This window comes from Corvus moneduloides, chromosome 8 (genome assembly GCF_009650955.1).
Source record: "Corvus moneduloides isolate bCorMon1 chromosome 8, bCorMon1.pri, whole genome shotgun sequence".
Taxonomy (NCBI): Eukaryota; Metazoa; Chordata; class Aves; order Passeriformes; family Corvidae; genus Corvus; species Corvus moneduloides.
The window spans coordinates 15,330,718-15,744,177 of record NC_045483.1 but is presented as its reverse complement, the minus strand read 5'-3'; the positions used below and the strand labels follow the sequence as shown (position 1 = coordinate 15,744,177).

At 37.8% G+C, this 413,460-nt stretch overlaps 6 protein-coding genes and 2 long non-coding RNA genes across 35 annotated transcripts; 3 read left to right on the top strand and 5 right to left on the bottom strand.

Moving 5' to 3' along the window:
• Nucleotides 1-19,795: 19,795 nt before the first annotated feature.
• BTAF1 (B-TFIID TATA-box binding protein associated factor 1) lies at nucleotides 19,796-63,811 on the bottom strand. The gene is made up of 38 exons (XM_032115994.1): nucleotides 63,495-63,811; nucleotides 54,267-54,390; nucleotides 53,106-53,220; nucleotides 50,562-50,708; nucleotides 48,629-48,792; nucleotides 48,199-48,335; nucleotides 47,437-47,548; nucleotides 46,084-46,152; nucleotides 43,600-43,689; nucleotides 41,449-41,544; nucleotides 41,028-41,204; nucleotides 40,342-40,482; nucleotides 40,097-40,221; nucleotides 38,740-38,860; nucleotides 38,561-38,665; nucleotides 38,174-38,323; nucleotides 37,440-37,582; nucleotides 37,112-37,286; nucleotides 36,463-36,666; nucleotides 35,147-35,573; nucleotides 33,917-34,107; nucleotides 32,907-33,060; nucleotides 32,707-32,816; nucleotides 30,568-30,769; nucleotides 30,006-30,154; nucleotides 27,517-27,669; nucleotides 26,886-27,007; nucleotides 26,512-26,679; nucleotides 26,247-26,324; nucleotides 26,037-26,166; nucleotides 25,249-25,390; nucleotides 24,951-25,081; nucleotides 24,400-24,525; nucleotides 23,496-23,648; nucleotides 22,705-22,916; nucleotides 22,396-22,555; nucleotides 21,635-21,805; nucleotides 19,796-21,393 (listed from the first exon to the last, which is right to left on the bottom strand). Exons 1-38 carry the CDS (start codon nucleotides 63,506-63,508, stop codon nucleotides 21,247-21,249), a joined length of 5,535 nt encoding a protein of 1,844 aa, XP_031971885.1. The 5' UTR covers nucleotides 63,509-63,811; the 3' UTR covers nucleotides 19,796-21,246.
• A 1,851-nt stretch (nucleotides 63,812-65,662) lies between these two features.
• On the bottom strand, nucleotides 65,663-70,632 carry LOC116447096. The gene is made up of 3 exons (XR_004241483.1): nucleotides 70,614-70,632; nucleotides 65,922-66,016; nucleotides 65,663-65,832 (listed from the first exon to the last, which is right to left on the bottom strand). It is a non-coding gene; the product is annotated as an uncharacterized LOC116447096 (long non-coding RNA).
• Nucleotides 70,633-72,443: 1,811 nt separating this feature from the next.
• Nucleotides 72,444-94,234, bottom strand: LOC116447095. Of its 6 annotated transcripts, XM_032115786.1 has the most exons (13): nucleotides 94,145-94,234; nucleotides 93,502-93,692; nucleotides 93,236-93,312; nucleotides 87,328-87,403; nucleotides 83,804-83,935; nucleotides 82,837-82,960; nucleotides 80,375-80,435; nucleotides 80,225-80,271; nucleotides 79,712-79,787; nucleotides 78,744-78,845; nucleotides 77,299-78,216; nucleotides 76,377-76,481; nucleotides 72,444-74,748 (listed from the first exon to the last, which is right to left on the bottom strand). In XM_032115786.1, exons 3-13 carry the CDS (start codon nucleotides 93,262-93,264, stop codon nucleotides 74,436-74,438), a joined length of 1,983 nt encoding a protein of 660 aa, XP_031971677.1. In that variant the 5' UTR covers nucleotides 93,265-93,312; nucleotides 93,502-93,692; nucleotides 94,145-94,234; the 3' UTR covers nucleotides 72,444-74,435. The 6 variants fall into 6 exon arrangements, with proteins under 6 accessions (XP_031971677.1, XP_031971679.1, XP_031971678.1 ...); XM_032115788.1 differs by lacking the exon at nucleotides 93,236-93,312; XM_032115787.1 differs by lacking the exon at nucleotides 93,502-93,692.
• Nucleotides 94,235-95,619: 1,385 nt separating this feature from the next.
• LOC116447660 lies at nucleotides 95,620-98,591 on the top strand. Of its 2 annotated transcripts, XR_004241641.1 has the most exons (4): nucleotides 95,620-95,871; nucleotides 96,018-96,087; nucleotides 96,588-96,757; nucleotides 97,243-98,591. It is a non-coding gene; the product is annotated as an uncharacterized LOC116447660 (long non-coding RNA). The 2 variants fall into 2 exon arrangements; XR_004241640.1 differs by having other exon boundaries at nucleotides 96,588-98,591.
• Nucleotides 98,592-109,922: 11,331 nt separating this feature from the next.
• Nucleotides 109,923-119,734, bottom strand: CCNJ (cyclin J). Its single transcript, XM_032116718.1, has 5 exons — nucleotides 119,401-119,734; nucleotides 117,458-117,668; nucleotides 114,817-115,116; nucleotides 114,566-114,725; nucleotides 109,923-113,090 (listed from the first exon to the last, which is right to left on the bottom strand). Exons 1-5 carry the CDS (start codon nucleotides 119,467-119,469, stop codon nucleotides 112,679-112,681), a joined length of 1,152 nt encoding a protein of 383 aa, XP_031972609.1. The 5' UTR covers nucleotides 119,470-119,734; the 3' UTR covers nucleotides 109,923-112,678.
• A 29,818-nt stretch (nucleotides 119,735-149,552) lies between these two features.
• Nucleotides 149,553-161,134, top strand: ZNF518A (zinc finger protein 518A). Of its 2 annotated transcripts, none has more exons than XM_032117145.1 (3): nucleotides 149,553-149,641; nucleotides 151,423-151,541; nucleotides 153,827-159,484. In XM_032117145.1, the coding sequence occupies exon 3, from the start codon at nucleotides 153,946-153,948 to the stop codon at nucleotides 158,572-158,574; it is 4,629 nt and encodes a 1,542-aa protein (XP_031973036.1). In that variant the 5' UTR covers nucleotides 149,553-149,641; nucleotides 151,423-151,541; nucleotides 153,827-153,945; the 3' UTR covers nucleotides 158,575-159,484. The 2 variants fall into 2 exon arrangements, with proteins under 2 accessions (XP_031973036.1, XP_031973037.1); XM_032117146.1 differs by lacking the exon at nucleotides 149,553-149,641 and adding an exon at nucleotides 149,984-150,346 and having other exon boundaries at nucleotides 153,827-161,134.
• Nucleotides 161,135-164,473: 3,339 nt separating this feature from the next.
• BLNK (B cell linker) lies at nucleotides 164,474-259,445 on the bottom strand. Of its 9 annotated transcripts, none has more exons than XR_004241660.1 (25): nucleotides 256,393-256,508; nucleotides 251,783-251,845; nucleotides 228,158-228,204; nucleotides 194,937-195,002; nucleotides 189,679-189,735; nucleotides 187,641-187,690; nucleotides 186,634-186,674; nucleotides 185,611-185,767; nucleotides 184,247-184,416; nucleotides 183,687-183,768; nucleotides 182,846-182,926; nucleotides 181,366-181,391; nucleotides 180,828-180,856; nucleotides 180,397-180,495; nucleotides 179,626-179,668; nucleotides 176,762-176,789; nucleotides 176,385-176,457; nucleotides 175,784-175,814; nucleotides 174,780-174,822; nucleotides 174,030-174,108; nucleotides 173,551-173,582; nucleotides 170,507-170,586; nucleotides 167,647-167,756; nucleotides 166,479-166,634; nucleotides 164,474-165,220 (listed from the first exon to the last, which is right to left on the bottom strand). XR_004241660.1 is itself a non-coding variant. In XM_032117151.1 (25 exons), exons 2-25 carry the CDS (start codon nucleotides 251,837-251,839, stop codon nucleotides 165,101-165,103), a joined length of 1,731 nt encoding a protein of 576 aa, XP_031973042.1. In that variant the 5' UTR covers nucleotides 251,840-251,845; nucleotides 259,189-259,445; the 3' UTR covers nucleotides 164,474-165,100. The 9 variants fall into 9 exon arrangements, 8 of the variants coding, with proteins under 8 accessions (XP_031973042.1, XP_031973038.1, XP_031973040.1 ...); XM_032117151.1 differs by lacking the exon at nucleotides 256,393-256,508 and adding an exon at nucleotides 259,189-259,445 and having other exon boundaries at nucleotides 167,647-167,730; XM_032117147.1 differs by having other exon boundaries at nucleotides 167,647-167,730; nucleotides 256,393-256,503.
• Nucleotides 209,105-371,443, top strand: DNTT (DNA nucleotidylexotransferase). Of its 13 annotated transcripts, none has more exons than XM_032117161.1 (14): nucleotides 259,513-259,623; nucleotides 261,501-263,502; nucleotides 267,369-267,467; nucleotides 282,018-282,097; nucleotides 285,366-285,540; nucleotides 292,054-292,179; nucleotides 302,097-302,267; nucleotides 303,599-303,670; nucleotides 306,398-306,521; nucleotides 307,682-307,814; nucleotides 338,929-339,031; nucleotides 345,850-346,113; nucleotides 347,528-347,611; nucleotides 368,245-371,443. In XM_032117161.1, exons 4-14 carry the CDS (start codon nucleotides 282,024-282,026, stop codon nucleotides 368,329-368,331), a joined length of 1,413 nt encoding a protein of 470 aa, XP_031973052.1. In that variant the 5' UTR covers nucleotides 259,513-259,623; nucleotides 261,501-263,502; nucleotides 267,369-267,467; nucleotides 282,018-282,023; the 3' UTR covers nucleotides 368,332-371,443. The 13 variants fall into 13 exon arrangements, with proteins under 13 accessions (XP_031973055.1, XP_031973054.1, XP_031973056.1 ...); XM_032117160.1 differs by having other exon boundaries at nucleotides 261,501-263,518; XM_032117164.1 differs by lacking the exons at nucleotides 259,513-259,623; nucleotides 261,501-263,502 and adding an exon at nucleotides 209,105-209,309.
• The last annotated feature ends 42,017 nt before the right edge of the window (nucleotides 371,444-413,460 follow it).

Here is a 413,460-nt window from a genome sequence, read left to right as displayed (position 1 = left end):
AATGGTCTGCTGACTGCTCTGCCAGGAGAAGTGCTTTTACAAGGCAGTGATCTGTAGTATTCATTCTAGGAGTGAATGAATGTATGAGAAGCTGTAGGCTTCTCCTTACTTCAGACCTAAATTTGGGGAGGGAGTTCTTAAAAACACCTCCCAATTAATTGCTTAGTGTAGCTTCTCACTGTACAATGTTCCAAGTCCATCTGGACAAAAGTCAGTGTGAGTTTATCCCCTCCTCAGTTAAAGAGAACAGTTGTGGGAAGAAGTGCAGCCCCTCTGAACCTTCTAATCCCCAATTCTTCCCTTCCTGATAAAGTCAGCCATGCTGCTGGCAAGGTACGCTGATACTGACAACTCCCTTCTCCCGCTGATAACAGCGTTTACCTCAGCCTTTGCCTGCAGTAAAAAAAGGTTGCAGTAACTTAATTTAAACCAGTGCACTTAAGTACAAAAGTCTGCATGTCCTCCTTTGCTTCTGGTTGGTATATTTTATTTTGGCAAACTTAACTAAAATAGTCACCTGTGACTATTGAAGTGCATTAAGCCTATTTAGACATGCTCCCAAACATTTTTGCACTCAAGGCACCAAAGCAATGTGTCCCCCCTCACACAGATCTGCAGAAATGCCAAAGCTTAGCTCTTAAAAACCATAATCTGCTTTCCTCTGTTTAGCAAAAGATAAACAGCATGAGCACAGGAGGAGAATTGCTGCATTCTCTCCCAGGGATGAATCAGGAAATGGGTTTTAAAACAAGAAACCTATGTAACCTGTTTTCATAAAAATGTTACAAGCTACTTGCAAAACCCTTATAGCACACAATTCCATTATGAATGCAGGGCAAAGTTGCATGTACCAGCTGCACACCGGACAATGCCTGTTCAAATGAATCTTCTCTCTCCCCTCAGGCAAACAAGTTTTTGCAGTTTATTTTGGGGTGACAAACAGCGCATACAGCAATTAGAGAAGGAAACATGATAAAGGTACAGAAATCTCCCCCTTTTTCCTGTTTTTGAAGGAGAAGTAAACTATCAGCAAATATAAAGTCATATGGCAGGCCCTTGGCAACAGCTGGGACAGAATTTGTGCTGTTCCATTCAGAGCACAGCAGCTTCCCATGGTACATTACTTGAGTACTATGGGAGGCACCTGGGGCTAAATCAGTAAAACCAGGCATCCATTTAGGAGCTTAAGTGATGTTTATTTTCTACCAACTTCTTAAAATTCTCTTTGAGCTGCTGCCCTAGCATTGCTTGGGCCTATGTTTTTGTGAACAGGAATATATAAAACTGCTTGTGTCATAATACTTCTCAATTGTTCAATAACCCAAGATCTACTTAGATTCTCAGGGTATTCCCCTGTATTGTTTTCCATCTGCAGGCCTAAATACAGAAAGCACTTGCAAACTTATTTATCAGCCCATGTTTCACATACTGGACAACAAAGGTGTATTCCTCCTTCTCTATCCAATAGCCTGAGTAGTCAAAACACTTGGGGATATCTATATTTTTTACTATTATCTTTTTCAAAATTTCCTGCACTATGGAGCAAGAACTAAACCTATTTACTCATGGTTGTGGCAACTACTCTTAACTATTTTGTGATATGTGTTTTGGCCTTTACCAAGTGAAGAAGAATGGTCTCTGGAAGAGCATAAGCATCACCATTAAGGTAAATAATCAAAATGGTTGTTCATAAAATTATATGTAACATGATCGTTCCCTCTGATACATCTTCTTGACTTCCTTGCCAGCTTCAACATGCACCCATTGAAATGAAAGTCTGAAAGAGAGATAGAGCTGGTACTATTCCTATGCAAAATAATTCTCCAAAATAACTGCCAAAAGTCATGCAAAGATACATGATCTCAACTCATCTGTCCTCCAAAATCTTTGCCTTTCAGAGTTACATCAAAAGCCTCTAATCTCATTGTCAGACTACAGAACATGGTCAGAGTCAAATAACAAACATGAAATTCTAGGAGATGGGCAAAATCTTGTTCACAATGTGCCTAATTCCTCCAACTGCCTTGTGCATATTGTACTCAGGGCCCACAGAATCACAGCATAGACACATGTGCCAGAAATGTCCTGCTGGGCAATCTAACTGTATCTTTCTTACTTCTGACTGGACCTGCATGCTATCATTTGTAAATGGGCAAATTTCCGTCACTGGCAGAAATAAGCAAGAGTATTTGATTATTACATTGAACTCAGAAACAGGCCAAAAACCAAAACCAACATCTCCTCCTTCCCAAGTGGGTGTCCAAGCCTTTCAGTTAATAAGTCATTCCTATGCTCCACCCTCTCAGTCCAGAGAATCTTAATTTGTTTTACATAGAAGTGGAACAACAGAAAGCAAAAGCCTTAGTCCAGTCACAGGCAGCATAATGCAAGTAAACACTACTGTTTTGAGTGTGTGACACTCTGTGTGATTAACCACCCTGAAAAGCAACTAAATTAGCCCATGCTAAAGCACCTTAAGTATCTCTGCATCACATTTACTTACAGGTGCCTAACTCAAGGACTGGGATTATGCTGTGGCCACCACAGGCTAAACAATTAGATATGGTAATGCTCAAATTCAACATCACTGGCATAACGTTGTAGGTTCAGCTTTGAGACCTTGACTTGTTTTTCCTTTTCTCAGTTCAGATTTTTTTAAAAATACATACATTAGGTGCTTATGTTGTTCTGTTCAAAGATGCTAAATATCAGTGCCAGACAACAGCAGAAAATATATACTCCTATAAGCACTGAAAATAAATTACCTGCCATACAGAGGAAAATGACTCTCAAGCCTTGAAGAGCTGAAGAACCTGCACCCTATGAGGCAAAGCATAATGCAATCACACCCCCTCGCACCCCTCCATGCCCCTCACCCCAATCCTACAAAGGACAAAAAAAGCAAATCCAGAAATAGAATGTTTTAGCACTTTTCTGTGAAGAGAGTTTAGAGGCAGAGAAATACCATTACTTTATGGCCATGCAACGAAAGCACTACCCTCAGAGCAGGATAGGATATAAATGTGACAAACTGTAACGGTCTCTTGCTAATGTTTTCTTCTGGAAAAATCCATCAGATACCAGGAAACTTCAGTGCTAAAATTCCTTCAGTAAAACTACTTCAATCACTGCCCTGAAAAATGTTTAGTATAGACTATATGGCCAGAAGGCAAGAAAAAAAACTGGTCATGAGGAGATATAACTTACTGAGTCTGGAAATCTTTACACCATTATATAATCCAGTAACTTCTGTAATTAACTCCCTGCTGTGTAATGGCTGCTGACATCTAATCCTCAATGAAACTGGAGGTTGTATGAAACAAAGGAAAACAAATGCTAAGATACATGATATCCTCTGCATTTGTCAGACTATTCTTACACAACATATTAAAAAAACCCCTTAAATCTTAAATTTACCTCCATCCTGTGAGTCTTAGCTCCATTGAACAGAGCCTATAGAGTGTAGAGTACATGTATAAAGTAAAAGGAAAAGCAGCAAAGTGTGGGGGAGGATGAACCTCTTCTGCAGCTTAGACTTTTATTAACACGGTATCTGTGACACACAAAAGGACTCCTCACACACACATAGCTCAGTCTGCCTTTAACAGAGCATTTGCAGCCCTGAGCTGAACATGCCTGCCACTGCCCTAAAGTAGGACAACCACTTTTGTTTGGAAAAGGATCGTAAGGACCATCATTTCTGTCTTGTGTTTGATTTCTTGTTTCTGAATGACATATGAGGGCAGATAGGTGACAATGGCTTTTCCACTAAGGAGTGATGCCAGAAATAGGACAACACTACATGGCATTCTCCTTTTACTCTTTTAAATACTACCCAAGATCATGCTCTCCTAACCTAGTTTGAGTAGAATTTAGAACTATATTTATAGCAGTTTTCCACTCTGGAAACTGCCTGCACTTGCAGAAAGGATGTTCTCTAGTAATTAAGTTGTGTATTATAAGCTGCAATATTGCCCCTGAGAAAAAACAGTTTGGGCTAAGCCTGCCTGCTTTTGATCCCAATTTCCTAATTATTATGGATCACCCTCTTCACTTGTGTTTCTGTCAAGTGTGAAGAGTTCACGGGGATTGGTTGTATTGGTTCTTTTCACAGGGGAATTATGCTGCATTCAAAATGCTGCAGGAGGTAACGCAGAGTCAGCAAGTGCCCTTCTCTCAGACAGCCCTCTTAAATCATGCTCTGAAGGAGGGATGTAACAGAAATAGCATTAGCCAGAAGTGAACACTTCATATCAAATACTCAAGCTGAATCTTTGCCCAATTTCCAAACCAATTCCAAATGCACTATCAGATTAGAAATTCTGGGAGTTTTGTCATTCATTTTGTGGTTCTTGCAGAAACAGGACTTTGAGAACAACTCACTGGCCCCAGGAAATGGAGTCAGTGGAGTCACTCAGCTGCAGTATGCAAATTCTGAAAACTTGGTTCTCTTAGCTTCCTAAAGCTCAGGCTGTACAGCTGAGCCAGAGCCATATGACCGTGAGTCTGCCCAGCTCTTGCTAAAATGGGTTCTCCCTGGCTATCTCCAGCACACATACTGTTCCCACAGACTGTGCCTGTCATCACCAGCTGTACCACCTGCTTGGGCTCCTGAGGCCCTTCTGCAGCTCCTCCTATTACCGAGCCATTTACTCATAATAGCCTCACCCTGGCAGTGGGACAAGGCAATCAGGGAAGATGCTGGTTCTCGCTGGATCTGAAGAACATGATATCCCTTCTGAGGCTTTAGAAGGTGCTGATATCACCCTTCTGTCAGTTCCACCTCTCCCCACAAGCACAGTCCCAGACATGCTCTAGACCCTTACACATACCTCAGATCATCCTTGCTCTGAAGTACGAACAGAAGCCTCAAATGCACAGCTGAGGAAGAGACAGAGCAATACCTCACTGGGCTGTCTGATGCAACCCACTGAGCGACATGCTCCTATTAATTCTACAGAAGCCAGGAAAATGTGTCATAAACTGAACCCCACTTCTTGCTGCTTTGCTTGGAGATATTTGGTGTGCACCTGGGAACAGCTGTGGATTTGCTGACAGAGAAGACAGTAGTTCTGTCAGTACAGCTGACAGAAGTCTCCAGCTACTTGTGGCTTTTCCAGCTGGAGGAAGAGCTGAAGATGAGGAAGTCATCTAGGATGTAGTGGAGAGAGAGGTATCCAAGGTGCTCATTTAGCCAGACCAGCTCTGATGTGAAGTTACACACTTAGCTGTGAATGGAAAAAAACAGCTTCCCAGGAAAATCTACTTTTGCCATTCTTCCATTTTGACCTGAGCCAGGCTGGACAGTCTCTGCTCTTCAATGGAAAGATGTGGTTTAAAAGGAAGAGAAAGGACTACACTGTAGGGCAGTACTCTCTTCCTATTACAGGCTCATTCTTCCACAGCCAACGTGGAAATGGCTGATGGCCTGCAGACATTTCCTAGTACAAGTGAATAAAAAAAAAAAAGATAAAACAAATCACTGCCCAGAGAAAAGAAGAAACTCCTTCACTTGTACAGGTTATGGTACAATACAGTGAAGGATCCATTTAAAAAAAAAAAGAAAATCAGGACAAGGAATAGCACCTTATATTTAAATATATTTCCCTTACTTACGAATGTCCCAAACAGTCCTTCCTCTCCCTCAAGATTTAAGCTGCTATATCTTCTCCACACTGCCCTGAACAATATTTATCTCATGTATAGCATGGAGCTGATGTAGCTTCATGTTCTAGTTCAAAGGAGCTTACGCATTTCTCTCCCAATACTGGTGAAAAAGCAATTCCATTTCCAATACCTCTCCTGGCTCTTACTCTGTACTGCCCTACTTAAGCTCTGCAAAACTTCCAAACTTTGTGGAACAAGCACCCAACTTTGTGAAAGTGTGTGTAAGATTTTTGCCAATTGTCTGGGCTGCATTTCCATGCAACCTGAATAACGAGTCTCAGCTTTAGCAGCCCACATTGCATGGCCTCTCAAGTAAACCATCCCATGTTTATTCCCATCAAGGTATCTGTCCAATGCATAAATGACAGATCCTCACAGGATGGAAGCTAAAGCAGATTTGCTGTCTGTGCTGACAGAGCAAAGCAGGCTACCAGTTTTCTACCACAAGAGAGTAAAGCAGAAATGTTGTTAAATTTGGAGGAAGATTCCTGGGAGCCAAGATTTGAACAGCTATAGAAGCCAGAAATTCCCCAGTCAGCAACACACTTTTAAACACAAGCCTGACTGACTGGAATTACTTATGTGCTTAAAATTACATGGATACTGAAGTAATCGCCAAATTGGGGCCAACAGCTATATCTGGCATGGTGAGCCAAAACATTCCCTACCCCAGTATGTACCAATGTTCCTGCTCTTGAACCTGCACAAAGATCTGCGCCATTAATATGTAACTGAAGCCCTTGACTGAAAGGCTATGAAGGACCTATTGCTAAACATTAAACTAGACATTTTGTCCACCTGGACAAAGATCATATGCATGCATGTGCAGCTCATCAAAGCCAGATGTAACCTGTAAAGACAAATGAGCTGGCCAGCAATCCTCTCAGATTTTCTGGACAGTTGTGTGCGTGCTTTCAAAACATACTCTGATGACACCCAGGACAAGCAGATTCCAAATCCAACTGCTGAATGAGGACACAAACCTCGGGCTGAAGGAAATTCCTCTGGTTTGTTATCTGTTGAGCCTTTCATCTGCATTTGCTCCAATCAAAATGGTTTCTAAGAATATCAAATGCAGCACTCAGAGCGCCTGCCACATAATTCAGAGCTGAGCGCCACAGCACAGGGAATTAGCCCTTCATTTCCATTTGTGGCCCTTAGATGAGAGAGTTGCTAATTCAGCAGTTCATTTCACAGAAAAATCTAATATCTGCCCCTTTTCAAATCAGGTGGGGAGATGAAAATTTAGGGTTGGCAGATCAAGCAGACAGACTGCAGGCAGAGAGACTGCACACAGAGTCAGGATGTTCTCTGCCATGATCCTATTTATGAACAGTGAACATGAATTCCTCCTTCTGTCAGTAGAGGAGAAATACATGAAACAGTGACAATATCTGAGGTCACAGCTGCAAATGCCTTTGAAGGTGAAATTGTTGGTGTGGAAAAACCTTTAGTACTGTCTTAATCAAATTTCACTGTAGGGCCAAACTGAAGAAATAAAAAAGGATGTAATTAAAAATTAAAGTCCAAAACTGTTCCTGAAAACTCCTACTCACCTTCTGCATAACCTTGAGGCTGTCTGAACTCTCTGGCGGACTAAGTTGCCTAAAGGTGCCTCTGCACAGACCCACGACTACCTTCTCTGGCAAAGCAGAGTAGGTCACTATAGAGTAGCTGCCTGAAGAGTACCAAAATCTAAAGAGCAAGTGCTTTTGTAGACCTGCATTGCACACTTTTGTTTCCCACCAGCAAGCCACCACCTTTACTCACAGTTCATAAGAAGAGCTTCAGTTACAATGACATATTAAAGAAAAAAGAAAAAAAAAGATGACTGCAAGGACACAGAGGTGTGAATTCCATGTGACATTCCCACGTGCTAAAGAAGGGCAAGATCTCAGGTGTGCTACTGTCCACACCACTTCCTCCTAGATAGTCCTGGTGAAGTTGCATTGCCAAATATAAAAGCATTAACTGCCCTCGACACTGGGCAGGTTCAGAATTCCCCAACCACCCAACAGGTATCCAACAGCCTATAAAGATGCACCTGACCTACCGGGTTTAAGAGATGATATTAGCTGCCCCTATGTGTACTACAGGTAAGTGAATGATGAGCCTGCCTTGAGGATCAGGAGGTCTAGTGACCTGCTGTTATTTCTCAAAAACTTGCAATTACTAGGAATGCTTGGTAGTGAACTAGAAGGCAAATTAGAATAGTCTACCATGATGATACCAACAGAGTATCTAAACCTGCACCACTCCCATGACAGAAGTATTTTCACTGATTACAGAGGACATTCTCACAGTCCCAAATCTTCTGAGGGAAAACACACAGACCACAATTTCTGTGTTGCACCTGTGGAATAATTAGTGACACTTCCTATGTTTAAAGCGCCTTGTACAGGAGAAGTGGGGTGAAACAAATTGTATATACTCTACCCATACTTAAATGTGCCCTCCTATGATTACATCAGGTCACTCTGTTTATTAAAACATTGGGGGGGGGGGGGCGGGGGGGCGATGTCCTTTAGCTTTTAAAACAAAGAAATTAAAGGCCAGTGTAATTGCAACAGTGACTGTCTTTGCAGGTCACAGCCTGGCACCAATCAGTGAGAAGAAATTTCTGACTGCACTTATTTCCCACACCTGTGCCACCAGGGCTGACTTAATCTAATCAGTGCATGTCCAGTTGCTTTGTCTTCTGCTGCTGATCATGGTTAAGAAGTTTCCACTCCACAGATACTTAATCCTATGTCTCTGCCAGAGTTCCACCTATGTCAGCTCTTATCTGTCTAATTACTACAGAATGCAATCTGACTCTACAAAAAACTCAAGCTGGAAAAAAAAATTAATAAAGTAAATTAGCTGGTAGAACTAACATGACAAGAACTTCTGGAGAAATAAAGGTCATAAAATGCAGTTACTCTGCATTTTAAGCTCTCTCAAGCAACTTAATTTGCCCCTCTCACTGTGCCCTAAGACCAACGGCGCTTCAGAAGAGCAGAATTTTACGGCAGGGTTTGTATGTTGCCCTGCTCTTTATGCTGACTGGACTCTCAGGTGCTGCTGTGATAAAAATAATAGAAAACAAAATAAAAAAAAGGAATGGAAAATTTATATAATTCTTCAAAGGAAAGCCTATTTTGATCTGTTTGCTTTACAGCCTAAATATTACCACACTGTCAAGCTTGTCTCCCTCAAGGCACTTGATGGTTAAGTTTTGTAAGTAATCACAAGTATTTGCTTAGGACAGGGAGTTCTTTAATTTTTACTAAAGCTCTTCTAGGCTTTAGGTGCTAGTGAGACATGCAGGTATCAAGCTAATTTGATTTCTAGCCAAACAATTTGACCACTCACACTGCAGGTTCTTCAGACTCAGCCACAATTCTGAAAGCATCTTGAACATTTAGAATGTTTGCAAAAATTTCCAGTCTCCTCCCTTCCAAGAGAATACTCATCAGCAGATAGGGAAGAGCAGTAAAGATTCCTCTTTCTCAGGCCAGACTATAACTTCCCATTCAAAGTCCGTGCTGCTAATTGTCTTTGAAAGTATTTATGTTTCATCAGTGTCTAAAGGCCCCAAAGCAAAGCAGAGCTTTGTTAGGCCTGGCATTATATAAGGCAGAGAGTGCGAGATTCTGTCCTGAAGTGCTTTCAGTCTAAGTACGAAAAACAAAATGAGCACATAAAAATAACAGGAGGACTGAAAATAAATTACTTGTCTGAGATCTTACAGCCAGTCAGGAATGCACTGGTCTTACTTATAATTCTCAATACAGTCAGTCTTTTTTTCAAAAGAAAAAACTAATTAATGTGATGATCTCTTTCTGCCTCCATCTCCATTGTAGAAAACACATATTGGTATCATGTAATTTCTATACTTGACAACTACAAGCATATAAGGAGCTTTAACTGCTGGTTCTTTCTCACTGTGTAAAGAACTGAGGTTGAAAGTCTGACCCCTGCTTGAAAGGATTGTGTTGGGTAGAGAGGTTATGAAGATTGCACATTTAACTGGCTCTCTATCCCCAGGACTGGATTTTATTAGGTCAGTGTTTCAAAGACATGTCTGTGATGTCCAATAAGGACTATGGCAGCATTCAAACAAAACTTGTAGTCAGAAGAGCATAATACAAGAGGCTTCTTCTCAGAAATATCCCACTACATACACACTCATTTCCAACTGAGACTGAATTAGTCAAACCCCATTCAATGCCCTTAGGTTAACTCTACAAACGCCTTTGGATTGCAAATCAGATTGGCAGAAGCTGGAAGAAAAGGTTTGTTCAGATATAAGAACAACTCAGGCATCCAAGTTCACAACAGTTATGACTCAGTCTGGCTCAGTTTCTGTTAGGCAGGTTAAAATGCATTGTTTGTACCAAATAAAGCATAAATAACAGCACTGTCTCTTGCACCTCACTGCTGCTGGAGCTGTAGGACACAATGACCCCACCCCTGACACTCACACAAACTTCACCTTCAGCTTCCTGCTCGTAGATTTTTTCATGGGACAAGGCTGGGCTCACCCTCAGTGATGCAGGGGACTCTTCAGGCAGCTCTGAGTCTCTTTATCTTGCCAAGTCCTAGAGTCAATACGGTGAGATTGTTTCTACTCTTCAAGTTGGTCTGATCCAAGCACTCATTTTCAGAAATGATAACAAAGTGGTGCTCTCATTAACACATTTGATGAATTACTTTAAAGGATTCAACCCCGACCCTTGCATTAACCTTTTTGCTCAGCTTTATTCTTGGAAGAAGAGCTAACAAGGCTGAATTCTTCATGTTCTAAGAGTGCATTATCATTCCTTTGGCCCACTGGGCAGGATGCTGTCATCTTTTTGAAACAACAGGGATATTCTTGATTTACACTGAAAAGAAGATTAATAGAAAATTGTGTGATGTGATGTAATTTGGGGGAAACAAAATCCCTTCTCTTTGTTTTTTTTCTGTATCCCCTAGAGAATCAAGAGAATGTTTTTCAAGTAGCTGTAGGTAAGTAGCAATTACATTACCAGGACGTTTTTTGCACTTTAGCCAAAGGTAGTTTTGCTTTAACGTGCATAAAATGAACAGTCTGTGATGCAGAGACACAACTATAGTCTCTCTTCCACAGGGAAGCACATAAAATCCAGACTACAGTGAGCAGCCTGATATCCTTACACACTCACATTCTTTACTCCCTATGATACTTCAGATTGCGCTGCATCGTGGAAAAGTTTCAGGGTGAAAGGAATTCCACACAAATCCACTGATATCCTAGTGGGCTGCAGGCTTTTACACTAACATCACTGAACAACCACTCTAGTCCATAAAATGGAAATAGGACTGGCACTGCCATTTCCCCCTGGTGTTCCAGCTGTGCTCTAAAAGAAAAGGACAGCAGCTGGTATTTGTGCTCTGTTATGCAACTAGGATGAGGAACACTTATTTTGGAATCCAGCTTTTGTTTAGGCATGACAAAAATACCAAACTGCTCAGGAGTTGCAGGCATATGAGAAAGCTGAAATTAAATGCATAGAAACACCAAACTTGTCATAGTGAGGAACCTCTGCTGGCACTTCCTAAGGTGAGGTCACAGGTTTGGACCTTTGGCCTCATTTCTAGCCAAAGGGCAAGACACAGACCTGGGAGTCTTGAACGTCATTGCTCCTGAGCACGTGTTCTCACTACCACAGTTAAATGAGAAGTATCTTGAATTAGAACTGAGTAACTCGGTTACCCACTTTAACTCCCAATGAACTCAAGTTTCTTTACTGTGGTTCCTTTCAGTTCAAGAAGCTGTGGACTTCAGGTACCACGGTGCTCCTGCACTGTGGGGTGTGTCCCACTGCCTGTGTGACTGTTCCTGGCGCTAGAGTAGGTAACTGGACTGTTGCTGCAGCGCTGCAGACCTGCCCTCCACTCCCCAGCCATACAGCAAGATGGCTGTTGTACCATCTAACACTGCAAAAAACTGCTTCAACTGCACCTCACCACACCTCCTCCCAGGACGTAAAGCCTCAGACTTTCTAGCTTCCAAAGTTTTGCTTTAACAGTATCCACCTACTTCATCTTTTTTTCCCCTACTTATGTTTCAGAAACTCAGGCGGCAAGAACACACCACTTACCATTACAGGATGTCTCCAGCAGTAACAAATGGACTACTTGGAAAACATAATTGCTAGGTTGGGGTTTTCAATACATCTCTGAAAACATAATCTCTTATAATTCGAGTCCTGACTATGCTACCACCTACTAACACACAGAAAGACTCACCAAAGTGGAACAGCTCTTTAGTCTCACCCTGATTAACACCTGCCACAGGAGATGTAAATTCCCTAGCAGCTGTGAGCTAGAATTAGAACAAGGTTGAGGTTTTTGTGTTTAGGTTGTTTTTTTCTTCAAATGATGAGGAAAACTAAAGAGCTTTAAGAGACATGGAAGGCAACATTTTTTTCCACCTTTCTCTTTTCCCATTTCTCAAACACAAGAGATTTTTTTTCCCCTTTCAGAATTTGCTTTGGAAACTTTAAATGCTGATGGGGAAACTTGTTGCAAAAATTTTTAGAGCAATCTCCCTTCCTGTACTTCAAGTGCCCTACCAAATTTATTCTACCTTAGCTACCTGCATCACTAGGTACTTCCTAAAATACACTTTACAGTTCATGAAACATTTTCTGCACATCTGCAGAGAACTGGCTGATTACATGGTCCCAATGCCTTTTTGCAACTCAGCAACTAACCCGGATGAAATACCTTCTCTCCTGACATCATGTTTCCGAGCAGCCAGTGGTAATTCCACAAGAATTATCAGTCCTCCATGGGAAGCGAAGAGATAGGACTCAGCATTGCCAACTACCAAATATTTAGAGGAATGTTTCTTGCTCCTCTCACCCCCCTGTAAAGTAGAATCAACATGTTTACACAAGAACATTGAATTTCCAGATAGAATTCTAGTCCTCATAAGGCCAGATAAAAGTTTGAAATGGTGATGCCTAACATTTTTGTTATTTTCTGAACTGCTTTACTTCAAAAGTAATGTCTGAATCTGGTGGAGGTATGGGTTGGGACACGTGGAAATAGCAAAATTTTATGTCTATGACGTAAAGAAACTTGTATCCAGATTACAAAACACTATTCTAGTGGAAATCTTAAGGTATTGAGTTGTTGTAGACAGACAGATCTGAATGCTTTTTGGTTACTTTGAATTCCTGTGAGTGCTGATACACAAAAGTTAATGATATACAAAGCAAGTATGCATATGAAGTCTCTCAGTATGCAAGAGATCTACTTCTGCCATTGTGTCCTCAGCTTCAAAATATCCTAATTAGCAACCAGTCCAATCTTTTAATGAGTCTGTTACATCACTGAACTCTGCAGCCACATGCTGTTCAGATTGCCTTTCCTAATTTAATGTGAGTTAAATTGGGGTTTAACTTTTACTCATCTCCTAACTTTCTCATCTGTGAATAATCCTCACAGCTCAGTGATTTGGCTGGTATTTGTTACCTGGGACATGCTGCTAAATTGCTACTACCTGTCCTAACAAGCCCTCTGACTGAGACAGCTGACAAACCTCTAAAAACAAAATGAAAGGGGAAAACAGCAACAAATTCTCTTCAACTTAATTGGGGGGTGTGAAAAAGGGGTTACCTCATCAGCCTTTGTAATTTTCAGGGATTAATTAAAGGATAATGTTTGCTGCAGAGGAGTTTATGAGGCAATAAATAGCTTTTGCGGCTGATTAAGTGCCAAAGCAAAGCTGATAAAGGCATCTAATAATTGCAAAAGCCATTTAGTGCCTTGAATACATATGTGCCACGGATGTAAGTCTTACTCTGTGACAGATCAGCAGCAGACTAACGAAACGGAGAGGAGCCCTCCTCGCCTTTAGAGACCTTGGGTGGGTAACTAGAGAAATCCGCAAGGTGTGCAACTCGACCCCAAATCCGGGCTGATCCTCACCTGGCAGGAATCCAAAAAGCCGCAGCTGAAGCCGTCGGTTTTGCTGCTCTGCAAACGCTCCAGCAGCGCAGAGCCACCTCCCCGGGCCCCACCTTGCCGGGGCCTGCACAAACCCCCAGCCGTGCTCGCCGTGCCCGCCTTGCTCCGGGGTCTGAGGCGAGGGTTGGTTTTTGGGCACACAACGGCAAACCCGGGAGGGGGATGAGATGGGAAGAGGGGGATGAAATGCAAAGAGGGGGCATTTGAAGGCGGCTTGCACTGGGCAGCGACGATCAGTGGGACCGCTGAGGGCGGGGGGCAGCCCACGCTGTGCCCAGCCCCGGCAGCCAGCGCGGCCTCACAGGCGCTGAGGTCCGTCCCTCCATCCCCTTCCCCCGTGAGTGCGGTGGCAGGAGCCCGAGGAGCAGGGAGGGACTCGTGTTTCTGAGGCCATTTCTTCTGTTATGACATTTGGAGTGTGAGGGATAGCAAGAGAACGAAGACAGGGAAGGGTTAGGCTGGGTATTAGGAAAAGGTTCTTCACCCAGGGGGTGGTTGGACACTGGAACACTTCGCCAGGGAAGTGGTCACAGCACCAACCCTGACAGAGTTCAAGAGCTGTTTGGACAGTGCTTTCAGGAACGTGGTGACTCTTAGGGCAGTTGCAGGGCCAGGAGTTGGACTCAATGATCCATTTCAATTCAGGATATTCCATAGTTTCATGACTCTGTGAAGGCAGCACTGGCTGCTGCATCCTCAGGGCCGGGTGTTGGGCCTTGCAGCTCGTGTGGAAGGGTTGTAGTTTCTCTCTCGGTTTCTGCACAGGTGCAAGAAACTGTTGGGCATTCATAGCCATCTGCCACTTTAACTTATTTGGACTTTGAGACTGGCTGGTTTGCTTTCTCCTTTGGGGTGGCACAGGAGGCTCCTGTGGTGGTGGTCAGAGCTACTTTTCCTGGGTAAGTAGGAAGGGGATGAAGCAGCACACACCAGGCTCCCAGGGGTAAGGCATTTTAATCTCTTCCACAGCAGTACTGCAGTGGCTTTGCCAGCTGTGACCACATCTATACTGGAGGCAAAAATACTGCACAGTGGGAAACTGGAAGAAATAAACCAAACAGAGCTAGGGAAAACAGGCTGACGGCAAGTGCATCCCATGTCCCTTCCTCCTCCTTTGCTTTCCCTGCCCCTACACAGCCCATGTAAACTGTCATTGGCATTTTTTCACTCTCCTTGCTTTGTTTGCTGCCTTGCTCTTCAGCTGATAAATAATAGGCACAGCCAAAGAGTGATGCAACTTCTGTGAGAACACAGAGTTCTGCATTTTATAAACAATAATTAACTACTGCTGAGTGTGCCGGCCCATGAGAAGCCTGAAATGCTGATCACATCTTGCAGCTCTCACCAGGGCAGCAAAGCAAACAGAAGTATCAGCTTTGAATTCTGCCACGTTGTCCTTTCCGGCTTGCAAATGAACTGATTATTAAACTGATATGATGCCTAAGTGGGTGAGCTTTAAATTAGTTGTAAACAGAGAGAGACACTGGTGGGCTGGCACCGACTGTTGGTTTTGTTATTGTGCACTATTCCTTCCTCTGCCATCTCTTGAAAACACATAATTTTGAATATGAGCATGGGCCGCATTTTGACTTTACGCCCAGAAGTGAGCTTTGTCCATTTATATAGGTATCCAAATGTGTCCAGATGAACATGAAATAGCACCTGAGTACCTATAGTTGACAAGATTGTTGTGGTTTGTGAGTGATGCTATTTGCAAACAGAGGCACCAAGAATGAACAGTTGCAAGTGTCCCAGAAGTGTTTTGTAATTTGGACTGTGTGGAGGCGAGGGCAGCATGGAGAAATAGATCAGAATACAGTGCAGCATTTTCCTAAAGGCACACTTGTTTTGGTAATGCAAAGTCAAAAGTCAATTTTGCTGTTAAGTGAGGCAGCTCTGATTCAGAAGAAAGGCAGGAATTGGAATGTGTCGTTCTCTGGGAGTTGATGTATTTTTAATGTCTTCCCTCTCCGACTACAGCAGAGATCATGACAAATTCAACTGACTTTTTTCAAGCTCTGTTCTTGCAAAAGCAGATTTTAACATCTGCGTTAGCTCTTCCCTTGGCTTACCATTACAGATTTCTACTTGGAGGCTTTATTTCTCAGATGCTGGGCTGTGATTGATAATTAAATCTCTGCAAGTGCAGTATGAGTCATGAGAAACAGGGTCAGAATACGTAAATGTGTATCTGGAGAGTGCAGTATTTACTTGGAGAGAGCTAACACAGAAAAGCAGCAAAAAGCACACAAGTTAAGCACACGATCTGCTTGGGCCGCTACCCGGAGCAGTATTCCTATTTTCTCAATGGAGCATCTAAGCACCCAGCCTGCATAAACTGTGAAATGTAATTACCCTGACATATGGGAAATCTCTGGCAGGCACAGCCTTGGCATGGATAGCACAGCATAGCCCTGCAAAGGCCCCTGGAACTGGAGTGTATTGGAGACATGGCCAGCATGTTCCGATAGCTCAGCTATTTCTGAGCCTCTGACTGAACTGCAGAGTCGTTCAACTTACTGCATCCCTGGAGCAGTCATTTGGCAGGATGCAGTGTATCCTTCCTTTCTCCCCACTCCTGCAGCTTTTGCACCTGAGGCTGAATTTATGGGTTTCAAGTTTCTGCTGGCTAGATCAACTTCCTTCCCTCATCTGAAAAGGGAAATTGAGCAGTAAATGTTTTCCGTTAGCATGTGGAATTTTCCTCTTACAACTTAGCAAATCCTGGTCTAAATTTTACTTTAAAAGAAAACACTGAAGGTCATAATCTGTAAGAGTTTGTTTTTGTTGATTACTTGGTAAATTGTCAGAGATGCCCAACTCCCAAGTTAACTATCCACATGACTGAGCTAAGAAAACAGAACAAGTCTTTACCATGTGACCTTTTTAATGTTTGATAGCCTTAAGGAAGGATAGATTGCCTAACAAATTTCCTAAACCCATGTGTGATGGTTTGTGCAGATGCAAGGCTGGTGGGTACAACTTTACATCTTAAGTTGCAGGTTTGGATCCCAGTGTCTACATGTTAAGTTGCAGGTTTGGATCCCAGTGTCTACAGGAAGTTAATAAAAATTAACCTAATAAAAAATCTCAACCTTGGCAAAGGACAACTTTAAAATAAGAGTTTCCCTCTTGTCTTCTTGCATAGCTACTGCAGTATACACAGTGTAAGCATAGTGGATTTAGCTGTTGCCCAAGAAAAAAGATACAGAGGAGCTTGGCACAGGCATTCTACTCTTTATGTTAAAGGTACCCAACTGTTAAAAGAAAATTCGGGTTTTTGTTGTTATTGCATAAGGCTTATGAATGGAGAGGACTTGGCATTATGAGCACCATGCCTGCTCCAACCAATGGAGCTCATCTCAGGGTTCATACCAGCAGAGCTCTGCCTGTGCACACAGAGCAGATGAAGAAGAGCAGCTCCTGTTTGAGTGACACCCAAGATCACTGAATTATATCAGTGTGAAGTTAGAGCTCTCTTATTCTGCTCCTATGTGGTCCTCCCAGGAGGGGAGTGGCATTCCTGTACTGGAGAGGGCAGTGCTGTCAGTCTCACCAAAGGAAGCTTTCCCTTGCTGGGCAGAATCCCTGATTCTGGTCTGGCTGCCAGAGTATCAACTAAATCGTGATTCCTGAACATAAAAATAGACAGTGTAACTGAACAGATGCCTCCAAACCTGCTGTAGAGGAGAATACTGGAGAACTAGTGAAGCCACTAGAAGGTAAACAGCCAACTGAAAGGGTTTCTGACACAAATTCAAAGGCCATGTCTTTTAATAGACCACTGAAAGAATTTAGATGGATTATCATCTCTATAAAATACTTATATTCAGAGAACTGTCCTTGAAAGTAACTAACTTAAATGTGATTTAAAAGGTGAAAAAATTTTTACTCTAAAGCATCTCTCTGCCTGGTTTAAAGAAAGAACTCCATCTTCCAAGCTTTTGATTACGAAGCAACTTAGCACAAGTCAGTTACTGCTGTGGCCCTTAAAAGCTTTAAAGCTTGCCCTATGCCAAAGCTCTGTTAACACTGCACACCAAGCTAGATTTAACACTACGTTATTTACCATTTGTAAGCAAGTTAATAAAAGCTTTGGTATGTGAATATGTTTTCATCTTAGAAGTTTTCCATAGTTTCTAACATGGCTTAAAAGTTGCCCTACTTCTGCTTAATTAGAAATATGTGTTCTTTGCCTTACAATCTGCAGAACTATGAGGTAGTAGGAAAGGTAATGGTAAATGTAAGCATTTGTCTTTAAATCTGGCAATCTTAATCTAAAAGATAAGATTTGTAAAGATAATGAACTAAAGCAACAGACTCAACTTGAACTAATCTGAGTTAAACTAAAGCACTATGTATACCTTGGATATTCAGAGTAATTTTGCTTTCAGCAAGCTTGTAAAAAAAAAAAACAAACTTCCAAAAGGATTAGGGAGAAGGATAAAAAAAACAACCTAGAAACCTGCAATAGTCGTAAGTAAATTTGCAGAAAGCAAGCAGCTTCCTGCCTAAATGGATTCCAAAGATAACATGCATGGAGAAAGACAGACTTGTTAGATTGAATTCTTAGTTAAACCAAGTACAACAGAAGATGGCAGAAGATGTGTTTATGCAGACCTGGTGCATGTTTGCAGAAGGTAGTTCTCCATTTAGTTTTAAGTAGAATTTCAAGCAGTCCTTAAGTTTGGTTGAAAAGCAGCATTATGTGTACAGTTGTTTCAAAGTCGTTCTTTCCAGCCCAGAATGTGGTCACCAGTAAGAGGTACTTAGTTTTCACAGGTTAGCAGCCTCTGAATCAGGAACTACATTCATTTGGCATCTGTCTTTGGTGACTATTAGTCGTTTTTTGATGCTGTTAAATGATGAGAGACAAGTTTAATTCAGTGCAAATTACACACAATGCATCAAGCCTTGAGTATGAGGCAGTGGAGCAGGTTGCCCAGAGAAGTTACGCCTGCTGAATCCCTGGACGTGTTCAAGGCCAGGCTGAACAGATCTTGGAGCAATCTGGTGTCCCTGCCCATGGAAGGGCTTTGGAACTGGATGATCTTTAGGGTCGCTTCCAACCCAAAGCATTCTGAGTCTCTGCGTGGCTCTACTCAGTTCATGTTTCTTTGGGCCTCCAGTGACTCCACTTGCAGTCAGTCAAGGCTTAGGCTGTATCCCCATGAGCACTTAACAACCTGCACTAGGGGCAGAGCTGGAGAGCAAAATGATTGGTGCTAAGAATCTCTCACATACTTGAAGGTTTCATTTCAGCCTAGAAATAAAGAAACTTTTCTGTTCCAGCCCAGACCTGGGTCTGGTCCAGCTAAACCATCACAGAGATCAAATGCAGTTAGAGGCACTTCACAAGCTAGCTATTTCTTGCTGGAGTTTTGCTATAAATGAATCCAGTTTGTGCACTGAGGACACTGCACAAGCAAGTCAGATCATGGCAAATGCTCTGCTAGTTTGAAAAGCATAGAAGAGCTCTTCATTAAATATTAAGGTAACAAACCCCCATTTTTTATATACTTGGTGCAGCACTCCTGTTGGTTTACATTTCAAAGCATTAATTCACAGAACACTTAAGAGCAGTCAGTACATATAATCTTGAAAAAATTATTCTAAGTTCTGCCTTCCCCTGTTTTCCAGGTGCAAGAGTCTTCTTGATGTGATATCCAAGAGAGCCATTGCTAAAATTATTATGGTTGCATAGCAACCTCAGTGTGATAAATAACTGGTTTAAAACAGTCCTATGCTGTCTATTTCTTTTCCAACAGGACCCAAACAGTTTCTTACCACTGCACCTAATAAAACTTTTGAAGAAAAACATATGCAGTTTTTATGACTAAAGAAGTTTCTTTATTCAAATATCTCATTATTTCTAGGCACTATCACCAAATTACTGCACCAAGTTATCTTCAAGTACGCATTATTCCAGCACTGTAACTTCTCTGCAAACACCACCACGCCCCATCTTGTCTCCCCTGCTTGGATCATCAGCTGAAAGCACAACAGAAATAGTCTGAAGGTAGAAATTAACCAATATAATAATCATAATCCAGCTGTAATTTCTAAAAGCGTTACGTTTTTTATGTGGCCAGATAAGCCCTCTCTACAGAAACAAAACTAAACATGGACAAACTCAACATACAACTTATATATTCCCAGTTTGTTTTATTTTCATGGAATGCTAATTTAGTTACAATCTGGCAGTTCATAACTACTGAAATGTGACATTAATTCATCTCCAATGCTGTAGAACTGTCTTGATTTATATAGTTTTAAAACAATCTTATTTTACAATAGTTGAGGTCTCTGGTGGTTTTTAAGCTCTGATGCTTAAGCACACAGCAAGCTACAAACCTTAGGTTTTATATTTATACATATATTCTATGTATTCAGACAACTGCTGTAAGTCATCTATAATTTAATATTTATAAAAAGTGCATATACTGGTACATATGCACATCTAGAAACACACTTTTACTACTGCCTCCCTTTTTTATAAAAAGCTGCATAACATACAGCCATATTATTCTCACTCACTGCTATTAAAGTCTTTTACTATCTTTGTTACACAATTTTAACTATTCAGTTACCTCAAACTGATGTAGGTATTTCTATGTATATTTTCTCCTAAAGAAAAGAAGTCCTCCCTATTCCTTTAAGAAGCTTTAAGTCATGCATCAGTTTAGTACACAGTCACTTTTACCATGGATTTTAGAATCCTAGACAGTGTAAAATCTACTTCTGGAAAATGTCTGTCTGTATATTTAATTTCTTCTTTTAGTTACAAAAAATATATAGGATTGAAACATACTGAATACATGCATCTCTCAAAGTGGCTATATTCTAGCCTTATAGATAAATTTAAAAAGTACACCCTTGCTAACAGGATGCAAACATGGCCTCAAATAGGCCATTACCTGTATTTAATAGAGCTCATTACATTAAAAAGTTCAAGTCAGCTGTTCTCACAAGATGGTGTCAAAAGACTGAAGAGCATGATATATTTATAGTCAATGTACAAAGGTGGGTGCACAGGCCTAGTGCCATTCTGTTATTCAATACTTTCAAGGCTTCTAGGCTTTGCCTCTGGTGGTGTAAGTCCTGAAATGATCTGAATGAAAGCTTAAGTTGAAAATTGTTTTTTTAATACACCATAAAAGCAAGTTGTGTTTAAAAGAAAAATGTACACTGAACAACCTGAAGTACTCACTGAAACAACTGTACAAAACTATTATAGATACAGAAAGAAATAATGGTGGACTTAACTGCAAACACAAGTAACACTTGTTAACAAATGTAAAAACCTGCTTTGTTTTAATTCTTCTACCAAGTAAGAATTTGCAGCTGTTCAGAACAAGTAAAATTCAAACCACCTCAATGTTTACATTTAAAGTTTTTATACAGTGCAAACGTTTAAGACAGAATAACTTCCCAGTGAAACAGCTGACACTACTTCGTGCCAGTCTTTTGAAGATTCTTCTTTCAGTAAGTATTTACAAATTAAGCTAAAGGTTCACTCTATATGCTTTGAAGTTTGCTGAATATCAGCAGAAAAATATGTGAACTAGCAGCAGTTGTATTACAAACATGTGATGGTTACTTTAATGAATGCATAAAGTTTTCAAGACTGTATTCAGTGTCATACTGCTCTTGATCCCACAGTTCTCCAAGGTTTTCGAGTACTGATTTCATTGATGCTTTCCCAGAAGAGGTAGAGGTATCTGCTTTTTCAGTTTTTCCATCCTTTGCAAAAGAAAAAAAATTCCTATTAATATACAGAATAATGTTTTCAGGAATCTAACAAATTCTTCAAGTCTGGTAATTCTTCTGGGGAAATATCACTTCCTCCTGTTGCTCAGAGAGCTGTCTACTATTTATCAGTCCAACTTTAGCGTTCATGTAATTAAATTTTATATTTCAAAGCAAAACTTTTCCCTAAGCTGACTCTTATTTTTGGTAGGTATTTGTAAAAATGCTTCTTTACCTTGTCAAGAGTGAACAGATCAAGAAGCTGCTCTGTTCCCATGCTCTGTAGGCTAGCATTCTCTTGGCTGATCACTGTATTTGCAATATTCATTTTGAACTTTTGAAGACCCATGATCTTCTCTTCCAGAGTTCCCCTGGTTATCAGGCGATACACATTAACAACACGTTTCTGAAAGAAAAAAAGCACACTTAGCTAAAAAGTATCATCTTAGGGTATTCTGGAAAGCATAAACTTTTAGTGTTTATCATGGACATTCTGGAGGCAGTTTGGCTTGGAGTTACCCTTCAGTAACTGTACTCAGTCTGACAGACATTAGATGGAAAGCACAAGACTGTGCCACTATATAGTAGAGGCATCTTCAGTTGCATCTGTACTCCAGAAGAATTCACTGCTTTTTACAGCTCTAGGGGAAGACTAACAGCAGTCATTCTTGCCCTGTCCAAGCACCAGAGAAGGACAAACCTGTGAGATGCCCCTTCAGTTCCCTGTCTCACTCCTCAGTCATCTCTTCCTTCACTGAAGTATGATTCTTCCCTGGGCTCTCCCCAGCAGCTCAGGAAGTATGGAAGAGAAGACTTACCAAGTTGGGGACAGAATAAGGAAGTACACACTTCAGCAGCTGGCATATTTGCAAGAAGTAAGTATGAATGGAAGCTTGGTAGAAACCCACAGATGTCACTTTCTTATACATTAGATTCTCTCTCACGCGAGTTCAGCAAGAAAGAAGCCACCCTTATGGGAAATGAAGAGGTTTTCACCTGCCCAATGCGATGTGCCCGATCCATGGCTTGCAGGTCTCTCATTGGGTTCCAGTCATGTTCCACAAACACGACCGTGTCAGCCCCTGTCAGGTTAAGTCCTAGTCCACCAACATGAGTGGTGAGCAACAGTACATCTATAGATGGGTCATTATTAAACCTGTATACAACAAAAAGTTAAGTATGGTAAGTTTCATTTAAATAAAGAATTTATGAACCACATCTGCTTTGAGGCAGACAAAACCCCAATTCTGCACCATCTAAATAATAAACTTGGCCTCATACTGGTTATTAGGAGATAATACATACCGGGAAACAATGGAATGTCTCTGCCCAGCAGGGATGCTGCCATCAAGTCGTAAGTAAGTAACTGAAGGTAACTGAGGGCGGAGAAGGTCATGCTCCACTATATCCAGCATACTCTTCAGCTGACAAAAGATAAGCACTCTGTGCTGGGCCACAACAGCTTCTGTACCGCCTTCTGAAGATCCACCATTCCCCAAACCACAGTCAAGTAGCAGCTTTAAGTAAAAGACATTAAGGTGTGTCATTAAAATGACTGCAGATCTCACATAAACATTGACATTTGTTGATTATCAAAAGTAGAAATGAGAGAGACAAACTGCAGAAGGAAGTATGTAAATGACAGTCACTTAAATGATAAGAAGACAAAGTTTGGCTTCACAGTCAAACTGAAAAACTTAAGAGTCACCAGAAAGCCATTTTCTTCACTTACTTAAATTCTATTTTAAGTAAAGCTATGTAATGCAATCTAACTTTATCAAGGAAGTTGTCTCCTGTATAATAAATATGAAAAAAAAAAAGATCTGCAACAAGAGGGACAAAAATGAAACAGAAGTAAGGTTCTTCATATGCCAACAAGTTATATAAACATCATCGCCATGAAGACTGTGCTTCCCCTCCCTCTTGAATTATCAGGAAAATAAGGCATATCCTGAAACACCCTTGCATTCTTTTTCATTTGCTACTTAATTTTATTAAGAAGAGTTTTCATATTGATGAAATCTTAAATAAAATCCTAAACTGTAACATCAGTAGACACATTTAGGAAATTTAAGGCACAACACGCATCCACTTACTTGTTTTAAAGCAGACAACTTAGGTGCATGTTGGATATCTCGAAGGGATGAATTCTGAGCTGCAAGTTGCTCTGTAATTCTTTTATATTCTGGATGTTGGGTTGTGAGCACTAATGCTGGATGGTTGCAGAGCTTCCGTAAGTACTGCAATGCCTTTAGTTATTTAAGAAATGAAGTTCAAAGAAATAATTAGCAAGAACACAATTACAGAAAAAGGATTAACAGAATTGATTTTAAGTATAGGGGTCATTCGGCCACATTCCACAATCTGGACTTATGGAGTATTTTCATCAGAATTGCACATTTAAAACCTGCATTTCAAATTGTATCCAAACACTGTTACACTCATTGTGATCTTGGGTCCCTCTTTTCAGGAAAAGTGCAGATTACCACTTCCCCCACTTTCATCTGAGTCTACAATAGAGGAAATGGGTTGGGAGCAGTGCAGAGCCTTTGAGAGTAATTGTTTCCTATTAACCAAGAGTTAATCTGCAATTCTGTAAGATCATGAACCTTCACAAATTCAGATCTAACCGTAAGGAAACATTTTGTCCATGTTTTATAATCTTAATGTTGAACTGTAACAGCTGATGAAATCAGAACTACTTCCCTCATTCTGAAGTTTTGCTCTCTCAGTACTCAGCTTTTACAAGATCCACAAAACAGCTGAACACCAGTTGAGCAGATCACATTAAAAATACACAACAGTGTTATGCTTCATAAGACACAAACAAAAATCTCAACATAATAGCTATATATCACATTCCAGCCATAAATACTCTATTTAGATCATATGGCCACAAATGTCTAAGTTCACTATTTTGATTTTTGTTTTTTACTAAACCTATAAATACAGTTACCTAAAACGTATGTACTAGGTAATATTACTGAAAAAAATCTGTACCTGAAATACATGACCTGTAGATTTAAGCTTTGGTTTTTCAGTTTCTTCATTCAGTGAAATTGAAGAAACTGTTTCATCAATATCACATTTGGCACGAGACTTGGCAAAATCTTCATAAAGCTGAACCTGTAGACCAGACAAGAGAATGTGTGTTTTTTCCTGACAGAAGATAGACAATCCTCTTCAGAGTTTAGTTTCAAGATAAAATTCTGAATTATCATACATCAAGAAAGCTATTTCATATCTGACACAAGATAAACACTAACAACACAATCTCTTGCCATTTATTTTCTTTCAACTTGGAAACTGTTACTAAAAACCAATCTGCAGATGCCTAGGTGTTGTTCCTGAAAAATGCCTGAAATTAAGCTCAAGAAATACTCTATTACTACAGGACTGGAATTAGCTTTTTAAACACATACTAGAAAATCCTTTTAGCACATCCAGAGAATGTCAGAGCTGATATCAGACTGACACAGGAATACAGAATTCATGCCTTTGTGGTCTTAATTGTGCTGAAAAATAAACTTTCAGCCACTTTTTATGCATACCTGCAGAGGACTGAGAATACAATAATAATCTTGAATAATTTTGGGTGGAAGATCTTGCAGCACATCCTCTTTCATTCTCCTTAGCAGAAATGGCAGGACTTGGCGGTGCAGTGCTTCCATTGCAAGCACCCCTAGTGAGGGCAACAGCAGCAGTGTTTGAGAAGAAAAACATTTTTTTTCAAAACTTTCAGCTCCCCCTCAATCTCTGATGTTAGAACTGACCACACTTTCTTTTCATTAGTAGTTCTCATTTAAAAGGCTAAAACAAAAACCCAAAGACTGAACACTTGATCCTTACCAGCCTCTTGTTCTCGACTGGAGCTTCGGGCATCTCTGCTTGCCAGGATTGGTTTGCCATAACGAGCCGCAAACTGGCGTTCAGTGCCCAAGAATCCTGGCATTAGGAAGTCAAACAACGACCACAACTCTAAGACGTTGTTCTGAACATAAAAGAAACATTTGATAGATTATTTTCAAAAGTAATAAATTGTTGCAAGGTATCAGAAAAAACTGCCATGTATATTTAAAACCCTACGAACCTCACACTACAACCCAGTCCCAAGCAGCTGGAGCTTGGCTCTTTTGTCCATCTGAGTTACAGAATATCTCTGCATACACTTGAATGTATAAATGGACTTCCCACTGCGTCCAACGCCTTAAGCCACACCCTGCATTCTTCTGGTTAACAAAATCCAGGACACACCAGTGGTCTTAGTCCTGGGTGAGACAGATACTGCACGGGCAGTATCATTGGGACGAAGCTCAAAATCTGGAGATCTCAGAACTGAGCTTCCTGCTAATTTTAATTTCCTGCTTCCCTGCCTGACACTTACAGAAGAAGTGGCAGAGAAAGTCTTGCTGCCAACTTTTGAACCCCATTAGTACCACAAAACCTGCATTCATTCCCCTATACACAGGTATACCAGAAAAGGGAAAAGATGTTGTTTCGAGCATTTAGCAGTAAAAGGCTGTTTTACAATGGATACTTTGAACATGATGACTGATAAAAGGTTCAATAAAATGGAGTGCAAGATAGGTGTATTTTGTTTATTTTCTACTATTCATCCAAAATAGAAAATCAGTTACCTGGATTGGTGTCCCAGAAAGAATTATCCTGTAATTAGCAGTCAGTTGTTTTACTGCTTTTGACAGCTTTGTTTTTCCATTTTTTATTACATGGCCTTCATCAAGAATGCAGTAATTAAACTTAATATTTCTAGAAAAGAAAAACACAGACTTAAGTAGCATTTAAAATTCTAAGCTATTAAAAACCTCAGAAAATAAGCCAATTCTTACCTGAAGAAGTCAATGTCATTTCTTACAACATCATATGAAGCCACTATGAGATTGTGTCTTTTCACCTGGTGTTGCAATCTTAGGAAAAAAAATGAGGAGTTAATTGAAGTGTTCCTTATGCATGTTATTATTTCAACCTTTAAAGATACCATCACAAGTGTTGCCATGCCCACAAACTATCCTTCAGTAGTAATAGTAAACTGAATTGAAAAATGCCATGTGTGATATTTTACTCTAAACCAGTTCTGAATGCAAGATGGATTACCTTGCTCTCTCAGTAGGAGGTCCCGTATAGTGCAATGGATTAAGATATTCTTTTGAGCAGAATTTGCCCACTTCATCCACCCAGTGTCCTGTGAGTGTAGGAGGACACACCACCAAGGAGGGAAGAGGAACACTGTCCACCAGTTTCGTTCTTGCATATTCCCGAGCCCTTTAAAAGTACAGAATAGAGTTTTTAAAAAGTTCTTTTTCACAGAAGAGTTGAGGTGGGACCTGGGGAGGCCACCTGGTCCAACCCCCCCCATTCAAGAACAGCCACCTACAGTTACCCAGGACTATGTCCAGATTCATATACCACAGGTAAGACCTATCATTAAAGTCTAAGACAGAACTGCCTTAGACTTTGTTTAAGCTTACCTGAGGCAATGATCACCTGCAAGAATGCAAATGGATTGTAAAGTTTTTCCTAAGCCCATGTCATCACAAAGAATTCCATGAAGTTTGTATTTATTGAGAAATGCAAGCCAGTTCACTCCATCCTGAAATCAGAAAAGAAGGAGAGTGCCTCAAGTAAAAACTGGCTTTTTGCTAGTTAAGCTTCAGTTCAAACATCTGTATGTTCTATCACCCAGCACTGCCAAACTAGGAGCTGGTTTCCCACCATAAATGCATCCACTACAGCCCAACCCACTACATCCACTACAGGAGGGAATAAAGGGAACAAAAAACAGCCAAATGGTACAGCGAGGCCTGGCTTTGCAGTGGTGGGCTGCCACAGTCTGTGTGAGCAAGGCACAGCCCATTGGCCATTGCCAGAAAAAAAGGCAAAATCCAGAGAGGGGAAAAAAATATCATTGGAACAGTATAAGAGGCATGCATTACTTCATTTGTTCTTCCTTATCCAGAGTCCAAGATACACACTGCATACCTGAAATCAAAAAACTCAAAAAATCCACAAGAAAAATGCCAGTACCTGAACAACTCCTACTATTCCATGACTACTATTCCATCAAACTAGAACTTTTAAAACAAAAGTCTAAGTTATTACCTGCTGGTATTTCCTGAGCTCTGCTTTGATTGGTACTGGGATTTCATAGTTTTCCAGTTTTTTTCCATCCAGTAATTGTTCCAGAAAGTGACGTTCTTTAGCCTTCATTCTGATTAATTCTTCGGACATGTTTGGTGGGTCTGGTATTCCAGCCTAGGAGAACATTTTTAAAGCAGTCATGTAAGGGCTACAGGACTTAACTGCCACACAGAGAAGAAGAAGAAATTAAACCTCAATCACTTAGACATTTTCAACAAACAGACAGTAAAGTTCTGCAATCTTCTCAACTGTAAGAATCTAAACTCAGGATTTAAATACTATATTTAGCTATACTTGTTTGACTACTTGCAGGTCAACACATGCAGGGCTGTAAGGTGCAAGAGACAAATCCTGCCCCAAAAGGACACACTGAAAAGATTGATAGAAATCACACAGAAGATGGAAAATCCTGGTCATGCTTTTAAGATTCTAGAAAGACTGAGCTATTCTACTTCTAATCAGAGAGTTTATCTGGCTGGCTAGGAACCCTATGACACCCACTTCTTTTGAGCCACAAGCTACCATCCAAAGTTTGAGAGATTTTTCTCCTACTCAGTAGAATTAGATCTCAAGCGATACTGAAATCCGTAAGATGAGTTCAAGCAGTTGGAAACTTTTGGGAGAAGGAAAAACCTGAACCCCTCTAGGTTTGTAGCAGCAGATGTTTTACTTCCTAGGTACTCTCCATACCAGCCCAGAAGCCCTAAGAAGGCATTTGGGGGCCAAATATACTCATTCTTGCTTGCTAAAAACATACAGTAGCAGCAGAGGCACTGCTATTTTCCCACCATCACATCTTTGGGTCATCCCATTTTTCTGGGCCACCTCCATCTTTAGTCAGCTTTACTTCAAAACCCAATTTACTAATCACTTTTAGCCAGGAGCCACTTGCAGAGGGCTCCTGGCTAAAAAAATACCTCTATCAAATAATTCCACCATGTATGTGGTTAGTAAGGAAGAGGGATGTTAGTAGTGCCTCAGCAAGGTATTTAAGTACATACATACACAGAGACAGCAGCCTCCTTGTTCAATGCTCTGCCTACAACCCCCTTTCAGAAGAACTTATCTGCAGTATAAATACTGTGCCAGGTAATCTCAAGCACGTCATCAACTTGCAGCAGGATTGGTTATCAATACAGGTTTGGTTAAGTTGAACCATTTATCTTACAATCCTTCTCTCAGTCACTACATTTTTATGGTTGAAGGAATAATCAATTTGAGCATATAGATGCAGGAAACAGAGCATAGTTAAGTTCCCCCAACTCACTTGATGCTATTTATCTATTGTTAAATAAAACTCAAAATACTGTTCCACGACAATACTACTATTTTCTCTCATTATTAATCTGCTTCACTCTATGCTTTCATATTTAATACAGTTCAATAACTGATACTGAACTTTCTTAGGAAAAGTATGACGTGACCACACATATGCATGCAATTAATAAAACAAGTACAGTTTTTAAGAGATGCTCACTAAATTTTATTAAAATAGCTGTAAAACCCCCCAAACCCTAAGCTATATGTATTCCAAAGGACTGTGTTTAAGATGCACATGAAGAAGGGCACTGGTGCAAATGGCACCGCAATGAACGTGCTAGAAATTTAGTTCTTCTCTGTTCCCATTCAACATCTCAGTGTAAGCACACCATAAGTGCTCCTGTTAAGGCAGACTGCTAGTTATCAGATTCTAAGGTTCTATTATGTTAAACTAAAAACTGAGATAATAAAAAACCCATTATGCTGACAACTGTTTTTCATGATTGATGTGGAAAATCTAACCTGTCTTCTATTACCATCTGGTGGTCACATTAAGTTACTTAAAAGCACTGTAGTCCTTGTAGCACAACACTGGAAGGTGTCAGAGGTATGCAAGTTGTAGCAGGAGTGAAAGACTGAAGCAGATCTGTACTAATTAAACACTACTGCATCATAATACACAATATTTTGCCCAAATATGTAGGGTGGTGCTTTTTGATTTTAAGAACTAGTAATAAGTGACTCTACTCATCTCCACACTATTTCTATGACTGTTATTTTTGGTTTTTCTTTTAAATCAGTATTGCTTTTGTGCATTTCTCTTGACAACATGCACAGCAACACACATACCTAAGGAGAGTGCACATGTAACTCCTAAAACTTTTAAGACCAAACTCAGAAAAGCAGCCTTACACACAAAATTAATGAACCTACCATTTATGTACACAGTTGAAACGAGCTTCTTATAAAAATAAATTTTAACATTAAATTAGAAAATTGCTAACACAGGGTCCAATTTTGCTCATTTTACTTCTAATGGACACATCTTCGATTATCTGATACGGACTCAACACCTATAAAACCAGTTACTCATTCAGCATTTAATAAGCCAGAAGCCTGGACTTTGCAGCTGGTGAAAGAGTGGATCCAGGACAGGTCACATAGTCCATATACTTACAGCTCAAGCTTACCTCAAGAGGCATCAGTCTAATCAGTGTTGCAAAGCACTGAGTAGCCATAAAACGTACACTGTTTGTCTGATCACTCATTCTACCCAGAACTGGAACCACTAGAAGAACAATGTATGGAACAATACCAACATCCAGCTGCTCCATCACACCTGGAGTGGTTATTAAGGAAACAGTTTTTACTGCAGTTCAGGTTTGTCTGACAAATATATACCCAGGAGATTCCACACTCAGTAAGTAAGAGTCATTAATTGTTACACCCAGGTGAATGAGATTTCTAGTAACAAAGCAATGCAGAAGCAGGAAAATCCGATCTACCCAACTACTTTCAGCCAGCAAAGTGCATGGTTTGAGAAACTGAATTACCTCCACCAAAATATCACTTGGTAGATAAAATACAGACAATGGAAATCAAAGTTTCTTCTATTTCTTTCCTGAGGAGAAAAAACAGCTTAGTATTTTATTTAATTCCTCCTCTAATTTTTTTCAGGCAACCGTTTTTGTTCACCCGAATGAAGCAACAGCAAATAAGTTTCTGCATTTTTGAATACGCACACAAGGATACAGGCAAGTGCTTCAATTGCACCTTCTTGTTTGGTGTTGTCATCTATTGCTCCCAGCCATGGTAGAACCTTCTCTAGAAAGATATTCATTGTTTCCATGGTTGCTATTTTGCTCATAACACCCACACAACGGGAAGCCATGTGTCTCACAGCAGTGCTGGGATGTTGAAGGCACATGTAAAGATGAGGCAAATGCTGTATTAACTGAATAAAAGAAAAAGGTGCAGGGAGTAAAGGTTAATATGAATTATAAACAAATTAGTGGGGGTTTTTTTGGAACTAGTGTCTCTAAGTAACTTAAGAATGCTTAAAATGGCTCCTTTGCAAGATATAAATGCTTAAAACAAAAAAAAAAAAAACATTTCAGAAGAAAAAGGCAATTTGAACATGTATTACTTACTCCCCAATACAGATAAAATTCAGAGTAACAAAATACTTAGCATTTCAAAATATTTAGCATAGTCAAAATGAAAATTGATGAAGCCCTTAGTTTAGCAAGGAAGTGTTTCACACTGAGAATACAGAACTAAATACCCATAACTTTTTATTAAAAAAATAATTTTTTCTCAAATACAGAAACATAGATTTAAGAATTCCTTCCAGCTAGCAAATCTGTCCTACACTCATCCCCTTTGTGTTTAGGCAGATTAATTATTCATGTTGGGAATCTCAGTAATTCTTTGTGACAAGGAAGACACCCAGAAGGAAATCTGCATCTGCCCAGCAGGGTATACATATATGTCTTTGGTGCACGTATGTGTCTTCTTTTTAATCACTGCAGATATGCTTTTGTATAGGATACATTAAACAGATGGTCAGGTTTTTCCTAATGTGAAAGTCTTGAAATACTAGCTTTGATGAACCAAGTTCAGCCTCTTTGACTTTCTATGAATTTTTTTAAAACTGCACACACTATTAGCACCACCAAAAATCAATCTACACAGTAACTACATGCCATATATATGTGTGTATATATAAAATGCACATATTAAAAAAGTCTTTCCATGTCATATGCTAAATGCACTAAAAATCACTTCAGTATTTTATTAAAATAAGTAAGAAAAAATTCCCCATGTTTCTTCTCCACCTGCTCAGAATTCTACAGCCATTCATTATACCCATCCTTTCCAGAGTTCTGGCCTACTTATTCCTTGCATGGGAGCCTTGTCATGTATTTTTGTCATCCTGCTGCCCTTCTCTGTGTCTCTTCCAGAGCTACTACACTTATTTTGAAATAGAGTACTGCAGATATGCTAGTACTGAAAACTGTGTTAGAAGCAGGCATAAAGGTGACTTTCTTGTTCTGCTTGTTCCTCAACTTTTTTTTTACCAGTACTTTACTGATACTTTCACAGAACTATCTCAACTCCAGGATTCTCTCCTGACTAGAAATAGACAGTTCAGAGAAAGAAACCATTTTTTAAATAATCAAATCTAGTCTACTTGGGGGTAAACTGAGGTCTCCGTAATTTTTGCATTTCCTGCACAGGCAGCCTTTCTGACAACCTTCAGCCTGGTACAGAGTAGCCAGGCAGTAAACTGACTTTATTACTACCATTTTGCTCCCACTCTGGCCACACAAACTGCATGTCAGACTATTTTAAGTCAAACCATTTCAGTCAGCCACACAGTGCTGCATAACCACATTTTTATCTGTACTTTCATAACAAACAGAAGACATAATTTTATCAGTCTGTTCTCCAGGTTTAGGATATGCAGAATTAGAATAAAGCAGAGCTGAGATGCTGATTCAAGTGTAACATAATAGCATAAATATTGTAATAACTCGAGTGTTGGACATGAACTTTTTTGGGATCTCATCCAAAAAACAGTAGGCCAAGGCTAAATTTTTAGGTAGCTGTTCGCTTTTGTGGTTTATTCTACAACCTGCACAAACTACAGAATTTAACATCCTATGGAATACAGGGCAAAAAACAGGTTTAAAACTGCACAGCTTAACTGCTGAAGGCTAATGCGTTCAATTCATCAAGACTAGAACAGAGGACTTGGAGAACAGGCAGGCTATGGAGTGACTAAAATACCATTTGAGCAAAATCAGAAAAACATCTAAAAAAGAAAAAATAAAGACTTGAACCACTAGCAATAAACAGACTAAAGTGTTTCATACAAAAGCTGGTTACCAGAGGATGTAGCTGAGTATCCATTGAAGCTGCTGTTGTTTCAAAAACCTGCAAGGAATTTACCAGCTCCTGGGCAGGAGCATCTCCTTTTTCCAGTAATGACTTTCGGTCTGGTAAAAACAGAAAAGGTGTTCCGTTTAAGACTGACATACTGGCACCAGCCTGCCGCCCCTCCCAGCTTAAATCAGAAGTATAATTACCGAAATTATTTATGTGAATGTTGTTCCTTAACGAACCAACCATAGCATCCCAGAGATGTGGCAATCCTGTTGCCATTTCAGCACCAAAATGTTTAGCTATAGTAGATAAAGCAAATTCAGCTCCTCTTCTCTGTACAACATAAGGTTTCTGAGCCTAGAATTAAACAATTTAACAAAGTAGTGAGGTCAGGTACATTTAAGAATAACAATTATTGTCAAGGGTGACGTCTCATTACATAGGCATTCAATTCTGATTGTGTTTATACCTACCTACAACACATTCACCAAGAGGTTTTTTCCCAAGTTAATTACTTTATTCTTTATACATGTAAAAAACAAAAAATCTTTTACAGCCAATTATTTAATGAGATTTGGCCTCTGCTGAGACTGGTCCATTTCAACAAGATGTTTTCCAAGTGGTTCCAGTTCCAGAACCTCAGATATTGCCAATACAGTGACAGCAAGAACAGTAACATACTAAAAATCTTACCAGGAACAATACTTGATCTGTTATTTATCCCCCTCTCTTGTTCCCACCCTCTCTGGCAAGCAGAACTAATAAAACACACTAACAATTAAGAACAAAACCCACAACACTGTTTAAGAATCACAGTCCTGCCTAGAATCTTACTAAAACATGCTGAAGGTTCTAAATTAATAAAAGAGAGGAGTTTAAAACATCAAGTACGAAAATCACACAGACATCCTGTTTCACTGTCATATTTCAATTACTGGTTTTAATGCTTCAGAGGCATCCAGCAGGCACTGAGATGACCAACGCTAATATGGGCAGGACATAGTTTGCATCCTCTTGTGTTTGTTCCACACTTTGTGGAAATCCATCTGCATGAACTTATATTGATATTCATATTCTACAGTAAATATAAAATTTCAGGAGTTATTAATGACAAACATTTTAAAACACCAAACATAAGTTGCTTGCATCACAAAACTTCTTGGAAGGGAGGGGGGTGGATGTGAAGTTGCAAATTCAAGCTTTTGAAATGTACCTCATCAAGTTCTGTAGGAATGCTTCCACTGCTGCCTGTGGGAAGATCTGCAACAGGGGCTTTTGGAGCTTTTGGAGTAGGACCTCGTCGACTTGTGATGGCAAAAGCAGCTTTCTGATGTCTGTACAGTGTAATTATTCCCCTGTGCTTAGTAACTGTGTGCTGCATCCCATCTTTATCAGAGTTGGGCCCTAAAAGAAAAGCGAGAACAGCTGACAACAATTTAAGCTGCTTTTTAACACACAGGGGGAAGTGAGAGCTAAACTACAAGTCATCTGCTGACTGTGCTTTAAAAAACCCTTGATTTTTTCCATCCTTGAGGACGATGACACTTCAGTATGGAGAGGAGTTACTCTGCTAGGAGCACATTACAGACTCGGTATAAAAAGTTACGTGTGCAAACTGCCAGAAATTCTTATTCAGCAAGAAGCACAGGTAACACTTCAACTAAATATAAGATGTTTGCACAATTTTATTTCATAGAAAGCACATTATGTTCTAAAGTTTAAACCAACTTATGTCCTGTGTCCTTTACAAGCAGTTCAATACTTCTGTCATGATACAATAAAAGATGCCATCAGTATCTTTGGAATTGTTGATGTTTCTATTTATACTAAAGAGCTTCATTTTCAATCAGATATGAATATTATTCTACTCTGAGATAAAGGAGGACACATTAATTAAGAGAGTAAAATATACAATATTCAAACTTTAAAGCAGGTTAGAATCTTTGAGAGCATTAAGATCTTAATTGGGTTAATCTGGGTTGTTCATTCAATCCATACTAATAGACAGCCATTTAAAGAATCCACGACCATTGCACGCATAGGATTATTTCATTCATTTTGAACACTGTCCTCATCTTTTTATCTTACAATTAGCATATGGAATGTAACACAAGTCACATTTTTCACAGGCTACTTTAATTTCCATTTTTACTCAATTTCACATCTGTAAGTACAATGTGATCATAACTGGATAGTAACTGAACAAGAATCAATACTTGGAAATTGGAATTAAAGTATTTTATACATGTATTTTCTGAAAAAAATACACATTAGTTGCACACAGTTTAAAATACCTAAATGAAATCATTATAAATAAATAAATACTCAGATGCTGGCATCTTAAAAATCACTGAAAACAGGTCTCAGTCAAATACGCATTTCAACAGCTCAGAAATAAGCACAGACATGTTATTAAGAACCCTGGCAGTCTTAGATGTCATACCTTTTGAGTTTTCATGGCTACTCTGAGGCTGTGCAGGACATGCTGCTAGTGGGGTAAGATGTGGATCCACACAGAGGGAGTTGCAGAGATTTTTTATAATCTTTGAGTTGGGACAAGGAGACCTTGTTGTACACTGCTGAAGTAACTTTGCTATACATGAAGCCACATAGTTTTGTACAAGTGTATTCTCTTCTTTTTTGATAGCTTCCATTAAGGGTTTTATAACAGGATTTAGTTTCTCTGGAAGTTGCTGCAAGTTCACAACTGCACATGCAGCAAAAGTATGGACTCGCAGATGCAACACTTGCCATTCTTGATTTGTTTCTGTAACAGTCATTTGGACTTGCTGCCGTTTACTGTCCAACTGTTGCAGAACTTTAGGATTCAAACTAAAGGATGATGTCACCTCATTGAAAACAGAAGTAACCTAAGAGAAAGGAAAAAAAAATTAAAAATATATTTCATTTACTGTAAAACGGGATATCCTCATGGCACAACATGAGTCACTTGACCATATATCACCATCTCCATTTTCCCAGTAAATAACAGGAAATGCTCAAAAATGTAGTTTCTGGGAATCTTGAACTATAGATCAAAGAGAAAATATGGCATATCAGACATTTAAAGTCTAGATTCCCAAAGCTACAAGAGCAGCTTATGTACTCCTGCAAATTTAGATTGTCTGATATCTGCTGGTTCTATCCAGATATTCTGGAAATATGTAAGCATGTGACAGATTAGCAAAGCACAATGTGAACACAAGAATCCAGAAAGGATGTGCAAGGTCCTGTGCATGAACAAGTTGTTTCTGAGCTTATTTTCTTTTGAGCAAAGAGACTGGGATAAAAATCTACAAAAAAAGCACAACAAAGTAGTTGCAGGATCTTCCATATCCTTCCCCACTCACAACTGGTTGACTATTATTGCTTAAATCTTTCACTGGAAAAAGATTAAAAGCAGATTAAGAGGTCAGGGGCAAGGGGGGAGAAGGTCTAGAATTTACATGTCTTTTGACAATGGTTTTGAAGCCCACTTTGTTTTCTTGTGTCTAGATTTCAATAGTGAATCCACACCTGGAATCAGAACACTCAGTTTTATTCTCCTATTAAGTATGTACCTTGCACGGCACTTGATTTTTGTCAGACTGTAAACACACCTCAGGGGAAACAGTAAGCACCTTTACACATTCTTTTTTATGAGATATGCAAAGGTCACCACATTATTTCTGCAAGTTACTGTCTATGTAACAATTATGCTGAAGGTGCATTTCAAGACAAGAACAGATTTGAAGGAATGGCAGGCATGCCTCTACTTACCAGCTCATTAGCCTGATCTATTGTAAATACACTGCAGTTAACTCTGTTTCCGATGTCAATGTGTGCATCAGCTAACAATGAGATAAGTTGTTTACATTCATTTTGCATTCGTGTAAAAGGAACAGCAATTTCATCGTAATAGAGATGCTCAGAAAGGACCCCAAGTAAACGAGGCTGAACACAAATAGCCACAGTTGTACACTCCTGTAAAAGAAAAACACAATTTGCATTTCTGAATAATCACAATTTCTTTTGTTCAGTCTTGGGCAGCTCAATCTAGCATAAATCCAATTTCCAGAGGGACTATTAACATTCATAACCCAGAATATTAAAGATAAATGATTAGGAACAAGAAGTCTGCCACTAGAAATGATAGCAAGTAGACATAATACAGTCATCATAAAAGGAATCACTGACCTTATTTGTAGAGAAAATGTGAGCATATTTACTGATTCATGGTTCTGACAGTTGGCATTTATCTACTGAGTACCGTATTCCTCCACTGTCTAACAATCAAGATTTTGGTATTTAGATGTATAAATACCATTTTAGCTTACCTACTGAAATCTTATTTCAAATTAAGTACCACACAACAAGCAGTGGATTGAGATAGTAAGTAAAATTTATTTTTGCTGCAGAATCATCCTACCTTCTGCAAGGCTGCCCACTCACAGATTACTAACGCAACACTAATCCTCTGCAAGGCAGATTTAGAATTTAAGTGGAAGAGCAGTAGCTGAGCTAATGATTCAGCTGGCTTTATTTCTTGAGTAACAGTATTTACACCTGGGTCACAAATGCAGCAACAAAGTGCTCCCAGCAACCTGACAAGAAGAAAAAGAACAGTCACTTCAATGTTACAATTACTTTGTAATTTATGATTCAAAATGAAGATGCCAAAATAGTTATGAGATTTTGGCAAAACCACTATATATTATGAAAAAATACATTGCTTTTAATATTTCCAGTAAACTGACTTTGCTGCCATCATCCGAGCACGCATGACAACATAATCCCTGGTTGCTGGATCTTCTGCAATGCTGTCTGCCCCAGCAATGTATTCCTGAATCACTTCCTTATTCTGGGTTTGACCTTGACGCAGTTTAGCACCTGCCTTTTCCTATGGAATAAAGGAGAGGTTGAAAGTGTGTTTGTAGTGAAAAGATGAGTTAATATTCCATAACATTCCAAATAACCACCACACTATGAAAAAGTTGGACTAAGAGAATACTTCTTGGGTAACAGACTTCTTAAAGTAGTCAATACTTATAAATCATCTCCCCACTAACATCATTCTGTAGTCCAATTAAATGTATGCTATATTCCTTCACTATAATATTAAGGTTAATACTCAAGATACAGCTGATGAACACACAGAGGAAAAAGGAAACCTCTCTCAACATGTTTTCATAAATAACACAATGCTTTTGGATTTAACTCAGTCCTGCAAACAGATGGCTTCAGAACCATGTAAATAAAGACTATTTATAAAGTATCCACACAGAGTGCTACACAGCAGGACTTAATTCTCATGGATAACCTGACAAGAACCCTTTTGCTCTACAGACTTGCAGCTTGTAAGACAGTTTACATGTAGAACTGTAGAATGGCACTGCCATGCCACTCTAACAGCTTTAGTATGTGGTTTGTATAGAAGCTAAGCAATTTCCTACTTTCCTCAGAACAGTCTGTGAGGTCACATTTCACTTACTTTTGACCTGGTTTTCACTTCCAGCAACATGTTTAAGTCAATGGGTAAATGAGATGGCTGCATCATTAGGCAGAGCCAGGCTCCCATCCATGGACAAGCAGCTGCAACAACATACTGTACAGATGCCTTGTTTAACAGTTCCAGCCACACCTTGGGAAAGAACCACAGCAGAAATCATGACAAATTTGTACATGGTCTATGTAAGCTCACACACATGCTGAGAAGCTGCAGGAACACTCTCTCATTCACTCTATAGTACAGCATCACACAGGGCAATTGCGAAGTATTTAACATGAGCACACTATTCTTTATCTGCACGAAAGTACAGAGGATTTGAAAGAGCAGAATACACAAGCACTATATCTAGGTGGTAAGTCATGCAAATACCTTGTGAATAAGATCCAGAATTTCTTGGTTGCTTTCTAAGATACAAAACTGAAATATGTGCCTCAACATGTCTTGCAGAATTGGAGTCAGCCATGTTGAAGAACTCTGAAACGAGGATATCACATGACCAAGCATATCCCAATATGCATCACAGTAAGACACTAATAACTAATTCTTACCTGGTCTTGGGTAGACAACAGTGTGAATAATGTTTCCAGTGCTGCTTTTCGCACAGAAGATATTGTGTGATGCAAGAATGGCCACACACGTGGGACCAGCACTGTCAGGGACTGCTGAATACTACAGGAAAGAGAGATGTACAGGCAGTGATGGGAAAAAAAACCACCACACACACACACAGAGCTAAGTTAATTTTGTTTATGCTTGTTTTATCCAAAAGAAAGCTTTAAGAAAGGAAAGTATTATTGCATATACTTGGTGATTCTAAGTGAAGGACCAAGTTACTACAGCTTATACATTTGAAAAAGTTTGAGTTGGTATCTTTTTTCGGGAAAATCCTGGTTTGGGTTTTTTTTTAACTAGAGAACTAGTCAATTTAAACATGTATTTTTACCATGTTTTTTCCCAGATTATACTTTAGGCTTTGTTCAACTGTTTAGAAAAAAGGAGGGGCTGTTTCTGTTCTGAAGTTGCTATTAGGCACTTACAACTTTACAAATAATTAAAAACAAGCTTGCATCTTTTTTTCCATGAACTGGCATATCAACTGATGCAAATAGTACATGCTGAAATAAAGACTGCATTAGTAACAAAACTTCATTCTTCTTTTGGATTTGGGCAAATAGTACATGCTGAAATAAAGACTGCATTAGTAACAAAACTTCATTCTTCTTTTGGATTTGGGCAACCATCACCTTCAGCAGTGCCAATCATACAGGATAAGAAAAATCAAATGTATACAGCATCTACCTTAAGTGCAGATACTGAGAGTTTACCACGTGTATTATGCAAAATTTAATATACTAAGATGCAGTTCCTTTGATTTGTCAGAGTCCCAAAGAGATAGCAACTAGGCAGTGTCATCAACCAGTCACAGAATTACTGGTTATACTGCTGATGTGAATTTATGTTTGTAGCTTTCTTCAGAACTGTTCCAATAGCAAAGTTCTACAGGTTCATGAATGTGTACACAGTTTTAATGTACACAGTTTGGTCTCGTTTGGAGTTTGTCTGCTCCTTGTTAACTAACAAAATGTTTGTGGGCAGGACCACCATGCAAGTGGAGCAAATACCCTTTACTAAAACACCCAAGATGAATGGAGAGAGAAGGGGAAAAAAAAGTCACATATAAACCATGTCTAGTACACTTCTTAATTCCTTTGTTGCATTTCACTAATGTAATGAAAATAGAAGCACTGTCCAAACCTTCCCTTTAAGGAAAAAACAGAGTAGAACTAAAATACTGGGTTAAATAATCATCTCAATACGTGATTTGAAAGAAACTGGTAATTCCAATTTGAAAATAAGTAGACACTCAAACCTGTAATACTGAAGGAATACTAACTGAAAAGTTACCTGCATTTGCGGACCTGAGGATAAGTCAGAAGGGATGAAAGAAGGATCATAATACTGTTTGTGGAAGCTGTCAAGTCATCCAACTCCAGAAGTGCATCCCACAAGGTATTAAGAATAAAAGGCACCTACACAAATAAGCACAGGAGGTTATCATTAAAAAAAAATCCAAAAACCCAAACCAGTGCTGCCTTTAAGTATTATTTTCTTCACTTAGACCAAAAGTGAACTTAAAACAGTTCAGTCACCTTCTGAGATTGAAGTTGTACCAGGCTTTCCACTACTGGTACTAAAGATGCTGCAGCAACAGCTCGGACATCATCATCCAGATCTTGCAGACCTTCAATTATTGCAGGCAACACTTTAGGCAATAAAGTGTTGATCATGTCCTGCCAAAAAGATCAAAAGCATTTTTAAACCTGAAAAGCTTATAAAGATCCAATCAACTAAGATGTACTCTAAGTGTGTGAATGAACCCCATTCTTTCAAAGGGATGGTACAGGTCCAAGACTGTAATCTAAATATTTTAAGTTACTGTTCATGAAATTAAACATAGGTTATAAATTTAATGAACTCTAAGTCAGCTTGATTTTGGTATAAACAAAGCTGAGTGTCTGTAGAATACCACCACAGATAGCCTAAGCTTCTTGTAACACTCTGCTCTGTTACCTCACATAGGAGAGTATGACCAAGAGCAGGCAGGCATATCCTCTATTTAAATGCTTTCTGCAAGTAACTCATCAAGTTACAACAGTGCAGATTCACTATATACTTGCAGCATGGATATAAAAGTGCAGTCACACATCTCAACCCAGCAGACTGCAGAGCAAGCAAGCTTGCTTTATCACATCTATCTACTGTTCAGCCACATCCTCTACTTTGAGCAGAGATTTTTGATCCGAACTTCTCTACAGTTTGCCTTGAGGGTTATTACCTGACGTACTGCCAAAGCATACTTTATTCCTAGGAGACCACCATGTCTCACTTCCCACTGTTCCTGTGTAAGCAGCTTCAGGAGAACATCCACAGTTTTATGCACACCAGTTTCATTCATGTGTTTCAATACTACTCCCAAAGTCTGAGCACAAGTCTCACGTACTGGTGCTACTACCTAGGAAAAAGTAAACGATAAAACAGATACTTCTATATGAAATTTGACTTAGAGAGTCAGATGACCAAACTGCTATACAAACAAGGTGAAGTTTATGTATCAGCTACTTTTTAATAAGCATCTGTGAGCAGTTATAACAGGCACATGCAGTAGCACTACACAAGGCACAGCCAAGCTGCTGCAGTGTTATCTCCTGCAGAAGCCTGCTGACCTACCTGTTCATGCAAAGGTAACTTAAACTTACTTCATCTGAAACAAAGTCTCCAAATCTGTCTAGTGCAAACACACAAAGAAGTCTAATAACCAAGTCTTCTAGCCACTCCTGATGCTGCTGAATCATCTGTAAGAAGAGAAAAGTTGAACACCTTGACTGTATTTATTCGTAAAGCAAAAGCATTTCTGATATGCTTACTTTAGCTAAAATCTGTAAAAGACAACAGCAAATGTTCACATTGACTCAATATAGTCCTCTTGCACAGACAGTCAAGGCCAAGTAGTGAGCACTAACTCAACTCACCTAGGTTACCGTAAACATCATAACCTGGTTGTTTTCTTCTCTAAAGACACAGTACCTTTAATAAAAGGGCAGTGTCCTGCTTTCAGCTGGGACAGCATTAGGTTTTTTCTCAGTAGCTGGTACAGTACTGTGTTCTGGATTCAGTATAAGAATAATGTTGATACCACACTGATGTTTTGGTTGCTGCCACATGCTGACCCAAAGTCAAAGACTTCTGAGTGTCTCATGCTCTGCCAATGAGGACATACACACAAGTAGAGAGGGAGCATAGCTGGGACAGGTGACAAAGGGACATTCCACACCACAGAATGTCACACCCAGTATATAAACTGGGGGAGGTACCTAGAAGGGGCTGAGTGGTGCTTGGGGTCAGGCTGGGGATTGATCAGTGCATGGTGAGCAATTACATTGTGCAGCTTTTTTTTTCTTGGGTTTTAATTCTCTCTCTCTCCTTTTCATTACTGTTATTTCTGTTACTACAATTAGTACTATTATTGCAATATTTTATTTTGTTTCAATTATTAAACCTTTCTTTTCTCAACCCATGAATTTTTCTTCTTTCCTGATGGTCCTTCCCATACCATCAGAGGGGGGAGTGAGAAAGAGGCTATGTGATGCTTAGTTGCCTGCTGAAGTTAAAATACAACAGCTGGAGAGCACCTTGTAAGGTGGACAATTTTATTCCTACATAGCACACAAAGTAAAGTCATTCAGATAATCTACACTGACAAACAGCAACACATCCTAGGCAAGTCAATTAATATGCTGGAAGCATATTTACAAGTAAACAAACTATAAAGCAGTACCTCACCGTGGGAGACCCAGTGAAAGAAACTTTTTTTTCAGTCCCATCTCCTCCAGATTTAACAAAGCTCATCTTGAAGCTCTGGCCTCTGTTAGAGACCAACAATTTATAATTTTCTATCTCAGAGCAGAAAGCCCATAAAAACAACTGCTCAGGCCTCATCTTTCTCATCACCACTCTTTTGCCTACTAGGTCACCACTTCCCTTGAGAACTACCCTTTTAGTGAACAAAACTTAAAGCATATTATGGATTTCATATTCCCATACATACCAAATAATTATACCCAGCATAGGCCATACACAGCAGGCTTTGAAGCTAGCTGGAGTACACTTTCCATAACTAGTTAAGAAAAGGCTTAAGGTATTTTATCATTATAGATTATGCTATTATTACCCAGCCATCTCCATGGAACAAATACTACTCTACAGGGAAGCAAGGAGAGAGAGGTTTTTGCTTTCTCTATTTACACAGTATGCTGAAGAACACATTCATGATTTACATCTCATTCTTCCACACTCTAAGCCACAAGCTCTTCCAGCTGCTTCTACAGCAGGGGAGTCAGTAGGACACTGGATGAAATTCACTATTAGTAAACAAGCTATTACTGTAAGGATATTTTTTAAAAACTGTTCTCCTTTTAAAAAGACTATTTTAACTCCTTTTCTCGTAATAAAGAGAGGCAGTTTGATAGAGTCCCCTTACTATTTAAACAAGTAGAGTTAGATGGCCTGAGACACTACTAGAGTTAAACAACCAACTTGTCAATTTTGTTTCAGCACAGCCTTACCAGGACTTGAAAACAGTCTATTCTAACATGGAAGCTAATGTTTAATAACTTTATACATAACCAGCATATTAATAGCTAATTATATAGTACTACTGGGCTCTGCACAGGCCTTTTAAAAAGAATGCTTTGTCAGTGCATACACTGATGTCATTCAGACGATTCTGAGCAGAAAAGTCTTTATATTCCTCCACATCACACACCTGCTGCAAAGTTTAATACTTTACGAAGTCTGTTTTCTAAACTTCATTTAAGCAACATACTACATCTAAATAACTGGAAACTTACCTCCTCTAAAGAGCTATCTCCCATTTTACCACCACTTTTACCATGAGCTTTAAGTATCTCTCTTAGTCCAGTACCGGCACCATGTCGAACCTAGGAAAGTGAAATAAAAAGTCAGTTTTAAAATATGAGGGAACACAAGACAAAACCCATGTTTGAAAACTGAAATAATACTACTGTATTCTTAACAGAGATATTTAAAGAGCTGCAGAATTAGTACTACTACTTAGACTTGTGGGAATTATTAGATCAAATCACATATTAAAATATTCACCTGTCCAAAGACCAAACTCCTTTTTCCCAAGTATTTACCAGCTTAGGAACAGAAGCAATTAGGAACTGCTTCTATTTTCTAACATGCATTATTTGCAATAATGCAGCCAACATTCATTTACTTTTACCTCACTATTCTATATAGCACTAGTCATCACAGAAATTTGAATATACTACTATTTTTATTAAGTTTATAAATCTAAAGCAAATCAACATTATTGTAATTTCAAACACTTAATGTTTAATATTTCTCTGTAACTCAAGCAGAGTTTGGATCCTGACTGAGTATTCTGGAGTCTGCAAAACAAAATTCTGGGAATTACTATTCTGCATAGCTTGCAAACCTGCCTTGCTTGACTGGATTTTAGAAATAAGTGAGCAAGCGATATGGGAAAGCAAATTATAGGCACTTGCATGTTCTCACCAAACATGAACAGTTGAACACACTAGGAAGAGTTTTGGAAATAACAAAAGACCAGTAGAAAGGTGTGCTACAGATTCACATGTTTCTTGTATTTCTGATACCTAACTGGACTAGTAATCGGCTTCTCAAGAAAAGCTCACTCAACAGATATGCAAAGTTGCAAAAGCAGAGTTTTGAACCAGGTTCTCACTGAGAGGCCTTTACATAAGTCAGAAAAGAACTAACTCATTTTTTTAAGAACAGTTCATATACATGCTTGTTGCTAGCAGAAAATTGTTGCATTTCATTTCATGGCAGTAACAAGTAGAACCGAGTACTTGGTAGCTCCTCCCTTCATCAGAATATTTCCTTACAGGAAATGCAAACATACACATCCCCTATGTACGGCTCAGCAGCTGTTGGTTAAAGCTATAGGCAAGCCAATAAAAACCAGCCAGAGTCTAGTCTTAAAATCCTAATTGTTCATACACCAACAATTTATTTGGTCCAAGAGGGCTGATGAGCTAGATTTTACAAGTCAAAAGAAGGAGACTTTGCTAGTTAATGTCTCAGCTTCTGCAAACACAAACCAGCAAGACATAAATGTATAAAGGAAATACCAGTAGTAGGATTCATCCTGCTTGACTTCAGCTGCCTGTAAGCTTGGCAAGCAGTCTGAAGAAGTCACCCAGGCAACCTCTAGACATTGCAAAATGCTGCCAGAGAGCCATTTTAAACATACATTTTGAGGCAGGTTAACCTGTTTTTCACCCAGAACACACTGTAATAATTATTCTGTATTGATCTACTTCCCTTATTAAGATGCATGTGCCTTATATCGAATGTACTAAGAAAGCTAGGAGAATGTCTACATACCAGAAGACAAGTGGACCTGGCCTTCAATTGCAAACAGCCTGCTTTCAAATAAGGTGAGGCTTTTAAGCTCAGATGCAGTGATGTGCCACACAAATATAATTATTCTTTTTCTGGGACCAAAATAATTGTGCTGGCTGCATATGATCTATCTCTGTGTTTCCAAGTCTGAAAGCAAGTTGGCTCTGCCCATACTGACATCGCCGAGACTGTGCTACAGATACACGTAAGGATGTTAGAGGTGCTGTTAATATTTAACCTTTCAAAAGACCAACTTAAGAAAATGAAGTTAGTTGAGAACAGTTATTTCTATCTTCTGCACAAGGAAGTTAAATCATTATCAGCTACTTCATATTTTTACCTGAAATTTCTACCAAAGTTTGTGGAAAATCGTATAAGGACTGAATAAAAAGATGAGTAGAACAGTTTTAAACCTTGAAAATACGTGGTCTAAGCAACCAAACATATAGCTGTTGTAGTTACTAAACGATTGATTCCCTCCCTTTTCTACTAGCTTAGCTTTAGACAAACACACCACTGTTGCCAGCAACAGATTCACATAATAGTCCTCAAAGTCTTGATGAATCCAAGTTTGTTTTAATTGCTTAATCTTTTTAACCATAGATTGATGTGATTTTATTTTGCTTGAATTTCAATACTCCCATAATTCTCATTTATATAATGACTGTTTTTCATAGCTTTCCCACTCTCAAGTATACATTACATATCTGTTTTCCATTTCCCTTTAAATGAGTCTTAAAAAACATTTAAGTTTGTTAAAAGCAAATTTGTCTTGGCTGTGTAATCTATATGCACAACTGATTTAAGTTTTGATATCTAGAAAAATTCTCTTAAGTTCTACACATACAATGTCCGCATTTCTGTTGAAGCCCTTTTAAAAAAATTTATAGTTTCACCCTAAATACTGCATGTCTTACCTCCCAAGAAGGGTTAAAGAGATCATTGCACACCTCTTCACAAAAACTTTCCAGAGGCCATTCATTTGCCTAAATCCATAAAAAATTAAGTATGAGATTAAAAGAGAAAGGAATCATGAACACTTCTTATATTGTTGTCTTCACATACTTAAAAGGCATACAAAAAACTCCAAAAGCTTCAGTATTTATCTTCATTACTGGACAGAACTGAAAAAAAAATCTTCTTCCCCAGCTCAGAAACTTTGCTGATTGGCACTGGATTCTTAAGAAGTTTATGAAGTTTCTGTTAACAGTGTGACCTCTTCTCTATGGGAATTAATTTTGATGTTCTGGAATTCACCTTTCCTTTACAAACCATCCTAAGGCAGAAAATTAAGCAAAGTTTCTTATTCTACCCAGTGATCCTTTAAATTCATTAATTTTGCCTTTAAAGAACATAATAGACAAGCCTCAGTTTGAAAACACACTACATAATGAAATTGGGTCAATGAATCCAGTAATGAACAGCATCTTTTTCAAAACACATTCCACTTTTTGAAAACCAAAGCATATGCACTATCACAAAATTTCCTACAAGGAAAATGACATGGCTGTGGAAAGGAATTTTTACTACCATTAGTAAGTTTACATCATCACATACAGAGAGCAACTGAAAGGCAGCTAGCAACCAGCAGCTATTCAGACTGTAGTTATCATTAATATTTCAAATTAGTTTTCCAACCATTTTTACACAAACAAAAATTTAATTACTTAACTATGTCTGGAAAACTATTTTTGTAGAATACAGACTTACCTAGATAAAGTCTTCTCAAATAAACTTCTATGCACCAGTTATATTCTGGCTTAGCATTTCCTCATTTTTAGCTTTTCAGTCTATTGAAACAAATGCAGTTTTTTCCAAGACTAAGGTAATTGTTTTAATCTTCAACTATTAAAGATAGCACTTAGTTCTAAATTAAGCCTAATTAAAGTATGGAAAAGATTAAATAAAGATTAAATAAGCATTTAGATCAAATTATTTGTGGCTCACTGTAATCCTACCATGTAAGTGTTTAGCACAGTTTTCCAGTTTAATACCCAGGTCTGACACCTGTAGCCACCTACTCGTGCTCATTTGGGTCACAAACTGCTACCAAAGGATTAAATATGTTTTCTTCCTCAGTGCTGTAACACAGTTAGAAGCTCATTTGCTTCATTACGTATAAAAGTAAGCTGGCAATGACACTCTTCATTCCATTTCCCTGCATGCTACAATGACTAAAGAATTTAGGCACATGAAGGAATTTTGTTTTAAATTACTCTGCTAACAAACTGAATGATCATTCCTGCTAACAGCAGAACAATACATCATACCTCTTCCTGAGCATTTTCTACCAATGTTTTTGAGTCTGTGGCAGGTTGGTTGATGACAACATTTGCAACTTTTCTTCTCTTTTCTTCTGGTTCCCCATCAGTGCTATCATTGCTGAGAAGGAGCAAGTACATGTTTATGAACTGGAAGTATGCTTTAAGGGAAGTAATTACATCTACAACTGAAGTCTTCATATACAATAAAGTATGGCAAGAATACAAAACAAAGAGGTTTAACACCATGGAATAGCCAAGATAGGTAAGTTTACATGTAAGAACAAAAAACGCAGTGAGAAGACAGGAGAATGCCATCCCAAATTTGCAATCTGTCTCAGATTTTTCCAAGAGATCCAGCAATTCCTAAATAAGATCAGGAATTTTGTTCACCACTTATAAACCCAGTAAATACAATAATATGCCACTATAAACTACAGTGAAGAACACATTAGAAAATGGTATCCAAAATTTTTAGTTGTTCATCATCATAAGATCCCTCATTTTCATGCATTATTCTCAAGCCATATTTAATAACAGGGACAAAACACTCATTTCAGCTGTAGCATCCCATTATGTCAAGATGCCTCTGAAGCTCAGTCCTCAATAGAGCTCTACTGGGAACAAGCATTGCATGCAAGCTTTTCAGCACCAGCACAATTAGCACACAAGAGATTTAAGATGCAAAGACTGTAGGAAGTTTCTCAACAGATGAATCAAATCACAATCCCAGCTTAACTGAAATAAAAGGAAACCAGTTCAGTATTATACCTCTTCTCATTAGCTTCCACTGCATCTCTGGATCTTTGCTTTGCAAATAGCTTAGCCATTCTTTTGGCTTTATTCTTTTGTCTACTGCTCATACCAGCTCGAAATTCTGAGTCAATTAACTCAGCAGCCTGAAGAGTCTGAAAGAAAAGTCATTCATTGTCAATTCTTCTTACAATGAAAGTCCTGAAAAATTCTCAAACCCACAATGCTCTCAACTTCCCCAACCCTCCATTTCAAACATTTCAGCAGTTTGACATCAAATAATACTAACAAGCAACTATGGGATGTAGGCACTCAGGTGGCCAAAGCATACACCACATTAGATGCCAATCATCTTATTTAAAATACAAATATTATAACCACAGAAGCTCAAATAAAGCAAACCCACTGTATTATTCCTCGCAGTCAAATAGCGCAAGGTTTTACCTACAGGTTGTTTGTTTACTAGTAAAACTGAAGAAGGAGAATAGTCCAAATCTTCATCATTGAACAGATCCTCAGTATTCATTCCAATTGCAGCACCCATATCTAAGCCAAGTTTCTTCTGTAGCAGTTTCCTCTGTCGTGCTATCCTCTCTTTAGGATCAATTTCACCTTAAAAAAAGGTTTTAAAAGAAGATGTGTCAGATTTACAACCAGATATATTATTGAAGACTAGCTCAATGTACATAACGAGGCCAAAATTTACACGATTAAATTGTACTTGGCTAAAACAACCTTCTAAAACAAATCACACTGATACCCAGGAAGACCTTTTCTGCTACTGTAACTACACAAGTACTTAAACTGTGATCAAGCAAGGTTCATTTTGGAAATGAACAGATGCCACCTCAAGAATGTGTGAAGTCTCACCACTAACTGAAGAACACCTAAACTTTGGGAGCACCTACATTTACATAAAAAATATAATATTTTAGCACCCAAGTAGAATAAACCCTCTGAACAACCCAAAACTTGCAGCTGGTAGGGTTGTCAGACTTCACTCCTTACATGCACAGTACAGAAACCAGTCAGGTGGAGCTGGTTTTTTGTTATTTTGGTTTGTTGGTGTTGTGGGGGTGGTTTTTTTTTTTTTCAATTATCAGCACAAACTTTTAAGTAGGTGACCGATATAGGCAGGATTTTGGGGTGTACACCAGGTTGAGTAGTAACTAATAGTTAATATTATCTATACCAGCATGTTTTTTTAAACTGCATTTAACTGACAAGCAAATACAAGCAACTTCCATTCTTTATAAAATATTTTTCCTTTCATAACATCATCTTAGGAAAAATTATCAAAGACTGCTAATTCTAAAGATTATTTAGTTACACTATGTCCATTCACATAATCTACTTACTTGAAAAGGGAAGCTGCTATAAAACACAGAAGAGAAAGCAGAATGTATACTTTCCCATGAGCTAAAAAAGCAGCAAGTAAAGCTTTTTGTTCCATTTTCTTATTTTTTGATACTGTATTTCTTACTTATTTTCTTTCTTAAAGCTTTTTGTGTGAAATCATATGACACTGGGATAAATATCAGGCTTCTATGAACTGAAGTGTTGGGTTTCATTAGACGAGGTGAAACTTGTACACCACTTCACTGATCTAGCTTAAAAGATGGCAAGCAATAAATTAGCAGCCAGCCTGAAGAGACAGGACACTGCTCAAGTTTCAGCAGCCACAGGTTCTGCTCCTTGCTGAGCTACTGATCTTCTGTGTACCCTGACAGAATCCATCACACACGGGGAACAAAGAATGAAGGCTACACAGTCAGATTCCTATCTATAGCACCACTTAATTTTGTGCAGAAACTGGTAGATGGCCTGGAATTAAGAGCAGGGAAGTACAGTAATAGGAAAAAAATACCTTAGATTAAAATAATTCAGTGCCATTACACTGATAAACCAACTCTCAGCTAAAAAATTACAGAAAAAATATTAGACAAGTCACTTGAAACAAACTTCCAACTTTCGCAGTCTTATCACAGTATTTTTCATGCAATCTTTCTATATTTGAAACCTTCAAGCTTTTAAATAAGCCACATCCTACTTCTGTATGTGGGAACACTGTTTAGATGAAGAACAAGCGGTGATAGTGCCTGCCCCTCTAAGTCTAAGCTGATACTGCTTTTTCAGGTTTCCACTCCTTCTTCCCCACTGTACACACAGTAATCCAGTTAAGGCAAAAATCCAAAGAAACAATACACCCTCTCCCTAAAAATTGTAACCTGAGAAAAAGTAAAAGAACTTATGTTAGGGAATATTTTCTGTCATTATTTCCTAGCATTCTGAGAATCCATGGATGGTTAGAGTCATAATACTGCCACAACAAACTTTTTCAAATCAGGAAGTTTTCTTGTCTGCAAGTAAAATATAGATACCTGATTTATCATCTTGGACTTCAAATTCTGCACCAGCAGATCCAAGAAGAGACGCACCATGTTTTAACAACCGACATATATCAAATCTGTCAAAACGCAACCGATCTGTTGAAGGTGAATCTTCATTAGGACTTTCTGAGCCTGGTTCTAGATAGGAAATAAAAATAATATTAAGGACAACGTGATGAAACTTTTTTGTTCAAAATTCTGGCAGAAGTTTAAGGAAAAGCAAGAAATAATTTCTCTCCTCCAAAAAATCATCAGACACACAGCATTTTGATTCACGAAGTATAAAGGCTCCATTTTCACAAAGACAACTGAAATAGGTCACTAAATTTACCTGAGTAGAAAAAAAAATTTAATGTTCTTCCCTTGATAAATTTAGCTTTTTAAAATCTTGGACACTGACCTACCACTAGGCCTTCTATGTGCACATCTGGCCAGCTTACAGTTTTGAACTGCACATGGCTCACAAATAGTATCACAGGTAGCACACCAACACTACTGTGTATCCCTACCAGCCAAGCATCTAAAGTAGGGGAGCTGGAGAGTGGTCTAAACAGGTATGGAAAAAAGTCAGCTACCAAGGGCTGCTGAAGCCTGGCTGTGAGCTCTTCTCAAACAGTACCTTTTTCCTCAAGCACACAATTATCTTTTCAATTTCATTAATAATCTGGTAGACAGATGTACAAGAAGTGTACAATGCATTTAAAAGAGGTGCTGTACTCTAACAGGTTGCCCAATCTCCATGTACAAAAGGCATGCTAGAAGCAATCCTTGGAACTAGACAAGTGAAATGAACTTCTGCCCTTGGTAAGATAGAGTATACAATTGTAGAGTCCCCACCTGCGATAGAGGGGGTTGGAACTAGATGATCTTTAAGGTTCTTTCCGATACAAACTACTCTATGATTCTATAACGAAATTATTAGGTATTTAATTTTACTGAATTCCCTGATGTGCTCTGGAAAAAAAAACCACCTTTCAATAGCCTGATTATCAATGTCCTTAGAATACTGCAAGAAGTGGATAGAGGGCATCCAGTGAACATAATACATGTAAAAGCTTTTGGCAAGGATTCATATGAAAAAATAAATCAAAAGAACAAGGTTAGCACAGAACTGGGGAGAACATCCTTTTACAAACTGAAAGATATAAGTTAGCTCTGGAGTCCTTTGGGGATCAGTGTTGGCACCAATTCTCTTAATCAAAGACAGTCACTAATGCACTCTTCTCCAAGCATGCAGGTAACACTAAGCGCTTTTGGGTAGCCCGAAATCACCATGGCACTGAGGAATCCAAGGAGGACTCTCAGAACAGACTAATGGGGAAGGAAACACATAAGGCGTAAAATTAATAACCTAAACCATGCCTACACAACACTGCATTCAAAACTGGCAGCTAACATTCAATAAAAATCTTGAAGGCATTTGTGATAGTTCGCTGTATTCATCTGTTTACTGAGCAGCAAAAGCCAGAGCAGACCACAAAGTATCACCAGGAAGGACACTGATGACAAGACAAAGCACATCATTTTGTCACTATGTGTAAGTATCAGTACTCTACAGATGTAGGTAAGCTGTGGAGTTCTGTGCATCTCAAGGACACAAGAGAAAGCACAGAGAAAGTTACTAAAAAGACAAAGCAGCTGTCTTGTGAGGAAAGACTGAAGAGACTGCAACTCTTCAATATGAAGAGAAGTTGTTGGAGGAGAGCAAGTATGATGGTTTACAAAAATAAAGACAATGTACAAGAAAAATGCAGAACTTGCTTGTCAAATTCAAAACCAACAGAATTGGGAGGCACTAAGTGAAACAAATATGAGATCATCTCAAACAGATGTAAGTTTCATTGTTGCTGCTTTAGGCAGTGTATGCATGCCTGTTTTTAAACAAGTCACTGAATTTCTGGAACCTGTGCCACAAAGCTGTGAACGTAGACACTACCAGTGGGTTTGGACAAAATCACTTAGTCCATAACTCAACAATTAAGGAAACTAACATCCCTAACATGATGATTTCAGATGCAAAATAACAGAACAGACTTCAGCAAGCTGCCATTTCACCTCCCTCAGAAAGGTGCTCTAAGTAAGGGAACAGTAAAGAGAAGAGTTTCTGCAAACTATCATGACAAAGTTGATTGATTAAATGCTTTACCATTTTACTAGTTATTCCTTTTATTTATGAAAGTTTTATGAGGGTACAAAGCACAAGCACAGGAATTCTGGAAGAAACAAAGGTCAGGTACAACTGAGCAGGAACATCTAAAGCCAAAGAGGTTTACTTACAGTCCTACTTCACAGAATAGTCTGAGTTGGAAGGGACCCAGAAGGATCATCAAGTGCAGCTCTTAAGTGAGTGGCCCACACAGGGACTGAACCCATGATGCTGGCATTATTAGCACCCTGCTCCAAACAACTTACATGCAAATAAAAGTCTATGCTCATAAAAAAACCAGAATGATACAGTTGCCTTGAAAAGTTTCATATCACAGACCATTTGCAGAAGATAAAAAATGAGTTATACACAATTAATTTAAGGAGCACCTTGTTTTGATCTTGGAGTTGGATTCCACTCAGGTACATTTTTCACTATGGCTTCGACAGCCTGGCCAGCTGCAATACGAGTATCCCAATTTGTACTTCTTAAGTACACTAACACCTTTAAGGAGAGATTAATAGATAAGTAAGTATTTCCTTAAAACGTACTTCCAAAAAAGTCCATTAGCTGTTATGCTCTATTAAAACACAGTTACTTTAATCTATGGATTAATACAACATTCAAAACAAAAAAAAAAAACCCCAAAGGACAAGAAAAACCAAGAAATGCCAGCAGCTTTCTCTATACTGTTCACTGCTTAGCAAAACGCTTTCCAGAGCCAGACCTTAAGACTTTACAAGATATATTTAGCCCAATCAGTTAAACTGAAGCTTGGTTTCCTCCAGGTACTGAACAAGGCTTGAGACGTATTTTTATTTTTTTGCTTGGTCGGTTGGCTTGTTGCTGGCTTTTTTTCTAAAAGTGTTCAAATTTGATTAACAGACCTTAAAACCCCAAAGTCATTTAACCCAAGAAGAGATACGACATGGGTCACTTGAAGCAATATACGTTCTTCTAAACTAATTTATCACTATGTCACACATTTGGAAAAACTATTTCTCTGAAAGTAGTTTGATATTCATGATTCCTTGGCCACTCTGTTGATAGCATCAATTGTCATGAGAGCACCTGTTCAATAAGAACAGAACTGAGGTCACTGAGCCATCTCCACCTGTCAGATACAGACTATTTTTGGTGGTTTTACTAGACTTGGCCAGATTGAAGCCTCAAACTAATGGAAAACTCCACTTTCCAACCCTTTTAAAGACATGCAGCCTCTGATATTTTTACTGCTTTATCACACAAGTAATAATCTTTAAAGGCAAGAGCGGAAATCTTTATAAGGCAGTAGAGCTTCTCTTTATAGAAGATCTGAACTTACAGCAAATGCTGAATATCAATACTCAATGCAAAGTGAAACCTCAGTTATGTAACCATTTCAGAAGCTGACAGAACAGCACCTTTAACAGAAGCAGCCCCTTATTTTCTTCAGTCTCCTACGATGAACACAAGACTGCTATGCTTTTTCTTCTTCCCACAGAAGCACATCCCTTTAAACTAGTTTTATTCTCACCATTAAAGTACTAGGGAAAATCAAATATGCTTACTTTAGATAAGAGATTATTCAGTTCATGAGGATGCAGTTTCACTACTTCCCCGAGTTGCTGTGCAGCTGCTTTTCTTGTTACTGGTGTTGTACCGGTGTCCAGTAAAATGAAGAGACGATCAAGCCTAAATGTGATTGACAAAAACCGAAAAGTTATACTATTCATAGTTCAGTTGCCCATTTCTATTAATATTCCCCCACATTTTTCAGTTTATGTAACTCAAACAGAAGAGACGTCTGCCTGAAGACTGTCAGTTGGCAGGGTGAATAATGTACTACTTTTCTAATAGTAAGCATAGTTGTTCTAAAAGCACATTTAATTTGGTAACAAAAAAAAGAGTAATTGTAAGAAATGTTAGTTAAAAAAATCTAGTTACATAAAAAAAATTGTTCTTGTCTTTGTTCTGTGATAGAATATTTTCAATCTTGAAGCATAAATATGTTGTAAGTGATCATCAAATCCTATTTGACAGAAAAAGCAGAGGGCTCAGCTGCTCCTATTGTGCATTATCACTTCTATTGACAACATAGCCTGTTATCTATAACACCTAACTCTGCTTCTCCAGGATGACAAATTTTTACTTTTCACATCTTTTCCCCCTAATTACCTGGAATATATAAAACCAAACGTCTTGTTGTATTTAGAGCTTGGAAATCATCTGATACTTCTGCCCTTCCCACAAAACACAGGGATTTAACCAGCAGATCTGTTTCCACAGTAACGCTGTATTTAGTGAAAGACTCCAATCATCTATTTGTAGAACAGTTCACTTATTTCTTGTTTAGAGTTACTGAATGAGAAATAAAGTCTGTCTTTACATATGTTTTTACATGGTAACTATCTAGATACTCAAATCTATGACTGAAGTTACAAGTGTTCATTATTCCCTCCACTATCAGTGGGTTGATTAGAGCACTCTAAAGAGTGCCAAGTTTATCCATTAGTTATTGGACAGTATGAGGTTATTACTGAGTATGAACCTAGAACCTGTCCACACAGTGCAATCAAAACTGCCCCTTCCAGCCTTATCATAAAAATACTCCTCCAAAAACTGCAACAAAACAAAATTAGACCTTACATAGCAGTGAAGCTCACCTAGACCAGCCTGGCAAAATAAAGATATAGGTACCCTGAACAGCCTATCTTCACAAATACACATTGTTGATTTGAGCACACACAGGAAAGGACAAATGCCTTGCCCCTGTTAGTCTGTTGCTACTAATTACATTTCACACAAATTGCCTTTAACTTTAGCTCCAATAATTAAAAAAAAAAAAACCACCAAAACCTCTTTCCAGCATCACTGGATTTTGTATTTTCTTTGGCACGCTTAAATTGCACTTAATCCCGAGTATACCTTACAACATGTCACAACACAATAGAAACTGCAGCGCAGGGCCAAGGCAATCCCAAAACCCAAGCACTCTCATAACTGGAGGCGTTAGATTTAAAAAATTCTAGCTCAAAGTATTTAAAATAATTTTAATTTTTTAGACACAATTCTGATATTTGCCATCTTAGAAATAATTCTCTTCCTACTAAAATAGGCGAGCTTATTTCAATTTCTGTAGATAAAACTAGAGTTTCAACTGCTATGATTTACTAGTTAGTAAGTTGTTTTAAAGTCACAAAAATTAAACCCCAGATGTATCTAATCCAGCAGTTTTGTGTGATTAGACAGTTAAGAAGAAAAAAGCTTTACAGATCCAACTCTTCCAAATCACTGACAGTGGACTAGTCATGAGAAACATACTAGGTACCTCATTAGTTGCCAGTATTTTTTCTTTAGTGCTTTTGACAGTAATAACCCAACCTGATTTGCAGCAGTCAAGATTATTCAACACAAAGCATGGTAGCTTTCAGAAGAACCACTGTTTGCTCCAGCTTTCTTGTTCTCACTCCCTTCATTCTTCATCTCTGTGAAACTTCAGTGTTCCATACTCAAGTTTGCCATCTAGTACCACACACTCCTTTAACTATGAAATTACCTTTTTTCATCTCAAAGTCAAGCACAATATGCAACTTTGACCACTTCCTCAGCTAGAACTCTTCATGTGTCAAAACAGGAGGAAACCACTAAGTCAGCCACCCCTCAAAAACTCAACTTGAATTCCAGACTTAGTTACAACACTACATCTTCACTCCTAAAACCCACAACTTTTTGAAGCTGTGTTAGCTACAAAATACAGTTTGTTTTGTTTGGGGTTTTTTTAAACCTACAGTATGATTGGTTTGTAATTTATTAAATTGTAATACGCTTAACTTACACAGAAATGCAAACCAAACAACAAAAAAAACCCCTTTCAGTTGTCTGACATCACTACAGGAAGGTTTCAGCTTTCAACTCCAGCAAAATACATGGAAACAGGATTAGCAAATACAGCCAACAACATCTGACTAACAGTAGTCCTGGTCACATTAATCATTCTCTTTTCCTCCTGCAGGAGGATGTAAAATTCCCAAACTGGTAGTATTTTGGAGCTACTAAGATTTTTCAAATTAAGTGTTGGTGTTGCTGCAGCAGAATATGGCAGAGCCTGAATTCTGCATGAGTTGGAAGGGTAGCACTGAAAAAGCTGTCTACGACCATTAGTGCTAGCTGGTTTTTTGTAAACTAAAGCTTTCAGTCTGAGTTCCACTGATAATAAAAAAAACCCACTAAAAATTCTAAACAAATTAGTTTTGAGTACCTGCAGTTTGAAAAGAAGTTTCCTAAGTTCTGACAAGGTTTTCATTCTCAGAGCAAACTAACAGTCTCTAAACAAGTTATTAAAGCCAAAGAGAACTAAGTTTTCTAGTGGCATGTGGTTCTCTGCTCCTCATGCCAGACGGTGCTCTAAGCAGGGCACCACGTGCCTCACATCATTCCTAGAAGTGTGAAGCAATGTGGTAGAGAGATGCTCTACAATGCAGATAAAATTTTAAATTATTTTATGAAATACTTCAACTCTGTCCAAAAAATTGTTGTAAGCCTACAGAAGACACAAGCAATCAAGAGAAACATAAGGAATATTCCAGGGAAGAAAAAGATTAAAAACAAAAACAGGTCTATAAATTATTATGAAAAATAATTTTAAGTTATTATGAAAATTTAAATACCAATGCACACTAGAAAATAAATATATCCCTAAAATTACTTTTTCTGCACTTAACTGCTGTAATCAGAACTTAAAAATACAAAGTTCTTCACTTTTAACTCAAACAATGAGTTTAGATCCTTCTGTTGTCTTCCAATCCCATGTCAACTACATCTCATCAACAGGACAGCAACCATATACGACCCTGGTGTGAACTCATGCCATACGAGCTCAGTACAAAGCACTACCTTGTTCAAAGAGTAAATAATTTCTTCCTCTCACTTTATAAATTCAAAATTTTTCTAGTCCCTGTTGAAGTGTATCAGCAAGACACGACTGGGAGCAACAACTCAAAGTTCTTATGATCAGCACTCCACTCAAATTAACTATTTTTTCTTCTAAGAAACACCTTTTACACTGACACAGAGTCCATTAGAAATGCTTCTGACACAGACATCAATGCAGGTGCTTAAGAACAGGCATCCAGTAGCATTTGAGATGCTTCACCTACAGAAGAGCCACCACAACTAAGTGGTGGCACTCTCCAGGTACCACAGTGACTCCATCCTCTGGTCACCAGTTTTGCACACTCAGCATTAAACCACGTTAGACATGACCCTCACCCAGGCACAGGGGGCAAATGCTGCAACAAATGACCTGTTCTGTTCTTCATGCTGATCTGCAGTTCTTTGCTGCTGCCCCCAAACAGAGGGCTGATCTCCATTTGATTAGGGACAGTTGTCATACTATTCAAAGTGAACCATATGGCACTCCTGTGGAAACTGAATGATGTGGATTTGAAAGCCCTTCAGCTCCACAGGCATTAGAAAGCTAGTAGCTGGTTAATTAACGTCAAGATACAGGTGCTAGCAACAGTATTTTCAAAATGTTTGCAAAAGAAGAACGCATGTGCAGCTGAATTCTATAAAGATCCCCACTGTCCCAGTGTAAGTGTTCTGACTGGACTGGGTCCCCACAGGACTTCAGATGATGAAACTTCCAAGTTGTTGCTTTTAATGAGTGGAGGCTTAAAAGGGACAGTGAACTGATCACTGCTGCCTGTGAAATGATCTGGTTGGACTTTACATCTCTGTGCACCAGCACGTTTAACTGTCTAGAGAGCAATCTCTAATAGTAAAGGCCATCTAGTATGAACACCTTGTAACTACCTTAGCATATCCTCCAACCCATTAAATTTGTGTGACTGTACAAAAAATCCTTACTGGCACAGTCCCTGGAACAGTAATGTCAAGCTCTGCCTAGAGCTCTTTGAAAAGCTGCTAGCTAGCACCCATCAGAAGGCAAGAGAATACTCTTAGGAGTTGGTATTTTCAACATCCAGAAACTTCCTGCCAGGCACTATTTCTTAGCACAGAAATAGCCCAAACACCTTGAAAACATCCCTAAATTAAATTTTACACTTGACATGGGTGAGATTCAACCTAAATTCTAACAGAGTCTGAGCTTTTCTTGTTGACCGGACAGTCCTCTGCTGTCGCTTCATCATTTGGTCAAATCCCAGCTTGGTCAGCTCTAAACACTTGCTCACATGAATGGTTAAGTAATCAAATAAGCAACTTCCAAATATACCATCAGCCAGTAGGAGGAAAAAGCCACTCAACAGTATTCAGAACAAAACCCAGAAGTGTGATGATAGACAAAGAATGGATTGTGATTTTACTTCTCCTAGGTGTGTAAATAGTTATGAAGGTGGGACTGTGGACAGTGAAGAAATCTTGTTTCCTACACAGCAGCCTGAAGGAGCATCCGGAATGAAACAACAGCTCCACGACCACACTGGGTCACAGTATTCTATACTGCATATGGAAGCCAACCAAATGCTAAAATTAGTACAATTAATTCCATATGGATTGTATATTTCATGTATTATCTACAACTTTATGCTGTACAAGTTTTACTTGTAAACTATTACATATGTAGCTACAACTAACAGTGCACCCCAAAGTGAGATCAATTACATTACAAAACCTGTCAGAAAAAATCAGAAGTTGAAACAGCTGCAACGACAGACTAATACAAGATGTGTATCAGTAAGTTACAAAGAGAACACCTCAGTGACAATTCAAATTCCATCTGTTGGAGCAGGCTGGCATTCTTATCTGACTTTCAACTTTCACTTCAGTCCATTAGAAAAGTGTGTCTGAGAAACTGGGTGCTCTATCTCATTTGAGCAACAGTGCACACGCTACTTTTGCTTCCCCTCTTCCCATAACTGTATCAGCCTCCCCACAAAGAGCAACACAGAAGGCAGTCCAATGTTCTGGTCTTCAAGGTAATCTCCACCAACAAAAGAAGAGTTACACTATTCTACCCCCCTTTTAAGTCTGAACTCCCATAAGCACACTGGTTATAGAACATCTATTCTAATGCTTTGGACACAGGCCTTTAAGTTTTAGTGAACACATACTTGTTCAGGTTAACTCCTGCTTTTCATGCAAGAGCAGCCATGAAGTAACAGCTTCTAAAGAAGCTAAAAGCTGAATTCTTTATAGGGGAAGTCTGTGATAACCCCAAAAAAACATTTCTAAAAGGTATACAATGCACAGAAGAGATTTTTGATGCAGTATTCATTTTGAAATGTTACATAAGTAATGATGCCAGCCAGTGCAGCCACTTATTCTTGTGAAGTCAAAGCCCTACACTTCAAAAGCTGAAAGCAATAGATGAGGCCTGCTTAGTTCACAGGAGCTTTAGTCTCCCAGCCTTTCAACATTATTTATTTTAAAATAAAAACTAGGTTCCTAATCTACATATTACCAGTCATACACAAATTCAAGTAAACAAAACCACTGAAAACTCTAGAAAACAGTATTAATCTTACACAGATCAAATCAAGAATGCGTTGCAAGAGCAGCAAGTTATGCTCTCCTATATTTCTGTAAGGAACTGTCTTGAACATACCCTGAAGAGGTTGTCTTTAAGGTATATCAGGGAGAGCTTAAAAGGATATACCAACTAAAATCAAACTGTTTAGTCTCAATGCACCTTACCAGCTTCCTTATTTTGTTATATTTTAAAAGGACATCGGTTCTCCTTCATACTGCAAAGGCACTCAAAACCAGAAGAAAGCCATTAACACCTTGGTGTTAGAATAATACATGACATGCCTTTGAACACATTAAAGAAACTGGAAAAAAGTTTTATTAGATACTGAAGTACTATCATCATTTTACTACCTACTGAAACTCTACCAGCCTGAGTAATCTATGAGCTGTCATTCTCTTGGAAGTATTACTTCAGAAGGAAAAGTATCTCAAAAGATCACTTGTGAGCCACTGCGGTTGTTCACTTGGATCATGAACTTTGTAGGAATGAAGCTGAAGCAAAACTTTTCACTTCTTTTTTTTCCTTCTCACTTCCACTATCAAGAACATGGGGATTTTTTTATTAGCTATGGAAACATTATACTACTTGATCTATACTTCTAAGACTGGTGACAGAAACTAAAGCCTACTAAGTGAGTTTGCACATTCACAGAAGGAATATCAACCTTCCCACCCACCTCTCCCTACTTCTGGAGGATGGGATTCATTAGTCTCCTCAGCATAAAACTACCAAAGAGATGAACACATACAATGTAAATATTCTGCAACATCTCCTGGTATGAGGTATCTACTGTTTTGCTTTATGCCTGTTTTCTAGAGCATCAACACAGAAATGTTATATAGGAGGAGGCCTTCAATCCATGTAACAGCAGGATCTGGTCAAACAAGCACATACACATAAAATGCAGAATTAAATATCAGACTTTTTAAAGTGCACAACTAGTTACACAATTACTTTTAAGATGACCTTACTAATACCAAAGCTGCAAATTCTCAACCTAATCTGGAGGCATTTCAAAGCATTCCCTATGTTTGTTTGGATCTCCCTGAACAGACTAGGGTTTTGAGAAAGGTTTTCAACTGGCCAAAGAGCAGAAACTAAACTTTCCTGGGAAAACCACCACCTGATAATTTACTGTTTTGAGAATGTAAAACTACTCCAACCCTTACTTCCAAAAAAAGTTATTTTTAAAATAATGGTTCCAATATAGAACTATGCCTAATGAAGTTATTGTTAACATTAATGCTTGGTATGCACTCCACAAGGACTGCAGGCTTTAGAGAAAGATTAATTTGAGTCAGCTTCTTCCTCACTCTCCAAACTTGTATAGAAAAGAGGCATTCAACAATAAAATATTATGTTAGTCATCAAAAAAAAAGTAACTGTAACTACATAGAGGAAAAGCAGAATTAGTACAGAAGCTGGAGCAACTAAACTTTCACAAAAAGATAGTTATGTGGTTACATACACAAGTACACAAACAATTATTTGTAATATGTCTGAAAGGAAAAGACCTTTGAAGTTCAATGTTCTGAAGTAAAAGGTGAAGACAAGGTATCTTTATTTACAAAAGCAGCACTGACACTGTATCAGTGTTCCTATGGTCCGGCAGCAGAAAGGTCCATTTGTCAGGAGTTGCTGTGTAACTTCAAAGGGACATAGATAGGCTTTACTCTATTAAAAACAAGCACAAAGCCAAATTTACACATTATCGCTTCTTATGATTATAGAAACATTGGTGTTCACCAGGAATAGTCAAGATGTTACAGCACTCCAAAATGCGAAGCTGGAACAATTCTGTACCAACTAACCAGTATTACAGCACTTTTACTGAAGTTCTATACCTTGTGTTCAATCGTATAACATCTGGATATTAAAACTATAATCTGAAGCAATATGTAACACTATCATTAACACACCAACTTCTTTAGTGCTTCACACTGAATCTTAGAATGAGCCATATCTAGTTTTCCTTTCAGTTCCCAAAAGGTATTAACTAAATCTTTGTACTGCTGCTTTCCACTAAAGCAACTTTGGTAGCTGAAATGGAAACCAGCCTTTACAGCAGACACAGCCTCAGCATGCAGCAGAAAAGCTCTATCTTGATATTCCTGTTAGCCCCCATATCACATGTACATTACCAAAGTTGGTTAAGCAGACTGACCAGACCTAATGTAATTAGACGACTCCTCTATTTTACATGATTACTTATTTTAATGTACACAGTAATCTTGTTACAGCAATCCTTACTACTTTCATATTCTTCTGGACAGATTTGTAGGATGAGAAAAAACCACTACAAACATACAACAAATTGAAAACAAGAGCAGAATAAAACAAAAGGATACCTTGTAGAAACTACAAACCTTAAAATCAAACACCTGCTACTAGAAATCTTAAAAGGTGCATTGCTGCCATGAATTTTGATGAAGAGTGGATTGCCATTAGAAGTGTGCACACCTCAACTTTGCTACACAGAATTGTAAACTTATTCACACGCAGCTTCTGAAACAAAATATACATTTGTGATAGCACTTTGGAAGTAGAGATACTACCAACACGTGACTTGGAGCTAATCTATCACCAGCTTAATTTGGATTTATGGTTTCCTTTCAACTATCCTGTTAGGAAGCTTAACGCGCCCGTTTCACACACACACACACATACATACATACAAAAAAAAAAAAAAAAAAAAAAAAAGGCAGGAATTTGTGCTCAGCATTTTTTATAAACCAGCTCTATTAAGACACACCTCCATATCTGTGAATGCTTTAAACGCTGGCACACCCCAGAGCACATATGTGCAAGCAGATACTGCCCAACATTGTGAGGCAGAGCCAGAATACGCTGATCACTTTTCTCCATGAAAGCCTGTTTTATTTTGGTTACTTTACAACTAAGGGCTCTGAAAGGCAAAACCGGTTTCTCGCCAGTTTTTGCGACTCAATATCATAATTTCCTATTCTCTAGAAGTTTAGCCACCACTGGCCAACAAAACGAAGGTGTCGAATTCGGGAGGAAGCCCGAGACGCCCCAGGCAGAGCCCCTGCGGCCCGAGGAAGGGAGGGGGCACGGGAGTTACCCCAGGCCAGGAAGCAAACCTAGGCGCTGGAGCACGCAGCCACCCCCAGATCCCAGCGGGGCGGCCCCAGCGAGGCCTTTGCAGGCTCCCGAAGCAAAAGGAGATGGAAAGCGGCACCCCTCCCCCGCCCCCCCCCCCCCCCCCCAGGCCACACGGAGAGCCGGGAGCGCCGGGTCGCCGCTGCCGGTCCTCCTTCCCCCATTCCTCCCAGCTCCCACCGACCTGGAGACGGCCATGGCCGCCCGGAGCCGGGCCTGGCTGACGGCGGGCGGCGGGACGGGGGGGCCGGGGTGCTGCCCGGGCGGAGGGCACTGGGCCTCGCTCGGGCCTGGGGCGCCGCACCCAGCCTCGGCCCCGCCGGCGATCCGCGGGCAGCGGCTGACCGCGGCAGAGGCCGGCGGCGGTCGGAGTGTCGCTCCCCCAGGCGAGGCGGCGGCGGCGTGGGCGGGAGCGGCAAAGGACCCTCGGAGCGCGGGTTAAAGCCTCGATTCCCCCATCGCCGGGGCGAAGCCCAATGCCTCGTTTTATATGAGCAGCCATCTTGTATTTATTCCCTTCCTCCATGAGAGCCGCTTCCTGATTGGCAAGAGCGCCCGGCCGCAGCCAATGGCGGGAGCGCTTCTAAGAGCAAGGAGGGCGGGAGCGCGCAGTGCCCGCACTGAGCAGGATCGGCCGTGGAGCCCGCCGGGCCGGCTGGGGGGGCGCCGGCCTCCGCCGGGGCGTTCTATCTGCACGGCGATGGGGGGGGGGGGGGGCGAGCTCAAAGGAGAGCACCCCAGTCCCGCACCCCGAGGGGAGAAGAGGGGCACCAGAACGCGGAGTAAAGGCCTTTCCTTCCATGTCCACTGGGTGGTGGCACTTCTGTCCCGCCAACGCGGCGGGAGAGGGCGGCCGGTACTTGCCGAACGAAAGCCACACCCCCCTTTTGCCGAGGTCCGCCGCCCATCGTCCATGCCCGGTGCTGCGGCGTGAAGACGCTGCCCGCTAGACTACAGCTCCCGGCGTGCCCCGCGCGCCGGCGAGCCGGGTCGGGTGGCCCTGCTGTCCTAGCGGGCGGGCGCAGCACTGGAGCCCCCACAGCGAGGGGTGGTTGTAACACACACGGGTGGTACCGCAGAGCGGTTATAGCACAGGAGGGTGGTAACACGCAAGGGTTTATTAACCATGGCCAGCCACCCCGGTCAGCGAGGTGGTCGCTGGTCCGGCCCGGTCGCGGTGCCTCCGTGAGGGGCCACGTTCTTTCCCGCTCTCTGCCGTCGCCCCGGCTGGCATAGCGGCCCGTCCTCCCAGCCCGGTGGGCCCCGGGCGATGCTGAAAGACCCCTGGGATCCAGCCCGGTAGTGCCCCGTGTTCCGGGCAAGCACACCAAGCTTCCAAGTGCACGCTATCAGCTTCCATCAGGTCCAGATTAAGAAGTTAGCCTTCGACTAATCATTTAAATTAATGGCCCCAGACTGGTACATAAAAGTTAGTTGACGTACGTAACCTTTCATGTGATAAGTTGGAAACAAAATAATAGGTTTTTCTTTCCTGTGATGGCATAAACTTGGATAAACACATGAATTTGCGTAACACTGTATGATAAAGTTCTCTTCTGAAGCCCATTGGGGTGTTTCACACCCAACCCTTCTAGAGGGATTTCTGCTGGCCCCAGCCTTTCTGGTTGGTCTCCCTTTCCCCGGAGAGTTAACTCTTCGTGTATGGGCTCACACGTTCCTTCCCCAAGAGCACATGTTCCAAATAAACATTCTAGTGCTGTCTGCATTATCACTGTCTTTTGACAGTTCTATAAACAAGATACTGGGATATAATGCTTCAATCTATCCTATCCATGTAGGTTCAGCCTGTACTTCAGTCTTCCATAAGGTTTGCCTGGGGTGCCTCTTTCCTGCCTTTCTCTTCTCCTGTCCTTTGGTGGGAGCTCTGTGGCAACTGGAAACTGGCGTTAAAGTGGCCCCAAACACTGGCCATGTGAGTCAGCCTGAGGCCAGTGAGCACAGTGTGGCCAGAACAAACCACAGACCCGGTTTTCAGTGCTAGACGGGGGATTTGTCACAGTGCTACAGCCAACCACCCAGGTGATGCCTTTTGCCTGTCATGACTGGTGCAGTAACTAACTTTAAATAGCTCAATGTACCTTCTGTAGCTGAATACACAGAAAAAGTCCAGTGTGTTTAGTTGGAGGCCAAGAGCATCTTACCAAAGTACTCCAAAAACTCCGCAGCCCTTCCCTTCTGCCATCCCATGCCCTCGTGTTGCAGGTGCCTGGGTCCCTGACCATGATCCCAGGAACATGCCTGCTCCTATCCCATGTGTGTACATGTTTGCACTTTGCTGTGTGATGGGGAGGAACAGCAGAGAATTGGGATTGGGAGCAGCAAGGAGCAGACTGAGGGTGGAGATATTTTTCTTGTATGTTTGATGCTGTTGACATGGATGTATAGCAAACATCCCTGATAATATTTCCGTGTTTGTTTAGCCAGGAATCAGCAGCCATCCTGTCCTGCTGTGATCTTCAGGTGATATTTCCAACTCCAACATCCTATTTCCTCTTAGGTTCCTTAGGAACAGTTAGTGCATTGTTTTAATAGCAGTCAAGGCAGAGGGCACATCAAACATGCAATAAAATTTGTTTTGAACAGCTCCTACCTGATAGAAATAAGTGCAGGGAAGATATTGGTTGTGGGTCGTATGCACTGAGTACTTGCTGAAATTATGATAAACTGCATTTTCAGGTAAACAATCTGCAAAAGACAGAAAGAATGATCTGTTACTGTAGGCATTCTAGACCAAAACACAATTCATTCAAGTTTCACACCATATATTTTTGTATTTCGATGTGACATTTATGTAAAGCACATCCCTACTTAACTATTCACTTGTATCTTCTGCTGAATCCTTTCCCTACACCCTATGACAACCAATTGTTCTTTGTCCATGCATCTGTTCAGCTGCTCTGTAAGTCACACCAATGTTTTTTGCATGTTTTCTTTCAACCCATTTTTCAAGGAGCAGCTATATATTCTCTTCCTTTTTCTTCTTCTGTTAAAAGAATCCCCCCTGAAAATTTGTTGTGTGCCAGTATACTCTCTCCAACCTGCTCCTAAATTAGATAATACTCAGTAATTTTACTCCTTTGGTCTGTTTCAATCAATACATCCTGCATTCACCTCAACTGTTTTTATTTAGCTTTCTTCCTCCTGCCAGCTGTGTTCACCTGTGAACTCTTAACTGCTTGGGCTGCAGATTCACAGGGACAGCAGCTCGAGTACGTGCCCTGTCAGCTGCCAGAGCCCAGGCAAAAAGTGGTGCAGCCTCCAAGTGCTTCAGCTGTGCAAATAGCAGATGACAGAGGCACAGTTTTTCAGGTGGAATCCCTCCTGATTAGACCTGACATTACATAACCTTCTACATGTTCAGGACTTTTAGAAGACTAACTTCCAGTTAGTTTTTTGTGGCCTGGAGGTTTGCAGGTTTGTATTACTCAGGATCTCTGTAGTGGTAGGTGTAACATTTGATGCCTTCTAGTCTGATAAAAAAAGATTATTTTCATAATAGTTTACATGTATTTTAGTGTCTATGTTACTTGATTTCTAAATTCCCTTGGAAATCTTGTCTGAAGACAAGCGAGTCTTAGAAGCTTGTCCCTGCCTAGCAGTTTGCTCAGACAGCTTCTCTGCTGGTGTCTTAGTCACTATCATTATTTTGATAATTTGGGGAAAAATTTCTCTGAGACACATTTATGCATTATGAACCTATGCAGATGAACTGTGCAGGTTCTTTGCAACATGTATTTCTTAATAATGCTTTCTGTTCTGAGGTCTGAAAACTAACTAGATATCTTGTAGACTATTTCTAACATTTAGACTTTAAAATTCTTATTCATTTTTATATATTTAACTGTTTCTTCTTCAACTATTATTTAATCTTCCTTGTTTTTATTTGACATTTTATCTCTGTAGGTTAGGCCCTCTTTAAGTGCTATTAAAATCAGACTTCTGATTGCTGAAGGTTTTTTTTTCTTGAGTAATCTCTTGTTTCTTGCTAACTAATACTTTCTATTGCTATTCTGCTTAATTTTTATTTAAAGGTATATTTATTTTTTATCATCTAAGCTTCACTAGTTTCCATGCCAACTCTTATGGCTTTTAATTGTCTTATTTTTACTCCAAGGAGGTTTTTTTAGTAGCTGCAGAACCTTCTCAAAAGCCTCTTAAAAAAACGTCAACTTGTACATGGCCTTCTTTTTAAGTTCTTCACAGTAAGTGCTGGTGGCTGGAGGCTGGATGAAGACTGATAGTTCTTGTAGTTTAAAAACACCTCAGAGATACCAGTGAAATGCTGGATTCTGAGAGACAAATCAGGGCAAAGCACTGCCACCCACAACATGCAGCAGCAACATTTCTGAAAAAAGTTTGATGGGCTCCAATTTCTCAACGTCAAACAGGTTGCAATAACACTTAGGTAGTGAAAACCACCAACATCTAAAAGATTCCCAATGTCACTAGGGCTGTGTAATTATCTAATTAGATTTCATTACCTCCGATCATATTTAACGCTGCCAATTTGGGACAGTTTTCCTGAATGAGAGGCTCCTCATATGACAAATAAAGAGAGAAAACTTGTGATTCTCTTTTTGTGACTTTCTGCTCCCAGGGATTTTATCTCATGAGATGGCATGGAATTGTTCAGAAGTGTTTCTTCTTGCCCATTTCCATTTTAAACATATTTCTGTACAACTGATCAACCTTGTACAAGGTTGTACCACCACCGTGTTTTTGTTTTTGTCTCTGATTTCTTCAGCATTTAGTTCCATAATCCCGAACTTCCCATTTTCTAACTCAGCTCTACTTTCCACCCTATCTTATAACACACAAAGACATAAATTACTGATATTCTTTGGAAACCTTTTATGTATAAAAACTAAGTTTCTTAGTTTTGTCTAGCAGTTATCCATGCTATCCTAAGTTAAATAAATATTTTATAGTTTGGGTAGTTTTTTTTCCTGTGGCATGTTTTTTAGGAAATGGTATTACCTATCCATTTGATACAGTTGGTCTTTTTTTCAAACAGTTATGTTTACATTTAAAGCCTCCCTCTTTTGACCTCTCTGTGCATGGAACTCCACCACTTTCTATGTCAAGAAAGTAACTAAACTAAATTTACATTCAGTAAATAAACTTAATACTGAAGTATTAAGGGATTAACAGTAGTAACTTCCATGGACAATTGCATCTTTATACCTGCTCTCTCACCGACATTTAGGAGAGGAGAGTTCTCCATTTATATGCAGAAATTTATATATATGTTTATAATGTACATATACCTACATTTATACATAGATATACATACATATAAAAAATGAATTTAGTATTTCATATCCAAAAAGAAAACTGAAGGGGAGAAAAGCTCATGTCAATGGGCTTGTTTGGATCAAGGTAACAGACACAAAGGAGCCACTTAGAGACAAAAAGAAATGGAAATAATGAGGTCAAACTCTTCCTATAAATCTTCTGGTCTTTCTACATAGGCCTGTGGAAAAATGCAGCATGAAAATAACATGAGAGAAACAACCAGAGACCTTTTATTAAGTTCTTCTATTATCTAAAGTTGTGTGATTTTAAGGGCTTTTTCTTTATTTAACTTCAGTAGCCTGGTTGTTCTTTATTTTTTCATGAGCTAATGCAAGAGGGACATCAGTCTGTGCAGTTAAAAAAAAAAAAAGTGCCTATAATTCCAGTGTGCACAAACTGAATACAAAGAGCATAAATAGAAAAGCACCTCTGTCATCAGGGACATAAGGATTCAGAAACACACTATAATGCTGAATAAACAAGGCCAGAGGTTTCACATCTAGTCCAGCTCTTTCCAAAAGCTGTTGCTTTTCAAAGATAAAAAAGAAAGCTAATCTGTGGCCATCATCACAAGTTCTGCAGCAGTTAATGAGTTTAAATTAGATTTAAAAACAAGTCTGGTGCATGTACCCTTTGCTCTCTATATATTTTAACTCCTATATTTAAGTGATAGAAAGCAATTACTGTTTTTCTTTTACTTTAATTTGCAAATACCATTTCTCAGAATATATTTTAGGCCTATGAAAGATTTCCAGCATGTAGTGTGAATATCAGAATTTACCATTTACTGCATACCAGAATTGCTACTGAATATCAACATGATGTGGATACCAGGATGTGATGGTCCCATTTTTCATCTGAAGTGTGCAGACAAGTATCAATCAGCTCTAGCATTTGGATATACCAGTTTATACTTTCTTTTATTTACTTTGTGCATCTCAAAGATGGACTGAGATTAACAGATATTAACAATAGTTTGAATTTTGTTTTCTTCTCCTAAAAGAGTTAATTTTGTTTTTTGGACTTCTGTTTGGTAGTATAACTCTGAAAGTAAAAACTACTTTCTGTTTATGTTAGAAGAGGCCCTTTCAAGAACTACATGGGGAACATCCTCATCTGTAACAACTTTATCAGGTTTATCTATGTTGAGGGTTCTTTCATCTTCCTTTGTGGAACATTCAGTCCTGGGTGTTCCTCATAAAGGAATAAATGTCTCCTGTTTTCAGTATGACTCTGTATTGACTTGCTTGTTGTACTTCTTAGAGAGGCAGTTACTTCAGATTTGTTTGTTACACTTTAATTAATTTATAACTGTAAGTTTTGTGTGATGGGTACAGTAATAGCAACATTATAGTGTGTTTTGATGCTGTCCTGAAAGTGTGAGATAAGACAGGTATGTACCTGTAATAGATAAATTGAATTTTATTCTTGGATTCCTCTAATGCTGGGATTCCTGACACCCAGTAAAAACTGAGCTTGTTTTCAATGTGGAATAGGTTTGTGGAGTAGTTTCTTATGATTGTCTGAAATTCCCATTGGATTCTACAGGGAATGTCTTCAGGATATTATACTACACACAGACTAGATTTAAAGCTTAGAGAGAAGACTTAATTAGTTTTAAGATCCCACATGACTTTATTGTAGGATTAGAAGTCTGAGTGCTCCTGTATTTTTTTGATAACGGTTATTTACATCAACTCACACGAGCCACCAGCACAGCTTAGAAGACCCAGATAAGAAGTTGCCAGGAACTCCTCCTCCAGCATGTGCCCTCTTTTTACACCCAGTAATCTTTCACCAGCTTTTTACACATGCACCTTTTGCACATTTCTTCCCTCACACTGTTAACTCTCTCCCCCAACACCTGCATTTTCATTTTCCCTCCTCAATTTTTCTTTTTTAAAACGTTTCTTCTCCTGTCCTTCCCCCACAACCCCTGCATTATCTTTTCATCTCAGGAGGACAAAGAATCAAGTTGCTTCCTCACCTGGTTCCTTTTTGTCATCCCTTTTGTCAACTGACCAACTAGGTCAGTTCAGTGGATGTCATCCGTTTTCCTGGCTTCCCACGAGAAGACGAAAGGGAGCTGCTGGTTGGGTAACTGCCATCCACTGGAACCAGTAAGGCACAGTACGCTGACAGTTGGAGAAAGTAAGAGTCAGCCTGGAGAGGAAACAAGCTCTAGTGGTTAGGGACAGCATGGAAGCTATTGCTTTTTGTTTGCACACACATTTTAAATAAACTGCTCTTCACAGTGGCCAACGATTCATATCCCTTGCTAAACCCCAGATGGGGGAAACCTTTCTTTCTCAGCATCGAGCACCTTTGAGTGTCTACATTTCTGGATGATTCACATAAAACATTTTAAGAAAAAATTGATCTTCTTTGAGAAGCTGCTGCTCACATCATTGAACTGCTGGTCCTGGCACACTGGTTGTAGTAGTGCACCCCAAATTTGAAGTGTAACACACCACTGCTCATTTTTGCACATGCAAAAAGAAAGCCTGCAGCTTCCTAGCCGTTACTTCAGAGGCAAATAAACAGGGAAGGATCCAAGTTACACTTGTGGCTCCTTGTAGGTAATTTACCTTTCACCTCAGCTGAGAGAAAAAAAGAGTCACATGCAAACCTTTCTAGGCCTTTTATAGGTAACTGTTCTTCACACAAAACCTAAATTCACTGTGCATTGCAGATTACTACATATAAATTTGGTTGTATCCTTGTGTTCTGGTTTTCGGTTGGAGCTGACCTCTTCTTTTCCCAAGCCATTCTTGGGAGTCAGCCTTATGCACAGAACTCATCTGAACTTTCAATGTTTTTCCAGAAATCACCTGAACATTTCCTAACTCAGGATGACCATGCCTCAGGGTAAGCTGGCACCAAGGCTTCACCATCTGATAAAAATCCAATGGAAACATGACTTCAGGACAGCAACAGAAAAATAAGTTTTCTGAGAGTTGAGTTCAACAGTTACATATATTAGAGCTGTTATTGTTACAACTTCATTTAATAATTTTGTGATAAAGCTGGATTTTCTGTATTCTTGTGTTTTTCTTCAAAATTTCACACTCAGGGCAGTGGGAAACCAACCCTATCTGGCTTTTTATGCTCTGTGATACAACAACAGCTATTTCTAGGTTTGCTGAGAACATACACAAAAGAGACCAGCAAGATTTTATGACCTCTTTGTAGAACTGTGAAATAAATAGAAGTATTGTGTTTTATTTATACAATATTCCGTTAAAAAACAAGAAACATTTTATTTAATTTCATTCTCCACCATGTGGATTTAATTAGCAATTAAATAGTACAGATGTGAATATACAGTGATGAATCAACTGTGGAATTTGAGATAAATGTCAGCTGGAATTTGTAAAGTATTATGTGGGCTTAGCTCTGACTTATTCCATTAGGAACAATAGGGTGGAAAGCCTTATCCTAAATTATAAATAAATAAGCAAACAAACAAACAAAACTATGTCTATTTCCATACAGTCCTCTCAAAACCACTTGTGGAAAGATCCTGTCTAAGAATATTCCCTGAAGAGAGAAATTCAGCATAGGTAGGAAAGTGATGTTTATTTTGTCAGATAACAGGAATTACTCCACCTGATTGTTTGCACTTCAACTCTTCAAGGGTCCTGCAGGAACTGACAAGGGCTGGTAAGAGCTACTGCTGATCCTAACTCCTTATGCCACAACATTTCTTCTTCACTGAGCTCCCCAGTGCACCAGCTTTTCAGCTCTCCAGTCTGAAGTAACAAAGGATTGACTGTAGGGTCACTGCAATCCTAAATAACAAACCACAAAACAAAAATACAAAGGACAAATGTTTGCTACTCTTTATTCACTTTATGAATACTGCATACATAGTATAAAAAAGCCCCAAACAAATACTTGTAATATCAGTCTGTAATTCTTGGGTCCCTGCTGGAGAATACCAGGAAGGGTGGTTTTGTGTTGATTTTTTAAAGGATCTAGCACTATAGTAGCCCATACTGCTGATCTTTCTTGCTTCCAAATAAAGAAGTCTAGATAAAGATTCTCATCTTACAGCTTGGGAAAAAAAAAAGAAAGGCAAGTGAAGGAACAAATGCCTTTTCTTAACATTTAGTGTTCAGTTCCACCACCAGTTTATATAGACAGAGCTTCATTCCTGCGACCACATGAATGAAGCTCACCATCAGATTTAATGGCAAATACAATTTAATGGGAAATACAAAGCTGCTGTGAAAATGAGAAAACTATTTACTTTGTACAATGAACAAAGCCAAAGTTGTTCTACCAGTTGCACAGGCAATGAAGCATTTGCAGTATGAATTTATATCCATGGAGTCCTTTGACTAGGAGAACTGTTTGCATGTGTTACAAAACAGGAGTTACAAGATATTCCAAACTTTTCAATTCAAGTTCTTATTTAGTACAGGACCATGAATTCAGAAATCTGAGTTTTATGCTACCACTAAAAGGCAAAAAAACTTTGTGGGTTTTGGCTACGAACACTTCTTTTTCCCCAGTTTTCTACTCTATACCTACACCCTCTTGCTCTCTTGCCTGATGCTTGACAGCTTTGCTTTTGAGGCAGTGTCTTAACCGTATGACTTAAGTAGCTTGCATTCAATTGTTTATTTTAATGTAATGGTCTACCTTTATCCTTATTTATTGTGATGCCTTTTAAAGTATTACTTTATTAAAATGCAATATTAATGAAAAATGTAGGTATTTTAATTTACCTAACTATTATAGTAATACTGTTTTCCATCCTATGGAATAATTTCTTTATCCACAATAGGAGCTGTTGGTGCTTCTGTGCAGCGCTGGCATAAATTCAGTTACTGTTTGTTGTAGTACCTTTGTGAGAGCCACAGGCAGTTCAGGAGACTGTTCAATACATGACTCTTAAAAGGACCTCACCTGAAGAAGTTATCCTTCTGATTACACTGCTCTGCTGTAAGAAGAAACTAGTAAAAAACAGAACTGTGGAGTAAGACAGATATGACTGACAAACAAGGACGTGCAAGTATATAGGCACCAGAGCCCTTGGCTAGTCGAGACAGGTAAGGTGACATACATGACCTACCTTCCTTGGGATTTGTTCCTGAGAAACTGGTTAAATTTACCTACAGTAGCTATTCTGAAACATAGGTAACCTAAGGGATCAGGAGAAAAATATACAATCAGGCTGAGACATTCGAATTACTGAAGAGGAAGTTTGGCATTTAGAATATTCAAACTCCACTTGCTTACATGTTCTTAGCAATCTGGTAAAAAATTCTGCTGTGAAAAACAATGCAACTAGGTCAGTTCAGTGGATGATTGCAATGCTGCAGTGATTGTTAGCAATAATTCAAACTTCTGTTTTTAAATTAAGGGATGAACTGGACATAACTTTGCTTCATCCATTTCTAAGTATTTTTCCTATAATTTCAATGTTTACCTGATAGTGCAGTGTTTTATTATGCATCTGGAAATCACATACATTTTAAAGAACTGTGAAACAAAAAACAACCACAATAACTCAGAAAGTTCTTTGTTTTAAAGGGTTGTTTGTGTCAGGGTTCCAATTTCACTAAAAGGAAGGACTACTTTAATTCCATGTGTACAGAGACATTGTCTCCAACTACACTTAACAAATACAGCCTAATAAATTTAAAGAACCAAACATCAGTAGAAGCTAATCTTACAATAGAGACCAGTTCTCTACTACTGAAATTTTCATGTAACTAATTTGCCTAGAACAAAATTGGTCCACATACAAAATAAAATGGGTAAATGTAATTCTAAGCTGAGCAAACACTGTCCTTTTTATTCAGTTCCAGTTGTAGTGGTCTCTTGGTGCTAAATCATAATGTGATCTCTCTTCCTCTTCACGTCCACAATCTAGTGGCAGACCATAATTGTAATCAACTGTTACAACCGGTAATCTTTTACTTTGTTCCATGTTTCTGGTAGTTTCACCCTGAAAAGGCTTTCTTTCATAGTCTATTGAACTATCTTCTTGGTGCATGGATGAAGATGAGTGCATTGTTCGTGAGGAGTATGGTGCAAATCTGTTTTTTCCTCTATTAAATTCCTCTGAGGGATGCATTCTCCTATTGTCTTCAGGACAATTCGGTCGATTACTGTAAGAACAAATATGAACAGTGAAATTCTTAGAAATAAAACAGTTGATTTACTGTTGATGGCCACCACTAGAAATTAACTGTGTCTAACATTGGAAGAACAATTCAAAACCTCATTCTTGTTTTTACCCCCTGAAAGGAAAATCCTCTCTATGGATGTTGCAAACTTGTTTGTATTAATTTTCTAATTCTAGTGATTAAAATTACAGCTCTTTACAGTAAGTAATTCTACTAGAGGAAGTTTTGTTTCAAGTGCTGTTTACAATTAAAATTACCTGTTTACTGAGGATATCTTTACCTAGGGGATGTTTTTTCCTAAGTCCATGTTTTCATTTTTGTGTATAATATGTAACAATAGCTCTCTAATACATAGTCTCAACAGGCAATAATATACTTAGGAAAATATTTTAATTATTAATTTTTCTGCAATAGAAGACTCACTCTCCTACAAAATACATGTGGAAGGATCTAAAAATGTATATACATTAGGTTAGGGTGGGTTTTAGGTAGTCCTGGCAGAGTCGCCAGAAACTCATGGCTTTTGGGACTACCTAAAACAGAAGCCAGAAAAATTAAGAGAATAAAAAGTGGTTATATTTATTGAAGGGCCTTCAGGTACATTTAGGGCAGACGAAGGCCCCCCCAGGGGCTACACCCAAAAAATGAATGATGGGTCATGGGTTTTCATACTTTTATAAGTTTGGTCCATTTGCATACTGGGGGTTAATCTTCCAGTTACAGCTTCGGCTAATTAAGTCATTTACCCCAAGTTTGCTCCACCCCCAACTCACTTTTGTTTTCATTTCTGGGGGCCTGAGACAGTAAGGTGCCCTTGATTACCAGGCCTAGAGAGGAATTGTTTCGTTTGACCAAAATGGGAAAACAGTAGCTAACACTCTATGTGGATTTTAGAGTTATACACTAAAGAATTGCAGGATTACAAATATATGAAAAATATAAAAGCTAAAATCCTAAGGCATCAATAGATATATTGGCTTCAATTCTCTTTACTCTCAAATACCTTCCTTACTTGGTAAAGTAAGTGGTGTATAAACCCAGTTCAAAACAATCTTTAAAACTTTTAAATCTTCTCCCTAACTGAACCATAGATTCACTTAGACTGGAAAGGATCTCTAGAAATACCTAAGGCCACCTCAAACTAAGTCTCATTAGATGAGTTTGTACAGGGGCTATGTCCATTCTTAAAGAATGTGGGATGGTGGCTCTGGGCAACCCATTTCAGTGTCTGAGCATCCTGCACAGTACAACTCCTTAGCTCGTTGTACACAGCACCTAAGATTTAAGTATAGCATCTGTGTTTTGCTTTTTTGCTTACTGGTAGTTGATTTTCATATTATGTAGTTCATTAGCTTGAACTGTGCTTGTAATGTCAATGATTGTATCAGGGATTCACACAATAATCACACTCAAAACTCAGTATTAATGGACCACAAATTAGTCACATTATTTGCTCAGTGCTTGGATTCAATGGGTTAAACTGCATTTAAGCAAAAATATTAACACAGATTTTTATGCTGTGCAGTTAATTTATATTTTTTAGCTAGGAAACTGGGGGAGTAACACTACAATGGTAAGTCAGAAAACAATGTATGCTATCTGATGCTTACCTGTAATTTCTGTTGAAGTCATCATTATCAGACCCATAATCTCTGTGAAGTGAAGGAGATGAGGAGAAATGAGGTTCTGGTATATTTTCATGGGAAGAAAAGGTTCTGAAAAAAAAACAAGAGAATTGCATGTTAAGAAGACTGCCAACAGTTTTAAGACTTGGAAAAAAAATACACATCAAATGAAATAAACATATTTCTTCTTTTAATAAAACTTAAAATTTTAATAAAAACGGTAATAACTGTATTAATACCTCAAAATCATATGCTTCATTTTAATAACGTCCTCTGTTTTAGTGTACAATGGAAGAAATTAAATCAAACTTAACTAGTCCAATAAATCTGAAATACATTCTGAAATATTAAAAATATTTTGAAATATGTCAGAACCCAACAGATTTACTAGTAAGTGATACATGTATTTGTGAGATTATAATTCAAGTTCTGAAGCAAACAGATTTCTAACAAATTATTAACTCAAGGAATAAACAAAGGCAAATCAAACTTCCTTGTAGCATTCCCATTTATCTGTGTTTGGCTGACGGGATAAATAACATTTAATATCCTCTTCTGCCCAGAGGACAGCTTTTTAAGTGTAAGTTTCTATACAAAACAAAGTGGGACAAGAGTTCTGTTTCAAGCTGACTAAAAGGTAAAGGAAACACATACTTTAAAAAAGCACAACCTTCTAATTTAGGAAACATTGGCTTTCGAAGCTGCAACACTCCAGCTTACAGCAAACTCTTCCGTAAGTCAAACCAAGAAAAGTTAATGAACTGATCATTTATATATTAAAAGGATGATTAATTGATTTTAAAATAATTCACTTTTAAAAATACTTAATTTGCAATTTAAGTTAAAACTGGTGAGGTTTACACTTTTATTCTGTAATTCTGTTCTTACAGCTCAAGGATGCTTTTACCTGTCTGAACACCATTCACGTGGCAAGTCATTGTGACCTGGATGATCACGAAAAGGTCTTGGCCTTTGTCCATGCCCTTTATTACCATAATCAAAATCTTTTAATTGAGTCTGTTCCTGTAAGCCATCATAAGGCTGAGAGTTATGAAAAGGTCTGCACCGTTGTCCAGGACCTTTATTATCATAATCTTTCAGTTGCATCTCTGTTTTTAAGTCATTGCGAGGCTGGTGATCATTAAAAGGTCTCAACCTCTGCCCCTGACCCCTCTTAACAAATTCAAAATCTCCCAGTTGCATCTGTGTCTGCAAGTCATCATGTGACCCATAGTCACGGAAGGATCTTAGTCTTTGGCCAGGACCTCTGCTGGCAGAATCCAATTCTTTTAACTGCATTTGAGTCTGAAATTCATCACGAGATTGGTGGCCATGGAACAGTTTTCGTCTCTGGCCATGGCCCCTGCTACCGAAATCAAAACCCTTTGACTGCCTGTCTTCCTGCAAATCATTAGGAGATGGATGATCAGGAAAAGATCTCTGCCTTTGTTCATGGCCTCTGCTGAAGTCAAGAGACTGTCTGTCTGCTTGCAAATCATCATGAAACTGGTGTCCATGAAAAGGTCTCAAACTTTGTCCATGTCCCTTGTTACTGAAGTCTAGGTCCTTCAGCTGCGTGTCTTCTTGATAATCATCATAAAACTGGTGATCAGTAAAGGTTCTTTGTCTTTGTTCTGGTCCCCTGTTGTAGTCCCAATTTCTCATCTGCACTGATGTTCTCAATTCATCCTGAGTTTGATGGTCATGAAATGGTCTTCGTCTTTGTCCAGGACCCTTATTAATGAAGTCAAAATCGCGCAACTGCATCTGTCCTTGCAAGTCATTGTGAGGGTGGTCATCATAAATTCTTAATCTTTTCCCAGACCTGTTAAGAAGTATTGAGTATCATACTTAGAAGTGCTACAAGTCATTAATGAAAACAATTCCTTTTTAACCAAGAATTTATATGAAAGACATTGCAAGTATGAAGGTATCAAAACTACTAATAATCCAAACTGTATGTAAGATTATAAAACCTTCAGTGTTAAAGCAGAAGCTGTTACAAACATTCAATTGTAATTCTATAGTACTTGTAAACAAGCAAAAACAGTGATTCAAAATTAATTAAAAATAACTGCAGATTATTGTAGAATAATAAAGAAGGACAGGCAAAGTAAAACCGAATTTTCCTAAGTGAACTAATTACTTACAGACTTTTAACAGCATACATTCCCTTTCTTTCCCTTATCTTGTCACTGTTTTGTCAAATTCTGTAAATACATTTTACATGAGTAGGCTACATTAATAAAATCTCTTTGGGGTATCTATAGTATTTTCAGTAAGAAGCAATTTTTTTCCCTTGTGGTCCTTTTTTTTTGGTTTTGTTTTTAATTCCATGTTTCAGCCTATTACCCTTGAAAATCTTCATTTGGGAACCGCTCTACAGATCCTTCCATTGCATGTGGTGGTGGGATAATATCTTCATCTGCATCCCATACATCCATTCCAAGGTTACTAAGAGCGAAAAAAACCATCTCACATAAGCTTCCTTTTTTAAAACATACTATTGACAGAGAAAAAACCCACCCCCTTAAAATTCTTCAGTTCTGAATGACAGAAATTTTATGTTAAGTAAAACTTACAGACAACTTAGAAAATGTTGATCTTGTAAATTTATTTTAAAAATCTGACATGAGTCTAACTTAATCCTGCACAGACTATGAAACAATGATAGGAGCAAAACAAAGGGCCTTCATAATCTAAAAAGAAACAAATCACTCAGATATTAATTTTAAAATCAATTTATTGCTCCAAGGCATCATTGGCACAAATACCTCAGGACGATGTAAAGGTTGGCTGCTCTTAGGAAAAGGTGATGATAAGCATAACATTCTTAAACATCAGGAATACAACTACTATGAACAGAGGGGACGAGAAAAATCTTCCATGTTCCCGTGGTTTTTTATTCTTAAAATCGTTCTACTATTTTTTTTAATATCTTGTTCTACAGTGCCAACAACAGCAGGCAGATCACACAGCTTATAAAGACATCTCTGCAGTGACTTCTTTCAGCCTCTGAGAGAACGCACTCAATACACTCGTCACAGTATGATAAAAGCACAACAGCGTTCAGTAGTAGTTGTCAGATTGAAAGAGCTTTCGAACCATATACATTGAAAAGATGAACAAAGTACACTGCACTTCATGTTATTCATCTGAGAATACACAAACAACTACACATATATTTACAATCTATGTGTAGTTTCATATTAAAGGTTTAAGAGGGAATAATTCTGGCTTAGGACTGGAAGTGAACTTTTAAAAAATGCTAGGAGACACACTGGAAAATCTTAAGCATGCAACTAAAAGCTTTTGTTTACCTTCGCATCGGCTGTGTCCGGAGATCTGTGAGATACACAAGGCCATCCATGCGATGACCTCTGGCATCGCCAAAAGCTAAAACAAAACCCATACAGTCTAATGAAATGTGCTCAAAATGAGCCAAGAAAATGTGAAAGGCAAGCTCCTGTTCCCCATGAGATGCTGAATTTGAAAAAATTCCAATTTGGTATTAAGTATTTCAGCAAGCTGGCATCATTGCAGCATTTTTTTTAAAAAACCCTGAAACTAGAAGTGGTAGCAAACTATGACTGAAAACTCTATCAAGAAAAAAAAAAAAAAATTAAGCAGCTAAAACATACTCCTCCTATGCTGTCAATTTGCTATTGCTCAAGTCCTGCCTGGAATAGAATCAACAGTCAGATAAAATCTTCTACATAAGCCAGCACATGAAATTACTGAAAAGATACTAAAATAGAATTGTAGTATTTGTGAGTTTTTAGTAATTGTGAAGTACAACCTGACATGTGCCTTAGTTCTAACTATATACATACCTTGAATTGCTGCCTCTGGATCCCAGCCTTCAACATCTATAAGATACCTGAAGAAAAACATGACTATATTATTGTCCCAAAGGGAATACAGAGTAATATAAGGATGCTACTTTTTTGTGAACAATGATTTCTGTTTTCATACAGCCTTACCTACATATAAGGTAGCCAGTTCTATTAATTCCATTAGTACAGTGAACGCCAATGAGTTTCTCTATCAAAAAAGGAAAGAGTCTTTAATAGTTCAGAAAGTGAAATTAATAGAAAGTTAGCACAATACAAGAAAAAAAAATCTCTGCCTTTCTAGCAAGGTCATGATAAATAATGCTTGCTATTTACAAATTCTACTGTCACGCCTGTAAAACAGACACATCCAGATGAGACATATGTCCTCTCTATGCTGGATCTCTAGCAGCTGTTAGATCACTACTTCCAAACTTGTGACAGCTGAGATTGACTCTGCAGAATGTAGAAAAAAAAAAAAAGAGTGATGCCAGGTAAAGCACCTGGCCTCAGCCACTGCAGTAACAGGAGAAAAAGAATAAAATATGCGTTTGAAAGCAAATCTCAACAAGCATATGTAGAACTGAGGAACTCAACTAACACATAATGCACCTAGAAGTATGAAATGCCTAGGTGTATAAAATACATGGAGAAAAAAAGGACCAGTAATCTTTACAGAAATATTTTCTTTTTAAAAAAGATTATACTAATTGGCCAAAGGCTAAAAAGCAGAATAACTTACTATTGCTAGGGTGTTTCAAATGAAAGATTTCCAACAGAAATAGGGAAACTCTAATACAATCATGCAAGGCACTGGTAAACCCCAACCAGAGTATTTATATTCATATTGAAATGTAATGAAAAAAAAATCAATTTCAATATGTATAGAAAGGGTGGCATACTATGATGGTCATAAAAGAAGGAAGCTCGTCTTATTTAGTCTGTAAAACCAAATCTGAGATGCTGAATGTAATAGTGGGGACAGAGAACAACGATACTTAAAGGGCAAAGCTGGTATAAGAATAAATGTATAACTGATTAAGAGTTTTAATCTAGATTTTAGAAGAAAAATTATCATCATCAGAAGAAAAAAGTTTTGGCAGAGGCAGTACTCACAGACGGTCTTTGAAACAGGATGTTGATAAACTTTTGAATTACATAAAATATAACTGAGACAAAATATAACTGTTTGCCATAGATCAGGACAATCAAATTGCCACGTAAGTTCATTACAAGTTGATGTCCTAACAACTCAAACACTAAAAAAAACCCCCCTTCTTGGGAAGTATTTGTAAAAAGAATCCTGAGATATTTATTTATCATTTATATCTTATATTTTATATATTTATTTATATATTATATTTATTTATATAATTTATATATTAGAGGGATAATCTAAAATGGAGGCCAAATTATGAGGAGTAAAGTTCTCCCAAGTCAGAAGTTACATAGGCTCTGCCAAAATGCTCTTACGAGCTGTAACTGCAGGTCAACATCCAGTAACAAATCAAGAACTGATTCTCTCAAGATCAGATTCAGATACAGACTATTCTTTATCACACAATAAAGCAACAGATCAAAACCAGCAGAACACTAATAATCACCAGGTAATTTCCTTAAGCCCAAAAAGAGCAAAGGAAGAATTTACAAACTAACTTCCTGAGCAAGGACAAAGGCTTTTTCTTATACTTTTTAATTTTCCCAGTAGTTCTAATTCAGGCTCTCATACCTGAAATTTAGGTCAGAACTTTTTCACAAAACACTTGACCACCCACAGCAAGACCCTGTTATGCTTTGCAGTAAAACCTGTACGCACTCGGACAATTACTATCGCTATTTTCTCAAAGAGAATGCCAAAGGAACCACAGCAAATATCATGAAAAGGCCTGAAAGAATGGTCCACCATTATTGGATAAACAAACAAGTAACAGCTGCCTACAAAGAATCGCTACCAAAAGAAGTGAGAACTTAAAAGCTACAAACACACTGTGGCAAAATACACACTAATTTATTTTCACAAAAAAGCACCTTATCCAATCTTAGCAAAAACTGTCCTGTTGCACAGACACTGAAACAGCAGCACAGCCACACTGTGGAAACACTGACACTGGGTCTGTAATCAGATTTTCAAGAATTGTTCAGATCTGAGGGCAATAATGGACTCATAAGTCAAAAAAACACTACGTCAGACTAAATGGACTGAAACTGCTGACACATATCAGTGCCCAGTGCCATCAGAGACCCAGTGCTATTTAAAACATCCATCAAGGGCTGGCAGCTACAACACTCAGCTGATGGTAAACAATTTGGGTCAGACAGATGAAGGCCTTGTTGCAGTTACTTTGACACGTAACACAAATGTAACACTATTGGGAAGGGCATTTAAGTTAGCAGTCATTTTTAAAAAAATATGTTTTGTTTGAAAAAAAAGATACGTAGTGGTTCGCATACTGGATCTTATTATGCTAATAAAGTGGAAAGTGCTGTAGAAAGTCTGAGATCCCTGGCGTCATAAATTTTATTGAATATTGAAATTAGTAAATGCACAGTTAGTACTGAAATAAATTTTTGGTGAGGGATTTTCTTTTACATCCTAGGATGCTGATATTTACCATTTCCCGCATTTTCCCAAAGGAATTTTCTGACCCACTTTTTGAACTGTAGGATAGTAGCATTATCAGGGACTTCAAGTCCAACAGTATAAAGTTTCTTATACTGCACACTTTTAGGTAAATCCTAACAACAAAAAGAAAAAAACAATGGTAAAAATTACTGAAGTCTTGCAACAATGAGAAACCTTAAGCAGTATCTAACATAATGACAATGTAAACCAGTAGTTCAAATCCCGAATAAAAACTGAAAACAATCTTGACACAATTGTATACAGATACGCTCTCAGAAACTACCAGTAACATTTCTACATTAAAGACCATCTCAAACAAGGTTCCTACATAAGATTTATTTATCCCTGCTAATAAGGCTGCACATTAACTAAGGGAGCTGATTCTTGTCATTCCATTCTAACCCATTTTACAATCATTATCAGTATTTGTCCCTCCTATCCACAACATATAATCACATATTCACTCCCTTAATGCTTAGAGCCCATGTGCATTCAAAGATTTGCGTTGTTATAACACTGCCATTTATTCTCCTTTTCAACAGGAGGCTGATTAATCACAATTGTTTGGACCATACAGCTAAAAATTTTTAAATTGATAAAGTAGTTTAAAAATGTAGACCTTCTTAGTGGATTCCACTGAGGATCAATAAAAAGAACCACCTAGGAATAAATGAGAATATCTTCAGGACACAGGGTGTAACTATTCTGCATCTTTTGTGCAGTGCCTGGCACTGAAGTCTTTGTCCATTACTGAGTTAGCATAACACAAACAAGCCACAAATGTAACTAGCTGGGAGAATGAGTTAATTCCTCTGTGATAAAACATTTATTTTCTATTGGAGACACAAAATTAGTCTAGATGGCTTATGTGTCTATTCCAATCCAAGGTATGCAAATCTGTAATTTTAAAACGTAAGTTGCAGTAACTATTTACATTTTTATTAGGCTTTTGTTACCTTAACTTCATAGTATCGTGTGGTATATGTTAAATCAATAATTAATCCAAGCTCCACATTTAGGGCTTTCATTGCAGCAATTAAGTCTTTTGGTGTAAATTTCTGGGTTGGGGTAAGCCTCTGGTTAATTGCCTACAAAGAAAATGGAAAAGAAATATTTTTTTTTTATGTTCTAATAACAAGACATTTGTAATATTCATCTGTTTCAATTAGTACTAGGAAACATCAATATTTAAAAGGGAGAGTTTAATTATCAGAACCACATCCATATATTATACAGGTAAGAGTAACCAAAAAGAAAGCAAAAATTTATGTATTCCTATTCAGATGAAAATGCAAGACAATGTGAGCATTTCTGCTTGTAAAATGTTAACAAACATTATTAAAATGAGCTCTGATTTGATAGACACAAAAATTCTGAAAAATGCAGCATGTATGTACTGATTTTTATGTAACTAAAGACACTAAAAAGCAAAACACTACAGTCTACTTCTCCCAAACAAATTTTGTCCTGCACAGTAACTCAAAACTAAAAGTGTATTTCACATAAAATATTAGAAGTTGTGATACAAGAGTTCATTTCTAAAGCTTTGACTTTCTTCCCACAAATGTTATGCAGACATTTTTATCCCTGCTTCATCTCTTGACAGTGTACTTGCATGTCATTTAGCACTGGGAAATATTAAATAAGACTAAATATCGTGACTAAGAAAGCTGTGTGTTGGTGGATAATGAATAATTCATTTCATTTGACAAACAGCGAGAAAAATGTTTACTCACCCTATTGTAGCTGTGTTTTTTGAAATGTGTTCTTCACTTTAGGTATGAAAATGCCTCACATACTCAAGACTGGATTTTCTCTGAATAGTGCACTTGTCCATTGTGAGAGCCTTTTGACACAGGCTCAGCCAGAACCAATAAAGACAGTGGCAAAAGATGCAGCAGCCTCAACCACCTGTCAGTTCCTTCATCAACAAGAAATTCAAGCAGACTGGACTCAGAACTATTGGAAAGGAAGGCAGCCACAGACCACATACTTCTTAGAACCACAGATGCTATAGGGTAACTAACCATTCCTGGTTTTGACTGTACAGATTATAATGTAAAATACTAGCAAGCTCTTGTCTCAAGTCCGGAAACAGAGACAGGAAACCAAAGTAAAGAATAAACAGCAGGGCAGTCATATCAAAGCTGGTATGTGATTAGGAAGCTTGAGCTGAAAGGAGGAGGATAGAAAGCATGTAATAAAAGTATTCAGTCCTATGTATTTCAGACACCAGTGCACTGCTGAAAAAAGTGGAGGTTGTAGAAGTTTAAACAAAATGAACATGAGTCAGTTAGGTCACTGCTACTCAGCAGTAACTCTTAGTAAAATCTGAAACTGAACAACTTTGAGGTGACAAAGATGAATCTGCAAAAGGTCTACAGTAGAATATTAAAGAATTTTTACTATGTGACATGACACAAACTGAGGAGGAATGTAATTTACAAAAATAAGGTATCTCCAAATGTATTGTTTGATTGAGTAGACAGTTAAATCTGTTATGAAACACTATGGTTCGAAAGGCTCATTGGAATTTTCTGAAAAACTCCTGCTGAGTATTCAGTAGTTTAGGTGTTTAATAGGGCTTTGAGAACGTGAGAATCAATTCTAAAAATCCTCCTAATGGCACGGGAAAGAACTTGCCCAGTTCTTACTACACTACAGTGCTACTGCTAGCATTATAATGGCGATGTGAAAGGAAAGACAGAAAATCCTTCCAAGTAAACATATGATCTTTACTAACAGCACATCTTCTAAGACAATAACCCTTCTATCTTCAAATACTGAAAGTGTGTTTTCTCCCTTTGGGCAAAATCACCAATTGTCAATTTCCCAATACACAGCAAAGAAGTAAACTGCTGCATATTTAAGAGGTCTGTTCCACCAATTTAATAAATAATAGGACTTCTGACAAACTATAACCAATCAGGTCTTCAGCATTTTCACACAGATTTACTGACCGCCTCTGCAAAAACATCACAGTCTAGCCAGCTACACGTTTTATGTGTATTCTGCCACAAACTCTATCACCTTCAAGCACACGGTCTCTGGCAGACTTGTCATTTCTCTGTCTTGCATAGTTGAGACTGAACAAACTGAAGGGATAGAAATGATACAGATTTTGCATATTTGGGTATCAGACTTTATGTCTGGCCAAAACAGCTTCCCAGAACAGAGATCTGTGCCCCAGGGAGATCAGTAGGACAGGAAACGAGCAACATGCTGATGTGGAGTAGTCTTTGTGACAAGAGCAAGGAAGCCAGTTATAAATCTACTGGATTTTATATTCACAGCTTGATTTGTTGACCGGCAGTCTTGGTGGAAAGGCACACAACTGCCGTACAATCCATCCACATCTTGGAGAACATGACCAATGTTAAGCATGAGAGCCTTGGTGTCCAAGGAACCAAACCATCATCCTAAAGCTGTAAAAGCAGCTGAAGGAAGCAAATCCTGCAAGCATTTCACTTCAGTCATTGCTAATAAAACTGAACTGAATGGTGACTGAAAACATAATGGGTACTAATATACCCAAAGAACCAAATTTTTTATGTATGAATACTAGAGAGCAATCTGTAGACAAAAGCTTACACAGAACATTTCCCTTTAACTGCTATGGTTACATCAAGCCACTGTATTTTAAAAATGCTTAGAAACTTTTATTTCCTCTGTATCTAAAGCAAGGACTTGTAGAAGTTAATTTATGCAGCACTTGTCCTATTAGCCCTTCTGTATAAATTAACACTTATTTGCCCAATGCCTCCAAAAAGGCATAGGCACCAAAGAACTCAACAGTCTCAACAAGACAACCTCCACATCTTTTAGAATCGAAGAATTTAAAGATTTCACTCAGTGTATATAATATCTTAGGATGGCTCTTCATGTCAGTAAGACTCTAAAGGAAATACTAATAAAAATACTTTACAATTAATTAATTATTACTTTTAATTAATAGAAGAAATCTATGAAGACTTCTTTTTTAGCTATACTATATTCCACCAGATCACTGAAGCTTTTTGCTTATGAAATTGGCAATCTGGATCTGTAATTTTAAAAGTTCTGCAGTGGCTGGTATTCTTCAATGAGTGCTTAATTTCCATAAAATTATACTTTGGCTTACATTGCCTGGATTGTTATTCATATCATAACCCCTTCCATATGATTTTCTTAAAACAGCCATGAAAAGATGTTAAATAAGATTATGAATTTAGGCCACTTAACAGTGATCAAATGAATTATGCTGATTGATTAGAAGCTTGATTATTTGTAAAGATAAATAAAGAGAGTAACATCAAATATAAACCAAAATAAGAAAAATATAGAATATTATTTTTAAAAGCCAGATGGCTGAAAGGGCTAAATCTGAAAAAACTATTTTTTAAAAAACTTTCTTGAAATTTGCATGTATAGTCATGCTATTCTTCATTACTTGAGCAGTTTATCTAATACAGCCAATTTGCAGTTACTTTATTATACATACCCCTTTTAAAGGTACTTTGAACGCAATAAATCTTGTTCCTGGTATAGGCTGTCCAACTGGTGTCAAACTCCGCCATCTGTAAGGAAAGAAATATTAATTTTTAAATATTTTCAAGTTACATGATTCAACAGAAGACACCCGCAGTACCAAGCACATAAAACTTGCTGTTAACATACAGTATAATTAGGTCCCCAAATCTGCAATTATTCCATGAAGTGGTTTCAAAGTATCACCAGGACATTTGAAAAGAGTCTTCTTCCTTCCTTCTTCTTCAACTTCCAAGAAATTCCTCTCCTCAAAATGGCAGGATAACATATACAAACAAGTAGCACCAATTTAAAGCAAAGCAGATGTGTAAGGTTCAACAGGTTAAAATGTACTGTTGTAGTTGGTGGACATTTTTCAACCTGACTGAATCAAACACCTTAAAAAAGCTGCCATAGGCACACATCAATCATTTAGTTGACAATGAAATGCAAAGTTTACTTCCATTAGCAATACAAATCATCTGTATTTTCCAAAAATGTTTCCTTTGTAATATGCTTCTTTTTCAAAGAAACACTCCTGATTGAACTTTCTCTCAACATTTTGAAAAATACAGAGGATATTCCATCACACCAAAACCTAGCACAAATCACCAATATGAAGACTTGTTACAACACTCAAAACACTTGCAATTCTAAAACCACAAAGAACTGGTATGCACAAGTTCTACACTGTACTGAAAAAGCTCTTGATCTATAATATTTCAGAGATTTCAATTTTTTAAAAAAGGATGAAAAGCATTATCTGAAGAGGAAAACAAGTTCATCAGCAGATCAATTTTACCTTCAAAGAGGTAACTTACTAAATATAGAACTATTAATTTTTCTTCTTCTGCAAGTGCAAATTATCTCTATGACCTACCAAGGTGCAGCTGAATGACTTAAAATCTACACAGGCTTTTTGCATTTTTGGCTAATACCTCAACTATTAAAATACAAAACATTTCCACTAGATTCTTTAACAATGGTGTCCATTCCCTTGCAATTTTCTGAATTAATGCTTAAATACTCCCTTTGAAGGGAGCAGCCAACAGCTTCTAGATTCCTTTCTGGTGTTCATCAAACTACACCATTTATGAAATAAACATAATACTAGATTTTAAAATATTCTAACCACTGAGTACTTTGCTTTGTTCGCAATTCCCGTATCGGACCGTAACAAAAACTAGAAGTTGGCTGGGAAAATTCTCAATGAAACACCTATATTTGTCATAGTATATAAATAACAACATCAACATTCACAGATGCTTGAAACTAACAACGGAAACACAAAGCACGGTGACCAAAGTGTATTTGATATTAACCAATCATGTAACAATCTACTACATCCATGTATTTAACACTAATTTATCTCTGTAATCTTCATCATGGGGCAAAGAACAGATCAAGGCTCACAGTGTAGACATATAGGTGCTTAGTTTAATGGACAACAAATGAAGCAACATAGGAGTAATAACTCATCATTAGGAAGGCTGTTGCAAACAGCTGGTCTGTAGAAGACATACAAGGTGAGCAGGTGTAAGGGCAAGCTAGAGATGAGATCACTGAGAGCTGTTTCAAATAAAACCTTTTATTAAATGATAGATTTTTGCAGGACTTTGTATCTCCTAACTGCAACGAGGGAACAGAAACAGTCCTCTGCAAGTAAATAACATGTATTATCTAAGTGTTACAATGATAGTCTTCCCAAGTGAATTTTCAAGTTTGTAAACTTTGGAGTCTGGTAGCTTTATGCTTGCTGTAAAATATGGAAACAAAAATCTGAGACTATGTTCCATTTACTTCTATATAAGAGATGTAAATTTTACGTGAATCCATTAAGATCAGAAATTCAGTGCTGTTTTAGCCTGCTTTCTCTTGGAAAACTATGAGTGGAAATAAACCATAATTATCATAGGAGCGTTCAGAAGTGAAAAAGAGATGATCAAAAAAGGGCTTTAAATCTTATTTTAATTAGCAATGTAAAAAAGGCTTTGCAAAAATTCTGAACTTTTTTTCATATTAGGGGATTGACAGAACAATACCTCAGGATTACCCAGTTTGTTGTCAGACGTTAATAAACTTGGGTTTTTATTCTCTTGTATTTAAAGCCATTTAAATCCTCCCAGAAAAGAAATCTGCACAATCAGCAAGAAACTCAAAAGCTGCTGACAGCTCTATGGTAGAAAATGAGCAGAAGTCACTTTTCATCAAAAATATAAAGGGTATGTGTTCCATGTTATCTTTAAAATGGTATTTAAAAAGGAAACTTCAGCATACTGCTGCAGAACTAAAAATAAAACCAGCAGATTGAAATTAACCAAAGATTAGCTAAGGAAATAAATTCAGATTTGTTCTGTTGTCAACAAAGGAACATGGTTGGCAATCAAAAATGGCCTGGACTAAGGAAAGTCAAACTCTTAAGAGAGTAAGTATAGATAAAGGCAGAAATTATCAAAGACGAGCTGCAGGTGGTCACATAAACAGGAATTACAGGAGCAAAGACTTAACTAAGCATTTTAACAAGTAAGAATGAGACTTGTGACACATGATTTGTACCCTGCTTGAACTTAAGTGGAAGGAGGAAAGGCAGGAGTCAAAGGTGTTATCACAAGACTTGGCACCATCATCATCCCCGTACCAGTGACTAAGAGCTAACAGAGGCTTGAATGAAAAACAAGCTGGCATGAAGTTGCTGATTATGGATTACATCCACCTGAATATTTTATCTGCTTTGGTTAAAACTTTTATTAGAGCCAGATGTGGAACACACGTTTTTTTCATAACTTAGTTTAACACTACTATTAAGGTCATATGGAAGCTTTTATTTCCAGTAAAATTTTCTGGTTTAGAACTGATTCAGAGTAAGATTTACTTCAACAACTACTGAAATACTGTCACCTCTAGTAAGATTGTTTAGAAAATACTACATGGAACCTCTTCTTTTTTTTTGGCTACTGATACTGCATGATATACATGCAGCCTTATTTTCCAAGTGACTTCCATACCTCTTTAGACACCAGATTCAAAACTGGTAAGAAACACTAATACAAATAAAGTATCACCCTTCTCTCCCACTCATCGTTGAACATGTACAATCCCTTATGCTACAGTATTTAATATTCCTGTCTAAATGAAAATGCTGATGCTTTAAGTCTGGACAGGAAAAATTCAATTAAAGAAGCATATTTACAGTGCATAGGCAAAAATAATTCAGCTTTGCCCTTCAAACAAAAAAATCCCACTCAGTATTATTTTATACTATTCAAGGGAAACATGCCAGAAGGTGACATTTCTGCAGATGCTTTTCAGAACTGAACTGGACTTTATGTAATTATACCCATGGCAGGATTTTGGATGCTGAAGCACAAATGTGTACTAATCTGTAAAAACATCAGAGTATTTTATGACTTGTTATGCAGCTTGGACTCTCTGGTTCTCCACTAAAACATCATGATGTAAAACTACTGAAGGATAAAACCATTTGAGACGCTGTGAAGAATCAGAACTTGACTCCATGTGGAAACTGCAGTGCAAGGGGTCACTTGAATCCCTCTTTTACACTGCTATCTCCTTTTGCTACAAAATTACTTCACCAGCACTACCTTGTAGGTTTGAGACCTCAATGGACACTGTACACTATAGCTGTGCTTCAAGACATTACTGGGAAAATAGAGAAATACTCTTTATCATAGAATGGCTTGGGTTGGAATAAGCCTTAAGCATCATCTAGTTCCAACTCTCCTGCCACAGGCAAGGACACCTTCCATGAAACCAGGTTGCTCAAAGACCCATCCAATCCAGCCTTGAAAACATTTGCAGGGAAGGGCACCCAGAACTTCTCTGGGCAACCCATTCCTGTGCATCACCATCCTTACAGTGAAAAATTTCTTCTTTACATCTAATGTAAACCTCTTCCAGTTTAAAGTCATTACCCCTTGCCCTAAAACAAAGTTCACCATTTCTTGTTTAGTTGCCCTATTCCTACTTACTAACTTCACCAAAACCTCCAATTTAGTGTATCACTTGTATTAGCATAATGAAATTTGGATTAAAAGTGTTAAGAATTTGTGCACTAACAGAAAGACAATCTTAAAAGATGCCTATGTATAGTGTCACTTTCCTTATCTCTTGCTGTACCGTTAGACCGAAAGAGTTACTGGTAGATGTACTGCTTTACAACACGGTGATTGAGGTTGTACTTCCACGGTCTGCACCGTCTGGACTTGTCCTTATGCTGCAGTGTACCATACTCTCACTTCTGCCAGCAACTGTTTCTGGGGCCACTAAATTGCACGTGCAGGATCATAGATTCAAATTAGTTTTCCTTAAGTCCCTTCCAGGGACTTCTATGTTTTTCTGGCTTACTGAATTGACAGTGAAGAACAATGGCTGTGCAAGCAAAGATGCAAGCAAAAATGGCTGTGCTGCATGAGCCTGAGGGGCTGACAAGGCCTTAAACTTCTTTACTGCCAAATCCCCGTTCCTGTGGATGTCTAGCTTGATTTCTCAGCAGTATAAAAATTAAGTATCTGGAGGAGTTGAAAGGACTTCAGTATCAGGCTCTTTGTCAGAAGGCAATACCAACTTTTTAACCAAGTACTTGACAGTAGCTGTTTCTGTCCTTGAAAGGTATTAGCTTCCAATTGTAGAAGTCAAAAGTACAGTCCACTGATTATTCCATACTTAAGAAATCCACATAGCCTGAAAGCTTCTCTAGTTCAAATGCAGGGGGTGGGATAAGAATGGAGAAATGAGCACCTGATTCTCAAAGTTGTAGTAACAATTTCCAAGGATGAAGAAAACAAGGAGAGGTAGTTCTTTTTGGATTTCTGAATCGCTACTTACAAAACCAACCCACTTTAGCTCACTTTTATCCAACATTTAACTGAAATTTCATCAAAATTTTCAGAGAAAGACATACTTAAAACAGCTTTTTTTTTAAAGTTTTATTCTAATTTTAATCCCTGAGTTTGTCAGCTAGTAAAAAAACTTCAGCTTCTTTGTTTTTTAAATTCTGTTCATCTTTTGTTTCTACTTACTGCGTTTAGACCAACAAATATTACAGGAATGCATGTTTTTTTGTATCTTATTGCTCCTCCTAAGAATGCTCTTCCTAAACCTACTTAACACTTCTGCTGAAACCAGCATAACGTAATTATTTCCTCAAATAGTGTATAAACTGCAAGTTATTGCCCCATTACAGTGTGCCTTTATATCTCAGCATACCCTCCTATCCAAAAAGTTTGTATTGATGTCATCAGCAACACATGGGTTAAAACTCTTGACTTGGCCTTCTTTTTTTGTGCTTTATTAGAGCTGAAGAATAGAACTTTATCTGTTTTAAATTATGTCATTCTGTGGTCCACATATGTACTCCCAATCAAGTCATCAGAAAGCCTGTATCGTGCATTTGGGTTAATTTGGGATTATTTTTACTGATACAACATTTCTGTTGTCCTCTTGTTAGAAACAAAAACATGGGATTTTTCTGGATCTGAATTCACAAAAATATTCTTTGATCTTATGCATGCAACCACCTGCTTCCATCTTATCAACTCTTCCTCCATTCCTAGTAGCAAACATGTGAGAAGTCAGAAGTACAGACTACTCTCCCATTTCTCCAAAAACATACACTTGGGGGTAAAAAGATTAGGAAGAAGGAACTGTGTGCGGTTGATGAAGGAGAAGTGTTCACAGACAGGTTGGAGCATTATACTCACCTGGGGGATGAGTGGCTGGGCTGTTCCTGTCTTGGAGAAAATACCTACCTTACCTGTCTGTAGGTGGTGAAGATGCTTGAGGCAAGAAAACGCCTGGGGCAGTCAGTGCCCCTTCTCTGTGGGATGCCCGCTCCTGCCTCTTGCTTAGTGAGGGATACTTACCCATCAGGGATAGTATTCTTCTTTACCATGCTGAAAGCAGGAGCAGGCAGAGCAGGAGGCAGCGGTGAAAGTGGGCACTGCAGCAAAGGAGAGAGAACCGCGCGGTTAACACGGTGCTAATCTCTTTCTCCATCAGTGGGCCTTTTCACAGGGCTGAGTCTCAAGTAAAACAAATCAAGCAGCCATCTGGGGCTTGAAGTTCTGCATCTTGCAAGTTAGCCTATTTCTCCACTGCTACAGCACGACAAGAGGGAAAGACAACTCACCTCTCCTCTCCAGGTGACCACAAAACAGAGAGAGGAGAGGCGGCGGATTTCTCTCTAACTCTGGCAGCAGCGCTGCAGGCACGAAGATCTTCCTGGCAGTCCCTTCTGTCCCACTCCTGCGGCTCGAGCGGTCTATTCCGCCCTTGCGCTCCCAGTTAAAACACGTCTCAAGGAGAAGAACCTCCGGGCAGCTGCAAGAGGCGAGGCCGGCACCTCAGCGGTGGAAGGACGATCACCTGCCACCCCCTAACCTAGACGGGTCCGATCCCGGCGGACCCCGAGCGCCCACCGACCTCGGGGGGGGGGGGGGGGCCGCCGGGCGGAGGGGCGTGGGGAGCGGCCCCCATATCCCCCCCGCTCCTCAGATAACGCTGATGAGGCTGCCCCTCACAGCCGCATGTCCCCGGGGCAGGACCGGCTGCGGTGCCGACCCAGGGCTCGACGGCGGCGGAGCTCGGGGCAGGGACAAACAGAGACCGGGGCGGTGGGAGGTCGCGGCCCGGCTGCGGGGGGCGGGCAGGCAGCTGTCGAAGGAGGCGGGCGGGCTGTGAGGGGAAGGGCGCGGGCTGCAGACGGTGACAGGGAAAAGCCCGTGCGGCGGCAGGGCGGGGCGGGGAGGAGCGGGGCTGCGGGCGGCCCGTACCCGGACAGGATTTCCCTGGCGGAGGAAGGAAAGGCTGGTGCGACACAGAACCTTCCCGAAAGAGCCGCGACTGCGCCTGCGCGGCGGCGGCGGCGGCGGGCGGGGCGGGGCGGGGCGGGGCAGGGCAGGGAGGGGCGCGGAGCGCGGGGAGCGCGGCTGCGCCTGCGCGGCCGCCGAGGCGCCGGGGGCGGGGCCCGCGCGTCCGGGGGCCAATGGGGCGAGGGGCGGTGGCGGTTCCGGTTCCGCGCGTGCGCGGTGCGGGGGCGCTCCGAGCGGCCGGGACGGGCCGGGACGGGCTGGGACAGTCTCGGCGTCCCGGGAATGCCGCATCTCCGGGCGATGGTTTTGCCAAATTATTCTCCAGCTAGATCTTTCGAAATAGACCGGCTTCATTAGTCAAAGATGTGCAAGTGATGTAGATTTAAAAACCAGCTAATCATCTCTCTTGCTTAAGCCAATTTATTTTTGTTTTAAAAGTTCTTGAAAGTTATTTTTCCCATGTACTCCTGCACACTACTCTGAGTTGGTGTCAGTGGGTGGCAGCCAGGATGGTTGTCCGTACTAGAAGCACGTTCTGAAAAGTTAAACCGTGATTTACAGTAAAAGAGCTGCTGTAAAGTTGATCGTCATAATTTGTTTGTTAATACGTTTTTATATCTACTTGATACGGTATCATTTAACTAGCCCCGTGGAACAAGTACATTAAATATTTTAGGCATATATTTTTGACTATGTTTTTCTTTGCTCTGTTGTGTCTTATTACCTCGAAGACTTTATTCAGTCTTGTCCTTAGGTAAGTGCTTTGGTGCAGCAGTTTTGAGGTGCTGCATTTATGGTATTTACAAATCCCCTTTCCATATACTGTTTGGGATGCATTCCATATTGGATTAGTCCTCTTCGTGCTCAGTACAAAGTGATAGTTCATACCTCTTCATTTTTGCATATTTCTTTTAGTATTACGTCATTTTTTCGATTTCCTGTGTAATTATGAAACATCAGCACTTATATTTTTAATTGAATCATTCCTTGAAGTTCATTTTAATCTGAGTCTTCGGGATGTGAGTGGAAACTAAAAAGGACAAAAGACAAAATTTTGTTAATAGCAATGCTGGTATAGGTCTGTAGTAGCTTATGTTTTTGAATGTGTGGATTTGCATCACCTTAGCTGAGAGCAGAGTCCTTTTTGAAAAGAGAAAACTTGCATCAATTGTTTTGACTTGGACTTTTTACAAATAAATATTTGGGATGCTTGTGGGCAGTTTGATTATATTGATAGATTGAAGAAAGACGAAGTAATCATGGCTGAAGCCGTGCTGTAAACCAAAGATCTTGGAAAGGTAACCTTGACTTTCAGGAAAAAATTAAAACAGCCCTCTGAATCCGTGTTCTCTACTCGATGGTACAGTGTGGCACTACCCAATACTTCTGATCCATTAAGTGTTAAATATTGGTCTGAATACAGCATTTCACGGAAGCCTTCACTTTACTCTGATTTTTTAAAGAATACAGTAATAACCGGAAGCAATGTAGATTAAAAGAAAGGCATTCTTTTCATTTCCACTGTGAGACGCGCCGTTCTGACCCGGGCACTCCCGAGCGCAGCCCTGTCCGGCACCGCCAGAGGGCGCCGGTGCCGCGGGCTCCGCGCTGGGAGCGGGCCCCGCCCCGTCCTGGCTGCCGGGACGGCCTCGGGACCCCCCACACTGACAGCGCCTTCAGCCTCACGGGTCGGGAACGCCGGGCCTTTCTGCTGGGTAAAATCTGCCCTCGCTAATAAAAACGTGACAGCAGTTGGTCAAGCAGTTAGCATGTAGGAAAAAATCATATGGGGTTGATGCTTCACTGGAAGCTTGTCCTGATTTGTTTCTCCTAGTTTGCTGGAGACATTGAGGATGTTGGTAGACGACAACTAGAATGACTTGCAAATCAGAACCTGCAGGAAGGTAATACAATAAAAATACTTATTTACATATTTCCTGCTATTGTGCAGCAAAACTTAACAAGCAGTTAGGAGTGTATTAATTTTAGTTTTACGTGCTGATATTGAATAGTCCCATTGAACTTGGTGGCATTTCTCATGTTTAAGGTAGAGGTTTATGAATTTATTTTTCTTGTTCTCTCAGCAGCAGTAGCACTAACTTCAGGTGGTGTGTAAGGTCTTACTGCTGAGGAGGGGTGCTTCCAAACCTCTGTAAATACCTTCCCTCCCCTAAATGAGGAACCTCTGCTGCTGTCTTGGCCATCCCCATCACCTCAGCCTCAACTTTGCACCTACCTGCAGTGTTGGTACAGCAGTATGCAAAATACAGCCTACCTAATGTTGAAACAGTACTTAAAGAAAATACCATTTACTTGTTCTGCAAATGCATTTTATTGTCTTTATTGGAGATTGAATAGTGCCTAGACAGACCTGTAATCTGACCCATTACTTTTTTTTTTCCAGCTTCTCTGCTGTTTACACTGTGTCATAAGACAAATGGCACTGATATTAACTGGAAAATCTGGTCTAGCATACATTATGTGCATTTAGAGTAACAGTTCTGTACCTTGCTCTATACTTAATGGTACCACTCTGACTGTAGCATCTGGTAGAACAAGTCTTCCTTAGGACGTGTAAGTATTTATTTTCCTGAGATCAGTAAGGAAACTTGTATATGTATTTAGGTGTATTATTAAACATATAGAAAAAAAAAAAGTATACAAATGGTTGCTCACTTGTATTATATCAGTAGTTGAAGGAGGTTTCGTGGAACTTACTAGGACAACCTGATGTCCTGGTCCTGCTGGAGCTGCCTGTGACCCCATTTAAGTTTTCTCTAAGTGTATGTTCACGAACAACCTCTCTTCACAATCCCCCTGCTCTTGGAGCAAGTCAAGGATGACAGTGCCTGCTACAGCAACTGTGCTCTTTTTACCCAGGTCAGGTTAGGTACATCTACCTGCCAGGTATCCTTCCTGAAAGCTGGGACCAGTACTAAATTCAGTCTTCTGCAATTTCTAGTTGACTTTCTTCCCCTCTGCTCAGACATTCTTCATTCATCTTGTGGTGATTTGTTTCTGTTTCCTGACTAAATCTCTTCCTCTCATTTCTTCTCTAGCTCCTGGGGATTGTAAACCACATGCTGGAACACCAATTAACTGTAAATGCTACAACTATTTCATAAAAATATTTTAAAACCATAAGCACGTCTTCAGCACATCAGCATCTTCCTTAGTTAGTTTTTAAAGTGCTATCTGATGAATATCAGATATTCATTAGATATTTAGAATTTGGGTACCAAATTGATCTTAATGCTAAAATACAGTTATCTAATTTACTCTCACTGTGAATGTCTCTGCTTTGCATGGTCCCGATGTAATAAGGTTCAGAGGAATACTATTGCTTGTAGGGGGGTTGACATCAACCCTCAAGAGTTGAAAACATAAGAGATTGTATCAATAACTGAATGACAGAATATGATTAGCTCAGCTGATATAGATCTTACTTTAAAAATCACTTAAATTACAATTACTAGCTGATAAATTTAATTAAATATCTTTTAAGACTACTAATGTGTTAGTATCAAATAATAGTTCAGGAAGAATTATCATGTATAGTATCAGTAATCATACATTAAATGTATGAAAATTTGGATAAATATTAGACCTTAAAATAACTGCCACCAGATGGATAAATTGTTATCACACAGAAGTGCTTTTTGTGAAATCAGTAGTAAGTCTGAATCATATAATCATAGAATCATAGAGTGGTTTGGGTTGGAAGGGACCTTAAAGATCATCTAGTTCCAAAGCCACTGCGATGGACAGGGACATCTTCCACTAGATCAGGTTATTCAGAGCCCCATCCATCCTAGCCTTGAACACTTCCAGGAATGGGGAGTCCACAGCTCATTATTTCTGATAATCTGAAATTTGAGTATTTTTCTTCCCACTTATCTGAAAATTATCTAAAATAATTGCTGGGAAAAATCCACTGCGGGATGGAGGCACTCATACATAATGGTGCAGATCTCTTCATGACTCAGTTATGAAAATTTGGATTTGTAGCCATTAAGAAGTCATTAATACTTAAGAAACAGGGGGTATGTCTACAAAATGTAACTGTTCTTGATAGTCACTTTGAAAATAATTTAGGTGTCAAATGACTAATGCCTGAATAAAAATGGCTGATGCTTTGATAGGTATGTCTTTCTGCTCTTTTGTACTGAAATGGCCCAGTGGCACTTAATTAACTGATGAAGTGTTACTGAGACTACCACAGGGAAGCCTGGGAGGTGCTCAGATGGTTTTGAAATTACACCACTCAAGATGGGCCAGTTTACATTTTTTTTACAGTTTGTAAAATGATTTGAAGTGAAAGCAGCATGCTTTGTAGTAGAAGTGCCCAAGTCCCTGACTGTACCCTTTCTGTAGTAAACTGTGTTACAGCTACAGTAGGTGACAGCTTAAAAAAACCAGATCAAATCTGGGCTGGGTTCTGAACACCATGTCCTTATCCTGAAAGGAGACACCAAGGAATATGATATTTCCTCACAAAAAAAGAGTCCTCTTTGAACTCTGATCTGACAGACTGTCAATATTGACCTCTAGCTGTTTTGTTAAGTATTTGTTTGTGAATCATGTTTTCTGAAGGTTTTAGAGAATTCATTTTTTCTCCCCCATTAACTCTATATTCAAGAAAACATCCTCCTCAGGGAAATAGAAGCTCATCAGCAATTCACATGTTTTTAAAATGCAGGTGAGTTGCTATGGCTGTGAGGTAGCACAGTGTAAATTTTGTTTGAAAGCCACATAGTTTCTATGGCCCGTTAAAATAAAGTGGAAGTTTCACTCAATTTGGAGGGGCAGAGAGGGTGACTTTCCAAATATATTAAATATATATATATACACACACAATCTTATTGAATGGCTTTTTGTATTCTGTCAACAAATTTTGATTTAGATGTACCTTTCTTTCTAGACAAAAAAGAGAAACTATGTGCCTTGATGTCAGGCGAACTCATGCATGCTTTATCACAGGCACCTGGTGAAGGAAGTGCTTTCTTGTAGCACCTGTTTCACAGCTGATAAATTCTGCTTGATGCAGGTGGTAATGAATTGTATATTTTTAAGGTTTATCAGGGTTCTCATCTCTTAGAATTTCATGTTCATATCTGTGGGAACTGTTTGTAAGTTGGTTTAGGGTTTCTTAGTGCTTCCTAGTTGATTTTTTTAGTAGCTATGATGTTAAACCAGGTAACCTCATTAATCTATCAGAATTTGAAATGTGTTCTAAAAATTGTCTACATTATAAGAAGTTTCTGTTGCAATAAACATTTGTTCCTTTAAATGTTCTGCAATTAATGCTAGATGGTTTTATTTTAATGTGCCAAGAAATATCAATGCAGAAATAGCTACCGGAATTTGAAGGCTCAGTCACATATAAACTTATCAAATGGGCTAAAGCAGTCGACTTTGATCCCAAATATCCTAACTATTCATGTATGAGGGTATTCATAAATAATGGAATTGATTATGGTAATGTTTAGCAGATTTTAATAGCTTACATGTTTTTTAGAAGAAAATACATATTGTCTGTACTGTATTAGGAGACAGGGTAATTGTAGATACTCTTAATATTTTTCATGCAAGTTCTTTGGATTACAACTAACAGGAACTGAGTTAAGGCTCATTATGTTTTTAAAATGTTTAATAGATAAAAACAAAGCATGGGAACAAACTTCAGTAGTTATCACAGTTATTTAAAACCCCAGAGCAGAACTGTTGCCTGAGATTAGGTCTCGTACCAGAATAGCCGAACAGAGGAAGCTGTATCTTCTGCTGCAGTTGCACAGAGGTCACTGCTGTGCCTCGGATAAAGGTCCTGTCCTCTCCAGGACACACAGATGTCTTGTGAACACTCAGTAACTCTGGGATGTTCTGAACGCAGTGGGTTTATTGCACAAGTTCAGATTAACCCTGGAGAGCACAGGCTGCAGTTCTGATGTGTGAGGGCTGTGCTGGATTTATGTGTGTCCTGTACAGCTCACCTGCTTGTGCTCCACATGTCTGATTCATCTCATGACTAATGGGTTATTATCAGTAGTATCTGATAATCCAGTGAAAAGAGAAAAACTAAATCAAATGATTTTGTAAGAAACATCTTTAATTTGTAATACTACTTCTTAGAAAAGGGCATTTTAAAAATTTTTGTTATGCACAAAAATATTTACGTACAATTTAAAGTAAAAGTACACATATTCTTTTACTTTTCAAAAATTCACTCCAGTAAAAAAATATGAATTTGTTTAAAACTAAAAGACATTGCAATTAGACCGGATAAATAATTTTAGCCATGAACTAGCATATGCTTATGCTACTGGTGCTAGTCAGAAAGCTCTATCAGAAGTCTTGAGAAAGTTTGTGTAAAGTCTGTAAAGGTTTATTAAGAAAAAAGTTATTTTGAAATTGAGACTATTTTTAAAACCCTCCAGCCTTGCTCTTATATTTTTTCACAGCATGCAGGATCCAGGGAACAAACCATTCCAAAATACTTTTGAACAGCTGCAAGAATAATTTAACTTTGTTACTGAAGAAGATATTAAAATGTGTAAATGCCTCCAGCTGTTGCAGTAGTAAAACTATTGTTTATAGGGAGATACCATATAGAGTATTTCAGGAATTTGATATTTCAGAAACAGTCTTTGTTTAAACTTATATTTGATAAGTTGTGTTACATTTAATCTCTGACTTTTTTTATATTTTCTGAATCCATCTTTCCTTTCTTTTATATGTTTATGTAGCAGAGAATTTTGTCCATTATCAACCTAAATGCCAAGTCAGACCTATCTATACTTCCAACACATTTGAATTAACTGCAATTAGAAGCATATTACATATATTAGTTAACAGTACAAATTATGTGATCAAAATCCAATAAGAATTTTATTATAGCTTGCAAAATTTTACTATAGGTATTTGATATAAAGCTAGATGCTATGATATTTTGAACAAAATTAACTATTTTTCCCTTAAATGTACTCAAGGTGAAGATCTGGGTAAAAACTTTAAAATATAGTTGAAACCTAAGATTTTGATTAGATACTGCATCTAGAATGCTGATTTTTGTAGACTGCAACACTTCTGTCACCTTCTCTATCAATGGGACTGTATATCCCATGAAACATTGTGAACCCTCACACCGAGCTGCCTCAATTTTTCGTGAGATGGAGCTCTGAGGCAGAGCAAGAGTCAGCAAAGGCAAAGGCACTACAGCAGTATGGACATTATTCCTTGGTTTGGGAAAAATTTTGAGTTCTCTAAACTGTGAACTCTTCAGCTGCATTTAGAATTTCCCAAGGAACCTGACATTCTGTGAAATACTTTTTCAGTTGAAATTCTGGATTTTTTTTTTTAAGCCAACTGATATGTTCTGTATTTTTCTTCATTAAAAAAAGTGTTATAGCTCCTCTTTCAGTTAGTCGTTTCAAAAATTGGATATCATGATGAAATATCTATCACACCCCTAGAAGAGTTGTCCTAATACTTAGATATCACAATGCTTTATTTCTGTCATGTACATGTAAATTTATCAAGAGTCAACTTCCTGGACTCTTTTTTGGTATGCCCATATCTGCTAGTTCAGGATCCCATACTAGATATGTTCTTCTTGTGCAGATGCAGATAGGCTGGTGGTGGCACTCTGTATTTATGAAGTTAAATTGCCTTTCTTCACTCTGGCTCTAGAATGCAAGTTTTCTTGTAAATTTTTCTTGCAACTGTTTCTGAAGCTTTTTCCATTCATTGAACAAATAAATTAGGGATTATTTTTGGGTTATAAATATTTTCATAGTGCTCTGTCTTTATGGCAAGATTAGCTATGAAATCAATGGTTTTTAAACTCTTTCATGTAAAGGATGGGTATATGCTGGGAGTTACGAGTTTTTGAGGTTCATTTTTATGGAGATTTTTTTATAGCTTCCCGCCAATGTTTATGCTTTTCTTGATAGTTGCAGATGAGGCCAGAAAAAATAGTGTGGGTTCCCAAATCATATAGAGAACGTAAATGGAAATAAAACCTGTGATGATTGATATAAACAACTGACACATAGACTGATAGTATGAGGTATCTACTATCTCAATTCTCAAATTTGTAGCATGGTGTCCTTTAAAAATAAATCCCTTCCTGACTAATTACGCAGTTGTTATCTTTATAGACAATATAAAATTTTTTATACCTTTCTGCTAAACATATGTGTCAGCAATAGTGCTGTCCTGTCAGTGGCAGCCATGCACAGAGCTATTCATCTCGTGCTTACTTGAAGGGCTGTAAATGAAAAAATTCCAGTAATTCCAAAGAAGTTTATAATTGCTTGAGCAGATGTCAGAAGCAGCTGAGTCACCTATTCATCTATAGAATATCTTATGAGTAAACTGCCAGGTAAAAAGGGAGTTGGAAGGCATCAGTAGGTGGCAGAAAAACACTACTATTGTAGCTTTACCTGTATAACCAGAACCTGACATCTCTGCCTTTATAGTATTTTAAAGTTTTGACCTTTCTCTGTGCTGAGCTCCAGATGCCTTTACAAGACTTCTGTTTCCATATTTTCAGTTATGACAACCTTCTCCTATATTGCTGTGTTACTGTTCTCCAGATAGTTCAAATCTGTCATCAGAGGGAACTTTCCAGATGCTTTGATGTGAAGCAGACAGCTTCTCTTTATATGAGAAGGGAGGTTTGAGGGGTGGTGAAATGAGAAAGTGCTCACAACACTGAAAACCCTTCAACTGATACTGAAGTTGCTCTAGGATACTGCAACTATAATTTGGAATAGTTATTTTGCTCTTCTATGTTGTTTTTTTTTTTTTTTGCTAGAGGTCATTTTTGTATCAGTTTGAAAAGGTGAACTCTGAGCTTAGGACTCTTGAGTCTTTGATCTGCACAGCATCATTTTGGATCCAGCAGTGCTTACTTCAAAGTACAATAGTATATGAAAGTTATGTCTGACTTCTGCGGGCTTTGGAAATTATACAACTGCATCAACTCTATGCTCCGTCTTGAGATAAGAAAACTGGCTAGATCCAAGCTAGCATATGAGGAACCAGTTCTGGTATCTATACCAGCAGTACGGTTGCTTCTTGTTCAGTCTGCCAACAAATAGTTTTAACTTTGTGTTCGCAGTTGTATCATCTTTGCTTTTGATAGGATGTGTTTTAAGTTTCACAGTGGCCACTCATATGAGAAAGAACTGGCTTGGATCAGTTATCATTCTCTTCTCAGCTCCTCTGGAGCAATTGAAAGTCATGCAAAATTAAATACAAAATATTTCTGTGGTACTTGCAAAATTCTGTAGGAGATTTGGTTTTTATAAAAGCAAGGTGATAAGGTTTCCAGAGTGATGACATTCTACAGTGTCCAATAATACATATTGTAACAACAGCTACAGTGGGTATTTGTGTTTGTGAGAACTCTTGGTGTCTCTGTATGTCTTCTAGCTGATAGGAAGACAACTCCCCACTTTGGTAGCAGGATTCCAAAACCAGCTTTTCCCAAAACCTTTTTAGGAAACACTTCTTTGTGACTACAATGAAAGGTTTCCCTCATGGTGAGAAGAGCATGAAGGCCTCAAGGAGGAACTGAAATGAAGTTTGTCTGAGCAGCACAAAGAATTCCAAGAAGAATAGAAAGGTCACTCACAATATTTGGGTCCTATTCTATTCAAGCTCCAGACTTTGTGTTCAGCCATAGCTGATGCCTATCTTGAGCATATACACAGTAGGAAGTTTGGAAGAAAAAATTGAATTAAGGGGTATTTAGAAAATGGTTGTTTGCAATAAAATGTTTAATAGGCTATTTTAGAGTCCTTTTATTTAAGTAAGATTTAAACAACTTTTAACTTTTTCAATTTGAATAGGGTCATGGAAAGTGAATTGTAGAATATTAGATGTTTTAGCATGATAGAATAGAACCAGAGAATCGTGTAGGTTGGAAAAGACCCTGAAGTTCAACAAGTCCAACTGTAAAGTTAACACTGCCAAGTCCATTTAAATTTACAAGTTCCTTAGATTGTAAATGTTTAAATGCATCATTCCAAGATTTCTATTCTACTTCTCTGAGACTAGAAGAGTGCTTCCCAAGATAATTTGTCACAGGACATGTCCTCCTAGGAAAAGTCCACTACTGTTCTTCTTGTCAAGTGTTGGTGTCTTTTTACAGAACTTAGCAAGTAGAATCCTTTGAGGAAGATATAAATAATGAAAATTTCCTTTTATTTAAAGTGATATAATATGAATCAAATGGATTGAATACCTTAAACACCATCTTTTACACTGTACTAAAATGATTTTATATAATGCAGACCTGTGAGCAAAAATACAGTAATTGTAGAGCATTTCATGTGACTATACCACAACTTTTACTTGGATACACCTTGAATTAGACATTTATTTCCTAAAGCCTTGGAGCACATAATATTATTTACCTACATAATTTTCCTCTGTAGTCAGGCTTTCAAGTTTCAAATCAAAGTAATTTGTCTGTTCTTGTTTATAGGATACTAAAAGAAATAGTTCTTCAAAGAGCATGTATTTCTAAAGGAAATGTAAAGCACAATTTCCAAACAGAATAAATAATAACTTGAGGTTTAACAATGGAGGAAAAAGAGTTTTATTAATGAACTGTATTAAAAGTGCTGAATGTGCCACAAGAGCTATTGAATGTTGGTCCCAACTTAAATAAGTTATTTTAGCATCAAGTAAAAAAAAGCAGAATTTGTGAATTTCACAGATTCACAGAACATTCTGAGTTGGAAGGGACCCACAAGGATCTTTGAGTCCCAGTCTTTGACTGACAATTTAATACTGTAATTGACAACTTGCTAGTAGTGGCTGTGGAAGCTGAACCAGTAAAATGTAATTTTTATCATAATTCCTATAGATGTTTTTTAAAGAATGTGTGCTTTTGGGAATGTCTGTTTTAGAAGTAAGTCTTTAATTCAATAAATGTTTGCACATCTTTATTTCTGTGCCTAGGAAAGCACACACAGCATATGCAGTGCTCAGCAGAACTGAACCTATTATACCTATTAAATTGTATTGAAAAGTAACTGCTTTACTGTGTCCAGTCTAGGAAAGTCCTCTGCTTTCTGTATTTAATCAGATTCACTGAGTGGAAGGTGCAAGAAATCCCATCATAGACCCTATTGACTAATTTGCGTTAAGAGATATTTCTTCCTTACCTCCATTAGTATTTGGCTTAAATCCTGAATGATTTCATTAGCTATGTAAGGGCTTAATCTCTTGGAAATCCTGCTAAGCTCTTGCCCTCATTGAAAGCTATGATAATTTGTTCTAGTTAATTTTGATTTAAATATATTGCTTTCAGTTCTACTTAACGTTCCTTGCTTTTTTTTTTTTTTTAAATAATGGCGAGATGCATAAGAACACCAGTTTTGTCTTTGTCTTATTATTTTGCATCCCTCTGCTGTTTGGTCTTAGAATCTGCTTTTAAGCAATACCATTTTTTTCAATTTGTCTATGCAGTCGACTGCAATTGTAAGTGACGTAAAATTAAACACTTACAGAAGTTGATGCCTTTAATCCTGTTTTTTCAACGTACAGTAGTATTTGATACAGCTGTGATTTTTGCTGTAATTATTCTTTTGACATATGAAAGACTTAGATTTATTCCGAGATGTCCTGCACCTTTTTTCCAGAGGAAAGAGAATAATTTGTAAAAGGTTGTGGAAGAAAATGCTGCTTCAAATCTGTTTTATATTACTGCAAGTATGTAAGGAAGCTAAACAGCCTTTTTACTTTCTTTTCTAATGGAAGTACACATAATTTCTGTTATCCATTTTGTGTTGATACAGGAGGGAACATGGCATTTGTACTAACTCTAGAAAAATTCTTTTGGAATCTCTTAATGGGGCTGTGTTGCAAGGGCACATGTTATAAGCAGTTTGATACTTTTTTATCCTGTCCAAAATACTGACTGCTTGTCAATGGGGAGAATTTAGGAATGTGGAGATAGGATGGTTTCCTGTTGAAAATAAACCAAGGCATGTACTAACATTAAGCGTAAACAGGAATATATAAACAGGGATGGCTTGTGGAAACAAACAAAACAGGCAGTTTTTTCCAAGACAAAGTGGCAATGGAAGTGCTTCCAAGCTAGTTTTGTGTTCTCACAGTCAGGTTGATCGAGGAAGTGGAAAAAATTCTTTATAGTCTCTCATAGGTGCAGTGCTGCATGCTTGCTACAGTTTTACCAACTAGTTCTCTCAAGTCTTAGGATAGTTTACAAGAAATTCCCAAAAGAGACTTACAACCACCTCTGTGTTGAGGGAGGATCCCTTTAGAGCACATAACCTAAACCCAGGTATAGAAGTGTGAAGGGGACTTTCCTACTAGTTAGAGAACCTGTTTCCCAGTAGGGCCTTATCCAATTTTCACATTTGTCATTCAGCAGTCTTTTGGATGCGTGGCCACACACCCACTCCTTCATCTTTCAATGCAGATAGTCTTCGAGGTATTCATAATCTCTGCTAAAAGGGTATGGAATATCCAAGTCCTTGGAGGTTGTCCTTACTGCACCACAGCGAACATGAGCTAAGATAAGATAAGAGCGCTGAGATGGGATGCAAGGTCAGAAGCATAGAACTGCTCTCCAAAATACAGGCACTTTCCCTGAAAACTCAGGCTCTGCGGTATTTCTGAAGAATTTCTCCACCTCTGAAGATCTGCAGCAATGCTGTCTGGAGAATCATCCACCCTCCTGCAAAATCTGTGCATCCAAGCATACAGCAGTACTTAGCAAAGCCTTGCTGCTGCTGGTGTTTTAAAAACAAACAAAATAAATAGAGAACTCTTCTATAAGTAACGTACTTGGTAGGTGGTTGGAGAGGGTAAAGCAGAACAGCATTTGGCAAAGTCTTTCACGACATTGTGTTGATAACAGGCAGATTGACAATCTGTCTTCTGCATGGGGTCTCATTAATAAATCTGTAGGTCAAACTGAAGGGAGGGCAAGTGTTGAAGTACCCAACCTGGTGAGTCCGAGTACTGAAACATCCATAGTGTAACTGTGCATACAATAATTTTCAGTTACTTCTATTCAATTTTATGTTTTAATTTTCTGAAAATTTCTAAGCAATGCTTTACATATATTCTTTGTTTTCTTAAATATGGTAAAGATACCTAGATACCTGAAGGTGCATAGAAAAAGGCGTTTAAGGAGAAAATAGTTCTTGAAAAGTTAGAGCTTGGTTACCAGATAAGTAACCAAGTTCATAACCGGTAATTGTAAAATGCTTCATTTTAACTATAAGCACTGTACATGCAGTAGAGCACTTTTTATATGTTAAAAGGTTTTAACTAGAGAATGGTTGTTGATAAATGCTATACATGCATTTGCAGTATGAGTGCCAACCTGGCACTCATTTTTCCAAAATTCCCAGCAAAGAATTTTCTCTTGAAATTCATTTTCAGCCATATCCAAATAATACTTTCTTTGTGGGTGTACTTGAGTTTCTCTGATCAAGCAGGAATAAGTATCCTTTAGTTAAATTATGTCTCAAAACGAAGTTCCTGTTGCTTTTCAGTTGCAAAATGTGCAAAATAAATTTGTTATTTGTTATAAGAAGATTCTAACTATATATTATCTGTGGAATACATTATAAATTGGTATTCTAATAGCTGTAAATCTCCTAGTAATTAATTACTGACTAGCATGAAAAAATTCCTATAGAATATATAGCCTTAGAGTGGTCTCCTAAATGATTCATAGAATATGGAAAATACATGTTTTAAGAGAGCTTTAATGGGTTGTTCTATGGAAGTATTCCTTCATCTTGCTCTTTCAAGAGAATAAATTCAAGTGTTCAAAGAAAAGCAAGTAATATTTGTAAGCAGTCTTTGAATGCACACACCAGCGAATGGGTCTGGTAACAATTTTAACAGACTTGTGATGAATGTGAAGATTATATGCTGAATCTCAGATTTGCACTTTTAACACTAGAACTCTTCCTTAACTTTCCCTTCTTCTCTTGGTAGGACTGGCAGAGATATCCCAGATCCTTGGTTGCAGTGAGAATTTTTAAAACCTGAAGCTACTTTCTATAGAGATGTTCTTTAATTATTCAGTTACACATTATTTGGTTTGGGTTTTTTTTTTTTTTTTTTTTGAATGTTCAGTAGCAAATGCTTTCCTTTGTCAGAATACATGTCGTGTTTGTTGAAGTTATAGAAATTTCTTACATAATTCTGGGAAAGAGCAAACTGTAAGCTTCACAACTGTACTTGTGCCCTAACTTCTAAAATACCACAGAGATGGAGACTAAAAATAACTGTATTTTGTTATTGCTGCTTTACTTGGTGTTTTGAAAAATTGCTGTTGACAACCTTTTAATACAAGACAACCAACTGGGCACTTGCACTCAGATAAGGCCTTATCTACTCACAAGACTTTTGCTCCTGTGAACATTCAGAATGCAGAGTTAATAAATTATTAAAGGAGGACACTTTCTGGCTTATATATATTTTAACCACAGTATTACAGTTGCAAAAAGTTTTTATTTCTGGTGATGTGTCAGTCACTAAAATGTTGACTCTAAATTTTGTATTTTAACCTAAATTTGTAAAGCTGGAAGACTATAAATATCCTCCTATTTAAAATAAATAATGAACCTGGGTCATGGGAAGCAGAGATAAGGCTTTTCTTGTTATGTACAAACACAAAAATAGCTTCAGACTTGCAATTTCAAATCTGAGACTTCTGCTGAAATGTTGAAAACTATTTGGCAGTCCTTGTAGTTGTTAGGAGACTCATAAATGTCATGGGTAGCTCCTATTTTGTAACTACAGTGAAAAAAAAAAAGCAAACTTGAGATTTCAAGGCCACAGTCTAGACAGACTTGACTTCAAGAGTGAGGACAAAACTTTCCAGATCAAAGTACCCATATAATATGCATGCCATCATTATATTAGAGCATTGCCCCCATTCCTCACTGGGATGGAGTACAGCTTGCTCTCCCTCTGGCTCTAGATCCTCCAAAAAGGTTTTCACAATCAGTGCTTTATTCCTAAATGGAATGAAAGCTAAGAGGCCTCACAATTTCATTTTCTGACTTCAGACAAATTAAATTCTAAGCAAGCATATTAATTTTTGGGACTCTAGCCATAATCACAGCCTTGTTACAAATATGAAATGTGCGAAGTGTTAGGAAGAAATAGAACTTCTTCTAGTAAGCAGCAGCTATCAGAAGTTCAAAACAATCAAAAATATTTGTGCTAGGACACATCATGTGATTTTATGCAGCCTGCAGCATGACTGAGCCTTCACAGCTATTGTAAATAACACAAGTGCTTGTAGCTCTTGACAAGAGGCTATTCCCACATCTCCTAAATGATTTCTAGTATTAGAAATCTGAGATTGTCAGTATTAATGGTTGCTTTTTTGTATGAGAACAAAATGAATGCACCCACTGGCTCTTGAACTACTCAAGTTCTTTTGTTCTTTATTTCTTTGTTACAGCTGTGTACTAGACTCATTGTTGAAGTGTACAATACTTAGCATATGCTGGGGCTGCACTTAGTTTTAAAGCCCCTTCCTGCATGATTTCCTTCCTATTTTTTTTTTCAATTGTGAAGTCTGAGTGTTCTTGAAGGTTATGATATGTCACAGAAAACAAGGGGGGGAGGGAGAGAAAGAAGTCCTTACAGCTTCAGCCCATACACAGGGCAAGACAGTTTACATATTTTTTTAAAAAAACATAATACAAAGCATAATACACTCTGGAGCCTTCTTACTCAAAACTAGTTTTATTTTAAAAAATAAGTTGAATGCATAGCACTCACAAAGATTCCATTGTTTTGGACATTTTGCATTTAGAAGCACCATTCTTATTTATGCCATAAAAAACACATTTTGGTTCTAATAGTAAGAACAGTGTATTTTTAATGTACACTGATAAAGCCCTTTTAAATAATATAGATTGAAACTGTTCAGTGTACATTTTCTGTCATCATGATGCAGCTGTAGTGTCAGAAAAAAACTCAGACTAAGTAATAAATTAAAAACGAACAGCATGTAGTGTATCTTTTTACAATTGACCTAATGTCTTAAAATAGTCAAATTAAAAATACCCTATTAAATGTAAATCTGTGGTATTAACTAACTGAATAAGCCCCCCACCCATTATAATTCCAGTGTTAAGTATTAGTTAAATTTTTATATATCAAATGCCTATGGGATAAATTTACTAATACCCCCAAAAAGAAGAACCTATACTGCTGTGTCACAAAAAAAGATGACAAGTTAGCTGATGGAAAGATTTTACAGAAGAAAAATGCTACAGGCATCTGCTGTTATTTCAAGTCATGGTCTATTACAAGACTGTACATTCATAGCATCAGAGGTAGTTAGAGCACTGAGGACTTGGATACAGCATTGCAACAAAATGAAACCAGCAGAAAGAAGTCCATTTCCCTCTAAAATGGGTAACAGTGCCGAGTAAAAAGCATGGCATCTTATGAGGTGGAAAGTCTCTACTTAACACTACTCTCAGACATGGGGAAATATTTATTAAGAGATGAAGAGAGGAGAGGAAAAGAACCCAAACCAACTTGCATTTTAATGAGGAATTGATCACACTATGCCTATTTCAAAGTTGATTCTCTAGGATAAAAGAGAGTCATCTTTTCCATTCACCCTCCTATTCTTGACCTGCACATCTATGCCACAAAAGCCCACAACAAAAACTGGGATTTAAAAGACAAAACAAAGAGAAAGAGGATTTCTTCTCCTAAACAATAAATAGGTTTTTGTAGCATGTTATAATTTAGCCCCAGGAACACAGCTGTCTTCCCTCCATTCTGAACATTATGGTGATAAAGCCTTCATCTTCATATTGATAATGTAACTTAATTGCCCCTGCAACAGTTTCTGTAAGAGCCACAATAATTCAGTGTCATTCGATGGTACACTATTTTAAGTGCTGCCACTAAGACAGGGGGGAAGATGGTAAAAGAACAATGAAACAACCAAAAAAAAAAAAGCCTTAAGCCCATATACTATAAAGATATTTTAAAGTAGTAAGAATCCTGCCATTCATACCACTTCCTCCCGTATTCTAGCACAGGAGGAAGTCTGGTATCTTTTTGTATTTAAAAAACAAAAACAAAACAAACCACCCCAACAAACACACAAAAAACCCCAAAAACCATCTCCATTAATATCTATACCATAGCTTCCATCCAAGAGGCGGATGAATGAAGCTTTCTACCCTCAGACTATCCACTCCACAGGAGATAGTGTAATTCCATAGAGTTATGTAATTAGCACCTTACTTGTGATGAAGCAGATCACTCTGCAAAATATTTCTGATCCACCCATTTGGAAGAGCAAATCTCTGTATCTTGTTCTAGAACTCCCAAATAGTAGAAGAAAAAGTTGCCCCTTTACTACCTGAGAGTTTCTCTCCACTATAAGCCTGACAGAACTGCATTTCTGTCAGCATTGAACTGTACTTTTTCTGTAGGGATGATACTGTCAGTACAACTGGAGGATGCTTTCTGTTGGTTAATAATATTCATGTGTTTGTGTGTGTGTGTATACAGAGGAATCACAGCACTGTAGTAGTTCTGGTACAGTACAAGTTCAGCTGAAACTTTCTTTTCTTCAATTACCACACTGCTGGGCAGTAGTTCACATCTACATTCTGTGAACTCTAACATATCCCTTTGGTACTCTGCATAGATGCCCTGAAGAAAAGCCACTCCACTTGCTATAGTCTCTTCCCTCTCTGCGTTCCTTCCCCGAGTTATACCCAAATAGTGTACAAACCAGCAGCACAGAGTAATGAGTAGAAAAGTCCCTGAGTTAGTATGAAAGAGTTACTTTAAACACAAAAAAGATAGGGAGGATAAAAGAGGCAAAAATATATTGTCTGTCCTGTAAAGTACAAAACTTAAAAAACTAGCCAAAATACCAGTTAATTCACATGCCTTAGCCTAAAGCAAATAACCAATACAAGTGGTGAAAAAGGGGCAAGAGTATGGAGTTAGCCACATGAGAATTGTTTCTTCCTGTGATCTCCATGTACCTGTAGAAGTCTGGCATTCAGTGGATTCTTAAGTTTCAGTCAGTACAAAGTAAGTGTTAATACTGTATGGTGGTATGACAAATGTCTTCAAAATAATACTGCATATCTCCTTCATTAAAAGGTGAGTCTGTAGTTAGTTCACAGCAGTTTTTCTTTTGAGTAGTATTTCATCAACACACATTAGAAGCAGAATATTCTGAGTGTCAGAGTAAGAACTTATTATCCCCAAGCATACAAATTCTTTTTTAGAGGATGGCCTGTGTGCTAATTTTTTGCAGTCTGTTATTTGAGCTGTGGTACTGGTTGCCAATCCAGCTGCTTTTTTTCTGGGAAGACACCTTTTTTTATTCAATTTTTTGCCCTCAAACTTTTTTGAGGTTTAACAAAAAAATGAAACCATTTGCCACACAACTCTCCGCCCTGAACAAAGAAGCACAAAACCATTTTGTACTTATCACCTCTCAAAGCAGGGAGTAATACAGGAATATCGTCCATTCACTTGGTATGTCCGGTTGTAGGAGACACTTATGCACGGCTTCACTTCCAGCGGCACAGCCAGCGACATGGCAGCACCGGTCTGTACGTGGCCTCGAGCCTGAGCACTGGTCTGTAAGGCAGCAGGGCAAGTCTGGAGTGGGTAAGAGGCTGTGTGAGTGGATGATAGTATCTGCTGGCAGCTTTGCTGCTGTGATGCTGGGTGGTGGTACTGTAATGAAGACTGATGAGCCTGGAGATACTGTGGTACGTGCTGCTGAGCATTGGCCTGCTGGGCACTTGGAGCTGGGGGCTGAAATACAGCGTGTTGGGCAGACTGAGCCTGTTGTCCTTTCTGCTTGTTGGCTTCCTTCACGTCATTATCATGCGCACTAAAACAAATTGAAAAGACAAAATGCATCAACATAGATATTAATATAATTTAAACTCTTTTGAGTTAACATTTAAGAGCACTCTAAAAATGCTGCAGATATCGGACAGCTTCCAAAGCTTTAAAAAAAATAAAATAGTTTTAGCTACCATTTACAATCACCTAAGGTTTCAAAATTCGGTTAGGGTACAGTCTCTCTTTTTGGCATTTCACTTCATTGCATAGCAATAAAAAACACAGACAAAAGCCAAGTACAATACATGTAATACAGCGGGACCTAGAATTACAGTGAAATAGAGTTTGCTACTGTACTTTATTAGCCCAATAAATTGCCAGATTACCAGAACCTGAACTTGCTGCTTCTACTGCATTTAAGTTAAACAGAGCATAAGGTTTCTAAAGACAAGATACCAGAAATGTTTGTAGTATCTACATTACAGTACTTAAAAATCGTATGTATATTCATACAGGATCCTGTTCTGGAGAGCAGAAACACTTTTTTTCTTCCTCTCACCTTTTTTCTAGCCTATTCAGTACAGCTCACCTGAGTTCCCTTTGATTTACACCTGTCTGAATGTATCTAGACACACTCTCTTCCTCAATTCTATGCAATTCTATGTTAAGCAGATGCCACCTACACTTTTCATTGCTAACTTTTTGATGGTGCCCTTCCTCTGTTCCAGAGCAATACTGAAAACACTTCTGCAACAGAACTTGCATGCTTTAGGTACTACTCCTTTCATTATCCACATTGGTGAAGCCAACAGAGGCTATCAGGGGTGAAAATGTCACATTTCTAAGGCTGCTGTGGTTCTTCCAGATACAGCTGTGCTTCTACTGATCACAATTATGTTTAGACTTGGATAAGAGCAAATTTCTGTAGAGAGAAAGCAGACTGTAACATGTAACATGCCTTCCCAGGAAGGTTCACTTGGCATTCATTGGCATTTTTATCTCATGTCAGCTATAGTGCAAAAATGGATACAGCAAAAATAAATACAAACTCCTGGTCATTTCCTCCTGCCAAAGCTGGTCACTCAAATGGTCTGCACATTTGATCCATCATCTGTTTGGAGCATGCCTTGAACTTCCAAGCCATACAGTCTTCTCTATGAAAGCTCCTATGTCTTTGGTACTCTTCACTATCTCTTTGCTCTCTGAGCAAGCTAGAGAGATTGGGAACAAGCTATTTAAGATGCTCAAAGCACATATTCAGTGGAAGTGCAAGGCAGAAGTTTATTTGTTGAAAGAACAGGAAAGAGATTAGATCTGATAAAGATTTCTCTTTTGAAAAGAGCAAAACAGTTATTTCCTAACAATATGTATCTACCAAACTTATGTGTGCCCTAATACATCAGTATTTTTAGAACAGAGGAATGGAAATTTATGAAGAAATGTAATTGCACTGTTGGCAGCAGTTAAGCATAACAACAGATGCAGAAATGGGCTTAAGAAAAGCCACTGCTGTTAACTCACATTAAGAGTCGCTCAATACATGGCACCAGGAAGTCCCAGGAGTAGGCAGTCAGGTGATGCAGCCGGGTAGGCCACGTGGGTGAGAGACGCAAGATAATCCTTGAAGAAGCTACACATGCAGTAGCAACTAGAGAAGGGGCATAATTTAAAAATTCATGATCTAGAAGGAAGGAATGAGAAAAAGATTCATTTAAGTTCGACACTGTCTGTCAAGACAACAAAGAAGTCATTATCTGAAATCTGTAACTCACCTTGCAATGATACTTCCAGAAAGTAATCGGCATATTTTGCCATATATAACTTAGTCTTCTCTAAGCAAACCATTGGCCAGCCATCATGAAGATCAGTCTCATGGACAGCAATAGAAAGATAATAGTCGATGAAATGAGCAGCAGTTGGGAGGCACAAATTCCACTGAAATGTTTCTAGCAACAACAACTCCATATGAAGCAAATTCTGTTTTGTTAGTACCAAATTCATGTTAGTCATACAACCCAAGCTGTTCAACTGTTCAAGTTTGGGAACACTGTCTTCCTTTTCTTCAAATTTACCTTCAGATGAACAGAAAGAGGAGGGAAAAAAAGGTTCAGCACAAATGAACTATAAAATTGATTGTAGCTAATGTCTTGTTGGTCATATTTCAATTCTAGTATGTCAAACAAGCTTGAGACTTTCCTGCAGATGCAAAGCTCAAAAGGAGTATGTCACTAGAGACAAAAAGGGGTATGTACTAAAACGGGCTAAATTTCAGCAGATAATGTCAAACACTGTCTAGGATATTGTGCAGTGCCATGTTTCCTGTTGGTTTTCCCATGCTGGCACACAGAAGCCAGCTGCCAAGAACAGAATATTAGGACATCACTGACATTGCATATGCAAGTTTTTGTCACCAAATTATTGTATAATGTGTCTCCATCATCAATGAAATACCACTTTGATGTGACTTGGCAAACACACCACAAGAGCATTTGGCTTTAATCACCCTCCCACCCCCACACACCCTTTTTGTGTCTAAAACTCATTAGAGCATAGCTAGAGCTCCAGCCAACCTGACTGCTTTTAATGCCTGCTATGGTAGGTGCAGTTTTACATTTGAGATCTGGCAAACAAGTGGATTTCAGCAACATGAAAACCCCCTCTGCCACATACACTGTTTCCACCTTCCTTGGACTTCTAACTTGTCAGGCCTGTATGTTTTTAGCCTAAAGCAAAATTGTGTATGTAGAAAACCCATTAATAAGAGAAACAAGTGCCACATTTCCATACAGTTTGACATATGGTTGTGCTATTTCAATTTCATTGCAAATTCTTTCCATCTTACACTCTCTATTCAGTACTACATGATAGGTTGTAAATGCACATTCTTTGAGTTTTGCAGGACTGAACATACGTGAACATTTACTTTTTTCAACAGTGGAGGTACTTATATATAGGACTTAATCCAATACCACTGCCAGGCTGTTAGTTTTTGTTTCCCATACACCAGTAATTACAGAAATAAAAACTTCAGGAGTCACATAATAATTTCTCCTATTACTTCTTTAACCTTATCAGGTATATCACAATGTCATAACTTATTACACCACTGACTAAACTGCTTGTTTAAGCCACATAGGGCAGAAGTTTAAAACAGCATTTTGGTTCTCTCTGAACCAATCCATACACTGCTTCTCAGAAGAGTGAGTACCCGAGGCCTTCAGATCTCTACTTGCAGCTTGCCATGAAAGATAGCAGTGGTTCATTTAAAAGAAAAAAAATTAAAATCCTCTTCAGAACATGAATTTAATTTGAAAATCCGGCATTAGTTCAAAGCCAATCCATTTTCCTAAATGGATTACAGTGGTTTCTGAGGCAACGTTTTCATACTCAGCACAACATCCTTTGCCAAGAGAAGATTACTGGCTGGTGGCACCTAGTCAAAGTCTGCCCTCAGAAGAATCTGAAACAACCCTTTTCTGGTTTAACTGTTCTGCTAAATAGCTGTATTAGTGGACACCGGATGCAGTGAAAAGATGAAAACTGTCCAACACCACAGCACTCCAGTTTTGTAGCAAAGCAGGCCTAGAGCCCTTATTGGAGAAAATGAGAATAGATTCAGAGAAACAGATCAACATAAACTGAACCAACAGTTAGTTCTGCTGCCAGGACCAGTTTCTCTGCATCTATTGGTTTAAGAACAGTGCCAGCAGGTTTCCCAGCAATCTGCACCCATATTTTTTCAGGGATATTGAAAAGGGGTTTCAACAAATGTTGAAACATGGATACACACCACAAGAATCTAGCTGAGGTCAATATAAGCAGCACTGTTCATAATGAGTGTTTGTAATTAATTCTATCTTCAGAGTACTGTGCATTCATGGATGTATTTTACCTATATAACATTTTGTATGTGACAATACATGATTTATGTTAGCCTTAACTTGCTTAAATAGCATTGCAATTTACAAAATCTGGAGTATTCCAGAACTACACAGCACCATCAGCAGAACGCAGTGCAGTCTACACATAGTTTATTTAATTTCTTTCTTTATCACGGATACGCAAATTTCTAATTTCCAGCACAGGACCTACCCATTTTGAGACACCCCTAGAAAGACAGTCTTTCTATTCCTACAACACAGGTCTTAAAGTTCACATTAGAATAACTTGTTTCCAAGTATAAACATTAGTTTTTAATCACCATTTGTTTTTTTCCTACCTCAGTTCCATCGGGTGCCAACAGAAATCAAAACAAACCTGAAGAAATGCTCTACCTATTGGGCCAAACTGATACATGCTGCTCCTCTTTTATAATTACTTTGTTTCCCCCACCTGCTCTATCCCACCAAGACACACCTTGCATTTGGCAGTAAAATCTATGAGTCTAGTTCAAGTTTGGTGCCACATACTTACTTGCTAGAAGTAAACAGGAAAGAGCCACCACATGCAGTTGCTGTGTGGATATGTCATAGCGGTCCATGAAGAGGTCCAGCAGATACACAGCCAGATGTCGCGCAGCAGGACAGAGTCTGAACCTGTTGCTCACAATGGCAATCAGGTCTGCAAAGTATCTTCTCAAGTGTAACTGGGGAGACTGGCCTTTGTAAGACGGCAGCTTCAGCTCCTAGATGGACAGCAGCAAGTAATTTTATTAAAACAGTAAGTTTGAAGTGGTATCAGATTAATACAGCTGATATTTTAATATTTATAATGGAAATTTAAAAGGATTTCTCCCTTCTTCCTTCTGTTCCCACCATTTCAGAATCCCTTTTCAGTGAACAAAATCCATTTGTTGTATTACAGAACAACTAAAAAATACTTTGTTTCTGCACAACATTAACAACTTAAAATTTAACATCTTTCAATTGGGCAATCCCCCAGGGTGACTTCAGCTTTTACCATGTCTGTTGTATTACCTCTGCTGCAAAGGCTGTACAGCAAGGGCATGCAAGTATTCCTCAGCTGCTTCAATGCAAAGTTCAACAGTTTAACTCAACCCGTCTCTTGCTACACCTCAATCTGAGCAACCAGACTTTGTACTTAAGTGTTTGCATGTTCTAGAGCTGTCAAATCTCCTGCTGATGCCTTCAGGAAAAGGCCACTGACAGGCAGCTGAACCTTAGGAAGAGGAATGGGGTGTACATGAACCAACATTTGCTTCATGTGTACGTTAAAACACTGACACAATCTAATTGATGTCACACTGACACTGATTACAGTGTGCTCTAAGGCAGTTAGTTAAGATCACACGGTCCCATCAAAACAAAAGTCCTATGAACACCACATTGGAGAAAAATCTGTACTGTGATCTATCTTGAATATAAAATTTGGACTGGTAGGAAAAAAACCCCACCTCCTCCAGGCTCCTGCCTAGCAGCCAGTACCTCCTCTTGTATGCAGCGGAACAGCAGTGCTGTCCTCTGTTATCATGAATAAATTTATAAGATAGACCGTGCACCCACATGGTGCGTTTAAGCAGGATTTTGAGTACAATTACATTTCCAGCGAAAATTAACTTGATTAATTTAACTTAATGACATCAAGTTGGAATAGAGTCACACAAATTTTTCCACGTTTTAATGTAAACTCATATTGTTTGAAACAATCTATTGAAGTGATAAAAACCCCACAAACAAACTTCTCACCTACTAAGCTTCATAATTCACCTTTCACAGCACTAACTTAGCTTTAGTAAAGATAACTTTGGTAGCAAATGAATGATCCTGTCCTTCCCTTATTTCCCTCTATCACTGAAAAAGAGTAAAGCAGTCACGATTCCGGGAAAAGTAATCTGCTCATCGAGTAACATCAGGCAGCAAAAGCACATTTTTAGTAGGTTCAGTCACTGTAAACTGATTTTCAACCCGGGTGTTAAGATGCGCTTTATGAAAATAGTCCCGAAGAGCAACTCTGAGTCAGTCGAAGCAACTTCTAAGCAACTGCCTAAATCCTCGACTATCTTCATGCACTCAGGGTTTCTTTCACTGGGTTTTTGTTTGCTTGGTCAGGTATTTTTGTTCCAATAACACCACAATGCTTTCTGCCGAGTTTAAACCCGGACCCACGCAAACGTCCCAAGAGCAGCACCGGGCGCACCGTGAGTCCTTCAGAGTGCAGGGGGAGCACAGTCCGGCTGCTCCGATCAGCTGTCACGGCCGCGGACACTCGGCCCCAACACCCACGGAGGGAAGACACAGCGGGTCCCAAGTTTACAAAAGCCAACTCCGCCGAGCCCCGGCGGCCGAACGGGGCCGCCCCACACACGGTCTCCACCCGCTGCCCCCGCGGCGGCTCCGATGGCCGGAGCCTCACAAAGGCGTCGGGGCCGCCCCCCAGCCTAGCTCCCCCCCGGCTACCTTGTATCGAAGCGCTTGGTGGATGTCGGCCGCCAGCTGTCCTGTCCACCACTGCGCCTCCAGCTCCATCGGCGGCGCGGCGCGGCACCCGGGCCCGGGCACCGGGGAGGAAGCAGCACTCGCTGAGGGCGGGACGGGCAGCGCCACCCTCGCCCCTTTCTGGCTCGCCAGCGGTTAACCACGATCAGCTGCCGCGGGGCGCCCCCAGCCCCCCGGCCCAGCTGGCCGCCATGCGGGGCACAAGTGCGGCTCGTTAAGCCGCCCCCTCCCGCCGCGGGGCACGGCCGGGCGAGGGGGTCGCGGAAGTGGTGGCGGCCGCGGGGGAGGCGGCGGGGCGCGGCCCGGGACACCCGAGCGCGGCGCGGCGGCCCCGGGGCTCCGCCGCCATCACGCGGCGCCGCGCGCCGCGCCCATTGTTAAAGGGCCGCGCGTGTACAAAGCCGGGCAGCGCCCGCACGCGCCTGCCCGCCCGCCAATCGCTGGCCGCCTTACAGCGCGGCCCCCACGGGCGCCAATCGCCGGCCGCTTTACAGCGCGGCCCGGGCACCAATCAGCGCGCGGCGGTCGCGGGCCGGAGGCGGGGGCTCTGGGCCCGAGGAAGGTGTCGGCGGGGCGGCCCGTCCGGGCTCCCTCAGTGGGCAGCTCTGTGGGGCCTCCGCGCTGCCCGGCGGGAGAGCCGGCGCAGCGGGGCTCACTCGGCCGCAGCACAGCGGTCTTTGGGCCCCCATGAGCGCCGGGTAGCACCTTTTCTTTTTCCCCCCCGTCTTCTTTTCTTCCCCCTCCCCTCATTTCCCCCGGCTCTTTCCCAGTGGGCTCAGCCGTGAGGTTTCAGCACGTGGCGCTGGCAGCGCGTCGCTCAGCTCTTGCCCTGCAGGCGCGTTCTTCTGGTAGCAGTGCGGGGCGTACACGCCTCCTCGGAGCTTTGAAACTCCAGTATTGGATTGATTTGGTTCCCTGCTGGTTAAATCCCGGGAGAAGGTTTGCAGGAGCACGCATCCTGCCTTTCAATAGCCTGTGCCACTCAGCTGAGCGGAGGGCTCCGTGTCCTGGCAGCTGGTGACTGAGAGCTCTCACTCGTGCCCCTGGTTTAGCAGGAGGTGCTCTGCGCTTGCTCTGGGTTCATAGAGCCTTTTCCTTGGTGCTTTATACTCCCCGGTAGCCCCCCGCTATGGACACCTTACGAAATAAAACTTAGTGCTTTACATATTTGAATTTATAAATATTGAAACAACTAGTTAATGAGAATATAAAACCTGGTACAACAGGTGATGCAAAGTGATGGAGAAGAAATGCTTTGGGTGCAATTTTTGTTGAGGGAGTATATTTAATTTTTTGTTTCTACCTTTGCTCAGACATGAATTTTTCCTTTTAATTAAGAAAATGGAAACCAACTTTTTGACATAACCAGTTTAATGACTCTGTAGTGGGAACTGTAAAAGCCAGTTCCTTTCAACATGAGTGTCTAATGGGTAATCCTATGGACCACAGCGGTCCCTTTCATCTGAGGAGACGTGCTTATAGGTGAAAGCTTTTGTTTTTGAGGACACGTTTTTGGACAGTTTCCATTTATGACAGATGTTGCTATAAAATGCTACATAGTTTTCTGAAGGAAAAAGCAAGAAAAGTATTTTTTTTGTGCCTAATTGCAAAAATATTTTAACTATTTAGATTAGCTGTCTGAGATCTATGGACTATTGACAAATCAGCATTTTCCTTGTCCAATGGGTTTTTGTCTTATTTCTATACATTACTTTATAGGTAAGTGCATGCTCAAGCTAGTTTTTATATTTGCAGATACATTGTTTTTAAATTGTTTATCCTTGAAGAACATGATATGAAACTCTTATGTTTCAAGGATAAATCTCAAAAACAGATTCCAAATGGAGACACTGTCTTTTATAACATCTTTATGGCCTTCAAAAATGTGTTGCCTGCATGAAGAGAAGGCTAATAAACACCCGCATGCTAAAACCTGTTACAGTGGGACCAAACAGGGAAGTGATGTTCCTTCTCTTATTGCTATTAGCAGTGCTGCCTCCCTCTAGAGCTTTTAAACACTGTGTGGATTAGTCTGGTGCTGAACTGTTAAGCAGGGAAAAAAATACTGATACTTGATGGCTTATTTCTCATATATGCTTGATTGACTTGGATAGGAAACACCATCCTCGTAAGGCTACGTACTCTGAGAACTATTTAATGTATATATAATCAAGAAAAACAATGATGTCATTGTTACTTGCCACTCTGCAAAGTGGAGTAAGCTGTGGAACTCCCAATTTCAGATTCTTTTTCCTAGTTCACATTACAATCTATGTTAATTGAGTTGTTGATCTTGTGAACCGTTATATCTTTTGCTTTTCATGCAATGAAAAGATAAGTTTGGAAAGAGCTTCATCATCCTGCCCAAGGCCAGGCTTGCTCCTGGCATGCATTTTTCTAACCTTGGAGACATTCAGAAAATCATCCTATTGAAAAAGCCAAAGCACTTAAGTACAGCTGGGTTATCTGCAGGAAGCTTGCATCCTATCAGCTGTTAACAATCAGCCACTGGAATAATCTCCTCAGGGAAGTGGTGGATTCCCCAGTGTTGGACACTTTTAAGATTCAGTGGGATAGGGTGCTGGGACATCCTGCTTTTGCCAAGAAAGTTTGGATGAGATGGATGGTGGTGGAGCTCCCCTTCCAACTTGGTATTCTATGACCTCAGTTTATGCCTTAGCCCCACCTGGAAGATTTGAGAACAGTCGTGGAGTGCCTAACTGAGGCTGATCGTTTTCAGAGTTCAGAGTTTGCAAGATCACAGTTTTGGGGTTTGAATGGGAATGGGAGTAGTATTCTGTAGCACTGTAATGAGTAGCATGCAGTAGCACTGTAATGAGACTAGGTTAATACAGCTTCTTTGAATGCCTTATAGTCAATCCTAAATGTACTAACCATTGGAGTTTTTTTAGCCCGTCCAGATTTTATCTACTTTTAATGGTCAAGGCTGTGTACAGTGCTTTAAGTATTCCTACCTTAGTCCCCTATATGTAAGTCAGGATGGAACAAAAATAACTCAGTGAGTCCTTAGAATAAACAGAGGATATTAAACATGACTTTCAGTGGCAATGGTTACATTTCCATTAGCAGGAAACTGAAAGCGTGAAGTATGCATAGTATGTAGAACCAGAGAAAACAGCAGAATTAAATATTGTGGAAGCATTTTGAAATTGGTATCCTCTTTCTGTAAATGACCCTGGTTCACCTAAGCAAATATGTGTGTCTCAGGGGAGAATGGAATTGGCTGTGAGAGCTGCTGTCTGTGCTTTGAAAAGGGGCCAAGTAGCAAGAAACACCGTTATTCTTGGAACTCACCAAGAAAAATTATTACCCTGAACTACATCCAAAACAGGCTAGAATGTAGCCTGTGAAATCTGGACTAAAATCCCTGTAATATTTTTGTGGAATCTTCTAAAGAGGATGCTGCAGAAGTCTTACAATTTATGGACCTGTAATTCACAGGTTATAGTCCTAACACAGTTTCAGACATGGTGGGTGAGCTGGCTTCTCTTTGTAGTTACTGGGCGGTTAGATCTATATCTCAGGAGTTGATGCATGTATTTGTGTTTAAGCTGCTTTTTCCTCCCCTGGTTTTCTTCTGGTGGTTCTTCTTGGCCTGTGGAAAAAGAAATGTGACTTTTAAAATACAAATTAAGAACTTGGAAGTAATTGCCAAGTACAGCAAATGCTCTGATCCTGGAAACCATATTAGAACCTGTTTACCCCTCCTAGTGTAAAAGGATCTGTTTCTGGTGTACTGTTCTTAGTTTTAATGGTACATCAGCCACAGAGAACAAGTTTCTAAAGACTGACACACTGTTCTACTTATGTGCCCCTTGTCATATGATACATCTCTGAAGTTTGGATTTATCTTGACTGACAGAATGAGATAAAACAACACAAAAGCAGCACCCGGGATGGAAGCTAAATTCTGGGGTGACATAGCACTGAAAGAAATATTTAAATAATGGCTCAATTGCTATGTTAATTGTGGGTTTTGTTTATTGGTTCTTGCTTTTGTTTTGTTGGTCCTTGGCTTCTCATCTGAATAAAGACATGGTAATTCCTTAAAAGACTTTTTGAAGAACTTCTTTTTTGGAATTAAAATGTAAGAGAATCTCAGTTTTGTAGAACTGAGAATTATTAAAAAAAAAAAAAAGTCAAAACTTAGTTCCTGAGTTTCTTGGGGCTGAGAAAGTTAGCTCTGCTTTTGTTCTGTCCTTCTTGATCTTATTTTCAAACAAAGGCTGCATCTGATGACATTCATAGCAGTAATATTTCAAGTGCATTTAATTAAAGGGAACGAATCACCCTGAAGACAGCACAGTAATTGCTCACAGAGCTCTTTTGCAGCATGGTTGTAGATGAAATGCACCATGTTAGTAAAAAGTCTTAACACTTCAGAAGGATTAATGAAGGAAGTCTCCTACAGAAAGTACTCTGGGGTTGTATTTGTAAATCCTGTATTGAATGCTAAAGGTACTCTGTGGGTAAGATTTTCAAAGTTGTCTGGGGATTTGAATTCCCAGATAGCTACTGAAATGTGATTAATAGATTTGAACTGAGCTGGTAAATATCCTTTGGAACTGTTGACTTTAGTTTTTAATATGGCTATTAAGACAGAAAACATCTGAGAATGCTCGGGCCTGAGTGATACATGCTTTTCATGAAGCATTTTAATGAACAACTTGGCTTTAAGTATTTTCCCATCTTCTGGGAAGCTATTATAAAAATGTGCACCCATAAATGTTTTATTTGGCATTAGGGTAAATGTATATGTTTTTGATAATGTGTTGAATGAAGGAAACATTTGTAGAAGTGGAAGAATGTTGGTGGATATAATTTGTACTGGAGGGTTGTTCTTTTCTGTAAGTCACACTCATGGTTGTCAGTAACTAGAAAGATGGGAGGAATTTTGCATCTAAAGCAAATGTACTTCCTGCTTGGAAGGCTTCAGCTCATTTGACTGGAATTTAGTAAAGGTTATTTGTTGTGCAGTTAGCTCAGGGATGGAGGGAGAGCAGTTAGGAATATGCTGTTGTTCCTGTCAAACATGTTTTGATTTACTTATATTCACAGAATTTAAGTAGGGCAAAGTGGCCTGTTCCTTTTCGTTTCAAACTTAAGGTCCATCACAGAATTATTTTTTTTCAATATAATATCTAGGGTTGCCAATTAGGAGCCAGCCCAGGCAGAGTACCACAAAGTTAATGCCTTTGTCTGCTAGGGGTGGCCCAGGAGGAGAACTGTCTGCAGACGTGGGACAGGGACACTTATCTTTGTGGTGCTTCTTGTTTAAGTACTTGACTAGTGTGATTCCATCTTGGTAGCAGCCCAAACTTCACAGCTGCAGTTTCTTGCTAATGAACAGCCAATTGCTACTAGTGAAAGTAACTAAAATTATTGTCCTCTATTCAGAGGACTTGGTAAACTTGTTTCATCTGTTGGGATTTACATGCACAGAGGTAGAGCAGAGATGTGTAAAGCACTGCACTTGCTTTTAGGTTAGGGAAGGCTACTACAAAGTCCTTCTGGAGCTGTATCTTCTCTGGGATGAACAAGCCCAGATCACTCAGCTTCTCTTCAAAAGGCACGTGATCCAGTCTCTAACCATCTTGGTGGCCCTCTGGTGGATTTGCTCCAATTAGTCAATGTCCTTGTTGTACTGGGGGCAGGAGGGTGTCCTAAAACCGGATGCAGTATTCTAGATACGGTTCAACAAGTGGTAAGTAAATGGTAATAATAACAACTACTTTTGCTATGGCTCTGTTAACACAGGCCAAATGCTGCCAGCCAAGGCATATTGTTGACTCCTGTTCATCTTGCCGCTGTAGGAGCCTTCAGCTTCCTTGTGGTGCTGGCTGGTCTGTTTTGTGCTCCCTCCAGGATGTTTGCCACAGTGTGTCACAGCATGGTTTACTCTGTGTCCACAAAGCAAGCAAACAAACAAACACACACAAAACCTGGCCAAATATGAAGAATGGTAAATTTCAGCTGATTTGGGGACGGGCTAAATCCTGCCAAATCCCACAGGGTTTACGTGTGTCCAAAGTGTTGTGCTCTTTGATCCATTTTTCAGAAGTACTGCACCTTAATCAGTTGTGTTGTTAGGAAGGAGCTTGTGGTTTGGGGTTGCAGTTCCTATCATGATCATAGATCACAATGAGATTTGGGATCTCATGCTGCATCGGTGTCTGATGCACGTGGCGAATTCTGCTTCTGACAGCCAGAGCCCAGGGGCTCCTAATGTAATCTTAGCATCTCACTATGCTGAAAGAATTTGAGATTTTTATATGTTTGGGACACTTTTTACTGTCAGGCACATGGTCATGTGTTGAAGAAGCTGATATGACTATCATATCTAGACAGTGTGGATGTACCTTTCTTGAGCTTTATGGATAAGCAGACCTTCACTTCTGCTTCCTAATTTCCTCATGCTATTTACTGTGTAATCACCTAGTCACAACACATCTAGTCAAGACATGTTTTAATAGACATGAGTCAGTATGCTTTATTTTCGCTCATTGCACTGTGACTCATTACACCCACTGCATTATTAAAAAGGCAGAAACATACCTCCATTTGGATATTGCTAAAAGCATTGTGATAACTGGTTTGACAAGTGTGTTAAAAGATCAATCCAGTTGAAAGGATCTCTGGATGGAAGGGTAAAATGAACCTAAAATGTTTGGTTTCATAGCTCGTTGCCAGTGGTACTCCTATCTGAAATTGTGACCCCCATTTTGAATTAGACTCTCTGTTTGGGATGTGTTTGATGAACACATGGAGAAAAGCTATGCCTTTAACAAGTAGTTAACAACCCGTGGGAAGAAGGGTTCAGGAGAAAGTGTTTTTTCTGTTGAAATTAGTCAGTACTGACTGCTTCTCTGACAATAACAGACAGTATTAAGATTGCCCTTCTCCTCTTAGAACAGAACCTATCTCCACCACCGCTGTGTAAGAGATGGGAGGAACTGGTGAGACATTGCTCATTTTACACATTAATCAACTTCAGAGTTGGGGGAAAAGTGCTGTCAAGAGTCAGTGTGCATCTGTGGGCTCTATTTAGTTGCTTTGCACATTGCTGTGATCAGGTGCACAATTTCAAAGGAACTCATATATTCATTTTCCTGTCCCATTCAGAATTACTTTGAAGGACAACATGTAAGAACCATCTCTTGTGCTGCTTGCAAAATGGAGTCATGTTTGCTTAGCATTTTGAATGCAAAATACTGCATATGAAAAAATGATATAAATCACAGACTGAAATTAGAGATATCAATATGGTAAATAAACAATATCTGTGAAACACTCATACACTACCATATCTTAAATTTATACAAGATTCTCTTTGGCAAGAAAACAAACAAACGCTTCATATTTCTCTTCTCACTAATGGCCTCAGTCTTATGAAATGCCAGCTTGTGTTTTTTCTTTAAGTGGTGGTCCAACAATTTCAAAACAGATGGTAAAAGTCAGCCTTTGTGTTTGAATCATTACTTTGTTTAGTATGTGAGTGTGATTAGAGTAGGTATTGCTTGTAAGAAATAAACTGATTGATACTGCTGGGTGTTTGTTTTGTGGATGTTTTTTACAATTTGTAAATTACTCTTTGCTTGAAAATGCCTGTAGAATTCTTTGGAGTTTGCCATGTGAAACTATGTCTGCAGTTTGTAATTTACCGTGTTACTTAGCTATAAAAGCCAAGTGGTATTATTCTTGGTTCACTGTTGTTTTTTGTAAATAAGCATCAGAATTGAATTGAACTGAGTTCTGATCCACCTTTAAAGGTTTCATGAACATAAACAGTGCCCCTTAAAGTTATCCTGAGCATGTGTCAGTGTGTTTACATGCTCAAAACTGGCTTTTTGTGTCCACATGATGTTGTAGGGAGCAAGAGCTCTGAACTGCGGAAGGTGAAAGGAAATGCACCTCAGCAATGTTGGTGTGAATATGTGACTGCAGATGATTGGTCAGGGATGGGGGCATATGGTGGGATGGAGTGGGAGAAGAGCAGAAACAGGTGATTAATAGGATTGATCGTGAACTGGTGAATCCTTAGAGACTGATATTCAAAGCAATGCTCAGACACTGATGTTGTGCTTGGTTGGGATCACCATGGAAAAGCTGGTGGTTCAAACAGCTTCAGATATTCATTGCCAGATCACCATGTCTGTTAGATCACAGGGGCTAAATGTGGAGAAAAAAAGTATGTCAGATTAGACTGACTTTTCCAGCCTTTAGGTTTTACAACCTAATGATGTTTATTTAAGGTTTCAGATAAGCACTTCCATGGTGATAAACTAGAAGTGAAACTAAAAAACCCTCCCAACATTACACTTAGACTTAAATTATTAATTTTGTTATGGAAATCAGATGTATAATGCTGCAGACGTGGAGTCACAGATGCTAAAACAAATTTGGGTTGGGATTTAACAAAATATTAAGTTCAACTTTTGGACTTGTACAAGTAGTTTAAAAATGTGCTGCTGCAGAAAGCCAAAACTTTGATCTGGCTTAAAGTTTTTGTGATAGTTCAGCTTTGTTTAAAATACTTACTGGGTTATGCTTGTGCTGTTTATGTCAACAGTTGTCTCTTAGTGCTACATTACATTATACAAGAACAGGCATCACCTGTCCTCTGACCAGCCCCTGAAAGCTCATGTAAAAATATAAAGCTGATATAAGCTCTGTAATTTATATTCTTACTATTTCTATCACATCTAAATGGGACCTGTGTAGGTCCTTCTATTGATCAAATTTCTGCTGCTGGCTGATCCAACAGCCATAGATCTGTGTTAGTGCCTATGGAAGCCAGGTCTTAGCTATGGATAAGAACATTTGCATCCTGGGTATTTGAGTTTCACTTCCTTGTTCTGTAAAAAAGTTAGCTGTGGCCCAAGTAACTGAGTGACACTTGTGCCATGCAATCACTGGATGCAAATAATCCCTCAAATCATGCTCACCTAAATGCTAAATTGAAATCAAATTAATAACATGAGGTGGCAGAGTCCATGAGATAGAGCAACTATTAATGTAGTTACTGGAAGCAAAAAGACAATGAATGCTTAGAATTTTTTTTTTTTTTTTTACCATCAATGGAGGAGGTTGAAAACTGAAATTATTTTAAAAAGATAAAATTACATCCTTATTGATCAACTTTGTGGATCCATAATACAGATTGACTGAATTCAAAGAAAAAACACTGGAGAAGTTAGAAAAGACTCTACTGGGTTTGCTTCTGAGTTCAGATTAGGTCATACTGAATATTATTTCATGGCCTTTCTCTAGTGGTTTGTGAGTACTTTCCAAAGCCAAAATATACATTTTTGACTGGTGAACGGTCTGCAGTTAAATGAGGGCAAGCAGTGAAATACTCTTGAGGTTGCAGAACACAAAGTGAATCGACAGAGCTCTTCAGCATAGCTACAACATCCCCCTCACAACAGGAGAAACATTATTTTACTGTCCCCATTCCCTTTGACTGGGATTTTGTGTTTCTCGTGAAACTACTGAGGTCATGATGTAAAATTTAATAATGGTAATGTACATTTCACTTCCTAAGACATACTTTAGGCAGAGAAAATGAGGGAGCAAGCCAGCAACATATGATCAGAAAAATCTCCGCAATAAAAGTGGATATATGGATGTAGGAGAAGTTGAAAACAGATGCGCTGCACGTATCTGTTTTCAGCCATTTTCAAATTTGAATTATTTGCAACACAAATCTATATAAGTGTATCAAGACTAATTTTACAGTGTCATGGAATCACCACTTTTATTTAGCTGTATCAGGAGGAGCAGCTCAATGAGCTGAACAGCATTGTAGAGGACTGCAGCATTTGTCTTCCCTTCCTGTTTTTAGCTTCTTTCTGAAACAGAGGAATAAATGGTACAATTACAGCCAGGGTTTTTCTATGAACACCTAAACTACTTAACTAAGACCCTGGTATGGAGAGAAAATGTCAATTTGTAAAATGCAGTTTAACATGGGCTATTTTTCACATCATTTAGAAAGAGGTCTCAGGAGTAAGATTCCAGGGTAATTACTCATGTCTGGCAGGAGCCTGCCCTGGAAGCATTGCCTAACTTTGACCTGCTTCCAACCAGCTGGGAAATAGCCAGGTTGCTCAGTGGAATTGATAAAACCTTCCAAGACTGTATTAGCATAATTTAAACATGTCATAAGCATATCATCACCAAGGTTTAATTGAGGGCTACCCATAATCCAGATTTTTAAATCTGATTCTAGTTACTGCAACAGTTCGGTTCTGTTCCCACTGAAGTCAGTTGAAGTTTTGATACTGAGAAAATTTTTTTTCTTAAGTTGTCAGACCTGTACAGTCTTTACTGAATAATTTATTACTTTCAGTGCCACATGCAGCACAAAGAGTTGTGCTACCATTCCTGCTCCCAGCTGTAGGAATGGCTGTAATCTGAGTGTAGGTAGCTCTCTATCTCACAGTCTATTTACCTGGGATATTAATGATGTAATTGAGGAAAATAAATTCCTTTAGAAACAGAAGACTGAATAATTGTGTATGGATGCCATTTAAAAAGGTTTAGAGACTACATAAATTCCCATATCATTAAGGGTGTCCCATCTGACACAGAAAGGGCAGCTAGTTAGAAACCCTAAGCATGCTATTTGCCTTAGTGTGGCTTGTGGCTTTAGTGCATCTTCCAACCTCCATCCTCAGTATGTTCCCAAACACTGTCACAGTAACTGCCTGCAGGCTTTTTGCAATATGAATCAAATGGATTTAGGACAATATCGGGGCTACTTTGAGGATCAGTATTTAGGAAGGGCATCGATAAGGACATCTGTGAGAAGTGTTGTGATTGCTACTTGTGAAACCCTGGCTGAGAATGAAGCCCAAATTTCTGGGCTGAAATTTGCTGAACTTGTCATGGCCGTTTTCCTGATAACGAAATGTTTCTGTTTATGGAGCTGTCAAATCTAGCACTGCCACTTGCTTTCTAATCCTCCAATAGGATCTAATGATGTTGTTCTTTCTGTAGTATTCACACAATGTCCTGGTTTAAACAGGAGAAAGAAACAATTTATTAAAAACAACAAAACTCAAGCCCTCTTCCTAACTCTCTTTATCCATTGCTGCAGGTTTATTCCTACTAGCAGAACCTTTTGAAGTGAATATCTAGAATTAGTCCCATTCACATATTTTAAAAAAAGACATTGAAGATTGTTAGCAAAAGTAGCTGGGTAAATTAATATGTCCATGTATTGGCTTCCAATAAATGAAGCTCTTGCATGCAGAAACCAAAGTCACCCAGTCTTAAAATAATTTTGTAATGAGAATAAGGAGAGAGCAGCAAAACCAGGCAGCTTTTACTTTGCAGCAATTTGATGTAGACCCACAATTTCTGTATGCTTTTTAGGGATTTAAATTCCAAGAGTCAGTTTGGGGTTACTGAATAGGAAGCTATGACAGATTACAGGTCATTTGCAGGCTCCTGATAATGCAGTGTGATTTAAAACTGTTTGCCCCAGTGCAAAAGAAAAGCCAGGTGGGTTCTGTGTGCTGAGGACAAAAACTTAGCCGGGTGGTTGCTGCAAGGAAGCCTGTCAGGTTTGTTTGTGTGCAAAGTATTTTGAAGCATCTCACTTGAAACAGGGTTACAATATACACAGTGCTATTTTAAAAGAAACAGAAATGATTAAGTGTTCACAGGTTGAAAGTAATTCCAACTCTGAGAATGCATGGGAGTGTCTTAGTTTCAGGATCATCTTCATGTGTAAGTGAATTGGTAGATTCTTGAATTTCCTGTCATTCTAAGTACAGAACCTTACATTTGTGGGTATCTTGTGTGTGCCATTGGGATTAGTCACTTCAGCTAAAGGGTGTTGGAGAATTTTTTGGCTTTTTATGAATTTGTCTAGTAGGTGCCTGTGCACAAATGTTCGATTTTGCTGGATAATGAATCATGTATTGGTTTGAAAAAGGCTGGTATGGATGTCTGGCTCCAGAACATATATCCTGGAAAGTCTCCCATGATGCTTAGGTTGGTTGGGATCTAGTGAAGGGCTGTGGTGAGAAACTAGCGCTGATAGCAAAGACTCAGGTTTGGAGCAATGCAGCCTGTGACTAAGTAGCTGCACTCCCACATAGATTGCCACAGCCTAGGTAGGCAGAGTGCAAGGCACTGGTCTTGGGCTTGAGTCAGCTCTGGCTTCCAGGTTTGTATGTGTACATTTTTTTCTGTACTCTTCACCAAGGATGCAGCTCAGTTCCCCTGAAATGCAATGGCAAAATCCTTTGCAACTCCCTTGGGTGCTTTGCTGATTTGAATTGCAGAGTTCATTGGTAACAGTAAGTGACAAGCTGTTGGCTTAGAGCTTCACTGATTGTGTGTGACTGCAGAGCAGAGGCAAATGTATTTTTGTGTGTATGTGTGTGTGAAATTGGGCATCCAGACTGTGAAATGCTGTCAATTGGCAGCAGAGCAATCAGACAAAGAGCTTTTGTTGCTATCTCTTCTCTGGAGGGGCTTGTTGTGATCAATATGTAATCACTGTGAGAAAGAAGCAAAAGATCTAACAATCCTTATATATTTATTTATATATATATATGTACACACGTGTATATATTTCATTCGTTAGAAATACTTGGATATTTTTTCCTGACCGTAATTAAACAGGCTGGATGATATAAAAAAGTCAATAAACATTAATAATTTTGTTTGTCATTTCGTTTATTCACATAACAGTCCTCATTTAAGTGTTTATAGTTTTCCCTTTGTTCAGACATGAATGCGGTAGGGGAAAGGGATGAAAAAGAAACAGATAGCCCATCAAGCATAATCATTCTTAGTTAGTATATTGAAATCTTCAGCCTCGGGGTTTGAGGAGCTGGGGGCGCGAGAAGGGCGGGAAGCAGCAGCAGAGCCCGTGCTCAGCTCCTGGGTAGGGTTATGTCGGTGCCACGCGATGCCTACGACAACCTGGCAGTTTGTAGCAGCTCAGCGACACCTGCTCGGATACGTGCCGACTTCTCAGAACTCACACTCCTATCCCTGTTTGCCAGCCCGGCAGGGATGCCTGTGGATAAGTAGATTTGGGGACAAGGCTGCTGTTTCACCTCTAGAGGGACGCCCAGGACCGGAGATGAGGTTCTGCCACACGCAGACAGCAGCGCGGCTGCTCCCTTCCTTTCCCTTCCCTCCCGAGCCTGCCCTGCCTCGGGACACAGTGCCCCAGGCGTCTCCAGAACGATAACAACGAAATCCTGAAAGGAGAGGAACCGCGGGAGGCAAAATGTTTACAGGAATGACACTGGCAACGTGCAGTGTTCAGGGAGGTGAGAAATCCCTCCAGACAGGGTTCGAATGTCTCCTGCTCCGTCCCCTCTTCTTCCTCCCTGTGAGAGGCCAGCGTAGGCAGATGATTGCACTCATGCTTCATGTAGGCAGATTGCTACTGCTCTCTGTCATTTGTATTTGCAGTTCAAACCACTTTAAATCACCGTTCCTCTCCAGTCTGACCTCTGCCACCACCGTCAGCACAGAATGAGCCCTCAGAATACGGTGGGTTACGTGATGTCTGGACGTGCCTGTAGCGTTTTCGTCTCTGCATTAAGTAGTTGCGCTGTGAAATTTCTGATAGGATCAGTTAGGGTAGAAAACAGCACTTCCACAAAAAATGAGAAATTGCTCGTTGGCCTCTAATTCAGACTAGAACAAGGGGAACGTGATTTTCTTGTTACTGTCTCTCCAAATTAGTCTGAACTTGCTCTTCAGCATGACTCTTTCAAGCAAAATTCTGAATGGTTTCCTCATACTCCTTGCCAAATCTGTCTCCATGATCTTTGATTTTCTTACTTTTGATAACTACTTACAGTGAAATGCTTTGATGACATTTTCAGCTTTTTGATCTTAAACCTCTATAAATGGGCACACAAATGTAGTTATATAAATACATAGAAAACATTGTAGCCAGTTAAAAGAATAAGTAGAATGAAATATAGGCAGAGTCGTTCCTCTTCAGCTCAGAGCTCTGGGCTGTGGTTGGATGATCCCACAATGCCCATTTTTTAAATTATGATCCTCCATCCTGACTGTTGACATAGTTGTGTTCTACCTAAGATGACTTGGTGTTGAATTTGCTGATATTTGGGGAGTTGAAACGTCTGTTTGCTCTTCATATGGAAAGCCTGGACTAAGTATCTCTCTTTAGGTTTACACCGAAATATGCATCTGTGTTAAGGAAACTTTCCCGTCCGACCATCAGCAGCTGCTCTGGCAGTCACAGTCTGAGCTGGGGCCGAGGCCCCTTCCCAGCGGGAAGCTCCAGTGAGCTCTCCTGAGCTCCGCTTGACTCCCTACACTCGCCACACTCACAGTCAGACCAGGTTTCCCATAGTAAAGTCTTAGGCATCTGAATCCTTGAAAGAATTTAATCTTGGCTCAACAACAGAATGACAGTTTGAGACTGAGCCTTCGAGGAGGGACCCTGAACAAAGGAAACCCTGGAGTTTTTATGCCCATAAAATCCATGCGCGTGAGAGTCTGGGATCCTCGACTCCTGCTGTGCTGAGTGTCCGGTCCCCTGGCCGGCGCCACAGGTCCCCAGGCCCTTTGTTATGCAAAGGGCGGCAGTTCACAGCCACTGTCTCGGGCTCTCATCACCGGAGCTCTACCTGCATCTTGCACACCCAGCTACCTGTACCGAATGTATTCCTCAGCATCTGTGAGCCCGCAGGATAGTGAGATACCTGTAGCGTCTCTGCATCTGACTGGAAAAGACTGAGGGACACTGGAAAAAATGGGAGAAAACTTCTACAGTTCTAGGCCAGCTTCAGGGACAAACTTGAAAAAACTGAAGAAGAGTGACTTGGTTATTATGATGTTAGACGGGTAATTTGATGGTTTGGATTTACAAGTTAGCTTTGTAATATATCACTTATCTGATCATGGTCATTTAATCTCTCTGAGGCTCCATTTGACATCACTGCAATGAGAATAATAATACTTATTTTCTGCTGTCTACTTAGGCAGGCTTTCAGAGTACTGATTGTCTAACGCTTTGTAGAGCTCTGAGCACCACTAAACCTTGAGCGGGTGTAACATGCTGGGCATTGTTGCACAGCCCTGCCCTGGTGTGTATGCTTCTGCTCTGCTCCCAGAGGAGAATCAAAAGACTGGAGGGAAGGTGACTTTCCAGTGTGTTCTCTTCCCCATCTCCTCTCACCGGATGTCTAAGTTTGTGGAGCAACAGCCTAATGTAGCAAGTGAGCTGCTGACTGCAAGCGACCAAGTACCACTTTGTGGCTGCAAAATAAATGATCAGAAAGAAATCAACTGCAAAATTCAGGAGACTTCCCAGCCATAGATTTTGTTATGTGAGTGGCAAAGACCAACAGGTGCTCCAACATCTGTGGGTGTAGACAGTGAAGTTCATATGTTTTCACTAGTTTGGATCACATCCCTGGGAAAACCCTCTTTTGGGGGGTCTTTTAGGTGAAATGAGCTGTCTACCTGGGGCTTGATCAGACTCTTTGCAGCTCTTCTCCAGTGGAAAGGGGTAAAGAGGAAGAGGGGGGACCATTGCATGAAGTAAAGGGATGGCTGTAGTTGCAGGAGAGAGTTGGCTGACCAAAGCTCTTTTTTGACTTCCCTTTTTCTGGAGAAATTGTTCCACATAATATGGGCCACCCTCCTGGCCTGTCTTGCTGCTTCTAACAGTAGGTGATACAACTTGTCTTTCCTGCATGGCTGCATGGTTGCTGCTGCTTTCCAGCAATCAATGTCATCATGGAATGAGTTTTGTTTTCCGTGAAAACTCTGAAATTGGTTAATTCCTTCCATGAAATAATCAGCTCTTACTTTAATTTTTTCAGATCATAATGCCCAAGGGACTTTTTTTGCAAGCATTTTCAGTTTTCCCCCTGCTAATTTTAAGAACAGCTCAAGGTTTCCTTTCTTGCAAACGGCCTCACCCTTTCCCCATGCTACCTTTTCATCTTCCTACAGCTGCCCTTATAGACAGGCTGTTGCAGGTTGTCACTCTCAGGAGAAGAAAGTGGTGATGAAGGTTGCTGGTTATTTTTCTATGTGCCATCCTGTTCTTGCATCCTGTAGATAGAGAGTAACCAAAGAGCAGGAAGCAGTTTCATAGCAACCATGCTGTTTTGCTGTCTCTTTTCTGAAGATTATGCAAAAGGAATGTAGCAGAAAAATTCAAGGGACAGTCCTGTGTAATGGCTTTTCTGTTCTCTTGGAGTGTTCCTTGGGCATTTCTCCTGCTTTTAATTTCTTATTCATCCTGCCATATAAACCAGTCTTTCACCTCTCCAACCTTTATCAGACCCTTGGAAATCCTCAGACAGCATTATTGTCCATTTTCTCTGAACCTCCTCTGGGGCTGGTGGTTTTCAATTGTTTCAGCTATTTTTAAAAAAAGGGACATTGCCCTCATTTAGATGGCAGCAATGTGGGTATCACAACCAGCAGTTTCAGAGAGATGTTGTAAATCCATTCTTGGCAGCACATCAAAATGGAATGGGTGTTAGGGATGCCAAAACAACCTGTTCTACTGCCCAACAGGTTTGAAGTCTTCATTATCATGCACTGAATTTGTTACCTGCATTGCTGAACACACAACTCATGCAAGCTTTTACTTGCGTGAGTCAGCTTCTCGACTCTTGGAAGCGTCTGCAGAATTATGTTCTATATCAGTTACACGCTCACAAGATGCGATTTCTCATTGCTGCTGTGAAGGAAAAACATGTAGGCATTTCTGATTGCTTTGAATTTTATTTACTTTCATATTTAATGTTATAGTCTTGTAATTTTTTGGGCAGCGTGCCCAGACAAGAATTTTTTTTAAATTTCCTTGTTACAGAACACTGCATAGAGGTTAATTTCCCCCCAGTGATCTCTGAACTCTTAAATGCCAAAGTCACTGCTCACAAGACCTGACTATTTGATATTGATCTTCCATCTTTAATGCTTCTGCTGGTCTCCTCTGGATACACAGACCTCTTAGAGGGATTAGGGAATCCTTAATGAATGTAGGTTTTTGCTTTATCTCTCTTTTTTTTTTTTTAATGGTTCACTTCTTCTTCCTGTACATTCAAATGCTTCAAGTGCTTCTGGTGGCTTTTTTTTTTTGTCTGTTTGTTTGTATATCTATTATACTATAAAGCAAATATCTGCCTGATATTAGAGTACATTATGATTTGCTGGTTTTCATTTTCACAAAACCCAGAGAATTTAGAGGAGGTTACCATAATTTCATGTTCATTTTTGTCCAGTATGAAAAAGTAGACTGGGAGTTAAAACTAGGCCCAGTGACCACAGTGCTAAAATCTATATGTAAATGCTTTATTTCCAGTAAAATAAATGGGTCACAGCCTAAAATACTCTGAAAATAATTAATATTCAGGCTTCATGCATAGACATACCTCCTTTCACTGCTGTTAATCCATGGTTAATACTTCTTCCCTGGAGGGTTTCACCCCCAGAACTGAAGTGTCAAATTGCATTGACACAAATGGTTGCCAGTGAACAGGTCATGGTTCAGCCACACGGACAGTAATCCCAGCAGGAGCAGGGGGTGGATCAAACACTTCAACTTTTGAAAGAGGAGATCTAACTACATTCCTGAGACACTTGTTTGCACTGTAAAATCTCACCCTACTTTTTAAATTTAGATTTTGGACCTATTCACAAGTCACTTTTCTATTTTGTTATTTGCTGTTTGTAACAGAGTGGTGACATGGGAACCTCTGCCCAGTCACAGACAAGGATGTCATTATGGATTCCTGCCTCTATTCACTGCAGTTTAGTCAGACTTTTGAAAAGATAAGTCTGAACTTTTTCATGGGTCTCTTCATTAATAGTCATCTTCACAATATCTCTTTGAGGTAAGTGTTCCTCTTATAGAAGTGGATCTAGGTTATGAAGAGAATCAAATTGAAATTCATGTTGGGTGCCCGATTTAAGAAAACTGGAAGGTAACTCTTCAGAGAATTCAGCATGATATTTCACTGTGCATATTGACAGTGTTCTCCACTGGCATGGGTGGCAGATCCAATTGCTGTGTACTTCTGCGCACTGGGATTGTAAGTAGCTTTTATTCAGAAAATGAGACACTGAAATTCCAGAGGTAACATGGTGCTTCAGTGGCCTAGTCAGCATACCAGGGGACTTCTAGAAAAGGCAGACATAAAACTTTGTTCTCCAGTGTTCCATGCAGCTGCATTTACCGTGCATAGCTGTTCTTACTATTGCAGTAATCCTGTCCTAACACTTCGTGTTTCCTGGCTGACAGACAACGTCCCTCAGCCCTATTCAAATCCATAGTGAAACTGGAGTGAGATCTGCAATAGGCACAGTGAAGCTACACTAAGGGGTTCAGTGAGAGTTTAGCTGCTGTTTTCACTTCAAGGAATATAAATAAGATAGTAGGACAAAATAACACATTCACCATCACAAGCATAAAGTCCTGACCAAGCATTTCTGCCGTTCCATCCAAGGAACTAAACCTATGTCAGCAATCCAGCATCCAATTAGCACTTAAAAGCAGAGTTGGTCCAAGTGTTGCTATTATCAACTACTGTTTAAATTCTCACTTTTTAAATAAAAAATCTTTTCTAATAAACAGATTTTTGTTGAGATGGATGAAATAAAATGTTTAGAAGTCTTAGTTCTGTTATTCTTTAAGTTTTTTACTTAGTTTTAATTTTGACTAAGTAACTTTTATAAACATAATTTCCCAGCTTTATTAAAAATTCCATAGATGAATGATTCTATAGGACTGCAGCATATTGACTCAGTGATGTCATTAGCTTGCAGTGTCAGTCTCACACACAAACTCTTCCCTGTGTCTCAGACTTGCCCCTTAGTTTGCTCACAATACCCGTTCCAGTTGTCTCTCCACCTTCAGGGGAGAGTAAGTTTACCTCTACATTCCTCAATGATTTCTTGTCTCAGTACCTTTGCCTAAGTAATTTGAGAGCCACAATGCCCCATCACACAAAGCTCTATTGTACCCATGGCTTGTGGTTCCCCTCCTGCATTCCTCAACAATCACCAGTCTTAGTTTGTCTCTGCCACCAGTAGCTCCTAACAAAATCCAAGGGGATTTTGACAGTCCTTCCTCTTATTTTGCATCTTTCTTGACTTACCCTTGATCCTGAATCTGCTTCTAGTTTGATACCTACTTCTCCAAAGAATTCACACAATCTTTATTTTCATTTAACCTTCATTTTACGAAGTTAAACAAGATGTTAAATAGTAGTATCAGTGTAAGAGGGAAATGTTATAATTCATTACAAAAAAAATTAGACTGGGAATTAGGAGGCTTTTTGCTGTCCATGGAGTGAAATTCTGTAACATCCTTTGAGAAAGAAGTGAAATGAGGTAAGCTCAACTATTTTCATCTGTAGCTGCAAGGAAGTTTAATTCTGCTCAGGAGTAACTATCTTAGAAATTTTAACTGTCAATCTCTAATAAACTCCCACTGAGCATATGTAAAAATAGATATCGCATAAACTCATAGATTGTAAATCCTTGCAGGACTATTGATCAGGAAGGCAATAGGATTATCCTTGAGTCAAACCTACGAATGCCATGCCTCTGCCTAATGGTTTGGTTTTTTTTTTTTGCTTCATTCAGACCCACAGAATCACTGAATTGGTGAGGTTGGAAGCGAGCCTTGGAGATCATCTAGTCCAACCACTTTGTTTTGCTGAAGTTCTTGAGAATCCTGTCCGCCCATTTCTCCAGCCTGTCCAGGTGTCTCTGGGTGGCAGCACAACCAACTGGTGTATTAATCACTCTTCCCAAGTATGACTGGCAAACTTGCTGAGGGTGCACTCTGCCCCATCATCAAAGCCTTTAATGAGGAGGTTACAGAATACTGGACCCCATATTGACCCCCTGAGGATTATGTGGGACTCTATCATTTTACTGCCAAAGTGACTGAGCCTTTCTTCACCATGGCCTTTATTTCTCCTTTCTTTTTCCTTTTTTTTTTTTGTTAATTTCTTTTCTTTTTTTCTAAATTAATAATAGATTAATGGATCTAAATCAAAATCTAAATCTAATCAAAAGATTGATGGAAGAAAATTTAGGCTCTGTTCAGGAAAATAACCTAGTTGCATGAAAGGACTTTGAGATACACCTGGCAAAAGGAATTTCTTGATGATATAAAGTCACTGTCAGTGACTGATCATTGGCAGGTGTGTTTGGGGTAAATGTGGCCAGAATGGTACTTCACGTAAGGGATTATGAACACTTGGACTTGTCTTTTCTAGCTGCGTAGAACTGATCCCATATTAAAGGACTGCACATAGTCATCATGGATGCAGCTGAGAGTCTGGGCCTATAAATCTAATGTTTAGCAGTTAATCTGATAAATGTCCTTGCTGGAAGTGCAGGAGAATGCTGGTTGGAAGGGAAGAGTTGGAAATCTTTTAAAGCCTACTTGCCTCATGATCACCATTATTTTAAAGTATGATACAGCCAACAATTGGACAGGATATGTAGTTCATAGGCCACCTCTTAATATCAGTTTATCCCTGCTAGGAAAGGGAAAGAAGGCCATTAATCCTTGACTGTATTTATGTGCATAGTACTCCACAATTATAATGCAAGCCTGCTCACTATTATTCTAACTTTGCTAATTGGGAGGAGTTCAGCAGACATGTCTGGTATTCTCTGAGGTCCAGCTGGTATCCAATTTCCAGCAGAGTTTGCTGAGAAACATGAAGGTCAAGTAACTTCCCCAAGGTTACACCATAAATGGCTCAGCTGGGATTAGGACCCAGATTGGCCTTGCTCCTAATCTTTTGCCTAATTAATCACTGTCGTCTCTTTCTGCAAATACCAAACAGGTTCATCTCTGTAGTTTCACCAACAAAATGCTGTGGGCAAACTCACTTAATTTGGGGGAATAGATTTCATGAGAAGGGAAATAATGAAATAGCATTAGCAAAGCTAACTGGTAACTGAAATGGAAAACAATTAGGACTGGATTTTGCCTGTGGGAGATATTATTGTAATGGCTGTGTTGTACTTCTCTTCTTGATCTCTTATGTCTCAAAACCGTGCGCATGCGGCCACTCTCCCTTATCAACTGTCAGTATGGATGCTATTGAGAGCATGATATTTGCTGAAATTTTTGGACTCTGTATTTATTTACCTTTATTATAACTCAAGGAAATTGGCTGACTGGAAATGCAGAAACAGTAACAAGGTGGCTGTCACATGGGTTATTTTCCTTTTGTAAAACTCTCTGTGATGCAAATACTGCAGCATTTTGGACACAAAACTGTTATAATGCAGTTTTTTTACTCATCTCTTGTATGGGATGGAGTACTCTAAGAGGAAAATCAGCAACCAGAGTTTTAGGTAGGATGAAGAAATCCCCTGATTTTCTCAATCTCTAACTGAAACCCATGGTCAGTATTATGGAGCATGAAACAGTTTATAGTGACAGCTGGTTTTAATTAAAGGCTTAGTTTCTCCAGCATAAAGACACTTCATTACAAACCAATGAACGTGTTCACACCAGCAGTCTGACTGTTTCTGTAAATAGGAATGGGTACAATGTACAGGTCTGGAGAACTGCTTGGAAAGCCTTGTGGGGCACAGAACTAAAATAACAGCCAGCACATCTCACATGGATTAAGAAGCCAGAAAAACAAAAATGTCATTATTTAGGCTGTTGCTAAACTGCATCATCACAGTGTAACTGATCTCCCACCATTAGGCAGTGAAATCCAAAGCCACAGAGCACAATTAAAAGGCAACCTGACACCTGCAGTCTCCAATACACCTTTTGAAATAGGTAGAAAGAAAATATGCATCTCATCAAGGGGTTGAGGATGGTATATGAAGGATTATCCATGGTAGGTTCCTACTTCAAAGTTAGTTCAGTACTATATCGCCTGGATTCTTACATAAAGGGAGTTCAATCTCTATCTCCACTCTTCAAAAGTTGCTACTTGATACTAGTAATCTCAGCAAAAGTGCCAAAGATGAATGAATAAGGAAGTGGGACTCATTTGCAGTGTGATTACAGATGATTAAATGCAATTACATAGTTGGGGGGCTATGCAGAAAAACCCTCTTATGCTGCTGCCTTTGTCAGAGCTGGAGTGCAGCAGAAGATCTGCTAGCCTAACATTCAAGATGCAAGATGACACAAAATTTAAGAATTGAAAACTATATTAAACCAACAGATTGCTAGATTTTAGCCTAAGAATAATAATTTAAAATCAATTTGAAACCTTGTAGGCAGCCAATGAAACAGAACAAAACTAAATAAACTGGTAAAGATTTCTGCCAATGTCTAACTTGATACCATGATGAGACATTTTCAAGGCAATTTCTAGAAGATCCAGATAAAATTCAATGTGTGGTGATACAAAAAAGTACAAAGGTATGTGAGGAGAAGAATTTAGTTTCTCATTATATTCAAGGTTGGTACGTATTTTATTTGGAGAGGTTTATCGGAGTGACTGGCATGGAAGTTATTGTTCAAGCAGCAGAGGGTAAACAAGTCCTGTCCTATTATGCATGGAAATATTTCTGTAATTTCCACAGAATTCAACAGGAAGCAAACATTCATATCATATCATAGAAGTTGTTTACTTCTCCCATTTGCATTTGGTGTGAAGTGTATGTGTGTATCTCTGGTTAAAATGCATAAAGTCCTGTCAATATTCATGAGAAAAATATGTTGTATGAGAAATGTCACCTGGTTCTGGAAAAAGAAACTCAATTTCCTAACTGATATCAAAGAATGTACAAAGCTGTTGGTCTGTTGAGAAAAACAAACAAATAAATAATTAATTCTTTAGAACCCTCATGAACGCACAACTTCACTCCAACTGATGGATACACTGAAGCAGAAAGGATAAACAGCCTGACCCGAAGTGTGCAGGTGTGGACATGTGCATCTAGATGGTAAAAACTCATGAGAGGGTTCTACTGACAGACTCTCATAACTGTTAGAAATGCAAAAATGGACAGAAGTTTTAGTGTTATAAAATATATAATGCCATGTCTTATGTTATGGCATAGAACAACCTGTTGGTTTAGATATTTCTGTTTATCTGCGCCTTCCAAAAGGGAAATTAGCACCCGCCTTGCTAAAGAACATCAGCCCAGTATTCAGGATGTATTTTGCAATGTTGCATCAGGACAGTATGCGCAATGGTGTGTGGTTTGCAGTTTGTTTGCTACCAAGAGTAAAATCTTCTCCATTTTGAGAAAGTCTTGAGATTAATCTTGCTTTCTTAGCATTTATGTGCACTAACAGATTATTGGAGTTTGCTTTGATTCCAACTTTTCTGGGTTTGCCAGCCTCTCTTGTCTCATCTGGGCAATTGTGATCCAGCTCACTGCTCACATGTTACTTCACTACCGATAAAAAGTGTTGGGATCATGACTGTCTGATGATGAAGAAGATGCTCGTGTGACTCGAGGCACTCTGCTAGTTCAGCTGTCACTGAAAGCTGTGAAGTCAAGATATCTCCCACAGTCAGCTCAGGCACCTCTTTCTTAGTCATCTGGCCATAACTAGTTTTCCAAAGGATAATGGCCTCACCTCTCAGACGTTGGTATAGCCTGTCTCAGTGTATGCGAAATAGGGCTGGATACTCTGGGATGCTTAATGCCTTTTAGTTGTAATTGTGCTCTAGAATCTTACTCTTGAGTGTTACTTTCATTCTAAAATCCTGATCCAGTTTTCTGCTTTCTAGACCTTGTCTTAGTTCCTCCTACTGAGTGCTAGATCCTAATCCTGCCCTTCATCTGTTCAGCCTTGGTTCTTAGATCTTGCCTCTTTCATTTCCAGTTCCGGTTTCAGCTTTAAACTAGCTTGCCTGAACTTGTTTCCACATGGACCGCTCATGATGCTGAAGACACTTGCAAACATTGAGACTAAAATTATGAGCCAAATCTGATCTTCACTTAACCATGCGAACTTTAGTTTTCATGAGATTAAAACATTTTCCAAGGACGGTGACATTACTATAGTCTAATCAAGAAATAAGATCTGTAGAAATTCTAGTTCAAGCTACTTATGAAGGTGAATCACATCTTTCAGCAGATTATCAGTAATTGATTTACATGTGGTAGAACCATAAATAGAGTGATAAACTTTTAAAAAATTTTGTTTACACATTTCTAAGAGTGCTTCTTCCTTTTGCTGTCTGGCAACACTCCCCTGTTCCCAAATTATAACAATTAAAAAGTCTCTTACTCATTTCACATATTGTGAAGGCAGGGAGATGCTTTCTCCACAAGTTTCCAAAGAAGACTCACTAAATTACTAGGAATGTTTTCTCACTTGTACAACAGACCCTTTGTATGCAAGTGATCAGAAATTGTACTTCAAAAAGCTATGCTGAGAATAAAAGTATGTAGGATACTCATTATAACAGGGCCTCTTAACTGGATGTGTCCATCTGGTGGCTGTATTAAAATAATTAACAGAGGGAACTGATGTACAGAGTCTGTTTAGCAGAGCATCTTTTGGCCAAAAGCAGATTCCAACAGAGCTGTAGAAGAGGATGGCAAATGCTGCTATTTCCCCAGCTGGCTTGAGAAACTTACTGTCATCAAATTTTGGCATGGTCCTATTTCACCCTTCTTTCTGTAGAAAGAGAAACTAATTAAAATTCTTGTTAGATTGAACGCTGTAGTTGTTTTAATTTGAACTTTTATTCCTGAATTTTTAGCAGTTATGGTTCAGCTAGCTCCAAGACTGATTTGTGCCATGAAATCCACAAAGAAAACTAAATTGTTGTCTTTTTTCATTGTTGCAATATTGCTCTAGATGTGCAGGTGAAGATATGAAAAGAGTTCATAGATGTTCTGATATTAATAATGATACCTTTAGCTGTCATCATTAAGGCTATTATAAGATAATGTATCTTGAAAAGGAAGCCTTAGCATTATGTTTTCCTGCTGTTTTGACCTAAACAAAAGTAGGCTATTTATCATAAGAAATACAGTCAAAATTACAGTGACATATGTCACTGACGGTGACATACAGGCAACCATGCATTGCTAGATACTTCATTGTCAAAACCAATAATGTAGTGTTCTAATTTTCACGGTGTACTGATGTTTCATCTTAGAAATATGAAGCTTCTCTTACAGCCCTACAGCTTACTCATATGAGCATTGTTTGAAGTACACTGTACTTTGTGAAAGAAATGAGCTCTGCCTAGCCAATGTATTATTTATTCTAGTGACAAGCACAGTTTGGAGATTTTTGTAAGCAGATCAGTGCAAAATACTAGACTTGAAGAACGAACTCAAAGGCCCCACCAAAAGGCTTTTATGTAAGAATTCATCAGTAAAATGTTTAACACAGAAAGTCAAGTTAGCACCTTAAAGAGTGAAGTGGCATGAAATAGAAAAGAATGGATGTATTTTCTTTGAACCCTCCATTTGTACTGGGCTGTTTACCTGTAAGATTACATTTTCTGTTTACAGTCATTACAAGAATTTGAAACAACCACCTAGCAGTAAGATTACTCTTGACTCAGACTTAATTGTTACCATCACAAACGATATTTTCTAAATCCTGTGAACCTGATAGTCTTAAAAAGAAATAGAATCTTAATTCTTTCTTGCTTATCATTGAAAGACTGTGCTGCTGGGTAGTTTGCCTACAAGCCTAAATAAAACCTGTCATTTCCTAAACATAATTTTCCTACATCTGAGTATGTTTAGCCCCAGGTTCCTTCCTCCATGAATTTCCAGCCTCTGCCACCTGTAAAATTGCCCTCTGAGTTGTACCATGAAGACAGGCATATTTTTTTATACACTTTTCATGGACATATTCAGAACTTGCTGTCTTCTGGAGAAACAGATAATCATTGCAGCTGTTCTGACGATACTGAGTAGCAGCTGTAGCTGCCAAGCAGTACATAAAAATGTGGTTTATAATCTCATTACATAAAAGTCAGGAAAGAAGTATCAATTAATTATATTTTATAAAGTATATATTTAATATATTTATTAAATGCTGAAATAGAAAAATGCATGAAATTAAGTTTTATTTACTGTCACTAAAAGCCACAAAGTGATTCAGAATTTCATCTGCCATAATTATGGAATGATTTAGCCCACATCATAAGAAAAACGATAAGAAACAGGAACTCTTCCAGAAAACCTGTACAGCCAATAGATGAGCACTCAGAATTTCAAACCACTGGAGAAAAAACAAAATGAATTTGCATCTGTGAGAACAGACTTGTGGAGGTTTCTACATTAACACTCTTCTTTATGAAATATGTGCGAAAGACTGTCAAATTGTCTCAGAAGTGTCAGTAGAAAAGATTATAGAACAAAACGAACAGTAGCAAAGTCAGTACGATCACAGCTAGGAGTTTTAGGGCAATAAAGAATGAGATGGCTGCATGATTATGTCTGAGATGTAATTTTTTACTTAAAAGTGATGTTTTAAGTGAAAGAGTAGAAGACATATGGGACACCAATTTTTACAGGATTTGAGAGTTAAATGAAAGAGCTATTTACTATTAACTCATGTCTTTACAGAACAATGTCATAGAAACACTAAAAAAACCCATGTAATACATTAATATATTGATTTATTGTATAGTATTTTGTAAACTTTATTAGGTGAAATTCATGTTTGAACAAAAAATGTGAGAGAACCAAGACTAAAAGTTGCCATAGATCAAAAAACCTTTTGAGATTTGGCTATCGCAAACACCAACACGCTGAGTAATCACAAATGTGAAAATCTAACTGAAACTATGTTTTCACTTTAAGCCAGGTATTCCCACTTTTTTTGTAACTCAAATATGGAACAGATTATGAAATAAATTGTTCCAATACATCCTGCTACCCACAAATAAATTTGATATCTAAAGGAAACCAGGGATGTAGTACTCCTGTTGTTTATGAAACAGGCATATACTAGAGGAAAGCATTAAATTCTCAATTTTAAAACATCATAAATATAGAACTAATAGCAACAATTAAAAAAATCACATTATAAAAGCTACTTATTTGCACCTAATTGCCCTACCAATTCATAACAGACTAATGCTAATGAGACATGTAGTGTGAAGCCCTGCCATTGTTTCTAGTTCAGATGCACAGAATAATGTGATGTAATGCACACTGGGACAGTAAAAATACCCTTAAAGCTTCCAAAATACTACACAGCTTACATATTTTTTTGGACACAATAGCCAATGCTCAGCAAAAAACCCCCACCAAACCCAAAACCCACCAAACCCAAAACTGACTGCAGATGTCAGAGCAATTTTTTTTGGTGAAAAGTAAAAACTGTTGTGGGATATTGTGTTTTACAGAACACAGACTGTCTTGTGATTGAACATCATTTTTGCAGGATGTCCCAAAGAAAAGTGGACCAAATTCAATTTAGCTCCCGAAAAAGAGTGAAGGACTAGAATATTACATGGATTCAGCCCTTGCTTTGAAGAATTTGGAAATTTAACAGAAATCATGTTCTAGGGATAAAAGTACTTGAAAATATGTGAGTTTGCTCATGTCACAATTCATGCCACACGAAGTTCAGCTGCCAACATCAGGTAATTCCTGGACCACTTGAGAAGGCTTTGGTCTTCCTTGGATTTCCTTGATGGCTTTCAGTTTACTTTATACTCTGAGCATGGTAAAAAGGCATTTTTTTGCTTTCTTTGGTCCTCTCTTCAGTAGTAAGGCAGCCTCTCATGTTGTAGTTTACAAGGGGTTCCTGTTATTCCTGCACATGGGAAGTTGTAGACTATTGCTATTACTGAGAAATTTTTGGGAGCATTTTTGTGGATGCTTACTCTCGTGAATAATGGGCTCTTTCATTAATTTTGGGAGAAGCTACTACACAACATCAATGTTTCTGGTGGGGTTGCCCATTGCTGTAGTTTTTTATTGGATTGCTATCTTTTTCCTCCCATATATTCCTACACAGATCTTAATCCCAGTAGAAATTTATTGTTAAGTGGTGTGTTTTGATGTAATCTTTTTTGATTACATCTTTTTTGATTCCTTGAGCAATGAAGAATCTCAATGAATATGATAAATTAGGCATCAGCCTTTCTTCTTCCCTTCTTATTTCCTGTTGGTGTTATTCCACACAGGTTTTTTTCTGTCTTGTGCTTGGCACTCATATTTGTTCTAAATTTGAATTACAAAGTAATAAAATACACATAAAATATTTGTTCCTATCTTACATGTAAATTTTTTGGGCTTAATAGCTGGCAATATGATGTATATTTTAATTTTGCATTAGGAATACTGGCATTCTAACACAAATTTGATACTGTAGCTGCTTGTTAGGCTGATAATTTTCATGGATCATTCTTTTCTGTTATCCTTTCTGACTTTAGGTTATCAGACAGAACTATGCTGTTTTCCTTTCTTTTTCTCCAGTTGTAGCTAAGTTTTCAGATTCTCTGAAACCCTATGGATATGTACGTACCATCCCCCCCTTTCTACTTACAAAAATGTAATGAATTAGAAACCAGAAGAATACATTTCTCTGCTGGCTTTTGGCACAGATTGATCCATTTGGGTATAGTAGAACCATCAATGATATAATTCTTTCCTTGAAGATATTCTTTAGCGCCAAGTAACCCACCCCAAAATGGCTTCTATTAATTTTCTTTTACAGTCTAGGACACAAAGGTAATAAATGACATCAGTTGAAACAAGAAATTAAAAATATGTTCATGTTTAATGTACTCTTAGTACTTGATGTCTTTGAGCATACACATGCACGCTCAAAGACATCAACACTCCTGGTTCTCATATTTAGTCATGAGTAAATATTGCACTTATTACACTTTGTTGCAACTAGTAATATGTCACAAGTTTTGTGGAGAAAAGTTCAGCTGAATTGCTTGGCTAAATTGTTCCTTAGATAGGTTTCACAGTGAAAAAATCTCAAGCTTTCTCCTCTTTCCTTTTGATTTTTGATCACTGTTTCCTAAGTGGAGAGAGGATTTCCTTTTCAGACCTCTTCATTCACAATTCATCTTTACAGTCTACTTCTGTCATGGGCATTCACCCTTTTCTGGCCATGGTGCAGCAGAATTTCCTACTTCTCACATGCCTTCATACTCCTTGGTGAACTTATTCTGGGTGGTCTTCCATGTGCATTAAACTTGGCACAAACATGAAGAGCACGCTCCTACCAACAAGCACTGTTTATGCCACTCCTAAGCAGAAATGATAATGTGTCTCTAACAAGACAAGCACTTTGTAGTGATTATCAGCTTTGATTTTTGTGTTATTTTGAGCATATTAAAACAAATTAATTGATCGAATGCACATATATTGTCCTAGATGCTTTAACTGCTGACATCTTATACAGACAGACCTTATATATTATCACGGTGTCCCGCAGTGGTAGGGAGGAGAAGAGAGATCCAGCAGGCAGGAATTGTGCAGCAAGATTCATTTATTTAATTGTTTTACAAACTCTTTCATAGACTTTTTTCTTCATAGTTTAATTGGTCAAAGGATCAGCCACCCCTTGGGGTGACTGGCTAAAATCCTAAAACATCCATTGTCAAAATATTTTTCTACTGTACTACAAACAAAGCTTTGCAAGGTCGCAGGTGTTCATAGTTTATAGAACTCTACTAATATCTTCCGTGAGAGAGAAAAATATCTCACGGGACTGGAAAAAAGCAAGAGAAATTCTTGCTAGCAGCATATTTGTATCCACAATATATTGTGTCTATTGTTGTCTATGCAGGTGAGCGAACCCATGTCTGAAGTGCGCCACAAACAGCCCGGGCCAGGCCTTTGCTCGTGAGCCTTTTGTGAGGGGCAGCAGCTCTCCATGCCCAGTGCCATTGGCGGCCATTGGCCCAAACACGCTCTTGCGTGCACGGAAGCGCAGAGCCACTCAAGGTAACAGCGGGTGGAGCTGCCAGGCCGTTCCCATAGCCGTGCCATGTGCCTACCTCCAGGCAGAGGAGGAGACAGAGGACGGGAAGGAGGATGAGAAGGACGAAGGCACTTGAGCCTGCCGGTGCCGCTCCGCAACACACCCACCCCGCCCGCCTTGAGCCTCGTCGGCCGCCGTCCGCCCATCCCTCAGGTGAACGCGTATCCCTCCGCCGCGGCCGCCCCTCGGCCGGGCTCGCACCCGGCAGTCCCCGGATGGAAACTGTGATGGCGGCCGGCAGCACCTCGCCGGGCGGTGGCGGTACCCGAGGTAACTTCGCGGAGGGCGTTGGGCGGGCAGCGGGAGGGCTCCGCGTGGAGCGGGAGGGACAGCCCGGCGCGGCTCGCAGCGGAGCGGAGCGGGTAGAGGGCGCGAGTGGCTGCGGCGGTGCTCCGTGGTGAGGGTGAGACTTTAAATAGTCTGTGCCCGGCGGCCCCGGGAGGTTCGCGGGGTAGCCGGGGCTGGGGTCGAGGGGACCGCGGGGCGCGCCCGGGGCGGCCGGACCGGGCAAAAATGGCCTCGTCTACTGCTGCCGGAACGGTCGTGGGACTGTATCCCTCCGCCGGGCTACGCGCCGAGAGTCGCGGCCGCCCCGGGGCCGTGCGGGCGCCTCCGGCGGGCGGGGGCGGCGCTGCCGCGGGGCTCCCGAGGAGGAGCCGGGGAGGGATGTGCCTGGCTCGCCCCTACCCCGATGTTGAGCAGCTCCCGCTGCTGTGTCCGCGGTCAGACGGAACCCGTGGCGCAACCTTGAGGCGGTGGCAGCTCGGGGGCTCCGTCGTCCGCTGGCCCGCGCTTTGTCCCGGCGCTTATCGGTCTCCGCAGCCCCTGCCCGGCTCCCGGCCAGCCCCGGCAGCGTCCGCGGCACCGCTGCTCCCCCGGCAGCCCCGGGCGGGCGGAGGCAGAGTCGGCCCGCATGTGGGCTGGCGCTGGTCGCGTGTCGGCGCCGCGTTCAGCTGTTGTGTTCGTAAATGGCAGGTTCGCCCTGTGGCACGGGCTGTCCATGTGTGTGAGCTCTGAGAGTGCTTCGGTGGTTTATTTTCATTTATTTTTGCAAAAGCACCGTTGTGCTGGTGAGGTTGTATCTGACTGCTCCAGCGCTATGGGTTTCTTAAGATCTAGTTCTGGAAGTTCTTGCATGTGTCCAGGTCTTGGGACCACTCTAAATTTGCAGGCATATAGAATGGGACTAGTCACGGGGTGTACTTCAGTATAATTTTATTTATTTATTTATTTATTTAGTAAAATTTAAATAAGTCTAAATTTTGTCAGAGATCTTGAAAATACTGCTTGCCGGGATACCTGTTTTGAATTTAGTTCTAAATGGCAAAACTGTTAAAGCTACCTAATTTAGCAGTGTCTAGCTCCTATCTGTAATTTCTCACTAGATCAAAATATATGGCTAAAACTTTCAGTCTATACTTTCTTTAAACAAAATATGGACATATTGCAGCAGTTTTTGGGGGAAGAAAATTGTGGCTGAGAGCCTCAAATGGTTACTTACACTTGTTCTTAGTGGTTTGGGGGTTTTTTGAATGAGAGTTAACTGTGGCACATGCTTAGGTATTTTCAATGTTTGTACTCACTGTATCTGCATTTAAATCTACTTACTTGTTTCAGATACTGTGAATGTAATAGTCTGCCTCCTTTCAAGGCTTTTGCACAACTTTCTAGAAACTTATAATTAGGCCTTTGCCATTGAAATTTTTCTTAAGAAAAGATAAGTGCCTTTTGAGTTCAAGTTAAAATTGGATGGACAGACATACCAGTCAATCTTTTCTGTGCTGTTTTTAAGTTAATCATGTGTTTATGCTTCCCAGTTATGAATGCTTGAGATGTAGTGGCAAAGCAAAGGTAAAATAGGCATTGTTATATTGTGTATATAGATGATATTTATATTGCATTATTTGGGAGTGAAAATAGTTCATGTTTTTGTCTTCAATGTATTAAAAATCCACATAATGTGAATTTGTGAGGGATTTGTGCTTTTCAGCTTATTCTTTCAGTTATGCTTATATTTACACTATTTAAAATACTTCTCCTTTTGTTTCCAGAGCTTTTTTTAGTATTCCTCCTGACTGTGGCCTTTTCTGAGTCTTGCATACTTACCTCTTCTGTGTGTGTCGAAAAAACCCAGATGCTGAAGAATTGAAGTCAAGTATTTTTTTAGCACGTAAGTCAGACTTCTTTGAAAATATACATTTAAAGATTCCTGTGGGGTTTTTTTAATGGTTGTTTTGAATAAATATTTTTATTTGTCATGCTGCAGGTGCTTGTTGATAGTTGCTACCCAAAAATAACAAAATTAAGTTGTAATTTATTAGGTTAATTAATTAAACGAGATCTTAGATCGGGACTCCTTGCCAAATGTAAATGTTGCCCAGTTGAGGACCACACTGGCCTGGTATTGAAAGCCTGGGCCTTGTTCTCTGCAGCACTTTATCCACTTCTGATTTCTATAGTTTTAACTGTAAACATACTTCAGGTTTCAGTGTCTGACAGTGTAACACTTTAATCTGAAGGATGGGCAGCTACCATCAGGATGGTGTATTGCATCATGCAACCTGTAATCTTTGTGTTGCATCTGTGTATTAAAAAAGTTGTTCAAACAAACAAATCCAGGTCATTTTTAGTTACTTGTTCTTTATCTGGAAGTTCAGCTTGCTTCTGTTCAAATAAGGGATATACCATTGGCAAGAGAATGCATTTTAATGCAGTACTCTTTTAGTGGAAATGGAGTGTAAATGCACATGAGTTGTTCTCCAGGCTCAAAGTAGGGTAATATCCCACGTATTAATCTTCGGTGTGGAAGACGGGGAATGTGTCATTGAGTTACCCAAAGTGTTTCCATTTGGAGAGACTCCAAGGAGGGAGTGTATGTCTCTGTGGTTTGTTGTTTTGGGGGTTTTTTTTGAGTGTCAGATGTATAGTTGAAGTCTTGCAGTCTCTTCTCATATCTGGAGGACACAGTTCAGTGAATTTACTTGATATAAGAGTCTGTGTATGGTGTCGATGTTGTGTTTATTATTTTCAAGAATTGTGCAGAAGTGCTAATATCTTTTCCAAAGGAATGCACTAAAACATGTGCTTAAACAAAGTGTTTTACTTTTCTTGCTACATGATACAAGAACATGGACTTGAAAATTTTTCAGTCTCCATTTTCTTTGTCAGGTATTTGAATGTCTAATGCTAGATACTTCCTTCTCCCTGGACTGTGGGAAAATACTTGAAAGACCTTAGGGCTAATGCTTATGATGGCTTGGGGATCTAGAAGCAACCCTTGCGCTTAGTCACAGTGAGGGAGAGGATGTGATCATTCTTTCAGTTTGAATGTGAATAAATAAGATGATCTCATGAGTTCCAAGTCTGTGTTGCTTCGGGGTGAGCACGAGAGTAGGGGAGAGAGAATCACTGATCAAATTTCAGCTAACAATTTACTAACTTTTGTTAGGAAAGAAGAAAGTGACTTTGTGACTTCTGTGGAAAAAGTTTGTAGTAAAAAGTGTTATACTAGTGAAGAAACAGTTCTTCCTTTCTAGTGTTGCTATTCAGAATTCAAATTAATTTTGCTGCTCTTTCAATTCTGCTGATTTCTGTGTCGACATTCTGTGCGGGAGTGTTGTTCAAGCGTAGACTTGAGCTGCTATAAATTGTTGGTGCAGCCTGTTATGGAAACACTGACATGAAGTCTGTAGCGAGACAGTGATGCTGACCATAACTATTTGAGCCTTTTAATCCATAGAGGAGTACTGCTGTCAGTCATGCCCTGAAAATATTAACATGTATCCAGGAACATGCAATGAGAAACCTGAGAACTTTTGTCTGTTGACTACTTCAGACTCGTGTGGTACTAAAGGTAGGCATGTGAAAAATGCATTGTAGGTCAGTGTCATTGGTTTTTTGGTGTTGGTAAAGGTCATGTCTCCATTAGTAAAGTAGATCTTTTGTCAGGTTCTGATTTTACTTTCTTTCCTTTTTAAGCACAATAGTTACTTGTTTTTAGTACTTCAACTAGGTTCAGTTAGTGACCTATGTCACAAAGGAGTGTTTTTATTTGCTTGAAATCCCAAATGAGTAATAAACACTGGCTTCATTTAAAAAAGGTAGGTCTTGGGATTTCTTATGCTTACAGGGTGAGAGAAACCCAAAATTTGATGACATGTATCTTTCAGTAGATGTTGTTCTTTAAAACTTATTTTTCAAGTTTTATATTTTTTTTTTGAAAAAAAAGCCCAAACAACAAACCAGCAAACACCCCCAACAAAAACAAGCAAACAAACAAAGGTACAGTGTAATAGCTTTTTTTTTGCCTCCTCCTTTTATTTTTCCCCCTCGAGTGCTATTATAAAAATTAATAACTTCAAAGATTGGCATATATTTGTTAATGAATTGTAATAGCTGTTCTAATTGCATTCGTTTTAAAAGTAGTATTTGCTTTGTTTTGTTTTTTAATTTCAGGAGACTGGAATGGGGAAGTTGTAGAGCTTTGAGAATAACTCGGTGCAGTTGTCTCATCTGCTGCCGGAAGTAAGACTAAATCGCAAGAATTCATGTAAAGAAAAGCAAAACCTAAAATCATGTCATCTGAACAGGAACACTTTTTTTGTGGTAAAGAGCAAATCAGTTTCTTAAGACACAATGCTATGAAGAATTTTTCTACAGACATTACTTTGAAAAAAGAACTGATGAGTGATCCTTTAAGTATGACAATTCAACCAGCAATTTTAGATGTCAATCTCACTTACGGACTAAAAAATGTGAAAATTGAATTGCCCAAGGTGAACATTCCAAATGAAGTATTAATGAAACATGAAGTTGATAGGTTTAGAAGACTCTTTCAGTGTAAGCAGCAAACTGCAAGGAAGTCCTTAAGTCTAGACAAAATAAGTGGAAGCAATCCCAATTGTTCAGATGGAAGCCACTTGCAAATTATACCAGAAGTGCAATTTGAAGAAGGGTTGAAAACTGCAGCAAAGATACTGAATTTCACTTGTACAAAGTGTAAGGATAACATTAGATACAGCCCAAATGACCTACAGAAACATTTTCAGCTGTTACACTATGGTGAGTTGCCTTTGTATCCTTGTGAGATGTGCAGCTTCTCAGCTAATGACTTTCAGTCACTTAAACAGCACAGACGCATCCATCGTGGCACTTTAGTAAAATGTGAGCTCTGTAATGATGAACAGATATACACTTTGTTGGCTTTGACAAAACACTTCATATCAGAGCACTGTGTAAATGGATGCTTCCAGTGTGAAAAATGTGGGTTTTCTACCCATGATGTGGGTACATTTGTTCAGCACATTCACAAACATAAAGAGATTCTCTATAAATGTGGAAAATGCCATCAAGAAAACTTTACAGAAGAGGAGCTCCAAAATCATCTTCTTGTTCATACCAATATGTTTTCTTTTGGTTGTCCTTATTGCAGTTACAGCACATCACGGAAAGATTATCTTTTAAAACACATCATAGGTTTACACAGAGACCACTTAATTGCAAAAGAAAAACTGGAAAAGGATAAATATGAAAAAAGAATAGTAAAGACTCCAGCAGGACTGAAGCTTGTGTTAAGAAGGTATAAAATGGGAGCATCAAAAAAAGCACTCTGGAGATGGAAGAAAATAAGCAGTGGAAGTGACAGTGCCGGAGAAGAAAATACACAAGTGCTAAGAAGTGTAAATAAAATTCAGACAAATGCTGAGGAGCTGAACCAGTGTATGAGAGATGTGGAAGCAAATGAAGAGAATGATCAAATTAAATACACAGAAAAGCGTCATTTCATGGGTGGAATGCTCTCTGCTACTACTGCACAATACAATAAGGCAGATGATGGAACAAGTTACGGCCTGGGATTATTGAAAAATGCTGTTCATGGGCCAACAGTATTGATGGTTAAAAACAATAAAATATCTGTTCCAGCAAATTACAGTGCTAAATTTATGGGCTTTAAAATGGTAGATGGAAAACAACATATTGTTATAAAATTACTACCTACAAGTAAGCAAAATGAGTATTTGTTGGGTCAGAAACTCGATCCTGTTAAAGATGGTTCTACAACTCCTTTGCTACAGACTGCTGATTCCTGTGGCTTTTCTTCAGGTGCTATACCACATGTAACTGATCAGTCAGCGTTAAAGAACAATTATGTTCATCCATTAACCTCCCCTCCGTTTTCTTGTCCTGCTCGTCATTCAGGAAAAACAAAAGTGGAAAAACAAAATAACTCCATATTGTATGGGAGGAGTGTTTCTGAAACTGCAGCACCTTCTAATATAGCTGTAGGAAGAAGTCCAAATTATTTGCCAGTGAAGCTGGACTCAACTGTACCTCCACATGAAGAGGTAACAAAAGTTGGAACTCAGAGTAGTATCTCACGGGGCAGCTTTAGTCCTTCAAGTCATCCTCAGGTATTACCAACCGCTATTACAAATACTCTTCATTATGACCCTATGAAAATGCCCTTCTTTCCTGAACTGAAAATGCAAAATGGTGGCCTGAATAATAGTAATGGAGCTAATAATCTCTATTATTCAACTTCGGTGGATTCATCTAATGAAGGATTGTTGTCTTTTCACAACTATTCCAAAATGGACTCTTTGGATAATCCATGTAGCATTTGGACATCAACAGATGACAAATACAAAGAATTTAGCAAAACAGGTTCTTTTCAAAACAGTAGAAATGAATCTGCATCTTCATATTCAGAATCGATGAAAGGCTTAAAAGCAGAGAAAATTGTGTCAGCCCAATCAAATATTAATAAAACTTATGAACACATAAACACTAAGAATAACTCTGTGTCTTTTAAAAGCCAATCTAAATGTGATGTTGACAGCAAGTGTTCTACAGAGGACAAGCTTAATGGCCAACAGTATTTGGACACTAACATAGATCAAGGCTTTCAGAACGTAGCTGAGAAATTCCAGGAAAATGCCTCTGATTGTGTTAACTCTTTTTTAATGCCTAAAATCACGTCTGTGTTCTCATTGCAAAGTGAACAGGCAGCTAATTATTTATCGCCTGAGATAAACCAGTTACTGCAAGATGTGTTAAAAGTAGAAACAACTTCTCAGCAAGAGTCCTACAGCAAGACAAATAACTGTGTAAAACTTCATTCTGATAAGCTGCTTTCTGGTCCTGAGACCAGGAATGCAGCCTGTGTGCATTTAAAAAGCTCTGCAAGTGCGCGTGGTTTTCAGAGGCCTCCTTCTAATGTAGACTTCAATTTATATAAGAGAGAGTTGAATACAAGATGTAGCACAAATGAAGGTACATGTTGTGGGAGAGAAAGACAGACACCCAAAACATCATTTGATTCACAGGATGCGGACAAATTATCAAGAACTGCGGGTGTTGGTACGTTGCTAAAAACTCAAACAGATGAGTTTACACAGCAGTTAGTAAAAGAGGAAGTACTGTCTGCAGCTCAAAACCCTAGCAGCTTTTCACCAGTTTTGCCTGTTCTTCAGGAACAGAAGAAAGCCCTTTTTGTTCAGTCCCTTCCATCACGATTTTTTGTTCCTTTCCACCTTTCTAACCAGTCTAGACAGCAGGTGGTTTCAGGAAAATCTCTTCCATCAACCAGTTCATCAGATGGGCATGTGACTAAAGGTGTACCTGCATCTTTTGTTTCAAATAAAGGACCTGGAATGGTTCTGACTTTTGCTGGGGAAGTTGGAACAGTTACAAATAGCGCTAATGATAGTTCTCAGGTTTTAGGGGGAATTGCATCCAGAGAACTTGGAAAAATAACCATATCAACTTCAGAAGTGAAGGGGGAAAATGACAGTTTTGGAAGTAAAAGAAGTTCCTGTAATGGGGAAGTATGCAGTACAGTAAATGACTCGTTGAATAGTATGTTATTCAAAGCACCTCTTTCAATTACAAGCTCATCAGAGTCATCTGTGAAAGTAACTTCTTCTGTGAAGGTGTTACCAGAGCACCAGGATGCTGTTCTTGGTTCTTTGGAGTCAGTAAAGCAACAGGAAATTAAACAGGAACAACATGTTTATGCACTTTCGCCTGATGGACAGCAGGGAGTTTTTCTGAAATGTATGACACCAAACAAGCCTGTAGTTCACAAACCAATTCTTTTTCAGGATAATGCTCGTCAAAATTGTCAACCAAAGAAAACTGGAGCCATGCAACAACAGCTTTTGCTGAAAATAAAGACTCCTACTTCACATACACTGTCTGATACCACTCAGTCAGTAAGCAACTTGGTGCCCTCACTACAGGTGGATAACTTGCAGTTCCTTACTCCTGCACTAGCACAGAAACAAACTAATCTTAGTTTTAATGATGCCTTAAACTTACCAGGTGGGCTAATGCCAGCAAATGCCTCTTTGGCAAGCTCTAATCCAGCATGTTGTGTTCCTCCTGCAGGGACACAGTTGCAAAAATGTTCTACTGAGAGTATGCAAGTAATAACTGCTAACAAGAGGAATAACTTTGGTTGTCAGAAATCCACATGGAGCAACCAAAACAGAACTGCAAAAGTAAAACCTAGTTTAAAACAAGCTGGGTCTAAAAGTTCAGGAACTGTGGGTGTGCAAAGAAACAAGAATTTCAAACGTAAAAGGAAGGCTAGTTGCCCAGAACCTCCTAGAAAGAAAGTAGTGTTGCACAGGAAGTGTAAGGAAAAGAATCAGGCTGAAATTGTTAGTGAATCAGGTAGCCCTTACAAACCAAGGGCATCAAAAAAAACTGTAAGGAATTTGAAATTACTCCCTTTTAATTCTAACCAGCTTGTAAAATGCCCCCGGAGAAATCAACCAGTTGTTGTGCTTAATCATCCTGATGCAGATGTTCCAGAAGTTGTAAATGTAATGAAAACCATTGCTAAATTTAAGGGACATGTTCTTAAGGTTTTATTGTCAAAAAGAACTGTTGAAGCTCTTCTGCAGCCAGAGTTCTGCAATCCTTTGGATGTAACTACTGATGATTTTTCTCAAAAAAGGTACAGGACAATAAAACCCATTAGCCCTGTGAAAGAAAGATTTGTCTTAAAATTGACACTGAAAAAGACCAGCAAAAACAATTACCAGATTGTGAAAACTACCTCTGATAATACCTTGAAAGCTAAGTTTAGCTGCTGGTTTTGTGGCAGAATATTTGACAATCAGGATAATTGGGTAGGACATGGACAGAGGCATCTGATGGAGGCTACTCGAGATTGGAATTCATTAATGGAACGATGACCAGTGAAGAAAATTTGTATCATTCATTAAAGTTAAAAAAAAAGAGAATTAGTTGAATTAGGATACACAAGTTACTCTGTTTTGTATGTCAGTATTGTAACTGAGGTTGAAAAACGATGCAAAGTGCTTGTGTTTTAAAAGAGAGTATTCCCTATTGCCATCAGATTTGGGAAAGATTAAAGAACTTCGTGGTTTAAATAACTTGTAACTAACTACAAATACAATTCCATAAAAATATGTATTATTTTTTATTACTGCTATAATTTGCTCTATTTTTATTCTATAGAGTGAGTCTTCAGGGCTTTTGTTCTGTACATACTTAAAAATCCCTAAACATGTAAATATTTTTATACTTTTTAGTTACTTGGTATAATTCTTGCACAGAAACTACACCCCTCCCCCCAGTTTGTCAGTTCTGTGCATGCACTACTAAACCAATTTTTGAAATCTTTTCAAACAAATACACACAGGTGTTATCCTGGGATTTTTGTTACTTTCACTTATTAGCTCTTGATTTTATTTTTCAGGGATTGAACACTATTGTTAGCAAGTGCCTCAAAGATGTGAAGCAGTTTACATTATGTTGACTGTGTAACCATGGGTCCGTATAGGGCCATTCCCCCAACAGTTTCATTTAAACAAAGCCATATGTGAATGCTTTAAGCTATATTGCTATGCACATGACACTTGTACTATTTCTGTGCAGTTTGTCTACTTTCTTAGTGAAGTATTTTTCATATAAATTAATAAAACATGTTATGATTGTGTTAATATGGTGAGTCAGATTGAAATCGATTGAAAATATACAGTATATATATTCATATTGTATATGGTGTTTAAGAATGGTGAACATTCCTAATCTGTATTGATTTTGTCACTATTAAATTTGCTATAACTTGTGTTTACAGAACATGACTTTGAGCATTTATAGAAAATATTTCTGTCTTACTATGTCTGCCACAAACCCTATAGGAAGGTCAGGATACGGGGAGGTGCAGAGCACCATTTCAGGCCAGTATTTGCATTATAGTTTTATTTCAGGTGCGTGTAATTTGTCCCCATAATGACTTAATGTTTTCTGCTATTGCTTATTCAGATGCATTGCCTTTTGGGGCACCAGGGATTTGGCAAAATGAAGGCTTGAGTTACTCTTCCCTTACTTTACCAGCCAGCAGAGTAGTGTTCTTAGGAGCCTGCTTGCTTTCTACTTTCAGTTTTAGGGATAATGAAGACAGACTATGCTTCACAGTTTTTAGTCTTTATATAAGGGCATGTAAACAAAAGACCTTCTCTTAACCATAGGGACTGAGGCTATACAGATGAAGGTCTTTGTTACCCACAGTAATTATGTGTTGAGACTTTGTCCTCTGGATTCTTAATGAACCTGTAGGCTAGAAGCTTCTGTCTTAAGTGGTATTACCCTTACCGTGGGGCTGGCACCTTTTGCCTGAGTATGGCAGTTTAAGCCAGCTTCCCAAAGTATTGATGAAAAAACTGTCAAAATTGAATAGTAGGCTTGGAGGGGACTGGGACATTTAAATCTCTGGGTTTAGATTGTATGCAAGCCCAGGTAGTTTTCTGTTACTGTTTCCATAAGGTGAAAATGAAGATTGCTTTCTACCAGTGCAACAGTAGGAAGTCTTTCATGGATGTCATAGGCATGTCACCACTAACCTGAATTCAACTTACGTTTTAAAAAGTGTTAAAATTATTTAAAAACAATTGCTTCAGGCTAGATAAATTTTTCTTTCTTGATCTGTGTGTTGGCAGGAAGCCTTGTAGCTGGTGACTTACGTAAGGGAGTCAACTGAAGCAGTCAAGGCAGCATAGTTTGGGTGAATTAATACACAGTTGGTATGTGTTGTTTATCCAAACTGGATCATTTTGTGCTGAACAAAGGGCTTGAGCTCTGATGTTAATTTGGCTAGGAACTTTGAAGGAGACTGGTGTAGTGGTGAGGAAACAGGTTGGAAAGAAACAGCATTAGGAAATGACAAAAACATACTAAGATTTTTTGACTAGAAGGATCTATTGTCTGCCTCAGTTTGCTGTCCTGTAAACTGTGAAATTGAACCCATGAATTTTGGACATTGCCTTTGCCTTCTTTGGAAAAAATTTATGTGAAGTTTGTTTCTGAACCTACTTGCTGCAATTTCAGCAAGGATGACCAATTTTTATTAAAAATTACTTAGCAATGAGGTGGAAATTCTGCTATAGCATTAGGGGGGTTTCTCTATATTGATGAATCATGAGAGTGACAACTGTCACTGGAATTTTTTTCTAACTGGTTTGTTTTCCTTTGAATTTCCTATTAATTAAATGGTACTGCAGAAAAGAATGTTGTAAAGATAGGAAATGTTGAAATAAGGTTGCTTTATACGATCTTAATTCATTGTCATGTGTCACTTTTTCCATGGACATCCATCTCATTTAGTGCAGAGAATTGTTGCTCCCTCCTGAGTAGTGATTTAATATTTTGTTCCCCTACCCTTAATTATGTCCTAATATTTAGAGCATGTTGCTCAAGTACTGTTCTAAATACATAATTCTTTTATTCTTATGGCCTTTTCCATAATGCTTTGTCTGAGGTCCTAACAGTTTGGCATTTCTGCAGATTAGGTTTCAGAAAATCTCAAGTGGGACTTGACTGAAATTAAGATGGCAATTAATTACCGTCAGGAGAAATTTTGGTTGAAGTGATCTGACTGGTGTCGCAGTAGATGGTGCAGTAGAAGGTGCAGGGACAGTATGTTCAGTTCTTCAGTGAAATGTTCAACTACTTTATGAAGCCACTATTTTACTGGCTGACTCCTGCAATGTTGGTGCATTTCTCAGCATTCTCAGTAAATGGGGGAAGGTATCTTACAAATATCCTACAAACCACAGTCTTTTTCAGTACACAGCTACAATTTATTCCTGAAGTATTGTGTGGACCAAGTGAAATACATAAATCCATTTGGAAAACTATTCAATGATCATATATTTAATGCTTGTATTGTAATGGGTATAGCTATGTGTCAGGGTTGCACAGGTAACTTAAAGTGTGTTAATTTTGAGTGCTTGGCTTTGCAACCATAACATTTTAAAATAGCTTGTAACAGTGCACATAGCAAGATAAGAAACCTTAAATTGATTCTAGTGTTTTGGGACATACAAAAATAGATGCAAACACAGGATCATCAGCCACTTGTACAGTATTTGTATTATGCATTGAAGAGGCCTAAATTGTGTTAGGCCTTAAAGAGGCCCCATTGTGTATTCTTGGCAAGATGTGTATTCATCTTGTTACAGAGCTGTTGTTATGTGAGATTTTTTTTTTTTACAACACTTCCTAATAATCTCTGTTTGCTGCTCATGCTTTTGATTGAAGGAGGAATGTAGTTTTGTAACTTGTGTGTCTGAACACTTGGATTTTTGAGAATGCAATTTCTTACTCCTTTCATGGAGCAACATCATCAGGAATGATACACAGTACTTGTTGTACTCTGTGTATCAGGTAGGCAGACAACACTTCTCCTTTGTACATTATTAAATATGATACTTTGCCCTGAGTTCTCAGACAAAAGAATTACTTCATTTTTAGTTCTAGGTTTAGGGTGTTTTTGTGTGGGGGGTTGTTGGTTTTGGGTTTTTTTTGGTTGGTTGGTGTTCGTTTGTTTTATTTTTTATTTTGTTGTTTTTAGCTATTCAGTGAATGGAAATTATTTGGAAGAGAAATTAGTTATCACTATCAAAGAAAAGTGAGGGGAGAGGTGTGTTGCTGTGTCTGTCAGGTCAGACTTGCTATACCTGTTACATGGTGCATACGCATGATGGCATTAAGATGACTGCTGGCACTGCAACAGCTGCACCAAGTCACCATTTCTTACATTCTGTAATGGCTTTTCAATCCATAGCATTGGGATTTTTAACACAGCTGGCTTCATCCTGAACGCCAATTTATTTTATGTCCAGAATGTAGGAAATGATAACTTGGTACAGTCATTTACCTGAAACTTGCTTAAACTTTTCTCTATCTAAAACTGTGTTTCAAAACAATGTCTACACCAAAGTCCTGCCAAGGTGTAACAGATCTAGCTTGGGTATGGAAAGCAGAGTAACCAGTCTGCTCCTTTGTTCCTGTATAAAACACCAAGTGTAGTAAAGTAGGCGATAACATACTGGTGTGATGTGTATGTGTTTTGGGGGTTTGTTTTTTTTTCGTTCCCCCATGAAGCCTTCTTTTGTGCCTAAGAAGTTCTCATCTCAGGCTGATGGGATTATTTTGTGGAAGGTTGTGTTGCCTATCAGCTCCCTGCCTTGTCAAAACTATAACTTAGCCCTATAATCATTTAGAACACGGATAAAAAGTAAAGAAGGGTTTAGGGTGAAGGTAACTGGATGGTTTATCTAGAGCATATTTGTTATTTGTAGGTTAGCCACAGTATTACATGTAGTGCTGAGCACTTGGAGCCGAGGGGCAGGAGCAGCAGTGCTTTAAAGTGTTCAGTGCTAATTACCTTAAAAAGTGATACCTAGTTTCTTGTATGAAAGTCTATAGGTATACACTTGAATTTCCCTTGCTCACACTATTTTTTTTCCCCAGTTCTAGAATGATGGAGATACAGCACACTTAACTTGGAAAGCAATGTTTGAAGAACCTAGACATTTTGAGGAGCAACACAGAAAGGTTAGCAGACAGACTTTGTTAGTACAAAGTTTAAATACTGTGCATGTACAGTACATGCGTGAAAGGCAAGGACTACATGAATGCAAAGGAAGTTAAATACTCAGTGGCTACTTTTTCACAGAATACTTCCATTGTGAGTATTGCTTGAAATAGCTTCTAGAGTGATGCTTAAAGTAGCTAAATAATAGCACACATATAGAAGGAGTAAATTAAGCTTGCAGCCACTACTAACTTTTGTGTTAATTTTGACACCTTGACTTTGCAATCTTAATGTCCTAAACATTTCAGTAGTATTAATCATAGTATTAATATAAAACTAATACCAATAGTAGCAATATACTCTAATACAAATATTAGCAATACACTAAACATAGCCCTTATGTAGTACTGTGAACTGTCAGGTAGGCTTATGTAATATCTGTATACATTGTTTTGTACTTGCCAGTCTTATTCACATTACGTATGGTAAGTACCACCTGTGTTGCAGAGAGAAGAAACTGAGATGCCTCAAGATACGTAGGTAGCATGTGCTGAGCATTGTATTAGCATACAGTTCTTTCTAGAAGAGAGGTGCATTACTTTTAGAAGTCATTGATCAAAAGCACAAGAAAATAGCTGCAGAATACAGCTACACTATGGCCCTAAGTGACTTGCTGAGACTTTGCAAGTCTTGACTCAGTCTTGCCTTTAATGCCTTGAATATAATCCTAGAGAACGCTGCCTGATTTGGAACAAAAGGAACAAACCAGGTGTGTATATAAAGTGTCAGTTTTAGAAAATACCTTTAAGATGGATGAGTCTTCAGGTCCAGTGAAATCAAACACCTCTAGAACTAATTAACAATTGCTCCTAAAAGTTTTTCACTTGTGCAATTTATACATTCATCAAATTAATTTTCACCACTTGAACATTTGTGGAAGTTTACTTTGTTCACAATAATACAATAAGTAAACCACTGTGATTAAACAGGCCTGAAAGAAGTGGTTTTTTTTCTGTATGTGTGTCCATAAATTCAGCAAGAACTGAGTAATTAGTTTAGCAATGAAGCAGTGTACCAACAGTAGGCAATTTGAAGACAAAAGATTTCGCAGTCATTAAACCAAATATGTGTGTGTGTCTATATATGAGATACAGCTGTAAAAAGTGATATTGTTCATACACTAGTGAATTGATGCTTTCTTGCTGGAAGGGTGCCAAGAAATGCAGTCCAGCAAAGTCTCCATACACTTCTGAGTTTACAGTATTTTTAAATTTTATTTGTACATCTGATAATACAAGCAAAAATATCAGTGAAACAGGGTGAAGCTGAGGGAAAGTACAACACGTCCATAAATCTAAAACATTCAGGTGGATTTATTGCCACTAATCACAAAGTACAGTCGTATTTTCAACTTGTGCACAGTGGTATATTAGGTCAAGTTGCTCTAATTTCTGGGACTGTGCACTTTACGAAGAAATTGCTGAAAGCAGTGGTATGTGGTAAACATGGATTGAAAGAGTAGATTACTATGGGTATTACCATTTTTAAAACGAAAATGTCCTACAAGAACTCTATCTCCAAATAGCAGTCAAAGGACTAACCAGGCTGGTATGCCGTTGTTCTTCATGTGACTTTGGATACCCGTGTTGTCAGAGATGACAGTGTATCTGCTTTGGCTTCTTGTGTTAAATGTGAACACTTTCCTGATAAGAGTGACATGGGATTGAACTCCATGAAACACATTTCTTACTACTCTGTAGGTGCTCTTAAAGAGTGCTTCCCATAATTTTGGATTTTCTTCTTTTAATATCTTGTCCATGTCTTGGTATGTTGGAAGAAATGATTAAAGAAGTCTTCATTTTAGCAGTTCAGTTTGATTAAGAAACTCTTACAACATGTTTCAGTTTTGTTGAGTCTTTTGTGTTGTTCTGGCTGTCAATTAGAACCAGGGAGGTGCGCTGGTGATTCTCTACTATTTCAGCAACACTGTCAAAGCGCTGGGTAAAGAAAACAAAAAATAATTAGTGCTGGCTTCTTTTAATGCTATAATATTGACAGTAATCACTGCATCATTTTATCTTTGCTTCTCACATAACTGAAGAGAGTTAAACTACAACCACTACCAAGTGAGATGCTCTGCCTTTTAGTGAGAGCACTGATCCTTCTCTTAGTTCTGATTTTAGTCATAAACAGATTAGATTTGGACAACAGAAGATATTACAGGCACCAGCTGTCTCCTCCTTTACATTTGTGATTGCCACCTTCACAAACTGAACCACCGAGTTTGCTATGGGCCACAGTGAACTGACATTTCATGTTACCTTAGTGTAAAGATTGGCTGCTCAGAAGCTGTGGCAGATGTGGTTCAGCCACCTCAGAGGGAAGGCTATCTCTGGGAGTAACAGGTAGGCTATCTCTGGTACAGGCAGCCATCAGTGAGAACTGTTCTAGGTACACAGTTTTAATGTCTGTCACTGTAAATTAATATCCAGGATCTGCTAGATCTGTTGCTTTTCCTTTTGGTCTTTTGTCAAATAAAAACTTTGGACTATCTATTTATCCTGAGGTCATTTTTCACCCTTTGTTGAAGACCAGGTGACCTTCAGGCTATTATATTTTCTGTAATCTTGCAACTGGTGCCTGGGAGGCAGATAATTAGGTTACGGCAAGCCTACTTTCACATTGCTGGAAAGCCTACTCTATGCAGTGATAACAAACTGTTTTTATTGGTATTTGTGTTCCGAGTTTCTGCTTTGCAATCAGAGTAATTACCTGTGTGGCAGAGTAGCCAACCAGTGATCTTTTCACTCCAGAGCTAGAGTTTAACATCTTCTTTATGTGAAAACAGTATTAACAGTAATGTCATTCTCATTTTTGATAGTGTTGGGGGTTTTTGTTTTGTTTTTTGAACATAGCTGTTCTTCCTTTGCAATTTTCCAAGAAATCTAACTAGAGTTTTAGAAGGTAAATAGAAGACTATAAACAGTCAGAAAATTTATCTAGCAGCTGCAGCCCTTATCCTGTTAACTTTATTCAAAACAGCTCTATGAGTATATTTTAAATTTGATCTGTGGTTTTAGTTACAGTGTCCAGGAGTTGACATAACACTGGTTTCTCTAACTTGACAGAGAAGGGTATATTCTTACCTTCATACATGAAGAATCTTTTTGGTCATAGTGCAATATATCTTATTCATTGCTTATTAAAGGTATATAATTGAAAACTGTTAGGAAAAATATCCCCACATCATCTCACCTCTTCACCACTTTTTTCTCTGCCCAGTGCATACTGTCTTGTTGATTCAATAAATCGTATAGGAATGTTGTACACTCTTCTGTTGTAAAACACCACCAGTGTGTATGGTTGCCGTGAGTCCTGTCCAGAACTCTTCCTTACTAGAAAAGATCCATCCTAAAACGATAAGAGTAGTCCGTGTATTTGGCTCATTTCTTTCCAACAACTTAGTTTGGTTTTGGCTTAATATTTTGATTTATATTAGCATTAAACTCTTTTCTCCCATTAGAAAAACAGAATAGCAGCAGATGAAAAGTAGCATGTATTCCTGCTAACAGTAGCTTATGAAGCTGTCATTTAAGAATCACCCTTACCACTGCCTGTTCCCTCTCTCAACCAGAGAGGAAAAAAAAGAAATAAATACACAGTGGCAGCCATCTGTTGGGGTCCACAGATTGTTAGGGAATAGTTCCTGTCAGTGGCAGTAGCTAGGCGAGAAAGCAGGGAGAAGTAGAGATACCATTTCTCTAGAGCTGTAAAAAGCACTGTCAGCACACTCAGGCACCTGCACTCCCAACCCTGTAGCCCTGTGCTCACTAACACACAGTAGCCTTCAGCTGGTGATAGCCCCCATGCTCTCCCCCTTTATCCTGCTCTGTGGACTTAGGCAAGAGTGGAAATGTGCTTGATGCTGAGGATGCAACTCTACATGCGGCTCTTGTGACACCAGATTTTGTACAAAGAATAGTTGAGAATGCAGCTATTGCAACTCTTGCAACTATCTGCAACTAAATGCAGTGTTGCTATTTCAAAATGCATAGCAACACCAGCCTTTCCAAATAGCTGTTTTCACGTGAACTGTTGGACAGTGGTGGAGACCACTTAAAAGTCACTGGGCTTTGCATTTCTTTTATGGGGTGTGTATGAGCTATCAGATCTTCCTCAGCTCTCTAGTCTGTAATAGCTTTCTCTGCAGTGCTTTGGTCTTGCAACGAAAGCCAGAGTTAACTAACGTCACCACAATAATTTCAGGTTTGACAGTACTTGCATGGCACAGTAGTTCTGACCTGTTCAGAATGCAACTGATGCTCTTAGAATACTTTCAGGTTGTCTTTTTTTCAAATTTTTTTTTTATTTGAAGGTTTGGGTTTTTTTCCCATAAACCAGAAATTTTTTCAAACTGACTTACCTTGTTTGATCGGTACAATGCATCTTCTGCCATTTTCCTATCACAGGTAGCAGCATACCATGCTTTACTGTGAACACCAGCATCCTAAAAAGAGAGGAACAGTGTTTCACCTGTAAAATAATAATAATAATAATAATAATAAAGAATATGGCCTGTAGGAGAGTTACTGCTAAATAATGACAGCTGTGAAGAACTAAAATGCAGAAAACACAGAGTTTAAAAAGTCTTTACCAGGAGTTCACTGTTTTAGTTGGATAGAGATAGGGCAAAGAAAAACTAGAGTGTCAAAACAGTGGTAACAGATTTGTGGTAGAAGGCTGATAAACAACAAAAGAGAGATACCCTGAGGAAAGCAGTCAGGTTCAACTGTAGGACAGTTTTAAAGATGGAAGCTATTCCAGTAGAATTTAAAGAGGAATAAATGTTGAGGAATGCTGAGGAATAAATAGACCATTAACAGTTTAAATGCTGCTCAGTTGTGGGCTAGCCATGAGGTGTTCAGATTTGGTTTGTGTCTAAGCTTTGGGTGATGCCATGATGATTTTTTGGCTTTTCTTTTATACCCCTTTTATACCTTTTTACAACTTCTGTATTCTTAGTGCTTTTTGCCTACATTCTTGGACTTGTTTGTTCAGCTGGGAGACTAAACATTTTAGAAGCTTCGTTGTTAGGGATCAGTGTGCCCCAGACCCCAAGGTCCTCTCCAGAACACATTCTGTAAACCAAGATAAAACCATCCAGGGGAAGGTCCCTTAGGGAAGGGGCTCATTTGAGCCTCTCACTGGGGAATTTTTGATAGATATGCTAATTAGCAAGACCTATAATGTTATACCAGATCTTTTGTGGCTGTACATTGCGCTGTGCATTGGGGTGCATTCGACCTGGATGTAATGCACCTAAGGATCCTTAAAATAAATACCAAGGTAAAATCCCTTTTTCCCTTCTAACCATGCATGACTCTTGATTTTAAGACCAGGAAAAGGCATAATGGGAATGAAGTTTCCCATATCCTTAATGCTGTTTGTGAACACAATCATGATTGTCTCCACCTGGACAGCATGAAGGTTGGATAAATTTTGCTCCAGCTTTATGATAAAATTAATTTTCACACAGGCTTTGTCACTTCTGTACAAAACAGATTAAAGGTGAAGTTGCGCATTATAACTGAGCTGGTCTAGCTCGCTTACTGAGGCCGGAAAGGGTATGTCTTGGCTTCTCTTTGGGCTCATTTTGTTGCTCATGGTGAGATAATTCACTTTATTTATCTTGCAGAAAGAAGAAGTTGCCTTTTTTTGTGTTTGACTGCCAGGCTGGTTTTCTGTAAGTTTAGTGACTTGGCTCAACCCACTGCCGGATCAGAAGGGAACAACAGAGAAGCTGGGAGGGGAGCTGACGGTGAGGAGAGAGCAGAGTCTCAATTTTGGGGGCATTGCACTAAATTCTTAGACTGGCTCAAGCCATTACATATAATTTTACCTTCAAAATTTTTCCATTTATTTCTTCAGTCACACTATTCATTGGAAAAAGAAAGGGTGAGAGGAACTGCAAGTATGAAAGGTACTTGCCCACATAGAGAATGAGTCCCGTAAACAAATCTTTGTTCAACAAAACAAGGAATCAATGGCCCCCCGGCCTTTCTTCTAACACTATCTGTAGCCTATAATGTAGAAGAAGACAGCTGCTGCCAAAGTTTGGATGGGAACCAAACAAAGAGTAAATGCCATGGGAATGAACGACATCTGTGAGCACCTGTATTGTGCAGGATGCTACAGCAAATGATACTACTGTATATAACTACTGGGAAAGTAGCACTAACAGCTAAATTTTTTTTTTTTTAGCAAAATGGATCTTTTATTAAGCTCTTTTTGCCCATGGCTGTTACATTAAAATTGCAAATGTAATTGCTATGAGCTATTTGTTTAGAGTCTGCTAGATTGCTTATTTGAAAGTAATTTTTATAATAAATATCCAGTATGACATAGTTAAAATTTTCCAGAACTTCAAATAGTCTTGTATTATGTTTGTCATGTCAGACTTTAGAACACTTGATGTTACTGGCTCTGCATGATAGAGCCTTTGTTTTACGCTCAGCAGAACTATTTTTACCGTGTTTGTGACTACCAGGCTAATAAGAATGGCTTTCTGCATTTTGTAGTCTCCCTTCATCCAAAATGAGAATAAGGGGAATAGCACTGAAATGAAAATAACTTTGCATTTGCTTAGATCATTCAAAGCTTAATGTTGCAACAAAACACATTAAAAAAAGAATTTGCCATAAAACTGACAGTATTAACTGTAATGAGAAGAGATCTGTTTAAAGGAATAGAAAGGAGTTAGACTTGGGAGAGACTAAAAGACATGGGGGAGGCATAACAGCATCATTGTATTTGCTTACTGCACTTTTTTTTTCCTGTACACCATTTGTACAGCTATAAGTTAGAAAAAAGGAGGTGATTAAAAACTCTTTATAGCCATCTATATCAAAGACTAGACTTAAGTATATCACCACAGATTTCCTTGTTTCAATGATGTTGAAAGTACAAACTGGGGAGTCAGGAAGACATGAAACTAAAGCTTTTTAAAGTTTTGTTTGAAGTGACTGGTAGAGTGCCAAGATTGGTTATAATACTATTTACATTTTTTTCTACAGTTTATTAAACCTCTAAACATATTTTAATGAAAGCTAACATTCAGATTATTTGTGCTACAGAAAAGCCTCATTGCAAAAGGGGGCATAGAAGCCCTCCACAAAAGGAGTGTCATTTTCTTTTGAAAGCAGGTAGGGGTGGAAATACTATTTTAAAATAAAGGATAAGAAGATAGGGAGATTTCGGTAATATGAATTTAGCTAATACTATACCTGGTCTGCAGAACTTGAAATAGATGAAGTGCTGCTGGGGAGGGAAGCACCCAAAGAACGGTTTGCAGCTTCTGGCACTTCTAGAAAAGCGAAAGAACAACATGTATAAGTTTTCAAAGTATGTTTGTTATGACGTAAGAAATTGATTTGTTACAAGGACTTTGGAAGATCTGGAAACGGTTGACCTTTGATACCACTCAGGAAAGCTTTCTACTGAAAATGGATGGGGCCTATATGAGTACTGGGACACTTTCCTGCCTAAAGGGTAGCCTTGCTTGTGAAGAGAAAACCAGTTTGGATAACAAGTTGGTTATTAGCCAGAACTAGACTTAGAATACAGGAAAAAAATTCTTCCACCACCAAAGTGAATGAACGTAGCAACAGATAAGAAAATGCAGGAACACAATGCAAATATTTGTGCTCAGTCCAACGTCAGAAGCAGTCTTACAGGTGAGGGAGTCAGGAAAATGAATGTATCTCAGAGACAATTTTTCACCAGTTTAGATCACCTGAATTGTTTGTATGCAAGTGCAAGAAGTCCAGGCAGCAAAATGGAGAAGCAGAACTAAAAGAAAGCATTATGATGCTTAATTATAATTGGAATAAACAAAGCATAGTAGAAAATAATTACTAGGGCTGAAATACAGATGTAAGAGTTTAAGAAATCAGAAGCAAAATGTTTGATAGTGTTGCATAGTAATGATATGAAAAAAGTAAGTATAGATAATTGCTTTCTGGTAAAACAGAGTTTGGCCCAAGAGTGTAGGTGTCTCCTATAGGTACTTGTGAGCACAGCTGGATGCAAATCAATATACTAGAGAAGATCATTGTAGAAAGTTGAGTGTTACATATTTTGTTATTATGGGAGGTTTCTTTTCCTGTGTGTTTTTATTGGGGAAAACAAACGCTACTAGGATTGTTAGCATTCACCTGTTTCTGGATATGGTGCTCTGCAGACTATGTTGTCAAGTCTTCACTAATAAAATTTTAGATTTTGGTTAAAAAATGAGTAAGAATGTTACAGAGAAGACCATACAGTGACCAGAATTAAAAAATTCAGTTGGACAGGAGACCTCAAAGACAATTGTGTGAAGTACATTTAGAACATTTTGTAGTAAAGTTGCAACTATCTGGAAGCTGCATCCCAAATGGAGGGGAGACATTGTAGGGAGCAGTTCCAGCTCTCAGTGAATTAATAATCACCTGAAGAAGGCTATTCAATATTTTGAATTTTGTTTTTTCTGTAAAATTTTGACTGACCAGCTGTTAAAGCTACAGCTGAAGATAGACTGTATGACTAAAGCAAGAACTGCCATAAATCAGTCAGATTAGTGAATTAGACTTGACAAAAAGACATTAAAATAAGTAATGAAAGATGCCTTAGCTGTGTCTAAAAACGGAAAGAGAGATTGGGCTTTATGCAATAAGAATTTTATTGATTTTAAAGATAATCTATGTACTAAACAAATAGTAGTTCTGGCACAGAAATGGAAATTTCCACAATCAAATTGGAAGCAAAGTTTAAATAATCTTTACCCACATAATCTTTACCTAAGAAATTTTAAAAACTGGCACATGAAATTCAGGAGTGGTAACAGTTATTTTATGTAATTTTCAAGTCAGGATGGTACCAAATGATTAAAGAATACCAAACATAATTGCTATACCTAAAGTAGAAAAAGTGACTTGAGCATCTACAGGGCTTTTTGTCTGATTCCACAGAACACAAGGCCCTAGGAGAAAATTCGAAGGAAATAACATTAAGATTTGGAAGTAAAAGCACAACTAACAAGAGAAAATCTGAGTCTTAGCCAAGTAGATAAAACGTTACAGCTCTTCCATGAAATAACAGAGTTCTACAAAGAGGGAATGTGGCACCATACTTAATCTGGACTTCAGTGGTGCATTTGATGCTGTGCCATATGGGAAATAAGTACTTTTAATGATGAAGATGGAAGTTAGCTCTAGGCTTGTATGGGGACAAAGAAGAGATGGCAGGTTATGCTGAAGGGACATTAGTGATTGGGACCAGTGGTATGTCTTATAAAATTGTTATTGGACCGGGCACAGAATAAGATTATGCTAAAGAAAGTTTACTAATCAGAGCATAATTTAGCACCAGATGGCCTCAAAGAATAGTTATGGTTACAGAAGTAGTAAGAATTTATGCTTCAAGTTGAAGCACATCAGTTGTGTGACAGGAGGAGACAAACCTGAGTGCATCAGTCAAGAGCATTAATGTGAACCATACTATATTTCCTCAGCACAGGAGATAAAATTGCAACATGCATCAAGCAAATGTTTCCAGGAAAGAGATAAACTTACATGCTGTTATTAGTGTAAGCTACACCAAATGTAGATTTTTATGTGCCATTCTCACCATCTGTTTACAGTGTGAAAGATATGTTCAGACTGAATATGTACAGTAAAGGGCTTACAGGAAGGTCAGACAAGTGTCTGCTAACAAGGAACTATAAAAATGTTAGATCTAATTTACACTTCTGTACAAAGAGAGTTTATATACATATTTCCTAATTTGTTTTTAACTGTGAACTGAAACAAAATCCATCTTGGAAAGCACCGCTTAGAGAAGAGCTTTAGCATTTGCTATTATAAAAGTACCTTCTTTTTTTTTCCTTCTGTAGAAAAAGAATAAATTGGATGCAATAATAATCTGTCTATTTTCTAGGCAACAGAAGCCTTGAGCAGTCCAGAAATGTCATATTTAGGATTCTTCTGTGACAAGAAAGACTGATGGAATCTTTATTACGATGGGAAATGACCCAAACTGCGTTTGCTAGAAATTTCCAGTATTCATAAATGTAAATGAAGCACCCATTTTACATCAATAACCCTGACATACTCCCTTAATTTTACTAGCTGAGTTAAGATCCTGGATATTTGACTTCCTCTTTGTATACATTACAGATATATTAATTCATTTTGAATTAATGTGCAAGGTATTTTGAAATAATTTTAATTCAAAGGTTAATTTGAAATTACAAGTTAATCACGTTTTAATTAAAAAATGGAATTATACTTACTTGGCAGAATTGAGGACTTTGGGAGCAGAGGCCTGAAATAAATGTCAAGAGATTACAGAAAGGTCTGAGGGGATCTACCCAGTCCTGATAATATGAAAATTGTGTTATTTGAAGCATGCAGTGGTAAGAGTGTGTTCCATCTCACCCATTTGTTCATTAAGAAATAGGGGTCTGATACAGGTATTAAAAAAAATGATATCCCAATAGGAGGAATTTAAACATATGGTTTAAATCTCCATCACCTTATTACAGATTATATCCTCTCGTGTTTTGGTGATGGTTATAGTATTTGTATGCATTCATTTGCTATGTTTTATTTTTTTTGCTACTGTGAGGCTTCAGGAATCTCAGCTCTCAAAAAGCAACAGGAAGGCTACAGTGAAAAGAGTGCTCCCCTTTGAGCCTCTCAGAGTTTTGTTCAGACCAAGCAGTAAGTGCTGGTGCATTGCAGTATTCAAAAGATGGAAAGGGAATCTTACTTTTGGGCACCACTTGGAAGGGGTGGAAGTGGAAGCTCCTGGTTGGAACTGCGTTGTCGTTCTGGTGCCGTAGGTTTTTCTGTAGTTTGGGAAAACAAACGGTAGAGTCGAGATTTCTTCAGAAATATATTATCCCGGATTAGGGACTCCCAGTAGGTGAAGGAGGGTTTGTTTTACTATAAATGTTGGGGTTTTTTTCCTTACATGGCAGCTTGGCATTGCACTGCTTTTTTTGTTAAATTCTAGGCAAATATCTGTGCGGTGGATATCTGTGCAGGGCTCCGTGACACAGCGGGAGGGCGCTGGGGCCGGCTGCCTGCAGCAGCCGCGGGCTCTCACAGCCGGAGCCGGGGCGGGACGCGTTTCCTGCCTGCGCCAGGGCCTGGCTCTTGGCAGCCGTCGGCTCCGTGCGAGATGGTTCTAGCTGAGCTCAGAACCCGTCCCTCCCTTCCCCCTTCTCCACTTACAGGGCTACGTGGGCACGTTGCTGGCCCATTATTGTCCGACATTAGCCCGCCAGTAACCTCAGCAGTTTTACTGTGACTGCTTTTAGAGAACAATGATATTCAGTGCAACTAAGGCTGCCCAGATCCAGTTTGACACTGCTAAAACCAAACACCACTCAAAAACCTAGAGTAAGTTGAACGTGGTGTAGTTTGTCTCATGTTTTTAGTAAAAAAAAAACAAAAACAAAACAAAACACCAGTTCAGATAAATGTAAACTTTTTTACAGTAGTGGCTATAATTTACCTTCATTTGCAGTTAAGGTCTCTCTGGGGGGTAAACATGGTTTCTGCAATAAAAGGGCAGGACAAGCAAGTATTAAATGGCACTTGTACAGCAAATGTTTATCCTTTTAAGCTTTTTGTGGAATAGTTTAGAATTGACAACATCCTGGAAGAATTAGGAGGCAGGGACATAGCCATTCTGTGAAGAGCCTCTAATTGAAGTTTGGGATTTTGCAAAGTTGATTTGGAAAGAATTTTACCCCAGTTTGTGGGTATAAATAGATGGAGAAAAAGTAAAATCTAGACGGTTTGTTCTTATCTCAGGCCCAAAAATGAAGAGTCTCTCCCAAATACTTGCAAATCGAAATTTGATTTTTTTTTTATTCGTCTATGCACACAAATGTCTGAACATACTTCTTTTTACTGAAAGTTAAACTGTAAGTTTAGCTCACAGTACAACTGCAACCAATCTTCCCATTTCTTTTTTTTTTCATTTTGAAACAATGATAATAAACTGCCAATTTTGAAATATTTTTCAAATTAATTTCTTTGAAAATTTCAACCAGTCCTCTTACTTTCTGCCACAAGAAGTTTTGGGATATTTTTCTAATGACAAAATACTGAAAAACCTCTGACAAATTCTGGTAAAATCCTGCATATTTCTTGAGCTATCACTTGCGAAGAACTCATGTTCTCCATAGGCAGCCCTGTACATTCTGGGAATACTTCTAAATAGCCTGTGTTCCCATTTATTTCTCATTTATTCAGTTCATGTACTGTGTTTATTGTTACATCCTAGAGCGCTGAATTCAAAGATTGCTTTGATCAAAATATTTTTCTGCTTGAGCTTTCTCTCTGATCTTTATTCATGTAATAGCACCCAAATATTTCCTGTCTTTATAACTCTTTCCCCTAGTCTTTTTAAGCATTTATGCTGTAATAAAACCCGCGATAAAATTGAGTTTTACAATAAATTAAAAATCTAATAAATTTTTTGTTTGATTATGCAATTACAAGTCAACTTACTGGTGAAATTACTGCATTAGAAGTTTTCTTGCTGAAGTATGGAGCAAAAAGAAAAATAAAGAATATGGTTACTTAGCAGATACATGGATTCGTTTAGCAACTAAGCATCAGTTTCATTGATTCCCAGGGTATTTCTAAGATGGGATTCACTGGATAGTTGTAGCAGTTAAACAAGAATAAAAAAAGAATAAGGGTATCAGATGCAATGTGGGCACTCAGGAAAGGTACTTACACAAGGAAGCTACAACTCTATCCAATACTTAACGTGACTTGGGTGGGGCAAAAGAACTTTAGTGAAAACTTTCTGCCCTTCTAGGCTTGCATGTGCTAGTGCTGCAGTGTGGGACCAAATTAGGCAAGACAGCCAGCATCTGCCATCAGCAGCAGGCAGTGAAGGGCAAGGCCATTTGGCATACAAACACTATTCCTCCAGAAATAACAAAATAACAGCTTGCCTTTACCTAGTCAGGGTATCTTTCACAAACAGGAATAAATACTATTCCCAAATTCTAATTGCTGTAGGCAAGGATAGGAGTTAGCTCCTAATACACCTATTACACCCATCCCCATCAAAGAAGTAGTTTTATCATTTTTTACTCACAGGCCCCTTGGTAATGGAGATGGAGCTGCTCCAGTGGGAAATCTGGATTCTTGTGTGTTGCTGAACCTCTGACCTAGAGATGCAAGCAACATTTAGGATGTATTTAGGATGCAATGTGAGCTGTATCTGAACAGTGGATTTTCCTCATTGCCGTTTTAGTGTTAATGTAATAAAGGTAAAAAATATCCATTGGTTTAATTTTTGTCTTAACATGTTTTCAGTCTGATTATACAAGGGAACAGTTCAGTAACACTTCTTGCTTATTGCTGACTGTTACACATAAAATGACAGTGACACACTACATTGTATGCTGTATTATGGTAACTGGTGGCATATTAGTCCCTCTCATATTGCCATGTTTTCATCTGAATACTTACTTTCATCATTATTGTTTGCTTCATGGTCCTGTAATAGAAAAATAGGTTAGATTTGATATGAAGGAATTAAAAAAGGGATTACTGTGTTCAGTTTTAAGTCCTTCACTACCAGAAGGACATAGAGGTGATGGAGCAGAGAAGGGCAACAAGGCTGATAAAGGGACTGGAGCACAAGTCTTATGAGGAGCGACTGAGGGAGCTGGGGGTGTTTAGCCTGGAGAAAAGGAGGCTCAGGGGGGCCTTATTGCTCTCTACAAGTACCTGAAAGGAGGGTGTTGGTCTTTTCTCCCAGGTAACAAGTGACAGGACAAGAGAAAATGGCCTTATGCTGCACCAGGAGAGGTTTAGATTAGATATTAGAAAAAATTTCTTCACTGAAAGGGTGGTCAGTCATTGGAATGGGCTGCCCAGGGAAGTGGTGGAATCACCATCCTTGGAAGTGTTCAAAAGGCATGTGGATGTGGCACTTACAGACATGGTTTAGTGGTGAACATAGTGGTGCTGGATTAATAGCTGGACTTGATCTTAGAGGTCTTTCCCAGCCTTAATGATTCTTTGATTATTAAATGAGAGCTGCATGAATAATCAATATGGTTTTGGTAAATTCTTTCTTTTTAAAGAAATATTTGTACAGAAGGCAAAAAATATCCAGAATACTTCCATGATGTAATTTAAAAAATTTTAAGCAACCATCAAATTTTGAACTTTCTCAATCTTGAGATTAGTTGTAGTAAGTATTGAGAAAATTTGGCTTGAATTTTGCAGTGAGACCTTTAAGTTCACGTTTAATTTCTGAGCTGGAAGACAGAAATTTTGCAGCAGATTTAGTATACTAAAACCACATCTTCCTCTGAATGGAGGAAACTGAGTAGACTGTCTTGTCACCATGCTAAAATTGAAATAATTCACCTAATTTCCTGGCTTCTTTTGGAGATGCTTACTTTTGCCTCCCATTTCTTGTCTTTTAGGGAATCAAGACTCCCATGTGATAAGTACCTTTCAAAGAGGCACCAGTTATTAATTTGTCTTGTCTTCATCTACCCAGCTTTTCACTAATGTTGGTGACAGATGCATCCATTCTCCGGCTGGAGAGGTGTAATCCATCACACAGCAGTTGGGAAGTAAGACATGAAGAAATTTTTCTCCCAATCAGCTCAGGCCCTTGAGAGGAACAAGGGTCACAGTTCTGTGCACATGATCAGTGCTGGTTAGTGCTGACAGGATATTGAATGGGAGCAGTTAAGAGATACTTCAGTTATTGTTTGGGCTTTGTCAATGTGCTGTAGTTGGGGATGGAAAGGAACAACAGAGGGCTGGACAAACATCATGCTCATTACCATGTGTTTGTTCAAAACTGTAAGGGCCACTTACAAAACAAAGACCCCAAAATTTGGACTGCACTGTGTGACTCTTTCCTAGGCTGACTCTTTTGACAAGCTGGCGAACTTCAAGCACCCAGGAGCTGAATACACCCATGGTACAGATGAGTGTTTGTCTGAGAGCTTCATCTTGGAGCTATAACTCACTCAGTGTGTGGCTTCAGCTAAAGGATAGTCTCTTTTTACTCTCTGCAAAGCTAGGATGATACCTCAGGTCTAAGCTCTGAAAATGCATTAATGCAGAGGTTTCAGCTGCAATATGGCACTCAAGTCTGTTCTGAAGCAGGAGTATTCTTAGTGCTGATCAGATAGTGAAATTTCTGTCCAACATTCTCCCTTTAGACTCAAGGTTTTTTTCTTATTTTGTAAGAAAAGCTGAGAAATCAAACTGTTTCATAAAAGAGAAATCCCAAATTTGGCACCGCTTGGGAGTTGTTCAGCATCCCACAGGATACAGACCTAAATGGGAAGAACTTTGTGATGAGGTGGAAGGGAAACTAAAATGCTGATGCTGTTGTATGTATGAACTGTGCTTGGGATATACAGAAATGTAAAGATTGAAGTAAGGCTGTAAGATACTCATATACCACCTGCATTAAGTCACCGTAACATCTAATCCTGTGATATGACCCAAAATTTCTAGTTTTAAGTGTCTAATTTCTGTATATAGTTATTGGTAAACTGATTATTTCTTAGGGACAATTCAGAGCATAGGACTGGGACAGGGTCTGAGCATGTAGCTTTTGGCACAGATGCTGATACAGTTATGTTGCTCTGTTTTTGATAGCTGGCTCCTCATGTAGACCCTCATGCTGGCATAACTGTGAGTAGAGCTATTGTGCAAATCAACTTATGGAGCTAATTTGGCTGGAAAAGAACCTTTCATGATTTGCTTTTGCTCATTTCTGCAGCTGGACAAGTTTCCAAGTAGTTTGCTTCAAAGAAAACAGCAGTGGGAGGGACAGACTGGGGATAAGAGCAGAGGGAGAACTGGCTGGAACACAGCCTTAGGGATCCAAGGCTTGTAATTAGTCCTTCAAGGACTGCACTTTTTAGTGATGCTGGTTACTCAGAGTACCCAGTCTGACATTTTAGAAGGTTTCCATTTTCAGAAAGCATTAATCATTCACCATCTGAGAGGAATGAGGCTCAAGGAAAAGTGCTTCAGATTGGGCAAAATCATCCTTTGCTACTTAAAGTAAGGTTCCTGAAGTTCAACTGGTATTTTTTACTACAAGAAATTATTTTTGTGGACTGAGACATACATCCCTTAAAACATTTGAACTTTTTCTTGGATCAATACAGATGTCCAATGCTCTTTTGTCCAAAAGATTATTAGCAACAATCACAATATTAGATGAATCTGACATTCGGTCATCTGTTTCTGTTATTTAATCCAGATAATAAAAAGCATCCATCTATTTATATATAAAACACAGGACTAAGTTTAACATGTTCTTTTAGAGTGGCCCATTAATTACTCACTGTTTTTGGAAGAAGACGACTTCTGGGGAGAGGCAAAACATTTCTGAAAAATACACACAGTAAGTTATGATGAATAGGATTTATTTATTTAATTGGCTCAGATATGCTTTTTAAGATGTAGAGGGAAGGAGGTCTGCAGTGAATGGATTTGATTTCAGCTATGCACAGCTACAGTGGTTGTGGTGATGCTGTGCCCTTGGTGTGGAACTATTCTAGAAGAGCTTCTGTCCTAGACCTTGGGTCCCCTGTGACTGTGCACAGGACCTCAACAAACACCCTCACACACACAGTGCTGTGGATGCCTCCTTCTGGGGGCACATAACATATTTTGTAAAATAATGTCCTGGAGATGAGGCAGGGGTTATGAAGCAGCTTTCTCTGCTTCTGGGGGACATAGGAGTGAAATAGGCTGCATACTCAAGTATAATTTTTTTTTTCCTCCAGATATTTGGAATATAAATAATGGATTTACTGTGTCCAGTTTCTTTACAAGCAATCCTGTACAACTGCAAAAACATCTGATTTGCAAGGCTGCAGACATGGCTAATAGGACCTTAAACTGGCTTGCAGAGATATTTCATCTCTGTACTGGATCCCTAAAGGAATATTTCAGAAAATACTATCCATATGGCAAACTGGCTTGAACACAGAAGTTCACAAAGCAATGAGAGCTTTCAGTTCTCACCTTGTCCCAACATCTCTAGCTATTAGAGAGAAGAAATTTTTTTCTCTACTGATATTTTCTATTGATCTAAGCTGCTGTTAACTTACCTGGAAGTATCCTGCTTAGGTGACTCTCTGGTCACACTGTGCATGTGGGAGTGCTCTGTATTCTGAGCAGGCATAAACATGAGTGGCTTGGTGAACCTACTAATGAAACATGAATTAAGAAAGGCAAATTACACTTAACAACACTGAATACAAAGAAAACATCTCTTTCTTCTCCCCTATCCCCTCAAAATTCTAAAAAGTACCCTCAAGAGTATTTCTTTTTAATATGTGTTACATTTGGGTTATTGAAGTTAACATAGAAATGGTTGATAATCTTTGTGTAGATAATCTGAAGAGATATTTATGTATTTCTTACTTCTGTTACTGTATTTCTTCTAGAGAAAGAATTATCAGACATGTAGTATCTAAATGAGAAAATATATTTTCTGACAGTTTTAAATAATGCACAAACATTCACAGCAATGGGTTACCTGGTTACCAGTGGTGGTGATGGTTTTTCCTGTAAGAGAAAATGCAGTGAATTTTTTTGGTCACTTTTTGATTCCATAAAATAAATTTGCATGATCCTGTTCATGTTACCACATCAAGATATTTTTGCATTGTGATATAGATTTCTACTAGAGCTCTGTCTGGTAATCTGCATTAGGATGGGAGAGGCAAGAACTCAACATCAGTAAATCTGCTTGGCCATATGTTATGTCAGTATCAGCAAATGGGAAAAAAATTACTGTCAGAACTGTCATTGCTCCTCTGCTGCAGTAAAACATTCCCTTAGGTTGTTGCTTCCCAGATTGCATCACTATCACAGAGGATTGGGAAACTTTCCCCTTCCCATTTACTCTTTTGAAATGGTTTGCCAACTTTCCTGAAAAGGGAGTGTCAGAAAGCTTTAAGTGCAGGAAGAGATTTGTTCCCAGTTTTCTCTTTTGGAAGACTATAATCTTTTCGCACAATCACGTTTGTACCCTGCCTGAGGGCAATGGGAGTCATACTATAGAAAGGCCTCACCTCTTCTTCAGGAACCTCATAGACTTCTGTAGGATAGGGAAGAAATAAAACAAATGTTCTTTAGTTAGCAAAAACATACTGCATGTTACCATAAAAACTGATCTGAATTTGTATCAGTTGTGCTTCTGACTCTGGAAAAATAACTTGGAGAATCTGCTCAGAACTTGAATCTGCCACCAAAACCCTGGAGCAGCAATACCCCCTGTCTTCTGGTGGGAACTTCAGGTGAAGTCACAGGAGTTCTGATATACAGCCACTGTATTAATCAAGTTTCCTCCCACCCCAAAACCTTTTTATTACTTTGTTTTTCTTCCCCTTCCCTCCCCCCACCCCCGCAAGAAAGATGAATGTTTGTGTTGTGCAAATCTGGGTCAGTTTGGAAAAAATGCGTTACCACACCTGTACTAGCATTTGGCCTTTCCTTGACTCAGGGAGGAAGAAATCAAGTCAATCATAAATACAAGCTGGCTCATTTGCATGGCCAGCATCCCTCCCTGAGTTCTGACCCACAGGTATATATTAATTCATAGATCTTAAAAGTAAAAGCCACCAGCATCTTTATCTATGCTCAGTTTCTTCAATGAAAATAGAATCCTATTTCAATAAATTTCATGTCAGGTTTCATCACTTCACTGCGCCGAAGTGTCCCATCTCCCACCAGGGGGAGACGTTTTATTTTTTAGTAACATCTCTCAGGAGCTGGTTGTTGCTCGACACCGATTTACAGAAAGGCTGAGATTGAAAAGGGCATTTTAAAATGTATGGAAAATAACTCGAAATCTTAAGCAGTTCAGAAAAAAATTTAGCTTACAACTTGTAGTTTGTGACTTTAAAGCTAAACACATTGCTAATGAATATGCAAAGCTTTTAAAGAACTGTGTCATACCTGTAAAGGTTACATCCAAGCAATTAATTAGATAGTAAGGATGGAAAACAGCTCTAAGTTGGCAGAGAGAGATTAAACAAGAATATTTGCGCTTACAAAAGCAAATAGGATTCCTCTTATTTGCTTCTGCTTTTGTTTCTTTTTCCAAATAAACTGCTCTTTACAGAACTTCAATGGGAACACTGTTACAGAAGGCCATGCAAGCCATCAGCCTGTACAGAATTTCTATATGGTTCAGTCTCATGGTCTAAAAAGTATTTGGTCTTGATTCTTACGGTGGAATGGGATTACTGACATACTGAGTCCTATGATTCTTTTTGCTGTATTGATCCATTTGTATTCCTCCACTAAAGCAAAAGACTAAAAATAATTAATTTGGGGCAAATAACTCGTTCTAGTTCTATTAATGCTTAAAATGGATTTACTATTCAAGCTAGACAAAGCAGCTGTTACAACATAGAAAAGCTAAAGCAGAACATATTTTTGTTTTACTTTAGTATGTCATAGGGTTAGTGGTGTGAATACATCAGGCATAATTTAATGTTTCACTGTCTTAGATTATTTTATTCCAACAGTGATGCAAGCTCCACATACCTTGCATATCAGAAGTAAGAGAAGGCTTTGGAGAAATAGGGGGGGCTGGCTTTGTTGTCTTCATAAATCTGTTCACAGGAGCTAAAAACATATTTTATTCATGTACATATATATATAGTTGTGCATGTGTGTATATACACACACATATTTATATTTATACACACATCTGTTAACAAAGTAACAATGTAACATTTATACAATAAGAATGAATATTAAGTCCAAGTGACAACCTTTTGTGTGACCTTGAATAAATCAACTGAGCCAGAAAGCAGCTCTCATTTTAAAAGAGAAACATTATTCACTTTTCCAGCCTTTCTGAAGAGGTTTCACACTGTTAGCAATATCAGAGAGCAGAACTACATACTCTTCTCTGTTTACTTTTCACCTTTGGGCTGTAGTAGTTTCACTCTCTACCTAAATATACTTCAAATAGTGAGATTAAAAAAAATCAAATCAAAGTCTGTCTTCATCTTTATCTGAAATACCTAAAAATGCTTGTTCTTCTCCTGAAACACTTCAGAGAATTTTAATGCTATTGCTCCCTTGGATGAGGAGGCAGGTCATATGCCATGAATAGCCTCCTGGTCATACAAGGGTTGGACTTTGAAATAGCTGGGTGAGGGAGGCAGAAATTAAACAGGGCTTCCAATAAAGTTAAAAATAATTTTCTTTGGCCTTGTCAAAAGCCAAAGGAGCCAACTGCCTTTTTGCAAGCTGTGATCTCTTTAATAGCTGCATCTCCACTCTTTGAACCCTAGAAACAGACATTAATTTGACCCATTTTTTTTCACTATTATTCCTAATAAAGCAATAATTATTAGCTTAAATGACTAAAACTTACATCTTGTAGGTAGTGATATGCTGCTTTCTGTGGGTTCAATATAGTTATCATCATCATTGTCCACTGGCACAATATAATTATCCTATGAGAAATTCAGGACAAAAATCTATCAGTTAAATCTCCATCATGTCAACAAAATGTTGGGATTGAAGCCCTGCCAGCAGTTTACAATAGTTGCCATTTTACAGTGACTCCTATTTCAGACATTTATCGTCCTATGTGGAAGGGAATCCCAGAGACTGAAAACCCTTTACCAAATTATTCCAGTTCTGACTGGTGGGTGGAAGCCCTCCCTTCTCTTTGGTCCTGGAGTATCCTTTGAGGTTACTCTCTCCCTGTTGCCTGCACCTTGTTACAGATGATCAGGAGCTATTCCATGGTCTAAGTAGCCTCCTTGATACTCAAAACAGGCATATATTCCCTAGGAATCAGTATGATACTTGCAGGTCACTGTTTGTGATGCACAAAATTATTTGTACTATAGAGGCTAAGAAAGAGACCAGACCATGGTATTGCTGTGACATTTACAGAGTTAAAACAAGTATATCTGTAAACTTTACCTCATCATCACTGCACTCCTTAGGCTTTGGTGGCACTTTTGGTTTTGCAGCAGGAGATGGCAATGGCATGGATGGCACAGATGGTTTCTTTGGTCTGGACATGGCTGGACTGGGTGTACTTGGGAGAGGTTTGTTGATGGGAGGAAGCTGTTGATGACTGGTGCGATTGTCTTTTGATGTGGTAGAAAACAACAATTTTAGTCAAAATTATGCATTAGCCTCTGCACTTTCTCCTACTGCCCGTACAAACAAGTCTTTACTGTGGCTGCAGCACAGGTCAAAAGGCAGACTTGAGCATAGCTGAGGTTGAGACCTGAGGACCCGATGTTGAGACTTGTGTGCAAACAGGTCCTATTTCACTGCTCAAGGTAGCAGCCTAGCCCTCTGTATCAGGCTGCAGAGGGTGCAGCTGCAACACTGACTGTTGCATGGACAACTGTTTCACTCCCTGGGGAGAAGGTGGTGGCTGGGTGGTGTAGTCCATACGAGACATATGAGAAAAACAGCACTGGGTGGGACTGGAACATACATTATGCCAGGGTCTCTGGGGTGTTATTTTAAGAAGTCCTTCCCTTTTCAAAGAACACACAGGTGAAGTGCTGATAAATTTCTATGAGTACACATTTGATATTTTAACACTTTGATGAATATTCTACAATCAGAAACAGACTTGTATCATACAAAAAACAGACTTGTATCATACAAAAACATTGACATGGCATCATGTCAATGTTTCTTTTCACCATGTCTCACATCTTCATCTAACTGAAGCTAACTTTCATTCACTTCAATGCAACCTGTCCATGGTTGAAAAGAATCAAAACAGAAAGAAAAACATCCCTTTATACTGGACTGATGTAAATAAAATCTTGATCCTGTCCTGTTTTCCACGGTATTTATCATCCTCAGTACCAATTTTGAAGGACAATAAGGAGTGAATATTTGGGCTACTGTTTTACTGCTTTTGGAATAAAGGTTGGAAAAACAGAGAAGGCGGCACCTCTCCAGCCCTATGTGCCTCATCTTTAATAGGAATCCCTGCATCTATACATGTGGATTAATCTGGAGCCAAGTCAATAATATCTCCCATACCTCTGCTTGAATTTTGTAGTTAGTAGATGTCTATCAAAGTCTCTAGGACACATTATATTAAAATTATAAACATCACTACCTGCAATACTAGCGTGTTTCATGCAGTAGGAAAAAAAAAATAAATCATACCCCTGAATGCTTAAGACTTGAGTATCAGAATTAAAAGCAAACTCTTGAGGAAAGGACAGATTAGTCCTTTTGAGGCCACTTCTCTTCTGGTCCTGATCAAAAAGCAATTAATAAGCTGATATAGTCAACTATTCCATAACTACCTGCATATTCACCCCTAGAAATAGGGAATGCAGAAGGAATCTTCTTTTTCTCCTTCTCACTTGGAGGTGGCTCATAGCTGTCATCAGGATTCTCTTCACTGGGGACCACATACATCTCAGAGTCAGAGTGGTCATCTGGATTTTCATAATCACTGTCCTGGAAAGACAGAACTTCCCATTTCTCATCTCATAGCATACTTATGGCTTCATAGCAATGTATAACACAAATATCCTTGCATGAGCATGATAACTAAATTACAACAACACATCGTATTCCCTTTTAGTGCTTAAACAAAGAGGCACTCCCGCCTCCTCCCCTTCTCCTCCTCCCAAGAGCTCCCAAGGTTTCTTGCTATCTCCAAGGGCTCCTTTCAGCTCAAGAGCTCAGTCTTCAAATTATGGACCAATAGCTTGTTTCCCTTCCCAGGACAGTTCCTTTCTAGAGCCAGCTGTGACTCTTGATGTGTGTTGTCACTTCCTCTCCCTTTCCTGTTAAAAGGGTGCTCAAGATCTGACTCCAAAAGGAAATAGGTTACTTCAGCCTGACATTTGCACCATTACTTTACATGGCTGACAGCCATGACTTGCTTCATTCTAATGTTTTCTAAAATCTTAGCAGAAGTTTTCATTTTTAGTAAGAAGTGGCTTTCCTCTCCTCACCCTTCCCACCTTTCCTCCCCCAAATAAAAACTCTCACGATTTCTGAAATTATTGTTCAGTTTGGGAAGTCCCTCAAATTGATGCCATCTGCTTACCTATCCAAAAACCTTAGTGTTCATGGCTACAATACATGACAATGTTTCTGAGAGTACTTTTAAGTTGAATGTAAAAAAATTGAAGCCGCTAAAAATCAGTGGCTACTTGTGAATAAAATTGATGTAACAAATAACATGACATTTCAGTAGTATTTTAAAGTTCAACCACAAGTAGATGATTTAAAAAGAAACTTCTTATTATTTCTTCAGTTATTAGTGCTAACTTGTTGCTAGAGTGACCTCCTACTAGCCCAAAGTATGTACTTACAAAATCATCTGACCATTGTTCCTCTTCATTGTCTGCACGTTCTAAACCAAACATTAGAGTTATTTAAGGAGATGTAATAGTGAATATAAATGTTTATCTTAGATTGGTTTTTCAATCTATACTTATCATAGTCAGTTAAAAAAGAGCGAGCAAAATTTCCAAACAGTTCTGAGCAACACATCTGGTTTGGACCGAGAAGTAAATGAAACGCTTTCTTGCTTGTTTTTGACGAATTATTTCAGAGCTGTTGGAAAAGCATTAGAAATGACAAACTGCACATGGTCTGAACAGCAGAGCACGCACTTTACCCACAGTGTCCTGCTAATGCATTTCATTTTTAAGTAGGGGTGACAACTTCTAGATAATGGAACTCTTGCTGACCTCTGGGCCCTGCACCTTCTTGTTTCTTGGTTAAAGTGCCAAGACAGCACACCAATTACAAGTGCTCATGTTAAACAGGGAAACAGTTACCTGATAACTTCCAAACTTTGTCCTCCTTTCTTCTATTCTTGTCTTAACAAGATGGCTGCTAACTTGTAAAAATAGCCATGAACTAGTTTGTGGGCAGTGCTGTATGACAAGCAAGTAGAGGTCTGCCTTTAAGATAATTCATGATGTCATCATTACATTAATAGGATTAAGATTTTGAATCTGTAATGATGCATTTGTTCTATTTCTTCCCTATTTACTTTCACATCACAGTTTCTACAAGGAGGGACTGGATGCAAATTCTCCTCCATTTGTACAGCAGCCTAGATACAGAACTCTGACTAAGACTGATTTTGAAAGAGTAGTTACTTGCTACTCTTCATGCCAGCACAATTCATCATTTTTTTCCTTGCCTTTCATTTCAGAGCTGTGAACTACCTTCAGAGTTGTTGATAATGCTATCCTGTTCTCTCATTAAGAACAAATTATGAGGCAATGTATAACTGAAATACTGTTAGGCATATAGATAGCAAATTAACACAGATATGCAGTTTAAATTTACATGCATACAGCCTTACCTGAAGCATAATCCCTTTGTGGTAGACTTGGCGGTGGCTTTTTTTTAAGCCTGTAAATTATAATTATTACATTTATGATCTCATAAGTAACATTCATTGGAAGGGAGCATTAGCCAGACACATTAAAAAGCTGATAACAAAAGATACCTGCAGCTGAAGAAATACAGATTACCATCACAGATGCTTAGCAAATAGCTGTAGAAGAATGCTTTGAAAAGCTAGAAACTGATAAAATATATTAAAATCTCAGATTCTATTTTAATATTTTTTTCACTAAGAACATATGTTGAAAGGATAGCTTCCTTGCTCACCCCCCTTCCTCCTCATCTCCAGAAACAGATAAGATAGGGGGCAGAGATAAATGACGATCTATTGGAAGATGAAAATCTGTTCAGGTTCACAGAGGCTTTACTAAGACTATGTCATAAGAAAGTGGTGTAGCACTCTCCATTCGTATTTTTAGAACTATAATTGTGCATGCACTTTATTTGCTGATTAATGTTTAAATGTATACCAGGTCTCTCAGTGAAAGATTCTAATTTTTATTATTTTATGATGTTATATCCCTTTTTTGGTAAAAACTGTTACAAGTGAGCCAAAAGGTAATTTGTAGAAATACTGAAAGGATCTTCATGGCTATACAGGTTCATATGTATGTGCATGTATATCTATTTAGCAAGCAGGAGCACACATAATATGTGTAAACACACACACACATATATATATGTATGTAGTCATGTATACTCCTCCTTACTAACTTGCAGCTGTCCAAAGAAGACACTGAATTACAGTCAGTTGAATTATTTCACTACCCTGTAATAAAAGAGAAGAATTTGGGTTTAAAGTCAAGATGAACAGTGCGTGTGTGATGTCAGAGGCCAGACTGATGTCTCTGCAGAGGGAAAAAACTACAACCCTTTGTTTTTTCTGTAGCTAGAGAAAACATTAAGATAATTAATGACAAAAAATTATTCTTTAAAGTGACTTTTGAACATTGTCTGACAGTACCCTGTAGCACTGATAAACCTCACCATAGACCTGAAGCTTTGTCCACTGAACTGATGACTTCACTCATTCTTCAGTCAGGTCCTAACAAATTCATTTGCAAAAATAAGCAAATAATTAAAAAACAAAAAATCCCTAAAGAATTAAAAAGTTTTTTTGGGATCTCTGAGCAATAGTGTTTAAAAACGTTGCTTTACCACAAGAATTTGACACTCAATATTTAGGTCCTGAGCTTGCTGCCTAGGTATCATTGTTCAGGTACCACTGTAACTCAGGGTGGTGACATGCTGGCGCTACCTCATCAGTTTACAAACTTTACCTGTCTGTTTTGAGAAATGCTTTGGCTACTTTTGAGTTGAATTAATGGAATTCTGTTGTTCAGATAGTCACCAAAACCACCCCATGCACATATATGAATCAATGAATAAATGGTGAGGGCATTGCTAAAACTCAAAAAAGCCCAAACCCCCCAAAACAAACAAAAATCAAACCAGGAAGATTATTTTTGCAATGTTAACCTGCTTTATTCATAGCTAACAACACTAATGATGGATAGCTGCCTCCTCAGAGGTTTTAACTTCCTGCAGCATAATATAACAGTGCACAAACAGTAAATTAAAAAGCATTCTCAACAGCCCTGCTCTGGTCTTCTGTCCAGGTTAGCACAGCCATGTTAGAAAGAAAATCCCAGGGCCACTGCCAGGGCTCATCTCAGGTCTTAGGGAGGGGAGACCAAGATCTCTTGATGTATTTTGCAACATGTCTGCCATGAGTTGTTCAGAAATGGTGGAGACTTGGAAAATAGTGGAACTGAGGCAACAGTAAGGGGCTATCTGTGTCATGGTATAAAGTACATGGCTTAAGCAACATCACACATTTCTAAGCTGCTACTCTTGGTACCAGGCCCTGTAAATCCTGGCAGTGGCCCTGGCAGAAAATGTAAATACGTTGTAACGAAAGCACACGAAACACAGAACAGAGGTCTGTGTCTAAGCAGTCTATCATGCTATGGTGCAGCTATGGAATAGCATACCGATCCCAAGTATCTTTCCCAGTTTTGCAAATTAAGGCCACTTGTTCATTTTGGAACCTGAATATCAATAGAAGAAAAGAAATAATGTTTCTGTCACAGAGCTGAAACAGTTCACGGCCACATCTATATTTGCTAGAATCTTTTCAAATATGTTATTTATTCTAAAATTCAAATCCACTTAAAAAGTAGTTTTCACTGTACTGGTATGATTTTCTGAGTGCCAGAACTGGAATCCAGGCTCTTTTGAAGTCAGCTGGAGCTTCACTTTACAGGAGCCAGAACTTTACCCAATGTGCAAACCACAACACAAGCTCATCAAAAGACACAACCCTATGCCAAGGCGTGGTTACCCAGCTATTGCAGACACTGACCTCATTATCCACACAGATCCTTGCAGAATGGCAATTGACTCTGTCCTGTTCCCCGAAGTTAATGAGAAAGGACTGGAAGAATCAAATGCCATCCAACTGAGCGTGCATATTTAAACGTATTTAATCCTAGTACACACATTGTAGCTTCAACAAATAACCAGGTAGCACTTGAGACATTTCATATAATGGGTTATAGATGCCTCACACAAGAACAGAGTGCAGGGTACAGAAATTCAGAACAACTAATAAGAGAGTAAATTATTCCATTTTAAAACAATGTATTCCAAGATTTTGCCCTATAATATGCTGAGCTTGATCCAACAAAACATTTAGGCATGTACTAAACTTTTCTCTCATATGTGGTGCTGTAGGAACTGCAAATATTAATTACATACTTTGAATTTGTAGCACATTTTTGTTTTTCTTGTTTTTTTTTTTGAAGGATTTTAAAATAAACTGCAGCAGAGGTCTGGGTGTTTTGCTCTAGCAATGCTTGTTTTTAGAGGCTACGCCCAGAAAGATAACCAAACATAAATATTAGTAGACCTTTACGTGTAGCACTTGAAATTTCCCCACAGGTGCATTTCCCCACTAGTGTTTCTCCTCACTCCCCCAGCATTTAAGATACACCTGAAAACTCTGTTTTCAAAAGTCCTTTGCTTTTTGTATTATTAAGTCTGTACAACGTCCACTCCATCTTAGGAACCATTTTAACATAATAGTTTTTACAAAAATTATATTGGTATCTTTTCTGAGTTGAGTATTTATAGTAGATATTATCTTTAAGTGCACTAGCTCATCACACTTGTGATTAAACAATAAATTAGTTTAACTTTGCCAGAAGCATTTTCAGAGTTCCAAAAGGTGTGATGCGAACAGATAAACTTTTCCTGAACTGTGTTCTCCTAACCTTGTGGAATAGTTTGTTACAGATTTGTAATTATGTGGCAATTGTACCACATAAAACTAAACTGAAAGTGTTTTGGTTGTTTTTGAAAGTGTTATTACTACTCTTTCACACATGTTCTTACATTGCGCTATGGCAATTATAGTAATAAAAATCTTGACACACAAACCACTCTATTCAGCTACACAGTGATTTTCATGTTCCTTCAGAATAACAGTTAAAATTAGGTATTATACTTTTTCTTGTTTTCTAAGTGTGGTACAGCTTGATTTTAGTACTTTATCACATCATTTGGTTCATAAAATATCACTTTTCCCTCTGCCAAGGGTTTGATCATGAAAGTCTTTTACCTGGAGCTATGCAGGTTGAAGAGACATTTAGTGACACAGCAACTGTTTTTCTGCCTAAATTTACTGCCTAAATGCTATAAAAAAACGGACCACACAAATCTAAAGCAAAGACATACCCAACTAAAAAGCTGGGTAAAGCATCTTTGTTCCATTTTTCAGGTCACATGGCAAATGTTCAAGAAATTGACATATTGGGATAGTATGCAGTCAGAAACACCACTACAAGTGCATGATTTCTGATGGCTTTGTGAAGGATGTGATATTACAACAAGGTGAATAAATTGAACTTCTTGTTTCTTATTCAACACAGTAGGTCAGCACGTACCAAAACTTTAGGGTGAAGTCCTGACTTTGCTGTACATGCAGTGTGTCTTTTAGCATCGGCTTCAGTGGAGCCAGCATTCCACTGAACAAAGCCTAGAGGCTTAAAGCTTATGATTTACAGATGAGTGCTATGTCTTTACGGGTGTTTCAAGCATAGGCAACCATCCTACATCATGAAACCTATGATTTCTCTGCTTCCCTGTTTTGTATAAAGGATGTGAATATGAAAAAAATGCCCCCAGCTCTCGTTGTTTATACAATGCTGGCTACACTCATTGCTTCTACACCTGAGTACATAATCCTCCTTGACACTGTGATCTGCACAGCAGCTGGGACTCAGTGTTGCAAACAGTTTTGCATGTGATTAAGGGCAAGCAGGTGACTGCTATCCTGCAGTGGCCAATATTTTTATGGCCAGCAAATGTTGAGTGGGAATGGGAAACAAATAGGAACTTTTAAGCAATGAAAAAACAACCTGTCAATTTCTTTCCTGTTACCAGGACTGTTCAGCCTGTTTTCCACAGACTTTTAAGACACACATGGATAGTAGACTAATTCCTCCCCACCTGCACCCCACAGATGAACTAGACTGGAGAGCAAAAGTCTTGATGCAAGAACTTTTACATTTCTGCATAATCAAGAGCCAATCCAGATTTTAGAAGTGTTTTAACAAATACTGCTAGTAAGTCCAGAGTTTTTAATGAATATTTGATAATTCTTTCAGTTTGTGTAGCAGAAGCTTACCATATACATCTGTGTGATAACTTCAGGCTTCAGATAAGCAAGTACACTATTTGAATTCTCTAAAATTATTTCTACTTATAATAGGTGTGATTTTGATTTTTTTCCCCAGCATATGGATGAATCTATGCTACATAAAGCCCACTTAAAATAAATATTTTCCTGCTTCAATCATGTTTAGAACCTTGACATTTAATAGAACAATCCTTTAACTGAAATGGAAGTAGTGATCAACTGGATAACCATGTTCTAGAAAAAGCATCTACAATCAAAAAAAAGCCCCCAAAGGGCACATAGTGACGATCACAGCCAGCTCTAATTCTGTAAAGCTTAGCATCTTATCAGTGTTGTCAACTCTTGCTTTTATTGCAAGTCTCATTATGTGCTGGGTCCAAGACTTGAGCTCCGAAGTCATGTGCAAATATTAGAAATTCTTCAATTTTTAAAAACTAAATTTCTGATCTTCGTAACTGCAAAAAAGATTAATGACTCAGATGAATCACAGTAGCATGAGAAAGATTATTATGTTTTTATACCTTGGTTTGTGCTCTTATAACTTGGAGAGTTGACATGTGAGCTTTGTGTTGCAGTCATACTCTAAGGGAGTTTTTATGAGTCTGCTCTTTTTTTTTTTATCTCTAGTGAATCAAAGAATTGCAGTGCTATAGCAGCAATCTTGTCTCTGACACTCAATGATGACCTTCCCAGCTTCTGCTACTTTTGGCTCTCATGTCACTTCTCCCTTTTCTGTTCTTCCTCTCTTACTTTCTAGGAAGGACACACAATCGGAGCAACTGATTAACAACAGAATTAACGTTCAGGCAACTATGGGAGACACTTTATAGCCTCAAATTATAAACCTTAGATGCTTCTGTTGTTTCTGTCACCTACTTTCCTGTCTGAGGCTTTTGAACTGAGGCCACTGGAACATTATTAATTGCATATAAAAAACTATTGTGAAGTAGGAAGCCACCTTTTATTAAAAAGCAACAACTGCAAGAAACCCTCTTTAACCCCCTCCCCTCCAAACACCACCAAAAAACCTTGACAGCTTAGCAGTTCTTCCCTGTGAACATGGCGCAGGTGAAAATGAGCTTTTTTGTAGATGGGTGCTGAACAGGCAGTCACTGTATTAAGAACAAAACCGCAAATTAAATTAAAACCCCAAGTAGTTGAAAGAGGGTAATTTTAAGGGAAAATCTCCTTTTGTGCTTGTGGAAATAAGTAAGTATACCAAGTGACTGTGATTAAATGTGAATTGCAGCAATTTTAGAGTGAAAGAGGATGAGTAAACGAAAAAAGTGATCTCAAAAGTCTATCTGATACATCAGGTGTTTTACCATCAGAGCCTGCTCAAGGTCTGTGGACAGAAACACAGCTGTGAAAATGAGAGCCCAAAGGAGGGCTTGGAGCCCAAGATTACTCCTCCTGCCTGAGGAACAGGAGAGCCAGGCAGTCCTACTGCTCCTAGGAGTGCATCCCCCTCCTCTGGCAGCTGCCCCACAAACACCAGCCCCACCTGGGCTGGCAGCAGGGGCAAGAGCTGAGCCAGCCTGGCTTTCCCGAGCTCTTGCATAGCCAAACCAGGCAGAGCCCTACTGCTTCTGCCAATAGCTGACTGATAGTTTCATACATACCAGAATTAGCTGTTTCCCTTGACTGCCATCATGGTCCCTCTTTAGGAACAATTTAAAACAGTGTTTCCGTGTGTCTTTTATGTACAAGAGCTGTATTTCTCAAATTTAATATGGTTGTCCTGGAAACACTGCAGATAGGGTGTAGTAATTAACTTCTAAAAGTACTTAATACTTTTGTTGCCAATGACCCATGTAAAGAAAGATATCTGAATGAGAAAATCGCATCCAAATGGAATTTCAATGCAAATGAGCTGTTGCATTAAGAAAAGTGTGCTAAACAGCTAATTGCTTTAAATAGATGTTTGACTGGAAACAGTGAATAGTGTACTCATTTGACAAGGATGCAGAATTACTGGATTTCTTTCTATGTATAAATACACATGAATATTTTATGATACTTTCATGCACGTGACACCAATCTGCATGTTGTTCAGCACATCTTACTGGAATAAGGGTGCTAGGTAATGCTGGATTTTGTTTTATGAGACCAAAACACAGGAGGACTTAGCATTTTTATGGGAATTTTAAGCATGATGTCTGACCAGTTGGTTCAAGGTGGAGCTCAAATTCAGCTTAATTGCAACAGGAAGCCTAAACAGTTGCCTAAGACGAAAGGCACACATGCAAGCAACAAGCAATAATCATTCCCAGTGAACATTCAAGAAAAAGGCTCTTCACTCTTATACTGTTTTTTTTCAAGGCTACAAACACAACCTACCATTGGACTCCAGTTCTGCAACTACTTTATGAAAGTCTTAATACTGATGACAATTCTGTACATTGCAGTCTGAACCAAAGCTCTTTACACACACTGAAGTATGTCCCTCTGGAATGACATGGTCCCATCATCAAAGTACTGCACACCACTGTGCTCATAATCCAAACTTCCCCACATTGATAAAACTAGGGATTGACATCGCAAACTTACTTTTTGAATTTGTTTATTATCCCACTTTCATTTTTCTTGATGTCATGCACCATCTTTTGAAGCTTCCTGTAAGATATTAAACAAAGCCAGCATTAAATTACCAAGTGGTTGAACAGCCATTAATATAAATTAAGAAAAATATGCTTAATATATCTTCAATAAGTAGTTTAATTGTTAAATCATTTGTGCATGAAGTTTTCCTCCCTTTTTAAGAGCTCTTTAGCATTATTTGTGTTATCCTTCTTCTTAATACAATTATGTACAATATAAACAATCAATTTAAGAGTAAGTGCATCAGGAAAAAATAAATCGTTGCCTAAATTAATAGTTTAGAATATTTAAATGTTAACATTTTATCTAGAACTGACTTCACAATACTGCACAGCTATAATGAGAATGTCCTCTGATTTCTTAAATATAAGGAGAATCATGGACAAATAATTCACAAGCACATCTTTAATTCCTGCTGGATACTCAAACTATTAATTTACAGCAAAATGATATAGTGCTAATATAAAGAAATGAATTATTTATAGTTGTGAGAAACAGGTATACAACAAAATGCTCCAAAATTTCCAACAACAATGTACTACATCTGTAAGAGTAGCTTGGATTATTATCTAAACTAACCAGATACATGAAATCTGAGGTGAAAAGCTCAGAAGAACTTCTGCTTTTCTGTTGTATTTGTTGGGGTTTTTTTCCTAACAGATTCAGCTTCTGGTTCTGCTTGAAACATCACAAATAGCCATCATCTGCAGTTTGCTGTTTCTGTGTTGTGCCCCAGCTGGCACCTGGCAGTGTCTATAAATGAAAAGTAATGAGGAATGAAAAGAATGAGAGGAGATCTAAATGGTTTAGTTCTAGTTTGGGGAGAATGGTTGTCTGCAAGTGCTTGTATTTCTTTCAGAAAGGCTTGCCAGACTTCAATTAGGGATGCATGTCAGCATCAGTTAATTTCTTTTGTTGTTTGTCAGAGATAGGACTCAAACACCACCACCACCAAAAACCTAATAGTAGATTTCTATCTGAATATTGCTTATTGCTCATCACTGACATTAATACATCTTTACATTAGCAAAATTATGGCTTTATTTTGAGAAAAGGTGGGCTTTTTTCACATTACTGGCTTTATTCTATATTGTCACTTAGTTGCTAAAAAAATCATCACACATGAATGCAAATAAAATCCACCACAAAATTGATAAGCACATGTACCTGAATTAGTTGGCTTTTCATTTGATCATATTTAGGTGAATTGATTAGAGTGTCATGGGAGTTCCATGAGCCTTGAATATGGCTATCATTTAAAAGATCATTTTATTACATATTTCTATTTAAAAAGGTGCATTTAAATTAGAGTTAATCACATGCACTGGTGCTATTATGATATTTTTTTCCATGCAGAAGGACTGAAATCAGAACATTCCCATTTTTTGCAGAGTCAAATTTCTTAAAAATCTGTCTCTCTTATTCCTTATTCTTTTTATGGAGGCATTTAGATTTCTAATTACAACTTTGATAAATTAGGGAGTACCTAATATGTGTTTGTGCAAATTTTTTCAGTCTTCAAAGTTACACAGCTCTTACAGGAGTTGTTAGAACACTTGTTTGTTGCCCCTGGAGAAATTATTTTGCCTGAAGCATGTGAGAGTAAGCAGATAACCAGTTCACTAAGTGGGAAGTGTAGGAAGTCATCAAGCACAGCTGATCTCCAGTTCAAGTGGAATCCCCTTTGACCCATAGAGTTGAATGGGCTGCAAAAACCAGTCTGTCCAGTTAGCTGGAGGCTGAAATTTCTTGAGGTGCCAGGCCATATAAAAGACAACAACTGAAAAGTTTTACAAAGAGCTGTCTGTCTGATTTGTGATCTTAGAGAGAGAGAAGAAAAAAATGAGAGTCAGATAGAAAAGTCTATGGCAAGAGGGTTCTCTGAATCTTAAGGGACTCAACCCCGAGCCCAAAGGCCATTCCAGAGCGATGAGAGAAGTGAAGCACAGAAGGGCATTTATACACCTAAAGTTTTGACTGAATCTACATATCTGACTAGCACTAAAATACTTGTATGGCTCTCAAATATTTGAGATTATACTCCAAGTAAACAGGTTTGTTGTGAGAGGACCTTACCAGAGCAGCAGTCCCGAGAGTACCTAGGAAATGGGGGCTCCCATGGCCCAGCGTAGGCAGCCCTTGTGTCAGGTATGTAACTACAACCCTCTTTCTTCACAACACACCTGAGTCAGGACCTCATTACCAACTAATGTTTATTCTCTAGTGTTCTCTTGGGATGAGCAGATACTAGAAATACTCAAGGACCTCCATCAGCTAGTACTCTAAATGAAAATTATGAGTAATGCTTGTCTTACATTGCATTGCATATAATTAAAGATAATCAAGAGGTAAAACTTAAAGTTGCTTCTTTAACTACAAGCTCCAACTCTTCATTAAACCTGCTTGGGATCTTTTTATGCAAAATCAGGTCTGCAGATAAAGGTGCAGTCTGTGTTACTGCTAATCTTTGAAAACACGTTTCAGCAATAGATATTTTGAGATACAGTGTAATTGTAACTGGTATAGACTGGATGGGACCCTTTGATCAGGATCTCATAGCACACAGAATAGATTTTCAAAGTTCTGCAGGTAGTAAGTTTGGAAGTCTAGGCTGTAGGTGCTTCTAAAAAGTTTCATGTTTCTTACAAATACATTAGAAATTCTACATGTTGGAAGGAATAACAAAAAACGACAAACCTAAAATAAAACAGTTTTTAGCCCTGCGTTGCTATTTTTCATATCTTACCAATTTGAAACTCCAGTAATTCAGAATTACCAGATCTGTTGAAAAAGGGGTCACTAGCTGTGAAACAGATGTGAAGGAAGGTGGACAGTTTTACTGTTGTAAATACCATACATCGTGAAAGAAGGATTTGCTATGTATTTGCACCTTGCTGCACTCAAGGACTGGCAGAGCTGCCTTGAGATAAAACAAAATGAAACAAACCCACCCTCTCTTTGATCTGGTCACAGCTCAGCTTATGAGGAACATGGGATGATGAAGGGAGGATGATGAGTAGACCTGGCCTGTGACACATCCCTGCCTTCAAACATCACCTGGAAGCCTTCGGCTCTTTTGCATACAGTCCTTCCTACAAAAGCTTTCCAAAGGTAAAATCATTTTTAATGAGAAAAATGAAGAAGAATAAAGTGCGTAACACGTTTTCAACTCGGATGTGAGATGAGGTACAGAGTCCCCAGACTTGAGAAAGAGAAGTCTGTCTTAATTTCAGACAGATTTGCGTAGTATGGAATTCTCCAAACATTTAAACTAGTTTTTGAGAAATTGTATTTATGGGTATTAAAATCTGTGAAGACATTTACCAATATGTATTGTGTAATATGTGTGTTATGGCTCGGAGCAGCCAGCATGAGTGGCTCCCCAGTGGTCATGACCTGTCCCTGCTCCTGGAAACAGGGAGGGATCTCCCATGCGCATGAGCAGCACAGTTCACCCCCTTGTGCACAGTGAATCCAGTACTTTGCACTTTCAGCACACACATTGCTTGTCAGTGTTTTATCTGTACAGCTGCCTCTGTCACATGGGAGTGACAGCCCATAGCAAGAGAATTTTGCAGGGTCCCTGAGTAGGCAGAGGGACACAATTGCTTCAGGGTGTCTGGCTGTGAGCACTTGCACCTGAGAGGGGTCCTGCTATTGTTTTTCGAAACAGGGCTGACTGCAGCATCAGTGGGGAGTGGTAGCAAAACAGAAACTAATTTTAAATGATTTACAGGAAATTTTCTCTATTACAAGCGTACCTATTTCTGTTTATCTAGGGTATGAGAATTATACCTTCTTAAATTTCTGGTGTTTACCGGACTGTCTGAATTATCTGTTTTGCCTCTTGAAAAATCCCCATCTGTACTCACAAACCAGTTTCTTTAGTTAAAGAAGAGCAGAATTTTGAACATGATATATTCACATGTTTGCTAGGGCAGCTTTGCAAGCAATATTGACACATTCACCATTAAGGGACCCGTATGTTCCTTCTCCTCCTCCTAACATCAGTTAGATCTTTAACTGATGAAGTTGAATTGGTTTTAAAATAGTAAAATAATTTAAAAAATAAACACACTAAGTCAGCCAATTTGCATGCCAATTGCAGTTCTTACACATTTTTGGGTACATCTGTTTCTCACTGACAGGACAACCTGTAGTTCTGTGCCTAGAGAGTCACATTTTCTGAAGATTACTACATCCATTCGCTTAAAGTAAAACTGTGGGTAGGTGCAGCACTCACTTTTGTCTTAAGAAAGGCAGATCACATTTAAACAAAAAATTGTTGTTTCTCAGAGTTTTTGTTTGTTTGGGTTCTTTTTCAGGCAAATTTAAATACTTGGCATTAGAAACCTAGAATAGGATTTAGTAAGTGCAAGTTCAGACTTGAAACAAAAAATGTCCAAAAATACCCACTTGCCTCAGCTATAAAGTTTTACAGGAAAGAACCACAAAACATAAAGCAAGGATGAATATAATGGAATTTGGAGAATAAAAGCTAAGTTATTAGAAGATAAAAACCAAAACTCAAAGAGCAGAAAATTAAAAATTACTACAGCTACCTCTGTTAATTAAAAAAACCCCCACATTAAAATATGAAACTAAAGAAAGAACAGCAAGTCCAGACTCCTCCTTTATGGCTTCTCACAGCACAATTATTCCACCACCTTCTCCCCAGCTGGTCTTTGTTTTGTGTTTCTATTATCCTTCAGTTTTATAAACAGCTATGCAGGTGACCAACTTAAGAAAGAAAGTTATTGTTTCTGGGAAAAGGGGAAGACTCCTGCATCCTTTTGAGGAGGGGAACCTGCTTACCTAGAAGGGGATTTGCAAAAGTACCACTTGAGATTTTGAAAAGCATGAAGCTCTTACGTTGAAATATCTTCTCAAACTGAAGTAACAAACTAGAAAAGTACCACCTTTTCTATGCCAGGCTTCCATGAAAGCAATGCTCCTGACATGGTCTTTGTGGAAGAACACGGATTTTGATGAACTGGGAGAGTGTCTTCCTAAGATGTATTCTCATATTACTTGTCAGTTTAGTGCCTCAAAGACAGTGAAATTAAATGTTATAAAACAACTCTATCTCCTTCCACCTCCCTTCTAATTCCTCGGTAGACAGCAAAAAGAAATACCAAGTACAGAAAGCATCTAATTCCTCATTAGACCTCCTTCAGGTGCTTCAGATCTCCACATGCACACACCCTTATATCATATGCTACCTCGAACAGCAAGAGTGGGAGTTTGCAAGGAAATGCCAGGTGGAATCAGCCACCTGGGTCAGAGTTGGTGTTTTCAGTGGCTGTGATATGTGAAAAATGCATAAAAATGTGTAAGAGAGACAGCTGAATCCTTGAGGTGCAGTCAGATAAACCACCTCAGTAGCTACTGGTCCAAGGTAGGGCCTTACAACCCCTCATCCACTCTGGGGTCTTATCCACCTCCTGCAATGGCTTTCATGATGGGAGAAGAGGAAGTTTAGAGCTGGAGGTGGTAACCTGTGACACCAAACCATCCATTCAAGGCACTGAGCCTTTGATCTTTATCTGTAAAGCTATCTCAAAGCTGTGAAGAAAAGTTCAAAGAGGTTTGCTTATCAGAAGAAGTCAATTACAGCTACCTATCTGAGAGGAAGAAGGAACAAGGAATTGTTTTCTCCCGTGTTTGGGAGATGCACAAGGGGAAATGACAATAGTTTATAGTAATTTTGACAAGAGTGTTGTTTTTTAAAAAGTCTCAAAAACATCCTATTCTGCTCACTTTTGAATCATCCACTATTTTGCCTAAAGGCAAATCCCATAGTTAGAGCAGGTGTGTGTTTACATGGTACACACAGAAGCACAGAAAGGCTAATTGATTCTATTTTTCATCTTCATATGCCCTCTACATAATCTTTACAAAAATGCTGACAGTCCTCCTTGTACTGGTAAGTACTAATATTCACTGAGTAAATAAAAAAGTAGCATGTAAAGGGATAATACATCCTTGACAGAAATCATTCCTAACATGAAAGTAAACAGTGTAAGTACTTTGAGGTGATTGAGAGTTCTGCATATTGAAAGAACCCATTCTAAGCATCTGAATTTATCTGGAAACAAACAAACAAACAAACACACACACACACTTCAAGGTTTGGACACCTCTTCCCTCTTATCCAGATTGCTCTTCCCTTTATTCCAACTGAATATTAGTGATACCATAAGGATTACAGAAAATAATTAGATATTATGATATGTAAGTGAATTACATGTCACTTTTTGACATAAAAGGTAGAGGATATTTTCTGTTCTGTAACTGACCTGTGCTCTGTTTTGAGCCTTTTTTTTTTTTTTTTTTTTTTGTACCAGCTCTCTGGATAAGTTAATGAACCAAAAAACCACACACAGAAGCCGCATTCACAAGAGTTACTCCACTTTTCTGAAAGGTTTTCAAGCAGTAGGAGGAAGATCAGCACATTAGGCTACTCTAAAATACAGTTCCAGTTAAAACTGAGTGCTGTACCTCCCTGAAGGATTAGTTCCGTACAGCCTGATTGCTCAAGGAGAGCAAGCGCAGAAATTTAAAAGAATTTAAGGGGCTTTTATGTTTCAACAAGAAGACGAAACAGAAAGTCATTGCAGGGAAATGAATAAAGACAGGATCTGGTATGGACCCAGAAAATTACCACTAACAAACACTGCTGTACTTGGGCTGAAAGTGTTCTTGTTCAAGCAACAGAAGCATACCCATCATAGATGTGGGGTGGCACTGACAGGGACCTAATGGAGGTTACTCATGTATCAGTTTTGTTTGTTTTGTTCTGAAGCCTATCAAATTCTGTTAAAACTCTTGAGAAATTCCCTAGTTGGTCCCTATGTCACTTTAATGGAGCCCACATGGGCTGCCATTGAAAGGGGAAATTCCGTTCTTCTCTGTCCTTGATGCTTCCCCAGTTATGATGAATCACGGGACTTCCAGCTGGGAAACGAACTTCTTTTTTCTTTTGCCAATTTAGATAGCAGCAGGATCAGATCCAGCTTTGTCACGTGGTCATTGAAACCCTAGTGCCAGTGAGAGGGCAGAGAGGGGCAGGGTGAGCAGGGGCATTGGGAGGGTGGAAGAAAGGGATCTGCTCTTTTGTCTGCAACTCAGACTTATGCTAAAATAAACTGGCAGTGTAGCTACAGCTTCAGTAGCACTTTGTTGCCTCTGTGCTTCTGGCAGAGATGCCTACAGCATCCATATTTTAAGACAGGAAGGAGAAACTTAGCCACATGGTATAGCCTCTGGTAGTAACAGCCTACTTCAGCCGGTTTCCCCTTGAATTAAGCTTGAAAAACATATACTCATGTTTTTCATATTATTGCCTCAGGATACATTATTTCAATTCTTTCTAAAGTATTTACTGGGTAGTAATTTATGTTGAGGTCATAAACTTGTAGCATTGCACATTTGGCTTTGCTAATGTCTAGAAAATTAACTTGTTCAAAATGTATATACTAGCAGATTAGGATAAAGATGCTAACAGAATTTTCAAGCTTCTGTTACTCCTCAGTAATTTATTATGGCTAACACAAACCAAACATATTTACATAGTATGAACAGTTTACCAAAAAATCTAAGATGATGCCCTAGAGCCAAATGGGAAAATACTGTCCCTTTCAGCCATTGCTTCCCATCAATTTTTCAATTCTCCTGTCTGCTGAGCATATAAACTAATACGTTTTTCCAGTGCAACAATTTATGATTGTCATATGTGCCTTCCAAATGCAAAGTATCTATCACGTTTTAATGTCCTGTGCAGTACATAGGTTTTGAATGATTCTGTAAAATACAAAACTCTTTTGTTCTTGAATCAACATATCACTGGGTACTTCATATAATCATATTATGATTTAATATCTAGCACTCTACACAGCTGTATGGGGTACATTTATAAACTAATGGTAAAAAATGGTTGCCAAGTTTGCCAGAATGTTGGGGGCTTTTTTCCCCATGGCTATGAAAATTAATTTATTGGGTTATTTGCTTGGCTATTGATAATTTATTATTTTACTAAAAAAGAACTCCAAAAACCCCAAGTCATTAGATCAAATCTAAATTACTCCCTTCTGCTGAATAACTGACAGTCGCAGGCCAAGGATAGTGTCATTTGTGTTTGCTATGGTTGACAAATGCTCCTACTCTGGACAGCTATTTTGGCAGAGCTACAATGTCACTACAAGACCTTATTTTATTTGGAACAGTGTCCATATGAAACAGTGGTAGAATATGCCATACCAATGACTGAACAATTTTGCTAGCATAAGTAGAATGAAGCTATAGGTACTATATAAGCGTAGCTGATCTTGGGAACAGATCACACTTTACACTGCTGTCTACCTGCAGAGATTAAAGCAGGGCATCTCTTGATAGTTTCAATATTATACTGCATCATTTTGTCCAAATTGCCATATTCTTGTTTAAAACACATGTAGATCACAGTCACACTTAAACATACTTTTCTATAAACAGCATTATAGGCAGGAAATTCTATGTGAGAATAAATCCTATGTGGTGATTTAGTTTGGGGTTTTTTTTTTCCTCCCTTCAGCTTGTGAGTGGGCTTTTGTTTTTTTGGGTTTTTTTTTGTCCTGTAAAAATTAGCTTGTTTCAGGTTTGATTTTGTTGGTTGGTTGGTTTTTTAGCTTGGAGATCAATCCAGGCAGGATGACACAGCTGGAAAGAAGAAAGGAAGCCTTAAAGGGATTGGTAGAATGAAATGGTTGTGCAGGGAGAAGGGAATAAAGAAGGACAAATACAGATGGGACAGAGACTATGCTGTGCTGAAGGAAGGTCAGAGGGAGAAGCAAGAGGATTTGATTGGAGAAGTAACACTGAGTGAAACAATGGATTTTTGCAGTGGTATTTGGGGAAGTTTGCATTTCCTATCTCATTCCATTCCAAAGTCCAGAGATGAGAGGGATTCATGAACTGTTTAAGCTGACAGAAAACTAGAGGAAAACAGAGATTATAAAACCTTATCCTTCCATCAAAATCCTGTGCTTTGTACGGCAAACAGGACCTAACAATCCTACAGAAAAATCTTTTGTTTGTGCTCATCAGCACAGCAAATGTAGCTGGTGACCTCCTTTCCCCATGCCTGTAAAATTCAACTTTGAAGACTGCAAATCACTGAACTGTGATTTCATGTGACCTTATGCTCAGCCTACATTTTGGTGGGCTAAAACACGGGCATGCCACAAAAGCTGCTGTCACCACAGAGTGATACTGCACAGTGGAAAGTTGTCAGGAGACACTGGAAGCTGAGACAGGAGGTGGCTGTGGGTGGCAATGGGTGGTGTTCCAGAAGACCTTCACAGCTGTTACGTCCTTAGGGCAGATTAGACTTTTGCTAGAATGAGGAGAACACCAGAGCAGGTAGAAGAGCAAAAGTGAGGCTGAGAGAATTGGGATTGTTCAGCTTAAAAAAGGCAAAGCTCTGAGGTGACCTTATTGCAGCCTTTTAGTATCTGAAACAAGATAGTATCTGTCTACAAGAAAACTGGAGAGGAACTGATTACAAGGGTATGCGGTAACAGGACAAGAGGGAATGGCATCAAACAGAGTGGTTTGGATATTAAGAAGAAATTCTTTACTGTGAAGGTGGTGAGGTACTGGAACAGGCTGGCTTGAGAACTTGTGGCTGTCCTATCCCTGGGAGCGTTCAAGGTCAGGTTGGATGGGGTTTTGAACAACCTGATCTAGTGGAAGGTTTCCCTGCCCATGGCAGACGGATGGGATCAGGATGGTCCCTTTCAACCCAAACCACTGAATGATTCTATCATTTGCATAGCCTTTCCTCTGGACTCTATGTCTAATAAGAGGTTGAGATGCTGAAGTTGGATGTGGGCTTTGATGTTCAATTCTGTCATGGGGAGCATTTTCTAGGTTACTTTGAAACTCCAGTTTATTTCTTGCTTGAGTTTATTTTTGTTCTTATGTCCTGTTCAAGTTCCTTGAGGCAGAAAACTAAGTTAAAATTTGCCTTGAAAAACCAGATTAAGTTTTTAAGTCTGTTTGCTATTTGCTACCACTAAGAGGAATTAGCAGAACTACTATAATAAAATATTTTCTTACAGCGCAAAACTAATATTCAGATATTCCCCAATCATTTTCTCCAAAAGTAAATGCTCACTATGGTAAAGCATCCTATACATAGGAGGTGTCAGTTTACAGCTAAATATCATTTCACTCCCAAATGAATTAATTTTCTACTATACGCTTTCAAAAAGAAACAGTGTCAGAAGATCCTCTGTTAAAAAAAGGCCTAGCAGTTACAGCCAAGCTATCAGTAGAAAATTAGTGAAGACCATAAACACCTCCAAGTTTGACAGACAACTAACAGACATTCAGGCCTTAAGGAAACCTGTCTTGATTTTCATAGAATTAGGACTTAAACCCCTCTTTGTAACAAGGGCTACTAATACAAAATCCTGCAAAAAAACCCAGACACACTTGTTCAACCTGAGAAAAGTAAATTGCCAGCTTATTTCCACTTCCTTTTAAATGGGCATTATGCTTGGAGATTAATGATTTTAAGCCTTTGTTTTTGTTGGGGGCAGAGACAGACAGCTGGAAATTAATGAAGTCATCTGAAATTAACATGAAACTGTTCTCTTGGAAAAGGCTGTTTGCAATCTGGAATTTGCTGGCTGCGTGACCTTAGGCAAGTGAAAGCATGTGGCACACTTTGGTTTGTGCCACGGTTTACCCGTCACTGCAGCAGTGATGATGCCTTTGGAAAGGACTTTGTGCTGAGCAGCTGAAGCCAGCTATAGGCAGAGGGTCATCATTAAGGTTTGTGGTCATAATAAAAACATGCAGCAGGTCTGAAGAGATGTTGTGACACAGCCACATATAGTAGCTAGAAATTATCTAAATACCAGGAATCATAGGCTTATAGTCTAGGGAAGATAAACCACAAAAGTCTGCAAGGTTAGTGCAGATTTTTCTTTGAGCTGCCAACTTCCCATTACCCATGCTGTCTACTGCCCCTGATCATGAGTGCATCTATTTCTGTATGTTTGCAGCACAATTTTTGTCCCCTGAAGTTCAGTCTGAAATCCAGGCACACTAGAGCTTGCCATGGCAGCATGGCTATTGCTCATGTATTCACTCCACACTTTGGGAAATGATTCAAAGTACCAAATTATTTGTATGCACCACAGATTAGTTTCTCTCACAATAAATAACCAAGGCTTTGAATTAATTTTTCTTGACTATAAGGAAGAAGGTAGAACACACAATGTACTCAGAAGCAATATTTGTATTATACTGTGCATGCCTTATAAGAAATGATATATAAAAATTAATACTGGAATTCCATGAAATTCCAGCATTCCTGTCCAACTATTACTGAAGTTAGTTGAGTGGCTTAACTGCAAACAATGTACATACCACAACATGTTAGGCAGACAGGCATATAAGAACACTTATAGCTCTTATTATTGCAATAGACTTAACAAATGGATCATGTCAAGAATTCAGGTCTGACATAAGATTTGCTAATGCAACAAAAACCTAGGTCTGGTAGGCTCAGCTATACCCATGGAGAATAGTTGAGCTTAGCAAAACCACATAATATCTAGTTTTTCAGGTCTACACTTAAAAAAATTAAAAGATCCACTCTCAGACAGTGACTCAACAGTAGTGCTTTTTAAACTTTTGCTGCTACAAAGCAGAATTTTTAAGGAAGCTGTCTTTAAAAACGCAAACTATAATTGCTTCAATTGAAACTATGTTTGGCGGGAACATTTCTTGGCATTGCATCTTAGCATATGAAGAAAAGTATGTTTTTCACATAACCACTTAGATCATGTAAGATTCAGTAAACTCTGAACCACCTATGTGTGTTCCATGCAGACAGATGTGGAAGTCAACTGGTCATAGAGCATGAGGAGGTACCCAGCTGTTTCAAAGAAGGAGGAAAATAACATACCGCCATGTTATGCTGATCTCTTCCTGTATTTGCACATCTCTCTTGGATTTATCCTGTGAATATCTACTCATGGAAAGTTCTGCCTTAAGGTTTTAAGATTCTGATACCATAGTAAGATTTTGTCATCAAATATCCAGGTTTCTAAGGAGTATTTTGACATGCTCAAATTGAAGCATGTGAGTCCACTGAGCATGGTGAGAATGCTCACACACTCGAGAAATGTGTTTTCAGACATTCCCTGCACAACTAGGCTGAATTGGCCATGAGCAGGAGAGAAAAAGTAACTTGTAATATTTCAGGTTAATACAGGAAAGCAGAGCTAACTTCTTTCTCTTCTCTATTTTACAACAGTATTAAAACCTCAGACTAGATGGAGAGTGTCATCCATGTGAAGATGCAGCAGAGGTGTGGCGCTGCCTTTCAGGTTTAGGGCTTTTGAATCAGTTCACCAAAAAGTTGTGGGTCGTTATAACCCTCACATATAGACCCACTTTGGATACTTTAAAGTAATTCTGCTTTAATTGTTTGCAGAAGTGCAGAAGATTAATCCCAGCTACAATTTTATGACAGCAGAGAGTGTGTACTTTATTTTTTATGTACCAGTAATGCATGGAATCAAGCTTTCCATCTTGTTTCTGAACTTGTTATTTAAAGATAGTTAGTTTAGACCAACACTGAGCTCTGGCACCATTGAAACCAGTTTAGAGTACTTAAGGTGGTAAATTGCAGACAATGAGGAAATTCTCTGTGTTCTTCCCCCTGTCTATTGAGCCTTCCACAGAGTTCTTGCCTGGGCTTAGGATGCTTAGAAAGCCTGCTAGGCTTTTATTAGGTCTGTCTGGCTGAGGAGCGAAGTGTCACTGCAGCTCTGCAAGTACACACCCCCCGCAACAATATTTCAACAGTATGGAAAGAGTAGATATCAATAAACTGCATTCCATCAAAATGAGCTTTACAAGGGATTATTCCAGCTGGCATGAAGGTTTCTGAGGAGAGAGAGAGAGACTTGAGAAAGGTCTATAAATTAGTATTGAGTGCCTAAATATGAATTATTTTAGGAAAAAATATTTTTCAGTATTTCATTCTTATTTTTCAGGGGAAGAAAAAAATTCCATGTTACTTTAAATTGAAACAGAACTTCTTTTAACTATTCAGAAATACAAAAAGTCATAATGAAAGAGCCTTGAGATGCCAATTGTACCAGCACACCAATAGAGACACACTAAAAATACTTCAGTAACGGCCAGCTTCTGCTTTTTTCCTCTCAAGCCCTGTATTTAACATTGTTCTCCTTCACTTAGGAACATTTCCCGTTTTCCAGTTCCCTCTATTCCACCAGTTCTTTCGAAGATTAGGAAATATTACAGAACTTAACTGCAAAAGCCATCTTCGTAGGACATTAAAGCATTAAGCAATTAATTAAGTTTTTCTAATTTGCATAAGACTCATACATCATAATGAGTCACACACTATTTCCTTACAGCTTTGAAAGAGACACTTTGAAAACACTCCTCTTTGCGCTGCACATGAAGCCGACACACATTTTGCTTTGAAATCAGTGTCCTGTTACCCACTCCAGACCCGCGTTTACTTCCCGCACTTCCCTGCAGCGCCCTGGCCACCGGTAATAACTCCGTTTTACTCTAAAACTTCTGCCAACTTCCTCGTGCCTCGGCGCCTCCCAATCCCCCCGCACGCCGCTGCAGGAAGGGGCTCGTCCCCCCGCTGCGTTCCCGCAGCAGCCCCCGCGCGGCTCCGTTCCCGGAGGAGACCGGGAGCGGACCAGCCCCTACCTGAACTTCTCCCCGGCCGGCACCGTCAGCTTGTTGAGTTTGTCCATGCCCGTGAGCGCTGCCCCGCAGGACACGCTGCCCTCGGCCCGGCACCTGCCGGCGCCGCCGCTTCCCCGGGCCGGGCTCTCCCTCCGTCGGGTCCCGCCGCGGCCGTGCCGCGCTACCGGAGCCTCTCCCCGTCCCGCCCGCAGGCACCGGCGGAGGAGGGACCCGGGGCTCGGCGCGGCCCCGCCCCGCCCGCGGCGCGCACAGGTGGCTGCGGAGCCGGGAGCCGAGGAGGAGCCTTTGGGAATGGGGGGCGAGGGCTCGCCGATCCACCGATTCAGCCCTCCGCCTGGAGCTGCCGGAGCACCGCCGGGCCGCGCTGGCCGGGGAGCTGCGGAGCGGCGCGGGCGGCCCGGCTGCGCAGCGGGCGGATGCGGACGAGCTCAGCAGGCCGTGCCGGGGCCGGTGACCCGCTCGCTGTCACCTGCTCAGCTCAGGTGACTTTGCCGGCTGCGGGGAGAGATGAAGGCGCCTGATTCCCCTTCCCCTTCCCGCTCCTCTACACTTCTGGTGAATTTGTGCCAGGTGGGAATATGCTGTGTGGGAACTTTTCCTTTCCCGAGGTTCCCTAGCAAAAGCAAAAGAAAACCATTACCTTATCCCCATTCTTTTGAAAGTAACTGTAAAGAAAAAAAAGTTTCTTACCCTAATTCTTAAACTAAGGCAGGAGAAAACCCTGATCCTTCCAGAGACACAGCAAAGCTGTTCCCACCCAAGATGCAGGCAGCTGTGTTTTATGGCTCTGATATCTCTAAGCCTGGGGTTTTTTGCTAGTCTTGAGCTCAACCATATTTTCCTCTTTAAAGATGAACTTTGGAGACAGCCAGTTGCTTCTGAGGGACAATGTAGGCAGTTGTTCCCATCCAGCCTTTATCCTGAAGGGCTGATTCATTTGAATTCTGCACCTTTGGAGGATGGTGCTTGTTGCTCCCCTTCTGTATCTTTGGCCTCTCTGCATCTTAGTTTATAAGCTAAGGCTGTTCTAGGGAAGAAACCTAGTAGTTATTTTTTTAAAAATTGTACAGCTGCATCATTTTAATATGTTTTGGTAAGTACAATACGTTTTGAGAACACACAAAGCTATTTCTTGGTGAGATTCTCATTGGCACTTGGCTAGGTTTACGCATGGAATTGTCCTCCCCAGATTGTACTGACTGAAGTTTTATCTTGTGAAACTGAAGGAGCAAAACAGACTTTCCTGGTTAGTGCAGGTGGCTCTCGGGAAATAGCCTGCCATGAGATTTTTGTCTTTGGTAGTATCATTCTGATCTTGGCAGGCAGGTGCTTTTGGTCTCTGAGCTTTCAGCATAGAAATCACTTGATATTTTAATACAGTATTTTTCTAGGCTGGGCTGATAGCGTACAAATTGCTTTTTTGGGGTATCTTATAAAGTTTGTGGGCTTTAAGGAATAATATAATGTTGAATGTCATGTAATACACAACTGGAATTCCACATTGCATTGTATCTGGTTGTGGACCAGTCAACTTTGCAATTTTACTCCCTGAAAGTTATTTTGAAAAATTAATTTTGAATTAAAAATTCACACTCTGACAATGTGAAGAAGTGGGTATGAATAAATTGCTGTGTCACTTTCCCTTTTGCTTATATAATCTTCCCACTTATCTGAACACATACCAGAATAAGAGATTTGCTCAGTAGGCTCCTGCAGTGGTTTCCCTTACACAACAACTGCCTCTTGCCTGGCTATCACAGAAAGCCTGGGCTGTTTTCCTTTGGGATCTTTGGTGGTAGCCTGTCATCTGCAATATTGTGCTGGTTTCGCCTTGTTTCTTCCTGACTCAACCAAAGCTACAGGTTTAAAGCTCTGCAGTGCCCAGTGCAGAGGCTGCCTCGCCTGTCCTTGCAGCGCTGTGACCTCCCTGGTCCCAGGAAGGGGCGGCTGCTGATGTGTCATGCTCAGGGCAGTCCCTGAGTCCCGTGCACTCAGGGCTTGGTGACAGTTTGACTCACACAGGATTTCTCATCCCGGTCATCTGCCGGGATTTCTCATCCCGGTCATCTGCTGGCCCCTGTGTTTCTGTGGCTGTGCAGTGACATGGACTGGGGAAGGAATTCACTGCAAGCAATCTAGCAAAAAGTAAAAAAATTAGGGGGTTTTAACTGCATCAGTTCTTTGATTTGATTTGGTGTACATATGTTTGTGAGGGTGCAGCACAGGGTGAGCAGAATAGGGCGTGTGACTGCTTACATTGGTACAGCTGCCAAGAAGTTACTCCTAAGAAAGTCTTCATTACACAAGGCTTGTTCACGAGATTTTGTGGCACCCAGTTAGCTCTTTCTGTTCTGCCTCCAAGTCAGTCTATCTGGCCATTTGCCCCAGTGCTGAGAAGGCTGGTTTGGGTGCAACAACATAAGAAAACCACTAGAGAAAAACCTTAAAAAAGAAGGGCATGGCCAAGCCCCTCCAAACAGCCCTAGGCCTCTCCTTTTTGCCCAGAAGGTGTTTTCAGAATTTGAGCTTCTCGCCCATATTGGGACTGATCCTGTCTGTGGTCAAGTGGACTTGCACAGCCCATATGGACAGGGACACATCACAGTGTCCAGCTAGCTGTGTGGCCCTGCAGACCTGCACCAGCGACAGGGCAAGGAGCAGGAGTTTCTCCATCTCTCCAGCCTTACTCATCACCCCAAAACAGTGTCTCTGGGGGTCCAGGCTGGAGGTGGGGGCAGGGCCTGACTGACCTTCCTTCCTCTTTGGGAGCCCTGGGAGAGCCTGGAGGTGGTGGTAGGTTTGAGCCATGCAGCAAACATAATGTCATGCTATTTTTGTGGTTGTAACCCCAGCAACTCTCCCTCTTTGACATAATAAGCTCATTTGGATAAGGCAAAAGAGGAACTGGGATTTGTTTTACCATATGGGTGGCATCTTGACCATAGTGGTGGTTAACACGAAACTCTCCTGCCCAGCCACAAGGGCTGTTTTAGATAGATGGGGATTTGTTTCCAGGGATGCCTGTGTCACCTCCCTGCTCCCTGGCACATCTGTAGCCAGTGGGGATTGTGCTGCTGCCAACTGAGACATGGCCTTGAAGCCTGGGCCGACCTGCACTGCCCAGCTGAAGGATAGGGCCCTGGGGTGTGGGGCATAATGCTGTCCCAGAAGAATGTATCTTGAAGTCTTGGATGAGGCATTTTGCAGAGGTGTTCCCACAATACTGGTTCTCTGGAGCAACATCACTCAAGTCTTTTACCTAAATTGTATTTTATTATCTAATGTTTTAAGAACCCACATCCACACAGACTCTGTCACTTTTGTGATTATGTAGATAAGCACTAACTTTATTTTCCTGTATATGGCTGCAAAAGATAGGGGATGAATTCCTGGCACTGTTACCTAAAACAAGTAATGCAGGATTTGCCAGTAAATTCCCTTGGCTGGATGGCTTACAGAATATATATGCATTCTATTTTAAATTTTTGATGCTCAAAATGCCATTGTGATTTTGAGAAAGGCCTTCTAAATGCTTGGATAGATTTTCTAAATGCCTTTTTGTGTTGCAACATAATTTTCTCTTCACTGCAAGTGTTGTGGCTCAGTCTGCGTTGGTCTCTCTCATCCTCTCCCAATATGACTGCATAATTCTCCATTTATGCTCATAAATAGAAGGATTTTTAAAAGCAACTTCTTTATCTTGTATGTTCAGAAATAAAACCTGTTTTTTATCCCCTCTGCTATTTTCTGCTTTTTACTTCCCACCAGCTCTTTCCTTCCACTTGCTGCCTCATTCTGGTGGCATGTTCTGGTTTCTGTTTCAGAGCTGTGAGGCCATTGAGGCATGGCCAAAACCAGACTTGCTGAAACAAACTCTGTCACAAAGACTGTGAGCATCCTGTCTTCCTTTGGTCAAAATTTGCTGTGAATTGCCAGGTATTTCCTGTTTCAAGGCTCCAGTTCTCTGTATCCTATTGTTAGGATAATTTTTGATTTGACTTTGAATTTCTGAGTAGATAAAAAACTCCTGTAGCACAGAAACAAAAAATCAGATGACTTGTCTAAAGCATTTTGGTTCTTGGTAAATGATGTCCCTAGATCAGAACAAGCATCTTCATACAGAGCCAATTGTAGAGAAATCATTAGGCAAAATCCAGAGTTTGGCTGCTATCACTGACAAGACTGGTGTATTTTCTTGCCCGAAGGTTTATCTCTGACTCCTTTGATGACTACCTTTTCTTATTTCCACTGAAATTAATGCTTTCTAGTTTAACACCTTCTAGTACATGGTTTGTATGATGATTTTGGGTTTGTCAGGGGTTCCTGCTGTAGCTACTGAATTTAAACATAATATATCAGCTGTGCATATCTTCCTTTAAGATTCATAAGTTTTGATGCTAACACTTTTTTATGGAGACCATTTTTGCCATTGTCTTAATGCAGTTTACAGGTTATGAGTGTGTTTAGTCTAGGGAACCAAGGGGCCTGTTTGAGTTCCTGATCTGGGTTGGTGCCTGAAGCCACATCCTGACTGCAGGTGGGCTGAGGCTCAGTGGTGCAGCAGCATCTACCTATAGCCTCCTCTGCATGGCAAGAAACCCTAGGAACGTGTCCCAGGTAGGAGCTGTGGCACACAGGAGAGATGGGCAATCAAGCTGCAGGAAAGAGTGTGAAAAGTCCAAGCCAGTGTACAGGTACAGCCTTGGCTCTCAGTTGCCATTTCTGAACCTCTGGGGTTTCACACAGCTGAAATAAAAAGCAGACAGTTTTAGACTCTATCATAGAGCATAAACGTTTAGCAATGATAAGCTGAATAAAAAGAACTCCAAATAGATTGGTTTAAAACGATGATTTGCAGTAAATCTCTGTAATGTTTATTTTTGATGCTTTGAGGAGACAGTGCTGCTGCATCAAAGGACCTCAATCTATGCATGGCTATTCAAGAGGAAGCTATTTTTTACAAATTACATTAATGCTCATAGATACAGTCTAGTGCCTTCAATGTATGTAAAACTGCCAAGATTTCAAATCAGGTTTGATTTGAACTAAGCAACCAGTTTGATTGTCAGGTTTCATTTTTATTCATTACATGACCGTATAAGTCTTACTTTTTCTCTCAGTCATGTTCAGAAGCCCATTTCTTAACCCCTTCTCAATTAACAAAGTTTTCTCTCCAACATTGTTAGAGGTGATTGGCCCAAATTTTTTTCTTAGAAGTACTCAGGAGTGAAGGATGCAACTGTTCTTTATAGGAAAGAATTAATCAAGAGAATTTCATGTACAACTTTCTCTTGCCAAGTGTGTTCTTAGATTTTGACTTCCCTACTTTTGGGGAATGTGGAGAATCACAGCACGTTGCACAATTTGCTCTTTAAAAGACAGCTTTGTGAGCTTTTGCTTGGCTTTTCCTTTAGGAAATCCTGGCAATAGAGCGGCACTATAAGTTCTCCTGAGCAATACATAAAATGATTGCTGATTCACTTCAAAATATGTCTGATTTTACTGTCTTGAGGTTATAGTGTTTCACTTAGCTCAGAGATACTTTTCCCTGCCTATATCTACAGGCTGTCTTTAATCTCAGGTTGAGAATTGCTTCGAAGAGAGTATGTATTCAAATATGAAGGACTCTGTTTAAAAGACACATCTACTGCTTGAGCTCTGATTTTGTACTACTGGATTAGCACGAAAGGGAGAGCCCCAGCCATAGAAGCACTGTAATGTGAATGTAAATATAACTGGTCATTAACAGGAATTTGGCTTGATCAGTCTGTGTTCACATGAAAGTTAGGAAATGATTGCCACAGTTCTCTTTTTCAAGGCTGTGGAGTGAAAATAGCTCAAACTGCTACCATCTACATCAGAAAACAGTCCAAATATAAACTGTCTGAATCTGAACTGGAATCTGTAGTCATGTTGCAGGCTCACTTTTTTCCTAACAGAATCTGCTCTTTGATGGTATTCTGTATGTATTTGATTTCTTCTGCTTTCAGAATATCCGTAGAAAGATGTGCCAGCAGTGGGCTGTGGTGACAAAGAGCAGAGGGGAAACAGAGAGTTAGCAGTAGACTGTCACATGCTGCCTTTGAGGGTTTTGTGCTTGATTATATGGCTCCAAATGCAAATTTGTGGTACTTTATGCCAGGCCAAAAATGCACTCAAACTCCATTGTTTGAAATGATGTCAATTTAGATGTAGTGTTTTGCCCCCTTAATTTCTATTTTGGTTGATACACTGCCTACGTAACTTACTGTTCACTGTCCCATAGCTGGTATTTGGAAAGCATGAGTTTATGGAACATGATTTCTCATTATATTCTCTGTATTTGCTACTTACTCATTGCTACAAACAGGTGAAACAGTTCTGCTTTACGTTTAAAATCATACATCTCTGTTTTTTCCCAACTAATCTATTTCAATGTCTTTTTTCCTTTTCCAGGATGCATATGTGGCATTTTAAACTAGAAAACACTCCTTGTACAGGGGAAGTTACATGTGGCCTTTAGTTGTGTCCTAGCAGATGAGAGGAGGGTACATTTCTGTCCCAAGTGTTTTTAAGTAATACTGATTTTCAGAAGTTTTAGTCTTCTTGCTGTGAGTCAAATGGCTCAATACCACAATGTTGATTTTGGAAGACTCCTATCAACTGTCCTAGAAATCTTAAAACTGTAATAATTTATCATTTTGAATACCAAATGGCATACTCAAAGTTGGTCTTAAAGTACTAGTAATAGGAGATGCATTTGAAAATGCAGCTATAAATTTTATTGAATGGGATTTGGGTTTGTCATTAGGCTCACTGGAGGAAGCAGGTCATACATGTAGGTGTGTACTGCAGGCAAAGATGTGAAAACAGTAAATTTAGTAGGATTTTCTCATGAAGAGTCTTCTGAGCAAACAATTTTAGCACCTGCTGAGAATATGTGTTTTATTTCTCTGGGGACTGTGCAAAAAGCTGCACTTCTGCTTTTCAGTTTTACTGTCATCTGTTCCATGTGCATACAGAAACACAAAATTTGCTCCTACAGACACACTAATTATTTACTGTCAAACTCAAAGCATTTGAGATCTGATTGTCTAAGAGGCAGTGACCTGTGTTGGAGCCAACAGACAGCCACACTGACTCTTGGGAGCAGCTCTGCTTGTGCTGCAAAGCTGATCCCCTTCCAGCAGTCAAGAGTGACTGCAATGGAGATACCCCTAACTGGCCTGCTTAATCCCACTCTGAGCCTAACCATACAAGGGAGGGTGTAGGGGCACAGGCTGGCAAGCCATGCTTGTTCCTGACTTTTCTGCAGAGCTTGTATACCCTGCTCTCCTTCCTCCTCACCCCTTGTTGCAGTAGGGTTAAATGGAACGAGTTTGCTTTCTCATCCATCTTCCTGTTTGGGGTGTGGATTTACCCTGAAAGGTACCCAGGAGGCCTTCATGGGAGCAGCTTGGGATATTGGGCCCTGGCATTGAGAATGAGACTTAGGACAGGGAAGGATCAGGGAGAAGCAGTGGTTTGTGTCCTTTCTTTCAGCAGGTGCCTATGAGCATCAGTCAGCATCCAGGCATAGATGGTGAATGGTCTAAATATGTTTGTGTCCCTGCTGACAAAATCGCTCACAGAAACAAAAGGCTGCACAAATTTTTAAAATTTCACAGTGAAAGGAATGTCTTGAAATAAGGTTATTTTTGTATAATGCTGTTACACATACCATGATGCCTTCAATATCTGGAAAATGCTGGAAAACTAGTAATTTTTAAACCACTTCTTTCCTGTACTGGCCTGTAATACATACAGCCAAGGGAAAGGGTTGATGGGTGTATTCTCTGGCACAGTTTGGTAATCTGCACTACTTCACTGACCATAATTATGCTGTCTGAGCATTCTCCTATTCCTGCTTAAGAAAAGAAAAAATAGTTTTGTTGGTAGTCATTTCTATTTCCACGTGTTTCCATCTGCTTAAGACTGCTCTCTTCTGTTTCCTGGATAACTGGAATTGCCTGATGCTGTGTTCTGGGAGCAGAGATGTCAACGAACATAAAAAGTTTCAGAAGTCTTTTCCACACAAAAATGCAGTGGATTTGAAATATCACCTTCAAAAAAAAAAAAAAGATCAGGGAGATGAGGGACTTTCTAAATAAAGAAATTATTATCTTGTTTATTAAAAGTATCAAGCTACTATTTGAAATAATAACAAGAGAACGTTTTATGGCCAAAGATAAACACTTTAATGGAATACTCTATTCTGTGGAGAAAAATTGCTCAAACTTGTAACTACAGCCATGAAATTTTTCTGTTGTCCAAGGCTGCAAATTTTGTGGATTGCTGCTAAGGATATGTTTACACAGTTGATAACTTTAATTGCTTTAAGACCACGAAACTGTAGCAGGTAAATTGGAGTCCTACACTATATCAGAGAGGGTTATTATTTTTATAGATCCTAATGTGAAACATTTATTGCTATAGTACATAATAGGTGTTACGTCAGAGCCTGCATCTTTCCACTTTCAGAGTATATTGGGAGAAAAAATTCTATATTTACATCAAATACTGGATTTTGGAATAACTTCAGATTTGAAATGCAAAGGGAACCCAATCAGAAGTGAAAGAAGAAAGAAATTATGATAGAATTCTACATGTAAAGAAACACATACATGTAAATTTGAATATTTGAATATTGACTACTGCATTGTATTATTTGTAAACAATCTTCCCTTTTCTTTATATATTGTTCTAATAGAGAACAAGGAGGTCACTGTATTGAGGAAATTACAATCTAAAATATTTTGTGATTGAAGAAAGTTTCTGACTCTTAGTTTAGAAATAATATGCATAGATGATAACTGTATAAGGTATTTAATTTCTCATCATTAGTGAATTTTACCAACATCTGCAGCATGGATTTAGATTTATAACACCTTTCTCTGTTTTGTAGCTAACTGCCTGGGGTTATGTCATACATTTGAAACAGTCCTGTTTGTTTTGTCCTAATGATTAGGACAAATCAGGATTATGTTATAAACAGACTGCTGAGTGCAGACTAGTTTGCTATGTAGTATTTGTAATTTGAAACTGTTCACAAGGTGTATATTATTTTGTAACTTTTGCTATAAAATGTTCATATTAGTTAGGAAGATAATACTGATACAGTAGAGTCCAGGGACTTCTTCCAGGGAGAAGTTATTGGTTTTGAAGATATCTTTTCCTTAAGCACTGTGATTTCTTTCAAGCTTAACCTTTCCTTGAGGTCGGTTAACTTTGATCATTCTGTTCACAGGAGAATTGCTCTTTTTATGAAAAAACTACTCAGAGTATCATGAGCTTCTAAAGAAATTATAGACTTCTATTATTATTCTCATTCCTGGTGGAACTGATAGTACCTGAGTCGAAGTGTGCAGTGTAATTTCGTTTGTTTCAGGTGGTCCATGGAGTGTTACACCAGCCCAGTAAGTGACGCACTGTTCACACGTGTATGGAGGCACCCGCCCATACCCATTCGCTTGTTCTTTTCTTCCTTAAGCATCAGGTGCAGGCTACTGTCACAAATGTCACCTGACACAGACCTTTGAGCTGACCCAGAATTGCTTTGCTTTAAGAAAGCCGATCCACAAGAATGTTAGAGTTGAAAGAAAAGCTGTAATAGAGGAACGACATTTTGAGCTCAGTTTAGAATGAGTTTTAAACTTGAGCCCGGGTGTCTGCTGGAGCTATGCCGTAGGGCTGTATTTCAAAATGTTTTTGGGGCATTGGTTGTGAATGAAGAACACTTCAAATCTGTCCAGAAAGTGATGCTTTCCCAGAAACTGGTGTTCCATTCTGTGGACTCTGCAAGGTGCATGAGAGGTATAGATGTATACAGATATGTTGGTTTTATCTTAGGCTGGTTTGGGAGCATTTACATCTTTAATCCTGAAGAATTTATTCCCATTATTCATTGTGGTTAACAGAGGATCTGATACTATATTCACCTTGATGGTGGTAGAAAAGTGTTGCTAGAAAGACCTCATCTGTAAGGTCTGTGATCAGAAATTAGCTGCGTCTGTTGTTTTGCAGTGTTTACTTAGCTGCCTTTTTTTGCTTTTAAGGGAAAACCCAATAAAATACCAACGCACTGGAGGTATATGATACATGTTTAGTACTGCTTTTGGTTAAAAGCTGAAATTGTTGAAATTTGTCGGTTTATCTGTAATTTTGAATAAATTCCTGGAAAGGGATAACCTAGCAGAGAATACCTGTAAGACTATACATGTGAATCATACTTCTATTTCTTTAAAAATAATAAATAATGCTGAGAAATAATTGACTTTGGAACTCCTTTTCAGGGTGTACTTAAATCTGTCTATTCATGGGCTATATGTGAACAATATTTGTACCAGTAATATAAAAGTAGTATAGCTGGTAGTTCGTGTTGACATTCCAAGCAATACAAAGATTTCTTTTACTTCTGTATTCTTGAACTGTAATGTCTGTTAATTAAAGAAACAGTATGGATATGTCTTATATTCTTGTGTATTTCTTCAGAATATTATTCCCTGAGCCAGAGGAATGAAAGGAGGAACTAATATACTGATAAAGGTAATTAATTATATCAGCCAGATCAGTGATTTAGGAAAGGATTGATTACACTTATGAAATGTATGGTAAGGTATGTTCTCTGAAATGGTTAACATATTTTTAGGTTATAGTCTATATTCTGAGAGCTTGGTAAAATAATAAAAAGCCATGAAACTGAGCAGTGAGGAACTAAATAGGAGAAATGACAGAGCTGTGGTAGCAGGTGTCTGTCAAACTCAGTGCCAGAACTGTGAAGAAGAAACTGAGACCTAATGCTCTGTCAAGGATATCATTGGAGAGTACCAAAAATATGTGATGGCAGTAGGTAGAGGAGAATGGAAAACAGGAAACCTAGTATAAGAACTGTAAAATACATAAAATCTCTTTTTTTCTCCCAGAATTCTTGGCTATTGGAAACAGGAGATTGTCCAGGTTTAAAAAATCAGGCATGGCTTGTGGAAGAATAAAATAAAATATTTTTAGAGACAGATTAGGTAATACTGTTCCGTTATCATTTTTAGCAGCAGTCCCAGTCCAGACCAAAACAGATTTGGACAGGGAGACTGACCTACCTCCCTACTATCACAGTGTCCCGCAGTGGTAGGGAGGAGAAGAGAGATCCAACAGGCAGGAACTGTGCAGTAAGATTCCTTTATTTAATTATTTTACGAACTCTTTTAGTAGAGACTAAAATAGACTTTTTTCTCCATAGTCTAATTGGTCAAAGGATCAGACATCCCTTGGGGTGACTGGCTAAAATCCTAAAACATCCATTGTCAAAATATTTTTCTACTGTACTATAAACAAAGCTTTGCAGGGTCGCAGGTGTTCATAGTTTATAGAACTCTACTAATATCTTCCGTGAGAGAGAAAAATATCTCACGGGACTGGAAAAAAGCAAGAGAAATTCTTGCTAGCAGCATATTTGTATCCACACCCTACTATGGAGAATGTTCTTTAATCCCTCTGCCCCCCAGGAGGTTGATAAAATAACCTGCAAGATGTGGTCTGAGTAGTCCTAAACTGTAGTATCCTGCAAGAAAGCCGCTGTTAGAGTGGCAAAAACTGGCCATAGTCTGGCCTGAAGACAGGTCCCCTCTTCAAGAATTCAGAGCATATCTGAATTTTATTTCTAAGAATTACAGACAAACATTAAGACTGTAAAGTCAAAGTGTGTTTTTACTGTGTGTGGGGGGAGCATGGTGCTGGAGCTGGTGACAACTGAGCAGTCTCTGGAACAGGCCATAGCAGAGCTACACCTTGAGACAAGACATTTCTGGTCATATGCAGCATCCATTAGAGCAGTGTTCCTGCTTCTGGCAGCTGAGCAGCTCCTGTGCTTGATGATAACTCCTCAGTTCCTATACTGTACCCAGTGCAAGCATACAGGTGCACTGAAGCACTGAAAATGAGAAGGCCAGGATGAAGATGCTTGTGACTCATAATTTCATAAATATGTACATTATAATACTGTCTGTATTTAGGTGGTTACAGGTGATCTATCCAGAGAGGCTCTCTGATGCCCTGAGTCATGTGTTGATGAGTGTCAATACATCTGCAAGTAGTTATGTACAAGTGCTGCCATGTCGGTGTCTGTGGCGTTACTAAGGTAATCCTACATTCCTCCCACTGGTTGCTCTTGGAAAGGGACTTTATAAGGAAGATGCTAGTAAAAAGGTATTTATTTGCATGCTGAACACAATTTCTGCATTTTTTGGGGGCAAATCTTTGAAATATGTATTTTTGGCCAGGTTGTTAATTCTATGGGTTTCAGACAGTTTCAGGTCTTGAATTCTGTTGCACAAGGGGCTGCTGTGGTGTTCCTGGCAAGTGCACTTCATCTTTTCCAGGCCAGCTGCACTGAGCAGCCTCCTCTGAAGCTGTTTCAAGTGTCTGGTTGCTGCAGCCCCAACTGTCTGGCTTGCAGCTGCATCAGACCCTCCTGCTACGGTCCCTTAACTTCTCCTTGCAGCTCGTCTTGTAACTTCTTTACTTTACTTGTCTTGGTGACCCCATTTTTAAGTACTGCACTTTTCATTGTTTAGTGTCATCTCAGCCTATTCTTTTCTCATTTCTGAACTGAATAAATTTTACATAATTTGGTTTAATACTTTCCTTCGTTATCTTAGAAATAGTGCGTAGACCACCTGACATCACAGCACAAACATATGAAGTAATGAATGAAGCTCCACATGCTTATACAAAAGCAAAAAGAGGTTGTGTTTTCACTCATTTTCACAGAGGCTAGTCTAAAGCAAGAAGAATGAAATGTCCCTCCTGCAGAGAGCATAAATATATATTGATAACACACTGTAAAATAAATATTGTATTTCTTTCATAAACTGAGAGGACTCCAGTTTGGGCACTTGGAGCAAAATGAGCCCAGACATCTGTTCTGTTTTCTGCCCAGTGTGTAGCTGAGCTGGGGCACATGTGGATTTCTGCTAAAATGAGATTATAAATTAATAGCCGTTCACACTTCATTGCTTGAATGAGCCAGAAGTTATTTTCTTCTGGTTTTGAGTCCCAGGTGCAGCACTTTCTGACTAACAAATGTGATTGTCTAAAAGGGAAGAAAGACCAGTGAATTGAAACTACAACAACCTCTTCTCTGTGGTCTGAGTACAGCCATGTAATAGGCAACAGGAAAGCACATCAACTGACAGAGTGGAAGAAAGGGATCCTGTCCAGAAATATGATATTGGTGAAGAAGTGGTTTGTGATTTGGGCAACAGGTTCCATTTCTGGTCCTCGCTTCTGGCTTTGTGTGGAAACATAAGCAGGCCATTTGGATATGTGTCCTAAAAGGTGACCCATTTCTTTGATTTTTGGTACCCAAATAGAGTTGCTGCATACTGATATTCCATTGCTATTTAGGCTGGTCTGGAGTATGAATGAAGAGAAACATTTCTACTTTCACTAAAACTTAGTGAGATGAAGCTGACTGTTACAGCCCCTCCAGCTGGACCAGCACAGGCTTTGTTCTCAGAGGCTGATCCACCCTTGCTCTTCAAAGAGAACTAGTAGATCCCTAGTCTGTCTCACTGTTATCAAAAAGTATCTCTGATGTACCTTGCTGAAGGTCCCTAAAAATGAGCATAGTTTCAATATTAAAGAAACACTTATAAATGTTACCCCCGCCCCCTCTAATGACATTCCATAGATGGCTGAGCATGGCAGGCTAGCACGAAAAGTGATTGGGCAAGGTTGACTAATTCTATAATTTTCTAATTTAGAAATTGTCCTGAACACAAATGAATGTTAATGTTAACATGTAATGGAAAATCATGGGGCTGAAGAGGAGGAGACTCTGGAGACACTTCTAGGCTTGTACTGATTTATATGTTTTATATATATGTATATATATATGTACATAATCCAGCTAAAGCTGCAACATCTGTGCCTATGTGCTTTCCTAACTGGCATAGGGAGGACAAAATGTGCCAAGAAGATATTCAGACAGCTTGAAACTGGTTTCCATCATGCCATCAAGGGTGTTGGGAAGATAATTTGGGATTTTCTCTGACATCTTTCGTACTTTATCAGTTCTTTGGTGACCTCCAGATAATATCAACTTGTTTTTCATCTGTTTGAGAACGTGATTATTTTCAATAAGAAAGGACAAAATTAATTTATCTCATTGGAGTTTCCTGATGCAATTTTCAAGAAAATGGAAAAAAAATCTCTCCAACACTGACAATATATCTTAACTCCGAGGCGTTCCTCATAATTACAATAGTGCTAATTCAGTCTAACAGTGGTATGTGCATAAAGAAAACCTTTTGTCATATATTCTTTCTGCTCAGCCCAGGGGCAGGAATATAGTACACAGAACCACAGGAATTAAACACTGCCAAGTTAGTTCCCACTTTAACCACACCTGCAGTACTCTAACACAGTAACATCTGAACTGCCTCCTCTGCTATTTGAAAAGTAGGAAGACCCCAGCAAATATCTGCTTATCAGGACTTGATCAGAGAATACAAACTTGTACATTCTGTGCATTTTTATATATTTTAAACTTTTGAGAGAACTGTTTTGCTATTATTTCTTTTTCAAAGACTGAATTACATTCTCCAGTGAATTCCAATGATTCTTGTATATAGATACCTATTTTCTCTCTATGAGCTCTGCCAAATGTAGTTTTTAGCTACACCTTTATGCTTCTTAGTTGTGAGGGGGCCTCTCCTCCTTGAGTAACTGGTGTCATTGCAAAGGTCTCCATTGTTCATGACAGGATGGAAGAGGCACTGCTGCAATGCGAGTGTCTGTTGCCCCCTTTCTGCTGCAGAAGTGTAATATTTGCTACTGCTGTAAAAGAAGGCAGAATGGTGTTGCTTTGCTGAACAAAAATTTCCTAGATCCTCCTGTGAACAGGAGAATATCCGGAGTTCATCCTAATCTTCAGGCAACATCTGCCTCTGTAAATATTTGGTGCCTGGGTAGACTTTTCTCATAGCCTTTCTGTGCTAAAAATGACTAGATAATGCATAAAAATGGGATTTGAAGTGAGCTTCAGAGAGGTTTTTTTTTTGCTTTTGGAATGTTTATAGCTGCTAAGGAAGTATCCTATAGTATGTTTCTGTAACACTAGAGTTACGTACTGGAAATGTGTTCTGGCCTCTTTTAGGCAACATTTTTTATTGGGAGGTCTCACTGTATAAAGAGGTATCTTCCGAATTTCCAGCCCTGGCCTTTTGCAGTTTTGGGAATAAGTGAAGATTTTTCAGTGGCATTTAAGCTACAACAGAACCTAGGGAAAGCAAGGAACCAAATCTACTTATTTAGACATAAAACATTCAGCCTGAATCAGCACTGGTATTTAAAGGATACAGGGTAATAAGAAACCATTATGGTATATCCCAAGGATAGAGGAAAATCTTCCCTGCTTACTAAGTATTGAAATAGAAGTCATCTACTGCCTTAGTTTTTCAGGTCAAAGCTTTCTCTGGAGTGGGGAAAGTCCAAATGGAGATTGTCTGCACAAGACAAGATTTCTGTACTGCTGGATCTTGCTTAAAGAGACAGCAAAAGCTCTTTGTCTTTACTATTTTTTTAAGGAAAAAGACTAGTTGTCATGGAAATCTCATTAATTTTATTAGTATTTTTGTTAGGATTTGTCTTTGGTTAAGTGTATTTAAGTGTTGATGTCTGTGTGAAAGCTGAAAAGTGAATTTTCCACATTAGGTTGTTTACCTTCCTAATAAAGAAATAAAAGAAAAAGTGTGAGTGGAGAGGGGAGAACAAAAAAGGTGTTAATGTGTGACATTTCTAGTTCTTGCAGTTTGAACTATGAAAGTGCAGCCATCTCAAGTGGAACACTTCAGCATTACAAAGGTACTTTCCTGGTATGTAACAGCTCATACAACTGAGAATTTGTTCATATGATTCAGGAAAAGATGTTGCCTGTTCTTGGAAGGCAAGGATGGAAAATTTCAGTTTGGAGTTCTTAAAAATTATGATCAAATAAAATAAAAAAGATGCTAGAAACTGATCTAGAAATCACTCTTAATTACAGAATACTTACTTGATTTAAGAATAGCAAATTTTTCTGCATATACTATAAATTCCTGGTGGAATAAAGTAGTAACATTTTTCACAGAAGTGAAAATTGATAGATGTTTATTTCAAGCAAAGGAGATCAAATGCTACCCACACCATAATTAAACAGAACTTGTAATTATGTGTTCTGCAACACAGCTCACTTATCACCCAGGATCTTCCATAACTGCATGTTGCTATATACAAATGGTAAACTCAAGACTTGACACCTCAGACCTGATTTGCAGGTGAGGATTTCTCGTTTACCTGGCAATCTGTCACAGCCAGAACAGGCTTCTGAATTTGCACGTGATAGAAAGTACTGATTTTGTGATGAAAGATTTCAGTCCTGGTTTTGTAAAGTAGTCCCCAGAGCTCCCAAGCTGAGAGCAAAATTTATTCTGAGTTTGATCTGGGATGAATTTCTAATCACATTAGCTATAAAGGCAGCCTTTTAATTTCACGGTCCCTGGGAAAATGAAACTTGGGTAAGCTGAAAACATTATGAAAAAACTTCTGCATAAACATCTGATACTGTAAGTCTTGGACTACCTACACTGAGGTGATGGAGCTGTAATTACATTTCTTTCTTGAGATGTGCTTCCAAATTTTGGATGTTTATAATTGAGTTATAGCCTATATGCCGGGTTTTGCTGAATACAGTTGTAAATACCAATCTTATTTGCACAGCAAGACAGCATGTTTGGAAAGGCCTTAAGTTCCACTATTCTCATATATCTGTGGTATGAGGTTGATTATGGTACCTGCACTCTCTTATAAAGTGCTCCTGAATGTTGCATGATGTTCTATGTAGTGTTCTCTGCAGCATAAATGTTAGCACTGACTAAACAAGCCCATGACTGTAGCCAGTGGGATGTTTGAAACTGCTCTCATGGGAAGCATTTGGAAAGTACTGGCATTCTTGAGAGTGAACTAGGTGAGTGTTTTGGGTGATCTCAGGCTTTCAGGGTGAGAATTTATCAAATGAATCTGCTGTGCAGAGTGAAAAAAGCACAAAGGTGCTTCTGCAGGAGGAAGGGCTTTAAGCAAAGCTCCAGATTTCAACATGATGTCAGGATTGCTGAAAACGTATAAACCTGTGAGAGCAGTTTGTTGCACAACCCTGGCAGCCAGCTCCAGAGAGGGTTTGGACCAGTGACTCAGTAGTCTGCTGTCCTGTGTTTGAAAACAGCACCTCTCTTCTGACATTGTTTTGGCAAGTGGGGAAGAAAATCTTTCATTATTGCATTTCAGGGGTAGGGCAAGATACTAGTAGAGACCACAACTTGGTAATTTCACCTTAATATTCAGTAGTTGCTCAGAAGCAATCTAGGTAGACCTATGGCTTGAAGTGTAGGTGGGAACTAGTTTATATGGGGCTGTCATTAGGCTGTCAAAGCCAACATTGATATAGTAAACCCAATACAGTAAGAGACTTCATGAAAAGTGTAGTGCAAAAAAAGTTTACTTAAGAGTATCAAAACAGAATTACAATGATAAACTCTTTCCAGATAAACCATTTTGTCTTTTTTGCCCAGGTATTTTTTTCCCCTTAGAGAACAAGCACGGTACTGGCTAGAGGGAAAAGAGCCTTGCATTAAGTTAGTGGAGGTGTTTGGTACAGAGGGCAGGGAAGCACACTCAAGCATGGCTGCAGATTGCTCCTGGTACACCTGCCATGACATGTCCCAGCAAAATGGGGAATAACTCTGTTTTCACAGAGCACTTACAGCCTTGTAGACTCAGAATCTTGTGGAAAACAAGAATACCAAGTGTTGAACTAGAATGGGAAAGGCAAAGAGCCTTTGATGGTGGTCAGAGAACCTAACTCCTGCCTAATGAAGCCCTCATGAAGAAACTTTCATAAAGGCAGAGACCCGAAACCCTGGCCACTGCCAGGAGAAACACAGGATTTCAGTCTCACCTTGTCGGGCAATTACTCACTTTCTGTTTATCTGTCCTTAGTGTTTTGGTCCATTGGGAATTACCTGCTGTATGAACATGCTTGAACAGGCCACTTAATCTGTCTTAGGTGGATCAATGTAGATCGTCTCCAGTTAAACTGTTTGAGTGCAGAACCTCAGGCAGTAGCAAGTAGCAAGTAGTATGAAGTAAGAGTAACAGATTTTAGAGTGGAAGTTGGTACTAGGGATACGACATCCGTACTGTGAATTTAAGGATTTTTAATGCTTTAGACAACAGAATTCATATGGCAAAACACTTTTGTTATTCCAGTATACTATTTGAGAATTCAAAGCCTGAAAGCCCACATCAGTAGAAATGCAACTCTTGGCCTCAGTTCAATATATTTCTGTTTGCCCCAATATTGTAGTAGATCAGATTCATACATATCAGAAACAGAAGACATCTCCTTGGTTGACTTTATATTAATTCTCTCTACATTTTCTCTCAAAATGATGTCCCATCAGACTAAATTTCTTTGCAAGAAAGTCCTTTGATTTTTTTTTACTCATCTAGTTAATTATTAAATTAAACCCAGAAGAATATTTACCTATGCTCTCAACAAATTTCTGTCAGTAGAAATTGGAATTTAATGAGTAAAAATGCCTTCAAATCCATCCAGTTTCTTACCAATAGAGTGGAATTCAGAAAACAATTTGTAAATAGATCAATGTTTCCCCAGCCAGCAGGGGAGGGGAAAGCTACATGGAATAACAACAACCATTAGGTGAAGAAAGCAACACACTATATTAAACTGAAGTCTTCTTGGTTTTATTGGCTCATAGAGAAAATTCCCTAATATTATTTCTCTGTAGTACTGCAAGAGAAATAATATATTTGAACATTAAGGATATCCTTTGAAATGAACTTGACTTGTCACAAGTTTATATAAAGGCATTTCTCAACCATTATATCTATATTTACTTATTCAGTACTGTATTTAAATTCTATTTAAATTACTTTCAACATAGTGCTTTGTTAAATTGATCACTTAAATTGATCCATAAGTAGCAGATGAACCAATTCTGAAAATTTGACCTCAAATACCATACAAGCAAAGATCCTCTGTGTTTTGGAAAAAGTTGAACTTGTACTTCTACTAATATTATGGTTGTCCCTTTCTGTTCTGAGAAAGAATAACACCCAGCATCTGGTGCAGAAGAGACTTTCCTGTCAGCTGATCTGAACCATGGCTCTTGTAAACATTCCAGGATCCTAATCCTGAGGAAGTCCCACCCCTGTCAATTAATGTTAAAATTCACCTGAGCAAGAGGTTTCATTTCTCATTTTTCCTGATTCATTAACAGAGCAACTGTCAGAGTACAAGTGTATTAGTTATTCAATGGGGAAACAGAAAATAATGGGACACTTACGGCTGGTGCATAGTTTTGAATCTGCTCAGCTCATAATCTAATGCATTCTGAAAAGAGAGAAAACAGGTTTTATATCTTAAATGATCATTTTAATCAAGAGCAATCCATGAAGTGAAATAAATGATATTTTATAAAGTGAATGAAAAAACAGTTTTTAGTTTTGTAGCTACATGCTTGTCTCATCTTGGTTAATGCTTAACTTTTTGCTATTGGCCTGTTGTAACATTTCTAGAAAGCTGGTAGCACACACTACGTTGTTAAACTGGAATTTTACCGGGCATGTGGTGGATTAAATTAGGCTGGTTAATGAATCATTCAAGAAGTGGTAAGCAAACCATTTAATGTGGTCTCTTCACCACAGAATTTCTTTGGGTTTTTTTTACTCAAATCAGCAGATAAGTATAACAATGGCTGAGTGGAAGATACTTTAACAATGGCTGGGATATTATTTAACCTCATGTTTGGTCTGTTTTGGTTCTAAAGTTCTGCATGACTTCTCAACCCATGAAAAGCTGGTGATAAAAAAGAAATAGAATTTGTAGTGTTCTACCTTGGCACATAAAGTGCCCATTCTAGTGCTGAACAAGCTAATTCAGGTACTGGAAACAGTTTCACCAAATGATTTCAATGGTTTGTGTAGTTCTATATACCTTTCACCTCAATGTGAATGAGGAGTTCATGCACTGCTTTTGATGTTCAAGCTAGTGTGCAGCTTGCAGTCAAACTTCTTAAGTCAGAGTTTTAAGTTAGTCTAAATTAAACCCTTTTTTAACTATGGATTTTTCTTTAGTGCAAAATTTCCAGTAAAGTCTTAGGATTGTACCAAGATGTGGGATTACGTGTTTTCAGTCCAGAAACCTTCTAATGCTAAAATTCCCCCTTTTTCAGTTTAGATTTCAGCAGAGGATAGGTCAGGCTGAAAATACGTCCATTTAATAGATGCAATTCTAACCATCCATCTGTTTCTGTGTTGGGAAGAGCAAATTAGTTTGTGTATTTTTTGACACTTCCTAGGCAGACCTACAGTGGATGTGAAATCTCTGAAATAGATACTTTCCAGTGAACTCAGTGATATTGAGTTCACTGTAATATGACTGATGTTTGCCCAGATCTATCTGTTTTTTCTGAATAATGCCCCAGCCATCAGTCCCAAACCATTTTGCCTTTTCTCTCACCATCTCATCAGCATGATAGATGAGTTTGTATCAGGCATACAAATGGAGACACTAATAATAAGTGTATGAGAGAAGATCAAGTGGAGAACATACACATTCTCAGAGAAAACATATTTCCTCAGTCTATATTTAAATTCTAGTGAATCTCTGCATTTCTCTGACATATTTGTTGTGAAAATATGCCATTTCAGACAGTAGAGAACCCCCTACATTTAATACTTAGCCTGTAATTATACTGTAACAGAAAGCAGCTGCATATCTATATGTAGTGTGTATGGTAATTAGCAGATGATCCAGCAGATCTGAAATCACCAAATTCCTGAGGAAATTTAAACTGTATTGAGCTGTGTGATTGCCATACAGGCCCATCTGGGCTCGTTTGGGCTTCATCAGCTGTAGTGATGACTCACCAAATTGCCGCTGCATATCAATGACCAGCCGGAATAGGGCCATTTCCTCACCACCTCTTGTACTTTTTCAGTAAGAGGTGGAGGCAGCTATGCTTTTTGTTGTAAAGGTTTGATTCTTGTTCACTCCCTTTTCTTTGCAAAACAGAGCATTTAAACCTTTACTTTGTGTGTCTGAAGATTGCCGGGGTATAATGGCTTGGTGATTTCAGAGAAATATCTTGTGTAACTTTCAGTCCTTCCAAGATGCTGTTTGCGAATGTGCTGCCTAAGCCCAGCCGCCTTTCCACACAGGCAAGTGCTGTGTGTATGGTCACATGGAGCCGTTTTTAAACTTGCAATGGAGCTTGGTAGAGAACGAAGCTATGGATCTAAGCAATTCCTTTACTGGGGAATTTTTTTATTGAGAGTTTTAACTTTTTTCTCCCCCTCCTCCGGGACAGTCTTTAATGATGGGATTATGCTATGTGGTTCTCTGAGGTTTGAGATGATGGATCTCTGGGTCCAGCTGAAAGCTTTTTATTTTTTCCTTTAGTAAAATGCACTATTGATTGAAGGTAAGAGCTGCTGCTGCTCTGCAGCAGCAGAATTCTGGTCCTAGGAAAGGGTCCAAAAATATCTTGCAAACTCAACAGTTTTGAAATTACATGGTAGGTTCTGTAGGAAGATGACTAATGCTTCCAGATTTTAATTAACCACTGCTTCTGTTGTTGGTTATGATATACGTTGTTAGTGATTCATATTGGCATGAATGGAATAAGTTGCAAATGAATATGTGTGATAAAGAAGAAGTTAAAGCAGTCTCTTTCCTGGAGGAATTTGAGTTGCCAAATATACAATGAGGAACTAAAGGGACAGAGTGTTCTTTAGTTTCATTTTCCTCCCTTTTTTCTGTTTTCTGTGTTTTGGTTTTTATGTTTATGGTTTCATATTAGAGCACAATTTAGAAAGCATATAAAAAAAATCTGTTCTCTTCTAGCCTGCTGTTGATTTCCTCATTTCTGCTGGCTGCTTCATTCACCCAACATCAATTTTCTCAGTAACTCACTTAGCTCAGTAGCTCAGAGTAACCAAAATTCCTAGCTTGCAGATCGAGCCAACCAGCTTTGTTCTGCAGACAGCATCCTGGAGCGAGAGAAATGCTGTAGTAGTGCAAATGTTTGAGGTGTGTCTTTTGCTCCTTTACTTGCAGAAGCATATCTTGGACCTGAGCCTTTCCTGCTGTAGCTGCTTGCCACCATGGGTGCTGGCAAGGAGACGCCTTGCATCAAAAGCAAAGAGAAGGTACAACCTGTGACGATCTGGAGCTGCAGACCCATAAATGGGTTTTGTGTATTTTCGTCTGGCTCGTGTGCATGGACTGTGCAGTACATGCAGAGTGATCTGGCATGTCTGAGGTGCTCTGCTTCAGTGCATGCGCTTGCAAGAGAGCAGTGTGTGTGCGGGTGGCTTACGTGCCTTGGCTGGGTGGGATTTAGGGCATTTTGCAGTCCTGGGGATGCCTGATAGGCAGATAAGAGATAGCGAGTGTTGGTAGGAAGGTAAAAGGAATGGGGTAAAACGTTGCAACACAATACACAGCATATAGACCCCATCATCTGCCCCAGGCATAACACTTCTCTAAGGAAGGCTCTTAAGTCATGAACATTGCTGTCAGCAGTCATGGGACTTGATGTGTTTTGGATTCTGTGTTTGCTTTGGAGTTTTTTTGTCATGCTTTTACAGTTGCTGAGATCGTGCAGATGGATGGTTTCAGTGGAGTTGTTGCCTCAAAAAAGTTTTTGGATGTCTTTGGAGAAGGTTGTTGATAGAGTTGATTGCATGATGCAGTGTTTTGAAATTCATTGAAATACATCTTTCCTCTTCCTTCCTTTCCAGCCCTTTCTGGTAGGAAGGCACTTGTGTAAGATGGTTACAGCTGCAGGTGCAAAGAATACCTTGAACAATCCAGGAGAGCTGTGAAGGATCAGTAGGAGCTTGAAGATGTCAGATTTTGATGTGAATGAGGGTGAGGGGATTCCTTTGACATTATGATAGACAAACATACTGTGTTGCTAGATAAACTGTCAATATCTGGGCAGTACAGCTGCATGTAAGGTGACAGTCTTGTCATTACCTTACAAAAATTCAGAGCTACATTCTGTAATGTTGCCAGTCTGAGCATGGACAGCTTTGGAAGTGTTTGTTGCTTTTTGTGTGTGTATGCATATATTTGAATGTAATAATGTATACTGAATTTGACTTCCTCCTAATTTTCTTCAATAATTTTTCTTTGGGGGGAGGGATTAAAGACAGATTTGCTTGACAAAAAGCAATTTCATTTTGCTGTGATAAAGTAAATACATAATATAGAAGTTCTGTGTTCAGTATGACCAAGTTTGTGTTAAGACTAGTTAATGAAAACTGTTTTCAAGAAAAACACCTGGAAGGAGCTCCTTGATTAGGAGGAATGTACAACTGCATTTTTTACTTCTGAGAGACAGAGGTTTAGTGTATAAACAACAGCTATCTAAATTTAGGCAGTCAATGTAAGTAAAAATCTGAAAAATCATAAAATTTTAATAAGCCATATTAATGATATCCCTTATTAACTGGCATGGCAGCCTATCTGTAATTACTTTGGCATTTCTTAGTAAAAGTGTCCTTATGGAATATGAAAATATCTCTGGGAAATAAAAGTAAGATTTCAGTGCTGGCCTCTAGAGACACAACCTGAGCTATAGACTTTTGCCAGGTTATCTGGGAAAACCGGCCAGTGTCTCAGACTGAGTAAATAACGGAATAAATGCATAGAGGAAATTTTTATTTTTTTCTTAAATAAAGGAGATCTATGTCCCAAGGAGGTGGGGGAGAAGTGGAGAGAATGTAAATAAAATGTGAGATACTTAAAGGTTAGTTCAGAAAGAATGACACAATAGAGAGCTGCTTCTATTGTGAACGAAGAATTACTGTTTTTAAGGGAATTGTCCATTTTAAAGTGTGTAAAACTGACATCTAGTGGCAGCAATAGCACTTTGTGTGCAAAGTGGCCTTATAGTGAGACCAGTTTGCATAGCAGATGAATGGATTTTAACTGTATTACATACTAAAATTGCAATTCTCTGTGCTTTATCTTGGTGTTACAGAGCACTTCCAACTAAATCTTGCTTATTTTAGTAATGTCTCACTTATATAATGCCAGGTTGTGGGTCACCTTTCTGAATGCACAGCCTCATGCTAGAGAACTGATGAACAGTTTCATTAGAGGAGAAAAGGTTGAAAGGGGCATGAGGCTTAAAAAGAAGGTGAGGGTAAGAGTTACAGAATTTCATCAAGGTCAGCTGGGAAACTGCTTGGCAGCTACCAATTTTTGACCTCTTATGAACAAACAGGGGAAGTCTGGCCTCAGAGCTGTGATGTGTTTCTCAGGTGTGGCATTACTCACAAGTGTAAGCTCCTCTGGGAGGGGAAACAGGACTTTATGACCAAAACTGAGATCTCACATGAATTCAGGCAAGATATGTAGGCTATGAATTGATAAAGCATATAGACATGTGATTAAATCATTCCCATGTTCGTTTGCTGAATCATGGTTAATATATTCATTTCTCATTCATATTTTTATTCAAAGGGCATTAAAAAAATATTTTTCTGTTTTGTGTAGCTTGTGTTGCTCGTGTCTTTGAAGAAAAAATCCCTTGCTAAAACTCTGCAGGATGCCTACCCCACTGAGGCTTTAATTTATCTTTGCCTCCAGTGCCATTATATACATAATGTATAAATTACTAATAACAAGCAAAGATATGCAAAAATGAAGTATCGATTATTTTAAAAACTATTTTTAAAAACATGGCTTAGGGGCACCTATAGTCATATACCTATAGTCAAAGGGTGCAATTTAAAATGAACATAGAAAAATATAAAAGCATTATTCAAATCTATCTTCCAGATAATAAGATGAAAGATGTCACCAATAGAAGACTGGGTGAAGACAAAGGCAAATCTGGAGGAAGAAGGGAAGTGAGTGTGCTTCAGTGAAAACGTAATTAGAAGTGTGGGGAAAAAAAATCATAGATTATTTTTTCTGGGTTAGCAGTTTGTGGCAAGAATTGCCAAATAATATTGGTCAATTTTGGATTGTAAGTGTTTCTTTTACAGTCTTCTCAGTTTATAATAACTGTTGCAAATATCTCAGAGATAAAAAATGTTGGTAGCATAATTCTAATGAAACATAACTCTGTGCAGTTTCAAGGCTGTGGTGAATCATATGCTGCCTCTATCATTCCATCTCTGTTACTTTCAAAACATGGTGAATCATATTTGTTGAATACAAATGTTGACATTCTGCAATGAGACTCAAGTCACAGTTATAGAAGTGGTATAAGAAACAGCAGCTGTCATTTCAGATAGGCAAGCCTGCTGCTTTAGTGGGAAAGCAGAGCCGAGCAGCAATCCTGTTTGCTTCAGAGCTGCTCTCTAAGGACAAGATTAGTTGTTAACAGTTGTGCCAGCCAGAGCTGGGAGATGGAATCTTATCTGTCCTGAACCTGGTAATCCACTGCAGGTGCTTAACAATTGTAACATGCGTTTGACCTTTGGGGTCTGAGTGGGAGTGGTTGCAATGACGTGAGGCCAATTGCTATGTGCAGAGTCGCTCTGACTTTGTCTGCACTCCCTGGGGCTTCTCCTTACCTCTTGGACACTGATGCCTTTCCAAAACTGTGGAAGCATAAGTCATGCTAGTCACCAGAATTGTTAATATACATGAGATCTCTAAGATTACAGAGCAGCTGTCTCTGCACTTGGTTTATATAAACCCTTGCACAGTACAAACGGAGTTGTATTGGTAGCAAGGGAATGTATTCAGGACATGCTTGTTGTAAATAGGACTGCTGGGGTTGGGTTTCTTGGTCCACAGTGGATTTGTCATCCATGATGGAATGCTGCTGTTATTTTGTCCTCAGGCATGCTTTTAGTTAAAAAACTGTCAGTCTAATATTGTGTTACCAAGAGCTGTGTTCAGCATGTAATGGGAGTTTGAGATCTAGATGTTTCCCTTGCTGGAAGGAACAGTAGATTACTTCACATTCCTTAGGGCAGCTGGAAATACTTTATTACATTGATGGAGATCTGTCTGTAGTATTGCTGCTCTAACATTTCAAATCAAAACCAAAGGGTTTTTGGAATTATTTGATAAGGTTTAATATGCGTTGAGCTGTATGGTTCTGAGGAATCTGTACTGCCTCACCTACCACTTTTTTTAGCTGTTGAGATGTTAGAAACCTGTTTTTTCCTTGACTGAAAGATGTTTTCTTTCAATAGTAGCTCAGTGAACCCCTGTGGTTAGCATTGTTCTGAGGAAGCTGCCTATTGCAATAGTACCATCTTACATTAAGAGCTCAGTGAAACATTAAACTAGTTGACCCTTTATTCTTATATGTGCTATGAGTGGGTTCACCTATGATTTATTTGTTTATGACCTAGGGTTTCCAACCTGTTGTATACCCCAGGAGCTGTTTGCTTATACTTGACTGTCCAAGACTTTTTGAACCTGTCTTATTCAATCTCACATGTGGAATGAATGGTCTTCTCCTTGAGAACTGGCTGCAGAAATAGCTTTGTTCTAAGACAGACAGTAAGGTTTGATTTGTAAAATAAATCAGTTTATATAGTGCATACAATGGGAAAGTTCATGTTATTTTTCCTGGAACATGATGTCCCCATTAGTGTTAGGCTGACCTGATGGAGAGATGAGAGATTTCCAAGGTTCTTTCAAAAATATACTTTCTTCCTCACTGAGAGTGTAATGTTCTGTGGGCCAAGCTCTGTCTGTATTTGCATGTCCTTACTGAAAGGACATTTACTGGAACACAGAAAATAAAACCACTTCCCATATCTTTGTAGTAATGCACCACTATATGCTTAAGCAAATTGAGTTTCAGTGTTTGAAAGAGGAAGGAAGTCACCACATATAGAAATAACTGTGACCACCAGAAATTCAGCCTCAGCAAAAAGCAGCAGAGCCTCTGCTGATGTAGGCTGCAAGATTAGTAAGACTGATTTGTTTTTGTGAGAAAAGAGAATTCAAAAGAGCCAGCTGAAATTCTTCTAGCAGAACCATTTATCTCTAAAAATGCTTCATCAATGAAAACAAATTGTTTTTCAGGGCTTCTTTCACTTCATTGATGATTAAGAATCTATAAAAACTTGGTAAAGTTGAATCAATTCATTTTCATGTTTTTTAATATAAGGTAAAAGACCCAAATGAGGCATGTAAGCATTACTGCATTAGTGGTTCCAAAGCACTTTATTTTTACTTTTATGTGAGGTTTGCAACTATTCCTTCTGAATCAGAGCAAAGGGAAATATTGTAGTGTCAAAAGTTCCATTTTTTGGCCACATCTAAGATTTTAGGCCTGGAAAATGTTTCCAGTCTGTAGTCAAAATGCCAAGAAACAGGACATGCTGCAGAAATGTCCTCAGTACAGAGGAGTCCTGCTGGAAGCAGACCTGGTGCTTTAAGAACTGACCTTTCTTCAGGACTCAGCCCAAGGTGTGAGTGCAATATGCTGTTGACCCAGCTTAGTAATGACATAAAGCAGAATTGACACTGCCAGCTTCTGTTAATAATCTTGCCTTTGTCAGGGCTGAAACAGGTCTGAGGCCAGCTGCTGCTTCCAGCTACCTGATCCTGTTCCAGTAACTGCATGCAGGTGATTTGAGTCAAGTGGTGCCCTTCTGTGTCTAGCTTATGCTGTGAAAACAAAGACTGTCCCTTGGCTGTGTGATTATGTGCAGTTTCTTTCTAGCTCCTCTTTCCTATTGGAATAATCTGGTTTTGCTATTTGGTATTTCCTTAAGTGAGCAGACATCTCTGCAGGTATAAAAAAGTCCCTTCAGTTAATCTAATTTGCTTACTAAGGGAATGGGAGGAGGCAAGAGCTAAAATGGTTGTGGTGGTGGTGTTTTAGTACTTGAATATTGAATTAGTAGGAAGAGTAATGTCTGTGAACAATGGCTGAGGCTGAGTCAGTGCAAGATGCTCTGTGCATTGCACTGAAATACAAAACTCAGTTTTCTGGGTACTAATTGTTTCCATCCTGCCCTCATGAGGGACACTGAAAATGACAACAGGAAATAGCATATCAGGAATCAATTCTCAGGTCACTGGTAGCTGAGACTGGCAAGGACTCTTCTTTCTTCGGGGAAGGGAAGTTATCATCTTAGTGAACTGCAGTTATACAAGCCAAATAACTAAATACAGGTGCTCCCCAGGTGCGTCAGGCTGTTGGGAGCAGTGGGATCAATCTTTGAGAATCCCAGAAAGTGGGTGACATTGGACCTTCAGCTCTCCCCTGCTGGCCAAGGGCCTGGGAACTGTGCAGATGTGCTCCCTGCTGACACTGCCTGCAGAATCAGCTGCCTTCTGCTTTCCTGCATCTAGACAAAAACAATTAGAACAAGAAGTGCTGGGAAATAGCTGAGCCTGAAAAAGCTGTAGAGAAGGGGTATGAGAATCATCTCACCTCTCAGAGCAAATACTATGGCAGAAGCTGTCAGCAGCAGTTAAGCTGTAACAGCAGTCTTAAAATCAAAACCTATATATTCTTGAAAGATTAAGCAAGAACATCTGCATAATTGTAAGCACCTTACATTTCATCAAGGGAACTAGAAGTAGCAAATCTTAATTATAAGAACAAATACTCTTGCTGAATCAGGAAACCAAATGTGACTTAGTACATGCCTGTCTACCCTAAACACTTTGATGGCTGGCTGTCTTCTCTTTAGAAATAAGCCACCTCATAAGCTCCTTGTGCATCTACATTGAAGAAACAATTTCAAATGCCCACACAGAAATGTGCTGAGCTACTTGACTTTGAAAGTTCTCCCTGCATAGTGGAATAGATTTGCTGTCCCTCCTTTGATACTGGTTTAGGGTTTTGAGGTAGGGCTTTAGTTCCACTGTTTAGATTTTAATAATCTCAGTGGTTATATCTATCCTATATAGGTACTCTTTAATTCACATAGTCACAAATATGTTGTGTATCTGTATCTGTAGGCATCTTGAAAATGAGCACTTGATTTGCTTGATTCATATTACCTCAACCACAGCAAGCAACGTTATTAATAGTGAGTAATCACGGACTCCATCAGCAAGATCATGACTGCTGCATTTCAATGGCTGAAATAACTTTGTGAAAAGATAGACCTGAAGGTGCTGGCTGGCAGTCTTTACAAGTAGGACAAAATACTGTAATAGTGGTAATTTAGGTAAGCAGCAGAGGTATCAAGGTTGAGCACAATTAAGACCTCTTACTGTGAAGCACACATGCTAGGTCTGAGCTGCTGCAAGAACTCAGCCTTCACAACTGTTATGTGTTGAAAAGACCATCTGCCAGCAGTGCATGCAACATGTGGCCCTGGCTGAAACAGAAGAAACTATTTCTGCCCCTGGAGAAAAACAGCTACACGTGCCTATGTCTGTAAATGTCTTTACTCAAAGCATGAGCAAAATCTTTGTTGGGTCACAGCATGGTGAATGTGGATGAGGACTTCTAAGGTGGGAAGGAAGATAGGTATAGCACAGAGTGGTGACATGTCTCCTGGTCTGTGATAGAGAGCAGGGTGCTGCTTAGTGGTTTATGGCCGGGACAGCCCCAAATTTTGAGAGCCACATCTTGAAGGGGCAAAGCCAAAAGCTTGTACAGTATTAGTCAATGCTACCAGTGACACAAAGAGCTTTACGAACTTTCTCAGTATGTACTCGGTTACAAAGTGGTTAAGGATATTTGATTTAAACATCTGCTTTGTTTTTCTCAGTTTGGGAATTTGAAAGACAGCCTGTAGACAGAGCATTCCCTCCCCCATACCCCAATATCCTGTCGTTCTCGGATGCCATTAAATTTGTTAGTGTGCTTAAGTGGTTTAATTAAAGTCTTTTCTGGTTTAATGCAATCAACAATGTCTTCTGTCAGTGCAACATGTCTGGTCCTAATGATGCTTCTGGGTGATAGATGTTGTGGGGATAGCTATCAAGGTGGAGAGTAACTTAATTTGAGAGGTTTGATTTCCTTTTACTTTAGCTGTCAAGACCTGAACAGATAGCATCAGTTAGAAAGAAGCAAAGGAAAAAGTGCTTTGAAAGTTTTTTACCTCCTTTGTTCTTATATGGAAATTTAAGGGTATAATGACCTATTTGTTAGGTGATGTATATCTATCTAATAGATGTTAAACTGTTAGACAATTTCAACAGGAAAAAAGACATCTAGTTTTGGATACAGGACTCATCATATTAGGTTGAAGTTATGGTGTTCATGTGCGTATATATTGCTTTACAGAGTATCAGTATGTAAGTGATACAGTATTTGTGTTTTTTATACTTCTATATTGCTGCTTGGTCTTTACACATGAACATTTATTTATTTGGATTTCATGCTAGATCTGCATATTTAATCAAGGTCCTGGGGTACCCAGCATGTGCATCTTTCCCTTCCCCCTCAGCGTGATGAATCTTCATAAATGAAAATATTGGTCTTTTTCTCTTTGACACTTCAAGTTAGCCAGTGAAGTCTGTCTATGTCTGAAGTTCTCAAACCTTTTAAGTATTCTGATTTTATAATCCTGCTCTTAGTACATTCAGCATTGATTTTATAGCATTAGATACTGTTCAGGAATGCAAGTGAAACAGACTTCCTTTTGGCTCATTCTAGAAGTGGCCCAAGTTAACTGTGAGCAAGGCAATTAGTGTGGGTTATAAGAATGATGCCAAATGTCATGGCAATGACTCTTCCACTATATATAAACATACATGAATCTACTTTAGAGAGGACTTTTTCTACCCATTTGTAAAATTTAAATTACGGTAGTTAGCAAGCATGGCTCTTGAAGTGAAATAAATACCAGAATATGTATTTAAAGTGTCTAAAAATAAATATTTTGGTTTCAAGGCTTTATAAGTCAATGACCCAACATGCTGTTGACAACCAAGATTAAATGATGACAAGAAATTCCAAATTTCCCCTGACATACAGACACTGTTTCCTTTCCTGGCAGTTCATGAAATAACACTTGAATTTCAGTGTGCTGCCATTGGACCATTTTGGAGCAGTATGTCTTTAAATCTATTAGCAAGCTTGTGCAGAGTTCAGAGTGTGAGGAGAAAAGAAAAGCAGCATGTTTTCTTTGAGAAAAGTTGAGCTTTGAAAGCAACTGGAAGTTTCGGAATGTTAAAATACAAACCAGCTGAGATATATTAATGGGCAAAGAGCAAGAGAAGAGGTCAAAACCGTTCATGCAAATATCTTTTCACATAATTTCAAAAATAAGCTCATTCCAGGAAAACAATACCCATATTTGTGAACAGTTCTAATATTAGTCTGTCATGATAATGGTATCTGAAAGCCAGTGATATTTATACTGGGATGAAAGCGACCAGCATGTTAACTTTAAATTGCTCTCCTAACCTCAGTTTCCTTGTGTGTGGGAGTATTTCTTTTTAGGAAAAAGGTCACTGTTGGTTAACTTTGTCTCTCCCTTTCTCACCCTCAAGCCATTGACTGATACTGAAATTTAGCTTACAGCGAGTATTTCCATTTTTACATTTAAATGCTTTAATCAAGGTTTTAAAGAAATGTATTGTGCAGAGTGACTGTCAGTGTTGTTTACATGAAGAAGCAAACTAGTAATTGTGTGAACATTGTGCACTAATATAAAAAACATATGCTGGTCTCTAAATGATTCGATGATTTGTGAAAGTCAAGAGGCAATAATGGATGATCATATTGCATAACAGCCATCCTTACAATTGGGCAGATACGCTTGTAAAACACAAAAAGAACTCAAAAAGAGAGAACATTTGAATTTTGATATATCAATTATCAACTGCTGACAAATTGTTTGTTTATTAGAAGTTAATCCCCCACTGTTAAAAGGTTTGTGATGAGTTCAATATCAGTGTGAATCCAGCTCTTTTTAAATTGACCATGAGTAAAATAAAATAACTGTTTTGGATAAAACCAGTCAATTTTGATTACTTAAATTTCTTCATAGTTCAATAAATACTGCAAATACTATTTTTTAGCATGGCTTTCCGCATTCATTCTGGTGATTAAAGTTGCTAGCCATGACCATATTACTTCAATTATAAGATGGAACTACTTGTAGCTATTTCTGGTGCAATAAAAGTATAAAAAAAGAAAAAAATTAAACTCTCTAATAATGGAGGATGCTGATGAATTGGATGGGTGTTGTTGCTAAATCTGTATTTTACATTCACTTATTTTTCTTGGAGGGGAGAGAAGCACAGGTTTTAAACTTCAGATATGCAGGCTTAGAAAATAAAATCAATTTAGAAACTTGTCCTTATAAATGAATGAAATAACCCATAGTGGTGTGTACCTCCTACATAAATCAAAACAGAAGTATTGTATTTTTAGTCTAGAAAAGTAAAACATAAAGTAATAAAAGTAAATTTTATTTTTACTTAGTACTTTCTACTGATTTTTACGTGACTCTATTTACCCAGCCAAATAGTATACCTGCATAGTATGACCAGTATGATAGTATGATATCTTCTAGAATACTTAAATATGGAAAACCAAATTATATAATTTCTATCGCATTACCTGCCAAGTAAAAGACCCTGGCATTTTCCACTCTAATATGTTTGTGACATGATTATGTCTTCCCACTATTATCCACATGTGAGAGGGGGAATCTGTAGCTCATTTGAATGTGTGTGAGGTGCACAAGATCAGATGATGGATGTTGGGAGAGTTGTTGAACTGACTGATAACCAGGCTTTTGCAGAGTGTCTGTGACTCTGGGTACTGCTTAACATGACAAAAGTGGCTCTATTTGGCTTTAGCTGATTAAAATTAATGAATAGGGGTTACTTTGAGCTGAAGCTCAACAAAGGCAAAAATCGTATCCAAGGAACTCTTGATATTGCAGATATACTTCATGTTATGTTGTGGAAATTCAGCTATTGTCTGCCAATATCAAATGATACCAGTTTTATCTGGGCTGACCAAATGGATATTTCTCGCATTTGGAACCAATGTGGTGGTTTGTGTTGGGATGAAAAACATAGGAAAACATAAAAAACCTCCTATGACCTAATTGTTGAGTTCCTCAGTTTCATATATTTCTGAATTTATTCATGAGCACAGTCACAAAAGTCCTTCAAGACCCAACAGAAAATGTAGCTCTACCCTGTAAAAATCAAGAATACTTAATTGGACAGGGAAAAGGAAGAAAGGATAACACCATAAATAATGCATGGTACAGTTCTAAAAAACACTGAAATTTTGTCAGTAGAGGACTTTCTGTTTGGAAAGTGTATATATGACCAAATAAACCCCAGGCTTTGGGGATGATACACTTGCAGAATTTATTTGCTCTTTTTTCCTACTGCCTCTTCAAAATTCGGTGCTGTGTTTGTACGGATGTATTTCAGATACTCTGAAACCACCTGAATCAAAAACATTCAGGTAAAAGATTGAGGTTTTGAGGTTGATTTGTTTGTTTGTTCCAGTGAAGAGTCTTTTTCACTTAGTGTGATGTTGGCACATAAGACATTTCTCTAATCTGCTTTTTATATACTACAGGATGCAGACAATCTAATGCACAAATGAAGTGTTGCATTTTCCTCTTCACAGGAAAGTAGGGGTTAAGGGCAAATGCCAACATTTGCCTTGAGTAGTTCTGAGTGAGTAAAATAGGTCACCAGCTATGAATAGATAACATATGTTTGTAGTCTAATGCCTGTATTTTTTTTAACCAAAAATTTTTATGACTTGTTAGATTCGTTGTATCTCATCCTGCATTCAGATGGTTAAGCACCTTGCCTACTCATATTATGCTGATTAGATGTTCTAGATGTCTACTGGGACATTTAAGTAAGTTTGGTAGAAAATCAACTTTTTACTCTATCAGAGTCGTACCATGAGAAATCAACCCCTGCGCATTTGTAAGGTTTTAATAGTTCTCAGTCCTATGCTTTTCAAGGACTGTGTTGCAATGGATGCAGAAAATAACACCTTTTAAAAGTGTAAATTGCATTCAAGTAGCAGGGGACAAAATAGTTAAACTGTTAATTGAAAAAACCCAGCTACACAGGAACATTGGAGGAAATAAATAGAAAAGCAAAGGAACAAAATAAGTCTTCTATAGCAGGTCAAAACAATATTAATAAACAATTTAAAATATCTTTTGTAGGAATTTTGTGTCTATCTGCTTATTAATGTGAAGTCAAATGCTGCAGGTAAGAGTGCCTAGAGGAAATCAAGTACCCTACAAACAGGACCTGTGTTTCTGCATTTGACACACTAATGTGAATTTTGGATAGAATTTACTCTTCAGTATTCCAGGGGCCTAAAATACATGAAATGATTGAAATTCTTACTCTTCTAAGCACTGTTTTTGTAGGACCTCTGGGAATTCTAAATTCTTTCCAACATGCTTCTTCCTGAGCACCAGTGTGTGATGTGGTTTCCCAGCAGTCCAACCTAAACTTCAAGCCAGATTCCCTAATGGTAAGGTCTGCACTTGTGCACGAAATTGGCACTGGGAAAACTCATGAAAGATCTCTGCAACTGCATTTGTGTGTGCTTTGTTTTTATTTTTTAATGTGGGCAAATTCCATAAGTTTTTAGATATGGAAAGATTGATAAATATTTAATAGTGTTTTTTGAGCCATTCTAGGAATGGCTGGAAGCTTTTGCTCTTAGCAGTATGCTGGTTGTGCAAGACATCTGCTGATCATTTTAAATTAAAGACAATATTACATTGAAATTTAGCAGTCACTACATTAGTAGCAATCTATAGGGTTGGGTTAGTGTTCCTGTTTTGTTTGCTTTTATTTTTCCTTTCCCGTAGAATCGTCCTTATTCAGAGCAGATGTCATCCTATAAAAAACCCCAGGATGGCTTCATTTCATTAAGGGGAAACTCCCTGACACTTGGTAACTTCATGGACTTTCATTTTAGGTGCGTTAAGCTTTTTAATATAGCCATAACAGCTCAGTCAGCATCAGCAAAATGTGCTCAGGTTATTGTGGATTGTATCTAAATCTTAGGCTACAACTGTGTCTAAGTGAAAATCTACCAGCAGGACTGTCCTGGCATAATCGTCCTCATGTAACACCCCTGTGGTTGTCCTGTGGGGGTAACAGTGTACTTGTTTTGCTTTCATTCATGTCACTTTACAATTAGTAGCTTTGGAGTTGCAGTATCTCGACATGTTTTAACAAAAGGGTATTCCTTTTTTTTTTTTTTTTTGAAATGCAAGTTCCTTCAATTTTTTTCAATAATTATTTCTGGCCATCTTTCATTTCTGCACTTAGGACTCCATTTAGTTCTTTGATTGATTAAGAATAGTAGGTTGAAATGTATCTCCTTGGAAATTTATCTCATTTTGGCACTACCATCACCCACTGCCTCAAGTCAAGTGTTAATATTCGAAGCCTTTCCAGGTTCCCCCTGTTTGGAATAGAGACTTTAGTCTAAAGTCAGCTGTACTTAATGCAATCCTGTTTTTACATAAAAAGCTCATAAAGTCCTTCCTTTCTGAACTCAGTAGAAACAGACAACTTAAAACTCCAGACTCTTCCCAGCCTATTCCCAAGGAGCCTTTTCTCCCTTGCTATATTGTCTGGTTCTCACAGGATTTTCTTGTTTTCAGTGGAGTTGTATATGTATTCACCTTTCCAAACCAATGGAGCCCTAAGAGCTGTCCCTTTCTTGGAAAAACTCCTCTACAACATCAATTTTTAACCTTGTTCATGCCTTCTCATGAGAATTGCTAATATTCAGCTGGCTTTAGCCTTTACTGCAGAAAAGTTGATTTTCCCAGAAGCCTTCAGAAATCTCTCTCAGGTTAAGAGCACTATGGTGCCCCTCTTCACCTGCCTCTTTAAGGATAAAATAAAGACTGGAGAATTAGGAGTTTATTGCTTTGTATTGGAAACAGATAATGTGAAAGCAGAAGGACTAAATTCTGATTAGGCATGCTAAAGATTTCTGAAATGGTTAGCAGCTGGTATTTAACAATGGGGGAGTGATTATAGTTTCTGGCTCGATTTTTTTAAACATTACTAATGATTTTGGACATTAGTGTTGTGAAGCAACTTACATGCATTGTAAAATACCCTGATCTTTCATGAAGGAAAGAGTACTGAAGCAACCAAAATGAAGATTCTTCTAATCACAAATTCTCAAAAGAAGGGGTGCACTTTTGTAACTGGGATAGTTGAACAAAACAGAAAGAGGAGGAAATTAAAAATTGCAAAACTCTGGACTTCTATTTTTCAGTTAAGGGCTTACAAAGTCCACATTAGAAACTATGACACAATGGCTTAATTTCCACAACTTCTCACATTCTTCTTCATGTTCCCTGAACTTGAAAGGTACACAAAACTTAACATTTAAAATTATCAGTAAACTTTAAGAACAAAGAATTCTGCATCAAAATATATTCCTTTAATCCATATTTAATGTAATTATGACTAACATGACATTTAGAATTTGATTGAATTGTTGTGTGCTGGAGCTTAAAGACTGGAAAGCAGACAAGCACTTCGTATCCTTTGCAGCTACTGCATAAAACACAAAAAAATTATGTTCAAATAATTTCTGGAAGCAGCATTTGGAATATGAATAGAAATGCTCTTCTGTCACAGAAAATAAAATAACGGGCCACTCCTGCAATAAATACTTTTGCAGTGGCTCAGGATTTTTTACTGCAGGATTCCATTGCTAGTTTATAACATTAGACAATTTTATTAAATTGCTTTTGAGATATTTGAAAAATATCTCAAAAGGAAAATAATTCAAAATGATTGGATAAAATTCAGTTTCTAAGCTAACAATAATGGGAATCCAGTGATAATGATGTTTGACTTTGTATCTCAGTCTAATAATTTCTTTTGAGCTTTTTGTTTATTAATATTCATATATGTTTAACTAATAACTTGATAGCTAAAATCACTTGTATTCTTGTGTGCCAAGAATGATGCATATCTTCATAGTGCCCTACATTTCAGAAATTATATATACATTCAGTAATCTAGCTTCATATTTCTTTTGCCTTTTTTTTTTTTTTTGAGAATAAGGATAAATATGCAAATTTTGCTTTTACTTTACAGTTGCCTCATGCTTTGATGATGCATGAATGTGTAATGCCCTTGTACCTTACGACTTCATTGAAGATGGTTGATAAGCAGAAGAGGTGCTAAGCTGTAAAATACCTTTCTTTAGCCCGTGTCTCTTTAAGATGACTCTTTGCTTCTAGTTACTCGATAAGTTAAACAACATTTGTCTTCTTTCTAAGACATGTTCTTACCATTTTCCTCTTCTTGAAATGACTCTGAGTAACTGATTCTGCTTTCAGAAACAGTTTCCTATTTGGTTAGAAACAGTAAGAAACAGAGCCAAAGCCCTCTGTAGCTGGCAGCTGCTGATGTTCAGGGCGACCTAGGGATCTGTTCTTACCTGTCCCTTTGCTCCCTCCCCCACTGCATCGCTGCAAGAATTGCTCGGGGGCGAAGCTTGCACTGCCCTACTCTTTGTTACATTTTCTGCCTTCTCTTTTAATGCTTTGCACCTATCTCCGTGGAGAAGAAACGATTTTCAGTTTCTACCTACCCTGAAAACTTTCATTTTAAGCGACTTTATTTTAACTGTGTTTTCAAAGTCTGTAAAGTACTTGCTAAAGGGATAGGTGCTGAGATCACTTGTCTTTGCATAAAGAAGACAAAGCGCTCAAGGTGCCCAGCTCCTGCTACTATCCACTCTTCATTTAGAAAGTGAGCACAGTCTGTAGAAATACCTGGAAATTGAGGCGTTTCTGAAAATGCACTTCTGATATCTAAGCCGCTTCTGACAGGAAACCTTTACATCTGAGAAGAATGGAAATGAGGAATCTCTGAAGGAGTGTAAATCCATGAGGAATGTCAGCAGGAGAAATTTCAATCCATGCCCAATAGGAAATAATTAAGGAGCAAAGGGAAGGAGAACCCTGGCTAAAAGAGGAGCAGAAACAAAGCACTGGGTGTTGGAAGGCGCTGAAGGCAAGGAGGTCTAAAGGGGGAGCGGGCTCAGTCGCCGTGAAATGCAGAGGGGAAAGGTGACAGGGAAGGTGTCAGATGGTAGACAAATAGGAGAAAGCAATGTCAGAGGAATAAAAGCTGTGTAAAAATACAATTCAATTAATGTAGTTACATGGCCTAATTAATTTTTGTAGCTGAAAATGTGTATTTTTGTAACATCAATTTTCTGTGGTGAACAATCAGGTTTTTTTGCCATGGTAACCTTCTGTGCTTGCCAAAGGTAGGACAAACAATGGGTATGCCAAAACATTAATATTAAAATTTTGTGTCATTGTAAAAAGCTTAGGGCTTTCTGAGATATGCAATATATTATTAAACCCTGGATATGGACTTGTGGCCTTAAGGTGTCAACTGCCAGCCCAAGGGTGTGACTCAATAGTACCTGCGACTTGTACCATGTTTCTCTGAATTACCTAAGCTTTCTGTGCTTGCTTGACACTCAGGGAAAACACTGCAAGAGTCTTTTGGCTCTTTCCCAGAAGATTTAGGTTATAAGAATGTACTTAATAAGTCTTTAATTTCTTTTGTATATATAGGACCTAGAAAAGAATTTTTCTCCCCCCCTCTGGAAACTCAAGACATTCATGGTCTGAATTTTATTTGTAAGACTAAATATACAGGGATGGATGTCAGATCAATCTGAACAGAACCCAATGCTGGTTACCTTTTTTCCAAGACAATATCCAAGCAGCCTAAAACAATATTAATGTCTTTCCACCTGTTCCCATATCCCATGCTGTGAAAATATCACTTGTAGCATTGGGAAATACTCTTTTAGCTGAAACTGGGGAAGGTGGGACTCTGAAGATTTTGGATAGCGACAGAGGAGTTCTAAGTGTGGTGTGTTTGGCTGCTCTGGTCACTATTGAAAGCAGATGTGGTTCCTGTCCTTTCCTGTCTGCTGCTTCTGCATTGCAGGGATGGGAGGGAGCACCCAAGTGAGATGAGAGTTGCTTTTTCTGGACAAGAGTTGCTTTTTCTCAGTAGCAATGCTGACAGAAATGGATGTCAAAGGACAGGCTTGGTGAGTTGAACCTGACAAGCTCTGGCAGTGTTTTACACTGGCACAGAGCCAGGAATCTCCCACAGGAAGACACAGGTTCCATTTTCTAAATATTATTCAGAAATCCCCTGTAGAGTATTGGTGAATAATATGGCTCTGGTTTTCTCCAGGGCATTCCTATTCCAGCCATGGAATTTGAAACACATTTTGAAAGAGCAAGAAAGAGGAGAAGTACATGAAAGTTGTTTAGAATCAATATCTGACAATTTTTGCTGTGTTAAGATTTCTTTTAGTAAATTTCCATATACAAATCTATTAAGAAAGTCTCCTATTTTCAGTTCTAAAGTTCAGGTAAAACTTCACTGTTTTTTATATCTTTTGCAATCTGTCACTGGGAATTCAAAACTGAATTTAAAAAAAACATCCAACAAGCAACCTACACTTGGAACTGAAAAGCAGGAGCACAGTGTAGAAAGTTTGAACATTAAAAGGCAAGAGAATATAATATGCTCTGTGCAATGCAGCTGTGGCTTAATGCTGATTTGCACATTAGGACTAGATTAGCATCACTCAGACATGAGCTGCATATTGAGTAACTATCACAAGTATGGTACTATTGATGAAAAATGAAACTGCATGGTGCACTTCAGATCTAATATACCATCCTTTTGTGTTTTTAGGTTCAACAGAAGTGTAAAGGAAGAGCTATTACTTCTAAATTTTTATGAAATGCATGTAATTTAGTTTCCTATAAAAGTTCAGTTTGATACTCAGTATGTTTATAAAACAGAATATGATATTACCATAAAAATGATTGGGTTTTAGCCACTCAAAGGCAAGAAATATTCAAAGAAATGACCATATAAATGTTGATTACTTCTATTCTGAAGGCAGTCAAATTGATTTGAGGTGTTGTGGCCAACTTATCACAGATTTTGTGGCTATAATGCCTGCATGACTTGACTTTGAACATTTTAAATTTCAAAAAGACCTTAGTCTTGATATATTTGTTTGATTCACTTTCAAATAAAATGCAATTTGCATTTGACATGGATATGTTGTGCAGGACAGCTCCCTAAGTCGTTTTGTATTAGTTCAGTGGTGAGCTTTAGGATAATTACCTTTTGCAGCATTTCCCCAACATTTGACAATATTTGTCTTTGGAAAAATTAAAAGGATGAGTGTCCTTGCTGAAAAACCAGGAAATAAAGGCACATCTGGTGGGTTGGTGTTTATATCTTTGATAAAATGCAGTGTGCTGGCTGCAGATCTTTCTTTCCAGGAAAGCTTCCCTCCAGTGCTGCCTAGAAGTGGGCTGGCACTGCCTCTGGGTGTTGGCATATCTCACTGGCACAAAACGCTTGTACTGCATATGCTTAAGGTGTCAGTGCCATAGCAGTGGTTTGGGGCAGGCTGGAAGAGTCACACAGTGAGAAGAAGGGCTTGTCTGGGAGTTGTGAAGGGTGGGATGGATAGGCACTGGGGTGGTTCCCCTTGGGCTGCCCTCCCTGCCTTCACAGGCACTCGGACGTGCCTTCTGCAGCTGTGATGGAAGAGAGTTTTTCAGCCCATGCAAAGGTAAAACAGTAACTTGTGCCTCTCTGAATGTGCAGTGGGGGAAGCTCACTGTGTTCTCATGTCAAATACCACAGAGTTGCTTTCTTCTTTGTCTGCCAGGCTAGAAGGAATTTTCATTTTTCTGGTGATTCCTAACAGATTTCATAGCAAAACCAGATCTGTATCTAAATATTCATCTAACATTGGCTAAACACACAGAAACACTGCACATGTATTGTGACATCTAAATGTGTGCACAGGGTCTCTATGCACACACAGCAGCAAACTTGTATTTGCTTTTTGAAAATTATTATGCAAAAGTAAATCTGTCACTTCTGTTTAGTTGATGGCATCAAGCTTGTTCAAGTGTTTTGTTTTATGGGTTTTGGGTTTAGTTTTTTTGGTTCACTGCTGTGTATTGATAGATGGCCAGCTTTTCTCTAGTGATTCTGAGCTCAATATCCAAAGGTGATATTGAGCTTCTTTTTAGACTCTGCAGATAGCAGTAGAAGGAAATCATATGCATCTTATAACTGAAGGATAAACTGAAGTGCAAAACCTCAGATTCTTGCCAAAGGCAGCTAACAGACGCATAACAGCTTCAGGGGTTTTGGGATTTTTGAATTCTGGAAAAATTGGTATCTACACAAAACAGTAGATCCAGTTAGGGAATCACACTATAAGTCATGCAGACAGAAATTCAGATTTTATGAGTGGAAGTGTCTGACATCTGGTTACTCCACTGTATATTGCTAAGGTAGATTTACTAAGGTTGTGCTTTCTAAATCACACCTTGTAGCAGATAAGGAACATGTAATTTCTGGCATGGTACAGATTTCTTGTATATTAGGCTAGGAGCTTGGAATAAAAAACTTGACTGTTGATTTAATTACTTTTAAATTAATATATTTGTTAGCTTGTACATAGGAGAGCAACATCTTACAATTACCCAAATAAGGCTATTAATGATGGCAAAATATAGATATTTGAATTTTTTTAGTATTGTCATAATTCTGTTTCAAGCATGCAGATTTATCATGTTGACAATGCTACTGAACAATTCAATTAAAGAATATATAAAATTTGTAGGAAAGTTTCTACCAGTGTGTGAGACCTGTCTCATTTTTTCTATAGTGACATAAAAAATGGATGTTGCTCATTGTATCACATGTATGATGCCATGTTTTCTGCAGTGCAAAATAATCTTTAAAGGTATTTGAAGAGACTACATAGTTTAGAGAACATAGTAGCAAATGCTTTCATTTTTAATCATACTACTTTTGTATTGCAGACTGTCACCAAAGGCCATCCATTGTTCTCCTTGCTTTTTTCACTTGTGTTTTGAATAGGTTACCACTAACATCTGAAATTACTTCTCAGATCCTTGTCCACTGCTGCTGTACAGCTTTATTTGCAGAAGCACAGGAAGCCAACACACCCACCCTTAGCTTTAACTTCACTGCCTTTCCTCCAGTGATGAAGAGTACAGCACCTTTAGTGATCCAATTTATAGTGGATGAATGGGGCAGGAATCTGTATTTGACAGCTTTGTTAACCCTACAACATTAGTATGAATTGTTGGTAAAACCCAGTTTTACTCTGTGGCCATGCTGCACCTGCAGTCTCATGAATTATGTTGCAGTACTGAAGCTCTCGTTAGCATAAACAGCAGGTATAACTTCTGGTGCACCCAGGAAACAATTTTGTTGAGCAATGAATTGCCAAGCAAACATAATATCTCTGTAGTGCATAAATACACCATAACAATAATTTTACCTTTAAAACAGGTCTAAAGGAACTTCTACTTCGATAGCTACACAAATGGAATCAGTGGTAGAGGAACTGCTGCAGTTCAAGGAGTTATTTTAGTCCCTTCTCCTAATTAGTTGCAATCAATTAAACACACTCTTATACAACAAATTCTACAGAGGTCAGGAAAGGACATTATCAGATTTTTCAGGCATTGTTTCCAGCATCTCTAAACTTTTACTATAAAATTCATGTATAATTCTGTGCTGGTAAATGTTCTTAATCATGCAAGTTTTATGGAAAAGCTTTTACATGAATGATGGCTTTAAAATATCTATATTGTTAAAAAACCCCACTACCTCCTTTAAGTCATATGTCATGAGATGTCCCCTGCCTCACCTGTGTGTTGATGGCTGATACTACAAATCTGCCCTTTCTCTGGAGCAGGGGAAGGACTGACTGAAATTTTTATGTTTTGGGATTCCTTGAGTCAGAGGTGTAAATCAACCCACTCAAATGCAAAATCAAAGCAATTGATGAAATGTGTATAAAGAAGGAAAATTTCAGGTTATTTCCTGGCACTGTAAGGAGTACAGTCCTCATGGTGAAATACACCTTAGTGAGAGGTCTTATGGAATATTTGCTTACCAAGAAATGAGATCCATTCATACACAGTTTTTCTACAACCGCAGCAGATTCAGGCATTCCAAACTGAGGTGAGAAAAAAGACAAGATTATTACAGTAGTATGAAACTTGACATTTGTAAACAAGCTAATTAAAATTTCTGTGCTCAAATACTCGGGGTTGTGGAAATTGTTATACTACTTGACAAGGATAATTAGAAAAAGAATATTGAGTAAGTGTAATGCTTAGGCAATGACTTTCACATATGAGATAAGACACAGTACTTCCTCTTTCTTAGGAAGAAAGATTACAGGGAATAAGAGCCAATAAACTGTGAGTGGAGTAGACAAGAAAAGAAATTATGAAGCAGCAAATGTCATATAAATGGAGCAAGGAGCCTAACAGAAGTACTGTGGATTTCTGTGGGGTAAGAAGCCAGAACTAGAAACAGGTTAAAAGGTATCTGAGGCAAAAGTTCATCAGTAGCCATGTCATCATCCCCACATGCCTGTTTACCAGCCTCTGTTTGCTCTGGTGGCTGCTGGGCTTCAGCACCAGATACTTGGGCTGTGTCTTGCACTTACCATGATGATGGGCATTGCTGAATGAATTCAGATTCAGAAACAGGATTTCTTTTCTGTAATGTGGTTATGGTAATGGTGTTTTTTAAGAAAGTTGATGTTGATTATAAATTAAAATGAAACCGGCATGTCCAGAAATATTACACCTTGAAATAGAACCAAAGACTAAATATAATTTGGGGGGGAAAAAAAGCAGACACATCGGATTTCCTACTAAAAAGTAGAAAAGAATGGATCGGGGCTGAAGATGTCCTAAAAAAATCTCACAGTGTGTTAGATGGCTTAGTGCGGCTTTTAAAAGAAATGACAGTTATGCATGAAAAGTGACAAAAAAATTTAGAATTTTTTTATTTAAGAATATATCATTGTCAAAATGAGCTTTAGTATTTGTAATGCTTAGATGTAAATGTCTGTAGCAGTAGTGACCAAATCAGATACTAACAGAGAAATATTGGTGAAATAATTTCTTCTCATAGACATAGTTATGTGGCTTTTCTAAGATAATTCTTTATTTATAGACTACTTAAAACTGATTGTGCTTAAATATTCAATGTGTATTTTATCTACATTTTTGATATGAAAATGTCCTGTTCAGACATATATTCAGATTCTTTTTGGCCTGTTAGCTGATGTGCCTGGGCTTATAATTTTTTATCTACTGTGATTGGGAGAGTCCTGCTTGTTTGCAATACAGAATAGATCAAAATTCAAAGGAGAAGGTTCTTGTGGTTGTTGGACCAGTGGCTGGTTGTGGATTATGTTAATTTGCCATCAGTTGCACTGGTGGTGGTGGAGAGGCAAAGAATTAAGGCTATGCACTTTCTGCTCTTGGCTTTTGCCCATCTATTTCTAATTTCTAGCTCTATCTCCAGTTATTGGTTTGATGAGCTGGTTTTGAGCCTTGCATTATGCTATTAATCAAGCTTTTGTGTAAGGGAAAAAACTTTTTTTACATGGTTAATGCATCTGACAAGTGAGTGTCTTGCTACTGGTGTTTAGTGATGACCATGGAACCTTTCATTTTCTTGAGATTGCCTTAACTTTTCTTGCAAGTACGTTAAGATCAGTACTGGGAGAGGGACCAGACTACATGGCAAATGGAGCCCAAGTAACTCTGAAAACAACATGAAGTATTTCAGTGTTGTTGCAATTACAGCATAGATACAAGATGACAGGAAGGTACATACACATGGCTAACAGGTCTCCATTACTGCCTTTGCTAATTAATGAGGAAAAACTCAACATCTGTATGGTTAATTTTTATTTAGTAGTTAATTTATTGATTTTATAAAAAATGCCTTTCATGAGGCTGGAAACACTTTTCAGAATGGGTGGTTAAGAATTTTTGTAGTCAGGACGCAAAAAAAATCTGTATCATTAAGACTTTTAAATTTAAGAAAGTGCTAAAATTGCAAGGTACATATGTACATACCCATTTTCCATATATATTGTTGCACCAAGATGAATATACCTCTTCTGGAAAACTCAGCCTCAGTCACAGCACATGGAAGCTGATGCTACTTTCCTGAAGGTCAGTATATTGCTTTCTATTCAGTGCTCACTGCTTGTCTATCTTGTGTACCTGTACTGCACACTACTCAAAACCTTCTCTGAATCCAGAATGATTTTTTATTTAAATCTGAGCTGTTCTCCAGCACTTATTATCCAAGTGCTTCAGGAACACTAACTGCTTTTTCTGAGACCACTCTCTGACATGAAAATTTCATTTATAAGGGGAGTTAAGATGCACGAGAAATAAAACACAGTATCCAGTGGGTTTGGATACCTAACTACAACTGTTTAGATCTAAGAAATAGAAATGTATATTTGCATATTCAATATTTTGCCATTTTTACCTTCTGAGCAGAGCTGCCACTGTGGTCATAGCTCTTGCCTCCCACTGCTGCAAGTCAAGCACTTGGGAAATGTCATGTTTTTTCTGGGTGACTTGCATATCTTCAGGTAAAATTTTGTACTGGGGCAGTAACAGGGTCTGATATTTCAAGGCAGAACTAAATCAACAGTACTATGTATTTGTTCTCTGGTTTTCAGCAAGCCCTGGCCATGTGCACCTTACAATTTCTGCAATGGCGTAGAATAATACAGAAATCTGCTGGTTTCTCTGCATTGGCAAAGGCAGGTTTTTGTCAATGGAAAAGGTAGTATGTGAAGAAGCAATTACAGGCTATCATGGTGTGCATGTGAAAGGTGGGAAATTCAGGCTATGGAGGTAATCCCAGTTCTGGCACATTTTAGTACTCATTTCTGCAACCTTGACAGCCTTTTTTTAGGGTTCATGCACATGTATGGCCAGTGTTGTGGTGAGGAGATTCAGCACAGCCCCCAGCATGTGGTCTGACTATGGAAATGATGGAATAGCTGGTGCTGAGGCTCTCTGGAGTGTTGGCAGTGGGAGCTGACAGCTCTGCCCACAGTGGCCACAGGCAAATGGCTGGGCCAGTCTTTGATACACAGAATGGCCAAGAACTTAATGTGGATATGCTGTAGTAATTGGTTTATTTAGCCACTTTAATCAGTGTTGTGAGTGTAAGCATATGCATTGACAGCTCTTTATAAAGTTGGAAGACTCACTGTTAACAAGTATGAAGCCAGTAGTTATGGTGTGCCTGAAATTTCCCTGGAAACCTCTGAGCTGTTGAATGATTGTTATTAATTTTCTGTCTTGTATTCTGCATAGAATTGCAGGGTACTTTAAAACCATTCTAACTTCTATAAATTAGCCTGATTTCCTTTAAGCTGAAAGGCTTTGAGCTAATTAATTCTCTGAGTAGCTGCTCACAGCTGATCCATTACCATTGTGGTGTGAATTAATTCCATGGAATAGGTTAGCTTTCTCAGGGTGGGAACAGTGGTCCACCTGTGATACATCTCCATTGTGAAACTGTTTGTGGTTTTGTTGTCTTTAGAATTTTTTTAAATTGAACATGAATAAGCATATGTATTTATACACAGACAAAATGAACAAAATAATAAAATTATAATTTTAAAGTGTGGCCTACTTTTTATCTGGGTACAAATGGAACTCCTGTGGGAAGACTTCATAGCATCATTGTGTTCCTTGACAAAGATTGTATGTTCCTTCAGTTGAAAAGGATGAGAAACCTTAATGACCATAAATTCTGACTGTTGGTGTAAAGAAGGTACTGGAAAAGATTGGTGCTCTTACAGTTAGAATTAGGATAAACGTAAGAAAAAAAAGCCCTATATACAAAATTATATTGAGTACTTGCATAAAAACAAACAAAAGGGATATAAAATGAGACTATATATCCAATTGCAGGAATGGACTTTATAAGTTGCAGGTAGAATTCTAAAACCTGAGCCATAGTGTTCAGTCAGTTATAAGGAAAAGATATGATAACAAAAAAAGGCTATTATAATGGAGGATATATTTTATATATCTGAGAGGAGATTAGTAAGGTAGTGAAAGATGTCTGGAAAGGAGCTTGGAATACTTTGTGCAATTCAGGTTATTTTAGATATACTAGAAAGGACAATGTAGAACAAAGAAATGTACAAGCCAACAAAGGAATGACTCAAAAACCCCCCAAAAGCTTGAGTACATTAAACTTAAACAACATCTAGCAACTACTGTGTGTATATATGCATTGAGAAGAAAAGATGAACAGTAGATTCTTATTGACATACTGTAAAATTTAAAGCTATGTTCAAATATAAAACTAGACATACTTTCTGTGAAATGATTATTTCTTTCCAGAAGGAAATAAATTTGGGCATGAAATACCTTTTCTCTTATAAGAAATATTCCTGTGAGCAACTTTTTTTTGTATGAGTTGTAATGTAGGAGATCTTAGCTTCTGCTGTGAATTAGATTTCTACAGAAAACAGGAGAGTAACAAAAAACTCAAGTTATATTAATATAAGTGGTGATTAAACTATTTTTTTGTGCTTTTAAATATTTGTGCTAGATTTAGGATAAGATATTCAGTTTTCAAGAATAAATCCAGTAAGTGTTTCTGCTAGCTGAATATAGACTGAACTCTCTAAGTGTTACATAACAGATTCAGTACCTGTCTTAAGAGATCTGCAACTTGAAAAGCTGTCCAGTTCTCAAACTCCTCTTGAGATGGTAGTTTTGTGGTCATGCTTCTATCCAGGGAGAAAGACTTGATCTGCATGAGTAACACTGAACTCTTGCTTTAGTGTTTTTCACTGACCTGATGTAGAAATCTGAGGAGGAAGTCCTTTTTGCAACTTTTTTCCTGTTTGCTCACTTAAAGTGAACGCCTATAAAGGGTAATTTAGGAAGTATCAATGTTCTTGTGTGAGCGACTCCAGTATAAGGAAACTGGTTGTTAAATCAACAAATGCCCATAGGTGTCATTACTGAAAAAGTGGAAGTGTCTCATCTGCTATCTTTCAAATTTTCCTGCATGTGTTTTCACTGTTAGAGTGACTGACAGGTCAGTTATTGGCAGTGAATACCTTTTTGCTGTTTTCTGACTTGGCAGAGCACTGAATCTGGCAAAACTCAACTGGAATTTCAGAAACAAGATAGAAGCTCTTGCATCTTAAATTTGGCCTGCTCGGAATAATCTTCCAGGTGCCTGGCTGGCATATTATGAAAAAGTTATGTTGAATTTCGTAGTGCTTTGTAGTGTTCAATGTTTCATAATGTTGGCTGTGAGTTTCTCCAAGGGGGTCACCATCTTCCTGGATGACAGGAGGCAGCAATACTCTCTCTCCACTGTATGCAGAACCAGAAGAGAGAGGTGCATGTGTTCCTTAACATATTTTGCTTGCCTAGTTTGAGTGCAGGAGTGATTTTGTCAGTTGCAGATTCTTTATGTATTGTGAAGGTGGGAAGCAGCTGGATAGGAGATGTCAGTTACAGGTTTAATGATTGCTTACAGGAAACAACAAAACAGCATCAGATGTGAAACACGAATAATGTGAAGTGCAGATACTTATGCGGTACAGGATATTTGCTGACTGAGTAGGTGTAAGCAGTCCTAGCTCAGAACATCTCAAAGGCAAATTAAAAATAGTGCTTTAAGAATTTTGCAGCTCAGTGCGTGCTGCCAGCCGTGCCTGCTCCTCCTCCTCGGACTGCCCATCAGGCCAGGAGCATTTTCTAAAACAGAGGTGCGAGGAACTGCTCCTGGCTGCCAGCTGCCCTCTGCTGTCACGTTCCTGCACTGCCTGGTGGGCTGCAGGATGAGCTGGAGCTCTGCCCTGACAGCTCCCCCAGCTTGCTGTGCCCAGGCATCCTCCTTCTCCTACCTGCTCTCCCCCAGCACTAAATTGTGGCTAGATCTTCTGTGTTGACATTGCCTTAAGTTGTATGCTAGGCTCTTAGGACAGTACTCTTGAAAGGCTAGTGTTTATGCAGTGCACCTCTCCTCACTGAGTGAGGCAGATTTATTTGGGAAGGTCATGCTCAGTTTTGCGCTCCCAGCGGGTCTGTAGCATATGTGGTTGAACTTATGTGCTCCCAATGGGACTTTAAGACTTGCAAGAAATATTTTTCCATTTGTGTTTTAGTCAAATTAAACATAATAACAAGAGAAAAAAAAAATAGTAGAAACCAGGGACATGGGGAGGCTCATCTGGGATCCTGCATCTCTTGGTGCTGATGTTGCTCTTGGCTTGATCGATGCTGTAGGTTTCTGTCCTTAAGTGTGTGTAACAGAAATGGAGAGTATTGTTATGCACTTCCACTTGCTTTCCTCTACCCTCAAGGGGATTATTTCAAGAATTGTTGGCTGCAGAACTCCAGATTTGATTCCTGATTCTACTTCCTCTGTGTAATGTATCACCTTCCATGGTGCGAGCAACCCAAATAAATATGTGCACTTGAACACATGTTGGCTCTGGGGGCTGTAGTGGGGGGAATTCTTGAGCAGAATATTGAGGCTTCCAGAGTTCCCCAGATACAGACAGGCCATAGAAATGGTTTCTTTCCAAACTTCCAGGTGCTTACATAAAATTTTGAAGCAGACTGTAGGTACTTGAATGTGAAACAGCACTAGCCTAGGGCAGGTCAGGCTCGCTTGCTACTTGAACATTCCCTTGAGCCTCCTGATCTGCTCTGAACACTGGCAGACTTAAAAATGTATTTGGGTACATGTGCAGAGAGTCATCTGCTATTTTAAAAACTTGTATTTACTGGAGACGTTAACAATTTTAATCTGTACTGTTTCACTCCTCAAAAAAAAGGTAGAAATCTGATTCTATATATCAAGAAATTTCTTTTTTTTTTTTTTTTGGAGCCCTAATAAAAAAAGTACTTGAGAACTACCAAATTTCAGAGGGATCTAAATGTGTGCATTTTATATGCTAGGCATTTTGTACTTTAAAGAGAAATTCATTCCCATACAGAACCTCTATATCAAAGCAGAGTTAACCCATCTTTACACTATATCTTTGCAAAAGTTCATTTCCTAGAGTCTGAAATGTGCAGGCAATGTGAAGAACAAGTTTTTGCTGGCTACAACTCCTTGACTTTTTGTAAATTAAGTTCTCAATTTATGATTTCATAGAGATTGTTAAAAGGCAGTATAAAAACGGTTTCCTAGATCATACCACTGGCATTTCTGACTAAATACTCTCTATGTGTTCATGAACATAAGCACTAAATGTGTTAAACTTATCTCAAAACTTTTAAAGTCAAGTTATGCTTTGCAAAACCCTGTAGCAGCTGCAAGCAACTTGTTTAACTGGATGTAACAATGGAATACTGCCCTCAGGAAAATATACTTGAGCAAAATATCTCAATGAAATATTACTGTACAGAAAATATGAACCACTGTCCCAGTTTGTGTTTTCCCATCTTATACAGGAATAATGAAAGTAACATGACTTACCACATACTCATTTTTTTTTTCTCCCAGGCGCACATGTTGGAGCCGATTCCCAGTAAGTTAAAGGAGCAGTTTCTCATGTCTGTTCTTCCTCCTTAAACTGTCCCATATGTATTTTGTTGTTGTTAGTGTGATTGACAGGCTTGGCATTTATGGTGGGTGGGAGAAAAACATTCTTAAAGTAAAAAGCTAGAATATACTCGTAGTCTAAAGAAGTCTACAAAGAATGTTGGAAAATGGAGTCTTGCTTGCAGCTATCTGTCTAGAAGTTTGATAAAAGTCTTGCTAATTGGTTTTGTCTTTTTTCTTTTTTTCATTTAACAGGAAATAAAAATAGCAACATAATCAACAGAAATCACAGAGTCTGAAAGGGACATGGAGAGATCTTGGCAGGGCTTCAGCAGAGAGGCAGGATCAAACACGACTAGAGGAAATTGGGTCAGTTTTGGAAATCAGTTTGGTAACTCATTTTTTTAACTGAGTTCTTGGGGGTACATCAGATTGTTACCATGTCCTTGAGTGGAACAGCAGGAAGATGATCTATAATAAATTTTGTGCTCTACTTCTGGAGGGAGCAAAAGGAAATGTCTGTTTGTAAGGATAATTGCTGTCTAAGCATCAGATGGGCTCGACTAGGACATCCTCCTGTTTCTGAAGGAGCAAACCCAGTTTCATTAGCATTTGTTCATAAGTAGTGGTTTGGGAAACTCTTGTTAAGTCTTTTCACTTGTAGCACACTCTTCAGTTTGGTTATGTCTTACTGAAAAATGAGGTATCTAAACTAGTCCCAGTATACTGTTTATCTCATGGAAACTACTTCTGGCTCAGTGATATCCTGACAGACTTCAGGACTATGCTTGTTATGCAGCACCCATGTTATTAACAGAATCCTGAATACAATTAAAACCAGGACAAACTCCTGGGGAACTCTACTTGAAATACTCTTTAAGTTTGGAAGTGATTCACAGGATATTTTCTCAATGAGAGTCAGATGAACTCTTACAACAGACAGTGCTTTAATCACATTTCTCTAGTTTGTACATGATGGGTTTTTTTTGTGGGACCTCATTAAAAGCATCAGTGATAATATGGGCCTTGTGCCCCTTATCTAGGTAGCTATCATAATGAGGAAGGAAATGAGACTTGCTTGTCACAGTTTATTACTGAAAAGTCAGTTTTTACTGCAGAAACAATTTATAGGGATATTGAGGCCCCAAAATTTGCATTGTATATTTGTGAGAATTGAAGTTGGGCTGACTATTCTGTAGTTCGCTCTCCTCTTTTCTGCCCCTCATGTTGAAGGGGAGATGTTTGCCCTTCTTTAGTTACATGAGGTATGAAAATGCAGTTCCAGAGTCTTGAGTTTCCTTTGTGACTGAAGTAGATTATTTTTTATGATTTTGATAAATCAGTTAAGGAGTTTTTCAGAGGCCAAAGAGAATTATGCCTGCCTAAGAACTTCATGGATCTTTGAAAATCTCCTTATTTTCTGTCGCAGTGTTTTCCTCCGTCCTTGTTTCTGTGAGAGCATTCAGTACTGTAATAGGGAGAATTACAGGACATAATGTATCCCTGTTTGTCCAAAAGTTATGAAAGTCTTAACATTATGAAATGGGCACGTGGGTTTTTTAGGTGTCTGTTATTCTAGTTTTGGTATGTGGCATTTCTTGGGATCACAAAAGACTGAGATCCAAAGAAGCCTCAAATGGAAAAAATACAAAAACAAACCCCAGACCCCAAAAAACTTGCTGAGAATGGTTAGTACCCTTGCTACACCAAGGCTGCACACTGATTTGAAGCCTATCACCTTTAAATCACTTCCACTATATACAGTTTGCTGCATAAATATGCACTTTCTCTTTATCTCAGTCATTCTTCAACCCATTTCTGGGGCATGTAGTTTCAACTGAATTTTAATTATTGCCGGATGCTAAGGGATTTTGTTTGCATGTTTTGTCACAGAGGCTGGATACATGACATAAAACCCATTGTCTCAAGGACAATTGCTTTTTATGTTATTACTCAACCTTCTGAAATCTTTTTATATGGCTTTTCATTGTTAGTTTGACCTTCTCTTTGAATCTAGCAACAGATTCAGCTGTTATTCTAGAGAGCTTTGCCACAATGAACTATGCATTAAAAATGTACTTATTCTCATAGGTATTTGTTTGTAACCTGGATTTTGCACATAGTTTTCTTTATCTTTTCAAAAATTTGTGTTTTTAAGTAGTACAATAAAATATGACAGTAATAAAACCACAACCTGCTAAAGAAGTGACATTATTCATTAGAAATTCTCTTTGATTTTTTTGCAGGCTGGAATTGATGCTGTAGTGCTTGGTTGTGGTATCCTTTGCGAGTACTCAGTATTCTTTGCTGTTTAACTGAGCCACTTTTTTGATTATTATTCTTTTGAACACCTTGGCAAAATTTGCTGTCTATTCTTCTAGATTCATGTGCTACCTTTTATAGTTTGCACTTAGACTTTATATAGTTTCTTTATAAAGCCTTTCCTTTGAAATTCATCTGTGTTGACTCTTCTGATAAAATATGGAAAAATGTATATGAACAGCTTTCCATCTGGCAGCATTTACATGCACTAAAACCTAGTGAGTAAATTTAAAACCAGCAAAACAGTATTATTTCAGCGTCTTGCCTTATTTAAATAAAATTCCTAGGCAACTTAAATTTGAAATGCTGTGGCTTATGCTTGTTTTAACTTTTTTTAATATTCTTTGATGGATTTTGTTAGTATAATGAGTTCTTGTTCAACCACTATTGATTTTTGTGAGGCTTGAGCATTGATATGTGTAGAAAGTATTTCACTATGCCCATGACTCTCGATATGAAATAAATGGAAAAATGTCAAAGTAATGCTTCAGCTCCCAGTGGGCATCATGGCATGGTATTTTACAGTGGAAGATCTTAGTGCACCCTACTGGTGCATGTATACTGTATAATACAGTGCCACAGGATATTATGGTCCTGTATTACAGTGTTTCTGTGATTCTGACATGCAGGTTTCGTTAAAAAACTTGTACCAGGTGAATTCACGAAGGTCAGAACTTCCGTTCTCTTACTTATTTAGAACAATTGAGATAGAGGGAACAGGACACTGCAAAACCCAGGACCTTTCTGTAGGACATGTCATATAGAGGAGGGAGAGTCTGAGAACAGAATCTGCAATATCAAGTTGTTTGGGCAAGGTATTTATTGCTTATTGTTACAAAGAGAGCATGTGGAAGGAAGGAAGGAAGGAAAGGAGCAAAAAGTGATTGTTTTGGGAGGACCAAAGGGTTTGGCGAAGCATGCTATTCACTATTCAAGAAGGACGGGGTGGAGTGTCCGTGTCAGCTGGCCAGCATCCAGATATTGTTTGGACCAAAAATAAGCAGACCTCCTCTCTACTTCCAATCAGCAGATCCCTGAAAATGGAGTTGGGAAAATGAAGTTCTGAGCTTGTTAAATAAAGGCAGACAAAAGGAGGAATTCCAAAGAGGGATGGGGGCTTGAAGATAGATTAAGAAATAGATAGAAGATAGAGAAATTGAAGAGATTGACAAGGGGAGAGGGTTTAGAAGTGGAAAAGTACAAAAAACAAAGAAAAGGAGAAAGGAGACAAGCTGTATAAATAGAGAATGTTTCTCAAGGTTTTTGGATTCATAAATAGGGCTCTTACATGTCTTATGTCCTTAGCCTGCTGACATAGATAAAACTTAATGAGCAGAGTTTATTTGACAGTCAACAGAGAATATAAAATCTCAATAAGTAAGAAGGACCTTGAAAGCTGAGAGAACTATTTTTTTTTTTTTTTTTTTTTTACATTCTGACTGTATTTGGGGAGATAGCAAAAAGAGATTTCAAGTGATACTATGTTTATGATAATAAATTGTAAATGAAAAACCTATCAAGAAGAAAATGACAAACTGCTTTTGATTTTTTCTCATTTGACTCACAAAACTTAAACTCGGTAATTTCATAACCTTTTATTCTAGATTCTTTTTATTAGCTTGGTTTAGTTTATCATTAAGGTAATGGTAATGTCATTGAACATCTATCACCATGGTATTAAGTGAAATTACATTTAGATAAAATGCTCTCATGATTACAGGAGAGGTATGACAGGAACAAACACTCAGTGACAGATCGTTTCCCACACCAAATGTGGAGGAGTCTTCTATTGCTATATGCTGAATAAAGCCAGAGTGCTTATGTCAATTCTCTTTTCATTTTTCTTGTGAACCTGCTTTTGTCAACCTTCCTCTCATACCTTTAGCATCTCCAGTTCTATTGCCACAGAGATACTCAAGAAAAACAGTGAGTTTTCTCACAGGTATTTTCTTTGCGCAGTGCCAAAGTGCCTTGTATGAATCAATGACAATACAGAGTTGCTTTTGTTTATTCTCTCCTCTCTTCCAAAGCCAGAAGCCACCCTAATCATGTTGTTTTCTTTCCAAGGAAATATTGTGTTGCCTATTTGAAAAATGCTGGGGGGATTTTGTTGTACCAGGTGGAATTAATGGAAATGAGGGTAGTAGTTAACTGCTGCTTATACTGGTACTGTTAAAGTGTATCTCAAGATTTTTTGCTGTTTCTAGGGAATGTACTAGGAAATGCTGGGCTCAGTATTCATGCGTATTGGAAACCAGTGGACAATACTCCAGTAACACTTCTCTTGTGTGTTGTAAACATTCCTCTGATAAGCTTTATAGGAGTCTAGATATGAGGTGTTTGGTATGCATCCATCTACAGACAGCATTATAAATATTGCATTTCTGACCTTCAGATTTTCTCTTTTGATCTCTGGTTAAATGATGTATTTGCCAGCTTGACACTGCTGACATTCTGTCTGTTTGGTCTAGCATTGTTATACCATGATTCCTTGTGATCCCATTGTCATGGGAATGATCTATCTCAAATGATGAATATACTTTGAAGCAATGTGGGGAATAAACACACTGGCTAAACTTCATTTGCAAAAAGAATTTTTCTTGTAAAATACTTACTTCAGTGTACAGTATAAATTATTTACCTAATGTCAGTGTATTTAAGAACACTGCTGTTTTATCAGATAGTATAAAAGAGGATAAGCTGCTGTTTGGGTGGATAGTAAGTGTCTTACGGTTTTAATCAGATTTCCCCTTACTTTTGTTTTTCCTTGCACTGCATTGGGGAAACTTGCATTTGTAAGGCAATAAACTGAACAGTGGTAGAAATAGAAGTTTCCTGTTTTCCCTCAATGATGAATGCTTCACTTCTCTAGTTTCTCTAGAAATATTCTCTTCTCTAGAACTGCTGAATATTAACTTCACTTTTACGGAAGTGAACCACAAACCACAGGAAGTGAGAGAAGAAATTAACACAAAAATTTGCACTCTAGTATAATGTTTTTCATATACTTGTTTTAAGTTTTTAACACCTCAAAAGCAGTCCTACCTTAGAATTCCATGCCTGTTTTCAAAAGCTGATTGGATGTATGATGTGAATAAAGACTTGATAATGTTACCTGTATTCCTGATAAATTGAAATCTGTTTAGATTCAAGTATTTTATGAAAAGTCAGTGGGAGTTTTTTATGCATAACCTTCATGTCCTCATTCCTTTGTTATTAAAATGAGACGAGAATTTAAAAAAAAAGTTGACAATAAATGTCAGACTGATAAAAACCTCACCACTGACCTTCAAAGCAATGAGATTTGACTATGATATGGTTATCCACTGAGGCCAGAAGTTACAAATCAGGTGAAGTGATGACTTTCATCCTCTGTAACATACACGTTCTGCATAACATCCCATGCCTCATTTTTCACCTCTTTTCCGCTGTCCAGAGCATGATCTACTCTTTCTGCTTGCAGTTTTGCATCTCTCCATTGTTGGTAGACTATGGCAGAGAATTGAATTCCCTGGCAGTTCTCTCCTCTTGGTCAGCTGTGCCCCAGTTCATAATACTTCATGTGCTGTGCTGTGTATATAATTGGTGCATATGAGTGCAAAAGCTATGGGAACATACACTGGCCCTGATACACCTGTATCAGCAAAATGAAATGGAATGGCCCATAGCTTATAACAGATTAGAAGTTATTTAATGTCCTAGTAAAATTGCTTTCAACTGTATTCATCGCTGCTCTTTCCTGTTGACTTTGGGGGCTGACCTTTAGTTCGACTTTCAGGCATGGACATCATTTTATTGTTTAGAGTTAATGTTCTGTCACAGCGTGTGCTGCAGGCACTCTGATCCAGTGTCCCCTTTGCATCAATGAGATGATGCCATCAGTGGCTTAACCAGCCAGTCCATCTTTTGGATTTCTACTGACAGTTTGCAGGGTGCTTACAACAGCTTCAGTCATGTTTTTGTTTCTGGTTTTAAAGAAAGCTTAAAAACATGTAAGGGACAATAACTACCAAGTAATTTGCAGGTTGCACCTGGAAAGCTTCACAATCACTGACTCATTAAAAAATTTCATTTTTTACTGAGGATCTTCCTCACTTCTTTTTCCCCATAACTTAATCTCTCAAGACTTCATAAATAGTTGCAGATCCAAAAGGAAGCTTGAGTTGAGGTATTGAAGGATTTAAGTGTCTTAAGAACTGAGGTTCTGCTCTGGATGGACTGAACTCAGGAACTTCATGACACTATAAATAATTATTTTCATTTTCCTTTTTGTTCTCATAACAGGTGAACTGCATTCGGCTCTCTTACCTCTTGCTGTTTCTCACAGCATACAAATTCCTGGGAGTCAACACTTTCTGTAAGAGCAGAACAGCAGGAGAGAAAGGCCAGAAAGAATGCAGTATTTTTGTGAGGGTTTTCTTAGATCAGTTTCCTTCAGATTTTTTATCTGTATCTTAGGAAACCTGAGAGCCCAGATACTTGCTTGTGAAACTAAGCAGGCTGAAACATCTCTGCTGCACAAGTGTGGTTAAGAGTCCCTTAGAAGGTGAGGGATGTCCTAGGTGGTATATGGTGGCCAGCTTTAGTTGTGTCTCTGAAAGACTGGCTTTCACCCTGCTACTGATGCAAACTGAAAAACCCCTCTGTTTGATGTGAGGCAATATACTAATTCATAAGGATTGCTCTCCTGCCTCCTATTTTCTTTCCCCTGAGTTTCTGTCAATTTGTCTGCTTTTAGATTACAAATTGCCTGTGGGAGTAGGGTGTTTTCCCCATCTTGAAAGATTAGAAACACCTCAAAAACAAGGTGATTCTCTTGTGGAAAAGCAGCTTTCTGTGTCTGTTCGTCCTGAGACAGAGCTTTCCTATTTATGGTGTTTAATCCTCTAACAAAAAATCCTTGCCTGTATTGCCTATAACTGGTAAGAAAATACCTTTACAATTAGTTCCCTCGATGAACTCCACTTTTAAAAACTCAAAAGTATTTTGTGCGACTGCATATAGAAGAATCCTAGAACATCTACCTTGCAAAAGAAGATTATGTTCAAATACAATCAGTCTCAGAGCAAAGTTGAAGTCTAGCATTTCATATAAAATTTCAGTGCTATTTGATAGCTTCATAACAGTAGAATTTAGGAGAAATGTTGAATAACCTTCCCTGTTTCATAAGGTATCACCTCCTTTAAGACTTAGTTGTAAAATTTTTGCCTAAAAGAGGAATTTGGGGTTTAACATTATTTGGAAACTTGAAAAGAAATATCAGGTAAGCTTCTTGAATGGAGATGACACCACCCCCTTTGTTCACAGAGGAGATGAAAATAATACTGGGAACTGTTTGTCAAATTTTACATGGATTTTCAGTATTGAGGCTTAATTTTTTTGTGAGGAGATTTTAGTAGGTTTTTGCCAAGTTCCCCAGTTGATTTTATCCTTTGTATTTTTTGCACAATTTGAGTGCTCTAATAAATGTTCTAAACAAATTTTTTTACATTAACTCCCACAGAATATGCTGCAGAATATTGTTAATCTGATTACTTTGTTTAGATATCTAATTGCAATTTTGTTTAGATATCGAATTGCAAATCCATTGCAGATAAACCCATTCATTTTTATAAACTGAGTAAGCAAAGATAAAAGCACTTTCAGAAAGGATGCCTTTTAGTGAACTGTTTTATTAGAATGACCCCAGAACCACTCAGATAAAGTTCAGGGAGAAGAACTTGAATCAAATGAAGTACTGTTTATTTCCAGAGAGGATCTTAATCCTTAATGTGCTTTGCTTAATGTTACAGGATCTTCTGGGGGAAGTTAGTGCTTGCTGTTCTTTGAAGTTACCAGCTGAATTTGCAAGAGAACAGAGCACTTTACTGGACTGACACAGCACAAAGCAGGTGAAATCATATCATTGTTAAAGAATGTTTTTCAGTACGTTTTGAGAAGATGAATTTGTGTTAAAAAGAAGTGAAGAGGATCAATGGTAACTATGCATTTTACTGTTTGAATAACATTTCAGATTAAAAACACCAACACACTTTCCCCTGCCTGCATCCCCTTCCTCCTCCTTAAGCATGATGAGGACATAGTAGAACAGGAAATGTGTACTAACCCAAACTGCACTGAGGAATAAGCCATTACAGTCAGTTATAGCAGGTGAGAGACCCTGTGTGTTTTCAGTCAGTACTAGGGTGAAAACAGAAATCAGGAGAAGACTTTTTGAATGGTGAAAGGCATTTTAAGTTGAATAGCTTTTAATCTAGGCCAGCTGATCTTATATAAAGTCCATTAGTAAGTCTTTCTTCTAAAAGATTAGCACAATGAAGTTGCAAATCCATTTTGAAATAGACTGCTTGATTTGAAGAATGAGTAAGGAACTTGGAGGTGAAAGTTATTCTCACCAAATAAACACAGAGAGTAGGTGTCAGTAGCCACATACACATACTGTACAGTTTTTTCCACTTCTTCAGGAAAATGTATTGAATATAATTTTAATTAGGTTTCATTTCACTGTTCTACATTTGTTTCTTACAGGATTAACAAATCTCATTTCAAATAAATCACTTCAGTGGCAAATCTCCTATCAACAATGCTTAGGTGTATTTATTGTCCAGGGTAAATTCCAATAAAAACAAAACACTAGTCAGCGAATCCTGATTTAATAAATTCTTTTCCTATATATTTATTCTGTATATTTATTATGAAATTTAACAGTGATGATCAAAAACACATTTCAAAGCAAAATAATGAATGACAATCTGCAGTTGCAAAAATCAGTTATCACAGACTTACTCAGTGAAACGAAAGTTTCTAAGATGGGTTGTAATGCTTGAGGCCTATCTTACCTCTGTTGCATATACACTGCATGTAGGAGGTGGTAGCATTTAGTTAAGAGAAATAGAAAGCACTCTAGTGTGATGTTGTAGCAGCCCGTAAGGGGGAGTATTCAACTGCATTGAATCCTTAGAGCTCAGGAGCAAAGAAAGGAAATCTAATGCAAAGCAGTTGATCTGTTGGCAGTGAAAAGTAATATCCTAAAAGAAGAGTTTTTTAGACTCAGAGTTATTTTGCCCCATGTATACATAAAATCAAATAGCAAATGTCTTATTGACCCAGAACCAGTATATTAGTTTTCAAAAATGGAGGGGTGATTTTTTTTGTTGCTTGGAATAGTTTCTTCATTTTATTTGACTGGATGATTAATTTATTAAGAGTTAAATTGGAAATATTTATACATACAAAATTACTGTTTCATTTTCTTTCCCATATTCATGCGGGTTCTACCTGTAATTTTACCACAGATAGTTGATGTACTTTTTATGTTGATGTTGTTTATGAAAGGAACTTTTATTGTGACTGCTGTAACTGAGATAGAAATCTAGCCCACAGTACACATTCATGCAGGAGACATTTGCAGCTGTCAGAGTTGGCAGCTCATTGGCTTGTTTTGAGATCTGTGGATAAAACCCAGTGCAGATTAATGACAAGATATAGGAATTTTTTTTTTTTTTTGATAACTGACACTTGGTGTCAAGGGGGCTTAACATGACAGTTGACTATTAGTTTATCCTGGCAAATTTTGTGTGGAAGGCATTAGAGTAATGTCATGCTTTGGAAAGAAAATGCTGTGTTTTGCCTTTTATTTGGGAATCTCCATGTTCTTATTAAATACTATTTACACAAATTAAGCAAGTCATAATTACCAAAGTTAGACAGAATTCTTAATGTTCCCCTATTTTTCAGCAACAAAAATACAACAAATACAGAATTGTTCTCTGTACTAGTGTGCAACAGCCTTTCGCTGAACCTTCTTAAGCAAAATATTATGCTAACTCTAGAAAATATTTTCAAATTCATTTTTATTGCCACCAGTATATGAAAGGGAGGTAAGTGTTAAAGTTTCTCCTTCTTGTTTGTCTGCCAGGGCTGCTATTGCCCATGTGCATACATCACCCTGTAAATAGAAGCTGTGTTAAAATATGCCAAGTTCTGACTTCGATACACTTTCTGGTGAATAGATGTTTGCTGATTCTATAACTTCAGGACTTAATGTTTGCTCAGTTTGAAATGAGGTCTTTAGTGAAGGCTTTATTTGAAGATGATCTGCTGTCATTGATTGTAAGCCTAATGGATTTTCTCTCCACTTTTGGATTGATTCAACAGTGACTTACTTCTGAGTTAGACATTTGGAAATAAGTGATATTGAACATAGGCATTTAATGTATGTTTTTATGCTTTAGTAAGACAAGTTCAAGAAGTGTGTCAACAGTTATTGAAACAATACCTTTATCTCTATCAAACCATCTCTTAAAATGGCCAAAAATACCAAAATTTTTCTTAATGAGCCAGAGATAATTATTTCATTTTTTAAAAGGATTACTTTTTCTTGAAATAAGTTCGTGTTTAGAGGACATAAGGAATGTGTTCTCAGTCTGGAACAGTAGTTACCACTCCTTTCTCAGGTGAACTATTTGAACATTTGAGGTTCCTTCCCTGCCCCAGCAAAAACAGTGATCACAAGAACAGGAATTTTAGCTGAGTTGTACTTAGCACAGAATTGTCCTCATGTAGCAATATCATCCCTTTGTGTTGAAGTAATTAATCTAAATTGTTCACTGAACAATTCTTTCTCCATTTCAGTTTAGTGTTCAAATATTTCTGGATAAAATATTGCTAGATGTAACACCGGAATCTGGCTTTAAAGGTGATTAATTCCCATTTTATGGACAGTATTATTGGCTTACAAATTTCAATTAAATTTATGGATTAGATGAGAAGAATTTATATTTAGAACAAAATCACATGAAGAAAGGAATTAAGCCTCTGTGGACAGAACCAAGGCTTACGTGAGGGGTCAGAAGGGTCATATATGCAATGAGACTGGACTTGCCATGTTTTAAAATGGCATGTATCATGATCAGCCATTATGAAAAATATTATGGTACAATATTCTTTCCTGGATGGTATAGTAATAAGCAGTTGGATAGCAAGAAAATGTACCTCTGGTTAATATACTCCCTCACTCCCTGAATCCCTCAGGAAAAGTCACTGTCCTGAATCTCTGTTGATACATGACTGCTGTCTCCAATAAAGTTGTACCAACTGAATGATAAATGTTTTCAACTTTGGGCATTTGACCTACCCAACACAGACAAAATGGTTTTAACATTCACAGAAGTGAAAAGTGTGTATGTGTGAACGCACCAGTATGCAAGTTAAAAGCACATTTCTTCTGCACCAATTGTAAAGGGCACCACTCTTCCCTAGATCCTGCTGAATACTTGTTTACTTATTTAGTCTTCTGAAAACCTTGGATGAGTCTCTTATTGAAACACAAGTTTTTTCTTGCCATCTACTAAAGTTTCAGTTATAATAGCTGAAGCAGAAATAATCCTGGCCTTAAACCAGGAATGAAAATGAAATGATTTCTACTCAGTGTAGAAACCACAGAACTCATTTTGGTCTTTTTTTTTCATGAAGTCTTCAAATAGATTTGTAAATTCATAGGTGTTAAAGTGGCAGATGACTAACAGTCATTATAGAGTGTGACCTTTTGCATAACAGAAATTGGTTTATGTAGAAAACCCCCTGTTTTATATCCTGTGACTGTGATTGAACTAAAGAATATACTTCATAAAAATATTGTCTTGATAAAGGGTTTCTGATGTTTGAAAATTTGCCACCAATGCATCTGCACAGAAATTGATAAAGGTGAATGGATCACATTTGCCATGTATTTCTGTGAGAACTTGAATTTATTAAGGTGGCTGCATACTGCATCATATCAGTCTAAATATATCTAAGTCTGAGTATATCTCATTAGGGCTTGTCCTGACATGTCAAAATATGACTGTTTTAAGACCAAGATCATAGTTAAAGGAATGCCTGCAACTTATTTAAACAAGAGCATGCATTTAAGAAAACCCAAACCATAGTAACCCCCACCCCAAACACTGTTCAGTGCTGTTACCAAAAATCTAACAAAAGCCAGAGATTCAACACATACTATATGAAACGGATTGCTCTGGGATTAATTTTGCTTATGCTTGTATAGGACTCAGTGTTTACAGAACTCAGATAAACCGGTAAATGTCACCAGCAGAATAAGGTGTTCTGTTTTTTTTTTCTTTTTACTTCTCATTGAAAAATGATACTTTAAAATAAAAATAGCCCTAAATTTAAAAATAAAATATGGAATTAGGAGAATAAGTATTTTGAAATTGCTTTATATTGCCTGGCTTCACATCAAGTGAAACACATTTTTCAGCCTAAGCTGAATATGGGTTATTTTTGGGTAATTGATACAAGGAGTTTCATTTTTGGTTGAATGAACACTCTTAATCACAGAGAAATACTGTGGTTTCATTTTGTGGACAGCGTTCTGCCTTTTCCAATCAAACAAGTATATCTTTCAACAATTGTTCAGCAAATGAACCAAACCCACTTTCTTTACCTGCTTGCACTTTATGAGATTCTCTGCATTCACTATAAAGCACTTGCCCACATGAACACACTAATTTGCCCGAGAACTATATTTAATTAAGGGTGTCATATGATCACTTTACGGGAGGAAGAGAAGAGAGAAGATAGAAAAGAGGAGCAAATCTTGGCTTAAGAGCTCTGCAGAGGAAAATGATTTCTTGTATGACCAAAAACCAAGCCAGGTGGCTTCTTCTGCATCAGGTCTGACTCTGGTCTGTTGGACACTCTTAGCCCAAACACATCTGTTGCCTCCCAACACTTAACACCCTTATACAAGCAGTAAGGTTTCTTTACTTCCACAGAAATTAATTAACCACTAACCTATTGGGTAATGTGGATATATAATCCCAGCAATCCTGACCCCTGATACCTTAACATTGTCCCTATGCCTGAAATTGCTGGCCCTGTAGCACTTTCAGGCCGTGGGATCTTATTGAATGCTTAGCACTAGTGAACTCTGAGCTCTAAAGATTTAACTTGTTCATTAATTTTCAAAAATTTTTCCTTTTAGCTGAAACCCAAGCACAGTTTTCAGACCCTTGCTCGCATCTGTGCTCAATCAATTTTCTCATTTCTAGGCTTAGTCTAAAAGACAGGCAAATGAGCTTTGTTTCCTTTGAACCTAGTGATTATCTTAACCTAATTGTTAATATGGAGATATTGCACCACACAGATGAAAAAGATTGAAAAGCAATGGTCTAAATGGAAGGTGGATAAGTTTGGAGCTTCTAGTCACTTACAAAAATAAAAAGCCTGAAGAGCACCAAGTATGCTGCTTAAGCTTAAATATCTGCCTATTTTGAAATATGAGGGAGGGGAATAGTATTTACTACTTTTCAGGCATATTCAGCATGAATTAGGGTGCAAAGTGATACGTAACTGTTCAGGTGTATCCAGTTTATTTGTAGTACTGAAGCAATCTTGACAAGGTTGAATGTTTTTAATGTATCCATTTTAATAGGTGTTGATTAAATGTGGGAAAGACAGCAACGGGACAGACCTTCAGTCATTGCTGTAATGAAAAAATAGTCTCAAACTTGACAAGAATCTGAGTGATCAGTGTTTTGACGTATTCCTAAAATCTTTCTTGTTTGCTCTGGAGATAATTGAGGAGGCTCTACAGCCTTTCTTAAAAGTAAGTTAAGAAGTGACTGGCTCTGCTATACATGAAGTGACTTCTCAGCTGGATCTTCTAACCTCAGTTTGCTCAGGCTTTGCAAGGGCAAAGTTTTTCAAATTTTCCTGGATGGTTTACAGAGTCAGGTGCAGCAGTCACTTCTTTTGGCTCAGAAATTTTGGAGAGAGGCTGAGTTGTAAGTTTTGAAGTCAAATGTACAGTATTGTGAGTGATGAGGTAGTAACAAATTGTAACTCCATCTGTTGTGTACTGCATATTTAGTAGTTTTATTTTGCAAGTTTACTTTTCCATTATTTTCCTAATGATTTGACTCAATGAATGTGCTATTCTCCTGTGCCAAGCTGTGTAAAATAGCTTTGAGAACACATTATGAATGCAAATACATAAAGTAGAACTGAGTCTGAAGAAGTATTGCCAGTTGCTACTTCTTTCCTGCTTAGTTCTTTGAAAGAGTTTTCCTCAATTTCTGCCCCTCACCTTTACCTTTCTAGGTTGTACTGCTGCTTGTTTACCCTGGTATTTGTGCTGCATCCTGCTTGTGGGTAGTGCAGCTGTGGAGGTGACATGAGGTGATCCTGTTGTGGTTTGCTGTGAAGCAGAGGGAGCGTGTGTGATGGCTTCCTATCATGCCACAAAGGCTGCCGGGTTTGTGTTTTATTTTCTCATGATTTTGACCAGTGAGCAGTGATGAGAATATGTCTAAATGTTTGTTAAAAGTGAAGAATATTACTTCCTCTAATATTTTTTGCCTCAAATGTGAGTTTATTTTTATTCCCTCTCAGAAACATCCACCCTTACAGTATTATTTAGGTAGTTTCTTTAACTTCCCTTTGTCAGTATTCATCAAGAAATATTTGTTTGGTTCCTTTCACCACGCTGTTTACAACCAGAACAGTAAGGGCTCTTGAAAAGTTGAGCTGAATCTTTTTTTTTTAGCCATCTAAGCTGAGCATAATTGCCCACAGTTGTGTCCCCTCTTCATCCCCTGTGACATGTGTGTCCCCATCCCACCCTCTCTCCTTGTTTTCAACACCTGTAGAATGTGCAGGAAAGGGTCAAGAAGATATTTAACTCGCATAACCCATATACAAGTGAAATAAGGAGCCAGGAAGCCATTGAGTCTGTATAAAAGGAAAAATATACCATATAATTACTTGTGACAGAGAATTTTCTGAATTTACTGAAGTATGAAAATATACATGGATTTTTCCCTCTGCAGGATGTGGAATATAGCACATTTTGTACTTTTTTAGATCCTACACAAGATAATGGAATGATCAAATTTTCTGTAGATACAAACCCATACTGTTAGCAAAACATAACTTTATCAATGTTAACTGCATGGTTCAGTGGTTATGATACTTAGAGGCACACACACCCCCCTTACAAGTCTTTAATTAAACTTGTGTATACAGTTTCTAGATCATGTCCCATTTTGTTTACATAAAATTTCATTACTCAGAAGAGACATTGGATTGCTTTCCCATACATTAAAAATCATGATTACATCTTATATAATTATTTTAGTAGTTCAGTAGTATTGAGTATCTTCCTCTACAGACTTTTAATTCTTGACATGATTTTGATATACATTCACTTACAGCTGTCAAAGCTGTAGTCTGTGTGTGGTGTCACGGCTTCCTCATTCTTTGAAGGTTTTTGTACAGTTGCTGTGCGCGTTATGTTGAGATACTCAGGTGTTCTGTGTGGTGAGCCTGTAGAGCACAGAATGGTGGGTAAGGCCATAAGAGAGAAAAAGCAGTATTTTCCTCAGTGCCTCATGTAAGCAAGTTGGTGGTTTGGCCTAAATATATACAGGAGATTTTCTCCAATTTCTCCTATTTTACTCTTTGCTTTGGACAATGAAATCTTGAGTGGTAGGTTGGTGTCACTTCTCTGGTGCTTGACTCAAGCTTGCAGAAGAGCAGCCCAGAGTACCAGGAAATGAGCTAGCTGGGTTTTGAAAACATGTCTGTACTTAACTTGTCAAAATACTATTTCATGGCTATGTGGTAATTTCGGCATCTGTTGGTACCTGCTCTCCATAACCATTAGCACAGACTCAGGATTTAAGCCTTTCTCTCCTCTGACTTCTCCTGATTTTAAATCTTTGTAAAATAACACTGTTGTGCAGACGAATTTAGCTCCTATTTTGTTTTTCATGTTTGTATGGATGACGTTTTGAATTCTAGTGCATTGTAAACCTCATAATGATCTGCCAACAACCAAAAAAACCTATGATATTGAATTGTGTCCTTAATAACATCACAAAGTGTGAAGTGACTAAAAATAGCACATATTTTTAGTAATTATTTTGAGTAAGTTGTAACAGAGAAGCATTTGCAAATGTGTTTATCTGCTTTATATCCTTCCTGCTGTCATAGTGCATAACATATGATAATAATTAGTTTAGCATGGGAGCAGAAAACCAGAAGGATATAGGAAACCTTATGGGAAGAAAGACATGGAAGCTTTCTGGTGAAGTTCTTTAATATGGTGTGTTCTTGTGATTTGTCACTTAAATACTGAATTACTGGCTTGATTAATAGTTATGTGAGAGTACATCGAGTCTGATTTTTATGTAGAAGATAATTAACTTCCATTTCTTAAAATGGAATCCTCTCTGCAGGAATAAACACAGGAAAGAGGAGTAAAGCTCATAACACAACTACTTCAATTAGGTGCAACTGTACTGTCTTTGAAAAGTATAAAAATGTGTCAAAGCTTGTGATGCAATTTTCTAATAAGCGGGTGTGCATCATAAAATAAAGGCATGAGACTTGCACCTATCAGTTAAAGAGTCACAAAGATGACTCTAAAGGCTGCCTTCTCAAAAATGTTCTATGGACAGTGCTTTTTTTTATAAAGATTGACCAACATATGTTCACAGCTAAGGAAACATGCAGTGCTACACTGGGACACGGTTTCTAGGGGCTATTGAAACTTTGAATTGACATAGTAATGTTGAGTTTTCTGCAAGATGAAACAATGGAAGCAAACCTTGAGATAGCCTAGAAAAAGAATTGCTCATAGCTTGGAGAAATAATTTTTTATGTAGCTGGAAATTAACCTTCATTGTAGTTAAAGGTAGAGCCATCAAATCCACAATGCAAAATAAAAAATGTGTAAGTATTTTGTGATACTCCAGGCAGCTGCCAAATTATTAGGTGAAGTCAGTAAGAAATAGAAAGTATGCTTTTTGTGGAAACTGTGTCAAGAGCTGTTTTGGGTTAAAAAAATCCTGCTGCCTGATGTTAAGTTTTCTGCTATGAATTAATTACCCAGCTAGGTTACTTCTGCTGTAATTAGTTCTGCATTAGTGGAACACGGAACCTCAATAAATTGAAAAGGTGAGAATTCTGCTCCATTCCACTCTGCTTTTCAGCTTCCTTCAGTTCAAATTTCAAGGATAAAAAAGAAAAGGCTTCTAATTGATTTTTCCTTCACCTGCAAAATTCACAACACATCATTTGGATGAACATCTGTTTTGTTTTCTCTCTGTAGATAACAAGAAGATATGTCTAATCCTCATCAGCAATTCTTTCAGCTTCTCTGATGCTGGCTCTGGCTTTTTCCTACAGCTAATTTCAGTGGAATGTGCAGAAAGAGCTCTGTCAGGACTCACTGTGCTGTTAGGTGTTACCTGTTGCTTTTGCTCAGTAGCCAAAACCTGAGATAAAATTTGTCTTGGTTTGACTTGCATAAATTTTTAGGAAGTGGGCATTTTGTATAATGTTATTTCTAAGTTTTTCTACCCTCTGCAACAGCATTATATGGTGCTTATTCCTTCTCTCTTTTATATTACTTGGTCAGATTATCCCCTCAGCTTGATGGTGTGGGAACTTCCCTGTACTACTCAAAATTGAATGTACAGTTGAAAGATTTCTGTGAATCATGGCAATAGCCTTTTCCCAGTTTTCATTATTTTGGTTTAGGTACATCTATCTTTATTAAATGCATCATGCTTTAGTACCTCTAAGTGTAGAAGGCATAAATCTCACACATACTGCTGTTTGTATGTTCTGTAATGTAAATAGGTCTAGAAATGCTGCAGTGTTGCTGCAAGGTGCATCAGTTTTACCACCTAGCAAGTATTATAACAACTAATTAAAAGAAGATACATGAACAATTTAGATATTTTATTTGCAGTTTCCTACTAGAGGAGCAGGAGAGGACATAAATACTCTTTATGGGATAATGAATGATAAGAATTGTTATTATAACACTATTATAATTCTATTATAATTTAACAGTGTTAGTTTCTAGTATTATATGGTTATATAAGAAGTTCCTGAAATGTCCACAGAAACATTATTGAGTTCTTGTTGAGATAAATAATATTTACAGCTGCCTGAATATAGACTGTGCAACCTGGTTTGTGTAGCTCCTCATCTCTGGAAGGTTGCTCAGTATTTCTTAGTTAGTGGAAATGTCTTTAATAGTAGCAGTGAGATAAATGTGACCAGCTAAATAAATGCTGCTCAATATCCAGGCAGATTTACTCTTGTAAACTATGCTTGGAAGAGATGTATAACTGTCAAAGGACCTGCCTGATCATGTATATTGATGGTGTTATGCAGATATGTCTCTGCTTGTTGCTAAAGGTTCACAAGGCTCTCATGAGACTACACTATAAAGAAAATCATTGATGTACCAGCACAAAAATCAAAGAATAGTCCAATAACAATCACAACAAGGAGAAGCAACTACCATACACAGAGTAACTAAAGAGAACAATTGTAAACCTTGTAACTGAACAGAGAGACTGAAGGATGAGTGAAAACCATAGTTTCCAGGGAGTATAGGCATATTGATGTGAGTAGGAAGTAGCTCCTGCTAGGATTTGTCACCAATTATTTTTCCTCAAACTGTAAGGGAGAACCCTATTGCTCTATTTAATAATTCAGAACTATGACGTTGCTCTTCCCTAGTTTCTTCAGAAAGGGTTTAGGAAAAAAACCCTTTCTAGAATACTGTGTATGCACTAAATTAAACAAGCTGTTAGCTCTTGGGATGATTTGAGAGATGTTGCCAAATAAATTCTTTTTATTCAGATTTTCATCTTTGTGTAGCAAAAAAAAGAAGATAATCAGCTATTTTGACCATATACATCAGAAATATTGTATGTTTGATGACAGCTATTACAAAATTTTGTTTCCTCTCTAAGTCTACTTTACTTTATATGCCAAATAGCATTATACAGCCAAGCAAGCACATTCAAAGCATATTATCATTTAATAAGTTTTTTGAAATTCTTGGTCATATGGCTTCTTATGGAGTTTATCATCTTTGACTGGAATAATTAAAGCACCTATACCTCAGAGCTGCCCCCTAAAAATATTCTAGCAGTTCAAAGGATATAAATATCACAGAATCAGTTTGGTTGGAAAATACTTCTGACATGGAGTCCAACCTTTGACTGAACACCACCTTGTCAGGCAGACAGGGCACCAAGTGTCACATCCAGTCTTTCCTTGAACACCTCCAGGGATGGTGACTCCTCCACCTCCCTGTGCACTCATTCCAATGCTTAATCACCGTTTCTGTGAAGAAATTCTTCCTAATGCCTAACCTGAATCTCCCCTGGTGCAGCTTAAGACTATAAAAAGGGAAGTGGTAGAATTCATTTTTAAACCAGGAAAAATGCCTGCTGTATGATTTTTAGACACTGAGAGATTGGTAGAACAGATATAAAAGACAAAGGAAATGCTTAGCAGCCAAGAAAGCCAGATTCAAAGAGAAGAATAGTGATGGGAATATCTAGGTAAAACAAATACGAGAAGCATAAAAAAATTTCCATGAATTGCTTCATTGGAAAATACTGAGTTACTGAAGAAAAATGACTAAATGAAAAAGCTAAGGAAAATTAATCGTTGTGAAACAATTCCACGTGGGATGCTGTTAAGCCTATGTGGAATAAGAAAGCATCTGAACAATCACTTCTCTGATTTTTATTGTTGGTATTTGAGAGGTGCTTTCTCTGAGGGTTAGCAGATTGTGTATTAAAAGCAAATTTCACCATTCTCCTCATGAAAGCTACATGAATGGACAAGTACTAGTTTATAAAATATTTACAATGCAGCTCACATGACAGCAAGGCACTAAAAGACTGACAATAATCAAGAACATGCAGTGAAAGCATATGTGAATATTGAAATTCAGAGGAGCTGTACTTTCCAGCACTTTTCCTCCCAAAGAACCTCCCTTTGAAGTTGTTCAGTACCCTGGGCCTCAGGCCTGTATGAGACACTGTTTGAGGAGTTTGGGATGCTGTTGTTGGCACCCACATCACAAGTGATAGAAGACATTTACTTAAATGGCCATCAGTATTTGTGTCTCATTCTTAATCTCTGCCTTTGGTAGTGTGCAAAACTGATCCACAGCAAGAATATAAAAGTTTGCTCTGGATTTCCTTCAAGGAATGTGAAATACTCTGAACCCCCATGAGACTGTAATGAGATGGAAAATTTCTGCAAGTCTCTGTGGTTTTAGGCCACGAATCATACGTAGTGTCATGACTCAGATAACAGTATGCTTTTCCTTTGTCATAAATAAGAGACATGCTTTTTCTCTGTTTTATTTGCTTTCTCCCTAGTGCATGTTCTACTTTCTGTGGTGCTGTCAAAAACATTGTGATATAATATTGTAGGAGAGAGAGTTATTCACTCATCTGGGATATGGAAATCCTGTTAATTTTAGAAGATACATTTAATAAAATTGCATCATTGGCAGAGAATTTTTCATATTTTACTGCGTTTATTAGAGAAAAATCTCTTTGCATTAGGTTCAAAGCCAGAAATTGATTTCCAAAGGAGCCAAGTGCCTAGGTTGCTTAGATATTTTGAAAATCCCACTTGGTCTCTGTTTGCAGTTTTTTGGCACCTAAACACCCTCGAAAATCTGGCTTAAGAGTTATAACAGTAACACAAAGGAATAATAACTTGTTATTCATGCCAGAAGGATTTTACTGGCACTGAGCATATTGATGTTACACTGGGGAAAATTATATTTACATGTTTTAGAGCCCTGAATTAAATTTAACATAAAATAAAACTTTGTTTAACATATGTAAAGAATCTGTTCTCAAATACCTTATTCCTTGTAGGGATTGAGATAAAGTGTTTTACCAAGCCTAGGACAGCTATAAACAGGGAAGTGACCAGTTTTCAATGGTGGATTAGTAGTCTGGAAAAAAGACATGAAGCAACTAAAACAGATTGCTCAGCCTTAATGCCAGATCCATCACTATTTTTTTTTTTATTGCTTCCTTGCTGCTATTCTTTTGCTTAAGCTTCTTGAAGTCTGCTTGTTGATTTTCCAGTTCCTATGAAAATATCTCATATAATTTCAAAATAAGCTTGAAATGATTTATTTTGACAATTTTAATGTTATAAATCCAAAAGATGAATAGATATTTTGGCTTCTGGGTTATCCTTAGGCAAAGAAAGAAATGAATGAAGTCTAATCTATATACTGCACTATGTATATATTTTCTTCATGGCCTCAGGAAGACCCCAGAGCTGAAAGCTCTATATTAATTTTTGATGGTTAGTTTCCATTCTGATGAAAACTATTTCTTTATATCTGCAATAATACAGTTGAAGCAGCAAGAGCTATAGGGCTCAGAAAATGTCAGCAGTACTTTTACAATTTAATTTTAAACTCAGGGCCATAATTGCAGGAAACAGGTTTTGACTCATTTTCCTGAAACTCAGGTTGTATATCCATCGGTGATAAAATAACTGAAAATATAATTGACAGATCTGACTTAGGGATTTTTCCACCTTGCTTCCCCTCCTGAATTTGAGCAAGGAGAATTGTAACATATAACATTTCTGATGTGTTGTGAAGGACTGGTAAAATCCAAATTCTCTGCTATGTTAAAAATAAAAATCCAGCTTGACATGGGAATAGGGATATTTACCACTGAAATAGATTTGTGCTGAAGTAGATGCAGATCCTGTAAACCTGGTTGTTTGTGCTCACCTTGCTCTGATGGAAATTCTGGGACATAAGGAACCGGATCCAACATGAGGTTGGCAACGAGCAGCACCCCCTCCTCTAGATGAGGAATGTAAATGGCCTCCATTGTCTCCTCTGTAGCTATTTGGAGGTCACTGGGTGCTTAAAAGCAAAAAGCTTTTTTTATTTATGTTGTTACTTCTGTGACTGCCACAGGTAGCAGTGCACTGCAGGGCCAAAACCAGAGAGCAATATTGGCCATGCATGCCAAAGGTATATTTAAACACATCTCTAATGAGTTCTCTTTTATTTATTTATTTTTATTTTAGTAAATAGGATTTAGTTTAGTGAACTAATGTGCTCTGCAATTTGGAAAAGTAAGATTTGAAAAATATTTGAAAGCAGAAATTAATGGTTGAACTCAGCCATTAAATTAGCTGAGGATCTGGTTGAAAGTTTGAGATGATTTTGCTATGATCAATATTATTTGGATAAAGTCTTTGTAGGCAATGGCTGGTTTTGGGAATAAAAGCATTTTTGCACCTGTCTGGAGTGTTTTTGTTGAAGAAGTCCCAGCTGGTAGGGAACAAGTGATGTTTCTGCTTGTGTGGCACCTGCTTTTGATTTCAGAGGGGAAGCAAGAAAATTACTTCAATGGGTGGTGACATTAAATACAGCTGTTGCCTGGCGGAAAGCATGTTACCTCTATTTTACCCAAGTGAAAGCACTTCTACCATGCATCATGGATAGGTTCAAAGCTCCAGCTGTAATCTCCCAGAGGAAGAGACAGAAAGAGTTGCATTCCCCAAAGCTGTCCTGCAGTTATGAAATAAAATTCAGTAACTTTGTCATTTTTATTATGCAGAGGAAGATGGGGAAGACCAGAAGGATGTTTTTGATGGAACTAGGAAGAAGAAAAGGTTTCAGAGTAGAAAGTGAGCTAAGGTAGGAAAATGTTTATATGTTTTGAAATAACATGTAGTAATGCTGTTTGAAGCATTCTAATTCAATAAATACAGTCATACGAGTGACTGTGATTGAAGTTTTTGCCTATGTTTTTGGTGGATATACTTGGCTCTTCCCATTATAAATATGTTTCAGGAGTTCAGTGGGTGTTCCCAGTATGTGGCTTATTTCTATTGTCTTCTGGACAGAGAGCAGGGAAATCACAAACCTTAGCAAAATTTATTATTTTTCACTTTTAAAATGTGTGTTTCTTATTTATCTTAAATATGCCAATTTTCATATGTCTGCATGTGAATTGTGTCTTTAGCTCATCCAAATCAGTCATTGTTTATTTCCTCTTTAAAGTCAGGTTAAGATTAATCTAAATTTAATGGCCAATTTCTATAACGAAAAAAAGTTAAATATACAGGAGTGTAAAATGTGATTGGTTGAGGGGGGCAGTTGTCTACATCATCTCTGGTATTATAGTATTTAATCTTTTTACCCTGGTGTGAGTCTCAAAGTTACTGGTTAATGCCTTGGTACAATCTAGAAGAGCACTGGAGAAAAAAGCTTCGGAGTAAAATACCACAGATGTGGTATTTGAGAGTGAAAATACAGTCCAGCTTCAGATTTGTCTGGTTTTAGTAAGCCAACTCATTCTGAAGGAAGGCTTCCTCCAAAGAGTGCTTTATATAAGTGCTAGTTATGTCATTATGCAGTTTTCCAAGAGCTGCATCATTACATAGGTTCTCTGAAAAGCTGGAGGAAAGCCAAGTATTGATCATTTCTCTGGATCTGTACAAAGAGAGTGTACAGCTAGGTCCTCCCTATAAAAGCTTATTTCCACAGATTTTTTTCAATCCCATCAATTTTGAAAGCCTGAGGAAGAAGGGAGGGTTAAATAATTTGTAAAGCAAGATTCAAGAAGGTATGGAACAGAAGTAGGCAATTAGCATCTGATACAAAACTAATTGAATTTTTGGGAAAAAAAAGAAATGAAGAGTGCTCTTCTGAATCCTACATTTGTAATCTGTAGAGGGCTGTGTAAATGCTTGATCTGGGCAGCTTTGACACACAGGTATTTATTGCCAGTATTTCAGACTTTCTGTAAGTTGTATGAGGCAGGTGTTATGTTTAATTTCAGCTTGGCTGCCACTGGATAAAAAAACCTATTTAACTGTTGATTTTTGTCTTTGAAAATGCCAGAGGAAATGCTAAATTTGTTATGTTCTGTGCCAAGAAAATAGCACAGCTGTACAGGTATGAGAGGAAACTGGAACACAGCAGCTAAACTGCTGCTGTGAGCATAGTTATGGCAAAGTTCCCAGATCTGCAGCTTGGTACAAATACATAATATATGAATATTTTATAAGAAGTGAAATAAACCACAGGAAGCAGAAGTTGTTTGTCTCTAACTGATTTTTTTTTTTTTTTTTTACTGAAGTATAAAGATGTGACAGTTTAATTAAAGTAGAACCTAGCAGGGTTAAATAATAATAAACCCAACAATATTTCATGGAGATTCATTTAATCTGTGTTTGTAATCTTGTAGAAAAAAATTAATTGGGATTTTTTCTTTTTCATTGGACTCTGCTCTACAAGTTCCACTATATGGAGAGAAAAAAATTGTGCTATAGTATGACAGTTTTCACAGTTCTGAAGCACAGTCCTTTCAGTACCTTTCTTATATTTCCGAAATGCAGCATGTTTATTGCACTGGAGAGTTATTTGATAAGTTTTCTATGGAGTGATTATAGTATTTGTCATTCTGATTTCATGACTTATTTGGTGATTACTTGTATGAATAAGGATCACAGAGACAGGCCAAGGGATTTTCTTGGTCTTCTGGAAGGTAATTTGCTTTGAAAGGTTGTGCAGTCTGCCTTTAACAGCACATGTTTTGAAGTCCATGCTAACCAGCAATCTCCACCAGTGGTCTCCTCCCTGCTTTGACAGGTTGATGCCTTAACTTCTGCAGGCGTTACAGAAGGGCTGCAGAGCAGTCTGCCAGGTCCATTGGAAATTTACTGTATACGCACAAGGCTGTCACCAGCATGGGCTACCAGAAAGTCACAGAGACTTTCAAATGGAGGTGCCTGCCATCAAGACAATTTATGTTCCAATTCTAGCTTTATTTGTATAAAAATAGTGTCAAATAGTGACACTGACTGTCTGTGCCTTTCCTGCAAGAGGTTTAGGAATCTGTTACCTGATAGAAATTAATATTGGAATATGTTTTGGAGATACCAAGGTCCTACAAGTTCATGGAAGTGAAGAATTCTTTCCTTTCTCTGGTGTTTTTTGTGTGGGTGACAGCCCCCTCGTGGGCTGTATGGGGAGCAGGAACACTCAGAATCACTCAAAATTTCCTACCAAGTCTTTGTTTTTTTAAACTGGCTGAGAAACATCAGCAGGCCAGGTAGAAACTTACAGGTCATCCTAAATATGCATGTAATCTTTTCTTGAAATGTAACTTTTTCCCTGTCCATTATTCTCCTGTGACAGGTGCAGAAGTGTGTCTTTTTAATCATGTGATCCTTTCCAATGTTGTTCTAGTACAACAACCCAAATTTACTGCAATAGTGTTTGTGCTATTGTATTTTTAGGCTATGTACACCATATAATGTATTAAACAACAATTCAAGCTGCAAATTTTGTATTTACTAAACTATCATTTTTGCTAGACTGGCTTAGCAGCAAGGAAGTGGTGTTTAGATGGAGCATGTAGTTAATAAGATTTAATTAATGAACATTTCTCAATGCCAGATGAACAGCTTCACGTAAGTAAAGAAAACTTAGATACCCAGAAAGGTATTACTAGCTGTAAAGTTTTAAATAATTATTGTTAACTGACTTTCTAATGTTGCAAAGTTTTCACTCATTGATGAAGAATATTGGGAAGAGGCTGTCAGGTGTTGTCAAGCAGCTTTTTAATTATGGTACTGCTTGTGTAAGCTAAGTATTTTCAGAATTGCAAAGAATGTGTGTTAGGTTAGTGTCTATGGAAGGTAAGTGATCCTTCGGGAAAGAAAATGCTGCACTTACAGGAGCTGTCAGACTAGAGTCTTCCCTCAAGGCAGAGTCAGTGACTGGAATAGATATATGGTGATATGAAAACTTAAGTGCTTCCCACATCCTAACATACAATATACACTGCAATTTTCAGGAAGTGGATGGTAAGTAAGTATGGAAATAACAGCTCTGTATCTGTGTACAGTTGGATTCAGTGAAAAAAAAAGAAAACTTTTTGTGTACTTCTTGACAGTGACTCTGTCACTCATATTGTGGCTGAGAACAACTCTTACCTGGAGGTGCTGGACTGGCTGAAAGGACAGGCTGTGGGTGACAGCTCTAGGTTTGAACTACTGGATATCTCCTGGTTTACAGCCTGCATGGAAGCGGGAAGACCAGTTGATTCAGAACTGAAGTATCATCTTATGGTAAGACAGATCCTGCAGTGCGAATACAGTGATATCCAAAATGAATGGCCGGGATTTTTTTTTTTTTTAATCTAAAACAGATATAATTGTGTCATGATATAAATTTTGAATGTAAAAATATTTTCTCTAAAATTTATGAGTAATTCACACATTTTTAGTAGATTGAAAGCATATTGTATGCCTTCTCTATCAGTGTCTGGTAGTGCAGAGTTACTGTGTCATCACAGGTTACAAAGTGGTAATGCGGAATCGCAGAGTGGTTTGTGCTGGAAGTGACCTTAGAGATCATCCAGCTTCCACTGCCCTGCCCTGGCCAGGGACACTTTCCACAAGATTAGGTTGCTCAAAGCCCCATCCAACCCGGCCTTGAACACTTCCAGGGATGGGGCACCCACAGCTTCTTTGGACAACCTCTTCCAGTGCCTCAACACCCTCACAGAAAAGAATTTCTTCTGTACACCTAATTGAAATTTCTCCTCTGATGGTATAAAGCCAATTCACCTTGTCCTGTGCCCTTGTAACAAGCCTCGCTCTCTTGTAGCCTCTTTAATTACTGGAAGGCTGCTGTTAGGTCTTCCTGGAGCCTTAAGAGGCTGAACAGCCCCAGCTCTCTCTGCAATATCTATCAATGAGGCACCTGTTCCTGTGCTGGTACTTGTGGTATTTGCTTAAATACATCAATATCATGGTAAATATCCCAGTGAGAGCAGTGCATTTCAATGGGCTCTTGATGGAATACTTGGCCTCCTCAAAACAATGCAAAAATATTACAAGTTTTGCTATAGCAGGTTGATCAGCTAACAGCTGGGCCCTGGAAGGACGTATGAAAAGAAGACTGCTGTAGGCTGTGGACATGTGTTTACAGACTTAGCACTATCAAGTAAAATTGTGCTAAGAGAAAAAAAAGTTTTATTATATTCTATTATCTCTCAATGGAAGCTGTAAGCCAGAGGATATTGTAAATGGCAGGCTGATTATTTGATGAATGGTGTTTGACCTTGAAGCAATGGATGATGATGTTTTCCTCTGATCTATATCTGACAAAATTATCTGTTAATTTCTCAGATTGAAGCATAGTGAGAAGCAGTGGTATTCAATACCTCAGCACAGACTGTAAGTGATGGGGTTTTGGTGAGGATGCCCAGCTCATGCCACTGAGCCATGAAATAGGCCCTGCACAGCAGCTGGATGAAGCTGATCCCTCGTTCTGCACCCACCTGAGCCTCGCAGTGGTGGGTTTAATGTGCACCGGCAAAGGAGTTAATTCATATGTCAGGAGAACTACAAGTCTGATCTAAAGCTCTCTGAAGTAAAGTGAGGGATTCCTGCTGATTCCTGAGGGTCTGGATTAGGCTCTGTGACCACACTGGGACCATGGCAGGATGTGCAGCATGTGCCCCCCCGTGAGGCACAGAATACCTGAATATTTAACAGCAATGTTCAACTGTTTGCTGCTTCCTCATCTTGATCTTTAGATTATGAAAGATGATTGATTCATAAATACCATCCTTTCCCAAGAAAAACTGTAGCTCCTGATTTTTTTTTCAGTCATGTTTCATTTTCATTGCCAGAAATTATTTTCAAGGTTTTTACTTATAAGAATTACTGTTTAATAACAGTTTGGGCTGGGGGAGGGGAGAGTGAATACACCAGATGGAGCTGTCACTCTCAGACTCAGTATGATTCCATGATAGAATGTGTGTTTATATTTGAAATCCTTCCAAGGATATATTTTTGCAATAAATTTATAATATTTTCAGTGAATCTGCTGGAGGGAGAATAGACCAAAGAAATTAATACAAAAAGAAAAAAAAAACCCTGAAAGTAAGCCTTGTAACTACTGCTTTATTTTATCTTATAGGCCGTAAAAATATAAATACAGAGAATGCAAAGAAGTTCTCTAAACAATAAATGCATCAAAACCATAAACAAAATCCTGTGAGCCTTCTTGAAAGTTTCACATCAGCATTAAAAGTAAACTGAATTACCCTTTATGTACGTTCTTAATTTCAGCAGTGTGAGGAGACCTATAGATTTAGATAGCTCAGAAAATATGTTTTCATAATTTTCTTTTCTTTTCAAAGCAAGAAATGCCTTCGTCTTTCTCCAAAATTCCTCCAATTTTTTTAAGTCAATGAGAAGGCAACTGCCTTAGTTTTCTTTTATATAAAACTCCTTTTGTAATATTGATGGAGCATAAACTTCTGAAAAAGTTGTCAGCACTGTCAGGAGATCATTATTATACTTTGAGACTGACTCTGCAAGTAACAGCTTCTGTTTTTATTGAAACATAAAGATTTCATACTAATAAATGTAGAGTACAATAAGGAAGCCAGTGGCAGCTATACTGTTATTTTTAAAGCTTATAGTTAAGACCAATCTTAATTATATAGTTGCTCTAAGGCAATAAACATTTTGTAAGGCAAACAAGGAGAAAACAAGAATTCTAGGAGTGTAGCAAATTTAAAAATAATTTTATTGTTGCAGTATCACCATGCTAATTCTTTTTTCTGCCTTGAGAAATGAGGAAAGATTGAAGTAAAGGTTCATTTTCTTTTTAAGTAGTAGACTGAACTCATACATAATGTAATTTAATTGGAGTTTCACTGAAGACAAATTTGGTTCGTTATGTCAGACTTGTAAAATGTGAAATGAAAGTGAATTAACAGACCCTGAACTCACGCTAGATCATGAAGATTTTGAAGTAAAAGGAATGGACTGCAGTGGGGGAATGCGTTGGGTGAAATCTTATCCCCATGTAGTTTTGTGGTCAAATTCCCATTAATATCAATAGCAGTAAGATTTTGTCTTTCAGATCCTACAGTAGCCTATTTGGAACGTTGTTCTTCATTCAGGACATTTGTTTTACTGCATCAGTGATAAGAAATGCCCTTCTCCATGCAAAACAAGGGGAATAAAGTCAGAGTTACAGACCATTAGCTAACATCCTAATTACAATTGTCATTAAAGTACATTTTTCTGTGGTTGTGAATGATCTGAGAGATGCTCTGATGTCAATGATTTATAGGGAGTAAAAGGCTGGTTGACCAAATTTAAGATGGTCAGAATTATTATTGATTCATTTGGTCACAGTTGACTTTTAGGACTAGTAGCCATCATTTAATTTAATAAGCTTTAGAAATATGGTAGCCAAATATCTGCTTTAAAAGGGAAGCAAAATATTTCTCTGGCAAAGGTCTGCCCTTTTCCAGAGACACCTTTCCCACCACAAGCAGACAGGTATCCTTGACAACAGCAGGACGTGGACATTGATACGTACACAAGGGCATCCCCACGTGCTAGAAAGTACTGATGTTTCCTGGGCTATGGAAGAGAAAGAGGCAGAGGGGAGGCTTTCAGAGGGATAAAAGAGGAAGAGATCGGTAAGGGTCGCTGCACACTCAGCAGCCTTAAGAACTGTGCTGTGACTGCATCTCTTCTGCCTTTTCTTCAGTCAGAACCTAGAAGTTGTTAGCTAATTAGTTTGTTTGGGGTTTTTGTTTTTTTCTTCCTAGATAGGAAAAGAAATTTATTTATTTGAACAAAGGATTTTTCTCCAAATTAGGGAAAGAAAAGTGCCATCTTTTGATCCTTTGTCTTATCTTGTGTCAGGCAGCTCATATTTAGCATTTTCTGGAGCATCTCACTATTTCCTTGTGAGAGAGAGAGGCTGTAAGTAATGGAAGAAATCCTTCAAACTGACAGTCAGTTTCTCAGGAAATAAAAATGAAACTTATAAACTGTCTGCCTTCTCTTCATAAAATGCTGGATATCAGAGGACTTTATTATTTGGTCAGTGCTGCCTGGGCTTTACAAAGCTGCTGGCTGGTTGCCTCTGTGTGCTTCTTTCACTGCTGCTTCATTTTTTCATTATTTCCCTATGTCATTATACTTCTCGGTGTGTTAAAAAATAATTTGACAAAGAGCAAAGTAGTCCCCCACAAGATTAATTCTGCAGCCAAGTCTGTCTGCTTTACAAATTGATGTTAGTGGTACAGGCTGTTTTGCCTGCTTATGCCATGTGGAAAATGTCACTGTGAAGGAGTAGAAAGTGACATTCACTGCAGCCTGGACGTGGGGTAGAAACTCTGACTGGCTCTAGTGATTAAGTAACCTGCACATTTGGATATTTTTCAGTGGTTGCCCCTGTGCAGTACACTATAATTTCATTTTAATGTAGAATTATCTGGGAAAAAAAAAACCAAACAATTTTTAATGCTTATATTTTACTATTTTTCTCTTTTCTGTAGTTGCTTCTTCCCAGTACTAGAAATTATTTTGATGTAATGAGTTTCCAGGATTCCTCATTCACTGTAATTGCTATTGATGGAACTTTAGGTTTGTCCTGTAATCTGTACAAACAATTTTTTCCACATCTGGTTTTTCCACCAAAAAGCAGTATCAATACTGCTCATGTTCTGCTGCTGATAGATCATTTCTATACTTCACATGCAAGCATTATAATATTCCCTGCAAATCAGACTGTAGTAATTATTGTTTGCCAGATTTTTTTGCTGTTTGTATCCATCCAGAGTTTCTTCTGGTGATATAGATAATCAAGTCCAGTTAACTAAATGTCGAATTCTTGCAGATTAAGGAAAATGCTCAAGTATCTCTGATAAGGCAGGAACAGGATGTTTAGGTCTAGTCTATCACACTCTTAAATTCATAGATCTCCTGTATTGGTTTTGCCCTCCTCCACAGTACCAGGTATTGCTGCATGTAGGGCTCTTGTTCTTCATGCGTCTGTGTCCTAACGAAGGTAACAGCTTATTAAATATTCTATTTAGTAACATTCTGTTTGTTCACAATCTTTGCAGCTGGCACTATCATTTCAAGAAGTATATTAGCGTTAATCTATCATAGTTTATGTGATTTAAAATCAATTAAAAATATAATTCATGAATGTGTACAGAAATAGATGACTTGTGTTGTTGTCTTGACTGAAACCTATTTTGGTTATTCCCAAGACTGGTCTTACACATAAAATAGCTTTCTTCCTTTCAGTGTATGCTATGAAAACCACCATATAATTCACCGCCCCTTCAGTTGTGCAAGCAAATACCTTTTGTGTGTGTGAATACTGTTATTTAACTACTTTGTGTCATAGGCAATTTAGCATGAAATTATATTTGGCGGTGTGGTTATGAAGATACACACATGCTTATACGTTTGCTAACCTTTTGTCTGTGTGATTGGATACAGAGGAGAAAGGGCTCATCATTCCATTATTAGTGTGGAAATTTCTTTTGTGTGTCTTCATGATATTTTTTACTGTTATTGTTGGACCCTTTCCCTGTGGCTTTTGAGTAGTGCAATGCAATAGGTTTTCGACACATCTGCCAAAAGTTTTCAAGCAAAAGGACCAAGAGCAAAAAAATACGGAGAACTGCTGAAGGTACTACATGTTTGTGAAGTATTTCAGATTTGGCACATTAAAGAAGGTGAAGGAATTGAAGGACTGGATATATAAAGCAGCAGAAAACCAAAGCAAGACTGCCTTTTTCAGGTTGCTCCCTGGTCAGGACACTCACATGTTGAGGACTTGTGCTCAGGACTCCTTTGCCAATGGGGATATGACTCTGAATCCTGCCTGTCAATAGAATTCCCTTCCCATTCTTCAGGGGTGGGTTGCCCACAGACCTGTATGCTCTTGGTCTGTTTTGCATGGAGCAAAATTAGGTGAAAAGTGAATGAGCATGGAGGCAGCCTGGAGATTAGGAAATGCCCTTTCATGTTTTGGCATCTGGGTCCTTTACCTTGTTTTGGTGAATATGTGAAAATGACGTTTGGATTGGATCAGCATCTGTGGGAATTGACTAAGGGAGAAACCACATGATAAGGTGAACACTGGCTGTCGGGTGAAAAAAGGATGGAGGTTGCTCTTCTGTAGCTGTTTATTAATGTTTCCTTCACTCTAAAATGACCCCAATATTGAACATTTAGCTTAATGTATTAAATCCAAAAGAAAAAGTGTCCTATCATTTTACCTGCAAGATGGGAGAAAACTCTATTTCCAATTCATACAAACATTTTTCCTCCACTACTGAATTTAGCTACAGACTGAAAAAGTCAGTTATTTGAGCATTTCTATTTAGTCTAATATCCCTAATCTTGTACTGAATAATCTAGTGTTTTCTGTGAAAACTCTGTTCTTTAGAGCTTGTTTGCTCTTGAAGCTTTGTAGTTTTTCCAACTTACTGCAATAGTAAGAGTAGTAGAGACACGCATCATTTAGAAAGCCTTTTTTTGTTTTTTAAATGGCAGTGCCATTGAAAACTCCCTGGAAGAACTTAGTGCAGAAAATCAGAAATCCCAGTAATCACCAGATAAACTGGTACTGTCAGTGCAGCCAATGTGAAATCAAATGTTTTTCCTAGGATGACAGGACCATTATTATTTTCTTTCCTGCTCTCCAAAGGTTTGTATTTTGGGCTCATGAAATGTATTTTTTTGTATTTTTAAGCTATTTGCCATGTGTGTCACCAACCCTTCTTTTTTTCTCCTTGTTAGGAGCAACGTCAATCTCCTCCTCTGAATGTACCTGAATTGGAAATGCCAGCATTTACTGCAACAAAAGTATCTCAGTATTCATGCCAGAGGAAGACAACTTTAAATAACTACAACAAGAAATTCACGGTAATATTAATTCTATCCATAAAATAAAAACTAGTGTAATTAGAATAATTAATATGGTACTTGCCTCAGTATTTTCTATGGCACCCTCAGCAAATTCATGAGTAAACAGGCAGCACAATAACAATTTAAAAAGTTATAAATCTTCCATACTTAAATTAAAAATGAGTGCAAGCTTAATTGCATCCTCTAGGTATTGCTGAAAGCTTAACACAGTGGATCTTTAAATACATTAATAGTTCATAAACGCATGAATTTTTAAAACAAATGATAGAATAACATTCCAAAAATGTCTTTTAGCCTTTCATTACAGTCTTATTTGACAAACTGCATGTATGATAAACAAAAGTTTGGTTTAGGTGAGTTCATGGTTCTTCACAATTGCTGTGCTGTCTTTTGGTTTGCCCAAGTGTTCAGTTGTTCAAAGTATGGTTCTAAACTTTAGATTTTCACAACTGAGCAGTTACTAAAACAGATTGCATGTTAATTACTTTAACATCACCAAACCCCCTTTGAATTCCCTAGTTAAATAGAAATCTTGGAGACTGTCATATATCCTAGTTAATGCTCATAAAATTGCACATTTCAGAGGGTATGAAAAGTTTGAGCCCTCTGGTCTAAATACCTCTGGAGTTATTGTGCCTAATGGCTCCTCCTGGCTGGCTCCAGATACTCAGTGACCACTATTCAAAAGGAAATATTTCTCTGAGACTATAATGTAGTGTAGTCTAAATACATCTGGCATAGTTACATGCATATGTTTCCACTATAACATCAAACACCTCCTCATTTTTCTAAAGCTTTATTATTTAGTTATTATTTATAATTTTTATGATTCTACTTTGTGTGTGCCTATAAACACACACAAATCTTTCAAGAAAATATTATTTTTAAGATCTATGTAAAAAGAATAGCAACAGATACCAGTTATTTGTGAATATAAACCCTTTACAAGGTAAATACTAAAACCTCTCTGAATTCAGAACTAAAGATAAACCTAGAAGCAACTAAAAAATGTCTTGATCTGGGAATGCACAGTTAAAAATTAAACAACCTAAAATTTGGCTTGTAGTTATGCTTTGAAATAATCATCAGTTATATCAATTACATGATACTATTTATGCTACTCAGGTTAAAGTGTTTGCTTATTTACGAAAAGTCCCTTTTTGAACGATGTTATGGGAATTGAGTTTTGACCATTTTTTCAGCCTGAGGTCCCTTCCAACCCCAATGATTCCAACATTCCCAAAACTGCTTCTTTTGAAATAGCTGTATTTCCCCACCTCCTGCTAGAAAAAGAGGGCTGTGATTGTAACCATTTAACCTCTTGAAAGCAGCAGGTTTTTTTCACTGATTATAAATATCAAATACAAGCTGCTGTGGGGGAAAATGTCAGACCAAACATAGTATGACTGAAACATTATGTAAAATACCAAATTTAGTGGAGAAATAGGAAGTAAGTGTCTTAGTTCTACACTTCCTGAAAAAAGGGCTCTTTGCTGAATTGTCTGTATTACAACATTTTGTCAGACATTTAAAAGGTAAAAATTTAAAAGGAATGTGATGGATAATGGCAAAATAAAATGGTTGCTCCCAGAAGGCACAAGGTTGTTGATTTTAATTTTCATTAACATTTAAACCACATTATTTGACTGGTTTCTGTTATACCTGTGTTATCCAGAGGCACTCCCTAAATTACTTCCAGGTTTATCAATGCAGCTGTGTTAATGTCAAAGTACAACTTGTATTTGATAAGTGAATTTAGCTGAACACTTTAGAAGAGGGACAGTTTGATGATGGGAGTACTGAGATTCCCTTCTGTTAGCCTATACATCAAACGTTTCTGAGTCTGAGTAGACACTGGATTTTGTAATGACAAAGGTGTCAGTTTTTCATCTTTAACATCTTTTGAGAGTAACTTCTCCTAGTGCTGTATTTCGTTTCTGGAGGTGGAACTGGGCAAGTTTATAATACTTGAGTCTGTCTAGAATCAGCATCTTGACAATAGTAATGGAACTCCTTAGGGCTGTTTCTCTTATTCCTTACAGCCAAAGCTGGCAATAACAGCTGCAGGGCTGGGTGTTCATGGGCTGCCAGAACTGGCTCTTGCCCTGGAGAACTGCTAATTAGTCTGCCTAATGTCACAGGAGCCTGATTTTTAGATTTGCTATTGTTTAGTTGGCCATGTATTAATCCTGTAATTCACGTTCTCAAATAAAAGTGTTCCAACAGATTTTTCAGCGCAAGCACTTAGCAAATGCACTGAAGCATTGGTATAATTCACTTGTGCATGCTGTGGGCAGCCAACCATTAAATGACAGATTTTCCCTGGGTCAATACCATACATCCTGAAAATTGAGTCCAAACCATCTTGAGTTATGTGTTGATGGTAGCATTTTGTTGTAACAACCTTATTCTGTGAGCTAGACTTGTTTCCTTTTCTTACAGATTTTGTTTTCTTTGGTTAGCTTGTTTTCTGATCATGCCTTTAACAGGGGTACAAATATTATTTGCTAACGCATTCTTGATGAACTCTTGGATTCTTCCTTTTACTGGACTTTGCCCTGATACGCTGTATCAAATTCCTCTTCCAAATAAGTGTAGTTGTGTTTGAGAAAGTGTAGTAATTACATTGGAACAGTCACTAACAGGCAGCAATGTGGGTACAGCAGGATTTGTATGTCCTGGTTTCTTGGGAGAGGCACTTTTAGGGACCTGATTTCTGAAGAAATTGATACTTAGTGATCCTTTTTAATCTTGAGTCATGTTCTGTATATATTTCATCATGAAAGACTATTTATTAAAAATAAATAGCAGAGATATTTGATGAGAGCTCATGAGGAAAATGTGGTGGTTTAATATACTGGGTGCAATTTCTATGTTCAAATGTCTCATGTTTCCTGTCTGCAGCAATAGCCAGAAAATAACTCTCAGAAAGTTGCAACAAACCAGTTTTACACATGGAAGAAGCTACAGAAGAGTTGGCAAAAATTCTAGCCAATGGGGCAAATTCTAGCCAAATAATTTATGAGCTGTTGTGCAGTCAGGCTTGTTGTGTCAAGATACCAAGGAGTGGCATTGTGTTTCAGTTCATGGAGTAGAAGGGCAACTGCTTCAGTCTTCGTGCAGTCTTTGGGTCACAGTGCACTGTGATCCATGGCCTCAGGGTATGCGGGCTGAGAACCTCTGCCACAGGCTTTGCTGACCTGGGTGTTCTAGGAATGCATCTGAACACATCACCCTGAGTCCACAGGTGAGCTGTGGCTGCTCAGATGGGTAAAGCTGCAAAACAAAAGAGCAGATCATTTGAGTGGAGTCTGTACCTCAGGAAGTTTCCTTTATGTTTGTCTTAAATATTAATGTTATTATGGAATATAATATTACAATGTTGTTCTCTGGCTTATTTGGAGCTATCTTTCCTCTCCCAGTGAAAATATACCCTTGGAGGCTGCATTGTGTTTTCTTGTGCTGTGCCCAGGAGGGGTTGTTGGATTTGAATACTAATATCAGACTGCAGTAAAATTCAGAAAGACATTCTTCTGTGAGGAAAATACAATTTAATTCTTACAGAAGAAACCAATTAAGTCAGAGGCAAATTGTTCTGTGATTCTGAGGTTTATCGTTAATGCTACTGAATGTAACTTTGCTTTGGCTGTTACTCATGGTAATGAGAATGTGGATGTTTAGCGTGGGAAAGATGCCTGGTTTCCTTTCCACTATGTCAGACAAAAAAAAAATTTCTTTTTTATTTTTCTTCTTTTGTAGCTACAGAAAAATGTATCAGTTATGCCAGTGGCTTAAGGAATTATTATTATTATTCCATTTTAAAACGGACTTCAGAAGATCCTTTTGTTTTGATAATGAACTTGGGAGCTGTATAGTGGAAAACCACTAACTGAATGGATACCCTTAATAACGTGTAGTGTCCCACTGACATAGCTTACTTCAGTAAAAATTCTCCACACTGCACCTCAGAATTATAATGTGAATGTGTGCAAAGTGTATACCTATTCAAAATTAATTGGTGATTTCATCTAAGGAGTAAATATCCATTCTGATTTTTGAGATAAGTGGGAAGGTGCTTTGTAAAATACAGATTATAAATACATCTTGACTTTTCAGCGATCCAAATTTGTATGATACATCAAGGCTATGTTGCTTCCTTTGACCATATTAATATATGTAATATACATTTTTTTATTTTATGTTATTACACAGTGTGTCTTTTATGTAGGGCATTGTTATGTGGTTAACACTAACTGCATTTCTGTGCTGTGTCAACAGATCTTTTCTCACATTTGTATTGTTTTCTTTTACATCATGTGGAATAATATGGAAACTTCTCATGAATTCCACTCTGTTTCAAGAAATGAACATGTTATTGTTGGTTAATATGAGGAGCAACTGGAACTAACATATTTATTTCTAATAATAGTGTTTATGCAAGGAGATCATGCGCATTATGCTCTTATTGTTATTCTCTCAGCTCCTTTGTTTTTCTAGCTGATGTAAGATAACATGATAAAATCTTTGGATCTGGAAGAGTGTTGGTCTTTTCACTTCGGACACAAAACCAAAAAAACCAGACTGAACAAAAATGGGTAATTTCTTTTAGTTGGAAGTCACTTTAGTCAACACTAAACAACCTGTAGAGTTTGGCTTAAATTGCTTAATTCTTCTTGAAATAAACACCTGAAAATATTTATTTTCTCTCTCAGCCTAGACAAAGGCCATTCATATGCCAGATATCTCTTCCCACTGAAATGCAAAATTGAGATTTACAGTGAATAAAGAGAGAAGAAAATTATTAGAATGAAAGCTGCATTCTAAAACTTTGGTCAGTTTTGAATGGACATGAAACACTGGTGATGCTGATGTGATGAGCAGTAGGACCTGTCCTTTGTATTTGCAACTTACTGAATAAACAAGTAGAAAAGAGTGATTTAGAGGGAAACCAATTTAACTCAAAGTGCTGTTCTGACTATAATAGTTTTTCAAACACTTGCCTACTTTGTAGGATTTTTGGTTTTTTTAATCACAATTTGCTATTTTGGCAGATTGAAGTTACTTGTACAATAGTGTGTTAATATTTTTTAAATTTGTGCTGCAAGTGTGTTTGCAGACTCAAGTAAGACAGGGGTCTTTTTTATGAGAGATGCTGTACAAGCACATTGTTAAGAATTCAAGCCCTGGAGTGTTCACAGTCCTAATAGAGAGCAAATGGAAGATGCCAAGAGAAACAATGGCAGGGAGGTGTGAAGAAGCTTTCCAAGGTCTTGCAGCAGAGGAATTGTGAGTGTAGGCATGGCAATAAGACAAGTGCCCTCTCCATGAAGCTGTAATATTTTCTTTACAAAACAGATTAGATTTCAAATATGTTTTTTGGTGTGGTAATATTGGTGGCGTCTGTTCTAGCAGAGTCTTAAACTGAGTTTATTAAAGGCTGTTCTGCAAGTAGCAATGGAGCTGCTCTGACATCGTTGTTGAAATGAGCAGGATAGTATGAAATAGAGAATTAGTTTGTTTTGCTTTTCTGCATGACTTGTACTCTGATATTCATGCTGAATGTTATTGGGTCAGCTGTTCAGCAGACAGAAACCACCATGGTCTTATTATTATTATTATTTTTTTCTGAGAATCATTCTCATACATTAGTTGAGAATCTTGCACTTTTTGTTGGTTTCACTTGTGTGATTTTTAGCATTTATAATATTTTAGTCTGCATTTTTGCATATGTAAGATGATTACTGGTAATTTGGTGTTGTCAATGATATTTTATCTTATTAGTTCTTAAATACCAGATATTAAATGAGATTCAAAATTCCTCTCTACATCTGGCACCTTTCTTATTTTTAACACAATTCAGCAAAATCTTAGAGTACTTTTGGACCTGACCTGCTGGAATCTGGAAGTGCATTTAAATCCCAAATTTTTCCATAGTCCAAGACTCACCAACAAACATTCCACAATTTCAGACATGGAAGTAAAATTTTCCATAACTGAAGAACTGAAATGTGGCCCAACTCTGTTTCACATTTAATTAGAGCAGACCCTGCAGAGTACTCTGAAGATCATGAAATTCCCATGTGCTAGAAGTCTCTGGAAATTTAGTTTCCTTTTATACTGGTACTTTTTAAACAGGTAACTGGAATATTTGTCTGATTGATAAAGTGGAGGCAAGGTGCTTCATGTAAGACATATAAAAGTTTAGAATAAATGGTCAATAACTTTCCTTTTTATATCACCATAAGTAGACTTCACCAGAGATCTATTACACTGTAAGATTTTTCTTAGATAATATTAGAGTTTTATATGTTTTTCCCCTCTACAATATTACTCAATATGAACTATACTGTTTAATAGACAGCAAGTCCATTTGCTGTCTTTTTTTTTTTAAAGAAATATCTTATTAAAAAATGTCAAAAGCAGCTTTATGTTAAAAGACAGATCTGTAATTAGTTGCAGCATTTGCAGGCAATGTTTATTTTTGTACAGAGAATAATGAATATTCAATACTCTTTAATTGTTTATTTTAAACAGCTTAATGAGCTTCACAAAGGCAGGAAAACGGTGAAAAATGCAAACTAGAATCATAAAAATGCTTTGATTATATTTTCTCGTTTACTATCAACAGCCTCTGGGTAAAATGCTCTGTGTGGTTGTATTTTTCGATAGTGATGGTGACACAGCTTTTCTGAAAACTGCCCTCCCACCAGTGGGAAGGGACTGACAGCTCTCTACAGCAGGGTTAGTGCTGGGTTATGCAGACACAATTATCACAATGGCTGATTATTCAGTGTAGAACACTTACCAGATGTGCATGTGAGAGACTGCCTTTTGGGAGTGAGAAAAAACATCCCTAGATTTTTTGAGCACTCTAATCAAGAAGATGGCTTTGCCAGTCTCTGCCATTATTAATGCATGCTGCTGAGCAGCTACTTTTGGGAACTGGGAATTTTTCTGGATATGTTTATCAGTATAGACTATTTTAACAAGAATGTAGCAATTATATCTTTTTATCTCTGCCCCTGATTAATGCTTTTAGTGTTAACTGGAGTAAGAAATTTTTTGCTGAACACTGCTTTCTTGAGTATTCCTGCACACAGATTATAAAGAGAGAAAAAGAAAGCAAAAGTAATCTTAATTTTTTGAGTTAAACTGTAAATCTCACTTGAAGCAACAGCATGTTCTACTGCATAGTAGGAAAGAATCTTTAAAGCTGATAAAGAATAAAAACTGTAAGAACTGGGGAGAACATCCAGAAAACCCCACAGGGGAGGAAACATCTGACTCCTTACCCCACTTATAAAATATATTTCCCCATTTGCTTTGCAGTACTGTCTATGTTGTGTTTTTTCTTTCTTATACAAACTGGGATGAATCCATGTTGCTCATGACCTCAAACTGGTAGTTTCACCTTTTTTCTGCATTACTTCTCTTTCTAAATGGAAATTATAATGTGCCTGTCTTTTACCAGAAATTGTGTAATTACATACAACATAATCTGTCAAGTAAATAAAGATCTTAAATGTGTGTGGGGAAAAAAAAGCAGTTGAATAAATCCAACAATTAGCTCCTGCAAGAGATTTAAAGACAGCTGTTAGGAAGCTAAGGCTTGTGCATTATTTTTCTAATAATTGGAGTTTTTGTTGCTGTTGTTGGGTTGGGTTTTTTTTGTTGTTGTTTTTTTGTTTTTCTTCCCCCCAAAGGAGCATTCTCTTTCCTCTTATTGATTCCTTATACCCAAAGGCTTGTTGAATGTAAATGATAGTTGAAACTTCCAGATCAGGCATGTTGCTAAACATCTGTCCTTCTCATGAGATCTTTCATGAAACGTTATGAAAATGAAATTTCACAGCCTTTACTAATGAGGGTAGCTGGTAAATGAATATGCAGCTAAGGGGAGGATTCTTAGAGTGAGACAGACAACAGGTGACTGATTCTTAGGGAGACCAAGGAGTGAAGTTATATTGGTCATATAGAATAAAGCAAATTTCCTGTAGCACATCCTATTTTTATACATTTTAACATATCAGTGCAGGTAAAAAAAGGTGAAATGGTTTTGTTCAGCTAAGGTACCTATTTCTTCTAAAGAAATACTGTCAAAACAATTAAGATTTTTTTTTTTTGTTAAGAGGGAAGTTTTGCAAATCCTAGGGTAAGTTAACACAATGTTTTCTTGAAGATATAGAGTAAAACCTTCATTTTGTTTCAATGAGACTATAATGTTTATTATCTAAACAACACACCATGTCAGATGGTCTGTTTTTCTAGAACTGACCAAACAATGAAATGTAATATGTAAATAATTGACATTAATTGTGAAAGGTATATTTAATTTTAAGAAATTGTTCTATTTTAGTGAGCTAAATGATGGTAGTTCAAGTAAAATCTTGTTGTTGTTTAAATGAGTCTGCATCCATTCAATGCAGGGTGATAGATGCTGTTTTCTATTCCACAGATGTAATAAAGAGCTGACTTCACTGGATTTGCTGTCATGTCAGTTAGTGGGGTTGGGACAGACTCTCCTGGAGATATTACACATGTAGAATTTAGGATGTACAAGGCCTGCTGGTTTTTACTGGCCTTTCTCTTCCAATATAAAGCACACTTAAAAATCAAAGGAAAATCTAAAATTATTTTTCTTTAAACTATATAAACTCTGTATTCATTACAAATGAAATGAAATTTGAGACTGAACATGAACAGTGAGGGCAGGAAAAAGACACTTAATCTTTTTCCTTCCTACTGTCCGCTGCAGTCATTGCTCTGGTAAGCCATTTGCTGTCTCTTGATTTTACTCATATTTATTACAAAACCACTTCTGAACAGGCCTACAGCTCTGGGAAGTGGTAATTGCAGGCAGATGCACACTGACAGCCACTTCTCTGAGTTCTAGGAAAATATTCTGAATAGTAAAAGTTTCTTCTAGTAATGGTCCACTCTTAAGCATTTCTGAAGAAATCACTTAATTTTGCAGTCGTGAAATTTTTTGAGGTCTGTGCAAGATTTCATTCAGAACTTTTTTTTCCAGCTGCTAATCAACTAAAAACCTTCATAAGTTCTTTGGTTATTCACAAAATTATTTTGCAGCATTTGTTCTCTCTCAAAAGCTGGTATTCTACTGTGGCAAGCAGCAAAAGAATGCCTCTACACCACTGTGTGGTCTGTTCCCTGCATTTCATTTCTAAAATTTGCTACTATTAAGATACATGTTTATATATATTCTGGGAGGGAAACAGATCTCAAAGCTGCATAAATTGCATATGGATTGTTTTAAAAAAACCCCTAACTGTATGGACATTCTTCAGGTATTTTTGAGTGCAATGTTAAATAAACCAAATCATGGATAGCTGGAGAACCATAAAGGAAATGTGTTTCTATTTGCATAGGTTATACATCTGAAAAATGAGGAAAAAGAGAGTTTGTTCCCTAAATTACTAAATTAGAAGCATGGTTTCATGTTCAAAAAGATGAAGGTGGTTTCCAGTGTTGCCACAGTTTCCTATTTGGTTGTATCTGAAAATGCAGATGTTACATGCTGATCAGCTGGATTTCTTATGATTGGGCATAATTCTAAAAATTATGGCTCTATTTCACATTGTTTTATTAGATCTGCACAGAATACAGAAGGCATATCTCACAAAAGGTTTTCAAGTTAGGCTCTGCTACTGATCAAAATATTTTCATATATTTTGTCTCTAAAATTTGTCTCTAAAATACCATTTTTATGATACCGGGAAAAACGTCAAGTTATTAGAAAATTAGTCTGCTTTTCTTTTTATGAACTCTATCTTTTCACCCTAAAAAACTAATTCTTGAATTATCATACAAAGTAACCTTTTTTTGGAGCATACTGAATATTTTAAGCTTTTATTAAACTTCATCTTTTTTTTTTTCTATACCTCGCCCTGTCCCAGGATGCCTTTGAGGTAATGGCTGAAAATTATGAGTTCAAAGAAAGTGAAATATTCTGCCTGGAATTTTTAAGGGCAGCTTCTTTGCTGAAATCTCTTCCATTTCCAGTAACGAGAATGAAAGATATACAAGGGTTGCCCTGCATGGGAGACCAAGTCAGAGATATCATTGAGGTAATGTACTTCTGAATTATCTGACAATAGATTCTTTTACAGATCTACATTGACAGGTCACAGAGAGGAGCACTGGTATCTGTGTGTATGTACACAACCTTCTGTATTTCCTGTAATAACAATGTGCTATCCTTGTTTCTAAGAATGGAATGGTTTCTGGAAACCTCTTGTAGTAACACAAGGCTCTGTCATGGAAACTCCACTCTTAGGAATGAGGGGAGCAAGTGAGTAAATACAGAGGAATAAATAAAGTGGTATCAGCTTTGCATGTAATTTTTAAGGGCTCACTCTGATTTGGATGCAACAGGTTAAGTGTTAATAGTTTTGTTCATGTGACTTCTGCCCTTGGCAACATCACTTTGCTCAACTGAATGCTTTATTAGAAATACTATTTTTTGCAAAAGTGGTAAATATTTTAGTACTCTAATGTTAAGTCTTACCTTGCTATGTTACAGCAAGTTATATATAGTTATATCCAGGTGGTGGATGAACTCTACAATGAACTCTACATTCTTACAGGAACTTGGAGTCCTTTTTTTTTTTTTTTTTTTTTTTTTTAGTTCTTAGCCTTTTCAGGACTCACATCTCTGGGTGCTGTTATTCCAGCAGGCAACTGATCAGGGGTCTCAGCTGAGTGTTAGAGGGGTCATTGCTAAGTGTTGTTCTTGGCTCTGGCTCCTTGTTTGCCCCATTCCTCCAGTTAAGAATGTAACCCCTGAAGTGCCTTTAGTACCTTCTACCTGAGGGGTTGGAATTGCAGTCATGATCCCACAGAAAACAGGATGGTTTTTTTGGGTTATATTTGGTTTTCTTTGTTAGTTTTGTTTATATTTTTTATCAGAAAGACTAGAAGTAGTGAAGTAGTGTACACTCTGCAAAAAATGTATTTGTTCTTACAACGGTCTTACTTTTGAGAATAGAAAACTCAACTAAATAATGAAATCTAGTTTTCCGGACAAGTCATTGATAGCTTATGATAAATAACTGCTTTCTGGCTGTGACTTCATGGGTAAATAAGTACTGTGAAATATATTCCATGGTCCCGGTTTCTACTTCATCCTTGAGTAAATTTGTGAGTGAGTAGTACTGTGAATTTATTCTGTGGTTCCAGTTTCTCCTTCATCCTTCAGTAATTTTCTGTCTTTAAAAGGGTTGCAGAAGTTGATCCTAAGAGAATAAAACCATATGCTTGCTAAGGGTTCTGTTTATTGATTGATAAATATTGATAAAACTTGATTTTAGATTACTTTACTAAATCTTGTAATTGTGGTAAGATCTTACAAATTGATTTTTAAATTTATTTTTTATAAGTAATATTTTTCTTTGTTTAGGAGATTATTGAAGAAGGAGAGAGTTCTAGAGTTAGAGAAGTGTTAAATGATGAGCGATACAAGGCATTTAAGGTAAATCCTTTGAGTTTTGTTGCTGTTGTTTAAAATTGTCTTCCCTTTTGTAGAACGTGGACAAACTCATCAATTTTATTATAAAGGAACAATCAATATCAAGTACAAAGAAAGATATGGAGATCAAGAAACTGTGATAAGGAATAATGTGAAATTATTTTCTATTTTTAATTAATGTGATGTATACCTAGTTGCTCTTAAGTGATGTAATGCATCCTCTTTGCTGTAAGTTTAATGCAATCGTGAGTTTATTTCTGTCTCAGCTGATTATCGTTTTAACACTACATTTCATTCTGGAATTAAAAAAATACCAGGTGAAGAAGATGACTCAGATCTATTGTAATTCTCTTTTGTGTGAGGCAGAAGGAGGGCTGGAGCTGTTTCTTCCTTAGGGAGATTGTAGAGTCATAGTCACACTACTTCATAGTTGCAGGGAATCTAAACTGCATAAATACTGCAGTTCCCATTTCCAAAACATTAATTGAATTCTGCATTAGAAACATATAAGATGAACAAATATTTTTTCAATTTTATCTGCATTTTTGATCACTATAAATACACTGTTTCTGTCTTCAGAAAAATTAAAACAGAGTAAGATGGGACTGTTTAATGGTACTGTTTAATGGGACTGTTTAATTCTCCATGGCATCACTCAGTTTTACTTCAGGTATCCAAAGGTTCTTCCATTCTCTCTGACCTACAACACAGGTATGGAAGGATGTTCAGTGGCAGCTGTTGATGCCATCTATAGCAATATTCAAAAGGAGGTGTAGCATGTTCACATGTATAGCAGGATTCAAGGAGCAGACTTGCTTATTAATGCATGATTGCATTACAGCATGGTTGAGGAACAGCTATTAAATCTTACAGTTCAGGGTTTAAGAAAATCTCTTGAAGATTAGAATAGAACCTATCAGGGGACAAATTATCTCAAATATGCTTTATGCCTCATTTCACATGCAAAATTACAACAAACTTACATGGCTCTCTTGTTAGCTGAGCACATCTCAACATTTTGGCTAAATTAGTTGTAACCAGTTGTTTCCACCAATTTTTTATGAGATTCTAAGAAGAATCTCATATTAGTGAATTCCTAGATTTTACTGTTTGTCATAGTCCTGGTGCCTGCTGCTTCACTTATGATTTAAAAGATCACTTCTGGCCCCAGGACCATGGTTATCAAATTAAGTTATAGTCAATGTTTAAGATGTAGGGACATGAATGCCTCCTTATGGAAGTAGGTGCTGCAGAGAGTGAGTTCACATAATTCATTTCACCAGCTGAAAAGAAGCAGTGCCCCCACACACAACTGAAGAAATGGGCTCCCTGTTACTTGTGCTGCACAGCTGACAGCATCTCTAGCATCTATAAATATGCTAAATAACAATGGGTCTTAGTATGGAAAGAAAAAAACCACTGTGCACCCTAAAAATTTGGGTGCACAGAATCCATTTTCTTTAGTTCTCTATCCCAGTGTTAATTAAATCTCTTAGAATTGTTTAAAACCCAGTAATAGACCCTTTTGAAAATATTTCTGCACCAGTAAAAACATTAAAAAGATAACAACCTAAGTATTTAAAAAATCACATCCTTTTATAAGCACACATGATTGAGACAAAGAATAGGTAATTTCACCCATTATATACAAAATCTGGGGCAATTCCTATTTAATATTATCCATTATTTTAATTTTTCTCTTTTTTAATCTTAATTATTTCCAATGAATTAATATCTTCACAAAACCACAAAATAAAGCTATCATGGTTGGAATTCAGAGGTTGTAGATTCAATGGAGAACAGCAGTTATTCATGTCTTACACAGGTACTCACTGAATTCCATAAAAGTACAAATAAAGTCTGGAGAGCTTCGGTATTGACTAACTGAACTTAAAGAGCATGCATTTAAGCAAGCATGAAAGTTTTCCCTCTTGCTTTCATATCACTGTTCATCTGAGATATCGATCCATTGAATAATGCTTACAACAGCGACATTTTTGCTGTAGATTTTTTCACAGGTAATAAGCTATTGAACATTACTTTGGAATAAATGGAATATAACCACCAAAAAATTTCTGGTAGACTGGTAGATTTTGGTTTGTTTTAGGTTGTTTTTTGTGTGTGTGTTTTTTGGGGGATATATGTGTGGTTTTTTGTTTGTTTGTTCTGTTTTTATTTTTTGTTTGTTTTTTGTTGTTTTTGCCTTTCCCCCCCCTTTTTTTGTTTGCTTGTTTGTTTGGTTTTTTGCTCTTTTGTTTTGAGAGCTGGCAGTGCATATAACACAAAGCTGTAATGTCAGTCAAATTATGAAGATAATCTTGTGATATCTCTTATTCTATCAGGTCAGTGTCAGGGAATCGAGCTACCTAATGTTGCTGTTTGCATTTCTATTAATAAATGGAGTAAAAATAAAGGCTACTACCCTTGAATCAAACCTTAGTTAAAAGTGTACATTTTGGTAAATTACATTAAGGTGCTGGGACTACTACTGTATTGTTTAGATCACATGATAATGAGAACTGTCCATGTATAAAACCAGTTCTCTATTCAATGTAGTTATGCAAAGAAGGGAAGCTGAATTTGTATATTTTTATTATGCTATTTATCTTCAATGTAGGATTAACTCTGCCCATTACTTTCCTTGTGAAACCTTGTTGTTACCTACTTATTTTTAATTCACTGCTCCTTTAGAAAACAACACTGAAATGTGTATTTTCCTACCGACTTTAGCAATTTACTTCTGTCTTTGGAGTGGGAGTGAAGACATCTGAGAAATGGTACAGAATGGGTTTGCGAACTGTGGAAGAGGTAAAAGCTGACAAGACCCTGAAGCTGTCAAAAATGCAGAAAGCAGGTAAGGTGAAAGTGTCATAAAAACTTGTATCTCAGTGCTCTAAGAACTGGAAAACAGAAGCACAGGGGAAGGCAAAGTTCATTTATACATCTGTTCTCTTGCTGCAGTGTTGTGTCAATACTGAATTATTGGGTGAAAATAGTACTTGGACCAGCTGAGCTCCTAATTAAAAATAATGTCATAATGTCATTCAAAACATAGGAATATGCATATTTTTAAATTGCTTGCACGGATACCAAATGAAATCTCTTATACATGAAAATATTAATGGTTCATTATTGCACAGGTTGTGAAAAAATTACAAAATTGGGAAAACCCAGAATTAGTTTTCAGAGGAGATCTGTCTCCCTCAAGGCAGCCCTACTTTAGTGATAGATCTAGACTTGTAATAAAGTACTTATATAATTCTTTCCATAATCCTAGCACATCTTAGCTTTAAAGTGTTAAACATGGTTATTTGAATAATGTTGCTTCCCCACAGATTCTGTGTGTGCACTGTTTTCTTAAATAAGTGAACTAATTTAAACAAAGGAGTTAGTTATATTAAGGAAAACATATTCTATAATATGACACTAAAACAATGTAACTTTATTTTTGCATTAAATCCATGTGCTTTATATCACCTCAGAATCCCTTGAAATTCATGTGCTTTATATCACCTCAGAATCCCTTGGATCAGCTTTCTTATATTTATGCTCCTTTGTCTTTTTTTCTTTTACATGTCATATTCAAGTGTGAAGCAAGCTGCCATACTGGGTTCTTTTGACACAACCTCTGTGATCAGAAATAAGATAGCTAGGGTATTTCACATACTTCTGAGCCCTGTACTTGTGTAGAACACCATTATTTTGGGAAGTCTGTCTTTTTGAATCCAAAAATGCCATTGATGGGAGCTGGTAGGGAAGTCAGAGTAATTTATAAATATTCAGGTCCTCAGATAGTGGAGCAATTATTGTGACTGATATATTGACAAATTACATGACAAATTATAATGGCAAAAATATATATAAACTCTAAGGGCAAAGATGAGGGAAGAAAGAGGCTGTCTCTGGCCTGTGATCCCTTGCACCCACACCACCTGTGATTTGGGCCTTGAATAATGCTGTGTAGATTTTGATATTTCTGTGGAGTGATCAGCACTTTTTGCCTTTGATTTCCAGGGTTTCTCTACTATGAGGACCTTGTTAGCTGTGTATCTAAGGCAGAAGCAGATGCAGTAAGCTTGATTGTCAAGAATGCTGTGTGCACATTTCTACCGGATGCTTTAGTTACCATAACTGGTGGTTTCAGGAGGTGAGTGAAAACAAATGAGGTCACTTGTCTGCTTTATTCAGGTACATTAAAAAGATGATGTTTGTGTCTTGGAAAAATCAAAGAAGCTTGGTGGGAAAGTATCAGTGTTTGTTTTCAACTTTTTTTTTTTTTTTTTGCGGGTTTGTTGGTTGGCTTGTTTTTTTTTCAAACAGGAGAGCAATTTTATGACGGTCTTGGGCTATGTGTTTTGTTACTGCAGATGGTTAGTTTTACTGGATCTGAATTCCCAAGGCTGAGACTATTCTAAGGCCATGTTTGAAGGAAAGACATAATAAATAGGCTTAAGGCAGTCTTGGTTTGGGTTTTTTTGGGGGGGTGGCTGTGTGTTTGTTTAAGGAGATCTTAGTCACATGAGTTTGAAATGTGCTGAGGCAGTTTGTAGTGTTAGAAGTATACTTGGAGTAAACAGTTACTAAAATGACTATAAAGCACTGGATAAATTAAATATACACTAACCTCTGTATAGATGGGATGATCTCAGTATTCCTTTCCTGGCTGATTTTTTTTCCTAGTAATTTTGATTTTGCTCTGCAAAACCAAACCACAAAGCTGTTGCTTGGAACAATTTATTCTTTCAGCACTTAATTGAGAGCTTTCTTACAGCCACACAGCACAGTACTGAGACTGGGAATAGTCTTCAGGAGTTCTGCTTTCCTTGCTCTATTCTCAGTCCCCCATTGTGTCCTTCTCATTCTACATGTGATGTTCTTAAACCAAAAAGTCCCTCGTCAGCACCTTAGCTCTTGCTGCTTCATTTGTTACTTCATAACATTTTGACTATATTTTGAAAATAAAAATATCTTTCAAAAATACTTAAAGTATTCTTATAGAACTCAAAAGATACATTTCTGTAACTCTCATGCACCTAAAACTGGTATGAGAGAAAAAGACAGAAGAATATTAATAAGTAATGTATTACCTGTTTTATTTTGTAAGCCTAGATATGTCACAGACTCAGTCCAGTGCTAAGTTAAGACCTTATATAATTATAATTTCTACATTACAGTTATTATGCTGAATGCTTTTATAATCTTTTAATTTAATGATGTTTATAATTATTCCTTGTATATCCCATATTTATTGTAAGAATGTTTGCATCCTCCAGCTACATAATTTCTATAAAACTGTCTGGTCAATAAGAACCATTAAGCTTCAGTAGGAACCCTGACTAGAAATATAAGAACAAGATAAAATTTTATGTTCAAAACCTCAAGTGTCATCATTCAATGAGTCTTTAGGAGACATGTGATGGCACTCTCCCCACTGATGCAAATCAGTCAGGGACCCTGTGTTATTGGTAACCTGGATGTAAATGATTACACATGCCTAGATGGGTCAGAGCCTTACAGGTTATTTACTGAAAAGTCCCAGTTCTTCTAATATAACGTATTTGTGAGCTTTGTTGAATACTATTTGCAAAGTTTGAATCTCACAAATCTAATATAAGCCTTTTGTCTTGCTTATTCTTGTGGGGAGATATGATAGTCGTTCTCTTTCTTACTAAGAATAAGCTTTAGTATCTCTAATTGTGTATCAAGCCAGAAGAGAAATCATTTAAGTATCTATTGATGCCTACTAGTGGGTAATTCTGTATACTAATTACATGCCTTTAAATGTACAGGAATATATTAAGCTGTAAGTTTCAATATGTCAATCCCAAATGATGTTTTTCCAGCCCATGGAAAATAAATGCTGCAGTGTAGGATTTGCAGATAACTTGATGGATTGAGGTACCTCTTTCAGGCACCTATATTTTAATTGTTGAGTTGCAATAGGGTTGGTTATATCTGTTCTGTTTTGCCTTTCTCTTATAGAGGCAGTATTCTTCAGTAAGAAGTTTGTGTAAGTTAAGTAGCTCACGGTTTTCAATTACCAAATTACTTTTCGTTCTTTTCATCATTATATATTTTAATAAAATAGGCAAATTGTATCATTCAAACAATTCCCTTATACTACGCCTTGTACTGCTAACATAAGAGGAAAAATAGCTCATGATTGGTCTGAATAATATATTGATTCCCCAAGATCCAGATTTGTCTTGGTTTGTATTTCAGTTTGATAACTTGGAAAAAGTGAACAGTTGATTGTTTTCCTCCAGTTTTTTGATTGGAGAGTTGGAAGTCATGAGTCTCATAAACCTTACTATGCAGGAGAACTGGATGAATTACAATGAGCGGAACTTCCATACAGCTATGGAGATTCAGTAGAGATGAAAGTTACATTATTTTCCCCAAATCTATTATGTACATACATGGATGGATATATTTAATATGTCACCAAATATTTTCCTTTAAATTCCTGACATGTCAAGAAAACAGATGATGTAAAAATTGTTTTAATAAAAATTAAGAAGCATAGTATAAAGTTAAAATTAGTAAGTTTTGTTTTGTTTTATTTTAAATCCCAGCAAACTTCTTTGTGGACTTTTCTTTGGTTTGATTCAGCTTGTAGCACTAATCTTCTGTATGGCTTCTTTTTCTAGTCTTGTAAAGAGTAAAAGAATCACGATGGTAACCCTTCATATCTTCCTAATTTGAAATAATTCAGGAGCAGAAATTAATAAATTAATGAAGTCTGGATGAGTTTATCCTCCTTGCTCTGCTACAGGAACACTTGGCTAACCACCTGCAAAAAACATTCCTCAAATTTCATTTAATATAGCTTGAATTGAAAGGTTGGGAGAGTTTTTCTTTTTTTTTGTCCTCTTCCAACATTTATCTGGGTCATTTTGAAACAGAAATTGCAACATGGAAATGCATGGAAATACAGAAGTAGAGCAATTGTAGTTATGAAATAAATAAGATACACCCACATGGTGTGCAATGTATTTCATTGTCTATTCAGGGAAGGTGTCAGGGAGGGTGACTGCAGAGAAGGAAGAACCAAAGGTGCTGATAGTGCAGTATAAATCATACCACAGACAATGTTATTTGGAAGCCTGAATTTGCCATGCCAAGTCTGTTTGAATTGGCATGGTATTATTTTCAATGCTCAGCCTTTCTTATTTTGAGATTTAAGTTAATAAGACAAATTCTGAGGTGGGGAATAGCACCTCATAAGATAAAAAACCACTGAGGGTGAAGTTTCCCTTCCTACATAAACAGAGGCCCTGGGATGGGGAGAAAAAACCCCTTATTCTAATAAGCAACATCCCTGATTAATAATACGCTTGTCCCAGATATAGCCAAGGCAGGAGTGTAGTTTAGGCTAATGTGTGTAATCACTTGTAAATGCATTAAAGTGTGGAACTGACAACTTTGTTTCCTGGATATTAAAAGGGCAAGTTTTATTCTATGAAGAGAATGAAGGAGATTTATGTAGTAATAGCATTATCTTGTCTTGTGTATATCACTGCATGCTACAGAAGTTTTTATTCCTATTAGCAGTGTGATAATACTATTAATAGTAATATTAGCATTGTTGTAGGGCTGTTAGCAATCACAAGTAGACAAATAACTTTGCAGTAGGTTTCATGGCAGTGAAACTGGAGGAGTTTTTCCCTTTTTCCTGTAGTTCCATGTTAGTATATGGCTTCAGAACAACTTCTAGAAAAGGTTGCCATGCACTGGAGCATTATGATGATACTCTAAGATCCTGGGTTTTAGTGAACTTGATTTAGCTGCTGATACTTGGTTTTGCCACAAGATGTGATCTAGATTGAGGGTTTCATAAGAGCAAAAATTCTTGGAGGAAGCACTCTATACTATATGTAGTTTATGGTTTCAATCTCTTTACTGGTTATTCATATCTCAATACATATACCCACAAGCCCCAAATTTGGCTGGAGAAGTTCAGGAAGGGATCTGGAATAAGAATTACATACAGTAATAACAATATTTTTTATATATATATATATATATAAGAACTGCATTTTCAGGATGGCTTTCTGTGTGCTTTATCCATATAATTCACAAATTACTTACAAATTACATTTCATTTTTATTGTGTTGCATGTAGCACACTCAGTTGTGGTTAGCTCTGCAGCAGTAGAATTGTATCTCTATGATGTAAGGACATGGTTACTATATCATCAATATGCACTTATTTTTTAGAAAATTATCTAGTCGTCCTCTTGGTATTATGATTTCACTTCTCACTGTCTCAAATATTTACTTAGACACACTTTTGTTGGCTTCTCCTACCTTAGCCTTTAGAGAAAGTGAAGTAGACTAAAGAGACACTTTTAGGTAATTTTTCATATTGCAGTTCTTAAGAAGTTGTTCAAGTGTCTTGGGCATTGCATCATGAAGAGTAACTAGTGTCTCTTGTCTTTTATTTATCTTTGTGGGAGATTAATTTTTCCATGCTGTATCAGTCTTCAGGGAAGTTCTTTCCAGACTTTCTTATTGTTAATTCTGTCCTAACATGAACCTAATTGTAGATCACTATCTCCTTGCTTGAATTTTATATTATCTTTTAGAAATCAGGATTTGATGCTCTGTAACATTTGTAGATAAGAATTGTTAATAGAAAAGCAATGAAGAGAACAAAGGACAGGGTCAGTGTTTTTGTCAGGCACCACCGCCATACTTTTGTATATTACAATGCAAAAAATTCATTCCTGTGTGCAGTGACATTTCCTACAAGGCAAAGGGATGCATAAAGTAATGACATGGTACAGGACTCTGGTCTTTCCTGTTCTGTACCAAGAAAATAATTTAAAGATATCACTTCTTTCAGTCTTGGAGATAAAATAAGATGAAATAGCTGAGACAAAGAAACGCTTTGAGAGATTATTTTACAGGTTCATGCAGTGATAAATAACCAAGGTTATTGTGACACCTTTGTTTCAGAAATAAGACTTCTATATGGCATCTGAAATCACATTTATCTAACTGTGTTGGCACATGCTCATAAATGAGAGACTGTGAGATTGAATGTGTGAAGAATTTTATGCTTTCCAAGCTTTTGGAATATGTGCAGGACTTTGTGGTTTATTTAACTGAGCTTGTCATGTGGTTTCTGGCTGAACTTCTTGATAAATCATAGAACATTTGATCACAAGTTCTGATCCTGATAAAAAACTCTATTTGACCTTTTGATATTGGATACTTCTAATAATATTATTCTTTTGGAGGCTGTAGATGTTCCTCAATGAAGTTAGAATACCTGACAATGACACCAAATTTTTTTCACTTCTCAGAGTAAATGTATTTGAAGTCCTATTACACAAATTATTTTCTTTCTTCTCAGCTCTAGTATTAAAATAGTTCCAGACTTACTCACTAAACTAATAGAATTAATTTTGCAAAAGATTCTTTCATTAAGTTTTTAGGCAAACTCTTAAGCAGAGATTTCTTATTCTACTTACACATTGTTACAGTGTACCTTTGCATTTACGCTGTTCTTAGGTACGGTTATTTCTATGCTTTTCTTTTACTCCAAAACACAAAACTGTGGTAAGGAAAGATATAAACTGTATCCAGGTACTCAAGTCCAAATACTGTAATTTCTGCTTACTTTTTTCTACTGCTGTTAAAATAAGTAAATTTTTTTATCTGCTGGTATTTCATTTTTTTTTTTCCAGAGAGAAATCTGCTATAAAGGAGCAGTGAGGCAAGCTGCTCACTGAACATTTCAGCTGATATAGTAGTTTGCACACACTCTAATTTAAGCAGATCCTGGAATAATCTAGCAATTATTCCAGCAACAGACTGAAGAGACTACTTGGCTATCATTCATGAGCACAGCCTTTCCTCAGATAAACTGTAGCCTACTTTGGATGAGACTTTTAACCTGGAGATGTTCTAATCTGATCTGGCTGGTTTTTAAGATTATGAAAACAGCTTTCTGCTAATTTTCTCCCTTTCCTTTCCGTTCTGTTCCCGTTCCTTTCCCGAGAATTTGGATTAAAAGGCAGATGTCAGTAGGTCGTTCTTTGGACTTAGATGTTTATTGTTTTCTTATCTATGGCACAGCTGCACGGGATGTGCCTCTTAGTTAACAAGGTGGAAAATGGCCACGAGTTCTAACTTCCAAGGTCTTTTAAGGTCCAAATTACCCAGTTATGGAATGCCAAGTAATTTATTTTTACTTATAATCCAAAAACTAACTATTCATGATCCACACTGCAGGTTTTTTGACCCAATAACAGAACACCCAGATTTGTGAAGAAGGAGAAAAGAAGAACAAATCCACACCCCAAATCCTCCATATTGTTACATATATCCCAGAAACCAAAATTTTCTAAACCCAGGGTTCCAACAGCTTTCCTTATCAAACTCTCTAAGATTAGAAGTGTTTGAACTTGAGGTATTGATATGCTGCAAGTAAAAATATTCTGTGGAAGGAGTTAGGAACACTGCAACTGTGAAAGAACAGAGATCATCACTGGTTTCTGTTTTTAATTTTCTGTAACCATTAAAAATTAAGTTGGGAAAGGAGAAAATCAAATTAATGGTTAGCCAAGTCAATTTAGAAGATAATCTATTGGAGTAATTCAGATACTTCCTTTTGTCATTAGAGCTTTGATTATTTTTCCACTCATTTAATCTATTATTAGCCACAATTAATCATGAAGTAGAAACTGATGAATAAGGTATCTGGGAGTCATAGACAAAAAGAACTTTTTAAGAATCCATGAAACTTCATAAAATTGAGTACTCAGCAGAGCATATACTTTGAAGTCTTTCAAAAACTTGTTGATTCAAAGTTTTTTACATGCTCTACTCTACCTAACCCCTTCCTACTTTCACAGGCTTTTTAGCTCATTAGAAGGATGCTGTTTGGCTATGTACCTCTCTCATCTCTAAAACTAGTTCAAGTGGTGGGTCCAGCATGGAGGTGGCAATGCAGGTGGCTGATTCTATGAAGGCAGAAATTTCATACTCTCTATGTAGAGCCAGAAAACCCCCTGCCTTTAGTCTTACAGTTTCCATGATCACCCTACGCCTTCTGGAATGCATTTGTAAGAGCCTTTATAGCGTTTAGTGTTTTCTGTTTCCTATCAAGTCTGATGGTGACTGCTAGTAAATAAACCAGAGCAATACAAATAATGTTTGGAAGCAAGATATGAAACCTCAGACTGTATTATTTTGGGACTGTTAAAGTCTCTTGTATTGGCTTTTTCTCTTTTTTTTTAAGCTGAATTGGAAAAAATGAGAATGAAAACCAAAACCAGGGGTTTCCATTTCCTTGTCAGGCAGTCAATCTGAAATTTTACTTATGTACTGATACATGATCAGATTTGTTACCATTTTAATCTAGACAAAGTTTTCATTTGAAACTGATGAAAGTTTTTTAAGTTACTGCATTGATGGATGCTTTGTGCTATCAACGATATTTGTTATTACAGCGTATAAGGAATATTGGAATGGCATTTTCAAATTGCAAAGGCAAGCTTGTGGTGGCAAAGCAGCATATTGCAGGTACACTAGTAGAAGTAAGACAGGGCATTGTCTTAAAAATAGATTATTTCTTTACACATCTTCATGTCTAAGTCATTTGATATCCAAATGAATTCAATGTTAAAATGAAAACCAAAGTGCACAATTACTAGAATAAAAGACAGTTTCTACATGAAGGAAGAACAGAATGACAGCTAATGGTGGTATTTGAAAAATTTTTCTCATTTTACTTTTTTTTCTGATTTGCCCTGTAAGGTCACTTTCAATCATTTTTGCTATGTGAGGATCAGCCATTTGGCACTTCTAGGTTTCTAAATTATATGGAAATACTTTTGGAATGCTTGCCACTGCATAAAACCAAAATGTTAATGGCTTCACTAAGTCAAATTAAATTTTAATGGCCAGGGTTTTTAATTTTTCCTTTTAGCCCATTCACATCCTTTAAGTAGCATTAAATGTGATTCAGTTGTCTTCTAATATCACAGCTGACCTGAATAGCCTTTTCAATTAGACTTTTAGATGAAGCAGATCTGATACATTCTAAATAAATAAAGATCTCTTTTTATTGGTTAAATGCTGATATTCACAGCTCGTTTAATCCATTTATAGAGATGCAATGTCAAAAGAAGAACCTTTTTTGTGGTGCAGTGCTAGTGATAATGTGCAGAGATGAGACAAAAAAATCACACCTTTGTTTTGTCAGTGAATGGAAATTAAGGAAGAACAACTCAAAAAGATCTGTTTAAGACTTTAAGAAAAATGCATGACTGAGAAATGATGAAAATTATTTGACCAGAAGTCACACTTTAAAAGCATTTTATGCAATGGTGTGAAGAATTTTCAGTTAACAATGCACATTCCCCTCATAAATTTATTGACTTCTTACAAATAATCTAATACCTAAACAGTAGATGTCCAAAGTTTTTTAAATTGGTTCATTCGATACTAATGTAAAATGTTTTCATTTAACCTTTTCATAGATTATTTTACTGTTTACAATATAGCATGCCTTTTACTTACACAAAAAGTAATAGAAATTGTTAGAAATCTACCACAGTTTGTTCAAAAGCATCTTTGATGTTTCCATAATTCTGTTTGATGTTTGTTCTCATTTTTGGATGACAGTGTCTCAAAACCTTCACTATGTAACAGAGACATCCCACTGTGATAAAACCTTCCCTGTGTATGAGGGCAGGCATGGGGAAAGAGGTTTCTGGGTTTACTGCTCAGCATGGGATAGAACAAAAGCCATCTGGGGTGTCTGATATGTAGAAAGCTGGGCTAAGAGTGATTTGGACTGTAGATGTATCATTTCCACTGGCTTTGCTTATCAAAATGCAAGAGAATGGTGTTTTCGTTAGAGCAGATTTCAGCACTGAGTTCAGTTTTGCCATTTTAGTAGCTTGTGTGAGTGTCAGATTATAACTAACAGCTAACTTGCTTTCTCCTGATGTGAAGTCCCAGCTCTGAAACAAATACCAATCTCTCATGATGGCCGGCTCATTAGACCCACCTAAGTGGAAAGGAGCAGTGACAGCTGTCAGTACAAATTACAGTATTCCCAGCTCCGAACTGCAGTGGCTTCTGCACTGCCACTCTTTAAAATAATATAACATTAGAATTCCAGAAATGTAAAAACAGATTTTGCATTATTTACACAATTTTCTGGACAAGTTTGGCCAAAGTGAATATTTTGAAAAGTTATAAAAGGGGGTTATAATACAATTATTTATAGTCCTAATATATCAGTAAAAAATACTTAATAATGTATATTCTACTGACCATTCCCATTTTAAAAGGTTAGCAATAAAAACTGTTGTGGTTTTTATTATGCTAGGTTAACTGAAAAGTATTAATTCATCATTTTAGAGCAATTAGCATATGCACTACTGGTTACTATTTGCATTATGGAAATTAAACATGTAAATTAGTAAGTTCTGGTATGACATATTAAAAACACTCCTCTGGTGTTTTGGAAGGGGAAATGTTTTGCCTTTCCTTGAACACAATTCTTCTAATATACAAGTACGTAATTTTCAGTGAGCATAAAACATGTATTAAATAAATCCAGAAAAGATCTTTTGTATAGGACACAGGCACTGGTGCTGAGACAGTCTGAATAGGATACCACATCCAAAAAAAAAAAAAAAAAATCATATTAAGTCTGACTGCCCCAGGTATTATTATAACATATAATTGGGCTGAGGCGGGAAGCAGGTTGCATGATACAGAGCATGTACTAAAATTGATTTATCAGTATAATTTAATAAACTGGAAAACCTGCTTCCTGCATTAGGGTTGAACTGTTGCTCTTTGAATGTTTTGGTAATTTGGGAGTAGGTTAGTATGATATGTCATGGGGGAATAAAAGCTCTTGTGATTAAAAAGGAAGCTGTAGAAATAATTGGTACCTAACACCAACATGTACAGAGATGTATTCATAGAATGAATAAGCTTCATTTTCAAGCTCTGTAGAAAGAAGGACAAGCAACTCTTTACAAGAAAACCTCATCCAATATGAGTGATGGCAACCTTAGAAATATTCTGTAGCAGAGTCGTGTTATATTTGCTGCAATTAACTTGAAGTGTATAAGATAGGGCTCAAGCTCGTTCTTTTTCATGCTACTGATATTAGGCATGTTATGTTGGGAATATGATAAAGGGAGAATATGAATAAGTAATTTCCACTAAGTTTTGAATTTTATTACATGCTTCATTACGCATAAGAAAATCTAAATTCTCTGAAGATTTGATTCATTCTTTTTGGATTTTATCTTTGTGGCTTTTCAGCAATGTTTGTCTTGTTGTTTGCTGGTTTTGGTTTTTTCATTTTAGTTCTAGGGGATAGGAGAATTTGTATATTGCTGTTTGGGAAGAGGTATTGAAAGCCAAAACATAGCAGTGGTGTTATGGAACAGCTCTATAGCCAGAAACTAAATCAGTGAATGAAGTAAATCATACATTTATGTTTAGGGTTACTTGTAATATACCTACCAAAATATTTATAAGTATTGTTTGTTTTCTGTGAAAATTTTCAATTCTCAATGAAAAACTGTGCAGAAATGTAATTCTTTTCCTGGTAGGGGCTATAATTCAAGTGGGTTTTGTTTCTTTAGCAAAGTGAGGTTTCTAATCAGAATTTCTCTTTCATGATTAGCCTCAGCTATAGAAATTTCATACTGATATAGTGTCATTTCATCTAAAGACAAGGGTATATGCATCTGCAAGAGGTAGTCAGAGCACAGAAACCAATATGAAGCATCACAGTGCCTTTGCAAGATCACTGAAGTATTTTGTTTGAAGTTTTAGACAACAAATTGAGTTGACAACTTGTACTAAAACATTTGTCTCATTTATTTTTAACTGTCTACCTAAATCCTTTTGCTTTTTCTCATTTTCTTGACCAGCTCTGCTAAATCCTCACTGTGAATAATAGATTGAGTGATTAGAGAGAATAAACAATCAACTATAATTATCACTCAGAATTTGTAGCAAAACCAAACATTTCAAGTTGTTAGTGAAGTTTTTTAAAAATGGTTTGTGTTTTTGCCTTTTACATGGATATTGTGGGGAGGCATCATATTTTGAAGTACTGTTCTGAAGAGTCACAATAACTGGAGAGTCTCTTACAGACATTTGACATGAATTCAGCTAACATCATGCATTGATTTCTGAAATGCTCAGTCAGAGAATTTAAATGGATCAATTTTAATACTTAGGCCAAATATGTTCAAGTATAATATTTAAAATGTACTACTTGAAAAATATTTTCCATATATGGATCAGCACTAAGGATCTTACAAATATATAGTTATAAAATAAAAAATATTCATGGTACTACATAAAACTGGTAAATAAAAAAATCTTCTAAAAGTTATAGAGCATTAGGTACAAGGAGGACTATTAAGATAGTGGAATATACTCAAGGAAAGATGAAGTAGCAAGATTAAAAAAAGAGGAGATTTCAGATAAAGTAGTAAGATAAAAGAGAAACATAATGCGGAAGCAGCCAAATCAAAGACATACATGGCTTTGACGAGATGGAGATGCCTATTTTGATAGATCTTTTCCTCACATGTTATCTATAAAATAGTTTCATTGGGGTTTACCTGCTAAGAAGAGGATGCCTTACAAAATCGAGGCTGCTCAAGGTGGGAATGGAATGAGGAGAGAGAGACAGAACAATTGTCTTCATAACACTAAGAGACATGCCAAAGAAAGTGACATTCTTTCTAGAGGAAAATCAAATCAGAACTCTGCATAAAGGGTAATTGAAACAAAACTCTGGCAGCAGTCTTGGACTAAGTTTCCAACAGTAAAGGCAACTGTAACTTAGCATTAATAGGCCAAGGATAGGGCTTGGCTATGATTAAGAGGCTTAATTAATGTGCTAAGAGAGAATAGTGCTAATGATACGTCACCAGCCTTCTGTTAAACATATCTAGGTGCACCAGAAAACAAGTGTCTATTTCTTGTTTTGTTTCAGACAACGGTACTTAAGCATTTCTTACCTACAAACTGCAGTGCCTGTGCCCAAGTGATTCAGGAGAGAAATAGAAACAATTTAATACATTTTGTCTTTCTTGCAGTCTTTCTTGGATGCGTGTTGTTTCCTCTGAGAGGTTTCTGATGCCTGAGTGTTCTTGAGTATATTTCTTACTGTTAATATGCTTTACTTGTAAGGGTCTCAGGGCATGTGTGTCGGAGATGAAGTTCTGAAAATTTTGCATTCTCTTAGTGAAGTGTTACTGTGACAAACAACGGTGTTCTGTGGTTCACCATGGGCAAAAGAGGTTTTGCAGGCTCAGATGCCAGGTGGTTCAGAGACTGCAGGATCAAATGCCTAACGTTTAGAGTCGAGATATCAAAAATCAGTTCTAATTATACTATGTAATGTACTCTGTCATTTTTTCCATGGTTTTATTCGTAGGAACCTGGCTTGAAAACAGGACATTTATAGCAGAGTTTACTTATTGCTGATATACTCTTTAGCAGGAGTCAAAGTTTATTGTAGACTGGTTAGTTGCTGTAAAGATGGTTGACAGCACAAGCTAAGAATGATGTTTTCCTGTCAGATAATCATGAGAAAAGCTGCAAACATCGGTGACCTTGCAGCCAAGTGATACATTTTGCAGATCCCTGTGAGCAAGAGCAGCCATAACATTTTAATTAAGTGTGACATGATCTTGCTAGTGGTGTGGGGACATGATAACAAGGATCTAGCTTCTAGTTAAATTTTTTTTTGTTACAATATGAGTCAGACAGGATATTTTCTACATGTCAGATAACAAGGAAAAGACTAAAAAGTTTTACAATAAATCATTGTATGATTTTAAGGCATGAATTAAAAGATATAGTCAGAAATAGTCCTTTTAGTTGCTTTCAGTTTGGAAAGGGTGGAATATATTATGGATTGTTGCTGTACTACGGGAGAGGTGGATGGAAATGTTTCGGGCAATCTTTTTGAAGAATGGAAAATCGGCATTAAATAGCAGCAAAACCTGATAAGATAGACTTGGTTTTAATCATCTGCTATGATAGCTGTTCTGTCATATCACTTGGGGCTATCTTGGAGAGCAAAACCCCCAAACCCATTAAAGCCTTGTGGATTGCTTCTTCTCATATACATACTTGTAAACTCATGCTAGTTCATAAAGTAATAACCTTACATGCTGTATCCTGTGCTATCAAGGACGGCAAAATATTTTCCTTCTATCTTGGCATATCTTACACCTAGACACAGGTCCAGTAGGTATTCCTGATTATCTGATCCTGTTGCAGAGGTTAATGTGTCCAGTTGCACCTAATTTGTTTACATTAGTAATAATATCCTCATCGGATATGATATCCAATGGGAATGTTATATATTGGATATAATATCCTTATTTCATTGCTGCTTATGAAATGTCTTGATGTTGTTATAGTATGCATTTGTATCTCTACAATAAATGGTGCTACACTGACACTTAGCTGACGTAGATTTTACCCTCACCATTTCAATCTTATAAATGAAACATGAACAACCTATCTGTCTGTTCTCACTGAAAGGTCAGTGGGAGCTTGGACATTGATTTCAGTTGAATCATGACAAAATAGGGGGACATTTTCAACTGATTGTTTGAGAAATTGAACTGGCAAGAAACGGTGACCCAGGGAATGGATCGTCACATTTCACCCGAATATTAAACTATACCTATACTGTACCTATATTGAATGGGACATTGGAATGTCCCATTGCCTGAGGTCACAAAACAGTGCAGTTTGAAAAAGTCAGGATTGTTTTCAGAAAGAAGTCAGAAAAATAGAAGAAATATGACATGACTGGTTCTTTGAAAGACTTTCTGAAAATATATGGCTGGAGCTTTACAGTATCTGGATCAGGAAGGGCACAGAGAGAGCTCTAAGAAGCTACATTCTGAAGCAGAATATTTTCTTGCCATGGGTTGGGAATTACAGAAGTTGGTTAGTAATAATCAGAGAAGTTTTCAATTTAGAATTAAATCGACTAAGTCAACTTCATGAGCTCCTTAGGCTGATGGAGAATCACATTTTGAAGCAGAGCAAGGGAATTTTGTAAAGGAGGGTAACAAGATTTCACAATGGAGGGATTTATTCAAGTTAGAAGTTAGATTTAATGACAGGCTTGTCCACACTTTAAAAGACTTTTCTGGTATGCTTATACTTGTAGAATATATTGGCAGCCTTTCTCTGTGGAGATGCAGCATTCCTTTGATAGTATAGTTTAAATGATTTTCTCAAATGGAATAACCTATTTTGGCCCAAAGGGTGTAACTATTTCAGCTTCAGGGAACTGCTGGCAAACAGTGTGCATTCACACCACACAGCTCCCTTGGCAAACAACTGATGTAGACCAAGTAGACAACTTTTGAATTTCAGTTTGTTTCTCTGTAGAAGTCTAGTTTTCTAAGTGTATACTATAGATTAGGAGTAAAGTCCTCTTCTGTTAGACAAAATTAGTAGATTACACAATCCAAATTAAGTATTGAAAGAGAACAATCTCATTTTCTCTGCGTTATGTGCCTGTAAAATTCCCACCTACCTTACTTGCAGTAGGGGCAACTACTACTGCAAATGCAGTTATTGAAAATCTGTGTGTCAGCTCAGTCCTGGAAAGATTTCACAGTTCACACTAAAAATTTGAGGGAGTGAACAATTTTCTTAAATCTAACCAGATTGTACATATGCTTGAGGTTTAAACTGTGCATATTTTTTTCAGGAGTACTTGAGTAAAACTTCAGCATCTTAGTAGAAAGGCTAGACTCAAACTCACCATGCTGCAGCTGTCTGCTGGCAACTACACAAATGTTTAAATTGAAATTAGTGTATTATATCCCCTTTGATGGAATAGATTGATAAAATACCTTAAAGTAATCACAACTAATGTAGAATTACACATATTGCCCCAAAATGCCAGAATTCAAAAGTTGGCTTCTCATGTCTTTGTCACTAACCCAAGTGCATGAACAATTACCTATGCTCCTTGGCCATTACACCATCAGCTCAAACAGAAGTGTTAATCCTACTTTATTTTAGAATTTCTGGGAGATGTCTTTTTTCTGGTTGTCTTTCCCCTGCCCACCCGCCCCCGCCCCCCGCCACTGTGGATGCAAGCAATCTCTTTCTCAGTTCAAGGAATTGTAATAGAAAAACTGTCATGTTTATATAACTTCCAGTACAGCTGAGCAGGAAGCAAATAGAAACCTTTATTTTTATGGTATGTTGATTCTACAGATTGTCCCATCACTGCCAAGTAAATGAAACCCAGGCTGAACATTTAATATCATTCAGACATTCTGAAAATGCATGTTTCCTTCCTCACATGAACATTAATATTCTTTTAAATTGTTTAAAGTGAATGTTTTGATTTTTAGAAATGCCAAATTAGACATGCATGAAAAAGAACTTGTTGATGAAAGTTTCTGTGACAAAGGGATATGTTAAAGGAATAAGCCTTTTGAAACACTCAAGAGAATTAGCTAGAGAGAATTAAAATGGACAGGGTTTGAATTCACATTTTCAATCTACTGCCAGAAAACTTCAGGACAGCAGAAATTGTTGCTATGAAGCTGATTGTTAATTTTGTTAAAGTATCAGTATAGAAAAATAACTTTTACTTTCTTCTTTAAATTAAAATACCATATCTTAAATATAAGCTTCTACACATTTATGAGATTCTGAGTAAAATAGAAATATAATTCTGAACCAAGCAATTTTGTCTTGGACAAAAAAAATCTAAACTGATAAATGGAAACCACGTTAGTTGCAAAATAATTTTTTTACTGATTACAAAAAAAATAGTGTGACAAGTAATTTAATGAAAGCATTTTTTTTAATATACACCTTTCATAATTAATAATGCAGACTTTTGTTTACTTATTTCAGTAAATAATTTGAATGCAGCTGGCTTTTCTGTTTTTTCTGCTGCATTATTAATGATGTTGAAGAGATCACTAGGTTATTGTTCTAGAAATATATCTCTCACTTAGTTGAGGTTTTGCTTTGCAACTAATGCTTTTTGAAATGTGGCACCTGAGCAGTTTATGCACCAGCTGAGATGGAAACAAAAAACTGGAAAGCTTTCTGACTTATCAATCTAGAATGTCAATGCATTGCAAGCATTCCATCCTACCTTTAGGTATTTGGAGCACATATATAATCTACAGCCAGCTCTGGCCAAATGTTTTCTCTGGCAGAACACCAGCAGAATGCGGATGATGCACCTGAATTGGTCTTGTAACAAAATAATAGCTATACATAATGGATAATCCAGATCTAGAAGGGTCCAGTGCTTTCCCGATTTGTCAGAGTCTGTCCTGAAAAGTGCCAGTCACCAACTACCTCCAAAAAAGTCAGACAGAAGTCCTAAAAAACTTAACCTTCTCTTTCATCCTCTCATTTTAATTTATTTTTGGATAGAGGGAGAGGTCATTTTCTTTACCTTCCTTTCTTAGTGTTTTGTTTGTTGTTGTTGTTTTGATGTTGTTTTTTTGCTTGTTTGTTTTTTTTGGTTTGGTTTCTGTCCCTAAAGTACATCATATTCTCTGATAATTCACCAAAATATCTGGTGTCTGAGTGCACTGATCTCTTAGTTGTACTCTTCAAAATTAGAGGTAGTTGAATTTCCTTGTCTCCCATTTTGCATAATTCTAAAGTCACCTTTAAGGCTTTTAATTAAGCCAAAAGAAACTAGGTACTTCAGGATGTCTGAGCAGGTCTAGTCTGAGATGCCTCCTCTTATAAATAATAAAAACATACCTTCTGTCCAGTCAAGTCTGATTCCTCAGTACTTACCACATATTGGAATATGTTCTTTTTTCCTGCAGGTTTCAGAATAATTAAAATCTGTAAAATTTCTAGTAACTAAGGATGCTGTACCACTGTCTTACATGCTGTTTCTTAAGAGTGAGAAAGCTTGTTTCTGTAGAATATGCTGGCAGAAGAGTTTACACGTGCAAAACTAGGTAGATGTTTTAAGAATATTCATCTGCATACCTCACATTTCAGCTGAATATATGAGATCCTCAATCCACATCAATACTTATTGGACTGTATATCTTTTTTGAACAGTGTTTAAGTGATTTTGTTTTGTCATTGATTGGCACTGGGCAAAATTTGTTTATGCAGGAAGTTTCTATGATGTCTTTTGAAATACTTGATTGAAATGAAGTGTAATTTAAAGGATTTGCCAAGACAGCAAAAGCAAAACTTCAGCAATGTATATCATGGCTTTAAATAAAACTGTGACAGATTGGTATGATACATTTCATAAGCCTTAAAGCCTGAAATTACATGGACAGCTTCCAGGTACAGTTGCATTATTTATATGAAATTGAGACAGCACTAGCAGTGATTCAAAGCTTAAGCATAGTTTTATTTTGCTTGGTGGAATAGTGAATTTACTCCAAACAGAGGATTCAGAGAGGCTAAAGCTGTTAGCAACAAAGTCATCTTGTGTGCAAGCCAAAAGTGATAAGTATTCAACATCAGGGTATAATTGGTGACAGCCACATTCAGGCATTGATGTCATTGAAAGAAGACAAATATGATCTTCCCAATGAGGAAGAACTACTTACATGTGTGAGTGACTGTGCACCGGAACAGATTGCCCAGAGAGGCTGTGGAGTCTCCCTCACAGGAGATATCGAAGAACCATCTGGGTGCGATTCTGTGCAATGTGCTCTGGGATACCCCTGCTTGAGCAGGGAGGTTGGACCAAATGACCCTCTGGGGTCCCTCGCAACCTGACCCATTCCATGAAAGCCAGAGGACAACAGCACCATCCAGGCTGTGCAACTATTCCAATCCCTAGAGAGAGCCATACTTTCTAAATAACAAGTAGGTGACTAAATTCTTATGTTGGCCATTATCCCCTTTTGTTGTCTTAGTAGAACCAGACTGGTGGAAGACTAGCTTTATGAACTATTTTAATAATGTACAATAAAATACAATTTTGCAATAGTTTTTCACAGAAATTACTTTTCTGTTTTTAAACTCTGAAGTTAAGGTTGGAGAGAAGTAGTTTCAGCATGTGAATAATAGGTGGTCCTCCTCAAGATAATGCATACAAAAATAGGTGAATCACTTTTTTAAAAATGTTTTTGTGATTTTTTTTTTAATCAGTTCTTCAGATTTTGAGTTCCATTCAGATTTTCATGTTGTTCCATGACTATGGTTTTCTTAGATGCTAGTGCATAAGAGAATCCTTACACAGTCTTATTTTAAACCAAATATGCTTTGAAATAACCATTTGGCTAAAGGTACACAGAAGGCAATATGTAAACACACCATTCACCATTCATTGTTTTCACAGGGCAGGGAAATATTTTCAGGATTTTGCATAGAATATGTTTAACACATTAAATAATTTAAATGCAAATAATCTAAGAGAGCTTTCTAAGATCAGTGAATAGCTCTAAGTTTAGCTACACTGGTCATTTAAGGTCCTCAGTTGAATAACTGCTTTCTGATTTATCTTTTCCTTTTATTGCATTAAATATCTGTTGAAGCAAAACTTAAAGCAAACCCATCATCATGACATGAAGAGGAGTACCCAAGTGTCTTGTATTCTGAGAAACGTCTAAGTTTCTTTTGGGTCATAAAAGATACAGTCAAGCATAGCATGACATACTTTGGTCTTTGAAAGTGCATTTAATGAGACGAGGTGAATGCCATGCATTACTGCACTTTTTTTGAGGCAATGTAGTCACTGAGGGTGAAATTACGTTTCAAGTAAATTTAAGTGCTATTGCACAGGTTTTTCACTGGTTCTCTTCACTTCATTGATTTTTACCGTCAGAACAAAACTTCTAGAAATAACCAGCGATGTGGTCCTTTCTGCTGCAGCAGGTAATGCTTCTTTCTCCTGACTTGATAAAAGAAGATCTTTTAAGTAATTCATTCTCTGCATTGTTAGGTCTTTCCCTAAAAATCTTCTCGAACAGAAGCTATGGGTGCACAATAGCAGCGATATCCTGCTGAATAAATGAGAAACCAAAAATGCTTGTTTTGTGTATCCTATATTAAAGCTGTATTCCCTTATGCTGTCTTGTAAGGTTTCTGCTCCTTAAAGGGAAGAGCTTTTTCCCAATGCTGCTTCGCTGTAGAGTTGGATTAACTTCAAAAATAAAATAAATATGTTCCAGAGCCATGGAAAATGGGTTCTGCCTCCAGTGAATTAGAATTACTGTTACACTGGGCAAGAAAAATAGCATTTTAATGAAGCGTCCACCCTCAAGCACTTTTTCCAGAGAAGATACCTGTGAATCTCTGCCAAATACTTAAATAGTTCAGCTGGGTTTATGTTGAATTACTTGGCTGGGTGAAGAAGCTGCTATATGCTACCTTTGGCAGTTCAAGAAGCCTGATTTATAGCTGGCCAGGGGAACAGTTCTCAGTTTTCACTATGTTTATATTTCAGAGACAATGTAACCTAAATAATTTTATTCTTAAATTAGTGGGAAAGTAATTCTGCAGACAAAGCTATGACAACAGTTTTTTTACCCACAAATTCCCTCAAAATGAACCGGGGTAGATCTCATAACCATATGGTATCTTTTCAGTTAAATATATCATTATTTCAGTTTTATTTTTAATTGTCTTTGCTAGTGGCAGAATTTATTTCAGTTGATTTAATTAGATTATTGCTATTTCAGACATCAATCAGCATCCTATTAAACCATCTCACAGATATTAATTATACCCCAGAAGAGCACTCTAATGTACAATCAGGGAAGAATTAGTCCTCAAGGGGCAGGAATTCCAGAATTTCCTTTGATATTGAATAAAAAGTCTCAGTCTGGCTTTAGAATTCCAGAAATATTCAACTCAAAATTTTTATCAGCTGGTGCAAACTAAATGCAGTAGGTTGACTGAAAGGCTGGGCCTTGAACTCAGGAGTCCACCTACAAAATATTAGGATAGGTGTCTTCCCACGCTGGCACTTTTCATCTCCACAGGTGTTTTATTGTACCTTACCACCTATGTAGCATTAGAAAGGAGAGAGAATTAATTTTGACACTGACTGGGAACCACTAGTGTCAAACTGCCTTCAAAGGCAATTAGGATCTAATTCAAATAACAACGAGGAGAGCAGAAATTATCTGAAGAAGCCGTATCTGTCTTCTACAGAGCCCTGATTGGATCTTGGTTTATTATTTTCCTCATTGCTTCAGGTGTGTTACTTTATTTTTGAAAAGCAGGTACTGACTGTGTTGGCCTTCACTGAATCAGGGGTATAACAAATGACAATTGCCATAGATACTTGCAATGTTAAGATGGGGAGGAATCTTCTTGGTTATTATTTTTTAAAAACTGTGCTCAAAATTGTCATCTAGTACTTGTAATTAATTTTTGCATAAAGTAACCTGGTAATCTCTACAGCTCTGTCTTCCTATTTACTACCCTGTCCTGCAATGGAAGGTGTTTCTGAGTTTTAATTCTGGAATCAGAGTGATCTATGACTCTTAAAACTCCAAACTTAGGGAAGCATAATATGGCTTTATGTGATAAATTGTATAGATGAGCCTTCTGTCTAATTTGGTGAACTATAAAATGGCATCTTGCTTCTGGCATCCTCATTGATCTTATGTCTTCGTTGTGTTTAAGGTGGAGATCAAGCACCTAGAGAACAAACGAAGCTGATGGTAGAGTTTGGCAGGTTTGGGAGCCCCTGGTTTATTCTGACTGAATGTTCCCTAATCCCCTCTCCCTCGACTGACAAAGTGGTCACTGCACAATGCAAGTCAGGCTTGCCAACACTTACATTTTTTATTCTGCTGTCTCTGCTTTCTCTGTGTCAGTGTTTTTGGATTGTTAACTTTGGTTGAGTTGCTTTTGCACTTCAGTGAGCATTTATTTTCTTGCTACCTACTCGATATGTATGTGAACCACCATGGCATTGACACTGTTGAATCTAAATGTTGTTTTGAAAATGTGGAGCTGACCTGAATATTAAGGAAAACTCCTGAGCTAAAGCTGGAAGTGATTTGAAGAACAGCTTATGTGTGGTGTACAGGGCTTAGCTGGTCATTAATGCTAGCAATGGGCTGCTACACTATTATGCTGCTACTACTCTCTACAGTCAGAATTTGTCTGAATCTCTGTTTGTCAGAATAGAGAGTTTCATTTTATTTCAAATAAATGTTACAGCGTTTTATTGTAATTTGGAAGACACTTTCTGTCACAAAATAACTTTCTAACTTCTTTTAACTATTACCCAGTTCCTGCTGCAAATGAAACAACCATGTTGCAAACATAGTAATTTCTTCCGTTTAACAAAATCCTTCAGCACGAAATCAGTGTTTCAGAAACCCTTGCACAGATTTCATTCTGCTCATTTCCGTCAGTGTACTAATTGTATAACTAGCAAAGGTTAATGTCCTTCTGAGTCAATAAAGCCACTTACTCTGGGTTCAGATATCAGACCTGAAAAAAGTTTGGGGTAAAAAATGTGCTGGAATAATAAACTTCTGATTAAATTCTGAATTCAGTAAATTCTCTTTAGGCAAAATATTCAGAGAATTTTACTTATTGGTCTAATTTGTAGACTACTACTTTTATATTTTATTAAAACTCTAATAATTTATATCTGAAGATGGGACATTGTGTAACAAGGTTTTGAAAATCTGTAGTATCAGAGCCAAGAATTATTCTGTAACTATTTTACAATTGATAGAATTCTTCTTCTGTCAAACAGCCAGGATTTTACTTCCTATGTAATAGTTGTAGGACTGTCACACTCCAGTACTTCAAGCTTAAAGAAGTTTTTTTCTATTCATAAGGGCCTTTATGCAAAGAAAATATGTAGTTCTTCATAGTTTGACAGTAACTCAGAATTGTTTTAATATTTGGCTATAAGAAATTGTCTATCCCCTGTTTGATGTCTCAGCAAAGACTGCTTAATAAGCAAATCCACAGGCATGCAGACTACCTGGGATTTGGAATAAAAATGTATGTTCCTTTTCCTGAAAGCCACATGTTGGTTGGAGATAGGTTGTAGAAGCAACTTAATCAGGACTGCAGTTATTAGACAGAACTCCTGTGCCACTTCTGTTTGGTCAAACTCAACTGATGTCAAAAAATAGTTCTACATTGCTGTTGCCATGGGATTTAAATGAGACCCAGCACAGAGGACACCTCCCTAGACTAAAAATATGGCATTGATATCAGAACAGACAGAAAGAAATGTTTGCACTATGTGTACATATGTGTGCATGTTCCATTAGAGCTGTAATTACATGTTTTACTGTGCATGTACACCAAGGCTACTAGGGTTTCCCCTCAGGAACGTGCATTTTATGGTTCTTACAGATTATTTGTTTGCTTTTTCTAAAAGAAGTGATTCTGCTACTTATTGTTTGCTGCTCAAACAAAAGATCATTGTGTTATATCATTGTATTTTCATTTCTTCAGCTATGTGTAACCTTCTGCAACATTTAATTCCTTTTCCATTGCCACACAATCATCACTTCAGCAATTGCGTTTGTTCTTCTTATATGTTTATGCATATTACTCATCTATATTCAAGAAAATCTTTAAATGGCCTCACATATTTTCAAATCGCTTGGCGATGTCTGTCTAGAAGCTGTCCTCCCTGCATTTCCCAAAAGAAGAATGCAGAGAAGATGGCGCTTAATTTAACATATAATGAATCTCCATATCTCTTTCAATAAATAAAAGGCTTGTCTTTTTTTTTGTATCAGCTTCCAGCATCTTAGCTAGGATCCAACTTGTTATACAAATGAATTTCAGATGGATTGCTTTTAATCTGAGCTCTCTGGAAGGAAGGGAGAGTTACATCCTCTGATATTCTGTGCAGACTCTCCACATGCTGTCTAAGGCCCACTCCGTGTAGATCTGAGATTACTTTTACTGATTTTCCTAGCTTTCTGTATCAAAATACAACTGTACAATAAAATGCTCAGGAACAAGAGAAGTAAAAAAAATCTTTCCAGTTTTATGGTGAATATTGGCTGCATAGCAATTCCTGATGGACTGATTTTTTCAATGTCTTTCCTGATAACACTCTCCATAACATATTTCAGAGTTATGGGGTTTTTCTTATTCAGTGTGTAGGCTGTAAATGTCATAGGTAAAATGTTGATTAGCATCTGAATATTACCATAAATAAACTGTGTTAGTAAATACAATCTGGTTTCACCAAATAGATTAACTGGAAAATTAGCAAACACCCAGTGTTTGAGAGTTTGTGTCTTCCTCTGCAATTATTATTTTTCCACAATTTTGATAGGAATAAAAAGTTCAGTCACATAGAAAGAAGGTTGAAATGACTATGCCAAATCTGTTTCTGTTCACCACCCACTTCACTGTGCTATATTTTGTGCCGTCAAATGAGTGTATGATTTGAAGATTTATAATGTAATTAATTACATGAAATTAATTTTCTGAATTCCAGGAACCCCACAAAAATTTATGCTTCTTTAGTATTTATTATAGTTGATCAGACATTGGAAATAAGCACCTGTTAGTTGTCAGTCTACCAGTAAATATATATGCTTGACTTCATGCAAATGAGTAATGATTCTGAGTATCTGTGGCAGTGTTCTCATGTGTAAAGTTCAGATGCTTGTTTAAACGCTGAAGGATTTAACACACATGGGACTTCATTCAACACTTTTAATGCTATCAGGCCAACAAGAATCTTCTATGATTAAGGAATAGATAGTGATGCCTTAGTTTTTAACTTTGCCTCTAAGGGGGGCAAGCTGAGAGGAATTATGTCATTAAACTGAAGCTTTAATTGGAGAATTAACCCTGATATGCAAATGAACCAAACCTATAAAAGTGTGAAGAACTTGTGACCTGTCGTCCATCTTGGCAATAGCCTCTGGCTCCCCAGGGGGTACCTTTGAAGGCCTTTCAAATAAATACCTACTTTTATTCCCTTAGTCCTGTCTAGTCTCTCTTTTGAGGAGGCCTCTTAAGGCACCAATAGTATTTGCTTGGTAAATGTAGTCATGGCTATGCTGTGACTTACAACAAAAAAAAATCCCCAAACCAAAAAACTCCAAAACAACAACAACAACAAACTGCAAAAAATATTATTTGGAAATTTTTCATCTGTGTTTTTTGAGAGATAGAAATACCACTTGTCCAGCTTGTCTCCAGTCCAGATTCTGAGACTGCAGAACCAGTGGGCCACAGCTATCTCTGATGGTCTTTCAGAGCAGCTATTGAAAATCTTTTTCTTCTGAATATTAACTACCATCTTTCACAAAAAGAGTGTAGAAATGCCATTCCTAAGACGGTTTTGAGAATCAATTGAACAATATGGTATCTGTGAAGAAACAGTATTTTGGACTGCTCTGAAAAACATGGTACTAAACTGGATTCCTGGTCCAAAATTCCTAGTTGCCTTTCCATTTTTAATCCGAAGTCAGGCAAATTGCTTGTTATTTCACTGACAAGGACAGACCTGAGGTAAATCAGTTAACTGGAGAACTGTTTTCACACAGAAGTAAAGTAAGAGTTTTGCTTGAGAAGGATTTGTAAAAAGTATATAACCTCACTCTGAATGAAGTGAGAATCTCTGAAGCCAGGAAAATACAGTCTGTAAAGCAAAACGTCACAGGAACCCATTACCAAATAGCCTAAGTAAACCACAGACGAATCTAGCACAGTGTTTAAGGTTTTAAAGTCAGAAGTTATTTTCTGATCATCTAGTACTGCAGGAAGGCCCTTGTGTTAATCACCTCAATGGTTTGAAAACCTTCACAGAAGAATTTTATCCTGGAATTTATCCTATTTCTTCTGGTTTATTCCACAGCAGGGTAACAGTTGGATTGTCAAATAAGAAAAATCTTTTATGCCTATCCGAATGTAATTCTAGGAACTTAAAAACTACCAGGTACACTTTAAAGAGCTGTAGATGAGAAAGGTGAGGTGTACCCATGAAGGCAAAAAAGGTCTAATACAGAGCCTGTAAAATCGAGGAAAGAATGCCAGAAAAACAAAAAAGTACCTAGATCTGTGCATTCTTCCTTATCATTCCTATGGTCTCTAAATGCTAAGCAGCAGACAAAACTGACAATGTAACTTCAGTAGAGCATAAAATATTAAGAATAAATTATCCATGTTGTGCAAAAAGGGAGGAATCAAATTGTAGGGCAAAATTATGTAGACCTGAAAGAAATCTGGACATAGAGGATGATAGTGAAAAAAAATGATAGTACAGCAAGCTTAGCTGAGTGTATGTACTGGGAATAGTGGCAGACCTGGATAGAGCTGCCCACAGCTGCAGAAAGGAGTTGCTCTTGGAGACTAATCCTCCCAGTTGAAAGAAGCTGGTAGGGAAGATGGTGGTGAACAAATCTAGGACTTAGACTGCAAAATTTCAAAGAAGAAACACCTTTCCTTGTTAACAGGCAAAGCCCAGCATGTTTTAGCAATACTGAGAAGTGGGTAATAATGTGGGCACAATACAATGTCAATAGAAAAGGTAAGGATAAATCATTTTTATGACAGATGATCTGAAGATATTATACTCTCTGTGACTTTACTTTGATGATTATATTTTCTAGAAATATGCCTGAGCAGGAGATGCAGTTACTCTTTGTCTTGGTTTGAAAGACAAGTGTCTGCTAAGGAAGGCAGGAGCCTCCCTCGGAATGGAACCCCCCTTCACTCTGAATTACTGTAATTTTGAAATTAAGGGGCTTTCAGGCAATGATAGGAGAAATAGGAATAATACACTAATACATGTGTATTATTAAATAATACACTAATATATGTGTAACAAGGCAAGCAAACAACAATAACTATGTCAGTAGCAGCAAAGAGGACCAGGAACCCAGTCCGTCCCTTCTCGGCTGTCAGGCCCTTTCCCCTCGGGTGCAGTTCCGCTCGCAGCCGGCAGGGGCGCTGGCGGCTCCCGGTGAGCAGGGCAGGTGCGATGGTTCCCCCGCGGCTGCAGGGGGCGCTCCGGAGCGAGCTCGGGGAGCACGCGGCACTGGTGCCCCGGGATCCCGGGAAGAGATGGACGAAAATCTTCACAAACCCCTTGGGCAGCTGATCCTCGTGCCTCACCAGGACACTCGGGAACAGCAGGCTGGAGCAGCAGGGACGAGCACAATTCCCGGGTGGCAGACAAGGTGTATCAAACTCCGGAGCTGCAGTGGGAACCCTGGGATGTCTTGGCAGGCAGGGCGTGTGGAGCTGCAGTGTAGTGAAGGCTCGGAGCAGTGCCAAAAAAATGGCGGGGGCGGGGCAGCGAAGGCCTGGCTCCCAGCAGGGTAGCGAAAAGCGGGCTCAGGATCCCGGGGTTTTCCGTGAGACACCCGAGCAGATGGTGAAAAAAAAGTCTCTCTTTTAGTGAGGTAGGGTGTTAAATAGGGTCCCAGTGTAACAGCCGCTCCAGTGAGCAAGCTGCACTCACGGTAGAAGGAAGGCAGCAGAAGGTAGAACCCCGCAGTGGTGATGAATTCTTCCCACAGCAACCACAGCCTCTCTCCCCTCTGAATGCCAAGAGAACAAGAGGGTTAGGGGCTGCACCCAACCCCTTTTTCCCAGTCCAAATCTTGTGGCATCTCTTCCCTTCATGAGAAAACCCCAGGTAAGAGAGAGTAGCCAGCTGGACCCCTCCCCCGAGCTGTGGCCAGGTCTTTTGTCTGTCTTAAGTATCCAGTTGTTATTGTCTCCTAGCAACATGTATGAGGAAAAATTCCTTAAGAGAAAAAAACCAAAAGGAAAACTCCTGAAATCCCAACACTCTTAAAACATAAGCTGTTAATTTTCACTTTGTATTTCACACACTTCAAGGGCTTGCAAGGTTAAGAAAAGCTTACAGTTTTACCAGATGCAAACACACATTTGGAAATACAGTTTCATCTTCTGTATCCTCTTGAACTCTGTGTAAGTGCAAAGGTTGCTAAGTGGTTTTCAGGGTTTTGACACATAACTCACGGCTGCAAAAAATTGGTTTAAGCTCCTCTGATAGTGAAGTTTTATGAGTAGTAGGGAAATGTCAGTCTGTCTTTCCTCAGCTAAATAATTTTATCAGAATTGTCATTGATGTGGCTTAGTATCTCAAAATTGATGTGGCTTCTAGTATCTCAAAATATTCTGCACACATACAAACAAAATGTCTCATCACGTAGGTGTTGCCATTGTAGATTAAGATAGTATGATTATCCTCTGCCATACACTCATATCTTAAGTTTTAGTCATAGTGATAGTTATATTTGATGACTTGGAATCTAATAACAGCAAGAAAGATAATTCCAACAACCTTAAAGGTAGTTAATTGACTGCTAAGAAACATTTACCAGCTTTATACAAGTTTAGTCAGCCAAGAATTGAACACAATTAATAGTGCATTGTCTTTTATAGTCTGGCTTGAATAAATTATTAGAACAAAAGGTAAGCTACAATTTCCATTCTTTAAGGTTCTGGTTTTCTTATAGCTCCAGCCCAGCAAGGGTTTATGTTTAAATTAAAAGAGAAGAAAAAGATGTAAGTGTATCTGAAGAGGAAATCCAGAACTTGAGTATTTTCCTGCTCGAAGGCTCAGAAACCTGAACTCTCCAGCCCTGTCCATGATTACTTTGCTCCTGGGGTACATCTACGCTCCTGGTTCACCAGGGCCTCAGCAATTCCAGGTGTAAGCAAATAATTTTCCAGATCCTGCTTATGCCCAGGTAGAATGTAGAAACTGGAGAGATTATCACTGTCGCCTCACAGGAGGCATAGAAAATAGACAAGTTCTGTGCAATTCTCATACATATTAAGAGGGTGTATATTATTTTTACTAAAACGTCATTACACCGCTTTTTATTTTAAAAGAAGTATCCACATTTTATATAAAATCCCTGTGATTAGAGTATGTAAACTGTGGTGTGCCAGAATAAAATCCCTACGTCTCCCATCATTCATTAGTGTGCTAAAACCTCAGGTGGGCTTATGCCACCCTGCAACATAAAACGGGAGAGTTGTAGATCCAGAGGGAGTGCAGTGTAGCATACTGACTCGGATGCCTTTCGAGTGAGGAAAACTCTTAAGACCCTGCTCCGTGTACCAAGCATTGGCTCTGTGTTTTGTATTTAACAGCCAGTGAATGACAAATAACTTGACTGTGTAAACATCAAATGGTGTTCTCCTTCCTGGCTTAGTGGTTTTAATTCAATAGCTAATAACAAGTAAACAACCTGTGAACACTGGCATGGACCCAAATTCTGAACTCTGGTCCTGGAACTGTACCCCAGTACAAGTCAGAAGGAGAGAAGACTGAAAGATGTTTCCTGTGAAGTAGGAACAATGCCAGTATTCCTAACTGAGGAAAATAAGGCAATAAAAAGATGAGGAATCACTGCACCGATCACTGGGCTATGAAATGAGAGACAAAACCAGGCAATATTAGCATCAATTTGGTGTTTGTTTTTAAGTAAATGATGCTTAGTTAACTCCCTTCAGTCTCTAGATCCTGTTGGAGCCTGTCTGTAGCCCTTTGTAAGGAACCTGCTCTCTTGAATGTGATGGGATTTGAAAAAGACTGCAACCTGCAGTGTTCCCCTTGGTGAGCTTCAGGAATGAATGAGAGGTTGAGGTTTCATCTCTGAGGCACCTCATCAGGTGATGAATTCTGGGTTTTCATTACCCGTTTGAAAACCAGACATCTGGCACCATGGTGTTTACCTTGTATATAATCAAGCCCTGTGTCATTTCTAGTCTTTAGGTATATAGTTAGCTACAAATCCATGTACGGAGCACCTTGGCCCTATGCCATCCTATGTGCCCTTTATGTAACTTTATGAGTTCCCATGATTGTATGTTTGTATGTATGCATGTACAAATACATCTACATGTATATATATGTGAAAAACCCTACTCTGATGAAATTAATGGTCACATTTCAGCTTCAATGGAATGATGGTCTGAATCCATGTACTCTTTGCTGCAACTTTTTACATGATTTACAAGTTGGGAACAATATATATTATACATCTTCTTAATTTACTACGTTGTTTTTCTATTTTAAGGAAAATAATACATTTTTCTAGGCTGAAATACATTGTTTGGTAAAGATTACTAGTGGCAATTAGACTAAATGTTCCAGTAACAGCTTAACAATTTCAGTCAGAAATTAATCCGTTGTGAATTAGTTCAAAAAAACCTGAAATATAACTCTGACAGTAACTAATATTGTGTGCTTTTATATAAGATTTAAACTCTCTAATTTCACCTAAAATCTCCTGAAAACATTTCAATAAATACTCTCTGTCTTGGGAAATAGATGGCCAGTGAAACACCTTGGATTTTCTGGGATTTTATGGCTTGATTGATGCAGGTTTTGTAGATGTGGTTAACTTAAAATATGCTTATATTGAGGAAGCATTGGGAATTAGCTCCCAATTCCATCAGCTTCCAATTTCTTCCTTTGACTTCTTTTAAAAATAATTTTAAGCAAATTTTCTTATGCTACTCTGCATCTCAAAGATAGGAATAGTAAATTCCTTCCCTTTGAGAAAATATTTTGAGTCATATTAGTAAAAAGTGCTATGTAAGAGCTTTGCATTATTGTAATTTTAGAGGTAATGAATGGCATCCTAGAAAATAACTCAGTGTTACATGGAATACTAAATATTTTCTAACTTCTTGAGTTTGAATTGCTGTTCAGTTTCTAAGCCTAGACTGATGCTTTGTTTGAAACCTCTTTTGAAATAATTTCCACCTGTTTAAGCAATTTCGACTTTGCTGCAGACACAGCACAATAGCTGCATTATAGTGAGTTAGACTGCTTGTCAAATGCAAACCCCAGGCTTTCATCTCCTTACAACTTTGTGCTAATGCTGTTCAACTATCCATCAGTTAGATGACTTCCTGTCACACAAATGGCAGTTGACAAGTCCGCCTATCAGTTCTGCTCCTACAAATTTCCAAGTTTAAGAAACCAGGCCAAGTTTTAGGCATTATTTTAAGGGAATAAATTATTAAATGAAATGCAAAAAAAAAAAGATCTTTTGGGTTGCACAGTTTTATTTTCATTGCTTGCATAGCAGTTCACAAATTCTCTGTATACTTGACACAGTGTTGACAGAAACCCTCCTGAGCTATAACATCACGCACCCTCGTGAACATCAGCAAGAGCAGACTTTTCCCATAAACACATGAAAAACATTTAGAGATGTGCTACACGTAAGTGTCACTACTCCAGATCTTGGGTGCTTACTCCATCAACTCCATAATGCAGAAATATTGTCATTGCAGAAATACCTCCTCTGCTCGTTTCTCCTTAGGCTGGACTGATTGCACTCAGTAAATGTGTATGCAGTTCCTGTTGCAGTATTTAGAACAAAATTAAAACCTTGTATTGGTTCTGCAGTACTCAGATGAATTGCACTGTGAGATAAATTTTCATGTGTTCTCAAACATTTTATGATTCTGAAGGGAAACATTCCAGTAATGTGCTTTTGCCTGTTTTCCAATGATAGCTACATCTTAATCAGATTTAGGTTTAACACCCTTGGTAAGTAGATGAAAGGTAAGCTGAATGCTTAGACTTAAACAGGGAAAAACAAGGGATTATGACATAATTTTTCATTAACATTTACAATTAAATTTTGTGCACATGGATTTAATTGTGAAACCCTTAGTGCTTGTAATAAACAGGCTTTAGGCACATTCAGGACGAACTGTCCTCAAAAGAAAAATCAACCTCCATCTCTGTAAAAAGAATTGTTATATTTAAAAGAGAAGAAATGCAAAATAGTCGAAGGATTTATATCTGCTGCTAAAAGAAAAAATAAAATGATTCATAATCACAGTTTTATACATTAAAGTGTCCATCAAAAGCAAAGAAGAATATTTAAGCCTGCGGTAGTCTGACTGGCAGGTTTATCTGCTATTACTGCCCTGGATTCATAATGTGTAATGTGGTATTTTGATTATGCTTTTCTTAAAATCCAAAGATGACTGAAATCTTCCTTTCTGGGACTTAAGGGGAAGAAAGAGAGATTTAACATCTGCAAATGGATCTGTAGTATCTAATTGAAAAACAGAGGACATAGATCAAAAAGTAATTATTATTTTATAAAGAACACTAATAGACCCCATAATAGACATAGAAGATTCCACTTTGATTATGTTTCAAGCAACATTGCTATCACTTTATTCTGCGAACTTTTTTTATAATGCAGAAAAAATATTCTCTTTGAAAACAGAGCAAAATTCAACAGGAACTTAACAATTTTGTCCTTGTTATTTATTCCTTCTAGGGGTAAGAAGATTGGACATGACATAGACTTTCTGATCACCAGTCCAGGACCAGGAGAAGATGATGAACTTCTGCATAAAGTTATTGACTTATGGAAAAGGCAGGTATGAACTAAAGAACACTTGTCCAAAAGTGACATGTTCTAACTCCACTGCAAAGCCTATATACTGCTTAAAGAATGTTATACTCCTTTTCACAGCTGACTGCAATGTTTTAGAGCTGGGTATTGCTCTATTTGGTTATTAACCATGATGATCTAGGTGCATCTTCTAGCTCTGGATGCTCAAGTTGAAGGGTATATCAGAAGTGCTCTGCACACATTCTGTATTATCTTACCCTAGGAATATGCAGCTAGCCAGAGGTGAGAAATCAAGCTAGGTAGAGTTTTGATTATCAGAGAAAATTGTTCTTACACTTTGAAAAAAACCTGTATTTGTTTAATTTCTTCTTGAGGTGGGAGTAGGTTTTCCCAGGGGAAGCTACTTCAGGGAGATCCAGCTTTAAGTGTAGTGGATTTGGGTGACTTCATGGGGTGAGGTGAGCAAGTCTGAAAGCTTAGGTACCAAAGCTCTGGAATTCTGGCTTCCTTTCAGTCCATTAATTAGCAATTTTCCCAGCTTCCACTGAAACATTCAAAAGTTGACATAGTTTTCCATGATGTCTGTGTTTGGAAGAATGGACACATCTCGAAGGTCCCTTCCAACCCAAACTGTTAGATGATTGTATCATTTCATAGGGGAATTGTTTATCTAAGGGATGGAGAGGTTTTATTATTTTTTATTTTTTGTTGGGTTTTTTTGGTTGTTTCTTTGTTGTTGTTTGTGTTTTGTTTTGGTTTTTTTTCTATTCAGCTCTTCAGTTTCCAGCAGCTTTAAAGTTGGAAGTGTCTCGCTTATAACAGGTGCAGGTAGCTCAAAATATTCCTGGGTCAGAAAAATATAGCATGTTAGGAAAAGTAAACTTTCATTTCTCCTTCTACTTTTCTAGCCAGCTGAGATATTTCTCCACATTTACTAACAATACTGTTCAAAGCAATGGAGTACATTTCAAGAAGTAGAAGGCCAGCACTCTGGGGTGACTCATCAAGTGCCTCACTGCTAAGTCAAGTCAGCTTTCAGTGCAGACAGCGTGCAGAGAATGCTTTTGAATTGATTCTTGAGCTGCCTACTTTAATTAGTGTATAATGGGTTAACATATGGAAGATTCAAAACATCCAACTACACAAAAGCTTATGTGACTGTATGAAGTTATCTGTTTCAAGGTGGTCAAAATCTTTCAGCTGGCTTTAGTGGAAGGGCTTCAAACTTGGGGTTTTTTTCCTGGTAAAATGCAACATCAGCTGAATTCATCTTCTTCGAGTTGATTTTCGGTCTTTGAAGTGTTAACAGACTTTTATTAAATTTTTAGATTTCTCTCATTTCTCTGTGGAAACTATGTGTTGGAGTAGATTGATAGCAGGTACTATTTAGACTACTAAAAGCAATGAAGCCATGGCAGTTAATGAGTGCTGAGGAAATACTCTATTTTTATCATTTTATTATTAGTGTGTAGATCCTTTCATGGTTATACTCCCTTTACTATGAGAAAAATTGCATTTCTTCTTAGAAGGTGTCTTTTTCCCTTCTTATGCACACTTGAATCTCTAGGAAACCATGTTTGGGTCCTCAAAAAAATCATGTTTATTATAATACAGCAGAAGGGAAAGGTGACAACAGACCAAGGCTAGAGCCTGCCCTGAGTGCAGCCTTTCATTCCTTCTTTTCCACTTACATTACTGAGAAAAATGGCTGTGATCTGAGAAGTCTGACAAGTACTCAAGTTTTTCAGTTCACTTTGAGCTGCTTTCATTAAAAGGAATTGAAAGGAAAGAAATAGAAAATGAATTGTTCTTGCTGATTTTCTTGTTAAGGGGACTGTTTGGCAGAAAGGAGTGCAGGCAGAGTATGGGAGGTCAAGGGTGGCCAAGAGTTTGATAAAAAGATTAGGATTCCTTTAGAAATCTCGGCATGAAGAACACATCAGAAGCACAATGCACAATGGCCGTAGAAACCAAACTCAAACAAGCTGGGTATAGTTTAAAGCTGTGGAAAAGTATTTCCTGTGTTCTGTTTGTCCTCCAGATTTTTCATGGTTTATACTACTAACTACACCACCTCTGTACTGTGGCATTTGTAATATGTAGGCTTTACTGTCACTACTGAAAAATAAGCTGCCAGCAAAATCGAAATGCAAAAGAAGAAAGAAAGGATTTATACAGCTCTTGCCTTTTTATTATTTTTGATTTCTGAGGGAAAGGGGAGGGCACAAAAAAACCCCCAAATAGAGCACTTTTTTACTTTTTGAAGTAGTTTGCTTCACAGCTTGCCACTTTTATGCTACTGCTTCTATGACCAGATTCATCAATGTACATCATGGAGGTCATGATGTTGACTTTGTTTTGGCAGCTCTTAGTGAATAATTCCACAATGTTTAACTTCTGAATTATGGACCTCAGATTTAAATGGTTTAAAGGGCATTTTTCTTAGCTGAAAAGTTTAGTGTTAAAAGATCCTTCCAATTGAAAGCTGCTGAAAAAGAAGTGGCTAAATCAACACCAACATGCTCTTTGATGCAGCATCGCCAGGGATAAATGGGCCAAGGAACAGAGAACATAAAGTCTTCAAAGTAGAATGGCAGAACAGAATAGCTGTGAGGCAGTACACAGGTTATGGTTTTAATGGTTCCAAAAAGCCTCATAAACAAAGTAAGAAATTACTTCTGTGGATTAGATGTTGAAAGTCTGTGGGCAAACAGGCTGAGCCATCTGTGTTGATGTAGCTTCATTCACATGCTTTCATTTTTTGCTGAAAGCCTATATGGCCATATTTAGCACTGCTCCTGTTATATACATACTTTCAACAATGGAAGAGATACTGTTACTACAAGCATTCCTGCACTCTTCAGTTTTTCTCTTTGTATTCATGTAAGTGTAATGTTGCATTTTTCTTTTGGCTTTAGAAAAATGAGTAATGGAGATGCCTGCCTGTGCTTACCTATTTTAATATACTAGTGGTCTGATTTAAACTCTAGTATTCGCTCTTGATGAGGTGATCAGGAAGGGGAAGGCTTGATGTCCCATTAGAGAGGAGGATGGTGAGGAGCAATTAATATTTTTTCGGTTGCTGGAAACAGATGTTTGGAAACAGGGTTCACAGAATAGCCACATATTCACTGACAGCTGGATTTTACCAGCAACAAAACCTGTTTCTAAGACAAGACACAGAAATGGTTAAGAGGCCAGAGCAAAGAACCTTTTGTTTCAGATGAAAGAATGCAAAAGGATGCAGAGCTCCTTTTCGAACACATATTGTCTCAGCTTTCTTCTCAGTGCATTCTGAATTTTTATGTTTCGTTCTGACTCAGCCGAGGAAATTCTTGCCTAAAATAGACTATTGCAAGGTGGTTAGAGCCCTGGTCATGAGAGATCTTGGCTTAAATTTATTTAGAGAGGGTATAGGGCTGAATGTGATTATCCTGCTTGTGAGGTTATTGTATAAAGTAGGCAGAAGTGTACCATTTCCTGCTATGTCCTAAGTGACAATCCAGGCAATAGTGGCATTTCTTCAGATGTGTGATCTTTCTGGTGTGTATTGCATAGCTGTATGTGGGTGAGTAGGTATGTGTAAGGCCCTATCTGTCTGTCTGTCTCTATCTTGCTCAGCAGTGCAAATGCTCATGGCATACAGAGGTAAACACCTTCATTCATGGATTCCAGGGCTGATCTATGCATTGCTATCAAAGCCAGGCTGCTCCAGACACTCAGAAATAGACCATTCCAACACACAGGGAACTTCGAGAGGAAAGAGGGACCAAGGCAGCTGCATGATTAAGCAGCAGCTGCCGAGTTTTGCATTGCTGATCAAACCTTTGAAGCCATTTTCTAATGACTTCTTACCCTAAAAGGTCTGTCTTCTCCCAGGCATCAGTTCCTTTAGCTCTTCCAATTTATAGAATTCCATCTGTCTCATCTAGGTTGAGATTTTTCCAAATTAACATGCTACATCCTATTTTGGATTAGATATAGGAATTTAACTGAAAAAAAAAGAACTCCACTTTCACTTTATTAAACTATCTCAGAAGAAAATTTAGAGCAACAACACATATGCATTTCAGAAGAACATATTGGATTATATTTTCAGATGGTATAAAACGATCCTTCTTAGCTTTAACAGAATTAATCCAGCTACCAACATGTATGAATAATGACAGCATGTAACACTAGATGTAGAATAGGATTCTGTTTAATTAAAAATGACAGAGAATGCTAGTGACCGTATTTGATTGATTTTTCAGTGATTGATTTGATATTTTTCTAAAAGTCATACTTTCCCTCAATTTAAGCATGGATTTGCTCCAATATCAATGCTATTGATGTGCCAGTACTCAGCATATTTAAGTAAAAGTGCACAGTCATTCTATAAATGGAAAATTGTTGAGGGTCTTAACATAACTGTCCTAAAAAATACATTTTGTTTTGATGGTGTTGTAAATTCGAGAAATTAAAATGCCCACACTTTAGAACTTGATTGTGTAAACAAGGCCTACAGCACTTTATGGTGTATAGATCAAGCGGAAATGTGCAAAGAACTGCAGATTCCCTGACACACTGTAATGAGAAGGCTGCTGCTCTGCAGCTGGCAGTGACCAGAACTTCACACAATCTTCACAGCTGACTGCCCCTTCAGGCAATGCTTTTTCCAAATGTACAGAAGTGCCATTTCAGCTTTACTTTGTGGGGTGATGGTGATCTCCACTGTCTTATTATACCAGGCTAATTGGAAACTCTATCCCAATGCATACGACCTAGGCTTTGGCTCCTATTTAATGATGATACCCTGACTTCTGGTATAAACTATGTAGTGTCCCAAATCTCCAAGAGCAAAAAGAAAAATGAAGCAAAAGATGAAGAAGTACTGCTAAGCAGCGAACAGATTTTTATAGAAAATGGGAAGACTGTCAGTGCATAATCAAAGTGTGAAGTCATCAATTAATTGTCAATGAATAATGATACTAAAATGATTTTTATTAACAATAAAAGCAACAAAATTAACCTGAAGGGAGGATAGTTTCATCAAAAAAGAGCAAGAAAATAAGCAGTTATGCATTAACATTCAACAGCTGTTTTGAGTATATTTGGAAAGAGCAAGCATCAGTGCCTCGTGACATTGGGGTAAAATTAAGAAGAAATTACTCTTTTAAAGATGGATGTTACATCTAAATTTAAGCATTTTCAAATCAGCAGACTTGGAAACTAGTAATCCACGAGAAGAAGCTACATAAGGAGTTTTCTCATATCAGTTTATGATAAATCTTCACAATCAGGAAAAGTTCCAAAGAAGTGAAAGAATGTCAATGCAAATAAAATAGTTATCACTAAAAAGGCTGGCTCATTGACCCATAAAAAAGCCTGTAACTGATTTCCAGTAAAATAATGGGATTGTTAATTTGGAACGATCATCAACAAAAAGCTGGAGGCTAAAAGTGTAGTAATACCTATCAGTGTTTCTTCATGGAAATCATATCTTGTTAAGTGTTTTTGTTATGCTTTTTTTTGGCCAGAATTATAGCTCTGAGTGATAAAAGTAATTTTGTTACTGTAAAGTATTCTCTAAGGCATTTAAGATATTGTCATGTAAATTTATCACACCTGCACTATATAAAAGAATTAATCGAAAAGAAATAATCAAAATATGTTTTTTAATACTGAGGTATTATTGAAATATATCTGAAAAATCAGTTCATTGTTACCTGTGACATTAAGCGGTCTCATCTGGAGACCTTTTGTCCTGGTTTTGGCCCAGATCACCAGGAAGGGGCGTGGCCAGACCCTAATACCACTAGATCTCATTTTTCAATATCATTTTTCATTTTACATCATTTTTCAGTACCACCTTATATCATCTCCAGGGATGGGGGAAAGGGACTTTCTCTCCTCCTAGAAGAAGGGTATTCCTTCCAGTGGGAGAAAGTGTGGTAGTTGAAATGGTCTGGTATTTTGCCTGTAAATAGTTTCTTTGTCTTACACCTTTTGTTATTAATATTGTTGCTGTTACTGTTTGTTTTCTTATCTAATTGCTGTTTCCAGTAAATTGTTCTTATCTCAGCCTGTGATCTTTACTTTTCATGCTTTCAGTTGAGGGGAGTAGGGAGAAGTGAGAGGAGTGGTTTTAGCAGGGCTACTAAACTGGAGAATACCATTCCTAAACCACACCACCATTGTAGTTAACCACTGTCAGCCATCAAATAAAACCACTTCTAGACACTCTCAGTTCAACATTGCAATTTTAAAAAGCCCCTAGTTCAGAGGCAGGAGAATGTGTAAACATTTAAGTGATTTCAAAGCAGAAACAAGTCATCCAAGGACCTAAAGAAATGGACACTTCCTCTAAGCAAAAGACATGGCAGGGATCTTCCAACTCCCTGGGGACTCCAGACCTTGTTACAAGGAAATATCCTGCAACAGATACAGCCCAAATGGAATCTTCCCCTTTGGAATCTGTCAGCAAGGCTGTGCGCTGGACTAATAGTTTTTTCTAGATGTCTGACATGGGAACACATCAATCCTTACTCGGAAATTTCTGTTGACATTAACTAGAAAAAGGCTTAGGAGAAAAGGAGGGAGGGGAAGAATTGCAAATACTATCTCCTTACTATAGGGCAGGACATCGCTACTGTCAGATATCTACCAGTGCAGATTTCCCTCAAATATTTTTCCAAACACTGAAACTGTTTCATGACTCTCCCTAGCTGAGATTTGGCCTGGCACAGTTCCTTGTTTACTGAAATTACATTTCACATGAATTTTTTAAGACAACTGCCTAGAACTCTGAGATGACATTAAAACCAGTTCAGCAATTCAGTATGAACAATATCTTCTCTTTAGGGCTTACTCCTTTATTGTGATATCATTGAATCAACGTTTGTAAAGGAGCAGCTGCCAAGCAGAAAAGTTGATGCCATGGATCATTTTCAGAAGTGTTTTGCAATTTTAAAACTATGTCAGCCAAGAGTAGACAACAGCACTTGCAACACATCAAAAAAATTGGAAATGGCAGAAGTCAAAGACTGGAAGGCAATCCGTGTGGATCTGGTCATAACCCCCTTTGAGCAATACGCATATGCTCTGTTAGGTTGGACAGGCTCCAGGGTAAGTAACCACAACAGTATATGTTTTCTTAGAATTGCAAACACGTTTTTGTTGTTGCAGGACCATTCAGAGTTCATGGATTAAAAAAAAATATTCCCGATGTCCAAGCATCACATTTCATACTGTCATCCGCCCCTGATAATGAGTTGGAGCTGATGAATTCATCACTAACATTTATGTATGTCTCTCTAGGGGAGTTAAGATCTATTTTCCTCGAAGCTTAGTGTTTAGGTCCATGACCTGGAGAGCGAGGTTTTTGGTCAGTTGTGTTGTCTTTTTACATCGTAATACTGTTAACAAGCAATTAAATGGTTACTGAGTAGAGAGACGATTTGGAAAGTGTCACATAATTTTGCAGGAAATTAAACATTTGAGGAATGTTCTGAATTGGAACTTAATTTGTTTTGTAGGAAATTAAAAATGATTTGACATCTTTGGATTAGGTCAAATGTTTTGTTTCAGTTGCATTATAATTGACTCTTTTAAATTGTAAAAAAAAGGAAAAATTTTTAAATTAGTTTTGAACTAGAATAAAATATATTTTGATATATGTTTTAATAAGAAAACTTGAAATGATATCTGCTTTCATAATAGACACTAGTTAGTTGGCATAATATAAAATAGTACACTATTTTCAAAACAAAAAATTCTACCTAGTGCAAACTCAAAACTCAAATGATAATCTCTCTCCAGACAGAATTATTTTTTAATCTGTTCGACATGCTTGCCTTCTGATGTTAATTTTCTTAGGGGGTGATTACATGGTACAGTGGAGAGCTCCTGAGCCTGCTCTGAATGATCTTTTTGATGTGTTGGAAGCAGTACTGGTGCCTTGCCACTCTGTTCTACTCAGGTTAATTGGAAGCAGAATGGTTTAGACCAGGCAAAATGTTGAAATTGATGTGTTCTCCTGCTGAGCTTATGAGTTACTTCAGTCACTTTTTTTGAGATAACAAAATGTATTTATTTGGATTTGGGATTAAGTTCTGCAGACTTTGGGGTCCTTTCTTATCCTGGAAGTGTTTGGCAACTTAAAAGCCCTTCTCTCAACTCTGTTGATAGGTGTCTACACTAAAAACACACAGTGTGAGGCCTTTTGGATGAGTAGGCAATGACTTTGTTTTTCTCTGCCTCACTGAGCTCCTGCTCCCTGTTGAGCTAATTCACCCACAGACTGTGGGAGCCCATCACAAGTTTACTTTCTTATACAGTGCCCAACTACTCTCAGAGTAACCAACTGAAATGATGGACGATTCCTTATAAAAATACTTCCTTTCAGGTGATTAATTTTATCAGACTATATTCTTTTAATAGAGGTAATTTTTGCATTGTTTGGTTTGGTGTTAGAACTCTTATGCAAAGGATAACAATTTTGGTTTGTGAAAATGGCTGATATTTGCTATATCTTTGACAGCAATTTGGACGTGATTTGCGGAGGTATGCTTCACATGAAAGGAAGATGGTATTGGATAACCATGCATTATATGACAGGAGAAAGGTACTGTTTATTCTCAGAAATAAAGCTAATGGGTTTTTGTTTCTGAGTCTACATTTCCAGTTCATTTTTTATGTTCAAGTATATAGAATATTTTAGCTTGATCATCTATTTGGTGATAGAAAACAGTTCCACCTTCCCAAGATTTATTTTCACTGGAACAACCTGATTAAATCCGAACAAGTCTGGAAATCCTTTTTTTTTTTGGCAATTGCGAGATAATACCTGAAATGTAACAAGAAACATGCATTAGACATTGGTGTTTGATAGGAACTGTGCAGCCTTCACAAAACTGAGAACAACCCATCTGTGAGTATTTGAAAAAGGTATTTAACTGTCCCATTTCAGAAGGAGAGGTCATTTCTGTGTCCCAGGCACAATTTCAACTGGTATTGGGCTGACATTTCAATGGAGGAGGGGATATTGAGTGGTACAGGCTCAGTTAGAAGGCTCGAGGAAGTTTTTTCAGGGTATGACACTAAGTAGAGATCAGGGATCATCCTGCTTTTAAAGCCCTGCATTCAGGAGTCTGTGTGGAATTCTGTTTAGTCAGGCTTGGCAGCCTGGGGAGTAATTGATATAATTTCTGGTATAAAGGCTCTTGGCTGCAGTTATACTGATCTCTGCATTTATCTGGCTTAATGTCTGTATTTGTATTAGGCCATTTAAATAATAAGCAAAAATCAATACTACAGATGCTTATTGATGTCATTATAGGGGAAAGGCAGAAGTACCATGCCAAGACTTTACATTAATCTTTCCTATATACTCCTTATAGAATGGAGACTGCTTTTAGCACCCCTACTTATATGCATTGTCTCATTACTTCTAAGATGCAGGAGTGATCTTAGCCATCACTCCATTTCAGCTGTCTCCATATGTGCTTGTCAGGTCCAGATGCTACTGTAGCATCCTCAGCTCACATGGAAACCTGGGGAAATCATCAGGCTAATTATCCATTTAGTCAGATATCCTGTCTCCAGCAATTGTCAATACTAGATGCTTCAGAAGAAAACATAAAATCAATAGTAGATAAATATGCTATGAAATCTTTAAAGAGGAGAGATTTCTTCACAAACTCAGGGATGATGTCAGTGTATTTATGCCTGTCTTTTATATTTTGAAAGCATTCAAAATATAAACTCTTTGCCTAAACATAATATGGCTGGTGTTATTATCTGCACTTTAATATGTGCTCTGTTCAATAGATTTTTGCATGTAACAGCAAATAGCACTGGGGAAAACCAAAGAATTTGAGGAATGCCAGTGTTATTTTTTGTGTGCAGCAAAATTTGCCTGCTTGGTATATGAGTATCATTATATCTGTTGCTTTTACTCAGAGCCCTGAGGCATTCAGAGATGCAAAATGGACACTGCTCATTCACGAACAACATCAATCAGTATTATTTGTTCTTGATTATGTTCAGGCTTTATAACTGACATACCATTTAAATCCTTCTGGGGAAGAAAATGCGTGTTTCCATGTATTTTTGACTGGATTAGCCAGGATGTTTCACAGATAAATGATGAGTTTATCTTCACAGTGTCCTCTGGGAAGAAAGACTCTTGTCATCCCAGATTTTCAGTAGAGAGCTGAGGCAGGGAAAGATTTAAGGTCTTAAACATCCATTGATTTCAAGGGCCCCACATTTGCAGTGTCCAACCTGAAGTTTCTCCTGCTGGGTATCTGCCTTGGGAATTCAAAAAATACAAAGAAATGTCTATACCCATGTCATGGTTCCCAAAACCATCAGCTGTAACTGTAACTTAATCTCCAGACCTTCTACATGTCTGAGTCTCAACTTACATTTCCTGAATTCCTCAGTTGTACTGCCCAAAACTGAAGAAATGGACCTTGTGAGAGGACTGAGAAGTAAAACTCAGAAAATTTTCTTTATTCCTTATCATAAGGCAGGAGTTGTTGACAAAGGCAAAGATAAAAACGCGGCAAACCAAAAACTGAATCAAACCCAAAACACTCAGACCAAATCTTCAGGGAAAATTTCAACTATCTTGACCACAAAGTCTTTAATCTACAATTTTCATTTATCAAATGAGGTACATGAATGGATCAGCTGTCCCTTTCAGGGTGGGACTTTGCTTTCAAATGTCAATCTGTCATCACCCCTCTCCCCCACCAATATCTAAGTCTGCCATTTCTCATTTAATCCCAAACACAGATAGTTTGCTTCCAAAGATTTTTCTGTAAACCACAGATGCACTGCTGATTTCAATCACAAGAAGTTGTGTTAGTATGTTGACACAGCAGAATACTGTTCTTATTTCTGCTGCAGTCTCAGAAATATCTTAATTACATTAGCCAAATTTTTCCAGAAAGAAGAAAATTCTAAGGCAGATACGCAATATGAAAAATTTCAGACCAGGTAGCACTGAAGTTATAATCTGCTTAACATGGGCTCTTTTTTCAAGTAGTGTTATTCTAGCAAGAAGCAGGGAGATGACTCCCTGGAAAGTTATTCTAATATATATAATCTAATGTGCTAAATTCGAATAAATTTTAAAATTATTTTTAACGTTGTAATTTTTGTATTAAGTTATTCCCACAAATGACATCTTGAACAAAAAAAACCTTCCATACTGCCACCCAGTGTGTAGTAAGATCAGAAATGTGCAGGATACAGCAATGGTGTCTGTCTGTGAAATTTGAGATGATGGCCCATAGTGGAAGAGGAGAGGTTTGCAGTAAATTATGTGCCTGCCAAGTTTGATTCATTTTTAGGGTCATCAGGGTAGCAAGCTTAAAATAAGTGATAAAAATAATTAGTAATTTTACACAAGGGAACATATGCCCAAATTGTCAAATGTTTAGGGTTGGTTTGTTGGTTATTTTTTACATTAAACTATGAAGTGTAGAGAATCTCCTTTATTTTAATTCTAGTACTTTTCTTTTAAAATTATTTGACTAGGAGGGAACACTAAAACCATAGATGTTTCATCCGTACCATCTCATAAAATTAGATTGGACCATGAACGTTTGTATTTCATAAGTACATTTCTCTTTGTGTCAGAAAATCTTCCTTTCTCAAAGCTAAAAACAATCAGGAAGCAGATATCCCTTGTGCAAGCTGCTCAAGATCCCTCAGCACAACCTTAATTAAGGTTAATTAGGCACCATATGTAAAAGCTGAAACACATCTTTTTCATATTTCTCTCCTTTTTTTCTGAAGAGAGATTATTTTATGTTGCTGGCTCTGTCCAGACAGACAAACCTTCATGCACAACTCTAACAGTCACTGGGGTATTGACTGGGGTGGAATTTGGAAGCTGGGCCAAGTCCTTTCTGCTTTGTTATTTTTCTTTTATTAGTCTGTGTGTGTGTACAACACAAGATCAGGAAGAGTCAAACTAATTCTTGATCTGCCGAAGACCAAGTCCTTTCCTTAAAAACACTTGCCTGTCATAATTTAAAATTTTGCAAGTCTTTATAAGAAATTAATAAACCATGCTATAGCAAGTATTATTTGCTCTTATTTCATTTTTATTTGGTGGAATGTAACAGTGCTTGTAAGAGAATGTAGTTCGTTATAAAAGAAAACAATTTCCTGATTTGCTCTACATTTCAATATATAATTCAGTGTACTTTATTCTTCTATATTAATATTTATCAGCCCTTTGGCACAGACGCTTGCACTGTGGCCCACTGCTTGAAATGTGATGCATGTCACAGAATCCCTGATTCCAGCGTTCAAAGGGTTGCATCAGGAGAGAGTCCTGCTTACTTTAATGTATTTCCAAAGGGATTCTGCCTGGAATAGGGCGCATTAACACAGCAGTTAGGAATCAATTACATAGCTTTGCAGATGGGAACAAAAGGAAGAGAAATTTTCTCCAGGGACTCGTTACAAAGTTACACTGTGAAATTATTCCTCAGCCTGGATTTATTTTTTTCTTTCTAGTGTGAATCTTTTTCATATATTTGTTGGTTTTGGAAGACAGTGTGCAATTACCAAACTAACGATTTTTTCAGTTTTGTAATAAGAAGGGCATTTTGTAGATCTTCCTTTCATAGGAAAATTGTGACAAAAAAATTGAAAATTTGCTGCCAAGTATCTGTCAGCCTCTTTTACATAAAAAGATGAATGCATGTCCAAATCTGTGTCTCTGTAGAACTGTGTACTAAAGGTATGGAAATCGGCACTTGCATATATCAACCCGAGGTATGTAGTTCCTGTGATTTACACCAGCTGGAGGTCAAACCTTACTATAATCCCCACTCTTAGAGAATGGAGTTCATTGATCAGTCATGAGGAAGAAAGAAAAATTGTATGTTCCCTGTGTCTAATGGTATTATTGCTGCTACAAATGGCATGGCATTTTTATGATCGGGGGAACAAAATTCTCATTGTAAAACTTTCACAATTCATGAATGAACAACATGCTCTCTAAGAAAAATATAAATGGTTTTGTAAAAAAAAAAAATTCCTTTTTCTCTGTGAAGCATAAGTCAGGTCAGCTGAACAGTAGGCTCTTCCTCAGTAAAATTAAGGTCCTTAGTCTGTAAACCATGACATCAGTGGTTGTTCTGACACTCCTCTGTGTTGGATTAGGAGACAATTATCCCTTAACGCACAATAAAGAATTTTTGGTTACAATGTGCGTTGTCTCTGGACTAGTGGTGTACCAGGGCAGCTGTTGGCAAGTATTGGCAACATCATGACAGCTTTTTACCTGGGTGAAATGGACAGAGATTTAGTGGATCCAACTAATGAAGATATAGCTCTAAACCTGTTTTGAGTATCTGTCTTTAAGATGAGTAACTATCATATGTTTACAGGAAAATGCAAGAAATGTGTGATTTACTTTCACATACTGTTTTATTATCTTTAAAGTGATTTTTAAAGTGGCTTGCAAACCACAGGATTTCTATTCTTAAAGGAGGTGTCCTTGAGGTATGAATGCCCTTTTGCTGTATAAGCAACCTGGAATAAGATTCAGCAACTACGAAGGTTGTTGGTGCCTTTACCAACTCTGGTGCTGTTAGCTAGAGAAAATACCTTTGTCATGCAGAAAGGCCCTGTGGAGAGTATCTGAAGCTGGACTCTGTTACTGGGCTTTTGCACTGGCTGGTAGAATGACAAGGTTGCAGCCAGCCAAAGGATCACATACCAGGTCAGACGTGTGACATCAGAGAGCGCAGTCAAACAACCTTCAGGCTGTCGCGTTCTCTGCTCTCTGAATGTTTTCTGCTCCCTCTTGTAATTCTAATTTGGCTTGTGAAAAGGCAGCAGGGGAAGGAATTGTGACATTTAACATAAAGTGATGATTATGTGAGCTTAAGAGTCTACACGTTGTTGTAATACAGGCTAAGGAAGGAGGATGGTCCAGAGGTTTGACTGTTAGCTTGCAACTTGCGTCACTCTGTAGCCAAAATTTCCCTGTAGTTTTAAGCAGGTCATTTAGCCTTCCTTGGTCTCACTTCCCAACAGTAAAACCTAGTTCCCATGATGGAAAGGTGCCGTAATGGTAAGTAGTTAACCACTGAAGAAAAAGCTATTTCAGTTTAAGAATTTTGATCACCCAGTGTTTTGTCTTTCCCTATAACTAGAAGAAATAACAAAGGTTTAATGGAGAATTTTGATTATTCAAAATTTGCTTGATCTCTTAGTCAGAGCGAAATGTTGACACTTTCTGTTAAAGGAATTTCTTTCTGAATCTTGGCTTTGGAAACAATCCATGTATCAGACTGTTCCAAACCTCCAAAGCTCAGACAGCTCTTGGGGCTGAAACTCAGAGGCATTTGCTTGGCTGGCTGCTCCAGGCCCATGGAGCCAATGAGCTCTGGGGACCCTGGCTCTGAAGTACTTAAAATTACGTATTTGAACTCAGGCTCGCAGTAGTAGCCTATCAGGCAGGTTATTGAGAAGATGTGCAAGTTAGCAGGAGCTTTAATAGGCTCAGATTTTTAAAAGTGCCTGGTAAACTAGATTCTATTGGATTGTGACTTTTTCAGGGCAATATTTTGATAATTATGTCATTTTTATGGAACACCCAGGGTGAGTAGGAAAACTCCAACAAAGTAAAATTCATTAGTGTTTTGCTGATTAGATCTGTTCAAAAGGCAGTGTGATAATATTTTTGTATGACTATACATGTGTTAGGTAGAAATACTGTTCCCTGGAACTGTCTCTTCTCTGGGAATCCTGGGAAGTTGCATTCTAGTGATTCTCAGCCAGCCAAATCTGTATATTATCTTTCTCAGTGCAGCCTGCTATGAGGATACCCTAAACTTAACTACAGTAGATGCTTCTTAAAGAGCTACTCTTCTGTGCAAAACCCAGCCCTACCACTTATATCGTAGATAAATACTACTTTTTAAAATGCAGGATTTATCAACCTTTTTCACTGTTGCTTCCTGACTAAACTTCCTTATCTGAATTAATTAAAAATTAGAGCCATTTCCAAATACTTCAGAATCCATAGGAAAATAAACATCTTTTTGTTTGTTTTTATGTTTTGGTAACTATTTGGAAACTATTCCTTGGTCTTACAGTAAAGAATGAGGTTTAAAGCTCCCTCACTGTACATCACACAGTTTCAGCTGCAGTGGGGTTCCCTATTGCTCTTTCCTTTCATTCAGAGTATATTTATTTTTCTTTATGCCATTTGCTGTTCAGCAGCTACTCAGAACCAGCTCTGCATAAAACAGGAACTAACTTCAACAGTTCCATGCTAGAAATTCTGAGTGATATATTTCCTCAAACTGTTATCTTTTGAGCACGGGAGAGTTGAGCTGAACGAGTGGTGGGGTGGAGTGGGTTGGAGGCCTTAAATTGCTGCAGGTACTTTTCTCTATTCCTGTTTCATGTGAGGAGATTTCTGAGGATGGCATGTAGAAAGCACCATGGCTGGATTGTGGTCATGTAGAAAGTGTCTCTCCTGCACTTTATACACCACTCACCAGTGGAGATTCTTAAACCAGGTGTGAGATTGGAGGATTGAATTTGTCTTGTAAATTCTGATTTATAACTTATATAAACCCATATATTTTCACAATATTGCAGAAAATCCCTTTCAAATCAAATTGCTACTTTATGGAGTTCATGGGAGCAAAATGAAGTGATGTAAATAATTAGCATTGCTTTTTTTTGGCGAAAGAATAGATGGAGTTCTTAGGGTATAATAGATTAATTGAATTATTAGCATATGAATGTTCTTGCACTGACATTGTAGGTTGCTTTTTTTTGTAAGAGAAGGATCATGAGTTTAGTGTTATTTTGAAGAGTCGTTGGAGCAGAAAGCAGTTATTAATTTTATGTCCTATGTAAATTTAAGATGTGAAATAGGTCCCTTAATGTTTTCTATTAGAGAAATATTGGAAAAAATATGACACTATACTGATGACTGATTGACGATTGATGACAATTATGCATTCAAAAAACCTTGTATGAATTTGAATGGCATGAAATGTTATTTAGTTGTTGAATAACGGGAGAGGTGGTTTATATAACTGTTCTGAATAACAAACTCACAAGATGCTCTGAAAACTTCATAATGGGACCCAGCTTTGCAAGCCATTAAGTGCTGTGCAGTTACACTGAATATAGTAAGATTCTGTGATCCCAGTTTTTTTAAGAGAAAATTTACTTTTTCTTGGGAAACCATAATAAGCATGAAATGGGAAATTTATCCTGGGATATCTTTTAGTCGGTGAAGCTCACATGCATTCAATTGTCACCATCAGTATTGCATAGTCTTTTACCACTTGCCTGCAGAATGAATTCCTATCTAGGAAAAGCCTGACTGACTCTTCAGGCAGGGCTTGTCCTGCCTGCCTTTGCACGTTTCCGTAAAGCCAAATGAAGGTGTGATTACAGCCCCAGTAAATGGCTATTTTATGATGGTAATGCTCTGGTCTGCTAGCTTCAGTGTCTGAGTTCTGCTACTGCTCATCTTTTGCCCGAGTAGCTGCTTCACAGACAACCACAGTGTTTGCAGCAGGCAATCCATCCAGCCATTCCTGGCAACATCCTTGAGATTCTAGCCTCCCTCATGATATTCAGATTTTTCTCTGATTGAGTCTTCATCTGTATGGTGACTTTTATTTTGAAACATGGCTTACCCGACGGTGACCATGCTGCTGCAAAACGTCCTGTGGTGGCTTGGCTTGGAGGACAGAAACAGCTCTGAGGAAGCCAGACTGATTGCAGGTGGCTGGGCAGTTACCTCCACACGCCAGAACTTTGTAAACATATCTCCTAATAAAAAGCCAGCTTTGTTTTTCAAGCGGGTATTCTTTTTTTTCACTGCCCAATACATTATTTCTCAAAAACCTGTATGACCAGGAAGAGCTGTCTATTATTTTACAGGCTCATTTTATTGCATAAAGTTGTGTAATATTCATGTGTTTGATTGTGTATTTAGTTACAGTCTCTAAGTCAGTTTTTTGGTGTCATCTGAGAACATTTACTCCACACTACCTTTCACTGAAAAAAGATGCTTGCAGAAGTTTACTTGCACGGTTAAAGAGACATTTTTTATGGTTCTGTAAAACTGGATGTGATAGTCTTATTTTGGCAGATGCTGCTCTAAAATTATAAAGTTATAATGGTGATATAATCAGCCTTGAGAACATCTTGATGAGTTAAACATGCTGCAGCTGCAGAGTTTGCTTTAGACATCTGCAACAATGACTTGATTAAAGCTACAGTAAACATAAAGATCCAAAGTTTATAATATTGATTTCCAATGTGCTCTCTATTACTACTTGAAAGTAAGCTACAGCCAGGTGGGGCTTGGCCTCTTCTCCCAGGCAACAGTGACAGGACAAGAGGATATAGTCTTAAGCTGCATCAGAGGAGGGTTAGGTTGGACGTGAGGAAGAATTTCTCTACAGAAGGGGTGACTAGGCCTTGGAATGGGCTGCCCAGGGAGGTGGTGGAGTCGCTGTCCCTGGAGGTGTTTTAAGAAAAGACTGGATGTGGCACTCAGTGCCATGGTCTGGTTGACAAGGTGGTGTTGGGTCATAGGTTGAACTTGATGATCTCAGAGGTCTTTACCAACCAAATGGATTCTGTGATTCTATGATTACTACAATTAAACACTGAGCCATTGTAAACAGATGCTCATACTTTCATTTATGTTTCAATTCTTCTCACTCTCTCTCAGGAAAGTGGAAATTACATATGTGATTTGGGTGATTTTTTCTTTTTGCACCTGATCTATTTTTAAAAAATAAGAATTAAAGTAATCTACTTTTCTTACCTCTTGGTAAATTAAAAAATGATTGCGCATTTTCTTACAAAGCATGCTTCTCTTCAGTGTTCTCTTAGCATTTTAAATGTTTCACATACAGCATATGATTGGTCATTTTTACTAAGTTTGCATGTAATTCATATATATATTTAGCTAAGCCTAATCTCTTTGCAATAGCAATCTGTACATCTAACACAGAGATAAAAGTACCTAATAGTCATTTCCTTTACTCAGTGTGTTTTTTTAGCAGTTCAGTGAAACCTGTATTGCTAATGAAAAGACATCTCTCAAAATGCATAAGTAGGTGCAATCCTGAATATTTTGACTATACCTTTTTGCTCAATTTCTAAGTCAGTACAGAACTAATTATTTTCAATTATTTTAATTCAATTATTCAATCAGTATGGTGGGGTAAGTTATTGAATGTGGGGTAGGTTACCAAGTCTCATATTTTCTGTCAAAAGAAAAAAGAAATTAATTTGAGAAGAAGCTATGTAGAGAGGAAGCTGGAAAAGGAAGGAGCTGAGGACCAGAGAGGAAAATGGCATAGGAAGTGGGAGTCAGAAGGGGATGGTGGATGTACAGATTTGATACAGAGTAGCTGGAAAAAGCAATGAGGAATGGAAAGCGTAGATTTAATTAGCAGCTCCATTGCTGAAAGGAATCTGGGTTGGTTGAAGCGACAACTGAAAAGGGGCATGAAAATAGAATGACAGGGAAGAGATATGAGTGGAAGTTTGATGGACTGAAAAATAAATTCATCAGGCTAATGCTCTAAGCTGGCAACAAAACATAGGTAAAGGTTCAGTTGCCCCAAAAACTGAGTAAACGACACATATCTCACTTAAGTCTGGATATGGAATAAGTGGAGCCTAGAGTTACATTAGAAATCTGAGGGCAGAGATCAACAACTTAGCATGGGGAGTAGCAAAGACAGGGAGCTAGAACAGATACAGATTATAAAAGCTCAATTTCCTAAGACTGATTGATCCCACATTGGCCTACGACTCAAGATTGTGTCAGTGCTGTCAGCAAATATTTGTTAGCCCTGTAGCACGGTACGTTTCCTGCCTAGTGAACAAAGCCCAAGTACCTTACAGGATTTGAAATAAGCAGCATTTCTTTGAAGAAATGAAGTCTCTATGCATATACATAGGAAAATTGAATTAAAGTTAAAATTCAATCAACCACGTTCTGGGATTTCTTAAATTGCAGGTCTTTGATTTTGCAATCCCAATAAACTTCTTCTGAAGTGGTTTGTTTATAGTAATCCCATATGAATTACTCACAACTGAGTTTCCTAAAATCCAGTTCTGCATTTTTCTCATTTCATTCACTCTTACAAAGCTGTGTAAGGGAAAATACAAAAAACCGCAGTATTTGAGAAAGCTGCTATAAATAGCATAGACTTAAAATGAAACATGAGTATAGCTCATGTGTGAAAAAGGAAACAATGCCTGGGAATATTTTCAACTACTTTGGGATAGTACAGAGATTGTCAGAGAACTGCAGGGGACAGTAAGTTTTTGATCTGTTTTTGTTTGCAACAGTGTGCTACTTAACATGTTAAAATTTTTGCCTGGGTTGTCAGATAGGAAGTTCCAAGTTTGCTTTCACTGTGTGTGCCCCAAACTGAAAACATTTTAGTCTGGATGGGAATGTATTCTATTGTTTATTTACTGTGGAATGTTTTTAATTTTTAAAATTGTAATGGGAGATTGGATGCATAACGATGTAGTGTTTTGCAACAAAGTAACCACAGATCTGTCATTTTAAACAGAAAATAATTCCATTTTATGTACAACATGGTCTTGTTTACAAACCGTATTTTAGCAAGTTCTGTTAAGTCAACAGATAATGTTTTTTAATATTTTATTTCTCAAACTGTCAGTGCTTCAGCACCGGTCTTTTTCCTTCTCCTTCATCAAAACTACTTGGAGTAAGTAGATTGCATGTAGAAAACATGAAGATATTTCGTTACACTATGTTATGAAGTAGTTGTGTAAGTGCCTAGAATATTCTGATATTAGCCTGATTATTCTATTTTACTTGATTAATTTACTTGTTACTGTTCAGAATTTAATATCAATAAACCTGTAACAAGACCTAGAGATGAGTTTAAGAGAAACATTCCAGTCTGGTATTTCTGATTAAAAGCACAGGACATGTCCAGTGGTAAAATGAAATGAGAATTCATGATTATGGCTTCTATTACCTTCAAGAATTATTCATGCCCAGAATTATTAGAATAAATTCCACTGCATTATTTTGCATCAGTACCATGACACATGATTTTGCCTGAGGGTATGAAGTCAATGGGTAATGCTTGCAATACTGCTTTTTCAATCATGGTTTGTTATAATGTCATTTCATAGAGTAAATTTTTTCTCTCTGATTTATTTATCAACTTATTTGTAGCTGGATTAGGAACAGAGTAGTTTTTATTTTAAGGCAGGCAGGCTGATGTGAATATAACTGCAGAAAATACCAGTTAAACATGAAAATGTTTAACTATATATAGATATATATATTATAGAGATAATATATTGTCAGAGAAACTTCAGGTTATTGCTACTGAAAACTGTTATGATACCGTCAAATGAAACATGCACACTGTCTGCACAGTGTTGTGGAATATTATTATTGAATTTGTTGACATACTTCATATTTCTAGCACAATTAGTACTTCAGCATTTATGCTCTATAATTATAATAAAATTGTTTGCACTGTTGATAGTCGCATTAATATACATAGCTTAACTATTTAGTAAAATGACTAATTACAAGAAAATCAAAAATCACCAATGGCCAGTCTTAAAAATGAACCTCTCCAAAAAAAAACCAAATGAAAAAGATTGGGAAAAGCAAAGAAGGAAAAGCACCTGAAAGTTGTTAGTCCTGTTGCTTAGGAAAGTACTAGAAGACAGATTCTCTGATGTTATAACTATCCACAAAATATAAAGAATGTGTGTTGACCTTAATGAAGCTAAATACTGATGGGTAATTACTACACAGTTCCTTGGGCCTTGATTCTGTAATGTTTTTTTTCATCAAGCAATGTTTCACGTTGAGAATGTTGTCTGACTGAGTACTGATGGAATGAGCTGCTGTCCCTCAGGCTGGATAGCAGTATGAATATCAGGACCATGAAGAAATTTCATTTTTCTCTGGTACTTCAGCATAGTGTTCATACTATGCAAGACAATCATCGAGTACAATTATTTGAAAGCTCTAACATAATGACAGGATTGTATACATTTTTATATGGAAATTGCTTTACTTAGCCTTTTTTTCTTCCTCTATTTCTTCCCCATCCTCTTAATAAAATCATTTTGCTTGCTGTGAAAGTTACTGAGCACAGTGTTTCTTGTTAGCAGTTTGTCTAGCTGATGAGTCAGCTGGAGACTTCGGAGAAGTAGCCACTATTTTACAGGTCAGTGTTATGTTGTTTTCCCATACTTTCATTGGCAATTGAAGGCACTCAAGCTCCTATCAGTCAGTGCACTGCAGGAATTTATGGATCTTCCATAACGCTTCTCTGCAGCTGCTTTACAAAATTCTGGGTCTGTAAGTGGTGTAAAACTGCAAAGCCATTTTTTATGCTGAAGCTCAGAGCAGATTTATGTTTTCCACCAAAGACGTACAACATTCATTCTTGTAAACTTAACAGTAGCATAGAGAAGGAAGAGAAAATTGCTGGCTTCCTGCTCAGTGTTTGCAAAGCCTGCTTTCACCTCTGTCATGGCAGGTCAGAAGAGAGGGAATGGAGGTGGTTGTGATGCTGAGGGTAAGGCTGCCTGGCACAACATGACAGATCTGAATGACAGATGGAAATAAATCCTGGCGCATGGGCTGCGCCCGGTTATGGCTAGATCGAGGAGATACACCTTTATCTGTTAAAAAGAAATGGAATCAGTCCCTATGGCTTAACATTGTTATCACCAAATTCTGATACTAATGTCAAAAAATATTAAGTGTTGATGGTGGCTCTGGGCTCCTCTTAGTAATTTTAGTAAAAATCTCTCTCTATTGCCATATGTATCCCTTTTTGACATATAGCATATAAAACACAGCCCACTCTCCTGCTTAAGGTGCTGTTCAGTGACTCAAGTTCCACATGATAAAGCTAGAAAACAGGAGCTGGGTATTTAGGGAAGATATTAAAGAAATATGCTTGGGACAGACTAGCTTTCACTCACATTTCTTGTATTATTATAAATCATATAACCTATTAAATCAATACTAAAAAAGTAATGATGCTTGTCTTTAGGTTAGTAAACTCAAATATAGACAAAACCACATGATAATTATGTCAGCAAAATGCTTATTTTCCTTGAAATCAGTTCCTAGCTATTGTTATGAAGAGTTATTATGCATTTTCTCATAGGTTCCCTCAGACCTTGTGGCTTATACCTTTTAGAGCTACTAGCTGCACTAGTTAATCAACAAGTTGGGTCTGCAAAAAATCACTCCAGAAAGTGATAGCTTTTGATAATGAGGAAGGTGGGAATATATTTTTGCAAGTAAACAACTTTTGAACAGGAAACAATTGAAACACTTGAAGCTTGCAACATCCTTCCTCTCCCTCCCTCACAGCTGCTCCTTCTGCTGAGTCACTTGCCAGACACTGCCTGCACCTTCTCAGAAACCCACTCACCCACTTAGCCATTCAGATAAAACAAAAATAGGTTATGCTTTTTTTCAATCTGCTCTAAGTCTTAACTAAGACCAAAATAAGTTTATCTAGACTATTACTCTATTCTAGGTGCTCTTGTTTGCTTTTTCACTGGCTGGTGGTTGGAGTAAATTTGTGTGGTTCTGTAAATCTTGGCTTGAGTAAAGCGTTCTGAGTCGTTATGTTAGATATTTTAGTCTGAGTTTGCATCTACCTGAGAAAAAATCAGTTCAGAAATGTCTGAACTCAAATTCCACTGAAATTTTCTCTTCACTGCTTTCTTCAATTTTACCTCCCTATCTTGTTATGTGTGTTGGACTCGTTCTCCAAATGAAAGTGTTGAACTGCAGAAGCTCATCGCATGTTCAGTATTGTAAGAACTGTTAGCATAGGAGGCACCATTAGGAGGTCATGTCAAGTCAATCATTCAACAACTCCTCCATCCTGGTTTGGCTTTAGTGTTTTTCTACCTATTACTGATGTCCTCCATTCTGTCCTTCTCTCCTGCTTTTTTTTTTTTTTTACTTATTTTTAGAAAATGTTACTAGCATCTACATATTTATGATTCCAGGATAAACCTAATTGAATTTGATGGGGATCAAGGATATATACAACTCAAAGTGTTTATTCTGGGATTTGCAATAACTTAATTGTCAATAAATAGAATGTCCAATTAGTTGTGCCATGGAGTGAATTTGGATAATTTTTCATCAATCAGTCTGTACAATCTGATTACCTCTCTTCTGATTGACCTTTCTGGGAGAAGATGTAAGTGTGTAGCTGAAACAAACATATGCTCTTCCTGTCTGTCTTGTCTTGTCTTGGGCTTTCCTGACTCAGGTGCTTTGACAGTGGTCCTTGTACTTGTCACATCCAAGGATTCTTAGACATCTGCATTCAACACATTCAATGGTTGCCTTTGGAACTCAGGTTTTTGTTTGAAAATTGTGCTTTCCTTGCTAGAGGATGACTTTTTTATGACCTCTGTGTTTTCAAGTTTACTTTTTATTGTGAGCTAATGGAGATATTCAGGCTTGTGAGGCAGCTCAGTCTTCCCAGTGGAAAACAGCAGTGAACTTCTATGATTTCATAAGCCTTGTTTGCTAAGGTTCACCAGAAATCCATACAGCTCACTGTAGTCAAATGGAAAAGCCTTTGGGATGTCTTTAATTTTGCATTGAGACCTTCCTTTTCTTCTCACTGGATTTGTGTACTGTCAGTTACAGGAACCTTTAACTCTCAAAAATAGGAAGCAAATTAAATTATATAGGTATAAAGCACGATGTGGGTGTCCACGTATGTTTAGCTTTGCAAACTTTGAACAGTTGACAGAACAACATATTTTTTGCTTTCTGGTCTCTTCTTTCTTTTCTTTCTTTTCTTTCTTTTCTTTCTTTCTTTCTTTCTTTCTTTCTTTCTTTCTTTCTTTCTTTCTTTCTTTCTTTCTTTCTTTCTTTCTTTCTTTCTTTCTTCCTTCCTTCCTTCCTTCCTTCCTTCCTTCCTTCCTTCCTTTCTTCCTTTCTTCCTTTCTTCCTTTCTTCCTTTCTTCCTTTCCTTTCCTTTCCTTTCCTTTCCTTTCCTTTCCTTTCCTTTCCTTTCCTTTCCTTTCCTTTCCTTTCCTTTCCTTTCCTTTCCTTTCCTTTCCTTTCCTTTCCTTTCCTTTCCTTTCCTTTCCTTTCCTTTCCTTTCCTTTCCGGCTGATCTCATTTCTGTTTTTAAGGAATTTTGTAGTGCAAGCCCCAAAACTTTCTTGCAATTCTGATCATACAATAAATGAAAATGTGACTAGTTCAAGCTTCCAAATGTCTTTTTATTTCTTTTTTCCTCAGTATTTTGTGTATTAGAAGAAGTGTTTGGGGCTATTGTCACATATTACATTTAATATTCATATATCAATAAACAGTTTTATGTACTACAGCTACTTGTTTAAAAATATGTTAACGATGGTTGCTGTAGCACTCATAGAAATTCTCCCATAAAAGTGTTGGTTGTTTGAGCCTATTCTAACTTGTTGGTTTTATTTCTGTATATGGTTATTTCAACATTTTCACAGATGAGAATTAATTTAATGCTCTACCCATTTATTGTCAGAACCTTTCACTGAACTCAGTAAAATAGGACTATTGAGTACAAAAGATAGCTGCAGTCAATCTAAGAATTGCAGGAAATGTTAAAACAAAAGTACTTCAGTGCATTGTTTTATGTATATGTGATTGTACAGACTTTTTGGAGGCAATGCTCAGACAATCTCACAAGCTGAATATTTTCAGCTTGGTATGCAGGAGTTTAGGTCAAAATTATCCAAAGATCACACAAAATAATGAAATGTATACCCACATTGTCAGGTATACATTATAAAAGGCTGATTTAGTAAACACAGCTTCTTCCTAAAGTTTCTACAGTGCTGATGTAACCTGTGTGCCATGGTGGTGCATCAACACTTGCACTGGAGAACTGGCCTGGGGGCAGAGAACAGGTGGGGTAACACTCAGGTCAGGTAAACACACAGGAACATTCCCACTGGCAATCATGTGGAAGCTATATGATGGATTACTTATGTTTCTTCCTTCACAGTTCTTTCTGTAAGCCTCTTTTATTAATTTAATTAATAGCTACTTATATTTTTTCAAGGATACAAATGCTATTTGAGCAAATGGGATCAGAGAAATAGGAGTGTGACCAATTTAATAGCATTGTACATTTAGTCTGATAAGCCATTGAGGTATATTCTATCAGTTGTGGGTCTGATGTTATGGTGCACTGCTTCACTGAATGCCATGGCCTTTCATAGCTAAAGAAGCTATTGCAAGGAATGTAAGCAGCATCATCTCTTAATTTGTCCCAATTATCTTTAATTAAAAATCTTCAATTGACTTGGCATAAGTGATGACTTGTGAAGATGTCACTAAAGTGACAAATACATGTGTAAGAAATGTAAGGTACATTGTGGTATCTTTTACCACGGCTGATTAAGCAAGTCCTGTTGCTATCATCATTCATCTACAACTGACTTTACCCATAAAACTTATTTTTAGAGTGGACTCTGCCCAAGAACAATGAACAATTAAGTTCCAAGTTTGCAAATGACAGTCTGTCCTCTTCTTTTCTGTTGTTTGTTCATCATTGTCTTGCTTATAGCCACTGTGATAATTTGAAATGTAAAGTGATGGGGGTTTAGACTGCTTGGTATTTATCATTCAGTGTACAGGCAGAACTACAAAGCTAGGTATGATCATGTTGTCATTATATCTTCATTTTAATAACTTTTAAAAGAAAAGGCAGTATTAAGGTAATTAAACTGCTGTGAATATGTGTCACATGTTAATATGAAAATCAGTGAGAGAAGACAAAGATTAAATTTAAAATCCCTAAACACCTTGTGTAAGATTTTGCCATTTTAAAGCATGCAACACAATCCTGTACACAAAGAAAAGGTTAGAATAAATGTGTATGTTAATGATGTTCCAGGTGCTTGTCTAGAAGCAAAGTTGTATCAAAGAGTATTTTGTAAATTGTTAACAAGATACTGTTGGCAATAATCTCTGTGCCCTTCCTCCCTTCCCCAATTTATTTCATGTAATAGTATGTCAGAAGGAGTCCAGGCAGACCTTAATGATTATGGTCCTTTAGGGTCTTTTGCAAAAGGAAGGGATGTGCCTCGTACACAATGTCATTGTTTTCAAATAGATCATGAAACCTGCTAGAGTATGACTGCCTTCTTTCTGAATTACGGCTGTAAAGCATATAAAGTCATGGCTCTGAAAAGAGCAGGAAAAATGGGATATGGAAGGAAATTACTTGGTCTTTAAGGGCACAGTTTGGCTGTGACTTAGTCAAGAACAAAGGTTCAAATAGTTTATAAAGCAGAGTTATGCCAGTAATTAATTAGGAAACTTCATACTTTATTCTTGTTCTTCACCTAATACCAAGGATTATAAGGATTTAAATAAAGAAATAATCAAATTTCCCCCACATGTCTTATCCTCAAAACAGTGGATTTCACATGCACATACAAACCTGGAGTACTTTGCTCTGCAGCAGATTCTGCTGGTTCAGAACCATCAAATCGCATTTCGTCAATGACAATATGTGGTACTGACTTTTATTTTTGGATACTTGTATTCAAACTAATTTTCTAAGTTCATCTTGAGATGGGGTAGATAGTAATGAAATGCTATAGTGACAGGCTAAGAGTTATTCATAGTATTACTCAAGCGTAATAGATTATTTAATTTGGTGTTGGACAACACACTTATTGCCAAGCAATTTGGTAATAAGCAGTAGGATATCAGTCTGCTTGGAATACAATTAACTGTGTGCTTTTCAAGAAGGCTATGCTGTTGGCTAATGCTGATTTAGATAACTAAAACTAGAATTCTGCTTTATTAAGTAATGGTTTTGTTTTGCTGGACTCATCATAATAAAATATGATATGAAACCAAGTGACAGTAGAAGTATAACATGCATGAATTTTAGCAATGATTGTTAGGATATCATAAAGCTATGCTAGCTCTGTGCCTTCACTCTCTTCACTCTCTTCACTCTTCACTCCTCCCATTCATCAAAAGTATTATTGATCATTAATGCCAAAATGAAAAATAAGAGGTAGCAATTCATAAAAGAAAACTTTTGGATGGCAGTTGTTCTACATTAGGTGTAGTTAATGGTCATTTTTGCAACCAGAAATGTAATATTTACATCCATTGAAATGACAGAATTGATTAAATGGGATAAGAGAAAAGTGATACCAGAAGCTCCAGAGCATTGTTTTTTGTAAATTTGGTTGATGTTGATGGGGCATGTTTTGGATCTGCAGAATATTAGTAAGAAGATGAAATAAAATCACAACTAGGTGAGCAGTTCATTACTTCTCTTGAGCAAAAAGAAAAAAGCAAGAAAGAATGGTAGTGAATGCAATAATCAAATTTGCATCACTGTGTAAGCTCTGCATAGGCTGACATAGAAGGAAAATCATAGGTTATGATTAACATTAATAACACTTACATTGCTAAAGCAGTTGGCAGATATCAGCTAGAGATTCATTTAGAAACATTGCTTGTAGCTACTGAGAATGGTATTCAGCATCAAATACTTTGTATTAGAAATTTTCCCTGTCAAGCAAATGAAATGAGTTTAGCTTCCAGGAAAACATAAAGTGACAGAACAAAAGAAATGGAATGCAATTTGGGGTTCCAGAGATATGAAGAGCTTCTATTAAAGTGTGTCTGTAACATCTGTCTACAAGTGTAAAATTTTTTTTTCTTGTTTTAACTTTTATTCTTTTTTTGGGTTTTTTTGCAGTAATGTAGGTGTATGGATTGCCCTCTTTTTCTTAGTAATACTAAAAGAAAAAAAAAAGAACAAAAGAAAGAACAAAAAAATCCCTAAGATCCTGTCATCCCAGGAGATACTTGAGGAACAAAATATCCCCAGTATTGTTATCCAATGGGCAGTTGTTGATGTCTTCTTTCCCTTTCTTTTATTCTGTTCAATTTTTATTTTCTACCATTTTTTCTTCTCCTGTCTATGTGAAAAAGTACAGTATTTCCCCTGTTCAATGTTGTTTGTAGGTTCCTTTTATTCCAGAATCTGACATTTGAACTTCCTAGGAAAAAAAGGAATATTATTTGTCTATGCTTTGTAAGCAATCTTTGCTACTGAAGAGACAACTTTAATCAGTCAGTTCTCGGTTGTGAATCTCTGGTGCCAGATGTTGCTCCACCATCCATGGGTCTACTCTGATCAAGTTATGGACTCCTCTTCCTGACCCATTCCCATGAGTGTGCTGGACAGCACAGCCCTCCTGGAGGAATTGCTCGTCAGCTGAGAGAGCAGAGGTGTTGGTACACGTGTTCCTAAGCATTGTGGTAGTCAACTTCTAAGGAATTTATCAGTGGGTTCTCTACACAGCATGTCCTCTTTCACAGTAGAAAATAAATCTGGAAACTTAACCTTGAAGTTTTCACAACACTGGAGTTTGATTGTTCAGAGCTGAACACTGATTTAGACTTCAAATGATTAGGGAATTGCTGAAATATTAACTATTCTTTCTAGCTTCCAAACTCCTCTAAATTGTGAGGTATCATTGTTTTAATATTCACCTAGCTTAGCAGATTTTAAAATTATTATTGGACTTTAATGAAGAAAGGAATGTGTAAGGCTATGTACTTTATTGTATCAGGCATTGCAGGGGAGGTAGGCTTGTGAGTATTCCTGTGTAAAAATAATCTCCTGTATTTTCAGAAGTGCAGGTATGAAAAAACTTCATTTTACTGTTAAAACATTCAGCAGGAGGGTGTGTAAAGAAAAAAAAGCTTGGCTTTTAATTGATGCTTTTAATGCTTGGCTAGGTACGATTAATGTCACCATCAAATCAGCTTGAATGCACTTATAGAGAACATTACTATATTAATTTAAGCACATTTATGATTTTATGAAGGAAGTCCTGCTATTGACCCTCATGGAAAGAAAATGTAAGTAGGATCTGAGGGGCATAGGGTCTTGAAAAAATAAATCAAAACAAAGTTGTAAGCTAGTTATGAGAAGTGAAAACATCAAGCAGCATTAAAATTCTTTTTTAACTTGCATTTGCATTTCAGGGTAGGCACATTGATGAAGACAGTGTTTTCTATAGAGGATACAATGGGTAGAACTGTCAAAAATTAACTCCTTTTCAACAGCAAAAAAACATCAATTGAAAATTCTTTCTAACACCCTTATTGACTTTCTTCTTAATTTTTTTTCACAGAGGATCTTTCTCAAAGCTGGAAGTGAGGAAGAAATCTTTGCACATCTTGGCTTGGATTATGTCGAACCATGGGAAAGGAATGCTTGAAATGATTTGCCAGTGTACATTCATCAGTTGACAGCAATGGTCTTTCTGCTCATCTTGCAGTCTGGTTTTGCTATATATACATATATAGAATACGTGTTTCTATGACAACTAAAAAAATTAACTAAGTATTAGAAGCCATTTGCACATGCTAATGTTCCTAGAGGATAAGAGTTTAAGTTTTTCAAAATCTTTTCCAATCTTTCCTGGTTTTGAAGTTTCTATGTGAGAGTGGTAAGACTGAGCTTGGTTTGGGGGGGGAAACTTGGAACTGATGAGGTTTTTGCTTATGATAGGAATTTAACATTAGTATGAACAATACTTGCTTTTTAAAATAGTCAGCTAGAACAATACATAAATAATTCAAAACATTTGAGCTGAGTCAAAACATTACTGAAATGTATGCTGGTCTGTAACTGTATTTCTTATGTATTTTGCTGAATCTGTGTATAAAATTGCTCAGAATATAACACTTAATGATCTAGGCAGTAACTACGTCGCAGTCTCAGCAACTTGAGGCTTCAGTTGTAATATTTTTCCAGGTAGGACACCATTCTATAAAAACTGTAAACAAGTTGACAATTCAACGAGACTTAAAAAACATTTCACAGGAAGGGATTTTGAAAGGAAAAGTGGAATAACTCAGTAGCAATCTTCAATTGTACAGAAAAATACTATAAATTTAGAATACTGATTTGGACTAAAGAAGATTCAGATTATGAGGGGTGATGGTCCTCAATCAGGAATTTGAATCATATCAATTTGAAGCATGAGAACCACTGTTTTAACTGTCAGGCTGGTGACTGCTCCAGGACAAAATATTTTAATTATCCGTGCTCAATTTAGATAGCTGGAAATTTATTTATTAGTAAGTGTAAATGCATTGGAATGGGAACTTGTAAAAACTTGAGCTGTTGGGCTATTGGCTGCTCTAGAGTGGTATTCCCAGAATAGAATTTAGTCAGAAATTCATCTAGGATGTGAGAGGCTTTCTGATAAAAGCCCTACAAGATATTTTGGTTTCAGAAAATGTCCAGGTAACCCTTGTGACCATAGTGATAATGAAGGATTTATAATACATTTATCCTTTAATAAACAGGGGCATTCAGAGCTTTAGGAAATGAAGCTATTTACTGATCATCTGCCATTTGTAGAATAAAGGTGATTAAGAACACCAGGACTGATCAAATAATTTTCTTTCTTTCTTAGAAGTCTGAACTTTTTTTCCTCTGTTGAGGCTGACTACACCTCTTGTCATGATGAGGAAAGAATGGCAATGACAGGGCTGTGCACAACAGTTATTACTGACAGTGAAGGCTTCCCATATTCAAACAGTATTTGATACTAAGAAACAGTATGCTTAATTTTTTTACTCATTACTTTCAACTGGGGAATAGACTTTTAGAGGATTGTGTTGTAAGCTATTCTAAAACCTCAGTCAGGGTTTTAGAAAAATGGGATAATGGCAGGAACTTGCTTCTTGCCTGTTTCAATAAAACCATCCTATTTAAGTACAGTTTTGCTGACTGAGCTGAAAATACAATGCTACTTCCTAAACTCCTGTAACTATAAAGCACTGGCATTGCTTCCTGCTTTACAGTGCTGATGTATGAAGTATCTTCTCTGTGTTTTTCATCAGGATGCTGACACTTAAGTGGCAGCGACATTTTTCAGTCCTAATGGAAGAAAACAAAAGCTATGTTACCTTGTCTGAATATTCTTTCTACTTGGCCAACATTTATCAGAAATTATACATTCTAGTTGTGCTGTTTCTGCAAACTTCAAGACACACATGAAATATCAAACATTCTGAATTCCGCATAAATAAATAACTCCCATCTTGGGTGCCTATGCATCACTTATAATGATACCACCTGTAAGGGAAAAGTTACCAACACAAGTTCTGTCAGCTCCTCCAAGACTGGAAGAAATCAGCATATCACTTTATTCTTTTATTTCCTTCAATTTTTCTGAACTTTAGAATACATCTTAGAGATTGCTCACTGAATCAACTATTATAAAAAATTATGGAACTGATAAATGAGGGGTTGTGTTAAAGAGAAGAGCAGATTAAATGACCAGGATGGTTTGACCATGAAGACAATGCACACCCTCACTGGAGAAGCTGCTACCCCAGTCACTGTCACAGGTACCATGTGCAGGATCATCCCTGGTAGCACCAGCCAAACTAGTCAGCTGAGACTATAGTCAGAAAAGACAAAAGTCATACAGGAGGCCTGGGATGGAACAGGTTAAAGGAAATAAACCCTTTATCAGCTGAGCGTATCTGGATCCATGAGCTAGTGAAAACTCCCTCTAGTGTGATGGAACTGTTGGAGTCAATGGCAGCAAATCTTCTGAACTCATGAAGGACAGGTGAGGCCTCAGGGCCTGGAAAGGGCAAGAACAGACCAATGTTTTTAATAGGAGGAAGGGAAGAGAATTTCAGATCAGTGCACTTAATACCTCCTAAATTGCTAGAATGATTAATAGACTGTGTTTTTAAAGCACCTAGAGGAAAATAAAGTGATAAGTTATTGGTAACTTGTTCATCAGAAACAAATCATATCAAAGTAATTCAGTTTTAAAGTCCCTGGAGGCTGTTTTCTAAAATGCCTGTCCCTCCTCCCCTGCTTTTACACCGAGGCAATTTGGCAAGTATTGAGTAGAGAAGGATCACTGGTTTAATAAGCATCTTCATACTAACTCTCTAAGAATTAATCTGTAACTCTATCTCTGGGAAAAAGCGAAAAGTAAAAGGAAAGCCAGTTTTTTGGGTTTTTTTCATGGTTTGAAGTAATATATGATTTGTCAAATAATCTCTTAAGGCAAAGGCAATGAGATATGTTTAGTTCGGTGGGTAATAACGTAGTTAATGTCTAGAGGACTAATGCACTGAAGGAAGAGCTAATTCTATCTACACAGCTCTACAAAATTGCAAATCTGGACAACCTAAATACTCACACAACTGAAGCCACATGGACTTTCTGCAAATAACTGGAAACCTGAGAACTGCTGCTACTTTGCATAAATAACTCCAGAATGTTAAAAAAACCGAACCCCAAGGATTTGCATATGTTATAATCCCCAAATAAAATGTCTTTTCTACTGCTTATGGGCAGAATTATTTGGCTTTTTCAGGTGAGACCATCTTATTCCTAGGTATGAAATAATTCCTCTGCTTTTTGAACAGCTATTTCTTTCTATTATAGAGTTTTCTTTGGCAACTGCAGTAAAAATAACCAAGTTCTGGGTCTAACAGGTTAATTGAAGTCACATAAACAGATGAAGACAGAGAACTCTGTAAACCTTCCTTAAGAGGAAGCAGTCTTTAGCCCTGTTGTGTAGATGCACAAAGTGTCTTTTGCTTTAATCAGGATGCTTCAAGTGTAATTTGTTTTAACTGAAGAGGCTCCTTAAGTATACTGTAGGACATCCTTGACAGCACCAGCCGTTATGTGGAATGCTGTGAAAATGTGTCTTGTGTCACCCTGACCTAAGGCCCTTTGCTAAAGCCAATCAATCACCTCACAAAATGTCAAACAATAACTGGAAAAGGCTTTCCCCCACGAATGCTGTTCAAATGCCTCAGAATACTTAATTCAGAAATCTATTTAGTGTCTCCTTCAATAAATGTGTATTATAGGCAACCCATAAAATCTAACACTGTATTTCAGTGGGTGCCTCCAAACAAATACTATTCTCCAATACGACCAGTGATACAGAAACTCCTCATGTGTTGCACTGAGTGGGGGGGGGGGGGAGGCTGAACTACATATCCCAGAAGCCCAGGTGCCTCAGGGAAGTCTCTTGGCTGATAAGACTCAATCCCACCTGCAGGTTGTGACTGACCATGGGGAGAGGAGGAGAGAGAATATGTGTTGGGTAAGTACAAAGCCCCCAGTTTTCTGTGTTTTAGTAAGTAAACACACTTATTTGAAAAGCAAGCTACTTTTTTTTTTATTGTTGCATACATTTGATTTCAGTTCCTTTGTGACTGTGCAGCAAAAAATAATACTACATGGTATATTTCCTTTTGTGTTTCATTCTCTCCAAAATTAGCATGCTGATTCAAAGGGATTTTTGGAAATGGCAAAGCTTCCCAGATCCTTTCCCACCATTTTCACATTTTAAGGGAACAATATTTATATGAAACAAACTCAGACACATTTTTATTAAATAAATAAAGCCTTTTTAGCAGGAATAGTATAATTTCATGTGTTTGTTGCTAAATATACACATACTATGTCCAAATTATCCTAAATCTTCTGTCAGCTTCAGTGTCTTTTCCTCTTAAGGAAGCTATGCATTAAGATAATAATAGAAAATAGCAAGAAGGATCTCCATTTTAAAATAATTGATGATTTTTCTGCTGGGGATATGCAGATTATATTCCAGAATCTGGTGGTTGCAACACTGAGAGAAAAAAGAGCAAATAATAAAAAATCACCCAGCACTTTGAAAATAAAATAATAATCTTCATATTTTTCTAACCACTAAAAGAGAGATGGCTTCGAATTTTCTTCACAGCTGGGTAGATATAACTTCAAAATTGGAGCTTGACAAGGTTATGTAATTGTGTGACTAGGTAGGAGTGTTTCTGCAGTTGGAAACTGTTGCTGATGATACAAGTCTGAATGTGTTCCATTTTTAGTAGCCTAAGGATGGATTGAAAGACCACTTGAGCCTGTGGCTTCCATAAGAGTACTCTATAAATCCCACACTTCAACGTGCAATGGTGGGGAAATTTTGCCTTTGCACTCCTCTGACACACAAAAGATCAAAAGACGTTGAGAGGATACCTGGGATTTACTGCTTCCAGCGATCCTGAAATCCTTTGGTTCTCCTTTAAACTATATTATGGTATATGAATTGGGTTTCTATGTTTTAAACTAAACTAAGGTATCAGAGACATAATTCTATGCCTTTTGTCCTTTTACAGTATGCTTTTAAATGTGTTAAAGCTGCTAGAAAGTGTATTTTGTGTTGGCGTTACGTGAGTGGGAAGTGGTTGTTTTGGAAACCCTTACAGACTGGTTGCAGGGCTGTAGCGGTTGCAGGGCTCTTGACAAATGATTGATGATTTAATTTGAATCCTTCACAATACCAGCACTAAAGGTGCCGCACTAAAAAAGAAGCGAAATACCATAAATATCAGTGTCCTTTCATACAAGATACCACAATCACAGAAGGAATATGGATGTTTTTCTCCCATTAATCTTACCCCTTATGCCCAGTTCGATTTGATTTCATGAGGGGACAGGGACACATATCTGAAGGACTCCACTGTCAGCCACAGCACAAATGCTCTCCTCCTCTCTCTTGAAGAGGCTCACCTTTCTCTCCCTACTCACCTGAAGGACCCAGAGGTTCTCTTTGACCACATATGACCAGGAAATTGGACATTGAACAGCTTTTAGCTAATTCGTCTCAGATGTAAATAAAGGGGCCTAATGAACTATATATTTTTAAAATGTGCTGCAAGATCTACTGGTACATGTGTGTATAGAGGAAAAGATTTTCAAAAGCACCCAAGTGAGAAAGAAACTGTAGATGGGTGGGCCACTCCACTTTGAAATTTAGTGACAGATGGCTGCTAAGACAATCTACACTAGATGACAAATGACTATACATTAAAGCTTTCAAAAGATCAAAAAAAGCCTCCAAGAAACGTTTGAACTGAATTTTAATGATCATACAAAATTACCAGCAAATCAAGAATTGCAAGCTTTTAAAAAGAAGGGCTGAGCAGAGAATAAACCTTCTATTGTAAGGGAGGGATGAACAGACATGAAGATTATCGGAGCCCTAAGTGATGAACTTAATATAATAATTATTGCAGTCCCTAAGAAGTCAAAAGAAGAACCTCAGTGAGTTGTATTAAATCCCTCTAAAAGCAAATATTTCTCATGCCAAATAAGGTGGGTACCTAAAAATCCCTGAAAACCAAGCTTTTATGCACAAGCTAGGACAAATTAACCATAGGCAAATGGGAAAGAATAACAAAAATGAATAATGATGAACTCTTACGATTTACAAGTTTTAACATCAGGTTGTAATATTTGTAAAACCATAATGGAGGCTCGCCTGAGAGCTGAAGTATATAGCATTAAATGAATAGAGTTCAAGAAAAACAAATGACTTGTAGGATGAGAGACATCTATCTCAGTGGTCTAGTTGTGAAAAACCATTATTATGGGTAATGATTTCTTGCTTTTGGGAAAGGAGAATAGTATCTTCAAAAGTATCCAGCTTGCAGAATCTATAATCTCAGCAATTCCTTTTAAAAGAAGCAAAGAGGATTGACAGTTATTCTTATTGCAACAGGACAACTGTTCATTTTCCCTTTTTAGCTCTACAAAATGATCACAGAAACAGCCATATGATGTTGAGTACTAGTTGAATTTCACTGCAAAAAATTCATCTAAAAGCAGACAGAGACAACAATCTCAAATTATGCTGATATATCAATCATAGTATGCCACGGGGTTCTCTAAGGGAGCAGAATTTTAAACTTAAAGTTCTTAACTTTTTATATGAGTGATTCATATTCTTGCTGTTGTATGGATTTCTGGTTGTAAAACGGACAGGTCACATTTTAGCTTTTGATCCTCATATAAAGCTAATTAAGAAAACGTTATTAGGAATTTCAGTGCCTCATCCAACCAGAGCTCTTTTCAATGCTGTGTCCTTTCTTTGATCTGGGTTTTTTCACAATTTGTAGAACACTTTCTTAGCACCTAAGTGCTCAATTAAACATTTTAGGCATTTCTGTGCAAAACCAAGCAAACCGTGTAAGAAGAAATATTTAGACACCCAACAGCAGCACTGTACTGGGCAATGATTGACTTACATAATTATGAGGAGGTGTTTTTTCTCATGCAGCACAAACCAGACTTCAGGCTTCTGAATCGGGAGACCCATTTCAGCTACACTGGGCTGATTTTAAACTGATGAGAACTATTACCCTTAAAGAAGGCTGGGCTTTTTTATGCCAGTGAAAGAACTGCTTTGTGCCTACAATGTCTGTGTGGGATGAAACTCTTGGAAGAAAAAAAACTATCTGACAATAGGATGTTTATTTGAATCAAGATAAACCTGTAATCATAATCAGAAAGTAAACAAATAGATAATTCATTTGTGTGAAAATATACCTTGGATCCTGTAAAAACAAAATACTGTTGGGACCTGCACATATTATTTGTTCTATTCCTTTTAGGAATTTATGTAGCAGGGCATTCTGGATACTTCTTAGTGACATCCTAGATTCCAGAATCCTAAAATAATGGGAAAAATGATGTAAGTTGAGAATAAAATCCAAAATAATTTGGTTGTATTTTTTATTTAGCAGGACCATCATCATGCTCAAGAATAGTCAAGTTACTAACATTAACTGGCAACATGTTGTTTAACTTGCAGTTATTTCACTTCATTAATGCCAGTGAGGACTTCATAAAGTAAGTTTATCTAGTTTTCTTGATAAGAGTGTATTACTCAAAATTAGCTTGCATCTTAGAAAATTTGGAATTATTGCAAGAGTAAGAATTATCCAACTTTTTAAAATTATTAAACCTTGAAGTTTAATGTTTAACAACCAAAACCAGAATAAGTATGCACAGAACAGACAAGGGTGGTAAAAAATTGTTACTTTTCTGGCCCCTTTCTTGTTATTCTTGGGGGTTTTTTTCCTAAGTCTTACCTTTAAATAAGAAAAATCTTATCCTTGTGTGCAACTGAGAAAAGAAAATGGGTTTTTTGATTGTATTATCAAACTAACTGATTTACACAAAGATGCTATGCTTTTAAAAAATATCTTATCAAAACACAAAACTCAGTTTATGGAATGCATTAACATTCACAACTGATAATGCAAATGTGAATTATATCACAGTACACTCAATATACCATCTGCTGCAGAAAGAAAAACATCTGTTGGTAAATGTAAACTGTTGAGCTTATGTGGTATGCAATATGTTCAGATACTGTATGGAATAAATAAATTGGACGTTGACAATCTATTATGTTAGAAGCATTCAAGACTTTCTTATCTTGAAAAGAGGAAAAGCTCAGCTGCAAGTGTGTTTTGAGATGGTGGAGGAAATTATTGTGCCATGTCCCATCCAGATGGCTTTTGCTGAAGCCAGTCACTGACAGGCTGCTGCAATCATCATCAGCAGTTATGAGATGCTTTAAACCAGCATGAGCATAGATGAATATACTTCTCGACAGTAGAAGTTTCTGTGCTTGAATTTTCATGATGGTGATGACACTGCAATTTGTGACATTGTTGGAATTGGCTGTATTTTCTGGCTTCTAGGATGAAAATCATAAGCATGAAAAATGTATATTCACATGTACGAATGATAAAGAGGACTGTTGCGTCTTTGAAAATATAGTTATAATCTTGTGTTGATGCTATTTTTAATTTTTAATGTGCTGCACTGCTATAAAAATGGAAAATAGACACTAGTTTTTGAGTTCTAAGGGCCATGATAGCCCTTATAAGATCTAATCTAATCTTATAAACTCAAGCCCTTGTAAAATCTAATGGGTTTTTTTTCTTAATTTAGAGTATCCTGTTTTCACATTCATTTGTTCAATACATTTTAAGCAATTAGACAAAGATTTTTTTTTTCTTTTTTTTTACCCACAACTGAATGAGACAGCTGAGGCAGAGGTAAAAGTCTGGGAATGGCACTGCCAAATGCATCCATATGTAATGCACTGTACTGCAGAAATTTCCCTGACAACTCTCCTTTCATTCCTTGTCAACTCATGGAAAGCTCAAACAGTTTTTCACATATTTAACAAACTGTTAAGTATATAGAAATGCATATTTGACCATATATCTAAAAAGGCAGAAAACTTGTTCAAAATGTCAGCATTTCTATTTGAGTTTAAAACTTTCCTTTTCCTCCACATTGTGAGAAGGAATTTATCATAATCTGTTGTTAAACAAGTCAAAATAACATTTGTGCTAGTGATAGTTTCCAGGTTCTGTTTATTTAAGCATCTTAAAATGCAATGTTTATTTGCAAGGGAATATAAGCCCTCCTGTGGTTACCACAGCACTAATGTTTCTCCATTGTGGAGAATCCAAAAGAAAGGGAACCCTTGCTCAAGAAGGTTTGGGCTTCTTTTCTGCAAGAGCATTCACTGTTGGTCTCTGCATTGCTTTAGAACAGCTCTTTAGCTTTTTACTCTGTGCTGTCCTTGCAGGCCATTGTTTCTTTTCTTCAGTTTTCCAGCATGTTCTCATTCATTTTCAGGCAGCAGATAGCAATGGAAGAATGCTGCAGACAAAACACGTTTTAACTCTTTGTTTGGATCAAACTCCTCAGTATACTGTTCTTTGTGGTACCCTTCACTCCACGTATCCATAGAGAACTTTTTATCCTTAAGAATGGTAACTGAAGCGAGCCTCACAAGTCTTTTTATTAGTGTTAAGATGTTTCACCTGCAACAGAACAGAATGACCCAATGCAAAGTGAAAAATCTTTGCAAAAATAAGCACTAAAACAGGGTAGATGTGGCAGCTCTTAGTTCTACATTGCAAGAAAAATATCCTATGTATCAATATTCAAAACACTAGAAGGGATCAATGCAGGGACTAAATGGCTGCATATAGTCTCTCCAGCTGTACCACCTGTGCAAGAGTGCCTTATTTTAACTTATTACATGTGATATAAGTGAACCATACATTTTGTCTTAGTAGACCTAGCTTTAAGTTTTCCTTCTGTCAATCTCTCCTAGGACTTGTGGTCTATTCTGCACCAAGTTTTTAAAAACTGGGGTGCAGGTATTTTTTCAGGTCTCCTCTGTACAACCAGAGATGAACTCGACTGTTGAATATAAATAGTTTAAAAAGTTTCAGAGAAGACAGAGGCAACAATACTTTTTTATGAGTTCCATTTTGTCAAAAAAAGTAGATTTTGAAATATGAACAGGTTCACAGCTATCTTGCTGCAAGAAATAAAAGCACAACCCAAGCTTTCAATATCAAGATAATAAAAGAGCAGTCTATCTTCCTTAGTGGAAATAAAGATCAGTTAACTGAATGGACCTAGGCTTTAAATATCAATAACCGGACTGGCAGCTCTCTTCTCCTTTTCCTATTTGGACTGAATGTTAGATACAGGACTGCTTATGTACTAAAGAGGAAAATAACAGCTTAACAACCTTTGCCAGTAAAAATAACCTGCTTTCTTTTTTTGGTTGAATTTAGATTTAGAAAACGTTACAGCTCATCTGGTAGTGGGGATCGGACAAATGATCTAAGAACAATAAAAGTGCCTGAGGGACAGAAGGTGTTAAAGGAAGATAAGTGGAATATCAGAGTCTATGCAGGCGCATGCAAATACTGCCAAAGACTTTGTCCTCTTAGTGCCAGCATGAAGATTAGAAGCAGTATTGGGCCAAGAATGGAATGCTCTGAGAGACATCAAAGCTTATGCTTTGTAAGAAATTTAAAATCAGAACAGCCTAAGATCAGAAACTGACCACTGATCTCCAAATTAGACAAGACTGAAATAGGCAGTGTAGGAAAAAAACAGTACTTTAAACCTCCTCATTAGAGTGCTGCGGTGCAGTGATGAGTGAAAGAACACAAAGAAATGCATAAAAATTTGGGACTATTTTGAAATGTTTATATTTGCTCAGTCACATAATTCTGAAATAATTCTAGGTATATATAAAGGAAATACAGCCTTTGTGTGCAAAAGACAACTAATTGAAATCTTATAAAATATTGGAGATTTTTTATTGATTGTCCTAATATCAAGTCAAAATGGCACTCAGCACCTTTGACAAAAATTTAAAAGGTATAAAAATGTTATCAGCAATAAAGTTTATAAATTATTAAGGCAACACTTCAGCCTGAGGAAACAAAAATAAAAGTTTTTTTAATACTACTTAATTTAAATTGCACTCTGTAAACCTGGGACCTTCTTAGATGGGTTTTTACACTTGTCAGGAAACATAGAAGTGTGTGTTGAATCATAGGTGTTGGTGATGCTGTGGAGATGTCAAATACAACTCTATCACTGGGAATCTGTAGAATATGTCAGAAATTTTGTTTGATGATCCTTAAAATGAAGGAGGAAAGTCTGAGAAAGCAGACAAGGGAGTCAAATTCAAGAAGCAAAGGGGATGTGAGTAGTGAGGCAATAATAGAATTCATGAGAAGATCTGCCTTTTGGGGAGAGAGTGGAGGTTCTGGCAGTTGACAGGCCAAGATGAAGGGCTGTCTTTGTATGTTTGACAGCAGTCGGAAAGGGACATAGTAGAGCTGGAGAAATAAAAGTTTTTAAAATAATGCTTTAGTACATAAGACCTGAAGAGGGCAAGTTTCTGTAAATCTAAAGACAATCAAAAGTGCGAAGTTAGGCTTATAACGAGTCAAAAGCAATGGCTGTGATTCTCCAGATCTCAAATCACCAAGCAGGCAACTTGTCTATTTTGCAAAGCTTCAACAGGCAGGATAAGTGTGAGAGTTCTCTTCCAGTGTAAGATGAGATTTAGGTATGGTGCAGATTGCAGTGTCTCCTCCTATGTGATAACAAAAGTTCTTCTATTTTCTCAATCTGTTTTAAGATAAAAATGTCATATTGCAAAGTCAAAGTAAACCTAAGGCTCCTAAGAACCCTCCATTGCAAAGATGAATTCAGCAGCTAAAATGAGATTGAATGAATTGATAAGCCTTATGCAATTTACCTCTAGTTATGGAGGAGGATTTTCTGCAGCTTTCATATTAGTTACATTCTGCACTTGAAAATGCTGCATTATTTATTGTATGCATAAAACTTGATTCTGTAAGGTCTGCAAAGAGTTTTTTTATTAGAAAGAAGTGGCAGCAGTTTCTGTTTCTTGACATCATACCAACAGCAAACAGTAAAGTCACGAGTGCTGGCTACCTTCCTTGATTTATATTTAAAATGTATATGTTTTTCTAGAAGATCATTGTACTAATAAAGTGTTGGATATTTAAAATGTGAAAGATGGCAGGCTGATTACTTTTTGTTTGCACAACTTTTAAAGCTAAGAATGTAACATAAATAATGCAGTATGTGATTATCAGCTGGTGAAGAAACAGAACAGCAGTTACCTCAGAACATCAATTCCTGTTTACCAAGATATTTTGGGGAAACTGTGCTATTGTGGTGAGAGTATTGCATACATATTCAAACTGTGTGTTTACTATAACTAGTAGTTAAATTTAAATTATTGTGAGCTATATAGCATTCTATTTGTCACAGGAAATACCATGGCTTCTGGCTTTAAGAGTTAAGTAGATTGTATTTCCAACATAGAGAGATGTCTCAGAATGGTAAACTTTTGTTTTCAGTTGGAGTCTGCAAGTACCTTCCAGTTGTTTTTTGTTTCTTTTCTTCCATACTTTATATAATTGAAAATTATTCCTATGCCTGCTTGGCTCCCTCAGACTCAATATGCATTAATAGGTGGGATATATTAGCCATCTTTCTGGAGTGCGTCCCCTGCAAGCTGAAATACGGTGAGTAGGAATAATCAGGAAATTTGCTCCAAAAAGTCATTTAAGACCTGGATTGCAATGGTAGTGTAGTGTACCCATGGACTCAAAAGGTATCAGAAGATTTCTACATGTCAGCTCTCTCTGTTTCCTTCTACTTAATGATATTATTAAAAACCTTTACAAAAAGAATATTATTTTTCAAGAATACCTGGTAATTTCAGCATTGCTGTGAAATGAGAAATATGACTGTGAGAAGCAGGTTGGGGGCACAGCATCAAGATATCTGCTAGACTTTGATCACTAGGTGGGTTGTATCAGAGGGACTGGAAAGGTTACCAGCTGGAGAGATCCTGTTTCATTAAAACCTGTGAAGCTTCTGGGCCGTTAATAAAGAACCACTACATTGTACTTTCAGTGAAACAAATAAATAGTAGGACTTGTTATTTATTGATCTTTTCATATACTGAGATATACTGAGGACCATTTAAATAAGTGTGTGCGTCATCAGTATAATCCTGAAAGTAACAAAATCAGCATCTGCTGGGTTTTGCTTGGGTTGTTTTGTTGTTTGCTTTTTCTTTGCTACAGTACAAAACAGAGCAAAAAGAAAATCACTGCCAAGTGTATAAATATATGAAGACATATCTTTGTAAATATTTAAATAACTAGTAAAATAACCTTCCTAGTTTTGTACAATAAGTAGCAAAAACTGCCAAGTATGATTCCAAATGTTCTGCATTCTCTCTTCTATAATCAGTGCAAAGATGTAATGGGCTTTATTTTAAAAGAGGATTCACGCAAGTGCCTTTTGTTTATTTTCATGGTTTTGTAAGACGTTAAAAAAAATTGAAAGGAAAAGTATCATTTTTTTGCAGATATACCATGGGGATTTAAATAAGCATACAAAAACTTCTGTACATTTTTTGTCTTGGTAGTTGATAATTCTTCCTAAAAATCAACACATTTCATATCCAGTACCACCTTTCTCTTCGACCAACACATTGATTAAATACTCAGCATCTGCAGTGATGGCTGAACTTTCCAAGGGTGTAGTTGCATCTTTTCCAGGGTCACATAGCACCATGCTGACCTAGAAGCAACTCAGTGGCTATATCGCCTAATTTACTGCCTTTTTTTATTTCCTGCTCCAGCAAGATATGATGTATGTCCATCAATGTTGCAATGCAAAGTTGTGCAAAGACTGTCTCCTCTGTGATGCTACTAGACTGTGTCAAGCAGTCAGGAGCTGTCCTAGGCATTCTGTACATGAGGAAATAGCTATTTTACAGCTATTTTACATGGGTTCTTAGGCCTACTTATTCCCTAGAAAGATTGTATCTTTCTTTAACCTGCTTTGAGTAGACTACACACAAGCACAAAAAGACAAGCATACAGAAGCACAGGTTTGCTTTCAAATAAGGCCAGTGAAAAAGAGTTGTTATATTTTAAACTACCACTAAACCTCTTTTACAAATGCTTTCTGATACCAACAACTACTAAAACTAAACCTTCAGGGAGCATGAATGCAATATGTAATGTAGGTTGTGCTGTACAGTGCTGAGAGAAAAAGTATGAGTAGGGTTATACTAAGATGGGTTGATGTTACTCTCTGCCCTTAAAGTCCTTAATGAATTGGGCTTAATTCTCCCTTTTTCAGTATTTTCTTTTGCTCCATTCTGATAAATGTCCATATGTGAGCTTGGAACATGCCTAAAGCATTAATACTTACGTGTTAGAATATAATTTTCCTTCCTCTCAAAGTAGTGCTGTCTTCTCAGAGATGATCCTCTTAATTGTTCACTCATCATTCCTTAGAGTACCCTTAAATGAGAGATGACAATGTACCTTAGAGCCACCCCCAATCTTCCACTCCATGTTCACATTCCATTACAATGAATTCTGGTAGAGTAAGACCCTGGAGAGTAATGTTTTTACAGTCTCATTACCATCTAGTGTATTAGACCATGGCAAAAACATAGCTTAACAAATAATATATCCTGTTACAGTGAATGATCACTTGGCAGCAATGGTTATTTTAAAACTTTATTCTAGGCCTTTAAACTAAGCTTTCACCATCTGTTCTGCCATCTAATTATACATTCAAAAAGAACATAATTCACAAGTGTATCATAAAAGTGGGTAATGTAATTGATTAAATGATACTGCAGCATGTATCTGTGTTTGGTTATTCAGTGCCTCTCTTTTGCTTTCAGCTCATAAATCACTTTGAATACATTGTAGAGTGACTTTTTCTTGGCAGACAGACAAGGATGTACTCTCTCACATTTGAGGGGAGGCAGTGAACTGATGATAATGATGGATGGAAGGAGAATACCAGAGAGGTACAAATACTGTCAAACATTAAGTATTCATGCTCCAGTTCTTTGAAGGAATTGGACCAACTTGCTCTCTTACACTACTTCAGAAAATGGGGACCTCCTTGGCAACTATCTTACACTAAATAAAGAACCAGGAAGAAATTGCGTGCTTAAATGGCTCCTGACATTCTGTGTATAACTTTTTGCATGATGCTTCTACATGTGTGCATTGTTATGAATGGAAACCTTGGGCTTTGTTTTGCTTAGTGACCCAGGTGCTTATATTACTTTCAAAAATATTACAATGCATTCCGTTTGTGGAATAAGTCACATGCTAGCGCCTTAGGGAGTAAAAAAATGCCTGCATGTTAAAGCAGCTAGGAAAAGGAGAAAAAGCTACCAAAAAAAGAAAGAAAAATTACTTGTCATTTGTTATGACAAATAGGAAATTTATGAGTTCACGGATTTCAAATAATAGTAAAACCTATATAATAGCATAGTCTTTGCAATACTTAGTTTATTTAATACTTTAGAATTCTTAAACCTAGCAGATTTTAATGAATCCATAGAAAACTCTGGTTGGGAATTGACCCAAGCATAAGGTCTATTTTAATGAAAGTTTCCTTAGGCAAGATGAAATAGAAATTTGAAGTTTCTTCTACAAAACTCTAGAAAAACTATAGATTCCCTTCAGAGTCAACTGTCTGAAGATGCACTTAGTACCATCTGCACTTCCATTTCATTTTCAGTGTTTCTGCACTAACTTTTTGTGGATGCTAAAAGGCAGGAGCAGAGAAATTTTCCAGCTGCTGAAGCATTTTGTGAAGTTTTTCTTTCTCATGCTTTAGCTGAGAAACAGTGAAAGACAGTTTTGTAAACTAATTCTCTATCTGTGCACCTGGGTTTGTTTTCCAGCCTTGTTGTGGTACTCTGGAAAAAATATTTTGAATGGGTGTTAGAGAACCTCAGCCAATCCTGCTAGGAGGTGGCCGGTCAAGCGACCAATCATATCATGCTCTCTCGCATTCAAAGATCTGTAACCTAGCTTGTAAATAATAAAATAATTCCTTTTCTCCTTGGATTTGGATTGTGTCGTTTCTCACCAGTTCTCAGTAAAACAGCAACAACTTTTCTACAGTAATCTACTTCATGTACATTTTGCTACATGTGGTGTCCCCTACATGCATACATAAACGTGTTGCACAAGAATGCGATGGATGAAAGAAAATACTAATTATGAAATCTGTTTTGAAAGATGTTTAAAATTAAGCAGAAGAAAATTTCCTTCTTACATTGCTTTTAACATTTTACCCATTTAGCAGTATCTCCATTTATGCTGTAGATTCTGTGATTCCTACTATGTTTTAGCTGACTCCTCTCAAAAACTCTTCTCTGCTGTTATCTTTGTTCCCTGACTTAAGCAAATACGGAGGGAGAGTTTTTGTGACATTAAAAGATATTTAATCTAGTTTGTTACTTTAGTAGTTTGGCCTCAATCTTCTTCCAAGGGCTATAGTACACTCCTCAGTCATGTCTTGTCATGTCTTCTGCTCTTTCTTAATGCCTTCTTCCCTCATTCTGACAGGTAATTTAGAAAGCCTGCCACATATCTTCCCTTCATCTGATTCAACTGGATGTGAGTGGATTGAAAGACAGAATATGGTGGAACAAAACAATCTGTAGTGTGTTTGAGTATTCTAATAAATATTTAAAAATATTTGTATTGACTTCACAAGGATTTCCTAAGTATTAGCAATGCAGTCCAGACAGAGCACTACCATGATTTTGCCAGAAAACAACATGTGGTTATTTCCTCAAGAGATTTTTTTTTTTTTTTACTATCAATAAATAATGCTTTCCTCTTGTACTACTATGTAAAATAGACATTTATGCTTAACATATGTTTGCTTGGAGGTAAAATAAATGTTTGATGGAGTGTTAAAGCAAACATGAAAACTTAGGGAAGCTTAAAACCCCACTAAATTTCTAGATGGATAATAACACTCATAATCTGCAATGATGTATTGCTCAGAAGAACAGACAAAACAGACAGGTATCAAACTTGGCATCTATATAAATCAATAAACCCCATAAACTATGGATGATACTTCATCTTAGAATGTATGGACATACGAAAAATCTCATTTCTTTCACTGAGCTGAGCTACAACATATTCAAGGAGATCGGAGGCCCAAGCACAGATTGTAAATGGTAGGATTAAATCTGTAGGACTAGAGCCAAAACCACCCTCATCAGTGGGACTTCTTATGCTTACTTACAGTGGACTGTTAACTGGTTCCTGAATTATTTATTCTGAAATCTGAATAGATATTCCTTAGTTCATCCTGTTGCTTATGAATGTAACTTTTGCTACCATTGGTATACCGGCACTTTTTCGCATTTTCACATACTCAGCTTCACAAAAGAAAGTACTGTCTGAAACCAGAAAAATAACTCATTTTACCAAGTTCAGAGCTGGTTGCTATATTGGGGTTTCATTAAACTGGGTCAAATTGTTGCACCATTTACATTTGTTGTTAAAATGTTCATATTCTTCTAGGAGTCAATAACAAATGAGAAGTTTTCTAGCGAAAAAAAGAAAGAAAAAAACCTAATTATTCCAGATGCAAATATCTCCAATCTATGAATGTATAAGCAAGATATAATTTTATCTTCTTTTTCCAACTTTCCAAACCACCATTCTCCTTTCACATGCTCTGTGTTCTGCTGATCTACTGTGTTTCTCTCAATTTTTTAAAGGATTTATTTTATATTTGATTTTCATTCCTTTATATTGTCTTTTTTGTTAATTTGGTTTTTGAACTTCAGTGGAATGTAGTTCTTTATACTAGAATCCGAGTTTAACTTCCAAAATCACATTTTCCTCTTAAGCTTAAAACTGGGAAAAGTACAAAAAAACTCCTTATTATATTTAATCTTTAAGAACTCAGGGGAATCAAAAAGGAAATCTCTGAGGGTTTACTGTTTTTAAAAAGATATTAATTCTTCTCTAAAGCAATGATTTAATATGTCAGACCTTTTGAGTTTTTCTTTTATCAGGGATCAGGCTTTTTTACTTTCCAGCAACCACAGAGATACTGACTCAGCTTGACAATGTTTATAGTAGACCTTATTTAAGCTGTAACATAGTTTTGAGATATGAAGTGAGTTGCAGAAAGAATCTAAGAGGCTCTCTGATCAGCAATGAGAAATTTTCCACAAGATAACTGTAAGTCATCTGCAAAGTGGAGCTCTTTTGACCAGCTACCCAATTCACTTCTTCATGTGCTAAAATTTAACTAGACTTCGCAGACTGATGGATCGTAAAGCTGAAAGGGTCTATTTGGTTCGTTCCCATTGACCTCCAGAGCAGGCTGGAGACCTTTGCTGAATAAATCACTGTTCCAAGGATAAGTGTCTTTTCAGTCAGGTATCCACTGTGGCTGTAAAATTCTGGTGATGACCTGTACCCTTGGTATGATTGACCCAGTGTTTCATAACTACCCTGATCAAATGCCTTCCTTACCTGAAGCCTTATACCAGCTAAAACCAGTCCCTGAGCTTATTCTGCTCCCAGAGTCCAGGTCAGACCTGTGGTGTGGCCATGTCTCTGTGGGCTGTGCCGGCCAGATGGCGAAGGCAGGCACTGCTGGCTGAGTGTGAGGGAGGCCAGAGTGGTCTCTGGTGTTTGGCACCATGGAAAAATGGCTCACTGTGCTCCAGGGGCTGCCTCACAGTCTGCTGCCGCACGTGCCTGCAAGCCAGGACATGAGCAGTCTATGCAGAAGGTATTTTTCTTCCTCCCCCTCTCCTCCCTGCCCTTAGAAACAAGGATTTTACTATTGTTCTTCCTGCCCTGCAGTGCCAGGGCAAAGCTGGTGCCTTTACAACATTCAGCAGTGTGGGTGGTGTTGACACGGCCATGACTGAATCCCTGTCAGGACCTGGCCTGTCCGTGGCTCCTCTTTGGAGACCATCTGCTGTCTGATTCTTCCCAGGCAAACTGTGTCCATGTGCAGGAGCCAATGAAACAGAGCTCCCATTAAACACCCACCTGGGGACCTTGTGATCCGGTTGGAGCCCAGGAAGGTTGTTGGCCATTGTAGCTGTATTTTAGGATTTCTGAGTGACCTTTAATTAGTCAGCAACTTACAGAGGTATGTCCCCAAATAGGGAATGTAAGTCTACTTTGTGAGACTGTCAGTTAAATTTAACTGAGTACCTAAGGCCTATAATGGTAGAAAGGGATTCCATGTAACAGGCTGGCTGCTGATGGACACGCTTGCCAGAGTGTCCAGAAGTGTGGACTAGCTCTTAATACCAATACCCAAAAGCTCAACTTCTCCATCTCCGAACCCATTTCCAACAAAGTACTCTGGCACCTTCACAACTGGGGAATATTTTGAGTCACTAACCCATAACACTCCGGTCTCTCACATACATGGCTAACTTTCCATGGCAAGAAGTGCAGATATTTGGAAATCCCATAACGTGCACTTCGAGTAGTATAATAACCACACTGAGAGCTCCCTTTCTGGTTCACCAAAATTAAAATTGAGACGGTGTTCTCTGTGCCTTGATTCTGCCTTTGGAAGTAATCATGCTCATAATTAATTCTAAAGGGGCTTAATCTTTAGACAGAAACAGTCTGTAAAAACTGAATGATCTCCAAAAATGAGAACAAGGAAAAACATTCTCAGGTAAAATGAAAAGAGAGTACTTCTGGTTTTGATTGGTTGTTTGTTTCTGTTTTGTTTAACATAAGAAGTGAGTAATAGCATAGTTATCTACTTTGCATGCTTGTATTTACCTGTACTTTCAGGAGTTTTAATATTCAGACTTAAAATGGCCGTGGTTAAAAGACCTGTGCCTATACTTGAGCCTGATTAGCATTTATTCTCTGCAGCTGATGATGAGAAAACTCAGCTGTTGCTTAAAGTTCCGTGAGGGTCATGATGACCACTTTCTGGGAATGATAATATATGAATAACCTTCTTAGACTAATACTAATTAACTCTGTACAGTTTCTGCTGTAAATTATTTTCTGAGCCACTTAGGATTTCTCTCAGCCAATTGCATACATGGCAAAAGGTTAATTGTTTGTGAAAGACAAAGAAAAGGGCACCTCTGTGACTCCCAGCAGAAATTAAGAAAATAGTGAAGCCTTTCTATGGGAATTCATTTACTTCACATGTGATGTACCAACTGTAAAACTTATACAATATTCAAATATATACTTTCAAGACCATTGTTTGACAGAGCATACATTTATATAAAATAATGACATGGATTTCTGCTTTGTTCAGAAGCCTGGCTAGAAAGAGATGTGATAATTTAAATTTGTAATTTTTGAGAGGAATTATAGCATGAATATATACAAAATGCATGTATTTCCTATGCTGATCGAGGCATGCTGGGTTGTTCAAATTACCCTACAGAGAGCAGGAAATTGTACTTACGTACATGGCAGCCTCTATCAGACAAATAGGGTTTGCATAATTATTGTGGCATAAAATATTTATGTGGCATATAATTACCAGAAGAGATGTGACTTGCCATTTGCAGCCAACAAAAAACAATAGGAACTGCATGTGATGCCACACAGTGATGTAGAACTTAGTTAGATCTGATTTTTAATGAAGAATTTATGGAAACTTTTTCATTTATTTTAAGGCATTTGTAATACATTGTCTCTTCTGTTTCTGACTTCCTTAATGAAAAAATTTATTTACAGAGGTGTCGGGTGAAAAACTCTGAAAATAAAATAAAAATAATTTGAAAAATTGTGTAAAAAAGCTTTTGAAATTAAAGACATAATTGGGACCTTATCAAGAAATTATTTCTTCATTCTTCACCCAAGTTACTTTTCTTCTCCTCAAGGAATAGTTGTTTCCTTCTCCCTCCTGTAACTGTTTGGGGTTACACTTCCTCTGTTTGGGTATCTAGAGTTAATTGTGTAAACAGAACTGAGATCAATCAGATTTGATGAGTCTTATGTTAAGTGTTCACATGTGAGGAAAAACACAGGTTTTAGCAATTCATAATTGTAGATAATTGTGGGATTTTGTTCCTTGTGTGTATTTATACATACTATTCTGTAAAAAAAAAATATGTCTGAAACATGTGAAACATAAAGAGCAGGAAAAAAATTTTAATATGCATGAGGTAGGGAAATAAAATTTGGAAAATTAGCATGTGGGAAACCTGATGGTCAAAATAAGGTAGAAGAAAAAAACTTGTGTTTTGGTGGTAAAAATCATGCTGATGATTTGATTTTGCAGAGCTGAAATGATTGGGCAGGTTAAAACCTGGTCTTTGGATAGCTTTTAAGGTGCATTGTACATTTATCTTGTGTAGCTTAACACTACTTTGATTTCTTGTTCATCAGTGTCTAATCATGTCTTGGGTAAAACGTCAACTTCAGTGAATTCAGTGGCTGTTTTCTCTTTCTGTTAAAGACAGGCCAGACTTCATTCTGACATGTTTACTTCTTTACTAGTACTGGTTAACCATGAGAAGGAAACATTTTATAATGGAAAACTCATCTTGCTTTCTTCCTAATTACCATTTCCAGCTGTTGCTGGTTCTCTGAATTTGCAATCATGACCTTTCCTTGTAGGATAGGCTAGAAGAAGTTCCTCCCCTTACCAAGAGTGGTAGAATTAGCAACACCCATGGCCAGCAGAATTTCCATTGCCTTGAAAGCTCCTTAGTAAGTGAGTAACATTTGAGAAGGTGTTGTTATCATTGTTGTGCAGATAAAGAAAATTCCATAGAAAGCAACATATTCTGTTAAAAAACAGAACCCACACAGAACTTTTAAACAGTTCCTCCATGTTGGAAAGGAAAAATGAATCATTGCTAAATTAGAGGCAGCAGAGAGAAGCTCTAAAAACAATTATTTTTACTGGAATTTGACAAGGAATCATGTCATACCAGTTTGAAGTGACAAAGGTATTATTTTCTGGACAAAGTTTCATTTGAAAAACTGATTTAAAGTAATTTTGGAGAATCAAATGGAGAAGACCTTTAGGGTAGCACAAGTGTCTGATTTCCTAGCAGTAACTTATACAAGCACTATTCTGAAAGAAGTTTTACACCTTTGGGTGTGCTGACATTTTTTTCTTCTTTATGAAGCTCAGTAAATGAAAGTTTTAGTTCTAGGGATTCTGAAACATATTTCTGATCATATGGGAGAGTATAATCATTGCAAGAGAGCTGAATATCACCACTGAATGTTTAGAACGAACAGAAGAAACTAGGAAATACGTTTTTCTCATGGAAGTGATACTTACCAACTCCCTGGAGAGGGAGGTTGGAGTCCTTTACAGTTGGGATCTGTGGAGTCATACTGTAGAGGGGACAGTGTTTAAGGGGTTGGTTTTGCTCCCATGTAAATAGAAAGGAAATTAAATTGTTGTTACAGTGAATAGTTATGATTGCAGTACACTTCTTTTGTAGTTAAAGTTGCATGCAGGAAACAAATTACTAAATAGATGGTGATTTCTTTTTACAGTTGAGACTGGCTTAAAATTTTCCCACAGCCTTCTGTTGAAGCATTCAGGTTACACAAAAACAATGAATTTGGCAAGCTGACAGTACTTGGCCATTTTTTGGCAAATGGTTTCAGTCATACAGTTGTTCTGCCTTCTGCAAACAGGTCTGGCTCACATACCACTGTTTGAAATCAGGTGTGTGAAAAATACTAAGCTTTAGAGTAGAATAGAAACTATGGGATGATTATTTTGATTTTTAGCATATAAACAGACACAGTTTGGCAGTGTCTACAATTGAAATAAAGGAAGAAGGTTCACATGAACACTTAGAGAGAGAAAGACCTATAGAAATCTGCAAACCTGTGTATGTAGCAATTCCTACTGTGAAGATAACTTCAGCAGAAATTGGAATGATAAAAAAAGATAAATATTTACAGTATTCAACTGTTATGAGTCTAAAAGATTAAACAAATACATTACTAAGAACACCTGTTTCATTTAGCTTTTTTTTGGTTTTCATCTTGACAAATAGATGACATTAAAGCTTTCAGGACTTTGTTTCATATTTAGCTCATGAAACTCCAACTAGATCAGAAACATGAATCTAAAAGATCTGCTTTCTTTTAAAATTTTAAAAATGTTCTGGCTTGAGTTATTAGGATGCTTGGAGAAGGTGATTTTTCTGCACATATTTAGACACTATTTTGTTCTGTTTTTTTACAATTATTACTATTAAGCCGTTGTTGCTTTTTTCAAAGAAAAAATTAGATTTAGAGAAGCCTGTGTAGATTTGTAGCCTTCAAGACTGTCCTGTTCCGTTTTCACAGGTTAATTTCCATTGTAAGGTTCCTTTTTAAGGAGAATTATAATGCTAATGAGCCATGCATTGTAATTCTCCTCTAACAAAGAATAATAACTATTTCTTATCATGGCAGTGTAAAGCTATTAGTCAAATAATACCATTTAAAAGAATCATAACCCTTATTTATAAATGCACATTGAATAAAACATCAATAAAATTGTCACAAAAAAGAACAAAGAGGACAAAATAACATTCTTCATTGCATTTGATTAATCTGCTTTTAACAAAATTTGTATTTTAGACTTAGTTTGTGTTTAGACTTAGAATATTTTAAGCTAGACATGTTATATCTTGGTGTATTCTGCTTTTTAAGATATGCCAGGTTCTTAGGAAAACTGCTTTATTAAGACTTTTTAACACAAAGGAAGTGATTTTGTAAAAATACACCTGCATTAAGATACATTTAAGTTGGCTTTTGCAACTTAAAGAATACAGGGGCTCTGTTTTAATCTGTTCCTCAGTTAAAAACTCTAGAAATATTTACAGAATCTTTCTGGTTAGGGGTGGATGAGTCACTCTACCAAACATAATTTTAAATTTCTGTTTGTTTTAGAATATACTTCACTTTATTCTTAGCAGAATTCATTCTTTTATCTGTATTTTGCTTAACAAAGAGAAGGGACGATGTTTAGGTTTTCAATTTAACTAACCAGTTTACAATTATATCATTACAATCACGAGTGCAGCTGGACCAGTGTAGTGCATTATGTTCTTATGAAGACCACAAGTCTTAGGCAAATCTGGTGGGTTGAAGGCTTTCAAACAACAGTAATTTTTAAAGTGATTTATATTGGTATAGCAATGACATTTGTGTTCATGCTTGAAAATACATGCACAGCATGAGAGGCCACAGCTATCCATGCCATGGTGTTCTGTGTCAGGCTGAAGCAATTCTGAGGCCAGAGTGAGGGGAAAGGAAAGGAACGTTGTCTGTGTTGTATTGTTGTCCAATACACCGAGTGCTTCCAGAAGGGCTGATCCTCTGTAAGGTTCTGGGCAAGGGGTGGCCTAGGAGATGAGGGGAAGGCATGTGGTAACAGTGACAAACTGCAACTGTTTGGCTAAAAGAGTAACTCCCCTGGAAGCTTCCAGATGTAACAGAGCTGTGGATAAGGAGAAGAACTTTCCAGTTATAACTCTGAGTGGATTTAGTTCTGTATAGAAAACCCTCAGCTCGCTCAGCCACTACTCTGCATTTGCATAAACTGTTCTTCTAGTTTCAAGCAATCAGAAAATATTTAAGGAGATATTTCTGTAGGTGTTTATACAGAAATTCAACAAAGGTTTCAATAAAGATTTATGGTCTAGTGGATCAATTTCTTTAGTCACTTTCTCTAATCCGTGATAAATGTGATATTAGAATTAAAATTAGAATTCTATCAGAATTAATTTGAGCATTAGAACACTATATTGGGAAGCATTATAAAGTTTTTTATCAGATTGAAGAAAATGAGATAGCGAAGTTTGCGCAAAACACTCGTTTAAGTAATAGAGTTTGTCAGCTTCTGGAAATGTTGAAATATTTTCCTGTAAATTTTTTAGTACAGCGGTCTTTCATGTTTGGAGATTAAGTTGGATTTTACAGAGGCTGGATGAATTAGTTAATATGTGCATTGTTACAACTTGCATGTCCTGGTATTAATAAAAGTACTGTTATATGGGGGATAAGAAATCCATTGTTCTTGTAAAGAGAATAATTAATAAGGCATACACACACTGTTTTACCTTTCAAGAGCAGCTAGGAGAGACTTGTTGCTTCTTGGAAGTTGTATGACATGATTTATGCATGCTTGTTTCTGAAATGCTTGGGCAATAATAAATATTATAATGTATTTGTCTGTAACTTTGAATACTCAATGCTTTATTCATAAACAGAAATTTTATTCTAAAAGTAAAAGCACACAAAAATTCTGTCAGCAGGTACTCTAAACATTTGGAACTATTGTATGAGAAGAGTAGTTACAAATAATCTCCTTTGTGGTTAGAGGTATGGCCATAAATTGGTATGTGGTACAGTGAAGCCTATCCATTTTCTCAAGACATGACAAATTCTATATTCTTGGTAAATATTTCATATTAAAAATCTGTAAATACTTTTACCATTAGTGGAAGTAGATGGGAACATTTCTAAACATCTGTTTTATTAGAGATATTTTATTTTTTGAAATCTGCAGATATATAATCTATATTGTTCAAAACTACTAAAGATTAAGCCTTCTCCCTAGAAATGGAAAATATGATGGGAGAAATCCCTTGTTCATGGACAGATATGTCTGAGTTTACCTATTGTTAGTATTTTCAGTATTCCTCCTGTAATACCAGGGATAGCAGAGTGTTACTGACTTTATTAGTTTCAAAACAGTGCAGTTTGCCAGTGAACATGCTGAGAAAATCACAGCTTTGATAATGAAAGCTGGAAAGACAAATGCTGCAATTTTCAAGAACACATTTATGGTTTGTATGTGGCTAGAGATTTTCACACATTACAGTTTTTGTAAGTGCTTCACATGTGCCTCTAACACACTTTTGTTAGTATTCCATATTCTAAGCTTAACATAAGCAGGATAATCCTAAATAGTCATGGTTGTGTCTCTACATACAAGAACATAGCTACATAGAATATTTCATATTCTGCCTATCACTGAATATTCTGTATATAGTATATCATTCTGTACCCCAGTATATTAAATTATATGCAAAGTATGATTCTTGACTTTTTTCTGTATAATCCCACGGCTCTTTTAAAACATTAAAATACTAAGTGGCAATGTAAGTGTTATAATACTTCACAGTTCCACATCAGCTTCGTAAAATGGGTTAAAACATATTTGAATTCAGAACCATATTTGAGCATCCTAACTGCTGGGGAGTACCTCTTGCTTTCATGAGGTTTCATTTCTAATGGCAGAAATTGGTTGTCATCTAATTTTAGGCTATGCTCAAAATAAAGCTGAATGTTAGATTTTTATTTCTGACTTGTAAAGAACAAACGATAGGAGTGAGCTTTGATCTGCAGAATGGAATTCTTACATGTCTCTGCTCCATGATCTCTGCAATTCACAATGCATTTCTCTCACCTACACATTTTCTTTTTTAATTTATCTGTGTTTACAGACTGTTACAAAGAAAGGAAACAAGAACTGTTCTGACATATGCTTTGGGCCTCCGCTACTTTGATGTGGTATGGAAACTGCTTATTTACTGCAAGACTGGGTTATTAGTTGATTGGTCACAACCAGAGAGGCCTATGGTTTCTAGAACACATCTACAGGAGAAAGTTCACAGTACTAAATAGACCTGGAAAATTCTAAAGGCCAGGGATAATAGACTATTTGTACCTGGGTAAAGAGGCTGAGAAAAAAATGGCATGTTAGCCAAAACCCATTTCTTTCTGGCTGACCAAAGGCAGGGAAAAAAAGTATTTGAAAGAGTTTCCAAACAAGTTTGCTCCTCAGGACAGTCTATGTCTTTGCTACTTGATCACCAGTTACCACCACTACCACCATCGCTAGTTTGTTTTTGTAACTAATGAGGTAGGCAGTTGGCAGTGTAAGTCTGCAATGTATATAAATATAGTTGATTTCTTAAAACTACTTTTAAACATGTAGTTCAATACATTTCATATGCTATTTTTATATATTTAGATGTAAGATGCATTTTTTTTTTGTTTGTTTGTGTACTCCATGACCACTTTTATCTGTATTATTCACTCAGATCAGTTATTACAATGAAATCCACTATGGATAAAAAAGTTTATGCTTACACAGGGCTTAAATTTAGTTGTCTCTGTTAAATAGCCATTATTTCCTGCATCTGGAATAGTAAAATGGGAATTGGGTTTTGTAGTGATGTTTTTTCTATGTTTTTTTCTCCCAGTAATTAGCAATATATTCACAGACAATGTCAAATACGATTTGAAAACAAACCTGATCTTTCCAAGAATTTTTTTACTATCTCTTTTATAATTTTTCACATAAAAGCAAACAATTTACACAGGCCACTGAAGAAATATTTGGTTCACACAAGCTAGGATTAGAATCTACTGGTGTGTGGCATTGGTTAACAAAAGAATTCAGGAATATGAGCAATTGGAAGATTTTATTTTCAAGTTCAAGATATATGAAGCAATCCTCTTTGTGCACTTTGTCTGAATCATTTTATGCTGGAGAGCACATTTTCCCTGTGTTAAAGTAGAAACGGCATATCTCAGTGGCGAGAAAAGTCTGTGCCTCAAATACAAATGAGTAAGTAAGCTGACTTCTGAGGAATGTGTCCCTGTGTTCGTAGCGAAGCTGAGTTCTTGGAGGAATACAGTCAGTCAAAGCTTATGAAGGGTAGTGTTCTAAAGCCATTTTTTCCTATTCATTTACAGTGCAGATGGTCCAACCATTTATTCTAAACAGAATGCATTACCAGAATAGTCTAGACATGCTATGATCAAGGGACCAGAAATGGAAACAATTTGGTGTTGAAAATTTTTTATCTGATTACAGGGATAATGACTTGAAAATTAACCTGGCAATTTTGCATGATTAGAAAAGTGATGTTCATGTTGATTTCTCATCATGTTTCCAAATAGACACAGATTTCTGCCACATTATTACATAGAATTTTTCTCATAGATGACTCTGCATCTCAGTTTCGATCAACAGTTTCAGCTATTCCATGCATGGAGCTGTTCTGTTGTTTTGACAGGAAAAGACACATCCAAATCTTGTATTAGTCACTTTTCCACACCACTGAGTCTATATGAAGATCTTGGAAAAATGAAACCAGAAATTAATATTTAATTTTTAAAGTTTTTGGTTTACATCAAGTCTGACATTTATGCAAAAACAGACTTCTTAGAGAGGATCTTCACATTGAAATAAACATGTGTATTTATCTGAATGACTATCTTATTTCGAATCCTTAATTTCCAAATTGTGCAAGTACATTTAAAGTTATAGGGCTACTTCTGGTCCTAGACACTTTTACTGAAAGGAAATAGGTTGAGACAGTCTTATCTATTTTTATATCTTTACTTTCTTACAAAGCACTCTTAGGACACCTCATGATTCACAAAGTTTAATGCGGTATGATGAGTTTAATGTGGTATACTATAAATAAAAGCTTCCCCAATTCTTTTGCCTTTTTCTTTGCTCTTCTCAATACATTTGATGAAAACATTACAGTATAGAGTAGATGAGGTTTGGGGGCATCTAGTCTTGTTCTGTGAGTAAATTTTAGTCAAGGGCTTGTCTCCGTAACATTTTCTCCTTCTTGGTCTGAAGATGCCAAGTCAATACAGGATTCTGTCTTTTCCCCTTTCCATAAGCTGTGTATTCAGATAAGTTTTACTGAGCTTGTCTGTGTTTTCTGTTGAAAATAAGGATGAAAGCACAAGTGAAAATCAGCATTGGATGAAAAAGCTGGCTCTAGTTACAGACACATGGTGACTTTGAAATTTATTTTCTGCCATTTAAGTTTTAGCTTGGGCTTCAGCCTGTATCCATCTGAAATTTCAACTGCTGGGTAGAAATTACTGAAATCATTTCACATGAAATATTTTAACACTAGAGGCAGGACACCAGCAGAATTCTTCAAAAGTTTGTGTTTGGACCAGTGTTCTTCAAAAGTCTTCACAAATTGCTTTATGAGAAGTTTTGTTGGCTTTTTTGGTTTACTGGTTGTTCAGGGTATTAAAGAAAAAAGGTGATCTATTAAGAAATTTCAAAAGAATATAGCAAGGCACAAGACTGAAAAGTAAAATGATGAAATCCAACTCAGATAAATAAAATCATGCAAGAAACTGAAAAGTCCTATGTCACACTCAAAATAATGGGCTCTGAACTGGCCATTGCTACACAGCAGTGAGAACTGGGCATTATGGTAGGTCCATGAATATGTCAGGCCAACATGGAGGAGTAGGGAACGAAACAAAGAACATAAAAGTGCAGACTCTACATCCATGTTTTACCTTGGTAAATGTGGGACTGTTCTGCTCCTATTTCAAATGCAATCTAGCAGACCTGGCAATGGTTCTGAGAGACAGGCAGGATGATCAAAATGATGGAATAGCTTCCACACAAGGAAATGTAGAGAACTTAGGAAAGGGTATGCATAGAAATTCGGAACCAGGAAATCCTCTACCCATTCTCCCTTACACTTTGATTGTTCTCCTTAGGATAAAGCAAATGTATTTCCTATGGTGTAGATCAGTATTACCACAAGAAGTTATCAGAGCTTCCTCAGGAATACTATTTCTCTCATTGTTGGATTTCATTGTTATGCACAACCTTCAAATGTTTGAGGAAGGGTATAATTTGTTCTTGCTCTTATCTGGTTAAGACTGTGTACCTAATGGTTTTACTTCCGTTCCCTGTTTCTTCTGCTTACATTTTTCCTCATTTTTTTACTTTGTTTTGTAGAAATTAAATAAAAAAATCTCACAGGAGAGAGCCTGGAACTGCTAGGGTTGGCAAACACTCCTAGCACTGCTTAAGAAGAGATAACATTGTGGAACTGAAGGATGTTGGATCAGTGTACAAAACCCTCAGAAATTAGGAAGAAAATTGGGTTCAATTAAATAGCATTTATCAAATAAAGATGGAGGAGAATTCAGGGGAATACAAACAATAAATTGACTCATTCAATTTATTTTTAGCTCTGAATTTTTCCTGGTACTCAATCCTCCTGCTTCTGCTTTCCTTGTGCCCATAAATTTGTTGATCACCAGTATGTAACACTGCCCACTTTGGCCACTGCCTGAACTTTTCTTTCAAATGAATCAATAACTCATGTACTTCTCTTGTTTCAGTTATGTTCACATCCAAAGCTTGTTACTCTCATGTTCTCAATCTTTCTCTCCTGATAGAAGGAAGCTGTTCAATTTTGTGTGTTTGTAAATCTATGATGTTCCAGCCTCTGTCTAAACACCCTTTGTTTTCTTCTTAGAGTTATTTTGTCTACAATCTTGTCATAATGCCATAGAAGCCAGGAGGACTCATTCAGTAATTTAGTGCAGTATAGCACAAAACCATTTCATTTTATCCACTTATTCTTATTTTAAACCTCATCATTTGAACATAATCAATTTCTGTATTTTGAAAACTAAATTGTTCCATGCCTGTTGTTGAAAAAAGCATTAATTGCAGGAATAATATTGGATCTGAATTACACGTGTCACCAAGAATGAGACTGCCATTTGAACATTTGTCTGCTAACTCTGGTAATTCAAAATGCATTTGATTTCCTAGATGATGACAAAGGATGTAGACAATACATAGTAATGGAAAAAATTTATCACTAAAATTAAGTTGTAAAGCACTGGGCTGATTTTTAGATAGCACTGACAGTCTTTGGGAAATTATGATTACAGCCTGATTAGTCATTCACATTTTTTAGTAGAGCTCCTTTGTCTAATCATAGTTCATCAAGGACAACAAAGATGGTGAAGGGTCTGGAGCAGATGAAGGAGCTGGGGATGTTTAACCTGGCAAAAAGGAGGCTCAGGGGAGATCTTATTGCCCTCTACGACTACCTGAAAGGAGGTTGTAGGAGGTGGGAATCAGTCTCTTATGCCAATTAACCAGAGATAGGGAAGAGGAAACGGCCACAAGTTGTGCCAGGGGAGATCTAGATTGGATGTTAGAAAAGATCTTTCTTCACCAAAAGGATTGTCAGACTTTTGAACAGTATGCCCAGGGAAGTGGTTGAGTGATCATCCCTGGAGGGGATTATATTTAAAATACATGTAGATGTGGTACTTAGGCCAATGGTTTAGTATTGGATGTTGGACTTGGCAGAGCCGGGTTAACAGCTGGATTCATTATTAGAGGCCTTTTCCAACCGAAATTATTTTGTGCTTCTGTGATTCTATATATTTGGAGCTAGCTGGCACAATTTTGGACTCTTATGACCATCTTGCTCAGAACTAGTGGCATGAAGAAGCCAACACTTTTCTTTTTGATACAGAAAGGTCATTGTATCTTTTCCATCCAACTATAATGGAATGCTGATCTCCTGCCTTCTGCCAATGAGAATTTCCAGATTTAGAATGTGTCAAAAGCTTTTTTTTCATTGTGCGGAGGAGTGAATTGGAAAGGAAGTGACCACCTTATTTCTTCCACAAGAAGTCTGTAAAGGTAAGTTGTCATCTCTTAAGTCTGTAAAGGTATGTTGTCCAGTTAAGGGTTCTTGTGCCATGACTTTTTTTTCTGGTAGTTCTAATAAAGGGCTGTGTGGATTAATTTTAAGAGTGGTGAGGCTAAAGCTTAGCACAAAGCCTAAGAAATATGAACAACAGTTTGAGTGGTATTTTAACACTGCAGAGATCTTGCCTAGTTAAAAATATTGCTAGCAGAATCATTTAAGGACATAAAGAATCCACTGGTCACAGTTTGACAGACTCTGATCGAAGAAATTGAAAGCTGAGTGCTATGTCTCGATCCAGAATGGAGAAATCATAACTCAGTAATAACTCTTTGCTTGTGGCAAACATGGTAAGTCGTTTGAATTTGCTAAGAAATTATTTTTAAATTCTTCAACCATTGCAAAGTGGAGCAAATAATCTTCAAGACCCACCCTGTTCTTGAAGAGTGTATTTAACTTGTATTACCTGTCTGTGTAGCCACTTAGAAAACACTCTTAGAGTGCTTTCGGTATAAAGGTGAAAGAGAACATTTCTCTGTTTCATGTGTTTGCTAATCCTTATGCAAGGATAGATGCAAACCAACTTGTAGACTACCAGTAGGCATGTCAACATTTCTTAGAATTTTATACATATTTTTTATTAATTCCAGTCTTTCAGTTTTGTATATTTGCTTCCTATATTTCTTCTTTTCATGCTCACTTATCCTTGCTTGAAAGCAAGTTCTCTTTTGCATAAGAAGTTAGTCTCTTATGTCTATATGGGAATGACTGTCAGGCTGTTAGGCTGGGCTTTTATTAATCAGCCTTTATTTTTTTCCACCCATTACTTTTGAAAACTCTTTGAATGGTGACTAAGAAAATGGAACAACTTGTCAGTACCTTTAAATTAGACATGCAGGATTCTGCCTCTCTATTGAAAAAACCCAAAACCAAACAAAACCTAAAGCGATGGGGGTGTGTGTATACAAATTGAAAATGGCTAAAAAGCATTCCTAGGTTCAAATTTGCAAGATTATTTCAATAGGAAAAAATTTGGTCTCTTTTTCCTTGAATTTGTTAGTGTCTTGGAAATAATTGCGCAGCTTTAGACTCCCTATGTTGAATTGAGACTGAAGTGAAAAGCCATGTATTCTTTTTCCATCTTCTGAAAAATGATAATTTTACCATTGTTAGAATCAATCTTCTTTCAAAAATATAATGACATGTTTTCATCTTATCTATCCTTAAAACATTAAATCTTTCATATGAATTGGTTGACAATTTTTGAAGGATAACCTTTTCAACATCATAAAATAAATGGAAGTGGTGAAGGATTTAGATTCAAAATGCTTTACCAGTGCACTAATAATTTGATGAGCACTGCTATCATTTTTCTAAAATGGCATTAGATTAAATCTTATTCATCCAGCAAATTCTTTTGAAGAGTCTCACCTTTAGAAGCTGATGACACAAACCAGCTTGAAAATGTGATTGTGGTATTTGAAATGCCTTGTCACTAGAGTCAATTTATTTATGATTTATGAAGAATATTATGTATGTTTCTTTACAAGTTTTGCTACCTTAGTATTAATATTTTAAAGCTGAACTTACAAGGACATACATAGTTACTGCTCCATAGTAAGATCTTGTTTCTGGTAACTTAGCACATTTTTCTCCAGGCACTCATGTCAGCAGCACACAACCATGATGTGAAAGGAAATTGCCTCCAACGCCTCTAAAATTGCTTGCTTGGCTTGAATTAATCTTAATCGAATTTCTGTCTGAGATGTTTAAAAGCTTACAGAATCTCATCCTTTGAGCGCAGCTTTGCTAATTTGATTCTACATTCCAAAGTGACGAGAAATTTTGAGACCTGCAGGGCTGCTGTTGCTGATAATGTTTCTATGCAGGTGGCACGAACCACACTGTTCATTAATGTGACATACCTTTATAATTCATGTCCTCAAATAATAGTAGTGAAAAAAATGAACTTGCATCCATATTTAACTTTGTTGTCCCCCTGTCTAAAGTACCAAATGTAGATTCAGCCTTGAGAAAGAAAAATACAGTGTATTATATTTCAGATACTTAAATTGGGAAGAAAGCCGAACTATTAACCTTAAAAATGCAATTATTTTTTAAATCCAAAACCTAGAATATTACCACAGTAGAGAAAAAACAGAAGGAGCAAAGACTTAGCCAAAATTTCCTAAAGATCACTTGCTGACATCATTAGACTAAGTCTACAGCAGAGTAATTCTAGAATTTCTAGTCCTACTGGCCACAATGTGACTGCTACCTTCAAACTTATTTGTAAATCAGAAGGATGAGTCAGATGATCACATTGTCTGAAGTAAAATGATAATTTTAATTTTACAGATCACTCTGAATGCCAGAACGTGGTGGATGGCTCTGAAGCCAGACTACAAAATAAATCTTAGAATCCTGGCTTCAGTGCAGGTTGCCTTTTGCTCACTGTGGTGGGGGTTCCAGGCTGGTCTAGTCTCCTCTCTGAAGGAAATCAAGTACCATTGTAGAACTGTTGTCTTTTGATGCCTGTAGTAGCACTTTGGTCTAAGTGACTGACTCTGTTCAGGATCAGGACCTGAAAGACCTCTCTTTGCAAAATCCTGAGCTGTGAACCAGCTGAAGCCATGTGTATTTTTCTGCTTGTCCTCCTCAAACAGCAGCCACTGCTGTCTCCATCAAGGCAATGACAGCAGGACAGGGAGCATCATCTGGAGGACACCTAGGGGACTGGCAGGACACTTCCACTTCAGCTGCAATGAGATAAGCCATCCGTGTTCATTCAGTAGTTGTGATTCATTGCACTATCATGTGCATGATCTCAGCCTTCTACTTTAGGTATTCATTCTCCAGCTCCTGTAGTATGGACTGGGGAGTGAAAGGAGTGAATTTTGCTACTTCTTTCTCCTCTGTGCAGATAATTAAGACATGATGAGATGTGAGAACTACTTCCAAGTTATTCTGAAGTACATAAATAAACATTTGCAACATTAAAAATTTAAATCTTATTGGCTATAATTGTAAATAGGAGAAAAATGCTTCTTTAAACCTGTTACTAACCTCTTTAAAGCTGAAATATCTGTATGCAGAAACAAAATGTAATGTATAAAAATCCCGTCTGGATTGCATGCTGCTGAAAAGCTCAGCCCAATTATTGGAATTCTACTGCTTTGTATACAAATTTATATATTAAGAGGCATGTATAAATAGAAATTTACATTTATAGTACTCAAGGACATGAATAAAACCAGCCTGAGTAGTTATGAACTATTATTAAGTCAGATTTTTCTTTTATTTGCCAAAGTTGTAGAAAAGCGCTTATGTGACTTGTCTGCACCTTGCTAAACTTTCTCACAAAGATTTGCAGGCATGCTGTGCAAGTTTGATAACTCATTTTCCAAACAAGTGCTGTGTTAACCCAGCAGCACTAGCTCACTTGTCTTTGAGAATTGCCTTTATTTCTTGCTATGATGCAGTGGCTGGTTGGGCCATGACAAATAGGCTTGCTTCCTGCTGGTGGAATGAAGGCTTTGAAGCTCCTTATGTCCCTTTAAAGCTGACAGGCCTAATTTTTATTATTTTTTTAAAGAAGTCTGGATTTTGTAATATTTTGTATTTAGCTCTGAGTGCTCTGTTTAGCTGTGTCTCAGCCTTTTCATAAATCTGGAGTTTCTTCCAACTCTCCAAAATTCCAAAGAGCTGCTGCCAGTTTGTTTAATACAGGGGATTCATCCATGTGATGCGTCTCCACCATTGCTCTTTCTTTGTCTTTTTTTTCACTTTTCTGTCTTCTATTGATATTTACTATATCTTACTTCCTGAAGCTAACTGAAACTGCTACCTGTTCACCTGATGACTAATGCATCTAATGGTCTAAAAGTACTGCCAAAGAGTTGAGCAGTAAATTTCTACTGACTGCTGACCTGCTGAATTTGGCCTACAAGCTTATGGTAGTAATTGTTGTCTTGCATTTACTATAGAATTTTATGCAGGCTAGTTGTCCACCACATTTTCTGCATTTCTCAGGGCTATAATCAGCTCATTTGTTTTCCCACTCTGTGTGCTAGGAGCAGGTTTATAATCTCTTTTCACTTTACAGTTTTTCTTTTCTCCTTTTATGTAGTACTGGTGCTTTCACTACCTGTGTCAAAAATAGTAGGGAAGAAAACATAAAAAGCATCTGATCAGTGCTGGCTGGAATTTTTCAGATATTATAAAAGGTCCTATCACCCACTGATCTAAAGCCTGCATTGATATAAGTATCAAGTGGAAGAAGTCCACATCTTCTTTCAGAAACTGCACAAGTGGGAAGATTCCAGAAATCATAGGGAGACAGTACAACTACGGTGTGCTCCCTGTATTAGTCATGAGTTTGTCTTTAAAATGCAGTCTATTATCTAAATAGAGAGACATCATTTGTTCCACAAATTGCACAGTTCAGAGTAAGGTATTTATTGTAAGAGTGCATGAAGTTGCAGAAATATTCAAAATACATTTTTCAGTCAGAAGACTGTTTTCATGCTCTCACCCCTTCGGTCCCTAGAGGGTATTTTCACACTTGATGATAGTAGTAGTGAAGTCTAAGTCTGCTGTAACTTAGAATTATGCAGAAACATAGGTTGTGACACATACTGAGGGTCACCCAGACCCACCCCAGAACAAAGCAGGGCTAAATCACAAGTCAGGTTGCTTTGCAAAGCCACTTATCTGGTTGAGTGTCGAATATCTCCAGTAACTGGGAATTCTGCAACTTTTCTTGGAAACTTTACAGTGCTTAAAGATAGATAGATAGATAGATAGATAGATAGATAGATAACTGCCTCCTGTCCTTTCACTGTGCATATCTGAGGGGAGCTGGGTTCATTCTTACCTGCACCTCTCCTTATGGTATTGGAGGGCAACAACTGTATTCTCCTTTAGCCTTTTCTTCTTCAGACTGTAAAACCTCAGTTCTCCAAAGCTCTCCTCACTAGCTCTTTTGGATTCCTTCTATCTATTCACTCATATCAAGTGTAGTCAGAAAAATGAAACAGAATCAGTCTGTATTTTCTTGATCTAGGATGATAGTTTTGCAACTCTGTTGTATTGGGTTTTTTTCTGATTCTGAGTGTATGTGAGGTAGAAAGCTCTAAAGTGACCCATGACCTACCTGGGGATCAAATCTAGTCTTCTGGCTACAGACTGAAGTTTTCTGACAGATGAGCTATGAGTCTAGGTTTTAATGTCAAGTTCTAATGCCAAGTTACCCATTTAGTGGATTTTTTTTTCTTCTTCTTTTTTTTTTTAAATTTTGCATCAGAGATTCATCATTGAGCGACTAGGATGTCATTCTTACCTTTGGATGTCTGGGCTGATGGGTCTCAGAACTGCAAAGTGGCAAACCTCTCATCTTCTACCTTGCTAGCTGTGGGGTAGCTAAAGTACTCTGTCTTTCTGCTTTTAGGAAAGAAAGGGACATAATTTGTTGACAAGAAAGACAGTAACTGTGGGATTTTCTCATAGCTGCTCCTCAAACTGTAAGCAAGTTCTTTTACTGTTGTTGGCTCAGTCTTATTTTTCAGGGTTCTGCAGTTCTGTCCTGAGGAAGATTCTGAATGATTCCCTGTCTGTAATCCAAACATAATTGTGATAGCTGTGCATCATTGATCTTCATAGGATCTAAAAGTTATGTAGGATCTCGGTACCATTGTATTAGACACAGTATGTTCCTCTGAGGTTTCCTTCTCACTGTTTGTCTGAATGTTTTTCCACGTTTTCATACATTTTGATTGGTATTGACTGTTTGACTGATTGGATGCCTCAGCTGTATCAGATCTTAATTTCATATAAGTGATGTATGTGAGCTCTTTTCTTCTTTGTGTTTAATTTAGTGTCTCATAGTAGTTTCACTATGCAAAGTTTGTGCCTCAAAGGATTCACTATTTACAGGTTTATTCTTACATGCAAGCTTCCACTTTTACCCTTGCACTCAACTAAGGTACTTGGCAATTTAATTTCAGTTTTGAAACATTGTGTTTGTACTTATTAAAATGTGATTTTTTCCCCCACCCTCTCACTATCCAGTAACAGCTAAATGTATATAGTACAGACAGTGTAGACGGAGAACAATAGTGAATATTTCTGCAATTTATAAGGCTGTTAAAACATGAGGTTAGAGGGAAAAGATGTTTTGCTGCCTTATTCCTCTCTATATGCATGTATATGTGTGTACACACAGACACACAGTGTCTTATTCTTACACACACAGAGTGTCTTTTCCAAGTCCTAGAGTTAGGGGAGATTAATTGACACAGGCATCATCATAGACATCATATGCCAGTGCTACTCAGAAAATTCATTAAGTGTTAAAAGCTCTTTTTTACTTTAGAGTCTACATCAATTTGATACTAATTTTTCATTATTAGACATATTCCATGTTGTCTCTTTTAGTTAAAGTACCTACTTACCTGTTTAAAACCCTTTTCAGTCTTTACATAGGAATTTTTTTCATGTACCCAGCAAGTGCCCTGTATTCACTGCTATTTTGTAAGAATGATGGGTACTTTAACATCTGATTCTACTTTATGTTAACTCAGATGACCTGGCCCTGTCTCCCTCATCCTCAGATTCTTGTGTATATGCTGTAGCTTGCTCACCAGAAAGTTTTCTGTTTTAATTCTTATTTATGGAATTTCTTGCAGTCTGTTTTCTTGAAATTCAAAAGACTATGATCATGAAAAGTCATAGATTGTGAATATTGAGGGGAAAAATTATATTTCATTGAAATTCATACGTCTGTGTTGTCAATCTTAATGGAGCCCAGCTTAATAATGCCTAAAATTTATGTTAATAGCTCACCAGAAGAATGCATGAGGATAATCAGTTTAATGTAGATTTTGATTCTTTTGGAATAAGACAAATTGTATTTGTGATATACATAAGAAAAAATTTTAGTTGGCATTCCAATTCACTTGCTTTAAGCAGAAACAAAACTGCTTTAAGAACACTTGGTAAAAATAGCTTAGGGACAATTAACTAGAAATATGAGGGGGAAACCTACTGTGCATACTGAAAGATCAGAATAAATATTTAACCTTAAAAATATGTTGTTTCTGACAGCACCAAAAATCTTTTGTGAATGACAGTGATTATTGAGGATGGATTCTGGGGGATGCTAGGATTGCCTTCCTGTAGCTTTTTACAAGTCACATACTTAATGCTTCTTTACCAGAGGCAAAGATAGGCATCCCAAGAGTAACTCATCCCACCTACTTTTCAGGTGAAATGCATCTAGAGGTGCCAGTGTTACTCTGAGTAAAAAGGGAGTCCAGTGGTTAACTTCAGCTGTATGCCTTCCTTCTGTACAGCTCCCTGTAAATATGTCACTGACCCACAGCTAAGGAGATCTGCACACCTATGTGTGTAGAACCTTAAAGCTGAGAAAATGCAATTGACAATCTAATGTTAATGTTAATTGCTAGTAGAATTTGGATGAAATCTTTTACATATGAGGGCTCTTTTTCCTTTAAGTCCTGATTGCAAATTTGCTCTTTTCAGGTTATGACCAAAAGTACTGTTACCATAGCAGCAAGTTTCGGCTTTTGACGAAAACAAAGGGCAGTATAACATATACAAAATAAGCCTAAATATTTTGGTGGAAAGAGGGTGAAAAAAATAAAGGCCTTATAGAAAATACGTTTATAGATTTACATTGTGTCATTTACTTTCTGCCAAATGCAATTATAATAGTATTGAAAATGTGTTTTGTACCAGAGTGGAGCAAGGACCACACAGAAAAACCTTGATTTCTTGTACAGGAGATGGTGTACAGGACAGAGCCCATTTATAATTCCTGAAAAGAAGGTTTAGCAGAGGTTAGAAGTGTTAAAATAAATGTTAAAATTCAGCCACTTGTTATGCTATGCCATGGCTAACTGGTGTTAGTATGGCTGTTCACCTCTACTGTGCTCTCATTTTCATACCGTCTGCCTCTTGCACTAGATGACAGAAACAGAGCCTTAAGTGGCTGAGCATTTGACAAGTATTGTGGAAAGGATATGGTGAAACGGAAGATCTGTTCTTGATCTAGAAGAAGAAATCTATTTTGAAACGCGTGAGTTTTATGGGAAAAGTGAGTTTTTGAAAAAGGATAATTCCAGTGAAGGTGAAAGGTTGGAAATGGAGGGTGGAATGCATTCTGGAAAGAAGGAGCCAGGTTGCCATACTAAACCCTTGGAAGCTGATAACACTTGAGTTTCAAGTTATAGTTAGATAGTCAGTACACCTATTACTGCATACCAGTGTTAGACTGCTATCACCTATTTTGTGCTCATTTGCTAATTTCCATGAGTTGCTTTGACCCTCAGTCTTGTAAAATTTCACTAACCAAGAACAACCCTAAAACAAATCCTTAGAATAACTTACATCCTGTCCTCAAAATTCATAAGCCACTCAAAACATTTTGTTCTTTTGCACTGGTTACTGTTACCTGTTAGCTCACATGGGGATGTTGATTTGAAGCATTTACCTCAGACCTGATTTCCTCACTCATACCGCATTATCTTCTCAGGATGTGCTTACTTTTTTGCTCCGTAATTGGTTTTTTTCTCACCCAATGTGAAACTTAAAGAAAAACCAGAAAGGAAAAAGTAGATCAGAAGAAACCTATCATTAGCAAGGGGAACTGTACTAGCAAGTGCTTGTGTGTTACTTTGCTTATTTCAATGCTCAAACTGTAACTTGGCCTATGCCCAGCTCCTACAAAATATTCAGGCACCCACATCTTAATTAGTCTCTTAAAGTTAATGAGAACAGAGCATATACACAAATCAATCTTGATTTTGTCCCCATGCCTTGCCTTGGCAGTGTTCATGGATTATGAAGGTCAGGTTGCCTGTCAGTTGTGCAGAATATTGCTGTGAGGTTCTTGATACCTTCACAATTGTGAGTCTCTGGCAGAGACTAAAGACAACTGCACTTTTACTGGATCAGTGCCACTTTCTCTTCTAAGGCTGTCTTCCACAGGCTGCTTGATATCGTATGTTTGAGGCCAGCTCTTTAAAATTCTTTTTTTAATTTCATGGTCTGCATCTTACCATGGTAAAGCTTTGGCAGTCATTGTTTCATTATTAAAAGACATTTCCCAAAGCATTTCTTTGGGTTAAAAGTAATGAATAAGGAGACTTGTGCATATAAGCATTCTTCAGTGAGTAGCATGATGATTTCATGCATGTTTAAGTTGTCTGCAAGACACAGAGATGTCACCTCAAGATACCTGTTTGGTTTTTATTTGTTGATGTGTATGGATCTTCTTCTAGAAAAATGTTTATTTTAGCAAACTGCAAGCTCTATTTAGACATCTTGATTTTCATTTTTGATAATCTCTATATTCTCAGAAATAGATTTCTGAAACTTGTATGAATTTAACCACTTCTCCCCAAATTTCCATATATTCCTGAGATGACTTTGCACAAGCCAGTGCTTCAGAAGCTCTGGCAGGATTTTGCAAATTATAAAGCTAACAACTGGTAAGGGATTTTTGACTGGAATTTTGTAAAACAAAAGGTGTCTATATTATTGCTTTTGAACAAATGTCTTATTCCAGTCACGAGTTCAAGGGTTGGGTGTCTTGTTTGTTTGGGTGCGTTTGTTTTTTGTTTGGCTTGAGTGGTTTTGTTTGGTTTGCTTTGTTTGTCCTTGCTACTTGATTTTTTGGATGTTGGGGGCTTTTATGGTGTGGTGCTGGATTTTGGAGGGGGAGGTTTTCACTGGTAAGAGTGACAGAAGCATTAAGGCTGCCTAAACAAAACTTATCAGTACCTTACCAGATATTCTCCTACCATTTTTGTTGTTAAATCTACTTCTCGGTCATGTTCATTTTTAGCTGTAAAGAAACATACATCTTCTCATTTCCCAGCCCGTAGTTGTGAGTCACTTATGTGCAGGAACTGGGAGAAGGTGTGGATGAATGCCACAGCTAACGAGCGTTTCACAGTCTGCTTCTGCTCCTCTATCACCTTATGGTGCTTTCTTTCATAAAATGCCAATAATTCTATGATATTTTCAGACACAACAAACTTTCTATCTTGTGAAATTTATTCTGCTACTCAGCAGGAATCTTTGCAAGTTCTCTCCAGCTGAAGCCCAGATTTCGGTACATTTGTGCAGTTCTGTAAATTGCCTTCTCACCATCTTGTGGTTTAATATAATTTATTTTTCCTATACTACTGAATTAGCATTCATTTAGAAAAAACAAGAAATTATGTAATTAAATGTGTGTAAATATAACAAAATAAAAACATCTTTGTGTTAGGAGGTTGTTTTTTCCTGAAACCTGTATGAAAAGTAGACAAATGGAAACACCAGCCCTTCCTGCAGTAATTTGCAGAGAACTGTGTGGGTAGCTGTTCTACTTATGTTTTGAAACCTATCATTTTCTCTAACAATGGCAATCAGAAGTCAAAATGACTAAGTGACACTTAAATTCAGTTCAACAAAGCACAAATATGAGGACTAAATAGCAGATAAATGGTCAATAACCTAAAATGAAAGTGGATAATGTACCATGTACCTTTCAGAAGGAACTGTAGTAAATTTTTTTGAACAGCTATTAACTTTTTCCTTGTAAACTGCAAGAAATAAGACCACCAGCAAACAAACAAACAAACAAAACAAAAAAACCCCATACTTAAAAAAATTTTTTTCAAAATATTATTATCCTAAGCTAAAAAACATCTGCTCTGAAATGACTTTAAATTAATTACATGAGTTACCAAAAGCACAATAGAAACATACCAAATAAAAGCAGTATTATTAGGATACAAATGGTGTATTTCTCATTTTCTAAAATAATGGACTGTTTATCTTCTTTGCTCTAGCATAAAATCTTGTATTATTTCTGAAAACCTGAATTCTGTATGGCTCTAACAACCTTGCTGTTTGTAAGGTGGAGAATATAAGACCTCTCTCTAGTGATTTTCCACTTTACATTGCTGCAAAGCTTGACATTATTGGTTTGCAGTTCAGAGCAAACACCTGCAAAAGGCGCTGAATCTTGGTGAGGTTAGTGAGGTTATTTCCATTCACAGGCCTCTTAAGTCAGCAATTAAGTAGACATTCAAGAGCAAAAAACATATTTAAATGTGTAACTAGTCAAATTACATCCAAGTGCCTAACTCTTAATAATTTGTGAATTGATAATACAATATTTTTAGGGAATAAGCCTTGTCATAAAAGGTGTATGTCAGTTTCTTTGACAATAACGTTGTGTATTGGAAAGTCCTACATTTTCAGAGAAGTAAATAAGAAAAATAATCTTAAATATGCCTAATTTCAATCTATACAGGAAATAATCTATAAATGGGAAAATTGTTCGAGGGGAGGGGATAAAGGAAGCTAGTGCACATTTAAATAATAAAAAGATTTTTTAAAGCACTGCATTCACCTGATGTATTTTGCAAATTGTTCCTTCTAGCGCAGACAATGCTAAACTTCTAGAGGTCTGCTTGGGTCCCCGAAAGATCAGAATGATTTTCCAGCACCATGACAAATTTCTAACTTTTTTTTCTTCTTTAATGAAGGAACACCTTTTCTCACTTACAATGTACAGATAATGCTGTTAATGATGCTTTACTGAATTCTTCTGACAGAAACAATAGCCATCTAAAGGGATGTGAACTGCATGAGCTTTCACTAGTTATTTATCTATTTGTTTAAAGATATTTGACTACTCTAGAAAACCGGTCGTAGCTTGGCAGAGCAGTTGGCATCTCTTTTTTCCTGTTGTTCTATTAATGGTTGCATTAGATATTTCTGAGCTTACTGAATGTTTTCTTTCCTGTTCTACCACAATGTCAAAGTGTTTTTTGTGGTGTGTGGTTTCTTTTATTAATAGTGCTTTCCTTCTTTAGCAGATATTCCTGTCCTTCCTTTTATTTGGTGTGGAGACAGACTGCTTGGATGAAAATCAGTTCTGATGGTGGTGCAGGAGTCTTATGTGGCTAAAAACAATATGTAACTCATCAAATGTCCCAACTAATCTGTTTCTAGATTTTATATTCCTATCTGCTTTACTCTTTCATTCAATATTACTTTTAACAACATGCTTGGATAAAAGCAATTTAATGTTCTTTTTAATGCCTTAAAATGTTGTTGCGTGGTTCACTCATGCCAGCAATATGTGTAGGTAGGTTGGGTTTCTTCAAGTGTGGCATCTGAATGTATTTATTTCTGAGATTTTCTTTGTGCTTTGACTTTGAGTAATCACCTTAATCATACTGTGCGTTTGGTGAATGTTTTTTGGGTAGCTTTTAATAATTCATAATTTCAACATCCTCAATGAGAAGGATGTTTTAATAGAGATGTGCTTGGTATGGCAGATTTGTTTGTACTTTTCTCTCTTCATGTTTTATTATATTTTGTACATTACTGCATTTTAAAGACACTTTATATCTGTAGGATGTTAACTTGTATGGTATTTGGGGATTTATTTTTTTTTATTTTGCATTGCACAGGTACTAAATAATTATCTGCCTATGCCATAAAAAATTTAATTTCATACTTCACGCGGAATTAGGCAATGCACAATCTTGTTGCAAAATAATTTTATTTCCTAGTTAACATGAACTGTCTCCAGACACTGATTAAACAGTCAGACTAACTGGGGCAAATAAAATTTATTTATGAATGTAATAAATCTTGTAAAAGTACTCCTTTTTCTCTATTAAGTATTCTTTTATTGTAATTTATGTGATTGGCTGTGGTCTGATAGAGTATCTGTTCAGTAAATAGGAGCAGTAGGGTTGAACAAAATTTGGTCACTGGTTGGTTGGGTAGTAACTTTGAATATTTATAGTGTATTTTGGTGCATTACTTACATACTGCTTTTTGCTCTGTGAAAGACTTTTAATTTATTTTTTTTAACAGAGAAGCAACTAAGAACAAATAGCATATTCTGTGTGCTTATTTACAACCCTTGCTTCCAATGTACTTCACAAAAAGCCAATGCTAAAATGTGTATTCACACTGTATATCTTCAGGCATGTCATTGTAATACCTGTGTTAAGAGCTGCTCTGAAAATTGTCAGATTACATGGCAGAGCAGAAGGGTGTCTAATAGTATTCTGGACTTTTTATTGGAACTATTAAAAATTTATACTAAGCACAGAAGAGAAGGAAATGCAGAGCTTGTACAATGAACTTGAAGAAAAATGTTGAGTAAACTACCGAAACATTCAGATGTTAGTGAATTTAACAACCTGGATCGAAACCCGTTCTCAGCCACGTGTAAAGCGCTCACTACAATTTGGACTGCTTGTAAGCTTTTCTCACTTCCTCTGCATTAGAATTTAGTAGCCTTTTAACTAGATTTTAATGAATCTCAGTAATCCTTTAAAGCAGATGTAATAGAAAGAACTAACTAACTAGATATCTACCTGAAACTAGGATGTAATGTAATTACTTTAATCACAATTTATAGTACTGAAATGGCACAGAATAACTGATTAGTGCTTTGAATTGATTTTTGTTTTGTTTTTATATAACCAGCCCAGTGGCCCCATTTTAATTGATTAATACTATGTTATGGTCTTGGGCATCTTTTGAACTACCATCAGCTTTTCTTGCAAGATGCAGTTTCTTTCAGGCGGTCTTCTTCTTTATTGGATCTAGGGCTGTTTAAATAAACTTTCTGTGAGACCAGAATTTGATACGCTTTACCTGTTACAAATTTCTCCTGCAAGGAAAAAGAAGGTGTAGGGATTATGAAGAAAACAGAAAAATTAATGAAAAGATCAGAAATGAATGACCTTTGCTGTATGAGCCAATAAGGGTTTGGTGGGGATAAATGTC

Bases quoted from the DNA above. Each gene is read 5' to 3' on its own strand.
- BTAF1 (XM_032115994.1), bottom strand. The intron at 46,153-47,436 runs GTATGATGTATT...TTATGGATTTAG, and splicing joins TAGAAAATGCTCAGGAAGAG to GCAAATGAATGGCCTCTGGA. The intron at 25,391-26,036 runs GTAACTGATTTT...TTTTATGTTCAG, and splicing joins TTTCTGGGACACCAATCCAG to AACAACGTCTTAGAGTTGTG.
- LOC116447095 (XM_032115786.1), bottom strand. From the start codon at position 93,264: ATGGTAAAGAAGAATACTATCCCTGATGG. The intron at 82,961-83,803 runs GTAACAAAAGCC...TTTTGTTGTTAG, and splicing joins CACGATACTATGAAGTTAAG to GATTTACCTAAAAGTGTGCA. The intron at 78,846-79,711 runs GTAAACAAAAGC...TTTCGCTCTTAG, and splicing joins CGGACACAGCCGATGCGAAG to TAACCTTGGAATGGATGTAT.
- CCNJ (XM_032116718.1), bottom strand. From the start codon at position 119,469: ATGGAGCTGGAGGCGCAGTGGTGGACAGGACAGCTGGCGGCCGACATC. The intron at 115,117-117,457 runs GTAAGTATGTGG...GTTCATCTGAAG, and splicing joins TTCCTGTTTACTTCTAGCAA to GTAAATTTGAAGAAAAGGAA. The intron at 114,726-114,816 runs GTGAGTTACAGA...CCTTCCTTCTAG, and splicing joins TCTGGAAGTATCATTGCAAG to ATCATGAATTTTTAAATTAT.
- ZNF518A (XM_032117146.1), top strand. From the start codon at position 153,946: ATGTCATCTGAACAGGAACACTTTTTTTGTGGTAAAGAGCAAATCAGT.
- BLNK (XM_032117147.1), bottom strand. From the start codon at position 256,500: ATGCAGATCAAGTCTTTCTCCCTGGATAGAAGCATGACCACAAAACTA. The intron at 195,003-228,157 runs GTAAGTGTCCCA...AATATCTTACAG, and splicing joins TTCAAAACTATGCACCAGCC to GAAGCTTCAAAAGATGGTGC. The intron at 180,857-181,365 runs GTGAGGCCTTTC...TTTCTCTTACAG, and splicing joins ATGAGGTTCCTGAAGAAGAG to GAAAAACCATCACCACCACT.
- DNTT (XM_032117156.1), top strand. From the start codon at position 281,895: ATGGATAGGTTCAAAGCTCCAGCTGTAATCTCCCAGAGGAAGAGACAG. The intron at 285,541-292,053 runs GTAAGACAGATC...TCTCCTTGTTAG, and splicing joins AACTGAAGTATCATCTTATG to GAGCAACGTCAATCTCCTCC. The intron at 306,522-307,681 runs GTAAGGTGAAAG...TTTGATTTCCAG, and splicing joins GTCAAAAATGCAGAAAGCAG to GGTTTCTCTACTATGAGGAC.